At 41.0% G+C, this 510,960-nt stretch overlaps 2 protein-coding genes across 25 annotated transcripts; one reads left to right on the forward strand and one right to left on the reverse strand.

The window, feature by feature from the left end:
* The first annotated feature begins 4,746 nt into the window (after positions 1-4,746).
* Positions 4,747-361,106, forward strand: KIAA1217 (KIAA1217 ortholog). Of its 23 annotated transcripts, XM_054190045.1 has the most exons (23): positions 156,338-156,412; positions 156,775-156,888; positions 157,440-157,574; positions 182,965-183,251; positions 251,329-251,409; positions 260,590-260,785; positions 277,577-277,775; positions 283,231-283,324; positions 306,997-307,820; positions 316,638-316,742; positions 317,175-317,227; positions 324,145-324,305; positions 330,820-330,995; positions 338,122-338,252; positions 338,498-338,645; positions 340,306-340,807; positions 341,533-341,713; positions 347,027-347,181; positions 347,785-347,931; positions 352,339-352,458; positions 355,935-357,623; positions 358,089-358,211; positions 358,958-361,102. In XM_054190045.1, exons 4-23 carry the CDS (start codon positions 183,138-183,140, stop codon positions 359,450-359,452), a joined length of 5,694 nt encoding a protein of 1,897 aa, XP_054046020.1. In that variant the 5' UTR covers positions 156,338-156,412; positions 156,775-156,888; positions 157,440-157,574; positions 182,965-183,137; the 3' UTR covers positions 359,453-361,102. The 23 variants fall into 23 exon arrangements, with proteins under 23 accessions (XP_054046009.1, XP_054046016.1, XP_054046020.1 ...); XM_054190046.1 differs by lacking the exons at positions 156,775-156,888; positions 157,440-157,574 and adding an exon at positions 162,641-162,784 and having other exon boundaries at positions 156,360-156,412; XM_054190034.1 differs by lacking the exons at positions 156,338-156,412; positions 156,775-156,888; positions 157,440-157,574 and adding an exon at positions 4,747-4,850 and having other exon boundaries at positions 358,958-361,103.
* Positions 361,107-366,112: 5,006 nt separating this feature from the next.
* On the reverse strand, positions 366,113-460,374 carry ARHGAP21 (Rho GTPase activating protein 21). Of its 2 annotated transcripts, XM_054191055.1 has the most exons (25): positions 455,463-460,374; positions 438,389-438,571; positions 431,269-431,293; positions 416,732-416,824; positions 412,677-412,755; positions 408,122-408,176; positions 399,545-399,574; positions 396,062-398,012; positions 382,897-383,055; positions 382,645-382,747; positions 382,518-382,554; positions 381,841-381,966; positions 380,536-380,820; positions 379,417-379,481; positions 379,186-379,334; positions 377,509-377,651; positions 377,258-377,413; positions 377,072-377,150; positions 376,519-376,592; positions 376,344-376,433; positions 374,245-374,370; positions 374,004-374,045; positions 373,563-373,668; positions 371,741-371,772; positions 366,113-368,680 (listed from the first exon to the last, which is right to left on the reverse strand). In XM_054191055.1, the coding sequence occupies exons 1-25, from the start codon at positions 455,544-455,546 to the stop codon at positions 366,947-366,949; spliced, it is 6,006 nt and encodes a 2,001-aa protein (XP_054047030.1). In that variant the 5' UTR covers positions 455,547-460,374; the 3' UTR covers positions 366,113-366,946. The 2 variants fall into 2 exon arrangements, with proteins under 2 accessions (XP_054047030.1, XP_054047031.1); XM_054191056.1 differs by lacking the exon at positions 399,545-399,574 and having other exon boundaries at positions 455,463-460,373.
* Between the last annotated feature and the right edge of the window lie 50,586 nt (positions 460,375-510,960).

The raw sequence follows: 510,960 nt of genomic DNA on the forward strand, positions 1-510,960 counted from the left end.
TTCTCATGCCTCAGGAATGGGGAAACAAAAAGGGGAAAATCCACTTTTTAAATGACTTTGTTGGGTTTTTTTCCTTCTGTAGGTAAAGAGATAATTTATGACTTTTTAATAATTGGGATTTGTGATAATCAATGTTCCTCACATGAAAGGATGCGTGAGCAGCATCAACTAATAATGCAGGTCTTTGATTGTCACCTGTAGTTTAACTTTAAATGTTATGAGTGTTGTTATTTAGCCAGTCTGGGATTAAATTAAATCTATGAACTAATTTAAAAACAAAAACAACAACAAAAACCCCCAAAAAAACAAAAAAAACCCCAACAAAAACCTAGAAGAACTGCAGACTGAAGATAAGTTTGGCAGTGCAACATTTTCTTGTAATATGGTATTTGGGAAAGCTGAGCTTTCCCAAAGTTGAATCTTTACACGGTATTGTGTTATTCTGAAAATTTATTAGGAATATAAGTGAAGTGCTTTTTTTCAGAATTTTGCACAAGATGTTCAGCAGAAGAGTAATTCTCAAACCTGGCAGAGTTAGTCTGAACTACTCAGGGGGGTGGTAGTGAACATGTGGGTAGCTTTTTTTTTTCCCCTTCTTTTTTTTATTCAGGTTTCCTTATTTAAAATTACACTTTGTAATAAGTCCCCAAATCAGGCCAATAAGTGTTGGTGGCTGAGCTTGTAATCTTTCACTCCAATATTTCATTATGACTGTAATTTTTCTTAAGTTTCAGAAGCACTGTCTCTGCAAAGACAGGAGTCAATGATAGTTTATAAACACTATATGTGTGTGTATATATATATGTTTGTAAATGTGTGTGTGTATTAAATGAAATTGGGCTATATTGGTACATATTTCATTTTGTATTGTAATGCAAATATTACAAACACTTTATCTACAAATTTCTTTCAGATTAATAGTAGTATATACACAAAGGGTGTGGCTATCAAACATAATGAATAAATATTCTGAAGGTACAGAAGCTTTATTTTAAAATTATTTCTAGGAGCTAGTTTAAGCATAGCGAGGGTCTTGGAAAGAATTAAGCAATCTTCCCTCCTTGGTTTGGTCGACACAAATTCCCTCATATACCCTCCATTGAGAACCCGCTGCCTGCAACACCTTCCCAGCCCAAAGTTAACCTTTTCTTCCTTGTTGTAGGTAGTGAAGGATCTTGGTGAGGCCTTTTAGGGGGTAACTCAAGACCCCAAAGTCACTTTGAAGGCTGCTTGAGCTCCTGCTACTGGAGATTGAAAGGTACCGTGTAAATCCCGCTGCCTGAGAGTAAATAGGTGGTTCAGGTCATGTAGTGCATAACTTCGCTGCTTTAAAGTTGAAACTGAGTTCACGTTTATTCCTTTGAATGTTTCATATTTAAAAATGAAGAGTAATTATCCATAGTGGCACACTAAATAAACTGCTTTCTTTCCTCTTCAGAAACACTTTTCCCCTGGAGTATTCAGCAGCAGCGGTATGAGGCAGTTGCTGTGTTCAGAGAATATGATTTCTTTCCTGGCCTTGCTTTTTCACTGAACTTTTATCTTGCTAAAACGAATATTTTACGATTAAGAACACTTGGTCACATCTGGTACTTTCTCGAAAATGGTTGCTTTTCCAAGAATAGCATGCAAACATGAAATCAGAATTGCAAGCAGATGTTTGCTAATATGGCCATAGATAACCTTTCGGCTTCACGCTCAATTTTCATAAATAACCATCTGTAAGGAATGCAGATTAATAGAGAACAGAGATAATCTCTGTCAGTGTTAATATCTTAACTTTACTGTGTTGCTGATGTTGTACTTGTTACTATAAAATAGCATTATTTATTGTATAAAATTGTCAGCTGCTGTTTTCAGAAAAGTGACATTTTTGTCATTGCTTTTTTACAACCTGGAACTGCTATTAAAAAAAACAAACCCTAAAACAACACAAGATGATGACTACCTGGGTCAAAAAGATTGCTAATTATGGCTTAAATCTTCTACCCGTCTATATATTATTTGTCAGAGTGCTGTGGAATGGAGGAATTTCTGGCTGTTTTTCCTCATTGGCCTTTGCATTTTCACTGAGCTTGGCGGGCCTCTGGCAGCGGGGCTGGTAAAAATGGGGTATTGGCTCCCTTGACCGCTGGCCTTGAAGAAGCACATTTAAGATTATTTAAATAAGATAATTGAAAATCTGTTCATAAGACAGGCCAGTATCCTTTGGTTCTCTTCTTATATTAGTCCTCTTTTAAATTATATTTAGTTTTGGGTAGTTCAGCTTAGAGATGCAGCTGACAATAGTTTTCCTTCACTGAAAGATCTGCCTGTCGCTGCTGGAGCGGGAGACAGAGGCGGACGCCATGCTCTGCACTGCCTGTGCCCTTCTGGAGGGGTCCTTGTCACAGTGGGACCTTAGTTGGTGGCAAAACGTAGTCGGATGCCATCATGGGGAAGTCATGACGTGGCACATGCCTGCAGCAGTAAGAGCTGTGGTGTCTGGATGCTCTAAGCACGACGGTGACTGCTGTCTGCTTTCTGCTGAGGTACCCAGCACGTCCAGTCTCTAGTGCAGCTCTTGGTGGCGTTTTGGGAGTTCAGGGTGGGGGGTAAGCGGTTGTGAATCCGAAAAATACATGTTGTTAGAAGCATGTTTGGAGAGGGATGTGAATTACGAAATCTGTTTGCTCCAGGGAGGAACCTTGTAAAGGAGAGGCGTGGAGTGGATTGGCTCAGTGCTGCCTGGGCTGTGCCACCGGGTGGACCCCGCAAACGCTCCCCTGGGTTCCAGAGAGCTGTGCCTGATGGCGGAACTGCATGGCTTAGCAGGGCTGGGCAGGAACTGGGCAGGTGCAGAAGGAAGAGATGGGTTAAGTGCCAAAACAGGTTCACGCGAGAAAACGACAAACCCAGAGAAGGGATTTTTTTTAAAGCTTAAAAAGTTAGAGACATGTCCTTTGATGAGAATATTGACGTTCCTCACACAGAGACGCACATGAGCACGGAAACTACATCTCAGCATCCAAATTTGTAGATGATGTAAAAGAACTGTTTGGAAAAATAGCACAGAGCTGAGAATTCATTAGAGCATTGCTTGCATTATAGTTGAAATACCTTCAAAGAGAAGCTAACAATTAAAATAAGTTCAGAAGCAGAAAAGCCTTACAGGCATTAGGGAAGGGGTGGGTAGAAGCTTATGTGTTAACAAAATATCCCCAGCTAGAATATTATTTTACATCCCCTGTTCTCTAGTTAGCTCCCTTGGTAATTTACAAATGGAAAATAAAATTTACAATTATAGCTGATTAGATATTATGAGTTCTGAACAAAGCATGTTTGTGTTCTGTATGCAATTATTACAGAGTTGCTGGGCACAACTTGGTAGTTGAATTTGAGTTATCTTTTGTGTTCGAGCAATTTAGCCTCTTCTGTTTCATGTGAAGAATTAACTGTATTCTCCTTAAACTACAGCAATCTCTGGATAAAGGATATTTTATATGATTTCTTAACCAGTGAATCTCTTTACACTTTACAGTGAAAATTAACCTAATTTCAACAAGTATAGCCTATACAAAAGATTTTGATTACGCCAGTTGTGATCGTGCAGACTGCATTCAGGTTTAAATAAGCAATATTGCCATTCTCAATTTGGAAGACACAAACTCGGCAGCCCTCTCTGGCTCACTTACCTGTACGTGTTCAAGTACGTCAGCCCTTTTAATCCTAGATGTGAATCTGCTGTTCTCCTTAATAGATCGTCTGGGCTTGTTCTGAAAAATGCCACTCGTGCATTTAGATGTGGATATGGGAGGCAATACTGAAGCATCATTCCAGCGCCACACTCTTCTGCTGGAAACTGAGGCAGGAAGAGGTAGAGGCAGTGGGATTCTGCCTTTTGTTTTCTCTTTGGGCAGTCTGAGTCTCCCTTCCCTACTGTTAAGCAGTGTTCTTCAAAATAAACTTTGTTCTAAAGTTTTGAGAGAGCATGGGCTGTGATTATCAACCTGCAGGATTTTGTGAACACGGACTGTTGATCTTAAGTTTCGGAAATGTTACTTAAACCACTGTCAGATGCAAGTTAAAGGGTAAACTGCGTAATTGTATCTCAGCCTTCCGGTTGATTTAGAGTAACTGTTTGGTGCACTTCTGATAATACTGATTATTTCAGGGTATTATCACTTTGAACCTAAATTGCATCAATTGCATAGTTAATTTTTAAATTCATACTGTTATTCTTGAATGATTGGAAATAATGTTGTTGTTCTCTTTAGCTTTCTTGCTTCTAGATATAATGTTTTATTTGAAATGACTAAAAGTAACTTACAAATGGGGGAAGCTTGGAAATGGATACTGGTGAAATAAAGATGAAAGATAGTGTTACAAATGCTGCGAGCTCATAACTTCTTCGGGCGTCTGTCAGCTCTGCCTTGTGATAGAACACTGAAGGGCAGCTGATGCTTTAAAAGTCTGATCATCCGTTTGCTAACAACTCCTGCAGAGCGTCGCTACTGGGTTAAAAATGTTTGGTTTTGAGATCATTGCAATATTTTCTGGCGTGTGTAGCTGTTAAATTGCTCATACTTCTGGCTTTAATTACATTTTAACAAACAATGTTTTGGTCAGTCAACCTTGATGATGCGTTGTTTGCAGTGTTTTCAGCTGTGGCAATGCCGCAGCTGTCCATGGGAGGCTGGAAGTGCTGGTTTCAAAAGGGTCTTTGGCACGTTCACTCTCTACTTACTTTTTTTTTTCCTATTTTAGGTTTCCTGAAGCCACAGTTGCCGTGCTGCGATGCCCCGGCATGCCTCATGGCAGAGCTGCCCGGCCGTCCCGCTGGAGCGTGGTGCTCCCCTGTAGGGAGCTGGGTAAGTGTGAAACCTCATCCCTGGTAGTCGCCCACATCTCGCGTGTGTTCAGACACAGCGGTAGCTGTGACCAACCTGGTGACGTGGGCTGCTTTCTTCTTCTGCATCTTCTTGTGCTCTCCTGGATTTGTGTGCATTGGAAGATCCTCTGCTGGGTAGTGATGGTTGCATGTGCATTTTCTTTAAATTCTGATGTGCTTGGGAGGCAGTTCCCTCTGGAGGGGTGGCTCTGTATTGGATGGGGAAGGTATAGAGGCTGAATTGGTACGAGCTGGAGATGTTCAGTAAGATGGTGAGTTGTCCCTTTTTTATACAAAAGGTAAGCATTGGGATGGGGAAGGTAGCTTAAAGGAGGTGCCTCTGGAAGGTTCTCTTTTAAAAATAAGTTTCTGGAAAATCATTGTCTTCTCCACCTTGAACAATGTTGATTTCCCTCACACACAGAGAGTCCCATTACATCTTCCATGTATTGCTAAAATTCGTTAGGTGATGCGACCTGTTTTGGAATAATTATTCTCTATGCAGTACTCTGGTAGAATCATTTCCCTCTTGCAAAACTGAGGTGTGGTGGGTAGCTGGGACCTCCTGTTTGACCCTCTAAGAAAGGCATTTGGCTGTTTTCAGTGCCTGAATTGGAATTGAGCCATTCTTCATGGTTTTATCGGTCTATAGATCAGTATGTCTGCCAGGGAGTCTTGCTGAGCCACAGCAAACGCTGCTTATGATTGTCTTTGGGAGTAAATCAAGATATTTATGTGTCGGTGGTTGTGGGTTTATGGATGGTTATCAGCTGTTAGACAGAATTGTGGACTTCTGGACCTGGGTCCTTATCCTAGTAGCCCTGGCAAGAAGTCCCTTATGTCTAAGGTGAATCTCTAGGAATTAATTCATTGGGGCTGTATGTCTAAGGGGGAGGACAATTAAAGTACTGATTGGCATCTGATAGTTTGCTTTAACTCTATCTGTGTGTGGGTGGGATGGAGAGATGTGATGTATCTGAAGTGAAGAAATATTGCCTTTTGGTTTTGTACAACAAAGAACATTCCAGTTGAATCCTCTTGTACAGTCCGGAGTCTGAATGCACCATGCAGAGCTAGGAAGACATTATCCTGGTTTATTTAGATAACTCAGGCTGATGCTGGGGTGGCTCCTCAGACCTTTGGTTTAGTAAAATCGTAGATTGCTGATGGACCGATGCCCTTTGGATTTATTTTAGACTCTGACAAGAATGCATTTTGATTCTTCAAATTCCCTGAGGCCACTACTGTAGGTCTACTACTGTAGTTGCTCTAGCAAGTACCAAACTCATTGATGCAGAGATTGACATCCGTTGTCAGTGTCTGAATTAATGGGTGAAGATGCTGCTGATTTTGAAAAATAGCCTGATTCTCAGGAAATGATCTTTCAAAGTCATGCTGTTAACCAGTTGTTTCCTATCTTGTCCCATCATCTTGTTCAGGAGAAGACAATTGAGAGGGAGAGGCTTTTCTGTCTAGAGACCTGTGAATTTGGAGGACAGTCTGTTGAGTTTTCCCTTGGAATGGAGTGAGGGGTCTGTCTGCACCGTCAGGGCTAATGAGTTATTTTATTTTTTTTTTTTTAAACAGGACCACTTTGGCTCTTGATAGCACTGACTGTGTCCTGTTGATCTGTTGCTGAAGGGGTGGTGGTGGTTGGGGCAGCTCCTTTGCAAATACTCTGGTGCCTGAGGGGTGGGCGAGTGCTGTGGCTGTGAAGCAACGCGAATTGTTGTCAAGCTGTATTGATATGAAGCTGGTTGGCAAACTGTTATCAGCAGAGCACCAACAATACACTGGTAACAGTCACTTTAACTTCTGTTCATGTCCTGCTTGGGTAATAGACACGTTAAGGACCACGGTTGCTCTCTGTGTCCCTGGAGGGATTGCACTCTCGCTTGCCTTTTGGGTAGGTGCTGCTCTTCTCGCCTTGAGATTTGATTAGTCACCAGGTTTCATGAGACTGAACCATCACTGTTAGCTCAAATGCTTGAAGCTGTTCCTGTTCATCATGCTTTGCATTCATTACTGGCTGCCTATAGACAGTTTGAGTTTAAATTCACCTTTCTGCTGTGCTGAGGGCCAGGCTCTGAGTCTGTGCAAGCCACCCTCTTTGAATTTGAGGTACTACTTTTTTCTTTAAAGTAGGTTAAATACTTGCGAGCGACCTCCCGTTTGGGGTTTTGCTAGTAACTGAAGCTGGGAGGCAGCAAAGCTTTGAAGTGGGGTCTGGGAAGGTGGTGTCTCAGTCTTTCCCTGTAAATCTGGTTAGTGCCACTCCAACCTTTAGTATCTGCTTTAAGCACATCTATTTCAGAGAGTTTTCTTTTAAACTCTTCGCACAGTTGATTGTTCACTTCTTTTATTTATTTAGAATAGGGTGGGTTTAGTTTGGTAGGAATTTGCCTTATGTTTCTTTTTAATGGTGCTTTTATGTGTGAGCCTTTCCAGCAGTAGCTTATTTTTATTTTTTTTTTGGATCAGCTGATTCACATCCAGCCATGGCTGCCATGCACTGCAGGTTGATCATTGTTTATGCCAATAACTGTTTTTAACCAGTTTGATAGTATCAAAGGGAACTGGTCCATTTTGGGCAACTTAATTTCAAAATGGCAATGGTCCTGTAGTGGAGTGGAGCTGCAGCATGTGGCTGTTCCCCAGCTTTGGCTGAACTTTCCTGGATTCCCAGAGCTGAGCTGGAGTTTTCTTCCATCTCTGGTTCAGGGAGGTGATTTTCTTTTCTTAGGAGCTGAAAAGAAGCTGCTGCAGTGGCTGGGGAGCAGGGGGTGAAGGCTGTTGAGCAACTCAAGCTTCATGAACCTGGCACTACCATGCCTGTCCCTCCCCCGCACCATTACCAGGCTTGTACTTGGAGAATCCTGTAAAAATGAGGAGGTTAAAGGGAATATTGTGACTGTTTATTGCTATTTTATTGCTGTTACTCTCACTGCTATTGATAGTCACCACGTGTAATTGCTAGTTGCATTAAATGCTCATCACTTACCAAACTTGCATGTTCAGAAGTTTTTTTTTTTTTTATTTTCAAAGCTATTGTTTTTCCTGTGGGAAAAGAAACTGTGTGTATGTTCCTGGGTTGTGTGGTATTTTTCACTTCAGGTTTTCCTTCTTAGTCCTCATCTCTGTGTATGTATTCAGGTTGGGTGTTTGTATTGCAGGTGCCCAACTTGGAAATGGGCTTTACTTGACAGTACGCACAAGGCACTTGCACCTTGCCTTTCCTGTGCCTGTATGCGTAAGCAAAACAGATGTATCCGACATATGATTTTCACTTTCTCTCAGTCATTGGAATGAGTCAGAATTCTTTTACTTCACTGATTTATTTTTTTTTTTCTTTTGCCAGTTTTGCTCTCAGGCCTGTTTTCTCTCCTTGTTCTTTTGTTTGTGTCTGCGGGTCTGTGGTTTCTGCATGTCTCTTCTGCTTTCATCTTTCTTTGGATGTTAATTGAGAGGGAACACCCTAGTTGTACGGCACTTCTCTACCAGCCCTTCCCTTCTTTTTATTAATTTCCTTCCTTCCTGGGATGAAAGTAAATTTTGCCCATCCTTTGATGGGATACTTGTATTGCAGCTATTTTCATGACGTGATTGGATTGTATGGGAGGAAACTGCATCCTGACCAAATGTTCAATTTGCTGATTATTTTTTTTAAGCTCTACCCTGTTTTTTAAAAAAAAAATAGTAAAAAGGGGTGTGTGTGTATATACATGCAAACATATTTACTTGGTCAGTCTGGATTCCATCTCAGACCTGGCAAGTGAAGAGACTTGGCACTGAGAGCATTTCCCTATCTCTGCAGACATTTATATATGTATATTTTTAATAATATCTGCAAAATGATTCTTCTGAAGACTGCAAGGTCCTGAGAGGTGCAGATGGTCTGTAAGAATGAGTACTGCAAGACCCTTTTTACTTTCTTCTGTGCTCCAAGATGTAGTTCTTAGAAGCTCCTGGATCCTGACCTGCTGGACACAGCTGTGACAAAGAGGCCTCATGTTCCTCCTTATTTTTTCCATGCTGGAGCAGATTAATTTACCACTTCCTATAGCCTCAGGTCTATAGCCCTCAGCACTACCCTAGTACGTTTTTGGTGAGACCTCAAGGTTGTCTATTTTAATTGGAGACTTAAATTTATCTGCTCTCTGAGATGATAGTTCCACCCCCTCCTCCCCAAGCTGTGGAAATGCTATGTCTTCCACTGAAATCCCAATAAGAAGACCACCTAACATGTCGTTCTGAGAGGCTGGGGTCAGCACTTGCTGTCGGCATGACCAGGGCAACATTAACACAATAATCGCATGATGCCTCATGGTGAACCCCAGAGCATCATACTCTTTAGGCAAGGATCCTCTACCTGTTTTCAAGGCAGGTACATATTAAGACAAAAACTGCCCACAGCATGTAGCCTGAGAAGCAGGGGTCTCGCCCACCTGGGTGTTGATTCCTACCACCTTGACAAGAGCTGCAGAGCTGTTAACTTCTTTTTTTCCTCTTGTTTTATTCAGGAGGACTTCCAGGACCCTGTGTGGAACAGAGGAATGTTGTCCTTTAACATTGCCAGTCCTCCACTGGGGTAGTATCTTGAGGAACTACTTGATTTCTTCATCTTTGTTCCTTATTAGCTGCAAAGCTATCTTGGATCCTGACCACCTGATTGCTCCTTCCAAGAAGGATGTTAACTTTACTCTGGAACGGGAGAGGGTGAATTTTGCTTTTTCATGAGCTTGAGGAGAATGGCTAATTCTTCCAGTGAGAACTGCAGAAGGACACATATTTTTGGCGGTGGGGAGTGTAACTAGGAAAATATGTTGGACTTTTACATAATCTGAAGCTTAAATATATCCCCTTAATATAAGGACATGGGGGCTGAACCCTGTATCAGGATACAGAGATTTCTAACTGTTTCTGCGACGAAGTTTTCTTTGCTTAACATCCACCAGCTGATGATCAGTTGCTGTTTGCTGTCCCTGCAGGGTTGAAATTTGTAAGAGTCTCTTGTCATGTATGGGGCCCCCAATCCAAAACAGACTGACATCTGGTCTTTGGTAATGTCATGTATCAGTCACTTGAACCTTGGACCAGCTTCTGCATTTTTCTGCTGAGGTGTTTTTTTGTTGTTTTTTTTTTCCTTCCCCCTGTTATCTATCACCATTTTCAGGGGAATGGGAGATATCCCATCTGTGTGGCCAACCCTCCTATGCAGAGTGTTTATCCATAATAGTCTTTTCACTCTGCCTCAAAGTTCCCTGCCAGTTTTGTGTCAGCACACTGGCTTCCTTCTGGGTTTTCTGTTTGGTTGTTTTTCACTTCTAAGACTTTCACGTACCTCTGGGGCTGAATTTTTGGTTATCAGGAGGGCTGAGGGACCTACAGGGAAGCTGCTGATAGGTTTCCCGTTGCTGGCCACAGCTTGCAGGAGAGGACAGTAGCATCACTTAACCACCATGGATCATTGGGAGTGTTGGCTGCAGTTCCTTTACAGTTTCTGCCATGAAATGGGCCGTTGCTGAGGTATCTAGAGATTATGTTGCCTTTGAGCGTTGTAGGGGAGAAATTATTTATCAACTTTTTTCTTTAAAATGTTTGGTGAGGCGCAAGGACCAGTGCAGCCCTCGTGGTGCCACTCAGGTACAGGAGAGCAGGTGGTGGAGCAGAGTGATGCACAGGCAGACAGCACCTTGTGAAATGCAGCAGGTATCAGTCAGTAACCTCTGTGGGTGTTTTCTTTTAAAATTAACCTTTGGCATATCCCAGCGTTCAAAAGAGGGGGAAAAAAAGATTCAGTGCTGGAATTTTGATGATAAGACTTAAGGGGAAAACGTACCAGCAGTGAAGTTTCTGTTCAAATACTTTTCTCTCTACCACTTTTATTGCTATCTTAATTTTAAATAAATTGCTCCTGTGATATATAATCATGGCTACTTTGGATCTAATATAACTTTAGGAAAAATGGCTTCAATTCATAGATGCCTTCTGGCCTAATCTTTTTCTGTTCAATTAATCAGGGTTTAAAAAGAGTGTGTGAAATATGGTCATAGCTTCAGAGTACAAAGAAATGGATGTGAGTATTGAACAATCATCATTGCTGTACTAGAAAATATGTGCGTCAATAAAATGTGCTTTTTTGGTTTTAGAGTGTTTGGGTTTTTTTTAGTCTTACAAAAAAACCCCAAACTCCAATCCAGGTAGTTTTGTAAGGCTTGGCAGCATCTAGACTGTACTGATTTTGAGGAGCAGATGATTATATTCATTCTCAGAGAAGAACATGGTTAGTAGGGACTTTGTCTTGAAAATTATTTTTACCATGATGAAAAATGCCTTGGCTATCTGTCACTTTTTCCTGTCTGTATTATTTGTGATCTCTCATCTCTTTTATTAGTAAATGAAAGGGAAAAATGAGAATAACATCAGGAAATAGATGAAGGCACACTGAACAGTACTATGGGAACAGTAAATTAAAGCATCTGCTTTTGGTTTTTCTGGGAAATCAAGCACCAACTGGAGCAAAAAACATAATTTTATTTTTTTTCTTGGATTACACTTCTGTTTCTGCTGTTGGGCTTCCCCCCTGCTCCTTAGAATTTCTCCTTTCCTCCATCTCTTTTCTCCTCTTGAAACAGTCGCTTCATTGAAACCAAGGCTGAAGCCTACAAAGGCTCCATAGTGAATGAATAATAGAGGACAGAGATTCCAAATGTTGTTGGACTGGGCTCGATTCTTCTGTAGTGTTTGTGCCTGGTTTGAGATGGGGATGTGCCCCTTCTCAGCAGCGCGTGTTTGCGAGGCTGGCGTGCCGTGTATCGGGGCACGGGAGGCACACGGTGAGGCTGGTGCCTGCAGCTGTACGGGCAGCACTTTATTTATTGTTAAGAAATTAATATAAACATGGCATGTAGTTCACTGTGAAATATTTTTACAGATGGAACAAGTCTGCGGCATAACCTAGGGATGTAAACTAGAGGATTGTTTAGCGTTTTGCTCAATTATTTCTTCTTTGGCTCCCTTCCCCTCCGTTCCCTATTCACACACAACTTAAGTCTCCTGTTGCAGTAGAATAGCCAATGTGGGGCTTTTTAGCTGCCTGAAACTCTCCCCAACCTGAGCACGCCTTGCGTTTTGGGGCTGCATGCATGACTGGCCGGGGAGCCGTGGTGGGGCAGGGGCTAGTGGTTAGTCCCAGTCCCTGACCGTGGGGCAGTAAGTAGAGCAGCGCTGAGGCTGAAGGCAACGTAGCGGCATTGGTTTGGAGCCAGGGTGCAAACCTGATACAGCCGTGGCCAGTGATGGGGCCCCCACATCCCGCTATTCTCTTGACGCACTTCCCGATGCCTCCCTCCTCCTGAGGTATGTAGCGGGGCACTCGTGGCTAGTAGATGTATAATTTGTGGCTTGTGGGTCGAGGTTTGCCAGCTTGGCAGTGCGGTATTAATGGGGACTCTTTTGCTATATTTTTAGTGGTATCATGGAAGTTTATTTCTTATTCCAAGCTTGTCACTCCAAAAAGGGTATTAGATATGAAATGAAAATAGCGAGGTTTTTTGAAATATGAAAGAATTTAAGCAAAACCCATAAATCTGTCTACCAACTTTTTAAAGTTTTTATTTCTTAAATATTAAGGGCTGGAAGTCTATTGTGTTTTTCATGAGCTTTTTAAAAGTAAGCGTGGCTCTTCTGCAAACACCAGACTTCAAGAACTAAGACTTTGAAAGAGCCAGATGATATTGTGAGACTCTGGGGGGGGGGGAATATGGCGCTTATAACACTGTAGATAGCCCCTTAAAGTACTCTCTCTGCTTCCACATCCCTTTATTCTGGGACATGAAAGAGAAACCTGAGCCAATACAGGATTACAGAAGTAGGTTACAAACCTGGAGCTAGACTATTTGTAGTTAAAGCATCAGAAATGTATTTTATATGCTTATTTTGGTTTTAAAATCTTTATGCATTTGGAAAACTCTTTCTCCCCCCCCCATGAGAGTTCTTCTTTTCAAGTAATTAAAGCAAGACAGTAAGCAGCAGAGACAATGAATTGTAAAAATTCATTGCTGGTTACAACAAGAATTTGAACCTCATCCATCTGTCATCCAAAAAAAAAAAAAAAAAGCCTTTCAAAAAGCAGATGGTCTTGTAACTAAAACAAATCTGGATTCTGGCAGACAGGGTGAGAAATGTGCATTGTGAGAACAGGGGAAGCACTGCACTGGGAACCGTTTGTCTTGGTGGAGTGCTCTAGCTGTGAATACCTCTGCTAATGCTGTCGTGCACGATAGCCATCACCAGAGGTCAAAATCGGTAACTTCAATTCCATCTGCAGGCTCACAAGAAATTAGTATTATTCCTGGAGCACAGCTTTTATGTGCCTTTTCAGAAAAGTGCTGTCTCCTAATAGGTATTTATGAGCATTTTAGGTGCAGTTTGTGAGTGTTCCTAACAAGGGGTTCCGCGTAGGAAGGATTTAATCCTAAAGTGGAAATCGTGGATTAGCATTGCAAGAACCTAATTCAAAACAAAACTCGGTATTTACAGTGCTATGTTTATGCACAAACATTTGCTCTTATGGGTGCAGTCTAGCAAGATTCTTAAATTAACAACCCAATTAATAAATAATGGCAGCTCTCCATCTTTTAATAGTACTTCAGATGATGGCAAAAAACCCAACCAACCAACCAAACAAAAAAAACCACCAACAAGCAACCAAATCCAAAGTTGTTAGCAGCTTGTTTCTGCCTGTCACTCTTCTATGTGTTTTACCTAGGTGAATTGTAGCTGTATGACTTTATTCAGGATTCATTCTCTCTGGGAATCCCCGAGTCATTGAATCAGCTTCATAAGATTCATTAGCTGCAACAGATTAAGTAAAACTCAGCACTGCTTGCATGCGCGCCACAGAAATCAGCCGTAATCTATGGCTGAGAATTGAAATGCCGAGGGGCTGTGCATACCTCTTGCATGTGGCTTGGAGCCGAGTGGCCCAGCACACTATTAAAAACATTGTTATAGGTGACTAACTGTTCACTCAAAATCACATTGAACCCTTCCTCAGACAGAAGAAATGCTCTCTGGAGTTATTCTAGCCTCTTCATCTAGAGCTAGCAGCCTTTTCGATAGTATGTAGTAGGAAACTCTCAAATACAGCTGAAAAATATAGTAGCTAGCTCAGACGCATCCTCATTTATAGTAGGAAATTACTAAGTACTTCAGTCTTAGGTCCATCCTATGTTTAAAAAAGGATGAGAAATCTGAAGACAAATTATTTTGATAACCGCACAGTTGCTACCTCCTTATGTCCTAAAAAGCAGGAAAATTATCATGAACAGGAAGACCATTAGCATCACGTGGAGTCTCCCAGGTGGGAGCCTCCTTTCTGCAGCGCAGTGCTGGTTTGTGCTGCTGGCTGAGGCAGAAAGCAGAGGGATGCTCTGTGTGGTCCCTCGGGATGAGTTTTATGCCCAGCACTTGCCATGCAAATATGAGAAAAGCCAAACAAAAATCTTTTGCATGATCGGTGAATGTGCAGTTTGGTCTAAATGAGCTCTCCTCCCTCTCTACCGCTGTTATGTTAGTAATTTTTTTAGTGTTGTTCTGTCTCCTGGGTGGATGTAACAAAGTTTAAAAAAAAAAAAACAAACTTTGATAGTCATGGCAAACAGCTTTAAAACTGTCTGCAAGGAAAGGAATACAACTGTCCAACCTGATAACTCTCTCTTCTGTCTCGTTAGCCAAATGATCTAGACCAGTAGACGTGGAGGGGGGTGGGGGGGGCGGGGAGGGAAAAAAAACAACCCACACAACCCAACAAACAAACCTGAAATACAGTGGTGTGTGCATAGGGAGGCTTCTTCCAGAGCCCATCAATCTTTTTCATTGCATGCAGGAACCTGAGAACAGTAAGGACTCTCGCAGTCTTCATCCTCATGCACATCCAACATTATATCTTATGTGAATCTTAAAGTATGTGAGCTTTTAGTCTCACTAAAATATATGAATAAAAGATGTGAATATTGGTGTGGGTTTTTCTTCTGAAGCACCGGTGATACTGTTCCACGGCTATTGTATTGATGTGCTTTAAAAATAATTCCTTTTAATGCATGTCATTATGTTTCAGTGACCCGCAGACAGAAAATCAGAGAGTGTCCTTAGCTTGGTAAGTAAAATATTAGAGGGAAAAGATCCAATTTCAAATCTCTTCTCTGCCCTGCTCGCAACAGAACTTGAACCGCAGTTTCTCAGCTCGGGAAGGTTTGTGTAGAGCTGGTCTAGAGGGTCTCCCTTGATGCTTACTGAAGGTCCGTCCTTCAGCATCAGTAACTGCTCCGTTCCCGGGTTGTGGCCACTGGGGCACTGCCTGGGACAAGGGGCCTCCCTGTTCCGTCTCTTGTCGTAGGAGGGTCTGTACATCCTAATGCAGAGGCCAGGGGGAAAGGGGAGTCCCTGTCCCAGAGCACTGGGTAGTCCATAGCACGCTCCATGAGGACAGATGATACGTGCTCAGGATCCCTTAATGATGGGAAGGAATTGCATGCATGAGAATCCTTCACGCTCTGCATGGCTCTTGCCTTTGGCAGCCAAAAGAACAAGTCGATGCCTCCTTTTCCTCCCACCCCTGTTAGCTATGGGCTTGCACAAGAGCAATGTCGCTGCATGGGTGGTAGTCTGGAGCTGACCCCTCCCTGCACCTGTGTTGGGACCTGGGTGTATAGACCCGAATTTCAGTGCCTTCATCTTCCAGCTGAACCCCGAGCTGGTTCCCGCTGTGGCCTGTGCCAGAGTGACATACCTCATTTTGTGTCAAAGGGAATGCTTTAAGCTCTGGTTAAACAGTGCTTTCTTTTTATTTTGGTGAAATGCCATCTTGGAGGGTTGCTGAGTTTGTGTGAGTTGCTGTCGATGTGACATAGCTGCCAAACAAAATCAATAAAAATTGAAGACCTCTGGGTGCAGTGTTGAGGCACAGTGTGGCATGAGTTTATATATGTATATGTTAACTTATATCCAGTTTTACCTATGGTCTGTTTTCTTGTTTCAATATTACATTTGTTTAAATATCTAGTCTTATTTAAAATTAATCTTGCTCCTCTTTGGGGTGCTTTTACCTGTTGATCTGCTGTGCTGCTTGTCCTGGCAATTCTTTGGTTCTTCATAGTAAGCAGAAGAGTTACAGCTGTCCAGGTTAATCATCACAGCTGCAGCGCTGTCCTTGCTCCGTTGTGTCACAAATACATGTTGGGTTTTGTTGAGGACGAGATAATCAGAAAAGTTTGGCTTCTGCCAGGATAGAACAGCTTTCTCTATCTCTTTTGGCTTCACTGCTAACAAATCAAAGCAAACTGCCATTGGCTGTGGGAGGACTGTAGGGTACAAGGGCAGCTGAGCCCCGTAACGCTGCTGTGGGATGAAGGGATCAGTCCTGGACAGGAGCTGTGACGCTGGCACAGTCCGGCTTTCCAGACGTGGACGCTCACCCTATAGTCACATCCTTGGCACACAGTGACAGCGCTTATGCTGAGCAGTGAAGCTACCAAATTCAGAGCGTGTGGATGCTGTGATTTGAAAATTTACTTCTAGTTTTCTGTCAATCCAGTGTGCCGGTGTCAACATTGCTGTAAGAAGGTATTTTATTTCCATACAGCTCCGGGACTGCCTTCAGATTGCATTTCAATGTTGTCATATTTTTTTTTGTGGTCAGTGAGAATGTGCTGTTTGTCAAAACTAATTTATTCAGATCTGCTAATGGATTCAAGAAGAAAATTAATTTTGCAATTCTGTGCATCTCTTGGAGTCTTCTTGCTCAGACCAATTTATCAAAGAGTTTGAACCCAGCTCCCTGTCTGTAGTCGTTCACACCTCTCAAGGGTGCCTTTGTCAGGCTGTTGATGCAGTAATTTCTTGAAAATATTAGTGGAAAAATTGGGTTTGAAGGGAAGATCAGGCTTACAGTCTTGAGATAGCAGTAGTGAAGGAAGGAAAAAGCCAGAAATTCACAGGCATTTTTGCAGTCATAAATTTCTGTGAAGTTCTTGAAGGAAAATGAGTTCTAGGTCACGTTTAGAGGTGTGGGGTTGTTCTTCTCCTTTAAAAGGATAAAACTGAAACCTTTTGAAAAAAAAATCTTTTAAAAAGCATCAGTAAAAGCAGTATGTCTGAGAACCACGGCCCCTGAAGGACCACGTCTCTCACTGTAATTTCTTTGTGACACACATTACATTTAAGATCTTTCTGTGTAAAGGGGTCTTTGATGCCTCCAAGAGCAATCATTAGCTGCTAAGTAAATAATATGGTGAAGGTTTTCAGAAAGTGGTGCTTCACAGAAATTTTATCTCTCTAATAAGGATACCTTTGTAGTAAGTATTCAGTGTAAGTTAAATTATGGATTGGGGAATCAGATCCTGCATTAGCAAACCAAAATTCCACAAGCTCATTCTTGGCCAAGCCCCAGCCTTTCACGCAAAAGGCAACTGAAATGGGAGAAAACAAAAACTGTGGTTGTCTTACAGCATTGGATTAAAATTATCCCACGCTGGTCTGGGGAACAGTGTGGCCATGAGGGAAAGGGTGATAATATCAGCTGACTTTAATTTGCCAGAAGTCATCCTGCCCTCTCCTTTAATATTAGCTGTTGGAGAGCTGTGATTAAGTGTTCTCTCTCCTGATAACAGCTCGCTGAAAAGTGGCTGACAGGTAGAAACAGCAGCCAAACTGCTGCATGTTTTAGAAGGTGTTTGCTGATCCACCGGCATCCCTTGTCAGCGCCGCTGATAAGCTCCGACGCAAACCGCCACCCAGAATTTCTTTGGCAGCTCAGCGGATGGCCGGGTGAATTGTGCTATGTGCAATGTGCTAACTGCCACAAATTAGCTATACTTGGTTGGGAATGACAGAGTGGCTGTGTATGGTGGTTGGTTTTTTTTCTTTTTTATAATCTAGTTCGTATATGCTTATCTTGTACCATTTTTGTTCTGAGAACAGGCATTTAGACTTTTTTGGACGTTGGCAGGAAAGGGAATTTTTGTTAGCCTCAGAAATACTGTTGATAAACTACAACACACAATTCAAAGCAATTTTATTTAAAACTAGTTGAAAAGTGCAAGAGAAAAATCTGGATTACAATATGAAGACCTTTTATGTTGTTGAAGTGTTCTTAAAATATTATAGCAAATACTTAACTTTCCTTTCAAAGACCTTGTAAAGTCAGAAGTCTATCCAAAAAGGAGTTGGCCTCCAAAAGCTCACAACTGAGTGTCCCTTTGCATCCCCTCAGAGATGGGTAGGATTATCTTCTGTTCCTTCTTCTCAACAGGCAGTGTGTATTGGGGTTTGGTTTTGGTTTTTTTTTTTGTATTTTCTACCCTCCCCGATCTGCATTAATATATTTCTTTAACTGTTAGAGCAGTTCGAACCCACAAGATGAGGGTATAAGGTATTATATACAGAAATGGGGAGGAGAAGGGAGCGTGTCCCCTGGGTGAAGGTATTTTGGAGAATGATGCCCTTCTGTTTAAGGGGGCAGCTGGGGCACTGTTAAGCTGTCTTTGGTGGTGGGTGGAGATGTTGGGGTTTCCCTGATTGGAGGTTACCCCAGTGGCACCTGCTGCTATGTGTTGGTCCCTGCTGCGTGGTGGTGGCATTGGAATGGTACCACCCAGCAGCACGTGATGGCGGCACTGACCCATCAGACTTTGACGACATTCAGCTTTAGGCTGCAGGGCAGACATGGCAGGTGTTTCTGAACCTCTCATCTTTTCATGGTCAGAAGCCACGAGGCGCTTCCAACACTGTCCAGAGAGGCAGGAAGGGAGAAAAGAGACTTGCTCGCTGCTCCTGTTACAACATATGAGCATCCTGGCACAAAACAGGCTGCTTCTGCTTGCCCGAACCTAAGGGCACATAAGAAATGCAGGTTCGTGCTAGTATCTGCCTGTCCTTTCCCAGCCAATTTATGATGTTGATCCTAGGAGTGTGCTGGGTACGCTCATTTCTCTTTGAAATACAAAGCTGTTACCTTTCTGCCTTCTTCCAGCTGCAATTTGGAAAGAAGAATGAGGGAGGTACACAGGGAAGGGAGCTGTGAATATGGATGTGATGGCAAGAACGCTTCATGGTATTATTCTTTGCTATAATATAGCAAATAATAAAGTGCTCTGTAGTCATAACACCACCTGTTCACTGTGCTGGTGGAATTGGCAAAGACTGAGAGAAGGAACAGTATTAAGAGAAAACAGTATGTTGGCATGTTTGGTTTCTGTCCAAGAGCACCAGTAAATGAGAAGAGTGAATAAGTAGTGAGAAGAAGAGCCTATGTAGACTATTGGTCAAATTGGGCTAAATTGCCTTGTCAATTGAAGGAAAGCAAATGGAGAGGGCAGGATGTTCAGAGGGATTTGAACAGCACATAAGGCAGGAAACAAAGAGGAAAAGAAACAAAGAAAAAAAACAAACGGTAGAGACTGAAAGGTTTCTTGTTGGGTTTTTTATTATTATTATTTTTATCTTTTACACTGCCAGCGGTAATATCCTGTCTTGCTTTCATCCAGCAGAAGTGATGGTTGCCACTGTAATACTATGTGAAGCCTGAGATAAATGAGAACACAGTCTGAACGAAAGAGAATGTTTATTCTCATTAAGAAAATCAGTGGACTGATTGCCGTTTAGCTTCCTGAAGTAGAGCTGTATGCACTGCGTGTTTACTTTGCCTTTTTCTTTTTTTTAAAGCCCCTTTTTCAAAGGACTATATTAAATATCAGGGAAATAATTGTTATATAATCCTTGAAGAATCATACATTTTAGTTTAGAGTTGTTCAGCTTTTTAGATTTTATGTTTTAAATCACAATGAACGCTTAGGTGAGTCCATAGAAGTTCTTTCACAGGTATCCCTGACTTATTTATTTAGTTGTTATTTTTTTCTTAATACAGATTCTCCCTTGCAGTTTTCCACTGGGTTTCATAAAAATAAAAAATATAAATATAAAAATATCAGAGATGCACTCTTTTAAACCTGTTTATCAGCATTTGTTTCTGAATTTACCATCTGTGGTATTTTCTTGCAAGTGCTGCTAATCAGAGCTCCGCGAGCTCAGTACCATGACCTTACTTTCATGGCCAGCAAGTTGCTCTGTGGGCTGCGATCTGAGCCTCTGTATCCTCCTGTTCTCCGATGGGCCATGGAGAGAACAGAACTGCTTGTGTTTCCGCAAATGTGCTTAAATCCCCCTCAGCTCTGCGCTCAGGGCCTGTGAGCAGATCTTACACATGTGGATTCAGCTGCCCAAGTCAGGATTTAATGCAACTGAGATGCTGTTGGCCAAATATATTTGGGTTGGGTTTCTCTCTGGGTTTTTTTGCCCTTCTCAGAAGCCACAGAAGTTCTCAGCAGCAGAGGGGATGCTCTGGGGGGCAGTCACAGCTTGGAGGTTGTACAGAGTGCCCTATTTTTTGGGAAGATGCGACATTTCTTACTCACATAGTCATAAGATTTGGACTTTAAAGTGAATTTGCTTCTCTCCTGCAGACTGGTGGTGTCTCAGCTGGGTGCTGGGATTTTGGTCATAGCCTGTCAGTTCTCCATCATGTTACAGCATCAGTGCCGTCTTTGTAATACAGGTATTTCACCTGTAGAACAAACATTTTCTGACATGTCTTAAAGAGTCATTGGGCTTGAAATGGGATTGAAGGAGAAATGTAATGTTTTGTGAAATGCAGGTGATGGGACTAGATGATCGAATAGTCCTCCTGGCCTTAACCTCTATGAGATTTTAGAGCTGTTTTGCTGAGGTCTTGACTTTGAGGACGGATTTAGTGCTGCGTCCCACAGAAGGGTATGGCACTCTTTGGAGGCATTTTCCAGGCCAACCAGAAAGATGGAATAATTACCAGTTGCACAAATCATTAGAGGCCTTCTGTGGTATTCAGAGAATGCTAAAATAGATGGAATAAAGTGGGCCTTGTCCTTTTGCAGCTGCTGAAAGATTGCCAGGAGGCTTACTGAAATGAAATGTAACCCCCCATCCGTCTCTTCTGCAGTTTTAACTTGTAGATTTATGTTGTCAGAGCTGTACATTGTTTTTCATTTTTGATGAGGTTATTTGCTGCTGTTATAATATATTTATATATTTTAGAAGATTTTGGAGGGTTACAAATTGTTGTACTTTTATCAGATGCCAGAAGTTATTAACAATAACTTGCTGCTATTTTACTGTAAAACTAACAAATGTGGGAAGTAATAAATTTTGTCTGAAATGTCATGTTAGCTGGCTAAACTTCACGTTAGCAATGAAGTGTACATCCATTGCAGTGTTCATCAAAGTGCAGTACAGAGTAACTTGCTTCAAAGCAAAACCAGTATGAAGTGAGGCAGAGTGTCAGGGTGACCCCTCTCCCCTCCTTCTGATGTGTTGGGTGGTGTGTTCTGTGTCCTGGGTGCCTGGCGGGAGCTCTAAACTCCTGTCCTTATAGCGCTCATGTAAAAACAGCACTGCTTCCTCAGCTGTGGAGTGCAGGTACAAAAATTCAGGTTTAGGTTATGTTGCCTATGGTCATACAGTACTTAAGTTTGGTAATTGGTAATTAACAGTGACTTAAACCACTTTTTCTCTCAGTGCTGTTTCAGGCAGACACAATTTTGCAATGCCACTTTCAATTTTTGCTGGTTTTCTTTCAAAAGATTATATTTGTGTTTCATTAAAAAAAAATTTCGGAATGGAGCCCTCTGTGCAATAAGTTACACCTTAAACTATACAAAAATTCCTACTTCTGCATTGAAAAAAAAAAAAAAAAGAAAGAGGAAAGTGCGAATCACTAGAGAGAAACATGGAATTTTCTAGGCTTGCTTTGTCCATATACGTCTTCTGAAATTGAATAGCTGCATCAGCCAAAACCAGTTTTAGTGGAATTGATGACTTGGACACAGTCTGCAGGAGTTTTGGTGGTTTTTTGACCTTGTGTTGTTTGAATGAAGTCAACAGCAAGTATTGCAGGCTTCTATTTTTTTTTTTTTTTACTTTGTTCTTTTTTCTTCTCCCCCCACCCCTTCCTCCTGATTTCCTCTGCTGTTTCCACATGCACCAAAAAGGATGGGTGTCTTCCTGTTCTTCTGCTGGTTACTGTAAACTTGGAAGAAGAGCTGGCCCATTGCATGGGACCCATGGAGGGAGAGGTGGTGGTGAAGTCCACCTGCCACTGTGTGAAGCAGTAACAGTCTCTGTGGTCGCAAAGGACGGTATCACCCGCAGGTTGCTGCGGGGAATAGCTGTGAAGGGGATCTTGAAATGCTTTGATTGATTTTTGGTAGCTATTGAGATTTTTATCTGTCTGCCTTGTGTTGCCATCTACAGCTTCATCTCCAGATCCTGTGATTGTGGGAGATGCAGGCTTAGTTCTTCAAATGTGATAATCCCTTGCCTTTGTCATTATTACAGAAAAACATGAACGTGTGAACTGTGAAAGGTGAAATTTCTGAGATCAAGTAAAAAAAAAAAACAAACCTCTGACTTTCCTTCTCTAATAATGCTGAGTCATCTTTTCCTTGGGTCATGACTTTTTTCCCCAGTGCTTTGGGTTGGGTTCACTGTTCGAAATCAGTGAACAGCATAAACATGCTGTTGTGTCTGCGTATTTTGTGACTTGGGGACCTGACTCCCTTAATTTTCAGTGAGTAAAGAGCTTTCTATGATGAAACTGCATAATGGGAACTGTTTCTTCTCACTTGATGGGAAAGCATTTTTGTTCCTTCTCATTGTGGTTGTGACTCTAGCAGAGTCTCTGTCAGAAAACAGTTGAGATGTGCAGGAAAACGTCCGTTTTGCATTGGATTCGTAACTCTGCTTTTAAATGATCTAGTTCAGGTACTATAAAATAATGTAAACGGAAGATAGAATATGATGCATGTTCTATTTTCTATCAAAGGTATTATTATGCAAAGGATAAAATCATCTTCTGTGATACACATCAATTTTGTAGTCTTGCACTGTACGCATGCCAAATCTTAAAGTAAACATTTTGAGATCTGGTCATAATTTTGTTCACATTCTCAAAATCTATCTGTTGCTTGAACTTTAAGTATGTATTCTGAAATGATGTTTCCTGAAAAATGGTTTCACTTACAAGCTTCCTAATGTGATAAAGAAAGCCCTCGTGTGAGTTTGGAGAGAAACAAAGTGAATCAATTTGCTGAAAATTGCTCTGGAAATTGCTGTATATACGATGTAAATATTGTGCAATTCTTGGAACTTTCAATGATCCTGGTCAGAAGATTATCGTATGATTGAAAAGTATCTACTATACTGAAAATTTTTTTTTTTTTTAAAAACAGCAAGATGTGTATTTCATGTGAAAATGTATCAGTCTTCTAATTACTTCTTGTTGCCTCAGCTCTTCTTAACTTAGGTACTATGAAGCACAAGTATTAAGCAGCATAGCTGTATGTCACAATGTAAAGGACTCTGCTGGTGGTGTGTGTACCCAAGTGAAATGGGGGAGAGCATTTGCCAGTGTTGCCACCTCCCTCCCTTTTTTTTTTTTTATTTTTTTTCTAAATGCTTTGGTGGGGGGCACACATAACACATGTTCTGTCTTGCTGGGGCATGGACAACTTCTGGTTAGCCAAATTCCACGATGACGTGCATTGACAAGAGTTCACCATTAGATCTGTCGGTTTCTTACCCAGAACTGATCTTGACCTGATTTCGCTGTGCAATCAATTCATATAAAACCAGATGCCAACAATCTGTATTAACTGTGAATTAAATTCTTATCAAAATGGATTGCCCCAGTTTGCAGTGAAACAAACAGTCCATGTCTCTTGTTCCAAAAAATGTACCATCTGGCTGATAAAGCTGGTTATCCAGAAGTGTTACTAAAAATGTCTGCATGTCTACAGAGGAGCAAATAATTGGCCTTAGGAAGGAAAAAAAAAAAAAAACCTGCTGTTACTTCTGAAAGTTGTGCTGATTGATATGGTGATTTCTTGTCCCAGAATGCCTGAAGATGAGGAGTTATGGCGGGGGGGGGAAGTTTTTTATGGGGTGGTATTCTTTCTCCTGCGCATACGAGAAGGGCTGCGTTATGAACCTTGTGTGTGCACTGTACTTTTAGTCCTCTTGCATTCCAGCAATGCTAACTTTTATAACCATAAAACATAATTATGCCTAAGACATGCTTGATACTGTTGTGGGAGCAATTCTGAAGCAAAATGACTATAATAGAGCTGAATGAAGAACTCAGATGGTTTCTCTTAAAATTGCAGGGCAGGTCATGTTCAAAAAAGAATTAAATATTAAACGAGGGGGGAAATACATTGGAGCAGAGCCCAGATTCTAAAAGTAAATTGTTGAAGACTATAACCTGGTTTCCTCCATGAGTATTAATCCAAATTGTGTAGAGCAGATATGATGGTGAGTAATAGTAGTTAAGCTAAGGATCAAGAGTCCAATTTCCTTCACATCTTTCTAGGAAATATAAGACCTAGTGTTGCATAGCAACAGTTGAAGGTATAGCAATATTTGCACTTGAAAATGTTTAGTGCTTTGGGAAACATTAGATGGCTGATGAGATAGGTAGTGAAGAAATGGTATTACTCTCTCTTAGGGTACTGGTTTAAATTTAGTCTTGACTGTAGTGGCTGAAGACCATTAGCATCTGAATAACTAGCTAGAGGTCTGCAAAATGAGTTATTGGTCTCAGTCCAGTTTTCGCGGCACCCATATTCACGTTTCAAAAACTACTCCTGTAATTGGCAATGTTGTTGGTTGAAAGCAAAGCAGATACAAATAGCTGTGGAGGCGGCCACAGAGCTCTTCGCCTCAGAGCACTCTTGCCCCATTGCAGAGGGCTCCCTGCTCTTGTCCTACTGCCAAATTCTACTCTTCCTAGCTTATGACTTTTCTTTACAGCTGTGTGGTAAACTTGAAAGCACATTATTTAAATTTCACAGGATGCTGGTATTTTTTTTCCATTTTGTGTTAACTGTAACTCTTTTGAATAAAAGATGTTGCCTAGGACTTTTTTCATCTTCTGAGGTGTCCTCCTAAATTCTTTTACATTTAAATTTTTCAGAATCAAGTGTGAGTTCCTATTGAAGGCAAGAGTTTTCCAGAAATCTGCCACCTCTGTGATACCAGCTTTCAGAAGGTCTGTAGTGTTCTCACCTGGCACACCTGGAAATAGTTGCTCTGAAAACAAAAAGAGCATTGGAAGAAGCAGAGGAGTAAAGCTACTTGGAACCACATGACAAGAATTTGGTAATGGTGTTCCTGTATTGGCTGTTTATTGCTCAAAATTTAGCATCCTCTTGGCAGAACAGCTTGTCAGATGCTCAGTATTGCCTGAGTGCGTGCTGTAGCTGCACTAAGGGATGTCCCCAGTAGAGTAACTATGAGCAAAAGGCATAAAAACTGGCAGCTAACAACATGCGACAGTCATAAGACTAACTGCTAGATTTTTTTTTTTTGTAAATGTCTAGTTTTACCTTATTTTACTAGTATTTGATAGGGTTTAAAGGAAGCGTGTGTAGTAGAAGATTGCCAGGGTAAGCCCAATGCAATTGAGAAGTGTGGAAGGGCTCGAGGATGTGCTTCACCACATGCAACTTTCACTCTGTGCCAATGCTGACTCTTCTTTTTCTTAATTGCCTGAAGTAAGCTTGGTAATGAACTCAGTAAGGACATTTATAACAAGAGAGAAGACCAGATTTAAGATCTTCTGCTCTTTTAATAATCGCCTAAGAAAGTATTCTGTCATTGACTTGGGTTCATTACTTTATTATAGGAGACCTCAGGACACACCTAAATTAAATGAATGACAGATTTACAGGACATCTTAAATTATTTTTTTCTGTAAAAATAAATGCATCTTTGAATCTTAAAGTAATTTTAAAAAGTTGTAGCCATTTCTGGATAAAAAGGATTTATAACTATTCTACTTCTGTTGCTTTTCCTAAAGGTGAGAAATAATGCCTATGACATTTGACTGTTAAGGTAGTACCAGAGGTGAGGAAAGGTGTTTATTAGTCAGGTTACTCATATAAGCAAAGTAAATAAAGGAGAAGACAACCCACTGGACACCGGCTGTGAGGCTAATTCTTGTGTAATTTGGAGTTTTGAAGGTCTTTGGTAGAAAACTTCACCATTCTTGAGCTTTCTTTTATTATCTGGACACTATACCAGCATGTTTAGAAGTTCAGAGATTTCTGCCTGCTCATATGCGAAGGTGAAGAGTAACATTCCTTACTCAAATCTGGAAATGAAGCAGCAGATCCAAAATAGTTTAGAGACTGTACCACCTTGAACATAGTCTCATGAATTTTCCTTATTTTCTCTATGTACTGTACAAACAATGTGCTTGTAAATGTGCTTTATCTAAGTGTTAATTTTAAATCGGTGCATTTAAAATTACATCTAGCAGAAAAGTTTATTTTCCTATCAATAAACTGCTGTTACTTTAAAAGATAGCTCCTTTTTTCACCTCGTGAGAGTCCAATGACACTTTTTAAAATCCTCTCTCCCCTGAATATCTTATATCTCTCACATTTTAAAATCATACAGACACACATGAAGTGTATTTTTCTGGCAGTGCATGAGACTGAATGTGGGACTGGGGGGAGAGGGACTGTGAGTGGAAGCAGGTGGAGTCCTTAGTTTTTCTGTCTTCCTAAGGAATTCTGCAACAGCCTGCTTTAAAATACACGAATGATTGTGAACTTAGTAATATTTTATGGTACTTGGAACCTAAACAACTTACCATGTATTCTTAAGTACCTTATTTTTTTCCAGAGCTTCTAATGTGGCTTTTTTCTTTTGACTATAAAACTTTTTATGGTGCATGGTTTTAAATATATTTTTATTTGTCTATTAAATGTGAGACAAGGCAGTTTTCAGCTGTGATTTTTGTTTAAGAGGGAAGTGATGCCTAAAAAGGAATCTTATAAAATGTTGGAAATTATTTCCCATCCAAAGCACATGCACTTTTTCTTGTGGGGGAAACTTGAGTTTAATCCAAGAGACTGTGGAATTTCTATTACCTTAGTTACGCTTGTATCCACAACAAAATGGTTAACTGTGATCTGCCTTTAAATCTCAGATCTGGTTCAGTTTTCCTTTTTGTCTCAGGACCGTTCATATGAAAACTGGAAATGGAAAGGAATATACCTCATACACACAGTTAGGGCTGGCATCAGCACGTGAATGCTGAAAGGAATACCTTTTATCACGTCTGTGGTTTTGCTTAAAATGTATTAAGCTCTGCAACTTCTTTGGCTTTAGCGGGAATTCTGGATGCCCCATGTATCTGGAAAACTAGTCACATTCGCATAGATTCCTAAACACAGTTTTGATTTAAGTACTTATTCTAGGCACCTTTTGGGCCTGACTTCTAAGTAAACTAGATCCAAAAAGAACCTGAATATGCTGTATGCAAGTACAGTAGCTTGTATACAAAGCTAATAGAAGTTAGTGCACAAACTACTTTTTTTTGCTTTTAACCTTGGCTGAAGAAATTTGCTAGTGCTTCTTGACATATACAATAAAAATTGTTAGAAATATATGCAAAAACTTGGACAAATTCATAAACCACTTTGTTTCTTGGCTGCTGCTGTACTTCAGTTGTGTTTTCATAAAGTGCCCTAACTTTGAATTAATTTTTGGATGAAGCTGTTTTAAGGTAAGTTTTGTAGGTTTCATGTGTTTTCACCTTTTTCAATCAATTTTGTAGCAGCAGTTCTTGTTCAGTGTATACCAGCTCTGATCTCATGCCTTTATATGTATGTACACGCACATATATACAAACTTGACCTAACTTTTATTAAAACTCAGCTAAACTTTTATGTATAAAAAAAACCTTAACTCTAGTTCTGTTATTTGCAAGGAGAATTTGGCTGTGCATCAGTGTATCTGTAGTTGGCTTTCCCGTATTGCCCAGTTCTTAAATAGGTGACCATAGGTCTTCTGAATTTACAGAATAAAAGGAAGATGATATTTTCATTGGAATGAGCTACTTCTAAAAAACAAACACACACAACCCCCCACACTTCTTAGCTTATTAAGCCTGTTTGTGAGATTTAGCATAAAAATAATGGTTTTCTGTTTTATTTGATCTGTTTTAAAGAAATAGGTAAAAAAAGATGATAGCTATCCCTTTTTCATTTTGTTTGAGTTGTCATATGATTCTATCACAGAAAAGAAAAAAAAAATCTATTTCTTTTGCTTTGAAATATGTGCTCGTATTGTTTTTGAAAGATTTGACATTAAATCACGGAATCACGTAATTTCAGGGTTGGAAGGGACCTCTAGAGATCATCTAGTCCATCTCCCCTGCCAAAACAGGATTGCCTAGAGCACATTACTCAGGACTGCATCCAGGTAGGTCTTGAAAGTCTCCAGAGAAGGGGACTCCACAACCTCCCTGGGCAGCCTGTTCCAGTGCACGGTCACCCTCACCGTAACAAGTTCTTTCTCATATTTGTTCGGAACTTCCTATGTTCCAGCTTGTGCCCGTTGCCCCTTGTCCTGTTACTGGGAACCACTGAAAAGAGTCTGGCTCCATCCTCCTTAAACCCACCCTTTAGACACTTGTAAACATTAATAAGGTCTCCCCTCAGCCCTCTCTTCTCCAGGCTAAAGAGTCCCAGCTCTCTCAGCCTTTCCTCATAAGGGAGATGCTCCAGTCCCTCAATCATCTTTGTTGCCCTACACTGGACTCTCTCCAGTAGTTCCCTGTCTCTCTTGAACCAGGGAGCCCAGAACTGGACACAATATTCCAGTTGTGGCCTCACTGGTGCAGAATAGAGGGGGAGAATGGCCTCCCTTGGCCTGCTGGCCACACTCTTCCCTATGCAGCCCAGAATTCCATTGCCCTTCTTGGCGACAAGGGCACATTGCTTGCTCATGGATAATTTACTGTCTGCCAAGACCCCCAGATCCTTTTCTTCAGAGCTGCTTTCCAGCAGGTCCACCCCTAACCTATACTGGTGCCTGACATTCTTCCTCCCCAGGTGCAGGACCCTACACTTGTCCTTGTTGAACCTCATTAGGTTCTTCTCTGCCCAGCTCTCCAGCCTGTCTGGGTGACGCTCGATGGCAGTACGGCCCTCTGGGGTGTCAGCCACCCCACCCAGTTTGGTATCACAGCGAACTTGCTGAGGATACACTCTGTCCCCTCGTCCAGGTCGTTGATGAATACGTTAAACAATACTGGTCCAAGTATTGACCCCTGGGGGACACCACTGGTTACAGGCCTCCAACTTGACCCTGCTCCATTAATCACAACCCTCTGAGTCCTGTCACACAGCCAGCTCTCAGTCCACCTCACTGTCCCCTCGTCTAGTCCACGCTTCCTCAGTTTCCTAAGGAGGATGTTATGAGAGATGCACGTCTATCAGATGAAAAATACATTTAATCTGTTTGTTTATGTAGAAGATTCATATAAATGAAGCCATACTCTCAGAAAGCTCCTAAGATAAAATATGGTTTTCTTGGTGTACAACTTCTGTTAATAATTAGCTTAAGAAGCCCTCAGCCTCTCCTAAAAACCCCCAGGCAACAAAAACAAACAGGAATTTGTATCTAATTTTGTTGATCTTTAGCTCATTATACAGGTTATCTTTCATTAAGGTCTTGTTAATGAGAGACATAAAGACCTTGCTAAACTATGGCCAATATTTTAGGGCCCAGCACTGCAAAAGCAGAAGGATGCTTTGGTGTACTGTATTTCCATTGTAAATTAAAGCGTTTGTGGGACACAGGGAAGCATTTTTAATTTCATGCATATGAAGTAGTCTGTACAAAACACGCTGATGAAAGCATTGTAACATATTCTGAAATATTCTTGGTGATACATCTCTTGATGCTTCATATCATCTGATATTTTCTTGAACTATTGAAATGAATGAAGTGCAGAGTATGGAAAAGCTTTGCATGAGGGAGTTTTAGGACCAAAAATATGCACTCGTGAGCTCTCAGTTTTGTTTCTCAGCATTGGTCTACCTGCGTTCTTGAGGAAGTGTCTGCCACCAATTCGGAGACTGCAGCTGTGGGGGTTGTACGTAGATACATACGTACAGGTGAGGCTGTTACTGTGACAGTTTAGCTAGGATTGTGCTTCTAAGAACATCTTCCTCAAAATGAGCTGGACATTTTCAGCGCTGTGCTGCGTGTGGTTTTTCATAGAATCATAGAATCTTCACGGTTGGAAAGGACCTTTTGAGATCGAGTCCAACCAGACAACCTACAATCTCTGCCACTAGAGCATGCCCTGAAGTGCCACATCTAGACATTTCTTAAACACCTCTAGGGATGGTGACTCAACCACCTCCCTGGGCAGGCTGTTCCAGTGCCTGACCACTCTTTCAGTAAAGTAATTCTTCCTAATATCTAATCTAAACCTCCCCTGCCACAACTTCAGACGATTAAGACCATTTTGGTCTTGCCCTTCTCTGAAGAACCAAAGAAAGAGGGATGACTGAGAAAAGAAACCTCACTTTGAAGACTACAGGATCCTACAGTTTGTTCTGCCAGTTCCCTGGGGGTGCAAAAGCAGGTAAAATAGCGTGTAAGGCTACTACATAGTGATCTGGGTCTGTACTGCCCTCTGACATCTGGGTTGTGCTCGTTCTCCAATGCTGTGGAGATCAGAGGTGGCGTTTTGAGTCTGCATGAGAGCAAACCTTCCCTGGGAACCAAACCTGTTTCCAAAGTTGGGCCTGGATGTGTGTTCGTCGAAGCATGGTGCCACCTGCCATCTGGGCTCCTGTGTCCGGGTCTGCTTTCGGGATAGGTTTTGATGAATGTGAATAAGAGGGTATTATTGATATTTTGGAGTCCTTGAGCATTATAGGCAGCTTAACAGAAACAAGCAAAATCTTTGAGGACCTTCCAGGGCCCAGTCTTACTGTGAAACCTGAGGAAAGGACTTCCCCATGTGAACTGGTGGGACGTCACACTGTCCACGGCTTTATTACCAGGGCTTGATGTTCTGTGGGACTTGGCAGGCAATTGACAACACACACCAGAAAGCTGAAAAATCCCCAGCATAAACTCCTGAGGCGAGCGGTAGGCAGGGTGTCAGACTGACTGACTGATTGCTGAAAGGAAGCGAGTAGGTGCCTGTTTCCAAACAGCAGGGCCGTATAAATGGCAGCGTGCGGGGAAGTCAGTCAGCGGGAGGATAAAGGGCTGCAAGTAGAAAAATTGGCAGATGGAGAGAAATAGAGATGTATTAGAAACGTGTAGAGGAAGGAACTTCCTGCTTTTGGGGAGGTGTTGGGAAGGGTTGGCACCAACAGGAGGAGATGGTGGTGAGGAGGATGGATGGGCCCTCGTGGATCCAGGTGTGCTGAGATTCTTTGGTCTGAGTATGCTGACCTTTACAGGCTACACACCTGAACTTCTGATGTTTATATTTCCTCCTGTCCTTCAGCATGGTGTTCTTCATCCCACGGCGCTGGGTCATGCCTCTATGGCTTCTTGCCATAGTTTTCCTTCTGGTTGCAGTTGGCTGCAAAGCAGTTCTTCGGCTGGATGGCCCGGGCTGGCGTACCCTGCTTAACTTGCTCTAGCTTCCTCTCCTTGGCTGGGTGCTGCTTGGCATAGCGTCTGCACACTCCCCCAGTGTGACTGCACAGATGCTGATTTTTGGGCAGATCTTCTGCCTGACCCTCTTGGTTTCCACTCTTACTTAAATTAAGATATATAAAAAAAAAAAACGGGAAAAACACTAAATTTTTACTAAAATGATAAATGAGTTTTAAAGAGAAATTTGATCTCTGTGAAGTGAATTCCTATCTCTGTGGACGACATCAGAAGACGACTGCTGTGTGACTGTAGGCAGGACTCATCCCACCCACTGAAGAAGCGGGGCAGAAGCAGCTCATGTGGTGCAGAGGCTGGTGGTTTTGTCATTACTCTGACCTCTGCTGTCAGTGGCTGCCTTCAAATGAGTATTGTGTTACCAGATGTCGCAAATAATTAACTGTCTATAACAAACTTCTTGTGGGATTCATAGGAGCACCTGATTTATTTGAGTGCGGCAGGTGCAGGAGGGGGTATGGGAATGGCAGAGGGAGATGGCATGATCCAGGATGCTGCTAATGAGTTGAATGAAGCTGCTCCCTGCTTCCTTACGTTGATCAAAAACTTCCATCATCGCGTAGCTGTGGAGCACTCTGTGAGGATTTCTTCTTTTAAACTTTAATTTGCATTTTGGTGAACAACTAATCATGTCACAAAACCTGAGAAAATTAGAAACTTTTTGCACTTTCTTCAGATGCTTTGCAAAGAAGTCAGTAAATGCTCATGAAGATGGATCTTGTGGAAACATAGTTAGGCCAAGCATGAGGCATCATAGGGTGGAGAAACCTTTCCAGTCCAAACAATTGCTAACAATGGATTTAATTTTCCAGGGTTAAAAAGAACAAGCTTAAATTTAGAAAGAAGCTGATCAGTGCGTATGTTTATGCTTAGTTTTCTGATATCAATACTCTAGTTCAAAGCCAGTGGAATTATGTATATTGATACGTGTCTGCAATGTTCAGTTCTGTTTAAAGATGGGTTGCAAAGGCTTTCTGGAGGAAACAAGAAATTATGTATTTTCTAAAGACGAGGTGCTTGAACAGCTTGTGAGGGAAGTCCTATGGGTGGCTGGTTTATTTTATTTTCTTTTTTTCACAATTGGAGATCCATGGTGAAGGTGGAGCTCAGGGCTGTGTTTGGAGGAACATGGTATGTTCCAGGCACCGACACAGGAGGCAGAATGGCAGAGCAGCCGCTGCCGGCGGCTCCGGAGCAGCTGGTTGTGTCGGCTGTGCCAGGTGAACGGAGCTGGTTATATTCATGCCCAGCGAGGTCCTGAGAAGCTCTGGACCGTGCCTTAAATTTGATAGTATTTCCACGGAGAAGGGCAAAGGATGAACCATTTCAAATGAGATTTGGCACTAAGTAATATCTTTGAGACGTGGCAGCACAATACCACTTAATTTGCAGATGAAGGGCCAGCTACTCTCTCCAGGCTGAAACCGAGTTTCTGCTGACGCCGGCTGCTGTTGTGATCATGGAACAAATTGCTTAATTTACTAACTCAGAAACGTCTGCCTCGGCTGGAGTTTTTTTTTCTTTTCCTGTGTCTTTCAGTCTTTGAGTTGCTGAGTCGACCGCCCTGAACAAGAGCGGAGCACACCCTACAGCTGGAGGGCCGAGGCACCACAAATAATTATTTCCATCACTTTGCACGCAGAACAGTTTGCTTTCCTTCAGGATGTTGTTTGCCTGTGACTTGAAAAATCATTAAAACTCTCATTTAGAAACTTACGGGCTTTCAGTTCATCCTAATATATATGCTGTATTACATGCACTGAGTGCTTTTTGTTTATTTTATTTTGTTTTAAAATATTGAGTACTGTTTCCTGCTCCCTTCAGAGCTGTGTGTATGCACATGGCTTTAGCACTTGATCTTTTTCTGATGTTCAGTAATTTTTACTATGGTAGTAGTTTTACTGAGTACTAAGTACTTAGTCCTTGTGTTTCCTTATTTCAGTCTAGCTACAAGCGCTTCTGTCAGTGTTGCAAATAGGTGTATGTGCACACGCGCTCTCTCTCTTTTTTTTTTTTTAAGGTAAATGTGTTTTTTTTAAGGAACTTTACTTTCCTCAGTAGTAGCTTGATGAGATAAAATGTATTTTAACTCTCCAAGGTCATATTTTATCTTATTTGAAACTGCTGTTCTAGTAGCCGTAGAATCGTATGAGTCATTGCAAACTTTACTAAATATTTGTATTTACGCTGCTGAAAAGGTTTTTACCTAATGTTTAAGTTCAGTTTCTTCCTGTGAATGGGGGAACACGTTTGTGACACCGGTTTTCCGTGTCGTTGTTGAAAATAAATATGACTGGTTACTGTCCTGTCTTTCCATAGATCTGAACCATGATTTCATTTTAGTTGTTATTCTAGGAGGGAATATAATAAGTTTAAAATTACTTGGAACATTTCTGTGAGGTTTCTTGTTCCCTTTCTCTTTGTAAGATTTCCGGGGACCTTTAAAATGTTGGAGCTAACACCCTGTCACAGCATTTTCTCAGTAAAAAGGCTGGACTTTATTAAAGAAAATAGAACTGTGACAGTTTGATTAATGAGAGACAATAAATAACATCTTTTTTTTTTAGTCCTGGGAGAGTTGATGGTTTCATTCTTTTTTTGATTGGTACTTGTTATTATCTAGCCAGTACTATAGGCTCCTATTTATGAAGCTACATCACCAGGAAACAGCAGGACGCTTGTACCCGCTGATGGTAATTTCCCAAGGAGTGTAAATTGGAAACCACTCAACTGTTACCGGCACAAGACTGCCTGGCATGTCGCTCGTGGAGTTTCAGAGATACAAGCAGGCGCTAGGAGGGTACAGGTTGGTTTGGAGCTTAATTTGAAAATAAATATTCTGTGTCAACTGAAGTGTTTATGTTTTAGCCCAATGTAAAAGGGAGAATTTGATTATAGGGAATTAATTATTGATATTGGCACTTGAATGTGTTCACTATTTAAATTAAAAAAATTGGGGGTGGTATTGATTGTTCATTATCCTTGCACAGATCCCCTGAAAGAGCTAGGAAGTAAAAGCACCATTGACTAGGATTCATTTCTGCATGTAATTTCCTTCTGCATTTGCTGAAGGAAATCCAATGGAGATAGCAAGTCTGGTTTTTATGAGTAAATTTTATTCACATATTAATTTTTGTAAATTTATTCACATACTGACTTTTGTAAATTAAGGACACTTTAAAATGTCTGTGCAGGTAAATTGCTGTCCATTAAACGGTGATTTAAATTTTTTTTCTGTACAGTTTTCCCATGTATTATATGCTTTTCTGTGTACACTGGAAGTACCTTTGTTCCAGGTGGCATGTTCCACCCTAGATTACAGCAAAATAACTTCTTCCAAGCACAGGCTGCAACCCTGTGCCTGCTCCCCTCCACACTTGGATCTTCCCCAAGGAAAGTTATTTTGGAAGTGTGGCTCTGTGACTTTGCTGGTGGATGTTGATGGGGCAGAGAGAGAAAAGTAAGCTTCTAGTACTACAAAAAAGGCTTCTAGAACGTCCTTCAGGATGCGCAGGTAAGAGAATCATCTGTAATCCTCCTTTCTCTATTGGGAAAACAATAAGCAAACTGAGTAACATCCTGCCGTGAAGTAATTCAGTCTGACTCCTTACAAAAAGTTTCTGACGTCCTTATTAGCAGTTCAGGTTTGGGTCTAAGCATGTGTTGGTGAGTCAGTGTAAACCTGTTAACAACAGTTAATTACTTATGTTTTCTGCAACCTTACAAGATCTATGTAGTGCCATGTAATTTAGTTGTCATAATTGTGCTAAATTTCTTGACATTCTCTGTCATAAGACTTTTCATCAAACAGAGAGACAACCAGCATTTTGCTAATGAACTTTTGAACCTTTGCTAAGACAAGATGTGCGAAAAACACGAACAAGGTAGAGACAAATTTATGAGTTGGTAGGCGCCAGCAATCTAATATGGGAGCACAATAGGAAAACACCCCACAAGTAAGAGCAGTAAATTCAAAGTTTGAAATCTAGCCAAATGTTTGAAGGCACACTACTGAGAACAAAAAGGGTAAATATTACAAATTTTTTTTTTAAAAAAAGGTTAACATTACTTGGAACATGAATAGTTGATAAATACACAAGAGACCCATGGTATAGTTGGTGAGATGCCTGTGTAATGGATCGGTAAAACTGAGGTGGAAACTGCTGGGAACTTGAGAATATTGTTGGGGTAATATTTTTAGCTGTTGATCTGTGTTAAGAAGCATGAATTTGATTTTTTTCTGTAATAAAGATTGGACTAGTAAATCCTGGGCAGCCTTTCTCTATTTGGTGAGGAGGGAGAGGTGGGGTGGAGGGAGCCGCCTGCAACAAGTTCCAGTGAAAAAGAGGGAGACGTCTTGTAGAATTGCAAGTCTTTAAATAGTTGTATCGGTACAGAAAATTAATTTGTCCTCTCTTTCCCTAATGCTTTAAACTCCATTTGTATTTACTTTCATGGCATGTCGTGTTGGAATTTGGGCACTCGTGTATGCAGAGTTGCAGCTTCTGCCCTCAGCTGGTTCTACGTGGTCTGGATGCATCCAGGCATCCCAGTGCTTTCCGCACTTCTCAAGAGTAACTGTGAAGATGTGAAGAGATCTCTTTCACTTGTAGTCAGTAGCAAGACTTCCAGGATGACTTACTGGGGTGTTATAGGAAAAACTTGAAGGAAATAGTGGATTTTTCATTTTACTTGGGCTTGTCCATGCTGGGAGTTCCTTCCTGGCTCCTGGATCGGTGGTGGAGAGCTGGGTCTTTCCGCAACGTTCAGCCACTACTGTTCACAGCTGTGTTTCTTTGTTATGGTGAGTACAACTCAGAGTAAGAGAAAGTCTAGCTCGTATCATGCAGGAGAGATTTCTTAAACCATTTACACTTTTTAATATTTAACAAAGTCTCTCTCTTGGTCTACTAGAAATAAGGGTCTTATATCAGAGTAGTGTCATAGAACCTTATGAATGTCATTTTTCTCAGGTAACAGGAAAAGCTTGAAATGTCAAGCAGTTTAAAAACTTTGAGCTGAAACACTGTGTGTCTTATCTTGTAATAGATATATGCACCTTTATAGTAGCAGCAGTTCTGCACAGAAGCAGCGTTTCTTTTTTCCTGCTCTCTCAAGTACCCCCTGCCTTATGCATGGCTTTTTTATTGACTCTGGTTGTCGTTCTCTCCCATCCCACATTGTGTTTTGCTTATTATTTCAGTGATTTGTAACTAACATATCAGAAGTGATGGAAATGCAATGATAGGGCCAGCAAACAAAAGGCTGCTGGGAGGTGTGTGGCACAGATTAGGCTTTCTTTCAGGCAAGGCCCAGAATAAAATTTTTAGTCCAAACTTCTCATAATTTGGACGCCTTTTTAGTGCGATTAAGGGGAGATTACAATTTTCTAAAAGCAGAACTGGAGCAAATTGATACTGTCCAACAACTCAAACTTCCTTATTCTCATGTGTAATTTTCCTTCTGTCTCCTAAAATATTCATTTTGGGCCTTGAATAAATAATTAAGACAAAGAACAATCTTTCTGTCTTAGCTGAATGTCAGGGTGGGGTTCATTCTCTGCTGAAATACAGTAACAATCACTGCAAAACAACTGGCTGCATGAAAGCAGGCACCAAAGATGATATTTTACCTCAGAAGCATCCCACCCTGGGCTTTCTTGGAGAACTTCAGCCATTCCCACCTGTCTGTTTAAAAGCCTGATTTTTTTTTAGTCTTGTCTGAAAGTAAACTAGTCAACTTCAGGTATAAGGAAAATGAGCTTGAACTCTGAGGGAGCTCATTTTGGGGCTCTCTGTGGCCTTTATTGCCTCTCTTCTGTACCGTGCTGAGCTGGGTTGAATGTCTCCACTTAACTGCTGTGGTGGAAAACCACCAGTGTCCTAGATAATTGCAAAGTTCATCGGTTGGAGCTCTTGTTTCAGGAAGGTAACAGGCAGCAAGTGCTCTGGCTTTTGAGTATATCCCAGGGTTTTTTCTCGATTTACTGTGAATTCCAGGGTTTGAGCCTGGAGGTGACAGGGTACAAATCATAGTGGTCATGCCTGTGTGTCCAAGCAGTCACAATCTTCTTGTTAATGATGGGTGGAAAGCAGAAACTCGCTGCTGTTCTTTAATCATCCAGAATTGGAGAATCCAACCAGACCTTCATATCGCTAAAACAGATAATAAAATGATAGTTACCATTTGTCATGGGGCCTTGTAAGAGGTTCAGCCAAATCTTTTGGCAGCTTCCCCAAGCTTATTGAGGTTTGGGTAAGTAATGAGGCCATTAAAACAGCTGGCTCTAGTAAATAGCCTTGGATTGAGTTCTCACAAGTTAAAATGAATGGAAAGATAAGTACAAACATGCATGTAAGTAAGGTTTGGGGTTTGGAAAGGACAGACTACATTAATCTGATGCCTTGGTTTATCTAAGTCTGGTGGGCTGTGCTGCTCGAATATAGAAGTGGCTTGAATATAGAAGTCTCTTTTTTTATCTTTTTTTTCCCCCCCTCAAATTAGAAATAGCACATATCTGGAATGCATATCTGAAGCCAAGGGAGACATTTTGGAGCACAAAGCATTGTATTTGAATGACATTTTAAAATAGAAATGAAAAAGAACATCTCTTAAAAAAAATATTGGGGGTAGCTTTGTAATGAGAGCGTCAAGGGCAAAAAATATAAGTGCTTGTAATATGGAATTCAGCAAATAAATTAAAAAGAGATAAATATGGTGCTGGAGATAAACAGGGTACTGGGCTTGCTTAGTCAGTTGTTCTTTATCCAGTTGCCATAATTGTCTTGGTGCTTGGGCACTCCCGAGGCTTGCCCAGGCTTCAGCAAAGCAAATCACATAATGACATACACTTTTGTGTTAACTCAGACTGGAAATTGGTCCTGTAGGCTATGCCTGGATGAGTAAGCAGGACCAGGACATAGGTGTGAACACCAGCAGCACTGGTTAGGGCTCACTACGGCCTGGAACAACCAACACTAGCCCCTGTGGCTGACCAGCTGTTTCCAGTCAGCAAGAGGTCGACCTGTTTGGGAGATAAAGGGGCCAGATCTGTAGGTGCAAGGTTCCACCAGCTTCAGAGACAGCAGAAGGCACCTGCCCCAAGCTAGTGCAGAGAGAATGGACTTAGAGTGGAGCTACTGGTTGGGCCAGGTCTGCTGATGCGATGTGCTTAAGTGCCCTAGTCTAATGGTGAACACAGTCTGCTGATGTTTCCGTTCTGTGTCAGTCATATTCCTGTGGATGTGGTTTTCTCTTGATGTATACAAGAATTAATTGAGACCATGATTTTTATTAGCATTAATTGATTTTTATTTGTCTGTATCTTCTCATAACACATTGTGAGTAGTCTGATGGTAGAGGAAGAAGGAAATGCTGTAGCATAGTATTTTGAGGTAATGAAATCCTTTATAGAGTAACATATGTAATATTAAAAAAAACCCTTGTTTTTTAATACTTCTGTCTACAGCTCTATTTAGTCTGCTCCTTGCATTCTGTTCTTATGCTTCTCCTCCCCTCTCCTGGCTGTCTCTTCCCTCCCAGTCACTGAATCTCCTATGTATCACGTAATCACTGTAATAATCTCTTTTATTGTTCTCAGAGTGTCCTTGACCTCTTATCTGAAAATCTATTCACCCGGGAGTCCCATGTTGTCTAATGCTGCTCACGTGCCAGTTGAGTGTTCGTTCTGGGTTCCAGGTTGTCCTCTGCTTTTGTTCAAGCCATGGTGCCAGGGTTTGGCCCTAGAAGATGCTGTTCCCACTACATGGCATTAAAAGCAGTTGTGTTTAAAAGCAGACCGTAGGTTACCCTGTGAGGCCAGTCTACCTCTCGTGGGGTTTTTTTAATACAAGATTTTTTAAAAATAGAAATGCATCCACTTTGTTTTTTTCATAGGCAAACTACTGTCCATTTTTTACAGGGATAATCGTGATTAACTGAAAAGGACCAGTGGTCACACAGGCAGCGTTCACCCTGGAAACCTTCCTGTAGATGGAATAGCAAATTTGCTGTAACTGATGTCCCTGTGAAGGACAGTAAGAGTCAGGGACGCAGGGACATAGGAGAAGCCCTTTAGAGGGCTTTGGCTTTGATAGAAGCAAGGACAAGCTAAACTTGGTATATGGTGTAGAGCACCACAGTGGAGGGTAAAATTAGTGGTTGCTGTTCCTGAATATCCCTGTTAGTACGTTTTATAACAGGAGTGGCAGCTCCCTCTCTGCTGTAACCCACTCATGGGTGGCCTTTTAGGACGCTCCTCTTGGGGGTGGTTTTGGTACCATCACGGCTCTCTGGGATGACTATCTTACATCAGCCCCCTCCTGAGGTAACTATGGATGATGCCTGCAGTAATGCAAAACCAGTTTATTAAGAAATGGCTTTTTTGCCCCTCCCTCCTCCTTTCTTCCCCCTTCTTTGAAAATTACTTGTATAATGATTTATGAGAGTATGATGTAAACTCTTCCCACAGGGCTTCTGTTGAAGTGGGATAAGCAAGTAGCTTGTGTTTTCCTCTCGGCTACCTGTTTTACAATAGTTAATTCCAAAAATGTATAAAGTCACAAACTCCAGACAGTTGTTGGTAAGAACTCCTGATAAATTAATTCTGTGCATCTGCTGCCAGATAGTCTGGCTCCGTAAGTATAGCTGTCTTGTATATGGACTTTTAAAAATAAAGCTGAATGACCTCTTCATTTGAGCCTGTAACTGACTTGCTTGGCATTGAGTTATAAAGTAATAGTGAAATACCCTCAACTGTAGCTCCCGAGTAATTCCAAAATATAAAGCTGTTATCAGATTCCCAAGGAACTGCTCGCTACGGCTGGGCGCCTCACTGGGGAAGCTGCAAGGGAAGATGTGACCCTCTGAGGAAGGAAAAAGCAGAGCTTAGAAGACACTCAAGAGAGAGTTGGGAAATGAAGGGAAATAGGAGAGGAAGAGGAAGAGTTCCACCGGAAAAAAAACCAAAACGCAATGAATAGGAGCAGGAACAGGAGAGGGATACTGTGAGAATGACTTTCTTCCATAGAAAGAAGTGGTGAATTAGTTTAATTGCAAGGGAATATTTCCTAACAATCATCAAAAAAAAAGAAAAAGTTGGGAAGACATTCTACCAGCACCATAAGTATACGGTAATGATATTTTCTTGTGTTTTTATAATAGAAAATAGTTAAATGTATATGTAATTCACACACTCAATTCTGTATTGTCTCTGCACTTTCAAGTTTGGAAGGAATGACTATAGTTTGTCACTGTTCAGAGGTAATATAATGCATTGTCAGTCTTATGTAGTAGTCTATCAGTGACCCTAATTTTGTTTCATGTTTTCAGTGTGGTAAAATAGAAATATTCAGCCTTTGATTTTTGAAAGTTTTATTTTCTTTTGTCACCTTTAAGTTTTATTTAATTGAATGTTTTTTCTTCTTCTGACCTTTTTTACCGTACTCTCATTTTTGTTTGTGGACTGGGGAAGACAGTACTTCTTAAAAAAGTGTGCGTGTTCCAACATTCATTTTATATTGTATTGTTACTTGTATTACACAAGTCACTTGGATTTACCACTTTTTGTTAAAAGTTTGATGCAGTCTTTATGAGATAATTATTCTTTTTTTGGGTCTTAAATAGTAACTAATATCCTACTCGGCAAGGGTTGAACAGAAGTTTTAAAATATGTATTTCCTTCTCACAGCACACATATCTTTCCATTTGCTTTCAGCGTGTGTTTTTATTGGATACAGTTCTACCTCTTCCCTTTTCTTTTTTTTTTTCCTCTCTCTCCTGGTCCTTTTACTTGGTGATTGCTGGCTGTCTTCTGAGCAATCCTATCTTCTGGCTATCTTTTCATCCCCAGGTAGTTACTTCGTCCTTTTCAATTTCCTTGTGATTTTAACTTTACATCTGGAATACAGGAGAGATTAAATGATACACTTTCTGGGAGAATTGAGAAATTGGGATTTTTGAATGGTAAAATGTCTGTGAGGCTGTGGGCTAATCTCTCGTGAGAGAATGGAAGTTTGGTATCTCCACACACTTATCTTTTATTGGAAAAAATGTTGTTTGTTAGCCATCCATGGGCAGGAGGGGAACCTGGTGGCAGCAAGTCAGTCTAGTCGAATGGGAGCTTCCTGCAGCTGCAGCTTTCAGCGTGGGCTTTCCTCCTAACCGCCTGTAATTCAGAAGTTGGCTGTAATAGGTGAAGCTGAATTATAAACAAAACAAAACAAAAAAACCCAAACAACAATCCTCCCCATCTTATTTGAAGCTATTAGGCTTTTACTTCGTTTGCCTGATTGTGGGGGGAGCCTCAAAATGTCTTGTAAAGCAATATAGCTGCTATATTGCTATATCCATGTGTGGGGCTCTCCCCAGCGAAAGAGCCTGGCTCGGGTCTGTTGGGCTTTCCCCGCCACCCCGGAGAGGGAGAGCTTTCTCCTTGTCACCCCTGAAAGGTCTCCACGTCCTCTCTGCTTCACTGGTCCTGTCCGCTCCCTTCCCTCTTTCACCAGATTTTGTATTTCAGCCGTGGCCCACGTGGACTTTTCAGTTTCTCCCTGTGCTGGAGAACATGCTCGGTAGTGTTTTGTGGCGTAGTATTTTGTGCCACTTTTAATTTATTCAGTTGTTCCTGATTATTAGTCAGTGGGGAATGACTCTGTTTCTGCTTTAGATCATGTGTGCTTGCTTCAAATTTTTTCAACAGCGTATAGACTTAACATGCTATTCAGCGCTGAAAATTGCCTAAAAATGTCAGTAGGATTTAATGGTTGTTGTGCCTTAATGGTTTCTATTTTAATATGTGCCTAGGTTAAAAATAAGTGAGGATTATGATTTTTCTCTTTTATAATACTATTATTTATTCCACTTTTCACAAACTCATTCAATGATCCAAGAGTCAAGCGGAGTTAATTCCTTCTCACTCAATAATGCAAACTTTTCTGAAGAAATTATGTCTCAATTAGCAATTGTATTCTACCCGAGCCTTATCAAGTCCTCAGCGATAACTGTGTAGATCATCTGAGACTAATTCTTACAAAAGAATAAGTGTTGACATTTGCGTAGCAGTTCTGACAATTAATTTCCTCCCCCCTTCCCCAGCTCATGCTGTCATGGCTCTGGGGAGAGGGATGGAGCACTGTGCCATGCTGAAACGGCCAAGGGCCCGAGAAAGCTGAATGTGTCACGTTGGGTCCCCAGAAGAAGATTCCTGAGTCAGAAGCTGGCTTTTCATAGTCACAGCTTCAAAACAGAATAGCGCTTCAGGCGTGGGCTGAAAACGGGGCTGACCAAACCCTAGTGTTTTCTGCGGTCTTTTGGACTTCCTAGGCTTTTTATCTTCTTTTATCTTTATCATCTTTTTTTTTTTTTTAAGGCGGGGAAATAAGAAAAAAGAGACTTCTCACTTTTTCTTTTTTTCTTCTGTGATGACTTTGATTTCTTTCTAGTCGAGGTAATAAACTGGCACGCTTAATTTTTAAGGCAATTCACTGGATAATAGGATTTCAGGGTTACTGCTTTTATCCTCCCAGAGAACCAGCGTGCACACATCCTGGGTTGAATTAATGCTTTGTAAGGCGGGTGTTTTGGTTTTCCTATAAACTAATTCTCTCTGTTGGAAGGGAAGAGAATTGCAACTGAAACTCGGGGGAGTGCTATTTACTGAATGTATATTTACTAATAATTTAGGGAGTTACATGTCCTACATATCCCACACCATCTAGTGGAAAGTTTTTGCATTGGCAGTGTGAGGGCAAGGACTTGGAGGAATCGAGATTTGATAGTGGGAGAGACTGTGAAGGTTGTGAATCTGCTTTCCCTCAGCCACTACATAAAAAGTGCCACATGGATTAATGATGGATTTTTACTCCACCTCCTTGAAAACCACTTATGATGTCTCATAACTCCAGAAGAGGGAACCTACTGATGAATATTTACCGTTAACAGTAAACAGATCCCTGTTGAAGCCCTCGTGGACAGATGTCAACTGGAAAAGATAAGGGCTGGGAGAGGGGCCAGGCGAAAGGTTAGAGACTGTGGTCTTTAAAACCCTGTGAATTTTGGGTGGGGATTGGCTGTGCTGTATCTTCTGATATCCCATGTTAATTCTTACAAAACATTCAAACAGATTTTATTACGCAAGAGGAATGCTGACATGTATATACTGCAGTAGTCGTGTAGATTGGCTTGCTGCTGCGTGGCAATCTGTGGCTAACGCTGGAGTGTAACGACTCAGGACAGCTGGCAACACGCGCTGTGTTGTGTTCTCGCAGAAATACTTAGGTGAGTGTTATTTCATCAGGAATAATAAACCAGGTGATTTCTATGAAACTGTCACTGGGTTTCTGGCTGAAAGGAATAGGTAAGTACTTTGCAGTATGTAGGCTTCTTAATTAAATGTGGATTTTACCTTAGCCATCGTATAATTTACTCCATAGGCAGTGCAGAGAGCACAAGTTGAGGGTTGTTTCATTACATCAGATTTACTAGAGTATCGTGCCATAGGGATAGCTATAGTAATATGTATTAGAAAGGAATTCACGTTTTCTTCTATGATAATGGAAAAAAAATTTGTTAATAATAATAAAAAAGTAACATAATTCACATTCTGAATTTTGTGATGCGTTTCTGATACGCTTTCCACCTGTAAAGGTGAAGGCGTTTTTTTCAGGGTTTAGAAGACAGGCTGCTTACTGTAAAGCCTGCAAACACTTTATTCCCTCACATCTTCCTGAAATTTGGGGCAAAAGTGGAACTATAGTTTGACTTCAAATTATTTTTCTGAAAATTTCATTTTCCTGTAAGCAGTGTGTGGAGACAAAAATATAACGGACCCAGTTTGTGGTAAGAAGGGAAGTGACTGGATCCTGGACTGTCCTACTTTGTGCAATACAGGAGATGCAGGAGAGGCACTTGATGGTTGTAGATCAGTGACACCCTGATTGATGCTGTTGTTGTAGCACTATAGTTTCTCTTCATGTACCTTCAGCTTTTCCACTCATGTACAGTTTCTTCCTCCAAAACAATTAAAAGTATGTACGTAGAGTTGTTAGTGGTCTGGAAAGTAGCTTATGTAGTGGGTCCAGAGGAGGGCCATGAAGATGATCCGAGGGCTGGAGCACCTGTTCTATGAGGACAGGCTGTGAGAGACGTGGGGTTGTTCAGCCTGGAGAAGAGAAGGCTCAGGGGAGACCTTATAGCAGCCTGCTGGTACCTGAAGGAGGCCTACAAGAAAGCTGGGAAGGGGCTGTTTGCAAGGGCATGTAGTGATAGGACGAGGGGCAATGGTTTTAAACTAGAGCAGGGTAGGTTTAGATTGGACATTAGGAAGAAGTTCTTTACAATGAGGGTGGTGAGGCACTGGAACAGGTTGCCCAGAGAGGTGGTGGAGGCCCCATCCCTGGAGGCATTCAAGGCCAGGCTTGATGAGGCTCTGAGCAACCTGATCTAGTTAAAGACGTCCCTGCTTACTGCAGGGGGGTTGGACTAGATGACCGTTAAGGGTCCCTTCCAACCCAACACATTCTATGATTCTATCTGTTGCTGCTTTTACATACAGCTTTATTTCTTTTGATGACAGGACTGCTTGGCATGGACTCAGTATCTCAAGTGCTCTCTTCAGGTGTTAGGGTATGGTCTTATTGGACTCCATGCTACAGTGTGGCATTGTTGTTAAGTCTGAACTTTATTTGCTTTGTGTGTGCAATTCAGAGAAAGATGAACCTTCTTTTATGTAGCTCTGTTAGACTCTTTTCTTATATGGCTGGCATGAAGGTGAGCCATGTGGAGAAAACCAAGAAAAAAACTCCATTAATTCAACAATAAAGCAGTTAGCTACTCCCAAACTATGAAAGATAACTTATTTAGCAGGTTTTGTATGCTGTCTCTGGTTTAAGAGGTTCAGTTTTAACAAAGTCTAAGCGAAGTATGGGTCCGAGGGCAAGGAGTTTGCAGGTTGGTGTCTGCCAGCGCTTATTTGAAGATGCGACTTTCTGATATTGAGGGAGAAGACACCAGTGTGCAGGAAGGGCAGTCGCTGGAAAGTAGTTGCTGAAGTGGAGACCTGCCTGAAGTGTTGGAGGCTGAAATAAGTATAATCTACTGGACATACCTGGATGCTTCTTTCCGAGTGCTGTGTGCTCCCATTAAAAAAATAGCAGTGAGGACTCTCACATGTGTGGACATTGCAGTACTTGGTACTCATCCTCAGATTTGGATTTTGTTTTCAAGAGAGTCCTTTCTTCTCTGAACAGCTTGAGCTGAGGCTGGAAGGAGAAATATAAAGAATAAAGTGATAGCTGGAACTTGGTTGTGCTCCAAATAGCAACTGTCACCTCCTTCCTCAGCAGAAGAAGAATTCATTTGTATAGGACAAGCCCAGCTGTAACCCAGAGTCCGTCTGTGGAGAGTAGCTTGAAGAAAAAGAAGAGTTTTAGGTTAGGAAGGAACCTCATGCGGACTGGCCACAGAGGAAAATCTACAGGTTACTGCAACGAAAACACCAATATTAGGATTGAGGGATGTGGGGACAACAGTGACAGAAACTTGCACTTATACTATGACATCTTTTTGGTTTCTGAAATGGAAAAATAATTTTGCTCTTTTTTTTCTCTCTAAATTAAAGGGTTTTGAGTCCTGTAACCAGGAGAATGAAAAACACTGAATGTAGATTTCAAATACGTTAGCTTTAAAAAAATATATAAATATAAAAAAATTACCTGACAGCATGTCTGTGGACTACGTCTTCTTTCTTCAAGTAATCCAAGAGACTTTTCTGTTTTGCCATATATTTTCTGCACAGAAGTTTCTGAAAAAAAAAATAATGTTGGGAAAAAATGTGCTAACCACAGGCTTCAAAATGGAATGGCTTGGTGGAAATGAAACTTCCTGTAGTTTAATATATGTACCTAAGTTTCTACTCCAACATGGAATTGTCTGCTTCTGGAGAGGGAGGGATTTAGTGTGGTGAGAGAACAGAGGAAGGTGTGTGGTTTTTTTTTTTATTTCTTCCTTTTAGAAACATAGCTTAGTTCCTGAGAGTTATTAATCTCCTTCTTTACAAAATAATAATAGGTTTTATCTCATGGATTTTCTAAGCGTGGCTTATGTTTTCCTCTGATGATGTTGAGAACAGACCTGCAATTTAATATTTGTAACGGTGAGCTAAGCTGTGTTTCGCTCTGTGTTACCTTTTTCTTCTATCACGAAACAGAGATGAACATCTGTTTCTTTTTTGAAGAAGCTGATAGTATCATTATATGGAGCTTTTTTCTGACTCACGTCAAAATCTCAGCAAACTGTTTTTCAGGAGGTTTTATTTTGCTTGTTCCTGTCTCTCTCAAATCACTGTAATGCAAACCCAAGGGTAAACATTTTTACATTTACAAACATTTTGTAGAATTCATAAAAACATGGCTTTTTCCACCTTGCGCAACCACCTGCCATTCCCCATTGAAGGCTAAATTAATTTCTGCTTTTGTATAATGTGCTGTCCTGAAGTCTGTCATGAGCATCTGCGGGATGGAAAAAGTCTGTCAAAATGTAGAGCAGTTTGGTCTTGAAAGGCTCAGAGCTTTCTGCCTCCAGTGTGGCCATCAAGAATGGCCATGGTTGTGGATCCCAGACTGCACAGGGCTGTGGTCTGGGGCTTTTAATCTGGTGTCATAAGGTTCCTGTTTAAAACAGTCACATTTCTCAGCATCTATCAGTCCCTTCTGAACACATAATTATAAACTCGTGCTTAGTTTTTATTGGGCACCCCTTGCTATAGATTTAAAATGACTTAATTTCTAAAATTGCCACCTGAATTTGAAACTGCGAGTGGTGCTTTCATGTGGCAATGCTATCTTCTAGCATAAGGAACTTTGCCATTATTTTAATTTCCTGGGCTTTTTTACCAGACCTTCTAGCAGAGGTCTGGCTGCCGTAGCCTGTGACTCCAGCAGTATCTGCTCATTGAGTTCTGAAACACCCAAGTATTTCTGAAACACCCAAGTGTAAGCACCGATATAGGCTGGGCAGTGACTGGCTTGAGAGCAGCCCTGAGGAGAAGGACTTGCGGGTGCTGGTGGACAAGAGGCTTAACATGAGCCGTCAGTGTGCACTTGCAGCCCAGAAAGCCAATCATATCCTGGGCTGCATCAGCAGAAGCGTGGCCAGCAGGTTGAGGGAGGTGATTCTCCCCCTCTACTCCACTCTCGTGAGACCCCATCTGGAGTACTGCATCCAATTCTGGAGGCCCTACTACAAGAGAGATATGGACGTGCTGGAATGTGTCCGGAGAAGGGCTACAAGGATGATCAGAGGGCTGGAGCACCTCTCCTGTGAAGATAGACTGAGAGAGTTGGGGTTGTTCAGTCTGGAGAAAAGAAGGCTCTGAGGAGACCTTATAGTGGCCTTCCAGTATCTTAAGGGGGCCTACAAGAAAGCTGGTGAGGGACTTTTTAGGATGTCGGGTAATGGTAGGACTAGAGGGAATGGATTAAAACTAGCGATGGGACGATTCAGATTGGATGTTAGGAAGAAGTTCTTCACCATGAGGGTGGTGAGACACTGGAACAGGTTGCCCAGAGAGGTGGTGGAAGCCCCATCCCTGGAAGTTTTTAAGGCCAGGCTGGATGGGGCTCAGAGCAACCTGATCTAGTGGGAGGTGTCCCTGCCCATGGCAGGGGGGTTGGAACTAGATGATCTTTAAGGTCCCTTCCAACCCTGACAATTCTATGATTCTATGATTCTAAGTGGGGGTTTCCCAGTGCCTCAGTGCTGCTACTGGACCTGGGAATTTGGAACAGTTCAGGTTTTTTTGCCAGTCTCCAAACTGGCAAAGCCTTGAGAGACCTGTGTGTTTTAACAGTCCCAGCTAGTGAGATTTGCTGTTAATACGGACATTCATGGAAGAGTTGCTTCTCTCAGTAGCTGCTTTTGTTTCATAATAAATTGCAGTTAAGAAGTCAGTGTTTAATGATGAAAGAGGGGAGAGTTTGAGGAACAAATTCAGAAGCATGAAGTCCTTCTGAAGGTGAGTATCTGGACGTCCCTGCTAATAGACACATTTTAGACTGATTTCCAAATTCAATATATGTTACCTCGAAACTTATTATGCCTTTCTGTCACTTCAGGGAATACACAAATTGTGAATCTGTAGATACTGATTTATAGGGAATGAATGCCGTGCATTTGTTATACAACCTTGGCGTCTCACACATTCATCGACAGAGTGAAAAGCAATTGACTTCTCATTTCCTGTGTTTCACATTCTTTTATGAAGCAGAAAGAAGCTTATGATGAACTGTTACAACATCTTGTTTAATGCATATATAAAATTATTATGCTGAAAGTTTTAGCCCAGTAAATGTTTCAAGGATGGTTAGCTATAAGTTGTGTCGGCATCAGTCAGTAGTTCTGTGACACACAGAAATATTTTTAACCTCAACGACAGGCATAAGGAACTTTGCCATTATTTTAATTTCCTGGGCTTTTTTACCAGGTTTAATAGTTGTGTGGGAGCTGATCAGTCCGCGCAGGACCAATAATGAGAGAAAGTAAAAGTTAGATTGTTTTTCTGGAGAGAGCTATTTATACGTGCAGGTATGGCTGTTCCTCGGCTTTCTCGGATTAGATTACTTGCTGGATAACTTTGGCTTTGCAAAACAAATTTGTGGGAGGTCAAGATGGGTAAGAGTGATTTACTGTAAGTAGGGAGTGAAGGTGACTTATGCTGTCTGTTCTCACCACGTGGCAGCTTGGGTCGTGCCTGGTGACTCCACTGCCTGTAATAGCTGGGGGCTGTACTTGTATTTTTTTGCAGGATCATTTCTCCTAGTTTTATTTTCATATGCTTTCTCTGCAGGAGGGGCACGGGAGAAAAGGTTTCTAAGTGAGCTAATATATTGCATGGATAGCTGAAATTAAATCCTTTGTTGTAAAGCCTGTTTTGTTGTTGTGCTCTTTCCCTCACGTTCCCTTTGATGCATCTAACACATCTCCACCCTGTTTATTTCTGAACAAATATAGATTTAATTTATATTGTGGATCTAGTTATAGTCACGTATCCCTTTTTGGTGCCCGTAAGCTCAGGTGTGCCACCTCCTTGGTATGAACTGAACCACTCAGCTGCAGGACGTCCTGTAGTGAGCTCAGTGAGAAGTTGTCTGTTGAATATTTTAAATAATTAATGCACAAGAAGAGTGCTGAGAGGGGCTGTGTATGCTGGTGATTAGGGCAGGCATAGGAGAACCAGGGATGCTCGCTCCCTGGGTTCACCAAGGGGAATGAGTTTGGGTTTCCTGCAGAGCCCCAGAGTGCTGCAGCCTCTGAAGAGCCATCCCCATAGGATGGAGGCAGGGCAGGTGTCACAAGCGCTCCTGTAGTCTCCTGCTTGCTGCTGCTTTGGGGCTAGAAGTCCAAAGAATAAGCTTGACGATGCCTCCTGCATTGGACTTTCCAGGACTTTCACCAACGCCCAGGAGAGAGGGCTCCGAGCAGCTCTGCAGCCGTGAGGCTGTTTTGGTGGTTGAGTTAAAATGGCAAGGGGGCTTCACTTATTTCTCTGCTTGTCAGTAATTATCTGCCTGTGGCTTTCATCGCTGACCCGTGTTAATTATTTTTGTGCTGGCGCTCCATGTTAGTGGCTGTCGATGCTTTCTTTGTTGGGTACTTTCCAGCAACCTCTTTAACAGTTATAGTTTGTTTTCTTTCCTCTTTCCATTCATTTAGTAGTTCCAGCTCAAACAGAAATAAATAAATAAAACTAATCAACGGCTAGATTATTGTTAACATTTAAGAATATTTACATGGAAGATAGAAATATATATCCCTCTACCAACAGGAAAGAAATTCACTGCACTCCTGCTGTGAAACAAACAGATAACCGGGGAGAAAAATGTTAAAGATTACTAGTTGTAGTAATTAGGTCAAAGAATCCTCCTGTAGCGCATTAAGCTATCTGTTACCTTCTAAATATAATTTAATATGAAAAAGTTTAAGAATAGGAAAGGTTAGAATCTTCTGCCAAAATCCTATTTAAATGGGTGAGAAAACCAATTGGATGTAAAAAATTAGTTTGGACAAATTTAATTTAATCTGTAATCTTATGAAAAGAAGCAATACTGTTCTGGTAGTTATAATGCAAATAATTGTGGATTTCTGTCTCAAGGGAATATTTTATTCTCTTTAAAATATTTTGTGAGCATTAATGTTTCGTTTCTAGGTTTGTGATCTTTTAATTGCATTACACAACTACATAAATATTTAATCAAAGTCCACTTTGAACCATCTATGTGTTTTAATGGAGAAATGATTCTACTCCAGAAATGAAAATAAAACTAAATTTCATAATTTAATTCTGTTTGGTTCTGAAAATTATGTTAGCTATAGCTAGTTTTGGCATATACTCAAAAACAGTAATCGGCCTTAAGGAAAATAAGAAGTCAAAGCATTAAGTGTAGAAATACCTAATTTGTCTTATTACTCGGTATCTGTATTACTCAACCTATCTTCTACTAAATATGATACATTATCACTAAATTTATAAGAATAGTATTTCTTTTATTCCTACAGTTTACCTCTGTTTTATTAACTTAAATGTACTAGAAGTAATCTTATGTGGGAAAAAACTTGGCTGTTTAAGGCTAGGATCTGTATTTAATTTTCCATTTTATTTACTATGTTTTGTTATTTATGTTTCCTAAAACCAGAAAAGAGAATTTCAAATGTGATTCTGCTCTGTGCCTGCAGAACTAATGTTAATTCTCACTTAGTGATTTTATTGACCTCAATAGGTTTAAAAATGTGGCGAAGGATGTTTTTTAGCTTTGCAAATCAAACATGGCCATGGAATTCTATTCATTACTATAGTATAAATCTGGAATTTATATATCGGAATTCCACTGATGCTTTTTGGAGCTGGGTGCTATCTTGGATGATAATTTGGTTTGTGACTGACTGGAATCCAGATCAGTCTTCTGTTTTGACGTGTTACAAAGCTATAGAAACATCTTTTTCATCAAAGTTAGCGGATAAACACAGGAAACAGATTTCTGGAATGGGAGGTTGTCCTGTGCTTGTTGCAGGGTTTTGGGAAAGAACAGGTATTGTCGCTCACGCAGGATTTCTGTGTTTGTGGACTTCACAGCAGCACTGAACCCTGTAGACTGGGTCTTCTGCTCAGCTCCAACTCTGAGCAGTTTTTCCAGGACATCACCAGCCCCTGCTTGCTGTGAAGGGGACGTCCGTGCCACCTACCCGGAGGCGTGCCTGGGAGCGGGCTTCACACTAAGTCAGAACCTACTCAGAAAAATCAGTGCTAACCCTTGACTGAAGAAGCTGCTCTTCTGCGAGCTAGAGCAAGTCTTTAAAATCAGGCTCCACGCAACATGCAATATGCCCTTGAATATATTTCTTCTGTTACCTAGAGTGACCTCCATTGGCATGGTCATCTTATGACATATTCAGGCTCTGTAGATCAGTAGAGAAAGTTGAGGTATTTGATGGTCACGCACTGCTATAAAAGCATAAGGAGCCAAAAGTGTGGTCCTGGGTGAGAGTGGGTGCTGCATAATCCCACTGATATAACCAACAAATAGACAAGAGCACTTGTAACTGCAGATGTCTTTCAAAGCACTGTTTTCATTTCTGTCAGAATTCTAAACCCAAATTACCCCTTAATTGTAATTTTCAATGAATTTACAGATCTTAACGTTAATCTTAATCAGTGACTCTCCCAGGTACAGTGAGTCTGCCCAACAGGTGTGGTTTACCCTGTCATTTTGAAATAAATACGCAAATTCAGACAAAAGCAGAAGCAGGAGACAGTTTTCTTTTTTTCTTTTTTTTTTTTTTTTTTAGTATTCGTGTACTATATGTCAAAGAAGGAATCCCCATTTTTATCAGTTTGTAAAGAAGATAAAAATGAAGGCAAAATAACATTGCTGAGCTACTTGTACTATACAAAAACATCCAGTTCCCTTTGACGCCCAGATGTTCAGAGTAATTCTGCAATGCATTTTCAAGAAGGGGAAGAAAAACCCAAGCATATAGCTTTTCTGTGGTTGCAGATTCCATCCCCTTACTGAAACAGTGAGACGCATAATAGCTGTCATTTTTAATAAGATGATGCTGAATAAGAGTAAAATAAACTGAGAAAAATGACTCCTGTAAAACTTGAAATCGTTTTATAATTAATGTGACAAAATGTCATTTTTATTTTTTTTTTCATTTCAGAAATGTTTTACAATAATCTTGTAAAATTTCGTGGAGGTAGAGTGTTAGAAAGATTAAACATATAATAAGGGAGAAGAGCCTTCCTAATAGCAATTTAGGAAGCCCCTACGGAAAAAAGTGTTCAACCGGGAGAAGGTGTTAGGAAATTAATGATACAACATTTTCAGAAGGTACAAAACAGGCAATGAAAAAAAATACTGTTTTTCTGCAAATGAAAATGGGTGATGACTTTCCCAGTTGTGGGAAATATATGGTGGAAAGATAATACCAAACTAAAAAAAAATAAAAGCATTTTTCCCTCATCGATATTAAGCACCCAAATAACTAGGGAAACTCTTTAAGAACCCCAAAGGAGAGCTGTAGATAGTATTTTAAACCTTGCTTAGCCATATCCCTGAAGACTTGTCGGGATAATGACACAGTTTAGGAAAATGCCTCAGGACATGTTAGGAAATCATAGGCATTCAGTTGTAAACTAAGCTATTAAAAACGATTTTAACGCGTCAAGTGGGAGAACACTTGGGCACCCACAGCTTTGTTAAGAGTGGGTAGTGTAGGTTAGGGAAAAGAGGTGGTGGTTTAGCCAGGGGCAGCGAGGTGGAAGAGATGCTAATTGATTAGGATTTTAATTTAAAAAAAAAAAAAAAAATTTCTGTAGGTAGGAAATATGCCTGGCAGTTTCAGAATTATTGGGAAGTTTTCAACATAGCGGAACAGCCCTGTGATTTCTTTTAAGATATTCCTGCTGTCTTTTGCTTTTCTTATGAAATTATACCTGCCAAAATTGTCAGATAGCTGCACCGTTTACAGTACATATCTGGGCAGAGGAAAACTGTTCACTTTTCCTTCCCCAAAGCAGAAACCTGGAGTAGGTGTATACAAAAAGTCCATTTTTATGTCCTTGTCAACCATTGCGGCTTTCACTGCTCCGAAAAACAGAGATGTTGTGTTTGTGATTGACAGAAATCTCTTACAAATGGATGAATAAGAGTTTAATAAATATTTAATGTAGGTATATTTGCTAACAGGAATATAATTTTAAATTAAAATCCTAATCAAAAGATGCTGGCTGTATTTTTTGCTTTTGTAGTTTATGGCTAACTGCTAAATAAAGAGGGGGAAGCATCACCGGTAGCTCTTTTGGAGGGTAGAGAAATGATATTTAAAGGATGGCAGTGAACTTGAAAGGTAATTGTTTTTAGAAAAGCAGCTAAAAGGTGAAGATTAACGCTTTTTCTGCATCTGAGCCTTGTTACCTATTTTGAGTTTGTAATAGCATTTTATTGATGAGGTAGATACATAGACATGTGTGTGATATTTTTTCAGTGTCAAAATATCTCACCGTTAGTAGAGGGAAGTGTGCATAAAGTCCAGTTTACAGTCTAAGAGAGCCAAATCCATAAAAAAAAGGAAGGAAAGCTACATCAATTCCAGTGATCCCTGAAGTCTAACTTTTGAATATTCAAGTAGATTGGATATTATAAAAAGCTGTCAGTATTTCACAGCTATGGATGCCAAAGCAATTATGTTTGCAAACCTTGAGATGCATCAGCCTGGTTTTTTACCCTCTGACTTGGGAGCAGGGAAGCAATTTGGCTGAATATGTAGGCAATTAATGTTGAAATTAGCTCCAACTTTTGAATTTTAAGGAGTTTATAAAACTATAACCAGATATAAATGAACTTTCTGGCACTTTGAAAGAATCTCATTTTCTGAATCAGGCATTAGCTTCCAATCAGCAAAACTTGGAGTTTAAAATGTGGCTGGAGCTAAGAGCAGGACTCTGACAATCCTGTCCCTACCTGGACTAGGAGCTGTTGTCAGGCATGAAGTGCTGGAGCTCCAGCCTTAATGTCTTGCTGACAGGACCTGGGACCTCACAGCTTAGGGACAAAGTGAGTGTCGGGGTTCACGGAAGATGACTTGGGAGGTGGAAGTCTTCTGACTACATTCACTGTGCTTCTTACTCTGCCCTCCCTTTGGAAAGAAGCTGTTCTCTCTTAGGTGGCTTCTCCAATGTTGACATGGGTTGTTTGAGTTAAAGTTTTGTAGAAGCATCCCATCTGTTTCCTCCAGAAAGTGGGATCAGCTGCCAGGGTGGGTTTGGACTGGATCTCACTGGAGACGGGAGGTGTGGGAAAGGGTTTGTATTCAGTCATGTCAAAAAGCTTCTAGTATTTTATTTTGAGAAGGCAAGTGAAGGTTTGTAAAGGTTTACATCTCCCAGACCTAGAAGTAAATGTCACAATATGACAGAAGGCATACATGGACAGTGGGATTGAGTGCACCCTCAGCAAGTTTGCTGATGACACCAAGCTGTATGGTGCAGTTGACATGCTGGAGGGAAGGGATGCCATCCAGAGGGACCTTGACAGGCTTGAGAGGTGGGCCTGTGTGAACCTTGTGAAGTTCAAAAAGTCCTGCACCTGGGTTGGGGCAATCCCAAGCACACATGCAAGCTGGGCAGAGAATGGATTTGGAACAGCCCTGAGAAGAAAGACTTGGGCGTGTTGGTTGATGAGAAGCTCAATATGAGTCGGCAATGTGTGCTCGCAGCCCAGAAAGCCAACCACATCCTGAGCTGCATCAAAAGAAGCATTGCCAGCAGGTCAAGGGAGATGATTCTGCCCCTCCACTCTGGTGAGACCCCGCCTGGAGTACTGCGTCCCCCAGCATAAGAAGGACATGGACCTGTTGGAGCGAGTCCAGAGGAGGGTCACGAAGATGGTCAGAGGGCTGGAGCACCTCTCCTATGAAGACAGGCTGAGAGAGTTGGGATTGTTCAGCCTGGAGAAGGCTCCAAGGAGACCTTATAGCGGCCTTCCAGTACCTAAAGGTGGCCTACAGGAAAGATGGGGAGGGACTCTTGATCAGGGAGTGGAACAATAGGACGAGGGGTAACAGTTTTATACTGAAAGAGGGGAGATTTGGATTAGATATTAGGAAGAATTTCTTTACTGTGAGGGTGGTGAGACACTGGGACAGGTTGCCCAGAGAAGCTGTGGCTGCCCCATCCCTGGAAGTGTTCAAGGCCAGGCTGGATGGGGCTTTGAGCAGCCTGGTCTAGTGGGAGGTGTCCCTGCCCATGGCAGGGGGGTTGGAACTAGATGAGCTTTAAGGTATCTTCCAACCCAAATCATTCTATGATCTAAGGTCAGGGCTTTGCTTAATTTTGAAGCGCTAGTGCAGGCAGCAGAGAGGCAAGGTCTTTAGGGAAAAAGTAAAATATTTGTGTAGGGAGAATTTAGGCAAACAATATGTGAGTTGCTGCTCGTTCTGGCTTTACCCATAAGTGACGTGAACTGTGAGGTCACGTGAGGGTATCTTGGTCAATTCGTGTTATAAATTGCATTCTCGTTTTTTTCACTATGATGGTGAATTGATGTCCAGGAACAATGGAAAAATAAGTCCTATGACATTAAAAATTGGATTAATTTGATGGTTAACTTCCAGTCAGTTCCAGCAAGGAGCTATTGCATCCTTACAGAAGGTAAAGATCTTGTCTGAATGGTTATTACTCTCTAAATTTTAGGTTCTGTGTTATTAAATAGATGGTCCCCTCCCATGCAGGTTTTTAAGTTGGAAACATTTGAAGGTTCCATTCACACCTGCTCTCCTAACATTTGTCTTATGAATGATTGTATGGCAAGAGAAACCTTTACTAAGCCTGCTTAGGAGTTTGTTGTCCATATAGGTTGCCTTAGATGCTGCATAGCAGACAGGGTGTAAGTTATGTAGAAGCTGATGGAAAGCAGCTTAATTCAGGTGTCATCTCTGATTTCCACTGAAGCAGGAAGGCTGTAAGTGGGAGTAATTTGCACATACAGGAGTTGAGGAGAGGAGAAGGAAGAACGTTTACTGAGCTCAGAAGAATCCTTACACTCATTTTCCTCCTCTTCTAGTATCCCATGACATAACTAACATCAACTGAGGGGAAGTGCTTAAGATAGTCACACAGAGCAATTTCTATGTCCGCCTTGAGACATATAGCCAAGATGGTCAGCATGTCCCAGGAGGAACCATGGGGCAGGTCAGACTCCTACAGCAACACCTGAAGGTGATGGCAGGCAAAGCCCGTGACCTGACTTCGGGCACCCTCTGATGTACTTTGAACTGCCCAAGGTCTGAGAATGTGTTCAACCAAAACCAGAAAAGGGTGTTTGTCTTGAGTAGCATTCCTAAAGTATAATCTTGATACTTGGATTAAAGTTGCCTCACAATGTCCTGTGAACAGGAATTCACGTTTCCTTGTATCGGCTTTTGAGATTGTAAGTTAGATGTTAATGTATTGGTGCTAAAGGCTTGGTAGGTGGATAGGTAGATCTATGTCTAAGGAATTAAATGTCATTTGATTGCAAAGACTACTATTAAACACGTGCTTTATGGTTTAGCTATTTTGGAATGTACATGTTCTTAGAAATAATTTCAAGTCCTTTTATTTCTAATAGTAATTTATCTTTTTATCATTTAGACAAATCTGAGTGACTGTAATATTTTTGCAGCAAAGGCTAATCACATTGCTTTTATGTACGTGTAGTCTCTGGAACAAGTGTGGGATTCTTATTTTGTTTTCTTTTCATAGAACTAAACTAGTGCAGCACAAGTTTTGTTTTCCTCATGGCTCTTTCAGTTCAGGAACTCGTGAAATACGGCTGTGAATTGTTTGCATTTATATGGAGATCTTCTGAAATTGATCAGCAAGGAAGGAAATAATACCATCACATTTATTATCGTCACTGACAGCAAGAAAGATCTCACTTAGATCATTTGGGCTCAAACAAGCCTCGTAAGGACTACTGCCCATTGTGATCCTCTCTCATAGCTGTTTCCTAAGGTAACTCAGAAAGGTGATGGTCCTTGTATGAGAAACAGAGAAGATATTTCTGCTTTTCTACTCAGCCTTGAAAATCACTTAGCAGGAATCAGTGAAACATTCCAGCACGGAGAAGCCATTAATAATTTTTGAGGGATGACGGTTTACACAGTTCGGGCTTACATTATTTTAACATACTATACAACACTGGTGAAAGTGGAGACAAATGACCATTTATTTATTGTTCTGCTTTTTCCATTATCCCATGGCCAAAGTAAACCACAGGCTCTTGTGGCCAATATGTTATTTCCTCAGTATTAGGCATCTAAGTCCCAGGCAAAGTTTTTACATGGATATGAAATGATCTTCTAAGATGCCCAAGTGAGTTGTTCTATTCAGTTGATTATTTTTTTTTCTCCTTTTAATCTCATTAGAGGCTTTTTGTTTGAAAGTGGGGCACCCAGAGCTAAAATAAACCAGGTATTGGTACTAGACTTGGACTTCATAGAGTTAGAGGCTGGTATGTTTGAGTTTTGAAAGGATGGAGAAAATTTCAGACAAATTTTGATTACAGGTTTTGAGAGAAGTACTTTAAAAATGTAAAAAAATTTGGACCAGTTTTAGAGAGGGGTGTTACTATACGACAACTCTGAACAAAATTATTATATATGATTAAAATACAGAAGAAGCTGTCAATATTAGCAAAATAGACATATGACTGCAAGTGAATTAGGCATTATTTATGCAGTACACAATTTTCTGGTGGACTATGACAGCAGTTTGATTTAAATTTTTATTTCCAAATTCAAGAGAGTGAAAGTTTGACTTTTGCGGTTAAGTGGCCTCTGGTGATTTAAGGTTTGATTCCCATTTCTCCCAGGCGCTTCCTGCATGACCTTGGGAGAGTCATTTCGTCATTGTGTGATGTTAGTTCCTCATTGAATTCTTAAGGGCAGTAATGTAAAACCTGTAGCTGATAGCCTGTTCTGTTTAGGTGTAGGTTTTGTCTGTGGGCACCTTTATCTAAACATAATTTAATCACGCAATAGAAAATGAAAGTCCATTTGGCAAACAATACTTGCTGAATCACAACAGTAACTGACGTGTGTCACTTTTATACGATGATATATAATATTTTAAGTAAACTGGCTGCATTTGTGAGAAATACTGTGTAAGGGTTTTGAGCTTTTTTGTTTGATTATAAGAAGTTTGATTAATCCTTATCATTGGTGACAGAAATTGCATGTAGAATTTGCCAGTGCTGCATGCAAAATGTAGCCTTTAATAATTTTTTTTATATTTTAGTTTATTCCAAAATACCTGTGATCCATCAGACTATAAGCTTATAAAAACATAATGAATTTCAGTCAAGGAATGAGCTGAATTTCCTTTTGTAATATTTGTCTTTACACAGTGAGTGGGCAGATATTCCTCTGAAATCTAAGAGACTGTGATTGATGGGAAGCAACAGAGAGTAGCGTATTGAATAATGTTACATCGAGAGGTATTAATAATGCATGTAAATCACTTGCTATTTTCCAAAGGCTTAATTCCTTTTCTATCTGGAAGGAGGGAAGGAACAGAGATGTACAGCATCGACGGGAATAAGTGGTGGTTGATGCTTGCAGGACCCTGCTCTGAGTGGAATTGCATGGATTTCGCCAATTCTGGATTTTGGGCTTATTCTGTTGCATACTGGGAGCCAGCCAATCTTAAAGAAGGAAAGGGGGCTGATCTCTATGTAGAGGATGGAGCTGTATGGAGCCTCAGGAGCACAAAACACATACAAGACAGATTGGTGCACATGGCTCTATCACTCGGAACCTTTCCTGTTACCTTCCAAAAGTTCCCTTTGAACCACAGAAGTGAGATGATGTATTATATGATGAAGAGACACAGTAAGGAGTCACAGACCCGGGGAGAGAGGGCTGTTAGGGCTGTCTGGTGGTGCCAATATAATCCGCATAGGTTTTCAATATTATCTGCAAACTGCTAGTCTCCCTACACACAGCAGCACACTTGGAAATCGCTGCTGGTAGCCTGGTCAGCAAGGTGCAGTATCACAGCAACCTCTGCAGACATCCTTCCTGGGGGGGTGTGTGTTTTCAGTTTCTCTATATTTTCAGTCCATTTTATGTGGGGAAAAAAGAGCAAGGATGAGGATTTCGGTCAGTGCAGTTGTGGCGCAGGACATCAGGGTGGCATCCTGGCCTGATGAAGGTCAGGAGAAGACTTTCTATGTCTTGCTGTATGCAGTAAGGTAGGAGCTGAGTTTACCTCCTTAGTTTTTGGAACTGAATTAGTGATCCAATGGATAATATTGTTGAGCTAAAATTTTGTCTTCATAATAGTCTTATACTGATTTACACTAATTAAAAACTGGATATTAACCAAACCTAGTTATAAACAATTAATGAAGATCAAGAGATTACTTTTTTTTAAGGAGTTGTGTATGTGGATTCCTTGTAAAGAATTTTCTATCACTCCATCTAAACTGCCTTTTTATTTTTCCGCTCCTAATTTAAGCTTAAATTTTCCTTTTGCAAGTGGTTAGAATATGTATGGTTCTAATGATTTTTTTGAGAAAAATATTGTTGTAGAACAGCCATGCATTGGCAGTGTGTATTTATGGCCTACAGGAGGCTGAGTGCCTGGAGAGAAAGGTTTGTTAGTTCTGTATTCGTGGTATTTTATTTATGTCTGTGTAACAAAAAGCCCCATGCAGTGAATATTTTCTGATCGTATGTATTATTTAAAAATATACGTAAGCGTGCTGCCAAAACAGAAGCGTATGATGTGTCTTTAATTTCCTGACGTACTTTCAAGTCACAAACCAGTTTGGTGAAGGGGCTGGGCTGCAATCACTGGAAGTTGCTACATCCCGGTGAGGCAAGAAAGAGCGTCGCTGCTTCCTCCCCTAACGTGCCCATGCATGCTTCATCCTCTTGTTGTTCTCTCCCTCCTTTGAATTCCAGCTGATAAGAGCTGTGGAGTTTCTCCTAGGGTTTCCCCTAGGATATCTCTGAGGGTAACATTTGGAAAGCGCGGTAAGTGCGTGGCGTGTTTGAGCATATTCATGGTTAAGGTTAGTTTTATCTTCTGAAATGCCAGTGGTGGTTGGTAGCAATCTGGGACAATCGGGTACTCTTCTTGATAAACGTAGGCAAAGGTGATGGAGTGAAGATGTTTACTGCATGCTTAAAATTGTTGGTAGGTAACAAAACTACCCAGAACTCCTCTTATTTCCTCTAAGGCTCTGGGTAGTAGCAGTGTGCAGGGTGGGAGGCTTATATTGCCAGGGAAAAGTGCAGCTTTGTACCAGCCCCCACCAGTCTGAGAACAGGAGATTTCTCCCAGCTTACTTATAATACAGGAGGAGCTGCATGGAGAAATCCATTTGACTGTCTTTTTTAAATCAGAAGAGATACAGAGATTTATCTGCGCGAGATAAGCTGTTGCTGCGACAGTATGAATACCTGAATAATAATGGCTTCGTGGTGACAAGGAACTGCAGTATTGGGATTATTTCTTCTGTGGTAGCTGGTAATTTCTGAGTCTTCAAACTAGCTCAGGGTTTTGAGCTATCAGAGCTCAGGGTTTTGAGTGACAGAAGTTGGGTTACCACTGGGCATATTGCACTGGTTTTGGATGGCAATGCCCGGGGCTGGCTCGGGATGGACTCTGCACTGGTCCTGGTGGGTGGCGAACGTTTTTCAGTCTGTGGATGTTATTTTTGGCTGGTCTTCTGTGTGGAGTGGTTCCAAATTTGGCTTACGGTATTCTAAAAAAACATTTGGAATCCTTGAACACAGAAACAATAATGGTTCGTGTACTATTTTGAAGGAGATAGATGGAAAGAACCATGAGGCTTCTCTCTGCAAATGGATAACCATAATGTTTCCAGATGCCTTACGTAATTTTGCCCCAGTGAGTAGCAAGAAGCTGGGAATGAACTAAGGCAAAGGTAGGCAGTGTGCTTTCTGATTGCTCTAAGAGGGGCTTTGTTGAAGTAGGAAACAGGGAGCTGAAGGCTGTAATAGAGCTGTCGACAAACAGCATGGCAATGCCACAGGAATGGCTTCGGAGAAAGCGACGGTTAGGTTTTTTCATGCTGGTATTTTTCTCCTGGAAGATGTAGCTTGGTCAAGATTATGTTTCCTTTCTGGAAGAATCAGATTTCAGTGATGCTTTGGATTATTTTTTTTTTGTGGGTGGGGAGCAGCGAGCAGGGAGAGAGAAGCAGTGTCCTGTTATGCTCAAAACACCAGTTGCAAGGTGGTTTGTTTCTATATTTGTATGGACTTTTTTATTTTGAGTGTATGCACCATGAAGCTAAAATCACCTGAAATAAAAATTTCAGTTTTACCATATGCAATACTTTAACTTAGCTGAAGTCCCTTTTAATTGTTCTAGTTTTTGCCTCAGAAAACCCCCACTTTTGTTAATCCTGATTTGGAATGTTGTTGCTTTAAAAAAAAAAAAAAAAAAGGTGGAATTTTCCACTGAGATGAATCTCAGTTCTAGAAAATCTTTCATCTTATCTGTATTGTTCAAATGTTGAAATAATTAAGTGGATCGTTGTTTTGTGTCTTTAGTATTATCAGGCTGAGCGCAGACTACAATATCATAACGTTATATTCTAATAAGCTAGTAATTATCCTCTTGTATTTCTTCTGATCTCACCTGGGATGGGCACGTCAAAATGTTCCATATATAATGTCATATCTAAGCCACACCCTTCTTGAATTTTGTCTGGTGGATATGTCCCAGTTGATTAAACCCATTGGTTTAAAAGTTCTTGATCCCTAGTGAAGGCTTTGGAATTGTGCATCACTCCAGCACCAACTGCATGTTATCACCTATTGGAAGGATTGATACTCGGTAGGCTTATTTTATAGGTACTCTCCCTGTCACAGTACTTTATTTGGTGGATACCTTTAATGGGTCCAAATTAGTAATGCTGAGAGAGATGCACTATATTCGTGACAGCAAGTCCACACAGTAGTTACTTTGGATAACTCAACTCTTTTGGAGTTGATTGTCTTGTATGCACAATTCTTGGGGTTTGGGTTTTGGTTTTTTTTGGTCTTTGGGAGGTTTCTGTGTACTGCCTTAGACCCTGGCACAACAGTGGGCCTTATGTCCACATACTGCCATGTGAGGTGTGGGGGGGGTGATTATGGGTGGGAGTTTGCTGAAACAGAGTGGCAGTCTGGAGCTGAGAAAAATAGATCCTTGGACTCTTAGCCATCCCTTTCATGCTGCTGCCTGTCGTCTTCTGCTGAAGAACAGCATGAGGCCGATAGCCACGAGGCACAGATCAGATGTAGCACACAAAGGACTGGAAAAGAGCTGTGGAAACATAAATGGTTGGTATTACAAAAGAGGCCAGAAATACTTTTTTTTTTTTTTTTTTACTGGGGGCTGACAATTGTAAATTCTTCTTGGAACCGAGCTTGTTGCTGAAGTGTGGAATCTGTCCAGTGTGGGATTAAGCAATGCATTGTTGCCTTGAGAACAGCACTTTAAAAACTGAAGCACTTTGCCAGTGGATCAGATGGGAATTCTGAAACTTAGATGACTAAGGTCAAAGCCTGCGTGATGCTAAGCACCTATGACAAAAATAACCATCGCTTGAAACTGAGGCGTCTTCAATATCTTGTAGAAAGAGATCTGAAATTAGCCACCTCTCTTCAGAGTCAGCAGAACTCTCTCTATACTTTTCTTTTTCAAAACTAGAGTTCTTAAATTCATGCTAGTAACTCAGTATTCTTAAACAAAACCATTATGCTTTCAAGTCAATGTGCAAATATAAGAGTAATGACAGCCTTGCCAAATAAAACTGGGGCAAACCCCACCAGACCGCTACTGAAGTGGCAGTCTCACTGATGGGTGGGTAGGAGTTACATTCATAAATTGTGTTGCCGTCCATATCGGAATTTTTGCCAAAGAAAATTTTCTAAGTAAGTTTGTCTCTGAAATCTGGTCATAGGCTGTATTTGCATCTGGATGGATCTGGATAAAGAGGTTCTTTGCAGCATATCCTTGGTGTATTTAAAATGTTATCCCTTGAAAATTACGGGCCATATCTAGACATCAAGCTTGGTTCTTGTTGGCTTGTGCAACCAATGTTTTTTTTCTGCATCTCCAGGTTCTCCCACCTCTCTACCAATTTCCGTTCTCTATTGATTTTTCTCTTCTTTCTTGCAACCTCTTTCTTCTCCATCATTGCTGCATACACACTCTTTCTTTCTACTCTTTGCTCCCCTTTCCATTAGCTCCAAGTCACGTGGTGACCTAAACCAACATAAATCTAACGTTGATGCTGTGCTCATTTCAGTTCAGTGATAACCTTGTCTGTCTCCTGGTGGTTGCCCCTCTTCTTTCAAGCCTTAGTAGTAATTTAGACCAATCTTAAGTCTGGGATGGCTGAAACGCCATACCTGTGAACCACAGCTGCTGCGTGGGGCAGCGATGGGCTGTAGAGCAAGCGGTGCTTGTGCTGCTGAAGCATCCTCCTCCTGTGCAGGCTTCAGTCAACTGGTTTTGCTGTTTTTCCCCCAGGATTTGGCCTAACAGTTTCACGCTCTTAACTACTTGCTCTAATTATATTCAAATGCTCATAGATAACATATTAGGGAACATCAGTAGATTTTTTTCCTCCTCTGAATGTTTCCTGTTTTCATTTGAAGTTGATGATTCACAAATACCTGAGGACAGACACTAGTGTATCCTGAATTAGCACAATGCACAGCGCTGGTGTTCTTGACATCCACTCGACTGTCAATGAATCCCGTTTTCAGTCTGGCCTGTGTGTATTTTTATTTGTCATTGTGTTTATCTATCCGTTAGCCTGTTGTGACACTGTCGATTCTGAGCAATAATTTGCTGAGCTTAAATAGCCCAGGTTTTGAACTTTTTGACCAGTATTATTATTAAATGATGACAGAATTAGTCAAGGAGGAAAAAAAAAAAAACCCTGTTCTTGACAAACTGCCCTCATGCTATTGAATTAAAAAAGCCTTGTCATTCTTCCTCTTGCTTTTAGGCGTCTCAGGGTAATTATAATTGGCAAAGCCAGTCAAGCTATACCTCAAATAAAGTTGAAGTTTTAATGCCATTTTTTTGATGGTTTGCCTTTCCCTCTAAGTAAAACAAAGATAAAGATTAAGTTAACGGTTTCTTTTTCTTACAGAGTGCATACCTGATAAAAAATCAACCAGTGGTAAATTAAAGGCAAATATTCAAGCAGAATAAAATACTACTAATAATCAAAAAGTGGAGTAGACAGCAAATGCAGCTGATGCTAAGGAGGTTTGGGTCTAGTCCCAATTCTGATGTTTTGGTTAGTTAAAGGCTGTGATTATGTTCCACATGAACTGCAACTTCATATATGCATTTTGCATTTATTAACTATGTTATGGAGATGATACAGACGGAGACGAAACTGTTATGGAGGATTTGGGATGGAACAAGCATGCTAATGAGCCTATGCAAAAATGCATCTATTAGCCAGATGGTGACTTACACTGGCATTAGCTTCTGTTTACCATCTGTTTAATCCTCAGAAAGTGGCAGGAAAGGAGCTAGAAGTGGTGTAGAGGAACAGCAAACAGTAATAGTGCAGTAACCTTCACAATATGTCCTGAATGTTGCTTTTCTTAAGTAGTTAGAGTGAAAAACCTATTTCTTGTCTCTGGCGATGGATACCAAAATACTGTGAATTCTGTAAGTTTCTCAGATGCTCCGTTCTCCCCTGCATCCTCCCTCCCCAGCATTCCCTGTAAAAGGAAGACAAGTAGTCCCTCATCGTGAGCAAAACACTTACCCTGGTTCAACGCAAGTTACAATTTTTAAAAGAAATGCTTTAAGCTTCTAAACAATGCGTGTGACTGGGAGGAAAAAGGTCCTGAATTTACAGAGAGGAAGACCTTAAGGTCAACTAGTCCAATCACCTCCTCAATAAAAATGTTTTTTTTAAGTGCAGTTTGTAGTCTTAAACATCTCAAATTATGGAGCGACAAAATCAGGAAAAATAACTGACAAAAGTGGTATTGGCAGAGGTCTGTATTTTAGGCTGAAGCGGAAAAACTGAGTTGATTAACACTGTCCTTGTGCAAAGGCACTTGAATCTTGCAGTTTATTTTTGCTTGTTCACTAGAGGGTAGCAGAGAGAGCAAGCCAGAGCATTTCAGCACAGCTTGTGCTCAGTAGAAATGAGCTCACTTGCTAGCTTCTGTATTCTCAGACAGATCTGGTGCCCTTCAGGCTCCTTGGCAGAGCAGAAAGGGTACACTTGATGCTGTAAGTGTAAACCAACAGCAGAAAACATAAGAGCATTCTTAATGTGATTTGATATAATTCGAAATCATTCCTGGGTTTAGCATTGTTAATAACTGTATTTTTTTTTTTAAGCTTATAAATATAAGCATTTTGCAGACGCACATTTTTCAGGACACACATTTTCAGGAGGACTATATCGTGCAGAGGGGACACTGTCAAATTTAGGTAGAAGATAATTTTGAAATTAAAGTTTAAAAAATTTGAGTAGTAGATAATTTTAAAACAATACCTTGATGGTAGGACGTTACTGCTCGCCTAGGCTGTATTTGTATGCATTCCATGGAAACAAACACCTGCAGCCCAAAAATTTCCTGGTGCCACCACATTAAATATCTGACAAAAGAGAGAGTTATACTGTGTATGTCGCTCTCTGCCTGGTTTGCGCAGCCCAAACGCAGCTCCGGAAGACACACTGGCACTGAGCAGGAGTTACAAACCTGTTGGGTGAACACGCCTGTGGTCAGCGTTGTTCATAATCTCTTTTGACATGGAAGAAGGAACATGTTGGGCTTTCTGAACTGAACCTTGTATCGCAGCCCAACTAGAGATCTCTGTGCAATATGCCATGAAGAAAAATTACAAAATGTTACAGAATGCTTACACTTTTGTTTAAAACAAACGAACAAAAAATTCTCATTGTTTCTTGTCATAATCCAGGAGTATGTCCCAACGTTACGCTTTCTGTATAGTCTTTCTCTCCTTTGCCTTTCTCGTACTTAATATTTACTCTTCTTTTTCTTTCCTTCTTAATCATCTTGCATTTTATCTACTGAAGTTTTCCAGTAAGAGAGACCTTGTGGCATGCCTACTATTACTGCCTGAAAATTCAACCGATTTCAACAGTCACCTGTATCCTTCCCAGCGTAAAATCTCCTTCTCTGAAGGAATACAAGGAGAAGAGCTTCAGAAAGCTGTGTTGAAGTGTGGCCATCTATTCTTACAGTATTAATAGGCAAGCCAAAACTGTTGCCCTATAGCAATAAGCCCCTGCCATCAGTATTTATTGTGGTGTATGCTCTCTGGCATTTAAGAAAGAAGATTTTAAAGTTACGCAGTTTTATGAGGTGTTGTTAAAGGTAATACTTAACTGGCTGAGACTGGTGTTACTATGTTAGAAATAATGCTTTTTTTCCCCAAAATAATTTATGATGTCGTTTGTTTGCCTGTGATGTAGAAAATTGGATCAGGAAAAACCTTCTTAAATTTTTTTGCCCATCTTTGTTGTATGTAATCTGTCGGGCATATGGCAATAAAAAGGGACATTTCATTAAGTAATGGGACTGTTTGCCAACAAGAGGAGCCATCTGAAGCATTTCCCACTTCCCAAATAGCACTTAAGGTCTAAAGAAACGCCGTTTTGTAATCTGTTTACATTGTGTTTGCGAAGGAGGAGTACAGAGTGAAAATCTGCATCCTCCCTTGGCATCTTCCCTTCCCCCTTCCTGTCCCCATACACATGCAAAGATGAGATGTCCCCTAATGTGCCCGCTGCCCCTTGCAACCTTTGAAGCTTTTGTATGTGCCTTTGTGCCAGCCCTGCCTTGCAGAGGGGGACGGGGGCGTCTTCTTAGGTATTGCACAGCTTGATGTTCCGCCCATCGAGTGTGGAGGAAAAAAAAGTATTTGGGAATCCTTTGAATGCCTCATCCCTTTGCATTAAAACCTTTCTCAGTTCCTACCTCACTCCTGGTCTGAATTCCACAAAGAGACTGAAATCCACAGAGGGGATTCATAAATGTGCTCCTTATTAAATATTATGCAAAATCAAAAAGAAAACATGTTGATGAAGAGAACCATCCTCCTTGTTTTGCTGATTCAGATGTTTCATGATTAAACATTTAGAAACCAAAACTGAAATATAAACTTACTTTGTACGCTGTATAAGAAATTAAATATGGTCCTTTTCATCAAATTGAATTACTGCATCAGTCTTCAAAGACTTCGGAGGCTTTGGAAGCTTTGTGTTGCAGCAGAGCAGACAGATGTCCTGCCTAGGGTTGAAGCTTTATTGTGTTTCACTTGTGTGATGGATCATGTCTGTGCTCTGTGCTTTTATCTCTGTTATAGAAGACGTTTTGGACTTTGATTCATACTGGGGAGTGTAAATAATGCAATTGGTTCTGATGTGCTCCAGTGAGAGGGAGCCATCAGACAAGCAAAGGCCACATAATATCTCATCTACCTGAAATACAGATTGGAATTATCTGCGAAACCAGTTATTATATCGCCCATTTTCAATGAGTTTTTTCTGCATTTTTAATGAATTCTTTTAAGAGAACTTCTAAAAACAAGTTTCTACAAAATCACGACATTAATTTTTATAGATATACTACTAGATATTTATCTTTTCTGTAAAGCTGCTCAGGAAACTGAGATTTGAATAGCAGTTCTGAGGCTGCCATTCTCCACAGCAGTAATTAGTGCAGTTCTAAGCAACTTCTTCCTACTCTTTCCTTCATCATGAGAGGCTCACATCTGGTTTTTCCCCACTACTTTAAGTCTGTGGTTTTCAGCTCCTCCTCCTTCCCCCCTCCAGTCTGCAGATTCCTGTATAGCAAATGTACAGGAGCCTGCCAGCAATGTGCTCGCTTGTCTTCACCGGGGGTGAGAGGAGCCTAATACTTTCTGTTAGCATATTTGCTCAAAAAAGTATCTCAGGAAGCGTGGGGAATATAAGCAGCTGTGATGTATAGGTAACAAGCACTCACCTGGTGGGTGCTCGTCTTGAATCAAGTAGGTTTGAGACCTTCCCGGTCCCTGTCTCTGCAGTCATGTATGGTATTCCAGTTAAAAATAACTGGTTTGAACTTCATATTTGGCCAGAATCCTGTTAGTGGTTGTACAATGTGTATATGTCCAAACCCCCCTACTTCATGCCCCCAGAACAACACGAGCACCAGTATCTCCCAGTCCCAGGACTCTGATACCTCAGCCACTTTGGTCTTTGGGGCTGTGGTGGTTTGGGGATTCTGTGTTTGAAATGTTACCTCCTCCCTCCGTTTGTTTTTGTTTGGGTTTTTTATGGTCTTTTCTTCCATCCCTTCATCCTATACTTTTTGCCCAGAAATTGCTGAAAGATAAGCCCCAAGCTGGTGTGTTTTGAGTCCTGTCATCTGGGTTCTTAAACCCCTCAAGTTGGCTGAAGCAATCTCTCTCTCTTTGGCTTCTCAAGCAGTTTTTCTACACAGAAGTATGTATCGATAGTTTAAGGACAACTTTTCACCAGAAAAGGCTGAAGAATACTCTGCCAGTGTCATGTATGCCATGACAACCCATTAGCACGGGCACCTAGGTGACATTAGTACCACTGGACACTGGTGCTTTGAAAACGGCGCTGCTCCTGTGGTTTGGGATCCCACTTTCCCTGGTGTCGGTCCTCTCGTGAGTCTGAGAGTTTTTCCTCCAGAGGTTTCCAACAGATGTTTTCTCAGTGTGGGGCAAAGAGGCACCTAACCTTCATAATCGAAGGGCAACTCATGCGATAGATGGACCAGTCTCCTGTATGTATTTATTAAACAGAATTTATGCAATATCAAAGTACCTAACAGTGACGAAATAGAAATGTAATGATTTCTCATCATCCCTGCTTGCTTCTCATCTGATTTTTCCGTTGTCTCCTTTTTATTGGTCAATATGTGTGTGCTTTTTTTTTGAAGGTGACCTTGTCTATTTATGTTTAGAAAATGCCCATTATTTTAGTGATGCTATCAAATCATAAATAATAGTAATGTGATTCAATGTGCATAGCATATGCATACCAATATGTAAGGATTTATGAATTTTCTTACACTGTATTTAGGAGCCCCCAGAGTATTTTAGATGCATTCAGGCCACTTCAGTTCCTGTGCTTGATGTAATTAAACCGGACTGTTGAATTTTTTTTTTAACTAATCAACCTTGATGACCCCTCATTAATAAACAACTTGTTAAATGAAAAATTTCTGCAAGCGTGGACTTATTATTCAGGAATCTAGCAAAAAGAATAGTTTGGAAGGCACAAAGTCATCTACAAATTTACAGTTTATGTAAGGATAGCCTAGATTATGCAGAAGTTTCAGTAAAGACTGAAATGTTTCGAAAGTAGGACGATCGTGCAAAAGTGTGCAGGGATACAAATGGCAAGCGTGCATGTCTGCACATTATTTCCATGAGCCATTCAACTAATTTTTGCTCAGTGCCAAACCTTGCGTCACTGTTATTGCCACCTTCCAGTTCTTGACGCTGCAAATGTGCGTTGATGAGTTGTTGCTGCCTTGTTCGTTAGAAACCTCTCTGCCTTCCCCTCTCCCCGGAGCGCTGGTGACGTGTGAACGCCACACCTCTCCCTTCCTGTGCATCTGAGATGCACAAAGGCCGAGAAACTGGCACGATGGGTTTCAGCCTCCTCCATGATACAGGGATAGAACTGATGCCATTTGTTAAATATTTTGGTGCCTGTTCCCATGATTATCCTCTGTGCATAGCTTTGCGCTTCAGAAGGGGAGGTCGGTGGAGGGGTTCAGCCAGGATTAATGCTGTCACGGGGGTGCCCGGCTCCTGCTCCTGACTTCGTCAAGCACTGGCTGGCTAATGGTGTTCCTTCTCTTCCTCCATCTTTTTGTTCCCCTTTGAAATTGTCTTGTGTAAACTTTCTCCATGGCAAAGGTACAAGTTACGTTGGTTTGTGAGGAAGAGGAAAGGAGAACTTTAGTTAACAAACCTTTCTACCTTTCTCAGCTTTACCCACTGGAAACTACAGCAAGTTATTTTTAGAGGATTTTATATATTTATGTCATATGGGTAGGATCTTGTGTAAATTAGGTTTAATACACAGCCACGTGTACGTGGCCATGTGTGTACAGCCTCATGCCTGAAATGCGTGCCCCGGCTCCAGCTTGCTCTGAGTTCCCTTTATTTAGATTCCTTGTTACAGTGTGACTGAGTAATCTTATTAAAAATTGTCCAAAGCCCTCCACTTTAAAATAGTCCCATTGCATTGCTTTAGGTGAATACCGATATCCCCTGAACATAGGCATCCTAAGGAAACTAGGACAGTCTGCTTGGTGAGAGCGCGCTTCGATGTAGCATCTAGAAAGCGACTTAATTGAAGTCAATAGTGTAACAGGTTATTTCAATTCTTTACCTTTGAGCTTTTTAATAATAAAAGCTACATATATTGTGATCTATGAGTGCCTTTATCAGTTGCTATTAAGACCTTTTTCTGTCTTCCCCCCGCTTATGTTTTTGGTTAAGAAGAAATGTGGGTTTTAAATCTAGTAAGCGGCTGATTTCATATAGTCTGCATAAATGAGAGTTATGAAAGCACAGTGTGTTTAGCGAGGGAAGGCCCATGCTGACCTTGCCTCCCTGAGGAGAAGGAGCATTTTGGATGCCATTCCACAATCTTTCATTTTTATTGGATATTTGGAATATCTTCATTGAGAAGTTACTGGCCTTTGTTACAGATTTTAAGGGTATGACCTATGAGGTATGGAGGCAGCATGGATTGTCTGCAGGGCGCCTGGAGGTTTTAATAATTTAAAATGTTTAATATATCCTAGCTGTCAGGAATGTCCAGAGAAGGGAGCGCAGGGGAAGTCACCCTCACCAGCACTGCTTTCTGTGCAGCAGTGGAAGCCACTGTTCAATGCGGATGAGAGAATATTTTGACCATTTTGGTTTTCTTTAATCTCATACTTATGCATGGGGGAAGTGTATTTGACATATTGTAAGCACTATTTTCTCTGTAGGAAAAACAAGATGGCCTCAAATGAAGCTGCACAACGGGCTGCAATCCCTGGGGTTAGACCAGGAAAGTCCCCTTTATATCTAAAGGGAAAGAGGGTATTTAGGTGCAGCCTTGCCTGCTTTGTGTCGGTCGGGCATGCAAAACCGTGGGATTAGCAGATGCAGTTTAAGTGGCCTCACGCTGGAAGTGGCTCAATAGTTTGTTGGTGCATAACTTGTGTCTGTTGACCTGGTCGCTGGTGCCTGGGTGCTAATGCCCAGACAGAGGAGTCAGCAGTCACTTTCGCTGCGTCTGCTTTGTAAGAACGGTCCGGGGAATAAAGCAAATGCCCGGTGGAGATTAAATCTATACACACTGAGTCTTCATTCGCAAAGTCCGAATGGTGGTGGTAGAAAACAGAAGGGGGGAACGATAGGGTTTTTTTCAGAGTTATTCATCCTCTTTTGCTGAGGAAAAAGACAAAATGCAGCCTCAGGAACTTTGTATCTCGCTGAACGGTTTCTCGTTCTCATCCGAATCTGGTTGATTAATAAGTGATGTGTGCAGCGACAGCTTTCTGGTGCACCTTCTGCCTGCCGAAGCCTTGACATGTGAGTACACAATATGCAGAGCTTCCACATCAGCTCTGAATTTCAGCAGTAATTTGTTTTCGGTATCTCAAGGTAGAGCTAAATATGTTAATGATTTTAATTTTTCATAAGTATTTCTGAATCTGACCCTCATCTATCTTAATGATTTGTCTAAACCTCTAGTAAGTTTTTGAATAACTGTGTAAGTTAGAGAAGCCTCAAGAGAAGTAAGGCAGTTAACTTCATGGAAACTTTGTGGAGTTTTGGACACATGAGTTATTTATGCTCTTTTGAAAGTCTAATTGGTGGTACCACTTGTTATTTTTCTGTTTTCAAAAGAAGCACAAAGTAGTGCTGATAAGTTTTATGTATTTGTTTTTTTCTGTGCAAGATACTGTATTGCGTGCATCTCCTGGGGTCTGTTTGTGTTGCTACTCTGACTGCTACGCTGCAACAAAGAAACTGCTTAATAATTTTGATTCAGTGTTTTTTGATCGGAAATCTTTTTTGTGTGTGTGTGTGTGTTTCCAAACAAGAATGAGCTCCTTCCTGTGTTTCCTTGTAGTCCTCTTGTAGCATTACAGGCTCCTTTGTTCTTTTCTGTTCTCGCTGGGGAACTACCCCAGTTTCAGCAGCAAGGCAGACTGCTTGCCAAGCCACCTCCTCCCGCGCCGAGCTCCGGCACCACACACCAGTTCTGAGCGGGAGATGAGGGAGCTGCTGTACGGCAGCAGGCAAAGGCACAGCAAGCAGCAGGAGCAAAAAATGAACTTTTTAAGGCTGCGCTTATAAAAATCCGCTATTTGAATGTGCCAACAGATAGGATGCTTCCAGAGAAGAAACAAAAATTATTATTATTTTTTATTATTATTATTTACACTGTACTTGGCTGTAGCAGAAGGTCTTGCTCTGTAGACGTTTTCAGAGGTTACCTGGTGACACTATTGTTGACCTTTACAAACAGATACAGTGAGGCCAGGGGAAAAACAGTAGTGGTATCTAAAACACCCATTATTTTTTAGAGTTTTTTTATCATAGTGGGTCCTCTCCTTTCTCCTCGACTTTCCTGCTGCCTTCTCAGCGCTGCAGAGGCATCCCTAGACATTGCTGTCAGCAGCAGCAGAGAGGAGCAATGACTCCTGCCTCAAAGGGGATACAGCAGGGCCTTTGATCACAGTCTGGAGGGCATAAGGAAAACATTGAGGAGAAGTAACCAAACAAGGACTTGAAAGAGGTTGCTGGCAATAAAAAGGAGGTGGGGAGAGGAATTGGAGCAGAATTTCCACTGAAAAATAAAGACACTCAGCCAGCTCCAAGCCCCTCTGCCTAACCCGGCTGCACCGAGATTCCTATCTGCAGGCTCTCCTGGTTATGAGGAGGAGATTAGAAAGTAATCAGTGAGTGAGCGCCCATGTGTTTTTTTGGGAGAGAGAGAAATAGAGAGGAATCCAACTTGTCGTGTTCTTCCTTGCATGGGATTTTCTTTGCTCAGACATTTAGGGACACAATAAAATACAATGGCACTGAACAGTGTCTACAAGTGCTCTGTGCCTTCAATAAACCCTCAGGTCATTCAGCAAGTCTAATCCACTTTTTTTTTTTAGGCTTTAGACATTCTCACATTTTTGTTCTTAGGAGCTGACCATTCTTATTGAACAAATATCAATTATAATTATTTACATGCACTTTTATTTCTAATGCAAAGGATTAAAACTTGCTTGTAAATAAAGTAGTAACTTTTTATTTTCTTTTAAGTGCAACTCAGTATTTCCTATAATTTATGCTAGGCTTATAGGAAGTAAATATTTGTATCTGTTACCTGTGCAAGTATGAGAAGCAGTTCAAAAAGTTCAGATGATGGTGGACAGCAGCTATTTTACTTCTTGAAGAGGAAAGCCTCTGATTAGTTGATATTTCAGAATAAGTCTTTCAAGAAAGCACAAGATTTACAGTTAAAGCAAAGTGCTTTGTACTTCTTTGGAGGTGTTTGACCAGATTTGCTGATCTCATGTGATGACTGCTTGGAAGGTTGGGGCTATATGTCTATATCTGTATCTATATCTGGGGCTACATTATTTATGTATTTTTAAAAAATGTGATTAATATCACTATGACATCAGAATTCAGTAAAAATTCCTGATGCAACTGTTAAAGATATGATAACATAGTATATAGAGGCATATTCCGCAAAGATTAATGGTTTTTCTCTAGTCTGCTCTCGAAGTGCTCTTAAGTTTCAGAAGGTACTTCATGACTGGGTTGATACCTAGTTCATGTCATTAATGACTTAATTGGAATATAGATACTGGCTATTCATGTTTACATCTTGCTGACTTGGTGTTGTTTCAGAAAAATGACCCTTAAACAAATACAGGGGGGGATAAATAGCAGTATCAGTTCAATTGTGTCCATCAACTGTAGCAGCCTCTGGTAGTCTATGCCAACAGCCCCCTCCGCATAGGCTGCTGCTTATCTCATCTCCAGGAAAGGGAAAAATGACTTCAGATAATGGATGAAAAAAGATGGCATGAGGTTTCATGGTTCCCATAAATCTTCATGAAAAAGGCTCCCTCGCAATGGCACAGCTTTTTTAGATGCACTTCTGAATGGATCACCAATTGCCTATATTTTGGCACAGTTAACTGAAGGTTGTAGTTTGAGGTCTCACTTGTGTTTTCACTGATGACAGTAACAGTTCTGGTAGTAAAGATAGTAAATTTTATCAGGTAAGCCCGATTTAGCAAGTGTTTAAGAACATAAATTTTAGTCTCTTCTACCACTTTTCTTTAAAGCTAAGAAAACAATTTTAAACAACTCACTGAATGGGGATTTTGGGTAGGTTATCACATACCAAATGTTATCTATTTCTATGAATCACAATGACTAGAAATTATTCTGTTGCTTTCTGATAAAAAGAAAGTAGTGTGAAAATAAATAGTACAAAAAATAATTTAAAAAATATTTTACACTTGATTATGTCTTATCCGATGCTAGCCTGCCAGCAGGCTAAAATCGTGTAGCAGAAGCTGAGGTCATATGAGATGTTCACCTATATGAAGTAAAAGCATACTTAAATTAAAAACATTAAATAATTTTGTGCATCAGGGACCTAGTGGTTGAAACCTCTCCAAATTTGAGTTCTTAAGACCTTTCTGAATTGAATTAAGTTCTCATCATGAATCACTGGGGCTGGTGAGAGTTTTATCAGTGATTTTTAGGGACTTTTGGCATCCTCGATGTCCTGTGAAGCTGCTTGATGCTGAGCATCTCAGGAAAGCAGAGTTGCAACATGGCTGATTCCTTGGGAGAGGCACCAACGTTATCTGTGTTAATAAGCAGGATTCACTCTGCTGCCACAAGAAAGGAGATTTTTTTTTTTCCCGTTTAACTTTGGTTTGTAACAAAAAACCCACATGTTTTGATTGAGAACACTAGGAGGTGAATGCCATTTACTGGATAAAATTACACCTTGCATCTGCCTGTTCAAATATTATACACATTTTATTTTCCTGAGTCAAATTGCCTAGGCCAGACTCTGAGTCCGACAGGTGACATAAATGGAGCTGAGCCATTCAGCATCTTTTGAGGATTGGTCCTGTATATTTGTCTGTCTTTTAACATAGAAAACAGAGCTGTGGCTCACTGAAGTGCATAAATGGTATTTTCCATTCTTGCTGACAGTGTACTTTAATTACTGTAACTGATTGCATCTGCTTTTTCCAGTGACAGGGTTCTTATTTGTTGTGTTTAAGTATTTATTTAATATAAGAATACAAATATTTGTAATGTATTAAGCTTTAGATTTAAAAAAAAAATTGTAAATAAGTGTAAGTAGACATAAAAGATTGCAGTATAAAATAAATAAAAAAGAGTAAAATATATTAACATCCTGCAGTGAGCTTATGCCTCATCAATGCAGTTCCTCGGGCTCAGTGGACCTGCAGTGATTCCTCACTTACATTAGGGATATAGAAAGTCTACCAGCAGAGTAAAGGAGATTATTAAACAGGAGATGAAGCTAGAACTCATTTTATTTTGTAACAACTTTTTTTAGCAAAAGCCCGGTTTTTTTCTGTACTTTGGACAAAACTTCATCATCTCTCCTTCTCCATGATTTGCTCTCAATAAGCTGCAGATAAAGTTGTTGCAAGTAACTCAATGCATACCATTGTATTGGGGAGATGCTTCCTAGGTATTTTTTTTGTCCTACAGCCGTCATTCACATTCCTAATTTATGCAAATTTAACAGGACTATTCACTTATAAATTTGTGGGATGAGAGTTTTTTAAGGTGTTCTATAAAACAAGTAGTAGCAGAAATTGAAAGCAAGGCCTCTTTCTTCCTGGGTAGATGTTGGAAACCACTAGGTTTGCAGCATCACTCTTCTCTCTCCCTCTCTCAAGAATCATTTGATTATTTGATGATGAGTGTAATTAGTCCACCAAGAGACATTGTCTCAGCATTTCCCACAGTGTGTTGGTGAAACCTGGGTCTGGTTGGTTTGGGCTGTGGGTTCAGGCTGGCCCTGGCAAGAGGAGGACATTTGAACCTGCCTGTCCTGCCTCCTGCACTGCTCGTGGTCTGGGGCTTTGGGGTAGCAGAACAGCATCCTTGCAGGTGAAATAGCTGATGTGCGAGGAGAAAAGGCTAAGAAAAGGCTGGTGTAAGCTCCTCTCTCCTCTTGTTTCCCATCTGCTGGTTTAGGCTCATTCCCGCTGAACATGGTGGTGCCCGTGGGTTCTGCCCTTCACACGTTGAGTTTCCTCCCTTGCCGTGAAGTGACCTTAGGCGTCTTCACTAGGTGTGCAGGGGCCAGGTGCAATAATGCCCAGCACAAGGATCTAATCCTTCTTTGAAGCTAAACGTAGGCCTAATAGGCACTATGTAATTGTGGTTTTCCCAGTAAATGTAGGAGCAGATCTGGACTTCACCTGAAGAAGCACGCAGGAATCTCTCGTATTTATTGAGCTGAATGCTGAGATTTTAAAAAACGAGACCACCCACTGTTTACCGTTAATAGATTAGCTTTTATAATAGTTAATCCTTTTGTAAGTTGTTTTGATGCTTTAGAGTTTCATTTTAGCTGAGTTGTGTATGATGAAGGGTTTGTGGTTGGCTGCCATGCGAAAAGGGTTGTTAATAAGCCCTTTTCTCTACCGTGTGTAAATGGTATGTGATTAGGTAGTGATTAAAAATGAGTTACACATCTAGGCATGTGAATACAAGATGAAAAAATAAGAATTTTGGAAAGTGTTTTCTTGGTTTTTCTTCTTATTTATGTGGGCTTTTTTGTTTATTTGATTTTAAGATTAATGTCTATAAATTACATATTCAACACGAAAATTGAAATTGAGATATGAAGGCAAGAATGGTTACTTCGATATGACTGCATTGCCTCACTAGTCCTCTTACAGATTATGACCAGTGGTAAAACTAAGGATTTTGGTTTGGTTTGTTTTTTTCTTTTTTCAGGGGGCGGGGGGAATGAAAAACTAAACGATTTTACTTTCCTCTATTCACAGTATTTTGTAGTTATATATCTCATTTTCAGCAGAAGTTTTAAAAACTTTGTTCAGTTAACTAATTGTATGCTTTTGCTCTGAAAATGCAGTCCAAAGTCTGCAGTAAAAAAATCAATGTTTTATGTTTATGGGATTCTTAATATTCTTAATGACCTAGGAAAGAATGCAAGCAGTCAGTTTCTGTGGCTAAAATAGTTCAGAGGCCCTCAGCTTTATTCTATGTTTAATAATATATATTAAAAAAATTGATTTTTCCACAAAACAGTTACGATGCAGCACACATTAATTTTGCGTGAGCAGGGATAAATAACACTAACATCTGTTCCAGGTGTTAAAATAGCTAAAGCTTAAAATCTGAGTGAAGCACAGCTGTTGTGACTTGGCTCTCTTGGGGCTGCCTGGGCACCCCGCGGGAGGGCATCTAGTTCCTTATTTCGGTGTCTCGTCTAGGCACTGCCTCACCAGAGTTTTAGATGCCTTTTCCAGGAGGATGATCAACTCCCACATAACTACCTGCATTCCCTAGGCAGTTGTTGGAGACCTGCGTCTCTGGGGACATGCAACGGGCAATCCTGCCTGCTTGCCTTAGGTGTTTGCCATTTTCTGTCACCTCTATAAGGAGCACAAATACCTCAACGGAGTGATCCGCACAGTTTAGCTTACATGAATGCCTGCCTGCCACATCTGGTGCGAGCATCTCAGCCTAGGGAGAGTGGAGGTTGTAAGCTCTGTCTGTTCTTTAAGTTGAGTTCAGGCTGCTCCACGGCCAAGAACGCAACACTCATGGAGCAAACAAAGGTGGATCCAGGCTCCAGGGCAGGGATTAGGGTGCTTATCTGTTTGGTTCCTGTTTCCAAGGCAGTTCTTGCGTCTAAAATGCTTATCCAGTAGTCGAAAGTGTAAAATGCTTACATGTGCTTCCGTCGTTGCGGCCACTTACTGCAGTCTGGGCCACATCCCATTTTTCAGCGTTTTAAAATAACTTAGGCTGTTTGCTGGAGTCTGTGTGTCTTGGAGCACAGCTGATCAGCAGATGCCCAGCTACCATAAGCATATGTGTGAGTAATTAGGTTTATTGCACAGGGAACTTTTCCTGGAGGAGTCACCTATTGAGTTTTAGACGGTTAGGTAGTTCTGGGTAATGAGCAAATTATGTCTGTCCTATAACTTCAGTAGGTTTTAAGTTTCACCTTTGTATTTTATTTCCTTGGCATTTTGTCTTTCTGCCACCTCCAGGCTCCCAGGGGAGCTCTTAGCATGTGGTGACTTTGTGGCTTCCCTCTTTCATCAGCAAGTTACTGGTCATCACTCGCACCTCTTCTACTGTATCCTTCAACTGCTGCTATCTAGAGTTTTCTTAAACAGGATCTTGCCTCTTTTTTCCTTTTTTTTTCTTTTTTTTCTTTTTTCTTTTTTCTTTTTTTTCTTTTTTCCTTTTTTTTCCCTTCCCCCCCTTTTTTTCCCCCTTTTTTCCCCCCTTTTTTCCCCCTTTTTCCCTTTTTTTTTTCTTTTTTTTTTTCTTTTTTTTCATGCAGGGAATAGTCAAGTGAGGCACATCTTGGAGATATTTCTGAGCTGATACTCCTGGCTTCTCTACTGTCTATCAAGGAAAGGGTTGGTTATGTCTTTTATCTTGGCCTTGGGGGTGTTATCGTATGTATGTGTGGGAAGGAAGGGAAAGGGGAAAACGGCAGGATAGGAAAAAGTGCTTTTCTGTCAAATGACTACCAGCACTGACAAAGGGACATCACTTGAATTGCACACAGTCTGTTGTGTCTCTCGTCCTCTGTTCTCACCAGTGTATGCTGAGCGTGTCCAGGAAAATGAATCGCATTTTCCCGTTATTAACTCCTTTGTTGTCATATGAGGGCAGCCTTACTAGGCCTTCCTTGCCCTGGTCATGACAAGTAAAGGAGTGGCTGGGGCTAGCACATTTCTTTTAAATTGGAAGAAGTCAAGAAGAGAAGCAGCAGCAGATTGTGGGTGTTCCAGCTCTGCAGATGCTTCTCATTTTCCTGCACTGATGCCCAGAGACACCAAAACCAACATCAAAGAGAGAAATGAATGAAGTGTGTGTGGCTCCATGCTTGTTCAATAGCCAAGGGTGAGTGTTGTACAATCATTCAAAGTTATTTATTTTGTGATTCACTGAAATAAAAAATAATCTATTAGCTGGGCATAGCATTACTTGCTATAAAATTACTGTTTCAATTGTGAAACATTTATAATTGGTGATATACATATTGGTAAAAGTATACATATTGGTCAAAGTAATAGTCCAAGGCATCAGATTTTCAAATGATACTTAGATATTGTGCCAAAGAGTCACCTGATTTGATAACGTATTAGTTGAAATAGCTGACCCTGATGTGCAGATCACTCTTAGGATGTATATTTTTGTATTAGGGTCTGTGAACAATATGATGTTTTCACTTATTTTCTGAACTCTCAGCAATAAAATTTCATCACCATTAACCAAGAATTGTAAAAAATATTTCGACTGTAAGGTTTATATTTGACCAGTTTTATGTGCTTACTTTTTATAAATAGTATTAACTTTAAAAAAGTGTCATGTAAATATATTTTATTGGGAAATAGTCTATGAGCAAAGCTAGAATCTGGTTATCAAGTAGGTTTTTAGCTAGATAATATGCCAGAATATCACTCTGACAAAAAATGAGATTTAGTTTGTAGAGATGTGGTCTGCAAGATTTTGTTCATCTCCAAACAAAGAGAGGCCAGGTCAGACATCGTGTCTATTGTGATACAGTTTTGTTCAATTCATTTGCAATTGTTATCCTTTTGTTGTAGCCTGGGATTAAAAGGCTTAGGAGAGGAGAGTATTTTTAAGGAAAAATTTAATTTCAGCCAACGTGAGAAACTAGCACATAGGAATTCTGATAGACGGGGAGGAAGGAATGAGAGTGGCAAAGGAAGAAAGGGGGAGTGATTCAAAACAATAATACAAAAATAATTAAGGGAGGTCCACAAAAAATATGTCATTTGAAGCACAATACTAACTAAATGATTATAGAGGGAGACTGGGAAGAAGGAGTAAAATTGCCACTGTTTTTTTATACCTTAGTTAAGGAAAATAAAAGCTGTAAATATCCCCGGTAGCATTATTGCCTCTTTAAAACTCACTTGTTATGTGCAGTAGAATAACAATGCATCGATGGAGTTCCCCACATTGGTCCTCCAGGTGAAATTTATGGTATAAACACAATTGAATGTTAAAGAAAACTAGTTTTGTTTTATGCAGCCTTATGAGTGAGCGTATGGAGATTGCAATGATGCTAAAGTCATAATTTTTTTTCTCCTATCGCCCTTTGGATATTGTTGGACTAGCGAGCAGCAACTTGTGTCATAAGAACCTTTAGAGGATGATTAGGATTGGTAGTTAGGATTGATTGCTGTAGAAGAAGGTACAAATGAATTATGTTCAACAAATATTCTAGTATTTCAAAATATAAAAAATTAGTAAAACAGAGAATAAAAAACCCACTTCACAAACCCTATACCACAGTTCAGTAAACAAGGTTATTAAGTTAATATTCTGAATTTCTATCTTGATGCTTTCAAAAATAGCATCTACTGAGTCGCCCTTTGGACAAACTCTCTTGGTACTGAAGATTGCTCATTAAGAGTAAACCTCCTGCTTCTGCATTTCAAAAAGCCAAAGAATTAAGTAATTTTTTTCAGTACAGGGATATTTTTAACTTCACAGGCCATAGCTTCGTTGACAGGCTACATAAGCTGTCTGAGTGGCATCAGAGCACCGTGTCTGTGGGTGATGAGATGGGTCCCATCCAAGCAGCGCAGCAGTAGCACGGGCAGCTTCCCGGGGCCGCTGAAGCTCCACTCCCTTGGCTCTTTACGGACATCCTGCTTCATTGGTCCTGCTGCAGATTTTTTTTCTTTAGGTACCCTAAATTGTATCCACCATTACTTATTCTTCAGATCTATTAGATTGTTTGAATTCAAACTATGAAGGGAATTCCTCAGCAAATAATGGCCTCAACTACTTTGAAATAAATTAAAACTAATAAAATGCTTGTGTAAAAACAAACTCGGAAAAAATTGTCAGCTGTATTGGAATAGAGGATCAGTTGAATTTATTTCCCTGAACGCAGTACACTTTGTGGATATTTCCTCCAACCACAACCAACTTGAAAGGAAGATAAACTTTATTCATGGGAATGTAGGTCAGCCAGCAATATAAAACCCTTTCTTATCCACGAAGGCCCCATATTTGACAGTCTATATATAATAAATAAGTAATGATTGTGTGTGGACAAAACAAGCTAAACAAGTTATAAAACTTGTAGGAAAACCAGCTAGACGGTCTTGATCCAGTTGGTGCCTCTGATTCACTTTGAGGTTGTCTCCAGAGCCTCTGCCACAAAAAATGAGCTATCGTTCAGCACAGCACGCCTGCAGCATCTTCCCTCTCCTCCCAGCCCTGCAGCTCTCTCTCTCGCATGTCCCAGCTGCCTTTGGTGTCGGCACAGGGGAGCATTTCGCCACCAAGCCAGCCGCCGAGGTGAGAGCCCAGAGGCAGCCAGCTCACGGGGCCGGGAGATGGGGCAGGCGTGCTCATCTTTCATTTCCCGCTTGCATCTCCGTCTCTGAGAAGTAATAACTATATCTTAATGAGGATAACGAGGCAAGTCAGCATATTTGAAGATGGCAGTGGTGTGACCCAAAAGATGGGAGATGACCTGCATATTGGGGGAGTGAAGGGGGCTGGGAAGGTGAAGGCTGCGATACTGGGGCAAGGCATGAATGACGTGGGCATGGAAAAGGATTATTAGCTTGTGTGAGTATCATAATTCAGCTGGCTAAACTACTTTATGTTGCTTAAAAAGGTCTGTCTTTGCCCCATCATGCTTTTTTGTGTTCGCCGTGATAGATGACTCCATCCCATTAAATCTCATTTGAGTGGTCTCTTCCAAAGAGTCTCCCTCTGCTGCTTCTGAATAATGGGATTTACCCACGAAGGGCAATGTTTTCAGAAAGACTTTTTTTTTTTCCCTGTAAAAATACTCTTGCCTCGGCCTGTTTGTACGTCACTGCATTCAAATCCAGTGATTGATCCAACAATGAATAGATATTACTGCTCTGTAGAGCATGTTGTGAAAAAGGCACCATGTATATAAATGCACACACTGTGCTGTAAACTTGAACTCCGTCTGGAGTAACTTCTGCTCTTAATCTAACTGGACAGGAGCTATTGTTAATGGTTCTGCATAGCATGCTCTGCCTTTTGTGACAGAATATGTGCATGACGAACTGAGATACACCTCTAGGATTGCTGTACTTTTCCTTAGCAGGTCATGGCAATGTCCTGTGAGCTGATGGACTGCAAACAAATGAGAAAATGTATGAAACTCCTATTGATCTGTAAAGTGACAACTCTGTCCTTGCTACCCCGTCTCATACATAATTCCCTACTTCTGATGAATCATGCCAATTTAAAGGGCAATTTTATGGTACTAGAAGTGATGGCATTTTCCACTAAAAGCTTTGGTGACAAAATTCTAATATATCTTCACCCAGTACTCTCCCAGTCCCAGGTTTGTTATGGATGGGTTATTCCCTGCTCTTTCATTCTTTATTTTCTCCTCAAATTATGTACCAGCATTGAAAAAACATCTCAAAAACATCATGTGTTATGGCCCCAGTATGTGTTCGTGTGTATTTCAGTGGGTCTGTTCTATTCAAGATGAGAAATATAAGTTTCCGAGGGGTGTGATGAAGTGAGATGATGAAGGGAAAGAAGACCTTTATTTGTTTACCCTTTGGTTAAGCTTCATCTTCTGAAAAACCTCTAAGTACACTTGTAAATGCAAGTTTATGATACCCAGGTGTTACTGTTGGCAATGTCTAACATGTTAAGAAACATCTACTAGAAATTTAATTTTTTATCATGTGCAACTGTAACCATAGATTATAATCTATGATATATGTGTGATAGAACCCCTTAAAATTTATGACATTAATTATAGCAACTCTAGTCTTAGCCCATTTAAAATGTTTGAGGCAAGTTGTAGATACTGACTAAAGAAAGAAATGAGTGAGTTCTGTTTTCCTCCCTTGAACTTATGTGAAACAATTGCTACGTTCCCTTGCATGCCAGGCAAGGCTTTACAAGTTCTTGTAGACCATAAGTAAATGGATATGTGGCTGAGATGGTGCCTTGGGGCTAAATGCTTGTGTAATGATAAATCTGAACGGGGAACAAAGCAGCCTGTCAAAAACAGCGCTCGTTGTTAGATGTTGATGCTTGAAGGCTGGGAGGGATGGGTTGCCTGAGGAATGATAAAAATGATGATGTTTACAAGAAGACATGTTAAGTTGTGTAGAATGACTACATATTTCGATGCAGGAAATTGCACTAATGCAACTTTAAAGTTACACAGTTAAAAATCATAACAATTCAAGGAATCTTGATGTTAAGTGTCCCATGGCAAAATGGGTTCAGGTTCCCTGTGCGCCTGTTCTATGGCCCTGCATATGCACTCAGTAGTACAAATAGTAGCCTAAGCAACCATGCATCAGGTTATGTGCAAGAGGCAAAGCAGGAGTGTAAAATTATACAAGAGCACAGCGGAGATAATGCTGCTTTAGGAACCTTCTTTTATGTTCCTTGGCATAGCAATTAAACCATAAACATTCTGTTACTACATTAACATAGTTTTAGCTTGTCTAATGTCCAGCTTCTTGTAAAGCAAAAGAAAGCAATTGCTGCTTTCCAGGAGGAAGAGAAATATTTTTTGTAAATAGCAAGTGGACAGTGTTCAACCTTTACTGCTCCACAGTTACTGATGGTGCTGCAGCCCTGCTCACCTGCCCGCCCCATCTGAGAGGTTACACTCTAAATTAACCTAATGATAGATTCCCTCAACATGTGCACTGTAACTGAAGGGCCCTTGCTCATTTTAGGGCTCTAGACTTGTATCTTTTGCAATTGCCTCCCTTTTTGTGACCACAAAGGTGGAAGGAGAACCTGTGTCTACCTCTGGCTTTGCTTTCCAGGCGGGGAAGAGCAGTGTGGGCTGAGCTCTGGGCTTCCTTCTCAGCTCACCGGCCTTGCGACATGGCAAGGTTCAGCCACTATTGCTGAAGCTTTTATGGAGCAGGTACCAGGCTTTAACTGAGTCATGTATTCAAGAGCTTCCAAACTGGAGGGCCATCTGTTCTGATCTTTGAAATTTCTAGAAAAGTCATTCTCCTACTGACTCTGCATAGACTTCTCTGACATAGCTGGTACTTGGATCTTCCTTCATCTCCTGTGTACACCAGCCAACTGCTGCGCCTTCATTTATTTTGTGCCCCAAAGCCACCATTTTCCCCCCTTGAAATGTTCCTATCTATTCGTTGTTTATTTTGAAAGCATTTCACCATTTAAATCAGATATTTCACGTCCTACAAGGACCTCCGAAGAGTTTCATTTGTGTTTCTGCAGTTTGGATGGTGGAGTACAGAGCCTCTGTGAAGCCTGTGCTCCATGGATGAAGTGCAAATTGTAGGTGATATGCAAGTAATTTTCTCTGTACTTTCTAGGTCAACAAACACTTCTATCTATAAGAAGCTTCCCTCAAAATTCTCTGTATTACTAAGACATGTATCTCTCTTGAGTTGTATAAACAGTGTTTGAACTATGTATTAAAAAAAAAAAAAATTTTGGTTCTAATTCTTGGAGATGGTTTTGGTGGTTGTTTGCTGCGCTGAGAAGTAGGGGTTTTTTTGCTTCTATCTGAAGTTTATCAGAAGTAGTCAATAAATGTTTCTTTTTCTACTCAGGTGTTGCGTCTCCAACATAAATCATGTGTGTCTGTAAATGTAATTGTTTTTTGGGGGAATTGCTTTTGGCAAGACACAAAATGAGAGGCTCAAAGGTTATATGCCAGAAAGATGTCTGCTGAGATAAAATGTGGGTGGGTGGGTATGTTAGAATTCGTTATGCATCTTTGATAAAGAAATGGTTGTGCTGGTTTGGAGTATGCAGCTCTAAGCAAACAATCTTGGATGTTAAGGGCGGCAATCCTGCTCAGATCCCTTTTTTTTCTCCCTGCAAGGTTATTTTGAACGCAGACGCTAACCGCATCATTCCCCCTCCAGTCAGGCAGAGGAGGGAGGGCAGCATGGGGGCATGTGGCTGGCAGCTTGGGATGATGGGGTGGCTTTTCTCTTGGGACAAACACATTGTGTCTTTATTTCTTTTTGATGACTACTTTTACTGGAATGGTGCAAAATTGCAGACACGTGAATTCAGATGCCTGGGTAAAATTGCAGATTTAATTTTCATTTAGTGGAGAAATAGGGAGATAAAGTTTAACTTCTCTAGATACTCAATTTTTATAAAATTGCATACTATATTACTTAGTGAAAGGCAACTTTTTCTACAGTATGCTCATTTTCTGATAATGTGAAGAGGTTTATAGCATGGCTTGAAATAAAGTACTAATTTAATCATTCATTCTTTGTGGCCTATCGCTGAAATGTAGTTTAATTTCAATGGCAAACTTCAAAATTCTATTTTATCCAAGGCGTCTTCAATTAAAGGGGAGCATTCGGTGAATAGGAAGAAAAGAAATACGGGTGCTTGTCTTTATCTCTTTGGTTAATAGATTATTCTGGAAGATTGATAGATAGGAGCAGACTTTTCCCTGGGTTCTGTTTGGAAGAGACAAAGTGCTCAGGTTGATGATAGAAGCTCCTACAGATTGTCATATCTCTCTGTTACATGTCTTTATGCAAGTTTTTACGCCTGATTGCTTAGGAGATAAACCTTATGTCTCCCATGAATAGATGTATTTCACCACTTAAGTCAGTTCTGATCTTTAATGTCAATACTCTCACTCCTATACTAAGATTTATTTCATCCTGTTTCTTTTCTCTGGTCTTTGTGTTGTGAATCTGGGTTCTGCTTAATCATGTACATACCAGAGTGTCGCATAAAAATTAGCAGGGTAACGTTTGGAATTTGCTTTAAGTCTTTATCCTTTGACATAATGCACAGATTTTGGTTTTACTCACCAAAATGCAGCAAGCCCAAACATAATATTTTGCCAGAATCAGTGGGGATTGTTGACCTACTGCCTGGGATTGCTGTGGATAAACCCTTCTCTGGAGCTTTTCACCCTGTTCCCAAGTGATATGCAGTCGTGGTTCCAAGCCAAACATGTAGTTTTGTTCCTGAGGAGCTGTGAGTGATGGGAGCTCCCAGGTTTACTTGAAGACCTCAACTTCCCTCCCATTGGTGGTCCTGGTAACGGCACCAGTATGGCAGGAAAGCTGCTGCCTTTCACTGCGTCGCACATTACTCTTCATCTGATGAACCCACTGACTGCTCCCTGGTTCTGGATCCTCCTGGGAGAAGTGTTAAGTGTCTGTAATTATAGTAGTAGGAGGCGGTAACCCCTTTCTTGTTATGTTTACTTCATGAAGTCATGGAGCATCCTGATGTTCAGTGTCACAATGACCAGAGACCCTCTACGGGTCTGACAAGAAGTAGCTGGTAGTTATGGGGCTGTCTTTTCTAAGGAGATGCTGCTGCTCAGCCTTGGAGGATCTCCTGCATTCAGAGTTAGACCTCGCAAGTGGAAGAGCTGCAGGGGAAGCTCATTAATAAAGCTGGTGAGTTGGAAGGTGAATGCCAGGTTTCTGGAAGCCCTCCATCAGAATGATTGTTTTCCTGGCTGATGCTTGGAATAAACTTAACACGGAGGTGCCATGAGTATTGCCACATGAACATCCCCTCTCCAAAAGTCCAGAAAATTGAATCGTTGCAACAGGAGCCACGAAAAATTGGTATCCTGGTGTTCTGTGTGCAGAGGGGAGATGCAGCTGTTGAAATGAGTCTGGCTGATGGTAAGATGATTGTCTGGCATTTATCATAGAATCATAGAATAGTTTGTGTTGGAAGGGACCTTTCAAGGTCATCTAGTCCAACCCCCATGCAATGAGCAGGGACATCTTCAACTAGATCAGGTTACTCAGAGTCCCCTCAAACCTGACCTTGAATGCTTCTGGGGATGGGGCATCTACCACCTCTCTGGGCAACCTGTGCCACTGTTTCACACCCTTATTGTAAAAAATGTCTTCCTTATATCTAGTCTAAATCTTCCCTCTTTTAGTTTAAAGCCATTACCCCTTGTCCTATTGCTACAGGCCCTACTAAAAAAAGTTTGTCCTCATCTTTCCTGTAGGGCCCTCTTAAGTATTGAAAGGCCCCAGTAGGGTCTCCCTGGAGCCTTCTCTTCTCCAGGCTGAATAATCCCAACTCTCTCAGCCAGTCCTCAAAGGAGACGCGTTTCAGCCCTCTGATCATTTTTGTGGCCCTCCTGGATCTGTTCTAACAGGTCCACATTTTCCCTGTGCTGAGGGCTCCAGAGCTGGACGCAGTGCTCCAGGTGGTTTTGCTATCTAACAGGGGGAATGCAGAAGAGGGTGGTTCATCTTCAATGTCGCTTCATGAATGCAGTGATTCCAGTGCTTGCACTGGAAGTAAGATTTTGGTCATTTTTCTCTTTCTGATAGAATTTCAACCCACCTCCTCTAAATTAAGTGCTTTAGGAATTAAGCTATCAGGGTACTCAGAAATCAGCAAAGAGACTTTCTGTGCCGTTCTCTGCTGCCAGGACTGCTTCTGTATTTTACATTCAGTAATTTTCAGAGAATAAGTCCATTCCTTTATCTTACTTCAGGTTCATGAAACTTAGAATCCAGACAATCCACAACGTGAGAGGTTTTTAAAATAAGCTAGAATTGTTCACGAACGCTATCCATCTAGACATTAATGCTATTCATATTCCTATTGTATTGGCGGTTCTGACATATATGAGTGTTTCTCCCAGCTGTGCTTCTCCATTTCATTTTGTCTGAGCAATAACGAAGGTAAGCTTGAAAGTGATGCTGTCCTTAGTGGGCAGGTTTGGAGCCCTTAGTAATGATGAGTTGTCCTTGGGGCTGCTACGAGCACATTCGCTTGCATGGATAGGGTCTCCCCAGCCTGGGCAGTGGTTCTAGGGCTTACCCCTAAAAGGGGGGGGATGAACTCATCTAGGAGAAGCAGCAAGTTCTGAGGGACGTTGCAGATGATTGTAAAAGGATTTTGATATTTTGTATGCCTAGGTTAACAGATGGCAGAAGCAATGCAGTACACATTAATGTAGAATAAATAATGAATCTTAGAGAAAAGAATAAGAGGAAACATCTGCTGAACTGAAACATGATGTATCATATTGACCGAGAGAAGAAGAGCAAGTTACCATGGAGAAATTCTCAAAATGGGCAATATGAAGAGCAAAAAACGCTGTTACTGCAATTTTTTTGTTGTTGCCTTTTTTGTTGTCGTTGTTTTGTTAGAACACAATGTGTTCATCTAGAGGTGTATCATTGCTGTGAGGGAACATATATATTAGTTTACTGGTTTAAAGAACTTCCCCCACTTAGACACCGAGTGTAGAGGCGTACAGCCATACCCTGTTGCCTGCCAAGGGTGCTTTTCTGAGAAAAGTGCCAGTGATTCAACAGAGAGGGAGGCAACTCTTCCCATCTGAATTAACGTAGCAAAAGTGGGGTGGTGCAAGAGCTTTAAGAAATATGCAGCTTCGTGCTTAAGGGCAGGATCTAGTAGCTCACTCTGTTGAATCCTTTTGCATGAACCCATAAATGAGCCAATTTCTGGCAATGCCGCTTCACAGTAACCGGGGAGGGACTGATTTTATTATAAGCAAGCAATTTGTTTCCATCTTTAGTCTGGTGAAAATGTCTCTCCAACTCTGGAGACATTCAAAACCCACCTGGACGCGTTCCTGTGCAACCTGCTCTAGGTGACCCTGCTCTGGCAGGGGGGTTGGACTAGATGATCTCCAGAGGTCCCTTCCAACCCCTACCATTCTGTGATTGTGTGATTCCTAGCGAAACAATCTTCTGGTTCCTTCCAGCACTGATTATTGTTGTATACGTGTTGGTGAATTTTCATTATTTCTTGGTGTTTCTATTTTTAGATTGTGGAATGCAAGGTGGCATTGGTATTGTTGACAGGTTCATTTCCACTCTCCTTCCTAGTACCGTATTTAAATACTAGTGCTGTAGCGGGCTCTATGCAAGGTAAGTGAAAAAGGGTTAATTTCCATCCTGCAAATCCGATGAACTAACAACAGAAATACAGGTTAAAAGATTTTCTTTATTTTTGAACCTTATTTTGTTGTTTATTTTTTTTTTAAGCAATGTTAAATCAAAGAAATTTCATACAATTCCAGTTAACATTAAACTTTCATGTTACCCTGGAGAAGATACATATAAACTCATAAATGCTGTACACCTGTATATTGCTATACAAATTTCAGTGGTGATTTTAATATCTAAGGAATGTTATTGTGGTGTTTCAATTTTCATATTTGTCAGAAAAACACAGTCAGTACTTTTAACCTTTGTATCCAGAAACTGTGCTTATTCGTATTTGCAAAATAAATGATCCAGAATTCATTGAGACTGTGATATATTATGGTGTATATTTTATACACTGACAGGGATTCTAAGATTCTTATCTCAGGTTTTCCATTTAAAAAATACATTGGATAATGTTACATTTACATTAGAACACCACTAATTGTTGCAGTTCCAATACTTGGTGCTCCTGGACAAGTACCATAGGTGGAAGGGAGATTTTCCGGATTATTAGGTCCAACGTGTTGCAGGGCAGGACAGCAGCACAGTGGAAGGGTCCACGTTCACTTTGTGATACGCCTTCCCTTGATGACAGCATCAAGCACCTACAAAACTGAATGGTGTTAAGACAACCTCGGTGAGTCAAATGAAAACGTGAAGTTCTCTGGAGAGCTAAAGGTGCCAGATTCTTCTAGGGCAGAGCTGCTGTCAGCAACAGCGTTTAAAAGTGCTTGTTTTAGCAGTTCTTTCCTGCGTGTTGCTTAAAATAAAACCAGGAACTATTTTTTAAAGAAGTAAAAAATATCACACCACCACTATAATAGCAAGATAAATTTATATCTCACTGCTTAGGTCCTCTCTAGTCTGCCCCCATGGACAAGGTCAATGAGGAAACACAGTTGTTCAACAAATATATTCTTATCGCTACATTTGCACCCGATTTTTTTTTTTCCTACTATCAGGTTTGTTTCTGACTCATTCCCTTATGCTAAGGCAGAATCTGGATGTTGCAATACTGATCTCTCTTCTTCTTTCTTGAAAGCTTTATGTGAATTAATTTCTTCATTCTGTCTCCTAATGAAAGAAATACCACTAGCTGCAAAGCTATTCACTGTTATCTGTAATTTTATGGGCCACTTGCAATTGTGGTATCTAATTCAACACGTTTCAAGAAATAGGAACCTCATACAAAAAAAAGAATATGATTAAAAGTAAAAAGAAGAGTGAAAATGACTGGAAAACTTGCTGAATTGGTATGTCAGCACTTTACATACAAGTAAATAACTTGTATGTTAAGTGTCCACTTAAAAAAAAAAGACCGGCAAGCAGGCAAATGGATGTCTGGGATGTCATTCATAATAAACATACATGAGCACTGGATTTAACATTTAAGGAAAGTAGGCGCTTTATGGTCTTGGGACAAGAGAAAAAAACCAAACAACAGCCTAGAGAAACAGAATCATTGGAGAAAGCTGAACTAAATGCAGTGGAATACTGAAAGTTAAAAATAGTAGGTTTCTGTGTATTATGAATGTTATCATGGTTAATAAATATCCTGACAAATACTAGAAGGCAATATAGGCTCTGCTGAGGGTTGTGAAGTTTTCCTTGGAAAGCAGGATTTGAAACTCTTTGCAATAAGAAAGAATTTTCATGGGTCACTACAGACCCCATAAAACGAGTTTCCACTAAATGTTATTGTGTTTTGAACTGTTAATGTCTGTGAATTACTGGCAGCTGTGACCTAACAATTATGCCATCTTTCCTTATTTATATTTCCTGCCTGATGTAAAATCTCAGCAGTCATTGTATATCATTTGGCCTTTTTCAGTGCTTTATATTTTTCATCCAAGTCAACAAGAAAAATATTTAAATAGGCATTACAGAATATTCCTGTAACACATAAAAGTGTTTGCTGATTGAATGTAGAGAAGACTGACTAAGACAAGATGGTTGTTTTAAAAGATCCCTCCTACCGTGAAAGACATGCATTTACATTTTTTAAACATTTATGTTACTTGGGTAATTCAGTTTGACATGTGGCTGTAAATAAGTTAGCTAAAGACTGAGTTGCTTTTGACATGGTCTGCGTGTGTGTGTACAAGGTCTATTTTATAAATGTATATGCGCATGGCAGCAAACGTGATAAATAGCACAAGGTATGTACGCACTTGTATGGTTTTGGCAGCTTCAGTTGCAGTGTTTAGGCCACTAGGCTTATTTTTCACATTCCAGGTCTCAGAGTGGCTTCAAAGAGCTGCTAATTATAAACAGGCCAAACCCCTGCTTGCATTCATAGGTATTTGAGAAATGGCTATGCGTTCCTTTTCCAGAGGAGAAACCCTAGAATTTAAGGTGCCTGAGCTGCTGCGGTGGGTTGGCAGCAGACCCTGGTGTTGGGGTTTGGGATGCCCCAGTCTCTGATGCCCGAGGCCGGGCTCCCGCGCTGGGCACTGGCTGCTGGCACAGCCCTTGGTCCCTGGCACAGCCCACCGCCATGGCCTCCGCCAGCGTGAAATGCACTGCAGCAATGCAGGGTTATGTATTTTGGTAGCAGCCGTTTATGCCCAGTCACCATCTTTTTCCAGAGATTCTCCCTTGCCCCATCATCTGCAGTAAATTCAAAAACTTCACTCCTGCCATGGGAGGTGGGCCGGGGCTGCCAGAATAAGCTGCGTTGCCTGTGTAACTGAAAAGAGAAACAGGTTTGAATTCAATAAAACATATCACAATATTTCTGTAAAAACATTTTTATCTTCTTTGTTTAGAGGCTCAAAACCATTTGCGAAAACGTAGATGGTGTAATTATATCTGAATAAGGAGCTGGAGAGTTGCTATCAAATGAAGTACCTCAGTCATAAGTTAGCTACTTTATTTTATTGATACTTTGCTTAAGTCTACTCAATTAAGGTTTGCTTAAAATTAAGAAAGGTAAATATTTAGCTATAAGTGAAAAAGATGCAGATTTTTTTGTTGCACCAGTGCTTTCATTTCCATGATCAAATTAAACAAGGGTTACACTGCTGGGTTTTATCTTACACTGTGAAGCTCAGTGTCTCACAGTGTCTCACTTTTTATTACACAAATTTATACTTGTTTTGCTACCTGGATTTTGAAAGGGGTGAAAAATTGTAGGAACATTAGGTAGAGCCGGGGAAGCATATTTTTATAGCAGCTGAAAAACATTCCACAGAAATAATTTTATTACTTGTATGCCCAATGTGACATCTTACCTATTCAACCATTGAAAGGCATATTAAATGAAAACTCTCTGAATGTGTGCAAGAATATTTGGAGTTATAAGGTACTCGTAACATTCACATGTTTAAATCATTGGTGTTTTTAATGGATCAGGCTTTGGTCAGGGGTTAAAGATATAAGAGCTGCTTTTGGTACCGCTACTGACCTTCTGTAAGATCTTGACAGTCTCTTGCTCCTGTTCCTTTCCCCATAATTTACAGTCTAATACGAAGGATAACGACTCCGGGGCAAATGGTCGGTCTTCAGCATTCAAAGCATGTCCAATATAAAACCACCCCAGCCCTGACTGGAACTTCACTGCCATGTGAAAACACACATCGTTATTAACCCTAGAGTGGTTCCTGAAGCCGATTTCAGGTTTAAGAGAGGAAACGCGTGCATAAAACTTGCTCCTGGGAGTTACAGGATTGTTGTAGGTAAGCTTTAAAGCCTGCGGTGTCTGGCTGCACAATCACTCACGTTTCAAATAATTAATTAATGTTCCTCTTTACTGCATTCTGTGCCCATATACAGAAGCAGCCCATACCACAGCCCAGGGATTTTAATGACGTGGCAATAAAAGTGCCCTTGAATTGATGGGGCGGTTTTACTCGGGTGTCCCTCGGGAGCTCACTGGGGCTGGCAGGCTCCTGCTGCCCCCTTTGCAGGAGCTCTTCCCAATGCCCCTCCAGTGCCAGGCCATGAAAGCCCCTTGGGAAATGGGGGGCAGCTGGCATGGGAATTTCCCTTCTTCCTTCTTGTGTTTGTCCCCCACTTTCATTTTTCTAGCAGCGAGTGTAAGCCGAGCCCTACTGCACGGGCTGTGCCGGAGCCTGGTGCGTGATGGCATTAAGCTGGGAGCTGGGGCACTGCTTCTGCGGACACGCAGTCAGTGATAGTCCCGCCTTCTAGAGCTTGTTATCAAAGTATACTCGGTGCTTATTTGGGATTTTGCTATCTTCGGTCTGGTGCGAAAAAGTTCCCAGCATAAGGGAAAATTAAATGGGAGAGTATTAAACATTGCATTGCCATGCTGCTGGTGGTGCAGCAGCCTGTGTGCTATTGCATATGAGAACACCTGGACAGGCATTTACGTAGTCATGTGGATGAAACCTTCATCTCAGATTTTAATGGGGTTGCAGTAAAGGAAGTCCATAGTTTAAAAGCTGCTGCTTAAAATATGCCTCGAGAGGATAAATTGTGGTTTGCGCACATCTTTTTAATGCGATGCTTTGGCTGCCGGAACCTGTTTCTGTTCTGGCCTTAGTTGCTTCAGGCTTTGTCCTGAGGACAGTTGTCAGTGCTTTGGACAAGTGCGTGTTGGGGAGTGAGTCAAATGAGAAATGGTCCTCGAATTGGCCAGGCCACGTTTTTTTTTCCAGCATGGATAGCCAAAATGTTGGATTCTCATCCTAATAACAAGCTAGTAGCATAACATGTTTCTGCCTGTCACTTCTGCATTATACTGGTATTTTGGGGGATGATCTGTGTTTCGATCATGGGTTCTCTTCAGGAGAGCAGCCCACGCGTCTGCAGACACCCAGCTCAGTGGAGCCAGCTCCCATCCGCTTCTGCTGAAGCCATGGGGGCAAATCCCCCTGGTTGTGTTTTCCCAGAAAAAGAACGACAGTGTGTAACTTTTCTGCATTTTAATCCACTGCTTCATCATTATCTACTCAGGAAGATTGCAGGTGTATTTACTTTCTTGTTAGAGTTGTAGTAATTTTCATTGGCTTCAAAATATTATTTATTTTTTTGTGGGACCAAATACTTACTTTGATAACTCCTTCTTTCAGTATCTTAGTTTTGAAGGTGTGAGTCTTCATTTCTGACTACAGAAGATGGTGAGAGACAGTTATTTCCCTGTGTTACCTGTGTAATTTCAGAATCCCCAGTGGGTTTCTGTCCTGCAGGACGTCAGGCTATTTCTTCCTTCAGTTGTCCTCTAAATTTCCTCTTTGAGGTTGCTGGAAAGTCTTTGGGTTAATTTACATCAGGAGTTTAGGTAACACACATTGGGTGGTTGTTCTTTTCAGTGCTGCTGTTAGAAACCTTCACCTGGTAGAGGTTAGAAACTTATTTTTAGAGACGTGGGCCTGACCTACAGGCAAAATATAGAAAACGGTAGAGCTCAAAATTGGCTTTGCTGCTTTTGTGAGTTGTCTGCGTGTGCCACAATCCCTGCGTTACGCTCGTCTGCGGAGGGTCGGAGCACCGGGTCTGACGGACTCGTCACTACCCTGTGAGAGGTTGCTTGGGAGGACACAACGGTGTCACTGAGGCCAGAACGGTGTCACCAGGCAGAGACACAAAAGGACAGCATGAGGTGCCAGCCTGCTTGTGACCACGGAGCCCCTACCTTGAATTTGTGGGTTGGCTGCTTGCCTAGCTGGTAACGTAGGCCAGGATGGCCTCACCTTTGGAGGTATGTGGGCTTCCCTCAGGTTCTGGGGTACCCGCCTTGCCCTGCTGACACCTCCCCAGCACCAGCGGTGGCCCCCGTTTGCTGGGCGTCCCCAGGGAGAGGTGCTGGGACAGACAGACACGTGCCCTCAGCTGCCCGATGCGGATGCCAGCTGTTAGCAGCGCAGCACTCCGTGCCTTGAAGGCGATTACATTTTTGGCAGAAACAGGATATTTAAGATTAATTTGGAACCCGAATCATTATTCGTAGTGTTGCAGTGAGATAGCGTTTGCGGGGAAAGCGGTACTTTTCAAAGTTATCACAGCACTAAATGGAGGGGGAATCGCTGGCTTTACAGAGCAGCTCCTAGACTTAGGGCTTTTTTTTTTTGAAATTGGTTGTGAACATCCTAAGTAGGTCAGTGCATATTTCAAACATTTCACAGAATACTAGAGCTCTTAAAGCCCGATTAGGAGAGGTTACGAAATGCTCGCTTTCAATGTTTTTTACTCCTTCGTTCAATGCGTCGTTTTTCAGTTCGTGTTCTTTGTGTCTTAATACTGCTTTGTTGCTTGTGGAACAGACTGCAAATTATTTTTGTTAATGTTTTTTAAAAATCTAAATAGCTTGGGATTTTTCTGTTTGCTTTGGGTGTGTGTTTTTTTGATGCAATGGCTTTTAATACTTGGCATCATTTTATTATAGAGCAAAGCTTTCTATTGTTTCCTCATTTCTGTTTCATAATACTTTGTGTCTTTTAAAAATGTCCATTAAATATAATGACTTTGCTTTCCTTACTCCCTATATTGGGCTGCTGAGACTCGTATAATCGTTTCCTTTCCCGCTCATGAATTCTGTTTTCCTTTTTGGACATGGTTTCTCTTTAGAAGAATACTTTTCCTGTCTGACAACCTTCTTTGCTCTCTTCTTCATACTGTCTTTGGGAGATGAAGGAGTGGGGAGGCCTATTAGACTGCTTTTGTTGTTTAGGTTTGGTGCTTTTTACTCTCATGCTCTGCTATTACTGTGGCTTTCTTATGTGGTATTTTCCTAGAGTGTCCTGGCACATGCAATAATTTTAGTCTTTTAATTGCTCTCTTAGGTTTTCTTTTAGCTAACTTCCCTGTTTTTATGTAATTCCTCTCTTTAACAAGTAAAACAGAGACGGGCTCTGTATATGGGGACAGGCATTTTCTTCGGTGCCGTGTTGAACAGCAGCTGCTGCAGGTGGAGGGGAAGACCTGGGCTTCCAAAGGAAAGTGGGAACGTGTTGTGTGAAGGGGAGCGGGATCGAGCACATGGCAGGAAAGGGCAGTAGCAAATATCAGATTCAAGTTATTTAGAAGAATACAGGGGTATTTGAGTCCTTGTGAGAAAGGAGGGAGAGAAAGGACAGAAATCAAAAGGAGAACTGGAGAAGGGAAAAGTTGATGAAGACTCTGTGTCTATTACAGTGTAGATGGACGTTATATGGGAGCAATAAGAATATATTCAGTTGTCCCTCCTGATAAAAAATCACTGATAAGACTTCAACGCAAATAGCAGGGCTACTCCATAGTGGCTGTCCCTACTCTAACCTTTACGTAGAACGTCTGCACACAACCTTATTTATGTTTGTCATGAAGGAAGGAGCAAGAAAGTACTTGCATGGCCCAGGTTAGCAAAGGGATCCTTAAACTTGAATTCTTATCCCTGCATGAAATGCTGTTGGTCTGACTCTAGAGCTGTACAAAGTCAGAGTCCTCTGGTGGTCTGAGAGTCCACATGAGAAAAAATAAATGTGTATGAGTAACATATATACTTTAATAATATTTATACAGCTGTAAGAGTTTTACTTTACTTAAAAATTTCAGCAACTGCATGTAATCCAGAAATTATTCCATCGGCCTTTTGAACAACGAACTTAAGGTGTTGTAAGTGAAAGTCCAACGATCTTACCCGAAAGCCCATGCACATAACACATGTTGTATTGTGAGTTGGTAAATCTGAACACCCGTTCCTTATTACTACCTTTATTTTTTCTTGCTGAAGAGCATTTACTTTGCTGCCTTAAAATTGATATGATAAGCAGCTCAATAGCATCAATGTGTATTCTTGAAAGATAGGATAGACATACATTGTAGCTGCAGATGTTATGAAAGTTTGTCAAAAAATGTCTGATAACTTCTGTAGTGTTCAAGGTCACAGAACAAAAAATTCTCACATACTGTAGGAACTTGGTTTTAACCTGCGAGTCATAAAATAGAAGCTGTAAAACAAGTCTGTGAAATATAGTGGAAGAATATTAGTTGTTTTCAACTGACAATCCATTTTCTAGGTACTGAAGTAGACTCAGCTGTGTATCTGTTCATTCTTGGGCAGAGAGAAAGTGTACGGTCAGCACAGACTAATGGCTTTTTATGAGGAAAGGTTTTTATTCCATTAGTACAGTAGGTTGTTGAAATAATAAAATATGTACTCTTCACCTCTTATTTTCATTTCCTGATGTATGATAGCTTGAACTGCTGTTGAGTAAAATTTGCAGCAAATGTTCTTCCTTGTGCTCATTTGATATAGTTCACACTCCATTAACGTCCTGATAGAGAGAAGGACATTACTGCGTAACTTTTTTATTTTCCTGTACCTCTGAGATGACTTTGGGACACCATACTGTGACTGCAGATGACTGCAGAACATCACACGGGTTTTAGGTAGTGTCAGTGCAGCGGGATGGATTCTGCAGTGCTACTCACAGACTCTTAATAAACTTGGTCATCATATTCTGAATTAATTGTTTAATTTTTTAATTGTTAGTTTATAGCCGAATTTATCCCATTGTGCACGCACTTATTGGAGCACTCACACTGTGAGAGCCACTTTGTCAATTACTTTAGCTAAGCATATCTGCAGACCCCTCTTTAAAGCAAATTATTTCACATTGTTTAAAAAAAATCCCACCAACATTGCAGTAGAAAGGTATTTTCTGTAAAAACAAAATTTATTTTGTCTATTTCAGGTTGTTTCATGCAATTAAATATTCTTTATTTTTCAGCTTAAGCATTTTTTTTCGTGTTTGTCTTTACTCATTTCTTCAGCAGCAGATTATATAAAGGCAGTGTTCGTATGTGAAAAACTGTCTCTTACACAGGTAGGACAAAACTAGGCTCAGTAAGTCACCTGATGGAGAGGAGATACTGAATACAAAATTAGTTTGAATACAAACAATGGTTAAAGAGGTAAAGATCTAAAGACAGATACTAAAGGAGCTGTCTGGGTGGAAAAGATAAGGTGACATAGATGACTTTAATGAGTGTTTCAGCCGAAATTTAAAATTAAAGTGCCTAAACTTGGCACCAAGAAATGCTGAATGCTTTTCATTCTTTTTAAGTGAAATGAAAATAGAAACTTCTTTTTTCATCTGACAGGGTTGTGTTTATCAATCTAAATACATGGCCTGTCAGAAACAATAAGTATTTGCAGATTCCTTTGAGGTCACTGGGAGTTGAGTGTTAAGCAACCTTTTAAGTCTACCCTGAGTGTCTGTGACAGAGTGCATGAGCCCTGGCGCTGGTGGCGTAAGGAAAGGGTTAATTAAGCAGCTCTCTATGGAGGGGCCCCGCAGCTTATTCTTATCGGAGGATCTGCAGGGGTATTGGGTAGGATCTGTGGGTGTCTGTGACTCTCTCCAGTCTCTGTCAAGTGAACCAGTGGAAAAGGGAGTGAAATGAGGCTGGAAGGAGCCCGGCTGTTACTGGGGAGGCAGAGATCAAGCAAACTCAGGGACAGGGGTGATCACATTTGGACCACCTCATTGCTTAACTCCGTCTTTAAACGAGTGTCACTCTGTTAGAATAAGAAGAGGCTTAGTATCTGCAATAATGTGTTCCACTACACCACATTGGCCATGAGGCTATATTGTATTGAGTCCTTCGGGATTTGGGTGCTGTACGATCAGCTGCATGTGCTCAGAGGAGACTTGACCTGATGTTACTATGACCCTCAGCCCTGTTTTTTTTAACTGACTTTAAGTCACAGAGGCTGCAGACCAGTGTCAGAGTTATTGTCAGGGCTCCATATTATCCGTTTGATCCCAAAGCAGTACGTAGAAAGTGTGTTATCTACAAAACAAACCATAGAAACAGGCAAACCCCTTTGTGAGGTACCTGTGCTATTGTAACGTTTGAGTGTGGGTAATATAAACAGATTTCGTCCCCAAGGTGTGACTTCTGCTAATGACTTCTGGTAATAACTCAGCAGTAATGACATTATTGGTTAGAGCTGCTGGTTTCCAAGAAGAATAAGGAGCGGGGAAAATAAGGAGCCTGTAAGTTATTTTTTGCTTTGCTGATAAAATTGTTCATTTCAATTGTTCTTAAAATTATTTTCTAGGACTTGTATTTTGCATTCCTAATGTCACTTTACAAGAAGTTACTCTTAAGCAGATTTGAGTGTCCTGAAAATCAGATACCAGTCTTTTCGGTAGACAAAACATGAGGTATTTTTCGCTTGTGATTTAAGCTGGATTTTAAATTGATGTATTCAACTTGACTGACCTGAGTCAACCCTAGTGGGAGTAAATCAGAATAGGCTTTGGATCAGATTGTGTTCAAGACCTTCTAATTGTGTAAATTAGGAGCTGAAGGAGCCTCAGTTCATGCTAGCAGCCATCAGAAGAAGAGCTGAGCCTGTCTCAACACCTCAAGGAGCGCTGTAGCTTTTGACTAACTGTTTTCTTGGCACCTTCGTAAGTCTGCCCAGCGTGAAGCACTGTGCAGGGGGGAGAACATCGCCACCTGTTTTCTTGATTGTTTCAGTTCCTGTTCAGTTAGTTCAGAAAATGTCAAGATTTTGCAAACTCGTGGTGTCTTGACTTGTATCAGGCTTTCCTCCTTATTCCTTAAAAACCAGCCAAACTGAGGAGGTATCCCAGCCTCTTCCTCATGTGACGTGAAAGCAAAGACATGCCAATGTACAAGGCTTGCCTGAACCATCGTTGAGGAGAATGTGCTAAACAGTGCATCATGAACATACTCATGGAAGTCAGAATAACAACTCAGAACATACTTAGGGTAAGTCACTTTAAAGGCTGTGGAGGCTGGGAAGAAAGCCTTTATTTGGCTTCAGGGTTGTGATTGAGCAGTTAGACAAGAATTTGCTTTCATCTTTGGTTTCATCTCAAGGGTGAGCTGCAGTTTTTATTAATAAACAGAACATTGTGTGAAACTTCTGAAGAAGATAATGGACCATGCAGACACCTTTCACTGATTTATGGCTTCTTTGTCATTATCTTATATTTCTGTGCACTTCATAGAGATAGATAGGAAATACCAGATGATGTCCTGATTTTTTAAAAGAAACTTTCTGTGCGATCAGGAGATGTGGCAGACCACCAATTTGAGCTGATTGCATCAAGTGAAAACTCAGTACTTGTTATGCCCAATTTCATTCTGTATGTACAATGATACATTTGCTTTCCTGTATCTGGAAATTTTACTTTTTTGTTATTTACCTATGAGGAAAAGTAAATTAATTGGTGCTCTTTGACAGCCTCCTGGAGTTCTAGACATAGTGCTTAGAGATATGGTTTAGTGATGGTTTTTGTCAGAGTTAGGTTGATGGTTGGACTAGATGATCTGAAAGGTCCCTTCCAACCTAGGCTATTCTATGATTCTATGATCTAACTTACAGTTCATGTTTTCTTCATGATTTGAAATGTTTCACATTACTTCTGCTTCCTCACTCTCCTTTTTGTTCTGCCTGTCTGCTGCAGGAAAATTTCTTCCAGTTTTGTCTGATGTGATCTTTTAGGAAGCTTCAGTCTCTGGAGTCTTCCTTTAAATTGTTTAATAGACAAAAAGCATTGAGTTGTATTTGGATGAAAATTCCTTTTCCTCATATTTTTGTGTAATACGTGAATTGCATTTTCACTCCTGGAGTTCCTGAAATATAACAAATATGGTACTATCTAGTGATGACAGGTATCAAGCAAGTGGCCTGAAAGTAAACGGTGCGTTTGCTGGGGCTGCAGGTTTTGATTCCATGCTAATGAAACAAGTGCTGTCCTGGAAATGCAATCCTCTCTTTTCCATGGCAGTCTTTACTTCTCCTTTCTTTTGGAACACCTGAAAAAATGTAGCTCGCTCTTCTTGCTGCACCATCTCAAGAAATTTTCATTTGCTTGAAAATTCTTGCCTATTCTGGAAGTTGGCAGGCCCTTACTTTGGTGTATCTGGCTATGTGTTTTCAGTAGTGATGCTGTGTCGTGACTCATCCATCCTCCACCGCAGACCAGCCGCCCATGCGAGCAGTGCAGTGGGTGGGAATGAGGAGCTGATAGCGTGCATTCAGTCCCATTTTCATCAGAGCGCTGCAGTCAAAGTAGCACTAGTTTGGCTCAAACTGAACATCACCTGTTTCTCCAACCTTCCCATATGGCATTTATTGTGAAAAGGGGTTTAAATGACCATCTATATAAGATGCTGCTGAGCAGCCACGTGGAATATGTCAAACCACTAGGAAAATGACCATTTTTCATAAGATTAATAATGCCGAAAAAGAATGTGCAGTTTTTGTGATTGAAGACAGCTGTTTAGTGGGGAAACATGATCCTGGGGACAGCTCGTAGGAGCCGAGTTTTGCTCCGGTTTGTCAGCATGGCCTCTATGGCGGTTCATTATGGAACAGCGCTGATATTCTTGCCAAAAGTCGTGATGCTAAACTTGCAGAGTGTTTTTACTGTCAGTGTTATTTCTAATGACCTGGTAAAAAAGGAAAGGGTGCAAATGAAGTACCAAGAAGTGGTTGGACACACCAGATGTTGCTGGTCTGCTGCTGCCCTGATGGCGCAGAAAGCAGTCTGCAAACCTGTGGCAGGAGCTTCATGCCCTTCTGTCTGTACTGGACTTGTGAGGACCCCTTTTTGCAGGGGAAGTAAAAAAATCTGAAGAATTTAGAAGGTGCCTCATGCCAGAAGAAAACACATGCTTCAGCTCCATACCCCAAAGTACTTGATCTGGCTCATAGATTTACTCGCAAGTACAGCATTGTATATTTTATTGAGGTGACTGTAAGTATGCATTTCAGGCAAAGATCCAGCGGATCAATTCTGTCTGTCTGTTATTTGCTGACACCTGAAGAACAGAACAAAAATCCCATGGGCCACATAGGTTTTGAGCAAAGTTCTGTGTATAATGCAACAAACTGGATCCAAATGCTGTGGTATTGTATATTTGTGCAGATGTGCATGTAGCATAGGAATAAATGAGACAGTGAATTAATACAGTGTTCATAATAATATTTTTATGTTACCTTTATTGTATGTCTTCCTCATAATCTTGGATGATCTTCACTTTGCTGCAGAGTTTATCTGTCTGGACAAAGACTGGTGTCTGTAGAGAAAGCATGTATGGTTTGCGGCACTCAGTGAGAAAAGAAATTTAAAATCACGGTGTAAAGCAGTTAATGACTGTTTAAGGTTAACTTAGGGAACAGACTGATGTTATATCTAACTTGATGAAACTATGGGCTATGGAGAAAACAGAGGCCCATTGCCGAGTAGTCCTTCAGCTTTGCTTTCGTTACATCTAGTGTTCAAGTGAATTCAGGGTAAACCAGTTAAACCAGCCAGGCGGGTGGGAAGGTGGCCACTAAGAGAGGGATCTAACATTTTATGGATTGCTTTGAAGGTTAGATGCAACATCTGGGTCTGTCTAGGAGGAAGGAGAAAAGCAGATCTCGCGTTTCAGCAGTCAACATTTGCACTATGAGCTATGTATAATGTAAAACTTCACGCTTACAAAAGCAACAACATACTCGTTTAGAAACCAATTTGTTGTTCAGATGTTGCTCTGTGAGTCAGGGGTCTATAAACCTCCTTCCTGCCCCAGTGAACCTTACTTATGGCATGTGGCTGCTCAGACACGTTTGGTGGTTACGGCTGGTTCCAACGTAGGGAATTTGACAATTTACGTCATGCTTGCAGTTTAGTTTGAGAAATAAGTAAATAAGCTCCACTTGCTCTTGATTTTTTTTTTTCTTTTTTGGTAAAGTTTTAATGGTAATCACATCTGACCACATTTTTTAATAATGCCAGATATGTATGCTTTGAAACCTTCTTATACTACATAGTTCAACAAGGCATTTGTAAAACTTGCAGAGTCTAACCACTGAACATACAAAGGTTCAAAGCACTTGTGATTCCATGCTTCTGGCAAAATAAGAATACCTCTTGAATAAATTCTATAGAGAACTACTATTTTAAAAAAAGAGATTCTTGTGGTTCTGTGGAAGAAATATCATTCCACATAGTGCAGAAACTGTAGCCAGTTTAATATGTTTGAATTCCATTTTCAGCAAAATATCAACCTTTTGAAAAATCTACACATTTTATGAATTATGGGCGATAGCTGTTTTTTTCTCAATAGCAATTTTTTTTTCTCATACTCATGCATAAAACAAGGATGCCAGAACAGTCCAGATTACATCATCAGCTTAAAAACCTAGCCCATCCACCAATAACGACAAAGCCACAACCACACAAAACTGCTTATCATCTGGTATCTGATCCTGGTCTAGGATTGTTGTGTAATGTTGTGTACACAACTAGGAAGTTGTGTAACGGGAGTCTTTCCTCTAATAGTAAAAGTCTCATTTTAAAATCTTTTTGAAATTACTTTAATATGCAATGCATTTAAATAAGTCCATAAATAATGGAAAATCTGTTTTCAGAAAAATAAAAATACTGTCATGTTACATTAGTTTAAGTGCATCCTTATTTTATGTAAGGTCTATACAATTTTTGTGGTTTTTTAAACTGTGATTCACTCAATTGAAGTGAATAATACTCTCATTTAACATAGACAGAAGTTACATCAGGTGCTGGAGCAAAGAAGGAAAAAAATAATTTCAAATTACTATAGCTAAAATGGATACCAAATAGTTTGTTCTCTTCACAAGAGGACTTATTCTTTTTTTCTTAGTGCTTAAAATTCGCTTCCTCTTTGTGTGTTGACATGTTTAAGTTTGCACTCTAGCCTTAAAATGTCTCTGAAAATACATAATGGTGTGTAAAGAGCTGGTCCTGGGCAGTGCTCATTCATTCATCCTCTCCTTCTACAGCTTTCGTGCTTATTATTGTGATAGCTCCATTAAAGACTGATTTCTTGTGTCACCTTTAGTTTAAATGAAAAAGCTTCATAATCGTAACTGAGTCAAATGCCCAAACAAAAAAGTGGTTTGTCCGTATGCTTCTGCCTGCCTATCTCAGAAGTTTTTTTGTCCTACCAAAATCAATAGTAAAAATGTTCATAAGCTTTTGGGTAAAAAAATATCTTTGCCTGGCCTGATTTTTCATCGTTTCCTCCATTTTTCTTATCTATCTGTCGTTACCGTGGGAGACATGTATTTGCTCATTTTGTTGAGTTCTGTAGCCAGGTATTTATGCTCAACCAACCCAACTGTCTTCTGTGGCAGAATGAGTGGATTTGGGGATAAGGGTATAGCTGTCAACACTGTTTATCTTGATTTTAAAAGGTCATTCTACATTGTCTCCCACAGAATTTTTGTGCTTATGTTGGGTCATGGTCAGCGTGGGTGAAGCAACGGTGGGATGGTGGGGCTCAGGGGTGGTGGTTCATGCTGTGCTCTGCGTGTGGGCTGGTGGCAGGGTGGTCCCGCTGGGACTCGTGTGGGACCTGTTGTGTTTAACCTGTCCATCAGGACCTAGAGGAGGTGATGGAGGGCATCCTGTTGAGTTTGGAAAGGACACCCAGCTGGGGGAACCTCAGGGACAGAGCTGCCATCCCGAGGGACCAGGACAGGCTGGAGGGATGGGCCCAAGAGGGACATGATGAGATTCAGCAGTGTCAAACACCCAGTCCTGCCTCTCGGAAAGAAGAGCCCCTTGCAGAGCCCCAAGTCCTGGTGGCAGTGAGGGACAGCAATGCCCCAGGCCCCATAAACAGGGGCATGGCCAGGAGATTGAGGGGAGGAATCACCCCCCTCCACTCAGGGCTCACTAAACCTCATCTAGATACAGTTTGGCTGCGCGTTTGCAGTGCGGGCATTCCTCAATAATCTCTGCATGTCTTTCACACTTCACTCTCCCTTTTTTAAGAGTCCGAGTGGTGTTATGGGTTATCTTAAAAGTTACTGCAAAGCTTTAAAGTGTACAAAGATTCAATTTAAATGAAGAGGCATGAGGTATTTTCTTATCGTTGGTTGATGTGTTGCTGTGATACAGCAGTGGCATAACCGTCTAAACACAAATAACTTTCACAAAACCATCTAACGTGGGGCACTGCCAACAGTGGTACCATCAAAGACTTGCTGTTGCTTTTTACTAAGCTTGAAGTTAATGAAAAGTTAATGAGTTGTAATTAAGGACTGAAGGAATTGAAGATTCTTTATCAAAGTTCCTGAATTCTGCTTGGTGAATAACAGTAATTGATAAATGCAAACGTATTGATTTATCCCTTATCCTAATTGCTATTCTGTGAATGGAATGGGCATTTCCCCTCTAAATTAATAACAGATCGCTTTTGAATGTTTAATTAACTGTTCTTTGAATTCTTCATTTGTCTAAAATTAAACTTCTGTGACAATTATGCAACTTTAAAAAAAAATCCTTCTATGTAACATAAACTACAGAGGCATACATTGAATTGGCAGCCTACTATTAGCTTGCAAATGGAAAGATTTATGCTTGGAAAAAGCCAGCTGCACCTGTTGTTTTCACTGTACAAATCACCCTGAAGTACACCATCACTCTAGCCTGCCGCTCTGTTGTTTGTATTGCTAGGAAAGTTTTTTTTCTCATCAATAGTGTATATTTTTTTAGAAATGAGTAAAACCCCACAGTTTCCTGAAGTCTAACTGGTATATTTATGATTTTAATAGGATCTTATGGGCCATCGGTAAAATAACACACTGATTCGTTAATAGCATTAGCTATAAAGAAAAGTGTCTTAAATAAGGTTTCAGGGTGGAGTGGTTGGTTTTTTTACCTCTCAGAGAGCCAACGTGAGATTTGTGCTTTGCAGATTGCATGTGTCCATTAGCGCCATGTCGAAATTTGACCTTGTTTTTTCATAGTCACCAAAATAAAAAAGATTATCCAATTATAAACTTTCTGGAAGTAATGGATGGTAATCACAACTGCGGCCAAGCAGGCTTCAGGGGATCACATTTGTGTGTCACCTGAGCATAGTTTTAAGTGAATTTTGTGCTGACCTGGACTGCTCCTGAGGCTCGTTCGGCGCTGTGCTCTGCCGGGGATGGAGGGGTGAAGGGGGCCTCTCCCCTAACGCTCTGTCAGGCATTTGGAAAGGGGAGAGGGTCGAAGCTGCTCCATGAGGGAAATCCCCAGGGCAGCTCCTTGCATTCCTGTGAGCAAGCAGGTGGACACCTCTCTCGCATTTCCACAGAACCCATTTCTGTAGCAACTTGTCATCATATATTCTCGCCTACTTGAAAATATGCCTGATGTGGTACAGCCATGGTAATTGGCAGAATTTCCCCCCTCTTTCTTTTATCCTAATCTCTGCTTTCTGATTGCTGAATCTTGGCTTCTTTCCCCTGCTGTCTGTCCAGGCACCTGCCAGGGCTCCCCATCGCATCCCAGGTGTGCCTGATGGGTGATATCACCCTGCAAACTGCAGCGCTTCCTTTTTGACAGGCTTTGTAGCATAGTTAGCACAGTAAAACTTGATGCTCAGTCGAATAAATGGGAAGAACAACCGAAGGAACAACTCTATCTGCAGAGTCTGGTGGCTGAGATAGAGCTGGGACCAAGGCTGATGTATAGTATAGCAGATACTGTAAGATAATTTAAATATGCCATAGTGCACTTGGAAAGTACAGCATTAAATCCTGAATCTGGACCAGACTCTTGTTCTGTGGTTAGGTTCTGCCTAATTAAAATTACCTGTGCAATTATGTTTGAGTGTAGAACCCTAAATGGGTGGATTTAATCACTAGAATGAAATTGGTGTTACTAAGGGATAAGTGACTGCGGTCTTATTAGCTGCAGAATAGAAGAGCAGAGGTAGTTGCTGCTAGTGGAAGAAGACGGCTAATTTGTTTGTGCTGGAGAAAATTGCAGGGAAGCTTGGGAGGAAAAGTTTAGGCAGAAAATGTTCCAAACCACTCTTAATTAATTTTTTTTTTTCTGTTGCTGTATAATACCGCTCTTCAAAGGTATTAAGATGTGCGTCACACTACTTGGCAAGTGACTGAGAATATTTTATTCAGTTGAAGACATCGCCATATGTGAAAGATACATTAATTAAGGTCTCCTCTTTAGACCTGGGGGGGTTACTTGCTTGAAGCTAGCTGTGTGGTTGCTGCCTCCATTTTTACTGTTCAATGGCTGTTAGCATTGCAGAGTTGTTATATGTAAAGAAGGCGGCAGTAGTTTTCTTTAGGTTCATGCATTATCTGGGAGCTATTTGAATTCCCAGTTGCAAAACTTAATGTTGATGTGGGAGTAAATAATTTACAAACTGGTCTTTAAAGGCCAGCAGAAATTGAAAAGACCCACTTAATTCTAATGTTAAATATGGAAGTTACTCAGATCCTATTCTTCCCCCTCAAAGGAGTCTTTATTGAGGTGAGAAACCTGATTTTCTTGAACCAAGTTACTCCAGACTTCCCCCCATACAAGCCTTTTCACTGAAAGGCGTTTTAAGGACCATTAAAATGGGGGACATTATGAAGAGTTGCTCTCAGAATTTATAACATTAATTTTTAATAGCTTCTGAATTATTCTGTTTATTTTATGGTTCATATAATAACATGGTAGATTTGGTGGTTGTATTTCAGCGCAAGGAATTCAGGTCAGACTTGCTGAAGCCTCCCTGGTAACAGACTGGTGCCTGTTAGCGCAGGAGGGCTCACTGGAGGGGAGTTACTGTTCTCCTTCCCGTTCTTCTATTTGCCTATTCTCTTTCCGTCCCTCATGGTTTGTATGTATTTTGAAGTACATGTATCTATCTGTTCTTTATGTAGCAATCCTTACAGCATCATTTTTGTTTTAACCCTTAAAGATCAATCAAGAACGTATTGAAGTTAAATTTTTATTTTATTTGATTAACACATCAGTGCAATTGAAACAACTGTGAACTAAGACTGTATATTTTAATCTCTTTTAGTCATTACACCCAACCAATATAGCATCAAGAACAGACAGATCACAGAACATTGTTTGGTGTAGTAAATAGTGTCATAATAGTGCTCTTTGGTAAATAGAGTATGCATTCAAAACATCGTTTTACCAGTTTCGTTAGTGGTTTTTGGTGGAAATGATAGTGATGCAGTGTCCTCTTTATTTTAACTTGTGTTAACCTGCTTTCACAAATGGCTATTGAGCTTTTTTTCAAATAAGATTTTATGTTTATATATTGCACTTGGCATCGTCTCCAGTTCAGTTTTCCAGGCAGAAAATAGTTTGGGCTTGTTAATAACGTACTTCATAGACCCCTCTGTTTTAATGGTAGAGTTATCGGTTCTTTTCAAGGTTTTTCTTGGCTGGAAAGACTACTATTTCTGCCCTCTTTGCTTCGTTGCCATCTACTATTGTCTGTTGTTTGATCACTGTATTGGATTTTCCCTTTATGTTCCTGATGAGCAATACCTAATGATGGAGGCTGGAGGAGCCATCGGGGTAACCTGGACACCACCCCAAATATATGCCAGAAATAAAGAAAACAGCAATTGCTGCATTCCTAAAGCATGCTCTGTGCTGCAGCCTTTTCAGACTTAAGTGCTAGTAATTGGGACCATTTGTTGTCATTTATGTAAATAAGGTAATGAATCATCAAATATGCAAAGCAGGATATTAAGTCTTCTGCATAAAATCTCCAGATTTCAGAACATTTAGTCTCTACAAGTATGGGTAGATTGAAACCAAGAAATATCTTTCCAGGTGTCCGCTTACTTTTCCTATTTTTTGGCCCATATGGGTGATGTAGAACTTCAGGGTAAGAGAGGAATATTGAAACAATTAAATCATTTTATCTATGCATTGCCCATATGGGCAGGATTCTGTCAGTTAAGGTTTGCGTTTGTGTCCCGGCATATCCCGTCTGTTCCTGCTTCCTACCTGTTTCCTTTTTTCTTCATTCCAAGATTTCATTCAAACCATTGCATGGGCTGATTTTCTGGAAGGCATATTTTATCTTCTGTAAAACTTTAAGCTCGCCGTGTTGTATTTTTGATGTGTTAGAGCTCTTTAAAAGGTTATTCTTTTATTAAGAGGTGGTCATTTGAAAATGATGGTACAAAAAGCTAGAGAAGGCTGCAGATATGCTAAAACAGATTAGCAACTAACATTTGAAACTAACATTTTCTTCAGAGTAAAATGTCAGTGTAGTGTTTCGTGTTGCTTCTCTCCCTCTCCTTTTTATAGTGGCCTTAAAGACTAAGTCAGCCCTAGCTTCACTTACACAATTTCAGAAGAGATTTTGAAACTTCAATGCTTTTCTCTTTTATTGAAAAACTACTAATGCTATAAATTTGACAAAAGATATTTTTGTGCACATCTTTAAAATGCTTTAAGAATCTAATGTGAAATAACTGCAGATGTGGAAGTCAGTATTCATATGTTATTTAATAATAAAGTAATAACAGTAATGATCTGCTTTGATTTTTAGCTAAGGGGTATTCCTTTATAAACGTATTGAACGTAAGTTCTTATCTGATTTTATTAAAACATCAAAACAAGTGAAACAACTGCGAACCAAGATTGTGTAAATTTCAGCTCTTTTAGCCATTACAGCCAACCAGTATAGCACCAAGATCAGCCAAATCACAGAAGACTGTTTGGTAGAGTTTAGTAGTTATTTACATACAGAATAAATCATTTGATTTAGTATTCTTCTGTGAGTGGCTGATGTATAGAAAAAGGTAACATTCTGCAAAAAGAAAAGTATTTGTTATGAGTTGCATGGGCAGCTGCTCACAGCTGATTGCTCCTTCTGGAACTGCCTAGTGATTAACATCATCTCATCAGGATAATGTACCCAAGCCTGCCAACGCAGTTGGCACTAATTGGAAATCTTAGGAACAATCTTGGCAAATAGTTCAAACGTTACTGGCTGCGTTTGCACGCGAATGTCCCACTGCTTTGTTCGTCTGCACCGTCCTTCCAGGGGTGGATGCAGTTAGGTGTGTGCCAGCATGCTTAGGCTCGTGTAACCCTTCAGGTGGGGATGGGAACCAAGTGCGGTCATCAAGAGGCACCCCGAGGACAGAACAACACCAGATGAGGGCTGGTAGTGATGTAATTATACTGGTTTAGAAAAACGGTAAGCGTGATAGAGTTCAATATGTGTAAACGCTTTATTAGTAGGCCACAGACCTTTCTACTCAGGCAAATACAGAACTTTGAAGATCTTGAACCAAAGCCACAGGTAAGATGCAGCAGTGACAGAATAATAAAGAAAATTCATTCTGCCTGATGATGGTGATGTTGAAATGCTGATGGTATTTCTGGTTTTGGGCAGAATAAGGTGTTCAGATTCCACAGCTGTAAAGTCTTCTATCTTTAAGAAAGGTTTTGCTATGGTTCAATTTTCTAAAACTTGAAGAAAAGGAATTAAACTAGACCTGAAGGGGGTTTTTCTGATTTTGATTTTTTTTTTTTTTAAGTCTTGGAGCTGAGATTAAATTTTTATGGCTGAGTAGTAAATCTCTGGAACAGGTTTTCCTGATAGAAATGACAACTCTGCTTTAATTATAGCATCTTCTAGGCAGCTATTATATTACAGCAGGACCCTTAACAGACTTTTCTTTTTCAGACCATATTAAAGAGTAACAGGACTTGCCATAATTACAGCTTGCTTTCTGTTGGGGGATTCACCTGTCATTGAATGACTGACTGGGTTCCTTTTGCATGGCTTATTTTTCCTGGAAGAATGTTTTTAGATTTGTGTGAAATGTTTTAAAATGGGTCTCAATGTATTGAATATGAAGCACCTTCTGTATTATGCGACTGTTTCAGAAATCATATATGGAAAAATAAAGCACTGGCACATAGTTCTAAGAAAGCTTTAACATCTGCAAAATTAACTTGTCACTAATTTTGCATGCTTCAGTTACTAGAAAATGTACCGCTGTGAAGCGCTAAACTTTTTTTTTATCACATTACATACCTATCTGTGACTTGCATCTGAAATTCTTTTCATCACGGATCTTGTTCTTTTGGTGCCTATACATTTATTTCTCATTTCATGCTGAAAATGTTATGCCATCTGGTTACTTGCTCAATTTTGTAAAGAGAAGACTTCATTAATTTACGGTTTTAACTTCTGCACCTGCAACTTCCATTTACTCGTGTAGCAGTTGCTGCCTCTCGATAGTTTAGAAACAGTCTGGTGGATTTGAAATATTTGTATATGCATGCTTCTCTCTTCTTTAGCTAGTTGCAGGCTAAAGAATTTGGTGAGGCTGAGTAAATACCGCATCCTAAACCATGTGGCATCAGCTACCAATTTTTCCTGGTTCGCATGCGAGGGATCCTCTCCCCTCCCCAGCTCTTTATGTGCGAATGTAAACTAGAACCTCATGGATGCCCAAAAAAGGAATTTTCAAGCTTTGCAAATGCTTTGTTTGGATTAATAACATCTCTAGACGTGTTTCTTTTATCCCAGGGGGCACAAACGTTACTTAAGTTAATAGCAGTATAATAACCTATTTAATATGCTACGGTAAAAATGCCTTCTGTTAGCTAACTCTGAACAAATTCTTGTTGTCATATTTCAGCAGTAATTTATTTTCTAGGGAGGAAAGAGGAGACTTGTATTTTGAAACTAATAAATAGAACATTGTTTTAAACAGCATATGGAAAGTGTATGGTATTCTAAAAATATTACGTGTTTACATATATGTGATTATTCAACAGCATAGACTGCACTGTTCGTCCCTTAATATCAATTTCTTCTACGTGAGGCAGTGACAGAGTTTATTCATTCACCCAAAGCACTAGAAAACTTCCTGCAGTGCTTCACAAAAACCTGACAAACTGAACTAGTTTTTACTTAATGGTATGTTACATCAATATGATGTCTCTACCTAGTTGCAGTTGGTTATCTGAAGTCTAAGGGAAAAGGGGTTGGGTTTGTTTAGGGCTTTTCTTTTCTTTGTTTTGTTGGTTTTGGTTTTGGTGGTTTTTTTTAGTTTTTGTTGTTGTTGGTTTTTGTGGGGTTTTTTTAAGTCGTTCAAAAGAGTACCTTGGGCCTTCAGAAAGCCTGAGAGCTGATGAAAGCCTTGCTGCCTGGGGAGCTTCATGAGGAACCTGTGGAGGATGGGGTGGGACGTGCCCCATGGTCGGGGGAGCCCAGAGCTTCAGGGGAGCTGGGGTGGGGAGAGGACCCGTGCAGTAGCAATGTGGGTGATGAGGAGCTGGCAGCAACCCTGGGCCAGATGCTCTCCTGCTGTTTCATCCCATGAGTGAAGTAATTTACTGTGTCTAGATCCAACCCAAACCACAATCAGCTAAGCAACCTGGGATTGTATTTCGGGGTGTTTTGGGGTTTTTTTGGGGTTTTTTTTGTTTTGTTTTTCTTTGGGTTTTTTTGAGAGGCTCAATGCTCATGGCTGGAATCACCAGCTTCACATCTCAGAGCCTTTAAAACAAACGAACAAATAAGATGTTTTTTGAGAATGCTGTGCCACAGGCAGCAAGAGACTAAAAGGGAGTAATGACTGGGAAGGAGATGAATCCTCACAGAAGTGGCACTCGGGCATGGGATAGTTTAATTGCTGGGACTTCGAAGAAAGAAGGTTGGGCATCTACTGTTGGACAGATTTAAAGATATTGAGGCATCCATATTATAAATAGGCTTTGAATATATTTTGATAATCCGAATAGCAGAACAGTTGAGATGGGAAGGCACCTCTGGAGATCGCTACAGCAGGTTGCTCAGGGCCATGCCCAGTTGTATGTTGATTATCTCCAAAGATGGAGACTTCATGACCTCTATGGTCAACCTGTGCCAGTGTATGACCACCCTCACTGAAAAAAAAAAAAGGCTTTCTTTTATGTTTAGATGGAATTTCTTGTATTTCAGTCTGTGCCCATTGCCTCTTGTCCTGTTGCTGGGCACCACTGAGAAGAGCCTGGCTCCATCTCCTTTACTCCCCCATCGGATATTTATACACACACATAAGACCCCCCTGAACCTTCTCTCCTCCAGGCTGAACAGCCTCCCCTCACATGACATAATGCCGTTAGGCACCTGATTGCTCTTCAGGCACCAAGATATTACTGAAAATCACAGAATCACAGAACAGTAGGGGCTGGAGGGGACCTTCGGACCACATAGTTGGGCCATCTAGTCCAACCTCCCTGCCAGAGCAGGATCACCTAGAGCAGGCTGGACAGGAACACGACCAGGTGGGTTTTGAATAGAGAGGAGAGAAGGAGACTCCACAACCTCTCTGGGCAGCCTGTTCCAGAGCTCTGCCACCCTCAAAGTGAAGAAGTTTTTCCTTATGTTCAGATGGAATTTCCTGTGGTCCAGTCTGTGCCTGTTGCCCCTTTTCCCGTCACCGGGCACCACTGAAAAGAGTCTGGCCCCATCCTCTTGACACCCGCCCTTTAGATATTTATAAGCATTGATAAGATCCCCTCGCAGTCTTCTCTTCTTCAGGCTAAACAGACCCAGGTCTCTCAGCCTTTCCTCATAAGAGAGGTGCTCTAGTCCCTTGATCACCTTTGTAGCCCTCCGCTAGTCTCTCTCCAGTAGTTCCCTACCCTTATTGAACCGGGGAGCCCAGAACTGGACACAGTACTCCAGATGTGGCCTCACCAGGGCAGAGTAGAGGGGGAGGATGACCTCCCCCGACCTGCTGGCCATGCTCTTTTTAATGCACCCCAGGAGACCATTGACCTTCTTGGCCACAAGGGCACATTGCTGGCTCATGGTCAATTTGCTGTCCACCAGGACTCCCAGGTCTCCCTCTGCAGAGCTGCTTTCCAGCCGGTCAGCCCCCAACCGGTACTGGTGTATGGGGTTATTCCTTCTTAGGTGCAGGACCCTACGCTTGCCCTTGTTGAACTTCATTATGTTCCTCTCCACCCAACTCTCCAGCCTGTCCAGGTCCCACTGTATGGTGGCACAGCCTCCTGGTGTGTCAGCGACTCCGCACAGTTTTGTGTCATCAAATGGTTGTATTTGACTGACCAGAGTACTCCGGGCGTTTCACGTGTTTGAGGAATATGTTTTACTCACTCTGTTTCTGCATGGCTCTGTCTCTGCTGTGAGACACAGAGCTGCTTCTGTGTCAAAAATGAATGTCAGTCAGGATGTTGCTGCTGTCTCAATGCAGAAGCGTCACCCTGGTATCCAAATGGACCATACTTTGGGCCGCACTTTTCCTGTCAGAAACAGATGGATAACATCTCCCTTTTCCCATCTCTTGTTGCTATGTTGCTACAGAGAGACCCTTAGGAAAAACTTGAATTCATGATGTCCTTGCTTTGTGTAGAAATTAAATTTATTTAAGTTTACGCGTAATGTGACCGTCTGGTTAGACTCCTGCTTGACAGATGAGGATGCTTTTTCCAAGAGCACCCTGTGCTAAGGGTGCTCAGTTTGGGTGAATGTGTAATGTGCAGTAATCTCAGTAGGATTTCTCTGTAGCAGTATTGACTCGAAAACCAAAACACCATTGTGAAGTTGTCATTCAGAGATGGATTTTGTATCACAGTTGCCCTGTGTTTGGGAGAATTGAAATATGTCTGTGTCGTATCAGAGGCATTATTATCACTGCTTAAAAACTCTTCTTAAGAACAGAGTACTTGTGTTTGGTAAGGAAATCATAGTGGAAGATCTTCAAAACAAGTGTTTGCAAAACAGTCCAAGATATTTAGAGGGCATGACAGTACTTCTTAGGCTCAGTACGATTGAGCTCTCACATACACAGGCTTTCACTTTTTCTCTGCCTTCTTCACTTGTTCCTCACTCCAGTTACGTGATTAACTCTCCATTCATCTTCTTGTTTCGCTCCTGTTTCTGTTCTCCATCTTCTTCTGCATGACCTGCTGTGCCTGAGCACTGCTAATCAGCCCAGCTACTCTCCTGTCCGTCAAGTCCCTCCTTGAGAGTTGAAGTCGTCCCACACACTTAGAGCTCCTACTGTGTTGATAAAATAATATGCAGAATGTTATCAATATCATGGCAAGGCATGCTGTATTGCACTTAATCTCTCCCATTCTTGATGGGGCAACAAAGCAATAGACAATATGCTTTATAGATGAAGCATAAACAATTACCTCCTTAATGTGGGATTCTTGAAAAGAATATGGAAATAGCATGCAAAAATATTTTACTGCCATCTCAGAAAATGAGGAATGTCCGTAATAATTTAGTCATGTTTTCCTGTCTTTTTGTTTGTTAAGTGTTTCTCCTAAATAACTATTTAGCTAAATAACTTTAGGTCTGGTAGTATTGATTTGCTTATGTTTGTTCTAGCTTTGAAATAAAATGGTCCCTCATACTCTGTTATTGATACTGGTTGCCTGGGATATTGAGGATTGAGGAAAACATTTTAAATTTCAGTGTGCAGATTTTACTGTAACTGTAGCTGTGATGTTTTCTCTGGTTTACACTGTATTTTTTTTCCTTTGGAAGCTGTTTGCAGAATTATGGTGAATGGAATTTTCTTTCCATGTGACCAAATATTGTGAGCCTTGGCAGCATTCACGAGCACAGGGCTGGCAGAGAAAGTTAGTCAGGTTTTGCTTAGGCTTTTTCAAAGAAAAGCACCCAGGAACTGAGGTTGGAAGCAGTGTAGCCTGGGGTCAGGAATTTTTTCTTTGGAGAGTCAGTAGAGAACATGGTTATCTGTAGTGTGCAAGAGGCCAGGGTTTTTTTAGGTGTAAGAGTGAAAGAGGGAAGTGTAATGGGCAATATTCTGTGCAGTGTTATTTCCTAAGCAATGCTGGGTAACAATGAGGGATCTGGGCCGTTTTTCAAAAAGAGATGATATATTCACTGTCAAGCCTTCATTTATTTTGGTGAGTTAGAAAATACAAAGGTAGGAGAATATGCATCATTTAATCCGATTTAAGCTCCCACCGTGCTCAACTCAAAGGCAAACAGATTCTTAACATCAGACATTTACCGTATAGTGCTGAAGCGGTGCGGTTTTGGCGCACAATGAAGAAATCTGCTGGAACAAGAAAGCATTTGTCTGAGCGAGAGGGCTGGGAGAGGAACGCGGGAAGGTCCCCCGCACAGAGGTAACCCCGCGCCTGGGTGGTTTTTCACGTTGTACCTGCGTAGGTGGGGCATTCCCCTTTGCTCTTCCGTGGACGCCAGGAGCTGGAGACGGTCCCTGGAAGAGCATCCGCTCCCCACGGGGCGTTTGGGACCCAGCACCAGAGCACAGTCGTCTGTTTTAGCCCAGCACACATTTACATTCCACAGGTCCGGGAAACTGTCTGCGTGACCACCCAACAACGCCTGGTGTTTAAAACCGATCGGGCTGGCAGCACGGCACTTCACATCCAGCTGCGCTGCACGCACGAACTCCCCAGCCTCTCTGCTGGAAAGTGAGCCGGGAAGGATTTTTTTTTTTATTATTTTTTTAGAAATTGCTTTTGGAGCAGGTACATTCCTGCACAGGCAGAATGTCCAAACCCTCTCGCTTGGCTCGACCTTTGTCCGCTAATACGGCTCCTAAATCGCCTTTGTCGAGGAAAGAAGATTTTAATAGCCGATCACGAAAAATTAGGCTAGGTGAAAAGATTTTGAGAGCTGGCAGCGAAGGAAACCTGGTTAAACAGCATCAGCAAGAGCAGGTGGAAATCACAGAAGTGCTTGTGCCACGGAGGGCTCCTTTCCTGAAAGGTAACCAGTTATTTCATCCTGCAAAAGGAATAATCAAATGCATTTTCAATTACTGCCTTTTTAATAACCCCCAAACATCAATTACTGTAGAATAGGGGGTGTGTATGTGTGTGTGTATATGTCTCTGTGTGTGTGTATTGTTTCTAAATGACAGATTCTGGTACATAAAGCATTTATTTTCAAAATAAAAAGACTCAAAACATTTTTGTTGTTCATTTGTGGCTGGGTGCTGTGTACAAGCTAAAAATGTTGGTCTGTCAAAGTGGTTAATCACAATCTTTTACAGTCTAAATGTGACCGTGTATGGTGAAGCTTTATTTGAAATGATGACTTGAAATTATTAGCAAGCATGAGAAGAAGAAGAAAGATTAAATAACGTGAGAAAATAGACATCAGCGGCAGGCACAGAATCTCATTCAACCTTGCAAGTAAAACTCCTGTTTGTGGGTCCTAACAAGGGAGCTGTGAGTTGATTCCTTGCATAAAAGCTAAACAGATCAAGTGTATTTGGAAAGGCTTATATGCTTTCAGATTGCAAACAAATGTGGAGGATAATATAAGATTATGATCTACTTTCACTGATCTGTTAAGCAATGGACTGCAGGAACATTACCACTGCCTCTTTTTAACTTAGTTTTTGTGACAGTAGTCCTAAAAACTGCATTTAAAAGTAGCCATTTAATCTGCACGTTGAAAAATGAGGGTAAGTTGCCATTCTATTAGGAAATAAAAATAGTAGTATTCTAATTGGACTTTTAATACGTTTTATATTTAAAGATGAATGAGAAGCAGAATCCTTTCAACCCAGAATAGAAACTGCTGCCCCTCCATCCTAAATCCATAGGAAAAAGATGTGTGAATCACAGACCTTTGTAACTTGAAACTGTGTATTTTCATTGCACACACATAGCATCCAAGGTTACAGGTTTTATTCCTGGATGAATAAGGTTTAAAAGATTTTTTTTTTCCCTGCAGTATGACTTTTATTATTTCACAAAGAAGGGAGAAGTGATGACACCTAATCTTACTCAGGGAGATGGATGATCTGTTTGTTTCTACAAAGGAAGCTGGGTCTGAAGCACTTTATTAAAGGCAGAAGAGAGCAAGTAGAAAACCTGGAGGTGGGAGGGCTTAAACTTCTGGTCTCACTCACAGACCCTCTTACTTACTTAGCGATGTAATGTGGAAACTCATTTTTGGTCTTGCGATGTATGCAAGAAATTAAAACCTTTATTCCAAAAGAAGCAGATGTACAACACTTTCTCCCCTGGTAAACAAATATTTCTTGGTGCCATAGTAAATTATGTTTCCCAGTCAAGTTTTATAAAATTTGAAAACTTTCCTGGAAAACCCTGTAATAGTAGGGTCTTCACCACGTTAAAGGTTTTTAAACAGTAGTTTGTCCCCTTCGTCTTCTCTCGTTTATTTAGCGCCTTGAGGAAAGGAAGTTATTTGAGATTTCAAATGATTCTATCATTTACAGAATAGCAAGTGTGTCCTTTTAAGGGATGTGATTTTTATGGAGCTCTTGGGGCCTGCTTTTAGTCATTTTATTTAAATGTTTTGGGGCTATATAGTGCTTTGCAACTAAAAGCAAGGGTTGCACTCACTGCTCAGTGTTTCAGGTGAGATTTCTCTAAAAGAAAAACCTAGTGGCTCTCGGTAGTGCTGCAACCTGGCATGTGCTTTGAGTATTTATAGCGTTACGCTCACTGTTTTCTGGAGCATGAGTTAATCCCTGTTAGGTACTGGCTGTCTGCACTGGGATGGTTTGTGTACATTACGCAAGACGTTACTGTGCGTTGTTTTTGCAAGAGATGCTGAAGAACAAATATTGATTCTTCTGAAGGAGCGTATTACAAGGGAGACGGGACTGCAGACCGTGTGGCTTTTCTCTGAAAATGGGACTGGCTGCGTGGGCCCCAATGGAGTCCAAGTGTTGGACAAAAGGATTTGGAAGACGCTTTGTGTGAAGCAGGTGTAGAGCTGGATGGTGGAGGGGTGGCAGCTACAGCAGAAGCCAAAAGAAACAGCAAAGGGTAAGGAGCCATAAAGCAGTGCCCTGGGACGAGGCTGAGTAACACAAGAGCACGAGCAGCAGCCAAAGGGTGTTCAAGTGGTCTTGTCAATCTAAAAAGGGAACGTGGGAGAGGTGCCAGAGGGCAGGTACAGGATGAATGTGATGGCTGAAATAGGGAGGCATGGTGAGGGGAGGCTGAGAGCTCCCTGGGAAGAGGATGGGGCTTGGAGGAGATAAAAATGGCAAAGGACTATTGGATTTTAGAACAGGTGGGTCGGAGGGGCTGGGATGGGGAAATGGGACCGGGAGGCTCTGTCAGGTGGGGAGCGTGGTCCTGAACAACCTGACGTGGAAGAGGGGGGATCTCTTGGACCAACCTGCATCTGTTGTCATGTCATGTCAGTGAAACCCCGTGGCCCCATGTGTGTGTTACCCCTTCAAATCCTGCTCCATGTGCAGGAGAACAACCTGTGACCACATGACTGGTTCCTACTGGTGAGCTTTGCATGTCTTCATGAGCAACATGATGGTATCTTTTCTGGATTCTTTGAAATTCTTTTAAATTAAAACTAAAGAGATAACATGCATGAGTGGTGTCAACAGACAGCAATCCAGCAAAGCTCAGTGCTTAACAGACAGGAAATCCAAAATTGCAGTTACAGTTGTAATGGGGCTGTAAAGGATGATGACAGCTCATTCTAATTACCACTATATGTTGTTGGGGTTTTTTTGACATAGGATCCCTGCCTTGTGTTGTGCATGGGATGAGTTGTCCCTAAACCGATAAGTTGGATTGTATAAGCAGGGAGGCAGCTTGTGGCGGGGAGAAATTAAGTCCTTACAGGTAAAGGCTGGAGCGGATCTCTCTGCCTCTGCCACAGAGCTCTGTGTGGTATCGGGGACGCTGCCTCAGCTTTCACGGGGGAATGCTGGCTGTGCGGATTTGCTTTTCATTTTAGTTTTTGGATGTTCAAGTCCAAGACAACGGGTCTGATTTGCAGTGCTGAACACACATAACCGTAACTGAAGTCAGTGTCAGCTGTGATTTTTATTGCATGAAGTACTGACTAGTACAAAGGACTCGGGAAGGTCATCTTGTACTGACCTGTTGCTCTTCACCTGAATTTAATGAACACCTTTGATCAAAATTTCTCTGCATACCAGCTTCTCATCTTGCTAAAAAAGGGAGGAAGGGGTAGAATTAAATCCTTACTTTATAGGGACTGTTGTGAGAATGGCATTTCACAAATATTTACCTACTTTAATACAGTAATGAGGAATACTGAGGCCCAGGCTACAAAATTTGTTGCTTGGTCTTTAGACCAAAGTCTGACAAGCATGCAGTACAGGAACACCAAGTTCACGTTTGGAATAGAAGCATTCAACTCCATGCGTGTGAAATGAGCCCTGTTCATTTTCTGTAGGGAATGAGATGATCTCCCGTGCCAAGGATGGGGGGGGGGGGGGGGGGAAGGAAAGACTGTACCACAGCACATGTGCACATGGGGTGGGAAACAGGGTGGCAGAGACAGTCTGAGTTTTGGCGTTTCCCATCTGGCAAGTGACTGTCTTTGGAAACTCAACATCGTTTTAGGATTTGCTGGTTTGAAGAAAAAATGGAGATAGGAAAACTTATTTTTAATTTTCTCTTTCAAGGCTGAATCAATTAAAATATGATTTTTTTCACCTCTGGGATACGTTACTAATAGGAGAACTTTATGAATTTGTCACCCACACTTTCCTTCAAGAAAAGCAGAGAATATACTAATGACTATCTTTTCAATTTCCTTTCTCTGTCCCATTTTATTGAGTTCTGATATTTGCTTTATTATTTGGCTTCACATCGTTTCACCTTGCTTTATTTTTCACTCTGTTTTTTTTTTTTTCCACTAGATTTTCCTCCCTGGTTTCTCCTCTGCACTTTACTTTACAGACTATGGTAATTGGAATGCAAGGCCAATACTTTTAGACTAAAACTCTTGGTATCTCATATTCATTTGGATCCGCAACTAGAAAAAACTGGTTTGCCCCATCCCTAGTTATTAGATAGGGGCCAAAGGACTTTAGGGATATAGTGGGATTCATATCTATGGGCTCTTCATGCAAAACAAGCAATAACGGCACCATAAAAAGTGGAATTAATTATGTTTTCCCCATTTTATTTTTATGGCAAACTCCAACATAACAATGACTATATAATCCCTATGTGTATTACTAATTATATCCAAGCTTGTTATGGTTTTTAAATAAAGAGATATTGAATCATGGGCAAAGTTTGGCAATGATTCTGTTTGACATTCAAGTAATATCTATGGAATTTTGAAGGCCAAGGACTTTATCTGTCAGGAACTTCCATTTCACAGCATTTCCTGACAGAGATGTACTTACAAATACAGAACACATGTAAGATTAGGAGTTAGCCTTCCAAGGAAGTTCATTATTAAAAGAACAGCAAACCAAAGAATGTCTGTATTTAGCCTACAGTATTTGTGTTTCCTCTGCAACTGTTTAATATTCATCAAGACAGAGAATGCAGATCTTATAAGTACTTGTATGTACAAATGTTCATTATCTCACAGATTTAATGCTAGCTGTCTTTTTTACTGCCAGTACTTTTTTGTTTTGCTTTTAAAATGCAGAATTTTTACTGCCATCTTAAAATGAAAATAAAATCAGAAATCTTATTGTGTTGTACAGTAGTCTGAAAAACTGTAATGAAAGTAGGGTTGGTATCAGATACGTGCATCCTAATGCGGTTAAGTGTTCAAAATTTCAAGCTTGAGACACATAGCTTTGCAAATTGATAAGGAATGTATTATTTCATTTTAGTATATTGGTATTAGAAATGAACAAATATCATGGACTATTAGATATCAAAATACAAAGGAAATCTAGATAAAAAAACTTCTCATGCTGGAAAAGAACATTATTAAAATAACTCTTGGAATTTATAGTTGCATTGCAGAAATGGGGACCAGGTATGAGACAGTAGACATTCCTTCACCATCCGTGTACATTTATTTCTAAAGCCGCTGATGTATGACTTCACCTGGAGGATGAATAGGGCAACTGAACATGCTTACTTCCAATTAAGATTATGCAGTATGTAAACTGGAGTTATGGTTATTGAAAACTGAATGTCTGGATATTTATTTAGGTAAGGAATGATAGGCCAACCTCTGTTCTTATTTGCTATGAGATCATGACTCAGACTTAAGCATAAAGTATACGTTAGCTTTTTTTTAAGCATGATTTCCTGCAAAAATTGGTCATGTCAAAACGCCCTGGCAGGCTTTCCTTCATCGGTAACCTTCTGACCCGTTATCTAAATTTGTGCAATTATGATGGAGAGGTAAGTGTCTCGAAACCACTGCATTTCTATGATATACTGTATACACTGAATGCTGTATAGGATACATATTCTGTACCTGTCAAATAGTACGTGTCTATATTTTTCTATAATTTTGTGGAAAATTGCTGGCTGGGTGGGGAAGGAAGACCTGATTAATATCACGTTCAGGAAAAAGCTGCGGTGTGTGCTCAACCCTTCATACACGTCAGAGAGTTCATGTGTGGGTGAGACCTCGTGAAAGCCATACCCCAGGGACAAGCTGGGGTTGTACCTCACAGCTCAGGCAATTCATCAGAGAGGCAAATTCAGACTGTGGAGGAGATTGTGTGAATTCTGATGGAAACTTTTTTGGACCTGAATGCGTGCTGCAACCTGAGTATAATTCAGTTTATGAAGTCAGTAGTCAATCACAGCAAAAAAAAAAAGGTGCATTGGAAATCAGGTTACAGTAGTTACGCTGCTTAGAGAACTATTTTTCAATTGCAAAAGTATATCCACTTTGAAATCTCTTCCTTTGGGACCTGGCAGGATTGGAAGGTGAGCACTATACATCCCCTTGGGAAGCTCAGGATCTTCCGTTTCTTATACTATAAGGGCTAATAATATAGGGTAGGAAAAAACTCCACCAATTCCTCCCACAACTCAAGAAAAACTTAAACCATCTAGATGGGGGAATTTTGGACATGCTACAGTTTTGGGGGAAATGAGGTATAATTTTTTTGAAGATTGTTTTTTCTTTAAGTTGTGTCTCTCTCAAATCAGTCGCGTTTTGAAGTTTAGAATAATTTAAGGAAATGAAGAGGTGGAACAGATTGTAGATATTTAAATGATCCTTGTTCCATACTTACCAATATCACTTTCCCATATGTAGAATGTGAGTACATATTTCATACAGAGTATATAACTTTTTAATGTATGTACAATATTTATAGTGATTTAAGAGCGTGGTGCAATTCTTAAGTGCCGTGACTGAATTGGAACCATAGTATTTCTGTATTAGAGGTTTCAATAGATGCAGTCAGAAAGCACCATATAAATCTGGACTAATTTAAATCTGGACTAATTTTGTAAAATATGGGTGAGAAGGCTCAGAAATATTAGTCCAGTCCCACTGTCAAACCTCCTTTTCTGGTTGTTTCTGCAAAACAGTTTTTTTCTGCCCAGAACTGACCCTATAAATGTAACGTATAATTTTTGAATGTCTCCTGTTATGAAAACAAGAGTTAAGAGTTTTGAATTGAAATAATAACTTTCGGATTTATGCTTTTATTTAATGTTGTGGACATTCTAGTAGATTAAAATATTACTTGTGAGTTCAGTTTTAGTAAGTTTATTTGTATGATAGCAAGACAGGGTTCTACAGTTGAGAGGTTCTTGTCTGAAACTGGAAAGAACACCATGCAAATGTGATAAGAAGAATTAGCAATGCCCATGTATTTAAAATCCCTTGTACTTGATATGTTTATGTACCTTTTCTTTTTTGGTGGATGGACTGCGGTATTCTTCTAGACTAGAAAGTCAGCTCCTATCTTTTGTTGTTATTCTTGCCTGCTAATTAAGTGATGAGATTGATAGAACTTTCTTTAATCCAAATTCACAGCATTATTTGAAGCCCTGTTACATGGGTTTTAAAATCAATGTGAAAACTCAAATTATCTTCTAGAAGAGACTTTGGTTTAGGGTGCTTGTGTTATGGTGGGAATACCTGAGCAGCACCACAGCTGTTAGAAATTGGTATCAGGCAGAGTCAGAAATTTTCACATCAGTTTCTCTGGGAGATGTCAGTTCCCTTTCAGTCAAAGCATTCAACCTGAAACAATTTAGGTTTTCTTTGTATGATCTTTCCCAGAGTTTGGATTCTGTGGAATCTGAGGGGACTCAGAAGTGTTTTAGTAAAAACAGGCCTCAGTATCCATACACAAACGGTGATCTGATGGGAACGTCAGTGTCACCAGGCTCCTGAAGAGTTCCACTGCTACCCTCCAGACTCCCTCAGGTTGGCCCACGTCTCCTCTGAAGTGGGATTTTCAAAGCTGGACACGGTGCTCCGTCTCCGAGTGCAGTGGAAGGATTACGTTACATTTCTTGCAGACAAACATTTGGAAATCCTAGTGCATGTACAGCTTTTTACTCAATGGCATGGTAAGGTTTTAAGCTTCTGATTAACTCCGAGAGCCATTTTTGCAGTTAATCATCTTTAAAATCTTCTAGGCATTTGAAAGGTTTCCCCCTGCTCTGGAAAGATGATCATCCTAGCTGATCTTAATTCCTAAATCCTTTCTTGTGTTTTAATGTCAGGAACAACATTGGACCTTTTCAAATCTTCTGGTATTTCACCCATCCTGAGTGAATTCAGACAAATATTAACAACACAGACATTTTCATGATTTAGTTCTTGGAGTAGCCTGGGATGAGATTCATGAGACCCAGCACACTGTCTGGTTTCATCCTTTCTCTATTTAGATTTTGTTGCTGGTATTAATTATGAAAGACACATGGTAACAGCTGACTCTCTTGGTGAAGTCTGATATGAGGAAGGCATTCAAAATTCTGCTTTCCCCCTGCCATTTGTTAGAACCTGTCTTTTCCCACTGAGTAACGGATCCATCTTCTCTTTGCTCTTCCTCTGACTATTAAGGCATTTATGCAATAAGTAGTCACTGAGGCCTGCTGCTCATTTTAAGCAAAGACTTGGGGCTGAGTGATGATTTCACCCTTTTTACTTTCTCTGAAAAAAATGAGGCAGCTACTAATGCTGCTTAGGGGGAGGAAAAAAAAAGGGAAGAAGAAAAGGCAAAGCTGCAAATACATAAAACATCAAAACATCTGAAATGCACAGCTAGCTGGCTGGACATATGCAGAGTATTAATATTTAGATATTTAAGAACAGACGAAGTTGTACTATTACTGGGGAATGTGTGTTTTATGAGAGCCATCTCCTGCTGACATAGGCTGTGGCTGTACCCTGCTTTAGGTACTATTTATCTTGAGCCCAATACTTTGAGTTTGTGAACAGGCTGATGTCTTTGCTGCAGCTCGGACGCACGAGAAGCTTCCTGGGCAGTGAAAACTTTGGATTCAGTGAAAACTCAGATTCATCTGCAGCATCTAGATGTGAGATAGACAGACTTCATTCAATTGTTTGAAATCAAACTTTGTAAGCAGCTCTTCTTGGAAGACACAGGAAAGGAGGTTTAGCCAGAGAAGGCGAGACCCCAGCCGGGCTGTGTGAGGAGCAGGCACTGCCTGGCTGACGTGCAGGTTTCAGAAAGAGTTGTCCTGCCTGGCTGCATCTTGGCCATAACCTTGCAGAGCCCGAGCTGGCCGTTAGGACCTGGAACGTGCATTGCTTCCTTTTGAGGCTGCAGAGTTATCTTTTGGCGATGACGTTCTGCCTGGCTGGAGATGCTCCCTCTCTCCCGCTCCGTGTGGTTGCCAGTGCACGGCAATTAGGACCTGTTTCTCTTTCAAATCTCAGTTTCGTTAGGGCAGAGGGTAAATGCCAAGCATAGCACTAATGTGGGTGATCAAATAGCGCCTAAAGGGGTTAAAATTAATCCAGCAGTTTGAGACCAAAGTCCAGCCTCCCCTAAAAACGTTTCCAGTGCAACAAGCCCTGTGCTGCCGTATCAGTTATTATTTTGTAACACAGATTTACCAATGAAGCCCTGAGTGAATGATAAATGACCTTATCCACATGCTGGACCTTCCAGGCAGTGTTAAAATCAGGCGTTCGGTTCAGGCACTAGTCATGTAAACTCACATGTTACGCCTGGCCGTTTTCCAGCCTCCATATCTCACTGTGGTTTGCTTTTTCCACTGACCGTGTGCACTTAATTTGTAATTAACTGAGCACCTTCCTTGTGTTTCCCATTGTTATAGAGTACACAGTTATGTGATTCAGTTTAGCTCCGTGCTGATTTACCTCTTATATTACCATTTGATCGCAATTCAGATAATTATGCTTCCCATTGTTGAATAGCTGAGATATCACCTGGAATGACAGCCTTGACCTCCGTGGTACTCGCTGACATCGTCTTTCACAGGGCTCTGTAGCTCACAGCCCCACGTTCTGCAATGGTTTGCATTGTCCACGGTGGACAAGAGGCTCATTGTGGGGGAAAGCTGCAACTTTTGGGCAAATCAGACCCCTGACATGAAAAGATATCTCTACACAACCTTGGGAGTCCTCCAGGATTGAGGAAGTTGTTTAAATTGTACTGCCTTGAATGCTGGTTAAAACAGGTCCATCTGGCACCAAAACATCTTTATACACCTGTGTAATGCTTATGTGCGAGTACACGGTGTGTAGCGCTACACAAGTCATCCACCTGCAGCTGGGGCAGGCACGTGCGGCTCCTAGGGAAGTTTCTGGGGGACACGGTGGCAACAGGAATTGCCATGTAAATATCAGGTTGGAGTTAGCTGGTCAGGAGACGGTTTCAAGTAGAAAAACAGTATAACCGGAACTTACTTGCTGATGACTAAGCGTGCAAAATACATAACTGACAAAGCAAGTGGATGTTCTGTGCACTGCTTAAGAAAGTGCAGAAAGGAAGCCCTTCTCCCAGGCGCTTGAAATGTGTAAACAGAATTGATTTTGTATATCCACTGACTGCAGATTATCCCATGCTCAGAGACTTACTAGTTTATGTGCAAGCTGCATGACATAAGCCACAGCCTAACTTGGTTCCTGAGTTGAGCACAAGACCCACAAAGTCAAAGGATCAGAGGCTGCGGTGAGTTTTCACTCGCCCTTTTTGTTCTGCTGCAGAAAGCTTCTGCCATGTTCACCTCCCACATAACACAACGCAAGTAACAGGTAAATGGAGGACACTGAAATAGCTCTGGAACAGAATCCTTAGATATATTCTTTATAATCTTAAGCCTTCTGTCTAAAAGATAAATATAGAAGGGTTACTATTTTCTTCTTGGAAGTTTGCAGAATGGTTGCATTCCTAATCAAGAAATCAAATCAACAGGTTTTCATCATATACAGTTGAAGTTAAAACAGTGACTTGGTAATTTCACCTTGAAAAATAAAATAGTGTTTTCCCATTGCCTGAGGAAATGTATTTAAACAAACCTTGTTCTCTTTGTTTTATAGTGTGTTGTTCGTTTGGTGGTTTGTTTGTTGTTTTTTTTTTTTTAAATGTCATCAATTTGATGTATATAACTGTATGTAAATAGAAGTGCAAACAATACCTGTGCCAGGTAAGCTAGTTCTGTATTTTTAGTGGAGTTCAGAGGCTTATCAATCATACAGGTGTTTCTCCATGAACAGTATCTCTGTTCAAATGCTGTTCAAATGCCGCTGGACTAAAATAATCAAAAGCATAGCAAAGAGAAGTTTAACTTAAATGTTTTTGGTTTGTTTTCCACAATCTTACAAACCAGTCTTGGCTAGAAAATTGTGACACAGTTCTGGAGAGTGACTGTAAATAATCCACTGCCACGTTTGTCTTCATAACTGGTGAAATTAGGGAATAGTCATACTTAGCATGAGGGCAGCTGCCGCTAGTTAGCTTTATGGTTTATAGCAGACGAAACAATTCCTTCCTGCTTGACTGGCAAGTTATTTTAACGCAGTGTAAATGAAATGTTTCAGCAGTGTTCCTAGCTGCATGAAATCCCCTTGGGTGCCTTACAGACGTGACCTCCCCAAACATAATGCTCATCCTGTTACTTGTTCTGGGGCTACGAGGGGTTGCTCTCTTGTCCAGTAGGCCGTGGAGCCACTCCTCAAAATCATCAAGAGCTTCATTTAGCAATATCCTCCTCTTTTGCGGATTGGGGGCCAACAGCCTTGATCTCTACTTTTACTCGTGTACTAAATCTATACTGTGCATCCAGAGATTCAAAATGGTAGCCTGTAGTCATCTTCTTTATTTAGTACTTCCTGTTCAGCCTCGCATGAAAACCGTAATTTTTCAAGAAGTCAAAACGGACTGCTTTTTTCTTTTGTTAGCTAATCACTGAACATGCAGAAAATCATCTTTTTTTCAAAAAAGGTAAGTTTCCAACTGAAAGCTTTAGGGAGGAAAGTGTGGGAAGCTCCAGGCTGCTTCCCCGGCGTGTGGAGTAGAACATCACTCCATCACAGCTGGCCCACGAAGATCCACAGAGGTGAACTACCGTAGCAGTTTAGTAATGATTTCTGTGTTTTCCTCTCAGTAGCAACAAAGGAGTTAAATTTCAAATGGTAAGTTGCAACTAAAAGCATCAATTTGAGTTTCTTTAATTTCTTCCCTTTTCTGTCCGTAAGCACAAGTCTTATCGCAGATGACAGGGTAGAGATTTTTCCAAGCCCTCTGTGAAAGTATTGTTAGGACGTAGCAGGTGCAGCCTTAATTTTCACTGTTGATCACCAGTTGGTCTTTTCACTCTAACACCAGTTGGTCTTTTATCTTCCTCAAAAAGTTGTGTAATGCTTATCATTACATTGACTTAAGCCATATCCGTCACAGTTGGAGCTGTTCTGTGCCGCTCTGTGGCATGTAACAGCTCATATCTTTAGATCCTATATAATCTATATATTTATTACATGTAATAATTCCTGATAAAATGTCATCTCTCAAGCAGAAGCCTTGTCATGCTACATATTTGAAAGTCAAACCCAACACTTACTGATCATTTTACAATGGTGCTGACAGGATGTGTGGCCGATGAGCTTAAGCATTCAGTATTTTCTCAGACAGTGTTCTGGAGAGATACGAGAGGAAGTTTGCCCAAGTGTCCTTATCTCTTCAGGAGGCACATCTTATCTCATAGCAGTAAGGAAATGCAACCAGCTGATGGGACTAGATATTCTTGCATCATTAAAGAAGGTAATATATGAGAAGAAAGATCCCTTAGATTGTGACAGGACTATTTAAAGAGAGTTTCTTAACCCTCTAAAGAGAGTTTGAGTAAATTTGTTTCTGGTTTTCATCTATGTGCTTACTTAAAGGGCATTAAAAGCAGGTACAGACCCACTTACAGTCTGAATCATCTTCCACGCATATGTTTGCTGTAGTTGCCGTGAAGATACGGGACAAAGGTAGAAGGAGGTGACCTGCAGGCAGTGTCAATGTCAAGCTGCAATCTGCTCATTGCCAGGTCAGTGGTTCCCTGGTTAAAAGATGTGTTTCATAAATGTGTGCTTTGGTATGTGAAAATATAGACACAACCTGTGCAGACGGAACAGTGAGGACTCCCTCACCTTAGCCGTGCACCAGGGTGTCTTTTGGGGGAACAGGACTCCAGCAGTGGCAAGGGTTGGGTGGTAAGTGAAAGGCGCCATAAAGGAAGGGGATGAGGTGTGTTAGGAAGCTCTTTAGAAGCTGAATTCTGACTGAGTCAGAATTGGTGGCAAAATCTGTGTTATCTTTTCACCATTCTGATATAGGGTTAAAAATACTTGAAGCCTTTTTAAAGGATTTGGAAATTTTTAAATGAAAGCTGATATACATGCAGACAACTTTACTGATACTTTCAGTGGAAAAACTGAATAAATGTCTGATAACACTCGTGTTGAAGATGGTAAAATACCTTATGAGATCTCTCTTAAATTACCACAAAATTACTCCTACAGAAATTGATACAAATACCTTTTTTGTCTTCAGTGATTTTCTAAAGAACACATTCCATAACATTAAAACTGGTTCTAACTACCTCGGCTCTAATTTTCTGAATTATGAGAAAAATTAAATGTTCACTTTTTCCAAGGATTAAAAGAAGTATCTCTAAGCCCTGGGCTTTTCTCTTTTACTTTCTCAGCTCACTGCAACTGGAGTTAAAATAGACTTGAAGTAAACAAAGCAAGCACCCTCACCATTTATTGTATTAGGTGATCTTAGCGCAGTCAAGCCTTGTAAAATCAGCAGTGTGTTTCAGCCCCTTGGGAGCCTGGTAGCTAGGGAAAGGTAAGCAAGATATTTATACATTTTTTCAGAAGGGGAGTGCTATGAAACTGTCAGAGCTCTTCTTGGTTTCAAAAAGAGCAAAAAAAAAAATCAACCAACCAAAGAAAATATTGGTTTCGGATGATTCAGTGTGAATTGCATCCTACCTGCATTGATACTAAACATTCTCATAAACGCTGTTAATTATCAGATGATTTTACAAAACCAAAGCGATGTGTATTCAGCAGTCCTGTTAAGTGGTCATAGTCAATATTCACAGGTAAGTGGATTTCAGTTTTTGATATGTCTTGATGTGTGAGACAGCTAACTGTAAGGAAGGGAAGAAGACTGACTTGCACTAGCTGATTTAAATGGTTACTCAGCTATTTTCAGCAATTTCTGCAATTTCTGCAGCTGTTCACTAATCAGGACAATTTTGGACTGGGTATACAGGCAAGTCCAAGTCTGTAGGCTTTGTTTTATAGCAAACAAGAATTATGGTTTCTCTTAGCCTGAAAAAAAATTCTTCTACAGCAAGAGTGATGCAATTCCTTATTCCTTTTGTCTGATCTTGCTTTCAACTTCATCTGTCCATAAGAGTTGGGGTACCCTTCATTTGTCATTAGCAGACACCCTGAGGGCCCAGTTGCTGTGTACAATTAGGACCGTTTCAGCCCTCCTGCGGGTTTAGGAGCTGGGGAGCAGGTTTCCTCGCCCAGGTACCTTCTGACGGCTGCACCACCCCTTTCACCAGCCGAGGGGTGCGAGGGCTCGTTTCTGCGTTGTGCCCCACGGGCAGCAGTGAGTCATGTTTGCAGCCCCAGTCCAGCTTGCCACAGTCTCATCTGGGCAGCTGATGAGCTGCGAGGCTGAGCTACGGCGAGGACACTAATACTTTACTGGATGTGGCTGTCTAGCAGGTGTGTACGTAATGATAGTAAATAACATTGACCAGCAACGTATCAGCATGATCAAAGTGCCATAATAATATAACACACTCTGGCTTAGGGTGTATTTACTGTCTCTAACGTTAGTTTTTAAAATTGCAGCTCGGTTAATCTAATGGGGTGGCTATATATTATGAAAGGTTTTCTCTTAATATGGTAATGTGAATATTACCTTTAAAAGGTTCTGTTATTTCTTTCGTCCTCTTTCCAATATGTTTGACTCCAAAGAAAGCCCTTTTAACCGTTTCTGCAGTTTATAAAGAAATGTGTCCACTTATTAAAGCCAGACATGCCATTTGTTAAAGGAATTGCATCCTGTGAGGCATCCTGGAGAATGTTCCTTTCATCTTTTAAAAACTGCTTCAGCTAAATTACATGGGTATTCAGTCTCCCTGGGTTCACTTAACGAGTGTTGTAATGCTGACTTTAAAATAAATAGATACTTGGAAGGAGCATGTTCCTTCTGTATTTGCAGTATGGTGCAAAATGCCTTATAAATGTTGTATCTGGACAACTCAGCATCATGCATCTAAAGACAACTTTTCTGGTTTCTTGACGGTCTTCTCATTGTAAATCTCCACTCCCTGAGAAGTCACTATGGGGGGCACCTCCCTGCCCCCCTCTAGTCTGATAATAGCAAAGTAGCAAAGCAGACGTTGTAACTCATTAAGTGAAATTCAACTTTTGTTTAATGCCTGTGGAATGTCATTGTAGATACAGGACTTTACGATGAGTGACTTGAGAAGAGAATTTTGCCTTGGAAGGTGATGGGCAGCTTTAATTATGAGCAAAACCACAATTTCACTTCAATGAGAGAGTCATGCAGGCCACATAAATACACTGACTGCCTGCTGTATATCTTGTGGGCTCTCTGTGGCACTTTCATCTGAAACTAAATGGTGTTCCTGGGGCCAGCAAGGACAGCAATATGTTTTCTTTCAGAACGGTTCCTTGGATTGGAGCAGAGAGCTAGAGAACGTGTGCTCTGAAGACTGCTTCCTTGTCGGACAGGTTGGTTTTATCCTGTCCCCCTCAAAGTGCAAAAGAAACTGAGGAGTGGGAGCTACTGGGATTTGCTGAAAGAATATTTGTGGTTGGTCTTAGTATGTGCAGGGAGGAGGCTGCCACGAAGCTGGGATGTGAGGTGTCAAGGTGTCTGGAAGTGAAGCTGATGAGCTGCGCTGTTTTCATTAACGTGGCTGTTCTGGAGCTACAGGGGTACCTGTGGCACTGCTGTGGGCGCTCACAGCCCTGCACTGTCTTACAGACCCAGGCGCAGCGCTAAACCTCCCGAGAATCAAACCAATATTAAGCATTGTTTGTGGGCTTGTGTTTAGAATAATACGGAAAAAAGTGTTGTTTAAAGGAATAGGGAATCCTTTCTGAAAGGTCGCCAGTTGAATGATGGCCCTCACTGTGCATCCCTGGTGAGCAGTTTGCGATACATCCAAACTTAATTCCTCATCTCTGCGATGGGATCTGACTCTTGCAGGGCTCTGCCCAAAGCCTGGCGTTCGGTGGGGAATGAATCTTCTTAAGTAAGGTATAAGTGTCTGGGAATTGAATCAGGGCGGGGTTAAGTTCGGTTTAAAGTCACGTTAGCAAAATGTATGAGAGTGTGAACTGTAAGACATATTTCACAGGAAAATTCACGGGCTCTAGCAGTACACCAGTGAGAGCTGCCAACATAAAACATTCAAAAGCTGTTCATTAGAGACACCAAAATTATTAAACTGCTTAAGAATTATAATATTTTTAAAAAGCGTACGCGTTGCATTCTTCATAATTTGCTCTTTGATTTTGAGGTTTTGGTATTTGTACTGGGGAATACCATACATGTACTTCATACATGTTATCCAGAAACTTACTTCAAAAACAATGCAAAAAAGGTTAAATAGTAAAATTGAAATGAAGCTGATAGCTAGTATAATCACACAGCTTACAAGTTTAAGCTCGAAGAAAAATGCTGGCTACTATAGGGCTCAGGAAGAATCGAAGGAAGTTCTTAGTGCTGTATCAAAGCAAAACTGGAAAATGCATGGCTGCGTTTGTTACGATGTTGTACTTGCATCTTGACTGTGCATTTAGCAAGAGAAAATTTCCCATTAAAAAAAATCCAGTGTTTTGTAGTTTTGTACTGTTCTGTCTATGTGATTACATTAGTATAATGTAGATTTTGTCAACATCTGAATATAGCCAAGTTTGTGCTGAAGCCATTGCTGCTAGGACATACCAGCCCAGATACGTGCAAGAATTAGCATTTTTAGTTCAGTTGATCAAAATGGCTTGGAAATCTGAAAAGAGTTGTACTTTGGAGTGTAAATAGTAGAAAATGGGACCGTTTCAGAAAAGGTAAAATGATATCTAGGATGAGGCAGTATATAATTTCTTTCTTAGCCCCAGTCTGAGGACTCTGGAAGGGGAGGCACCAGCATACATTTGCAAGTGCAACACGAGCTGGATGGTTGTTTTGGGTGATGAAGGAATAGATAATTTTGCTGGTAAGTTATACGGGATTATGGAGGAGAATTGCTAAATAGATAAGAGGGGAAAATCCAGGACTCCTAAGAGAATAACTGTACACGAAAGAAGCCAAAGCATTCTTAAGGTTTTGGGGGAACAAGAGATGGGAGAAGGCTTTGGGATTGTACAGTTAACTACATCTGATAAAGGTCTAGACTATATTGAAGGGATAGTTTGAGATCTGAGTCACTTTATGACCAACCTGATAAATGACAGTAATTGGACTCATAGACATGACGAAAAAGAGAAGTAAAGAGGACAGGAATTTTTGGCTGGGCTGTGCATCTGTTATGATGGTATTGTTAATGCGTTAAAATGTTAATACTTACACTATATTAATAGACCCACTGTTTTAAAATCATTCAGTGTTGTTCTCTCCTGTTGCCAGCATTTTAGGTGCATTAAATTACATAAGGAAATAAAATAAAAATGTGAGCACGGGCATCCAGCTGGGTTCCTGCACGTCAGATGGATGTCTAATACAAATTAAAGCATGTTTGGTTTAGATTGCGATCATTATGGATTACCTGCAGAGTACAGATGGGAACACCAAAGGGGATCTAGAGAGCAAAAAGTTTGCTTCCTGCAAGGGTATGAGTTACCTGAATCTGAAAAGAAACCAGAGAGGAATGGGAAAAGTCCTTACAAAAGCTATTTTGAGTGATGAATGACTTTGTGAGACTCCCGTTGGAGCAGCTCACGAGTGACAGTAAAAAGACGGGGAGTGGCACAGGTGAGAGCTGAGATGATCTCCAGTGGATCTGTCAACTTCTAGAGAAGGAGCATGAAGACATTAAAAGGTTGTGAAATTAACTGTGCAATGAAGAAAGTTTTGGGCTGTTTCATTATTATGTCAACATAGAATCAACATAGAATCTTCATGGTTGGAAAGGACCTTTGAGATCATCGAGTCCAACCATACACACACAAAAAACCCCTACAATCTCTGCCACTAGAGCATGCCCTGAAGTGCCAAATCTACACGTTTCTTAAATACCTCTAGGGATGGTGACTCCACCACCTCCCTGGGCAGGCTGTTCCAGTGCCTGACCACTCTTTCAGTAAAGTAATTCTTCCTAATATCTAATCTAAACCTCCCCTGCCGCAGCTTCAGACCGTTTCCTCTGGTCCTGTCATTATTCACCTGGGAGAAGAGGCCAGCACCCACCTCTCTCCAACCTCCTTTCAGGTAGCTGTAGAGGGCAGTGAGGTCTCCCCTCAGCCTCCTCTTCTCCAAACTAAACATGCCCAGCTCCCTTGGCATCTCCTCATACGCCTTGGTCTCCAGACCCCTCACCAGCTTGGTAGCTCTCCTCTGGACACGCTCCAGCACTTCAATGTCCCTCTTGTACAGAGGGGCCCAGAACTGAACATAGCACTCGAGGTGAGGCCTCACCAGTGCCAAGCACAGGGGGATGATCACTTCCCTACTCCTGCTGGCCACGCTATTCCTGATACAAGCCAGAATGCTGTTGGCCTTCTTGGCCACCTGGGCACACTGCTGGCTCATGTTAAGCTGCCCGTCCACCAGCACCCCCAGGTCCTTTTCTGCTGGGCAGCTCTCCAGCCACTCTTCCCCAAGACTGTAGCGTTGCTTGGTGTTGTTGTGACCGAAATGCAGGACCCGGCACTTGGCCTTATTAAACCTCATACAGTTGGCCTTGGCCCATCGATCCAGCCTGTCCAGGTCCCTCTGTAGATCCTTCCTACCCTCAAGCAGATCAACACTCCCACCTAGTTTGGTGTCGTCTGCAAACTTACTGAGGGTGCACTCAATCCCCTCATCCAGATCATTGATAAAGATATTAGACAAAACTGGGCCCAAAACTGAGCCCTGAGGGACACCACTGGTGACCGGCCGCCAAGAGGATTTCACCCCATTAATCACAGCTCTCTGGGCACGGCCATCCAGCCAGTTTTTTACCCAGTGAAGAGTATATGTCAGTAACAAAAGAAGCTTATAGTCAGCGGGTGGACAATATGCAGCTTCCTCATTTTATGAGATTGATGAAAATAGTTTTAAAATGATGAAATGAGATACAGGAGAAAGTGTAAGAGAGACCCATGTGAAGCCTGTACAAGCCTTGAGGGCACAGGGAAATTAAAATTGGATAAATGAGACTGTAGAAGTGGATAAAGGAATAATACTATTAGGGGATAGATAGCAGGAAAAAACAAGTCCCTGTGTTGGTAAAAAATTGTGACGTGAAGATATAGTTAGTGAAAAGATCCCATCTCATCTGGCTGGGAGTTTGGATGAGGTCAGTGTGAATCGGGGAGGCGATGGTGCATTGATGTAAGGATCCAGGCAGGTACGTGGACGCCCGAGGGCTATCTGTGCCGAAGGAAAAAGAGGTGCTATCCAAAAAATGACAATGTGTCCAGGAAAGCTTGTATTGGCAAGTGGATTTGGTTGGGTGTCTGTGCACATTAAAGGCATAAAGCTTTGAGAAAGAGAAGATGGGATAAAATAGAACCTCCTGGAATAAAAAACATTCGGAAAAAAAAGTGCAGGGACTACTATGTAAAGCAGGCATGAACGTCATCTTTAGTCAAAGCTCGAAAAAAATAGCTGGAAGCTGGAATTAGTATAAAAACATGATTGATATACAATGTAAAAAAATTTCCCATGTTTCACTGGATAAATAATCATCCTAAAAATAGTATTAGCATAAGGAAAGAGTCTGCAAGGAATGGAAAGGGGATTGACCAATACAGAGAACCGTACCTTAAAAATCAGAAAACGGGAATGAATTGTAAGTTCCTAAGAACCCACCCAAGATTTAACTATTATTTTTAAAATAAAAATTATAAAAAGCAAAGAAGAATGGAAGTGCAGTCAGATAAAAAAAGACGAAAGTTTTGACATTAGCAGTGCTGTAGATGGATAGGGTTTAGACGTAGCAGGTAGCAATCCTCATATTTTAATGATGCTGTCGAACCTGGGACAAATGCAGGGCAGCTAATAGGAATGGTTATGCAGGAAATGGAAATTCTCACCTCCAGGGGGAAGCAAAACTTAAATTATGTAATTGTTTAAATCAGAAGAGACCATATAATCCACATCCAAGAACTTGCATAATATAATTGCAATTTCAACAGCCATAACTTTTAATAAATATATCACATCAGGAGTTGGTATTACCTGTGGGAATAAATTAAAAATAGTACTTAAATTGGAAAAAAATGACTCAGTTAAAGAACATTAGTATGATCTCAACAGCACGCAAAGTCTTTTAGAAAAACATTTTAAGGAAAGACTAAGCAAATGACACAAAACATGATAAATGAGTTAAAATGCAATGTAGGATCTCCACAAGAAGGTTATGCCTGACTAAGCTGTTATCTTTAATTGAAAAGATAGCTAAGCTAATTCTCTAAACAAAAGAAGTAATCATATATCAGATCCATGTGGACTTCAAAAAAATACTGTGTTTGTCATCTGCTGCGTAGAGATTTGTTAACATAGGAATTAAGAATGAGTTGGAGGAGAGGAAAAAGGGGGAAAAAAAACTAACTAGAGGCAAAACTGGAGCTGGGGGGCTGGCTGGAGGTCACCAAAGGAGCTCCCAAGGACTGATTATGGGATTGGTCTAACATAATGTTTCCATTAGCGATTGTACCACAAAACCAACAATATTGCAAAAAAACCACAATCTTGATGACACAAGTTATCAGAAGGATTATGCGGAAGACTGGAGTTCCATGTAGAAGAAATGGGATGAGCACGTGAAGTGGAAAAATAGCACAAGTGAGAGGAAAGGCTGCTGTCAGAAGTGGGGGGTCGTGCACTTGGGGGCTTGTACCAGCGTCATGGGGAGAGACTGGACAGACACTGGGGTGCTAATCACAGGATAACTGAGGCATCAGAGTGATACATTGGTGGAAAAAGGACAAATTTGATTGTAGCGTGGATCATCTGGCAGTGTTAAGAAGTACGTTTCCAATGCAAGGAAGCCTTGATGCTGTTTTGTATAAGGTATGTGTAAAGTAGAACGCAGAAAAACCTGTGCAAATGTGATCATATGTAAATTCAAACTGGAATAGGTACCAAGGCAGGTCCGTAAAATGCCTTGGGGAACGGGGAGACTGTTTTATGAGGGGAGATTAAAATCCTTGCTTTGTCTGACTCTGTAAAAAAGAAAATAGTGAGGAAATACAGTTGCTGTCTCATACCCAGAAGGATTTGTACATAAAATACAATATTAGCGCAGAAAGAAATAATTGCAAACTGCTCTTGAGAATCCGTGGGGTAGAAATTTAGGTGGCTTCCAAATATGAAGCATGGTGGGACAAGGCGCCTGACTAATTTTTAGATGAAGCTGTGTTGATTCACACAAAAATTGTATATGAGGTGGTGCCTACAGGGAAAGGATTTGGTAATAAAAGGGATTTATCCTCTCAGAAAAAGAAACTGGGAAGATGGGGAGGGTAGACTGTTTAAAATAATACTGGTGAAGGTAGTGTGATGATATTCTTGTAAATTAAGAAATGTATGTGTTTGGGATTCAGAAGGAAGGAAAAACTCCAAAAAATACACATCAAAATGCCTTTTAAACATAATTTTGCTTGTTTAGGGAGGCTTATCCTAATTTGGCCCCTTTTTTACTATGTGGATATTTTGTTAAGGGAAAACCTATTTGTATTTCTAAACATTTTTTATTTTGAACATTTTTTTTCTACTTTATTTTGGTAACAGTGATTTTTATACTGTACATCTGAAAAAAAAGCAAAACTATACGGCAGCTGGCATTGTGCTAAATTTTTCACAAAAAACCTTGATGTGTACCAAGTGTGACTGTATTTTGCTGTATGTTTATAACAGTAATTATTTTTGATGTTAGCTTTCTGTAGTAAAACTCAATCTCTTGCAACTTATGGGAAGCATAAACTTTATGGTTCTCATATTTAGCATAGAGAAGAAAATCTTACAGCAAAAGAGTAGTTAGTGTCTGGTATTAATATTTCTATGATTCATATGAGTGGCTGAGCTGATTATTTTTATAGCCTGATTAAAAAAAAAAATAGAATGGAATAAATGGGCTTAGTGCAGTGCTGTGTAATGTAATCCTCCTCACGGCAGCAAAGAAGAAGGAAAGGTTTCTGCTGGAAATGGCGTTTGGTCTAGCTCAGTATTGCAGTCTTCAATGCACAGAAAAATATTGGCAGCCTTAGGCTATGTTTCGTATAATGTTGCTTTAGTTATTCAGGTTTTGTTGGGCTTCCTTTTTCAGCTTGAAGGAATTAAGTCCCATTGAGATGGAAAAGATTCATATCTGAAATAGCGTAAATTGTTTGTTGATTTTGTGAAATGTGTAAGTCATAACTATGTGAGCAAAAACAAATCTTTAACTTTGATGGCGTGCTGTGTGCTTTCTCCCTCTGCCAAAATGTTCGTCCTTGGAGGTGATACATGGTGGCAGCCTTCTAAGGGTAAAGATAAGGACACAGTGATGTGTTCCTGGGACTCTGGAGTGTTGGGTTACGTGTTTTGCTTGTTTGTTGTGGGTTTTTTTTCCAATTCGTTTCAAGTAAATGATGATAATTTACACAGACTTAGAAGGTTTGGTGAATAAATGAATCCCAGGAAAATGTTAGGCTGCTGCCCATAGTATTGTTTAGAAGAGCAAGTGTTTTCAGAAAAGCAGGATGATTCCTGCTGGAAGGTGGTGTTTGTGACGGCTGCCACAGGATGGGAGCCAGCCATGAGCTGCTTTCCCTGCTCTGCCGCTTTTATCCTGGCGTTTTCTCTTCAGATGGGTAGTTCTGCTTCACACATAGTTGCCTTTTGGATTGTGGCTACGTCAATGCAATTGCATTGCTTTCAGCTCAGTTACGATGGTGTCGCTGAGATGGGAATCTCGTGTAGGGCCCCAACGGGGGGAAGATGCTCCCGTGCCTGCCAGCATCATCCCTGCTGAGCTGGGCACCGCCAGGCAGGGGAGCGGTGACCTGTCTGCAAGGCAAGTGCTCGACCCCTCCAGAGATGCAGAACTCGATCTAGCGTTGTCCTTGATTCACACTATTCTCAGTCTTTCTGCAAGGTCACCAGTGGAGGTGGGCGTGGGGAGGATTTTCTCTGGCAGGCAACGATGAGTCACCAGTGGAATCCGCTGCAGGTGGGAGACTGCCTATTTCAGGAGTTACACACTATAAACTAGTTAAGAAACCTACGTGGAATAGGAACGAGCCCAATATGAAGCTAGACTATTTGCAAGTTTGTGATTTCTCAGTGAATATTTTCCCTCAATATTTTCGTTTTGAATGTTCAGACGTCTCTGCGTTTCATAACTAAATATGTTGGTGTTTTTGTGTTATTTCCTGTTTAGACATAACTAGGGCATGCGGAGGATCTTGGAGGAGATCTAAGATAGCTATCATCTGAGATTTCTATCCTCAATTTGCAGACCATGCTGTGGAACAAAATCTGAATATTCATTTTGAACTTTTGGGGGTTGCTTATCCAAACTATTTGAAATTCGCCAATCATTATCAAAGCTTAAATCTTCTCGTTGCTTCAATTAATGAGATAGACTACAAATTCTTACTTGGGAGAGCAGTTAGTATGGGGAGATGGACTACATAGCTCCAACTTTGAAAGTGGGACAGTTAAAGTAACGTGTTCTATTTTTTGTTTAAAAAGCCCCCTAAAGCAATGGAGAAAGGACATCTAAAGATTCACATTTCCTTTTTGGAATTTATAAATAGAGGCGATCCTGCTTTAGCAAACTGTAATTGCCAGCTTTGCAATTTGCTTGTTTATTTGAGCAATGATGAAGTTACGTAACTTTTCTTTAGGTAATACACTCGTCGACATAAGCAAAGTCAGTTCCTGTCTTTTATAGCTGGATTTACAGCTTTCCCATTTTCCCTGCTTCCTACATTGGCTTCCTATGGGTGAATTACATAGTCTTAGGCCCCGAGCAACTGAGCCTGCAGAGTAGAATATGGCATCAGTGCAGTATCCAGTTCAGCATCACCCTGTGAAAATAGGTTTGTATAATAAAATTTGTCATTGCACATGCCACAGACTGTCAAAGTTTGTCTTGTGTTCAAGATTAAAAAGTCTTATTTCTATTCACTGTTGTCATGCTTTTCTTCCCCTTAGCTTTATTTCATTTTACTCTCTTATCTTGCCTCTGTCCTTCCTCAGCTTTCTCACCTCTTATTCCCCCCACTGTAAAAGGTTTTTATGTCCCCTTGCTGTAGCGTTGCATCTGGCCTCAGTTTTTGCTGTTTCTCCTGTTCTCTGTGCATGTTTTTCTTTCTATCGTTAATGTTTACCCTCTATTTCTTTGTGGTATGGACCACTCTCTGTGTTTCAATGCAGTGAGTGAACATCATCCTGGGGGTGAAAAGTTAAAGCTTCTTTGATGGCCGAGTCCGTAGCTATAAAAAAAATGGGCAACCAAGAGGCAGAGGAGCACGCGTGTGACGCAGGAGGCTGGTGGTAGGGAAGAAACCTTTGACAAAATTAGCGGGGAGAGGATTTATCTGATTCCTCAAGAGGAAAATTACTGATTCTTGCACACAGTAGGATGCTGGTACAAGACAGAGGAATGAGCCCTTCGGGGTGGACGCATGGAGGCCTCTTTGGAAGGGTTTCCATTGCACTGCACCGTGAATTGAAAAGCAGGCAAGGAAAGGCTTTTCGCCTGGTTTGAATAACTGCGTTTGAAGGACAGGCCTTTGCATGTGATTTCAACTCTGTGCAAAACAGAAGGGAAAACCATTTAAAAATGAGTCTAAATGAGTGGTAGAAATTTCCTTTATTTTCCAGTGGTCAGGCTGGTATTGCAAAGACTAGAGAATGGAATAAAACCCTCCCTAAAAGTATGACAATGCCTGCAGAAGGCGCTCCCCCCCCCCCTTTTTTTTTTTAAGAGGAATTGTTTTGTTTACCTTCTAAGATTCCAGCTGCATCAATATGACAGACCATGTTACTTTGGCAATCAGAATTAGTCCTGCGCTGGGCTGTGTGCAGCTCTCCTTTTGCATGGAAGAGAAATGCTCCCGCATGCCAGAGCAGGCAGTGCCCCTTCTGTTTGCAAAGTGAAACATGTCATCTCCAGAAGCAAAAACATATTTGTGATGGGAGGGGGGGGGGGGAATATTAATCCTTTCAAGAATTAATTTTCCAGACCATGCTTTTGCAAGGTACCGTGTGTGTAAACTGAAGCTGCTTATCTTAGATAAGGATAGAGGGGAAGGACAGATGTCTGTGGGCAGGAAAGAAGAGAATCAAACAGCTGAGCACAGGCTCTAGGTGCAACACAAATAAATGTATGTGTTTCTATAAACTGGAGCGTGATTAGAAAAATGGCAAAGTTCCGAATGTAAGAACGGTCAGAAGGTAGAAAATGCCCCTTTGTCGTTAGGGATGAGCGTTGCGTGGGACCGGGGGGTGGCGGCAGCCAGCGCATCCCTCCATTGCTGCGCTCGTGCTCTGGGTGCCTGCGAGCAGACATCCCAAAAAGTCAATTCCTCACCCCTTGGACCTGCGCCTCGGAGGGGAGGCCGCAGCAGGAAAACCTGGAGCACACGCAGCTTTAGAGCCTGTCCCATTTTCCTTCAGATGTCCTCACAGTGCCAGAACATAACATGAGCTGGGTGACGATAAATGTCACTGGGAGTATGAGGGACCAGTTCAAAAGCTCAGGGTGATTCTGCTGGATTTCTATCCATTAGAAAGATATGCATTTTTAATAAAAGCTTTTTTTAAAATTTTTTTTTTTTTTTTAAGCTAGAATGGGATATGATGAGAAATGTAATGTGAAGAAGTTCAAAAGATTTCACTACCCCCTAAGCAAAAGAAAAAACCACAAAATAACTCTCAGGTGCTTTATATTTGTTTACTAACTGGAAACTCTGGATTATTTTAACAAGAAAATTGCAAGTAAGTACTTTTTCTTTGGACTCCTGCTACTGTAAATAAAATGTGAAATACTTTCCCTGTACAGGAAAGAATTATTTTACCAATTTGTTAGTTTACTTGTGTTTTGTGTACTGAAACTTATTTTCATCTTTCTGATAATGAAAACATGTAAGTTACTTCAACCTGTCTATATACATGTATTCTTATTTTTTTATTAGTAATTTTTTTTCGTATGGGCTGTAAGCAGGTATCTGAACAAAAATATTTTATCCTGAATTTCTGTTCCACTCATTCGTGAGTAATTTTCCACTTTTTTATTAAGTAGGTGCTTAGAGGGATAGGCACATACTGGTAGGTTTTAAATTATTTTGGCTTACACTAAAATAAAATTCCATTTAAAATGGGAATATGTTTGGTGTGTAGAGTATGTTTCGACTGTAGCTGTCTCAAGATAATGCTTTAACTTTTACTTGCAGCTGTATCCATCAAACACAAAGTAGAAAGACGACATGAAAAATTAGAGTAATAAAAGAACAGATACTTTGCTTTAGTGAGAGGCTGTGTATAGGCAGCTGTGTAGGCTGCCCTAGTGAATATTAAGTGAAAATTGCCTTCCTGCAACTACTTAACATTAGTGTGGTGTGTTAGCAGCCATCAGACTGATCCAAAATAACAGACATTTGGGTAAGGAATTTTTTTTTTTACTACTTTCTTATTAATTTATTTTAGTATGGCTGTATTGTTTTAAGTAAGCCATCTTTGGTATTGCTAGAAAAAAAATCTCATGTCTTTTTCCAGCTTTTGATTTTCTTGGTGGTCCAGTTCCTGGAATCCTAAAACTGGATTTAAATTTCTGTTTTCAGGAAAAGAAAAAAGAATCTCAACTTTAGAGTTACACAATATAAATTGTGGAAATATTACTTTCCTATAATTTAAAGGCTCAAAATCCAACATGCAAATGAAGAGTCCAAAATTTATTTTGGATTTCACTGGTGATGGGGACAGGGATGTGCTAAACTCAAGAACTTCTTAGCTCTTTAGGTTCAAAATACCACAGAGTATTTTCAAGAGCCTGTACTCTGTCTCCTCCCCACACCTCCCAAGGAGGATGTGGATTTGTAATAAAAGCTCTGTGAAAACTGGCAGAAAAAAGGAGGAGGTCTGAGCAGCTTTAATCCTGTTCTTTGAGTTCATACAAAGCAGCTAGCTATTTGTCATTTCATTTTTCATGTTGTCTTTCTACCTTCACTAAATACACCATTGAACAGCTTCACGTCAGATCTAAATGTGAGGAAAACCACAGCTTTTCTTAGAGAAAGTGTCAGTTGTGGCTGGGAGGGTCTAGGGGAGGAGAAGCACCCGTCCTGTTAACTTATTTTACCTTGCTTAGCTTCCCTTTGAATTATAGAATCATAGAATCATAGAATTGTTAGAGTTGGAAGGGACCTTAAAGATCACCTAGTTCCAACCCCCCTGCCATGGGCAGGGACACCTCCCACTAGACCAGGTTGCTCAGAGCCCCGTCATCATTGGCTTCACACCGTTCCTCTGAGGCCTGGGGAGGAAGGAGATGCCACCTGCTTCACCAGTTGTCGTGAGGTGCTCCCTGGTGTAACACAGCAAAGGCGAGCAGAGCCTGTGGCGTGGTGGCACTGAGGTCTGCAGTGATGGACGTGGTTTCAGCCCAGCCTCGGGGAGTCCCCCGAGCCCAGCAGAGCCCACTCCTTCAGTGAGGCACTGCAGTGCCACCGCTCCTGACAGCAGCAAGTCGTTTGGTTTTTTTTTTGCCCAAGTGGACATTTCTTCCTACTATAAGAGCAAATTTTTTTAGTTTGAGTGCTCCTGAATTCAGCCACAATTACTTGTATGTTCAAAGAAAGGAGACTGACTTAAGATTTCTGTAAGAGAGAGCTTTTAAGAGAAAAGTTTGGCTACTTCCTATGCTTGGTGGGACCAACGCCCATAGCCAACAATTTTTGGTGATGCTCAGGTGAGGAAGCACAAGACCACTTCTCCCCTCCTTCCCCCTGGCTGCCTCCTGGCGCTGTGCTGGGGTGAGATGGGGCAGGGGCTGTCCCTGTCCCTCACTGCAGCTCCAGAGGTGCTGGGGATGTGGCCACCTCATCAGCTTATGGCCCCATTAGGTGGGTTGCCATCACTGAGGCTAAAGGATGTAGGGATATGCTGGCAAGAAAAAGGGCAGGAAAAGAGCGACATTCCCACTGGGCTGGAAGAGGAATATACTCCACTGAGTTTTTGGCCAGACCCCGTGTAGGGAAGAGTTGTGGTCCCCACCGGGGCACGGGAGCTCGCACAGAGCTGTCATCTGCGCAAATAGGATCCCAGTGCAGGCGTGTCACTGTTGGAGCTGGTTACATGGGGACTGTTACCATCCAGCCCAGCGACTGGCATTAGTAAGGTCCAATCGAAAGGTAGTCACCCCAAGGACTTATTTTTTGGTTTTTATTACCAGTTTGGTTTTTCACTGGATGGGTTCCTTGAGGCAGTTGTGTGAACAACCACAGAGGTGGGTGGGAGTGGGGAGGTGCCAGATGGGAGGGAGATGGCGGGCTCAGTGGTGGCACGGGCTTCACTGGGGCATGAGGGGATGCAGGGATGGTGGAGGCAAAGAAGGTCTGCTGTCCTCGACAAGGACTTCGCTCCAGTGTGTCCCAAATCCCTCCCCGCAAAGGTCCTTCCAAGTGACTATAAGACCTTCATATCCTTCAAAAATGTCTTCTCTTCTGTGATGCATCGCTCGTGCTGCAGTTTTCATAATGTGATCATCCCTGTCACAGATGGAATATTTTACAAAGTATTCTGTCTATAATATAAGAAATATGCTAAACATCACCATTACGCCGCATTTGAAATGTAGAAACGAAAATGTAAGTTGAAAGGTAGAGCTATTCCCTCTGCTGGGTTTATAGCATGCTGTCGATGGGAGCTCTTAACCCTAAAACCTCCTGGGAGCAGCTCGTTCACTGTGGGGGAAATGCTGGAATAGCATTAAGGGTTACTAAAATGTAACAAATTGAATTTTTTACAGCTATAGCTGGACGTTATTTTTCGAGTTCTGTAATAAACAATTTAACATAGAATGGTAACACAAACTGTTGCAAAAAAATAAATCTGCATGATAAGTCCCACTTTTGTTTTGATTGAGGCAGAGTCAGTTATTAACTGCATGATCAGAGCGCAGACGCTGAGTCCCATTCTTTCCTTAATTGAGAATTGCTGTTACAGATACTTGACAGTGGTTCATAGTGGCAATAATCCCTTTTGAAAATGGCTGTTATTCTAGTTCATAAGTAGCTTGCCATGGCACTAACCCCGGCTTCACCTCTGACGGTTAGGAAAAGAATCTGGTTGGAGCTGGTGGTGATGTTTAGCGATTTCCTACTAGACGACTGCCGAAGTAACAATGCAAGAAAACATAACTTTTAAAATATTTTTACATTACCTTTGGTTAGAAGGAAGGTGCAGGCTGTGAAAAATACTGTAACTCTCGTTGTTCAGAATGAAAATCTGTTGCTTACCGAGAGTGCTGACTTAAAAATTCTTGCACGTCTTTTGTTGATCTTGCATGCTGATGCACACGACCTGCTAATGCGATGCTTGGCTTTCCATACAGAGCCATTCATCCATGCTATACGTGAATGAAGCTTCCTGGTTTGTACATGTGCTGTGTCACATTCCTCTGGTTCTCTAACAAAGCTTTTAATTGGTATGCTGTGACTAATGAGCATGCAGTCCCAGAGGAAATGGAGCAGAATTTTCCATTATCCACCAAGATGAGCTTCAAGCACACAGATTATCAGGGCTTGAACTCCAGGATAAACCGGGGTCAAAGGCTCCAAGTATAATGGAACCTCGTAGCTGAATATTTTGCTTCCATAACATTAAATTAATAGTTTCTCAGCAAAACTGCATTGTCTGTCTGATGGCATTGCGCAAACTATAACTGGCATTTTGCTAGGACATCAGATTGAATCCCTGACCCTTCACCGTTACAGTTCCCATAACATTTGAGTGCTGATGTCCCGCCTTCGTTCCGGTTTGGGTAATGATGTGTTGCATACTTTTGTGGGATAAATCTCTCTTCGGTTTCAAGCGGAGAACTTGCTCTTCATTCTTCTTCTGAAAAACTATTGTACAGTGTTGCTGACACGGGATTGCTGCCATATGGTGCACCAGAAGTGGTTGCATTTTTGTGGGGCGTAAGAGCTCTGACTCAGACTTGAGTGTGTTCAGGACACTTTTTTTTGCTTTTGAGATGAGACGGCATTGGATGCAGTGAGACCAGCATACCTACAGGCTACATCTGCCAAGTACAGCAAAGTAATTTTCTTCTGTGCCTTACGTTCAGCACACCTAAGTGTCCCCAACAGGCACAATATCAAAGAAAATTTAAATTAACTTAAAAGCATAAAAAGATATTCACATTGCCACTGGAACTGGTGGGGAAAATTACGGTTAGCTTTCCCATAAAGTATATGGAATAATATTTTTACCAATTCACTATTTTAGTATTTAACCCAATTTACAATTAATTGTTTCCTCCTTTCTAATAGAGTCTCAGTGTGAGATATGTTTTGCAGTGAAACCACCAATGCAGAAAAAGAAAAAAAAAAAAAAAGAAATTAGTTTTTGGGTTGTTTTTATAAAGGTTAGTTTCAATAGGGTGAGTTCCCTGACCTGTCACAGTTGCGTGGCTGTGCAGAAGTTCGTGGGGACAGCGACTGGAAGTGAGTGGCTGAGGGAAGCAGGGATGTCTTCTTGCAGTGACATTACCACCTCATGCCAGGTTAAAGTCCATGAAACTATGGCTTACGTCTTCGGAGCCCAGAATTTAAAAAAAAAAGTAAAAAAATTCTAATTTCTCTTCCATGTTGAAGCTCCTCTATTGCTGTGGCGCTGGGTGGGGACAAGCTGTGCTGGGTAGGTTGGTCCTTCTCACGCAGGTGTCTCCTCGCCTCCCCAGCAGCTGTGGCTGCGCGAAAGCAGCCTTTGGTTTGTTCCTCTCTTACACGGCTGGTTTGCTTCCTTTCCTACCTCTGGAAAGGTGGTTGCATTTTGGGGAGTTTGTAGATCCTCTCCGTTCTCATCCTGTGAGGGAGTTCCCAGGGTGCTGTCAGCCTGCGCCGTTGCCTCTCGTGCTTGGTTTGCCTGTGCCCGGTTTCTCCGGGCAGGGCATGTGTGCGTTGCGAGGCGTGAAATGCAGTGAGGCAGTACGCAAGGAGTTCTGGGCAGCTTTTTGAGAAACAATAAGGGATTTGATGCTCCGGCAGTATCTTGGCCAGTTGTTTCACAATACAGAATTGTTTTCTTTGTATATTAAAGAAAGGAAATGATACATAAGCACTGTATTAATAGAATATTAATGTTGTATTATTAGATTCAAAAGTTAGCAAATGCAAATACGACAAGCAATAAGTACATTGTGTATTCAGATGGTGATACATTGCCTTTTCATCCTGTGAGGATGGGGTTTGTGCTTCCTCTGTAATCAGGAGTTCTGTGTGCACTATTAACTGTGGATAACTGTAAATAATTGCCTGTCCCTTTCTTACTGTCACATATACCGAGGGGACAACCTAGCTGTGCACCAAAGCATGGTACCTATTATTGCTTTAAAGCCTAATGAGAAGGGAAGAGGGAGGGAAGTTTGAAGATTTTGGATACATTTGCAATGCAGGTAAGGGAGCACAGCTGATGTACTCCGCAGCGGCGTGGAGTCCATCCATTTCCTCGCCCAGGTCACTGTACTTAAGGTACATAAAACCAAGGGAGTTGCTGTGAAGGTCAGCCCTGCCTTTCATTTTGATTTGACAGATTCTGCGAAACTCACAGCGTGGATGTCTGCTAAACGCTACTACGCTGCAGGTTGTATTCGGTGACCCTAGTGGTATTGCAAAACACGCCATAGCTTTCACCTGCAGAACACCTTCTGACTGGCAGCAGCGCAGAGCACTCCCCTGCCCTGGGGCATCGCGCAGCTGCAGCCTTCTGGGCTGGTGATGGTTGAGCCGGGAGGGATGGTGCCGGGGGCTGCTGGAGCTCCTCAGCCCACGGGCCTGGCTTAGGGCTGCTCTGAAGTTCTGACATCTTGCTTTTGCTCAGGAGTCCGCAGCTGGAGGGGAGAGCTCCTGTGTCCGGTTCAACCCCCTTGTTGTCCCAGACAGCAGCAGCGTGGAATCACACTCACAGATTTGGGGGTTTCCAACTCAAAATCCAGCTCAGTTTTCATACTTACTGTGCATATTGGAAAGCTGTTTGGTCCATGACTCCTTTCCTTAGCCAGAATTGTAGCATTCCTGCTGTGCAAAGAGCATTTACCTTTACCACTTGAAACACCTCCTGTACTGCAAGGGTGGAAATGGTTATGGCCGGCCTGTTTCTCTTGTGTAGGGAAACATTTGGGAATATCCTCCCCTCAACCCCCTCTGTTTTTCTGACCCTGTGTGTTGTCGTGACAATCGGGAGAAGTCACTTGTGTGTTTTTATTTTCATGAGGCTGAGAGGGAAGTGACTAAAAGGATGGTTTGGGACCCATCCCTTGATGTTCCACATGAAAAGCATTACCCAGCAAAAACTCCAACCTTGTGCCTTTAAAAAACAACCGTGTTTTCCCACCAACTTCAACATGTACCCAAACACACAAAAGCCTTAAAGAATTGTCAGGCAACAGCAAGGATCTCAAAAACTGCTTTCACAGATCCCGCAGCTCTATTTCCCATAAGATTAAAAACAAGTCTTACACTTTTTTGCAAATGGGATTTTGGCACCTGTATAGACATGACCTTTTTCCAGTCAGTAGTTCAGCTGTTCGTAAAGGTGTGTATGGAGTAATATCAGTTCTTAAAGAAAATAAATGCTAATATATGTTAGATGTCTAATATTTTCACGTTTGTGTTGTTGGTCTTGTTCTTTTCACTAAAAGCCTTAAAACTTTCTTCTGATTTTAAACTTACATTTCAAGGAACTATAAAGCCATGACCTTTAAGATTCTTACCTGCTTTGCAAAATGAGGGTAACGGTGTTTGCTTTTTTAGTGCCTCGAAAGATAGTCGTATCCTAGTAAAATACACCACGCTAGTTAATCTGGAGCTGCACTAAGCAAATGTGGAAGTCGAACTTTTTAAAAAGAGTGAGAAATACTTGAATTTTTAACATCTCTCTGAAATGAGTTGCCATCTAGTACTTTTTAGTGCTTGGTTTGTTGGAAAGAGCAGAAATACAACCTTTATTGACTTAGTCCTGTGCTGAGTGTAAATTCACACAAAGAAGAGCAATTTAACATGTGACTGACCTTTTACAGTGTGAAATGAAGAAATGCACTGTTAAGGTTACCGGAGTGTGGCAGGATGTTTAATCAGCTTCTTTGCTTTAAAGAACAGTAGGAAGGAGATGATGTATTAAAGATGATAGCTTCTTGTAGATTTTAACTCGTAATGGCAGGATCTGAGTACAATAGCAGATTAAATCTCTGTAGGGGAACTTCCTACTGGACTTTCTATTTTTAGATGTTTGTGGCTGCTTCTTCCTTCACTTCTCACTAGTTGGCTTTTGCTCCCTTGAAGGCTTGAGTCGCTTTCTTTGAGATCTGCTTCCAAACCCTGATAATGCGCTTCTGTTTAGAGCAATCTTTTTTCCCTCAGTTTTGTAGTAAAAGGCAAAAGAAGACAGCATAAATGGAGCCGTGCATTTTCAGATTGTATTTTAGCGCACCTGTGAGGTAAATTCATGGCTTTATGCACTAAATATTTGCAACGCTCTTAGCATGTGTGTAACAGCACTGCAAACTTCCATGTAATAATAACAAAAAAACAACCCAGATTTGCGTTTGCAGCTGGGTAGGTAGGATAGTCTTGTGTCCTGTGCATTCAGCTTGTCCCTCATGTTTGAAAACTCCCTGTACCTGTGAGTGCCGCCTCCGAGGCACGCACATATCCGTAAGTCAGATAGCTTCACCTGCCTGCCTTTTCTCTCTGACCAACACTGACTGGTTCCAGAATCGCTCTGTGTTTTAGGAACTGCATCCTTTTTCTCTGCTCTGCTCTGTGCCCTCTCTTGAGAGATTAATTTACAATAGGAGTCCTGATTCTAATCCATCTCAGACCTGGCACATCTGGGGTTATGATATTAATTTCAGTTACAATTAGACATTCTTCCTCTCTCCACTCTTCATCCTCAGGATGTTGCAGTTTTGTGTATCAACATCCCATCCCACTCCTTCTATTATGTTTTCAGGGGTCACATCTCTTGCATTTCACTGTCTTTCAAAGGTCCATTTTTGTGTCCATTCTGTCTTTGTATTCTAATTCAGGTGATGCGTGTGGATTTTCTGGAAGTTTCAGTAACCACTTCTTTACCTGTAATTTGTATTTTTGGATCATACATTTACTACTGAGCTTCATCCTTATGCCAGCCAATTCCTTATTTTTAATAGGGTATATTAACATGGTAAAACAATTATAACATTACAAAAATATCCTCCTAATAGTCTTGTACCTTTGGAAGGATGCTCTTCTTCTTCACTGTAATGAATTTTCATTTTATTATTTTTTAATGAATCAGTGTCATGGCTTCAGCTGGGATGGAGTTAACTTTCTTGCTAGCAGCTGGTGTGGAGTCCTACACCATGAGTCGCAGAAGCCACTGAAGGCCGAGGTGAATCGAGCCAGTTTGGAGAGGTGAAAGCCATCCAGCTGACTTTAGATATTGTTGAATGAGAAAAATGGCCTGTACTTTATCTAAAAAAAAAAAAAAAAAAAAAAAGGTGGAGGGGAGAGGAGGAGAGGACACGGACTGTCATGGTTTAACCCCAGCTGGCAACCAGGAGCACGCAGCGGCTTGCTCATTCTCCCCAGTTGGGATGGGGAAGAGAATCAGAAGAGTAAAAGTGAGGAAAACCGCATGGGGTGAGATAAAGACACTAGAGTGTAGGTAAAGTAAAAGCCACGCACATGAGCGAAGCAAAACAAGGAACTAATGGAATTCATTCACTGCTTCCCATCGGCAGGCAGGTGTTCAGCCATCTCCAGGAAAGCGGGGCTCCGTCACGCATAATGGTTACTTGGGAAGACAAGCACCATCATTCCAAATGTTCCCCCCGTCCTTCTTCTTCTCTCAGCTTTATATGCTGAGCATGACATCATATGGCATGGGATATTTCTTTGGTCAGCGGGGGTCAGCTGTCCCGGCTGTGTCTCTCCCCCGACTTCTTGTGCCCCCCCAGCCTGCTTGCTGGCAGGAAGGTGTGAGAAGCTGAAAAGTCCTTGACTGCCTAGCAACAACCAAAAACATTAGCGCGCTACCATCACTGTTTCTCATCCTGAATCCAAAACAACACTACACCAGCTGCTAGCAAGAAAGTTAACTCCATCCCAGCTGAAACTATGGCAATCAGCTTCCCAGTCTCCTGTTCTCTCCGATGTTTTGTTCTACTTCATCTGTCACCAGTCAAAAGCAGCATTTGCCTTTTGCTTGCTCTTGAACCCACTGGCGGAGTTCTCTTTATTCTATTCTAGTAGGCTCTTAAGTTAACAAGTCTTATACTTCCTTACGTAGTCAAAAGTACTCCAAATACTGTGCAGCTCCTGTGCCGTTTAATAGCGGCTGTGTTTTGTTCCTATCCGTTGTGGCGACACAGCCAGATCAGAGCAAGAATTTAAGCCAAATGACTCTAAAGAGCTTGTCATCTTAGAAACCTCCTTTTCAGGACACAGGAGTGAATGTTTTCACTGACATTCAGCAGCCTTTGCTATGCTGAGTCTCTAGCTTCAAGTAATGCCCATGTCTTCGGCATCAGATCTACTACCCGCCTCCTGCGATGCCAAACAGTCCAGCACAGGCAGTGAGATAGTGATAGCTGATAGCACCCACCCATGGTGCGTTTTAAATGCCTTAAATCCAAGAGAACAACCTGGGCACCTGCTTCTTGCCCTGTGGTCTTAGTCTGCTGTTGTGCTGGAGAAGCTCCAGGCACCGTGCTGTCACCACGGAACTAACATAAGCACACAGGTTTTTGTCACTGTGCTCTCCTTTGACTGTGTTGTTTCGCCTGTGGCTTCCCCTTGCTGGGGTGGTGCACTGGCTGCTGGATTGCTGGCTGATGGACAGGGGATAACTCCCACTCTTCCTGCTGACGTTGGGCCACCGCAGCTGGGAGCAGGGAGGACAGAGATCCAAGAAGCGAGGAAGTGTGAGGAAAAGTGGTGGGATCGCTGCATGTTGGATATGGGAAAGCCTCTTCCCTCCTCTGACTTCTAGGATCTAGCTCAGGTTGTCTGGAAGATGGAGTTAAATCTGTATAAAAATGATTTTGCTTTCTGGGACATAAGAATTGTGAAAACCAGAAACATAAGCATTAGTTTATTAGTTTTAATAATGGTATAACAGAGGTAAAAGCATTAGCTGCATCATTGAAACAAGTCTCCCAGTGATACTGGCACGTTCCGGCTATGAAGGGGTAATGTGTAGAGGATCCTTATGAAATGCGTTACAGTGGGTTATTTAAGGGACTGTCCTTGAGAAGTGCAAGGTTGAGTCTTCAAAGGATATTTCTGCAGCAGCTGTGGCAAAACATGCACGCGCAGCCGTAACAGGTTGTCAGAGGTTACTCCAGTACTTTCTGGAAGGGAATTAAGGCAAAACAGGGACACACCAAGCTTTTGGAAGAACTGGGATGAAACTTTGAGCTGTGGTGTATGAGCCTTTCAGCAGCTGTCTCTCCCCACCTACATCCTGGCTGTGTCCAGGGTGACTCTGACAGAGGAGGCTACAGTCAGGAACGGTTTTCATTAAAAAAACATAAAGTATTAGCAGCCACAAACAAACTTTCTGTAACTTCATAATCAGAGATACCATGACTAAAACGAGGATATGGTAAGAAGCATTACAGAAAGTTCACTCACTGCTAAATAGCGATTTCATGCATACTGTGGATGCAGCCTGTTACTGGGTCCAGTCACCACCCTCCTTCCATCTCTCTTCCAACCAGGGGCAAAGCCTGTGGGTGTAGGAAGGGCTACTGCACTCTCTTTACTCCCCAAGGATGTTTTCTGGGTGTGGTAAAATGAGATTTCAGTGAGATTTTACAGAGCCCTGAGTAACCTGCAACAGGCCCTATGGAGTTTGGGACCCTACTTTGGGAACCGCTGTCTTGGATTTTAAATGTGAAATCAAGATAGCATCTGTTAGCATTTAGTCCGGTATTTAGATGAACCTGGATTTTGGTATGGAAAGCTAATTAGTCTGAGACGGCACTCCTTTTTCTCATATGAAATAAACATCATCATCAACTGAATAGATCTGTGACAAATTTTATTGACGTTTTGGGAGGTGCAAGCATTGCCAGTGTTAATTAAAGTATTGTCACATGCTTTCCCAGGACGGGATTTCAGTATATTGTTGCATTTTTGTACCTTCTGCCTGTATGGTAGGAGCACTCACCGCTAATCAGATGGCAGGTAGCCATGAGCCATCAAATGCCTCTCTCTGCGTTTCTCCCAGAAGCATGATCCGTTTTATTTCCCTGCTTCCTAATGGAGGGTTTCTTTGCCAGATAACTTGTGGAAGTATTTTTCCTGTATTTCTTCATACTTTTCCCAATAGAGAGTATCTTTCAATTTCAGCTCTTTTCCTTTGTCACGTTGACCCCAACGCTGTTCTTTCTGGATTTCCTGCACACTTTGTTTTTCCAAGTTTCTGTTTTCAGTTTGTGATCATTCTTTGCACTGATGGAGCATCTGTCCATAATTTGCATTTCTCTATTGTGAAAAGCCATTTTGTTACATTGAGGCTTTGAGTCAGGGCTGAATTCCAGTGTAGTCTGTTATTCTCAAAGATGATTTTTAGTCATCTAACTTCAACGCCTGAATGAGCAGCCTGGGCTCCCCATACAGCAAATAAAACCTCCATAGAGAAGTCCAGAGCACTCTGGTCTTTCTGATCATGGATCAGATTGTCCTAAATTGATCAGGGACAGGGGGAGGTATGTACTAGGAAGGACTTTCTTTGTCTCTTTATGGAAGGTGATGATTCTGTTGTGCTGTTACAATTCTTCTGTCTCACATAAAAGTATGAAAAGGCTAGATCATGTTTTCTCTGTTTCTCAAGTCTATAGAAGTGTCAGAAAAAGAAAAGAATAAGGGAGTGGTAAATCTAGGAGTGGCATGATGTATTGAGGATCCTGTGATTCCCCATCCAATGCTAATGAGTATCTTGGGGAGAACTTTTTTTGTCAACACAGTCCTCACAGAAGAGTCCTGGGAAGGTTGTGTCAAGGCTGAAGTGCTCATACCACAGGAGAGTTTTCAGGCTTCTTTATCAGATCCCAGGGAGAAGGCATGGGCTACACAGGGATGATTCTGGCCTCCCGCCATTCTTAAGGTTATAAGTGATGCTGAGGCTGCTTTAGCTGGGGCTGCAGCACCAGCATCTCTCTGCCAAAATCCCTCAATGATACAGAGGGATCTCTAAGAGGGAGTCTCATGAGCTGTCGTGCAAAGCCCCCTTCCTCAGCCTTTAGGAGAGGAGGGGACCTGGTCCCGGCTGAGGAAATGAAGAAGGGAGAGAGAACATTGTGTCTTTAACAAAAAAACAAAACAAAACAAAACAAAAACCAAACAAACCCAAAAAATTAAGGACTCCTCTCAGTTTCTGAACTCAGCAGTCTGATAAGCGGGCTAATGCCCACCTTTCATCACTGCTGTAGACAATGCTGATCTCAGGGTCTAGCATATGGTTTAGCTATTGATTTGGCTTCCATTTAATTGAGGTATTTGAAACAAGATTGTTCCATGCTGTGCAGTGCAGATTTATACAGCTACTTGGTAAATATTTTGCTTTTTCCTTGCCTATAATGATAGCTGCTTGGAGTAAAGTTGTCAGGAGGCTGTTAGCACCTGAGCCTTTTTGTTGTCTCTTGTTTTTTCCGCTGTTGGCCCTGTCGTATGGGGTGAGTTCCCAGATCTTGCTAGGCCATGTGGGCTAATGTACAAATTTTCATTGAATGTTTACGGCAAAGGCAATCTGTCCACTATTGCCCTCCATAAAGTGTTACTGGTTTATTTACAAGATTGGCTTATAAAAATACACATACAGAGTGAGTGAAAACTTGTTTCCTTACTATAAGTGATCTTAACAAAGAGCTTTCCGGACTTGAAAGGCAAGGCAAGTAAGCATTATGCTATGATTTAGGTTTCTGCAGTAGGAAGTCTTTTAAAACAGCTCATAGAGATCTTCTTTCTCAAATGGCTGTGTTCACCTTTAATACAGTGGTAGCCAAAATTTTGGGAGGGGGGTTGTTTGGTTGTTGTTGGTTTGTTTTTTAGTTCGTGAGGTTGTTCCTGCCTGTGGATTGAGAGTTGCTTCCTTTTGCTGTTAAAGGCTGAGGTTGGAAAGGAAGACTTACTGCAATCTATTTCAAGAATAGACTGAGGAGGAGGAAATTCCCTTCTTGTTGCTAATAGCTGGTGCAGAACGCTCTGCTGCAGGAGAATAGTTCAGTAAGTTAAAAGATTTGTATGAAGTTTTGATTTCATGCATCTTGTTATTATCTAGAAATTTAATTGTCTGTACTGCAAATACAGTATGTTTTATCTTTTTAAGGGGTGGGGGGGACTGCGGGTATTGTGTTTGGCTTTGAACTCAGTAGATACGAATTTGGTGATATAGCAAGGGTGAAATGTTCACTTCGAAAAGGAAGCAATAGCAGATCAGCCACTGCTTTTATGACAAAGCATCAGCCTAAATTGATGAGGTACCTCTGAGAGACATTAGCAGTGCATTTCATTATCCAGGAGCCTGGATTAAGAGAGAGAGGTAATTTTGCCCATCCATGCATCTGTAATGTTTCTTATCTTTTCAGATGTTTCAGGTTGCTTTAGGGTACTTCCATCAACAATTTAGAATCAAGGGCCCTGCTTAAATATCAATAGCAGGGCAATCCAAACCTCCCTCAAGGCAGAGCTAGATATCCTAGGTGAGCATGTTAGAATGAGAGTGTTTGTATAAATGCATTTCTCTCTCACTTTAATCGAAAGTAGAGAGGTGTTCAAGGAATACCTAATCCCGTACTTTATCCTGAAGCGTGCGCTGTCGTGCTGAAGGCAGACGGCACTGCGGGCTGCGGGCAGCAGACCTGGGTCTGGGGGCGAGGGGGAAGCCCTTGTGCTCCTCCGTTACGCGTTGAAGGTGCTGCTGTTGCAGCGAGGGGTGGGTGTGCTGGAGCAGAGCGGGACGCCCTGAAGTCCCCTGTCCCCTGCTCGCCCCCCGCGGGGCTGGCTCTGGGGGGAGGCAGCTTGGGTGAAGCGGGGCAAAGCCCAGGATCTCAGCCAGGTCTGGCGCTGCCCGTGCCTCCCTGCCCGCTCCTCGGCTGTCGGGAGGAAATTTGTCTTTATCCCAGTGGCTGGGAATCCGCTCCTGCTTGTGGGACCCTGGTAAGAGCTGTTACACAAATGCCAAAGCAGCTGTGCACCCCAAAAGTCTTAAACTGTTGAAAATTCACATTTGTTCTCCTTTTGCCGCCCCTAGGAACTGAGACTTGCTAAGCAGATGAGGGGCTTTCTTACACTTTTGTGCAGCAGAACTCAAAAGAAAATAATAATTAAAAAAGCAAAAAAGAAGCTGGAGACGGAAGAAACATCTTCCATCAGATAATTTATCAAGGTATTCTCTGCAACCCCTTTCAAGCCAAAAATGTTGCTGCAGGTGGGAAGTTAGTTTGCTCATGAAGCTGCTTGTATACCCAGGTGTGCCACTGTCACACACTGTCCCTGTCACGTATGTGCTAGCCTTTGAGAAGAGACGCGTTCCAGCCTTGAGCATCTCATCCCATCCCATGTTCTGCTTTGGGACTTGGCCAGGTGGGACTTGTTTTCTCTTTTATCTTCCACAGACAGTCATCACCTGCTTTGGATTTCTTAAAGATCTCTGTCAGATGCGCGTGCCAAAATGTGAAACTATTTATGTTCGTTTCATTCATGCATCTGTTTAAGAAGATTATTACTACTTTTAAATGAAAATTAAATATTTAACTGAGAGAGTATTTCGGCAATCCATTTTAAAGTATCAAGTATTATATTATGAGTAGTAGCCTGGTACCCATACCAGAATACAGTGGACCATTATACCGCATGCTGTACAGGAAATTATTGCGCCTCTTGATACGGTTTATAATTTAATTGATGATGAGCAATATAGAGAGGGAGAGATATGCTGTGAAACATACAGGTGTAGCTTTATGTGTTTGTGCATGCAGGTGTATGTATGGATAGTTCAAAGTTTAATCATGAATAAACTGAGAATATCAGATTGCCTTCTAGCCTATCTATATGAATTTATAAAATTTTTCAAAAGTGTCAAATAACTAAAAGTTGCAGCACTTTCTTTATTTCACTTTTCTAACATCACTTTATTTTCCTGTAACATTGGGTGTTTGTATTTCTTGCAAGTGAAAACCCAGATTTCAACTTCAAAACTGTATCTGAGACAAATTTCAGGAATTCACGTGCCTTACTTCCATTTTTATCCTGCCATTGGAAATCCTGAATGAAAATTGGTAATTTGTCTGTAAAACATGTTGGGTGCTTTTAGTGTATTTCAGGTATTCAGAAATTTTACAATTATCTCTCCCTTTAAATAGAACTGCATCCATTGTCAGTTCAAGTGCTGAGAAGTGGCATTGTAAGGCAATTCTTTTTGTACTCGTAAACAAGATTCCATATGACAGTACTTTGAAAGTGTTTTTTAAATTGTGCTACATCTGTGTCTGATGTTAAAAGCATTAGAAAACAGCCAAAAAACGAGCTCTCCTAACAGCCTCAAAATGCAGAACATGTATACACCATATATATTCAAAACTGCCTATCTTTAATTTAAATAGCAAACATAAAACATAAATGTCCTCCTAAGCTTTCTCTACGAGTTTTACTGCTTTATAGACTTTTCTCTGCAAAACTTCTTTGTTCTTGCTTACTGTTTCCATGTCTGGGCAGAGACAGTCGTTCCCTTCCACACTTTGACCGGAGCTATTTGGATGTCACCTTGTCTGCAGGGTGACATGGCAAAATACCCGTGCTGCTTGCTGCAAAGCCCGGAGCACCCGGTGCCCCACACCTTTGCACCTTCTTTAATCGCCCCTTGCCACGGCACTGCAGAAAGAACCGCAGCAACCAAAACCCACCTGGTGCTGCAAAAGCATTGGGTTTAATTTAGTGTTGGAGAAGCAGTGCAGGTGGGGGTGGGCTTCTTCCCAAGTAACAAGTGACATGGCAAGAGGAAATGGCCTAAAGTTGTGCCAGTGGAGGTTTAGGTTGGATATTAGGAAAAATTTCTTCACCGAAAGGTTTATCAAGCATTGGAACAGGCTGCCCAGGGAAGTGGTTGAGTTGCCATCCCTGGAGGTATTTAAAAGACGTGTAGACGTGGTGCTGAGGGACATCGTTTAGTAGTGGTTTTGGCAGTGTTAGTTTTACGGAGGGACTTGATGATCTTAAAGGTCTTTTCCAAACTAAATGGTTCTATGATTCAAGCTGTTGCAGCAGTCCGTAAGCAGGGTCTACAAAACGCCTTTGGAGAGCAGGCTGCTCACATCGCTGTGTGCTGGCAAAGTAGCAGAAATCACGACCTGGCGCCTGGATTGAGGGGTTTGTGCAAGGCGTGTGGTAGTGTGAATGGACTTGCACTGAATTTGTCTAAGGGTGGCAGAAGCTGATAAGGCCCAGCAGCTGAGTATTGATAAATTAAGCCAGTGGCAGGCTGAGAGAGACTAGGACAGCAGAGCAATACTGGTTTAAAACTTAAATATAGGGTTCATTAAAAAGACAACCTTAATTACATTTTAATTTTTTTACCTAGTATGTGTTTAGAAGTATTATATTGTGTGAAAGTAAATTACGGTGTCTTTTTAGGAGACAGTAAGGCCTCATATGTGTATAAAATAGACGTTAAAACACATTAGTAAAGTTATGTATATGTGGGAACCACCTTGTGCAGATATTACCAAGCTACATTAAATTTTGCCTCGACAGTTTAGCTGTACCCAAAACCCTTAATGTATTGGGTTTTCAGGGGCTTTAAGTCAAAGTCAACAGAATTTATGTTGTAATTTTGCAGCAAATTGTGATTTTATACAGACTGGTGAGGTTCAGACTGGTGAGGTAAGAGGAAATTCATCCATTATTGGAAACCATGTGAAAATGAGTTTTACTTGTTGTTTGGATTTAAATTGATTCTCTTTTTATTTCTGTGCTTATCGATTAATTTAAAGTATAGGAATAAAAATTACTAGGTTATATTACAATGGCTAAATCTTGACAATAGTTCTGTAGGAAGCAGACCATGTAAATGCAAAATCAGAATGGTGTGTTTTCCTAAAGTGGTACCATATGTTAGTTGATTAACAAGTTGTAGGGATATTAGAAGATCTTGTCTGCTGGTAAGAAGGAGCATCTGTTTTCTAAGTCTTTTATCTAATATGTGTAAAGACTTTGCCAAGTCAAGTTTAAGCTTTTTTTTTTTTTTGGTATATCAGCTATAAATTCCTTGGGTATTTTTCTTTCCGTAGGCACCACTAATGCATTCTTGGGGTTTAAATCTAACCCCATCCCTGTGAAGAAAATGCAGTAATGTTAAGAAGTAATGCAGAATGTCCCATGTGTGGGTATTTTATATGAGCAGTTCAAAATTTTTCCAGCATCACAGCTTGTATTTGGTGTAAGACTTTATGTTTTGTTTTGTTTTTATCCTCAACCAGACATCAACCCCAGTAACTAAAGAGCAATTATAAAAGTTGATTTTTCCTCCAGAATTTAGCAGTTCACATTGATGGCATTGCAGTGAGTGTGCAAAGTGCCAAGTGTGCATGCCTACATGCATCATCAGTGTAACCACAAAAAACAAGCGTCATGAGTTTTTACAGAGTAAAATGTACCATCTTCCACCTATTTTGAGATCTTAAGTAGAGTTTAAGTGGGTAATCAGTCTTAGTGTACTGGCTTACAGCAGATTCTCTTGTGGTCTAGCCAGTTTTGGGGCTGTGGCTAACAGTCTGAGCCAAAAGCCTGAGGCTTCACCCTGAAAACAAATGAGGTCTTAGAGAAAGACTGGAGATTTTAAGTTGTTTCATGCCTGCCTTATGGAGAACTTCTACTCCGCTGTGTTCAAGAAGATCACAGTTTGAGGTTTCCCAAACACAGCATCTAAGAATAACTTTAACTTTTCTTATCCAGGCCTGATGAAATTTTTGGACTTTTCTCTCAGACGTGGATCTTGCCTGAGCAATCTGCTTTGATGTGACTTCAGGCTTGTGTTTGTGCACAGCACTTTGCTTGGAGTTACCTGGGAGGAGAAGGCCGACGCAGGAGCTGGCTGGCCATTAGATGCTGTAGACCAGCAAGGACAGATTGTATAAGCTCTCTAGAGCTGCGCAGCTCCTTGTCTGCTGAGTGCTATGGTGCCTCTGATTTATGCAGCCCTGCATATCGTCCTGCATGATTAGTTTTGTTTCAGTGGATGAAAGCAGTAGTTGGGTTTAGATGAAGCTTTGAAAGCCTTCGATTTAAATATCAAGAGACTTTTCTCCTGGTCTGAGGCAACCTGAGCACCTGACCCATCAGAGCGGGTGGGAGCCTTTGGTAGAAGGAGTAAGTACATCAAAGAAGTAATTTCTCTCAACATGTTTTCAGTGGGAGACTCAGGTTTATGGAGAATAACTTTGTTTTGGATCCAGATGTAAACTGGCTGGGAATGTTTCTGTTTTGTTTGTCTGTCTGTTTTTAATTTGATTATGTATCCTCTGCCATGGGAGAGATGTGTTACAAACGCAGCCAGAGAGACCTCCAGGTCTGTCTTCTGCATCTCTCTCTCTTTCCTTTGGCACTCCCACCCTTTCTGCTAGTGACAGCGCTAACAGCGTCGCTCCTTGCCTTGGCGTGGCTCTGGAATAACGTTGCCCTCGATGATAATGTCCGGAGCTGCGTAGTTACTGAGAGCAGCTGCCCGGGCTTCGTCCTTCTCTTCCCTTCCCTTTATAAAGTGCCGCGCTCCGTATCCCAGGAACATGCGGCAGGTCCTGCCTGGCTGGGACCCCTCTGGGCGCAAAGGCGGGCGGGTGGCCCAGGAGGGGGCAGCAGCGCTCCGGCTGCCGGCCCCCGCGCTGCCCGCCCTGCCCGCTGCCCGCTGCCCGCCCTGCCCGCCGCCCGCCCTGCCTGCTGCCCGCCCTGCCTGCTGCCCACGCTGCCCGCCCTGCCCGCTGCCCGCCCTGCCTGCTGCCTGCTGCCCACGCTGCCCGCCCTGCCCGCTGCCTGCTGCCCGCCCTGCCCGCCCCCCGGGGCACGCTCCCCCCCCCCCCCCCCCCATTTACCACCCGTAGGGAGCGCGTAGGACGTGCTTCTGCACGTTCTTCTTTTCGGGGGGCGCCCATTTTGTTTCATTGAGGATGAGAGGCAAATAAAATTTCAAAAAGATCTTTTTTCTAAAAAAAAAAAAAAAAAAAAAAAAATTTAAAAAAAAGTGATTTGCATGTTGTTAATATCCCTATGGGCAAAGTCTGATTTCCCCGTTCATCTGATTTCCCCTTGCTTTCATTAGAAGGCTGTAATTTGAAGTTGCGAAGGAAGTTTTGAAACAGACAAATGGGTGGAGATGAACCTATTTTCTCAGTGCTTTGGGACTTTCCATGGTAGGAAACTGTTTGTTTAGTTTTGCAAAAATTGCATGTATTTTGTTGGCAGGACATTGAGCATAACCATCCGATGACCACAAAGTGAAAAGCTAGGACAAGTCTTAAGACAAAGTAGCAAGGAGAAGAAGCGATTTCCCTCTCCTTCTGCTGGGCTGTGTGCTTTCAGGGACAGCAGCTTCAACGCCCGCAGGAGGTGGGTGCTCGCTTTCCCTGCAGGTAGTCATGCTGATGCTGAACAGCCTTCAGCTGCTGTAACCCCCCAGCCCAGCTCTCCGCCTCTCACCAGTCCATCCTGTCCAGCTGCCAACAGCTTTGAAATCTCAACCTTTTAACTATGCCTTCATCTCTACGTACTGCCATAGCTTTTCTTCATGTGTTTTCTGGGGGCGAGGGGCTATATGGGGTAAAGTAAGGTATGTTGTCAGCAAAATATGTTGAAGATGATGAGCCAAGAGATGAGAGAAGAAACAGCTAAGCAGGCAGTCACAGCGGGCGCGTGTGTGCTTGCGTGAGAGGAAGAAGTGTTACCTTCTCTGTGTGGTGCCATATGCTGTGCAGACCTGAGATTCCGGCGCTGCTCAGCAGAGCCCGGTGTGGATGCCGGGATGTGTCTACATGGATTGGGGTCAAAGTGTAGAAGGAAGTGCTGTTTGCAACTCTCCTGGCACAGCTGCAGCAACCACTCATGAAGTGTTATGGACAGAAGTTTAAGAGCAGGCTTCATGCTTTGGTTTTCAAAGCCTGGCCAGGAGGCATTCAACGACTCCATCTGCTGTGGGATTGCAAACAGAAACGTAGTGCAAGGGAAAGACAGACAGTCCTCAGCCTTGTAAAACAGCATTTTATGATGGTGAGAGTCTCCTTAGAATATGCTCTGAGTTGGATTGTTTTGCTTCAAGAGACAAGTGTTTAAGAAACTGATTGTCTAGTCTGCTGGCAACGAAACAGTATGACAAAAAGTGTCAGGCAAGAATAGAAATAGGAAAGTCTTCATACAGACAATCTGCAACGTGAGTCTAAAATTCAGGATTAAATATATGCTTGGCTCTTGAGGAAAACAGTCTACATGGGAATCACCCACTGCCTAAAACATTGTGGAAGTGTTAAGAAGAGTATTAGAAGATATTTCCATGAATAGACAGTACATGTTTTTCCAAATAAAAAATTAATTTTATTTTATTCTCAGAACTATTTAAGGAAGTGTGATACCATCCAAAAAGCCGTATGTGCAGATGTTTTCAGGAGACCACCACTACCTCCAGTGGAGAGCTGCCCACTGAACAGTCACTGCTCTGCTCTGCCTGTGTGTGAGTCACCTCCTGTGACACCAGCCCTATACACGTTGGGCATTTAGTCTAATGTGTGTGCTGCTCTACTGTCATGAAAATACGTCTCAGGAGACTAATGCACCCCATCCTAAAATAGGTGCCTAGAATGAGCGGGATGAGTAACCTTCAGCAGGTTTGTGTTTCACCCCTGTGGTTTACTGGGCGAATAGCTTACACTAGTTGCTTGTATTTTTGATGGCTGAGACTAGGTGAGGTGTGGCAGGTTGGATTCCCTTCAGAAGAACAAAGGTCTGGGATTCTTTGGTGGTATCTGAGAAGTCCCATCAGTTGGAAAACAGCACTCTGATTTTCTCTTATTTGCAGTGTCAATATTGCAGATGGGCGTAAAACAGCTCTAGAACAACCAGCGCTTCTGCCAGCCTGCAGCCACCTGTGCAGGTCCGTATGCAGGGCCCTGGTCTCCAACAGAGGACAGATTTGGCTGCTCTGTCCAAACAGCAGTATGCAAAGGTTGCTTATGCAAGGTGTTATGAACCCTGTGTGCTCCACACCCATGAAGCTATTGTGTTCTGGTTTTTTTAACCACCACAGATTTTCTGGGTCAAGAGTTACTGAGATCCATCACTGTATATCGTGTCATATGTGCATCCCTTTGAAAAACAGTATTTAATCATGCAAATAAAATGTTTACAAACAGTCTTCTCCAACATATCCCAGCAGCTCCCTGTTACTGCAGTAGCTCCAAGTGCATGACACTCCTTACTAGTCTGATACGTTTTTGCAGTTAACACAAAAGTACATAATCTCAGGTATGAAATTGCCATTGCTTTCCTGCAAGTTTGATAATTCAGTAAGAACTGCTTTCTGAAGTACTTGAAAATCTAATGAGATTCTGGATAGGCCTCTTTCAAGTCAGCCAGTCATAACATTCCTTGAGAAATTGCTAGTAAAAAGTTCCTTACCGTGCATAGCTGCTTAATAAAAGGTGTATTATTCTTTGCCCTTGAAAAATCTCCTGACTAACAAAAAAAAAAAAAAAAAAAAAAAAAAGCTCTCCTGTTTTCTTGGAACAGGAAAGCGGGGAGGTGGTTAGGCATCCCAATACGGTAAGGAAATAGTAAAAGGAAATTTCCAAAGAACTGCAGGGACAAAACATCCGATGCCTTCATGGAGAGGTTGTGCGCAGTAGTGTGGGCAGGCATTCAGGTTTCATGCTTCTAAATGAGCAAATTGCCAGTGATCCTACTGCTGCCAAGTCCCAGTACTACGCTGTGGAGAGCTCTGTGCTGATCTGCACGCCTTGCCTGCCCTCACCCTGGGTTCTGTACCCCAGAAAGACACAGAAGGCTGAGGGAGTCTTGGTGCCACCCTGTGCTTCAGCCTGAATCATGCGACCTGAAGTCCTCCAGAGTGGCCTCTCAGTACTGGGGAGTTAATGTGGGAGAAAAGATGATCTCAGCCCCCCGAAGCTGTCCAGATGCCTTGCTCAAAAGGTTTAATAGCGTTCTGACACTTGGTGGTAGCCAGAGCTTCACATGCTGATGCCATGTAAGAGTTACCCTGTGTTGTCTGCCACCTCTGTGGAATAGCTGAAGCACTGCAAATTCATTCTTTAGCTTCCACTACACTAACTTTCCTGTATAGACAAATGTTTAAGGCCATTTTTATAACGGATGACATGATATGACTTAATGTATTGTATGCCGTTCATTCTCTCCTATGTCCTCGCTCCACTAGTAGATTTCCGTATGATTCTCACTACACAGCAGAGTGTTTTGATTAGGTCTGGGGTTGTTATTTTTCTGTTGTAATGTAAGTAAGTGTTTCCATTTCTTTATGTTTAGCACGGATGACAAAGTGTTACCGTCAGCACTGGGGCTTCTTAGCAGTTGTAGCAGGTCAGACCAGAGGTCCAGCCCAACAGCCTGTCTCGAATGGTGATTGTTACCTAAGGAAGAATACAGGATCAAGGATAGTACATAGTGGTACTTCTGGAATACCCTCCCAGCTCCCAGCAGTATAGGGTTAAGAGATAACTTGAAAGAAACCAAGCATTACGTCCTTCTTTTAAACAGTGCTCAATAGAATTTTTTCCATTAACTTGCTTCTTTAATTTTTTTTAAACTCTTGTAAACTCAGCAACTGCCATGTTCTACAGCAAGAAGGTCCCCAGCTTACCAGCACTTCCATAGTGCTCTGGGAAATTAATATTCACATCTGTGTATTTTTCAGTCATTAGCCTACGTTTCATTTGATGACCCTACAGTCTGTATTGAGAGAGACAAAGAACAGTCTCTCCCTATTCAGCTTCTCTCTGTCACTCATATTTATAGACCTCAAACAGGTGTTTGAGTCATCTGTTTTCAGAATGGAGAGTCCTACATAATTTAGTTGTTCTCTGTACAGAAATTGTTCCATAACTTTGATCATCCACACCGCCTTTTTCTTAACGTTTCTATTTCTGCTATATCTTTTTTGACCTGGAGTGAAATAAAACTGCATGCAATATTCAAAATGTGGGTAGATTGTGGATTTGTACAGTAGCATAATGGTATTATCTGTCTTGTTCACTATTCTTTTCCTAGCATTTTCTAACATCTATTTGGTTTTTTAATCACTAATGAGCACTGAGCTGAAATTTTCACAGAATGGTTATCACCTCACACTCTCTGTTTGAGTGGTAATAGTCTGTTCAAAGTCAACGTGCATCACTTTACATTTATCTACATGGGACTTCATCTGTCACTCTACCACCCAGTCAGTGAATCTTGTGAAGTCTCTTCTTCATAATCAGCCCTTGTCTTTATTTCCTTTAATATAATATTCTCAGCAAGCTTTGCCCTCTTATACCTTCTTTTGCAGCTCACTAATGTTGAGAGCTGCCTGGACCAGTGCATACTCTGTGATGCCACTGGTAATCTTCATCCCCTGGGAAATTTGGCTTTTGTTCCTACGGGGTCTTTCCTATCTTTATTCAGCTTTTTATTGATGCGAGGATCTCCTCTCTTTGTTTCTTTACCAAGGGACGTTGCTACATGCCCTGTGGAAATCCAAGGGAACCGCATCTGCTGGCTATCGTGTGTCCGTTCTCTCACTGGGTTGGGAAATGGAAATGCAGTTCTTGCTTCTGCTTTCCTCGACCCACATGATCTTGTGTTTCAGGTTCTCTCTGCAACATTAAATTATTTATTTCACAGGACCGCATTTGGGTTTTGCTACTTGCCTAACACGTTGTCCCCATGCAACGTGTCAGGAGTCCTACTGGGGGGTGACATACGCTGCTTTCTGAAGTCGGGGGGAAGTGTTTATGGTTCTTATTTTAGCTTTATCAGCAAAAGAAAATTTTGAGCGATAGTGCCTCTGTGGCTGAATTTGTGGTTTATTGAAAACTGTGGCAGAGCCCACAAGATGAGGAGAGAAAATAATGTCTGATTTTAAATTTCAGCTGTTGGCTGCAGCTGCAGCTTTTAGAAAGCTTTTCAGTCTGGTTCCTGCCCCATTTTCTCCTAGTTTCCTTTTACTGCAAAAGGAAGCTGAAATGCAGCACTGAACACTCCATGACTTTGGTTTTTTACTATGCAAACAACTTAGACTTTAAATGGCATGACTTTGAGCATAGGTATTATCAGATGTACATTATTTAAGAAGGGGCTGAAGATACAAAAATTTTTAATTCATTTTTTAAAGTCTGAATACGTAGCAATGCGTTAGATGTTTTTAAAAAAATAGAATGTGAATGATTTAAGCTGTCTGCAAGCTGCTGAGTTTTTATGTTTATGTTTTATTGAGACGTCACTCCCTCAATGAACTAATAGCCTCAGAATTAACAGTTACTTTATCACGTATTGAGTAAAGCTGCTATATTCTTACAACTGGTGACAACCTCTGCAAGATGAAGGGGAATTTGTTTTTAACCAAATAAAGAATCCCTGCAGCACAGCAGTCCCATGCTGATGAAGACAGCTCAGGAACTGAAAACATGCTACCTTTCAACAAACGAGGCTTTATTCATGTCTTGGAAGCACTCCTGAGATTTGCATGGAGCTATGGAGAAAAGGTATTTAGTGATGATTTGCAAAGCACTGCCACAGTCTTAATGTCTGTGACTAAAATCAAGTACAGTGTAAAACAGTGTTGAAAAAGGACCTCATGCTCCCAGGAGGCCCGGTGTGGCCCTGTCCTCGAGAGGAATATTTCTCAGACTCTGAAAGCCAGAAGACCACCCAGTCTTTTCCTTGCAGGGTGGGGAAAACAAACAAATTACCTTCTTTGATGGCTGGGAAAAGAAAGTGATTGATAATTATTGCCTGTAGCATTTTACCCCCTCATTGTGGTATTCAGCCTGCATTTGCTGGCTGTGTTTAGGCACTTCTTTAGAAAACTACTCAGATTTGAATCATAGAATACCAAGTTGGAAGGGAGTTCAAGGGCCGTCTGGTCCAACCTTTCTCGGCAAAAGCCAAGATGGCCCAGCACCCTGCTTGACTGAATCTAATGTTGGGGAAATTTGGTTTAGGTGTTTCAAGTGATGTAAAGGCCTCTGTCCTAATTTCCGTTCTGCAGACCATCTTGTGCACTTAGGTTTACTCCCATAGTCCTGGACAGAAGATAGCTCTGGATAGAGCTTCTCTACCAGCATCCAGCTGTTCTTGATTTGAGCTTTTACAGCAAGACTCTTTGCAAAAAAAGCAGACTAAAAGCATTGAATGGTTACTACTTACGGGTTGCAAACTCATCCTTCGCTTACCCAACACCCTCTTCCAAGGGCATTCCTGCGTTACTCTGCTGTGAGAGAGGATTTATAGGAGCTTATAAAACTGAAACTGGGGCACGTAAGAAATATTGTCATCTTGTCTCAAAGAGATTTTGATACTTCTTTCCTTCCAGCACTTTGCCCAGAATTTCCTCCAACTGGTAAAAGGATTTAGATATTATTCCAGCTGCAGTCTTGAAGTACTATCTTTTAATGGCAGTTGTAGAGCAAAAGAGGGAAAAAAAGTGTGAATTTATCACTGGACCTTGTTATGTTAATTATGAAAGATTAAGGCAGTAGTGTGAAAATCATAAATAAAATGGAATAAATCACAAAGTTAAACTTTTGCAGGTGAGTCTTGGAAATCAGAGTATTGGAGTATGTGCATGTGGAGTAAAAGCTGTCTATGTTACCAATTAGTATTTAATAACTTTTTCCTTTGGAGTGAAGAAAATCTGTCGTTGTGACTATTTGCTGCCTCTTCCCTATCCTCAGCTATGCTGCATGTAAAGGCATGTGCTATATTATGAGAGATATTTGTATATCTCAGTGCAGACTTGCAGTTCGTAAAGGGAGATAACTAATACAATGTCATTTTGTGTTGTCAGTGAGAGCTCACCTGTGAGTCATCACATTGTTTGAAAAGTTTTTATAAGACATACAAAACAGTTGGAATTAAATTGTCTTATGTATTTATTCATGAGAGAGACAGAGGCTCTACCTCTGAATAAGCTTAAACCTTGTATGACACCTTTCTATGCTGACGTTGCTTATTCTTGCCTTCACCCCAGGCAATTCTGTGCGCTTCTTGGAGCCTGATGAGACCGATCATTGCTACTTTTTCTCCCTTTTTATCTTTTGCAAAAATGTTGCACAGAAGGAGCAGACTTCCCCTTGTAGGAGAAATAGGATATGACACCAGAGTTGTGTCACTGCGGCTCGCTCGGTGCTCGGACATTTTGCCCTTCCCAAACCCAAAGCATGCTCTCCCTTTTCGGGAGGTGGTAGCCGTGGCCACGGGCTCCCTGTCCCAGCCGGGGAGAGCGCTCCAGCCTCACACCCCTTTCCCTGGGGGCTCTGTGCTGTCGTGCAGCATCCAGATGCACCGGTGTTTTCAGAGGTAAACTTTGGTCACGTACCTCTTCATTACTGTTAGTATATTAAATTCAGAAGAACAGGCTCTGATAATCCTGCTAGCTGCACTGCAAGGAGAAGATGGGAATACTAGAAAGTGAAAAGAGGCAAAGACTTGTTTTCCGAGATGAAAACAGAGACTGAGGTATGATGCAAGTCTTCAGGAGCTCAGCTGCTGTGAGTGGTTGAGGAGGAGGCTGTGAGGTGGCTTTCTCAACCCACACGCGTGCTACAGCACTGGTGGGTCTGGCTGACAAAGGGGGAATAATTCTGATCACTGGAAACTGAAGATAAGTCAGCTTTACGCTGAAGAACTAGGAAGAACTCTTAGCACTGAGGGTAACTAAACATCAGTCAATTAATTCTAACATAGTCTGTGAAGTGAGAACGGGTATATTTGCAAAGCCATGTTAGCCCAGGTGCTGGGAAGAAAGTCCTTGTTTGCTGGGGTGGTCGTTGCAGGGTGGAGAGTCACGGTGGTCCTGCTGCTGCTGAACATGGTGTGCCTGAGCCATCAGCTCCATCAGCTCCATCAGCCGTGGAGCCCATCAACGTGGGCCTGCGTGCTGAAATGCCTGCAAATAACAGGCCTGTAGCACTGGCAGCTCTGCATTAAAGACAGTGATTATAATCAACTGCTGCGTTTCAGCCTTTCAGCTGGTAATGTGCAGTGTTCAGGAGGATTTGACCCCCTCCATGGACAACGGGCTAGGTATGTTTTGAGGTGTTTTTCCACTCAGGTATTTTTTCATGCATAAGAGACTGGCTGTGCTGGAGAGAGTGACTGGATGTGTGCACCACAGCTTTGACATTAGGATAGCTTTGTGGTTTTTTTTAAGGTGGACGTCTGATCTGTGAAATTAAAGGCAGAGGAAAGAACTTTCCTCAGGGTTAAGTCAGTTGGGAGCTTGATGTCCTTCACCTTCTTGTGCTGATTGTCTGGGTAGCTCTCATCGCACGTGTGGTGGGGTTTGAAACAAACACTAGTGCAGCTGCAGCATTGGTCTCCTGAGATCAGTAACATCTTGTTCATCTCATTTAAGTGTTTGGCCTTTGTGTGAGGACCCCACATCAAATTTAATGGCTTGTGATAGATGGGAAGTCAGACAAGATAATCAAATGGTCCCTGTTGCCCTAAAGCTAAGAAATCCTAAATGCTGAAGAGTGAATTCATAAGCGCGCACCGCGGCAGAGCAGACTGGGCAGGCCTGAGAAAGAACAGGAGTGCCACTGCTGTCAGCTCTGATTGCTTTCATACTAATCAGCGGTCTTAATGACAGCATCAGCATGGTCCAGGAAGGTCAGACAGGCACTTTTGAAGGAAGGGGATGAACATACTGTTAGAGAGGTCATTGATACATTTACACATAGGAGGTTCTCCATTAGCCCTCTGCTCTTACATCTGCCTTCAGGAGCTGGTGTTCTCCAAAGAGCAGAAATAAAAGCTTTGCAAACAGCAAGCTGTGACCATCCACACTGGCTAGACATCAAATCCACATGGAAAAAAAGCTGTAAGAGTTTATTATGCTTGTCTTTATCTCTTTCCAGGTATTCAGATTGTCATTTGCTGTGTATTACTGCCTTTGTGGCAGGAGACACGGAAAAACTGCAGTAAGAACAATTAAAAATGTCCAACTCATTATGTCACAGTGGCACTGACCTCTCCGGTGATTTTAGTCTGAGTCTCAGAAAAAAATCTAGTTCTTGCCGGTGACGTTGTAGAAAGAAGTTGAGTATATGATTGGGTATAGTCCAGGGACGAATAAAATTAATAGTGTTCCCAAAAAAGTGACTTTTCAAGAAAGACCATCATCATGAATTGTGTGAATGCTGTGGGTTGGCAATAGTGGTACCATTCTGTTGATTTCTGACATCATTTACTAATTATTTTATTAAAATCATTGTTTTTTGTAGAATATTTAAGTAGTTATGGTAATCACAACATAATTTGAACTATTGTATTATTTTTTGGACCCAAGCTCCATCAAAGTGTGCTTTGTCTTTCCTAGTAATTTAAGCAGTTGCTTGACAACCTTATAAACTCCATGTGTACTTGGTAGCAGATGAAATAAAGGATCTCTCATGATACTTTTTAAGTATAATTGTACTTCGCAGAGAGCAATTCTCAATATCTTTGATCACTAAAGCATGCCACCTCGTACATGTACAACCGGAGCCTGCAGACATTCATGAAACCAGCAATAGTCAGTATTTCAGGCATGAAGTCCATCGTTCTGGCACTGCTAAAAAGTTGGACCAGTTTGAATCCCAGCTCTTACCAAAGCTCTGTTTGAGTGAATCCATCCAAAAGGGAACTTATCAAAACTGAAATGCTTTACACTAGGGAGAAATAGAATTTGAATGTAGAGCAGATGGACTTAAAAGTGACCTTCTCCCCTCCCTTTCTTCCACCTCCCTCAGAAACAATTCCCTGCACTGCTCCTTCCCACCCACATACTGCTTTTTATTTGATTAAACTCTAGTGATTGAAATTTCCACCATGTAAGGCACATTTCCCTTTCACAGAGTTATTTGTTTGGTACCTTACAAAAACAGATGTTCATATTTTCTATTTCTGTGTTTGTGGGCTGATCTCATTCCTTACTGTAGGTGATCCTGTATGGAAAGTGTGATGCATGGAGAGCTGGCCAGGCTGGCAGGCATGAGGAGTAGCTGTAGCGTGCCCAGGGTCTTCAGTTCAAAGTTGGGTGTGCTGGTGGCAGTGTACTAATGTCAAGGTTCACTTGGTACGGTGGGATGAAAACAACAGGAGAGTAAAAAGTCTGAAATAAGGTGTTGCATTACATGAGCCAGAAACATGCGTCCTGTAATTACGCTCATTTAGCTCTGTTCCATCTTGCCTTGGGTGGTGGGAAGGGAAGTCATGTTAAACTGTATCTAGAGTTAGCTTTGTTGGGATCGTCCCAGATTAGAGAGGGAGATAAAGTTCTGGATGAAAGAGAAGAATCACCTTTTTTTTTCTCCCCACTTGAATGTGAGTGCTTCTTTGTGATGACCACAGTCCTTTTTCTCAGTTTGATTTAGGGCATGCACAAGTGTTCACTGCTTTCAGACCTTTTAATTTATTTTAAAAAAATGGAGGGGGAGGAAGGAAACAAGAATAAAACTTGGAAAACAGAAAACCTAACCTATTTAAACACGATGTAGGTGTCCAGGTGTGAGCAAAATGTCTTTTGGAGCGAATGAAGGATGCTCTGTTACTTGGAGATGCATAAGGCACCTAACAGCACAGTGCTTTTTGGCTGGAGGTGGGCTAGGACACTGCATCTTTCTTCGTACCTGAGAGCTTGGTGATGCCAAGTGGCAGGTGATTATAGCTGCTCCCCAGAACTCCATTTGAAATGGAATTGGAAAGATGAATGTATTTTCTGCATTAATATCTCGTGTTCAGCCTCCTAGTGACTCTTTTTAATAGTCATTTTAGTGATTAAGGCTGGTGGTGGCTCTTGGCACCACTGTCAGTCTCTGAACTTCTCTGAAGAGCTGAAACCTGTAGGTCTGACAAGACTTGATGAAAGTCAGTTGTGGAGATGTGTAGAGAAGCTCATGCTCAATTTTCTTTTTTGCTTCATCTGGAGTGTTACCATTTCGCTCCTTTGGCTAGTTTTTCCTCGCAAGTATGAGAGTTCTTAACTGAACTGGAATGAACGGAGTATAAATATTGGAACTCTCCACAAGTCTTTTAACAGCGAAGGAAATTTCATGATAAATAATCCTAGAGGTTGTATTAGATTGTTTGTCATCATAAATTTTAAAGTCAAGTTCAGATGTTTTCCTTTAATTTAAACACTGAATAGTTTAACCACTATCCTTGCACTAGAAATAGGACCCGGTTCATTGAAATCCCTTACTAAGCAGATGAGACTAAATGATCATTAAACCCTGCCTCCACATCTTAAAAATCTGTGATTCCTTGTTGTGCAGCACCAAATCAGCAAACAATTAATTTTAAAATAGTGTAAGCCTCTTTCTTCCAGATCTCTCTCCCAGATCTTGCATCGATTCGTATTGATAGACCTCAGAGATTTTTTTCATTTTGCTTGTACATCCTAGTGGTTAGTACTATATCATCTTTGATAATATATTATCTGTATATAGTGCTTTTTTTTTCAGAAGTGACTCTATTTTAGTTATTAAGCGTTGAGAGACCACACCGAGGACCACAGTGAACTCGCCGAGCACGAAACGAGAACAGAGATGCGCTCAAATGAATTGCAGCACTGAAGCTGCTCTCTGCTGGCCGAGGGGGAAATGGGAAAGCAGAGTTTCAACACCCTCCGTGCTGTTTTTCCATAGTTAGTTAAAGTTACTTTCTTCATTTCAAATCTGACCAATTGGTAGCGAATGATGACCCACAACGCCCTGGTGCGGAGGGATGGTTTCCTGACCTGCTGGAGCATCCTCTCAATGCTCCCCTCCTCCAGGGCAGGCCCAAGCGATCTCTGGCCACATAACAGCTTGGAGAGGTGCTGCAGTGTGACCCACCTGAGTGCTTGTAATTCCTCCCAGACTTCTGCGTCATCACTCCGGGTCTAATATTTATTTCGTTTATGGACTATAGTAGGCTAGGCAGTGTCAGGCTGGTTCCTGTGGAGAGCATTCATGGCGTTTTTCTCAGTGGCTACATGATTTCACATGGACATTGAAACAGGTCTTTAATTATGGGATGCTTCTTCTGATTTAACTATTAATAATTAACTTCCCAGTTTTTTTAGTTGTGAATAATTGCTAGAGCCATGGAGTCATTGTTGTATATTATAAGTTTGACTAATTGAGCACAGCCAGTATTTGTTAATTGTTCCTTTTATGTACATGCTAAACCCAGAAGTGTTTAAGTTGCTCTGGGACATTAATTTTAAACACAATTAAAACAGCATAACCTGCTAGCAATTATTCTCCGTGCATTGTTTTGATATTGATGGGTCCAGATCTGAGCACAGTAATTAAAAGGAACCACTGTTATTGTTGATCCCACAGATAAACAAATGCTGATTGCGTGCTGTGAACTGGTTAATCGAGTTTATTTAACTTGTCGTTAGTGATTCATCCCAGTGACGGTGCTGGGAAGCTCTTTATTTGAGCCTAACAGTATAATGATTCTAGCTGTCTCCAGTTTCTCAGCTGCTAAAGGAGTTTCGCTAATTCTTTTAAATAGACATAGATAACATCTGAAGGAATGGTATTGTTAGATATATTAATTAAATCCAGTTTGGGACCAAGGACTTTTCCCTTAAAGTGAGGACAGGCTTTGGGACCTTCCTGTCCCAACTGTTCCCTGTCCTGACCAGCAGCAGAGGTGATTATGTTTCCTCTGAGGCTGGGCGGGCTCTTCTGTTTTGTTTGATTTTGATGATACTGAAGCATGCCATGTTTAGTCTCACCTTTTGTCAATGCTCTTTAATCCCCTTCAAGAGACTACTTTTGCAGGCTCAGAAGTTCTCCTGAGGTGACACCCAGTTTTCAAGACACATGTCCACAATCAAATAAGCAATCTCGCTTAGATAATCTCTGCATTTTGGGGGGCCACATTGCTCAGGCCCCATAGCAGCATCAGCAATACCATTTACTGTCATTCTCAGCAGTGAGAGCATCTTGCTGTGGCCATGAAAGCAACAGTTTCAGAGCAGGTTGGCACCATCCTAACAGGCACCTGGCTGCTCACTGGGACACCTCAGTGGAGGAGTCAAGAGACCAACTCTCTGTCTGGTGCTCTTGGCTGTGGAAACTAATGGTGCTGGCTAAAAGTAGATATTTTAATTTTAATGAAATTTTTATATATATATATTTATATCCTTTAGACTTAAACAAATTTTTCTAGGTTTTTTTTCCCCACTGTGGATGGAGGTAAAGCGTCCTAAGGGGCTAGAGTGCTTTGATTTTGACCTTATTAAGGCTCTTGGTACCAGCTGCGCTAATCTCCAGAGCTAACCCCGCTTATGTACAAGGCTGCAAAACCATTTTCCTTTTAGGCATTTGTAGGCAAGTATGTTTTGTGCTTTCCATTGCATTATTTCAGGATAAGGTCTTTTTAAATGCCCTTAGTTTCTTAACTCTCCATTTCTGAGCCCTGTGTACAGGTAATGTCTTGTTACAGCTTTCATGTTGCTACTCCAGGCAACTGTACTGGCTTTCTTTTCTCAGCAGCAGTTTCGGAGTTATTTTATATTTCTTGAAGATGGTGGTGTTCAGTGATCACTATTCCTGTAAGAGCTGTCTTCTCCTTCCAGCTGGCTGTGAGTATAAGTTGCAAGAGGCTCATCACACTTGTCCAGATTCTGGAAAACCCCAGTGTTAAAGGCACATTCCTCCATATCACAAAAGGCAACATCAGATAAGTGGGATGGCTGGCCACCACTTCTCCTCCTAAAATAGTCTGCAATCAGAGTGAGCAGGAGTAACCCACAGCCAGTAAAAACACTACTCTAAACACAATGTGTATCACACTGTTTTCTTTATATTGCAGGACAACTATAGGAGTATTCTATTGGGAACACTGTACTGCAGACCTTAAATAGCAGTGCTAATGTCTAGATTGTATTTTCATCTTTTCTATGTTTTCCGTGCCAGATTTCTGGGACTTCTGCCAGGTTCCAAAACCATATAGAATTAATTGCTAAAAAGGAAAATAAATATTTCTTAAGTGCTAGAGAATATGTATGTCTGATCTAATGAGCAATAGTTTTGTTCATTTATCAATTGTTAATTGTAATTTTCTCAAATGTTTTTTCTGTCTGGAAGGGGGAGGTTTGGAGTACGGGGAGAGTGATTCTCCTTGAGCTTCTGTATTGAATTTATATATACACAAAACATTTCTGCATCCAATAATCTAAGCAGACAGGATGACATTTCTGCCAGATAGAGATGTAGAAGGAAACGTAGGGGAATTTTCCTAGCCTGTCTGGTCTGGGTGGTTGAGAGGTCATTGCAAGCAATTTAGCTGATGTTTTATTGAAGTCAGAGTTGCAGAAAGCTTGGAAGACCAGATTATGCTAGGTCTGTTTAAGAAGACATCCAAGGTACTAACTGTTATATGGTGTTGCTGTATGAGGTTGATTTAAATGAGAAATTGCATATTTTCATTAATATCTCAGTTATGCTTTGTTCTTCACCTAATTCAGAAGTTGTCCGTGGATAAACTTTCTGGTCTTGTTGCTGTAACTCAACACTCAGCTTATTCCACCATCTCAGGCTCTACACTATGATTTTGATAGACTAATTTGGTCTGATATTCTCCACTAAATCAACACATATGGCATCTGCTGGAATCTGTGGGATTTGATCTCATCCTTCTCAGCCGCATTATTTTTTGCCTCGCGGCCCGGTGGACCCATTGATTCTCATGCAGGCTTCCTGCCTCTGATCTGCCAAAAGAGAATTAGTTGTATGTTTCTATATGCTTTGCTACTGAGGCTTCAAAATCCCTCTTAACCAAAGTCCCTGCTTACATATTGCTACCATTCATTTTTATTGGCTTCACTAAAGTTGAATTCCTGTATCTTGATTTTTCCCTAATTCATTCTCCAAGCAGCTTGAAAGAATTCAACAGAAAACAAAACCTCAAAGCGCTTATATAATGAATTACTTTTAAACTAGACGCTAAAAAAGACAGAGGAGCATTTATCAGGAATGTTTGTGGGCTTGGTGGTTACGAGCTTAAAAAAATATTCCGTGGAAGGGCTTTTGTCCCATGACAGAGATTTAAAAGGCTACGGATTCGGATTCCAGCAGGGACTGGGGCCTGTAATCATGTTTGAAATGTTCCCTTTCATAATGCTCGCCGGCTGCCGCGGGAAGCCAGCCGGCCAGGGGCTCTCCTGCAGCAAAGCCCATCACCTGTTGGGGCCCCGGGCTCGGGGGGCTCGTCCGGGCGCCGCCGCCGCCCGCCAGCGCGGGGAGACCCGCTCCCGGCACCGCGGGCATGCGGGGCGCTTAGCGGGGGGGGTGGGCTGGGGAAGGAAAGGAAGGGAAGGGGGGGGCCTTTGCTGCCTTTCTCCTCCCCGAGACGGGCGCTGACAGTCCGGGCGCTGCGGCTTCCAAGTTGGAGAGGGGGAGCCCGTGCGGTGGGCAGGGACAATGGAGGAAAATGAAAGCCAGAAACTTGAGCTGTGCCTGGCTTGCTCAGCAGACAGCAGAGAGATGAAGGGTAAGTAAGAGAATCAGGCAAAGAGGGAGTTACATTTAAACATGCCCCTCGCTGCTGCTTTTTATAACTGGAGGCAGAATGCATGGCGGGGGGGGGGGGGGGGGATGGAAAGCGTGTCTTTCTTGTGCTAATGGCTCTGCAGATTTCCCTAATGCTCCGACTTTGTGAGTTTAACTTCCACTTGAGAGAGATTTCTGCCTACCCTGTAAAGCAGGGAGCACGCTGTGTGGCTGTCACAGTTCGCAGGACGCTGCCTGGTGCGGAGGGTGCAGCTCCTTCGGGGAGGAGGAGAAATAATGTCACCTTCCCTTTAAATGCTCTGCCTGCTTCACCTATGGCAGAGAAGTAGGTTTGAGCTCACCTTTTTTCTCTGGGTGGCTGTTAAAAGAGGGGGCTTCAGAGCAGATTGTCACAGGGTTAGTTTACTTTGTGTGAAACCCGTTGGGTTTGTTTTGGAGCGAAGCCAGGAAATTATAAGCGTGGTTTTCACGGCGGGTCAGCTGTGATGCATTTGTACAATTACCGTTGCACTACATATTTTGTCTAAAAGCGAACGAAAACTATTTCCTGGTGAATTCTACGTGGGATGTTCCACGTGGAGCATAACATTCAGGTAGCATGACAAATACCTAATCTAATCTACATCTATTATAGTTTTTGTGGAGCACCTGTGAACATTCCCAGTTCATGTGTCTTGTATTCCTCATAAGCACTTGAGGAAAAGTTGTGTTACTCTGCTTCTGTGAAAGAAATAGCGCATGGTTGAGTACATATGGTTTTAAAAAAAGTTTACAAGTGTGTAATACCAGAAAATAGTACAAAGAGAATTTAGGAGAAAAAAATACTCTTCTTTTCTTGGGGGTTCATTAATTGCTTGATGCTCTTTTGAATTTTTTTTTTTTTAGTTAAAATAGGGGGCAGTGCAAGTCACGTGCATCTCTGTCTGTATATGTTTATGTTTAGTGGGACGGAAATCTTCACTTAAAGGATGTGTCTGAACAGGAAAAAAAAATATCCTTCATTAACATATTTCTTCTGTATGAGTTGCATGAAGCCGACGGAGATGTATGTGGAGCCAGAAAAACAGAGGTCTGACCAGACTGATTCCCCAAAATTTTGAATGCTGGAAGTTCATTACCAAATTTAGTAGTTTTGGCCCATATCCAAAAGTTACATTTGAAAGTTCCTTAGAAACAGAGCTAATTGTAAAGACACTGGAATAAATTAGAAAGAGTCAAGATAATCTCAAATTTACTGCTAGCATAAATGTAATGGAGGTAGGTTTGACTCACGCTGTTAAAACTGTATTCTTTTTTAAACTTGAAGTGTTGAATGCGGTTTGCTTCAAGGCTCAGTTTCATAGTATCAGTATGGGTCAGGTCCATACTTGTTGCTTTCTGAAATTATTCTGAAAATGTTCTTCTCTCTTGTCACCTGGATTGCAAAACAGGAATATTAAAGTCTTCACAACATTTAAAGTAATGAAGCAAAGTGACTTTCCTGACCTTTGTAGACCTCGTGGAGGGTGTGACTTAGAAGAATTGCATACCAGGATGTGTTGAAGGGACTTTTTATTTAAATTGCCAACTCACAGCAATTGATCCTTCATCATAATCTTCCTGATAGTCCTAGGCATACTCCTTCTAGGCTGCAGACCTGGACCTTTCCTGTAGTTATATCCACCTTAGTAATGGGTGATGTTAAGAAATCTTGAAAATTTGTTTTCAGATCAGAGAAGCAACTAAAGTGTAAGGGTTACCCAAGCCTTTGGATAACCAAAGCCCTCCCCTGTCAATCAGCAAGTCTTGCTTCTTGTTGCCCTCTAGACTTGCTACTTTATTGAACAGAAAGACCTTCAGCTTTTAGCTTCTGAATATGAGGGAGGGAGAGAGGGAGACAAGCTTATCTCGCACCTCTGTGTTTTCCATTGGCTTCTCTTTACTCCTTTTCCAAGGAGGGTACTTGCATAATTTATCCTTTTGCTACTCTTAGCTCTCTTCTGGGAACCATCACATGATCCTTCACACATTTCACAGTTATCTGTGGGCATTGATTTTTCTAGGCCTATTATCTTCAGTTGGAAGATATGGAAAGTTTGCCCATGCTGTTACTGAGCAACTCCAGGATCCAGAAAACCTCCCTCGGGTTCTCCTCCCTGTGGCCCACACAGCAGCTGTGGAGCTTGTGTGCCCTGAGGTACACAGCGGGGGTTTCACCACCCCAGCTTTCAGCCTCGCCATCAGAATCACTTGCCCCTGTCTAGGAAGTGGCCAAGGAAGATTTTTTTCAGCAATTACTTGGGGAAAGACCCATATTCAAGCGTGACAGAGAGTTTGGTTTGCAAAGAAAGTCACGTGCTGCTGCGGGCTGTAACGCGGCGGGAGGGTGCTGAATGCCCAGGTCAGCTCGCTGGCAAGACTAGCAATTAGTTTGCATAGTTTACATTCCTTTCTTTTCACTGGTATTTATACAGTATTCTCCAAATATATGAAAGAAAAGTAAGAGAATTTGTTGATCTTTCTCATACAGTATGAGAAAAATATGTTATTTTTGATTCCTTCTCAAGGTTTCTCCCAATAACAAATAGTGGCAAAACGCTTTACTTGATAGATCTCTTTATGTTCCAGATAATTAGCTTTTTCTTAAACTATTGAAATGGCTGAAGTGCAGAATAGGGAAAGGCTTTGCATGAGAGAGATTTAGGACCCGAAATACACATTCATGAGCTCTCAGTTGTGTTTGTTGGTGTGGGTTTACCTGCCTTTTTGAGGAAGTGCCTGCCACCAATTCAGTGATTGAAACTGCTGCTGTGGACATACTTTAAGGGTTTTTACCAAATTGCTGCACTCAGTCACCCACGCTCACGCTGACTCCCTCGAGCTCCGAGGAAATCCTTTATTTATGTCTGCCGCCTTTGTTCCAACAGCCTCAGGGATATAACCGCCAGGCCCTTAGTGCAACAAATTAAGGATGGTAAATTCCAGCCAGCCCCATCCCACCTCTTTTCCTCCCGTGTAAAATCCATTGAATTGACTGTGCAGCTGTCAGAGACCATTTTGGCTGGAGTGGCCACGCTTACTTCTTGTAAGCAAAACTCTCCTTTTTTCCACTTTTGTCATAAAAGCTGAGTGTACCTGGTGGTCGGTGCTCTGAATTTCCAGTAATCAGTGAGGCTAGATGTTTTTGTAATTGAGTTGTGCTTGGAAAAGTTGAGTGTGAGTGTGTGTGTGTGTGTGTGTGTGGGTACACGTGAGGCTGCTGCTCTGAAGGTTTAACCAGGTCTGTGCTTCTAAGAAGGTCTTGGAGGATGCTGCAGAAATTGGAGAAGGCAATTTGAATCTGCATGAGAGCAAAACTTCCCCTTGAACCAAACCTGTTTCCAAAGTTGGGCCTGGATTTGTGCTCGTTACAGGGTGGTGCAATCTGAGCTCCTGTGTCCGGTTCTGCTTTCGGGATAGGTTTCCATGAGAGGATGTTATTGATATTTTGGAGTCCATGAGCATTATAGGGAGCTTACAGAAACATGCAAAGTCTTTGAGGACCTTCCAGGGCCCAGTCTTGTTGTGAAACCCCAGGGATTTGGTATTTGTAAATTTGTGGGACGTCACACCAGCAATGGCTCCACCGGTGGAGAACTGACCTTATTACTGGGGCTTGGTGTTCTGTGGGACTTGGCAGGCAATTGACAACACACACCAGAAAGCTGAAAAATCCCCGGCATAAACTCCTGAGGCAAGCGGTAGGCAGGGTGTCAGACTGACTGACTGAACCATAAAAAGAAGCGAATAGGTGCCTGTTTCCAAAGAGCAGGGCCGTATAAATGGCAGCGCACGGGGGAGACGGCCACCTGGGGCATAAAGGGCCCCGAGGAGAAAAGTGTCACACAGAGAGAAATAGAGCTGTATTAAAAACACGTGCAGAGGGAGCTTCCTGCTCCTGGTGAGGTGCTGTAAAGGGTTAACACTTACAGGGACAGTGGAGGCTGCCCCAAAAAGATGGAAAAGGCCACAGCAGCCTTGGAGAGGCCTTTTCAATGCTTCTGGGTTTGGGGTTTTTTTTTGTGGTTGGTGTTTTTTTTTTTTTTTTTCTTTGCTGACAAAGGAGTGAGGGATTTTTTCAAAGGTATTAGGTAACAAGGCTCCAGACTACGCTTTTTCATGCACCAGAAGGTTTGTGTTACACAGTTACCTGAAGATAAGCCAGCACTTACATACCCGCCCTGTCTGTGTCTGCCTATCTCTTTACAAACGTCATCATGCTCTTTGGTCTTAAAGTAGATTTTAAGTTGTAAAATTTATCTGAGATATTTATTTTTTTATATATATATCTCACAAAACTTGCTTTTATTCTGTTTCTTAAGAGATGGTTTATTGAAAAAGTGATGTAGTATTTTCCAGCCCGCTGTCCTGAGACGTATAAAATCCAAGGGAGATCTGTGAAATTTAAAACCAGACCACAGTCAGAAATCAGGAAGAAAAGCCTCCAAAACCCTCTTCTTATTTCATAGGTGTTTTAGAGCATGTGGAAAACACACTGAAAAAAGATTAAGGATTACAAATCTGCTTTGTCAAAGGAATTTTATCAGTTAGTATCCTTAGGATAGTGGTTACTGGGTCATTAAGTGTACTGGAGCCTATTGAAGAAACCTGTTTCTTCTCAAGGAAAGCATCCTGTAGATTTTAAAGGTCAGGGAATAAGGGCCCTGTCAGATCTTCTTTTCAAGTCACATAGTGGTAAAGATGATATAAAAGGAACATCTACTTTAATGATGTCCACTTTTCTGTGAGGCAATACTGCGGTTGTGTGTTAAAAGTATATAAGTGCTGTGTGTAGCTTATATAAGTGATTATTTCCGGGCCACTTCTTGCAATGTGTTTATTCCTAATGATGCAGAACATGCCATTGAACACTACCAGACTTTTAAAAGAACCTAGATTTTACGGCGATTATTTTCTTTTTCTTATGAATGTGAATGTTGGGATTAACTTCTTATAATATAATGTTTGGCTTTTTTTTTTTTTTTTTTTTTGCAGACCAGGCAAAAACCAGTTTGCATGTAACATCACTAGACGATGCAGAATGTCTCCGACCTAAAGAGCTGCTTTCGACCCCGAACAGTCACACTTCTTCTAATTCAAAGTCCACCCGCAACATCCCTCGAAGACATACAGTAGGTGGCCCTCGCAGTTCCAAAGAAATACTGGGAATGCAAACCTCGGAAATGGACAGGAAGAGAGAGGCTTTTCTTGAGCATCTGAAACAGAAATATCCCCACCATGCCACAGCAATAATGGGACACCAGGAGAGACTGAGAGATCAGGTAGGAAAGTCAAATTTGTATCTTGCTTTTCGTTGAACAGTCCTTATAACTTCTACAAAATTGAGTGTTACCACAATACAAAAGGTGAGAATGTAACAAAGCATTACACAGATTTTTTTGATGTAGCCTAAGATTCAGTTGCTCCCTTGAAATTCAAAGAAACAATAATAAAAATGACACTATTCAATATTACCTTGGAAATGTTTGTTGAAACTGACATTTTTTAAGAGCTTTTCTTTTTTTTTTTTTTTTTTTTTTTTTTTTTGACTATACACGGAAAAAGGGATGAAGGTGAGACTCTTGATCTTAGTGTATGGGTATCCATCTACTTTTCACAGCTGAAGGGAAAATATGGAACAGCTGTTAACTTCTGTTACACTTTCAGCATTGGCACCACTGCCCGGGAGAAAAGAAAATATCTGTGGAGTGTGTCTGTATGCTTTAGCTGTCTCTGTTACCCTTTCATTTGCTTTCTTTTCTATTTTTGAGTCATTTAATACAAACAAAATGGCCTTATCCACAGGTATCTGCCTCCTCCAAGCTGTTTTGACATCCACATTGGTCTGTCAGCAGCGTAGCTTACGGTGGTTTCCTTCTCGCCTGCCTGCAATTGCTTTTCAGCAGCGAAAAGTAGATGTAGGGTCAGAGGCGATGTGACACGCTGATGTATTTCTCAGAGCAGGTGGAGGCTGCTGTCACGGCGACCTTCTGAATTCAGGGAATGCTGTGCAAGGGTCTCTTTGCAGCCTAACTCTGGGCTCTGGTTTTGGGTGCAATGTTAGAGTTTAATCTGTTCAGCTTTACAGGCAATCTACCTTCTATTCCATAATTCATTTTTTTTCAGTCAACCAGCAGAATTTAGAGTTTGGGCTCAAAAATCTTGTGCTCGTTATTCTTAGTTTAACAAATGATTGACAGCGAACCTTTTATAAAAGTTTTTTTTTTTTCTTAGTGTTTTATAGGTATTTCATCACCAACAGCAAATTAATTGTAAATAAGGAATATAAAACAAGTTGGAAAAATATTGTACTCTGTTATGGGAGTTCTTACTGAATTCCCAGCCTCTTTTGAAGCCCTCTAAACCTTTGGAGATCAGATCGTTGTTACAGGTTTGGAAAGATTGTCATTTGGTAACCCCCCCTCCTACAACTGCTCTTTGACAGGGTCTCTAGAGATCCCAGGTGCTATCACTGGCTCGGAACACAACTGCTAGAATCCATATGTATCCAGCTAAAATTACTGCAAGACTTCAGCTCTAACGAGGATGATCTATTCCTTATTTTTAAACAGCTTCCCTCCTTTTCTTTGAACGTCTCAATTTTTTTTTTTTTTTTTTTTTTTTCTCCCCACTTATCTCTTCCATGAACTTTAGCGACTGTGTGGAATGTGCTGGGTGGTGGATAAAGATAGCATACAAATTAAATAAAGGGGGTGGGAGGGGGGTGAAATCCAGAGATTAGATCTTTTGGAGTCATGTAAATATTTAGTCCCAGTGTTACAGACACTGCAAACCCAGTTTGAACAGCCTACAGCATTACACCCTACACATTTTGTAATTTGAGTCTTTTCTGAAGGCAATAAATTACAGAAGGAATGCAGTAACTGTTCCTGTTATTTGTTTAAAATGTGTCATCCTTTCTAATTTATTGAGGGTAAAATTCATGTGAATGTCTCCTGCTTCAATTTTTTTGACGATTAGACATAGGTGTTGTATGTAATGAGTTTTTTAATAATTGTAAAACAAAATAACTTTAAAATTACTATTAGAGCATCAGACTATCTTTCTTGGGCATGGGAAAGACTACAGACTCCATCCATTCAGCAAAACTTTAAAAAAAAAAAAGATAAACTCAACAGAAGCCACATTAAAAACATGCAGAAATAAATTACGGCAGTTGATTGTAAGAAATTTGCTTAGTTGAAATGTAATGTATCAACAGTCTGACTCATCAGATGCATTAAGATTATTATGGTCGTGGCATTACAGTTCAGAGGGGGTTTTTCTTATCAATTGTGTCTATGCGTGCACACACACACGTATGTGTGTATTTTGTGTTTGTGTGCATATATATGTATCTCTCTGTGTATAGATACACGTAAGTATATATATATACACATAGCTATATGTGTGTGTATATATATGTGTACATAGTGCACACTTACTTAGCTGCTCCATGAGTAAAACCATAATATAATTTTGCTTCAGAGGGTGTATATATGTATTTAGCATACATAGTTCCTTTTTTCCTCCCCTTATATATGTATGTGTGTAGCAGTAATATAGAAGAGAAAGTACATAAACATGTAGTAGGTATGTGTATGTAACATATATATATATATATGACGTACAAAATCAGTAAGATGTATGGGGAGAGATGAATTAAAATGTCACGATTTATTTTCCAGGTTCCTTTCCTCCCTTCTTACTTCTCCAGCTGCTCCAATATCTGGAAAGTGGCAAAATTATCTATGGTGGGAATTTCCCCACTGTGGGAGATCTGTCAAGGATAGTAGCTAATGCAACACCATTTTCTAATCTCTATATCAAATGGTGCATCTGGAACATAAAACATCCCAGTATTTACAATCAGGAGATAGTCCCTTGTATATCATATAATTTGTCTTCCAGGTTGTTCTAAACCCCTTCAGGTCCATAACCGACAAAAAAGGGACAGAGAATCAAGATTGGAAATTGTATCTTCTTTTGTTGACTTTTTTCTCTTGTCTGTTTTAACCATCAGTATCTGAGTATGACAAACCAACCCCTGGTTTGCAGAAAATAAATGTCAGGAAAAAAATATTTGAAGTTGTCAGATCATACTGTATCACCTGCACGGGCAAGGTCAGCTCTGGATGTTGCCTGTATCTTCCACTACATATTAGTGGTTTCATCCAGGCTCCGTTTACTCAGATAAATCCCTCCGTGGATGTGCCTCCTGAGGACCCGTTTCGACTCTTGATAACCTGCCACAAATCAGAAGTACCGTCATGGCCAGGTAAAATGCCACTGGGGATTACTGATGGTTAACTAACGTGGTGACCTGAAACCTCCCAGCTGCGCACACAGATCATCCCTCCTCCACCCTGCAGGTTTCTTACCCTGTTTGTGATATCTTATTCTGGAAAGGAAAGCTCACAGAGACAGGGGCCGTCTTTATTTGCACAAGGGCCTTGGGATACTGCCGCAAGGCAAATAACCAGCAGCTGAGCTGGTCTGCGTGGTAAACTGCATGGTAAACGCAGCAGCCGGGGGGGTGCAGGTTTTCCTCCTTGCAAGAAAACCCCATAGCAGCTCCCTCCGCCTGGAAGCCTGGAAAGCCGAGGAATGAAATCTTTTTTTTATAGGTAATGCAAGTTTCTGCAGGAGCTTTGGATACGTTGCCTCTGCCAAGGCTGTCTCGTCTGGGTTAATGAAAGCAAGGTGCTAACGTAATCCCCAGGAAAGTTAGAAAGAAAAAAAAGAGAGAGGAAGGAGGAAAACAGTCTGAGTCTTCTGAAGTTTGAGATGGTGTGAATCATCTGCTGCTGAGCTTATGGCAGGACACGGTCACCCACTTTAGGTGGGGTTGAGTCCGGTCAGCAGCAAAGGAAAGAGCAGGAACAAGTACAAAAGCTGGTCCGGCGGCTGCGAGGATGAAAAACAGTTTGCAATTAAGAGGTTAAAATGCTAACCTGGCCATGGGAGGGGGGTAATCCCTGCTGTGAACCTGTTTTACAAGTCATGGCTAAAAAAAACCCGACACCTTTCTGAGGGACAGAGAGCAAAAATGAGCATGTAGAAGTTTTTCAGAGCTGGAGATTTTGAGCATGCCTTCAGAAAATGAGCTGGAAGATGTTTGCCACAGATTTCCTTTGTTGTTGTTTGACTAGGAAATGCACTGAGAGATGTGGAAGGGTCGGCAACAGCTCTGGCATTTCAGCCACTGCTCTGTGAAGAATAAATTTATTGGCAAACGAAATTGTATTTCCACCAATTTAAAAAAAACAAAACCAAAAAAACCCCACCACCCTTCCGGTGCCTGTGCAAGGCTGAGTGCCTAGAAAATGGTGGTTGAGGTTTTTTTTGTTGTGTTCAGTTAGGTCTGAACATGACAGGTAACTCTGGCATCTGGGCAGGTGTGGTTAAGGTTGCCGTGGAGATCCATGATGTCATGCTTGATAGAGCATGTCAAGACAGCTAATCTAACATGTAGATGTTCAAAAAGTCCCATAGGCTAGAACTAAGCTTTATGCAAATAACAAAGTTACGCTGCAAAAGGGCGAAAGAAAATACGGCTGAGATATGGCGTGCGCTTTACCTGGCAGCTTGAAAGGATTACTACAGGCTTCATCATAAATTTAAACTTTTGGAACTAAAAGAAGAGGATTTCAGACCGTCTCTGGCTTCACCTGTGGAATCTCACTTTTCGGTAAATAAGCCTCTTTCTCTCTTTGCCCTTTCCGTAAAAAAATGCTTTTGAAATTGTGGAGTTCGCTTCACCACGTTGTTCCTCCTGGCAGCGGGGCTGAGTCAATAAAGCAAGTTTTCTGGCATGGCATGTTCCCTTTTCTCTTTTGAAAATGCGTTCTTTATTGAATGAACTGAGAATTCGGAATTTTTCGAAAGGCATTGTAATGTATTATGTTGATTATATGAATCATGCTGCAAAAATGTCCTAGGTAGTGTTTTGGAGGAGAAACTAAGAATGGAGACACTGTATTTATTTGTAGATTATTGCCAGATGTCTCTCCTTTAACTGTTAAAATAGAACCCTAAAATTACAACAGCATTTATTCCAGCATTTGATATCTGCAAAAATACTGGGGCGTTTTTTTTTTTTTAATGTATCATAGTATCAGTTGGTTAAACAGACTTTGAGTATACGCTTCAACATCACAGGGTAACGCTGGGGTATTTCTTAATAGATTTTTTTCTTGGGTAAATATAAGCGTATTTGGAGGTAAAAGTCCAGCAACAGAAATGCTGTTGGGACTTTTGGGTTTTAGGTATAAACAAAAGGGGGTATTTTCTGTCCCATTGGAGAGAGAGGAAAATCCCTGGGTTCTTAACTGCAACCACTTTTGTGCTTAGATCAATCACAACAGATCAAGTAAACGTCGATACGGAAGGGATAGCCCCCCCGCTGGCACCGCTGTGATATGATAACGGGGAGCAGGTTTGGGGATACAAAGTTTAGTCGGTTCAAATCACTTAGTTTGGAAAGGGTTAGATCTAGGTGGCAAAGGGCAGGGGCTTGCAGCACTTAATGTCTGAGTTTAAAAATGTGAAAAGAGAAAAATCATAGGTTCTGCCTAAAGACACCCGAGAAATGTAAACTTCAGAGAAACTAGTTTCAGTTCAATGTAAATCCTCAGTAGGATTTAGGGATTGAGGAGTCTGCAGAATATGGTAAGCACATTATCTAATTCCAGGTGAAAAAACAGTGTATAAAGGATTTCTGACGTTCTGCATTGCTTGATCAGGCAAGGTTAAATAAACTTTTTTGGAACATGTATTGATTATTAAAGTGAATGGATTTGAAAGGGGTACAAAGTGAGAAATCACTAACTAATTTTTCTTGGTCACAGCTCTTTGCTTTTACACTCCTAGTTATATCTTGAAACTAAGCCAGTAATGGGAATATTACAGAATTAATTTCAATTTAACCTTTCTCCCAAAATCAGAGCATTAATTATTTAGTACTAGAATATGTACAAATGGCTATGTGTCAAACGGACTAGCATATTTTGCATTCATCACACTATTGCTGGTTGATGCCATGAAATTGTGTAGGGAGAAATTGATTTTGTGTTAGTATTGTGTGAATACTTTTCTGGTCTGTACCAGTTAAAAAACAGAGTTAAAAAAATTACATTTGATTTTAAAATGTACACAGCGTCTGTGAAGAATGTGATTTTAATCTGGATATATGTTGCTGCAGATTTTTCTTGTTGAGAAAATCCATTTTGTTGAATTACTACTTGATTCACATACTGCTGTGTATAACATGCCATCAAAAAATGCCTATTTTTATCTGAGAGGTCAGTGTCATACAGCTTGAACTTGCTCTTGCATCAGCATAGGCTGCAGGTATTTGTTCAGGGAAAAAAAAGTTTCCGAAATGGTTTTGGGAGATTTCTGTGAGTTCCTGCCTCCTCTCTGCTGACGGGTACTACCTCCTTGCCCAAATGAGATGGCGATTCCCCCTCCTCCCTGGATGGTCTTTGGAAGCCCAACAGAGCACGTTGCACGTTCGGGAAGGGGGGACCCTCTGCAGCATCCACACGTGTCCCCTGTCTCGTGTACCATCTGGTACAACAATTTATTGCTTTCCAGTGCTGCTGTATGTTAAGGGCAACTGCTCTTGTTTTGCATTGGTAAAAGCACCTAAGTAAAGCTATGAGACTGAACATATGAAATATGATTACAGGCTTAAATCTCTGCTGGAATCCGAGCCCTTACCTTTTGTTTATAGAAGGGCATGAGATGACATGTCCATTTGTTTTGAGTTGAAACATGCTCTTTAGCCCCCAGATAATGCTGTGATTCTGAGATATTTATAAATAGCTTGTTAGATAAATGAACAAAGAGCTAGTTCGTTAGCAAAGTAAAGTGGATTTACGTCGTATTGACTATAAGTGAAAATGTTGAGGAAGAAGAATATTCCTAGTAGAATGTCTCAGTGGAAAGTCTTTCAATTTTACCCTTTACTTTAAAAAAGTAAGGCAACATATTAAGGTACATTTTAAACTACTAGCCCTAAGGTATCTCTGGAAGTAAGTGGAGTTTAACTAGAGTGGTAATACCTGCTTTGATAAAACTAAGTTTCTACATTTATATCTATCAGTTAAAAGTAATAATAAAAAAACAGCTGTTCTTTTGAAAAAGCAAACAAAACAAAGCTGCAAAAAGGCTAATAAAGCAATTCCTTTTCTTTTTCCTTCCCTCCCCCCGTGCAAACCACACACCAGTGCAGTTACTTTGCCCCAACAGGATTAGTAACTTTTCTTCTGTGGCAACGCCTCTGCATTGTAAGTAGTATGTGTTGTTTGTAAGTCAGAAGTCCCAGGTAGTTGTTGTATCCTTACCTTTGTTCATGTGAGTTTTGTACGTGTATTTTTTTTACGACAAAGGAAAGTATTTTTAGAATACTTTGTATTCAGCTCACTGAAAAAATGCCTGCAGTAATCTTGTTTCAGTGCTTATGGAATTGAAGACTTTGGTATCCCTTAAAGCAGAGTTCAGGCAGCTGCATCCACGAGAGTTGTCCATGGAAACCTCTCCCAGTTACTGTAGACACCTGAGATTCCTTACATTTCATAAACCTGAAAATAACCCGAGGCATCTATAGATGTGTTTTTGCATACGCACAGTTTAGTACTGGCGCTTTTTGGGTTGCCTCTGTAGATGACTAACAAAAACTGCACCAAAGCCATCAGCAGGACCTTGTTTGGTGGATGGGTTCCGTGCAGAACTAACTCCTTCAGTGATGGTGGAGAGTCTGTGTCCTGCACAGTGGCCTGGCAGTGACCACTCCTGTGGCAGAGACACCTCCTGCCTCTTCTGAACCTGTGCCTGATGCCCTCCTTCCTCTGGGGGCGCTTGGGGTGTTTGGGATAGGCAAACCCTACATTTTCGCATTTGGAGTTGAGCCACTGGTCAGTGATGTGTTACAGAGTTCGGTCTCCATAGCCTTGTGGTTAGTGCCTTGCTGAATAATGAGCCTCATCACAGGACTGCAGAATTGAACTCCTCTCTTCATGCTCTCCCTCGCCATGAGGACCTTGTGCTCCTTTCTTCTCAGCAGCAAAGTTTCAGGAGTCAGTGATGGAAAGCCCTGGCCCCATGTTGCTGTAGCCTGGTTATCAAGGTTCTCTGCCCAGAGATGTGGCTGTTGAATGTCCTTCAGGCTTAGGCAGCCAGAAAGCTGAATCTTCTCCTCTTTCTTTACAAGTCCTGCAGAAGTAGATTGATCTATGAAGGGTGCTTTGCCACTGCTTCCTCTTCCAACTCTGCTTTTAAACCAAAGCACCTCATGTTGCTGTGCTTCATGCCCCGCTCAGGAGCGAACGGCATGGTAGATGTCCTCAGAGCGCTGTTCACGTAAGGCTTGTCAGCGACCCCAAAGTTCATTTCAAGCTGCTGATCACTCATGAGAGCACAAGAAGTTTGTGACTGAAGGGAAAATGAAGCCCTGGTCTGCAGACGTCTTTGACTGTGCTGTTTTTGAACAGGTGTTGCCTCTCATTTGTAGTTCTGGAGGTGTGTTACAGAAGGTGTGAGCATTGCTTGTTTGCAGATGAGGAGTGTCATGGACAGGCAAAGGTGTGGAGTGAGGGCAACAGACCATGCTGGTGGTAGAGCTGAGGTTACAGCATAGCTTTTCTGGTTGTTGGTCAGGGGGGGTTCCTTCTGTAGCCTGTGATTAGCCTCAATGTTTATGAATATTTGCCATATCTCAAGATCATTTACCTGCAAATGGTTGTGAATGTGCTTTGGTTGTTCTCTTTTTCAGCTGCATAGTCCTGCTAGCTTCCCACTGGGAACATTTCTGTGCTCTTTGCACGTTGTCACTTGGGAGGGGAGCACATATTTATGTCAGTCATTAGCAAAGTAAATGCACCTCTGGACATTGCTGCTGCATCACAGCATTTTTCAGTTGATTTTCTGACAAAGGCAGATTGCACCTAAGTCACCTGATTAACTGGCTTGGTTTAACCATAATCCCTGGGATTTAAATCTTCTTTCTGGGCTCAAATAAGAGAACAAGAGTAAATAAGACAAGCGCATCTCTTATGAACATATATTCCAATTTCCTTTCTCTTCAAATGAGTTAGTACACCAGGAGAAGCAGTGCTATCATTAAAATTGCAGCCACCACCTGTGACTCTGACAGCAGCCACTGAGATGTGGTTTTTTTAACTTTCACCCTATCATTGTGTGAATTCAGTAAATTCAGAATCTGGTGGTATTAACGTCAAGTGAACACAGGGACTTTTCGTTGGATGAGATTATGTTTTGAAGGGTCCTTTTTTGGTTTTGTGGGGTTTTTGGGTCATTAATTAGTACCTTTTGTGCTGCTGCATTTTTTCGTATGCTCTTGTGTTGTGGATTGTAGTGATTCCATTCATTCGCTAGGAGATTGCTGCCTTAGTAAACACCGAGTGTTTTCATTTGTTTAAGTTTAGGAAAGGTTTTCACTGCCATAGGTGCACTTCACTTAAAAACAAACCAACAAACCACGTAAAAATCAAAATTAGTTGTTAAAGGAAGGAATAGAGAAGGTATTCTTTCAGGTTATGTTTGAAATCCAGAAAGACCAATATTTTTCACCATGGCCTCTGCCATGGCTGCTTAAGGAGGTTCTAGCAACCGCTCAGGAGGTGGATGTTGGATAATTGGCCATGCGCATCGTGTGCGTTATGATCTGTGGTAGTTACAGGTTATTTTGTCACACATCTTGAGATATATTTTATCTTCCAATATTATGTTCTTGTTAGTTGTAAGACTGGATCTTCTTGATACTTGCATGAATGTCCAGTTCTGGTTTGGATTGCTAAATTCTTGACTGTGTTAATGTCTCAGGACTGTAAATTCCAGAGCTCAGCTAAGTTTTAAGAATATTTCAGCCTCTGAGGGGTTTACATTTCTTACATATACATTTAATAGATTGTCTCCATGCTCTCGCATTGATTTCATTCAAAATAGAAAAACTAATTGTAATTCAATTTCAATCGAAGTTAAGTATTTTCTCGGTCTGGAGGGACACATCTGTCTTCCAAGGAAAGAGGAAGGCAGCAAGAGGAAGAAGTAAACAGTGAAAAACCAAAGAGTTAGAACGTTTTTTGTATTTGAAGGAAGTTAAGTCTGATTTTAAATTTGACATGATATATTCACTTCCAGATACACTTACTGCCAGATGAATAAGCAGAGGCTTTTCCAATTTGCACCTATTTTGTGGTCTGTGGGTGTCTAAAGTCTGGAGACAGACCTGCTGTCAATGGCTATGTATGAGCTTTGGGCTTTCTTCCACTGTGCTTTGAAAACATAATTTTAGCTGCATTTATTCATTTGTAGCCCTATTTTTAGTAACACAAAATACCATACACCAGACTGTTGTAATTAGTAATAAATTATTCACAGAAGGAACAAATATTTGACTTTGATTAGAATAAGTAATAAGAAATGTCACTTATTTCCCATTGGATGAATAAATAAATAGTTGAAAGACATTGGTTGGTTGATTTAAATAACAGTAAATATCGTTTGGAAGGGAGAAGTATTATTTAGCATAATGTAAAAAAATTAACTTAAAAATATACATGTAATATAAGCACTTCCATTAAAAATGTGTACCTGAAAAGCTAGGACACTTATTGTATTTCCTATAGATTTTAAAAAACTTTCGTATTTCCTTTTTTTATTTTTTTTAATTAGAGGAATTACCATTTCAGTAAATTCTTGATCTAGGTTATATTTTCCCCTAAAAGTCTTTAAAAAAACCAAACAACCCTCCAAACCTGCTCATTTCACTCTTTCATTATGCATATCACGTATTTATTTTTTAAAAAAGCTATTTCATATTAAAATTGCTTAATAACTTTGTATTAAAAAGACAGTATTATGTCAACATCTACTACCCAGGAGTATGGGAGAACCTCACTATTCCTCCGCGCTTAGACTGGAATCACCGCAGTATTGCAGGTACTGTGATTTGGCAGTGACTGCTGGCAGCATTCTGGGTATTTTTACTAAAATCGGTGTTGTTTCAGTTGGTTTTCAGCTGCTAATCCAAGCTACCATCTTTTTTGGCTAATACTAAGCCCGGTGCTGGGGTACAGGCAGGGTGGTGCCTTCTGCCAGCCCCTGCCGTGCTCCTGTGTTTCTGCGCTACGCAGCCCGGGGACTCTCTCTGGTTTACCGCAGGCAATTAGTTGGTGTCTGTCGCTGGAGAATTTAAATGAAAACATGTGATAGAAACAGCATCAAAAGCTTTCTGGAAATCAGTGGAGAACTTCTCCCTTCTGAATATCGCAAAAGGGTGGGGTGGGACAGAGCAAGAAGGCGCAGAGCACAAAATGTTTTTTCTTGGCCCTCACGGCATCGGTATCGATGTCAACAAAAACGTTGCTGCTGACCGGAGTACAGTTGGCTCAGACCCCTAGCAGGTTGTCTGACCCACGCGCTCTTCCTCTGACATCAGGTGCAAGCATTTAATTTCTGGCTCATGTGTACTTCCCCTCTGTTTTATTTTTACCGAGTGTTTTCTGCACCGGAGGCAGCGGCAGGTGCCGTCCGTCCCGCGCGGGCAGGTCCTGCAGGCACCTGATGCTGCTCCCTCACAGCCGGCAGCTGACGGGCACTGCTACCCAGGCAGGGCTCTTGGACATCACTTTCTAATCCGGTCCCCAACAACTGGGTTAATCCCATACCGAGCCTGGGGCCCTCCCGCAAGGAGTCAGGTTTCTTCCCAAGGCTGGTGAATAGCTTTCAGTGATGCTGGACCATTGCGGAGGTCACAAATGATCCTTGGTTGTTGCTGTAGCTTGATTCCACAAGAGATATCACCATAGCATTAAGTATTTGTATTACTTTGATCGCACTTTTTGCATATGTCTTTTTGCTGTGCATCTTTTACCTTCTTTTTTCATTGCTAAATCGTGACCTCCTGGTCTCGGGTATTAATCCTGTCACAAAAGGGTAGTTCTAGCCCATGTGCAAATGTGTATTTGTTCAATCCCCACCCATATGCAAGCATGCAACCATGAGAAACCAGTATTTTTTTATATATGAGTCATTCATACACCCGGATGTGTAACAAAATTTCACATCAGATGAGGCTCTGCTGCATATGCGCACCTGTAGAAAATCTGCACGGGGAGGAGGAGAGGGACTTGTGCTGCTCCTGGTTCTGTCGTTCCATGCTGGTGGCAGTCTGCTACCGAGGCAATGGATTTTGAGGAGGAGGTAGCCACTCATGCTCCTGTGTCACAACCGAGAAGAAAAAGGAACCTCTCAGCTCTTTGCTGCTCCTCTGGTGCCTCTTCTGCCAGCGAGGTACAGCTCTGATGAAGAGCCAGGGCTTTCCTCTGTGGGGCTTGTGTAAGAGTTAATGGAAGCTTTTGGATAGATCAATTTTTTCAAAAGACTGCTCCTTGTAAGAAGGAATATCCTTAAGTGTTCGTTGTTGTTATCCTATTGCCTATACGTGTTTCTAGGTTGATTTTGAAAGGCACAAAAAACTAGGTTACTACAGTAGTAATCAGAGGTTCCTGCGAGGGAGACCGACAGCCTACAGAAGAAAGGCTTCCCTTGAACCATGTTAAAATACAATTTGATTTCATCTCATGGTTTCAAAATCTGTCATATGCTGTCCAAAACCAAGATGCTTTCTTCTCTAATTATGGAGAGTGTTTATACGTAAGGTTTAATCTATTTATTGGAAGTCTTCCAGGACTCTGGAGTAACTGCTACTTTGTGGGCCTCTTCTGAATTGAAGGGGTTAGAAAACAGTAGACCTCTACTCCAAAGATACTTGGACAGCAAAGATGAGTGAGCTACTTTTTTTTCCCATGTTGTCTTCTGCTTCTGCTGTATTATTTTGGGTTTGAGATATCTTTTTTTCCTCATGCTATGACAGCAGGTATTGCTTTGTTTTAAAGAAACTGTGAACTCACAAGTTCAGTCTTGTTCCTGCATGACTTAAACGTGTCTCAGAGACTTTATTTTGCCAATAGTTCCACTTACAATATGCTAGACGGATTTCTCCGTGACTGTGTTATATAGGCAAAGCCAGCTTGGCATTTAGGGAAACTTTTAGTAGTTTATAAAAGGACAACTGAGGAAATTAAACAAAAAAAAGCTCACAAGTACTCAAACAGGTACTTGTGAGATGCTTCTCATGTTGGGTTGGGGTTATTTTAATGTACTTTTGTGGATTTCTCACATTACCTATTAGCAAGGTGTTACTAGAGAGAGAAGGGGTTGGGCTTTTTGTGATATATCACAGCTATGTGATTTTAGTTTTAGAAACTGGGGCAAATAATTCTGAATTGATACCAAAAAGACTTTCTGTTTAAGGTGATCACTCTGTGAAGACTGTTTTTCCTAAGGAGACATATAACCTTTTAGATTAGATTTACTTGCTGTGTAGCATTTTAAACACACCAGACTAAAACTAATGCAGGATAAAACCTACAGATGTATTGAGTCGCCTTGTAAAACAAGAGCAGCTTAGATAACCATTCAGTAGCTTATTGTGGTAAGATAAACATGGAATTCTAGGTATTTTCTACAATAAAAGAACTTATGTGTTCGTTTGATCTGTGCTTTCTGTTGCCCTCTCTCAGATTTCCCTGGATACTGCCAAAATGTCTATGCTTTTGCCATTGTTTTTCCCTTTTCTTTTTTTTTTAATTTTAGGATCACACTATTAGATTTTGAGAGCAGAATAGCTTTTCTAACTTCTGACTTCCTCTGAAAAAAGCAGTCAGACAAAAGTTATCAAGCCTTTCAAGTGAGGTTTGTCTAGCCACTGCTGCTTTGTTTTTGGCTTATCTTCCCTGTGGTTTGAAAAGTTTCTTGAATGTCTGGGTTCTGTGATCTTTCAGAGGTCTTTTAAAATGCAGTCATCATTTCAAAATGTTCACACTGCCTTCAAATAGTTTCAGTGGAGATGAGGGTGATGAGCTAGTTTTACTTACCTCAATGTATGGCAAGGACCTGTGTTTGGAAACATAAGCTTACATATCATTTTACTGCTCGTTTAACTAAAACAGCCAGCCTGATTTCATACTGATAACTCTTCCAGCCCAGAAAATTACCTGCCATTTGTTCACCCAAATTCAGCAAAGTAGCTGAGTCTGGTGGCACCCTGTTGCAATAGGCAGGTTTAAGTTATTTTATCTGAAATACAAGAGAGAAGGAAAGTTGAGTAAGAGTTATGTGGGGAAGCAAAGCCTTGATTAGCCATGGAAAATGTTTTGCCTTTTAAATCAGAGGCTGATAGTTTAGGAGCCTTTTCTGATTGCAGGTATGGTACCAGCACGCCTTGAATCAGTTCTAGGTGTGTTGGGTGTTGCACTTAAGAGCAGAGCCATTAAAATCCTTGTGAAAACTAATGAAAACTAATGAGTGGCACAGAATGCCGGGTTACCAGTGTATTGTGACATTGTCCTCAACAAAAACACATAGTTTGTCTTTTACATGTCTAGACTGCCTTGGTTCACAAATAAAGGGAGAATTTCCAATTTTCTTGTTAGTAACTGAGACAGGTAAGCAGCCATAACCATAGCTTTGCTATATGATCATTTGAAATTTCAGGCACCAAGCAGCATTGCAAAGAACAAATCTGCCCAGCCCCACAGCCCATGCGATCTCTCTTATCTCTCCTGTCACTTTGTTCTCATCTAAGAGGAGGATCAGCCAGTTGTTTCTCATCTAAGCCTCTGCTTCAGACACACATTAGGCATGATGCTCAAATATCCCCCATGGAAGTGAAGTTGGTTGTCAACAGCGTAATAAAGGCACCCTTTTCCCCCACTGCCTTTCCTAAAAGCTCTGTGTAAATATGTGACAAGGCAGATGGCATGTAATAACCAAGCTCTTCCTACTGTAAGATCTCAATAACTAGGAATATGCAAACATCAAACTGACTTCACCATCCCAGGTGGATGTTTGGGTTAACTGTTGTTCATTGTAGAAGATTTTGAAAGCATCTGATTAAATTGTTAATGCACGTGCTGTTTTTCAGCAGTATTTTTTGACTGATAATATGATAGCAATTTGCTTCTGTGAGTCCAAAGTGCACCGATCAAAAGAAAATTGATGCTGGGATCTGGAGACGTTGTGGGAGTTGTGCTTCTTTTCCTCAGTCTAATCCAAAAAGACACAATCGAAACAAGTTAATAATTCATCGTATTGGAAAATTTCTTAAATACATACTGTACTATGAGCTCTGTTTGACTTGAAGGAGAGCAGCCTCTATACCTTTATTTAAAAGGGAGGGAGATATTCCTTCTTATCAGTAGAGCTATTTTTTTTCTGTCAGATTGTGCTGGTCAGAACGGATAAGGGATAAGACCACAGGCCAAGTAACAGGGCCTTTCCCCCTTTTTTAATAATTAGCAGCCTGAGAGTCAACAGGACAAAACCTGTATTTGTTTCTCTGACACATTGCTGTGCTACTTCACATGAAAGTGGTGCAGTCTTAATCTAAGCAGTTTTATACAACTTGAATTATTCCAGCCATTGAGAATAAGCTCATTGTTTAAAGATTTGCAGATACCGTTTCACAGGCCAAGAAACTTCTCAGAGTTTTGTTCAGCCACAGTATTAGATAAACAAAATAGAAGCAAATCATGATGCAGTTTTGCTTTTTCTTTCTTTTGCAGGGTATTTGTTTGTCTTCCCTCCTGTGTTACAGGCTGCCACAAATCATTTGTAGAGTGCAGTGACCTTTACAGCACGACTAGTAGTAGCAAGCGCTTAGGTATCACTGTCTCGATAGCTGGAGAGAGAAGATTATTGTAGCATCCAGGAAATGGTCTAAGGGATGAAATATCAAAAAGGTAGAGATTCTTCTCAACCTCAACCCCTTGTAGAGGAGCCAGAGGTGTATTAGCCTCCAGCATGGCTGGACCATAGGAACAGGTCATCTGGCATGGTTTCAGTCCTGGGAAATTGCTGGTCAGTGATACCAGCATAGCTTCTACTCCTCTTTCTGGAAAGCTGAAATCAAGTATGTGACTTACCTGCAGACACAGGCAGGGGAAGGCCATCATCTGGATAATTTCCAAAGGAGCTTTTAAGGAGAATGATCAGGGTGCCTCAAGACTTGCTGCCCCTTGGGACTAGCAGAGGGAGAAATAAGTGCCATTTAACATTTGAAGAAATCCATGGATTGCTCCGAAGGTCAATAATAAAATGCTCTCATTGTGGTTTGCCAGCTTGAGTTTAACAAAACTTGGAGTCTGGTTGCTCAGTCTTATTTTATATTTCTTTGTAAATTTGTGGTGAAATTAGTTAATTTGGGAGGAGGTAAATATAGCTGGAAGTTAAATTTTTTCATATAGAAAAATATTAAATGTGGTCACCTCTTGAAACAGTTGTTGGGAATGTGTTAACAGGCAGCTTTTATAGAAATGTAGCTTTTTACTGGGATCTGGACTTTGGTGAAGAAATTCACTCTGCTCAAGCTGCCAAACAATTGCGTTGCAATCTTTTGCTGTAGGTGTTTGACATATTGTCCTGTCAGGTACGCAGTATCTTATTACAAAATGGGACTGTATCCCAGCCTCAGAGACTGTATTTTAATATGAGATTATCTTTTATTTCCAGAATACTTCATCGTTAAAATACACCAAAGAAAAAGGTTGGCAAGCAATTCTTTAAAGATGTGGGGAGAGACAAGTGTTAGAATGGTAATTTTACAAAAAAAGTTACAAATAAAACAGGCAAGGAAATATTTCAGTCAGATGTGTAAACCTATCCTTTGGGCCGAAAGATAAAGCCAGAGATAATGACCGATCAGAGCCAAGTAGCCATCCTAGGAAGCATGCGCATGTGTTTGTGCGTGGAGAAGCGTGTGGTGCCCCGCATACAGTTCCTGTGCGGCCAACTCTGCCGGTGGTGGTGTACAAGCACGCAGCTGCCTGCGGGGTTGCTTTTTGGTGGTCAAGAGTAGAGCCAGTTAATGAGCATGAGCATGGTGTAAGTATGTGATGTATCTAATACAGGTGTTCAGTATACTGCAGCACTGCATGGATCAAACTCTTCACACGTAGGAGCTTAAAAGATACCGAGTTGGTACTGAGAGAACTAGCAGTGGCATTACAAACCTACAAGACCAAATGATTTTGTAAGCTTTGGCCTTAGCTTTTGAAAACTTTAATGGAGAATGAATTGAATGCATTTGAGCAAGCATGTGTTCACGTGTCATAGTAAAGTCTAAGTTGGAAAGGACCTCTGGGCACCACCAGAGCTGATGTAGAAAGCAAAGACTTAGGTTAGGTTATCCACGCCCCATCAAGCTGACTCTTGAATATTCCCAGTGAAGGAGATGCCACCACTTTTCTGTGCAATGTATTGCAGTTTTTTATTGTTCTTATGGTGAGGTTTGTTTTTTTTCTTATAGCCAGATGGAATTCCCAGGAGTGGGGTAAACTATACCCCGGAAAATGGTAAGTCTGAAATGGGTGTAAGGACCTTTTGAACTGCAAGTTCACAAGAGTTCCTAGCGTGATGCTATTGTAAAAGGAGAAGGAGTTATTTTCCAGAAAGAGAGTGATTAGCACTCAAGAATAACCTTAACCTCTGGATGCGCACTGTGACGGGAATGTGCGCTGTAGTTTCCAGCTCAGTATTGTTGAAGGGATGTTCAACCATGGGACCGTTGCAGAAGAAAGTCATCTAAAATGGTGTGAGATCTGATGAAACTATTTCTCTCTGAGAACTGTGATTTTTTTAATCCATTGTCCCTATCAAAATAGAGAGCCTCCTTGATTAAGAAATTTAAGTCTCTTGAAGCAGGAGAAAACATACTGGTTTTATATTGTCTCTTTAGAACAGCAGTGAAGATCATAACACAAACTAAAGGTTATAGCTGGAGAGCTGGGCAGATTCAAATCAGGTATAATGCACAACATTTTTCACAGTAGAAATGATTCATTATCCTGACAAATTATCAAGGGAGCAAGAGGTTCTTCGTCTGTCTAAATCTTCGAACTATGACAGGTTGCTTTTCTAGCCGATATGCTTTAGTCAAACAGAAGTTACTGATGAATAGGACTAACTGGCAGAGATTTATTGGCTCCTCCTTGGCCTTGGTTATGCAACTGAGGCTCTTGGCTATTCATGCAATTTTAATGTTTCAAGGACTGTTCATAAGGAACTGAGTTTGACCCAGCTGCTTTTGAATACAGCACTGCAACAAGAATGAGCTATTTCAGAAATAAAAAATGACTTTAGTACTTAGAAGTTTAGGTTACTTGAAAATTTAAGATGCAAATAAGAGTTGTAAGTGAAATATTACAAGAAAAAGAATCGGAGTGAATTGAATTAGGGTAGAGTTAGGGTAACTATAATTTACCATTTATAATTAGGCTAATAATATGTATTTTCTTGGTATCCCAGTCAGCTTACCAATATATAGCTGTCATAAACAAGCACAAGAAAAGCCTGAGTGATCAGTGCCTCAAACCTTTCGCTGACTTAACATGCCCTTAATTCAGAGGAATTTTCTGCTTTGACCAAAACTTTGAATTTCTCCTCAGCTATTCCTTGGGAAAAATCTTGCTTACTTCAATAAAAGTTTTGGCAACGTTAGAGATCTCAGGATTGGTCCACCCTGAAATTGTTACTTTGTAAGGTACCACCAAAGTCCCCCATTGCTTCATGTACTGTTGCTTGCAAGTAATGGATCTAGTTACAGCAAATTTTTCTGAACATGGATGAAACTACAATACTCCTTAAAGCAATCAAGAAATAACCCAGAACCAAATTATTTTGGGGCATGGTGGGATAAGAAAGAGACAAAATAACCCTTCACTGGAGCAATGTTCAACAATGCATAGATGTGTACCTGAAAATGGGACATTGTACCATGTTGACAGTTATTTTCCAGAGAATGAGAAATGGGGGTCTGTCTGCAGCAAGGTGACAGAAATCAGAATGAGTTTTCTGAGGGAGAATGAGAACAAAGTGACATAGCCTGAGAACGAGGAACTTCTGTTAGGACTCGGGCCAGAAACAAGAAAAGGGCAAATGCTACATTTGCTAAAGTAATACGGCAAATCTCTAAGCAAAAAATAATTCTTAATATGCTGTTATAATCATAGCAGTATGTAAAAAAAGGAAGGGAAGCGATGTATTGCATATGTAGTGTTATAGGCTCGAGGCATAGCACGGATCTTGCTGAAAGGCATACACAATTTTAGAAGGGGTTACGCGAACTCCTGCTGTGCACCAGGGCTGAGTGCGGCAGGAGAAGAGCATCGTGGACCCAGTGACTGAGGCGAGCACTGCACAAAGCTGCTGGTGCTGAGGAGCTTAACTCTGGTAGCTGGGAAGGATGCCCTGAATGCTGTGTGTCTGTGCCTGGGGAGATTAGGCTTTGATTTGGTTGTGTGTAGCCCAACCGGAGGTAGGTGTGGTGATCTTCACTGTACGGATAGTTTGGGATTTGGATTAATGGTTCCAGAGACCATCTGAACCGTACCTGCTTTAAAATACATTTACATGTGAAGATACACTTTTCTTGTAAAAATTTCTTTATTGAAACCATCATCAAAAATTAAAGTTTTTGCAATTTGTAATTTCCAACCAAATGAGGGATAAATCGGTAGTATTGTCAGTTGTAAAGTTGCTAGGCAGCTCTGCTTTCTTTCTGTAATGCCTGTCTTCTTCAAAAAAGGAATGCATTTACCAAGAATTTAGAAAGACATTTTCCTAGTGTTTTTTTCCCTGACATTTCAGGCTGAATTGAATCAATTAAATTAAGATTAAAAATCAATCTCAACTTTGTCCCAGCCTCAGAGTATACCTTTTTTTTAACTTTTTTTTCTTTTTTTTCTTTCTTTTTCAAGAAAAAAGAAAGGTCTTTCTTTTAATGGCAATTCCTGGTTTTGTAACCAGAATTTCTGAAATGCTGTGAAGGGATTTTCTTCTCAGCCAAAGGCAGGAATACTTCATCCCTTTGACTCTGTTGCTGTTACAGACCCAGCACAATCTCACTAACCATCCTCTCCACAAATACCCACCCTGTGCTTTGTTCCCCCACTTGGTGAAGCCTCAGTTTCATCATCTCTGAAGGCTTCTGACCACTTTTCCATGGTCTGAAGGGATCGGTGCACCCTTTCTTTCCAGGATCTCAGCTTGTCTTGCACAGCTCTATCCTGCCATGGAGCATCTAAGTGAGGCCAACACTTGAATGCCTGCTACTAAGTTTTTCTCTGGAATGCAAGCACATTGTGTATTTGAAATAGCACTCTCATTCTTACATAGAAATGGTACTTTTCAGCTATTTCCTTCGTAAAATTCCAAAGAATTGCTGCCTCCCCTCGCTGTGGTGGGGGTGGAGAGCATGGGGAGGGGAGGGGTGGCTGTAAGAGCACGGATGAAGCTGGCAGTGGTGGGGCCAGCCCATGGATCCATGCCATCAGCCGAGTGTGACTGGGCAGCAGTGACCTTCAGCGTCCCTCAGGTGGCCAGGGCCAGTGGTATCACTGCATGACCTTTCCCAAGGGAAAGCTTTCTCCCACGGCATTTTTGTGGAAGTCTCTTGTATTCAGGCACGGAGAGGAGGGGAATTTTGCCCTCTGTTTATGCTAAGGGAGTATATTTATGGTTGCTGCCAGTGAACCATTTGGATAATAAGATGCTGAGATGAGGACATCCGAGTTCATATCACTTTTAAAGTTCATGTAATTCTTTTAAATACTGAAAATGTTACTTGAAGGAATGTCTGTGTGTTGTTGTGTTGCAAAAGTAAAACAATAGCATATTTTATTTAAGACCTTGAAAACATTTTCCTCTTTCTAATAAGATTGAAATGACTTTCAAGCCACTTGCCTGGGAAGTTGGCAAGAGCCTGGAGAACAGTTATAGTTTTACTATTTAAGTTAACTTATGTGATCGTGTTTGTACCTGAATTTATCTACTCAACTGTGCAGAAGGAAATCTCAACTGTGGGAAACAATTCTTAGAATGTGTTTCCTTTTGATTGTTTTCTTCACTGAAAGTTGAGGCAACTCATAGTCCTGAATTAAAATGAACATCAGAATGTCACTCAATATCTTAAAAAAAAAAAAAAAAAAAAAAAGCCAAGCTGTACTCCACCACACCTACAACTGGTAGAGAATTTTACAGAGAACTGTATTCTCATATGTGGTGTTTGTTTATAGTGAAGGCAGCCACCGTTCTAGAAAAACAAAACCAGATATTAAAATCCATTTTCTGCCTTGGTTTGCAGTCCACGCATATCCAAAAGTTAGGGCTTAAAGTCATATGAATCACAGATAATTTGACACTGTCACACAAGGATTTTAATAGCATTTTTATGTTCCTTAAAAATGGACCAGCTTTATGTTCAGTTTTAACTATGTAGGAACAGTAATATCTATTACAGATGCTATTTTAAGCTTTGTGAAGTGAGCTACTACTCGTTCAGCTGATGATGGCATGGAGGCTTTCTCTGGAAAATAAAAGGAAAAGTAGAACAAAATCTCATCCAGATAGAACAAAGCCAAAGGTGGGTATTCAGGGCTGTGAGCACAATGTATATTATAATACAATAATATTTGCATAGGAAGAAGGCTGTCCACGAACCAGCTTCCAACACTTCTTGTCCCCAGGAAAGACAATTTTTGTCTTAGCTCTTCATCCAAGACCAATAGGTAATTCTTGAAAGTGTGCACAGCGATGTTTGTGCAGTGAGGGTTAAGGACACTGTCCAGGCAGCCTTCCCAACACACCCACATGAGCAGAGCATCGCAGGTGGGATTTTGACTCATTCCTCTGACAATGCGGATAAGCTCTGACTAGACAGCAGTAATTTCTCCAGTGAAAGGAAATTGCCAGGTGGTTTAAAGCCAACATGTCCAACTCTACCCAATTTCCTATGGTGGTACTGCAGGATGAGGCAGAGGGGTCATGGCCAGTGCTGTCACCGTCTGGTGGTCTGTGTCTATTGGCAGCTTCCTGGGGTCAGCAGGAGCTTAGAAAGCCCATGGGCTACTCACAGTTGTACCAGGGCTCCCAGGTCAAGGGTTTATTGCAGGGGGACAAAGGTAGTTACCTCCCTGTTCAGCTCCCTAAATTCAGCCAGATCTGTGGTTCGTGTAAGTTTGGTCATGATAATTTTAATAATACCTGAAAAGCTCAGATATTGGTTCACCGACGCAGAATAGTTACATTTGACAGGCACTCAAATAAAATGGGATGAGAACAGTATAAAAACCTTGGACCTAACAAGTCTGAAAATATCCTTCAGGATTTCTATTGAAAGCAGAAAAAAGGACAGGGTAATTTTGCTTTTTTATTAAAAAACAGCAAACAAAACAGATGGGAGACAGCTCAGATTTGTGTCTTCCCAATGTGAAGCACCAAAGGGCATTTTTTCTGTTTTTCATTTTGAACATGGGGGTGGGGATAGATTAATGGGTTTTGTTTTAGCCTCTAGTTCTTACATGTCTTGCACTTGAAAACAATGTTTTTCTCCTCCTTTGTACCAGATGTTACGCTCTGGAGAATAATTTCTTAGTATTTTTCCAAGTTCAGTGAACTGCCTTGTACTTTAATGATGTTGGTTAGGAAACGTACCAGTTCATAACCAATAATGTACCTAAGGCTGTTTATAGACTGCGGTATGGGATCCATCACAACTGAAGTGGCTTGGGAAGATGAAACTTGATCCTTTTGGACAGCTGTGTACTTGCACTGAGGAGGGACAATCAAAAGAGGAAGGGTGACACTGATTTTTTTTTACACGATGAGAAGCTGGGGAGTTTGCAGTTATTTAAACAATTCTTCAGGATTTACAGGATCTGAATGATCCGCAGGTAGCCGGGCAGCACACAGTAAGTTCAGATGGTTGGTGACTTGCTTAAGATGAGTATGTTTAGATAATATTTGTCAGCACGTTTTTTTCTTTTATGGGGATGGCTTAGTGAAATATAAATAATTTCCTGATGGATTTCTTCTGTCTTCTCTTTGTGGACAGGGTGTAGCACTAGGCATTTCTCTGAAATTCTCCGTTCTATTTCCAAGTATTATTTCCAGCAAACTAATAGTGAGAGATCATTTACTATTACTCACTCTGTTACACTTTTTCCTTTGTTTTGCAACATGCTTCTCTGCTTGCTGCTTTCGTTTTCTTTTATGCAACTGTTAAGCCCTGAACAATCTGCTTGAATAAGTTTGTCCCTTAAGATTTTCTGCCTTTAAATTCCTCTTGCGGACTGGCACATTCCTCTGTGAGTTCTGTGTGTACCATGGCGTCTTTGTGGACTAACCTGATGCAGCTGCATGACTAGTGAGCGCAAGCAATCTTGCTAATTAATAGAGGTTCCACTTAGGGAGTGGAATCTACCATTCAGTACTCATCCTGAAGGAGTTATCTAAAATGGATCCGATGACATGTGTCTTAAAAATGCCCACTGATTTTTAGTGGAACACAGAGTGACAAGCTTAGCTGTGGGAATCTACAATGTAGGTGTCCCGGGTTAGGGAAGATCAGTGTTAGAATAATTTTGTCTTCTAAAAAATTTTAATTAGTGGAGTTAGTGCATTGCCATGCTTACTTGTTTTTTCTTAAAAGTTTGAACTCTGTGGGAAAGGGGCCATCTAACTTCTTGTTTACCCAGTGCTTAATGCATAGTGGATACTGTCATGATGTTAGTTAATTAGGGTACTCACAATTTTTAGAACTTGGGGTCAAGTCTCACAAAACCAGAGGTCTTAATGGGCAACACAAGGGCTGGAAATCTCAGTTCAAAATTCAGAATTCTTACTGCAGGGTCGTGACCTCTTTCATGAAAAATATTGAGATACCTGAGGATCTTTTGGATAAACTATAGTTTTTGAACAGCTGCATCAATCAGGTTACAAATAGAAAGCATAAACCACTGTAGAATGGTACGTTTCCTTTATGTAGTGACACCATTGTGGCAGTAGTTCAAAAACCAGTAGAAGGAAGAAACGAAATATGGTTGGGTAGTTCAAATATGAGGATATATAAAATGTCACACAGGGCATAGAATCAAATAGTAGCTGGGAAGGATGCCAGAAAGACTTATGGTTTCAGTTCAGAAGTGCTTTCAGTTACATGTCTTTTTTTTTTTTTTTTTTTGGAATTAAAGTACTGTTTTTTCCTCCTATGGCCTTTCCTTCAAGGGCTTCTCATGTAGTTGTTTATTAGTAAACAGCTGGTTGCAATGAAAAATGATTACTTTATAGCCATAGTGGTTTCTGCTAGATGTGTTTGTTGACTGAGGACTGGTTGCACTTCTGTTTGTTCTAATATAATCCAGATAAGAATATGTAAGTATTCTTAAACTGGGCAGATAGCTCACAGAAAAGCTACATAAAGACCAAATAACAACCATAATTATACATAGAACTTCTGACCTTTAGAAATCCTTAAAGTAAAATAACTCATTAAAGTGTACTAAACATACATGCTCACGTGAAAGCTTTTACATATATGTAATATATAATTCCTATCTATATGTTATCTGCCTATATAGTAGACATGTATATATACATGTAAAAAGTAAAGATTATTACAAACATGATACTTGCTTGATATTTAGGTACAACAGTATCAGAATTGCTGGTATTGTCCGTTGGTGTCTTGTTTGTTTAAACTTTTTAAAAGATGGAATTTATTGGAGATTGAAATCCATAAGGTTCAAATGATTAACATAGTAACCACTCTCTTGTCAAAAATTTGAGTCTAGGTAATTGTAGTTGAGTACCTGATATAAGTTGATCTTTCAATTGGGATGGTTTTGTGCAGTGTAGAGTCACAAGGGGATTGAAATCTGAGAGTTTGACATTTTGTATAGACTTGAAACAAAGGAAAGATACTAAGCTACAACGTTACTCATGTTGGTCACCTGAATGCATTCTCACAGCTTTGAATAATCAGGAAAATATTATCTCTAGGATGTGGGAAATATAATTTAACACAAACAGGTCACTATTGCTTCACTTGATTTGCTTTAATGAGGTACAGGGGGTAGTGGATATAGTAACCCAAAAGACTGAGCTTCTATGAACATCATAATTAGCCTATTCTATCCCAGTCTAGATATTTTTTTTAGTGTTTTGGTATATTGAAGTGCAAAATCTGTGATTTTTTTCCATATGCTTGCATAAGGTGAGCTCCATAATGACTCTTCAGGGTTATGTCTCAAAGTGATTGATAGTTGGTAATTCCTAAAGACCAGTTGTGGAGAACTGCAAAAATTATCTTCAGACTTGATGTTAAAATGGCAGGTGAGGTTCGATTTAAATAACTGTAAAATATACCACATAAGGAAGACTAATGTTAACTTCATGTATAAAATGGTAAGCACTGAGCTGAGTATTACCACTCAGGAATAAGATGTGGAAGTTATTATGTATCCATGGAAATGTCAATGCAGTGTTCAATAACAATCAAAAACGCAGATCTGATGTTTGTAGCTTTTAGAAAAAGAGAACAGAGAACAAGACAAAGAGTATCACCTGCTGCTATAAACTTGTGGGACATCTGTGGTGTGTGCAGTTCAGGTTTCTCCAACACCAAAAAGGTGTAACAGAACAGGGGAACAAGGTTTGGAGGACACCAATGATCAAAGTTAGGGAGCGACTCCAGGGACAAGTCAGCACAGTAAGAAATGAGGTGACTGAGTGAGAGGGGAGGAAGAATGGACAAGTTACACAGCTGCAAATTTATAGGGACTGGGAGAGGGCTTTGGGGAAGCATCACTGCTTGCATCCCTGTTCTTAACTTCTTCCCTGGGTATCTAGTTCAAGCTGGTTGTGGAAACAGGCTACTGGAGTAGGTGGACCTTTGGTCTGGTCCTTTTTATTCCTGAACTGATCTCTAGGCCACAGTAACCCCTGGGTGGCTGGGATGAAGTACAACATAACACCAGGAGAAGCGCCAGGTTTGGGGAGAAAAGGAAGGACTTTGAATTTGAGTCCCCTGCCATAAACACTGAGCCCAGAACGTCTCCAGCTCTCCAATCTGACCAGGCTGCCTTTCCCAACTGCTCCCTGATATCCTGCTTCAAGTAGTTTTTCTTCTCCCCAGATGACTGTTGTTTCTTGTCAGTATTTTCTCCCCTGGTATGCTATTGTTTGAACTGCTTTGTGAGGGTGCTTTGACCATCTGTTTTCGTGACTTGGACAGGCAGTTTTTCCTTTTTTTCAGTAGCTGGTCTACAATAGAAATGAAAGCCTGTTTGCATGCAGCCAGCTTGCTCTGTTCAAAGTATGAAAGTCAGAAGAGTGGGAGGTAGGAGCATATTGTTGAAAATTTTCCAGCCCCATCCATACTTGTGTCTTACTAAGTTAAATTCTCATCTACTTAGTGACATGCAGCTTATATCATTTTACATATGAGCTTTGACTTTGTCCTGCTAAATTGAGCTTGAGCTTGTGAGACTTAAATGTCAGAAGGCTAGAGTAGGTCAGAGTGGCAGAAGAGAATAAGTTAAAGTTGGCCATATTATTGAATTTGTGCTTTACTATATGTAGCTGCTGTTGCCTTTAAAGAAACACTATTGACTAAGAATTTGCACTTTGTCTTGAAAAAACTGTGCAAGTGATAGATGAAATCATTACATAGAAGGCTTAGAGAAAAAAAATCCCTTTTATTTCAGCTTATTTATCCTCTTGCTGACATTTCTTGTACATTTGGTCAATATTTCATCTCTTGGTTGGTTTGGTGGGGTTTTTTTTCAGAAGAAAACATAACTGTAAATCCACAGCAGTAATAGGTAGCCCATTAGTCTTAAACTACTTTTCCTTTGTTGACATCTTTTGAAAGAGGAGGTGTATTGGTACTGATTTAGAGAAGGGTCGGTATTAGCATAAGTAATTACAAATTCAATTTAGAATAAGTTAACATTACTTAATGTACATTTTTAATGCTGATAGGACTCGATGGTCTGACTTCTGTTTCTCCCCTAAGAATGCAAACATATGCATCAGAAAACTTATTTTGTTATATATTTATCTAAATACCCTGACTGTTCAGTAGACTGTTCAGTAAGATTGTTACCCACTCGCAAGCTCTGTATACTTTTGTATACTTGTTTAGAGGGGGAAAGACCTTTCCTTCTCGGATGCGCTCTTGGTGCCCCTCTACTGATTTTCAGCACTTTGTTGCTGTATGTTGTTTTGGTCTCAGAGGGTCATCAAAACGCAAATGAACTGGGCAAAGAATTTGGTTGTGACCTATGATCTTCTTCTTTCTATGGATTTACGCTTGAACTAAATCTTCCTTTCATAGTGGTTGATAAGAGTGGCATGTGGACTTCAAATCCTTAGAAATTATACTAGCTTAAGAGCAGAAAGAATAAATTCATGTTTCATGGTCTGCTTACTTGTGAATAACTTTGCCTGAGATATCTGATTTGTAAACCTGGAGAACAAGGAAGAGGAGTGTGTCTGAGCTGCTTTTGAGGTTTTATGGCCAAGTGCCTTTCTGGTTCCCTTTCCTGGAGGTTTTGTGGCCAGCAGGGAGTAAGTAGGGGTTTTGGCTCTTAGTGATCAAGAACATTGTGTCAAACCTTTAAAAAGATGAAAATATGTAAAATTGACAGCAGTCTGGTATATAGTTTAGTTTAGTTAAATCTTAATTACGGCTCTTTTTTCGTGTGTAATTACATCCAGAAGTGGACAGTTTTCAGCTGTGTTTAAATTGTTCCTTGCTACTTGAAGATAATAAGCTACATGCAAAGTTGATTCTCAGTGTGATCCTCACATGGTTTCTTCAAATTCCGACTTGAAAACAGAGTTTGTTGTTGAGCACGCTCACTGTACCTTTCTTGCCTGCATCAGGCTCTTGGACTGATGCTTTCTAACTCCAAAGCTTCTTTTTCCCAAGACTGCATCAGAAGAAGTCTCAACCAAAGACAGCTTTGGTGAGATTCATAAAGGAGGTGCAGTAAGATGTGAGGGAGAGCGAAAATAATTAATTAGTTTTCAAAAATAAAAAGAATACGTGTTTATTCCAGGTCTTGGAAATCTTGTCCAAGCTCTTGTGAAAGTTGCTATTTAAGTGCACCGATCCTGCACGCATGCAGCATCTTATTTCCAGCACCGTTTAATCACCAACACTAAAGCTCCAATCTTGCCCCTGGGACAAGCAGCATCCTTCTGGCCAGCACTCACCTCTCCAGTGAAGCAGAGGTATTTCCCATTTCTAGAAGCACATTCCTCTCCTTGTCTTTTTGCAAGACCTTTTGAGGCTCTGTGGATCTGCTCCTTCCTCCTTCAGCAGCGGCTGCAGCCTTTAACTGCGTGGCCTGGCCAGCTGGCCATCGCTTACATCAACACAGCTCTCCCACTACATAAACCATAAAACTCATCATAGAAGCAAGAGCTAAGCTAGATAAAGTTTAGCAAATTTAGTGGTGTGGAGTGAGGAGTGTTTTGGACAGAAAGGGAGACTTAGAAGGAAGGAATGGAAAGTTACCCAGGTTTAAAACTGCGTTCTTCCTCCTGCCCTGAGAACAAAGGTGCCCTGCTGTTTGTGGCTCAGTCATCCTGAATAGTTCCTCTGCAACAAAGAGAGAGGCAGAGGGCAGGGACAGGCTGCTTCGCTTGGTCTCTGGCTCCTTGGTAAGAGATGAAGGCTCAGACCAGTCCCTTGGCCATGTAACATTGCCAGGCGAGCACTTCTCTGGGGGAAAAAAAAGCACAAGAAAGAAATGTAGTAATCAATGAATTACATTATATAGAGAGGGGCTTGTAAAAGTTTTTTACATATTTTTTTACAGACTTTATTACTGGGAAAGTCATTCTAAGCAGTTTGCACTGTGATGCTTCACTGCACAAAGGGAAATTCCTCCTGTGTGCAGTAGGAAATGCCATAAATGAATTCCCTGTGAGGTGTAACCATTGTACACAGCAAATACAAAACTGAACTTTTCAGGAAAAACATGAGCCTTCAAATAGACTCTGTGGTTAAAACAAGTTAAAGTTAATTCTTTTCAAGCAGCAGAAAACACGCAGCCTGGCTGCACCATGTGAGTCATTGGTTAGTTCCTCAGGCAGCTCCCGAGGGCATTTTGTCTTTGTTCTTGTGCCTCTGAGCATTTGTAAGGTGAAATCGCACCATATCCTGTGGCTTTGCTAGCTTTGCAGTTTGCAAGGTGTAAATATGAAGTCAGATGATTTGATCAAAAAAGAGGGGCTTGGACATACTTCTGCGTATTGCCGTGAGCCAGGGTGAAGTGAGTAAACCTCTTCATTATCTGCTAATGTGGGAAACAGAAAGGCAATAACTGCTAGGTGGAAATAAAAGGTGGGTGAGAAATGAAGTTACGCATCCGTGTTGTCTTGCTGGCTGCCTTTGGTGCAGTGCTGAGCAGTGGTTATGAAACTGTGCCCTGCATTTACTCATGTCACTTCTGATTTGCAAACCTGGTGGCTGAGTGGCAGGTCAGTGCCTCCCTGCCCCAGCGCAAACACCCCCGTTCCCCCTCCTCTGCAGCATCTGCCGGGGGCCTTTCCAGAGCCTGCCTTCATCTGAGGAAGGATGCAGATGATATGTGCCGCAGAAGCACAAGTGGAGATGATTTAATACAGCAGGCAGGCAGGCAGACTCTGTCACTCAGGCCCATGACGGGGAACTTAGCATTTCCCTTTCTTCAGAAACTTATGTCTGGTGGAAGTGGCTGTATGTGACACTGCTGCATTTGCTAGTCCTGTCCTCCTGTTTGTCTGCGTATCTCATGCTGGCATGGATATTCCTTAGTCTGGCAAAGTATTGGGCTTTTAAAGAGCAAATTTGGTGTCTCTCCTCGTCCTAAGTGTTGATAAAGAAGGACAGTATTGCTGAGTGAGAATCAAGCATCTTGATTTCCAGTTTTGTAGAGATGCTCCAATGCTGATGAGACCTGAGGGAAGGTGCACTCACTTGCCACAAAGGTGGCTGGAAGGATTTGGAAGTTGGTATCTCTCTCCCTCTCACAGCAGTTCAAGATGTGCTGTCCTGGCGTTCAGATCTCTTCTTTTGCAGCTATGTTTGATATAGCTGATCTGCGTAGCAGTTGGGTGCACTATGTCCCTGAGATAGTTACGTGAGGTTTGGGAGGCTGCCAGGCAGAGAACACAAGGTTGCGTCCTCCTCTGTTGGGGTTCTCATTCACTAAAAGATCACAGTATTGGCTTAAATGTGCTTTAGCCTGTCGTGGACCATGTGGAAAGGAAGAGGAATACCAGGACACTGACAGCGTTAGGTGGAGAGAAGAAGGTTCTTATTCACAGTGTTCTTCAGAAATTAAAGTGCAACTTAAATTTTAGGACCTTAGCTTAAGTCTAACAAATAAATCTGTGTTAATCTTGGAAGCAGGTAGAATGAAGGAGGGACTTCTGCCTTCAAACTAGGCAAGTGCTCAAACATACTAGCATCTGATAGCCATTGAGAACCTTGCCCACTGTGTCTTAAGACTGCTCCGCAGTAGCTAAAAATACATCTCATGTATTTCCCCCTTGCCATTTTGTTCAGGTCTCCTAAAAGTGTCCTCTTTAACCAAATTTAAGAAGCTAACTCACCTTGAGAGAATCTCAGTCAGAAGATGGGTGACTTGTAATCCACTCTTAAAAAATGCAGAGGCAAGGATCAGGCAGTTTGTGGACTTGCCCAAAGACTCCGAGGGAGCAGCAGTGAAGGCAGGAACTGGGGCTACTCCACGACCCAGGGGAGCACCGTGGCATGAGCAGAGCTGGCTCCATGAGACCATTGCCTCCAGGGGCATAGAGAGTCGTCTCCGTCTCCTGCTGCTGTGTCCATCCTACCGGAGGGTCCACACAGTCTGGGAGTGAGACCCAGAATAAACCCGGGGTTTGTGACAGGGCCAGTACCGTGGTAAGGAAGAGGCCAGCTGGTCAACCTTGTCATGGCCCTTTCAGATCTTACACAAAGGCTTGTAATTACATTTGGGTTGCATTTAAATAATACATGAAAAGCCAAGTCTATGATCATGCATTTAAATACAGCAACGACTCTGCTTTTCTGGTTTAGTGAGGATTGTGCGAATCAAAAATACCTTACTCATCTGCAAAAAGGCTTAGTCCCAGCAAATCATGGCTTTAATTACAGGAAATAATCATAAACTACTTTATATGCAATTAAAGACACTTTCTTTCGGAGATATTTTTGTAATTTGTATTTTTTCCTAAAACCAATTATCCAAAATATAATACTCTTTCATGCCTGCAGTGCAACTTTGACTTGCATATAAATTGATTTTTTTAAATGAAACTTTCTTTATGTATAATTGAAACTTGAGACTATATTACCTTTATCTAGGTAATCGATTAATAGGTCAGATTACAGCTGCTGGTTAGTAGTAGCAGCTAACAGTTTTCTTGTTTAGATAATTGTATTAATTTAGAATGTAAATTGACTCAATTACAGTGGCATTTTTTAAAATGTCAACATCTTTTATGTTAATGTCTAATCAACCTTTAATCAAATGCTGAAACTGTTTGAAACAGAAAATACCTTTCACACTGAGATTTACTATAGTGCTGGTCCAGAGCTCATTAGTTTCATGGGAAGACCAATGTTGGCTTTGGACCATACTCATAATTTTATCGATCTATTGAAACAGAAGAACAACATTCAAATTCAGGCTGAACAGTGGTGTGGCCCAGGGCTTCCCAAGCTGCCACGAACAAGTAATGGAGTATTTTGTGGCAGTGGTAGACTAGTGAAAGCTAGGCAAAATGTGTCCTGAAGGATATGTGCCACCATGATAGTTACAATCCCTAATGTGGGCAGAAAAGAAAGGAAGAAATTTTGTCTTCTTGTCCTCAAAGTGGCAGTTCGTGGTGATAGGTCACGTTTCCTAACTTAGCTGTCCACTTTAACAGGAGGGCTCATGCCAAAAAGAGAAGGGCAGGGAGGCCATCTTGGGAACTTGGGGGCTGAGGGGGAGAAAGCGGTACCTGTTGAAAAAATGGTATCCCTTCCCGGAGAGCTTTGATATTGGAGGTGTTGTATTGTTCTGTGTGAATTTATCAGACAGATGAAGAAGAAGGGCACAAAGGGCTTAGTTAAAGTAAAGGAGAGTGCTGGCGTAAGGCCAGCTAGTGTGCATTGGCTTGGGTGAATTTAGGCAAAGGGCCTTCACTGCTGGGGTAGCTGGAACGCCGCTCCGGAGCGGTGCGAGCAAAGAGGTTGCTTCCAAAAATCAATCACCTCCTATGCCTGATTGCCTGCAAGGAATGGACGTGATAATCTAGCAAAAGTCGTTATGCCTGTGTGCTCTCATGGCCGTTGCAGCTGAGCCGTCACGGTGCCATCCTCCGTAGTAAATACGTGACTGGATTATTGAGAGGTTATGGCTGGATGATGGAAAAGCCGTCACAGTTTTCTAGAGCTGCTTTGGGAAACCTTCTGCCTCAAAACCCAGTCTGCCCGTGAAGCGAATTTGACGGGGCCAAGTTGCACCAGCAGCTGGTGCCACTGCCGTAGTGCTGGCATCAGCGTGGGGGTCGGACGCCTGAGCAGCGCAGGAGTTCACACACCTCCGTGAGTACTGCTCACGCGTTCAATCAGTCCTCATCTGAAATGCGATCTGGGGAATTTACAGAATCTTTTAATTCAGCTGTCAAAGCTATGCAAACTTAATTATAGGCTGGATTTGGCATAAAAGCTTAGACAGTGTTTTCCCTCAGCATTTGTATTTGCTGTTGGAAACGCTTCAGCCCATAAATCTGTGCAGATAATGCCGATAGGGAAAATCGCTAACAAAACATAGGTTTACAGGTGGTTTTAGGTGAATTTTCCATCAACTTTATGTGCCTGTACCATATCATTATATTCTTTTCTCAGCCATTAACTTTTGCTGCTAAGCATGAGATATTGGATTCCTTTTGTCTTCATCATTCGCCTCTGTTGCCCTTGTTAACGCGCCATGGTCTGGGGGGTGCCCTGTGGCCCCTGGATGGGGTGCAGAGGTGGGGGTCCCTGTGGTGAGGAGCGGAGGTCCCTGTGGAGGACAGGGTGGAGGTAGGCATGGGGGGACAGGACAAGCTGGAGGTGGCAGCTGGAAGAGCCAGGAGACAGGATGTGGCTCCTGGTGTCTCTGTCTGTACTTGATACGAGGAATACTGTGAATGCCAGTGGTAATGGCATCTGCTTAAGGAAATGAGAACTCTCTGGATTTTACTTTCTTAAAGGCAAATGGCTATGAAAACATATCTGTTGAAGGAGAAAGGCACAGGCTTCACTGAAGTATGTAAGGACCAGCTGGGAGATGAGGGTATCCAGGGCCACTGGATTCCTCTTTCGTGACCTTGGGCAAGCCATTTATCCAATAAGTATAAATCAGCTGTTTCCGTTAATTCCATTTACTGCAGCAAAGCTAACTTAGGGTAAAATTGCACGTTATGGCTATACTGATCTAACAACCCTCTATCCTTCTTTTCCTCTTTTCCCACACACCAGTTAAAGGCTCACTGAAACAGGAGAAAATTAACCTTGGTGTTGGGGAATGAGAGGAGAAGGCGAATTGTTTCACCTTATCCATAGGGAGGGAGCTGGGGTTATGTGGTTGGGATGGGGGCAGAAGAACTGAGGAGGAGTCCCCCCAACTCTTCCAGCTGCACTGAGCTGTTAGGTTAACTAAGCCATAAATGTGTGTCTTCAGCCTTAAGATTAGTTCAGGATGTAACCCTTCATCTTTGCTCTTCCCAAGGAGTCACTGCTGAAACTCTTTTGCTAATAGTAAAAATATTTATTCAGATACAGGTATAACCATTTGTTTCACTTGTCCCTCCAGAGACACATGAGCAGATCCCATTTAAGTAAATGAGAGTGCTGTACACCTAATTAGAGACAGAGTTACGTCCGCAGTCCTGTGCCAAAATGCTACATCATGAACTAAAATTCATGGAGTCACAATTTATTTGCTATATTTAAATCAGACTTTAAAAATTAAATGAAAACCAATACACCCAAGAAAACTCTGTAATCCAGGCTGTGATAATAAATCACGTATTGGGATCCTAGTGCAGATGAGGGTGAAATTGTAAGTGCATTGACATTAATGTCATAGTGCCTCTTGATTCAGTAGATCCAGGATTTCTTTGGTAATGTGCTTAGAGTCTTAATTTACTAGGAAAGTAAGTCGTTTGGGATTTCCTGTTTCCCCCACAGCCACCGATGATGTGATCAGCTCCTGGGACAATACTAAAACATACTCAGCTGGATTTCTCTGTCAGCCTACTTTTTTTGTCAGTCTCCCAAAGCCACTTCTCTGTTTCTTGCTGACCTATCTGCAGTACACAGCCTCATCAGGTGCACTGCCTTCTTTGGCTTTGAGGCTCATTTCCTAAGAGGAGCAAGCGTATATGGTTAATTACATGTCTTTTTGTCTGCAAAACTGTCTCGGACAATTTTATTAAAGTTTGAAAGGAGTATAGTTATCACTGTAAGTTCACTAGGTAGAGGAGGCAACCTACCTAGAGGAGCACCCTACGCTGCTCCAAGCGCACCTTGGGAGGGAAGCGGAGGCAGATGGCAGCACGCAGCACATACATTACTCCAAACTAACCGTGGCAGGGGTCTTTTCTTCTTCAACAGGGAAGGTGGAGGGAGCGCGGGTGGGTTTCACACCGTCATGCTGGGTAGGTGAGGAGGGGTTAGGGGACAAACGACACAACCAAAAGCCAAAACAAGCTTCAGAGTTGTGTGCCTTGCAGAACTCCCCTTCCCCTCCCACCCGCCCCCCACAACAGTTTTGTTTTATGTGACTTCAACTCCTTCCATTGAACAGTGGCAACAAGGTGATCTTTGCTGAAGTGGCTGATTATATTTATTTAAGAGGTGTCTAGTGGTGGCAAATCAATAGCAGCCATTGATTTGCAACTTTTTCTGTGCTTTGCAAAAGGCACGCGAGTTTCATTTGCGCTAGCTGATGGAAGCAAGTGAAGAGAAAATAGTTCATAAGTAATAATTATTAGTACACAGCAATAAAACTTATTTCTTGAAGAAAATTCATAGAATCATCGAATCATAGAATTGTTTAACTTGGAAAAGACCTTTAAGATCATCAGGTCAAACTGTTAAGCTAGCACTGCCAAGTCCACCACTAAACCACGTCCCTAAGCACCATGTCCACACATCTTTTAAATACCTCCAGGGATGGTGACTCGACCACTTTGTTTATACCCTGTGTACCCATATTCTGAATGCCTTCAAAAGTATTTGTGATTGTGCAAGAGGCACAGGACGGGCTACTAATGTGCTGACTACTCCCTCTTATTTTTTGGAAGGGTTTAGCAGCTCCTTTATAGAGACTTTTTCATTCATTCTACATTTTTTCCTGGTCTTAACCTAAAAGGCTCCTGTACATGTGTTTATCTTTAAAGGCACCAGTATTATAGTACTACGGATGTTAGGCAGGTTTCCTGAAGTTAAGCATATGTGTGTTTCTGCAAAGTTTAAGGAGAGACAGGGAGGCATTGAGCTGACATCGGAATAACAAATACCTTCATTTTCAGTTGAGGTGAGAAGTGAAATGTTCTTTAGAAGGTTGCAGACAGGTTTCATGGACAGCAAACGCGCTGGGGGCTGATCTATGAGCACCTTTTGTCTGCTAGATCAGAGCATAAATATGTTTATTCTTATATATCACAGTAATGAGGGCAGTGCAGTGGCAAGCAGACACCTGTCTGACCAGCAGATTGAAGGAGTGAGGATAAAATTCATAGTTGTTCTTTGATCTGGTAAGCCAAGTTTATGGTTCTAGTATGCCTGAAATTAGCGTAAGAAAAAAGGATGTACTGAGTGGAATCAGAAATTAGATTACAGTGGTATGTTACTGATGAAAAGGAGAATTAAGTTATAATATTTACTCCCTTATTATTTAGTTCCTTTTCTATAAGGGAGTCTTTATTTTCTGTTTGGTGGGTGGGATTCATATGTAGCCCAGTTTGCTTACCCCACCCCTCCAATCCGTGTGTGTCAGGAGAAGGGTCCTACATACAATTGTTCATGAGCAAAGTCTTTGCTGCTTGCAAGTGCAGGGGAGAGAGCCATTTAGTGCTTTTATGGTGCCTCTGCTAGAGACGAGCTCCTGCCTCTAAGGTCTTCCTTCCTGTTCATTATTTAATACCCATCTTATTTTGGACACAAAAAAACCCCCAAAGAGAAATGGGCACTGTTCTCCACATCAACTGTTTCTGCCCTGCAGATATGAGTGGTATAGTTTCTTTTCCACAGGAAGAGTAGAGTACCCAGGGGCCCTTTAGCCAATTACTGCAGTGGTGTGTAGACCACAGCAAAAGAGGGATTACTTCTGCCTTCCGTAGTGAACATTAACCACTGCTGCGCTACACAAATGGATCTTTTATATTTTATCTACTTTGATATTCTAAGGAAATGAGAAGTCTTGAAATGACAAAGCCGTGGTAATAATGAGGTGAATTATCACCACATGGTTATTATCAAGAGCATTTTCTTTTTATACTAATGTTTGTTAGAGAAGAGTCATGTCCCTTGTTTGCCTTGGAAGGAAAACCATTCAAGCTTACTCTTGTTAGATTTCTGGGAAGAATAAAACATTGTTACTGTTCGTGAAAGAGAGGTGACCTAGTCAAACCTGGGCCACCAGTTGTCTTCCTGTAAGCCGTATGCAGTTGTGACTCTTGTCCTGTCTGAGGTTTGTTTAATTCCACCTTTGGCTCCTCATTGGGTTCAGCTGCTGATACTGGCAGTCAATTCTGCATTTTTTATCTCCGGTAAAGTTACTTTATTTGCAATTAAAAAAACTTGGACATGGGTGTCTTGTGACTGATGCAGACATTACCTCTAAGGCAGGAATTCTCTTGACAATAAACTGCAGCAGTTCTCCTGTAGAAGCTGGTAAAACTGGGAGTGAAAGACACTATTTAGCACCCACTATGTCCCTTAGGTAAGGTTGTTTTAAAGCATATCCCGGTTCATGGCCTGATGTCCTTCATGTTGTGTTTGGAGTAGATTGACTATAGACGAAAGCTGATGTAGATACAATTAATCGCAAATAGACCATATACTTTAATTTTATATCATAACAGCCACAGAGGGAATTTGTAAATCACTATTCAGTGTGACTTTTGCATTAATCTTGTTTCCCTGCAAAACCCTATAATCATGTGTTGTGCATCAGTCAGTGAGTTTTCACTGAAAACAGCCAGATGCATAAGGACCTTTGCGGTAGCGCTGTGTTCCAGAGTCACTAGCACAAGCACGGAGCCATCTGTTTGAAGACTCTTGCAACCTCTTTGTTGAGTTTCAAGCGTGAAACTGTATTTCTGGCCAGCGAAACTGTGGAGCAAAACCAACAAGAGAGCCTTTGCAGTGTTACGCTGTAGTGCACACCTACGGTGTAGTGTTCCACTAAAAAGTAGTGTTACACTACTCTTTTGTAGTGTCAGCATACTGCAAAACTAATCACAGTGGATGGATTATTGTATGAGCTTTCCAGAATTGCATGTGGTAAGTTTTAGTTTAAATTTATTTAACAACATGGATAAGGGGGCATAACCTATTTAAATATCTATGTAACTTTGTCTCTTTCTACTTTTAACATAGATGCTCTCAGATGCATGTGGATGCCATGTATAAAGCTTTTATGTACTGTAGGACTTGTATTAAGTGTCTCAATGTACCCAGCAACCTTTACAACAAGCAAGAAGAACCTAATTGAAAATAGGAAACTTCTTAATCTCTGATAAAGGATTGTTCGAAAATTCATAAGAAGTTTGTGCCACTTTTAAGCCTAGCAAAGTAACACAGTTGGATTCTAAAGCTAACTGGAAAGCAGATTTTAGTAATTGTTTTAGCGTCAAGAACAAAGGCACTTAAAAATCGACAAAAAAAGAGAGCGAATAACTTTGTAAAGCTTTACAAAAGCTTTATAAAAGTAGACCAGATACTGCATAGCTGGATATGCTACCATAAAGGATCTGAAAGAACTATAGAAGTAGAAGCTCTGGGCGTCTTCCAGACATGTGAAGTAATGTCTTGCATTGTTATGTGGGCAAGGCTGTTTTTCTTGGCCGTAATTTAGGAAGGATTTTGTATGTTATCATCAACGAATTAGAACTTGAATAACAAATCTTGGATATAATCATCATAATCTGTTCCTGTTGGGGAGGTACAGAAGGAAAAAAAATGTATTGTAAAATAGCTTAAATCTATTTGATGAAAAAATATGTATCACTTACTTGCTTAGAATAGCTCAACATTTAGGTGATTTTTTTTTTCTGTTGAGTGATTAATAATCATCTAGTCTGATTTGAGAGTTCCTAACTCAATCATACTGCAGTAGTGAGCTCTTTGTACTGTACAACTTGGTATTTCGTGTCTGCTTTGAGTGCTATATTGAAACGGAGTAATCGAACATGTCAGGTTGTCCCATAAAACAAAAATGAATCAAGTAAAATTGATTGCAATGTGTTCACCACATTGTGTACCTGCCTTAAGAAACTGGTCTTCATAGATCTTTGGCACACAGTGTAACTGCAGCTCATTATGCATTCATATATGTGCATATGCCCATTTCTGTATTATTTTTACATGTGTCGATATGTATCAGAACTTACCTTCCTCCTGCCCTGTGATTGTGAGTATTCTTTGAAGCTGCATATGTGAGCGCGTCAAGTGCTAACACCTTGTTGAACCTTCAGGCACTGACGCTAGCTGGCTTTAGTTACTTCTCAATTTAGGAATCTGAAAGGTGGAGCATCTTTCAAACAACGAAGTGGATAAGCTGGGGATGTCGCAGAAAAACAACTTCTGCCTTGCCTGGGTGAAAACTGAGAAGGTAAATTTCTAATATGAGGGGATGAAAGAAATGCAACTTTGTGAGCAAGACAGATGAGAGGTATACGTATTCTCATTTGCGATATACAGAATATCAAACTTAATAGGAATTATTTCTTTTTCTTTGCTTGCTTTTTTCTTCCTTTTTTTTTTGAAGGAAAAGCCATCATTTAAGTGAAAACTGTTACATGAACTAGAACCTTTTCATCTATTTTATCACCCACATATCCCACTGACCAAACACACTTGAATTCCTCAGTTTCCTAGCAGTTTCCAGTTTCTAACTGATGACTCCACTTGCATGCATTTTTTCCCAGTTGCACCTAAACACAAAATCTGCATTCTGATTTGGTGGCATTTTCGATGAGAAATGTTAATACATCGGTTTGGAGGAATGAAGTGGCTCATTGAAACTTCTTTTAAATGGCTGACTTAATGATACAGTCATTAGAAAGACATCCAGCAAATTTGTTGGTCTTTAGATGAGTTTCTTAGTGCATGAAGGTTTTGTGGGGCACAGTGCTGTGAGGTTGTTCCATAATTGCCTTCATTTACACGGTTTGGTCAACTGCCTTTCAGATGCAGAAGGATTTGCGTTGTTATGCTGTGAATCATAGTGCTTTGTGATGACATTTGCACTGACAGTTATGGGAGAGATGTGCTGAAAGTCCCTGGGCTACTTCAACATTTTCAAACTCCCACATGTTTCTTCCTTTTTTTATTAGGATCTCCCAAATTCGGTTACACACCTTCTTTCAAACTGTTCTGTATAACTCGGGTCTATCACGTTGCCTGTACAGCACTCATGAATGACTGGGCAGGTGGTATGCTAATGGCTACCTTACTGAACTGACCATAATGATATGTGGGGTTTTTGTTCTTGCAACCTTTTTGTGTACTCACATCTTCTTTTTGACCGTACATTTTGTTTATTGTTGCTTTCAAGTGGATTTTGTTGCGTTCTTCAAGCTTTGAAGGGTCTGTGTTCAGTACCTTGCACTGTGAGACCTAATCCCTAGCTGCAGACCGTTCCTAACAGTGCAGTGCAAATACATTATATTTCAAAACTTTTTGGTTTATTTTGTCTTCATTCGAAGGAGGTTTTGTTGCTATTTCTCAATTCTGATTTGACATACTAGCTTTACAGTGATTTTCGGGCTATTTTAAGCAGTTTATTTGGGAGAAACACAATTCAATGTTTTGCAAATAATCCACTATGTAGCATAAGAAACAAATCCCTGTATATATGGATTAGGAGGTTGATTTGTGGCGTGTTTCTATATACGTAGTACATGTTAATCTACTTGAAAGGTAAAATGTGTGAATTGCTGCACATCTTAATAGTGTTGCAAAACATGGAATTGAAGAGCCAGACTCATCTGCTTGTTTGCTTTCCCATGTTGAAGTGGTAACTGTATACCCTTACTGTGTGTTACTGCATTTTAAACAAAAGGGACGAGAACGTTTGTGCTACTTTGTATGCTTTGCAGAGCAGGAAAAGTAAGACATCATTTAAAGCAGCTATTGTGCTGGAGGTTTCTGGAATGTTTGGCATTGCACGTTCAACTTTGGCATTTTGTCATCAAAAACTGGAGCGGAGCACAGGCTCTCAAATATGCAGTCAGGCCTCTTGAGCTCCTGTAAAAATAAGCTGGCAAACAAACCCCTTTAATAAAATGCTGATGCTGGAAAAGATACAGAGTCATCACTTCGTTATGCTACTTTTCTCAGCATGTCTCATTTATTTCCGAAAGTAAAAGAGAGAGATGATTACCAGATAAGCAAGAGTCGTGATGGGGTGAAATCCTGGCCTCACTGAGACAGGGGACAGCTCAGCCACTGGGTCGACCTCAGACCCATGAAATGTCCCAGTGACCTGGCCAGGTCACTGGTTTCAGTGGCCATTAGCTTGCCTTTTAGTCAGGGCAGTTTTTCTTCACTCTTTGTGCTCTTATGATGTCTGTCGTTCAGCGGTGTATATGGGGCTTATGATTTTTAGTTTGAGCTTTTAATTGCTCTGTAGCCAGTCAAAACGCTGCACTGGGGAGATGGGAAGGGGCTTCCAGCGTTGGGAGCATGTGGGCATTGCCCTGCTGCTGTTAAGCTGGGCAGTGGTGCTGGTGTCGATGCTGCTGAAAGAGTCTGGGGATTTTCTGGTTAATGTTAATTTTTCCTGGTCATTTTTCTCAGGATGCTTCACTTATAATTTTTGACTCAATGTATTTCTTGAATGCAAATCTGTATAGCTACTAGCCATACTTGCAACATTTTCTTAATTATCCTGCACTCTTGCCTTCCGAAGGAACTATGTGTTTTCAGTATGTACTGTATGGGATGCCTGTGTAGGATAGTTGAAGGAGGAAACGGGAGTAATGACAGTCTGGAAAAGTAAAGTAACAGAATATTTAGTTATTTAATTCATGAATTACAGTTCTATTAAAAAAGATAATAATTGGATTCTCCTGTTAGGCTGTTTAGGGTCTGTGGATCACAGTTTGCTAATAGCAACAGTAGAACATTCTTGAATACAAAGGAAAGGTGAGGGTAGAGAAACTTCTTTTAAAACACACACTTTGGCAGTGTCCAGTGATGTTACAGAAATTGCAGTATTTTTCCTGTCATACCATACTGGCAAGTGGGAGACTGGAATAAGAAAAATACGGACTTGAGAATGAAAATAATTTGGTAGAGGGGGAGTCCATGGAGACATCATGTGTGGCAGACCAGGTGCACTAACAAAGCTATCTTCCAAATACTCGTGTGTGATAGTGATCAAGTATGTAAAAAATTTAAAAAAAAAAAAAAAAAAGGTTTGATGAAATTACTTATTTAGGAAGGTATTTACCCTGCTTTCTGTTTCCAAATGAAACACTCTTGTACTGCCCTCCTGCTTCTCTGGCCAGCTCTGCCAGGCACCCAACCTGTTGCTGCCTCGGAAGAAGCCCACATGCACCTGGCAGACTAAGCATGTTGAATGAAGGCAGGACCTAACTAATACTCTTCTTTCCTCGTTAAGAGAATAGTAGTTGTTAAACTGCACAGTTTTAAATAAGGAGGAAACTGTACTTCCAATCATCTGTAGTGACAACCAGTCTTACCTTTTTCTTTTTGCTGTCCAAGTGTTGGGGAAATATTTAACCATAAGCAGCTTACATGTGTTTCTGAAGCAACTCTCTTCAATTCTGAACAGCTGAAAAAAAGCTGTCTATCAGGAAAATATTATTATTGGGTCTCTAACCGGTAATGTGCTCTATGTATTCTAATAGTGTAGAGATCAGCTACACCAGTTGTTTGTGGCTTCTTTCTTGCTAAATTCTTGCTGTCTCCCAGGGCATTGAACAGCGTGGTTTGCATGTGGTCTCTGCTGCTCATGTAAGCAGCTCCAGGGATTTTTTTAGCTGGTATCTTTTTTAAGGTCTTCGAGCCTGGCTATCTTAAGCTCACAGGAGTACAGCACATCCTGTGTACTTCGCTCTCCTCATCACGTCTCAGAATTGCTCTGGGTCTGCACAGATAGCTCCTTTCTCACCTCTCGTGGCTTCCTCTGATTTTTGCAGCCAGCTTTCCTTCTCCTGTGTTCTGGAACGGCCTCTAGCATTGGAGTAGGGACCAAGACTCAAATCTACAAAGCTCTACTACATGAAATTTCCAGTAAGCATACAAAGATTGTGACACTGTATTTGTGGTCATGGCCAGATGTTACCCTTAATCCTCCATGGACGAGATTCCTGCTATCCCAGCTGTGTTTGCAGAGTAGGGTGAGCCATGGACCCCAGTCCTTTGGGTCCCAAACCTCCACGAGAGGGAAAGAAGGCTCTTGTGAAGCTTGTTTGCTGTACATGAACTGCCATTGGAACATTTTTAGGGGACTGTAAAAAGAAATTCCTCAAGTTAGACAGTTTCAAAACTCAAATAGAGTGGTTTTGGCTTGTTAGCAGTGGATGAGATGAAACGCAGAAATTTCTAACATTTTCACTCCCTTTATCCTCTCTGTAGGAGCCCAGCAGGCAGGATGTACAGTGATTTGGAAATTTCTGTGTTCAGTTCCTAGAACAGCTGAGTCAGCTCCAGGGTTTCTCATGGCTGTGTTTTTAGCTGTCACATAGACGGTGCTAGGACTGTGGACTGCCAGCGATGATAAAAACAAATATATATTTGTGGCAATTAGACATTGATGTATCTGGAGCTAAGCGGCACTGTTGCTGGCAGGATTTCAGGAGCTGGGTTGCTTGGAGATTTAATGTTCTCATTGCGGCTGTTGAAGAGCAAGACTGAAAGCTCATAAAACTGAGGGCAAGGCATATCAACAGACCAATTAAACACAGTGTGTATCATGGATACAAATGTTTGTGAGCTATACTGCTTACACAGTAATCATTATTTTTGACCTTTCAGCGTGAACTTTGTTGATTCCCCATCACTTTTTCACGCAGGATAGTCTGCTAGAGAAAACACTGTCAGACATGACTTCATACAGTCCCTGACTTCGGTTGGACTTCTGCAGTCCTGCTGATTTAAACCAACTCGGTTTTGCTGGAATGAGGTAGAGGACAGAACAAGCCGAATTTTCCTCTCTGTGGTTTTCACTATGTAGGTCATCTAAAAAGATGAAAATGTGGTTTTCCCAACAAGCATTCTTTTCCCTTCAGTTTCATTACTAAAGTGGAGTTTGGGTGGACGATTATTGTGTTTGGTTGAGCGGCATTTGCTTTAATTACAGATATGCAGGTTGCACTGTCTTTTTTGCCAGGAGATAGGAGAAGGTCGAAGGATTTTTTTTCTGTTAATGACTCAGCCAGTGGAACAGCAGCGAGATAACTCAGTTTGCAACCACAAGGCTGTTAAAACACAGATAACTTTAGACATCTACATACAAAACAAATTTCTCCTTGTCTCATCAGGTCCTGACCAATTTCTAATAAAATGAAGCTTTAGCTCTTCTTTTCCTCTGTTTGTGTAGAGGCTTGTTTGCATGATGCAGATGCAAAGGAAATACCTGTTTAGCTTCACTTTGACATTTCCATTAAGATTAGACTCAGTATAATCTTGCATCACAAAAGCTGATTCAAATGTAGGCAGGGCCTTATTTTGTAGTAGAAAGCTGCTGAGCCCAGCTGGTGAGGAATGATCTTAGTTGCTGTGAATTGAGGAGGAGAATGCACAGATTTGGGGCTTTTGTTGAATCCTTTTTTACCGTGTCACTAGTTCCCACTGAAACCAAACTCAGCCAGAAAGGCGGTGCCCTGATGCCAGTTGAGAAGGTCGATATGGTCCTGCCTGTTAGCTTTTTGTCACGTCGTAATTGTGACAAAAATGAAATACTGGCCAACTGGCTAACCTAGCATCCTTCTTTACGATGTATTTTCTATCTGACTATGTTCAGTGGAAGATGCAGCTTTTACATTACTAAAAGCTGTTAGTCAAGTACCCTTAAATGGCATTAAACAACGTTCTTGAAAAACACAAATTATTCGTTGGACTTCCCTCCACCTCTTGCTAAAGACCTTAGTTAAAATCTTGCAAGCCACTATTTCCTGTGTGTTTTCTATTATAATTTTCTTTTTTTTTTAATACCATGGCAACAAGACCTGGTAATAGATCACAAAGGAAAGTATGATGAACGAATTTCAGTTCTTAAAGCTCTCTTTAATAGTACGAATGAAAACTAATCCTGTCCCTCAGATTTTTGTCCTGCTGAGGTCCCAACCCTTTCTATCAACTAAAATCAGGGTTTCACCATGAGAAACATAATCTAATATTAAAAAATGTACATCTGTACATTTTAGGACCAAACTGATTGCTATAATAGCGTTTTTTCCTGTCTCACATATTTTTTTCTTCTGAATTAAAGTGTACTTTTCTATCAGAAATTTCTCATAGGTACCCATATTACATGATCAAGTAACTTTTTCATATTCTTTTGGATAAATCCTGCAGGGAGAACTTCTCTGGCATCTCCCATAATTCAGAATTTTATAGCTCTTTTCTGAATGTGCTGAAGTTTTTCAACATTACTTTTGAGATATACACACCAGAACTAACCTTGCATTATTTTATGGTCCTGTCAGAGCCATATAGAGGAGTAATGCTGCTTTCCTACTGTTACTTTGAATTCCCCTCATATATCTAGAGGTTGTATTCATTGGTCACAGTATCGCATTGGGAGTTCATGCTCTGTTGTTGTTTTGGGTTTTTTAAACCATTACCTTAAAGATTGTCATTTGTCAGTGGCAGGACTGGCAAAGGTCTCCCAAATTTCCTGAGCTTAATTATGGAAGGTGGGAAAAACTCATTTAGTCTATATTTAGCTTTTCAATTAGCTCTTTACATTACTGAAGCTGTTTACATTACTAAATATTGATGGCAAGGTATATCAATAATCATAAAATCAGTAATGTAATTTATTATTTCCTTAAGGTTGTTGACAGTTGTCAACTGCAGTCCTACAGCACACCTATAGAGTGGGGAGGTGCCACTTCATTTTGAAGTGGGGAAACTGAGGCACAAATTTGTCAATGGTTGGAGCGTTGATATACCTGTACTGAACCCAGTTTTACTGAATCCACCACCTATTAGTTCATCCTTCTTGGGCTGCTTAGGAGAATAAATGTTTTATATTTAACTTCATCGTGATGTTATTCTGAAAGTGCTTCCTTAGGTGTGTGGGGTCATACGTGTTTTTTAGGACAGTGCTGTGCAGGTTAATGGTCTTATCAGAGCATGAAAAGGACAGTGGCAGCATGAATTGCATCATGCAACAGATCTGCATTCTTTGGCACGTGGAGCGGGATAATACTGCTGGTGTCCAGGCCTACTGTTTTCATAGTCCTGTGTTTCCTCACTAATAGCTTATGAGGCAAATGTTTAAGTGCTTTTTGTTATGCATTCTCCTTTTATCTCATTATTTATAGAGCAACTGTTAGTTAGGGTTGTGAAACTATCATTTTTTTTCCTTTCTGAAAAATAAGATCAAGCCGCAAAAGATGAAGACTTCCAAGAGTGCACTTACGAGTTTGTTCCCGGCGACTGTTTCGTCTCCTGTGGTTCAGTTCTGGCCCTCCTTTGACTTAGCATCCCCTGATCAGTAGAGCTTGCTGTGCCCCAGCGCCGGAGCTCCTGCAACACCTCCATGTCCTCACTGGGAATTGTCAGACCCCGGTAGATAGATACTCTTTGATCCTTAGAAGTCCTGTCAAGTCACCTAAAGAATCTTTTGATTTTTTTATGGTGGAGAACACAGACACTAAGTGTTTCACAGGACTTGCTCAGTCCTCTCTTGTGGCTCTTTTTTCTCTTTGCTATAAAGATATGGGGCTCAGGTCAAGTTTCAGCATGGGATCTGGAAAACTTTTGTACTAGAAGGAAAAGCTTGCCTAGTATTACAATAAAAGAATAACTATTTTAGGAGCTTTGGGTACTTCTGTTGGGCCAGATGCTGTGCATCTCCTGGGGAGCAGGTTGTCCTCTTTGCAGTAAGTGTGTTTTGCTGCCGTTTGTACCTGCAGATGGTTTTTGCTTGAGTGTACCTGATGCTTTTACCTTTCCTGATCATCCAGTATTGCTGTAGCAAAGGACTCCTTGGGACGTTCCTAGTTCTGCTCAGGAGACCAGTTGATCCTCTGACCGCATCTGATTCTTTGCAGCCCACTTTGGACTGCAAGCCCTCGTCTCGCCTGGAGGGGGATTGCCCCTTTTTCCCCTTCCTAGTCCCTGTGGACAGACAGATTTACCTCACAGCCTGGATTGGTCTTCCATGCCTGCCCCACCTGGAAGCAAAGGCAGGAGATGACAGTGGAGCTGTTCAGGCAGCTGGAACTGGAAAGGTGCTGGTGCCGATCCTGGGTCTTTTTAATTATTATTTTGGGCTGGTTTTTTAATCCCCTTCCCCTTCCCCTTCCCCTTCCCCTTCCCCTTCCCCTTCCATCAATCTCTAGAGGTCTAGAAACCAGAATCCCATCCAAAATCTTAAATTATTGCCCTGACAGTCCCTGTCCTTGCCCAGTGGTCAGTCCCTTGACTCAGCAGGTCCAGCATTAGATGCAGCTACTGGGTCGGGTGCCAGGTTGGGATCCTGCCTTCTGCCTTGTGCAGAGCCCGTGATCCACCACTACAAGAGATTACTAAAGAAGACAGTAATATACGTTTTGGCTATGGAGTTTTGTTTATCCTGCTCTCTTGCCGTACATCCATGATCATAAGGTTCCTAATTATTTTTTTTTAGTTTTTAAGTGTAATTAACAGAGTTGTTCAAAGGCATCTTCTCTTCAAACATTGCCCGAGCACTTGCAGAGGGGAATGCCGCTCGCTGTGTGGCCCTTCCGTGCTTGTAGTCACTGCCACACTACGGTGTCTTTACCCTGTGTTTATTTTAAATGTCTGAAGTCCAGAGCTATACTGGTATGTTAACCCGCCACCTTTGTGTAGTCTGGAAATGTTAAAACTATAAATGATTACAAACAAAGTGCCTTTGGGGGAACTTATATACTGTGGTTATTTAAGTAGTCCTTTAGATTTTACTGTAGTGCTCATTGAATGTATACGTGATCAGAGGGATACTCCACAGTTCACTGAAGTACAAAGGTATATTTAACAGGAGATGTATTTCTACTGAATATATGCTTTTTTAATTAGGATTTTAACTTAAAAAAATAATTTCAGCTTGCCTCATCTGTTCTCCATATGTAGCTATTTCAGCTAAAACACATCGCTAAAGGTTTAATTGAATCAGTGCCATAGTATAAATACATAATTTATGTATATGTACGTTTCTCATTCTGATAGCTTCCAAAAGATAGCTAAGTGACCATTAGAATAATTTAACAAGAAAAGTATTTTTAAGTGGTTTATGAGTTGTAAGTTCTCCTACATAAAATACAGCATGCTGGAACTAATTTTCATTCAAACATAAACCAATGTTTATGGTTAATGGTCAAAATTCTCAGTCTGTGCAGAACCATTTCCATACCACTGACCCATCTGTTTTAAAGAGACCTTGTCTTGAATAATACATGATATTTGGTCATTAAGAAGGAACTCCCACGGTCCAATGTATACTCAGTGCATCCTTGAAATATTTAGTCCTTGGGTCTGAAAGGTTCAGTGTTGCAGACTCTGGGCATCTTTAGCCCTCAATGAATTTTTTGCCAGAATAGATAAAGTGCATGCCAAGTAAACTGCTATAGTTTCCAACCACAGCCATAAGGAACAAAGTGAATTAAGGCTGGAGCCTAAAATTTCTAGGCAGAAGTAATAAAGCTTCTCTTTGTTGAGGTTTTAGATGCTGCTTTGTTCTCATATGCCCTGGTGAAAAAAATGTGTGTCTTTTAAAAATGTATTTTACAGACACTTAATCTTGGTTGTGTCTAATGCCTTTCAATATTTTTAAAAGAAATTCCAAGTGGATGAGTTATTTATGTGTTTAGCTTTTATTTTCCATTATGTCTTTTAATAGATTCCAGATCTCATCCATATTGTAATTGCTTCTGTGTTACGGAGCAACACAATTTACTGGGTTAAATATCCATTTTTCTTGCCTCTCTGACATGAAAGTGTGATAGACCTATACTATAAATTGTTAACACATTTGTGAGCTTGAACGTCCATACGGTCACCCTCACTGTCTGCATGCAGGCTCCATCAGACATGAGGAGGCCCCGGCGCACCTCAGCACACCTGGAAGCATCATGTTATTCCTAGTATTCAGGTTAACGTGCTTGGAAGACATTATGATTAAAGGCTGCAAATGGAGAAGTGTTCAGGCTTGAATTCTTTGTAAACTTGCTTCCCTAAGCCAACATGTTGAAGCACATGTAGAGCATAATTTTGTAGATTTGTCTGCGATCTGGGGTATGGAGATGGAATACGTGAGGTGATGGAAAAAAGAAGAGATAACCCAAACTGCTGTGTTTCCCTCCCCCCTCCCCAGCCTCTCTTCACCAGACATTACTTACTTTCCTTTTTTTTTTTTCTTTTTCCCTTAGGTTTATTTGAGTTTCTGGGGAAAGCAGGCATTAGGGGACAGAACAGCACAGGGAGTGGGTCAGAGATTTTAGGGTCTTGGGATTGCCGCCACAAATCCTTGATATTTTTTTTTTCCTGTTCTCTGGGAGTATAAGCTCCAGGAATTGAAAAATAGCGTTCTGCACTCAAGAATTACTCCACAGAAAATGTGAGGGAGCCTATAATTAAACACTTGTGCACAGATAGCAGTATTGGAAGAATAAATTTGGTGCCTGTCTCTCCAAAAATGGTTGAAAACCGTAAATCATGTATAGAATAGATAATCACAGATATAACAAACTGTAGCTGCATCTGCTGATTATTTTCTCCTCAACCTCTTGTGTACAATTAAGAATTCAGATTTAACAGCTGGGAATGATTTTCAAATGTTGATCTGAAGCAGAAAGTTCTATTGAGAAACTTTCAGCAGTTCTTTTATCTTCCCCGTTCATTATTTTTTCTGGAATAGGTTAAAAAAGATACTACTTGACCTGCTCTACATTGGGATAGAAAAGAGATCATTATGCACTCAGATATGGATTTATGCTTAATGATCCATCTTCTTATGTGGTTGAGTTCAATGGCAGACAGACTGAGTATCTGTCAACAGGCTAAACTTTCTTTGGTCAAGAAACTTTGTCTGTTAATATTTTATTTTCCTAGTTCAGCAGGGAGACATTTTTCAAAGGTTTCTTGTTGATAGTTGTAGCAAAGAAACTAAGGTATAAAGCTCAAAGTGAGTGCCTGACAAACTAAAGTTAGAGACGATACGCAAGTGAAAACTATAAAAAATGGAGGGTAGATACAAATGCAATCACACATCATTATATACAATGATTAGTATAGAGTTCTAAGTATAAATATACCAATATGCTGAACAGATAGGTCTGTGTGGACCATGTGTACATATAAAATTCCCACAGAAAGCTCTCACCTCTGTCACCGTGCTCCACATGCATGTGAATTCAAGACATTTGTCATTTAGGGAGTCAAAAGCAGCTGTTCTAGCTTTAGGACTGAGAGTTTATATGTTTGTGTTTTGTAAGTGTTTTTGTATTCTGCCAGTAAAACATCTGTGTTTAATGGAGCAATAAGCAGGTACTGCATCTATTATCCGAGTATGTATGAACGTGCAGTTACACACTTTCTTCACGACAACAAATACTCAGAGATCTTTCCTTGGTCCAATAAAGTGAATTGTGCATCTTTGTTGATGTGGTAAAGGATTATTGTGAGGAACCTGGTTAATTAATTATTCCCTCTAGAAATGGGTAAAAAGATAATTGCGTTTTTGGTAGAAGTATGTCCTAACAGGGGGCACTTAGGGCACGGATACTGCAGGGGTGAGTATTGATAAATTTATTCTCATTAGACACCTCCAGTAGCTGTGTCCATTTTACCTCCAAATATTTTCTCCTCTGTTATCTGTTCTTTCAGTTTGGGCATTTCCACTTTTTTTGCAGTGAAACAACAGATTTTTATTTTATAACAGACTTTCAAGTCTCACCCCATTGTTTGCAGATCAGGTCCAGGAGACATGTCTGAAGTCTGATTGCCCTACAGCGTTTGAGATTGGGATTGGGATTATAAAATGTCTCATCTTTTGCATTTTGTATAGATAATATGCTTTATCAACCAAAGAATCATTATTCTTAGAGCCAATATTCTACAATTTATCTTTGTCCATATTTATTTTATTTGGTGAGTTAGTTTGTTATTGTTTTTTTGGTTTTTGTTTTTTGATTTTTTTTTTAAATTTTATTTTATTTTAGTACAGCAGTATGTCCAGACCTAAACTGATTTTTAGGTTTTTTTTTCTTTTCCTTTTTTTAAGGGACAGAATTATGCCCCCTTCTCTAAGTTGCTCTCACACTCATGGTATCTGGTCTGAGGAGTTTACTTGTACAGATTGCTGTCCAGGTTAGGGATTTTTCTTCCTACAGCCTTTGTGGGTTTTGGTTTGGTTTTGGTTTTGTTTTTTTTTTTTTTGTAAATGATAGAGACAATGATTTTTTACATAATTTTACCAGCTCAACACTGAGAATAAAAGGACTATCTCAATATTAATTAAAATGTCTAGTATTCCAGAAACTTGCACAGAATAGAGGACATGTGATCAACTCCACTTAGTTTTCTAGTCTGGTCACACTAATTTCAATTTGTCCAATAATTATGGGAAGTTTTGCTCATGATAGTCTGTGATATTTAGTGGTGTTTCAGCTGGACGAACACAGTAAAATCAGCTAGTGAGGAAAGTTTGCAGATGGTACAAGATGGGAAAGTAGTCAATGACGAGAAGCTTCTTAGTAAAAAATTATCTGGGTCAACTGATGAACTCAACCCAAAGCAATAATGTGATTTTCAGTGCAGCCGTATGTCAAGGCATACACCCAGCAGCAAAGAACACAGACAATGCAAGATGCTGAGGGCTCACACCTGTGAAACACTGACTTCAGAAGAAATTGAGAGCTGTCATTAGATGTTCAACCAGTGATGACCTCCCAGTATGACTTGGAGTGGGAGAGGCTACATGGCCTTGGGGTTTGTAGGAGCAGAGGACTCTTGGGTAATGGTGGGAAGACTATGCTACGTACCCGACTGGAATTGAAGGAATTACTCCTGAAAGATTTTTTTCTAGTTCTGCTTTCCCCAATTCAAAGAGAGTGTTGAAAAAAGGTGAAGACCCAGAAGAGCCTTCTAGTGAGTAGCCTGAGGAGATTATTCATCAGGACAAGCAGGAGTTCCCAAGTGTAGTCAAGATCCAAACAGCTGGAAGTCAAGACAAGATGCATGCTGGTTGGAGACTGTTTTTACGTGTGGAAAACTATCCAGTAGAATAGCCAGCGAAGGGGTGTGAAGAGTTCTCTGGCATTGATTTATTTCTTTTTATTTTGTGTTTAATCAAGGTGATTTTTTGTTGTTAGTAAGAGGTGCTTTATTCTAACAGAAATTAATTTGGATTAGTCCCATTGCCTGGGTTCAAACTAGTGGGTTCCTCTTAACTTAATCTTGGTTTGTGTGTTTTAATTTTCAGGAGGAATGTGAACACTTCTAATTTTCACCTATTTAAATAATTAGAGAAATTTATAATAACCGTTTGTGGGATACTAGCTTTTCTGCTTTTCTATCATACTTGGAGATGAAAACTTTCCAATAATAGGGTAGTAGACTGGAGAAATAGTCTTAGAAACAAAGAACTGTTGAACCCTTTGAATCAAAATAAAAGCAGCGTTACTCTCCACCTTAATCAATAGAAGGAAGGGGCTGTTTGAGCCGTAGGGTTTTTATATTTCTTTTTTTTGTTTACAGATTTACAAAGAGAATTTTCAAATGTTGTCTTCAGGTCTTCCTTCAGAGCACAGTTGCAATGTAATTGTCAGATACATATTGGAGAAGAGGGACCACGGAAAGATAGCAGTGATGATGGTTTTCAAATAATGTATTTTTATATGGCAGGAAGAAAGTGATTACTGAAAGGTTAGCCCAGATTATTATTCATGAGTTTTCTAAGCTTTTAAACAAATTGTTGTGCAAATGTTCATAACCTCATCATTTTCCCTCTCAGAAGGTGTTCAGATCCCCACATGTGCGATAGATCAAGCGTACTTCCAAAAATAGGCAAGCTCTTTGTGCTTGCAATTCCAGATGATCTTGTTATGGCAACTGAGTCTCTGTGCAGAGTTATCTGTGGGCTGTGTGGATCCTTTTTCACACAGTTCCTCTCACGGCTGGGAGCTGCTACTCTACTGCAGAACAACCCTCTTCTTTTTGGGTGCAGAGCTTTGGTTTCAAAGCCAAACGCAATTAAGTCATCCTGATTAGATCATTAGAGCCTTCAGTGAAATCTGCTTAGTAACATGCCTGAACTTTCGCTGTGGTTCCAAATGAATAATTTTTTGGTATTTGACTTTGCTTTGAAATGTGGAGCGCTCTTTGCCCGAAGGGGTATCTGGTTTTGTATAAACATGGAAGGTTTCAGACCATTTGAGGGATGCAGTGCAGAATAATTGAGCCGTGCTAAAGATCAGAAGTGTTTCAGCAATATTATTAACAGAGTGTTCTGTATCTGCATCTTTTGAAAATTTTACAAATCAGGGGGCCTCCTCACAAACACGTCTGGTAGAGCTTGCCAGGCAGAACTAGCTGAGATCACTCTTTCCTGTAGAACTGCTATGTGTGACCCCGTGTATTTTCAGCACCGAGCATAAAGTTTTTACGGGCATCTCCCTCCCCAGATGCCCATGCTCCTGTGGTACACCAGGTGCCATCAGAGTGGAAACCGAGCGATGCAAAGCATTGAACATTGAATATTCTCAGTGTGAAAGCTGTCATGGGGGCATCATTTACTAGCAAGGGTGAACCCTTAGAGAAAATAGCAATTCATCTTGAAAATTAGGGTCACTTTCACACGCCGGGTGCCAACGTGCTACTTTCTGTGGCAAGCCTCTCCCCTTATCTCAGTCGTCTATGGGAATGGGCAGCCACCAGATGCATGGGACATTTTTACTTTGCATGTCTTCACAGTATTGTACGGGTAAGACATGGCCCTAAGAATCAACAGTTGAAGCAAATACAGGGAGGAGTATGAAGGTAATAATGAATGATGAAAATATAGATATAAAACTATGAAGACAATATATACAGAAGAAATCCCCTAAACATCCGACACCACCAGCTGCACCTCCACCTACTTGAAAGTAGTTTGATCATTTCTTGTGAGCACTCTGACTTTGTTTTTGTTTGTTTGTTTTCAATGCTAGAAATTCAGAGAGGTTTACTGTGGGATTAATTGGTGCTCAACAGGAGTTAGGCTAGCAGAATTTGACTGCTTGACAATATTTGAGAACCAAAACATGTCTCTGTTTGAGTTCATGTACATTGTTGTTACTACCTAGTCTCCAGTTTAGTAAATAGTAAGCAGTTCTTTTCTTCTCTAAGATCTGAATATTTATTGGCAGGTTGGGCCTGTCTTGTTTGGTCCTGGATAACGCAGGCAGTTACAGCTGAAGTGTAAATAATATGATGGGGTCTACATGCTTTATTTAGCAAGTAAATTAAAGTATATTAGTGTGAGGCCTCTTTGTCAGAAACAAAACAGCCACTGAAAATTCAAAGTAAAGGCTGGTAGTAGTCCACATTATTTCTTTTATTCCCCATGGCATCAAACTAATAATTGATAGTTAACGCCATTTTGGTGACTCTTATTTTAGAAGCCAGACTGTTCAAGCTACTTATTTTCAGAGTTCCAAGCTTTTGTTCGCAGTTTATAGACATAGAGCATTACTGCTTTAGCTTTTGCATCAGCTCTGTGCCCACTGAATTCAACTATGTGAATAGCTGACTTCTTCCTTCCAGCAAAATGTGTACTTCACAGCAAGAATTTTTGTGTTCTTTTCTGAACCACTCCAGTTAAGAAAATCAAGAAAAAGAATGATAGCCTGAAACATAGTTGGCAAACATTTTATACTTTAATGCTGAAATGTGTTTCATTTGCAATTAAGTTTACTAAAATTCCTTTTTTTTTGAAACCACAGCGCCTTAAGAAAGCTGTAGTACTTACTAGGGAGGTCATATTTATTAACCAGAAAATAGGATTTGGAAAGGAGATGAAGCATGGTCTGTTGCTTTAGAAATTATTCTTTGAATTGGCCAATTTTCAACTGTAAGAAGGTCTAGAAGGATTTTATCCCATTTCTGCCTCCTAGCTTTTTTTTTCCCAGCAGCACACTGATAAAAGGTTTCTTGTGAGGCTTCTGTTTTTCCAATAGGCAGAGGAAATCTAAATTGCCTTTAGGCATTTTCTTAGTTCTAATGAGTTAAGCCTGGTCCTGAAAGAATACACTCAAAATGGAGAGATACAATTTGGAAATGTGTTTTGCTGCTAATACAGGATGTTGTGAAATAGCAGATTCAGGCATCAGGAATGCAGCACTTTGAGGTGGTAGGTTGTGACTGTACTTGCAGCAATTTGCATAGCATTTTCTGCAGGTCTTTATCAGTTTACTTTTATTGCTATTTCATACCCCATGATAAAGAAGTGGAAGACCCCCTTCTGGCAAAGAAAATAGTCTTTGCAAATTATGCTGCCCAAAGGAAGAGTTGCCCTCCCTGATGCCCCTATTCCATGGCCACCATAGAGATTTTTAAGTTTACACAGTTACTGGTTTTCCCTTCCTTGTGCTGCCATCAGTTTTGACTATGGAAGAGATGCACTTTATCTTACCCCAAAAGAGCAGATACTTAGAAGAATTTCTCAGGTGCTGTAATACATTGTGATTGCACTTTCTAAATACTGCTTTATAATTCCTTTTAGACAAAAAGACAAATATTAAAATCACTCAGGATAATTCATAAGGCTTATGTGAAGGCTAGGTATGGTCTGTCAGCTGTTCTTAGCTGTGGCCCATGTATGGTTTGTGGTAATCTAGAGAGAGACCTGGCTCTTCACAGAAAAGACAGACTTTTCTTCTTGCATGGGAATTAAATGAAGCTAAATCTGTTCTGTATATTGCCGTACAGCATTTTCTCATATGAGCAGTTGCAACATTTGATGCAAGTGACTCATGCAAGTACAATTGAGGAGATGCCATCACAGGGGCCATGACTGGAAGAGCTGCTGTGCTATGGGCCAGAGGTCCTTGTTTCTCTTGATGATCTGCCCTTCACCAACATGAATCAAGTAGTTTGAGAGCTAGCAAAAACTGCTGCTTGGAGATTTGCCTATAGATTTGGACACATGCAGCTCTCCAGGTGACACCTGGCATATGAAGGGTGTATGGCTGGAGCTGTGCTCCCACACTGCTCCTAGCCTCCTTCAAACTGCCCAGTGTGGGGCAATTTAGGAGAGCTCTGTCGCCACCTTAACTTATCAGAGCTGTAACATGGCTTTTATGACCTCAGTTTCAAGGAGTTGAGATGTTCAAAGTGGCTGAGAGCTACTTGCCTTTGTCAACCCTGCAACTGAAATCAGGCGTATCCCATCTATATTAATGTGTGGTCCGGAGCTTGAGAGCTCGTCTGAAAAGCAGTTCATTCACCTTGTGAAGGTTAACGTTTGGTAGGGTTTCTTTGTTTGTTTGTTTGTTTGCTTGCTTGGGGTATACATTTGACAAAGTAACAGAACTTTGCAAACTCTTTTACCTATTACTTGGATCACGTTCTTAACAGACCTTTCTCGGTCCTTGCACAATAAATACTGTAGCTGGTGTTGCAGACTTTAATAAGCTGGTATCTATCGTAGATCCTCAGAAGAACATTTTCAAAGGGTAAGTACTGTTTTGTGTCTGTCCCTCCCCCACCCCGCCCCCCCATTTTAAATGCTATCTAATAAGGATTCATTCTAGACCATACATTATTGTTATTTGTCTAGTATTTACTAAGGCATAGAGAGAGAGGTGCCCACTTTCAGAATAGTTTTTGTTCCAAGTTTCCATTAAGTATTTTGTGTAAACAGGACATGCAGGCTCTATTAACTAGATTGAAAGGGTTCATGATGGGAGAGTGTCTTTCCAAATTAACATTGTCTACAAAATGCTTTTAAAGACATCTGTGTTTTTTTGTACTCTTAGGCCACAAAAACTTTTTTTTTTTTGATTTCTCATTTGCTTTTCAGGCAAGAAGAAAGAAGACTATCTAGCTAATTTAGAAACATACTTTTCTGGATGTTCTTCACTTATGTTCTTTTTCTCCGTATTATTTATTTCTCCATCTGCCTTTCTCTCATTTTTCATGGTAGAACAATTTCAGTTTTCCTTCTACACAGAAGTTACCTTTGTAATCTTCAGCATAAGCAATACTGCTGGGGAGCTCTGTCTGCTCATATCAGTCAAACCTTTCCTAAACAAGGGCCTAAGTTTTTAATGAAAAAACAATTTTATAGAGTTTTAAACCATTCATTTATAGATCATATGATCTGATACTGAATTAGCTCTGTGTCCTACAAACAAATGGCCAAATGCATTTCAACTTCACACCTCTGAGTTCTGCGATTCAGCAAATACTGCCCTAACAGCTATTACCATTTACAACCTAAAATTCCTCCATGAGAATGTTCCTAAAAGCTTCCAGTTTTCCAGATGGGCAGCTTAAAAGTAAATTTATAAAAAGGTAATAGGAAGGAATCTAACCCGTTATTTATAAAATCAACAAACAGTCCCTCAGTTCACATCCCAAAGGTGTCTGTGGAATCATAAATTTCTTGAATTACAATCAGAGGATCAGAAGAGCCACCTAGGTATTGCTGCTACTGGGTCCTTCCGCTATGCCCTCATTTCTTCTCCTGTTAGAACTCTGGCAGAAAGATAAATGACATGAGCTTATTTATTAATAGCATCTGAAATAATCAAATGATTATTTCTTTTTATAATTCAGTGTTCCTTCAGAAAAATGAAACATAAATTTATTTCTTTCAGCATTGTTGTACAACTTATGCCCTTGCCTTATTGGATACTATCAAAATTACTAGCCATTTATTCAGTTCCTGAGATAAGCAGAACTGAAAGCTCAGTCAATGCATGCCAGAGCCGATATGATCATCCGCTAGATTTTTTTTTTTTTCCACTTGGCTTTCTTACACTACCTAACCTTCAGTGAACTCCCTTTAACGTCTGCTTTCACAGAATTCTCCTTAATGCACCTTCATTGTCAGATTGGGTTTTCTGTTTGATTTTTAGAAATAGAGAAATAATGATGCTTCTGGGAATTTCAATGACTAGAGAAAATGACTGATGATGGGAACTCGTTTAAGAGGGTTAAAGGGATATTAGGGTAATGCAGTCAATGTGAATAGAAGTCTGGAATATTTTCACATCTTCATGAGAACTTAGTATTCCCTCTTGAGTTACTCAGATCAGAATCTCTCTTCAGTTTTGAATTACTTTTGCCTAGAACCTTCAGGATTAGAAAAAAAAAAGGAAAGAAAAGAAGAGTTCCTCAGTCTGTCTTTTGCAGCAATCTGCTGAAAGATCCTATAGTATGGAATATTTGTCATACAGCTATTATCTGCAACATAAACTGTCTTTGTATCTCCTTTCTGTGCGGGTGGGAATAAGAGCTATGTTTCCTAGCCAGTCAATCTGGAGATTATTCCCAAAACCAACTATGGCTGCGTCATCACTTTATGTTGTGAACAGCATGTTGAGTAGTAGAGGACTGCTGAGTATATCTCAGGGTCATCTTCTCTCTCAGTCAGAACTGATGCAAGTTGCAAGCAAGAAGATTATCTTTTGAGGACACTGAAGGGAAAAAATGCACCTCTACAATACACACTTAGATGCTGTAACCTGCCATGCACAGAATTTTCCTTACTAACAGTTATATCCGAGAATAGGATGTCTTGATGTTTGGAAATAGAGAATATGTGTTTCACTGCTGTTTGGAGAATAAAGACTTATTCCTATCCAACAAAAATAGGCAAGTGAATGATGAGGAGCAAAGACCCAAAAAAAGAATGTAAGTATTGCTCCATGGTCAAAATCGTAATCGTTTTCTAGTTTCCAAGATAACACCAAGATAGAGCAGGCAAAAACTACCATAGAATCTCTGTAGGAGTCTATCAACACGTTTATTTTCATAAGGTTAGGCACCTTCACCCACGTTCAGACACATAAAAAAAGGACCACTGCTCGTATGTTTTGCTTTTTAAGTCATTTCTTACAGAATCACCTGTTGGAAAGTGAATTATTCTCAGAAACTTCTTGAAAGAACAGTAGGTTAGAACCCATTCTTTCTTCACTTTGAATCTTTCAAATCCATTTTAAGGCTTAGAGACACTAAAAGAGGGTAACACTGTAGGAATGAAATCCTGGCCCTCTTTTAGTGCCTGTAGCAAAACGCATTCCATGAGCTTCTGCGGAGGCAGGATTCCTTTTGTGTGCATACCTCTAAATCACGGGGGACACGTGCTCGCAGTTTCAGTGACCAGGCAAATGGATAATGCTCAAGTACAAACCCACATTATGTTCTGGCTACAGTATTTATTGGCTGGTGAAGACTGTGCCATGTAGTTAGACGAGACGGAGACACAGCTTTATCAAATTTTGTGTGTATCTTTTTTGTTTAAACAGATAACATTGTCTTTTGCTGAATTTAGGGGAGGGAAAGCACTGAGGAATATGAGGTCATTGAGTGTTCACGCAAAGGCAGAAGAAACTATGTACTGCTCATCTGGTTTTGTATACTAAAGGTTACTTCATTTTGAAGTTTTAACCTTTGATTCGGTAAATTTTCAGCAGTTCTAAGAATATCTGCTAAAAATAAATCAGCAAAGAGAAAATTCAAATGTGCATACTCTTTTTACTGCATCTCCCTCTGATATCTTAAAAATACATCTATTGGCTCATATTAGGCTTGCTTTCTCTTAATTTTTGATACTTTGTCATTTATGAGCGGTGCTAGAATTGTAACCGTAAAGAAAGCTTTTTGATGAACAAAGAAGTGAAGATCCCAACTTGGGAAATGTTTAAACATTTGAAGACAGGACATGTACAATGTAAGAGAACAAGATTTTAGAAAGACATCTCTCTTTGTAAGAAGATGGAATTGCACATTCCTTTCTGCATGAATGTGTTACATCCCCTCCCCCATTTTCTCTTCTAAAAAACCCTAAGCTGTGTTGCAAATTATTATCCGCTGGCGCGAGGCCTGGACCCCTTACAAGTTGGAAACCATTTTATATGCTGTAGATTCTTTTCAGCTTTAAAGCCCTGTGCTGGCTTGTGAACAATGATGACATCAACTCTTGAAATCCAACTCTAGCTCTATTCCCTGCTCTGTAAGGCTTGTAAAGCCAGTAGCATCCGTCTGTTGTTTCCAAATTGGATATATTTGAACTGACATTTCTGATGAATGAGCTGACATTATAGTTTGTTGAATATTGGTTTTTCATTGGATTCCTTAAATGTGAGTTGATAATTTTAAGAAGTAGGTTTTGTAATAGGTAATAAAACATATTGCAATAAGGTCATTTGAACAATATGTAACATTTGTATATAAATATATAAAAATCTGAAATTGAAATGAAAATTTGAATTTCCTTATCAATGAAAACTTACAGTGTTGTTTTGTAATAGTGATGTCAAGATAATTTTCCATAAGCTAATGTTGGCTGGTTTGAATTAGCCCCTAGTATCATAGCAGTGATATCTGATTGTATCAAAACCAGGATTCACTCAGGACCTTGCAGAATCTCACTGTTTGTGTATAGTGTTACATGTATTTAATATTTATCTCACTAATATGAGATAACTGATATTATGATATAATAAGACTGACTTATTCAGCTGGATTCCACTCTAATTACTCTATATACTATTCAAGTGTAAGCTGGTATATGCTGCACAAAGGCATTTCTGAGCTCATATCTCTCTTGTAATTGTGTAGATGACAGGTATGTGTTTAAGAAAGGGTTGGAAGGTAATAAATTCAGTTAATAATAAGACAGGAAGGCTTTTTATGTTTGATGTTGTAGTTCAAAGTTTTAGGTCTTCTAAGAGAAAATCTAGGAGACTGTGGTTAACAAAACCTCACAACTGTGCTGAGTCTCTGTGATCCTTACAAGAGGTTAAGAGCAAACTTAATGTGGTGTATAAATGTGATGCTTTTCTATAGCAGTTTTCCCTACAGTGTGCTAGAAACTGTTCATGAGTTAATTATTACAGAAGCCTCATAAGGTAGATAGGTATTGTGAATTCTGTTTTACATGGTGGGTCAAGGGCAAGAAAAGTGGTTTTATAAGGACTGAAATGGGAAACAAAGCTTGGTAACTCTCGGAGCATAGAAAGCTATGACTGGACATATTTGTGGACCTGCTATAAAAAGAAAGGATTTTGGATTTTTTTATTTTTTTTTTTAAAGATACTGGATTTTGGCGGGGGAAAGGATTAGAGCATTTTTGGAAGATTACTGCTGTATGCTTTTTAAAGTGAGCATAACCAAATTTATTCACCCATTTCCCTGCTGTTAAGAGAATTCTGATTAATGAAAATTTTCTACCAATGCTTTAATATATCAAGAAATAATTGGTAAGAGAACACCCACTAAGGAATAGCGTTGCTGCTACAGTTCTGCATTGATTCTTCTTACCCTTGAGGGGTATTCTGTAAATTGTTTCTGCTCTTAAAAGAAATTAGGCCCGTCGAAGCCCATAAATGAAGTAAAAATGGGGTGGGTTTTGGCAGAGACCTGCAGTTCCCATCATTTGGAGTTGTGGGGTTTAAGACGTTAAAAAACCTGTCCATTAATGTTGTTGTGTCTTATGGAGGAACTCAGCAGAAAGGTGGAACAGCACGTGTGCACAGCCACATTTTTGTTTATGCTTTCCTCTGAATAAGTACCATATAATTTTATTTTTCTTTTGGACTGGAGGGAGGAGCAACTCCTGTAACCTTATGATTTTTAATAGGAAATAATCCAAGTTTTGATCACTTTGAGTAGCTTTTGTAAGGTTTAATTGGATGAGCTGATCACAGCCTAGAAAATAAGGTACATTTAATCAACAGCGAAGGCCAAAACCAAGTATAAAAAGAAAGAACTTATAAAAGAAACATTACAATTAATTCTGAGCTATGGAAGATGACAAGGCCACGCGTTTTTCTGCATTTCAGAGGATGTTCTCAGTAGACCATCAGTTGTCATTGCATACACCATACTGTGCTTTTCAGTGATGGTTATTGTGTGAATAACCAGGTCAGCCAGTTGTTTAAATAAAGTTGAGAGAAAAATACCGCAGAAAAATGAGAGTGAGAAACAGCTATATTCTTTAAACATATTTTCTCTATTATTCTTACTTACTTTTCAAAATACTGGAGGCAGCTCATGAAAATCTTTTCCTTCTTAGGTCATCGTTTCTTTATTCTTTTATAAAGATTCATAGTATTTTTTGTTGTTTATCTTCAGCAATATATTGTGATTTCAAGAAGAGATGATAAAAATAGGAGGAAGGGAATGAATAATAGGAGAGATGGGCTATTGGAAACAAAGATACTGTGTTTGTTTAAATATCCCCATTCCTAACTGTGGGACAGACACAGCAAAATGGGAGACAATATTCTCGCCATTTAACTTAGTAAAGTTTAGTGTCTGAATCCGTATTTAAACTGCCAGATATCTCAGATATTGCACGTCAGTGGCTGAAAACCCCTAATTGAACCCCTAATTCAAAATTTCTCTGTTCCCGGCAAATCTTAACAGAATTAGTGTGAGATGCGTTAAGGTACCTCCTTGTAGACTCGTATGCCTCATCAGGCAACCAACTTTGAGGCTTTCAGATGATGTTTTTTCAGTTCTCCATGTCTGTAGGATGTAAGCTTTTTGCATACAGAATTTAGCATCGCGGAAGAGTGGTGCAGGTTCAGACTCATAGATTCTAACCAGGTTCAGATTACCTTAGAGAAACAAGACCTAATCATATTTTTTTCCGGCCTGCAACACCCACTCTGGGTTTGCATGTTGCATTGCACAGTGATAGTTAAATACTGTAGCAGGGGACAGACAAATCATAAATACAGGAATAACTTATTTTATTTATTTCCTTGGTTACTTTTATTTGAAATGTGGAAAGCAGAGTCTGATGAGCGCTTGCCACTGTAGGTGTTACGGCCCTAGAACAACCAAATGATCAGTTCATGCCTAACTTTGTTAATGAAAATAGTCTTACGGACTTCTTATATGATTATTCTTAATTATATGCTTAATTATATACTTTTAAGCATAAATCTATGACGGAGCCAAGACTGAAGTATACAGTACCCTGCAGGATATTGCTTAAAAACCCCTAAACTTATAAGTCATCTAGGGTGAACAAGAAGTTATGCGTTTCCTTGATACTGCTCGTGAACAGGAGTATAGATGCAATATTGTATATCTGTTGAGATAGTGCAAAAATACGGAGCTTCAACATAGCATCTCCACATGGGTGGAGAGACAGCAAAAGGAGGAAGGCTATGTGACCCCAGAGAACTGGACCTCTTGAATACCAGACTACTTTTTACTTTAATGGTGTAACTGGTTTATATCTCTAAAAAAGTATGGTTTGGAATATGATCTGGATTCCCTTGAGATGTTTTAAGATTTATCTGATTCTAGTTGTTTGATTTTAATTTTTATTAAATATTATATGAAATTATATAAAATATTAGCTATAACCCTCACTAAAATGAAATTCAACACAAGTTTTTAGGATTTTTTTGACAAAAACTGAGAAAAAGACAAAAACATCAATGAAGAGGAGACCCTTCACTTTTTTGTTGTTTGGAAATTAAAAGAAAAAAGACTTTGCCAAGTTAACGTATGTGTCATTTTCAACATTTCAGCATGAGTTGGAGCCAAAGAACATATACAGTTTGAGGGTTGCTGTAGATGTAGTGTGTGCTGGAAAACGTAAATCCTGAAACATAAGAAGTCCTAATGTTTTGTGCAGACCTCCTCCTTTGTTCTCATCTCTCTGACTGCATTCCTGGTTCACGTTTCACTGGTCTTTTTGTTTCCGTGCTTCCTTTTGAACCATTTGTCATTGGCTATCTCCGTTTTTTCAGTTGCTTAAATGCTGTCTTGCGGATTGCTTGCAGTTGATCCTGTACATTGACTCTGTATTTTCACGTGATGAAAGACTTCACCCTTTCCCTTCTTTGGCAGATACTCGAGCGCTTAAAATTTCTGTTGGAAGAACCTCTTTGGCCTGAACCCAGCTGAGTTACCATCCTGACTTTTTCCCATCCCAGCATTGTTGAGAAATATCACTTTCTTGCATCCTCCCCACAAAACCATTGTGCACAGGAAATAGGCAGTTGATCCTCATTTCCTTCCTTCAGTTTCAAGCTGTTTAAGAGGGCTTATGAGTCAGCATCTCGTTTAGTTGTATATCATCATCTACGTACTCATCTCTAGCCCTTTGTGTTTTCATTATCGTTTCCCTCCAGCATCGGCTGATTGCATGTCTCTGCAGGATCTCACCCAGAAACTGTAAACCTAGGGAGCACTAATTGGCATCAGAATGTCCTGGCTAACCCAGCCTTGCTTCATACCATACCCAGGCATTTCTCTGATTTTAGCCACTTCTTGTCTCAGCAGCTGTGTCATCTTCCTGGGTGACCCACAATAAATGTAACGTATTTAAAGTATTCTGCCTTTGTAAGGACTTCCCTTTTGAAATCCATCAGAAGCATAAATCAAGGGCATATTACACAGACTGAAAAAAGGGGCAAAGCTTAACGTGCTCCTTGATTTCTCCACTTTCGCAGCACTGCCAGTACCTCAATGAAAAGGCACTTTGGCTTGCATCGTCACTGCCGGCGAGAACAGCAGTGCTGCATTCCCACAGTGGGAGCACACTGCGCTCCTAACACCCTTCTGTGACATTATTTCAGACTGACTCAGGGGGGACAGATGTCTCCTGCTAAATCATCAACACAAATGTCTCAAGCATCTGCGTTTTCCTTTGGAGACTTAGAATTTCAGTCTTCAACAGGCCCGATCCTGCTTAAAATGGTGAATACTTTCCTTTGATCTGCTTGGTAAGCAGATCCCACAAGGCACACTTACAGTTCATTCACCCTTGTTTTGAAGGCCCTGGGATAATGACTAATACAGTCAGTCAGCCCCAAGATATTAATCCTTGTCCTCCCTAAGTTACTGCACGCTAATCCTTCGGGTACTACCTTACAAGTGGTGTTCACCAGACTTCCCTTGACTTTGTTTGATGACATTCAGCACATTCCTGGCAACTTTGCTTTCCTCCCGTGACTCTTGGCTTTCTACACCTTTTCCAGGGCCACCGCTCACTCCGTTTAGGTTTAAAGTTCAAAAACAACATGTCTGGCAGCTGTTTCCTTTGTCTGGTACCTTTCTCATTACAATAAAGACTGGCTTCTGAAAATAGTTTTTCTCCATGTAACATCCCATCCTGCTCATACTTGCCATTAGCGAGGCTCTGCAACCGTTCTGTTAGCTATGTCTCATGTTTCCAGTCTCCTCCTCAGCCTCTAACATTTTCCCCTCTTTTACAGAGGAAATTACTTATGCTCTTCTGTTGATTTTCTCCATAATACTTTTATACGTCTGCCTATCTGTATTAATCTGTTTCTTTGCATGTGTAATGGTCTTGATTATATTTCTCCCATATTGGCGTGTCTGGATCTTCTTTATAACACTGTGGAGGCCAGAGGTGGACTAATTTTATGTATTTTAACTGCAAGAGTTGGTACAAGAGTTGGTTCCTCCTGTATTCTGGCTATTTGCTTTCACAACTCATGAGCACTTAACACTAGTTTCAACAGGAGCCTCTCTGCTCTCATGGTATTTGGTAACAGACGGTGGAAATCCCAGTCATTCTTACAGCTCACTGGGACAGGCCCACCTTTTATAGGTTGTCCTCATGCTGTTCAAGCTGGTCAAGTAATGTTTATTTAAGCTAGCTAAGGATCTGCACTCTCATATATGGGAATGAAATCACAGGCCCTGTACAACTCCATTTAGGAGGAGGCATGGGATCCTATCTGCTGGCCAGCAGAGGTTGCTCAGAGCACATTAGTTGAGTGTTCTGCACTCTACAGCCCTTTATGTCTTATAAGTCAAGTCCAGGGTTTTTTAATCTTTTGTGGGATTTGCTCCAACATCCTGTTTCTCCCCTCATGCCAGGTATTTGCTCTGATGCCTCACCTCTCTGGAACAATGATGGTGTCGACGAGGGAAGCAGGAGATGGGGGATTGTCCCAGGAATCTGTCCCTGGGGTGGGCAAGATTGCAGTCCATGCTGCATTTGGAAATTGCAAAGCTCTCCTTGAATTCATTTCCCATCATTGTGGACTATATATATCGTTATGCATGCCCACAGATGGAAAAAAAATAATACGCCCCTACAATCTAGGAGGAAAGGAAGAAATAGATCATAATTGTTTTCCCTCTTTAAATACCCTTGAGGTCATCAGAGTGCTGATGAAGGCATCAGTGTGGTGTTGAGTTTGGAAAGGAATATAGAAAGTTAAGAAATATTTTGGAAAGTTCCAAAGGAAGCCATGCTTCAGGTTTGGATTCAGACCCAAATGTCTTCAAATTTCATTCATAATAAGGTCTTTACGTGGGCTGCAGTAATGGTCTTGATTATATTTCTCCCATGTTGGCATGTCTGGATCTTTTTTGTGTGATCTGAAGTTTGCTGTGTAACACTGTGAAGGCCTGAGGTGGACTAGTTTTATGTATTTTAACTGCAAATCCTCATCTATCCACTTGCTTTAAAATAAAAATAAATACCATGTTATGATAAGAGGAGGGGGAGAGGTAAGAACACAGCCTGCATTTCCCCTGGATTGAGGGTGGGAAATGTTGCTGGTTTTGTCAAGCGTCCTTACTTCCTTACCCACCCTTAGGTCAGAATTGATGTTTCACTTCCTTTGGGAGTAGGAAAGTACAGAGAAAAGTGACACAGGTGTAACTCCTCGTGAGGTGACAGGATTTGACGAAACCAAGTAGCTCAAGTTGATCCTGTGCAATGGCTTTAGGGAGGGCAGCTATTGCACTCTTTTAATGCTGCCGTTGTGCAGAGTACTGTCCCTTCCAAAGTGTGGTCTTGATGTGTAATGATACCTGAATATCAACCAAACATGCAGCATGAGTTTTTCTTTTGGAAGTCTCACATATTTGGCATTGAGATGGGATTTAGTCCTTAGAGAATCCATAACTTTTTTCTTTATAATCAGGAGAATAGTTTAATTAAAGGACAAATAGAACTTCTCAGGCTTGCGTGTGTGGGGTGGTGACATTATAAAAACATGAGAAACCCTAATACAGTTTCAGTATTACTGAGACATTAGCAACAGACTGTTTTGTCTTTGTGGTTTGGAATTGGAATTTATCCAGCTGTTGCCGGAAGGCTACATTTAATTTGTACTGTGTTTGCATAAATAGCTTATTTGTAAAAATCGCATTTTACTTGAACAATTCTAAATGATGCATTTATCATAGGAAGAAAAATGATCTATTGTTCTCTTTAAATAAAATGGTACTGCCCTTCCAAAGTATCCAATCAATAAAAACATGAAAAATCACAGCATACTTATGTGTTGCTTATCTCGTCCCCAGAATCAGCTCTCATATGCTCATATCCTCTGGGTTTGTAAAATTCAAAAGATTCTTTGAATTACTTTCTTAATTATGATGTTGGCATTATAATTACTTGCTAAATAAGATTCTTTAACAATGATGTCCTTGTTATCAAAGCAGTTGCATTTCTTTGCCTGGTATGAATAGCTGCATGCTCTGAACGGGGCAGCAGCAGTTGTGGGAGCGTGACTCTGGCTGAGGGAGGAATCGATCGCTCAGAGAAGATTGTTTAGAGCACTATACAAAATCTCTTTTATCCCCACGTCTACCCCACAGGCAAACGAAGATTAAGGAAAATATAGGACCTCTACCTATAAGGACTCAAACGGCAGAAGGCAATTTCCACTCCATTTTGAATCTTAAAAATGTTTGTGGGAGGAAAAAATGTTTGGGTTTTTTTGGCCCTTAAACCCCTTTTAGCACATTTTCACATTCTGTGTGCTTTAAGATCAAATGTAGAATAGTAGAGAGAGATGATTGGAGAATACTTTTTAATCATACCATCGTTTATCTTTTATTCTTTTAAAAGTTATGGTTAATCAAGAGTAATACAGTATTTCTGAGTTCTGCTTGAAGGATTCCATGTCTCTGTAGTAAGTGTGAAACCAACACAGAGGTGTAATGACTGCTGCTAACTCCAGCCAGGAGTTGTATAATTTCTTAGGAAGAATGCATATTTTGCCATTTCTCATCAGAAATGGTTGCTAGATATATATTTGAATCTGTGTGGCTCAACTCTCCGCCATTGTTCTTGTATTAGAACATTCTCCATTTCTTTGGCACACCACCACACATAGCGCATCCAAACTGAGTCCAGCAAGGGTCCTGAGAATATTGCATATTACATATGGATAGATCATATTGTTCCCTGCCACATATGCCTTTCCTTCATTATTTTTCAGTGCCTCCTCTCCCTCTCCTCTCCCTCTCCTCTCCTCTCCCTCTCCTCTCCTCTCCTCTCCTCTCCTCTCCTCTCCTCTCCTCTCCTCTCCTCTCCTCTCCCTCTCCCTCTCCCTCTCCCTCTCCCTCTCCCTCTCCTCTCCCTCTCCCTCTCCCTCTCCCTCTCCTCCTCTCCTCTCCTCTCCTCTCCTCTCCTCTCCTCTCCTCTCCTCTCCTCTCCTCTCCTCTCCTCTCCTCTCCTCTCCTCTCCTCTCCTCTCCTCTCCTCTCCTCTCCTCTCCTCTCCTCTCCTCTCCTCTCCTCTCCTCTCCTCTCCTCTCCTCTCCTCTCCCTCTCCCTCTCCTCTCCCTCTCCCTCTCCTCTCCTCTCCCTCTCCCTCTCCCTCTCCCTCTCCCTCTCCCTCTCCCTCTCCCTCTCCCTCTCCCTCTCCCTCTCCCTCTCCCTCTCCTCTCCTCAGTATACTTTCAGTATGCATAGGTTATTCTCTTTTAATTTCTGTTGTTCTCCATTTTCTTTTCCTGTTAACAATTATCTCTCCCCCTTCCCTTCTTTTCTCTCTTTGATCCACAGGTTTTGCAGTGCATGTTGGTCTCCCTTCATTCAGAACTTGACATTCAAAGGTACTTGATGAAAATTGAATCCTCTCAGAGAGTTAGTACTGTACTTTCTTTTTTCTGCACTCTGCTGTGGATTGAGTTTGTTACCCTATAACTATGTGTGTCTTGTTTCACAACTAGCATTCTCAAATAAATAGGGATCTGCATGCTTTTTCCCTCTGTATTTCACAGCAGCGAAGTGTCATTCATATAGATTAATTGCATATGGGAGTGTGATGCATGTGCATCCTTTGACAATTTTTAATTCTGACTTTTCCTTTAATGGCGTGATAGACATGAAGTCCACACTCTTGTCTTAGATGCTTTGAAATCCACCAAAATTCATTGGGAGATCCTAGACAAATAAGTGATCCCTATCAGCTGTCCCAATTCTAATTTTATTTATGTATTTACACCTACTTGGAACTGGTTTAAGGGGTAAAAGTTTTGCTGCGAAGTTAAGGACAGCTCTGTGGGCACAGGAGTAAATATTTTTGTATTTGACATGCAAAAAAGCTTAGTTCTGCAACTTGCAAAATGATCTTATATGTACACTGTGCACCTCTGAAGTCACCTGTATCTCACCATTCCTCTTGTTGAGCTCCTCTTCCATTTCTGTATGGCTTATAACACCGTATAGAAAGGATGTCCACTAGAATTACTTTTTTTTTTCTTCCCACCTGGGCAGTGCATGTGCCTTTTAGTTACCTACATAAAAGGTGCCTCTGCTTGGTTTCTACTGCAGTCAAAAGCGCAATCACAAAAGCACCAAGATAACGCCTGCTGCAAGCAAGGGCTGAGGCTTTGGAGCATGCAGAGCGCACAGCAGCTTATTTGCACCTGATTTCCCGACTCGTTTTGTTTCCACTTACAGGATTTAAGTAGGCCAATAAACATGCCGACCACAGGGAAGGGTGGGAGAGGCAGAGGTGTGGAGAGCAGGAAGGCTTCTCCCTCTGCCATGGAAATGGCCTCAAGGGAGGGAAAAAGAAGCGAAAGGGCAAGATGACAAGTTGGAAGAGAGGAGCAGGAGAAGCTCTTCTCTCCTACAGCATTTCTCTTGCAGCAGCCCCCTAACTCTCCCCAGGTGCCAGAGCAGCAAGCTCTGATAAGCGCTTCATCACACGTTTACTTCCATGAGTAGAGGCTAAAAATAAGTCTCCGGCGTGGGTGTGCTGCTGCCGGAGGCCGCTCTGTCTCCCGCTTGCTTTTCCCGGGTGTTTCCCCTTGCTGGGGGCTGGCAGTGCCCACCGGCCCGGCCCCACAGAGGCCAGCTCACACCCTGCCCCAGAGACCTCGCTCCCACTCGCTCACCAGCCTTCATGTTGATGGCTCTTTTTTCGGTTATTTTTAAAATAGCACGTTAATGAAGAACTCCTTCTTAGCTTGTAGAAACACAGAAAAACAGGTTTTTCCAGGACCGCCCCATCGCGTTCCTTTGCTTTGGGAAACAAACACCATGAAAACAGACCCTCCTCCTGTTTTCCTTAGGGACTTGTGTGGGAGAACAGGGATGGGTAGATAACAATTTTCTTGAATCAGAACACACTATCCCCTAGGTACATTTAGGTATCTGGTATATATTCCTTCCTCCCCCCCCGTTTTTGCATGTGGTTTTAAGCATGTAAAGATCTTTCCCCTTTAATCAGCATAATGACAGTTTTTGTTTAAATCATCCCTTTTAATCTGCAGAGTTCTCATGACGGTTTTGGGGATTGTGTAGGTAGGAGTTACCTCACCCGCTGCTGATGAAATGCAGCCATCTCCCGGATGGAACAAGGGGTCATGCTGGCTCATGAATACTTCACAGTAGGGTTTTTAGGAGGGAAAAGAGAAATAGCTTCCAACTGAAACTGCCATAAGATTTTAACTAAGACAAATGTTGGTGTCCAGGCTGGAATTTATGGATAACTTATTTAAACAAAGTAATAATAAACTGAAGCCATGATGCAAGAATATGACAGAGGCTGCGAAAGAACAAATTTTGCTGTGAGCAAAATTGATGGAGCCATAGAAGCCTTTGTGGGGAAGAATAGTGAGGTGATCAGTCACTTTTTAAATTTGGCTATCACATATAAATAAATGCTTCATGTCACAAAGCATTAGAATAAATCAGAGTGTTATACGATTTTTAAAATGAAGGACTTCTTTCACTCAGTGAGAGTTTTGCTTATTACCAATGGGCTACTATTAGTTTTGTCTGTAATTTTACTTCAGTTTCTACCCTAAAATCTCAGGCTGGCATTTGTAGAAAGAGAAAACCTTGGATTTGGACAGAAGTATTTTTACACTTTAACGTGGATGGCCTGGGTTTTTCTGATATTTCATGTATTCCAAAGAGATGCCACAGCATGTTGCATATTTCAGTCTGAACTTGTCTGGACCAATTAAGCTGCTCTTAGACGGGCTGCTGAGTTCCTTAGGGCAACATTTTCAAATGCAAGTTCCTCCAATTAAACATCTGAATAAGAGGTCTGGCAGCGTAAGTGCTGAGCACCTACAGCTTTTATTGCTTCTAATGAATATCTTTACTGTAAACACACAGCTTTCCTGAAGAACAGTCTTCAATTTATCTAGGCGCTTAGAGTTAGGAACCAAAATTTGAAAATGCTCCTTCTTGTCAGTCATTTATAACAAAGTTTCATGAAAACCTTTCTCTGATAACTCTGGGGATCACCCTGCTGAAGAGCGAGCCATAGTCCTGGGAAGGGCAAGCAGGCGTTGGCAGCCTGCGGATGTCCTGCTTGGTGATTCACAGCACTCAGGACTAAAAGAAATGGGTTTGGCGGCTTGCCATAGCAGGGAGCACGCAGCTGGCCACCAACAGGAGCTAGGGAAGGCTCCTGGGAAAATGTGCAGATTTTTAGGATGATTTGAATATCATTCCAACCTAAAAATATGGCAGATAAATTCTGACACATCATTAGATGTGGTTTTTTCCACTAGGTGAAAGAAACTGGGGTCAGCATCAGCGAACACAAAGAGTGGTGATAAAGATCCTGTCATAAGCAGAGAGGAGTTTAACCTTCAGATAAATTCATAGAAATGAGTGAAATAACCACTCGGCATGGCATCCTGAACCTGCCGTAGCAATGGGCTCTGGGAACGTGTAGCTGGGACTGATCATTACCAGGTTTTAATGCAGCACCTTCCTGTGGCAGCTGGTGCCTTTGGCTGAGTTACCTTCCCCTCTTTCTTGTTCATGCTCGGAGGGAAGGGGAACGCTTTCTTTTACTTTACTTGGGAAAATTTTTCTGTGTCTGTTTCCTCCCTTCCTCAGAGCGTGAAAAGATCTGCACCGGGGCTGTACCTTAGGTACACTGAATTCATTGCTTTGCTTAATTACCGTGACCCGGGGAGGGCTCTGTGATTTGTGCTGTGTTTGCTTTCCTCCTGCGGTGAGTACGGGTGAACTCAGGCTTTCCCCTGGACCGCCGGCTGGCAGCCGAGGGGGAGACCGGGCAGCATCCAACGCAGGACATGCCTCAAAGTCGGGGAGGCTGCAGGCAAGTGGGGTACCTTGGTTCAGTGCTAGGGACGGTGGGCAGCCACGGCTCAGGTGCTGTGTCTCTCCTTATCAAGGAGGAAAGACTTCTGGGTGTTCATACTATAGAAATTAATATTGCCACCAACCGGAGAGTTCTCATGAGCAAGGACCGGCTTTGTAGCTCGTTGCCATTGATTCAACTGAAAACAGTGAAACGTTTGTGTTCGAAATACAGAAATAAGAGCCAGAGACATCTGCTAACCCATGAGCAGACACTGAGGAGTAGTAGAAATAACTCCTACAGAGTCTGCATGTTGTCGAGTGGGCAGTTGCTCCCCTGCTCTCTTCAGCTCCCGAGAGCACGGATGCTGGCGTGCGCCTGCTCCTGGCATGGTACCGGCTTCAGCTGGTGGTGTCTGAAAGGAACATACCATAGATTTTTACATCTCACGATGGTGAAATAACACACAGAGAAAAGCGAGCTTGTCATGAAAGATGGTTTTATGTTGCATTCAGCTGCTGAATCACCTCCCCGCCCCCAGTTCCCCCAGTGAGAGAGAGTATCCTAATGCATCCATTGCACAGATGTAATATGAACTTTAGTTTATATAGACGTGTATAAGCATTTAACTTCTCTGAGAAAGTGCTATGGAAAACATTGTTACAATAAATGCTTAAAAATAAGAACATGTGGGTAGTATTCACTTTCTCTCCAACAGCAATATGTCACTAATAACATGTCCAGACAAGTAAAACCTTGCAGTTGTGATAATATGGGACCCCAAAGCCTCTGTATCTTTGTAAAAAGCAGATCCTTCATTCAGACAACCTTAATTTGGACAATTTGACACAAATGTGATGAAGAAATATTATTGTTGTGGTAATAAGAGCTCAAGTGCTGTAGCAATATTTCAGAGTTAATAAATTCATCATACATTAAACACAGCCTGTTTATATGCATATTTGCAGTCTGTCACACATCCGGTAGCCATCTTCCACACAAGTCACAGGAAAAATGGTTTACTTGAAGGTCAAGAAAAGTGGGTTTCCATTTTTCTTTTCTTTTTTCTTCTTTATTTGAAATGTCAAGAGGACACTCAAATGGGTTTTTTGCCTATGCTAAGTGTGTTCTTTAGAGCACTTGATTGGAAAGAGTTATTTTACTAGTGCTGTATTATTTTTTGATGTCTTTGTTTACCATTTGTACACTGCCAGGAATGCTAGCAACTTCGAAGATGTGTATGATAAGATTCTTCTCCTGAAGAGATAAGTTTCTGTCAAGATAAAGGCTAAGGAAGTTCCTGGAGACAGAAAATGAAAAGTGTGAATTGATCAAGAGATTAAATTAAATTCCTCTTCAGGTCATGGGATTTTTTTTCTTAGTTCTTCTTTTGTCTGTGAAAATGTGTGAAACATTTACAGGAGAGATTTTTAAAAAGGAAAAGAAGGAAAAAAAGGTTTCATTTATGTAAATTAATATGGAAAATAAATGGAAATGAGCATGGAAGGATGTTAGGAAGAGCAGAGCCATAAAACTGGGTAGAACAAAAGGGTGACGGCATTAGTGGGGACAAACATGAGCAGAGGAGCAGGAACAGCGGCTTGTGTGGCACTTGAAGAGAGAGAGGCATCTCTGGTGCCCCGTGACTGCTCGCTGCATTGGCATCTCAGCAGTATTTCACTTCTCCTTATTCAAGTACCTTCCAGTTTCACTGCTCATTATTTGAAATTTTGTTGCATTTCAGGGGCCCTGTACTTTTTTCCAAGTCAGTGAAAGAATTACAGCAGATATATTAAAAGTGCATACTTTGGACAAGCTGTAACAGACAGGCATCAGTCGTGAGGCATGACTACCCACAGTTTTAATTCTTGATCAAATCCCAAGAGCCATTAGAAGATGCTGGATCTTCTGTAACTGCTACCTCCGCGTATTATACTTAAATATAAACCCTGAAAAGGTTGCAGGGATGTATATCCTTGTATACTAAGAAAATTAAATAAAATAGTAATCTCAATGCACTATCTAATAATATGTAAGTTTTCAGCAGAGTTGTTCATCCTTATTTAGGCCTTTCCTTTCTGCTGAGCCTCTTACCCAGAACTAGTGTGGGCAAGATCTTTTATCAGAGAAGTCCTCAAGGAGGTTAAGCTCAATTCATCTGGCTGAAAAATCAAGCATATTGCACCACGAAACATGCGGGGGGATGTCTCCTAACATAAAACTGGTGAGGGGAAGACCATGGCTGACTGAGAAAATTGTAAGGGAACTAGTATTGGCATAGGGAGAGAGAGACCCGCTGCCTGGTTCTGAACCTTCTTCTGTTTTCTGGCATTTGTCCCAGAGGTGTGGCTAGGAAAGCGCTGGTATTTCCCTGGTTTTGTGTGCATGTGTGGAGTATCTGTTTACAAATGTCTTGATTTTGGATCGTGCTACTCCTCAGTGGGCATGTCTCAAGTTTTCTTCTCTGTTAGGCATTATGGTTTTTGCCCTTTGCTAGCAGACATATTAAAAAGGCAGCCACCCAGGCACAGTGGTGTCCTGTTCATTGCTTTCACTGGATTTATGCAGCATGCAGTTACAGCAGCATCCTGACTCTAGTACCAGCTGTCTCCACAGCAGCTCTAGTTGGGTTCTGATGGGTCTTGGAACATGAGCTGTATGGTGAATATTTATTTTGTAAATGCTTATACTGCGTGCTAGTTCCTGAAAAGTGAGTATTTAAAGGGACACTTCCTGAAATACTATTTTAAGTTTTTGAATAATTTTAAAATATGTTAGTGAACATTCTGTATGGTATGATTTATTAAGCATTTCTTCGACATCTATCTTACTTATTTCATTTAATCTTGAAATCAACGCGCTGAAAAATTATTACAGGCATTGGATAATGCTGAAGGTTTCTGCCTGGCTTTCTTCATCTATCTTTACAAGTCCTTGTAGTTTGTTGCTCCATAAATGTTACTTGTCATCTCCCCACTTCATGGTCTGGTTTTCCTAAGAAGTGCTGCCTAGGAGTCACTTGATTATTAAGTAGCATCAAGCCTAGTCCTCATTGACAATAATAAGAATGCTTTCCTATTAAATATGCACTCATATCTCTCAGTTACCTGAATAACCACCGTTGTTGCTGTGTTTGAGGATTCTTTCATGTTTAAAATTCTGAATTACTCCTGAATTACAGTGTTTACACACGTTGAGCATGACATAGCTTGAAACCTTTTATAAAGGGTATCTGTATACATGGTGGATCTCATTAATAGCTTCGTTGGGTTTGTGTTTGCAGTGCTCCACTTACTAGAGTGGAACTACTATGGATTTGCACTGGTGTATGCTAAGAGTAGGACTGGGCTTCGGGTCTGAGCAGAATCCATGATCTGCCTCTGCCTTGCTTCGGAAGGCTCCAGTACTCTTGGGGCTGCAGTATTTGGGTTGAGGAATGAGGGCTGCCAAAAGGGTTTTTTTTTAGTCAGAGTAACGCTGGCGTTATCATCCAGGGGGATCTGAGGTGCTGTATGTTAGGTCCTAAAGAATTGCCCCAGGGACAACCAAAGAAACACAGCATTGCTGAAGCTGGCTTCATCTGCACGTTGACGGGACACGCTGGGCAACTGCAGAGCTGAAACTGTGTCTGTCGCATCTGGTAATGGAGTATCCCCTTACTGCTTCAACATGCACCTGTTCACACGTGTCGATAAACTATGCACACGCAACTGCATGTCTCAAATGACATCTGGGGATTCAAATGAAAGAGAAACAAAAATAAGCAAAAGCAAAGCAAAATAAGCTTGATTGATATTATCAGATTTTTTCTTAAAGAAACAAAAGCAATCCCCTTTCCAGCGAACTCTAAAGTTAAAGACCTTTTGCAGGTTGATTTTGTTGCTTTTTTTTGCATCTTGTTTTCTTTTTAGTTATGGTTTTCTAGCAAGCGAGAATTAATGCCTTCTAGCTCCCTATTAAGGGATACATAGAGATAAGTTATTAATCAGTACAAGGAACTACAAAGCTGTAATGACTTGGCTTGGTAGTACTTCTGTAATATGCCCGTGTAAATAAAATACTTCAGCAGTTATGGTTCCCAAGCCATTTAGAAAAAGTTGAATGAAAAAGTACTGACTAATCAAATTCTTTCTCTGTGTTCGCAGGTCACTTGTCACCTCTGTAAATTCTCGGGCACAAGTCCCTGTATTTACAGCCTGGAGACTAGTGCTGACCATGTCAGAGGCACTTCAAAGCATACTTTAGTTTGCTGAGAGCAAATGTTGTTAGCTTTAAGTCCTGCAAAAATTCAGCGCTCTTGAACAATTTCACTGCAGGACATTGGATAATACCTAATACTTTAATATTAGCATTTCAAAAGTGAAAAGTTCTGGAGGATTTAGTTTTCTTGTGAGGTATTTCTAAGTTACAGAAGTTCGTGAGCAACTGCACAGTTTGGCAACAGTAGGCCTCTATAGCCAGCTAATGAAAATCTAATAAAAGTTTTTCATACTTTCAAGGCCACATAGGGAATACTATGTGATGCATGCTGTTTCTGAAACGAGCTCACCTAATTTCTCTTGAAAAACCACTGAAGGAACCACATGTCAGCAAGATAAGTCATCGTGGCTTTCCAGAAAGAGGCAAAATCTTTTCTGGATCTTGACAGCATCTTCAAACCTAGAGTTGAAGTTGATTTTAATACAGGGGATTTTCAATGTACTAGCATCTGACCTTTAATGATAGGGTAGAGGAAAGCAAATATGTTTTATGACATCTTGTGCCTGATACCAATTATAGGCCTTTATAAAGTTGATATTTACATACTGGTTTTGGGACGGAGTAAGCTTGCTGTGCTTTGAATTTCTGCTTGTACAGTGCCTGTTCTAGTTTGTTGTGATATGGAGTTTGCTTGAGAGACTGGAAAATTATCCTTCCAAAGTACTAGTAACATGTGGTTGAGAGAGTTTCACTGAACAGTATTGAGTATGCTTCTTAAAGCAACCCCTCTTTGTAGAAAGCACTTACAATGTCACTTAGAGTTAGCAAAAAAATGTTCAGGACGTTGTATCTCCTATTGACTGTGTTTTTATTAGGCAGACCTTACAATGAAGAGTGTCAGTAGAAGTGCATAAATGAAACCATCTCTCTCCCCTCCTGAGAGAGTGAGCTTTTCCCAAGCACTGTGTTTAGCAATTTACTGGTATGATTGCCCAATAAAAATCATGCTTAATTTGGTCAGTTAATGAAGACATTTCTTGTTTGTGCTGATGCAACAAAAAGCAAAATTGTGATTGTGATTTCAGCTAGAAATGTTGGATGGCTATTTTGGCCTTACTGCGTGACCTGTACCTTTCACAGACGGCACAGCAGAATATACTGAGATTGATAGTTTACAACTACATCATAGTAATTCTTTTCAGAGCCTGTTTCTTAGTACACTTGTCAACGTAAGTGCGTATGTGTGCGTGTAGGGACATGCCTATGCTATAGTGGTTGTTTGAGCAGCAAGGGATGGCATTGCTATACATCTCCTCAGCACGTGTCTTATCCTCGGGGCCTTGTTAGCAACAAAATTTGCAATATGGATATACAACCATAAAAACCATAGAATACCCAAAGACACTGTTTTCCTAAATAATCTACACAGAAGTGACCTTCAGCATACCACTGTTTGAAGAAATTTGGACTTCTTCCTTCTTTTCTTGTTTTTTTCCCCCCCATATTCCAGTTTCAGCAGACCAATAATGAAATGTTCTATTTTGCAGACAAGAAGCCCAAAGCCATCCCAGAGCCCGCAGCCCAATTTGGGTGACCAGACAGAACACCTCTCTGAAGCGTCTGCTGATTCCTTAGAGGCCATGTCCGAGGGTGATTCTCCAACCCCCTTTTCGAGGGGCAGCCGCACACGGGCGAGCCTTCCCGTGGTGAGGTCAGCCAACCAAACGAAGGAAAGATCACTGGGTAAGACCCCACTTCAGTCCTTCTCCTCTCTGCTCCTAGCCTGTGTTTTCCCTTTGTGCACTGAAAATAATCTTTATATAGTTTGGGGTTAAAAAATTCAAGACTTTGGTAGCACATTATTTTTAATGGCTGGTTGTTCTTTGGAAATGAGCTCAGTATGGGGTACTGGGTAACGTCGGGGAATGGTGAAATTATTTTCATAAGATTTGAAAGTGTGCGGGGAACATGGTGGACGAGGAGAAAGGCGCAGACCGTGATGTGAATTGCTGAATAACGGTTAAAACCCAATATTGCAAATACTTTTTGCCAAGCCTGCATACTGTGTGGCAGTGAACTTAGTACGAGGTTGCATCCTCATTTTCAGACAGGAGACAGAAGGGTTTTACTTTATCATCTCTTCAAAGCCAGACCTGGTTGGAAGAAGCCTAGAGATATTATTGCCTGACAGATCCAGCTCTTAGTGAAAAGACTTGGCATTTGCGTGGCGATAGCTTTCCAGGCAGAGGATTTGAATGGATATGCTGACAGAGATGCCCTTTACTTTAGGGCAGTGGCCTTCCACCTGTGCGGCGACATGGGTGATATATTAGTGCAGGTGGACATCTCTGCTTCCCGCGTTCTTCCCATATCTCAGGGTTGAATTAAGCCCAGCTGTGAACCAGGGCCCCTTTTATAAGAGTGGATTTTGTCCCTGGGACTCTGCTCTCATCTGATGGATGGTAGGAGTAAAGGCTGTTTTTTTGAGGGAGGACACCAGAGGGCAGTTAAACTGCTCTGAGAAGGTGGCATTAACTCAAATGCGGATTGCTGAGGAAGGCAGGTTTTTGCTTAGAGGTAGTAAACTGAAATGCTGCTTTCCTGAGACTCATCTCCCAACACACGGAGTGACATAAACCAAACGCTGGGCTGTAAATCATAGCATACTTGTAAGCTTGTCACGGTGGTTTACTCGTTCCTCAACAATCTAAGACAGATTCTGTCAAGAGTATTATGATATCTGACAAACACAACAAATGAGAAGAAAACAGGGCTGGAAGGGGTCCCTGACACCCCCAGAGCTGGCAAGTGCAGAGCAGTGGGACTGGGGACAAGGGGCTGATCCCTGCCCATGTCAGCTCATGGAGTGGCACTGCTGTGCTCCCAAAGCCCCTTGGGCCACCAATATGTCAGGCTCTTTGGGGAGAAATGTTGAAGACTCCAACCTGGACAAGACTTTTTGGTTTAGGGGTGCTTTTAAGAGCAAGCCAGTAGCACATGTATGTTTACTATACATGCAGAGGATTCATCTCTGCCTATATGTCACTGCTGGCTAGGGCGTCCTCAGAATGACTTGCTTCACCCATGAGATTTTCCAGAAAACATGTATTTGCTTCAATGCGATGTCAAGTGCATTGGGACCTTTGCAAGTCCCTGTGTGACTTGCAGTCCAGCCTCACCGCGTGGGTTTCAGCTGGCATTCAGCAATTACACACAGAATCACACAGAATCACAGAGTGATAGGGGTTGGAAGGGACCTCCAGAGATCATCTAGTCCAACCCTCCTGCCAAAGCAGGTTCACCTACAGCAGGTTGCACAGGAACGCGTCCCGCAGGCCATGAAGGGTATCTGAGCTCAGCTCTGAACTTCTCTTTCACATGTGAGCTGAGAATTGATAAACAACTTTTAGAAAGCTTTTTATTGGCACCAAAGGGAGTGGCCTGCTATGCACCAGTGCTTTGTGCAGTGTTTTCTCTCTCAAAAGCTGAGCTAGAAACAGCTTTCCCGTTGTCAGTGCGTACATCTGAAAAGAATACAACAGCCCTGCTTCTGGAAAAGGCTTATGTGCTCTAAGGCTATGAATGAACCTGGTAAGTTACAGGAAGGGCTATACTGGATTACACCAAGAGTCCGCCTGGCCCCATATTTTGTCCCCAAGAGGGACCATAGTCTAGGTCTTGCTAGTCTAGGCAAGAATAAGAGCAGGGGAAGCATGCGTGTGTGTGATCCTTCCCCCGAGTACTCTCCCAGCCTCAAGCTATCTTTAGCTCGGGGATTTCGTGGTTATGGTTTCTGCCTGTGTAATAACCTTTAAGAGCTGTCTCCTCCAGGTATTTTTTCAGTCTCCCTTTGAACCCATGTAAATTTTTCACATCCGCAACAGTGCAGCTGTGACTTTGGCAGCAAGCTTTGCTGGTTTACTGCCCAACCATGGCTTTTCCCTTGCTTTGTTTTGTATTTGCTTATCTGCTCTAAGTTAATGTCCTGCCCCCTTGTCCTTGTGTTGGAAGTGACAGCAAACATTAGATCGCTGTCTGCTCCCCCTGGGCCATCTCTGATTTTGTAGGCCTGTCATTTCCCTCGGATCATCTCTTCTCCAGGCTGAGAAGTGCTGCTGTAATCACATGTTCCTCACCCAGAAACCATCCCGGACATTTGATTATCGTTGTTGCCCTTCTTTCCACTTTTTCCAGTTTTACAGTATCTTTGCTGAGATGAGAGGACCGGAGCTGCAGAAGCTCACTGTTAAGTAGTCCACTCTTAAGCCCTTTTTTAAGCATCTGTTGCGTATTCTGAAACGTGTTGTCCAGGTCTTAATGGAGGACGGTCACATGAAGCTGTACCATTTCATTTAATAGCCAGGCTTTCAGACCTTGCAAGGCATCTTATCTCAGCCTGTCTTTCATACACTAGAAAAAAAAAAAGAGGAAGCAATGTAATATGAAGCATTTGAGTTGGGAGTTTTTAAATTTGAAACTGGAGCAAAATAAGTGTTTTCCCACTTGCATTGCAGGAGGGGTCACAGCTATGTGTGTAGCTTAAGGAATCATCATACTAGCCGAATGGGAAGTAATATATTGTCACCACCCCACAATCTATCATTTTCAAGTTGTTCCAGGAACTATTAATAGCAAATGGTTTGTTTTAAAAGATAGTCTAAAAATGATTCTAAAATAGTTCAATTTTAGATTATTATTCTTCAATGGATTTCTTTTACAATAAAGTCCTTTTCAGGCTTTTCTGCCAGCGTGTTCTAACATCACCATGAGCAATGTTCTGAAATTTTAATTTTGAGACTCTTTGCAGTGTGTAGCCCGTTAGGATTGTTTTCACTTCCAGCAGTACAAGGGGAGTGTTTATTTTTAAAAAACAGGAAACTGTTTATAACTTCAGTTTTAAAAGTGTCATGAAAATAGTTCTGTTCACATGATTTTAAACAAGCTGTGTGTAATCACCTCCCTTTCCACCTCTATTAATTTTTTAATTTAATCTAATTTAAATACAAATTATGTTTTGTTCCTCAGCCAACGTAATTTCAGTGAGGAAAATGACCAAATTTTGTGAATTTTTATTAATTTTACATTTAATATCTCAATGCAGTTGTTTTTAAAACCTGATGTTTTCTTTTTGAAATTCTAATTCTTCTGTAAGTTCCTGGTTTATTAACTACATATGAGTCAGTTTGTTTTTAGATTGTGGTCTGAATTAACATGGAGCCTAAGAAGGAATAGCTGTAATACATTTTGGCTACCCCAACATCATGGTTTTGTCAGTCAGGACTAATCTAATAGGACATGGTGTTCTGACATGCGAGGTTATGGCGTGCCATGTGGAGTCGACCCAGAAAACGGTGTTTCAGTTGTGGGCCCATTTAAAATTTCAGCCACAGCTTTCAAAAGGAAGGTCTTTTTTGGCTAAGAGGTCCGTCAGAAATCGGCATTTGTCTCATCAATCTGCAGCCCGGAGACAAAGCAAGATATTAAAATAAATTAATTCACTGTGCAAGAGAAAATTAAATGTAATTTAAAATATCTATTTGAAAGCTGGGAGTTCTTCCAGTGCGATAACTGTGGGAAAAAATCATCTAGCAAAACTGTCAGAGCGAGAATCAGCTGAAACCTGGAAAGTGCTCAAAAGCTTTCAACGAACTTCGCTTGCAATTTGCCTGGAGGAGGCAGAACCTGACAAGCGCCCAGCGAGGTTACGCCAGCAGCCAGCCTGTGCCCGCGCCGCAGCTGGGTACCTCTGCAATGAAATGAAGACTGACGGATATTTTCATTTGTAGTCACATATTTTCACTTGTAGTGGCACAGCCGGACAAACGATGGGCCTGATCCACCAACATCTTCTGCGGTGACCGAGCGGTCGGGGCGGTTGAGGCGATGGGTCGCAGCCCCGAAGGGCAGGGTGTGATTAACACCTCCGATTGCAGTAACAGCTGTAGTCCTCCCCCAGGATGGGGCTGTACAGGCAGGGTTGGACTAAGGAAGAATATGGTATTAGGAGGGATTTCCATAAACGCACAAGGATGTGGGTTTGAGAAATCACTGAGGAGGATGAAGCTTTATGGCTTGCGGGCTGCAGGCGCCTTCTCTGGGTGTCCTGGCCAGGGCGCCCTGCTGCTGTGGTCCAGATGAATAAGAAGCAGAGGATGATTTGGCTCCTCATTGGCAAACCTGTGCCTAAAATTAGATGGCATTGAAAGGCCTCTGCAGAAATATCTGAATTCTGCCATTTACATTTTATTTGCCTGCAGAGGGATTACTCACAGGAGTAAAATCACACAACCACTTAAGGACTGGCATGGGGATGGACTTAAACAAGCGTGGAATATTCTGAACATTATTTGTTAGCCCCTCCCCCCCCCCCCAGCCCCAAGTTTTAGCGGGCACAGATTTTAGTGTCTGATTAATTAGTTTGCTGCCACCTTCTACGGAAATACTGTTACCGATTATAATAGTAACACCTGGATCTATTGTAGCATTTCTTGCAAAGCCTGTTAAAAAGAGTCAGGGCCGTAGTTGCAGTTTTACACATGGGAAAACTTTTGCGGAGAGAGGGATAGTGAATTGGTTGCTGTCACACGACGGTAGAAATAACTCTCTATACATGTGTATGCAATGTACTGTAAGACTTACACATAAAAATATAAATGTTAAAGGTAGACTTATATATTATATTGGTGGTAATTAATTGTTACTTACTATTTATGAGCTAGAAATTAAAATAGGCATGTTAAATCAGGTACAAGATGTGTGAATGGCCATAGATTTTATAGGAGAAGTCTGTGATTTGTTAGGAGTGGCACTGCCTTCTCGGAGCCCTTAGGGCCAGATTCAAGCCTAATGAAGTCAGCAGAATCTTCAGTTTAATTCATGGGAGAGGAGCTCCCTGGGAACTGCATTTCAAGTTAAGGCTGAGTATAGCTTTAATGTATTCAGTCATTTTAAAGAAATTTTCCCTATCTTGTCTTTTTACAGTGTATGCAAAGCAGCCAACATGCAAAAAGGTCATGTAAATATTTGCTGTCATGGTCAGATACATTAACATGGGCTGCCAGGTCTATAGGAAAAACAGCCAGAAACAACTAGTTCCAATTACTGAATTTAAGCACAGATCCTGGGAAATTACAATATTCTAAGGTAACAGTAGTTTCCCTTTCCAACTTTTCTAGACTTTATCTTCTTTTCATATTTCTTCAAATTATAGCTGAAGTTTTTGGACTTTGAAAGAAAAAAACCCAAACCAACACTTCTTACCTGAAATACTTTGCATCAAAAGAGCAAAAGAAGGTAAACAATCATATCAACATATCATGGTGCTGTGAGTTTTATCTGTTTCATTTATTGCCCTTACATGATTTGTGAAAGACGGCTATATGGAAGAGTGAAATATGGGCCTTCCCAGGCTAGCACTTGTGCACTCAATTATTGTTTACTTAACACATTCTTCCCCCTATAAAAGAATGTCTTGTGTGTACCTGAAAAAAAAATGCTTCAAAGAAGCAAGATCTGATTTAGTACATTCTGTTTCAACAGAAGCACATTCTGTCTGCCACTCAAAAGCTGACGAGCAGTATATTTTAGACGCTGAATTTGACTCCATTGCAACAGGCTGGATCAGCATGGATCCAGTGGGTTTATTGCAGTGATACTGGAGTAGATGTGCAATGTGCTAAATAAAACCATCAGCTATGCAAGTGTGTATCTCTCACTGCTCTATCTGTTAAAAGTTTTTTGAATGCAATCTTTATTATTTATCTGCATTGCAGAAATACTAAAGGACCCTGACTAAAAATGGGGCCTCACTATGTTGAGTACTATACATAGTGAGAAAGTACTCCTATTGCAGGACCTTGCAACGTGAATAAACAAGAATGAAAAGTGGTGAAGATAAAGGGAGAGGTAGAGTAATTAGGGTCCAAACTGTTCAACTGAATAAAGCTATGTCGAGGTGGCAGTGACTTTCTTCTTTACGCCAAATCTTGCCTGCACAGAAGGTGCAATGTCTCCGTCCTGCTCTACCACCACTTCTTATTCTGATTTGGCAGCAGCAATTTGGGCCTTCAGCATTTGGTGTCTGCTGGAAGAGGGATTTGGCAGCTGGAACAGCTTGTACAGGCCAAACTACCCTTCAGAGGAAAGGTAAGAGGCCAGACGGAGCTGTCCCATGGGTCGTGTCTGGCACAGGAGCTATCGCTTCAACAAATTTGATCTAATTTTCACATTAGGTGAAATTTGTAAGTCTATCTCTAATACAGTAAGTCACACAAACACCAGACCCTTCCATTTGCACCTGGGGCATGCAAAGAAAAAAGCGTATTGCAATTCCATGCTTTGCAAGATGTGCAAGATTTTGGCCAAGCCGAGAAGCATAGTACTAGCCTGTTGCTCAGCACAGTGTATGTAGGATTTGCCGCCAGTGCTGACAGCAAGTCCCTGAATGAGGACAGGTCTTGGATTTAGTCATTGCTCCCAGTACTCTTTATATATTTAGGTAGTGATTCTGATGCATAGTTACTATGCTGGGCCTGAGTTCAGGTTTCTGTTCTCAAAGGGAAATACTGTCATCTCTGTGGTATCATGTAAGACTGTCTCTTGGTTTTGTTCTCATTCTCTCTCTCTCTCTTTTGCATTTTTGGCTATAGAGTAACCCGATAAGAGGATAATCACCGCATCAGAGGCTGGTGGATAGCCTGCTAATTAGGGTCCTCTCTTGGAATATTAGGGGCAATGGTCTGAGCAACTCTCAAGATGTGAGCCCTTCTGGATGAATTTTTAACTACTCAACTGTCTCATAAAAGACAAGCACTTGGTACCATTGTTTCTACCCAATTACCTTCTGTGATGAATAGACCAGCTGTGGGGATGAGGGCAGAGCAGTGGATATTGTTTATCTTGGCTTTAACAAGGCCTTTCATATGCCTCTCATAGCATCCTTGTAGCCAAGCAGGGGAGATACGGGTGGCCTTCAGGGTGAGCAGGGCTTAATGCTTTAACGTCTAACTGGCAGCTGGTTTTCAGTGGTCTTCCTCAGCAGCCTGGCTGTTGGGATGGAATGAACCATCATCCGAAATCAAGTCTGGCACTAAGTTTGGGAAAGCTTTTAATATTCTGGAGGGTCAGCCAGCCACTTGCTGGGACCCCAGTGAGCCAGAAGAGCGGGCTAGCAGGAACTTCATGAAGCTCCACAGAGGCAAATGAAATCTTTCAGCAGGGAAGAGTAGCCCTGTGCAACAACATAGGCAGGGACAGACTGGCTTGTGAGCAGCTTTGCAGAAAGGACTTAGGGTCTGACAACAAACAGGTTGAGAAAAGTGATAATTCCCCTCGTCACAGCATTTGTGAGGTTGCACATTGAGTATTATGACCAGGTTTTATTCCACTGGTACAAGAGAGATAATGACAGACTGGAGACAACTCAGCAAATGACGTCTTGATGTTCTCCTCCTTAACCACACTAAGCTCACAGGTCCAAGGTCCTGTTTAATGTAGACCTTAAGAACTTAACAAAAAGTCAAGCTGCTTGTTAGAGCTCATGGAGGTGAATTTCTGGTGTGCTGCTGTAGCCAGCTGTGCTCTTACATGCTGATGGCTCAACCCCTAAACTTGCTACTGACAGCAGTGCACTCTTTAGAAATGAAATAACTTCAGAATTATTGAAGAGAATTCCTACAGTAAATGCAGAAAATTTGGTATGTGCAGCAAAACTATGACGTCATGTATGGCTTACGTGACTCTAATGCTCCATGACTACGGAGAATTAAAATGGTGACATTCTACCCTTGAATGCATCAATTCTACATGAGTTAGTACTAAGAATCAGGGTTTACAAAAATAGTCACCACTCAAGTAATGTGTGTTTGATACAGCTGATTTATGTAGGAAGGAAATGCAATTGTGTAGGATCTCTCTCTTGTTGTGTATTCAAGCAGAAGAACACATATTCCAAGAAATTTAATTGATGTTTTCTTGTCTTTTTTGCTATTGCCCCTTCAAAGGTTGCTAACAAAAATGCGCCTATGTAAAACACTTGCTTACAGTGTCCATAAATGCTTAACAAGCCTACGTAGACTTTGGCAGACACATCCTCTGAAGTTGTACTAACCAGTTTACTACCTCTGGCTCAGAGCTGCCTGGCCATGGCTTGCTGGCTTCTGCAGAGGTCAGAGGCTCAGCTTCTGGTGGGCAAAAGCAGTGCAGCTGTGCAAGCCTGCGTAGGCATGTCCTGTGCCGGTTCGTGTGTAGTTCTCTGATTTTATTACGCTAAATTGGTGAATGTGAACTAGAGTAAATGCAGCATGGCAGAGACTATGGGGCCTCTGAGGAATAGCTCTGGTATACATGAAATTTCTAGTTCATCTCACCGAGTTGTTCAGTTGTCATTTTTTTATACTTTGTCATTAAGTATCATAGGATTTTTGTGTTCTTCCAAGTTTACTGGCATTGTTTTATTGGTTTGGGATATGAAAAAGTCATCTTGCTGGTCAGTTGGGCTATTGTGGCAAGAGCAAGGGTATAGATGCAATTATTGTCCAAAAGTCATCCTGCCGGAACATTGTTTTCTACCTGGGGAACTGAGGTAAACCAAAATGTTGCCTCAAACTTTCTACATGATAGAAGTAAATGTCTACACTTGATGGACTCGCTGACATGGGTATACGGACAAAATAGTCTTCTGGCAATAGGCTGTTTCACAAGTTTCATCTGCAATCAGATAGGACAAATACCAGTTTTTCTTTAGGTAAAAAAAGTTGTCCGTTTTCTTTTTGGTTTTTGTTTTTTATTCTTAGCCAGCTAAATGTATTCGTTTGTAGAAAAGTGCTAGCATTTGAGTGACAGTTAAAATCTTTATTTCTCATAACACTTTGGTAGAAATTTTATGACCACTGAATTTTCCATGTGTTTTTTTATTAGGTAACAAATCTTTTGCACAATTACAGCAAGTCACTGCAAATAGCAGAAAAGGATGAAATAGCAGTAAGAAGCAGTACTAGACAAAATTAGAAAGTTCCTGTTTTTATTGACATTGTTATTAAACAACTTAATACCTTGAGCTAAACACTTCAGGCTATTCTGGATGAAAATTATATAAAATAAGTAACTGTTTTTATTTCATTAAAAGATCTACTTTTTGATTCTCTTAGTACTTGAAGACAGCTGAGGTTATTTATAGATATTTTCTGAATGCGGAGGACAGATTGTCAGCAGGGAGAGGCTAATGGAAGCTAGTTATGAGAGCTTCAGGCTAGAAATACCACAGGGATCATGGCAATGACCTCAGACTAGTTGAAGATGTGTGTGGTAAAATAGGAGAGTCAAGTCTTGAGGGTCTGGAAAGTAAGAACTGCATATTGAGGAATGTCTTTCACACTGCAAGAGTTGTTACTGTAATAAACTTGTGTCTGCACAACTTTTGCAGAATTTGGTGATAAGGAAACCAACTGTGTTTTCTCTGTTTATCTGATAGCTGCAGGGAAGGGGAGGGGAGAAGGTGAAGAACACTATGGGCCTGTGCCACCCTTACAGTCTTATATATTACAATTTTGTCAAATAAAAATCAAAGAAAAATTGGAAGGACCTTGGCATTTTGGGGAAAAAAAAAATTTGTAAACTGGATTTTGAAGAAATGCTTGGCAGTTTTTATTGTGAACCCCTCTGAAGTCCTGAAGTGTCCCAACAAAAATAGCTATTAGCAAGATTTTAAAAGTTATCTGTAGTTTTTAAAACTGATGCAAGTCTCAACTAAGGATCCTATGATAAATATGCGGAAGAAACAAGGGTGCATTTTCTCACTTTTGCTTGTTGGCATTGCTGCTGACTTCAGTGTGAGGGAAAGTGTGGACAGGCACGGTGACTCAATGGACGTATGGTGGAAGATCAAGCTAAACCAGCATGAAAAGACAAAGATTGTCCATCATCTCAAAAAGATGTGGTTATCTGATGGTTAGGTAAAGAGTAAAACAAATCTAACGACAACTTTATCAACCTCTAACTCAATATTGTGTTATTTAATTTGCTTTAGAAAACATAGCTCAGCTTGATTTCTGGCAGTTCTCACTGCTTTTCCTCACCATGTACTCCATATTTCTTCCCTTAAGAGACAGCTTTCTTTGCTAGTTTATCTCATTTTCCATTCCTTATACATCCTGTACTGGATCCTAATATACTAATATACTTTTTTGATGTTATTATTAACCCAACAAGATCTGGAGGCCTCCTGTAAGTATTTTCTCCCTGTTTTAGTTATACCTACCTTTGCACCTTTGATTTAAAAACATTTCAGAGCTCCTAGTGCCTCCAGGTTTTGATTGCTGTAGATCAACCAGCTTTACTAATTATTTGAAATTTTCAAATTGGACACAGAATTTCCAGAGGATACATAGAGTGTCTGGGTCAGAAGACGGCAGCAGTGCCTCGTTTACGCCAGTGATTTCTGGTTCTGTGGGAAGGTTTCAAAGCTCTAGTACCCAAGCACCCAGCATCAGATACAGATATTATAATCAGTTAATACTTCTCTTCAGACAGGAGCCCGTGGATTAAGGTGTTGCTAAATGTCAGTAGATTTTTCAATGCAGAAATTTGCATTTCTTGCCTACACAGAGAGTGTCCTGTAGTTTCACAGGAAAGAAACTCCTGAACTCCAATTTAGGTTTTGACTGTATTTTATTTCATAACACTGAGGAGTTATTTAACTCCCCTGCCTCAGTTTTCTCTTCTTCATTATGAGAAGAGAATTCTGAGAGTATTATGTGAGTATCAGTATTTTTCCATTTAAAATTCATTGTGTGAGAGAATTAACTGATATTTGTAAAGGTCGCAGAAGATGACTCAATCATGATTGTTAACTTGTTCTTGATTTATCAAGTACTTAACTTTTCTTGGCTGTTGTGTACTTCATGTTTTGTTCTCTTAAATAACCAGTTTGTAAGGATAATTCCTCTTCTGTGTACAAAATCATTTTGGATTTGCAGCTCTTTGCTCTAAAGCTGGCCTAGACTCCCTGAGTTCAGGTATGGTTCACCGTTGCGCCGTGTGGGCACGTCCTCAGCTGGCAAGTGGGTTTTACAGCCCAGGGGCAGTATCTGAGCTGAGCATCTTGCCATGCATCTGGTGCGTCTACATGAGTTGCAGCCACAGCATGGGCAGTCCTCAGAGCTGTGCCAGCTGGACTAAAGCTGCAGGATGGCTGCTCTGGGCACCCTCTAGACCCAGCGCCAGTGGGTTCAGCTTGTGCAGGAGGCATTGCCTCCATAAATCAGGTTAGCAGCGCATCTTCTGTTGCACTGTTTTGTGTTTCATGTAGACCAGCCCTGAGAGAAATCACAAAATATTTTGCAAGTCCTTCTGTCACTGACCCTTGGTAAAGGGGGAGCAGAAAGTCTCTTATTTTTGAAAGAGCTCTGTATGCAGGGAAGGAAAGGGTGATCATGTGGTGCGTTCGCATGATCATCATCAGATCTGGGTTTTATGCTTGTAAACCTTTCCTTGAACACGTCCTTTCACCTCTCGGGTGTTTAATTTCCCCTACTATAAAACATACCTTTCTGTTGACAGGAACGTTGTGAAGCAATTTGTAAAGAGGTTTAAGTTTCTAAGGCCTGGCTTACACATAAATGTTTTCTGCTATGGCCTGTGTTTAATGCCGTGGCCTGTTGCCCATAGGGTGAAGAATGATCAGAAACTCCAGAGGTATTTCTGAAACTAAGTTATACCAGCATGACGAAGGGGAAAGCTTAACATCACAGTTTACCTTGTAGCTGTAGGAAAGCCCAGGGCTGGTGGTATTTAGGAGCATCCACAAGTGGTAGCCACAGTGTTATCTGACTTGAACTTTCAAAACAGTTGCATGGTGTAGTTTGCTCGTTCACACTGATCTTCATACCTGTCTTCCTAGAATAGCAGGGCATTTCGCAGTCTGGTTTGTTTTGTGTTTTATAAACCTCAGCACAGTCTTCATGTTTCAGGTAAATCCATTGTAACAGAAGCAAAAGTGCAAGATGCACTTCAGGGTACATGGAGACATTAACATCCATTGCGTTTAACTTTCTTTCCAGCAGCTTTGCTGGCATATGTGCTGTGCCCTAACAAAAACTGTGCCTGAGTTATATTCTATTTCTTCTTGCCTTAATTCTCCATGGGAGTAATTTTTTAGCTGAAGGTAAAACAAACCTCAGAGCTCCATCAGCTCCCATGAAGTTGGGCCTGTGGGTATTGCCAGTGTTCAGAGTTTCAGCCCAGCAATGTCTGGGAGAAAAATAACATCAATGACTCAAAATAATGGATTTTGAGTCTGCTGAAGCTGGATTTTTAGAAGTGAGCAGTTAGTTTTGTCAAATGGGAAATGCCCTAAAGCATTGCTCTATCATGATACAGATCAGACAACTCAAGAGGAAAGGCAGTAGTTTTATTTAAAGGCATGTGATTTAAGGGAGAATAAGGGAAAAAAAAATTATTATGCCTTTGAAAATGTCTTTTACCCCTACAGTAAGGCTGTGGCCAAAACATTTCTCTGAGTTGTATGTTGAAGATGTATATTTTAAGACATGATCTTTTTGAATTACATGCATATTTGCTTTGAAAAGCCAAGACCCAAAGATAACTGTAATTTTGTTTTGGATCAATATTTTGTGGGAGTATTGGAGGACAGGCAGAATCAAGACTCTTCTGAAATGATTTAGACTTGTGTATAAGGAAGATTTTTCAACTGTACCATTTCTTTTGAGTTAACAGTTTCAGTAGCTCAGCATTCAGCATATTTTTAGTGACATGAAATGCAAAACCAGCATTTTCTGCATTCTGCACTAACTTTTAAACTGGGCAGAAAAGAGTCACACACACCGGCAAAGCTGACATGCAAAGTCTGTATTTTTAGCCAAAAAATAATTTTTTGCCATTTACTCCAAGAAAAGTTAAAAATGCCAAAATATAGAAGGTTTCTTATGTTCTTCCTAAGAACTGAAAGCTATCATCAGAAATGAATATGTTTATGTGCATCTTGGAACAGTGAAATAAATACAATCATTAAAAACATGTGTACTTAATTTTTTTACAAATATAGTTAGTTTCTGAATTCTAAAGAATGTTTAGCTGCATAGAATATTTAAATGAGTACTAAAAAGCCAGTTTTACCTAGAAGAACATAAAGAAATAAATGATGTCTCAAATTAAAATAAAAAGAAAGGAAAAATTATTCAGTAACCCATTAAATATTGGCATTAAAAATAAAATTCTTAGGAAAATTCTCTTCAGTCTTTGAAAGAAAACTAGCGACTTTTCAGTCTGAAACAATTTTTCCACTTAAAGGAAAATGGAATTTTGTAGTAGGATTCATAAAGGGTCTGATTGCAGTCTTAATGAAAGAAAAAGTATCAGCTCTTGATAATGGAAAATGATGTTAACGGCTCCACTTTATAAAAGCAGCCTAATATTAAGTAATGGTTAGGTAATGTTGAGTAGTCTGTTTATTATTCAGAAAAATTAACATCTCCTTCCCTAGGTGCAAGCACAATTATCTACCCACTGATTGTAGGAACATCTGCCTATGTATATGTTCATTCCTCTATAGCAATTATGGACAATATAGGGACAAAAAATACTAAAGACTAAGGGGAAAGAGGGCTCATCATAGATTAAAATGCCTTCTCTTCCTTTCATTAAATGCCTTTGTATTCTAGGACCTTAGATTTTCCCATTGCTTTTGCTCAATGTTCATATCTCAGGACTATAAACTGCCCTGACTTTCAAGTGAGAATCATTGAGTTACTGTCTAAGTTTTGTGATTTGTTGAGATTTGATAATGACGGATGGTAGCCACATTGAGGACCTTGTGTTCCCAACCCTCCCGTTTAGATTGGCCATGGGAGAACAACATATGGTGTATCTACACTGCAGTTACTATCATGAATTCAGTTTGCGTAAAGTAGAATCCTTGGATGATTTGTTTTAGCCTACCTGTGTTGGTTATTGGTAGATGCAAAGGTATGGCAGCACAGAATCTGCTCAGGCCCCGAAGTCTGCCTGAAAATATAATAAAGACTTTAGCAGTTAGTTCAGCCTGGATGCTGTCCTACCATTATGTCACTAGCGGCATCCAAAGTGGGAGGTATAAAACTGCCCTGGTTGTATATCTACGTGGGCTGCAGTGAATTTGGTGTTGATGTTTCTGTAATCACTAATTCTTGAGCATATCTGATATTGTATTCCTTTTCCAAATGCTTTCCAATGGCTAGATAGCTTTTGAGCTATTTACATAGCATTTAGCTGTGGCAGTGCCTCTCAGACAGCTGGTGGAATTACAGACTTCAGTGGTATTTTTTTCTTTCTTTTCTGCATTTTTTTTTCTCTTCCATCTCATTCTGGGCTGCTAAATGTCTGTAAAATGGATGCACTGGCATATCTTGGGGGCCACCCAGCTGGAAAGCGACTTGGCAGAAAGGATCTGGGGATCCTGGTGGACACCAAGTTGACCGTGATGTGCTATGTGCTCCTGCAGCAAAGAGGGTCAATGGTATCCTGGGCTGCATTAGACAAAGTATTGCCAGCAGGTTGAGGGAGGTGATGCTTCCCCTCTACTCAGCACTGGTGAGGCTACACCTGAAGTGCTGTGTCCAGTTCTGGATTCATCAGTACAAGAGAGACATGGACATACTGAATAGAGTCCAATGAAGGGCCACAAGGATGATTAACTCCATTGGAGCATCTCTCCTATAAGCAAAGGCTGAGAGAGCTGGGACTGTTCAACCTGGAGAAGAGAAGGTTCAGGAGGGCATCTAATCAATGTATAAAAGTACCTGAAGGGAGAGTGCAAAGAAGATGGAGCCAGGCTCTTTTCAGTGGTGTCCAGTGACAGGACCAGAAACGATGGGCACCACTTGAAACATGTGAGATTCCCTCTGAACATCAGGAAACACATTTTCCCTGTGAGGGTGACCAAGCATTGGCAGAGGTTGCCCGGAGAGGTTGTGGAGTCTCCTTCCTTGAAGATATTCAAAAGTTGTCTGGACACCATTCTGGGCAACTGGCTGTAGAGGTCCCTGCTTAAGTGGGGGGACTGGACCAGGGGGCCTCCAGAAGTGCTTCCAACCTCAAATATTCTGTGATTCTGTGATCTGCCATTTTAGTGTCTTTTGATACCACTGCAGAAGCTATACCTGCTCCATCGGTTGCAGATGGCAAGAAAGTAAAGGTGTTTCTTCCTGGCGCGATGCAGTGACTGGATACATAGGCTCAAGCGGGCTTACCAGTTCCCGTTTCCTCTGTTTCCAAAGTAGTTTGGCTGAGCATTTGCGTCTGTATCTCCTCCCTTAGTGCTGTGGATCCCAGGAAGTTTCATAGTTAGGCTGCAATTCTGTGGCAGCCTGTTTTCTGCTGTGCACGTCCTAATGAGCCTTCCTATATTGGAGATGCTCATGAGAAGACATTTTGGTTGTCTTTAGGAGCCAGGCCCAGCATGGTCAGAGCTAACCAACCCCGTCAAGTCCAGTCTGATTTCTGCTGTTGATTGAGATGGCTTTTCTAAGTCCTTCAGTCCTTGGAGGGCTTTGTAGCTTGGGATGGTGTGGGACTGGGCTGTGGCAAAGCTAATGAGTCACACTCGTTGTGCAGTAACTGGCCAGTGGAGTTACAGGCACCTGCTGGTTATGCAGAAGTCAGCACAGCGCTGGCAGGGACAACACAGGCACCCTGGAAGAAGTACTTAGTATCCTGTCACTGAGTCCCTGGTCTATATTACCGGTGTTTTTTTTCCATTATCGAGCATCTCGCAGCCTCCCATTTCCTGAAAATAGTTAGCTATATCAAAATGGTGTTCTTTTTGTCTTGAGTGAATAAGAATGTCCGTATTTTGCAATTCATCATCTAAGATTATTCACGTTTCTCCCCGAGTGCTCAGGAAGTCTATTAACACTGCAGTGAAGCTGAAAGGTTCTGAAATTGTTCTTATTTTTGTGTGAGACCTCAGTTTTGCTCCTGTTGGAGTTTCACATAGGGCTTTATACTATAGAATGCCAGCAGATTGCATTGTGAGTATAAAATTACAAGTGCTCAAATGGAAATCTGGTTTTGGGGTGTTTTGTTGGGTAAGCACGAGGCTAAAATGCAAAATTTATGTTTAAAGGAAACTGGGTGATATTAAAGGATAAAATTCTTCCTCAACTGCTTTAAAAAAAAAGTACCTCGTGATTTACCAACACCTTCCACTGCAGAGCAGTCTAGTGTGTTTGGGATTTTTCATTATCCTTCTTAAGGTAAACTTCTGATTTATCTAACTGAGGAACAGTAAAAATAGGCTTCTTGGCAAAGAGCAGTACTGGAGCAAGCGTATTTATCAAGGCATAACCATATCACTGGTCTACGCTCTATTCCAATAGCATGTTAAAAAGGAAAATGTTGTATGCACTTTATGAGTAAGGAGTGTGAATTGGTTTTTCTCTACTCATTATGGGCTTGATCTGTGTTCCCCATGGACTTTGAAGCCCAGTTCATTTCTGTGCACTTAAGAATATGTAACGTGCTATTATATTTTGCTTGTAGGTGTTTTATACCTTCAGTATGGAGATGAAACAAAGCAGCTGAGGATGCCGAATGAAATCACAAGCACAGACACAATTCGTGCCCTTTTTGTAAGTGCCTTCCCCCAGCAGCTGACGATGAAAATGCTGGAATCGCCCAGTGTGGCCATTTACATCAAGGATGAGAGCAGAAACATATACTATGAATTGTGTGATGTGAGGTAAGTAAACATGGAATTACAGCTGTTGGGTTTGTTGGGGTTTTTTTGTAGTTCACTTACAGAATAAAAAGGAGTGGAGTTGATAAGTATCTGACAGATGGTGGCCTGACACATAAAGACACATTTGGTGGTATCTGAGTAATATGGGAGGTTTGGTCTGACACTGCCTTCAGCTGTAGGTGCAACATCTGTTGCACAAGCCATTGATAAATACCCTACCTTGTTCAAATATTTATATAATATATGTAGGTTCACATATTTAATATTTTATTGCATTTTAACTGAGACATAAACATTTAAAATACAGAACACAAACCAAACATTTACAGAAAAACTCTTTTTTTCTTTGCTGGCAGGGCAAAGCCCGATCCTTGTGAGCCTGAAGTTACAAATATGAATGTCACCAATGTCCTCGCAAGAGTGCCAATTACTCATCATCTAACACTGCTAAAGATCTGTGGCACTGGTGACGGCTGCTGCAGCAGCCCCACCACCTGCCTATTTTATGTCAGGATGCAGCAACTGATGCAGTCACTTCCCTTCACTAATTCAGAGCTTGGTCAATAAATGATCTGACTAACATCTGGGTGCATCGTTCTATCCTTTATTTTGTGGGAGTGCAGCTGCTTAATTAACTGTGTTCTTTCTGTCATGATGTCTGTGCCCTTCAAGCAGAAGGACCAGGTTTCCAGGGTCCCTAGAAAGTCACAAATCACGTAGCAACAAAGCTCTCGGGCACACCTCAGACATGTTACACTCTGTAAAACTATGCAAGGAAATATAGTGGGCCTTTGTGCCATCCTTTTCACAAGAAGTTATGTGATAAAAAGAATAGACAAAGGAGCATGAGAAGATGAAGGAGAAGGCAGAAGAGGTGTTTTCTCTCTCTGCCAGTCTACCATTATGCAGGAAAATGATGTGAAAGTAAGAGAAGTGTACTGTCCGCTGCTGCTTTGTTTCTTCTGGAGATTCTGTGGCTCAGGTGCTTCTCCATGTCATGTTGTAGTTAAAAGAGCAAGTTGGAGTTTTTCTGGCCTTGCCACTTCCACTTCTCCCATTCCTCTTCTTAGTCTTTGAACAGCACCGCATTCCCATTTTCTCTCCTGTCTTGTTCTCCTCAGGCTGTCTATCCAGTCTCTTGTCATTAGCCAGCCTCTTGTATTTCAGTTTCTGTTTTTTCATCTTCCTTGCTTTGCAGACTCCCATACCCCTGTTTGGCCACTGTAATGCCTATGTTAAGACCCATCTGATTTTTTGCATCATCATTCATCATGTGCTCAAGTTTCTTATTCATCAAACAGTCTATTTGCAAGATTGGATCAACTGATTAAATCAAGATACGGGTTACTATGTCTCTGTTGCGAAGTGCATTATTGCCAACCATCATCTGACCCATCAGCTCCTTCTCTCTCACTTTATCCCTCCATCTTCTCTTGAGTTTCAGACTAACAGTTTATGACTTCATCTCCTCCCTGCCCCGAGAACGTGGTTGTTGATTATCTTAATACCACTCCACCTTTTTTTTCCCTTGCTCCCATTGCAGGCGTCACTCTGCCAACCTCAGGCCTGGCTCAATCCCAACATCTGCTTCCTCTGTTCCTATGCCTGTATTGTAGAGCATTTCTAGAGGAAATCCCGCAAACCAGCTGACTTCCTCCATAACAAAACTCCCTCCTTCAGTACAGCCACCTTCTCACTAAGAAAACCTCAGCAATTCCAGCGTAATGGAGTCCAAAGCATGCACTACCAGCTGCATTTTCACTGTTTTTGAATGATCTCCACAACAATTTCTCCATTTCTGTTCCTTACTCTTCACAAGATCTTGCCAGTGTCTCTCCTTAGAGAAGAGATGAAGTATCATTTTTCTCTCCTTTACTTGCCTTGTCTTCCTTCAGTTCTCTTCTTTCTTCCTTGTCTTAAACACAGGTGTTTCAGTCAACTCTTTAAGCTCTCCACTTCCCTTAGAGGCTGTCTCATGTTCCTCTGTGCCTTGCATCCCTTGCTTTGTCTTTTATTAACTTATTACTCTATTAAAGTGACTGCTCCTACATTGCTAACATGTTTCTGTGCCTCCCAGCAAAACTGCCCCTGAACACAATATACATTTCCACTTCCCACCTCATCACCTTTCTTTTTTGCACTGAGCAGTCACTATAACTGTTGACTGGAGTTTTTCTCTTCTAATTCTGTCCTAGACCCATTTCCAACCTGTCTGGGGTTTTGTTCTTCTAATTCCAACTTGTCTTTTTTTCCCAGCTGTTCCATTGCAATTGTCGAAGTCAACAAATGGCCAGTTTTTGTGAACATCCTTTTTCTCTGAGATATCTCATGTACTTTTAACGTTTTCTTCTTGAAACTTTGATCTGCCGTTGTTTCAAAGACTGTTTTTCCTGATTTCTTCCTGTATCACTCCTCTACTTTCAGGTATCATTTGAGAGGTCCTCTTCTCAAACATTGATTTCCTGTTGTGTTTTTCAGGGCTTTGTCCTCTTTCATTTTCCTTGTCTGTATCTGTCTCTATCATCTTATCTTATCCCTATGGATTAGTTGAATTATCATACCTACATGGGTGACTCTCCTGTTTATTTTTCTGTCTGTCCTTTAGGATGGGATTCATCTGACCAAATGGGGATTTTTACATCCAAATTTCAAGCTCGCTGTGATTAATCCTGTAAAATTGTCTGAGAAATTATACATGCCAGAGAACCTAGCTGTTGGTGTCTTCCCTGTGAATGTCTGTAGTTGGATGACATGAATCCTACCTCCTCCGTCCAAACTAAAATCTTGATCTTCTGTTTTAATATAGCCTCATGGACCATTAGTTTCAGCATAGCTTATGTTCTCCTTCATTAGGCCATCACACTCCTTCCCCTTTTCTTTCTTTCTTTTTTTTTTAAAAAAAAATCACTGGGGACAAAGCACTATCTTTCTACTTAAGCCCATAACCTGGTCCTTTTCTTAAAGTGATTCAGGGCTCTGCAGCCAGTGTAGATTTCAGATTTTTTTCCGCTCAACATCCCTATGATGCAGCTTTTCCTTTCTCACCACGTAGTGAGAAAACACTCCGCTAATTCATCAGTTTTTTAATAGCTGCTGCTGTAATGGTCTTTTCTTGGCAGTTGACACAGGTAATCTTGTTCACTCTTACTCATTCAAATGAAGCAACAAAGATCATTCTCCTCGTTTGACAAGCAGACTGCTTCACATGCGTTTTTTTCATTTGTCCTCTGGCTGTATCTTTTCCATCTCATTAAATATAAACTACTTGTCTTCATTATGAGGGCTCCTCCAAGCCCACTTCAATAACACTTTTCATTTCTTGTTCAGTACCAAGTGCCATCTGCTTCCACTTGGTGAATTATGCTAACTTTCATACTACATGTCTTTAATTTTCAAACAAGTGCCTTCATGCTGTCTCTCAGGCAGCCCTCTAATGTGCTTGGAAGGTGTCCTCTGCAGACATGCACACAGCCACTACGTTGGTCTCCTTCCAGTGCCACCTTCCCGCTCTCTCTGTTGCGCTGCCTACTCTGAGCATGCTCGTGGTCCCAGGTTCTGTTTATTGCTTCTCTGGCTGGAGGGACTGTGGTCTTCTCGTTTCTTTTTGTTCCCTTATCTTTCTGCAGCTATCCTGTTGTCTCTTGTGTCTTCTGTTCACCTTGTAAGCTGGTGAAGAGGTTGTATTCCTGGGGTGTTTATACAGCACACACAGATCAGTGAGGCCTTTGAACATGCCAAGCGCATCTGGGAGCTACAGTAATGCAAATAATAATAATAATAAAAGTACAGTAATATATACCTGTTATCAGTAATGTTTATCTTAGAATAACAGCATGAGGTGAAATAGAATTCACTTCAGAGATCAAATGCCTAGTATTTTGGTGCTTTGCCTGCAGCAATGTTTTACTTTAAAAGTGTCATGTTTCTACAAGAAATATTTACGGAGAATGCTTTTAAAACAAACTCCAGTTAGCTGAGGTACCATCTCATAGCCATCAGATGGAAAAGACAGCAGATAAAATTTATTTAAATGAATAATATACCGTTTCTTGAACTGAAGATGAGAGAGCTTGCTTTGTATCGAAAAGAACGTATTTCCAAGTCTGAGGCAGAAAATGGTAACTGAGACTCCCAGTGCAAGTCTCAAAGCGAAAGGGTCACGTTTGCAAGATGGAAAACAGTTTACGTTACCATAAATAATTGAAGAACTTGAACTTGCCGCAAGGTAGCTATTTTCCTATGCAGTCTACAAGTAAACACTCATAAATACTAAACTTCTCATCAGCCCTGCAGTTCTTAAACAGAAGGCACTGATCTGTCTCTTAAGCTGTGGGGTTTCTTTAATAACTACTTGACATCTACAACAGCAGCACAAGTTCTGACTAGCTACCCATTCAAAGCAATCACTGATTGTAATATGACATTGTAAGAAAGAAATTGGACCTGCCCAAGAATCCTTTCCTTCATTTTTAAATGATAATCCTAGTGATTAAGATCAGTTCACTAGACTTGTAGCTGCACCTGGAGGAAAGGAATTCAGTCACATGCGTAAGTAAATTCTCTAGAGATCACTACTGGGAAATGAAAGGAATCGCACCTTTGAAAGGATGTAAGTGAGCGTAGATTGGAGGCTTTGCTACTGCTTAAATGTGGACAAGAAATCAGCAGAACTCAGTGCAAGTGTTTATTAATTATTGGAAGGTAGGTTTTGAAACAAACTAGAAAACTACTGTCATCTAACTCTTTCCTAAATGTAGTAGTTGAAAAATGAACTAATCAATGATGAACTGTTGGGTCCTAATTAAACAAAAATATTCTCTTGGGGCTTTCCATTTAAACCATTTCTGTGGTAGCTTTCATCAAAAGTTTTGCTTGTTTATTTGTTTTTTCTTAATTCCTATGTTTTCCCTTAAAAACCTGTCTTTATTATAGATAAAGTTTAGCAGAAGAATTTGTCTGCTACTGAATTTTTAGCTTTTGTGGATATTTTTTTCAGGTTTTTGAGCAAGCTGGTAATTAGAATTGCCTCAAGAATAATTGCAGTTAGAAAGACTGCTTTTCTTTTGATATTCTTGCTTCTTAGAATAGCAAAAATTCACGTGGGCTCAGTACACAATAAAACATGTAAATATTAACTAAATCCTTTTGAGTGCCGTGTAAATGTTGAAGCTCTGTTGTCTTCAAAGTGTTTTCACTCTATGGCAGGATCTTGAAAGAAACTAACACTATCTAATTTTTATGGGTGTGGAGTTGTAGCGAAAGAATGATACTTCCCATGGGAAAGAGAATCAAAGGAGGCTTTTGTTTGTTTGTGTGTGTCTAAGTTATGGCATTTAGGTTTTTCTTATAGGTCAGCTGCAGACCTACCGTGTTTGTCTGTTACCTGAAACTTTCGGGCAACAAAGTAAATAAAACTACTTTCATCTGTTATCATTGATGATTCTTTTGATTCCAGGAATATTCAAGACCGATCTTTCCTTAAAGTTTACAACAAAGATCCTGCACATGCATTTAATCACACTTCCAGAGCTGTAAATGGAGACATAAGGGTAAGTACTAGTGCTGCATTTATACTCCTCTTTCCTCCAGCTTTTACGTTAAATGTTTAAATTCTTAACTGTAATTAATTGTTGATAACACAACAATTCATAAAATCGAGGGTATATGTATGACACGTATACAGAAGAATGAATTGATAATGCTTACCGTAATGTTTCTTAACTTCTTTGCTTTTTCCAATTACTTGCCCTGAGCATTAACTGTTGGGTTTTTTGTTCTTGTTTACTAGCATTAAAGCATGTGAATCAAAACATAGCCTTTAATTACTTATTTTGGGACACAGGCAGCGCTCAAAGTTTATACGACGACTTTTTTTCGTGTTTCCAAACCCTTTACAGAGGAGTATGGCATGGTGTTAGTTCACTCCAGCAAGGCTTCAGCATGGACTGGTTTGCAGTGGCTGAGCAGATGTACCTAGCTTGAAGTCTACTGAAACACTTTGTAAATGACCCTTTCAAATAGGAAATTCTGATAAATACCTATTGTGGTGTAAATGGTTTTGTCTTTTGCTAAAATTTTCTATCTGTACTAAACAAGGATATACTAAACTAGTATATTTGCACTTTCAAGTGAACATTTTTTATTGGAAAACTACAGAGAAGGCATTTGAAACATATTTGATTTCTCTCTGTCACTGTCTCTATCTTTTACTGGACTGTTATCTCCGAGAGGGCTGGAGATGCAGTTGTGCTGTTACACAACCTCATCTCCTCCCCACCCACCCGAGGTCTGTCCCCAGGAAACGGTGCAACCAAATGAGCTCGATGGGGCCAGGAGGAAATGCCACTAGTGTCCTACCTGCTTTGTGGCTTTTGTGCGTGCTCCAAAGCAGATTCAACTGCACGGAAAATTTCCTGTGAAGTGATTTGCCTAATTGTACATTTGCTTCTTGGTTTCATTATCAATTCTGAGCATGTCTCACTGCTTTATTATTAATATTTCATGTAAGCACTTCTGCTGTTTCAACAGTTTAGGGCCTCATTATTTTAGAAAGATTGCAATAGTTTATTTACAGGCACTATTCTCAACCACCTCTCATTTATGTACTTCAATTATAAAATGGTCCTTTTGATAGGTCAGAAATCTAATTACTTGATTATTCACACTGCTGCACACGACATGAGAGAGCAAATAGCCATGCTTCAAAGGGCTGATATGATAGTCTTCAGTGTCTTCTTTAAGGTCCTGAAATTCTTCAATTCTAGTTATATTCCTGTAGCATTAACTGGATGTATCCAGTACATCTCGTTCACGTTCGAAGGCAGGGCATACTGTCATTGTGCATTATGACATTAACTCATGTAACAATTTCACTGTGAGTTTATAAAGTTATCCTATACTGGTTTTGTTCCATGTGCAGTAGATGCTGAATGTATCTACTATGGCTTTATTTGTGTGCTCTAGACCTGTTTCCAGAGATGGTTAACTACTGTGTTAGCTACATGTATTCAAAAGTAAAGATTACTTCTTTGGCCCTCTTCCAGGCATTTACTGCCTAACAGAGTTGTTTTGAAGACAGGTGCTGCTTCTGAGCAAAAACTGTAATAATTTGTATTGCTGATTATAAAATACTGTGTTGTACAATAGCTATGCCCACCTGACATGTCCTTATTATGGCTGAGTTATCTCTCTTTGGCCATCACTCAGTAATCATGGTGACACAGTGACGATCTTTGCAGAAGTGGTGGTTTCATGGTAGAATATTGTATTCTGCTCTGCTGAAATGCCAAAGATGCCATTTCAAAATTCTCTGCATCCAAAAAAACCCAGCTATTTTCTCATTTGGCTTTTCTTTTGCATTGGCAAATTTCTTCTCTTTCTGGTCTGAGAGGGGAAGACAGAGCCAGGATGTTCACAGGGGCTTTGTGGAGAAACATGCAAAAAGTCTTCCCTTTGATCTGTGTGAACTTCTGCACTTCAAAGTTATGAGCATGGAAACAAGCAATTTCTTGGGCTCCGGAAATAATGAAACCTGTTTGTCTAAGGATGTGTGTCTTCTGGTTGGGTTCTTCCCTGTGCAGCAACACTCAGATCCTAACTGAGGCTTTTCCCAAAGCAGTGGGCTGTAATAACGCTCTCTCCGATGCTTATCCTTCAGAGTCTAAAAAGTTGGAGCACACACTGCAGCTTTTCCTCTGTTCGACAGAAGTACTGTAGGATCATCTTGCAAATCTCTAATTTGGCAAAGTTTGTAGGGACGTAGTAGTCTAATGGTTTCTACCCTTTGGCTAAATCTGGTTGAAATTTGCCTGCAGAGTCACGGGTTATTAGGTACGGGGAGACAACCACCAATAAGCAGATCTATCCCTGTTTCTTTAGCAAACCAGATTAAAGGGGATGGAAATGTGGGGGGACTAAGTGAGAAACATGTACATTTTATGTACTGGTATTACATGGTGTCCAAAACATTGTGGAAATAACTTTGCTTCTCATCCCTCCTTTTATGTTTGTACATCTTCGCATTGGATAAATTGATGTTCTTCAATTTCATGTGATATATGAGTGCTAAATTCACTGTGGTCGGAAGTAGGGAGTAATTCTTGTAAACATTTGTGCTCTGCGTCATGGTAAACTGTTTCAAAAAACCTACAGAAAAGCAGCTTATTGTCAGACTGATTGAAAGAACAGTATTTAAAATATCATGAATTAGTCATTGTAAGTACTTTTTTCCATGGTGATACTGTGAATGTGGTTGTATCTCCTGCCATATGTGAGTTAAAGCTTTGTTTTTTTGAGGTTTGGGAAAGTTTTGCCTTTACAGATTTTTCTACTGTTTGCCTTCTTGTCCCTTTGGAACCTTTATCCCTGGGTTTGATGATGTTCAGGCTTCTATTCATGTGATTTATAATCATTTCCATGTAACAGACCGAAAATAATCTCAGAAAATAATGTTAGCTGCCAGCTTGGACACCTGTTTTAACTACCAAACAGATGTGAGACCTGTATAAGAATTGGCAGTAACACTTGAAGTATTAAGTATTATCCATATGGACAAGAAGACTCAGAATGTGCGAGAGGAATATGGGATCTGTGATTTTCAGATCTCCTATCAAAACCACTCAGCTTTCATGTCCATTAATTCTAATTTTCCTGGTCTTCTTTCTGTTTCATGCGTTTTTCTGAGTGGATTGTGTTTGAGAAAAGTGATTTTGCTCAGGGTCTAAGCAAGCTCTAAAGGGCAGTTTCTCTTGAAATCCTTCAGAGTGCCTTACTTTCTGATACTGTGCCGTGGCCGTTTATATCTTGAAGAGCATGGTTTGTTTGACATGTTGAATGCTGTTCAAGCAAGAGGTAACCACATAGTGCCATCTCAGTGAATATTTGTCTTTGTGCTCTTCCTTTTTTTATTATTCCTTTCCCCAAATGTACGCTGAAAATCTGTATCAGCGGTTTTCTTTGGAAAAATGTATCTTCACATTTCTGCATTTCATTCATTTATTCGTTCGCCTGAGCTTTTAACTTTTATCGGCACTTTCTAGCTCTCTGTGCGCACTTTCTTTTGATGAAATACTATCTCATGTCCAAATGTTTAGATGATCTTTTTATTCTCTCTGGCATTGTTTTGAATTCCAGTGCAAATGCATGTACACAGCCATGCTGGTCTGTGCCGCTAGAATTAACATTTGTGATTTGCATAGATTCAAAGAGGAAAAGACTTTCTCAGACTTAACTTGGTGTAGGGTCCAGGCTGCCTCTCTTCTCATGTTCAGCGTTGGCGTATAGATTCAACATCAATAGATGACACTAAAGAACTGACAGCAGATTTTTGTATGCTGCTGAATGAATTGAATTTCTTTGGAAGTGTCACAGCTGCGTTTATCCTGGGTTGTTGCTGTGAGCCCCTGGTGACTCCAAGTGGAAGTGATTCCCCCACCGAATGTGCACAGCGTATTTTCTGTCCTCATTCCCTACATCCTCCTTTTACGGAGTGTCTAAAAGGGGAAGAATCCTAAATTATAATCTCCCCCTTCTGTCATTGCAACTTGTCTGCGTTTCTGGTGGCACAGTTGGATACTAATAATGTTGGTTTATGCAGTGGTTTGTCTTGGGCTTCCTCTGCCTGCCAATTTTGAGAATCAAGAGGGAATTTTTACTTCATAACAAACTGGTGGCTATTTTGCTTGGCAATCTTTCTCATCCCAACCACCTGCCCTAAAGTCTGTGGGTTATATTTTGTTTGAGAATCTCCTAGACCCACCATGTTTTTGCTTAATTCCCTGACTTGCATAAGACCTTAGCAGGTCAGCGCTTTATCCCAGACCTCTGCTGGGTGGGTGAGGCCAGAATATCTCAGGAATGCTTGTTGTGGCTGCTGTTGTATTGACGTACACTTTAAGGTGTTTTGGATTTTTTTCAGAGGCGGTTTCTCCAAGAAAGAACAATTAGGGCAAGTTGGGTCAGAGCTGAGTTGGGGGAGCAGGGGGTACCTGAAAACTCCACGTTTTTCTGGGAGTTAGAATGGCAAAAAGATGATGATGTTCCTGGCAGCGATGGGGGTTTGGGCTGCCAAGGTGAGAGGGAATGAGTTAAAATGAGTTGTACAGTAAAATGAGACAGACATTTGATAAGTTGGGTAAACTGTTGTGCTAAGTAGCTTTTATTAATGAAATTGTGCAACGGCAACTTTTCATTTTTCCCATGAAATTGCCTGGCGAGCAGTTTGCTAACATTTTAACTCTCTAGAGTCAGAAGCAATATGTGAACTTAAAAAAACGCTACAAGTGCTAAATACCCTCAAACAACTCTCTGAGAATTTAAAGCATCCAAGGAGCCTGAAATTCAGTGCTGGTTTGCAGGAAAGAGGGAGATAATAAAACCAGGATCATCCTTCTGTGTTCTTACGGTACCTGTAAACATATATCCAGCTTCTTTGAGATGTTTAACTTCTTTTCATCGGATTGTTTGTGATCTTAACATCAATAAGCATAAAAGCTGCAAATGCTGACAAAATGATATTTGTTCATTGCACACCACGGCTGAAAGAAAATAACAGCTCCTTGAACCACGTAAAAGTATTTAGAACAAAAGTATTTATTGGAAAAGAATTCAAGCAGTAAATTGGATGAATGCATTTTAGTGCTAGGATGCCTATAGGACAGCATTTCTGTAAGTGGCCATGTGTTTGCCTTACTGATCCTATTACTATAAAACTTTGTTTTCTTTGGGGAAGAAAAAGAAAAAAAGAAAAAACAAATGCTAATACCTCTATTATCTGATAGAGACCTTCCAAATGATACAAATCTCATCTTTCCTGCTGTTTTGCTGCCTGCTTTTTCTAATGCTCTTTTTGCCATTGGGAGGTTATGACAACATGAGCCATATTGTATTTATAAACATCACGTGTTTCCTTGATATGACTTGCGGTGTCTGCCAAACAGAACACATGGAAGAAACATTTCTCATTAGCTCAGCATTGGTTTTGGTTATAGTGATTTCCGGGACAGGAAAAATGCCTTCCTTACTCAGATTTAACTTTCATACAGTAGAAAGAAAGCCTCTGAGTGTCCATGAAATCGCTTGAACAGAGACGCTGCAGCTCTTTTAGCCCACATACTTTGTCTGAGGAAAAGAGAAAAAGCGCTTTATTTTAAAGAGAAGATGTAATGGCATGTATTGCTGAAACTATTCCTGAATTAAAATACCTGCCAAAGTCGTCTAGAAGCAGAACTCACCAAGAGATGTAAGGTAAGATGATGCTTATAAATAATGAAAATATCTAATTCCTTTTTTTCTTTTTTTCAAACAAAGAGATATTTTCAGATTAACTGTAAATTTAAATCAGAACAGTGAAATCTGTTTCTTCTTCCTTGATCCATATGAGAAAATACATGTTTAATCGCTCTCTAAATCAATGAACTCTCAGATTTTATGTCTAGTTTCAAACCTACATATTAAACATAAACAGTTATTTTCCAACTTGCCATTACAAATCTTGCTGAGATTTGAACAAAATATATAAAGAAGTCTCTGATGTCCTGGATTATTTTTTTTACTCATATGGGTTTTACTACTTTTGCTTTAAATGGGTTGTCAGTAGTTGCCAATTCTTTATGCAACTAGAGAGCTGCAGACACTGGGAAGTAGCTGCATCAAATCAGACTGTGATGAAAGACTGTAGATGGACCTGTTCTATTTCATTCATATGTCCTTTGATACACAATACCTACTGCTGTATAAAGCCTAAGTTAGTGGGAAAGTAAATAGAATTTTAACGAAAAAATCATTTTTTAATTTTAGCTACACATACAACAATATATAAATCTCAAATGTTATCTGGCAAAAAGTGGGTCTGTTTAAAGATACAGATCCTGCAGTTGGATGGGTCCTGCTTTGGGGCTTTTTTAATGTGAGGGCTTTGTGCTTTGGTGTATTATATGTATTTCACAAGCACCATGAGTAAGGAATATAAGTGTGTAGATGCTATTACTATACCAACAATTTAAACGATATCTTTTTTAAAAATTTTCAAATAACGAGGATGGATTTAAAGTTTATATCAAGCTGGCCGTTGAAAGGAAGTGTCATGTTCTTGATATTAAACTGTTCAAGGAACATGAGCTTGCCGCACCCACGCAGTAAACTTCCAGTTAGTCTAAGAGGAGTGTCATATGGTAGATATCACAAACCAGTTACCTGGAAACTCCCAGGGAGTTTCGTCTGTGGAACCAGATCAACTTGCAACCACAACACAGTTGTTCTAGTGGAATTTTTAGGGGGAAGAGTTCTTTATTTCCCACTAACAGGCCTGTATTCAAGCTAGCTTGCCTTTCATGTTGAGGTTTGCTTAGAGCTTGCCCTAGAGCTATGAATTCACTTAATGACAACATATGATATGTCTTGTATGAAGGTCTCCTCAGCCCTGCATTACAATTACAATCTTATCTCTCACACAAGTCGGAGGTTCTCAGGCAAAGCTTTTGTGCCTTCAGTGGGAGCTTGCCCTGAATAAAAACAGAAGAATTGGATTTGAGTCCATTTTTATTGTCTACTAGTTTCTGGTTTTATTCTTACTCCACCTCTTTTTACATAATGTTTCCTTGTTTCAATTCTTGAGTCTTTTTTTTTTTCCACTGCCCTTGCTGATAGTAGAACAATTTGCACTAATTTGGCTGTTTACTTGAAATTCATAAGTATCTAACAGAGTCAGATGTTGCCAGAGCTCCCCAAACACATTGACAGGTGATAAAAATGCTCATGGCTGTGAACTCCATTATTAGAAGGGGATGTCCTCCTCTACCTCTTTTATCAACCAGGTAGCTTATCTGAATTGCTGGAGTCCCGTAAGCCAAAGTCCAACCAAGCTTTATGACTTCCAGTTAGCTTTCCGAATGAGCTGTTTCTCAAACAGGGGTTAAAAATCACTTTGTGGAGGTGGATGTTTTGGTACCATGGTTCCTAGAACCCAAGTAAAGTTAGAAGCAGTGTTTTTTCTTCTTCAAACCTGCCATTTGCTTGTCATTCAGGACCTTAGTTTTCCCAAGAAGTATCTCACAAATCCAAAATGTGATGCTTCATGATGATGACCCAAATTCTCTGCTTTCCACGGAGTCTTCACTTCAGTATATTATTAACCTGCCTCTAGATAAGCCTAATGAATATGAAAGAGAATTAACTCTGTCCCTATCTTCCTTTTAACAAAGAGGGGTTAACCAGTACCTGGTGTCTAGTAGAACACAACTACGTATCTGAGGACCTTGATTCTTCTCCATGTTGGATTGTACTTTTTCTAATAAGGGCTCTGGAAAGCTAGTCAGAACCTCTAAAAATATAAGCAGTAAAAATATCTTTTCTTGGATACATGTTAAGATCTGGGGTTAAAAAAAGCCTCAACTGGCAAAAGCAAGACAGTTGCAAATATCAGCAGGACTCCATGAGAAATGATGTGATGCTGAAATTATTTTTTGTGTGAATATATGCCTTTCTTACATCATTGCAAATTAGAACTTCATGTGACTAAGCGAAAAGACCGAAAGGGTGTGTTGGGTAAAGGATAGTCCCTCAGTCACTTAATATTTACTATAGATAGCTTGACCTGAGGATAAACTAGGTTACTTCAGCCATGCTGACCAATTTGTATACTTTTTTGGATAGAAGGAAGTAAAATGAAAAGAAAATATAGGGCTCAAACAGTATAGGAAGAAGTTTGTGATCTAAGACAACTCTTAATTGAGGCACTGATAGCACCGCTAACATTGCAAAAGATGTGCTTACAACTGCAGATACTGCTGGGCCTTATAGCTATGAAATGCAGTGCAGTCTGGGCACTTACACGCAAAATCCCGTTGTATATACGGCTTCCGTGACCATTTCTCCTGCCAATAGTGCTGACTCCAAAACTCAGTACAGCAACTTATTTCTTCTGATTTGCTGCGTCCTTATATTGGAAGAAACAGCTGGCTACAGGTGTAAACATGCTGCTTAGGTCTTTTAACTATCAGCTCTGTTTTAAAACACTTTTGTATTATTTACGTCCTAACCTATTCCATATATCTGTAATAGAAATTGTATTTTGACTGAGTTGTTTGGTAATGCCAGATGAGACCAAGGATTGTGCTTTCCTTTATGTTCATTTAACCATATCAACTTGTTCAGTTTTATTTGGCTTCAGTGCAGTGAGAAGAGATACGAATATGGAACAAAAATAACAGCTGAGTCGTTAGTACAGCAAGTTAGAAAGCCATGCATTTATTTTGATTTATGAGTGCAGTTACTAACAGTATTTCTTTTTTTAAAGAGCAGAAATATGATATACAGCATATTTAAACCAAATAAAAATGCTGATCTGTACCAGAACTGTACATGTTTGAAACTATTCCTTTTTTGGAAAGAAAAGGGATGACCCCATCAGTTCAGTGGTGCCCTAAGGAAGTGCTGAAATTGAGACTGGTCTGAAGGGTTTGGCTCCCTGCATTGGTGGTGGCTGTCTATGTTAGGTACATGATGTGCTTGATCTCTTCAAGGAGAATGGGGAGGAGGGGAGAAAAATGCTTGCTACGCCTTCATGAATTACATGACTCCTCTTTGTTCTCAGAAAACTCTACCTAAAAAGAAGCTGTGGGAAAGCAAAAGAAACAAACATCTCATTTGAAAGCAAAAGAAACAGTTAGTTTGAATGCAGCGCTAGTTATGAGGGGTGTCATAATGTTAACTTTAAAAAAAAATCAGTAACAGCTTTTATATGTTCAGTCCAAACAGTCTAATAGCTTGTGGGATGGGTGGGCCATGCTATACTGATGAGATAAATGTGGATATTGGCAAACCAATGATGTAATTATGTAAATCCGACCTTTTTAGGATTGAAATGTGTTATGTTTCAGTGTGTTTATATTTTTGTCATTTGTGATAACACCCTGAAAAATCTTGGCTGACATGCCAAGAGGTTTCTTAGTGTACTCACCACACTATTCTGTCTGGAAAGCACACTAAGGGAGCATAGGAAAATCCAGCATGAGAGATTTATTAACTTCTCTCAGCTTATTTGGATAATTTTAACTTTTTTTTTTTAACTCTGACGATCTATTTGTTTGTAGGAAATGAAATACGCTCGTAAGTATACAGAAATGAGTGCCTGTTCACTGATCTGGATGCTTGTCTTACTGATCAGGAATAAAGTAATGCAGACTGGTAGCAGGGAGATAGCTCAAACAATGAAATGTTGCTGGGGGAATAAGCGTCCACACAGAGGCAATGTGATTTCCATCAAGGCAATGCAAAATGTGCTGCATCTCATGCATCATTTTGCTCAGATTGCCTGGAGCGTGGCTAGACTGGAAGCCTTCATAGGACTGCTCTGGGTCAGGCTCTACATGGCTTTGTGCTCCCTCCCCTTCACAGAATCATAGAATCGTTTAGGTTGGAAAAGACCTTTAAGATCATCGAGTCCAACTGTTAACCTAGCACTGCCAAGTCCACCACTAAACATCCCTCAGCACCACATCTACACATTTTTTAAATAGCTCCAGGGATGGCAACTCAACCACTTCCCTGGGCAGCCTGTTCCAATGCTTGACAATCCTTTTCGTGAGGAAATTTTTCCTAATACCCAATCTAAAACACCCGTGGTGCAACTTGAGGACATTTCCTCTTGCCCTATCACTTGTTACATGGAAAAAGAACCATCCCCCACCTCGCTACACCCTCCTTTCAGGTAGTTGTAGAGAGCGATAAGGTCTCCCCTCAGCCTCCTTTTCTCCAGGCTAAACAACCCCAGTTCCCCCAGGTGCTCCACATAAGACTTGTGCTCTAGACCCTTCACCAACTTTGTTGCCCTTCTCTGGACACGCTCCAGCACCTCAATGTCTTTCTTGTAGTGAGGGGCCCAAAACTGAACACAGTATTCGAGGTGGGGCCTCACCAGTGCCGAGTACAGGGGGACGATCACTTCCCTAGTCCTGCTGGCCACACTACTTCGGATACAAGCCAGGATGCAAGGATGCCAGGATGCTCTTCCAAGCAGAGTTCACCCACTGTGTCACCAAAGTTGTCTCACTGACAGCTAACCTGTGACAATATCAACTAGGGAATGTCAACGGGTTCAGTACAAGTGTAACCAGGCTGGTCCAAATATAGAGCCTGCTCTTATAGCTAGATTTAAGCTGATGCACATTATAAGATCAACATTTTATGGCCAGAAGCATATTACTGCTTTTCGCTTAGTTTCTGTTGGATTCTTTTTTTTTACAACTGAAAAAGGGTGGGCTTAATCTAGGAATGGTAAGGGCTGTTGGAAATTATGATGGCCAAAGAGCTCTTGATGTGCAGGTGTGCTTGGGGTCATAAGTCTGTGTGGTCAAGGAGTTGGTGACATGATGGAATTGATACGGGAAAAAGTTTTCTGAGAAGTAAGGCTGCGTGCCCATGCACATGCACACACATATGACACGCCCCACCAGTTGTCAGAGCTTCGTGGTGATTTCATCAAACCAGAATTTCTGTTATTCCCCACTAATGACCAGATGTGTACAAAGCGCAACAGCCACCTCAGTGTTATCTCTCAGCACTCCGTCACACTGCACTCGACTCTCAGAGATGCTGCACTAAGGCCTGACTTGTAGAGAGCTGTTATTTTCTGCAGCGTCTGAAGGAGATTAAACTGTTTTGAACCTTAACTACATCTCCAGTGGGAATGGCTGAACTAAGTGCTAGGTTTCAAAAGCCATTTGTAGCTTTAGTGCACCTCAAATACCTTTGCTTTGAATAGGAGAGTGGATTGCAAAGGCAAGTGATGGTTGTAGCTTCTTTGCCATGAACGTCCTCAAGCATTCATCGGTCACTCCAGCTGGCATTTACCTGAAGTGCGCTGCTTACTTCTTTCCTAAAAACCATCCTTGTGTTCTGACTACCCCTGCCAAAAAACCCCACAAAACCTCAGAATATGAACCCAAACTACAAACAGGAACCACAGGACAGGTTGGATCCAACAAGGTGGATCACAGCAAAGTCCACTGCAAGACTAGCAAGCAGCAGCTGGAATGAAGCTGCCGTTATCCCTTCTAGTTGTAGTATCTCAGCTTGACTTATAAAGAAGAAAAAAAAAGGATGAAAAACAGAGCAGAGACTGAGCTAAATGAAAAGACATATGGGCAGGCTCACTACAGAGAATTAGGAAAAAAGTCTAATCCTTATAAGCTTAGGGTAGAAATTGCTGCCCACTGCAGTCAGTGGCGAAAGGCTGGGAACACCAAAGGGCAGCTTGTCCCACCCAGCTGTAGAGGGAATGAGCTGACTCTGGAGGGTGCCTGGCTGACTGTCTTTTAACGCAACATTAGCTGAGACAGATCCTCAATACAGAGCAACTAGTGGTGCAGTCTTAACTTTTGAGAGGTGCTTAATGCATTTATGTCTGCTATACGTACTGTGATACTTTCCTATAGCTAGGAAAATGTCTTTGTTTAAATCAGTGCAGAAATGAGGGGGAAGCATGAGGTTTAAATTACAGGGTAGAGAGACAGACTGCAGACCTGACGTAATAGTTCAGTTTTGCAGAACCTTCTTCATGCGACTCCGGTGAGAGTTGGCTATATTTGCTCTAGTAAACTTAAAATAAATTTTGACAGGCTTATAGAGTTTCCAGCACAGGATTTCCCACTTGTACTTGCTTGCCTTTAATTTTTTAAATCCCTAAAAATCTAAAATTCCTGATTATGTTGATCTGCCATCACCAAAGGATAGGCCAAAAATGTACTGCTGGTATGCAAAACATATATGTATGTATACGTAATGTTAATATACATGTTACAAAGAAACAGTGTTCTCTTGGAGCTCAGATGCTCACTTGTGTGCTGGTTCAAAGGCTTTGTGTACAGGTTGCTCCCCGGTGCAAGCTCCAGCTGGTCTACCGAGTGTGCCGCTTTGCCAGCAGTGAAGCTGTAGAGCTGTCTGTCCCTTTTATAGTGGTTCATTCTAGCTAGTAGTTATGCGCTCTGTGGTGTGGGAGGGCTTTTTGTTTGTTTGTTTGCATTTTTTTAAAGAACGAGGGAGTTTGGAATAAGCATAAGAGAACTTGATGGTACTTTTTTCTACCCCAAGGCATATCTGTTTCACTGCGTGCCTTCGGAATCAGTAAACAGAAGGAATGACAAACAATACGTATGTTTAGGAGAAGATAGTATAGTCTGTACATAATCTCAAACCCAGTACGTGTCAGGCAGCCAGAGCTGTTCTGTTCCCTCCCTGTTTATTTATCTCGGCCTCTCAAATGCAAAGAGCTTCTGTAGGATTTTCAGTCTTCAGGGAAGCACCACACACATCCTTGTAGGTGTAAATGTGGGCAGTGGGCTGGAGAGCTGACGTGGGAAAGCTGAGGCAATTTGAAAGTTATTGAGGGTCATGGAGAGAGGTGTGGAGTGCAGGGTGGCCCCAGCATAGCCTGGCTGGGTGCCGGGGTGTGTGTCACCTCGATGCCTTTGTGAAGGACAGCAGCTTGGGGGGCTGTGTTCTGCTCCTCCATTTGTGCCATGGGGAAGCAGCTGAGACTGAGATCAGGATTGTATATGACTACTTTTTTTCCTTCCTCTGCTGAAGAAAGGAGGAAGAAAGGTCCTTGGAGGCCTTTGGAGGCAAGGCGAGCAGTCGATCTCTCTCCTTTCATTGCAGAAAGCAGATAACCACACTGAGGGGTTTCTGTCATGGTGCTTGCCTAAGCAGAGGGAAGAAAGACGTTGATGGTGGTTCTCCAGCTGCCTTCCAGAGTCTTGTGTATCAGATGCTGCAGATTTAGGAGATCCTGCAGACAGCTCCGTACATAGGTTTTTGTCCTCCTACGCTGTTGGTTTCTTGGATCAGAATTAGAAACTGGATGGGCTAAAGGACTGGTGAGGTGGCATGAAACCTTCCTTGGCAAAAAAAAGCACCTCCAAACAACCCAAACCCAACCCAAAAAACCCAGGAGAAAATAATGCTTCTTTTGTAATACAGCTGGAAAAGGCATCATCAGCAAACTGTCTTCCCATTTGGATTCTGCCAATGGGTGATGGACCCCATTGACTCCATCACAGGCTTTGCTCCAGAGTGCTGAGAACAAAACCAAGTCCGGAGTTAGTGACAAGCTACCCAGCCTGTAAGTGCTTCCCTGTTTTCTGTCAAGGAAATGGTTGTTTACAGCAGTACAAGGCATTAACTGCTTAATTATTTCCATCCATGAAAGTATTATTAAGGGAATAGGAACCAAAAGAGCTGTTATCAGGAACAGAAAGAACTTTGATCAGCAGTCAAGCAATAAGTTATGTCTATGCCACATGTGTATACCCTACAGTCGGCTTCAGAATATTCTCTGACTTTATAATTGTGTGTTTTACTGATGTTGTGTCTCTAAACTTTTTTCCTCTTAAAAATGAGACAAGAAAACAGAAATAAGATGGGCAAACTGATAGAAAGGTCCAACGGACCAACATTGTTAATAACGGATAAGAAAGTAGGGTGACTGGCGATATAGCTCAGTGGTAACTGTGGCCTGTCATTAACATAGACATTAACATTGATTTTAAAGTAATAAACTAACCTAAACTTCCAGGCTTGATCTCAGTGAAGCATTGGGTGTTGCATCTCTTAGGGGCATGCCCTTTGTTTATACAGTGGGTTAAACTGAAAAGGAGCTCTTGTTCTGTACAGTACTTTATAAACAAATATATGGCAAGTAATTAAACACAGGATGATACATGGCAAGTTAGACAAGGTTTGAGGGCTCTGATAAAGTAATTGAAATGGAAAGTGATGCTTGAATGGTTTCTATGCATTGTTAGAACCTACAAATTAAATTACAGTCTTCGTAATGATATATCTGTGCAATATTTATGATGTTGTGCCTGGTGTATTTTAAAATTAAAAGAAGATTCATTCCTCTCATGAAAAACTTTTGTATGCTTCAGACGTACTTGACGACTCTTGCACATAGTGCCAGATGTATGGAGAACTAGTTATAGTATGTCTGACGTTCTGGGATATACTTTATCATGCTAGAGTCCAATTACTGAAAATGTGCATCCCACCAGCTTGCAATTCACTGCAGAGAAACTGCAGTGAAATATAGTGGTCTTTTTTATCCTGCATATTAGCATAATAATGTGATTTCTCACTGCAGGGTTGTTAGCCTGTGAGGAAGAACATGGATAGGAGAATATACTCTGCAACTGTTGGAAAGCATGTGTGGCATAAAAGTGTACTAGGATAATTTGCTCGTATTTTTTACTCTTGATGTTTTTTGAGTTTGGTTGGTCAGCAGACCTAAGCAGCTTTTTAACTAGGTCAAGTATATACATCCATTCATTAAAAAGAGATGCTTGACTGGTTAGTTAAACCTGCCAAATATAAACCAGATGCTTCAATGGTAAATACTGCTTTACTCTATACTGCAAGAAACAAGCCTTGACTGATTAAATTTGAAATAAAAATAAATAGGCTTAACATTGTTTCTGTGCCGTAATAATACTTTATTATAGTTCCAGTTCAAACATTTAATAAAAATAATATTTTAAAATATTTTACAGTGAAACTGAAAACTAAACGTTTAAGACAAAATGAATATTTTTTACATTTCTGAAAAGACTGTTTATCTTACACTACATATAAACTTTCTGAAGTTCTGGTCAAGACCAATAATGGCATACAAATTTACAATGTACATTGCAAATCCAATACACAGCAGCTGTCTACAAAGGTGGAGCACTTCTCTGCTGTTGGCCTGGGTGTAGTAAGGGGTGGAACACCTGGATTTTTAGTTTTGGCTACCAGATCTGCACTGATCTTTGTCCTGTTACTTAAATGCTTTGTGTCAGATTGCCCTTTTGTAGCAGAATGAATGATCCTTCCCTCACTAATGGCCGAGAGACTGAAAGCAGTACCGTGAAACAGAAATGTTACTCCAGTAAGGTCCTATCGCTGGTTCTTTGCAGTGATATTAACTCATGGTCATGTGCTTAAATTGTATTTTGATTCTTTGGAATGCCAGTCATGATGATATAGGCAATTTTTTACTTGAATAAAAACAAAAGCAAGCAAAAAAAACCCCAAACCAACAGAAAGAAAAAAAAAAACACCACCACCCCCAAACTAGAAGAAACTGCAGGACTGGGAAGTGCTCGTGTCATGAGATTTCGCCCTATGATATTTAAGTGCCATCTCTTTTAAACTGCAAATACTATATTTTTAAGAAGACATTTTCTATATTCTGTGATCTTTTGGGGTGAGGGGATGGAAGGGAGGGAAGCATCCTTTCTGTTCTAAATTTTGTTTTTACATTTGTCTTCTCTATTGTGCCCATTATTTAAAAAAACAAAACAAAACAACAAAAAACCAACAAACCATCATAACGGCTAGTGTGGTGTGCTGCAGAGATAACAATGAGATTGATTTATAGGGGCCCCAAAGTTCAGGTTAGCCGAGCAGCTCAGGTGCCCGGTTAATGAGTAGACAGTCTCCTCCACGGGAGGGGCTTGTGCTTCCTTCTACCAAATGTCACTACCGATCTGAGTACATGAAAAGCTTCTAAGGTTTACAACTGCTGTATTTTTTTCTATAATTGTATGTACTGGGTTTGCTAAATCATTGGAGGTCTTCACCTGTTGGGGAATTAATATGTATGTTTCATATTGTTGCCTTTGAAATGCACTCTCTTAGCTAAACGGAGGTTACTCACTATTTTATTTATGGCTTTCCCCTTTGTGAGTCTCCTTGTGCTTCATTCCGTAATGTTAGTCTCTTTCTATACATCTTATAGGCACACATTAAAAAATCGTTGAGCGATTGAATCACATAGTGTTGCACAGTTTGTGACTGGGTGACATGCCAAGGAGGTTATTTAGTGACTAATTTCGAAGGGGAGGAGAAATTGCAGCCTTGTCATGTGGAAAAGTACTTCAGTCTATTGAAGCAGCAGTACTTAGATGACCGGGTAAAGCAAGATGGCCTGGCCCTGTTGTGAGCAGAGGGAACAGGGAACGTTTTTACGGTTTCAGAACCTTTTCCCGGAAGGCATGGATGTACCAAATACTATACTGTAGACTGAGGATTTAGATTCAAGGCTGAAAACAAAAAGTGCTTTATTAGAAGAAGTGGAACCAAATGTTCATCTCGCTGCTGTAGCCATACAGGTGATTTCCTTAAGAAACAGTAAGTGGCTTTAATTATTTCACAGCAAAAGTCTCATCAATTATTTGTCCATGGGTAACAATGTTGTCTAAGAGAGTCATAAGAGTGCTACTGTTTTTAACTGTAGAAACAAATACTCAGAGTAGCATCAGGAAAGCTGGGGAAAGCAGGCTGTGTAGGATTTGGTCTGAAACCCTCCTCTCTGCTTGTTTGCATGATCCATCTTCAGCATGCACATTGACTTAAAGGCAAGGTGAAGCAATCAAACACTATTTTTGATATTACCATTAAATTTGTTTTGTGGTTAGCTTAGAATTTTATGGATCTGTTTTACATTCAGTAAAAAGTGAACTAGGTATTCTTTGTTTTCCCCATGGGATCTTTAGGATATGGTATGAATTAAGTTTATATGTAGTCAGGGATATAAAAGGACATACTGAGACATGGAAAATACCTTCAGGTAAAACATTTGGATCACTGTAGGGACACTGGGTTCATGCACAAGTCTGCATTAAAGATATAGGTATAAAATAAGGGACAATAATGTTAAGAGTGTGTTTGATGTTCTATGGCATGGAAAGGGAAGTGATGCTGTGGCTGAGCTTCAAGCCAGTATATGGGCAGTTACGATACGGTATCCTAAAAATTCTGCTCTTGCGGATGAAATAGTACTTAACCTTTGTGTACACCTGCACAACTGGCAGAAGGGTATGGAGGCTGGATGTTACAGTGATATTGAGTTGTGATGACACCTGATTAAGATTCAGTCAGGATGCTTCCTTTCTCGAGGGTCACGTTTATTCAGCTTTCTAGGGTGGTGAACATCATCCTCTGGTTCCCCTATTTTGTTCATGTCAGCTTCTAGACAACTGAGCCTGGCAAAAAAAAGTCTATGAACATAGAAACTGGAGGACTGGGTGGATTCACCATCACTTACCATCACAGGCTTATCCAAAGAAACATCTTATATTGGCTGATTGCAGCATTGTTGATCAAGGGAGAGAAAAAACATAGGATTAAGAGCATAAATGGAAGAAGAAAAACCCAGTGATTCTGTTGCCTTATCCATATATGTCCAATTAAGTATTCTGTTCTGGTGTAATCAGTCACTAGACTCAGAAAATTACACTTTCATAGATGTTATGAGTTTTTAGCTCCACTCTTCTTTCACTGTAATACAGAGGTTTTACAGCTGGGCATATACCAAAACTGTGAAAAAGGAGCTGAAGAACTGAAACCTAGATGCACGCTAAGAATGGGAAGTTATTTATAATAAATGCTGAGATTTCTCAGTGGTTCTGCAACTCCTTGTCTGGAAAATTATCCAGGAAAAAACAATGGAAATATGTGGGACAAGTTAAGAACAGCTAGCTGGGTCTTGGAGTTCTCCATTCATGGGAAGTTTGAACGTTTGAAATCAGTTTTATTTTACCAGCATGTGGTTCCCATAATGAAAAACAATTCTGAACCCCAGCAGCTCCTAGAGCCTTGTACTGTGTGGCCAGACTCAGCTGAGGCCAGGTCTCCAACTTAGCCTAGGTCAGCTGTTTCATGGGCTGATCTCTCCCTTTTGGGCATCGGGGGGCCCATTCTTAGCCAAAATTGATGAACTTCTAGTCTGGAAGCACTGCTGAGGAGTGATGGACATTGAAGCCCCTGGCATGTCTTACTAATTGGTCTAGAAGATTACCTCAAAACTACCCAGTACCCGCTCTGCTGAAGAGACCATGGAAGAGCCAGGCTCCCTACCTCAGGGTAGACTGTGGCTGAATTGCCCCAGATCTATGAATCTGGAAAACCAAAGCTCTAGAGCACTCCAGGGATGTCTGATAAGAAATAATGTCAGGGTTTGACCGGAATCTGCTGGGTGGGTTTTTTCCAACTTTTGTCTTTAATGATGTTTTTACCAAGTGTTTCAGCTCTTTTGGATCAGCATTGTCTGCTGAAAGTATTTTTCATTGGAGACTTTCTGACTAGAAAAAGCTAAAAATTACGCTAATGTTTTTGCAGTTTTCAAGTATGGCATTGGGCAGCTGGAGGAACCCGCAGCTGCAGCCAGCCTGTTTTTTTTCTGTAATGACCCAATAGAATGGGGAAATCTATAGAAATTAAAAGGCATACTACGAGAAGGCAAGAACAGACAAGTGTGACAACCTCTCAGTGATGTCTGATCGCATAAGGATTTGGCTTCAGACAGATAGTCATGGTACAGATGATTTAAAATTTTCATTTCCAGACTGTTTACCAACTCTATAATTTTCAAGTGCACTATTTCTTATTTTAAATTATATTATATTATTTTAGAAATATTAAAAGCATATATGACGGGCTTTTTGCAAAAGTGGATTTGTGCTTTCAGCTGTCCAAACACAATCTGACTGAAAGATCTGTCATGATAGAAGTGGTATCATATAGTGCAACTACTGATTAAACTGAGGTTTTTGGACAACTAGTACAGTAAAGCTGTCAATTTATTTTTATGAGGAAAGAACAAACTAATGGATTGTATTGTTGTTGGATTTGAGGTTCTTTAATTAAGTTTTTCCTGACAGAAAAGTGAAGGATTGCCTCCCTTTTTAAGGATTTTCTTCTGGTGCGCAATTTCCATAAAAGGTCTCTTTACAGATTAATTTATTGGTATTGTATCAGTACTTAGTGTTTCTATAGCTTTTTCATGGAAGACTCTCCAAGCTCTCAACAAAATTCTTTGCAGGTGTCCTCTGTTTACTGTTAGGTGAGCCAGCTTGAGGAGCATAGGTGGGATTTCCTCAGGGAAACGCAGGGTGTCAACGGGAGAGTAAGAAAAGTAATAGCTTCACATGCCTGAGAGGTGATTAATGGAGTCTGCTGGGAACTCCAGGGTGTCTCCGAGAGGGTGCATGGATAAGCTCCATCTACGGAACATGCTCCATGTAGGTATTTTGGCAGGCTGAAAACCTTGGGGCAAAGCCAGTTGCTGTGTTCTCTGTTGATGTAGACGAGGCCTGGGAGAGCAATGGGAAGGGCTGCCAGGTCAGAAACTCTGGCCTACTTTTCCCTTTGCCCGTGTTTTGCTACGAGATGTTAGCCGATAATGGCGTGAGTCATGCTGTACCTCTGGTATCCAGCTGCGTGGTGAGGTGAAGGGTTGGTGTGCTGCTGATCAATCAGTGGTAGGCTTAGCCCTTAGTGCTAGCTGGCATTGCCCTGCTGTGCGCGCAAGCACAGCTCCGCGTGTCCTGTCTGGTGTGTGCCACAGGTGCAAACGATGTGTTGAAGCAGCTGGTGAGACAGAAGTAAGGCTGGTTTCTTTATTGTGAGATGCCCATGTTGGGACAGACCACAAGAGTGACCTATGAGACAGGACAACCCTTACAAATTTAGAATAATGATCAGCATGGTGTTGTGTTGGTCCTGATGGACAACAAGACATATCGGATTGTACTGTAGGAATCACCAGCTGTTGAAGCACTGAATAGCAGCTTGCTCTTTGCTGTCTCTAAGGCCTGTGATAGCACGACTCTGTCCTTCTTTCAGGGGAGCCATGCTATTTGAGAGACCAGGAGCTGCCACAAGCTTCGTGTTCTGCTGTATGCAGACATGCTGGGTCTGCCCGTCCCCGTGAGCTACCAGGAGCAAGACTGGTCATCCATTTGGGTGGATGGGTAGCTGGTTTGCTACTTTTCTGCATATAGTCATATTCAAAATACAGCAAGTTATTGAGTATGCCTGCTAGTTTGGAAATAAAGAACATAACTGGTTTTTATATTGTGTTCGCTCTTCAGTACACAGAGACACTCTTGAGTCTCTCTATATTCTTCAGGAATTTTTAAAAATTCCAAATCTGTATCTTAACAGACTTAGGTGCTGTTAGACTGACTGAAAACCTCCACAGAAGATGTTTAAATGTGTTGTGATCTTTTTTACTACAGAAAGTGAAAGATTCTCAGTGGTGCCTTTTCCTCTCAAATGTTTTATGCAGAAATTGTTGCTAGCCGTTTGCCATATTTTAACCTAAAGACTGACAAAACAAGTTTCTATTTCAAGGATGTAAAGTCTACAGGCAGTAAGAACAAGGAAGAGCTATGTGCTAAAGAAAACCACACCCTCAGGCAAATGTATTACATGGCTGCAGTCGAAAAGCACATGATCCTATGCTTGAACTAAAAAACCTTCTTCTTTTTGCCCTCAAAGCAATTGGCTGTGATAGCACTTAGTATTTACAGGCTCAGATAAGCCCTATATCCTCCTTCTCTGTCCCTGAGTCATGCAGTTGAAGTCCAAGAACATGTGTCTCAAGACAGCCTGCATTTCAGTACATGTTTTCATTGAGCAACGTGGGGTTTTTTTGGTGGAGGACTGAAGAAGAAAAACAGCACAGAAAGGGGGTACCTACAAGAGAGAGTTGCGTGCCTTGAATATCACACAGAAGATGTATAGGTGAGAAGCAAGAACAGACCATCGTTTGCATTTTTAAAGTTGTCATTAGCAAAGAATCTGGAGATTTTGTAGAACAGAGAAAAGTGGAAAGAGAGAAAATCTTGACTAGGTGGCAGAAGACACTGTAGTCCAGCTGGTAGGGCTGCCTGGCTCCTGGTCACCAGCTTGTGTCCCTGCCCAGCCCGGTACACCTGCCCCGGACACCACGGGCTCTATGGCTCCAACTGCTCTTCCCTTCCGCACGTTCCACCCAGGGGCTGAGTCATGGCTTAAAATAGAAAGTGAACTTTTCCAGAAGGGGTTGGCTGCCCAGGCGTTTGTGCCCTGCCCAGCCCGGTGGGGTCCTGATTCAGACTGTGCACTCCAAGTTGCTATTTTAAAGCAAAGGTAAACAGCATTATATACGTCAATACTCAGACACAGGGTTTTGAGCAATGGCTCAGCCCCGTCTTTGGACTCCTCATTTCCATCATAAAGTAGGGCAATACATTAAGATGGAAATAGGAATTTTTCTTTGACAGATTTCTTTGACTTATGAGAAATGAATGAGCATGCACAGGAATATGAAGTCCAGAAGTTAGGGGAAATTAAACCTGTTGCTTTCAAAGCTTCCCATGGAAATTTTCTCCTCTCTACAAGGTAACATTGGAATTTTCCTTTCACTGCAACCCAGCGTATCCCAGTGTCTATGGTTTCTGTGTCAGATACTATTGCATGTGTTGTAGCTTTAGCGGAAGCAACTAAGCAGGGCATGTACACAGCTTGTACAGTAGAAACCAAGGAGGATTTTCTTTCTCCGTGCTCTTCTCTCAGTGCAAAACTTCTGTGGCTGCCTATCCCTGGAGGCATGATCCCAAAGCTGCTCAGTAGGAGTCTTTTTGTTCTGCTGGCCAAGGTCCAGAGTCTGAATGCACAATACAGCTCAGTATGTTGCAGTGTTTCTTCAAGCCAGTAGAAAACTATGTTGAATGCCCACTGATACTTTTATTAATACTGTTTAGTTATATTTTATTTTAAATTCCAGACTACAGTAATTCTCTGTGCAAATGAAAAAATTATCCCATGTTCCCCTTTGACTTGATGAGTTTTGTCTGGCTCATTTATGACCCATCCCAGTGCGCTCCTTTGTTCTGTTACACTTATTTATTATTGCTGCTGCCACAATCAGGTTATCTCCTTTCTTCTTTCTGATACCTGATACTCCAGACTTTTGATCTCTGGCCCTGGGGAACGTCATTTGTAATTCCCAAGTGCAGAGCCTGCCGTGATGAGAACAGCTATTGTTTATATACCGCCATCACAATTCCCTTAGCAGTGGAAAAACCTGTGGTGGGGCAGGAATAGAATATAATTTCTTGCTTCATCAGCCCTGGATCACTGTAACTGCAATGAATTGAGCCACATTGTCAAAGCAAGGAGTGAGAGGGGAGAAAAATGGTGAAGATTTCAGATTGGCAACTTCCACTGCACATTACTGTGTGCTCTGTCACTTTAGGAATGTGTAGTTGGGCTTGGTGATGCTCAGTTTTCTACAATCCCTTGGAATTGATGGAGCGGGAAGCTGAAATTGCCAACACAAATTTTAGAAGCTGTGATTTTTTTTTTTTCTTATGTAGTTGGTGGAACACAGCTGACTTTTTCATCTCTCTCCCTGCTTATCCACCTTACCCTAATGGCACCAGAGCAGGCACATGATGCTTGCTAGAGGGAGAATTTCTCCTGTGTCTGTCATTGACAGTGTTCAGCCATCTAGAGAGGTCAGTGCTGGGCAGAGTGAGGTGCCACAGCCTCGGAAGCACATGTATCCATTGCAGATTTTTGCCAAGGCCTCTGTTAAGAAAGCACTAATACATCGGTATGGAAGTTTTCCCTTTCTATTCCTTGCTTGCTCACTCCTTACTGCTGGCAGTTACTGCTGCTGCTTACAGAACTATGATAAAATGTTCTGTGACTTTCTGAGTGCATCCTCCACAAACTGTCTGAAACACTATTATCTTTGCAATGAAGGAAACCCATGGCACGTTTTATAGGGTCAAACTGTTTTCCTGCAACCTGCTGGTTGCAGTCAATAAATGTTTGTGTGTGTTGTTGTCCTATGCTTTGTGTATCCTTTGTGTAATAAAGACCACATCAAATTATTAGCAAAAGGTTAAATCCTGCACTGAAGCAAATGGCCAGTTAGATGTAATATTTATGTTTCTTGTTGAAGGACTTCAGGTCTGTTTGTGATGCCAGAGCATCAGCATTTTCTTCCTGGTTTGGAATCAGTGAACTCTAGCCTGTGTGTCTGATCAATGAACTGTTTAAGGCCGTCACTGCCTACATGTACTTACAACACCTGGCACTGAAAACCCTGATTCCAGCTTAAGTAGCTGTGAATATCAGATTAGGGTAAGATGGTACTTGCGTAAATAAAAGCATTTTTAAAACTCTCATATTCCTTTAACATGCAGCCCTTTTTATTGCTGTTTATACTTGTTATTTTCTTTAGGCACTGAGGTCCCAAAGTGTTTTATTTATGCAGGTGACAAATTATTTGGTCTTGAGGGTTTGGGATTTTCCCTTTTTTTCCTGTAGATGTCAAGGTTGTTGCAACCCACATCATGTTTTGCTCAGTCAGTAATTTTAAATCTTAATGTGTATTTTCTGTTCTTTCCAGATGCAGAGGGAAATTGCTTATATGGGCCGAGATGGCCCAAGTGCTTCCCGCCCTGGATCTGCCACGCACCCTCCACACGTGATGCCCAGCTCTCCGCCCTCCACCCCGGTGCCCCACTCCATGCCCCCCTCTCCGTCCAGGATTCCCTACGGCGGGGGCCGGCCCATGGGTGTGCCAGGCAACGCCACCATCCCCAGGGACCGGCTCTCTAGCATGCCAGCCTCGCGCTCGATATCACCCAGCCCAAGCGCCATTTTGGAGAGACGGGATGTGAAGCCAGATGAGGACATGAGTAACAAAAACCTTGCCCTGATGCGAAATGAAGGTCTGTACGGTGACCCCTACTTGTTTCACGAGGGGAGGATGAGCGTGGCTGCACCCCACTCTGGACACCCCCTCGATGCCCCTGATCACATTGTAGCCTACCATCGCAGTGCCATGAGGTCATCGAGCACTTACTGCAACCCCTCTATGCAGCCTGAAATGCTGGAGCAGTCCTTGTACAGACCAAAGTCACGAAAGTACCCGGAGAGCCATTTGCCCACTCTTGGCTCTAAAACACCTCCTGCCTCACCCCACAGGGTGGCTGACATGAGAATGATCGATATTCATCCTCACCATAGCGCTCACATTCTCCCCCACACCATCCAGCCTGACAGGTCTTCCCCCAGCCGCCAGTCTTTCAAAAAGGAGCCAGGACCGCCTGTGTTTGTGGATGCAAAAGCACGGAGTGCCCTCGGCATGGCCGAGGCGGTGCCCTCTCCAGTCGACAAGCAGGCTTTTGGCTATGGGTCACCTGCCATGCCCAAGGACAAGGAGACAAGGTAAGGCAGAGCCCAGGCTTAATTTATGCAAATGAGAAACATCCCTAATCTGCACATCTAGTGTCTTTTAACACCCAGGGGACAATGTAATGTGTAGGAGGCTGTTGCACTGGGCTGTAGTGTTTATTAGCCGTCTGTCAAGGTAGTTAGTAATTTAGAGGAGATGCGACACCACCCGTTATTAATCTGAAAGTATTGTCAACCGGTGATGAATCCCTAGTTATTTTCATTTGTGTAAATTTCAGTCATTGGAAAAAATATAATAAAATAAAATGATTAACTAGGATTTTTCTTTCCAGACAACCAGATCATGTTACAAGAACAAATGATGTTCTGTTCCTGCTAATAAGGGAATATATTTCACTCCCGTTAAGAATGACACTCTGATATTACAATTTTGGTTCTTTATGGAGTGGAGTTTTTCTCATCTAGTGTTAGGAAATGGGAAGAATTTATCATTACTGTCTTATCTCCTGTAAAACATGAATTTGCATAAAAATAGGACAGTTGTTTATAATAATGTTCCTTGAGGGGAAACTGCTGCGAAGAGCAAGTCTGTCCCACGGAAGAAATTGAAACACAAATGCTGTTCCCAGTGATTTTTCCAGCATCACAAACAGTTGGTGAGCTGACTGTTGTTAACTTTTGTGCGCTGACAATGATGACAATGATCTCTCCTGTCTTTTTAAGGACCAGATTTACGCAAAGGTCTGCGAAGGCTTCTTGTGCCATAGGCCCTACCCTAGGAGAGAAAAATCATTACACTGCCAGTCAGTTGCTGTGTATTTGTATGAGTTGCGCTAATCTCTAGCGTGTTGTTTGTGCCGTTAACTTTTATAGAGTTCTTTAGGGAAGTGAAGATGAATAGCTCGAAAATGCTGAGCTCACAGAGGCCAAAGGTAACTGCTGACTGCCTTGACCATTGGGGAGATATGGAGCTCCATATAGCCCCCAAACATCCCTTCCACCTGAGCAGCTTGCTCTACAATTAGTCACCTCTGACCGTGCTTGGCCAGAAAAAAAGAATGTATTGTGAGGTCCATTGGTGGGGACAAAATGGAGGGAAAAAATCATCCATCCACAAAAATTACAGTCTCATAGCTTGGTAGTTATGTTGACAAAAGGGGATGAGTTAGGGAATATGTCATGGTTTAACCACAGATGGCAACTAAGTACCACACAGCCACTTGCTCACTGCCCCCAGTGGGATGGGGGAGAAAATCAGAAGAGTAAAAGTGGGAAAGCTCGTGAGGTGAGAGAGACAGCTTAATAAGTATAACAAAACCCGCGCACAGAAGCAAAGCAAGACAAGGATTCATTCTCTGCTTTCCATCGGCAGGCAGGTGTTCAGCCATCTCCAGGAAAGCAGGGCTCCATCACGTGTAATAGTTACTTATGGAGACAAAATGCCATCGCTCCAAACATCACCCCCTTCCTTCTTCTTCGCCTGGCTTTCTATGCTGAGCATGACATCATATGGTATAGGATATCCTTTTGGCCAGTTTGGGTCAGCTGTCCCAGCTGCGTCCCCTCCCAGCTTCTTGGGTGCCCCTCACCTTCTCTTTGGCAGGCCAGTATGAGAAGCTGAAAAGTCCTTGACTGCTTAGCAACAACTTAAATATTAGTGTGTTATCAACATTACTCTCGTCCTAAATCCAAAACGTACCACTGTACCAGCTGCTAGTAAGAAAAGTAACTCTCTCCCAGCTGAAACCAGGATAGCGTATTACAATCTAGGGTCAGTGAAACCTGATTTCTGCCTATTTATTTCCAAGAAAAAGATGCGGGTACCTGAAATTTCATTTCAAGCTTCCATTATTACAACAAGGAAATAATTTGAACTATATTTCCTGATTTTAATGCGAGAGAGAGCTTTCAGATTGAAAATTTTACAAGGTTCATGTTGGGGGGTTGAAAATAAGGGAGGACACCAACAACTTTCCAGTCTGCGCGACCTTCTCTCTCCCCTCTGGGCATCTCATCTGCTCACTGAGCTACGCAGATGTGCACACGGCTGTGTATTTGTGAATATATAAAGAGCAACTGTACAGGTAGTTCTGCAGGTCCTTAAGGGGAGCTTTGCACCAGGAGTTTTAGTCCTGGTCCCAGAATATATTTACAGTGATGAAAATAACATTTGCATAATTACACTTCCAAATAAATACATGACTAAAATTCAGGATGGTGTGTATTAGCCACATGGCACTAAAAAAAGACATTTTGGAAGCTGCCTTTATGGGTCGTGGGTTTTTTTAACCTTGAGGAAGTGTGACTTTTAAAAAAATAATTGTAAATATCAAAAGCAATTCATGCAAATTAGTGTGTTTTCTTACCACTGCAATATTGAGAATTGGGTTTGAGTTTTACAGACAGAAAATGCTCTAGGCCTTATTTTAGCTTTGTAATAATTCCATAAACTTTGAAAGCAAACACTGTTGGGGTGGTACTAAACTAAATAAGTAACACTAAGGGTATCCAGGCTGAGGTGCTCCTTTCCTGCTTCAGTAGGGGCTGAATTGGTACAAAGTTGTTATGAACACCTGAAAGTGACATATAGGTTGGCAGAAAGATATCCTGTACCTTGTTGTGTAGGGCTTGCAGTTTACACCCATAAGCAGTACCGCTGGGCTAGCTTCTGTAAGACTATATGGGGATTGGAGAGGTGGGGCTGAATTCATCCTCTTCCAGGCACAGTAAAATGAGATGTACGCTGCTCTGTCGTGCACATTATCCACTTGCTGACGACTGTGCAAAGAGCCTAAAGACCAGGCCACAGAAAACGAATGTTGGTGTGTTCGGTCAGCCTGCATGCAGATGATGTCAGGTGTGGGGTAGCGGCAAAAGGGCAGATGGAGTTATCTGTTTGTCTTGGACATACTGAGGAGGGAGGTCTTTTGCATTTGTGCACTGTGACAAGGGAGACTCCCCATCCTGACTCATTCAGGAGTGGGTTGAGGACCCTCCAAGCGTCAAACCCATCACCTCAGCACTGTTGTTCCTTCAGTCCCTAGTGGAGTGTGCTTAGGACAAAGAAAAAAATCTCTTGTGCCATCTTTTTGTGGAAATTACGTTGAAGTAGCACTGTCACAACCTCAGGACAATGCATAGTTGAGAATGCAAGCCAGAGAAAAGATTAAAATGGATAGCGATAATGCCAGAAGTTAAACTGAATCTCTCTTCCCCTGTTAATTCTCCTTCAATTTTTCCAGTCTGGGGCTGAAGTGGGATATATATGTACTTTATGAATATGTTGGGTACTTATAACAGATCAGACCTCTCATAGACTGTATCATGGTTTTCTTGGAGAAAATGGGTCCATTATCTTTGGAATGTTAACTGCAGCAGATTTGGGTCTACAAAAGATGAAATTTTGTATTTCCGCTTTCTTCTTTTGGAGTTTCCCATTTTAGTTTTGCATTGCAGAAGCCAGTCTCATCAAGCCTGTTATTTAAGCCAGAGTTGAGGGGAATTTAATTGCTTTGTATAATTCTTTCTTGTGTACGTTTTACCTCGGGTATTTTCAAGGTAGCTACTTCTGTGGTATAAAGCATTGAATAAATCCTCATAGTAATTCATTTACCAGAAGAGTTCCATATAAAGCTCTTTTACAACAGTGAGAAGAAACAATTTCACGGAGATTTAAAAAGATAAAGTATGTTAGTATTCATATGCACAAAAATACTAGAAGTTGTAACAAGTTGTAGCAGCTCATCTTTGAGGGGTTCATCATCCTGTAAATCTGAGGTTTACAGGAAGAATGAGTAAGTTTTTGTGAGTGAGCATGCATTGTTTAAACAGTGATTTGCTATCACATTTTTGGATGGCCCATTTATGTAGCTTATGGTGGACAGTTCTGGAAGTTACTACAGGCAAAGCAGATGTTTAAATGTTGATAAATTGGAAAAGAAGCTGTTTACCCAAAAGTGCATTAAATTAAATGCCATTTAATACATTCTTTGCATTTAAAACACACATTGTGTTGCAAAATTCTAGGTTATTTGATAGTGCTGAATATGTATATAATAAATGCTGCTACTCACTAAAATACAATCCTTAGAATAGCAAAATAGCGCTACAGAACATTTTTCCTCCAAAAGCATTTCAGGAGCGTACTGTGGTTCTGTTCTGTCTGAACACAACTTTTGTCCTCTTCTTTTTATGCCACACTAGTGAGAAAAGATGATGGTAGAACTGAGCAACAAATGTGATCACATTCGCAGCTTGTGGCTTGCAGTTCAAGACTTAAGTGTAATGGCCATGTGTAGGTTATTGAATATTGTTCCCATCACAAAACCACTTTATTGTTTGATGTGTTGAAGTGTGTATGGATTCTCTATGCATTAGGATAAAACGGTTATGCTCTGTAAAGCCATGGGCAGTGGGAGACTCCATCAGCAATGCACTGAGAATTGTGTAAGAAACGTGAACTTTGCAGATACACCCTCTCAGACACATTCCAGGGCCGAAAATGTATCTTCCTTTTTGAAAGATGTTGAATAACCAGGCAGAAAAATGAATGCAAATGATCAATACAGGATGGAGTAAAGGTTAACTATATTTCAGCTTCCTTCTGTTGGAGAAACTGATTGTAGGAAGATGAGATGCAGGCTCTTGGATAAGAGTTGTCAAATAGTGTCACAGATGGCAGGGCTTCGGAGCTCCCCTTTTCCCTTTACCTTCAAGCTGGAGAATGTTTGAGTTTAACCTTAGTCTTAGAAGACTGAAATATTCACCTGTATGTATCTTTCCCTTGGGAGGAGAGGGGAGCAGAGTACAGAAGAGTTCTGCTGGTCTTTGCTTCACACCCTTCCAGGATATCCACTCTGCTGTTCTGGAGGCACTTGGGATAAAGTCTGACTGTGCCACTTTCACTTGGTTCTGGGGAACCCATTGGGAAAGACAACCTACTTCTGTTTCATTCCTTTTCGCAGTGAGATAGAAAATTTCAAATGAAATATCTCTCTCATAGGGTAATATAGAAAGAAATTTATTTTTCCCTGCCTCTGACCCTCTTTTTGATTACGATACAGACTTCACTCAGGGTTTAACTGTAAAATATGAAGTCACTGAAAATCTTTCTCCAGGATAGCGTGCAATTAGTTCATGGTGGCAGACTTGGTATTTGAGTACATCTGTTATGGATGATGCGCTGCACAGCCTAGGGCCGGACAGGAACGTGAATAAGCAGTTACACAGCCCAGTTCTAGTTTGTGTCTGTATGAAGTATTTTCTCAGTGAGGTGAATATTAAAGATGTCCCCAGGAAAGGGAAGGAACACGCAAGTCACGCTTAAATAGCATCGCTGTGAGAAGTGGGTACCAGTTCAGCAATATGCTGTACCCTGCTTGGGATCAGTTCCATTTAATTGCAGTAGAGGGAATGACATGAAACCTCAGTGGAGCTGTAAGGAAGAAATCTGGTGATGAAATGTGATGTCTCAGCACACAATCCCCGGAGAAGCAAGGGCTTGTTTTGCTTCTGTGGAATCTGGGGAGCAAGATGCTAAGGCAGGGCCCCAGTGCCTGGACATACCCGGGGCTGGGCCTGTGTATAAGGCTGCTGGGGAGAACAGGGCTGGCGAGCAGCCCCTGCCTGTGCTTTGCTGGCTAGGGTCTGTGACAAGCCAAAGCCAAGCCTGATGGGGAAGAAGCCTGTGCTGCCAGCACTGGGAGTCTCTTCTGACCTTGTCCCCTCCTTTCCTCCCCCACCACACTACCACCTCTGACTCTCCCAGTATTCACGGGAAAACAATGTGAAACAATGCCTTTCCGTGCTCAGGCTGATAAAATAGCCATTTCTTTCCCAAGTGCTGTAGAAGGGACCCTCCCTGCTCTTCCTGGGTGGTGGAGAGGTGCAGATTTATCTGGGAAATTAGTCTGGGAACAGAGACGGGGTTTGGCCTTCTCGTGCTACCACCGCCAGCAAAGAGGTACTTTGTTTTGTTTTGTTCTACCTGACCCTCTCTCCCAGTGATCCACATCCCGACCTGCCCTCTCCATGGGGCCCGGCCTGCCCCATGTCGCCAGAGTGCTGGCCTGTCCTGTGTCCCGGGAACCCTGGCCTGCCCCATGTCACTGGAGTGGCGGCCTGACCCATGCTGTGGGACATCAGCCTGCCCGGCGCAGGAAGGGATGGCGGGGCAGGCCGTTCCCCCCACCTTCCCTCTCCACAGCGGGGAGCACAGTGCAAGGTAGAGAATATAATGTTGAGAACCAAAAATGTACAACTGTCACAACAGTGCCGGCATCCCTGATAGACCCCAGCCTGGCAGAGGCTGAGGAAAGTGTTCATTTTCTCCCTCCGGAGCCAAGGTTGCTCCAGACCTTCACAGGGAAGCCAGAGGGGAAGGGGGTGGCTGTGGCACCCGTCCCTGCTCCTCCAGGGCCATGTGGTGGGCAGCAGGTCTGGGCCACCAGCCCCCCAGCCCCATCAGCCCGGGACATGGCCCTGCCACCAGGCAGGCTGCGTCCCTCCCTCGCTGGAGCACGCTGCCTCCCACTGTCTTCAATCAGACCGCCAGGTCTCCGAAAACCGGGTCATTTTAATGCCTAAAAGGCACCTCCTTTCAGACACCTGTTTTTGAAATGTTTGGTGCTGATGGCCATAACGAGTCTGGGTATTACAGTGAAACGATTACAGGAAAAATCCTGCCTTGTCTTTAATGGAGTAACTCCAGAGCACATGTAGATTCTTCACATTCTTAATGCTTTTACCATATGAAAAATAATGTGCTCTATGCAATTGATTCCAGTATTTCATTCGTTTTTCATCATCTCCTATCTCTGGAACATCCCTCTCCCTCTTAACAACATATTTTCCTAGATTTCGTGGCAAAGGACAAGATCAGCTTTGTGTTGCCATAATCTCTTTTGAAGCAGAAAATTGTTTCCAGATTATCGAATGTGGGATGGAAAAAACATCATATTTATGAATTGGTAAAACAGATAGACTTACAATTGAGTTTAGTTCCAGGAAGGTTTTGAGATGATTATCTGGGAAATAAAAATGTTTTCATTATTAAGTGTCAAAAATGCTGCATTAAAGTTTGTTAGAATATATTTATCCCAGGCTTTTAGTACTTGTTTTTGTTCCAAAGGTTACTGTAGCCTGAACCAGTTTCTTATTTTAAAACTTATAATAGTGGAAATTCTGTAACGTATTTCTTGGTTTGAAATGAATTAGGTCAGATTCACTAGTCTTCTCATCACCGTTCAAAATACCTTTCAACATGAAGACAGAAAAGTAAGACGCGCACGCTGTATTAAATCGCAGTAAGAACACGTCTGCCGGCTGGGGACTGACTGAGCATTTCTTGTGTCTTCCCTCCTTGTGTCTGTTAGCATCTCGTTTCTTGTTTTGCCGCCCTGTTTTCTCAACGTCTGGGTGTCTTGGAGCCTCTCCTGGCTATGGTATCTGCGTGCTATCCTTGCTAACCTCTATTTCATTCCCTGAATGTGAATGAAATAATTAGCCTGGATAATCTGGCTGGCTACAGACTGCGCTAGTTACTCGCTTTGTATCACGCCAGCTTGCTTTTGCCTCGTATTGGTACCTACATTTGAATTTATATGGCCCTTATTGATTGGCATTATTGCTTTGGCCACCAAATGGCAACTGGAGCTGAAGGTGTCTGGAGCTTGACTGCTTCCACATGCCCAGGACACGGCAGTGGGGATGGATGGCCCCTGCAGCAGGCTGAGTCTGGGGCTGCATGTGTCTGTCCCGTTTCTTTCATTGATCATCGCTGCTGGTCTTAGTCACTTGCTTTTTGAGAAGTTTTGTTCCCAGTCATCTTCCAAAATCATGGCCTGCTGTTAGCGTTTGCTTTTGTGTATCTCCCCAGTCACTTAACTGCTGGCATATAGGGACGCATTTTCAGAAGGTGTTGTCTAAGGTCCCATATTGATGTGTTTCTGTGTTGTGGGGTGTCATTCACATACTGGCGTGTGAAAGTAGGCACCTGTGTGAGCGAAAGGCTGTCTTGGAGCCCACCGAGAAAGTCACCTGGTACCTTACTAATATATGCATTTATGTAAACAGATAAACATACAAATATTAGCCTTCCTATCCAAAAAAGTAATTTTTTTTGTTTAGTGGCCTTTGGTACCTATGGAAAACACTGACCATACTTATTACGGTTCTTCTTCATCTCTTTTCTTCTGCTTTTTAGGAATTTCTCAGGATATGTGCATGAAAGCAAATCTGTTTTATGATGATGTTGCTGCACAGTCTGCATTTGGTGTCCTGTGCCTGTCTGTCACATTGCTGTCTTTTCCAAAGCAGACAGTTGTGATGTCAGGTGCAAAGGATTTGGGCAGGGAAGTAGTCAGCTTGGGCAGATTAAATGCTTCGCAGACAAAAATCCTGGGTTTGGGGAAAGTAAAAATAGTAACAAGAAGAAGTGTAAAGTTTTCAATCCTGAAACTTTATATACAGGCAAAACTGTTGGCCCAGTGTAGGTAAAAGAGAAAATATATGTAAAGATGAAAAAAATATTTTTCACTAGTTCCAAGAGGCATTAACTGATTGTTTTAGGTGCCTGTCTTGTGAGATCATTAGAAGCTTATTGTCTGGGTGGTTGTTTGTTTTGTTCTTTTTTAACCAAGCAGATGTCTTTTTTATTGTCTGTTACCATGCAAAAGCTGTCCAAACCAAGATGTGGTAAGCTGCTGCAACAAGGTATATGCAAACCGGTAGCCATGGGCCTTTGCACAACCTCTGTAGTGTCTCTCCAATCCTGTGGTAATCATTCACCTAGAAAAACAAGTCTGAAAGCAAATATATCTGGCTTTAACAAACGGTTCTCTTGTCTTACAGAGAGAGGATACAAGCCATGGAGAAACAGATTGCCAGTTTAACTGGTCTTGTTCAGTCTGCGCTTTTTAAAGGGCCAAATACAAGTAATAGCAAAGATGCTTCTAGGTAAAAAAAGAATTCATTAAATCTGTTTCTCTGTAATGATTTAGTAATCAATCAACAAAAATAATATTTGAATGTAATAGTAAAAAAAACCCTGAATGCTCAATCATTTTTAAATATCTTCATCATCCCCATGAGAATGCTAGGCAGAGAGGAAGAATATGCCAAATGATAAATGGAGATTAACTGCATTACTCTTCTTTGTGTTAAAAAGAAAGAATGTAGCTGTAGCTACGTCTCTGTGCTTTCTACTGCTTATACTCCATTCCTTGCTTGTATTAAAAGCTGATTTAAAAAAAAACAACTGACAAGCTACTGGTGATTTAAATTAAAAATACATATGCTAGACAAGGCCATTTAATTTGCTGATTATAAGCTTTACTACTGTTTTATTGTTAGTAAGTTAAAATTATTATTTTTCTTTTTATTACTTAGTGAGAAGATGATGTTGAAAATTGTGTCCAGCAAGAGCAGCAGTGACACTGCAGGTAAGATAATTAACTTTTCATTTACAAATTATTCAGGTATGTGAATAGCTCTAACATTACTACTATCCCAGCTTATGTAAATGTCAAATCTAAGTAATTTCCCATAACTGTACTGTCAGAACTGAAGTTTAAGTTCAGGGTATGGGAGTTGATCACATCGTTGTTAAGAGAGGAATTTCTGACAGGTTGAGGTGGTCTTTGGAATGAATTTCACACCTGTGCTGAATAGTTTAAATGAGATACAGAGTCTCTGCATATGGTGAATTTTCCAGTGACTCATCCCATCTGTAGTGTATATATATCTGTCATTAATCCCAGAAATATCCAGATTGCTGTAGAAAGCTAAAAATTTCATTCCTGTTCTGGTCACCTGAACTTTCCTCTAAGGCGCTTCTCTCAGTAGTATACTATGGATGTAGTGACACGAAGGAATTTAGCAGTCAGCAAGATACCACTTTCCTTAATTAAGCCGTATTGATCTGTTACTAATTATTAGCGTGCGCCTAAATTGTTCTGAGCAAGCATCAATTCTGAGGCCAGTAAGAGCTGGTCTTACTTCAGCTTCCCACTTGGAGACCTGTTAAGTAAGTGTTTAAAAGATGGAGTTAAGGCCGTTGTGAAAGATCTCCATGTGACTGGAGCTCTTTGTGTAAGGGCTGCTGTTGGAGATGTCTGCAGGGTGGGTGTGTGTTTATATGCCTCCTCCTCACCCTTTGTCATGCAATGAATGCAAATAAAGGCAGTTCTCTACTTCCTGGTAATGCTGTTCCCACAGGGAGGTCTGTGCTCTGGCAGGTAATAAACCACACACACTTATTAGCAAATCTATTATGCTCTTAACTAGCCTTTCTGTTGGAGCTGTTAGTTCACGTTCAGGATTCCTGTTTATCTGGAATTGCAGTATGTCCTCCTAACCGACAGAAATGAAACAAGGCCTGGAAACTATCAAGCGTATGCAAGAGAGAAAGAGCTAAAGTCCTGGTACTAGAGCTTTGCTCCCAAGCCACTCTCTGGTCCCGTTCCAACTCTTCCCTTCCTGCTGGCCCCTGGATGGGGAGAGCAATTCTTAATGCTGTGGAGAAATAAGCAGTAATTTATCAGTTTCAGACAACTTACTGAAAAGTCCGTCATTTTTCAAAACAGCTGCAAAATGCTCTTAGACTTTTCCCTATTTCAGTGTCATTATAAACTGAGAATTTATGGTATTTCCCATTTGCACAGGCCTCGTCTCATACAAAGCACCTATGAAACCATCAAAACCTGCACACATATTGCCTTGTGTTCCTCTTTGTCTTGTATTGCTGTTTGGCCTTTCCACTTTCCCTGTGTTTGTACCAATTTGCGGGGGGGGCGCTGAGTTGGAGATCCTGATCTAACTGGGCACTGCTTTGAGTGGGAGTTTGGACCAGATGACCTCCAGAGTCAACCTGAATTATTCAGTGATTCGTGTGTACGTGTGTGAATGTGCTTTCAATGAAATGAGAAATGGAATAATATTCACTGGGAAGAGGCCCTACACAAAGCAGAGGTGGGGCTTCCTTGGTGTGGAAGTCATGCCCAGCCCACCAGAATAGCATGGTTCATCTGACCAGCAACGATTTCCTGACACTGTTGTTCCCAAAGACTCCTCATTCACTACCTTACCATATGACTGAACATGTATCCTTGAAATGGCAAAATTACATCTAACAGCTGCATGTCCAAACGTGGGGAGATGGAGGGTGGGGGCATGTAATTTACTGTTAAAAGACCAGATCAGCATCTGTCGGGTACTGACAGAGACATTGACTTTGTCATGTGGCCATGCCCCTATCCAGCATGTGAGTAAGGATACCAGCATTCACGTTGTGCAATAGATGCCTTTCTGATGGCCTGGGAGACAGGGATAGGGCAGTGTGCCCAGCCATGCAGCCAGCTGTCTGCGAGGATCCCTATCAGTTCTATAAAGTATAGTTGTAACTCCAGCATCTGCATCCCTAAATCCTGTCCTTCCAGCGTGACTCAGCCACAAAATTAAATTGTTGCAGCTAAGGGAAACAAGGTGTGATGTTAACCCCAATATACTGTAGTATTGTAGCCCACATCAGCTGTTGTTGAAGACTGTTGAGTAGTCCTGTATAATAGAATACTTTGCTTTTGCACCTGCTTTTGAAATTGCGCATGACAAGGTAAATAAGTCAATACAGTCCCTGCTTACTTGAAAATTAGTCAGTCTGCCAGAATATGCTACAGAATGTTTCTCCTTTTTGTAAATATGCTTGGGTTTAAACATGCCAGCAGCATCTAGGAACGCTTCTGCTGACCACTGTTTTGTTCTTCAGTTCACCCCAATCCTTATTAAGTATAGCCATTTAGACAGTTGACCCTCCTAGTATACAGTTCCACTTGACAACTGTGCACTGAGATACCAGTTTTAGCAATTTCAAAGTCTATTTGAAGGAAGAAGTGGTATAAAATGTTGATTGAGCAGTCCTTTCTGGAGCACTGGTAAGCAGAAACGTGAATTGCTTCCCATCCTGAACAATAAAACATCTGTGCAGGATAAAATTGGCTCATCAATGTTGAACCAACATTGTATTTTATAGTATGTGTTCCAATGATATGAGACTTTCATGCAAAAAATAGAGAACTGGCTCACTTAGGAAGGGAAAGAAATCAAAATTTCTAAATCCTAGATAACTGTATATAGCTAGATTGTGAATACTCTGTCTCATATAAACCAAATTGTTGTATTTAACAGGTTTTTGTTTTTCCAGGCTGTAGTGGATTCTCTAGCCTCAAATATTAAAGAGTCTAAATAAAAATGCTTTTTCACTGGGGAAAATGAGCCTGTAACGATCATACTTGTCTGCATTTCTTATGTTTTATTGCTTTAGGCTTGGTTCTTTCATTGGGGATGTGTTCAAAGAGCAGCAACCTTCCACAGACTGGCTGTGTCACTTCTACTAGTATTAGGAGAAATCCCATGACTGAATCCTTGCAACCTTCTTCTGTTCATCAAAAGTGAATGGCATCAAGGGACTCTTCACTTAGGAACAGCATGTGACTCTAAAACCAAACCATACTAGGAAGAGTATCCTTGAGGTTACTAACAAATATGCTGACAAGTGCTCCCCTACTCTTTTTTCTGTCGTATCTTGTTCATCAAGTGGTGAGATTGATAGATTAAATCCTGTATTAATTGATTAAATTGAGATCAATTGCATAATGGATTACCAAAAAAGCATTAGTTCTTTGCTAGTTGCTGCCTTGTTGGAAGGGGATGAAGGACATTTCAGTATTTCCTGAAAGGAATCAAGGAGTGCATCTTTCTCCACTAACACCACCAGTACAAACCAAGACAGGGAGATGGCAGCAGGAAGAAGTATTACCCGTGTAGGGCTTGGATTTGATTCCTCGTTCTTTGTGAACTGTCTTGTCATCTGTGCGTATCTGTGTGCTTTTTTCACATGCATGACTCATGCTGTGATGATCTGTGAATTAAAAACATTGTCCATACCTGCTTGATTATCTCAGATTCAAAGATAGATCACTCCAATCTCTGAACTCTGTCAGCATTTGCAGGTAAAACACAATCCTGAATTCATTCTGGATCACTGAGGTGAAGTTCCACACTAATATATACAGAATATTCTATTCTTTTAAGGATGCTTTAGTGCCTGGCCATAACAGCTTGGTAATGATGGAACTGCAACCTTAACGTTGCATTTGTCTATTTGTTTAGTAGATTCTAATTAGATGCTAAGAGAACTATGTAGCTGTCACATGGCTCCCCAGATAATGCTTGAAAATGTTGTGGCTCTTTAATAAGGAGATGAGTAATTTGTGAAGAAACATTACTGGGTGTCTTCTGATGGCCTTTTTTTTTCTAGCTTGCTTCAAAACAGTATCTTAGCATTTTAGAAAGAAAAATAAAATCTGGAAAACAGAAAGAGAGAGGTGTCTGCAACCATAGCAAAGGTCAAGTGTCAGGGGGTGGAAGTTGTGTTCCTTACTTTCCTGAGCAAATAGCAAACCTTTCTCCTTTCTGCAAATCAGCTCTCTTTGTACTTTAAAAGTGGCAGCTTAGTTCATTAACCTTTGTAAAAATAGTTAACATTTATTTTTTGTCTGGAGTATTAGGTAATTGTGGAGGGGTTTTGCATTCAGGGCCCCTAACCTATCTCCAGCAAGGGTTTATTTAAAAAGCTGAGAGCCAACGCTGCTTTGTTCCCTTCAGTCCATTTGGCTATACATCCAATCGCAAAGCTACAGCCTGGGACTATTTCCAAAAGTAAGCTATACTCCCTAGATGAAGCAGCCCCTCATTCAGCTGCCCTTTTATTCCTTTTTGATGAAAATATGTAGCTCTGAGAAATCAGCTGCTGATCCTTCCTGTGCTTCCATGCTTACTCGGTGTCTGTGGTGTTTCACACCCTCGGGAGCCCCAGGTCCTGCTTCACAGGCTCTAAGCACACTCTACAGCAGGGACACAGTGACAGCTGAGAGTACCTGACAGTGAGAAGAGGTGGCTGAGGCTGCAGAGGAGGAGGAGAGCTGCTTTGTAGGGAGTCAGAGACATTTATTGTTTACAGAAGCAGATCACAGTCCATCTATGCTAAAATGAAAGCAGTCACCCCTTCCTGAGAAAATATGTGAATTGACTGGGGTCCAGCGTTGTGGGGAGAGAGATGGTCGGGGACTGATTCATGCCTTGGCTGCGTCATCACAGGGTCGGGGGCTGAGGTTTTGGAGCTTTTGCTTGAGGCAAAAAATAGCAGAAAGGTAGATGTGCTTTCAAAAATAGTCCAGGCTAGGGATCAGAACTCTTGGAGGCTTACCCACATTTTTCAGACTCTCTGGTGGTTTCTGTCTGTAGGGTTTATGAACTAAATACCCTTTTCTTTAAAAAAAGCAAAAAAAGGGGGGGGGGGGAAGTAGATGCTTGACTGTAGGAAAAACTGCAGTGTATATGTAGACAGATAAGTATTAGCATATTTTAGGCTGAAGCATGGAGCGGGTACAGAATGGCAGTGAACAAGGACTGTTTATTCCTTGAGTGTTGCTTTCTGTTAAGCAGCTCTTTGAAAGTCAAGAGAGCATTGAATCATACTGGAGTACAGCAAAAATGTGCAGCCGCTTGCTCAGCAGTGAAATGAAAAGTGCCGTTGTTGAAGGACCGAGCAGATCTAGCTAGAGCATGTTTAGGTAAGGTATAGCATTACAACGGCCAGCGCCGGGATAGAACAGCTTTTTGTTTGCGCACGTCTCCGGAAGCCTACGGCATGGCACACCGTATATAGCCTGGGTGCAGCCAGAGGGGACAGTGCTTTTAGTGACAGGAATTGCAAATGTAGGCAATGCAAGAAACATGATTCTTCAGAAACCTTTTAGCCTATTTTTAAATAAAAAGAGTCCGTCATAATTTCCACCCTTTAAAAATGCTTCCCGCCAGATGAATTTTGCAGTCTGTATTTGAAGTATCCACACCTGTTGGCAAAGGAATAACAATTTGTTGCTATGCTGAGCTGTACTCACTCGGGCACATTTGGAGACTTCACCAATTGAAAAGACTACTAGGGATGAGAGGGCGGGGATAAAACTTACCACTCTGGGGCTCATACCCATTCCATCCATAAAAGCATGTCATGCCCTTTGATGCACTGAAAATTTGCCTACAACAGGCAAAGAACAGCTTGCAACACTGGTTTCTGCTTGATTTCATTGAACTTGATAGAATGTGTGCTTGTGGGAACAAATGATGACCAAAGTCCCTGTGCAGACCATTGATGAGTTACTTTCCGTTTCCTCAGATTTTTTGTTTTATTCCTAGAGAAGGGAGAAAATGAAATGGGGAATGATATAATGCGGTAGTTCGGGGAGTGGCAGCCATCTGAGCCTGAGGGACAAGGTGGATCTGGCACTGTGATCAGAAGAGTATGCAGGGCTACATAGTGCTGGACATAGAAAATGAAGCGTGCCTTACTGATGGTCTGTCATTTCGCCTGTTGGCAGTGGGGAGGGGAAGGGACACATTAGAAAGAATATTTGAAGAATATGGGCGTGTAAGTGCAAATTGCTAGAAACTGTAACATGACTACTAGCTGATGAGCTGGAATTTGCTTGTACCTTGTAAATAAAGCTTCTTCCTAGGTACTCAAGACTGAAAAGAAGCAGCTTGACATTGATGCTGTGTAGCAGAGCAGCATTTTTTAACGAAGAAAGTCTTGTGAGGACACTGGCGGTTATTCTCAGTGTGGCTCAGCTCACTTCCTTGTGTTACGCTGTATTCCCTTGTAAACACAGTCCTGAATAAATGACAGGCTAAAGGGGAGTGGGTGGATGCAACATGGCTGGAGAGCAGTTCCCTGCCACACCATTGTTTCATTGTCTTCTCCTAGTTTTATACAGTAACTGTTGGAGACACCTGATAGAAATAATGCAATTGTACTTCAAGCAGAAAAACAAGTTTCTCTATAGAAACCTTTTCTCCCACACTTGGCAGTTTCACTGAATCTCTCTCCAGTGATAATTAATCAACAAATACGCAGTTCAGGAGTCCTGTGAATTTGCATCAACTTGATCTCAGATAGCTCCTGGGAGGACAATCCCGAAGCTACTTTTCAGCACCAATTTGATTTGCTGCTGCTTTGTATAATCTGCAGTTACAGCGTATTATCCCATCTCTACTACATGTGGTAGGAAGCAGTCTTGTGGTAATACAGTGCTCTGATATGGCTGAGGTTCCAGCAGAGATAAATTCTGATATTGTACAGTCTTTCCTCAAAATATATTGGATAAGGAGGTGCCAGTCCCCTGTTAATACTGAGCATTGGTGTCTGTAATTGTATTTTCTTGTCCATCTCTGTGAAATACGTGTGGATTCAGTGGGCACCTTCTCTGCTGGTGAGCTCAACTTGTGCTGCTGCTTATTGCAGGCGCTGTTAACATATCTGGGGGGAAGAATGCACTGGCAACTGCAGAGTCAGCTGTCGTCCATCACCCTGCTGGAGCCCCATCAATGCAAGTCAGCCTGCATGGTATGAAACGCAACGTGTCAGATCTGCGGCTGCAGCTGCATCAGATGAAGCAGCTACAGGTATGCTTATCTGGGAAATACCAGGAAGGTGGGTTGTCGGCAAACGCCCTTTCCCTTCCTTTCTATCTTTCTCTCTCTTTTACCTCAGTGGCAGAGTTCTAGCCAAGGGAGGTATTACAGACACAAAAGCATATTCTGCTCTAGCATAGTCCACTTGCGTAGTCCTAGAGGTATGAGAATTAGCTCAGTTTAACTATTTCTGCTCAGATATTGAGAAAAAACTTCATTTCTAGCTTTGTTTGATGACTCTAGACATTAAAGCAGTATTTATATTACAATAATATCAAGTCTGTGATTACAGTTTGGACCCTGCTATGCTATGTGCTGTATAAACATATTGGAAGAGCCATGTTCCTGCTCCGTTCTGTTTACAGTTGAGACAGTTTTTAAGTTCCTGAATAAACAACTTTGATGTCATGAAACCCAAATGTAGATGAGGATCAGTAGATACGCATTAAGCCAGAGTTTGAGCCCTGTATTTACAAAATCCAGAAGGATAGCCAGCTTGAGCAGCAAGGAAAAAAGATATTTCAAAAGTTGCTGCAAAAGTTTGTTGTACCCTACTTACATTCACATTTTACCAGTACCTTCCTAACACGCATCAACACCACAAAACGTGCAAGAAGCAATAAGAACAATGAAGTGTTAACCAAAATGTTCTGTTGACACATCCCGTCATGCTGCAAATGTAAATATATGCTGTTCGTCTCAGACACTGTGAAAATAAGCTTATGCAGCTGTACAGGTCTTCAGTCCTTCACTTAATTGAAAACTGAAGAGCACTGTGTATTGTCTCAGAAGATGTAAAAGGAGGTAAAGCAATTTCTTGTAAGAGAAAGTGGACAGCAGGGGAAACTTCAATATTCTGCTGGTTCTCCTTGCCTGGAAAGTGACATCACATGTTTGGTATTGTAGGGCTGCAGCTACTGCTATTACGACCAGGATGGTTTTGAATATGGGAATGGTACTATGTCAGTCTTCTTTGATTTGCTGATTAATTTTAGAGCAGAATAATGATAATATGGATCAGAATTTAGAGCACATTTTGCCGTCACTTCCTTAACTAAAGGAAATTGAATTTTTAAGCAGTCACAAGGCAAGGAAGCAGAAGGGTGAGGTAAACATCAGGGTAAAGAAAACGTGGCCAAAACTGAAGATGCTGTGACAAGGTCCTGTGCTCAGTTTGCTGGTAATGAAGAGATGGCAGAAGGTATTAGAAGCAAACAGTTGTGTCAGCCAGCTGAGCTCTGCCTGTGAGCTCTGCTCTGCACCCATGTATTTACATCTTCAGTTTAGGATGAGTATGTTTCTATAGCAAGTATATCTTTCAAAAGCTGTTCCCAGCAGTGTTCCCTACATGCCATCATGGTCCCCATCTCATTTCAAGACTCTGGCTTGGGATCTCTGCCCTGGCACATCATGTAGAAGTGCATATTCTTTCACATTTGTGCCACACACCACTGCAGCCCCTCTGTCCTTCTGTAACCCCTTGTGCCAAATGCAGCTCTTGTCAAACGTCTGTGGTCTGGCCACCAGCTGTGTTTGGCATGTGGCCTTGTGAAGCAGGATGGAGGTTGCAGTGCTGCGCTGGAGGCAGTGAGCGCATTGTTCTCACAGGGCCTGCTTGCTGAGGAGATGGCATTTCCCCAGCTGCACCTTGTCTCCATGGCCCTGCCTGGGGCAGTAACCTTGCTTTTGATCAGGTACAGCATTATGGCACACAGGAGTGAAGAAACTTCTACCATCTACACAAATCAATGCTGCCAAGGAAGTCCTGAGAAGGGAGAAAGGACGTATCCCGAGTGTGCTCATTAACTCTGGCTGGCTTCCCTTATTTCAGAAATGATAGCAAATTTGGTGCATTGTGCCAGTAGGAGGTCGGCAAATTTGTGATAGTCGGATGGAAGAACCTGCAGCTCAAGGGAAACATTGGTATATTACGTATAAATTACATTCATGAGAGTGAATTTTTGTCATGGCTTTCCTGAATGGGTGGAATTATTTTGAAAAAGAGCTCCCAGTTTGTAGGGCAGCAAGTGAAACAAGTAGTGCTTTAAACTGAACAGTGTCGAAATATTGTGCTTCTTACGAAAAAATTTCGTGCTGTGTTTTCTGGAAAATAATTCCATGTAAAAGGGAAAAGTATTTTTCTGTTTTTCCAGGTTGTTTGCACAATATGTTTGATGGTACTTCATGTTTTTCCCTTTCACTGTTTCTCCTGGGTTGGCAGTCAGTTTGTTCCTGTTGGTGTGATTTTTTCTTACAGTGACAGACTAAAAGAAACACTTCCAAAGAACTGAAAAAGATGATTGCACAGGCACAAAAGTTGGCAGGATAACTAAGAAACAGGAACATGACATAAAACTATATTTAATACTGTCTGCAGTTCAATTTTCAATTGGTGATATCACTGTAAGTTCTTACTAATTTGTTTAATAGATTCAGAGAAACACATGATGAAAAAGACCCATTCATTCATGGAGCCTTTGTCTGTGCTGGCAAAATCCTCTTTTAAAAACATATTCAGCAGCAATTGATTCAGGTGTATTGATTCACACACCAGTTAAATGTATATGTTACCAAATACAACCAAGAAGTTGCATAAAGACGTTTGCGTCATGTTGCTAAAGGTTGGATACACTTCTTGTTACTCCACTAGCATCTTCCTTAAACACTCTGATTTTCAGAGATACTAAAGAAAGACTAGTTTCATGGTGCCGTGGAGTTTTCCTCATTGCCAGAGATAGGCTCTAAGCCAGCCTGTGTCCTGGATGCATTTGTTGTTAGTAAGGAGCCCGTGATGGGTTCAGTGGGGTTGCTCATTCTGCACTCCCAGTTAATGAGAACTCTTAGAGGCAGGTTTGAACCAAACCTTGAAGTACATATTCATGCTGTATATCATTAGCTTATATGTACATTGGAATTTTTTTGGTCTATTTCTTCCTTTCTTTATTTGAACGCATTTTAAGGAAAAGCAGTTAGATGTGATTAAGGTTCAGCCTTTGGAATGTGTATGCATGCATGCTTTTACTTCAGTCAATGTATTACTTGCAGGGAAATGAGTGCTGCAGAAAGGATAGAAAATGTAATAATAATACTGTCATAAATGGTATATGACACTCAGTCTCACAAGTGTAGCGTTGAATTAGAAATTCAAATGTGTTTTGAGCTGCATTATAGAATTGGTGAGACAACATTTAATCTACATACGGTAACAAACTTCAGGAATTAGATAATTAGGTCCTACAGAGATCCTGCACGGCAGGCAGTCGGTCCCTGTTTGTGGCTGTGCACTGTAGCGTGTGGGGAGGTGGGTGGCCCAGAAGCCTCTCCCAGCAGGCCCTGGGAGGCTCCCACTGGACAGGTCACGCTTGTCTCCCGATGAGAAGCAGGGCTGTGAACTAATACTTGGTTTTCCAGTTACCTGTCTCATAGATAATAATTGGTTCAAAGTGAACTAAACTGGTTATCAGATTATTCTTGAAGTGGATGCCAAGGGCAGTGCCGGGGTACTTGTGAGAGAGCAGTGATAGGTCATGGCTGGAGCAGTAGTTGAAGAGGAGGGACAAGGTAGGTATCTGGAGAGACTGGTGAGGCTGGGAGTGAGAACCAAGGGTAATGAATGTAGGAGAGGATGCTAGAATTCCAAAAAAAGAGTGTTAAATTTATTTCTATTTGATTGCTGCTTGCAGTTACAAGTAAACTTAGCTCTAATTAGCAAGAAATTGCCATTTGGTGGTGACAGGAAAGTCTACATTGCTTTTCCTTACCTTTGGGCATTAGAACTTGAACACTGTTTTAACAAAGTTTCTTTTCACGCGTAAATGTCTCAGGTTGTTTATTTGGCTTGTTTTCAAGCAAACTTAAAGTACAAAAAGTTTTATTCTGTGGAACCAAAGTAACTCCGGCCAATCCATAAAACTTCTTCCACTTGAGGTGGTGGGGTAATTGGCGGAGGTGGTCCGGGGGACAAAAGGGGGTGAGTGCTTGGCCAGGGAGTCTCAGATCTGATACCTGCTGGCAGAAGAAAGGTAAGAATCAAGTTCAGTTCCAGAACATGGAGGTAAATGTGCTGTAGCAGCCAGGGACTGCCTCCTCTTCCTCAGCCACAGCTCTTCCCCTCTGCTCCTTCTCACCCTGCCTCATGTTGTCCTTTGGCTGGTGACTCTGCCCTGCTTAAACCCACAATTACTTCTCTCCACTGGTTCCTTCTCTTCTCTCTCTGCATCCTGTCCCTCTCCCTTCTCATCTTCTGTCCCTGTTCCCCAAGCATGAACAAAACCAGGTTTTCCAGAACAAGCCAAGTGTTGCATGAATTTTCATAGAAATGGCAAAAACATCTTTTTGATACCAAGATGAGTCATTTCCCAGACTTCAAGAGCTCACTCCAAACATTGAGGTTTGTGAGTCCTCAACATAACAAGCTCTTTGAAATATTGCTGAGGTATATTTTTATTTCCTAATCTTGTTATCAGAAAAGGATGAAGTTTTATGACTGAAACTTTGTAATACTGTTCAAGCACTGCATAAGTGGAAGTGACAAGCAGCTTAGCTGTAGGTGTCACTACAATAAATATAGATCCCCTATATACCCCCATAACAGGAAAAAAAGTTTACCTGCCGTTGCACAACCTCTCACACACATACTCAATTTTGGCATTACTGGGAGTCACTGTTACCAAACGAGCAACATAGAGGACTCAGATTCTGGACATCTGAGACTTAAGTCTGAGTCTGTTACTGACCTTCTGACTGACCTCAGATCAGTTGTTTCACATTTCCCAAGTCACTGCCCTGTGTCAAATTTCTCCACTTTTTAAAGAGCTGTGAATAAACTGTATGACTGAAGTGTTACATGCTCATTCACTCATTTAGTCGTTCAGTTGTGGTTTCCTTCTTGAAAATATGGCACAATATAAGAGATGTGTGTCTCAGATAGCTGTGCTGGCATTGCTGTAGGAGGTTTTAATTTATCAAACCCAAACGTTAATCCCATAGTGGGGAAAAACACACATATGCACTGTCTTCAAAAGAATACAGCCTGGTATAAAGCAACTGACAATGTTTATAAATCTGTGCTGTTTCAAATGTTTTCCAGCTTCATTTTTTTCCCTAACTGCTAACACTTATCTTCAGCTGAGTTTTGAGCTAACACCTCCAGCTTGTCACAGCTCAGATCCCCCAGCGCACTTTCAGTGAAGTGTTACCCTCCCTCTCATCACAGTTGTGTCGCCGGAGAAGGCAGAGTCAGGCACAAGGACTGAAGAGTCGGGAGGGGAGAGTTCAGCTTGTTCCTCTAATTCCCATACTGATTGGAAAGAATGACCTGGGCAAAGGCTTTTTTTCCCCTCTGATTCCTGTGAATTCTCTTAAAGCAACTTAAAAAGAAGTCTTCTTGTATTATACTGTCTTGTAGGTAATCCATTTTTCTAATTCTTCCTTTTAGGCAGTGGTTTTACTTTGTTTGTTAAATGTGGTTTGGCTGTTAAGTCAGGATGATTAGAAGACAGCTGACGGTTTGATTGCTAGTTTTAAAATTGGAACTTTGTCTCCCGGTTGACACAGGTGTTTTTTAAAATCTTCCAGTATGAGAATGCTGCTGGGCTAATAGAGTTGTGTTCCTGTTGCCATTATTCTAAAGCTATGACTAGATGGAGCCCTGCTTATCACTTTGAATCTTGCGATTTGTGTAAGAGACCAAAACAGGTTTGGTTTGTGTTAGTGTGGGCCGTAGCTGCTCTAGGGCTACCCACAGAAGATACAGCCTCGTTTGCTTTCTTAGCTCTGTTTTGCTCTGCAAACTTAATATCAGTAAGAAAGATAATGCTTTAGATACTTAACATAAGGCTAAGACAAGAAAGAAGGTGTGACCTTTACAGTTCTCAGAAAATTACCTTATTATAAAGGGGTTTTTTTTGGTGGGTAAGGGAGGTTTTATGTACTGCAGATGAGCTGTATGTCTGTACCAGATTACACCGGATGGCACAATCCAACCCCCTCTGCCACTTGAGGGACTGAAAAATTCCATTCTGAGAACAGCAGTGCGTTCCAGCCTTGTCATTAATGTGTGGGATTATCCACCAGGCATGTATGGACAGTGCGATGCATAAGCTTACGAGATAGGCGCAAAGTGGAAGTCAGGCTTCCGGCATTCTTGTGAGGCGTGATTAATTCTTGGTTCATGCTGGACTGAACAGAATAAAGGGGCCACAATCCTTGCAGAAGTTATGCACTGAAGGTGGTGTAGTGATCCCAACATCTATTGTTCGTCAGCTCGCAACTGGAAGTTAGATATACACATTAGAAGTTAGTCAGATTTAGGCTTTTTTCACCCCAGACACTCTCGTGGAATGATGTTTATAGGTGAAGTTAAAGAGAGAAAGAAAAGGTAAAAACTCTCTTTCGCTGTAGGGCTGTGTTTATTCCAACCTATTTCTTAGCTCTGCGATGTATTCTGTTGCCAGGGATGTCAGTCAAGCAGGAAAAATTGAAGTTGATTTCTTTTGTGCAACAGCTGCAGAACCAGGAGATGCTGAGGGCAATGGTGAAGAAAGCAGAGCTGGAAATCAATGGCAAAATGATTGAAACAGTGAAGAGGCTTGAAGATCCTGTGCAGCGACAGCGCAACCTGGTGGAACAAGAAAGGCAGAAATACCTCAACGAGGAAGAAAAGATTGTAAAGAAGTTATGGTGGGTTGAGAAACCTCTTAGAATTTGTTGCTTTTGCCTGGCTTTTTCTTCCATAAAGTAGTAGCTTTAGTGAAAAATGTAGTATACTAAAACTTAAAACTAGTAAAACTTTAGTGAAACTTCACACGTGTATGCTGTTTTAGCTGTGTTTTCTTGCACTCATATTGGCCATAAAACTGTGTCTGTGTTGTACAAATGACTGGTCCTGACTGGGAGACCTTCTAAGCACAGCCCACTGGGTAAGTCCCACCAGTACAAAGAGTTTTAACCTCTTCAGAAGTCCCCTCTAAAGGGACAGATGACTGTAAGGACCAGGATCACCCCCATCTTCTGAAAGCCTCCCCCTACTCTTCAGCTTTATCTATTACGCTTTAGGGAAGGAGGGAGGAATTTCTTCAAGAACAATTGCATGCAAAGGAAGGTAATGAGTTTGACTTTAAGTATGAAAATGAGATTTTAACAGTAAGTGCTTTGGCTCTTGCATGGGAGAGATAGGGGAAGCTCATAAATAGAGGATTGATGTTTAATTGCAGTCAGCAATGCCCGTCTCTATTTAAAATTTACTCACTGGGATTTCCATACCCTCACCTGCAGATAAAAATATTTTCTTTTTTTGTTATTGTTGTGTAAAGGATCTTTGTAAGGCTTTTTTCCCCAAAACTTCGGCCTACCAAAACTGGTGGGATCCAGTTGTTTTAGTACATGTTCAGAGTCAGCAGGAGGCAAGATGAAGCTGAAATCAATAAATAATTTAACTAGTTCTAAGACTCGGATTTTTAAGATGCTATATAACTAATTATTTCTCATTACTGCGTTTAGTTCACACCTGAAGAATTGCTGCATAATAGAGTGAAACTTTATAGTCAGCTTGTCATTGGAAGTGATGATTGAAGAGCCATAAGGAGAGTAAATCTTTCCTGTTGATCAGTGTGTTGTCAGATGAATAAGATTTGTTATAAAAATGATGCATCTGTAAAGACAAAGTTGAATGTTACTAAGGGAGCGTATGTTTTCTGTGAAGAAAAGTTTAATGTGTAGTAATAGTTTGTGCTGGTGTATGTAATCTTCTCAGCTGGTTTGTAGTCTTAAATAACATTGTGCTGTTGTCTTATGTAATTACCCTCCTGTTTATCACTTTATTCCTGTGTACCTCATTGCCTAGTTTCTAGATTGTTTGTTCCCTGTGGAAAGAGCAATTTGTGTGATGGCTGTTTATCACATTGCCTCATAAAACGGATGCTGAGTGAGGTCAAGTGCAGATGGAATTAGTTGTTACAGCTTTTCATTTAAGATACGACTTTGATTGCAATATGGTTCTGTTTTACCAGTGTTTGGAATTTTTTCTGCTCATAGAGTTTCGGCTGCTTCTGTGATACTTCATTTGTTAACATTACAGGAAAGTGTCTTTCTTGTTGTGTCCAATGAGATTTCTTTGTCATGTATGTGCATGTCTGCAGGATCACAGCCCAGAAGAAAAAACGCATCTGACAACAATGCTTTAAGTTCAACAGCTGATGGCTGTTAATAATGAAGAGCATACATCACAAAATTACACATCATATATCGCTGGCAGCATTCAGAAAAAGGTTAACGTTCTGTATAGGCACTTTCAATTAAGCTTATCCCAGTACAGATGGATAAACAAATGCAAGGCAACAGGGCAAAAAATTTACCATTTCTTAGTCTTTCAACTGTTGCTCTCTTGACCTTTCCTAAATCGTAGGACTAAATCAGTAGACTGGCTTCATGCAAGACAAGGGAGCTTAAGGATTTCTGCAACGTTTACGAAAGTGTATTTACTACTCTGAAGTGGTAAATCTCAGCTTAAAAAGCTCTCCTTTCTGCAATTCTGAAGATTATCGCTGGGAAATAAAACAATAAAAATATTGGTGGTTTCATGTTGTAAACAGCAGACATGTCGGTGTACATTTCACGGCAGGTTTTCTGTTGAGCAGCTTTGCATGATGGTGCCTACAGAAGTGTGCCCATGTGTGTCACAGCTGTAGCAGGATTACAGTTCAGAGATACCTAATGAAATCTAAGGAACACTGTTAAAGGTAGTGTTTATTCACACTTGTAACAGTGAAATACGTACTCCAAATTAACTGGATAGGGTTTTTTTCTGTCTAGTCTTTTGCTTCAACATTAGAGATGTCATATGTGACACTGTGGGAGTTGTAAATGCTAGCCTTAAAATTTACCAGACCAAGGACAAATTATGATGATATGACACATCGACTAATGAAATATTTATGTTGTGAAGAGCATGTTACAGGTATGACTACTACATGTTGCAGGTTATTGTAAGCATTTTAGTAGAGGTAAGCACAGTATTTAAATTGTAGCCACATCCAAGCTGTCTAATTGTATATGATCCATAGTAAGTTACAATTTATATTTTTGTTATGATAAGTATCAGGCTTTTTTATAAGAATAACTGTGTTCAGTAAAAACAAAACTCCACTTAGCAGTCTTGGAGAGCCACTGGTAGCAGACACTTGGGAAAAGATATAAGAACATGGCAAATGCTCAGAGTGCATTTCTGTGCTTTTAGTGACTTGTAGCTCTCTTCCATGTCAGAGACAGTACCTTCATATGCAAAAGCTATGCGTGGATTGTTTACTTTTCATGAACTTATGCATTTTTTAAAATTTATGTAAACTCGGTTGTGTAGAGCATCTGGGCACAATGAATTCTATAGAGTAATTCTTTTTTTGAGTAGAAAGATCTTTTTGTTTGTTTTTGAATCTTTCATCTGTCAATCAATCCCCTAACTGTTAAATTATGCATGTCAGAATATTAACCCTCTTCATGCTAGTCGTGATGCTACAGACACTCCCCCACTCTGTTTTCTGATCATGCCTTTTCCATCCTGAAAAGTCCCAGTCTGCTTAGTATAAGTTCTGGTCTCCTCTTGTAGAAGCCATTCTATACATTTTGTCATCCTGTTGCCTTTCTGTATGCCCTTTCTAACTCTAGTGTACATCTGTGAGATGGGAATGGGGAGAGAGAAAAGGCCTGCAATGGCTATATCTGATGTAGGCACACCATGACTTCATGCAGTGGTGTGATGGTCCCCTTGTCCTCATGTTCCACATGAGCTTTCCATTACAAATCCAACATCTCACTCACAAGGGATGATTATCAGTTCAAAGGTCACTATTGTGTATAAAAACTTAGGGGTTTGGGAGGTTGTTTGCTTTAGGTTGGGTTGGTTTTGGTTTTATTTTTGCTCTTCTCATGAGCATTACTTTACATTTATTAGGAGTTAATTTGATCTTTGGTTTTTTTCCTGGTCAGTTATCATAGATTCACAGATTCATAGAATACCAGGTTGGAAGGGACCTTAAGGATCATCTGGCCCAACCTTTCTAGGAAAAAGCAAGGTCTAGACAATATGGCCCATCACTGTGTCCTGCTGAATCTTAAAAGTGTCCAATGTTGGGGAATCCACAACTTCCATGGGGAGATTATTTCAATAGCTGATTGTGAAATTTCTTATGTCCAATCAGAATCTCCCCAGGAGTAACTTGTACCCATTACCCCTTGTCTTTTCCATGTGACTCCATGTAAAAATGGAGTCTCCATCTTCTTTGTAGGAACTCTTTAAGTAATGGAACATGGTGATAAGGTCTTCCCTAAGCCTTCTTTTCTCAAGGCTGAACAAACCCAGTTCTTTCAGCTCTTCCTCGTACAGCAGGCTTCCCAGTCCTTTGATTATCTTTGTGGCCCTTTTCTTAGTATCGGATGGTCGATCTGCAGCCCTCTGCAGTCACCTTTCATTTTCATTCTCCTGAATATTTTAATATCTTTATGATATTTTTTTTTACTATACTATTCATCCTCTTTCTAAATAATTTATAATATGTTGAAAAGCACCAGTCCTAGCACCGATCCCTGTGGAACCCACCAGCGAACTACATTCATTGAGTAAGATGTTCATTGATCCCTTCCCTTTACTTCCAGCACTTTATCCCTGAGAGAATTTCCTTTCTTGTCCCATGGCAACTTTGCTTTCTTGAAAGCTTTTGCTCAAATACCTTGCTGAAAGCCTTTTGGGCTATAGCTTTCCCCCATGCTTTTGTTGTTTCCTTGTGTATTTTTAAGACTTACCGTCTCTTTACATAAATCACATTAATTCGTCCCTAACACAGCATATTTATCCATTGGTCCACCAATTCTTTGTTCTTTATTGTTTATTTTGGTATCAATTAGACCAGTCTGGGTGTCAGTCTCACCAGAGTACAGTTCCCTGATAGCCCCATCCCCTTTTAAAAAATTTATTTATATCATATATGACATTTCCACTAGTCTGGTGGCAAAGCAATTTTAATCAAGAAGTTAGATGCTTAGCATTAATAGTTCGACTGTTTCACCCTCAAGTTGCAATTGAACTCCAGGGCAAATACCATCTAGACTGGGTGATTGTTACTATTGATTTTGTCAGTTCATTTTGTAACCTGTTCTACTGATGCTGCAAATTGAGACAGATCCTCTGATGCTTTTTTGCCTAAAGAAAGATACCAGCATAAGAGTTTGCCTGAGCTCCCCTGTGTAAAACATAGATGCAGAAAAATTATTTATCTTGTATTAGCCTCCTGAAACAGTATTAAGGTGAGTGTCTTGTTAATTGGGTTTGCCCAGTCCAATCTATAAAGCCAAGTTGTTTCCCCAGTTACAGAAAAGAAATGCTGGAGACTGCTGGATCTGTTTCAAACTTTGGTTCCTGAGGGCTGAAGTTTCTTTTCCCTTGCAGTTAGCAACATAGGGCAGTGTAATACGGTATCCCCTGCATAATTTCAGGATCATTTGTCATGCTTGATAGTATCACTGTATGGAATCAAAGAGGTTTATGATGACCCTTCCATTTCCGATGAAGAACAAAGGGGAAATAAAGCCATCATCTGCTACCTGGAAGACTTTCCTTCATCCCTATATTTTCAACAATCATAAACCTACCAAAATATCATAACATTGTTCTGTGTTTATTTCTTTCTCTTCTCTTCTCTCCACCCATCAGCAAATTTAACCTTCTGCTCTTGTCTTTTTTGTTGCCTGCTGGATGCCAGTATCCAGGAAGCTGCTTTTCTTGTGCTGATCTGCAAAAGGGGATGTGTGGGTACCCTGTGATTCCCAAAGCAGCACTGCCGAGCCTGAGTGCTCGTGTCAGGGCATTAAGAGTAGGAAGGATGTGTGACTTAAGAGCACCCTTCCGGAGGGCAGGAGCCTTTGCATTGTAGTGAGTGACAGAAAGTCAAATTCTTTTTCCAGCTCCTTCCTAGACTGTATCTGTACCCTTTATTGCAAAGGCAGACAGACACAGAGACAGCAGATATCTACATTAACGGAGCCTCTTCCACTGGAAAAATACCCAGAGAAACGTTCCCCTGCTGCCATCGTGTGGTTCCTTGGATTGTTTCCTGCAAACCTGTTTCCTGCAAACCAGGGAATTGGATTGTGCTTGTGCTTGTGCTTGTGCTTGTGCTGCTGGAAATCGTGATTCCCTAATCCTTCTCAAGACAGAATCTTTGGGAGAAGTGGTCTTAAAATGGGAACAGGATCATTTACCTTCAACTGTTTGTGCTCTGTTCAGAAGCAACTTCTGATTCTTAATTCAAAATTGTTTTATAGTTTCTAAAGTTCTTAGTTTTGGGATTGAAATGAACTCTTTGCTGTGTGCATTTGATGTTCAGATCCTGATAGTATATCTGTTTCTCTGTATATCAGAAGTACTATTGCATTGCCATTTATTGTTCTGCATGACTGTGCTTCCTAATGTGACCTAATGCAACCTAAATGCGAAATGGTGCTGTAAGGGATTTTCTTCTTTTTATCCTGTTACTGGCCACCTATTCCTCTCTTTTCCTCCTTGTGTTGCCTATCCATGGAGATGGAGCTAAGAAGTGACCTGGCTGAAAATAAGTAATTTTCTGCTGTGTTTGTGTCGCAGTGCTGGCACAAGGGAAATGCGGGGAAATGCAAGATGTGTGGTTGGTGCAGAAATCAGTCTTCCCCTACCCCTTTTCAGGCAATCAGCGTGTATCTTGGTTCTCTTACAGTAATTGCAAAACTGCTACCTGAGTGGATGCAAGAAATGAGGCCCAAAATTAGGTTAAAGTGAGTAGCCATTTCGTCAGTTCAGAGTTTACTTTGAATTGTTTTCTGTCATGCAATTAAACTGCTTCTCAGAACATTCCTGTTAGTAAATTTGGTATCTTAATAGAGGTGGATTTCTCTTAGAATAAATATTTAAGAGATGATCCTCTTAAGGTATTCACATGGGTGTTTGTATAGTTGTGCATAATGCATTTCAGGTGTTTTTGAGAAATTTTAAGCTTCTGTGTGGAAACTCCAGCTAAAGCAATGTGGTCTCAACCCCAAATGAAGTTTCTGTGTCTGAAGGATTGTGAAAATTTATGTGAAGTATGGAAGCACTGGAAAAAATAATTGGGAAAGGTGATGAGGAGGCACCGGATGGCACCGGAGGAAGTACAGGACAGCACTGGCTGGAAAAAACATCTGAAGTGACTCATTCTTGAATCCAAATGCTGAACGAAAGCTGCACACCTGCTGTTTTAGTCTGGCTACTTGTGGAAGCAGGACCCTGTATTCTATCTATCAGGACCCAGCAGATAAACAGGGTTGCATCAAGGGGCCATTAGTGCCAGTTTTTGGGTTGTTACTTCGCTGTTGAGCGTTCTTTTGCATGTCCTCAGCAATGAGAAAATGCAAGGTGCAAAACAGTACTGGAGGTAGTGGTACAGTGTGTCTGTACCCTTGTAGGATTTGCATCCCCAGAGGGCTGTCTGTTAGATGTGTTTCACCACCCCACCTGCCTTCGTAGCGCAGCTGCCCTGAGGTCGGTAAGCTCTGCACATCTGCAGCCTGTCGGAGAAGTCAATGACTTGGGCTAGTTCTAAGCCTGCTCCTATGCTGTGAGTGTGAGTGTCCGGCATCCTCACCTCCTCTCATGGTACCCTTCTGTTTTTTCAGCCTGTGGTGTCAGATTATAAGATACGACAGTTGAAGTTTCTGGTTTAGTTTAGTCTATTTATCTAGATATATTTGATTGTAATGTGAAAGCCATGCTTCCATTTTATGTCCACTTTTTTTCTTGTTTTGACAGTGAGCTGGAGGCGTTTGTTGAAGACCTGAAGAGGGACTCCACTGCTTCCAGCAAAACAGTTACACTGAAAGATGTAGAAGATGGAGCCTTTCTTTTGCGTCAAGTGGGAGAAGCTGTTGCCACCCTGAAAGGTATGTACTTTTCCTTTTTATTTTTCATTCTTCTCTTTTAAGCACAGTGGCTGAGAACAGTTTTCCCTTTAATCTGGGGGCATTAACTTTCACTTCCAAAAAGACTTAAAGTTGGGATTAAGGAGCTTGTTGCAGGGCCCCTGGAGAGAGGTGGACACTCAACTATTTAACATTCACCCCATCATCTGTTTATTCCCAAGGTTTTTATTATTTCCTGTTGAGCTCCAAAGTTGTTGTCTTTGCAGGAGATTTCCCAACATTGCAGAATAAAATGCGTGCGATCCTCCGGATTGAGGTAGAAGCCGTGAGGTTCCTGAAGGAAGAACCACACAAGCTAGACAGCTTGCTGAAACGTGTGCGCAGCATGACCGATATCCTTACCATGCTCAGGAGGTGATTTTTTTTTTCTTCAAAACTAATGAATTTCCTCAAGCAGGGCTGGAACAGCTTTCAGGTTTGGGTTCTCCCCTTCTCCCTGGGCAATTCTGTGAAATGCAACTCGCTTGCAGTATTTTATAGATTCTTCCTAGAGCCCTCTCAAGGTAAATCAAATTAGCCTTTCCTGTGCTCTATGTAGTGGTTCTGTTCTGACCAACACCCCCAGTAGCCAAGATCTTATGATTGAAACTAGTTCCCTCTGAACTCCACAATTCCAGATTTGGGAAGTACTTGGATGAGAAGGCTTACAGTGGCATCAGTCCCATATCTGACCTAATTAACTGTTGGCATTTACAGTAATCTAAGCTAATAGAAATATTCTCTGACACTGAAGCATGCATCCCTAAAAATGTAACAGTAAGAAATAAACCAGAAAAAGATTCTAAATGGATAAAGATATCCTAAAGCTTCTGAAAGAAAGAAATATTTTTCAATATGCTTGTGCATTCGTGCAAATTCTTTATTCTGTTCTTTGCAAGGAAGATGCGTTAAAGAAAGTTGAAATATTGGATGAAATTTCTGTCCACTAAGTGCCAGTGTTTAGCTATGTTTGTCAGAATATATGAGCAGCAAATGACTGCTGATTTATATGAGGCAATAGGCAATGAATTTAATTCCTACTCAAAACCAGTGAATCAGGCCAAACTGTCAGTGGTGGTGATCTCAGTTTTACTTCAATTGCAAGAAAATGTAAGTCATAAGCCTGTTGTTGCTACCATTATTCTAAGGCGTATAGGGTTGTCATTGTTTCCGTATATCCTGGAGGATACGTAAAATGGATTTGCCAGTACTGGCAGATGGATAAAATGGTTTATGTAACAGGTCTTCTAAGAGCCGTCACTTACTTTTCCATGCAGATAAACATCTATATTCTTTGATATTAGTTTCCTTTTCTTAAAAATGACTACAGTTATTTCCTGTCTCACCCTGCTTGGGAAAAAAAAAAACAATAAGCTATGCATGCCAAAGTTTTACTAAAAGTAGTTTTTTGCAGCGAAATTAAGCTTCATAAAGTCTGTTTCAGTAATGGAAAAACTGATGGCATTTGATGACTAGCTACACTCTGAAGCTCAGCCATTTCACAGCTAGCTGCTAGAAATAGTTGACTTCTTACATCCTCAGCTCATTCTACCCCAAACTCTTGACAGAGGAGACTTTTGTGAAGTATCATTTGAAGGCTTTGTTTTGGCAATCTGCCAAACTACTACCTCACATTCTATGTAACTACCACTTTCTGTGCTTATAGTCCAGGAACATCTTGTTTAGCAAGTTACAGTGTATAAAATGTAAGTCAACTGATTTCTGTTCTCCTAAAATCAACCCACTGTAACGCATGATTTCGTCAAAAAGTGCCAGTACATCCATGAAGGTTTGTAAATATTTTAAAAGGCAAAAAAAATCCTAATTAGAGTAGCCTCTTTAAAACTCTGAGTCCCTGACTCTGAAAGAAAGCTATAAAATCACACAACTGAGAGCGTCAGGAGAAAAAAACCATCATTTTGATGTTTTTGATATAGGTGCTTTTCCCTTGCAAATATTTATTGTCAAGTATTGCTCATGACTCGCCTGTGTGCTAACCATGTGCCACGCTGTTGTGTTTAATTTGGCTGGGCAGACATGTTACAGAAGGACTTCTGAGGGGTGTGGATCCATCCCAAGCCGTGCAGTACTCTGCTATGGAAAAGGCCACTGCAGCTGACTCTCAGAAAAACCAGGAGGAGCTCAAGCATGCCCAGGGACATGCACAGCAAAACCTCACAGCAATCACATCAGAGTCCCAGGTGTCATCAGTCAAGTCAGAAGTTGTCCCCTTCTCAACGATGACGGTCCATCATGTGCAGAGCTCGCCTGTTGTCATGCATCAGTCTCAGCACTCATCAGCCCTGGTCAACCATGCCCAGGGTTCACCCACTGCAGCCAGCCACAGTGAAAGTGTGCCGGCGGGTGGCCACCTCTCAGCCACCCCACCAGTCCCCCCGCAAGAGCCTGCAGCAGGACCCCAGCCCACACAAGCCACACCAGCACCACAGGTCTCTGTCAATGGCAACACCATGCAAAGTCTTTTCATTGAGGAAATTCACAGTGCAAGTACCAGAAACCGAGCTGTATCAATTGAGGTACGGTGTATTCTACTCAACCAATTGTCCTCCCTTTGGGTCTGAGCTCCCAGTCTCACTCTTGAGACTGCAGGTGGGATTTTCCAAATGCATTCAGGGGATTTATGTGCTTCACCCCTAACTACACCGTGCACTTCTGAAGATACCCTCTGATTTTAAATGCAACAGGATAATAACATGAGCCAAAATGAGTAACTGTGATTTTAAAATAACCTTTATTTAAAAAAATGTAAAAATTCTTTTTTAGAATACCTTATTTTTGAACAATAGCATATGATTCTCTGGCAACACTTGCATCAGTGGATTTCATTCACTCTTTAAATCTCCATATCCCTCATTATGGAGAGGTAAAAGTGAAAGAATGTGAAGTTCCAGTGGTTTCACACAGAGACATTGAGAAAACCCACAAGTGAACTCTCACATCTTAATGCACTTTAATCACCAGCGTGATATAGTAAGACAGTGACCCAGATTTAAATTTTGCCTTTGTTCCTTTAGTGAGCAGTGGCCGCTGTCAGTCTGTCATGTGTTTCTTCCGTGTTTCTTCCGTATCTAGCACAGTGGAAGTCAGAAGCAGTGTACAATTAGTGTTAATATATTTCCTCTAGTTGCTGACTATAATCAATCCATACTGACCTATAATGTTTACCTGTGGATTATTTTTAAAGTAAGTGATCATAACAGAAATCAGAGAAATAAATAGGTACTTTCCTGTTTTTGTCTAGAAAGCTGAAAAGAAATGGGAAGAGAAAAGACAAAACCTGGATCACTATAATGGGAAGGAATTTGAAAAGCTCTTGGAAGAGGCCCAGGCCAATATAATGAAGTCAATTCCTAACCTGGAGATGCCTCCCCAGCCAGCAGCCCTGCCTAAAGGGGATGCAGTGGAAAAGCTAGAAGTCTCAGGTAAGGTTTGCTAGAGCAAATGGTGCTATAGAATTGCATATCTGGAGAAGAGAGGTTATTTTTCCTACTTTCTAGAATGGTTTTAGTCTACAGATTTCTGTGTTCTCAATCATCCCTGTGAGTATGTCCCTGAGGAATAATGCATGTCCTGTGGACAGGATGCAGTGATTTTGCAGGTGCCAATGTATGTAACCATCTGAAAACAAATTTCTCTGTATTGCAACTGAGAGAGTGAGTTTGTCCTCTGGAAATAAAGACTCCTCCTGAGCAGGAAAGTAAGAGTACATCTTGCTTTTGACAGAGATGAGAGTATCCGTATGCTATACTAATATCTGGTACACTGTGTTCAGTTTTGTACTTAGAAGTTTAGCATTAGAGAGAGCTCTGGAAAGAACCACAAAGAGTTTGAGGACAAATGATCTTACCATCAGAAACCTAAAGAGCTCTTTTTGTAGACATATTTGTTATCAAAAGAAGATCAAGACATGCCTGAGGTTTCTGAGGGTTAGGAGGCCTTTTAACTTTGCAGAACATGTTCCAACAAGTTCCAGCAACTGGAAGCTGAAGCTACAAAAAGCCACATTAAAAATTAGTTGTCAAATTTTAACATTTAGAGTAACTATTCACTGAAGATTAATTATGAACGTATGGGATCCTCTGCCACTTCAAATCTTTAAGCAATGCTGTGTTTCTTTATGAAAGGCTACTCAGGCACAAGCTCTGTGCATGATGCAAGACCTGTTTAAAGAAATCCTTGAACCTATATTAAGTGGAAAGTCAGGCTATTTGATCTTAATGATCCTTGCTAACTCTATAATCTTAAACTATAAATTCAACCAGTATTTTGGATGAGTCCCCCAGAAGTCTAAAAATTACGTGTAACGCTACATAACTGAGTTGTCTCAGGGAAGTGGATAGATATGTAGGAATGAACGAGCGTGACTTTCACAGTAAGCATTCTGGCTGTCCACAGCTATGATACAGATTTTCCTGGTTTTGAACTTCAAGGAAGACTGAACAAATAGGAGGGAGTCAAGAGGACAGTGATGATAATGACCAGAGCTCTAAAAAACCATGATCTCTGGGGGAACAAAAAAGGAAATAATTGGTTTTGTTTAGCATGAGAAAGGGAGGGCTGAGGAAGGACAAAGCAATCTCTGAATACATAAAAATCTGCTTAAAAAATAAAAGGCCATCTTGCTTTGTGTGGGTAGAATAGCAGTAAAAGTTGGCTATTGCAACCAGGAGTATCCAGGTTAGGTATTAGGGAAAAAACTCATAATGATAAGGAAAGTGAAGCACTGAAGAAGGCTGTATGAGGCAATGAGGAGGATGCAAGATCTCCATCACTGGAGAGAATGGCTTAGACTAGCACTGATCAAGAATTATATAGGTAGAGCTATGTTGTGATAGCAGGATGTTGGGGTGTCGTTCCAGTCCTTTTTCTTTCACAATTTAACGTACAAATCCATGTCTGAATTTCTTCAAAGTTCAAGGAACAAAGAAGATGCCTCAGCCAAACCTTGGATTTACCTCAGTAGCCAAACATGAGTCAGCTGAAAATTCTTTCCCAGATACTGAGGCAATAGTCCATCCAGCTCAACAGCCTGTCTCCAACAGAGGCAATGGGTGATACTGTCTGTGGCAGTACTCTTACTCTCCTGCTCCTGAGGAGTCTTTATTTCCAGAGGACAAACTCACTCTCTCAGTTTCAATACGGGGAAGTTTGTGTTCAGCTGGTTACCCATACTGGCATCCGCAGACTGCCACAGAACCTGGCCTCCTCCTGCAGTCTGCTAGCCCCAAGCACCTCCCTCCCCAGGCTGGGTTCAGTTGCCCTTCTCTAACTCCACTGTGTCATTCTGGAGCTGTGGAGACCAGAGCTGCATGCTGCTCTCGAGGTGTTTGCATGTCAAGGTTGTAAATAGCTTCAAAACGATGCCCTGGGGCTTGTGTACACAAATTCATATAGAATTTGGGAAGAGTGCTTTCAGATCCAGCGTTTTTTTCTAGGCGCACCGTTAGCATTGACAAGTTGTGGCTCCTTGGATGTTTCACAACGTACATGTTTAAAATAAATTCTGCTGAACCTCATAAAATAATTTTAGAATTCTGGCACCATTCAGTGAGGTTACTGGCTATCAACACAATTATCCTGTATAATGTGAGGCATAAATAGAAAATGTCAGTGAAAATAAATACCATATGGGTGCACTGAGCTGTGACATCTTAAAAAGTGCAGAACACAATAACAGAGAAGTTTTGTAACTTGCATAGTTAACTAATCCACTTCTAGAATACAATTTTGCACAGTGTGTAGCCAGCAGATTTCAGGAGAAATTTGATGAGACTGAGACATTTGCCTTCTGTTGCGCATAATGAATCCTTTAATAGTAACATAAATAAGGGAACAGCAAAACTTTTCCTTTAATATCTGATTAAATATCTCACATGCCACCCAATTCTGATTCAAGATGAAAATTCCGATATCAGTCTGCTGTAGACTAGATAATTGAGCAACATAAGGAAAGAGAGACCACCTACCTACTAATATAGCGTGTAAGACATTTTGGCCATAAATTAGCTGAGTCCTCTGTTGGCTTTGCTGCAGGAGCCAGATAGATCACATTGCCAGAATACGTCGTCTCAGCCATTCTCCACACAGAACCTGATTAAGAAACTCTTTTTTTCTCCCTGCAAAGCACAAAGCAAAGTAAAATTACACACTTTACACAGTTTTGGAGATGAGACGGTAAATACTTTAATGTCTCAACTCTAACTCATCTTTGTTATCAAGATTGTTCAGTGAAAAATATGGGGAATGTCTGTAGTGTGTACATTAGAAATTGGACTCCTTCATGTCTCTTTTGACTTCCTAAGTGAGAATGCCCTGATTTTTGCAAGTACTGAGTGATCAGTAGCTTCCATTAAAGGCAGTTTGCTTATTTGACTACAAAGGCTGCTTCAAGGCAGGCATTTTTATTTTGACATTGTTTTAAGACATGTTGGATTTTTTTGGCACAAGTAGAAATTTTTATGGTGGGGGAAATTCATTCCAGTCTGGCTGTGCCTGTTAAAGAATGCCTCAGTTCAGTGCAATGGCTGGCGAAGAACAACTCCCATTTTGTTCACAGAAGTGCTGAGCCCTTTGGCACTAAAGAAGGTTCCATAAAGCAGCGGTTTTGATCATGGTTACCCTCTGACTGAGTGAATAGTACTTGTCCATTTACTCCTCCCTATGTAAATACGCTACGAGAACTCATCCGTAAGAAAAAAAAAAAAAGTATTAGAATAAGGTCTTTTCCTCATTTTCATTGCTCCAAAGGTTTTTTCCCTTCCCATTTAGACTGGGGAAATAAAATTGTTTAGCAAAGAAAACAGAAATCCAGCTTTGAAGTTTTACATCTTGCCCGGTGTTGTTGCACTGACTGTGAGCAAACCCTATCATGACCTCTCCCTAACAACTCCAGTTAAGGGGTGTGAAGTGATTAGCCTTTGATAGCCTGTGCACCTGCCACTCCCTGACAATTTCTGTTGCATGGGGTTCTCCTTTTTATTTCCCATTTTGAAGACGGAGATGGATGGATGTCTCACCGATGTGAAAGCGACGGTAGCAATCATTCTGTCTTTGTGCCGTCCATGTGCCTTCATGCAGCCTTGATCTTATTAAGTTTGAGAAAAACTTCGGTGTTTTTGCAGTCAGAGCCACTACCAGTTTGAGAGCAATGTGTTGAGCCCATTAAAAGGAGTAGGGATTCGGACAGGCCCCACATCATAGTCTGCTAAACACCATCTGAGGGAATTACTCGGTTTTTGCAGCAGCAGGAACTCTGATGTCACAAAAAACTTAGTGGTGCATATTGACCAAGGAAGTGGTCTAATGCAAAGTGCACCTGGAAATTCACTCTTGTTGCAGTCCTGTGAGTGAGTGCCAGATAAACAGGGAGGGAGATAATACAAGGTAGCATTTCTTTAAGCTTAGGCAGTTTCAAAGAACATTTGAGCTAAGAAGGAACAAAGATGAGGCCGGGTCAGACAAGGTTCTCCGTCCAGTCTCAGTGGCCAGCCGGCGCACCGGAGGAGCCAGACACAGCCCCGGGAGTGGGCAGTTGTGCAATAACTTGCCCAGAGGGAATACTTAGTCCTAAACATCTGGGTAATCCCAAAAGCAGAGGGGTTTATCTTTCTGGGTTATATTTATTCCAGCTGTTTATGTAACACTGAGTAGCTGCAGAAAGGTCGTTCTCTCGCTCTTGAAAACAGACCCTGTAAAGAGCAACGTGAACATGGTAGTTGTTGCCATGTATGATGCTCGGCCTGTGACGGGAAATACATAGGCACAGGTCATGAGCAATGTAATGCTGCTTCTGGGAAAAATGCTATCCAGTCATGGTGGGGAAGAGGAAGTGGCAGCTGGGTGGGGAAACATTGCCGTGGGGAAATACCAGTTTGGAAAACTGGTCTTCTCTTGGAAGACTCTCCTCAGAAGGCAAGGGCTGGATCTACTCAGTTATTGGATTTGGTATATGAATCTTGGTGGGTTAGCAAAATATACATATAGGTCTCTTATATGATAATTCAAAGGCAAACTTGTGCATTCCTGGAATAGTTAGGAGTAAGTAAAGTGAAACCAAATGCTGCCGTAGAAGAGAAGCAAGTGCAGTTGCCCTTGGTGCTCCCCTGCCTTGCTCAGGGGCAAGAGGACCTGCTGAATTGGAGAGGTGGCATCTCCAGAGCAGGTTTATATTTTCCTTCTCAGCCTTTGTCTGAACTTAGCTAGTTTTGTCCAACTATAAGATGGACAAAACTCTTCAGCTCATCTTCTAGCACCTTGCCAGCAGCACCTCCCAGGCAGAACAGAAATGTGTGCTGCTGAGAATGACAAGAAGCCTCCAGGTTTGGTGTCATGCTAATAGCCACGTCAGTAGCCATACTTTCAAAGAGGGACTATTTGTAACCAGGTACCCAGCTGAACCTCCGCCTTACATGCTTCTTTACAAGTGGTTGACTTGCAGAAGCGTGCTCTGCTGTCACACTTGTACACCAAGGGCTGAAACCCAGCCACAGTGACGTGGGGGACAAGTTCTGCTGAAAATTTCTGGATGAAGTGACATGGTTTCTCTGTGCAAGTGCAGCACTGTCTACATTTGTTCAAGGCATTTCTGCTTGAATCCCAAATGTGTTTCTATTCATCTATGTTCAGCAGCAGGGCCTTTTAAGACATTTTTTTCCTTTCCAGTTGAGTCGAGGATGCAAATACTTTTTTCCCCTCTTTCACCTGTGCTCACTTTGTGCTGCTCTGTTTACTTGCAGAAGAAGTTCCTGATGGAGAACAGGATAATGACAAACTGACCAAGTCTCCACCTCCTCCACCTCCACGGCGCAGTTACCTGCCAGGTTCAGGACTAACCACAACGAGATCAGGAGATATCACCTATGCAGCCAGAAAAGAGGCTGCTGCTGTCAAGGTTTGATGATTCAGACTCTAGGCAACTAGATGAGTGGCTGGCACAGAGAAACATTCCCAGGCTTGGGCTGTGTCTATAAACCACAAAAAAAGTTGAGACAGAACTACGTCCTGGAGAGCTACTGAAACTGCTTACCAGGAAACACTACTGCTAGGCCAAATGAACAAGTAAGGTTTGATCAGTTCTGTTTACAGGAGTCTTGCTGCTCTTATCTCCTAGCAATGTAGAAGGCAAGTCACATGCTGCTTTCATTTAGAGTGGTAAGAAGATTAAAAATAAAAAAACCCACGCCTTACACAGATGGGGAAGATCAGCTCAGATTTGAGAACGTTTTTACAAAAATGTTGCAAATTAGTTTCCTTGGGCTTCCTTTCCCCATCTGTTCTGTTCCCTGAAGTGGAGGGAAGTACAGTATTTAATCTGTGAACATGCTATCACATCAGCAATATTGGTTGCTTTTGAACTGATGAAGTAGCAGTCTCCTTAAAAAGAAAGGGGGACCTTGCAACAGGGGAATTGCAGTACCATTGACTTTTCTGTGTTTGTTTTGCATCAGAAGGGCTCAACTATATTGTCTGTCTGTGCTTTCTCATCCTCATGTAGGAATGCAGTGAAGATGCTGGGCAAATAGCACAATCCAAAGCCACTAAAGAGGATCAGGCATTGTCTCGGAGCACAGGGCATGCTGTAGCATCATCTGCAAAAGATGAAGAGGAAGAGGAAGGAGATAAAATAATGGCAGAATTACAGGTACGCCCTTTGGGTTGCACATGAAAACAGCTGTGCCCAATATCACTTCTAGGGCCTTGGCACAATTTATAGCTCAGAACATGGAGGAAAGCGGGTTTGCCAGTCTCACCCGGTCACACTTTATTGCACTGGGTGGTACACGTTTTGTAAGCACCGTCTGAATTTTGTTCAAGAGGTATGGAGCTGAAAGAGTGGTCAAGAATGCAGGGGTTACCACTGGAGAATGTTACACATGTAGATGGGACAAATAAAATATTGGTGTGCATTAGGTGTGGTTGTCCCTGGCCTAGCATTTCTCACTTAGTACCAGACCGGCAAGGTGCTAAGAGCCCATCATTTGTGTTAACATTGGTGGGAACAGAGAATATGGGGTGTGCTCCTGGCGGGATGTGCCCACTTGTTCTGTGCCATGGTCCAAGGTTTCCCAGAGGACTTGAGCATTCTGAAACATTTGCTGTTCCCTGTTGCATAACTGGTACATTACTCTGCCAGTGCCATAAGAGTAGTGCTCTATTGCCGGTCTTAGCACATATGTCTTGATAGCACATAGACCAGTTTAGTTCAGTGATGGCGATGCTGCAGTAAAATCCAACTATTGCAGCTACCATCAGCAAGCTCCAGCTTCCCAGGGGCAGTCCCTGTCCTCTTCCATGCCTGCATAAGGAAAGGCGATGTAGATCAGCTTAACTGGCTATAATTTCTGATGTTGGGGTGTTTCAGAGCACTGCCATGACATGAGATGATCCCTGCTGTCCACCTGCCAAAAGCAGGGGTTTGGTGCTGCCCAGGGAGCATTTGCAGCACAGGAGATGTGGATATTAAGCAGTAACTGTTACGTGTGATGTGTGCCCCCTACCCCTTTGCTCAGCTCTCAACCACCAGTGCTTCAGACAGTTGGTTTGCAGGGAGTGAGAGCAGCAGTTTACTCTTATCCCCGTTTGTGTGCTAATGGCCAGTACGACAGGAGAGCTGGGGACAGTGGAACTGTTGCATGGTCTCCTGTCTCTAGGAAAGCAACCTGGCTGCCTTGCAACTGGTGACAATGAAGTGAAGGTTAAGGGAGTGGAAAGGGAGGCTGAGGAAAGCTAAGGAGAAAAATAGGCATGGTAGTTCAACAGGGAATAAGGGTTTAAATGTTAGTTTAATGCTTATTTTAAACCAATACCAAAATACCAGGTTGACAGAGTACCATGTTTTAGAAAGGGCACACTGCTTGATCCAGGAGCTACAAATTTATTGGTCTGATATCAGTGACAGGCAGAATAATGGAAAATCAGGTAGGGGATTCAGTCAGTGAAAAACTGAAGGACAGACGTAAACAGTTATGCTAGTAAACACAATGTAATGGAACACAGATCTGTCAAAGCAAACAACACTCTTTGATCAGGTAACAGGTTTGACTGCTTAAACAGAATTGTATACCTGTAAACATTTTTGTAAGTCATTTGATCAAACATCATACAACAGTTGGATAAAAATCTGGCACCATGGAGGATACAAAGAAAACCCTATCGTAGGACAATTGAGAGCTGTCTGGCTCTGAAAGTGCTGCCCTTGATGCAGATGTTTACAGTCAGATCCCATAGGGATCAGCTACAGGCCCAGTGTCACTCTCTATTTTCATCAACAGCCTGGAAATATATTTAAAATCCTTACTGTTTAAATCAGCTTAATTCAAACTAGCGAAGTATGAGAGCAGGGAGATGATAGCAATCACTTAATGGTCATAATACATTTAGTGAAATATAAAGTCCGCATGAAGAATAACAAAATATAGGCCAGACCACAACTGTACATCTTGGAAAGAAACGGGCATTGCCGTAACAAGTTGATAGGAGGTCCCAGGACAGTGCTGCTACCACAAAGTTAATGTCTGCTTTGGGTGTAGATGTGAGACCAGGGAGTGTTTTTATCTCTCTGTACAGGATCAGTGAAATCAGCACTGGAATGCTGCATCCATGATTAAGTATCCAGACATGTGGTGGTAAATGGAGTTAAATCCAGTTGGTGTCCAGTCACAAGTGGTGTCCCCCAGGGCTCGGTGCTGGGGCCGGTTCTCTTTAATATCTTTATCAATGATCTGGATGAAGGGATCAAATGCACCCTCAGTAAGTTCGCAGATGACACTAAACTGGGCGGGCGTGTTGATCTGCTTGAGGGTAGGTTGGCTCTGCAGAGGGATCTGGACAGGCTGGACCGATGGGCTGAGACCAATGGTATGAGGTTCAACAAGGCCAAATGCCGGGTCCTGCACTTGGGTCACAACAACCCCATGCAGCGCTAGAGGATTGGGGCAGAGTGGCTCGAAAGCAGCCCGACAGAAAAGGACTTGGGAGTGTTGGTTGATAGCCGGCTGAATATGAGCCAGCAGTGTGCCCAGGTGGCCAAGAAGGCCAACAGCATCCTAGCCTGTGTCAGGAATAGTGTGGTGAGCAGGACTAGGGAAGTGATCATCCCCCTGTACTCGGCACTGGTGAGGCCCCACCTCGAGTACTGCGTTCAGTTTTGGGCCCCTCGCTACAAGAGGGACATTGAGGTGTTGGAGCGTGTCCAGAGAAGGGCTACAAAGCTGGTGAGGGGTCTGGAGGACAAACCTTATGAAGAACGACTGAGGGAGCTGGGGTTGTTTAGCCTGGAGAAGAGGAGGCTGAGGGGAGACCTTATCACCCTCTACAACTACCTGAAAGGAGGTTGTAGAGAGATGGGGGCTGACCTCTTCTCCCTGGTGACAAGTGATAGGACGAGGGGAAACGGGTTCAAGTTACGTCAGGGGAGGTTTAGATTAGATATTAGGAAACATTTTTTCACTGAAAGGGTTATTAAACATTGGAATAGGCTGCCCAGGGAGGTGGTGGATTCACCATCCCTGGAGGTGTTTAAAAAAAGGGTGGATGGGGCACTTAGGGACATGGTTTAGAAGTGGCTCTTGTCAGGGTAGGCTAAAGTTGGACTCGATGATCTTAAAGGTCCCTTCCAACCTCAACAATTCTATGATTCTATGACATCCCCCATTTGAAAAGGCTGTTAAGAAAATGAAGGTTCAGAAGAGACCTGAGTACAACGTGGAGGTACTTTCATGGGAAGTACCTTTTTAATCTAGCAGAAAAAGGCATAATAATAATAATCAGCTGCTGTAGCACAAATTGTATCTGGACACTGTTATGGATATTTCAGAGTGAAGGTGATAAATAAACAAATTACCAAGGGAAATAATGGTTTCTTCATCACTTAAAGTCTGAAGGACTTTGAGGATGACTTTGTAGATGGTATGCCTAACTCAAAAACACATCACTGGTCTCACAAATCGGTAAGCTGGGAAAGTCCATATCCTGTATTATGAGGAGCAAAACTACTTTTTCTAATAGTTCCATGTCATCTTAGGTACTCTGGTCTATAAGCACATACAAATAGGATGTAATGGAAAACCAGAAGAAACTCTACACCCTGATTTTTGCACTGGATTTTTTCATTATTGTTACTTTTCTGATTTTGCATAAACACGCAATACATACAAGGAGTACAGTATTTAAAAAACAGGCCTGATTCTAATCTGTAATCAGGGCTATTAATTTCATGAGAGTTGCCAGGAATTAAATAATTTCCCTAATACATGGTATAAGAATATAATCTTCTTGCATGTCACAACGTGTTTGACTCCTGTAAGTACTCATCCCTCATTCCTCTGGCTGTCATTGTCCTGCCTGTACATCTCACTGAAGGCAGACCATGCCAGTAGAGGCCTGCAGAAATCCCGGTGATGCACGCTTGCAGCCAGCACTGCGCAGTGGTGGCAGTGATGGTTCTGCTTCTCTGGATCTGGGAGCCAGTTGGCTAGAGAAACCGAAAGGAAATGGAAAGAGAACAGCAAGATAAAGGGCTGAAAAGTCTGGGCCATGCCTTGGGGTACACATGGTGGGAGGCCAGTGGTCCAAAAGCCCTTATGTTGGGACTGTCACCATCTGGGGCGTTAGTGAAGACTGTGGCAAAGACACATGTCTCCAAGTCCAAGCAGCATTATGTAGCTCTTGCATGATTCTCAGCCACTAGGAAGTAAGTACAGTTGCAAGCTCAAAATTTGTCATGGGCTTCCTACTTAAGTTTGGATAGTTTGCAGCACCTCTTTGGGCCTTCTCTCCCCACCTGTAAAAATAGAAATCAAGCTCACCTCCCTGCAGGGAACCTTGAGGTCAGCGTGATGAGTTAGAGCGCAGTCTTGGCAGACTGGAGAGGATGTCCTATTTCTCTTAGTCTGATAGTCTAAAAATCTCTATTATCTCATGAGCTTGTAGATAATATTACTGAGCTGTGAACGTTAAAAACAAATGCTGTCTTTGCAGTTGGTCATCTCCAGGCATTTCTGTGTGAAAGCTCTTGGTCTCCTGATAACCTGCAGTATTTATTTCCTAGGCTTTCCAGAAGTGCTCTTTTATGGATGTAAACTCAAACAGTCATGCTGAACAGTCCAGAAATGATACACATGTTAAAGACATAAGGCCTGGGACTTTAATGCATCACAAGGAAAAGAAGGTAACAAATGGCGTTTGTAAACATGCCAGCCGGTCTTGGCATAACCTTCTTTCCTTCAAAACTAATCTTCTATCTCGTGTCCTGTTCTCTCTAACCACCATCCACCACTGCCCAGTGGCTTCTTCCTTTTATCTCAGTAGGGCTCAGAAATGCTCATATGGAACGTTATATCAATCTATATTATGTGTCTCATCAGCAATTATACAAGGGTTGCATGAAGTTTTATGATTCTGTGAAATCAAAATTAAAAGAGGATCCATCAGTTTCGCCAAAGAGATCTTCATATTCCTCAGAACATCCTTCCAGTGCTGGTCTGGCAATGGATAGTGAAGCATCTCTCCTAAGCCTTGTTCTTGTCTTGAGGAGTAGTGGTTCCTCTCAGTCTCAAGAACCACTTTAGAGAATTTCTGCTTTATTTTGCTTCATTTGTTGGTCCCAGAAATAGTTGTTCGATATTCAGAATGCCTATCCAGTTTATTGGAAGACAGAGTCAAGGTGGGTGGGCTGAATTTGCCCATAGTCTGAAAGATAATGCCCAGGATTCACTCTTTGGTCATGCAGCTTAGAAGAGGTGCCCTGTGTCTGGGGCTGTAGCCAAATTGGGTTGAATTTCACAGCTGTATCTGGACCGAGGTTGCTAATTGAGCTGAGTGGTCTTAGTGGGCGGCCAACGTGTAGGATGAAGAAAAGGAGAAATATTTCTGCCTTTGCAGACCTCTCTTTTTAAGTTTAAGAATAATGAATTGAATCATTGATGGGTTTAGGGGGTCGTGCAGGCATGACAACTTGTCATCCAAATGCGAGTTTGTAATGGAGGGGGATATGAAGAAAACACAGCACAGCATTTCAACTTTGTCATGCATTTTGTGTGTATGTATGCAAATTGGAAATAGCAGTAATACCTTCACATCATGAGTAGCTCCCCAAGGATTTTTATGGGAGACATTGCACTTCAACTTCATTTAACAGAAACTGAGGCAGGGAGAGAGAAAATGACTTTGCCAGGTCCTCAAGGCAGAGAAGAACCCAACTGCCCTAATCATGGTGAGCTGCATCTGCATAGGCACTGCAGCTGTAAAGCACAAGGTGACATCTAGATGGTGGTGTCTGATATATTATTATCATCAAAAGCCATACGTTGCCCAGACGGTACTGCTGCCAGGTCAGGGCATTGCACACAAGGACTTGGCTTTGACCTGCCCAAACAGCAGTTCTGGTCTAAAGCTGCAAACACCTGGCTGGCTGAGGGTATGGTTATGAGTAAAAGGGAAAAAGTGCTTTGTTGTGGAGTGTATGACATTGTTCCGGGAAAAAAAAAGTGTGAACGTATCGCTACTCGTCCTCGTTACTGCTGGTGTCAGAATAAGAAGATCATACTGTTATACAAAACCCTGGGTCACCACTCAAGACACTGCACATCCTGTAGCACAAATGTTCCTTTGAAATGTGCTGCCAAGTAATTGCCATAAACTGCTACTTACTGGAATAACACAGAGTACAGGAAATTAAGGTTAATGAGATCTGGTTTTGTCATCTGACATGACAGAGTGTTTATTGGCTTTAAATATGGAGCCTTATGTCATGATAAACTCATAGAGGAAATGAATTTTATTGTAGTTTTATTCTTCTACTAGAAAGGCAGCAGTTCCTAAAATGAGATATAGTGTACAATGACACCATAAGATGTTGCACTGATGCTTCGAACAAGAAGCGGAACTTGCTAAAAAAGATCTAGAGAAATGGGAACGCAGTCACTGAGTCAGCATATCCCCAGGCAACAAGTGCCATTACATGGCCCGGCCTAAGTCTGGGAGCTCTGACATGTAATGGGACAGGAAGGCGCCTACCACTTATCAAATCTGGGCCTGAGGTACAGTAAGCCCTGGCGTGTTGTTCTGATACCAGCTCTCAGCACGAAGTGCTGACAGTGTCAGCCTGTCCCCTGATGCCTCGCTGGCTGGGGTTTGTTTGTGTGATAGCTCCTCCTTTTTTAGAAATATGAGGGACATCAAGGTAGCCGTGGAGCAGCTGCACAGCCTTGTTACTGCTAGTAAGCCTCTGTAGAGATGAACCGTGACTCTGGTCTATCGCTGGTGTTCTCGCTCCTGCGGTTTGGTTGTGCGTAAAGTTTTTCTGTGTAAAATCCTCAGACAGTATATAAGAAAATATCACACAAGATGTAGAAACTGTACCTTGTGAACCTCTGCGAGCATGGGGAGTGCATGCACTAGCCAACCTGTGCATGACTGTACCATCACTCATTCATCTCAGCTGGGAGAACGACTCTCTTGACTGATCTTCTGCACGTCTTGATGCTCACAGAAGCGTAATCTGTCCTTCTGGTGTGTTAGGAATCAGCGTCTACTCTCAAGCAATGTCAGCAGTAACGCTTTTGGCTCACTGCCTTCAGGCATTTGAGGCCAGATTCAATTCCTTCTTGGTGAGCCGTCTTTTGACTGTAGGAAATCTACAGTCGTTTCTCGCTCGTTCATAGGCATGGTGTCTCTTCAGGTCATTCCTTCACCCTGACAACTGGTGTTTATCCTAAGTTGTCGCTAACACTTAACAAACCAAGCCCCAGACAAAAGCCTGGTATTATGAAACAGCATCTCGAGGGGACCTCATTAAAAAATAAAGAAAAAAGTCCCTTTAAATTTGCATTGCTGGGAATATACTACTTTTGAGCTAGTAGCATGCTGTGTGCTGTTCAGAGTTGCTTCTATAAATGAATGTAGCTCAGTGGTTCATGCTGCACTTCCACGGGAGCTGCAGGGTGCCACTGGTAATTTTGAAGGAGTACTTTTAAGCTGCAGCAAGGATTTAGAAATGCTTGGACTGTGATCGTATTAACTGTGATGGAGCAGCGCTGCTCAGGTGTGAGCAACATTAGAAGCAGTGAAATGTTGTAATTTGAAAATCAGCTTTTACCAGTACAAAACTTCCTTTCAAGGCTAGCCAGGCTCTCACATTCGGCGCTCTGGTGAGCCAGCAAGCCATAGCGCCCTGCTGCGAGCCCTTCCACATCAGGCTCCCTTTGATGTGTCCCAGCAGAATTTAATCAGATATTGTGAATCTTTTCAACGTCAATCTTATACAAACTGGGGATTATTTTTTTTAGCTGGAAAGCGAACAGGTCAAGGTAGCACTGTGTTGGAAATAAGGTAATTAGTGTGCACTTGCATATTCTGGAGGCCTTGTTAAAACAGGAGCCCTAGCTAACAACCCATGCTGGCCACATGCATAGCACAAAGCAGTAACATCATGCACTGTTCTGCCAGAATTTGGAATTTTGCCCCGAAGACAGACAGGAATCAGATGATGACAACTTCAGACATGCCTCTGCAGCAGTAAAGAGAGTGGTGAGTTCACGAGGTCTGCGCTTCCCCTGAGAATATGATGATTAATTTTGGGGAAAAAAAAAAGTCCTGTAAAGGTAACAGCCCTGAATAACTAAGTAATCCAACTTTCCCCCTTAGGTGTATGGGGCTACAACAGGATCTCCCACAGATAGTGACCATCCTAAAGAGAAGAGGGAAGGGAAAACTGAAGAAGAATTGGGTTCTGATTCATCCAGCACAGCTGACAGTAAAATTGGCTTTTCAATGAATGACAGTCCTACATTTAGCAAGGGTTTGTTTGTAGACAGTAGAGACTATTCTAAGAAAAACCTTCAGAATATAAGCACAAACCTGTCTGGTGTCAGTTTGCCAGAGGATGACAAACGAAGAGGGGCTCAAGATATTTTAGGATCCCATTTTCCAGCTGTTGAAACTGGAAAACAAAAGCCAAACTACAGACTCTCACGAGATGCTGAGCAGGGCCCGCCACAGGGTGAAGCCTTGCAGAGCACGGGCAAGCACATTCCCATCAGCAGCGTTGCCCCTCTCACGAGGCACACGCAGGAGGCTACGGGGCCTCAGCCTTCCTTGCAGGAGCAAGACGCTTCTGCGGTCAACTACAGTCAGGTTGTGCTAAGACCCAAAGTGTCCAGAAGTAACAGCGTGAACAGCATCGAAGAGACAGATTCTTCAGTCAGCTCTCCAAGTGAAGACAGCCCTCCCACAGAAAACATCGCCTTCATGATTACTAAAACAGCTGTCCAGGTCCTCTCGAGTGGGGAAGTTCACGATATAGTCAGCCGGAAAGGCGGAGATGTGCAAACAGTGAATATCGACGCGAGGAAGGAAGTGGCGTCGGAGAAGGGTATCCCAGAAAACACAGACAGTGAAGAGCCTGTGGTGTGTCTGGACAAAAAACCCGTCATCATAATTTTTGACGAACCGATGGATATTAGGTCAGCATATAAGCGGCTTTCTACAATTTTTGAGGAATGTGATGAGGAGTTGGAGAGAATGATGACAGAGGAAAAGATAGAAGAGGAAGAGGAGGAGGAAGAAAATGAAGCACATGAAATCTCTGAAAGCCAGAAGGAAGAACCACCAGTAGTTAATGACAGAAAAGCAATCGCAGAGTATTCAGCAGCTCACGGTCTCAGTGAGCAGTACGTATTTAACCTTCAGTCATCCCCTGACTCTGCAGAACCCAGCCCTCCTGCAGAGGAGGAAAGCACGAAGACGACTTTTAACAAATACCGTCAGATCTATGGGCTAAACACAGAAGCAAACTTGGACTCCGCTGATCAGTTTGGAAACAGGCAGGATTCTAAGAAAAAATTTAAGTTTAAGTTTCCTAAAAAGCAACTGGCTGCTCTGACGCAGGCGATACGGACAGGAACCAAGACTGGGAAGAAGACCTTGCAGGTTGTGGTCTATGAAGAAGAGGAGGAAGATGGGACCCTGAAGCAGCACAAAGAAGCAAAGAGATTTGAAATCACCAGGTCTCAGCCCGAGGACAGTGACAAAAGTCCTTCTGGGAAGCAAGAGGGACCCCCTGGAGCTGCAGTCTCCCTGTCTAGGACTGACGAAATTCGGCAGAGTACATACCGAACGCTAGACAGCCTTGAGCAGACTATAAAGCAGCTGGAAAACACCATCAGTGAGATGAGTCCAAAATCTATCCCTGAAAGCACATACAGCTCTGAGGGAAGCACTGTCCCCTTCTCTGCCCAGATAGTACCAGAGACCCCACCCCGAGAGCTTGTAGTGCTGGATGAGAGCCTTGCTGGCGTAGAGCCCCCTCCGTCAATCCCAGCCACTGCACGTAAGGTACCTTAGTCCGAGAAATCAAACCTCCAGCTGCTTTCTAAAATCTGCAATAATCACCATTAAACAAGAGGGTCTTGTGATTTGTTTGCTTCCTTTCAGGTGGCTTGTTTGGGCTCCCCATGAGGTGTCTAACAGCTAATAGACTGTTGGTTGGTTTTATTTTTTTTTAATCTTTGCTGCTGATTGGTGATGGGCAAATGCAGGGGAGCTGGGTCGAATAATCCGCTGTGTGAAATGAGAAGCGTCACTGACACGAAATCCAGGCTGATCAGTAGCTGAGCAGTTCTTCTCCATTTGATTCTGGAAATTAACACCTGCGGTGTGAAGCTCCTGAACTTTCCCTGCATGTATACTGTGGCTTTTTTTTTTTTGGCGCATGGTGTGCAGGCTCCTCTTCAGGCACAGCGGTGCTGATGACGCCTTCTCCTTGTCTCCCCTCCCTGCCCCCTCCACTCGTTTCCGCAGGGCTCCAGCGCTGCCTCCCAGACAAGCCGGATGCCGGTCCCCATGGCTTCAAAAACTAGACAAGGAAGCACGGAGAAAGCAGGCAAACAGCACAAGCTGCAGGATCCGCGCCAGTACAGACAGGTAGTTTTACCCTAAACCCGGTGTTTGGATGGACATTTCGTGTTGTTTGTTTATTTAAAAACTCCAGTAACTGACTGAGACTATACCAAATAACGGATGCCTGGCTTTCGAGTGAGGTCTAACTGGACGTCCTGGATCCTGGGGGCATGACAGTATCTACTGATCTTTTCACCATGCTTGTGCATGCACGTCTGCAATAAAACACCTGCTGCTTGTGTTTGTTTGTTTGTTCTGGTTTGGGTTTGTTTGGTTTTGTTTGTTTTGTTTTTTTTAAACTGTGATATTCAGCTGTAATTTTAAGATGTCAACTACCTGTTTACTTTCCCGTTGGTAAATGTGGCGGTTCCTTAGGAGAGCGGGGAATGCTTCTGTTCAGAGAGTCTTTACTGGGGGCCTTGGACACTAACCTGTCGGTGTAGTAGAGGGCAGTAGGTGCACGTTAACTCTCTGGCCGGACATGTCTGCTCACACGTTAATAACCCAGACGCATGGCCAATGTAGTGACTGGTCTGTAACCCGTAGATCGCGCCTTCTCACGAAAGCTTTGTTGGCTCGTTCTCTCTCTCTCTATGCACTCTTCGTTGGGCACTTTGGGTTTTCTACCAGGTCCAGTCCACGGCTGCAAGACTTAGCTCAGGCCTCGAACTGTTGATTCTTATTCTCTGTAGGGCTATTTTCCCAGGTCCTGTTGGTTTATCATGTTACTGGCTTTCTGACAAACTGTCTCCTGCCGTCTTTATTTGCAGGCTAATGGAAGTGCTAAGAAAGCTGGTGGGGACTATAAGGCTACTTCCCCTACCCTACCTGCTTCTAAGATCCCAGCCTTTTCTCCCACTTCTGGGAAAAGCAGCTCAGCGCCTGCTTCTAGCGGTGACAGCTCTAACCCTCTTAATCCACCCACTAAATCCTCCATTCCTTCCTCTAACCTTCTCGGTCCCCAGACAGGTCGCATCACTTACTCTACCTCCCTCATCCCCTCTGTCTCTAACGGCTCCTCCAAGTTTCAGAGCCCCACTTACCCAGGGAAAGGTCACCATCTCTCCTTCTCGCTACAGACTCAAAACGGCCGGCCACCCCCTCCTTCCTCCTCTACCTCCCCCCCCTCCTCTACCTCTCCCACTTCACTGACCCAAGGTATGAAGAGCATCAGGACAATCCACACCCCTAGCTTCACCAGCTACAAGGCACAGAACGGAAATGCCGGCAAGTCCACCCCACCCACGGCCAAGGAGCCATCCTAAAGGCTACGCGCAGCACCCCTGCGAGGTCACCAAGGCTTTGTGTTCATTTTCAAAGAATCCGCAGCCAATATTTTAACCAGGGAACGTAACCATTTTGCTGTATCGCTGGAGGCTTAATACTAATCCTGTGCTAAATACTGAATTACTACACTAGATTAGAGTGAAGCTTTTTTGTAAAACTGTTGCTGTTGTAATGATAAAAGAGCGTTTTCTTCCTTTAGGCAGCACCTCTTACAAAAAAGTGTGAAGGTGTGTGAGTGAACTTGAGTGCGTGTGCACGGCGGTGTACTGAGCATGGGGAAATGTATGGTTAAAAATTTAGTAAGTTGTTTTGTATAAAGCTATTTTTCATTATGGGGACTAGAAGTGAACAGAGATATACTAAAGTGTGATTATACACAACTGTAAAACTGAAACTAAAATATTTTTCTTTTATTTTGGTGTTATTTAGCTTTGTTACAGATTTCTATTTTTGTCAACAAATGTCATGGTTCCTTTCAAGATCTTTTTGCCAAAACATTTTGATACTATTGTAATGTACATTTGAAAGTAGTATGCTGGACAGTAAACCTCTGCACAAGGAACAGAACAAGCCTGGTCTTAGTGTGCATGAGGCAACTCAACCTATTGCACTGCCATTCAGATGATATTTAAGAATTTGCCAAGCCAAGGAAAAAAAAAAAAAATTGTTTTACACATCTAGGTAGTTGCCGATTACTTTTTTTTCTTAGCTTAATCCACCTTTTTCCTTCAGTTTTATTTTACTGAGACCTGGTAACCCATTAACGTATTGCATTGTGGATTTTAAAATGTACACTTCTGTACTGTTCTGTATACTGGCAAACTTTTGTACATATCTATAAATATATATAAATAAATAAATACTGTATGTGGCTGGGCACATAGAGTAGTTTTACCACACCAAAGTTAATTTTTACGCATGCTTAAAAATATATATGGGGAAGGGTTGAAAGAGATGGATATCAGTCAAACAGGAAAAAAAAAAAAAAGCAAGAAGCTTGCAGAGCTCATGGTTTTGTAAATAAATCTATTTGTATAACACCATAATGTAATATACAGAACTATGATAAGCAAAGATCTTTACAAAAATAAAGGGCTGCATGCTTATATATTTGTATTTTTGTCACTAATAACTTTTATGATGGTCTCAATTAGCTGTTACGCTGTTTGCCTGAGGGCATTAAGCCATCAGGAGAAAAATTGACTTAATTTCCCCCAGATTAAAGCTATGCCGAAGTAGTAATTTCAAAATGAGGGTTTTCAAATTTACCTGGACAAAAGCTAATTGCTGGAACTCCAGGTCAGAAAACTAGCACCAAAAGAAAAGTGCCCAACCTTTGACCGATTGAACAAGGTATCATCTTTTCCACCTTTAAGTAATTTTTTTTTAATTCCTTCTCGTGAAAGTTTCTGAAAAGTGTCATTTCAAGGCCGAGCCCTCAGCTGCTGCACCCCTTGCAGTGGGAGTCATTAAAGAACCTAACCATTAACCCCTGCTGCAGGAGCAGGACACAGGGTCCAGTCCCAGCAGCGCTGAGGCCACATGCCGGCCGTCCCCTCCGCTGGCCACCGTGGCCCCAGGCACTTGCAGGCACACGAGGCTCCGCGGCGGGTGTCCCCAGCCCGGGACGCAATGCATGGCTCTGAAGCCAAAGCAAAGCGCAGGATGCAGTTCCGAGCGCTCACGCTGAACCACCGTCTGAAAGCCAGCTCCCTTCCAGCTAAGACGGAAAAGCGGTGGCTCCAAAGCCTGGCCTGGGAGCGGCTGATTCAGGTGGGCAGACCCTCTCAACACACTTGTGTCGCACGCACAGCCCGCATCCCGCAGCTTCCCAGGGGCGCCTTCCACCTTGTACAGTGTTGAGCACATCACTCCTGCCCTCTGAAGGGAACAAGCCTGATTTAATGCCTTATCTAGTAAGCAGGTGGGGCTAGCTCATGTCCCCACGCAACAGAGAGCAAATACGGAGAGCGCCAGGGGCAGGTACTTCTCCTTTATGGTACACTTCAAAAAATACAAGTTCAAGCTAAAGGATGGACATAATAGGTTTTATTCTTAAGCTGGTCTGACATCCCCCAGGGGAGCCAAGACTTATTGAAAAACAGTATTTTGCAAATATCTGATCCTCTCCATGAGAGCAGTCCCCACGAGCCAGCCTACAGGCAGGCAGGTCCCCAGCGGCAGCCCTTGCCCCTGCCCCTGCTCTGCCCCGCGGTGCCTGTGGGCAGCAGCTCTGGCACTGCTCCCCCCGTGGCTTCTTGTGACCTCTTTGGGGCTGCAGCAGCATGGCCTCAGCCTAGATGCTGACGGTAGCTGTATAAATAACCAGGGTCCCTGCACAGTCGGTGGGCAGCAGCGGGCAGTACGGCAGTGCTGTACGCAACGGGTAATTATTGCTTTATGTGGAAACCGCCATCAGGGAGTGAACGCAACACCCACTCGTGGCCTCGGCTGCACTGCAACGTGCACGTCTTCCAGCACCCACCGCGTTTTGTCTCCCCCAGTGCTGGGTGGCAGCACCCACCAGGAAACCATCCGCAGCCGGCTCATGACCCGCTGCTCAGCGGGAGCCGGGCAGCGCCCACTCCCTCCCCCTCCTGCCTCTACAGCAATAAAGCTGTTGGGCTTCCACGAAGGCAGGCAGGGCAGGGCTGCGTGCAGGCTGCAGCTCGGCACCAGGAGCCCTTGTGAACGCTGAGCGTTTAGAAAAATCAGCAAGTCTGTAAAATAAACCCCTTGAGCACGGAAGGAAACAGCACAGGCTAGTGATTAAAAAGCCAAGTTTCTCACTGCAAACCAGGGAGGAAGAGGCAGTTTTGGGGGAGGGGACTGCAGCCGGTTAGGGGTGAGAGCCACTGGGTGCCCACCACTGCAAGGGGGGGCTCCGTGCTGAGAGCAGCCCTCGGCCCCAGCAGGCGAGAGGCTGCCTTCAAAAAGGGAACGCGCAGCCAAGCAGCCCGGCCTCCCTGCCACCGCCAGGGCACTGGCACACACCATTCCACACCCGGCTCTCGCCAGCTCTCCGGCAGTTTAAAGGTAAGAGAGGCTCTTCAGAAAGAAATAACCCAGCGGGGCACCGCATCTCCAGGCTACCAGCAGTTGTGTTTGCAGCACAAGTCCATCAAGTTTCTTTAGCTTACAGCAATCCCACGGGTTGGGATGCAATAGGACCTCACCGCTCCCAGAAAATCATTAGCGAAGCTGCTCACCACTCCCTTTGGAGGTGGAAGGAGTCAGGAGGCGAGCAGGACCTTCCCAGCAGAGTCAGCGCCATCCCTGTGTGCCAGCCGAGGAGGCCTACGGGGACTGCAGCAGAAATGAAGCAACGCAGCACCCAGCCCCGGCAACAGACAGGGCATGGCGGGGGACGGCAGAGCAGAGGAGGATGCACAGGGCTGGGGAGAGGAGGGATGTGCAGGACGGTTCTGCCTAGAAATATACAGGGCCAAAATCCGTCTGATCCCCACCAAGAGGCAGCTCTTCCTGCACGCTTTAAACACTCAGGGGTTCGATAACAAACAATTAAAGCCGATTTTTACAGTCCCACGGCTGTGAGCCACAGGTACGCGCCCCACTTCAATGGTGGCTGGTCTGTTTTAAGTCATTCGCCCTCCCGGTCACATATCAAACTACACCCTTCTTTTGGCAGGCTGGTGCAATTAATTGCTTGATTACTATCTAAATGGGGATGGTGTAATGGATGACCTGGCTTTAGAAACAAGAACACAGCCTTTTATAGCAGATGAGGCCACACTTCACACTCCTTCCTCCTGCCTGGACAACATGGAGAGGGTTCTCCCCAGATGGCTGCAGGCCCTGACGTGCAGCTCAGCAAACAATTTTCCTTGAGCTCTTCCGCAGCGTGAAAGAAGTGAGGAAGCCATCTGTGGCCATGCCTTAATTCCACATTATCGGTGCTGTGATACGGGAACGTAACAAGCCCTTCAGAGAGGCTTAAAAAGCTGGAGGTGCTGTATGACCATGACCAGATCCCCGAAAAAACATTTCAAACTCAACCACTGATCCCCACTGAAACAGGAACCACTGTTTGGATCCATTTTAAACATCCAAACGCTATTACTACCACCACAGTTTGTCCTTTTTTTTTTACTTCCCCCATCAGATCTTAGCTTAGACCTGTTCCTAACGACTTGCAGCTCCAAGCAGCCCTCAGTCCTGAAGTACTTTCCAAGCCAGCTTGAATCCTTCCGATGAGTGTAAAAATGAAAAATAGGCACAAACTGAAATATAAGAAATTCTGATTAAACATTGGAAAAAAACCAAACAAACCCTTTTTACTGTGTGATCAGCCACAGGTTGCCCAGGGAGGTTTTGGAGGCTCCATCCTTGGAGATACTCAAAACCCGGCCAGCCCCAGCCCTGAGCTCTGGCTGCGCCGGCCCAGGCCAGGGCAGGGCGAGGGGGTCGCCAGGGGTCCCTGCCCACCTCCACGGCTCTGCCACCCCCTGGAGCCGCCCACCCCGCTCAACCCAGCTTCCAGGGGAAAGGCTGGCACTAACGGTATTCACCTCCGGGCAGGTTACTGCAGGCACTTCCCTTCCTGGGTCGATCAGACTGTCACCCTTCTCTTCCGCAGCAGGAGGGGAAAAAACAAACCAAAACACAACGATAAAAAAAGAACAGAACAGAACAAAGCACCACAGGTAAGGGTCTGAAGTAGCTGCTGTTAAGAACAGGGCATAGCAATGGCTCCTAAAAACGTCTGTCATCTCAACTGCCACACTGGCTGCAATAAGGTGGCCCCAAATCTTGGCAGTCTTCAAAGAACACAAAAAGCATCAGTGTTTCTCCAGCCTCAGATCTGCTGCCACCCGCTGCCTTCTTCAGGGCCAGCTCAGTCATCACCTGGCCCTGATGCATCCAACATCCCTCTGCGTCCCCCCTGCAAGCGCTTCCCCAGAGCTCCCCCCCTCCCACTCCGCCTCCAGGTTCTCCTCCAAGACCTGCCGGACACAAAGGGCAAGGCCGTGGTGGGCTGAACCGCTGTAATCCTTTTCTCACACCCCCAGGGATATCCCCAACTTGTGTCCAAGCTCCTTCTGCAACTGCTCTGCAGCTTCCATGCAGCCAGTGCAGCAGCAGAAGACACCATGGAAGCTGCCGAGGCCTTGAATTTGTCCTCTTTCGTGTGTTGTCAGGATTTTTTTGTTTGTTTTCTGATTTTTGTGGGTTTTTAAATTTCTAATTTTTCAAAAGATCTTTTCAAAAGATCTTGTGCTCTAGTCCAGTCAATGGAGTAGAAGTTCTGTGTTCTCAGGCCTAAGAGCTGGCAGCCATGTATCTAGACTCAGGAGTTAAAATCCATAGTTATCTATAAACACAACAAAATGAAAATTAATTTGGTCCATCAAAATGGCTGTCAAATCAGACTAAGACACAGACCCCCAGCAGCCCTTATGTGCCTCTGTGAGTACACTGCCTCATCGAGAAGACCCCTGTGACCTACTGTGGATGCTCTAACATCCACTCTAACAAGCTTCTGAGGCTACTGATGGGACAAAATACACCTCCAGTAAGAGGCGATGGGTATTTGCTGATGAACAGCATCGCAGAGGCATCGCAACACCGTGTCTGGAAATCTTGTGTTCAAATACACATTACTATTAGGATTGAAACAAAACCCACCATCAATTCCTCGGTGTTTCACAGAACATACCCGCTCTTCCTCACGCTGCACACGGAAACGCTGCTGAAGCCCCAGTTGTTTGCTCTGGGGGGGAAAAGACATTGCTGTTTGCAAGGAGACCGCAAGAACATGATTCATTTTTGTGTGAATTCGTACTAGATGCACACAATTAGATGCACACAAAGTTCCCCATGGCGAGAACTTTCACAGACCCTCATTTGTTGTATCCGATGCTTTTCTTGACGGCCAATTTTTATAATGATTTCTCACGAGTATCAAAACCACAGCAGATCAAAGCACAGGACTATTAGAGTCACTCTGTAAAGTAACGAAGTTTGTTGGCAACCGTGCCAGCCTACACATCCTGGCTGCTGTCATTCCTTCTCTTCTCAGTAGCAGGACACGTGTGTAGAAGTACATTTTTCAATGCCCACAACGTTCATTGCTTATTTGTCATCGATCCATGTTTAATGCTCTGCCAAGCCAGGGACAGTGCAAGACCTGGAACACCCGAAGCGATGAACGGCTGCCTTGTTCTCCAGCAGGTATGCAAGGAAACAGAAAAGAAAATGTAACTGGTGGAGAGTTCACACACGGACAGGTTTTTAGTGTAGAAACTCATCCTCAAAGTTAAAACTGTAAGAAGTCCAAGACTCACAGTAACGCTTTGAGTGGCAGACACTGGTATTTGCTCTCACTGACTTGGGGATGATTACGGACATGTTGCTTTCTGTCCTGCAAAAGCAGCATATTAAACATAAACCCATCTGCTACATACCTCAGAATCAGATTATATATCAAGATGAAAATATTTAACCAACTGACCCCCTCTCATATGTGGCCTCATCCCACAGAGACGGCTTTGAGGAGAAGCGCCCTTCGGCCAGGAGCGACTGCAAGTCTCGTGGTCCTGAGGGCAGCTGCCGGCTGCAACTTGTGAACGTGACATTTTAAAACTGTTCACTAGAATGAATTCACCTCACGCAAAGAGTCACCAAAACAATTTTATTTCCAGTGTTTAAGTGGGTATGCACACAGGCATGATACAGGTTTGGATTCATTAGGTCTTCATGCAGAATTATATTCTCAATAAAAGAAACCAGTTCCATCCAGTATCCACTATCTACACGCCTATGTTACAACATTTATATCAAATCTGGTATCTGAAGAAAAGATACACATGTAATATGTACATTTAAGTTACTTATTTTACAGAAAGATTAAAAATTCAAGTCACATAAAACTCAAAATCTGTATTAAAATTGGAAATATAAAACTCCAATATTTACTGGAATGCCTAAGGAATGGAAGCTCTGTAGCCACCTGTGTTAACATTTGTAAAATGTAATGAAACTCGTTAACAGTAAAATGCATTCATTTGTTTGTAATAAGTTTCTCTAATTTAACAATATGGCACCCTAACAAACCAAATGAATTTATGATGAGGCACTTGTTAGTGACTAAACCAAAAGAACAATTTTTTCTGCATACTAATGCCAGGCCAACTCTCAGTCAGAAAACCATGTATACACTACACAGCGTGTTGCATCAGATGCTTTGTTCAACATTTGTATGCAGCCATCAAATATACTTTTTCTTAAAATATATATATACTTTAACTTTAGTGTTCTTCTGGCTGTGGTAATGCACTGTGAAGACGTTCCACAGAGCATATTGATGAAACCAGCCCAAATGAAGGCTGCATAACAACAACAGTACAGGAAAATATATATATATATATATATGTACACACACACATACACACAGTTACTGGGAAGTGTAACAGTAAGTTAATGAATTGCTGTAGTGGACATATCTCCCCATTTCAAAGATACTGGTAGAAGCGAGATCTAACCACTTGGGTCCCAGACAGTTTATGAGGATGGGCATCAACTGCTGGGCTGAAGTTGTTTTTGTTCATATTCTGATAATTTTCACCATTTACCTGGTCTGGTGGCTGAAATGGTCCCGAAGGTGGTGTTCTATTAATTAAAGTCAAGCTGCTGGAAGAACTGCCTTCATCTGCCTGCACCTCTGCAGATAAAGGCAGATCTGCCTTGGATACATCTGCTAAGCTAGTGTTCTCAAGTCTGGGCTTTCCAGTTTCACCCGTATTAAGGTCAGTTGTGCTAGTGCGTAAACGTTCTCGTGCAAGCCAGTCTGAGATCGAGAGGTCCTGCGCCGGACACTTTGGCTTCAACCGATTCACAGCTGAAAGCTCAGATTCTCTCTCCCTACTTTGACTCGGCTCTTGAGCTTTCCAAGCATTCAGGACACTTATTTCAGCGAAATCCCTCTGGCCTCCAAGCGTATGCCTTCGCCTGATATTTTTCCTCTTTGCGGTCTCCACAGAGTTAGCTTTTTGATTCCCAACTCCAAACATGTCATCTGCAGACGATTTGAGTCGCAGCTTTAACCTATCTGTAATTTTAAGTCTCCAGGTAGGTTCTTGTTTGTCAGTCTCGCTTCTGGCTGATGCAGCTAAACTGCTCGTCGATCTTCCTTTTTTCATTATGTCAAACATTTTGGTCACAGCAGGCAAGTCCTTCTCGCTCTTCGCATCCCCTGAACCCTCACTGTCTGTTTTGTGCCGTGCAGACTTTCTCCTAGACAGCGTATCACATTCTATTAGTTTGTGTGAGCTAAAAAGCCTGCGACTCTCTAACTTTGGTGTTGAACTTCCCTCAGTACAACTTACTTCGCTTTCTTCAGAGTTCCTCCGACTGGTCTTTACCACGTCTGAAACCTTCCCCTTGGACAGCCTTTCAGCAGCTGCGTTGGTGGCAAAGACAGGGAAGTCACTCTCACTGTCTGTCTCCATAGGACGCCCTTCGCTGATCAATTCACTTCTTTCATCATCGGCATCTTCTCCCTTGCTTTCCGTCACTGACTGCACCTCAGGGCTCAGCATACTGGCATCTAAGCCAGTCAGGTACATCGTAGATGAAGTAGTTGAATAATCTGAGGTGATGGAACTGACATCAGCTGCTAAAAACTCACTGTGTTTCATTTCAGGGCTGGCTACTTTTTTGCATGAGTATTTGTGCTGGGAAGCCTGGGAGGAAGTGCTCAGCATAGTGCCAGAGTCAGACACTGTCTCCTCAACCTGGGAAGAAGATTGCGAAATAGGCATTTTTGGGTTATTCTTCTGTGTGGTTTGCAGACATCTGAGATTCGGTGATTTTGTACATTTTTCATGGTAAGGCAGTGAAGGTTCCTCCGACAGGACACTCTCTTTCTTTAATGACTTCTTTTCATCCTTTACAACATTCACATCTTTTTTACTGCTGTTCTCTCTTTCCTTCAGGACAAACATCCTCTGTTTTCTCCCTGCGTCTCTCTCTCTCTCATATTCCCCTTTAGCTATGTCCTCTTTTGTTGTGTCACCACGAGATTGTTCTGCAAGCTCCTTCTTGAAAAACACATTATCCAACTCATCCTCTGAGCTGCTTGGTTGTGGTTTCTCTTTTGTTTTTTTCCGCTTGCGACTAGCTGCTGCAAAAATGGAGGACACAAGCAGTTCCTTGCTATACTGATCCTTTCCAGAACCCCAAGAACCCTGTTTAAAAAGAAAAGGGAGAGCGCATGATCAGAAATCACAAAGAAACATTCGTTAGCCTGAGACTTTGTAAAAACACATCCTAAACTTCACAGCAGAAAGTCTGTCTTTATTCAGGAAACATTTCCAAGCTTTTTCTGTAGTCTACATGACATTGCCCAAGAAGTCAATTTTCATCCTGAGAATTCCGCTTTTTATCTGAATCCCTTCAACTTGACAAAGACTAGTTTGTATATACACCTACTCAGCTTTCAATTGACTTATAAAGCAGGCTCCGTTACACCAAGACCACCTTTTCAAGACTGGTTTGCAACAGAAACTGCTTCACGGACGAGGTACGAGTGTGGTTTAAATCTCCTTTCAAGGTCTCACCTATGTGAAAAGGCTAACTTCCTAAACTATTTTTCAGTTGATCTATTACCTTTCAGATTGAGTTTTTAAATTGAATCAATAAAATGAAAGCCTAGTTTATGCACAAGTATAGAAAATTAACAGAAATAACTTCTTCCTGATTTTTGAGGATTTTCAGTACACTGACAGCATTACCACCTGGCCACTTCAAAGCTACGTACCCTTCCTAGTTACTGCCCCACAGCTACCTTTAGAAGAAGTGGAAGGTTTAGGGCAGGTACCAGCCTGTCTCTGACTGCTGAGCAGCGCAGTTTGCACACTGCAGACACTTGGGAGAAGAATACAGCAACAGTATCTACTCAGAAGGGCAGCTGCTTGCATTGGAGGCCTTTAACATAGTGGGACTGAAATTTGACATCTGTCTAAGGCTCAACAAGAGCAGTTTAGGTGTCCGCTACCTGAACCTAAGCCCACGTTCAGATGTCTAGCCCCTCTTTCTGACCCAAGGGAAGGAAAACTCAGACGAGCGTGATGGGCTACACTCAAAAAGTCTTCGAAACCCCAATTGTTTGTTACTATGCAGAGAGGGAGAGGGAAAGTAGGGAGGGAAGAGCCACCTACCATCATGGTAGCATTTTAACAAAAAAAGCTGGGACATCATTACTGAAAGGACCATCTAGTGATTCCAGATACCTAGGTAAGAGAATAAGCTTAAAGAAAAAGGGAGAGCTAACGCACACTAGTCATCATCTAACTTCTCAGCTGTTGACCAACAAGATGCTTCTCTGCTCCATAAGCACAGAATCACAGCATGGTAAACTACCAGAGGATGCCGACCACTGTGGCATAAATGCACTGACCGTACAAAGCGAAGCACTGAACAGATACAGTGCATTTATTATTTCTGCTTGAACACTTTTTCTTGGTGCAAATTTCATTCCTATTCACTGTCTCCTCAGAAATTAAAGAGGTACTTGCAATGGTGAAAACTGGCGCTATATGACTTCACAAGCCAAGGTCAAACAGCCACACAATAATAGAGCAGCTATATTGACCATGACAGCCTCAATGAAGGTGCACTAACTTGTTTACATGAACATGGACAGGGAAGAGTTGGGAGAAACTTCTATTCAACCAACAGTAGCAAAAATATTTATGGTTATCCAGAGCCTTGTGCTGCATGACAAAGAATATCCCATGTTCTTGATGCAGAGCTCAGAGATAGGACAAGATGGGCAGCAGACGTGTTAAGTCTTGCTGAGAGCACCCATGGAAACAAGCATCTGAGAAGCTTGCATGATGACTACCTACAGCAACTGCCTGGACTCCTGCACAACGACTGCCTAAAGGCAGCATGGCCAAAGAACCTTCTGGTCAGCGGGTGACACCTCTGAATCACTGTGCCAGCAGACAAGTGGCAATCAAAAACCAACTGGCAATGCACCACTGTGTGTTGGGGCCTACCATTTTCCAAGTGACCACAGCAATTCTTCTCACCACTCAAATGGTATTCTTGCATTAGCTAGCGTCCCCACATAAAGGATGGGCGAGCTCTGTGCATTTTTTTCCATGGGTTGGCAACAGGCACATGTCCTTCTCGCCGAGAAGGATATCAAGCAATGCAGCCAGCTGGAGCTCCACTTGGAACATGTCTTGCTGCAAGCAGGGCGGGCTGAGCCGTAAGCAAGCTCCTGGCGCAGGCAATCTGCAGGCATCCCGCGCTGCTGCTCGCAGGCCTGTGAGGGTGGCCCGACTGATGCTGCTGGTCTGTGCTGCTCGCGGGTGGCGTTCAGTGAGAAGCAACCCGCAAACAGCGCGCTGTCCTGGCAAGGGCAACGTGACAGGGTGTCCTGGAAGTTGGGCTTTTTCGAGGCAGTGGCTGAGGCAGCAAGCATCACAAAGCAGCTGGGCTGGCATCCCAGCAATGAACCAGGAGGATGGATTAAGTCACATTCTCAGCTCAAAGGGGGCATCAGCGATACACCTCGAACGCACACCAGCATAAAGCCGCATCACGCTACCACAGCTGACTGAGCTCTGCTGCCTGCTGCCGCATCGCCCGGTGCTGCAGACATCCCGTGTTAGTGACAACAGCCTAAGAGACCAAAAGATCTGTCCAGGGGTCAGAGGAGAACCCCGGCATTAAACTGAGGACGGAACTATTGGCCACGTCCCAGTGTTAATTTCTCCATCTACTAGGCTGTCCTCCCAAGCACAACAATATTTCCTAGGGAGATTTTGCATAGCAACCTTTAACCACAACTTTTGGCTTCCTATAAGAGAAGGAGCTATTACCTTCTGAGGAAGACAAGCCTAAATTCTACAAATAGTTTTCTCAGCAAAATAGGGAAACACAAACACTGCCTGTCAGTAAGCAGTATACCAACAATGACAGGGAACAAACTATATACATTTACCTCTACTAAATGAGATGCAAAAGGAGGTAAGTGCTCACAATTGCAAGAGTTTGGAATAAAGCTGGTTGTGTGTGCAGCTGATGCTTTGGCAGTTAGAGCTAACTAACTTTAAAGGGATACTTCTCCAGTGTAACGCTTTAGAATTATTTGATAAGAGAACAGTATTACCACTTACTCAAAAATTCCTACGTAAGCTCTACAGTACACCTACATATAAGCATTATAATTAAGCAATCAAATATCTAACAGATTTCAGAAGCTTATAACTACGTAATTTCACAAAATGATTTACCTTAGATTTTGCTGAGTCACTAGTAGCTGAATCTGTGGAAAAATTAAAAAAACAAACACAATTCTGCTCAGTTCTGTGCAATTTTTTCATTGTTGCTACAGACAATGCTGGACTTATGGAAAAGGACAAGCACAGAACAAAATGTGAAGCAAATAAAAACCAGAACAGAGTGAATAGTCAGAGCTCACAAAGATGCAAGCTGCACCACAGAAAGCCACCGCCATGAAAGGATGCTGTGAATTGTAGGCAGAACCAGCTCAATGATAGGAATGGCAAAGGAGCCCTGTTCTTCTAAGTAAAAAACAGAAATACTAATGTTTATTCGATGTTTTAAGTATACAGCCCCTGCAAAACCGCAGCTGAGAGACCTTTTCAGGATCGTACTGCGTACTCTCCTGAGATTGAGGATACACAAAGCAAAATTGAATGTCTTAGTACTGTTGGCTGGCCTAGGTACAAATCATGGCTCATGCAGTCATATTCTTTTGGTGAGGTTTTAAAGGAATTGAGTCATATTTTGTGTGTAACACCCCAATTATACATCTCTCTCCACCTCTGACTATGTATAGGTAAAATTTTATTTTTAAATCAGCTAGATTTCAGCAGCTACCAGTTTTGAACTTCTCCATAACAAGCGCCATTATGAAATGAAAAATGGACACCATAGTTTTACTGTCTCGCAAAACCCAAGATTATACAATTACAAAGGGGGTAGGAAGGGGCTAGCACAATGACTAAAAAATATGAACTTGGCTGTGTTCCAGCTGTAGGGACTTCCTCGCTGGGACGAAAGAGCTGAGCCCCCTGCCACACCCCTTTTTGACACATGGCTAATGCTTTATGACTAGAAAGACTGGTAGACCATACCATGCTATTTCTCCTCAGGGTCTGCTTCAGAGATAACAAGAAACAGCAGAAAAACTTTTAAAAAGTAGCATTGATCTGTTTAAAATACTCTTAAAAGAAAATTTACAGCACAGATCAACTTCTTTTCTTTCTTTCTTTCCATTTACAAGAAACGGGGGTTTCTGCAGACAAGGCAGCTACAGTGTGGGCAACAGTCCTCCTTCTTCCTACAGTTCCAGCTGTCCATCAGTGACATCACAGAATCCACTAATGACATCACCGTGTGATAGACTCCTCCCACTTCACCTGTTACAACATCAGTATAAAGTGGCTGTTTCAGTAAGTGCTGAACAACTCTTTGGAAACTGAAATAAAAGCTAGAGACGAAGGGATAACATTTGTGGGATACAACATGCTGGGTTAGTGCAATAGTATAGTGAAGGGAGGGGAGAAAAAGTCACCAAAAAAGAGCCTGCAATGCTTGTCCTTAGCCACAAAAGAGGATGGCATTTATAAACAGAAGGAAATCAGCTTTAGTATAGACATACTGCAACATACTTATAAAAGTGCCCACCGCTTCACAAGAAAACATAACTCAATTTTTTGCATTCCTAATGTTGTGAAGGAGCAACATTATAACACCAGTGAAGATCAGTCTTTCTGCCATCACAACAAACCACTTTACAGCAGTGTATCTGCTTCACCTCACGATGATGATTGCATGGGTTACTGTGAATAAATAAAATAGTACGTGCAAGCCCCATCTTTTTAATGATTATATTCCTGTTAGACAACAAAGTTTTCCAAATTATCTCATGCATGATTATCAACAACTCAAGTCTCTGAGAAGTGTTAATGATCTTTTGGAAGAGAAAAACAGTTTATTAGTAAAAAAAAATAGGAAGAGAGAGTTACAGTGGATTAACAGAGTAGGTTATTCTAGCCTACGGACTAACACCGTCCAGGCAAGAGTTACCTGATACGTCTCCAGGAGATACTCCCGTTCTTCCAATGTTGGTGAGTAAATGATCTATGTTTGGCACTGGCTGAGATTCTACAGTGTTTTCCTCCTGAACTGTTGTCTATAGTTAATAAACAAAGATCTCTTCATCATCGTTTCAACAAATAATTCATTACGATTCAATAGCATTTAGAAAATCGCATTATTCACCTGAGGACACGCTTTCCTCACGTGTTCTTATTTTCCCATTTTGCTTTATGCTTTTAAAACAAATGCATGGCTTTTTTTTTTTTTTTTTAATTCATTACTGCAAGGACTGGAGAGATAAAAAGGTGCTTCTGAAGAGCAAACCACACATACAGTGATGTAGTAAGAAATATATAGACATTCTAAGGCAGCAGAAGCAGACTCTAAACTAAGATAATAGAACACAAATATTTATGACACAATACTTACAAGAGGTTCTTCAGCATCATCTTCTGTGAAAAACCAGTCATGCTACAATTTAAAATAAAAAAGGTGAAAACCCCACAGGAAACACAAAACCCAAATGTGGAACAATCAAACACGGGCATTACTAAAAATGATACCCTGGAGTTTGACGGACAAATACCAGACCCGAAATGGCCCAATAAGAGAAAAGCTGGTCGATCTGCGTACGATCTTATTTTTTAAGTAATGAAATGCATCCACTTACTTTTTGGATGAGTGTTTCTACAATTTTATATTGGTCTGGCATGTGCGTAACCATGTGTGTCATGTTATCATCAGATGTCCTCACAAGTGTTGGACCAAATACTATTGCCAGGTTTCTTGGTTCCATCTAAGAAATGAAATATTTCCACATCATACATTTATAATGAGAAAATACAATACTATGGGCTAAGCACATTAATATAACACTATTAATATCCAAGAACCATTTTAAATGAGAACAAAAAAAAAAGGTTTTTAAAAACACATTACTGACTCAGGTAGCATGTTACACTGCACTAAAACTCTCCTATACACAGCTGCAAAAAATGCATTCAACATTTCTGCAATTCAGAATTCAACCTTACCTAACCCATTGCAAGCAAATAGCTCCACAAGCACAGAAAACTCAAGAACTCAGATACATTCTTTACCCTTTCAGGGGAATTTTTTTTTCTTCCCATAAAGACATTTTTTTTTGTTTAGGAACACTGGTGTTCTAAGAACTTATTTTTTTTTTTAGGAAAGGGCATTGGAGGTTTCTTCCTGAAAATGTTTACATGACACATGAAAAAATTAAGCTGGTAATCAAATACTGTATTATGTCTACTGACAAAGAGCTCATTCAATTTGCAGCTACTTTGGAGGAGGCAGCAGCAGCCAACATCATAGACCTAACACATCTATTCATGAGAAAAGAGTTATCCGATCATGTCACAACATTAATCATCCGCTTAATTTACTTTTAATATTATATCTCTGACAAGTAATTCCAAGAGAGTAGCAGCAGAAGACTTACCTTGTGTTTTTGCTTACTTCTCTGACTTACAGTTTATTCTTGTGACATAGAATAGACCAGTGACACATAGGAGGCAAGGTCCTTGGGCTTGCCAGAAGGAAGTTGTGAGCATGACACAAGCTCCTAACACTTACTTTGACTTGAACTGTGGCCTTTTACAAGTCATACAATTATAGTACCCACCTCACTCATCTAGCCCTGTATGTTCTATAATATTAACATTATTTAAACAACATTTACACAGCACACCAAAACCATACAAAAATAAATAAAGTTTTACTTTAGGCATTGCATTTAAAAATGACATTTACTATCATTTCCTTATAATGCCAGCTGTAACTCCACTAAAGGTTATAATTTGTTAAATATTTTTTATATACACACACATATTTTTCTTTCATATTTAACTAGAAGTTATTATTTGCAGAACTGATTTTGGAGCCTATCATATTCATTTGAATGTAGTAATTTCCTGATCTTTTAAAAGATTTAAGATTGGCCATAGGATCCTCTATATAGCATCAATCATATCAATTTTTTTTCCTGTACTCTGCACACTGGTAGCCAATTAACAAGCCACTATGTTACCTGCCCTGAGGTAAACATCCATAAGCACACCCATTTTGTGCACAGCATTCAGCTACCCCTCCTCCCTGAGAGGTAAAAAAAAAAGGGGGGTACTATTATTTGCATTTACTGTAGGATCATAGCATGCACAGAAGCACTTAATGCAAACTAACTCCCACCCCACAGGAGTGACGAAAAGCTGTTCTTTGTGGTGGTCTAACACCCTGTAGTGAAGTACCACGTTCTACCTCATGAATTTTCTTTCTTAAAACCAGTCAAACCAGCATCTATGGGGTCATGAAATATTCCAGGAATTACAGCAAGTCCTAGTCTTAAAAATTACTCAAGCATCCAGGAAGCCAGGCTTCACACAAAGCCGGTGCGACAGCCTCTGTCAACAGGTTCATTCAGGCCACACGTTCACCTCTGCCCTGCCCAGACACACTCCTACTGGCATCTAGATGGGATTATATGAAATTCACAGACTCGGGATAAATTTAGGATATAAACAGTTATTCCCATAAGAATGAATACCAGTTTCAATAAACTCAATTCACACTAAACAGGTGCGTATTTTGCAGGAGACCTTAGTCTAATGCAAAAATCTTCTCAGTATAGCAAAGGTCTTAATTTTATCTACGATAATAAATTATCACCTTAGTAGAAATAATCCTGCACAAAAACTGTACTTAATGAATGAAACAAACCAAAATAAATTATATTTTTGTTTCCGATACCTTGTTCTTTTCTGAGTTCTCTGCTACTGTCTTCAAGTGTGCAGAAAGAAACTTGAGTGTCTCGTAATGATGTTCAGGTAAATCATGAATCTGAAAGAAACAATCACTATTCAGAACATTAAATATTTAATGCTGATTTTGTAATGCACCTACAACACACCTGATTTTAGCTTACCAGTCTTTTCAGTGTTTTCAGACGTTCAACAGGATCTTCTTTTCTATTGGCATCTATAAAGTCTGCATATTTGTCTGTTAAAAAACCACAGAAATTAATCATATATATTTTTTTATATAAATATGTGTGTATATCTATGTATGTATACTATGTATATACGCCCTCACCCCTCAAGAAAACAGGTAACATATATATATATTTATATGAATGACCTCCGGAAGTCACAAATTAGCCTATTACATTGTATATAACATAACAGTATGGCAGTAGGGAAAGAAACCAGCTTTTATAGAATATTGCAAGAGAAAAATTGCAAGTTTTACTCATTTTTTTTGCAAATTCATAATTCCTCCACCATCAGAGAAATTCTATTTACAGCTCTCATTTTTAAGCTCTACGATCATGACAACTCCCTGCTATTTGGGGAAGAAAGAGGGCATTTGTTACAGAGTTAGGATGGTTTCACTGGATTTTCTCTCAAATTACCTGAAAGATGTAAGACAACTGTTCAACAGTAACTTCTAAAGACAAAATCACAATGTAAACAACTTACCATTGGTAAAAAGAGGTTCTGGAAGCTTTCTAAAGAAGGATTTCAGCAAACTGCTTATCACATTCAAGTCTCGCCATTTCTAGACATTTAGAAGAAAAGGACAGACACGCTTTATATCTCTATAATCACAACACAACCAAAAGTTTTTGTGACTTCAGCCTGGAAATAGTGTGATCGAAGACTTACATCATCATGAACATCAATGTCAGTCATTCCTTTGTTGAGCTCTTCCTGCATACTTGAGATGGCAGCATTATTTCCAGGAACTCTATAAATACCTGTGTACTCAAGACCTCTTTCTTCAACCAGTTTGCAGCATATATCAACAATCAGTGGAATATACTGAAGAAGAAGAAAAGTTATAAGTACATTTCAAAGTAATTCATACAAAAAGTATTTTAAAATCACCAAAAAAAAGAAAAATTGTCCTTCCGTACTTTGTTGGTATGAGCTGGGGGGCAGTCATCTAGCCTAACACCAAACGTTCCCACAGCAGATGGCTTCTTTTCAAATGTCTTCCTCATAATGCTTGGAATGCCTTTTCTCCATGTTCCCTTGTCTTTTGGTGGGCTTGTCTCATCTTTTTGTTGTTAGTATAATGCAAACAAGGAAATAAAGAAGAAAAATAAGAACATTTAACTCACAAAAACTACTGTAAATACAGGTAACAGATTTGCAAAGATCAAATGATACCTACTGCATTTTTACTTCTTTTACTTTCCCAGCTTCCCACAACTCACTAAACATTAGTCTGTCTTAAACATACCTTCTACTTTTCTGTGATTCCAAATATACATTTGAACATACTCACACCCCAGATTTAGGAAAGCAAGTAGCTGGAGGATACTGTGGGATTTCATCATTCTAGACTAAAGGTACATAAATTACATTTTAGAAAATTAAAAACTAGATTTAGTAAGGCAAGATTAAGTCTCTGCCGAATCACAGTGCTGCACAAAATACCTGTGAAACTAGGCAGCCATGCTCACACTTGCGCAGACCTACTTACTCTTCCAAGAATTACCAGATTTTAGTCAGTCCTAAATCATTCCAAACAGGCCTCAAACACTTAAAGGTATTATCTATTAAAAAAATCAGATAGAGAGTTCAGTTGCTCTGTTTATCGCTCCTATACAATTCATGTAGCAAATTACAATTCCCATTTATCCTATACTGCAAGTTGCTAATGTAATAGTACTTCCTTCTTGTTCAAGTATTTCTGGAAACACTCTTTCAGCAGATTTAACATTTACTTAACATCTGTGATTTAGCTATATAATCTGTAGCACAGCAGGAGCAAAGGGACGTTTGTTGATAACATAAAACAGAATTCACACACAGCTTAAATGCAAGGCTGAATTGTTCAGAAGTGGTTGACCAAAACTGATTGCTCAGCCAGTTGCCTGAATTCATGTGCAACATCCTTACAGGCACGGTCTGATCAGAAATACCACACATTCACACATTCGGGGGGGGGGGGGGGGGGGGGGGGGAAGAGTAGCTTGTGACATTATTTGATGGAGTTCAGTTACTGATTTAAGTTTGCAGTGCCAGCTCTTTGGACTTTTTTAGAACTCAGCAGATGTTAATTTTGTTCTGGAAAAAATAATGGAGTTTCACTCCTGTACTGTATAATGATTAAGACCAAAAAAAAAAAAAAAAGTTCTCTACTTCTGAAACGCTTCAGTGGAAAACTCTGGTTTCTTAACAGCATATTTAAAATATGAGTTTACTGTGTTATTTCCAAGTCAGCTGCAGACAGAAGTATGAATTACACACAAAATTATTTCCAAAGCTTGGCAAAATTTTGGTGACAAGAAGCATAACACCTGTATTTTACTGCCGTTAACACTACATGGAGCTGTAGGAAAAAAAACCTGAAACCCCCTTGAGAGGGGACTAGAATAAAAAGGTTCAGGGATCTGAGAAGACCTGAAGTATGTCTAAGATAACAGCTAAATAAAGCAGCTACAAGAAATGAGTGATTATAGCTGCAGCTTAAAACAAATCACTTTGCATCTGTATATTCATGAGTTCGAAAAACCTGAATAGGCGTCTCGATGGCCTCACACTGGAGCTATAAGGAACTAAAGAAATACACAAAACATACAGACCTTTAGTGAGAAGCTTCCTTTCAGACTCATCCTTAGGAGAATGCGGACTCTGGGTCCTCTGTTCTGCCTTAGTTCCAAGCAGAGTCTGTCTGATACTTAGACTCTGGCGAGGCGTTTTGGGAGATGGCTCCGATTTGCTGCTTGAAGAACTGAAACAGGATATATTACTTCAGTAAAAAGACGCTAGATAAGAAGTCTACAAGAACTACTGGCAGCATATAATTCACCTACCTCATCATCGTACTGTATTCTTTAATCCTTCGACTAATTAGATCTCTACTAGTGACACCAGTATCCTATAAAACAAATTGAGATCTACTTTACAATCTTATAAGACTCTTCCCATCAGACCGCATATGAAAAATTATCATTTCAATGCAGTCAAAAAACCCCCACAATATCTAAAAGGCAGTCCTTTACAACAATAAGGACAGAGCATTTAAAATCCCTGAGTAAAACTGAAGTGAGTAAATACAAATTAAATGCTGTTGTTTACACTTTTTTTTCCAAAGCAATACAATCTGATGAAATCCTGTTAAATTGAAAGTAAGTTTAAATAGAAAACATGCAAGTCAACACACCCTACTCTGAAAAATCCAATCCTATGTGCACAGAGTACTTATATAACTAACTACTACTACAGATACAGCTGAAACAGACACGAATTCAAATGTGCTTTATCCATCTGTCTAATAACTTTTATTAATCCATTTTCCTTTGGATAATTATTTCAGATCTGAGCAGATATGCTTGACCACAGACATAAAAATATTCCTTTGTTGCTCATCACTGAAACGAAAATGTGCTGAGGACAATATTGGTACAGATATGGGTATGTTATGTATGACAGTATATGTTTGCCTTTCGTAATTAGCATTAATATTTAATTCATAGAAGCATCAACATTTAATCAGAGAAACAGGCATCCTTCAAAGTTTCACTTTTTAACTGCTGAGAAACCCATCACACTGTACCACTGCGCACACCACTTTGCAATGCAAGTCTGAAGACAGAACACAATGGTTTTAATACTGCAATTACCTTTTAAAAAAGACTAGGGATTTTTAAGAGATCAAGTTAATATAAAGTGTCTTTAGTCAAATCAGCAGCAACATTAATTCATTTATTTCAAAAGTCTGCTCATTATAACTCATTTTTTAAACTTAATTTAATTATTTACTCAGTTACCTTGACTTTCACCTCATTTTCTTGTATGTTCCTGCACACATTTTGATCTATTTTTTAATGGCAAATTATTTCTTTTGTTCAAGTATTAATTACAAGAGAATAGAATCCATTTTTGATTAGAGACAAGAACTATTGCTTCTGCATTATATATTATATGATTACCTCATCATTTAAGTTGCTGTTGTCTTGTATTGCTTTAATCCATGCTAACATATTATCTCTGTCCTCAGCCTGAAATAGATACTCGCAGTCTGATGTGGTGAGTCTAAATACATTTTTTCTCTTGGTTTCACAGTATGAGATGTCTATCAAACAAGCATTGATGCTTATAGGTTGTTCTTCTTCAGATGGGGTGACTTGTTCCTTTTTATCCTTGTACAAATAAAGTGAATGACCTCGAAGAACAACATACAATTGCTTCCATGGCCGAATGCTCCCACCAACTCGCTGGAAAACATCAACAGATGTGTTAGTTTGCTTATTTGTTACAGTGAATGTTTCCGGATTAAAAAACTAGCTCCAGAAGGTTTAAAAAGAAAGACTAACCACCTACCTACACCATTCTTAAGAATGGCCTGTGGAAAGATTACACAAAAGGACACTAATTGCTCTCGATGAGAGAAGTGGATTGTCAATAGCCTGCCCTCCCTTTAAGTGTGTGTTTGCATACGACAGTAGCAAGAAACAGAAAATGACCAGAATTTCACAGAGGCATTAAACAAATATAGTAAAAAATATTTAGTAGACTCTTGCCTGTGCCTTTTAAACTTCATTCAAGTCAGACTCATGTTTACACACCACCGCAATTCCAGACTCACTATTTCCCTTAAGCCTTTAGTCTGTACCTTTGCAGAAGGCTAATCTGAACTCAACTCCACAACATTCACGAAAACTACAACTTTTTTTTCCAAACTGCAGTTATCAAGGTATTCATTCTTCCTACTTAATTAGTCATTAGAAATAAGTTTACTTCACAGATGCTTTGAAATGTAAGAATTAGAATCATAGAATCATTCAGGTTGGAAAAGACCCTTAAGATCAGCGAGTCCAACCATAAACCTAACACTGCTGAGTCCACCACTAAACCCTCAGCACCACATCTAAACGTCTTTTAAATAATCCCCAGATATGGTTGGTCACACAACCACGTCCCTGGGTAGCCTGCTCCAATGCTTGACAACCCCTTCTGTGAAGAAGTTGTTGCTAATATCCAATCTAAACCTCCCCTGGCGCAACTTGGGACCATTTCCTCTCATCCCATCAGTTCAGAAAGCAGGCTGTAAAAGAAGCTGAGGAAGTCACTGAAGTCAAAGGTCTAACAAGTCTAAAATTTTCTCCATCTTACTGATGTTCATACCCCAAAAATTCTAATTAAAAAAGTAAAACAGGAAAGCTCTAAATTTCTTATCTTAGGTTTACACCAGCTTATTATTTGTGCTAGGTTAAATAACTGAACATGACGGGTACCTTTCCCTTGTCTGTAACAAGCTGACGAAAATGGAGCCATCCTTCCTTGGAGGCATCACCAAAGACCTCTGAAGAAGAATCTTTTCGGGAACCAGAGTCTTCTGAAGATTTCTGGCTGTCTGGGACCTAAAGAAAATGTCACAGAAAGAACCCCACAGTGTACTTCTAAATACATTTCTCTACAATCCCTAAATGCAAGATGTTTCTCTCTTTAAAAGCTGACACCTCATTCAGCAAAAAAGCCCCTAAGAATACAAAAAAATACAATTGCTAAAGTTTCCATACAACAACAGTGACCTTACATATTGCAAGAATACTTTGAGAAACTGCAGGAGTCTTAGACTCCCATTAGTAAGTTTTTACAAAAGCACGCCATAGATATGCTTTGTTTACAGAAGCTGAGGAAAATGAAAAATCATGGATCATGTGGTGAGCCTAGGAAAAAAGAGACCATGTTTACTTACGCGATGCATACAGCACCAATTAGGGAAAAAAAACCACATTAGAATCAATTTAAATATCAATCAAAATCAAGAACAATTTCAGGAGTAGCAATTCCAATAAACTTAATATCTGTGTTTAAGGTATCACTTTGTAAAATTGAGTTGTGTAATTTGTACAACTTGCCACAGTACCATTTGTGATTCTTAGGAGTTGCTATATACATATATACCTACCTTAATCCCCTTTAAACTAGACACATGCTTAATGGATCTGTTGGGAGAAAAACAAATGTTAAAATGAGATTTTGTACACTTAAAAAAAGAAATCTCCAAATTAACGGAATTTTTTTTATGAACTTACGATTTTCCCTCTTCTCTGTAGTCATCCAGTCCTTCATCATATGACTTTGATCTCTCAGTTTTTGGAGCAGGCTGGCTATCCAGGACACTAGGCCGGATGGATTCTGCAAGCAAGTAGAAATTTTTGAGTATGTAAGCACCTGAATCACATTTTTGTAATTTATTTCCAGCAATAAAGAGTTTACAATTTTCAGTCTTGTTCCCCAGAGTGTAAAAGACAAAGTTGCATGAGGAAAAAAGAATCAACACTCACCATGATCATGTGAAAGCTGTCGCCGAATTAAAGGGACTGGAGATGTGGGACTGGGAGGAACAGTTGTTATAGCTGGTGCTTGAGAAGCAGATGCAGAAATAACAGCAGAAGCAGGAATGTGTGCAATATCGTGGTCAATACTAGGACTAGTCGGTTCATCTACAAAGGTAATATATCACATATTAATATATTAGAGGCATTAATCAAATGCTCAAACTAACTAGCCATCTGAACTTCTCATTATTGGGGTATCAGATTAAGTATCTTAAACGTGAAATCTTTCAAACAAACATAAGGATCCTATTAATTCACAGCGTTAAATGCACACTTTTTTGTTTGGTTTTAAGAAAGAGAAGCCTGTTTTACTTTGTAAAAATGTTAACTGTATGTTAGAGATAAGGGCAAAGAACATCATACCCCATTATAGATTTTGCTGTGAGTGAATGAAACAGGAATTACTTGCTAAACTCTTGTAATGTTATTTTCAAGTAGACTATTTTTGTTTATGTGCGTAAGTGAAAGACAAACTTATTACATCAGGAAGTCTAAATTCAGACAGATAAGTACAATTTCCTACAATAAAATATGGGCATTCAGACTACCAAAACCACCATTTGGTTTAAACAAGTGTTTAAATAATAAAGCCAAGTTACAAGCAAACAAAAAAGCACTTTACATAGATTTCCAGTATCCAAACAACAGATTCCCCCCCCCGCCCCATCCTCCATACACTCAAAGAAAGAAGTATTCATATTTTTAAAAGATGGCACTACTACATACCAATTAGTTCTTCCACTAATTGTTCATACAAACGATTGCATGCCATACATGCCCAGCACCTCACAGTCTCAATAGCCACAAGGGTCATCATGAAAGAGTCCAAAAACCTTTAAGTATTTCTAATAGTTAACATGTTCTTTACAAGACGGAAGAAGCCAAAAGATGCACTTTCAATCATTCTGAGAAAAGAGTGGTAACATCTGCCAGAACACATTACTAGGACTAGAAAAATAATTCTACTTCATGCTCCGGTAGAAGAAAGGATGGGAAAAAAAGAAAAATCAAGTCACAAGCAGGGGCTGAACTGTACTGCCATAATGAATATGAATGTATTCTAGGTGCTAAGAATTGTAATATGCAGAGCTACTGAAAAGCCTATTGAAATCAATGAACACTCACAGACAGAGGTTTATTCTTTGCTTTGTGTGAACACAACTGCGTGTGCTGCATTGTGCTCTTCCAACAGGCAGTAACAGTTCTGTTAAGGCAGCACTTGTACCATCAAAATTTGTCAATGTAGATTTAAAACAAGGCAATAAAACAAAGTACAGGAAGGTTTAGCAGTAACAGCCCTCTAAGTTGTCTGGAGTGGAAAATACAATAATTTTTGAAGTTATACGTTAAAAAATCATACCCCAAAAAAACCAGACACAAACTAGAAACATTAATAAAAAGGGAAAGCAAGAGAACTCACAGCAAACCTGTGATGTTACAATTTAAATTTTTTTAAATTTTACTTGCATCCACAGCCATAAATTAGAAGCATTTACAGACCTCTTCTTTACAGCAACTGGGAGATAGGAGGAACCTCAGTTACACTTCCATTTCAAAACTACAACAGCTCACTGTCTTACTGCCTTTTTTCATTTGCTCAGCTTCCCTGCAGCAAACCCTGAGAGAACAACGCTAACGTTGGCTAAGGAATGTAACCATTCACTGAACAATTAATTAGTTTATAGCACGCAAACTGGAACTGCTCAGCTTTAAGTTATTTATGTTACAGACTTATCTTAAAACGTCACAGTCTCTACTCCCAAAAGTGACAAAAATGCTAGTGCTTGAAATAAATCTGCACAAGCTGTGAATGAGAAGTGTTAGACACCACTATGTGATCTCCCACAACACTTGAATCCAAGAATTCAGCTGAGGAAAAACAGTTTTTAAGTCCTTGAAAGCAACAATAATTATTCAAATTATTATTACTTCACAGTGGATCTAATCCCCAGATGAATCTAAATTAAAGTGGTTTTTGAAATAGGCAAGCTTTAAAGAAATTGCAAATGACATTGGTACAGCAAGGAAATAACTCTGTTCAATCCCTGAAGAGGTTGAAGGTCAGCTAATGGCAAGCTTTTACATAATGTAAAGTGATTATAGAGCAAACCATGATGTACGCCGTATGAGTTACTGCCTACTGATTTAATGCACTGGCAAACTCCAACGCTGCTGTCCAATAAAACACACAATCCAGACAACTATATCTATCCCTTATATTTTGACTTTAGTGCTTGTAAACATTTGTCTCCCTTTTCAGTCTCCTTGATTAATGGGTGTATTTGCACCCCAAAACTCCCCGCGCTGTGCGCGAAAGGATGTGTTCAGCCCACCAATCAATGAAAACCACTGTCTCTGAAACGCAGTGAAGCATACAGAACAAACAAGCCAGGGAAGAAGCCACACGAAATAATTCTCTTTCAGTTTGTTGTCTCACGGATTACCGGTGTCCCCTTAAATACTAGTAACAAAAAGGTCAAAGACTCCAGGACTACTTAAGGTTTTACTTTTCATTTGAGAAAAGGATACGAATCCAATTTGTTCGGCACTATTGTTTATGAAGCGACCCGAGAGACCGGCCATCGGAAAATAAGGCAGCACAGTGACAGAGCACCTCCGGCAAAGGGGAAGATGCCGCTTGTCACCTCTGTTTGAACATGAGCATGCAACTGGTCAGCACTGCAACTAGTGATTTTCAGGAAAAGCCTTTCAGTGCAAACACATTTATAGGGGGTAAGACACTAAAAACTTGTAATAAACAGGCAACATAGCTACTGGTACAGGCAACCTGCATTAACTGATTTGGTAGCTAAAGCGGAGAGGAATTCATTATCAAAGTACATTTCTATTGCAGTGCAGATGGAGATCAAGGACCTAACAAAGAGAAGGAGCATCTGTACACAATGTAAGTGGACTGGAAAAATATTAACTTTCTGACTCTGCAAAGACACAAATTTACACTGAATGGGCTCAGTGGCAGAACTAGAGATTTCAAAACTGAGGATTACACGGGTGAGAAAGCACGACAAAGAGGACGTGCTATCCCCACTCTGTGGATGAAGAACTAAGGAACAAGCATTAACCAATTTTCCAAAGATTCAGAGAAATTAACACCCCAAAAAAATCACTGAAAAAAAGGGTAGATCTGTATCATACCCTACTATGCTGCTACAATATGATTTTATCATTTTTAATATAATATTTAATGTCTTTGTTTATACCTGAAATCTCCTGGAGCAGTCCCTTCAGGATTACATGTGAAGTTTTGAAAGTAATAACCTGAACACTTCAACACAAAAGGGAGCACATTTTGAGAACCTTAAATATAATTTAAATGAACCACAGAATTATTCAGGTGGGAGGCAAACCTCAGAAGGTCCCTTAGCCCAACCTCCTCCTCTGAGCAGGGTTAGCGCTGAATTCAGACCATGTTGCTCAGGGATTTTGTCCAACAAGTGCCAAACAGAGGGGAATAATCTCTTCCCACAACATCCCGGCTGTGCTCTTATTGATGCAGACCAGTATGGTGTTAGCCGCCTTCTTCACCAGCAAGGTGCCAGTACCGCTGCAGGAGGTTAGTCTATTCCAGGCGCAGGACTTGGCACTTATCCTTGAATTTCAAGAGGTTCCTATCAAACCATCCCTCTAGGGATCTCTTCTGAATACACCTTCGTGCGTATTGGCAACTGGTGGTGCCTGCAACTTGATGAGCATATTCCATCTCCCCTCTATGTCACCAATAACGATATTAAACAAAACGGACCCCGGAGAACACCACGTGTAACCAGCCTCCAGGTAAAATATGAACCCTTAGCCACTACCCTTTACACCCAACGATCCAGTTTTCCTATGTATCCAGCAGTACACCCACCTAGACTATGGCACAAGGATGGTGTTGCAGAAAAGGTCAAAAGCCTTGCTAAAGTCAAGGTTGCTGACCCCCTTGTGTTCTCCTCTCATTCAGAGATCTAGTCATCTCATTATAAAAGGCAATCACGTTGGTCAAGCACTATTTACCCTTGGTAAATCCATGCTAGGTATTCCCAATCAAATCCTTCATATACCCAGACATAAGTTCCAAGAGGACCAAGTCCGTGATTTCCTTAAGGACTGACATAAGGCCAACTGACTGCCTTCCCTGGACTGTGCTTCTCATCCTTTTTCAAGATGGGTGCACAATTTGCTTTTTTCCAGTTAGCGGGGACCTCCCCCAGTCCTCATGCTCCTTCAAAGATGATAGACAGTATCTCTGCAATGACATCAGCCAACTCTCTCAGCAGCTTCAGATGCATCTCATCAGGTGAGATGGACATGTATGGGTTGAGCTACACTGGAGCTGTCTTAGGAGTTCCCTGTTTACCCAAGTCGATTATGATTGTGGGTCTTGTTTGTTTTTGTTGTTTTAATATTTTTTTTTATTTAAGGAAATGGTTTAGTTAACTGAATTGTAACATATAAACATGGAGACCAAATTCACAGACTAACTTAGTCCAGAGAGGCTAACCACTAGGGATGCTTGGGCTATATGACTGACAGAGAAAGGTGATTTCTCCCATCAACCCCTGGGGATTCAGCTTGCCAAATCTTTTTTCACTGGTAATAGAAAGTGACTTGAAAAAACTAGCTAAAGTCGTCTTTCATATTTATTCCCCTTTGGACATGGCAGTCTTGCAAGCGGTATTTCAACACCAGACTGTAAAAGGAATTGCATTATTTAGTAAGTGTATTGCAGACCACATTACCATTTAAAACACCATTTAGACATTTTAATTTAAACAGACAGTTTGAATATGTGGCTACAAACCTTAATTCAACAAGTAGGTATTTTATCAAAGGCTATGATCTGATTTAAAGATTCAAATAACAAAAATGTAATAGCTATGTAGTAACACACACTTAAAACACACTTCACCTTTCACATGAAGAACATTCAGACAGTGTGCACCCCCCAGACACAAAAAACACTCAACATACAATTTCCCAAACTGCATACACTGAAGAGGATAACTGCACTTTAGTGTTATTGGCTTTCTGAAAACCTTATCCAGCTCTTGGATTAGGTCTGTATTTAAAGATGCCCCTGTAGTACCTAATGCAATTTTGGTTACTCAGAGATCTCGTGGAGTTGTAACAGTGATTGCTCTTTGTAGAAAGCTCAGCCTTCTGCAGAAGGCTACAGGGAGGTAACTCATGCTGCTTTCTGTCTCCAAAGCAAAGGGCTAAAAGAATCATTAAAAACATTATCTTCATTCAACAGAGGAACAGCTGTGAAGGTTTCTATGTACTGACATGGCATCTACCTGACAGCCATTACAGTCAGCTTTTTAACCATTGCCTCTCTATTTCTTCAATAATTCTCTCAATCTCAAACAACAAGTTATGGCTTTTGGGGTGTAATTTAAGAATTATTCTTACATGGCAAGTCCATTTGCTTATGGCAGAAAAGACAACATGAAATTATCAAGCACTCATTAGAAGAATAAAAAAAAAAAATTTAAAATAGTTTCTTTACTGAACGACAGACAGGACATGCCAGTGACATGAACAGACCCTGCAGCAAGACTGGCTCTAGAGGCACTCCCTTACTTCCAGCCCTTCATAAACAACCATTTTGCATCCTCGGCCTATCCAAGCACTTCACAGTACATGGTACCACGACAGGCTCTGCAGCATCACAACGCACAACACTACCTTGCTCTAAAGCATTCCTCTTCGATACGGTACATGAAAGCTTTAAAATCTTGTCCTATGTCTAATACCTCCTCCGTGCCTGTCAGTTTAGGTTTGGTCCAGCTTGCTATAGGCAGCACTTCCCTTGTGGTACAGCCATATGGACCACCTCGGTGGTCCCTTCCTTCACCTTGGTGGCAGGCAGGACACGAGGGGTCAGGCAAAGGCTGCTGAGGCACCAGCACAAGCGGAGCAAGGGACAGAGGGCACGAGGAAGAGCATCAGTGAGAAGAATGCAGAAGAAAGGAGAGAAGGCTGACAGGATACTGGAGGTAGAAGCTGATTCTTCATCCACACACAGGCAAGACAGTTAAAAAAAAAAAAAAAAAAAGGTCTATCTCAGAGGCTCCTCGTCTCCAAGAAACCTCAAAAGAAGCTGAATTTAAGGTAAACACAGACACACTAATATGGACCATTTTTCTTAAAAGTCTGTCAGGAAGACAATCCAATAAAAAGACCATGCATACACTTTCATCTCCATAGTGAGAAGGCCAGAAATAACCAATACACAAAACCAAATTGTTCAATCAAAAATAAACTATATGGGAGTAACCCCGCTATCACACAAGATAGCACAAAGGACTAATAAACACCCCACAGTGGCGACTTTCTGTTACAGATCTTGAAGTACAAGCTGCTGCATTTTATACTTTAGTCTGCAAGGGTAAAAGCTACAATAGTTAAAGACTTCCAAGCCTAAAACACGTGATCTGGAAAGAAGATACGCTATTGCCTGGTTCATCATGACGCCCTACCTAATTTTTCAAAAAAGAACCTTTAAAAAGGTTTTTTTTGTTTGTTGGTTTTTAAGTACTTTCAGCACTGACAACACTGATTGCCTTTACAAAGAACTTGTTCATATATCTACTTTACGTAATTATCCTCTTGTAGCCAAAAGAATATAATGGAAACATGTCTGCATGCTGAGCACATTCATTTCTGTAAGCCATGGAAACACAGGACTGGAACAAGCCTCCTGAATCATCAAATCCAGTCCTCTGCTAACACGCTCATGTAAATAATATGTTCATTATACTGACCAAGTTCCACACAAACAGAAAAAGGCTTCCCAAGGTTATTCTTCATGTGAGACTATTCTGAAAACCTTATCTACAACAGTCTGTTGCTTATTTCAGTGTTAAACAAATGTATAACCATCTTTCTACACAAAGTAATACAAAGCAATTCTAAAGGTTCCTGTTTACAGTATTACCCCAACACATTAAAAAAGTACAATTCTCAATACACTTTTTTTGTTGGCCAAGAACCCTGACAGCATTCCTTTATTACCTGCAATAATTATTTTAAGTTATAATGATATAATAAGGATGATTTATGCTGTGAAAATATTACCCATTACCGAACAAATCTGATACTTCTATTCAATTAGAACTCCACTAGATGTTATGAATTGTTGACTTAAAATTTTAAGTTTCCATTTAAAAAAAAAAAAAAAGATTTTTGAGTTACTGAAGCATTTAAACAGTATTTAAAATGTCAATTTGTAATTTTGTGTTTTGGCTGCTATACTTCAGAATGCCACAATGATTTAAAAATTGTTCTTTGGATAAGAAACACTGAAATTTTCAGCCTGGAGAATAGTGATTTGGCAGGCCACACTGTAAAACCCTGAAAAAAAACAAAAGACTGATGCTTATCCTAGAAACACCGATGACATGTTAAAAACTGTGCCAATGCTATCGCTAGAATAATAGAAGCAACAGTCCCTTAGAAATGAACATCTGTCAGCTCTAGTTTCTATTCCAGTTACATTTATATTTTCATAGTTTGGAATAGCTAGACAGTAGCTTGTAGAAAAAAAGTTATCCCAATACCTGAAGCTTTTCATATTCATCTTGACTGCTAACAGATTTTGCTAAAACTGAAGTTTCCTTAAAACGTGCCATATCGACTATTTGTATCAGCCACCCTTAAGGTATCCACACATTCTGGGCTGACAAGCCACGATCCCTGCGCTGCAGAAGTTTGAGGGCTTGAATTTCTTCCTGCTTGATGTTTATCTCTTCTCACGAGGAGAAAACCGAATAAGTGCATTCTTTCAATTATTTCTTTATTGCACATGAGAGTATTTCTGGTTGTCTCCCCTAACCTTTCACTATTCCTGCCATCATAACTCTTTTCACAGTGCTTTGTGCAAGTAGATCAACTTATTTTCTAGTTTCAGGAATGAACTGCATTCAGTATGTGTGCATTCACATTGTTGTCTTCTGTACCAGAGCCTAAACAGCCTGCAGAGAGCGGCATAAAGGTGCAAGGGAAGGAGAAGAAAAGTATGGCACGTATTTCACTAAAAAAAGGCAGTAAACTCATTACACTTTCAAAAAAAGCACTTGGAGTTACGTACATGACATCATTTAAAGGTAGATACCGACAAGGTAAACCTTATACACCTCTACTTCTAGCATTAGAGAAGAGTGCCATCACATGTACAGTAAAGATGCCTGAAAAATTTAACTCATGCTGAATGTTTTAGAATGTTTCACCTCCTAATTCCTAACAAAAAAAGGAATTAAAGAAGGTTGAGCAGAATTCACTAGAAGCCAGCTAAATTTATCCTGTTAGTCAACAAGTGCCCAAACGCTTTTATTATGACAGAAATTTGTAGAAAAATAAATATTGGAATACAATGAAGAAGGTTTTTTGTTTTTGAAAAGCAGCATGAAGATCAGCTCTTAAAGCAAGGTAAAAAGCAGAGTGTGCTTGATTACTAGTACAGAAATCAGTATGGTTGTTTGCACTAAGGGTAGAAGCCAAGAGAGACAAAGCCATGAGTGGCATGGAAAGGGTGACTTAAGACCAGCACTCTGCAGGTCACTTTTACAACATTTGTATGAGAAATTCAGCCACCAGGAGACAGGTTTTAAAAAGCGACGCACATACATAAAAAAAAAAAAAAGGGGAACACCATGTAGTTAAAAAAGCTGTGAAACTCCTGGCAAATCTTTATTTAAATCAATACAGGGTATTGGATAGCAAAATTTTACTGGAGTACAAAAGAGAATGGAGAAATTTATGAAGCACTTAAAATCACATTTGGCTCAGGAACGTTGTAAAATGCAAATGGTTGGAGAATAGAGAGTAGCAACATTAAGAACCATATATCCTTGTCCTGTTCTTACACCTTTCCTTAGGTACCAATTTCAGCCAGAGAGAGGACACTCATGTAATTTTTACAACACTTTGGTGTTATTAAAGTCTGGTCAAATATTTTTATCTGGCTAATTTTCTCTCAGTTATTCACAAATTAATAGTGGAATGAAGTGACCTAAAATTTTTCTAGGGTAAGGATGTACTAGATATTTTCAAAAATGGGATCACACCTCTGAGGAAAAGTCTTTGTACTTACCCGATGCTACTGCACACCTAAAAGAAAAACTCTCTAACAGGATGACTATAAACTTGTTTGATTTGAAAAGAATTTTAAACTTCAAGATGATGTTTATTTAGGCTAAGTATTTTAAAACATATCCATTTAAACTTAATTTTCACATGACAACCCACCACAAAGTTGGAAAGAACGTTCAGACAACAGTAATGTCCAAAACACTAAACTGCACTGGCAGCTACCTGTACTGCAATCAGGTTCAATACTGAAGGAGTTTCTCCATTTCACTCATACGGGTAGTTCCTTCAACTCAATCTGGGATTTGGATTATCCTTTTTTTAAATTGCTTTCTACTCCACAATAAATGGTTTATGAAGGAAAAAAATAGTTTCAAGGTAGCTGCGAATCTCAGACATTCATACGTCTATGTCTAAGAAATGTATTGAAATAACTATATTCTAAATGAATTGCTTCTCAATAGTTACAAAGATGTTAAGTAGCATTCTAATTTCCGTCCCAGCGCAGGTTAACACATCCAAAATTACCCAGTAGGTCACAAATTTGTCATTTGCTGTTCTCTAACAGAGAAACTGTGTACAAATTACAAGTCTGAAAAAATGTACATTAAACACCACCACTGCTAATACAGGCACTGATAGAGATAATGGTATTTTTACAATTTTAGAGACGGTATTTTAGAGACTAGGTGAGACTGTTTCCTGGGTAAAAGGAATAACCTTTCATTAGACTAACTAGTATAGTTTGAAACAATAGAGAGCATTTCAAGAACCGAGCCTTTCTTTGGACTTGAAATAGCAACAGCAGCTTTCCAGGCTAACAACAATACTCTGCATTTAGTAGCACATGGAACACATGGAAAGTACTGAAGCGTGCAGGCCCGGGGTTGTTTTTCTGTACAACTGGCAGCTTCCTCATCCCCCAAGAGCACCTGCTTACCTGAAGAAGAGACTAAGGATGCAATATCTTGCCTATTTTTTTTCAAATAAATCAATTTCTCCTATAAAACATCTCCCTACTTGGTTTGCTCTGAACAGATCTCTCATTTCTATTAGCAAATGCAACCCAAAATTTCATCTCCTGCTTCAGAACAGCCTTTTGTGAAAGGACTAGTGTCAAAAGGCAGTTCTTCAGCAACCCACCGTAATCTCTGCAAGAATCTGCTGTAGACAAGCCTGATGGAAACTCTGCCTGAATTTCTGTTTGTGGTGCAGGGCACCATGCTACTTACAGAGAGATACTCTCAAATCCTGATGTTCCGCTATTCTCGAGAGCAGGTTAGTCACAAAACGCTGCTGCAGAAGCCAACTGTTCCTGGCTGAATTTCTACCAAAACACGGTCTGGCCACACCTACTACTTTTAATTAGCAAAGTGATAACAAAAATAAACACATCATGAAGTATTTAAAATGGCAATGATACATAACCTTGGAAGATATTTATTCCCCCAAAATTTACATTTTTACACTACTCCAAAGATCTACTGTACAAATAACTTCAGTAAGTGCATTTATGAAATGAACTGTATCTAAAAAAACCCTAATACTGCAAAAAACAATTACGCTGATGTAAACATAAACAGAGAGATTGCTAACACCCAAGTATGTCTTTTTTCAAAGTAACATCATCAGACAGAAGAGGAAAAAAGGAAAAAAAAAACCAAAACCCCACCCCAAACTAAAATACGAAACGGAAAAATCCAAGTAATTTTCCTTCAGAAGAGTTAAATACCCTTTAACTGAGCTGCAAAGTAGATCTAGGGGTTTATCCGCCTGATTAATAAGGCTTTTAACAAGTGAAGCTGTAATTAGGCATAATGATAGTGTAACAAGCAAACTTAAAATCAAGCATATTAATTCTAACTTCAGAAGATGCCCACTCTTAATGGCGTTTGATGCTTTTCCTATTCAGAGAGGGTTATTTCATCTTCAATGTGCTGGAGCTGTGGTGGAAGTTTTCCACAGCACCTGTACAAGAACTTCTTGTTAGGAAGACAGCCAGAAGTCCTGTGTTGCCTCAGACTGTGCCCATGCTCTAGCAGCACCACTTTTTGATATTTCTGGAGTATTCAAGGAGGTTTCAGTCCAAAAGGCTAAGGAGCTCATATGAATTTGCACAATCCCACGTGGTGTTATGCCAAAAGGCTGCAATGGAGAGTTACAACTTTGTTTCTTCTGAACTACTCAGCCGCTACCGGAATGCAGTACAATTGCCATGTTTAAGGCTTCTTTGAACTTTAATCATCACATTTCCCTAAAATCTGGAAGCAAGCCACATGAGTTAGAGTTCACGGCAAGTCTTTGTCAAATATAAGATAGAAGATTGTGTAGAAAAGGTTGGGCTTGATTTGGCAATCTTGATCGAACTTTTACATGACATTAAAGTTGTACGGGATTAGAAACCTCCCAGCAAGCACTCCTAAGTGAGTACAAATACCACACGTAACTTAAGTGCCCAATGTTGATTTTAGGCATAGTATTAAAAAACCCTGCACAAAGATCAGTTGACGTGCCTTACAAACCAGTACTAATCCTTAAAGAAAGATCGACAAGGTCTAAAGAAGAATCCAAAATTACACTGGATAATGATGCATCCAGTAATAAATAATAATAATAAAAAAAAAAAATCTACACAACTCCCATTCAAAAAGGCAAACCCAATATAAAAACCATATGCTAGTTAAGAAAGGATTTTTGTAATGTCTTAAAATTCTGTCAAAAGAACAGAATTATTATATCTTTTATGTGATTTCCATTCTTTGATGCACACAGAGCTGCTTTGCTATTTTTGGTTATTTACTTTAAACTCGTACAGACAATTGCTGCAGATCCACAACAGAAGACAATTGTGCTAAAACAATGTACCTCTAACTCCCTTAACCTGATCTGTAAAAAAAAAAAAAAAAACCAAAACAAAAACACCACAACCTGAAGAGCATAAAGAAGCTTTGTTTCTCACATACATGATGCGTTTGAGAATAAAATTCAATATTTTCTAAATACTTCTTATACCACATTCAAGAACAGACCGTCAATTATAAATCAACCCGTGTGGAAAATGGTCTGCAGACATCCAGACTCCAAAAGATTAAACCAGCCACAAGAAAAGAAAATCCAACTCAACAACAACAGCGCGGTGAAGACGACACAGGTATTGACTACTTGAGCAGAACAGAAATGCTCTGTCACTGAAACTGTCTCTTCAGCAGATTACTCCAATTCCTCATGTATCCAAAAATGGAGTTTCAGTTATTTTTTTCTACCACTTACAATCCTTCCATGAGTTCCTCTCTTCTTCCAAATTATCTCAAAAGTGCTCAGCTCCCTTGCTATAAACTCCCTGTAATCCCAACCCTGTTTGTATCACAGTCCACAGACGAATCTTTGTGCCTTCTCACATTCTGCTTCCACAAACCCTTTCATTCATATCCACATTAGCATTTTTACTTGCAAATTCATTTCATTTTATTGATATCCTTTCACCTGAAACAGCTTTCCTCCATCCTGTATCTGTCTTAGAAAGCTTTCACCTTACCTATTCTGATGACAAACTTTTTTTTCACAAATCACCCTTACATGGATTTGCATCCATATTCTCTCTTTACTGGATTCCAACTACATTTTATACTAGAGAAGTAAAAATATTTTGAAAGGTGCTGACAATGCCAGTTGTCCATATAAATAACACCAGAGCATTATGTGGAGTGATATCCAGATGCAGTTATATAATGTAGACTTCTCCAGGGGGTTAAGGAAAATTCTAGAGAAATAGTAAGTCACTGTAGACTTTTTTTACACTGATCTTCCAGGACTCCAAACAAAACAGAACATCTTTTTCCTCCACTGAAGAATATTTTTAGTTTTACCAGCCTAATTGCACTCTAGATGAGAAAAGAGCCCCAATGGCCCTCAACCCCAGGATTTACAAGCACAGCAGTCAGCTACCTGGCACAGTGCTCTCCATCATCATCCTTAGCAGAGAAAAGCATTTGATGTACACGGGAATATTTTAACTCACCAATAAACGGAATAGAAGCCAAGGAGTCACCAGGTGGGCTGGAACCTGATGCTTTCCTTTCTTCTATTCTTTTTATGTGGACTTCTCTCCGAGCATCGTTAGGTAACCAACAGGTAGTGTCCGAGGCTGCCTCTTGGTCATTTACAGCAAGAATGTACGACTGATGCCTCAAAGGCTGTGGAGTTTGGTGGCCAGAAGGTGATTTGTCCCGCATGACCACTGTGTCTTTGTCATTTTCCTGAACATCCGTTTGCAGAATTTCAGGCTCATGAACCTCTTCCCTTTCAAAATCATGAATCTTTTGTCTGATGGAACCATCTACATTGTCGGAGGTAGTTGAACTCTCACTCGTTGGCTGAACAAGTTTGGCGGAAGCTAGAGACAGAGAGGAGGGCTGGATGGTTTTGCCAGTTTCTGTTTTGTGATCTGGGGCACCTTCTGCTCGGACCCTTGACTGTTGGTTTAACAGACCACTCTGATGCAGGTGATTTACTGTTCTTTGGTCTTTGCTGGCAATAGTATCCAGGCCCTGGTTAAGGGGAAATGATGGTTTTGCTGCATAGGGAGCAGAGTTCTTCAAAGAGCTACTTTTAGAGCTTCTGGCTGGTGTGAGAGACAATCTCTCTTGTGAAAGAGTTGTAGGTTTTGAAACTCCCCCAGGAGTTTGCAAATCTCGAGAAGGCTGCAACATTTTTATATCTGGTGGAACTTTCTGAAAATGAGAACCAGGCAGAGAAGCTCTGCTACCTGTTCTCCTGTTGTCTGAAAAATAAGCACTTGGAGCCATAGAAAAATTTTGACCTCGAAGGGACATGTGAAATGCATGCTGTCTAGATCGCTCGTAAATACCTCGCCGGTCATCCTGTTCAGTAAACCCTGTCCACTTGTAAGTCTTTCTCCTATCTCCATTAGTATCTGCAATCATATTCTCAGAATGAAAATTTTCTAGCACTTCACCCTGTTTGCTGAGATAATCCCATGACCGAGCCCTGTGATTCCTAGCATTAACCGAAGGTGAAGTCAGAGTATCTTGTGAAGCACTTCGTGGCCACTCTTTCATCAACACGGGATCTTCAAGTCTTTCCTGGGATACACTTCTCTGCCTGATCTGAACAGACTGCGGAACCCTGTCGTGAGAGGTGCTCCTGCGCCGTACCTGTGAAGCAGTGCGATTTGGCACCACTTGGTTATAATCAGTTGTATTCTGAGAAGCTGCTCTTAAACTATCTAACCTTTCCTGTATTGTTCGGGAGCCATACATGTGCATGCGCCTATTATCAATGTACTCTTTGTAAGTTTTGTAGGTCTTCCAGTCTATATGCTGGTGGGATGCTGGAGAACTGTAATGATTAGTAGAGACTGAGGGCGAATCTGTGGCTTGAGCAGGAGGTCTAGTGCTTGGGATTCCTTCTGGACATACTACATAGTTGGAAGCTTTACTTAGTGTTCCAGTTGGATCAACTGGCCTTGTTATTGGAGTCTGGGGAAGTACAATGGTAGTGGACACTGAAGAAGATGGTGACGTGGTCCGTGCTTTTAGACTGGTTTGATCTTTTAAGCCATATCTTACTTCCTCTGTCCTGTGTGATGGACCAGCATGATTATTTCTACAAGATGGCAAATCTACAGCCTTCTCAGAAGGCACAATAACAGTTCTTACAGTTTCATTGCAAACACACACAGCTGTATTTGATTTTGCAATGTCTGTTGGTGATGGAGGCACTTGTATTTCCATTCTGTAGGCCCTCTCTGGCTGTGTCAATGCCCGTACTGGTCTACTGACTTGCTGTTTCCCCAGGGAGAAGTCAGAAGATAGCTTGTCACCAGCTTGTGCCATAACAGAAGCTGTGGATGTCAGGCGCGGATAACATATTGGCGGTGGTTCGGGTATGTTGTGGGCATTACCACTGTAGGCTTCATTGCCTTTCAGGTAGGCATCTTGGGAATACGCCTGTGGAGAGAAGAATAAGTGAGTATTCAGTAGTGAGGGAGATGGAAAAGTTCACCATCTAGCATTTGCTCGATCGAGCCTCAAGAGAGGGAACACAAGTACAAAATTCACGCTATCTATAATTTTAGATAACACGTTAGTTAAAAAGATAAAAATAGCATTCCATTCCCTTAGTGAACAGAAATAGAATGAGCATACGTAATGAATGAATGTATGTAATGTACGTTCCCTCCCTCTACAACTAAAAAACTGAACTGATTATCAATTGTAGGAAATACTGCAGATAGGGCACTGAGGCAGGTTTCCCAAAATCCATGAGCACAAACCACAGTATTTTTCTCCCCCTTAATTCTGTTTTCTATCATGATGCTTCACAGATTCTTCCCGTTTAAGCTTCACATTGCTGCAAACCAGAATTTCACAGCAATCGACAGGTTAAAATACTGCATAAAGAATTCAACCAGCACTAGAAAATTCTCTTTTCACTTACTGTATAAAAGAACTCTGTCCGCTTAATGTAGTGCATACGAAAAGTACACACAAATATACATACACACACTCCTCCAAGATGTCTTCTACATAAAAGCCACTGTTCTTAAACATAAAATGAATAAATTGAAGCAGCAACATCTTTGTTGTGAGCCAACAGCCTATAAGTCCTTACATTTTATAGGAGGCAGCCAGTATATGGCACACAAATCTTACTGCAAAAATACTAGTAATTGTAATATTTTTAACTTCAAGGTACGAACAGTATGAAAATTCATACATACCCACTGCTGTCCACACACTATAAAAACACAAACTAAAATCTGAAATGATTTTCCGTAGTGCATTTATTTGCACCATTATGTTTAAGAGCCTGACTCCTGAGAAAAAATGGTTATATTTTACTCAGTATGTTTCTGTAACCTTTTTGAAAAGCAGCATTTGTCATTGTGAAATTAACAGAACGCTCAAAATAATAAATCAGTGAGAAGCATACAGCATACTTAAACAATATCCTATAATTGAAAAACTTTAGCATGACTTCGTTCAGTTTAGGCATAATGAAATAAAGAGCCAATGCAGAGCCTGCCAATGCAACAGAAGACTCAAATGATTTCTCAGGGCTTTTACACGCTTAGGCGTGGTATCATATCACAGCATTTCCCGTCCAAATCATAACATGCTCAATTCCAGAATATCAATGTGCCCTGTCTTAACACTAGACAGGTAATAAAAGCCCAAGTGCAGCCATAAAATTAATACAGAGCAAAGTACAGAGGAGGGTGAGGCATTTACAATACTGCTGCAACGTTACACCGAGCATTAATGAAGTGCAAAATATTAAAGCACACTGAGAGAAAACCGACCAAATAACACAGGCACAAACAACGAATTAAGAGATTAGCATTATGAAGAAAATTCAGCTCAGACTATCTCGCTCATTTCCCACAAACTTGCTGTTTCATATGCTTGTTTCTCACAAATCATTAAGAAAAACATGCCTTACAAAACCATCAGAGAAATGGCTACTGTACATTTCTTACCAGTGCTGTGACATCCTTTGTAAACTGCAGCTGGCAGAAAACAGGAAAACATAGTAAAAGCTGCTTACAGATGTAGAGACAGAATTATGTTGTCATATTGATGTTGGACACAGCAAGCTAAAAATACAACTACACCGATTTCACTGGAAGGTACCAACAGAGGTAAAGGGCAGTACAGCACGAAGAATAACTTCACCCTCCTTGTGAGCATGTCCATCTCAGGCTTCTATCTGCTCCTCGCGTTTATCCTCTACCCTTACGGAGAGCAAAAGATATTTGTGCCATTTTGCCGTGGTGCATCCCTACAGCTGCCTGCAGACAGCTCTGGCTCCGCGCAACAAGACTTCCCTTCCACTACAGCAACATTACTGTCTCTCGTTTCCCCTGGGCTGCTACCATCTCTGCTTCCTGGTGACGAAACAACGGCTTTATTATGCATTTAAAACAGCACGCCCCTTCCCCACATATATCTGAACATGACCACAAGCTGTCAGCTGACTGCAGCTGCTTTCAAGCTGTACGTCTGAAATTAGAGGAATGATGCTGCAGAAACACTCTACTCACGTGATTCGTGGGGTTTTTTCCCTCCACTCATAGTAAAAATCAAGCCAGGTTTCCACTGGCACATTTAATGGACGGAAGGATTATACAAAGATAAATATTTCTAAATCTTTAAATAAATGGCTATTTGGGATCTTGATAGGCTGTAAGAATTTAAAAAAAAAAATGCTGAAAACCCAGGACACAGGGCAAGAGACTACTGGTATGTAAGACAAATTAAACCAATAATCCCCCCACCCCCCCAATCAGAAAATAATTATTACTTTATACAGCTGATAAAACAGTTCAAAACCTGGGATATGCACACATTACACCAATACAAAATACCTTGCTTTTATGTTTGTGTAAAACATGTCCATGACAAACAATGCGTCACTGACTTTGACAGCAGAGAGCCTAAATTCCAAAACCAACGTGATCTGATTGTAGCTGAAGACTACAAACAAGTATAAAAATCAGTTTGCAGCTCTTGACAAAATTTATCACAGATATTAAAACATCATCTTCAGAAGCCACCATTCTCACAGGGTCCGAAATGAGATCAGCCAGGCTTTCTCCCCTCTCCCCCAATAAAGGGTACGTTTCCATGATCGCAGGTACAGCCGGACAGACAGCCTGTTCTCAGCAAGACAGAGTTACTGGATACTGACACTAGAAAGTGCAGTTCTCCTTTCAACCTCATTCCACCCACTTCCCAAGAAATCACCGAAACAAAGCTGAACCTTCTTCCAAGAAAGAAGTTTGTAAATAGGGGCTGGGACATTTCCACAAAGGAATATCAAGTATCTTTGTTTCATAATTCTGATTAAGGGCCTGCAGAGAAATATTGCAACTCACAAAAAAATGCAGGGCTCCCTTCTGAATAGTGTCCCATTACTATGAAATGTTTTAACTGCTTTAACCAGAAGGTGATGGTTAAATTTTTAGAAGAGTTTTAGAAACTAAGAAATGCGAAGTATGCACCAATATACTTATTAGCATCTGTACACTATTTTGATACCTAACATATTTTGCAACTATATATACAACACAGTTTGACTATTATTCTCACCTCCCTTTAGTTCCTCAAATTATATAGCATGTGGAAATACTACCTTAATCTCTAGGTGACTGCAACAGAGGATATACTCATTAAAAAGCCATTAGGGTAGGACTTAAAAAGCCTCGAAAAGAAAACCCTTCTAACCTAAAAAAAAAAAATAAATAAAAAAATTTTTTTAATATCCAGATCAGCGATGTTCCTGATTTAGACAAGAGCCAAGCCGCTTGAATTCCTACAGGAGTTGGGTACTCAACAGTTATGAATAAGTTCCAACATTATCGAAAAATCATTTTTGAAGTTTTATGAGCTCTTTCGCACCTTCTCAAAACAACAGCAGTTATGGAAAGCTTACCATACAAATACAACAATTTAGAGTGACTTTAAAGGGCTTTGATGGATAACAGCTCTGCAACAATTGCTAGCAGAAAACTGCTGTGCTTACAGTAAGAACTCAGCATGTTTCCAGTTACTGGGTACAATTTCTTCCCCACCTTGCAATCTGGTTTTGTTTGCACCAAGTTTGCAAACTCCTATGGCAAAGAATTAATTTCTTACCGCGAATTTGTACAACCATTAGCACATTAAGGGTTTACCTGGTAAGGTAATACATTCATGCCATATGATACACAAACTAAATTTTAGGCAAATAAAGCATTTTACAAGATATTTTATTAACTCTCTAAAATTCAGCTGAAGGGTCACATTCTTTCCCACTTGATTTTATGCCATTTGATATCAGAATAATGACAGCTGACGTACAAGGATTCTTCTTAGCACGAATCATGGCAAAACACTGTATTTTCAAGAGCTTGAGTCAACCATGTCATACAACCCTTAGTCCAAATCCATAAAAGCACAGAGGCATATGCTTCACTGAAGATGAGTATGCTTCACTACGCTTCACTAAATGATGAATAACACTGATTTCAACCGAACTACTTGCAAAATTGGAGATAAGTGTTTTGATGAATCAGAAGCTAATCTGCCCAGCACCCTGCAAGACTGAGCCTGAGGCATTCTTCCTTCCTTCTCCAACCAGTCTGACTTCAGATTATGTTTCTTTACTACTAAATTCTTCTCTTCCCTGGTCCTAACTTATTCTCACATTTAGCCTGAATACGGGAACTGCACACCAGAAAAGGTTTTCAGCTGTCTTAAAAGGAAACATTTTCCAGTTACAGTTTGCTTTGGCAAGAATGTTAGTAATACAGCTCAAGTGGTTTCATTTTATTCTGAGACACTCAGCAAATGCTACAGTCAGATAACATTATTTGGAAAAAAAAAAAATCAAAAAAAAAATCAAACCCACACACCCTTTCTTCCAAATGGCAGGGAAATTTTAGTATATTACATTTAATGCCTTAAGGTCAAGAAATTTAGTTTCCAAATACAAGTCTTTCTTGTATATATTAGTCTAAATCAAGGTGAGTTGATGCAAATGGTATTTTCCAACATATGCAATGTTAGATACCAAAGTTGAAGTCTCTTCTAGGTCACTACATCTTCACACCACACCCCTCCCCTTCCATTGTATTTGCTGCCAGAGATTTAATATTAACCTCTGCGCATATTAGTAACTGCGTCAGTACAAAATCTGAAAGTAAACAAAACGCTCCAAGACTCTGGACTAAATACAGGTACTTATGAAAACATCTCTATTTAAAGTATTAAAGTAAAGCAAATGAAAATATTTCACAGTTTGCCAATGAAACAGCCATGTTGCTCCATTAGGTCTGATGCAACTGGATGGTCTCAGGAAAAAGAAAAGGCAATGCTGTTAAAGTTTACTGTGGGCAGACCTGTAGTCAGAGGCATGAGGTTACCGGGGCGTATAAAACTCTAGAATACATTTCCTTATGCAAGCTATTTTTTTCTTATTTTTTAAATACAGGTGCATCACTGGCATTTTCAGGGTACTACAAAGCCTTGAGAGTTGCCAAATTCCACAAAAACTTTAAGTATCAGAAATGACAAACCAGCAAGCTCTTCTCTTCTGCCCAGATCTCTCAATAGACTGAAAATTTCCGTATCACCTGAGTAGAAGGGGACTCACACACACACGGGTGCTTCAACTGACTTTCACTCACTTTTCCCAGTCATTCCCATCTATGTTTTTTTGTTCCCCTATTATCGATGGCAAAAGAAACATTTCTCTTCAAACATGGTCAGCTTTCAGTTATCAATAAGCAGTTTCAATAGTCTGTAATTTTAAGGAAAGATTAAGATACAAATTAAAAGATATGCAAGTGGGAACTAAACTTACCAAAAAAATCAGTAGTAAACAGCCGCCTTTAATTTCCACATTTACCATTATTCACAAAATGCGCAATAAAATCTTTCTGTAAATGAAACTACAGAGATCTTTCTGTAATACTAAGGCATGTTTCAACATATTTGCATACTACTAAAATTTAATGGTGACACCACCAGCTACCTTCTGGGGCAACTCCTATAAGGAAATGATTTTTTAAAACATATTCAAAATGAAACCATTGGAGGTAGGATAAAAGTTAGGAAAGATGAACTTTTGAGTGGGTAGCGAGTGAAGTGCCAGAAAATGAAAGATAAAACATGAGGATAACTTACCTGTAACGTGTGTGTGCTTATATACACATACACAAAGCAGATACACGTATTTACATATAATAAATCCTATATATAAACATCAATAAGCTACATTACAAGTAACCTTCCAAATGAACAGCTCCAATCCAGATCATATTAAAGATGCAATTTAAGAGTGATGTTTTCATGTGCCTGATACTTAAAAATTCAGTGACTTGTATGCCATATTCCTCTTTACATACACAAGGAATGAATAGAAAACAAGCAAATTCCAACACGAACATACCTCAAAGAAATGGTCCTGCAAACTAAGGACACCCTAACACATACACATTAGACACTACAAAGTCTATCGACAAGAGTCATAATAAGGCTGACCTGTAAGTGGGCTTAGCAATTCAGCTCTCCCCCTCTAGGGAGCACCTTTACATTATTTACTGCGTAGCACAAAGAGCTTTTGAACAACTGAAAAGGTGTCACAATTTGAACAGCTTTTTAGTACTGAATTTGTTATCCAAAGGCTACAAAACAGCAATTCCATTAAATACACTTGAGAAAAGGAACTGTTTGTAGTCGACCTAAATGTGTCTTCCCATTTGTATAACGTCAGTGGTCCTAAAACCTACAAGGTGCCAAAATTCTGTCAAAAAAGGTTGAGAATGCTACAGAAATTGTATACAGATACATCAAATTTGAACACTGAGTAGAGTATAATTTAATAATGCTCCTCCTCTTGGTCTCAGAATGGTTACATACCTACAAATGTTTCAAAATTATCAAAAGAGATTATTTTAAGTAAACTAATCTCAAATTTGAGGAGGAGCATGACAAAACCCCAATGCATTTGTAGTTGTGAAGAGTTCAAGTTTTTGTCATGGACAGAGGTTTTACATATCCTTTCCCCCATCCCCACAGTCTCATTTCCAAGATCATGCCAGTGAGGAACACGACTGACACTGACTTGACTAATGGCAGGATTTCACATATAATTCCCTTCTAAGTAAGGGGTGTGCAGATGCCACAGAAGGCGATGACCTGTGGGTTGTACCACTTCATTGTTACTATTGATGAATGGATTTAAAGTCCCATTTTCAGGAAATTCAATATACCAAGAGGTTCAGAGACATACATGGATATTTCTGAAGGTTTATAAATAGCAAACTAAGGATAGAAACAAGCAACTGTGCTCTTTATGTAGTTAACCTAGTCATCAGTCATCACCACATGGAGGAGACTGCCAAATACTATAAAAATTACCACAACCAGTATCCTTCCTGAATATAATGAAACTATTTCATCCTCATTGCACTAGACAAACCTTTCATTAGCTCCTATTACAATATCCAGTAGTGCTTTGTGTTATTCTGTTTTTACAGCACGGTGGTATTTAACATCAATGGTTTACAATGAGTGATATTACAGTAAAATTTATGACATATGTCAAAGAAAACTAAATTTTTTAACATACTATCATAACTTACATAACACAACTTCAGTGACAAAACTATAAGATTTTCCTCCATTAATATGGGCACTGTACCTTACCATTTATTTTTCAGATTGCACTTACATTAACACTACCACTACAGAAATTATTGTTATCACTTACTTATATGAGCTGTACTCCATTCAGGAATAAGAATTTGCCTTGAGGTTTATATTTTCTTGAGACATAAAATTTCCACAAAAGCTAACACAGCATTAATCACAAAGATAAAAATAGAAAAACAAAACAAGAAAGTATGCAGTTTCTCATCTGAAAACAAAAAGTTACTGTCTTTTCATAGGGAGTGAAAGGAATAACATTCTGTGCTGTTACTCTGAAAATATTTTAAACTTAAGTGTTCAGCTTTGAGTAAAGTTCTTCAAATCTTGTCATGAGAACCGTAGATCCTAACATCTAAAGGTTGAATATTAATAGTCACCATCTTCAGAGGAATTGCATAGATTTTTCATTTGACTGAAGGTAGTGTGGTGCACTGTGCCTCAAAGGCTGCTAATGGTTATTTTTAGAAGTGGTAAGATTTTTTCCTCCTCTGAGGTGGTCTAAAAGGGAGAAAACTACAGGCTCTAACTGAAGACTTCTGTTGGACAATGCAATTGATTTTTATCACCTGTATCTTCACGTGTTGCAACTCTGCCATCAAAGATCAACACCCAAAAACATATATACTAAAATACGGACCGTGACAGAACCACATGAACAAACTGCAGTTATCAGAAGTCTTTTGCAATAGGCCCAAGAACACACAATGCTCAGTCTCGCAGACTACAGAAAACATCTGTCTCTTCAAGGCTTCCCTCTGGCAGATGCGATGTGGAACTGATAGTTCTCAAGACAAAGTCCACTTTTACCCAAACAAATGCATCATAGCAAACCGGAGCATGAACTCCTCCACGATGTATCATCACCATGTACCAACCAACACAACAGCAAACAACTGTCGGAACTCATACAAACCAGAGAGGCAAAGTATTTTTTGCAAAATGACAACTCCACCTCTAAAACCTAATCCTCTTTCTAGCTTCAAAAAAAGGAGCCTGGAATACAGAATTCACAATTCTACCACATCTTAAAACTCTCAAAAGAAACTTTTTTTTAAAAAATGACACCTGGAAATTATTCCCACGCAACTAATTTTTTTCTAGAACTCCCACAGGCAAGATATTTTTTCTCTTTCCTTTACCCTTCCATCCCCTCCAGCAGAATGACCTTAATTTTCTTTTTACTAATATTCTTCTCAAGCCCAAAAGCAACAACCATCTGTCTGTTTTCCTCCACCCCCGTTATCTCACTTCTTAATATAACAAGTTAAATTCAAATCAATCGTTTTTCATCTATACATCAGCTGAAGCTTGCGCTTCATGTTTCATCAGCAGAGGGAAGACGTGCCTAAGGGCTTCTCGCCCAGCCAAATACAAAGGTTTAACTTTAAACCTACAAATCTTGCCTTCCCAGATCATTAGACTGTTATGGCTACAAAACTGCATTAGAGGCATATGGCTATACAGATCATTTAGAACTATTCCTTCATTTCTGCATATTCACAGTTCCAATTAAAAAAAAAAACAAGCACCCCCCCCAAAAAAAACCCCAAAACAACACCAACCACCCCCAGGCTTTTCCCCGGGCTCCCACTTATTCACACAATCAAAACTCACCCCCTGCCCCCAGCATTTTCTGTACTGGATTACTGAAATATTTCTTTATCAAATCTCTCTCATCAATCTTTTCTCAAAATATCACTTCTATTCTAATAATCTTGGCTTGTTGGCCTAACTGGCTGAGTTCCTATACTATCCTCCATCTTCACCTTTAGCTCAAAACAAGAATTGCTTGGGTTTTTTTCTTTACCCATTGATTTGTCCTTTAATACTGGAAAACAGCTACTGAAACCTTGCAAGTCTTACTATTTCTGTATGGATTAGAAAAGGCAATTTTCTAAGTACTAAGCAGAAATTCTACTCTGCTCGTCGTCTTCTCCTTTCCTCTACTTCCAACTAAAAATAAACTACAGCATATAAATACATTCGGTGTTGTTCACAATATGCACTTACACATCGTACTTCATTCACAGCTCTTTTGGACTCGGAGACACTAAATGGGAGATGAATTATCTCACTATATATGCAGGACCTCAGTTCAAACCAAGAACCACATGATCAGAGAATGGTTTGGGTTGGAAGGAACCTTAAAGATCATCTAGTTCCAACCCCCTGCCATGGGCAGGGACACCTCCCACTAGACCAGGTTGCCCAAAGCTCATCCAGCCTGGCCTTGAACACTTCCAGGGAAGAGGCATCGGTAGCTTCTCCAGGCAACCTTCAAGCAAAGAATTTCTTCCTAATATCTAATCTAAATCTCCCCTCTTTCAGTTTAAAACTGTTAACCCTCGCGTAGTAAAATATTTACAGTGGTTACAATTAAAAAATTCAGTAATAACCTTCAGAACATTCACCACCTCGCTTCTTTCCTGGAAATCCACTGACAATTAGCTAGTTAACAAAAACTAATTTTAAGTGCCATATGCTAGTCTTTTAATTCAAATTTAGTAATGATTCCCAACTTCTTTAGAATTAGACAACGTAGTAACAGAAAGCAATTCAATTCATAAATTCTAACATAAGGAAACTAATCCAATATACAATAAAAATACAAACACTATTCTATTTTTTTTTTTAACAAGATGCTAGAAATATCATGTGAAGAAGATATTGTCCCCTATATTTGGATTCCTCTGAAATTTCAGGGATGGCAAGCAAGTAGGAAAATATCTAAGGAATGACAGAGAGATAAATGTTAACTCTTTAATTATTTACTGGTAGCGCAGTTCAAAGACCTTGTAGCCAACAGTAAGACATTTTTCTTTAATCAACATACTGTCTAAATATAAGCTTCATAAACATACCAATTGAAGGATGTCCTCGTCTTTTGGCATAACACTAAGTTCCAATATGCTGTCACTGAAACAAATAGAAAAAAAACACCACACGTGAACTTCTGGAAGAGATTTTAAGTTCTTGTAACAAAGATGATCCATTAACTTCCATAGACCAAAACCATTCAAGAACTCCTACAGTCAGCTATTCTCTCAAATTGCTTCACTCAACAGAAATAAACACTGATTTCCATGGCAGTCTTAGCAAGTAAAAGTAAAACAGAAATCTGACTGAAGAATACATCTGTGTTCTCAGCAAAACCAGGGCATTAAGCCAACACGCTCTCTTTGTCAGTTTTGTTGGTGGATGGCTTTTTGTTTTGGTTTTGTTGTTTTTTCTTCTTCTGAGGTACATTAATTGTTTGGAGCCTCTCAAACAAAACAAGGTGCCAAATCTGTGAACACAAGTTAAAACCTGTCTGTTAGTGGACTTTAAAACTGCTGGGGAAATGTCATAACCACCAGATCATGTGAAAAGTAGGGCAATAGCAAGGCAAGCACTGACTTACACCCTTCTGCTCCTATCACCTCCTAGCAGAATCAACTCAAACATATTTAGTCAGTCAGATGACATCTGAAATAGGGATGAAAAATGCTTGCTATTTATAAGTGCTGAGTTTGTCAGTCTGAATCGCTGAAACCAAAAGCAGCAGCAGCATAAAGATCAGGAATCCAGACAGTTCAATCAATATAATCCAAATACAGCTAAAATCAGGACACTGAAGGTACAATATATTGGTTATCCAGAGTCAAATATTGTAAAACAGTGAAACCCACAGTTAGTATCTACCACATAGACACACACAAAAAAAAAAGTATTTTCACAAGCAAGAGAGAAGTATATGCTTGTAACACTGGATACAGAACAGCTGAATTCTTTATCTCATCTGAAAATTTGAGATAGAGGAATACTCTGTTCACATTCACTAAATGTGAACTGCAACAGGTACAGATAAGGGCTACAAAAAAAGAGATGGCTTATACAGACTATTTTAACTAGGCTCACAAAACAGAAAATGAAGATATTAAAACTGTTAACTATAAATCTCACGTTACATGTCACAAGAAGAAAGGCTATTTAAATAAACTGACCCATACCAGCCCAAGAAAAAAAGCATACAACCTAACGGGATGTATCAGTCTAGAAATCAGCTTACCTGTACTGATCAGTACAATGCACTTGCTAAGAAAAGACAAAAGCAGCACCAAAACAGGCCACCAATTTCAGGGCACACAGAACAGTCTATGAATGCACTGAGAACAACCTCAGTTTATTATTTCTGCAGAAAATCATCTTCTCAAACATGTAACGTGTGATTTATTATGCTTTCTTATATGAAAAATATTTTTATTTTGTGGTTCCTTTTCCATTTGTTAGCAACCACAGACATAAGGCTGCATTCCAAAATAGCAGAGTAAGGGTATCTGGTTTCACAATCTTCTTAAACCATTATTCATTTCTTTAAAAAAGTGTTCTCCAAGCAGCATAAATTACTTGTTTTAAAACCAAAGATGCGCAGCAATAGATTTAAGTTTTTCATTTTAAGTCCACGCACAGCTAGGAAAAAATAAGTCTTCGAAAGTCCTTTAAAGATTTTTCAGAAAATTGAATTTTAAGAAACACGAAAGCATTGACTGTATGTGCATTTACAATAGCATTTCCCATTTTGACTGAATGCATAAACACCAAAACTATTTAAATTATTCTTAAAAAGTAGTGTCACTGGGAGCTGACTTTTGCCTAAACTGCTTTGTATGGATATTAAACTATTTAGCAATTGTAAGCCAAAAAGAGAATATGAAAGAGATTCCATAGCTTGAAGCATTCCAATGAAGTGTTCAGATTTCATTTCCACATGTGGGTAGCACGTATGCATAAACTGTATTGGGCTACGTATGGTTTGATAATAATCAACGCTTATTTGCAGGATGAAGACTTTGGAAATAACAAATTTGATAAACAGCATATAAAGGAAAGTTTCCTACATATATGAGCAACTTTCTAGAAAAATACTGAGCAGCTGTGGAAATGGAGCTGCAGGAGAAATTGAATACAAAAATCTGTGAGTCCAAACTGACTTTGATTGCAAAACAGCTGAACAGTGAGTGTGGGGGGGAACTTTTTCTTTAGAGGTAAGAGAGGATAAAATGTGTTGTATCCTTAAAAACTGTTCCGAAGAGGATCAGAAAAATTACAAAAGAATAAGCGTTTACAGTCAGTAATATGTATGAAGGGGCAATTAAAAACAGTAATTAATAATACAGTAACTAAAATGTCCAGAAAACCATCATGCAACATACTGAGACTATAAATGAAACTGTCTGTAGTCATGAATAAGGAGACTTCAACTGACAACTTAGCCTTTCAAAAAGCTTTTCAGCAAGTTGCTTGCACAAAGCCTACTAAAGAAACAAAGGTGTGGTGGATGAAATATTAGCTAAGACACAAAACAGAGCAAAAACTGTGTCACTGGGTATTTTTAATATGAAGAGTTTAAGTACATTCAAAAGTAAACTTGTGCAAGACCAACCTATCAAGGAGTATTAAATCAAGTGATGCAGATAAAACCTTTGGTTCAGCAAGTTCCTAAACCAGGGATTTCTGGCAAGTGGGCTAGTACTATCTGACAAAGTATCACTCTATACTTTCAGTCTTTTCATAGTCTTCTCCCAAGAATCCATTACTGGCTATTATCAGAGAGGATACTGACATAAACAGACCATCAGTCTGACCCAGGATGGTTACGCTGATGCAAGAACGGCACGCTAAAGCAAGAAGCAAACACCGTAACACAATTTTACTTGCCATGAAACGGCAGTGCAAGAAATAAAACACTTAGTGTGCAGAACAAACTGCTCTGAGCTCAAAAATACTGTTTTCAAGCAAAGAATTACAGAGAGTTCATTCTTTAGTCATACAAGAAGCATTGCCTGATGTGGAGTCTGAGCTCTCTTTATGAACTAGTATTTATCTATTTATCTTAAGAGGTTCAGCTAAAGACTTCCTGATGGTTATATTTTCCCTATGAAACACTCAAGGATATCCATGACCTTTTGTTACAATCTTTTGTGATGTGCACATCTGGCTCAAGACAACAAATTGTTCTCCTCTCCTAACTAACAATAGCATCCCTTCATCTTCTGTGCACTCATGGAAATTAGAGGGACTGATGCAGCAGTGCACTATACTGTTCCTGGCTGCAGTAGATAATCACTGATAAGGCCTTGTTCAGATGTTCCTGGTTTATCCACAGCAGCAGGGGTTGCATTCTGCTGGGACAGTTTGCTACCTACACTCACGGGGCTGAAAATAAAGCTTTATTCACAGGCAGACCTAGAGTTAAGAATCTCTGGCCACATAGGCCACTGGAAGATGCGACTGATCTCTGTCTTTTTTTGGATTAAGATAAAGAGATTTCATTGACTGATGTACCTGTTGGGCATGTAAAAGGAATGTCCTGTGTCTTGGGTATACACTATTGTACAGTATGACTCTCTGTATAATACAAAATGAAAAAATTATACATGGCTAGTGTTATCTCCAGCAAAGGTTAAAAAAAAAGGTAAGATTCCATCTTTCTAGCTGTTGTATAGAAAGTACTAATGACACACAACGCATTTCAGTCTACCTTGCCTGTCATGTCTTTGAACACGGAGTTTTGTTGTTTCAAAAATAATGCACCTGGAATGCACGTATTTTGAATGAACACTTGAGTAAAGATTCCACTGAAATAGGAAGATCGGGATCTTATTTTTCCTACTTCGAACCGTAAGCATAACAAAGCCTTAATGCATGAAGATTCACTAAAAATAGAATGGGACGTGTGAGATGTATTTAGAAAACATTTTTCCATGCTGATCATAATACCTCTTTTTTCCACATATCTCATTATTATATTGGAAACTTATTGCTGTAGAACAGAAGTTGACACCAAGAAAACTGTAAAAAGGGAGGTAGATGGGAGACATGAAAACAAGTATCTGTATTCATGCATGGACATGATTTAACAAGCCCTTGTGAGTTGCAGTAGCAGTAAATATTACCATTTCCTCAACTCTGGGCAAGGTTCATAACTTGCTGCAAAACAGAGGAAAGCCAAGATGTACTGCAGATGTTTTGTAGGTGTGAACTAGCACAAAATTTTTCCTTTAGCAGATCTGCTGATTTCTAGTTAACATGTTTCATAAGCAAGGTAGATTTTTCTGATTTTCTTTTTAAATCGACATGTGTGGTGTACGTATACTTAATCTGTCTATTTTAAGTTCAGACAACCTTCCTCTATAGCACTCAGTGCGATCTGCTAACAAGGGACAAGTACTGACATAGAAGGACTGCGGCACAACTCATTACACCCATTCTCAGACCTGTCTCAGCATTCAGTAAATACATGAAAACAGAAACAGTAAAACTACCGAGTGCGTATTAAGGAAAATTTAAAAATACGATGACTTTTTCAGAAGTGGTCATTTCCTGCTTCATATAAAAACGTTAAGTGTGGCACATAGTTAAATACTAGTATCTTACCTGTTTTGTATTAAAGCAATGACTTGAGAATATGTCTTCCCAATAACACTTTCTCCATTGACTTTTATAATTCTGTCACCTGTAACGGGAAAAGTTATACCTTAAATTAATTTGTCCAGACATTTTTGATCATTTTTATTGTGTATTTCTGTACCTCACAATAATCAAGATCAATTTGTTAAATTCAAGGTTAGTCTTCCTTAAAAACAAAAAAGAAAATAAAAGATGCACAATACAAGTACATGTAACCATACACAGGATGCCAAGTTTCTAGGCTTTTCTCAGAACATTGTCAGATGTGGTATCTTATTACAAACTTCCAAATGAATCACCTAGAAACTCACAGAAACAAAACCACAAGCAGGTGTAAGCTATACCAGAGGCTCACTTAAATATCCCATCTTCAAAATAAAGCTTTTGATGTATGGTAGCACATACTGACAACTCTGCCCAATTCCTAAGCAAATTATAAGTAGACATTTTATTTCATCACTTAACCTCAAAACAAAACCAGACTTTAATTAAGAACACTGCCAGGTGTAGCTGTACATATCCCCTTCAATAGCAGCTAATACTACAATTTTGTACTTTGTCCTCCTGAGAAACAATGAATGACTATTTTGAAAGGCTCCAGTTTCCTCCTCTCTCAGAATGATCTGGGTTGTTTCCAAGACATTACTGTCTCTTCAATGCATCCTGGACTGTGTAATGGGTTATTTCTTTATCCATATAGATCAAACTCTTTAGACCTAACGGGACTTTTATCAGATTTCTCCAAATAGTTTGTTGCACCTTCCTCGTTAAGAGCTTCATATACTCTCATAAATTAAGTAGCAAATATATCATGTAGAGCTATTTTCAGCTTTTGATGAAAATCCCATCCAATTCCTTCACCAAAAATGGTATTTATGTCATCTCTGATCAGAAGAGCAGAAAGGTATCTTGAATTTACTAACGAGGCGAAAATGGTCTAAAGGTTTACAGGTAGGGAGCTTTGGAAAGCTGCTGGAAAAAGAAGAACTGAAAGAAAGGACCCATGCAAAGCGAGCCAAAGGGAATGGCTTTTTCAACACTGCTTTAGAGACTGAAAGCCTGTTTTGTGTTTCTGGCGTGATCAAGTCAAAGCAAGGAAAAGGCTGTTCACTCTGAGCACTCAGCCTGACTTGGCGGCACTAACGCTCTGAATGCTCATGCTCTGTGGAGGTTCCCTATGCAGACCCCAGGGATTTCCAGACTTACCAAACCACATGGATCCAATGACTGTTTTTAATTTGGTCTGCACACACAATGAAACATCATGGAAATAAATTGGTGCAATATTTTCAACTTTGTAAAAGTTTATATATGCCCTTTTATCAGCTGGTTATTGCCCTTTTCTTCACCTGAAAGAACGCTCAAGAGTTTTGTCTCTTGCTTCCTAGGCGATGAAAGAAAGGTTGGTGGCAACATTTAATGGCTGCTAGCAATCTACACGACTGATAAGCACCTGTGATGGATGGCAAACCCTATCGCCGTGTTGCATACACACAGACACCTTATGTAATTAGGCTGAGAAACTGGACTTCCATGAAAGTTGACTTTGAAATGCCCAGTATCACACCGAAATAAAACCTTTCAAAAAGTTGCAGGAAAAAAAAAATGCTATAGTTTGTGCCAAAATTTTTTCTTATTTACACATGCTGAACGCTGTTCTGCTACATTGTATGGCAAGACTTCCTCAGAATACAACAGATCCTTCTCTGGAACTTAAAACTGGCTTTTTTCCAGGCCGTTTCAGAACTTGCCCGCAGGTGGACATCTTTATTCAGTATTCCCACTGAAAACTGTAATTAGGACTATCTTTAAAGTAGGTCATATTATCTTATCTATTCTTGTGCAGATTTTATTTTTCAAAGAAAGATACTAGGTTACACACAGCAGTCTACTTGAAGTTTGCATCCAATGACCGTGACAAAAAAAAACTCAGGTGGGACACGCTGCAAAACTGGTTACGTGGAAGAAGTGGGCGCAAGAACTCTGCCGAATACAACTTTCCTCAGTTTCAGGCACATATAAAAGGGAAGGCCAGTGCCTGTAGTGCAAAAAAGGGTATAGAAGCATGAAGGCTTTTTCTAGTAGCTCTCTATCAATCCAGTGGCCCATTAAATACCTTTGATCAAACTAAGAATCAATCTGAACACACTTAAACCATCTCCCTTTCCACACACGTTTTAATTCTTTATTTTCTTGCATATACATAAACGACAACACGGAGATCAAGACGTGGGAAATGGGGATCTGGTTTGGTTGTCTGTATTTCAGTATTTCTAAAATACTTACGTTTGGAACTCACAGATATGTTCTTTTTTAATGAAATGCCTTGGAGGTTAAATATGGGAAGCATGACTTTTCTAACTCTAACAAAGATAATTTTACAGGAGCATTCAAAAATACTCAGACTGAATTGTCTTGCGTTTAAGATACTGTAACCTATTCCTCAAATTTGGAAGAGCTTTCTGGTGAGTAGCAGCCAGGTAGGCTCCTGAAACAGAGATCACTGTTCTGGGTAACGAAGCTTGGGTTGAGGCCGTCAGTGTTACAAAGGACCCTGCAGCACTGAAATATGAACTGACAAACAAACACAACTACTTAAACTCATACTAGATTTTCAAGTATTTTCTTTCCATTAGTGTAACCATGAAACAAAGCCAGGCTGAATTAAAAAAGATAAATAAATAATAAAAATACAGTTGATTCTACAAAGTAAGAAACGTATACAGTGTCTGTATCAGAAGTTAAGCAGTATACCTTGCTGATCGCTCCCTGAGTGTTTTATAATACAATTTCAAGATAGAGATATAATAATATATTTCACCCTAAAGTTTTAAACAAGAAATAGTGGCATGACCTAATTAGATATAACCGTTATCAGCAGTGTGTTTAAGAAGAATATTCTGGTAATTTAAAAACATATTTTCTCATTTATTTTCTGTTCTTTACTCTGGGCTCCTAAAAATCTCTTTATGCCTAAAAATAAAGTATTCTCTACAGATTTCATCTCTTTCAATTTGGCAAACACTGAACACAGCAGAAATTAACGTGGCTCCTCTGTACAACTTCAACATATGCTGCACTTTATCAAACCAAAACATTTCTTTATATAATATCATTAAAATAATGCCAAAGTAGTCCTCCCCTGAATAACTACTTAAGGAGTTAAAAAATAAAAATGCCTTATGCTGTACAAGTAGGATCTAGTGCAGCTTTTCAATCGCTATCATCCTAGAATCTTTGCACTTCTTTAGGAAGAAACACACAAAAGTTATTCTATTCCAGTCAAATGAATGTACATAACTGTTTTTAAAAGAAAATATCAACATCCCACTATCAACATAAACACAATCCTTTCATAGAACATATGTGTTGCCATATTTTAAGAACAGAAACCTGTGTTTGTAGTAGTGTCCATCTATGTAAGTAATTTATTGTTTTAATACTTGTAAGACTTCCCATTTTAACATAGCTTTTTTTCCTCTGACACATAAAGGAGCGGCAAAGTACCTAGCACTTCACAAAAAAACATGCTTTCTGCTCTCCAGTTTGATTAAATCAAACAACTGAACAAAATTTGATAAGAAGGGGTAAGACTTGGATTGTTCCCATGTAATTTAAAGGAGGCAGAATAACTTAATTTACAGGAGAATAACCTGAATGTTTTGAGGTTATCAATTTATCATAAAGCACAAGAAATAGGAGCTTAGAGGTGTCATTTTCCTCCTTTTTCTCTTTTTCTTAATATATTTTATCATATATTTATTCTTACCTTTTTAAAGACAGTAATACAAAAAGATTTAGACTTTAATACCTTAATAAATTTTATATAGCACCCCCTGAGAGAACGCAACAGTGCTTTTCAGAGTAAACTGGAGAACAATTTGAAAGAGAGATTCCAAACTTCTGAAGGAAAGAACAAGGTTTAAATGGAAAACAGAACTACATGCAGTTCTACCACTTAAATCATGTATATTTTGCATCATGCGCACAAACACGTTGTCGGTGTTATGGAAGAACAGTACCTGTGCACAATCCAGCTTCAAAAGCAGGTCCACCCTCTTTGACTTGTTTAACAAATATGGTATCCATTGGCTCCAGTCTATTTCTTTGTTTGCCTGAGGAAGAAAGAAAGAATATTTCTTAAAGCATTTAATTACACTGCATTACAATGTTTTTACTTTAAGAATTATTTTGAAATGTAATCCTGCCATGGTCATCATTACATTAAATACTCAAGTTCAATTTGGGGTGAGGGAAGGAAGAGAGACTAGGAGTCCTAGAGACAGCATTTCATTTGGCTGCACTAAAGATCTTTTAGATGTCTGGGGAAAAAAGAAGAGGGAGAGAGGTGGTGAGAGAGATGTATCGCAAACTTAAACTTGCAAATATGGCCCAGTAAGTGATTTTTTTCAGGTTCGTTTTATCAGCTCATTGCTACTTCATCCTCATGCTGATGCCTACACTATCCAGTAAGAATTACCCCTTCCTCTTCTAGATTGTTATCTGGCATAGGATGTAAAGGCAGACAAACTGAGTAAGAATTAGTAGCGCAAATCTTTTCTTAGAAGAAAAAACATAACCTTGATTCATAGTCCTCATGGAACTGTAACACTGATATTCTAATGGCATTTTTCAGGTGCTCCAAGATGAAGTCTGAAGTTTTCTTGAAGATTTATCAAAATTCAAAAAGCAATGTATAATTCAAAGTAAATTACGTCTGCACATGCTGTATGTATCCGTATATACACAACCTAAACACAGAAGTTAATCTACAGTAGTTAGAAACCATAACACTTTTTTTCTTCTCACTTTCTCAGTATACACTTTATCTCTACACTTCCAGAAACACAGGTACCTTATGCTTTTACATGCATGCCACCAAATCTAAGTAATTCTTAATTGACATAGCCACTGCTTCCAAATATCTAGGGGAGGGGCAGAGGCAGGGGGGTCGGCCAAAGGGGGCAGTGCAGTAAGAAACAAAATATAACAAAACCCAGAACAAACAAATAAACAAAAACCCTAATACAAACAAAACTGCAACAAAAAACCCTCCAGAGTTACACTGCAGGCTAAAATGCAGTGACGCTGATCTGAGCTACATGTACATAGCTGGAATAAGTTTACGGCTTCTACACAGCTTCACGAGTGTGATTTTTTTATGCCAGTGAACCAAAATAAAAAAAACACCCAAGACCAAAAAACACAAACAACCCACCCAAAAATAAAACTTGAAACTTTATTTCCAGTCTGCCAGAAGACTGCACAGAAATTAATTTGTTCTACAGTGTTCTTGGTCTCTCCAGAAACCCCTGTCCTACATGGTGCAAAACATGAGCACTCACAGAAACAGCGGCAGAACCTCAAAGGTTACAGCCAGACAGGCTGTATGTTAGGGTATGTATGTATGCTATGGTGCCAGTGCTAGCTTTAACAGCCTCGGTCCCTCCCAAATCCTATCGCAAATTACTACCCTTGGACCATGCTCTCAGCTGGGAAGCACCACCCTTTGGAGGACACACAACAAGCCCCAGGCTGAGGAATGGACGTGCGTTGAAAATAAGCTGGGTCTGGACTCCAGCTTACCAGGAAACCTTGGCATAGCGGAGGGGGCGGTATGAACTGCAGAAAAAGCAGGAACAGCAGGAGGGAATAAATGGATTGCTTAAAACTGGCAGTGCTGATAAGAGAAACACTCCTTGAAACTGGAGTATTAGGTTCTAATCGCTTCTTCAGTGACTCATCTTTGACTTAGGGACAAACGGCACTGCTTTTGGAAGTACTTTTGCAACAGCTTTAAATATCCCACCTGGCCATGTTTACTAAGCCACAGCATTATTTATTGAATATAATAAATAAGGTGTGCCCATTACCCCTTTTTTGGTTCAGTTTCCATATGGGAAAAAGCTCATTATTTGAAGAATTTTAATAAATTGCACAAAACTACACTTCCCTCTGACCGATTCGCATATTTCAAATGCAAGTTTTAGCCTAATGCCTTTATTCTGCAGACCCTCGGTGTCCTGCCATTTTACCACAAAACAGTTGCACAAAATGGCTTACTCATGTGGCTCTAAATGGCCTTCTCAAAATAACTCCAAATTGGTAGAAAATAATCAAAAAGTTGATTTGATAGAATCGGATAACTACTATATACAAAGCAACTGAATTATAAATCAAGAAACTCCAGCTGGCAGGCAGCTCAGTCCCCAAATACTTTAAAATTTGATTAGTGGGACACAGCTACAAGACATACAAAATGCTCTTTGTGAGCCAAAGCTATTATCTGTCATTTTTAATCTGCTGATTTAAATAGACACTGAACACATGATGGGTCTCGTCCTTTAAGGGGCAGTAACGTTTCAGCAAGTTTAGACAAGTTCCAAGAATAATTTACCCAGATGCCGTGAACAAAAGGTTGCTTCAGCCACTTACAAGGGTGAAGTTAAAGCATGACCTTTGATAGGACCCCCAAACATCCCTCCCAGTGTTGTCGCTTTATCTTTTACTGAAGAAATTTACAATCCCAAAAGTGACAAGAAAAGTTAAAATAATGGCGCTCCCATGGCACATTTCATTTATAACACCTAATATCTGATACTTATAACCCAACACCAAGGGCCTACCACAGCTTCCTTTATAAAATGCTCAAAAGAGGTCAAAGGAGGCAATTATCTTGCTATGTTCAGTGCTGGTATGGCCTCACCTTGAGTGCTGTGCACAGTTCTGGGCCCCACAATTTAAGAAGGATGTTAAGGTACTCAAATGCATCCAGAGGAGGGCAACAAAACCGATGAAAGGGCTGTCCTATGAGGAGCGGCTAAGGGCTGTGGGCTTGTCTAGTTTGAAGAAAAGGAGGCTGAGGGGCAACCTCATTACTCTCTACAGCTTCCTGAGAAGGGGAAGTGGAGAGGGAGATGCCGAGCCCTCCTCCCTGAGATCCAGTGATAGAACACGTGGGAATGGTTCAAAGCTGTGCTAGGGGAGGTTTAGACTGGACGACTACCTGAAAGGAGGTTGTAGCTGTCCTGGTCCCAGTGGGGATAGGGTTAATTGTCACAAGGAGCTGGGACTGGACACAGCCCAGCTGGCTGACCCAAACTAGCCAAAGGGGTATCCCATACCAGGTGAGCGACGTGTGAGCGACGCCCAGTCTATAAGCCAGGGAGCTGGCCAGGGGAGGGGCAGGAATTGCTGCTTGGAGCAGGCTGGGGGCTTCCCGAGTTCGGTCGGTCAGCACTGGTACATTAATCATGTTTTGAATATTCTATCCATATTGAATATTTGATCTGTACTGGGACCAGTGCTGTTCAACATCTTCATCAATGACACAGACAGTGGGATCAAGTGCACCCTCAGCAAGTTTGCCGAAAACACTAAGCTGAGTGGTACAGTCAATGTGCCAGAGGGACAGGATGCCATCCAGAGGGACCCGAACGAGCTAGAGAGGTGGGCCCAAACAAACCTTATGAAGTTCAACAAGGCCAAGTGCAAGGTCCTACACTTGGGTCGGGACAATCCTCATTATCAATACAGGCTGGGGGATAATGTGATAGAGAGCAACCCTGCAGAAAAGGACTTGGGGGTACTGGTGGATGAAAAGCTGGACACGAGCCGACAACGCGCGATGGCCAATCGCATCCTGGGATGCATCAAAAGAAGTGTGGCCAGTAGATCCAGAGAGGTGATTCTCCTCCTCTACTCGTGAGACCCCATCTGGAGTGCTGTGTACAGCTCTGGAGCCCTCAGCACAAGAAGGACATGGACCTGTTGGAGCAGGTCCAGAGGAGGGCCACGAAGATGATCCAAGGGCTGGAGCACCTCTCGTATGAAGACAGGCTGAGAGAGCTGGGGATGTTCAGCCTAGAGAAGAAAAGGCTCCGGGGAGACCTCATAGCAGCCTTCCAGGAGTACTTGAAGGGGGCCTACAGGAAAGCTGGGAAGGGGCTGTTTGCAAGGGCACATAGCGACAGGACGAGGGGCAACGGTTTTAAACTAGAGCAGGGTAGGTTTAGATTAGACATTAGGAAGTATTTCTTTACAATGAGGGTGGTGAGACACTGGAACTGGTTGCCCAGAGAGGTGGTGGAGGCCCCATCCCTGGAGACATTCAAGGCCAGGCTTGACGAGGCCCTGAGCAACCTGATCTAGTTGAAGAAGTTCCTGCTTACTGCAGGGGGGTTGGACTAGATGACCTTTAAAGGTCCCTTCCAACCCAACAGATTCTATGATTCTACTCCTTTATTAGTACTGTTGTTGTTGTTTGCCTCTCTTCTCTGCTGTGCTGTTAAATTGAGTTTATCTCAACCCACAAGTTTTGCCTTTTTCTTCTGATTCTGTCCCCATCCCAGCTGAGGAGGGGTGTGTGAGCAACAGCCGTGTGGTTCTGTGTTGCTGGCTGGGGCTAAACCAGGACAGTTGTGAGGTGGGTGTTGGTCTCTTCTCCCAAGTAACAAGCGATCGGACAAGAGGAAATGGCCTCAGGTTGTGCCAGGGGAGGTTCAGGTTGGGTATTAGGAAAAAATTTTCTTCACTGAAAGGGCTGTCAAGCATTGGAACAGGATGCCTGGAGAAGTGGTTGAGTCACCATCCCTGGAGATATTTAAAATACAATGTGGTGCTTTGGAACATGGTTTCGTGCTGGACTTGGCAGTGTTAGGATTCCGGTTGGACTCTATGATCTTAAAGGTCTTTTCTAAGCTGAATGATTCTATGATTAGGAAGCATTTCTTTACTGAGATGGTGGTCAAACATTGGAACAGGCTTCCTAGAGAAGTGGTTGATGCCCCAAGCCTGTCAGTGTTTAAGAGGTATTTGGACAATGCCCACAACAACATGCTTTAACTTTTGGTCAGCCCTGAAGTAGTCAGGCATTTGGACTAGATGATCGTTGTAGGTCCCTTCAACTGAAATATTCTATTCACCAGTGCTTTTCCAGTGCTCATTACTGCATGCTCCTTTGCCTCCTCCTTCCTTCTCCATACTTTTGTTAACAACTTTATAATTAAGCATTAAGTTGCAGACCACCAGCAAATAAGACAATTTCTCCCACATCTTCGTCTGCAAGTTAAAACCAAAACATCACACATACAAAGAACAGGTGAAAGTGTGAGCTGCCAGGAACACACCTGGAAGGAAGAAGTGCAGATGGACAGCACAACTTTACTTCATTTCTCCACAAACGTAGATATAAACAGAGATGCAGTCTTACGTAAGGGCAATAAAAGAAACAGAAGCATATAAAGTTGCTGAATACACAAGTTAGCTGACCAGAAACTGAAAAACAGTCCGTGAAGTTGTCCTTTCCTTTATCAGTCTTGTGAGCACACAAAAAAATCTCCAGCATGAGTAAATGGCCACCAGTCAGGATAAATTAAAACTCAAGTTATTGTCCAGTCCATTTATTAATGGAGTAACTAAAATATTCTTTGCAGTGCAACCACTCCCCTTAAGTGATGCTATTCAAATGAAAATGTAACTTTAGAGAAGGCAAACTGATGTCTGAACTTTTACTTCAGAGATTCCGTATCATCAGAAGTAAGGAAACAAAAATGAATCACCAAGTATATAGAAGGCTCAAGGCAAAAATTCATTGGCTTAAACAAGGATAGTAGGGAATCAGGAGAGCCTTTATAATGAAGTCCTTAGTCTAAACAACCAAAGTAGTTTGAAGAAGCAAAAACACCTGTAGCCAAATGTAAGAAATACAGAAAAGCAGCTTATTACAAGGTTTTTCCTAGCCAACATGTACGTTTTTCATAACTGTATGAAAATCTTCTAATTAGTCATCAATTTTCAACCAAAAAATATTAATTGCTATCTTCAATAACCAGTGAGATCAAAGTAGAATCTACAGAATGAAGACAGTAGTATCTTGTTTCAACCGTTGTTCAAATTAACGTCAAATGAAATTAAAGACTTTCTTCATAATACATATATTTATCATCATTTATTATCTAACCATTATACTACCTGGATCTACCAGCTGAGACTATAAGTCATTATCCACCTTCACAGCCTGACAAGGGAAAGTAAGTTCCCCATTGTAGAGTATACAAGGAAGCTTTCCTGACAAATGTTTGAGATGCCAGAAGTCCAGAGGGGAGTACGATGCACTAGCACAGCCATCTGACTTGCAAAATAATAAAATTACAATATGCTCTTTCTCCCTGATAAAGGGAATAATAAAAAAAAACAAACCAAACACTTTTAAAAAGAACTGTAGAATTAAGAGCTGTTAACATTTATAATTGACTTATACTTGGGGAGGGGGTCACATACAGCAAAACTTCTTCTAACTCCCCTGAAACTTGACATAGAAATTAATTTTATCCAGGTGCCAATTCTATCTTAATCCCATAAAATGATAGTTTGGAATACAGCTGCTACAAGGAACATAACTAGTTTACATCAAATGTGGTAACCTTGAGTTAGTTTTTAAGCTACACTTTGCAGACCAGACAGTATTACTATACTGCTCTGTGATTCATTTGGCAAACAAAATGACATGTCAGAAGTTACATTATCAAATCTACCAACACACTACAAGATAGCAAGAACCACATCACTTCTCTGTAGTCATTAACCTTCCGATATAAAACAGAGTCAGACAGAAACATCCGAGTCATAAAGACTACATAAAGGACACCTCTGACAAAGAACTTTTACATTTTGAAAAAAAAAAACCAAACAAAACAAAACCCCCCACACCAAAGCACTACTGCTGACTAGCTCTTCCCTTCTTTTTGACCTGCAGAACACAAACCTGCAAGTGTTTTGGGACACAGTATAATACATACTTTCTTACAAAGTCTCTCCTAAGAATCTGCTGCTTAAAAACATGCCATTTCTCCTCTTTCTAGAGGGGAAAAAAAAAAAAAAAATCTTTTGCTCAGGGCAGCTGAACTGTGCTTAAAAGTCCTTGTAACACAGGAACTGAACAAAGGCTACAGAGTTTTGTTAACATTCTGGAGAATATTTTTACTCCCAGCCTTATGCTCAGTAGACAGCAAGGGGTCTTTCATTTTTATACTAAAGAATCACCGGCCCCATGAAACACCTCAAATTATTAAGGCAGGGTCTTACGTACATCTTTCTCTGACCCAAGAGGGAAGAACATTCCTCTTGAACATGAAGATCTACAATTATGCTTTTGGATATCCAACGCGTTCACACTCCGCTGGTTCAACAATGCCAAGTGGCACCGATTCTTGGGATGCCTTTCAGGCAAAGGGAGGAGAAATATCTACTGCTACAGCAGGGACAAACATTTCTAAATGATTACTGAATCAAAAACCAGCTAATCATTTCCCAAGCTACTCTAAAAGAGACTGCTAAAAGTACAGCAGAACTTACACTTATTAACAGAGATTTCATTTAGTTAACTATAAATCACAAAACTGTCAGGATTGCATTTAACTGAGAGAGTCCAACTAAAGACAATTCTGGATTTTACAATCTGCAAACTGAATTTCATACATAGTAAACATTTCTCCACTAGCAATCCATTGCAGAAAAGGAGCCCAAAGGTCCCAGCCCAGCCTCGACAGAGCTTATTTCACCCACTGTAAAGCCCAAATTAATCCAACTAAAAAACACCAAGCAAAACACAATGCCAAGGATAAGCTTCTAAAAGAGGATGATACAAATAAAATAGCACTGTTGAGTCACTTATAAGAGAAACACCTGGCATTCCACTCTGTGATACAGGAAAAATACATTCTGTTATTACTCAAAGCACCTCTGGCATTTTGATTAGGCAACTCAAAGATGGTATTTCTTTTTGTGCTTACCCTTCTCTTAAACCGTTTGACTAATGCAACCTCAACTCTGTCTTCATGGGGGAGGGGAGAAGGAGAGAAAATGATCTGGCATTGTTATGGAAAACATGTAACACAGTTCCAACTTCAGTACAAACTCTCAAAAACCATGTTTTCCCATAACACTCTTTGCCAATATTGTGACTTTTTTTTCCAATTCTCTCAAATCTAAAATTAAGCCTTTTCAAGTTTAAAATTTAACCTATGATTAAACAGTCTAGAGGATTTACTTCAGTTTTTAGATGAGCACAGAGCTGTTCAATTTATACCTACTGCAGTGAACCTACAGACTCTCCTCTAAATCCATGGGAATTACATTTACACAGCTCTTAGTGTTTTTATAGAATCATAGAATAGAATCACAGAATGGTTTGGGTTGGAAGGGACCTTAAAGATCATGTAGTTCCAACCCCCCTGCCATGGGCAGGGACACCTCCCACCAGACCAGGCTGCTCAAAGCCCCATCCAGCCTGGCCTTGAACACTTCCAGGGATGGGGCATCCACAGCTTCTCTGGGCAACCTCTTCCAGTGCCTCACCACCCTCAGAGTAAAGAATTTCTTCCTGATATCCACTCTAAATTTCCCCTCTTTCAGTTTGAAACCGTTACCCCTTGTCCTATCATTACACTGCCTGATAAAGAATCCCTCCCCATCCTTCCTGTAGGCCCCCTTTAGGTACTGAAAGGCTGCTATAAGGTCACCCCGGAGCCTTCTCCAGGCTGAACAAGCCCAACTCTCTCAGCCTGTCTTCATAGGAGAGGTGCTCCAGCCCTCTGACCATCTTCGTGGCCCTCCTCTGGACCCGCTCCAACAGGTCCATGTCTTTCTTGTGCTGTGGACTCCAGAGCTGGTCGCAGTACTCCAGGTGGGGTCTCACCAGAGCAAAGTAGAGGGGCAGAATCACCTCCCTCAACCTGCTGGCCACGCTTCTTTTGATGCGGCCCAGGATGCAGTTGGCTTTCTGGGCTGCAAGTGCGCATTGCCTGCTCATATTGAGCTTCTTGTCCACCAGCACCCTCAAGTCCTTCTCCTCAGGGCTGCTCTTAATCCATTCTCTGCCCAACCTGTATCTGTGCCTGGGATTGCCATGACCCAGGTGCAGGACCTTGAACTTGGCCTGGTTGAACTTCATGAGGTTCACAGGGGCCCGCCTCTCAAGCCTGTCAAGGTCCCTCTGGATGGCATCCCTTCCCTCCAGTGAGTCAACCGTGCCACACAGCTTGGTGCCGTCAACTTTTAATAAAAAGTCAAAAATGATTTGAACTCAACAGTAATCACTGAGAAACACTATACATGTGTGAAGTTGGAAGGCCACTCTGCTGGATGTTCTGGGTGTACTTTATAGGAACAAGAAATCATCAGGCTCTGGTCTCTGGAAAACTAAATGACTCCTCTTTTGGCATTCTCAACATTTAGTGTTGGATTAAAAATCCATAAAAAGGACAATTTACTGTGGCACTATCCTAAAGCATTAGTGTTATATACCTCTTGTCTTTTACTCCTATTCTGCTATCATATAACTTAGACTGTATCATCCCAGCAATCTGTGACTTTCCAAGTATTTGCTTTAATGTTCATTCTCTTTTTCCTTATCTACCTTGTTCCCATCATCACAGGCACAATTAGTTTATTTCATAACAGACTAAGCCAATAGGTGATGATGTTAGAAAATTAAATCTTGGGAGAACACAAACGACATTACACAAATCAACAGAATAAAAGAAATAAAACATCAAAAACTTGAGGAATTAAGTAAGCAGCAGAAAGGAATAAAAAGGTTCTCCGGCTTTTTTTCCACCCTTCACCCAAAGGTTCTACATCAAACCAAACTTGCACAGAGCTGAAGGACCTCAAGTAATAAATTGGAATGATTTAGCCTGGACAACTGAAGGGTAGAAACTTTAATCCACAGTTAGGCACATAAAAAAATAAATAGCCTGGTGATCACAATTTAAAAATGTAGACATCTCAGTGAAAACAGATATCTGAAGTCTCATTAGAAACTGCACACTCAATCTTTACTGAAAAGGACACTGAGCAATATACCTATCTTGCCCTTCATTTTTATGGGAAGATAAGCTGCTACTTGCTATAGATACTTCTACATAGACACAGAAGATAAAGTAGAAAAGCAAGAACATCATGTTAAAAAATATGATACTGGGTTTCCAGGCGCTGTATGAAACTTAAATTACCTTAGTTCTCACCAAAAAAAAATGAAATTCCTTTCAGACTATTTCTATATGCTTATCACTGTTCATTTTAATCATGATCCCCAAGCCAGACATTTTTGAAGAAAAACATGTTTTAGGACAAGATACAAGAAACAACCAACCCATTTAATATGTACCGCACTTGTATTTTAACAACTACAGCTTTGAGGATTCTTTGAAGGACAACAACATATTCACCATATTAAGTGCACAATGAAATGGCATGGATACAGCATGGCGATGGAGAGGGTTTTCTCCAGCACCACTTACCATGTGTTGACAGGGCAAGTTTTTAATATAAAATATTACTATTTTTAATAGGCATAGGTATTTTTCGGCTTGTCTCCAAATATTCCTACAATGCCCTTCTGAGAGAGTTCTGCCTGTGTGATACCTCTTAAATAAAATTTTTAAATAGCATAACTCCAGAAAACAGGAATAATACTGACAGTGTGCCATCCTCAAAACAGATAAAAAAATACTCCAAGTTAATACAGGCTGGTCAGTATAACAGAAATTCTCAAGAAAACAGCAGACACTGATACAAGTTTCCAGTCAGTGATGGAGGAACCTACTGAGAAAGGTCTGCACCTTCTGATAAACTGCATCTGCTAGAAAAGCATTTTAATACCCTAGCTTAAGGTCACGACTTGGAGCAGAAAAAGTAGGAAAGAACAGAAATCTTTCAAATAATAACTACAAAATATTTAGGGTAAATCTGCTGTGATGCCCCTCCAGCAGATGGGGGACTTTAGCACCATTATAGGGGCCAGGACCTGCACATGTGAAGCTTCCACCAGCTGTCTGAAGAAAGCCTCATCTACTTCTTCCCTGATCAGGTGGTCTGTAGCAGACCCCCATGAAAACATGCGTCTGCCTGCAAATCCTGACCATAAACTCTAAGCCGGCCCATCCATCCCAAGCCAGAGCTCCAGACATCCTCACTGCTCTCTTACAACTTTACAACAAGGGCAACTCAAACTCTATGCTCTCCCAAGCCTGTCCTTCCCAAAGTGCCTGTACCCGTCCACTGCGGTACTCTAGCCCACTCCTGTGACCCTAATGAGATCACAGCCCTGCAACTGCATGCAGACTTCCAGTTCCTCCTGCTTATTCCCCATACTGCATGCATGAGTACACAGGGGCTTCAGAGAGGTCCTCAAGAAAGGCATGAGAGCTCTCCCCATCACACTGTCCTGTAGACATTCCCTTACTTATGTGCACACACTTGAGGTGGTCCCCTTCTGTCCCAACTGTTGACCATGAGGTGCTTCCTGTCCACAGCACCCTAACCCCTTTGCTTGACAATCTGATCCACCGCTTCCTCACTTGCTTCTTGGCCATCATCTCCTTCCTGTGTCATTCCTAGTTTAGAGCGCTCCCGGACAAATTTGCATTACCTTTTATTCTAAATGCTTTGAAATCTTACTGCTTACCAAAAGCAAAATTAATGCAAGCCAGGAGCATGATCAAAATACATACTTAAAAAGTTGCACTAAAATTCTATACTAGAACATAAAAACATATGAAAATACTTCTTTCACTGTTAGAATACCTCAAACACGGTACACGCCTTTATCTTCTGCCCTCTAGACTTAATTAGGCACTCAGCTCCTTTAAAAAAATATTCAAGTGCTTTCAATAAAAGGCAATAATAACAGAGACGCTTTACTCTACACTCATCTACTCAAATCTGTAAATGCTGAACCTGACAAAAATTTCAACTTTTAGAGGTAAATTTAACCTGTGAAAAGTGCAAAGCAGAAAGTGCGGGTAATTAGAAATCTTCAAAATCAATAAAAAAAAAAATGACAGTTTTGCACTGGCACACACTGCTTCACAAAAATGAAAAGCTTAGTATTTGAGAGAGGAAAGCTCAAGTGAATTAAGTGACTTATCTACAGACTTCAAAAGGAAAATGTTTATCATTAAGATATTTTGATTGTTAATTAAGACACAGATTCTGAGGCAAATTTTCCAATCAAGTTTGAAGGAAAATACATGCCATTTGCCACTAGATGGCTCCTCTGTACGACACGCACGCAGCCTGCCCAGCAACATGCTCTTCCTCAAGCTGGTGAAGCCACTGGTGCTTTCAGCAAGGGACCCCCCAGCCAGCAGCCAGGCACAGGCTCCAAAGCGGCTCGGCCTAATTTTCCAATGTTAATTACTTTAAGAATCCTTGTGATAATCCTTCACAGAATTTCTGACATACCTGCTTTAGCTAAATTAACGTTATGTTTATGAACATGAAAAATGAGATACGCTTTTCATGATTTTCTCCTCACAAGCTACCTATTCACCTCATAGGGGAACAGGAACAACTAGTAGCAATGTTAAGTAAGAAATCATTTCATCCCCCCACCTCCCAAGATCATACTAAATGCTGGAGAAAAATGTCTTACACACTTTGTCCCATTTTGTTATTTTAAAAGGTATAATACACAGAACTGGCGGGTTAAGTTCTACTGACACCCACATCCTCCACCTCACAGTCATCTCTTCCCTTTCCAGAAGGAGTACAAGTCCAACCTCCTCTCCTGCCAATGAGAATACTGTTATCTTTCCACAGCACTTTGTGCCCTTTGATCTGTATTTCAAGGCATACAATGTACTACGTTGCTATAAATAAGCAATAGTTGAGCTATGATTCATAGTTTAAGTAGCTACACAAAAATTTCCAGAAAGTAATCTTGCTCCCACCTGCACAGGTCGCACAGCGAACCAAATAAACGTTTGTTTACTGCTGTTCCTCTACTGAAAAACAGATCTCAGATAACATTTTACACAAACAGACCCCCATTTGCCTCTTCAGCTGATCCAGTTCTCCCTATGACAAGAAGAGTACTGCAGAACTTTTCTCTGGACCACAAGGGGTATCTTCCATGCTGGTTTGGCCCAGAGGGTTGACTCCTTTCCCTTCCCAAAGGAATTAGACATTTCTTTTTGATGCCAAAACAGATAAAGGAGGTCGCAAATCTGGGGGGTGATGAGGAATTTCACTGTTTAACAAGCAGGTAAGGACAGCTGAGTAAGACTAGGAAGATGAAATGGATTAATTCATCTGCTTCCAAGAGAAAAGCAAGTAAGTTCAATTAAGTTCATACTTCCTAGAACGCTTCTAATATATCACAACTACACAAAAAGCCAGAAACAAGAGTTCAGACATGTTCTCTGTCTTCCAACTAAATGAAATTTTAAAAAGTACATTGAAACTGGGTACCATTCTCTGCTACAGTGTCAAGCAAACTGTAAACCACCAGCAAAACAAGAACTGACCCCGCACTGTCTCTGAGCAAAGGTACCACCTTTGAACAAGCCTGTCCTCAACAAGTGGCACTGCTTTGCCAGATGAAGCACAAGCTGAAGCCCTGCACATCACATTTGCGATGCAGCTAATCCCACCTCCTCTGCTTACCTTACCATCATGACAGATTGGGAAAAAAAAAGAAAGTGGGACTGGGCTCTCAACCTGAAAACCCAGTTTCCTTACCCAAATCAACACGTTTTTCACCCTTCTAAGGAAACAACAAGATATCAGCAAAAAGGGAAACGTGGACAAGAAAATAGCTAAATACCAAAGAGAAATTAAAATTAACTGGGACTGATGATAGCACCAATTAATAAAAAATAAGTAACTGATGAATTAAGAAAGAGAGTAGACATAGGCAATGTGAGAGGGAGAAAGCTATGAAGATGGAGGGGAACTTAAAGGCATAACTTAGGAAAAAGTCATTTTTCCATCCCTCCTAAATCAAGTGTGAGAATTTTATTCACACATCTTATCTGACATTATTGAAGTATGCTTCATGTATCTCTTAAAACATACATGAGATTACCAAAACTGATGAAATAAGTTAGATCAGTTCTGTTAAATACTGAAGAAAGCATCCCAAAGCTAACAGGAATAACCTTCTTTATCTTCTGTTTTTAAAACCATTGTATACCACTTTTGTGGATAATTTTTACCATCACTACTAACATTAGGTTTATATACTTACAGTTGCTTTTACTAGAGTAAGTTTGCAAGAAAACTCAAATTTCATACTGGCTGCTCTTAGACACGCTGCATGGCACTTTTTTTTTTTAAATACATGTATATAAATATATCCAGGAGACTCAACCCTTTACAGTAGTACTTTGCACAAGTAACTGTGGGTCTTACATGCAGATCAAATTAAGAGTGTGAAACTTTGGCACTAAAAAGGTAACAAAGCCGGTTTCTTCTCTTCTTATCATACATATGGCAAGGTGACATACACGGCAAGGTGACAGAAGCAATACAGGACATATTTTAAATTAACTTAGTGGCCACGCAAACACCTACACTAAATAAGTGAAGCCAAAAGACAGATACTTTCTTTGTTTTGCTCCTCCAATGCCATGAAATTCAATGAGCCTGATGGTCATACTGAAGTTTTGAAATTTTACATTTCAAACTCTTAGGTAGCCATTGAAGTGTATTACTAAGTTGAAGAGAAATGGTCAACATATTGGATCTGGGAAAGAATAAAAATAAGACATACCTTGTCTATTCCCATTCTCTTCATCCTAAGGAAAAAGAAAGAGTACATATTAAAAATTCAGTAAGTGAAAAAAAAGGCATAGGCATCTATAAGCTATGAAGACTTGAAGTGAATTTATAAGATATAGTGCATTCTGATCTCTCATACTTTTTCACAAATATTCAACTTTACAGAATTAAGGCTTTCATTCTAAGAATGTAGTGTAATACCTGTTTTTAAAAAACAACAACAACTAAGCACAGTTCCATGAAACATCCCCACAGAAAAAACATGAACAGCATTATCTGAAAATAAATGTACCAAAACGCCCCGAAACACTGCCATGAAGCCTAATACTGTACTGTGTGTGTTTTTGCAAGCATCTTTTCACCCTGAAAGCCAGGCAGGAGAGGTTATACTTCAATCACCTAAGGATTCAAAGCTAGATAATATGCAAGAGATACAAAATATTTTCTAAGTAAGCTCTAAATATGCTTCTTGAAATTAGAAACATCATTTATTTTGCCTTCAGTACTACTACCTAGAGAGAAAAAAAAAAAAAACCACACCCTATCTCAAACACTATTTAGTAACAACCTCTAAGATTCTCCTGCTCATTGCACTATATATACACAGCTTGTAACTACCAGGTATCACTGACAGTCCTAAAAAAAAAAAAAAAAAAAAAAAGAAATCACACAACTGGAATGTTGTGTGGGAGAGAGAATGGCATGCTTTGCTTAAAATAGAAAATGATTACTTAAGTTACTTTCTTGTCATTTTTTTAAAATGAATGAAAGGCTTTTGAAAGATCATGGCTAAATCTCCTCTACAAAATTCTACCCTTTGAAAAGCACAATTCTTTGAATAGGGAAATAGGTGCTTTCTTTCTGAAATGTAACTTTATGGAGTAATAAACGTTCAACCTAAATACAATTTCTTAGACTAATATGTATTATTTGGGAAGTATTTCTAACAATTCACCTCAGCTAATTAAAACAGCTTTGTCCTCAAGGAAAGGAGGAGGGAGATTATCAAAGAAATAATTATCACCTGTGTATTCCCTCCTATTTTTAAATGGATTCATTCAAAATTTCTAGGTCTTTTGCATTTAAAGACAAATCACTCTCTTTTTCATATTAAATATTTTCAAAGCAATTGCACACTGATCCGAGAAAACTATTCAAGAGAGGAAGACTTGAAGAAAGAGAGGGAGCGAGACCTGGATATGAACACTATATAATGATAAGGATGCGACAAGTCTCTCTTAGGTGCAATATATTTCTTGTGAGATAAACAAGAGTTCTGCTGGAGCTTTGTAAGATACTATAGAAAGATAACTTTAAGGAAGAAAAGTAACCAACAAAAGAAACCCCAAAACCACAAAACACTGAGTTAACAGAATTCTGTTACTCATTCTACTTTTAAAAAGCCACGACAATTTCATTACCACCCAAAAGCGGAAAACATTATACTCTTAAGTTGGACAGTCTCATCTGCTCTATACTTTGGCAAAAATACCACACTAGTAAGACAAGTACTGTTAAAATTTATCATCAGCAAAGAATTAGACAAGGCTAACATCTGCACATCTCTGGTTTCCACCCAATCTGTTAAGTGAAAAAACATCTTTAGGACTTTGAATATTAGAGCTTATAGTCTGGAAAATACGAGTCACAGGTAGGGGTGTCTACCTGGTTTGATGCTATAAAACAAAAAAAATATGGAAGTGACAAGTTAGCTAATATAGAATTGCCATCATTTATGAGATACTGCAGCGAGTTTGTCAGTTTGTCACCGGGTATGCAAAGCTCTGTTATAAAAGACAGCTGCAAAACATTAGTTTGTCATGGTATCAAGCCAATGAGCTCAGGCCTTTAAAAATAGAATGCTTTATAACACAAATGTTTTGGAATTAACTTTCTCTCCCACATTTACCTCTTACGCATTGCAAGATGTTAGTACGTGCGGCTTCCATACCTAAAGAGGTGGTTTTCTTTTATCAATTACTTGCTTCTCAGACTGATTGAACTTGGAGAACAAACTTCACATGCAGAAAAATCATGCTGCTGACTAATAAATCTTAATAAATATCTGATGTTAAAAGTGTAATTTAACAGAGGTTTTTTGCAATGCTAGCTTAAGAAATCCTCTATACGCTCCTTATTCACTTTAAGGGAAAGGAGGCATGGAAAACAAGGAGGATACATAATGGGTCATTCCTAATGTGCAGCCATTCCCGGTTTGGTGTGTGGCCCCACACAACCACAGCCAAGTACTTCTGCCAAAATGAAATGTGTTAAACCACAATCTCAGGTTCCAAGATCATCTTTCATGTCATCCTTCACACAAGGCTGTTCCTCCCCCACAGACCTACCAATCAACACTTTCTTCCATAACTTCTCTCTATCATAATGTTATTAATTAACTAATTTATAAATAATTACAATGAGAAAGAGTCCGTTAATTTGTCGTTAAATAGCCGGTTTGTGCAGGAACCATGAAAAGATACTAGAATTTAGTACAATATCCTGAATTTGACCTAGACCTGCAGTATTACGTACACATTAAATGTTAAAATTAAACGAATTAAATATGCTATAAAAATACATATAATATAGTAAAACCATAAATAATATAATTTTAAAATAACATACTGGTACTCAGTATTAAAATATGCAGAGATACTTCCCTGAATTAATTATAACCAACGACATTCAATCATTTTAATGACAGCAAGCAAGGCCTTTTTTCCAGTCAGATGTAAACGTAAATGAAGAAAAAGCTTTGTGGATGCCCCTCATACAGAGTTATGCAGAGAGAGTCACTATCACCTTGTCACTGAGGTATCAAGTTTTATTCTTGCAACTCACCCTGCTTATTCAGGTGTTACACATCTAACTGAGGTGGCCCACAGCGCCAGTTAAAGCACTGGTCTAGCTGTCTCACCAGGAATTGTAGTTTCACGTTGACGAGAGTGGAAGTCTATGAAAAGCAGACATCAGCTTTGTACGTGTAAGGCTACAAATGGCCTGCAACTAGAGTTTACCCTCAGCTAAACCCTAAGTCTCTTGATCAACGCGACTCCACCTATTTTACTCAAGTTTTGAACAGTTCATTCTTTTCAGAACAGATCAGTAGCATCATTAAAAATAAAATGAAAGTTTAGCACTGTTGGGTTTTTCTCAACACTGAAACAAAAGAAACCCCTGTTGAAGTTCTGCAACATTTAGAGACATTCACAAGATGAACCAGATAGTTAGAATTTCATGTGCCTGACGGTAAACTGGACTTTGTTTCTGCACAAAAGTAACCCTCACTCTGTTAAACTCGTGCTCTGCACTTCTGAATAACGGGAGGAGAAGCCTCACAGCTCCCTCCTTATTGAATAGCAAGGGTAAGGTCTGCCTCCAGTCTGTGAAATATTAAAGTAAGGTGTCACTACATAAATAAATAAATAAATAAATAAATAAAAGTAAAAATCACCTGAAGCACTGAAGATAACTCAAGGTAGCTACTATTAGTTGTTAATACATTAAAAGACAAGTGTGTTTCGGGACTCCCAGTCAGCCAGAGCTTTGAGGCAGATCTGCCTAGACCTCTTCCTTGTAGCCAAGCTCCCCAGGACAACTAAAAAAAGGCTTTTCAACTGAACATAGGTTTTATTAGACTAACAACTAGAACACTACACTTCTTAAAATTTAAATAAAAACCCAACATCCCAAACGCACATAGGCGGAGAACAGATTATTAAAGATTTTTGTAAAATAACATCCGCTCTTCTCCACTCAATACATACTTTGAGGTAGAGTTCTTTGCTTCCAAGAAAATTCACCTCAGTGGCTTTCCAAGTTGCAGCCTTCTCTGGCCTTCAGGAAGCTTTTATTCCCACTCCCATGGAATATCCAGCTGTGGTGTGACCTTTACCACACCCTGCAGTCTAGGAGCGTTATGTTCTCTATCTTAGAGATACCCACCATTCCCCCATGCAAGGAGCCTTGTCGTCTTCTCCCCAGAGAATTCCACCTGACTTGTCAACAGCTTTTCAAACACACACACAAACTGCAAGCAACAGGAGCAGAACTTTTAACACAGAAATTCTCACTAGATATTTCTGAACTGGAACCAAGAGTGGCTATTAAAAAAAAATAAATCCACAAAGAATGTGGAAAGACTCATTTAAGGAAAGCTCTTTTTAGATGTTTTTCTCTCTTTACTGTCTCTACCAGTTTGTGTTGACTTGCAGTAAGATTTAGAGATCTTGAAATCTCTAGGTAAGCAAGCCTCTCTTGCAAGAGACTGCTTGCCTAACTTGAAAGCAATCAAAGGAGCTAGAATACAAAATCCTCCCTGGAGTAAAAGACGACCTCTGCACTGATCTAGAGGGAAAGTGACAGCATCAGGTTGACGCTTGTGATAACAAAAGGACTGTGGCTCTGAGAAACTAGTAGAGGACTGAGTAACTCTGGCTGTTATGTCAATGGCATCTTTAACTTCCAGCTGTAACCTCTATCTTACATCAGAGGTAATCGCATGTATTCTCAGGTGTGAAGAAGGGACAAGGCTACTACAAGACGTAAGACAGTCAGAAAACCAAATCATAGTTACCATTATTACACTACCTCTAAGGTGTGCAAAATGAAACATCTCCATCTTCCAAGGCCCTTACAATTTTGATCAATGAGTAGAGAGAGAGGAATGATACTTGAGCTTAGAATCAGTAACAGGGACTGTTATTAGCTGATAAACAATACGATCTTTGGTTGAGTAAAAACATCAGAGAAATCAGATTTGCCTCATATTCAGATTAGGCTGATAATAGGTGAATTTCACGTTTTAGTACCGTAACTTAGGTACACAGACTTCCGTGAAAGCCTGTGAACATCCCAACACAGACTTCCGTGAAAGCCTGTGAAGACCCAGGAGTAATAATTTTGAAGACCTGTTCTTTTTTTCTATCACTTCGTAGACATTAAAAGAAAGAAAAAAAGAATGTAACAGTTCAGGTTAATTTACAGAAGTACTGAGTAGGGCTCTGTCAAATGAACTTTATCACTTTTAGATGTAATACCTTTATTCAGGGATTCAGTTATAACTATCCAACATTCTCATCACTCCCTTTCTCAAAAATCAGACAGAAATGGGAATGAATTAACCATATTCTGACATTAACAGAGAAGAAACAGAGGAAAAAAAAAAAGGCGCTAAGAGATCTCTTGCAGAAAAAGAGGGAGATAAAAACTTCCAGACATGTCTTGAGATTTATAGGTATCAGGCTCACTACGTACTGCTTGGGTCTCTCTCAGAAACCATCGGATGTGAATGAGAGGGAAAGGGCTGACATTTCTTTTTACTTTTTTATATTACTTGCCCTTCCTTGTGCCTGTCTTGTTCTGCATGAGAAAAAGATATCATCCTCCTCAGAGAGATCTAGTGATACATTCCATGAAGAAACTTACCCAGTCAATTCTCAGTTAAGGAGATTCATCCTGCTCATGGTGTTTGTATTTTCACCCTCAGTGTGAACAGGGGTTGTTGTTGGGAGATGCTAGCAAGGGCACGTAATTTGTTCTGCTCACTAAGGCTTCTCCACCCTCCTTCCTTTGCTTCCCATTGGAATTCAACCAGATACTACTCTTGGCTGACTCTATAAGCTGTGTTGAAAGACAGAGATGTGGGGATCACCTGATACTGGTAATAGTCTCACTTCCAGTTAGCTTCAGTGACTCCTTGTCAAAGGGAAAAAATTTGGCCACTCAAGTGCAGGATGAATAGCTGAAGTTAACTGGAAAAACGTGCCACCTCTCTCCTGCAAAGCTTTTGCTACTTCAGAAGAAAACTTATTGCCACCTAGGACAGGTAAAAAAGACAACCTTAATGAAACTTTCCTGCAGAGACACATGAGTCGATTGGCTATCTGGAAAGAGCGTGAAGCTTCGATACCCGTTCCCCATCTTGATAAGAATCTATTCTTCTGCTTAACTGGAAAAGCAAAAGCGAAAATGAGAGGTGGCATGTTAGATTTTAGGAAGAAATTCTTTACTGAGAGGGTGGTGAGGCACTGGCACAGGTTGCCCAGGAAGCTGTGGATGCCCCATCCCTGGAAGTGCTCAAGGCCAGGCTGGATGGGGCTTTGAGCAGCCTGGTCTAGTGGGAGGCGTCCCTGCCCATGGCGGGGGGTTGGAACTAGATGAGCTTTAAGGTCCCTTCCAACCCAAACCATTCTATGATTATGAGAACTTGCATACTTGACGACTTTAAAAGAAGTAAACTTCATCTGAACTCACCAGGAAAAACCCTCTCAATAGTCAAATTTCTATCACTATTAAATGGATTTTTTCTTTAACACCAGGTACTACAGCAACTTTCAAATGGTTCAGTCACATAGGAGAATACATACACCCTTTGAGTAATGCAGACCAATTAGCTCCTTAACATTTAGAACTACTTCTTTTATCTTACAATACTTTACAGTTTATTCAAGAAAGTTGTCCTTTAATGTAGGCCTTTATGTATTTTGTATATATTTGTCTCTTGACTAAGAGGGAACAGCGGATTGTTGTTATTTTTCAGCACAAAGAACATATTATAGAAATACAACCCGTCTTTCTAACATACATTAATTTTAAGATACTCAGTTAGAAACTATAGTAAAGTAACTTTTTTCCAGGCTGTTCTTTTTGTATGATGGTATGACAAACTTTAATGGGGGGCGGAGGGGGTAAAAGGCAGGGCAGGGGGAAAGACAGGACAAAACCAATAACAAAAAAGAAAAAACCCAAGCCTCCCACCCTTGAAGTCTACACTTTAAAAGGTGTACAGACTAATCACACTGGCTTTGGGTATAAAAATTCTGTACAGAGAAATATTTCCATATTCTGAAATAGCCACCGGTCTTACCCATGGTAACAGGTATTTTTAACTCAGTTGAGGTCATACCCAGTCAATTCCATTTTCTTGGAACAGATCAGTGCATGGTTATAAAACGATGCAATAAGTGAGTCCACCCACCTTACACACAAGGGATCTTTCCTCTGTGTAAGACACCTATACATACATTTACTTTCATGCAAGCTGGATTTTTGACCCTAGAAAGTGTAATAAAGCTATATGTAAACGCTTCATCATTAATGTCACTTACTTTAAAAGAAAACTGAACTGCAGATTCTGGAGGGTAAACTATGAAGTGTCTTAAGGTGAAGCCAAAACCCTGAGATGTCCTCCTTAGCACGACAGTTTTGGGACCAGGCCAAGAAAAAGTTTCTTCTTCCTCCGATGGTGATACAGCTTCACTCTGCTCTTTTCCATCTTTATTTTTTGATGCCTGAAATAAAGAAGACATACACAGTAGTAGTAGTGTGGAGAATTTAAAAACAAACAAACATTACTGTGCACTTCAAAATAAAAATTCTCCCCCATAACCAAAATAACTTAATGATCACTAATATTTTCAAAAGAAATGTGGATTGTAAAGTAGCATCCCTTACAGCATTACAGCTCTGGTCATATCACATACAGAATTACTCTTAAATCTTAAATGAAGTTAGATATTAAGAAAGTCAGTGTGCAAGAGTGAACGACTGTACATCGCAAGAAAGGCGTACAGCTTGCATGCTTTATTTGCTTTCTACTTCACATACAAAGGTGGGTCTTCTGGGACCCCATTTACGGGTCCACGTAGCTCACACACATACGCACAAAACCAAGTCCTCTTTTCCTCACTTATAACACATGCGTGCTTTTCTCAACTAGTATCTCCTCACTTAACAAGTAAAACACAGTTGGACATATGCAGTGTTAGCAACATTAGCCTTCTTCAGCAAGAGACTTCTCTTCTAGTCATGTCTTTGCCTTCACTTTTGTTTTTTCCATCCTTAGCTACTTTCTCTGAACACTTCAGTATGCAAATTCTGAATACACAAGTAAAAAGGTCTAGTTTCCTTTTACAGTCCTACTGCAATCCCTCCTCTCATGCAGAAATAAGACATCTTGCGTTTTTTTCTTAAGGGTAATATTATATGCCTGTGACTCAAAAACATTGTAAAAAGATTTATCTTCTCAGCCTTATATGAAATCTTCCATTTCAATTTTCAAAGTGAGTGCCACAGCACACACAACATTTCAAATCAAAGGCAGAAGACATACAAAGAAAGCATGCAAAACCCTATGACCCTCCTTTAAATATTCTAGTTCAACGATGCGTGAAACAAATTTAGATACCAGAGCCTATAGCCTATTCAAAGGGTATTCAAACAGAAATAATAGTCGTCTTGTCTTTCTGTAGCTCTGCTGCTGTGGCTCAGCAACTGGCTGATACGTGTCAGAATTTACTGCTTGTTTTTCTTCCTGGGCTGCTCCGAAATAATCCCTTTTGATTCAGCCTTACAGCTGGGATCTCGAACTGCAGTGCTTATCAGCAAGGTGGGCCCAGACAACTCCAATCAACATCTTCAGAGAGACAAAGCATTTCCACTCGAACCACAATGACAGCAACACTTAAGGAAAATGTTGCAGCTGCTTGGTGAGACAGTTAACCCACTAGAACAGACCAACATTCTGCATTAAGGTACGTAAAACACGATGCATTTCTACACAGATGCTACGGTTTGTCCTCGGAACCCCACATCTTGGTACATCCAACTGGGAGGACAAGGAAATACTAGCCATTGCTTAAAGACCAGCCTCCCTACCTCCAACAACCCTGTTCTTCAGCAAGGGAAAACACACAAATACAGAAGGGTCTCAGTGCTACAGCCAAGCCAAGAAAATGGAGCCACTTCTGGAATCAGAAAGGGCAGAGAATCCAGAGCAGCCCAACAGGACTCCTCCTCTGAACAACCTGCAAGGATTATCAGCAGATTTTGGAAAGAACAATAATTAAATAACAAGGACTCGATCTCAGCCTCGTCTGTCCTCATCTATCATCTTCATTCACGTTTTAAAGTGTTAGTGTGAAACCGAAATGACTGTGCAATTAGATGACTAACGAATGAAAAATTAGTGAGAACTACGGAACTGCCAAGATGAGTGGCTTTAGTTTAAAGTTCAAGCAATGCAAAGATTAAGGTAAAAATCACATCATCCTTTAGCCTAAGGATGGGGTTTGTTACTGAGGTGTGTTGAGCTTCCAAACATGACAGCATTTTTTCAGTTCTGCACAAAGAAATGTCCCTTCTCAGTCTTTCAATCTCATGACATGAGCAGAAACCGGAGCCAGTAAGAACATTTTGATCCTAGTAAACTGGCAAAAGAAACAGCTCCTAATAAAAAAAATATCACTGGCTTCTCAAAAAATGACAGTGATTTCCTCCATTAAGTGACGGGCAGCAATCCATCTATTTAACATTCCCTTGCAATCTTTTGTTTCTCCTCCGGAATTTTTATAGGCAATGCTTGATGCAGAAGTTCTGAACAGTTGTAAACAACCACAGGTATCACACAAAGTCAAAACTTTAATAAGCAAATACCTACTGTTATAGATATGTAAACAGCAAGCTTACATGTAGCACTGAAAAACAGAAGTCAACAACGTGCTTCTTTTTTTTCCTGACAAAAATCTCCCTCATCAGCCCCAAAAGTAGTTTCAGTATGTATAACAACTGATCACTGAGGTTTACATATAGAAGTACTATAACCCGAGTTCAAAATACAGTCATACAGAGAACTTCACTAGGTCTGAGAAACGGGAGATGCGGCATTTGATTACAGAGAAGAGAACCTCTATTTTCCTTGTAATTTCATGTGAACTTTTAGCATTCATAGAAGTTGCCGTACTAACAGCTATTCATAAACAACGGTATCCCCTACTCAAACCATCACTTCTTGAAAGAGCACGCAAGAAGTGAAAGATTGTCTCCATGCCATCCTTGGACCTCCATGAGGTCTGCCAACAGGGCAACAGAAAAAGCCAATATTAATAATAAATGTGAGATGTTCAGTAACATCAACTTTCAGCCACTACTATGCACAAGAAAGAATCTGAATTGTAAAGAAAAGAGAGTCAACATCTGCTGAGTAACCCCGTGACATGTCCAACCACAACACATCCACCAGAATACCCCTTGCCAGAGAAGGCTTTAAAAAGGAACAAGAAAAGTTTTCAAAAACACAAACAAAACAAGGATGCAAGACAGCAAGCAAGAACCAGATGATGTTTAGCATAGGCAAGAATATGTTACTGAAGGCAGAGTTCCTACATGGTTTTCCTTGCGAGCCAAAAATGATAGTAATCAAGTTACGAATACATAAATATCTCATATCCTTGAGGTTATTTGTCTTTGCATTTTGAGAGAATGAAAAGTGAATGCTTTATTTTCTTTTCATTTCATACAAAATCCAACAAACCAGAGATTATTTAGCCATATTCCTTACCAAAGATCTGTATGCTTGTTTCTCTATAGATTAAATGCTCAAAATTGAAGTCAGAATGCATTCTATCGAGTTCAAGGACTGAAGAATCCCAGGCTACTAAAAATTATTCAAGCATCATTTCCCTCAGGATTTCTTCAGACAAGGTTTCTGCACAAAGTATCTCAAAGCATCATTTCCTGTTAAATGCAATTACAAGGACATACAACAGATGCTTACGTGCATTGTAAAATGCATGCTTTGTTTCTAATACTGTATTTAACCCTTTTTTCTGAGCAATGAAAGCATCCATGAAAAATCAGATGGCACCTTAAAGAACTACACGAATCACCAGGAGCTTAAGACACAGTAAGAATTATGTAAAATCAGTAAATCGCATTGATGTTTGTAAAGGATAGTACTTCTGACTAAAAGTAAATTTCAAACCTATAATTTCCCATTACATCAGTCCAAAGAAAATTTTTAAAAGGCAAACACACCCAAACCTGCACACTCTCCAAAGCCCGCTTGATTTTTAATCTTCTGAACAATTTAAAGACAGATCTATATGGAACAATCCTTAAGTGACAGTCATAGGTAATAGCAATACAAGATATCAAAAAAGAATTGTCTTCTTGACTGTCTGAACAGATAAATAGGTATACTCTGACTTCTGAATACTGTCTTTATCGATGAATAATAGTGAACAAGAAATAATTGATATATTGCACTACTGATCCTTGAAAAACCATTCAGGGCATTTTAAAGTCAGTGTGAGTAATCAGTTTTCATCTGTATTTCATCTTTGTGTTCAGTACACAAGTTCAAAATTATTTCTAAAGATGCTTAGGACTGGCATCCAGATTTGCTCTATGCTGTTTTTTAAACTTTGTTTCACCTTTTTTTAACCACGTAGAGCGCTTCACAAATGAAAAAAAGTCTCATTGTAAGCGTGTTACTCAAACTACATTTTCTGAAGCCTAAATCTGTGTTTTATAAATAAACAAACAAGCAAACAAAACACACCAGAACAACCAGGGGACTTACCTATCAATAACTCAATAAGAGTATGGAGACAGCCTGTGCTGAACAGGGCCTGCTTCAGCTGCATTAACAATGTTAAAATTTTAGCAAGTCTACCAAGACATGTGATACCCGAAATAGCTAGACAGATATATACTGATAAGAATATAGACTGATACTACTTCAACAGCCATCACATCATTTATTTTTTTTAGTCACTACTGACGTAAGACAGATGAAAAAGGATCGTGAAAACTGTTATTAATCCGTAAAATCATCCTGAGACACCAAAAGGATATTCCAAATACTATACTAATTGCTGGGCTCGCTTGAAAACAGTGATATTTCTGGCATCAGGTCGTTTATTTTCCCTAGGTTTTGTACCCAAGTAGTTATCACTTAGCTAACTGCCCTGTTAAATCTGCAATTTCAGAGAAAAAAGGCTTTTCTAGAACAGTTTCATCTTATTTTATGTGACACAGTATAAGTAACTTTAAAAAGGTAACAGAGAAAAGAAAAAGGTCTTCTGGCTAAGGCTACAGAATAGGAGAAAAAAACCCATGTCTATATGGGCAAGAAAACGTTACCCACAAAACAAGGGCAGGTTTCACTGCAAGTCAGTCTTTCTTTCTTTAATAACCAGGTTCTTCCACAAATGATTTTCAAATAAAGTTATAATAAGCCACTGACCCTTTCAGTCTCAACCATACAGAGCGCTTCAAATCACTTTGCTAGAAGCCGACAAAAAAATCAAATGAAGCAATAATAAGTATAACCCTCAAAAAAACCCCTTCTGCTTTTTTGGTACAGCTATCTGATCAGAAACGATGAAGCAAAGAAACATGTTATGCCTAGAGGACAGCATATCCCTTCAACCCTTATCATTTTCTCCTCTGGTCACAGACCTGGACTCCTGCACAACAGTGAACCCAGAGTAAAAGTTCAATCCATTGGAGAACACACAGACCCTGGTCCTCCAATATGATAGAAAACAAACATAAATCCTCCAACACACACAGCTCTTCCATGTTCTTAGAACACGTAACACCTCCTCTAAGAAGCAACTGAGAAAGAGAGTTGAGACAACCAAAGAAAAGGTTATACAACCTTTCTTTGAGATGTATTATCTCTACCTTCACCTGCGGTATAGGGAGGTACTTCCAGCACACAGAGAAAGCCAGCCAATGTTTTATGTCAGTAGCACCTCAGAAGCAGGATTACTCACACAAGGTGCAAAAGGAGTCTTTCCCTTTCGGTTCTCCTCAAGCTCATATATCAAAGATTTCAAGGGAGATAGGTCACATTTATAGAGATAAATACTACTATCACATACTGAAATGGTTTCCAGCCATGGTGAGATAAGACATTTCTAATGTCTTTAAATCAAACTGGAATGTGCAAACAGCATCTTAAGCAGAAGTCATTTCCAGATGAAGAAAAATAATCACTGCTACAAAAGTAACACCTTAAGCAAATCCACCCTCCAGATATCCAGGACATACCTTTGTCTTCAAAACAAACAAATGAGTTCCATCACTTTCAACCTCAGCAACTCCACGGGACTTCTCTCTGTCCACCCCACCGCCCCCAACAAGACATTAGACAGCCTTAAGTGTACACAAAGCCTCTGCCTTAAATATGGCTTTTTCTCTGACTCTCTTGTGTAGGCATAGTCCTCTCAAACTAAATTCTCATTATGTTCAAACCCTGCCATTAAGCATTCTTGTGACTTCTACTTTAATCAGAAAAAAAAATAATCTTTTTCTTGTCTACCTTTTAGAAATACCAACATTACTTGGGCATGGGTAACTGTAATCACCTCCTGCCTATATGTTAAACTGAACTTTATGAAGTAGAAATAAATAACTATAATGTTAAAAATAAAAGCTTCCCTCTATCCGATAATGAGTTTGACTCAGTATACAATTTACATGCAATACAGGTTCACAGTATACACCAAACACCAGTATATACAATACATTTATATAACTGCTGACATTTACTGTGTGCTGACAGGTACTTTTTATTAACAGCACTTCACTAGAACTAGACGGGACTGTAACATGGCAGACTGGAGTGAAAGTAGTTCAGGATAAATGAGCCTTTACCTACAGGAGTGACTCTGTAAGAGCACGTCTTGAACAGAAGGACTGGGCAGTTTGAGACACAGAAACATACTGAAGCACAGGCGAGGAAAGTTTTTGCTACCTCAAAATATCTATTCCTATGTTCTTTTGCAGAATTGGCCACAGGGAAACGGACACCACTGAACAGACCGTGCTGGACCTACTGACTGGTAGCAAGACTCTCAGAGTGGGAAACAGAAGATACCTGTCTCCATCCTGTCCACTTCGGTGCTACGTATTTAAGAAAGCTTCAGGAAGGACTCAGCTGCTCAGTGCGAGTAACTGCTAAGCCTGTTTTCAGTAGGTATCAAGTGCAGGCTGCCTTGCCATGAAGCACCTGAAACTGGAAATGAAGATGTAAACAAGCCCTCAAAGCTTAAAAAAAAAATCAAACAGATGCAGAACCACTCTCACCACAAGAGAAAGCTGAGATGTGGAGATAAACAGAGGAGTCCTTACATGTACAACCATCAGTAGATGGCATTCACAAAGGCAGACAAAACTGGTCCAGTCAAGGCCCTCTCTCTAGGGCCACTGCTAACAACAGAAGACAGTCTGCTTTTGGAATTGGGAGGCACAGCTCTTCTTCCATGCAGCAGCTCTTCATGAAGGCAGGAAAAAAGAAAAGAGGCGAAAAGAAAAGAAAAGAGGCGAAAAGAAAAGAAAAGAGGCGAAAAGAAAAGAAAAGAGGCGAAAAGAAAAGAAAAGAGGCGAAAAGAAAAGAAAAGAGGCGAAAAGAAAAGAAAAGAGGCGAAAAGAAAAGAAAAGAGGCGAAAAGAAAAGAAAAGAGGCGAAAAGAAAAGAAAAGAGGCGAAAAGAAAAGAAAAGAGGCGAAAAGAAAAGAAAAGAGGCGAAAAGAAAAGAAAAGAGGCGAAAAGAAAAGAAAAGAGGCGAAAAGAAAAGAAAAGAGGCGAAAAGAAAAGAAAAGAGGCGAAAAGAAAAGAAAAGAGGCGAAAAGAAAAGAAAAGAGGCGAAAAGAAAAGAAAAGAGGCGAAAAGAAAAGAAAAGAGGCGAAAAGAAAAGAAAAGAGGCGAAAAGAAAAGAAAAGAGGCGAAAAGAAAAGAAAAGAGGCGAAAAGAAAAGAAAAGAGGCGAAAAGAAAAGAAAAGAGGCGAAAAGAAAAGAAAAGAGGCGAAAAGAAAAGAGGCGAAAAGAAAAGAGGCGAAAAGAAAAGAGGCGAAAAGAAAAGAGGCGAAAAGAAAAGAGGCGAAAAGAAAAGAGGCGAAAAGAAAAGAGGCGAAAAGAAAAGAGGCGAAAAGAAAAGAGGCGAAAAGAAAAGAGAAAAGAAAAGAGAAAAGAAAAGAGAAAAGAAAAGAGAAAAGAAAAGAGAAAAGAAAAGAGAAAAGAAAAGAGAAAAGAAAAAAGAAAAGAAAAAAGAAAAGAAAAAAGAAAAGAAAAAAGAAAAGAAAAAAGAAAAGAAAAAAGAAAAGAAAAAAGAAAAGAAAAAAGAAAAGAAAAAAGAAAAGAAAAAAGAAAAGAAAAAAGAAAAGAAAAAAGAAAAGAAAAAAGAAAAGAAAAAAGAAAAGAAAAAAGAAAAGAAAAAAGAAAAGAAAAAAGAAAAGAAAAAAGAAAAGAAAAAAGAAAAGCCAGTCTCCAGAGGAAGACTTCATATCTGAAACTCAGGGAACATGTCGGCTCTTGAGAGTCATCAGGGGATCCCATTCATCTCCTATGGGGCGGGTGGTAGGCATACACGAAGCGCAGGATATTTGCTGACACTCCCCAACGCTAACATTTCTCCTGAGGTGCAGCTGAGGGGGATGCAGTAACTGGAAAGGATAATAAAGGCAAACTGAAGAACTCAACTAGCTCTCCAGAACAAGATCCAAATCCTTTACCACTCCAGATGGGAAGTTACTACATGCTTTCAGTGTCAAACAGGAAAACAGAAATAAATTATTAGTGATTGCCATAGACTAAGGGCAAGGATGGGCAATGCCATTTCTCACATTTGTTGCTCCCCTTGGCTGTGCAGGCGGTCCCTGAACAGCCACCAGCTGCAGTGAGGCAGCCTCTGTGAACAGCTGTGCATCATTCAGCCCTCTAACGGGACTTGCCCATAGCCCTGACGAGCCGATGGAGAAAGGGCAGGACAATGGAGCAACCGTGGGTGTCTTCCTCACAGAAGCCCACTTTTTATCAGTTTGCTGCACTGTTATGGCACTAAGCCTAGGCGGCCGCAGCAACAGGTCCTTTTGGGGGGGACTAACTGAAGTTAATTCAGGTGTTTCCTAGGAGGTGGTCCTAGCAGCAAACCTGCCACTTTCTTTTAGGAGTGCGAATCCCACCCTGATGGAATATAAACCTGGAATATTCTTTTAATTCAATAATGAAGGCAGTGTCTGCCTGCAGCAGAGATCAGTGAGCACACAAACACAGACTTTGAAACGCATTTCAGAACTGAATAATCCAGTTGAATAAAATACCTAAACGATGTCCTCAAACCAAGGCCAGGTGAGGAGAAAGGCTCAAGAAAGCGATACAGGACTACTCAAATATATGAAGTAAGTGGGAAATCTGCAACCTTTCAAAAACAAAGCGCCTGTGCCAGCACGGCAGATGGCTAGGAGGCACAGGAAAGGAGACATCCATTGCTGCCATGCACCACACAGGCTACAGAGCTGGCCTGGGGATGGGAGGAGGAGGACAGAGGGACATGTGTTTCTGTGTGGTTTTATAACTACTGTTGTGGTAAACACAATCATTCAAAGGAAAAACGGTATTTTCAAGATAAAGGATTTCAGTTCTTGAAAACGTCGAAGTGCACAGAAAATAAGTAATAAAAACTTCCACACATGCTGCTTATTACACAGCTTAAACTTTCCTTAATGTGCTCTACTGTTCACGAAAGGCCACTCTGCAACACACAGCAATTGGTGCTCACCTCAGCCTCATCACTACTCCACAAGACCTGAAAAGCAAAGCTGAAGGCTATCTACAGCAACTTTTACTTTCCTCCCTCACCTTAAAATGCTCTCACATTTATATTGCATTTTTCCCCCGAGCTCAAATACAGAAAAGCAAGAAGGGTTAGAGGAAGCCTATCCCTGAAAAACCTCCATCTTCTTGATTTGAAATCAAGTCTCTCCATCACAAATAACTAGCTTTACGCTGCCACACCACTCAAAGATTTAGCGACATGTGACAGTCTGAAATAGGATGATCTCAAAATGTTGCTTCCATGTGTCTGATCAACTGAAAATTAGTTTACCTAGCTCTGCATTAAACGCAGTGACGCAACTGGCTCTGTAAACTGAGCCCCGCTAGACGTACTTGCTCAAATGGAAGGAGCATGCAGCTTTCCAGGTCAGGGGAGATCCAGAAACAGTTTTTCTCCTTTGAAGCAGGGAGAATCTCAACGTACTAAGTCTGGCGAGACTTGAAATAGCCTTTTACACAGAGCAGGCTCTGGTCTTCTTATACTGTAGTTCTGGTAACCTGGACTTTTTGCATTATGCTCTTAACTTCACCAAGAGCAAGATCAGGTCTGGCACGACTAGTGCGCCACTACAGCTCAAACAGGGCTTCTCCAGTCAGCACCTAATCCCCGAATCATCCAGATGTAACTAACTTACCAGATCTCCCTTTCAACACTACATACTAGCAAGTTTAGCATTCTTCAACTCATTAAAATGATCCCAATCTACCATATATCTATTTTGGTTTTATACACATATATACACACAAAAAAAAGTATACTGTATTTTGTGTGCATGCACATATACATACATACATTTGTAGTAGCAAGTCCACATCCAAAAGCTGTACTACTTTATCAAGATTCTTTCCATAGCTACATTAGATCTGAAACACAGATCTGAACTGCACTTCAGTTTAGATCATGCCTTGGACTTCCGCAGAGTAACAGCCAGTTTCAAGCAACAGCACCAAGAAACAGAGTAAAAAGTACTGGGACTTCACAGGACAGAGATGCACACTATTTTCACCGTGTGTTTGTGTTTATGAACTGTGTGCTTTTTATTGTAAATACTAAATGCAAGTTATAGTATTAAATTTAGTCAGAAAAACATTTAAAAACAAAAAAGAAATTGAGAGCTTCCTTGTTTTCTTATAGGCTCATTAGCAAAAGCCTCCCCTCTTAACAGCTACATCCTTAAACTGGAAAGAAAGGAAACATCTGCAGGGCTGGTAGCATAACAGCAAAATGTCATGTGATCTTAATTTAGCTAAATTGAAGCGTTTCCTACTCTGCTTGTTCTGTCGTTGCTTGTTAAGAATAGGAAATGCTTTGTCCTCACCTTACAGTCTAATCTGGAAATATCAGAGACAGGAGACAAGAAAGCATGCTCCTACCCCTCAGCATTGAAGCAGTGTTTGAGGTTACTCCATGCATGATAAAAGAACCTTCCCAGCAGTCTGACAGAGTGTTACAGTGATTTGCATAGTCACCGTCTGTCGAGGGCTGCCTTACACTGCTGCTTTCAGCCTATGGGAACTTTTGATAGACCCAAGAATATGAGCCACCCCATGACCCACTCTGCTTCCTACAAATGCAGAGAGAACAATAAGGAACACCGCCAATGTCCTCAGCTAAGTACACTACTGGAAAAATAGACATGAGTTACAACAAAGTTGCTTTCTAGACTAACATGGACTTTATCAAACACACAACATACCAGATAGCTTCCACTACACTCTCACCAGACTATTATAACATACTTATTTACAGACAAAACAGTTTTGCAGAAGCCATTAAGGAAAGCAAAATCACCGCACAGTGTAAAACGTGACCTGCACAGACCCCCTTTCAATAACCAGGTGCAGCACAGCTTTAAACTACTGTCAGCTCTGAAACTGCCTACACATTTCCTTCAGTTCATACTGTTTCTCTCCACCACAGCCAGAGGCTATGACTTGGCTTAAAAAATTATCAGTTCTACAAGGGACGTAGTTTAAGTTGGCCAAACCACCCAAGAGAGCATCCGCTTTTCCACAGCAGGCCCCTGGGCTCAGACTAGACTATTCCATGCTGCAGCTACAACGCTGAGACTTTACTTTATGGGCTCAGCAATGGGACAGAAATACACCTTACACCTGCTCTCTATCGAATGGAGGTATGAAGCTTCTCTTACTGAAGCTACTGAACTTTTCAACATGAACAGAATATGCTCATTCCTGTTATAAAAACAAGAAAATAGAATAGTTTAGAGACTAGCCGCACCACTTCACCTGCGTAAATGCATCATCATACCTGCTGATAATTCAAGCTGTTAAGACTTAAGATCATTCAATTCTGCAACACTGCAGCTTTACTTAAGATTTTTTCATGTACAACAGAAATGTCTCTGATCTGCCCAAAGCCAAAAGGAAGCCTTTGGGAGATCGGGGCATTGACCTTCAATATCAAAATCCAAACAGTCATCCTGAAAACATGATTATGGCAAGTGAGTCATTATTTCAGAGTCTGACTATTTGCAAAAGATTTACCTAGACGCATGGGGAGAGTTTTAAGAACAACTGACTTGAGAGAAGAACTATTTGTATCAAGCCTAAACTTCTTCGGAAGTTTAACATAGACAATATGGCTCAAAACACCACAAAACATTTAAGACAAATGCTTCAGGATACTTTACATCCCCACGTTACACTGCTTCTCTCTCAAAAATAATGTCTAAATATACAACTTGCGCTACTCAGTGTGAAAGCTTTCCAATATAGAGACTATTAATAAATTCGTGCAGACAAACCCACCACTTAAATATAATCCTAGTCCTGTATTTCAAGATATTTAATTTGAAAGTACTATATAACGTGCAAACTGATGTACTGCAAGTTTTAAAAGCCTGAAAACTCCGAAGTGAAAAGGCTTGGGGTTTATACCACCCCCCCAAAAAAATTAAAAAATAGTTAGCATACACAGATGCAAAGTCACATATCCAGACATCCAAGTCAACAAAATTTAGGGGTTTGAAATAATTTATCAATTGTGCCTATACAACAGAGGAAGAAAAGCAGCTTTTTCAGTGAAGAACTTCATTTACAAAGATATCAATGCACAGGAAGATGCTTAAAAAAGGACTGTAAAGTCACTGACCTGAAAAAAAATCTTAAATCTTTATGCCTGGAGATGAGATATCACTAAGAGGATAAAGAGGAGAAAGCGGTCTACAGGATTTTCAGTTTAGCTGCAAATCCAGAAGCTTTTGAATGCTGACTTATGATGTGATCATATGTGACCTGTGTATTTCCTCACAGTTTGCACTGAAAATGTCAGCAAGAGTAGATGATACAGATGACTAAATCTACATTTGGTACCTCTGTCTGGAGATTGAGTTGAGGGGAGAGAAGAAATCTATTTTAACACAAGTCTATTTGCTTATTTAAGAACTACTTGTCTTTGCATGCCTATTACTATGACTTGAATTGCTCACTGTTGCTGAGTTACTTCCCTGTACTTCTGAACATTACAGAATGTTTCTCCAGCAATGTGAATTCCCACAATGAGTAAAGCCACCAGCTATTTCCTGCGATGATTTTACACCTTTTACTCAATAAAACTCAAAACATCACACCCTGCACTGCTATGAGACGAGATTTTTATCGTAGTCCCTCCCTCCTCAAGGCAGCAGATCAACAGAAATAAGAGCACAGTTAGATAACATAAATATCACATTTCAAAACCATTATCAGCTACAAATATCTCAGGAGGAATGCAGACACCTTTGTTGTTTCATCCTTCAAGTGACACATTTGGAAGACTGAGAAGCTTTTTTTCATGTTATCGGGGATCCTCCAAAGGAAGGGAAATAGCTGCAGTGCAGCAGCTGCTGCAGTACTGCTGCGTCCTGGGGCTTGAAGGCAATGTGGGAGCCGGGCCTGCACTGCAACATCTCATTCTCGTGTACTGCCTCACAGAAAACATAGCCCGCAATAACGAACTCAAGTTAAAAACAGTAGAAATAAGAGATCTTGGCTGCTGTAATGTCACAACATACTAACTTACTTCCACGTACATCAATATAGTCTTTTGATGAGAAGGTTCCTCCAAGCCGAACAACTTCAATGGTCAGGCCCATCCTATGCAATGATATCTGACCAAGTTTACAGAACTTTGCAGAATACCCATCTCTGGTTGAGAAAATCAAGATTTAAGCATTTACATGGCTGAAAGAACATTATTCTTACTTTTAGAGGTCAGGATGCAGCAATAAGAAAAAACAGAAGCCAGATGTTGTTCAGCAAAGAACCAATGGGAACAGCACATGAGAAGATCTGCTCTCCTCAAACTAATAAAAGCCTGGTTAGAGGACAGTGATGGTCTATGCTCTTTGCTAGTAAGAAGACAACCTACAATCAACTTGGAGTCTACTGTTTCTTATCCAACACTTCAAAGCAAGGTATTTGTGATGCAAGGATAAAAAAATCAAAACTGTTACATCATCTACTTTATGTTACCTATCAGTAATTATTCCAACCACCCATTTGTTGTTTTAGACACACTTGCTCTAATATATCCCACCTTGGCCACAAGGTGAATAGACATACCAAGCATCTCAAGAGTCTACCTGCATGCTGAAGCCCGTTAATGGATGTCCTCACAAGAACAGAGGGGGTAGCTCCTTCTGCATCTTACTGAAGATGGGCCTAATTGTTATGTTACTGAGTAAACATGTGACTTAGCACTTCCATACATTTATTGAAGAAGTCGTATCACAGCTAGTATGCTAAGTTATGACTCTGAGACTACAACTCCGTAAACACCAGACTATCACAGAAAAAAGAAATTGCTTAGCTTTATTTTTAAGACATTCCTTGTTTACCCAGACAAGACTATATTAATAAGAGGATTAATCATCTATGATACTGTTCGTGTAGTCTGAGTAAGTACAGACACAAATCTAGTTACAGTTGTCTCCCACAGTATACAAACTTTTTTACCTGCTACTCTCCTTCACTAATCCTACATTTGCAATCAAATTTAAGGTCTAAATTACCCATAAAACTCCCACACTTGAATCTACCCCATGTCCCACAAGACAACAGTCACAGACAAGAGAAAAAGAACAACCAAGACACTTTGGTATTCTGCGATAACTCATTTTAAGAAATATTAGAAGGTGAGTAATGAAGCTGTGCCATGACCAGAGCGTGAAAGATGAAAAGTCGCAGGCAATTTTGTTTATTTTTGTACTCTTGGATTACTGTGAGAGCAGAAGGCTACTGAGTGACTGATTATTCATGGATCACTATGGGACAGCCATCATCTCATCCAAGGTATAAGCTAAAAACTGCAATATACTGACCTCAACAGAACTACGCTGATCTGCATCATCTAATAATTTACTTTTAGAGGTTTCTGCTTTAGTACAAAACACTGCATATCCTTTGAAAACATTTTAACACATACAAAAGCTTGCTGTATCAGTGTGCAAAGGGCAACTGAATCCAGTCATAGTAACTTTCACACTGCACTGTGACAGTACCTGTTGTAAAACCTAAATTGTCATGGTGGACAGAAGAAAATATTCCTGCCTCTTTCATACTTGTTCGCTTCCTGTTTTAAAAGGCAAACTTTGGGAAATGTATGCCAGGTGAGGAGGTGGGCAGTAAAAACAAAATCAATCCTTAGAATAATTCCGTAACGTGACATTATTAGTACCACAGACAATTAAGTAGGTTTGTATTTTCTCCTTGAATATATATTTCTGATGACTCTTTACAAGAAAACTTGTTTTCCTATAAGGCAACCCTCCAACTCAGCCCTCAGATCACAAGCAGTAATTTATCCCCTGATGTTCCACCAGGGTCAGGATAGACAGAAATTGCCAAAAAAGCTGCGTAACTTCTGCTAATTCAAGGATACTGTGAGCCAAACCAGAATCGTGCTTTGAGGTTACGCTTGAGAAAGAGCTGTTAGTCTCAGACTTCACAGGTCACCCATGTGCTTTCTCACCAGCAGCCTGCTTGGACACTGCTAAGTGGAGAATGTGGAGAGCAACAGTGCTATACAAGGCAGCCCTCATCTCTCACCAGGCCTGACAGCATCCACTTCTGCCACAGCATTTCAATGCAGCAGGAAGAGAGCAGCTGCACTGTAATATCCCATAGATGAACTTTCAGCTTTATTTCAAAGAAAAATATCAGCAGCAACTCAATAAAATGTATAGTATACAGGGACTCCAGTTAAAAAACACAAAACGCAGCAATTGTATATTCTACTTAATAAAAACTATCAAGATCAAACAGTTCAGCAACATTTCTAACTCAAGCATGCAACTAATTTGAAGTATATTGATACAAGTCTTGGTTTTTCTTTCCAGTTTGGTAAGAAAGAGCTTTTAGGTTATGTGAACCCTGTCCTGGGGGGTGGGGTTTTTTTGGTTGGTTTAGGGGGGTCGGGGTTTTATTTTGTGGGGTTTTTTTTAAACCTTTCACTTCCATGCATTCAAAAGACATTCCCCCTTTCTCTTCCCCCTAGTTACAGCAAACCCATTTTAAAACTTCACAGGACTGCCCACATCACAAGCCCAAGCCTTTTCTTACTTCTTGACTTCTCAACTATGGGAAGCAATTGTCATATTGACTTTGCCTGTACAGGTGAATTCTTACATATGTGTAAGCAAACAGTAAAGCATCTGTGAAAATTAAGACTCTCAGAGAATGCCTCATGTCTCCTCTGATTTTTTGAATTCAAAGGAAGATACTTCTTTAACCTATAACATTAAGGAGATGACTCAAAAAACCCAAACATTGTGAATCAGCTTCTGCATCATTAAAAGAAAAAACAAACACAACAACAAAAAAAACACCAAACAAGCAAAAAAAACAAGACACAGCAATGCATCTTCTCAATTAAGATGTTTCAGTACAGACATGACATACAAGGGATGTTTGTGTTTTAAATGGCATATTATTTCAAAGGACTTCTATGGTGGGAATATTTTTGAATCACCTGCATCTAGTTACTGTACTGAAACTACAACTTTATAAGAAGTGATTACCTTTCCCTTACACCACAGCAGAATAAAATAAATTTTCTTCAGTGACTGGCTGAATATTATATGGGAAATACAGGTAACATCTAGAGTACTTTGAAAGCAGTATTACAACTGCATAGCACTATTTTAAATCCTTTATTAAGTGGATTCTATTTTAAAATATTTCCATTCAAAATCCAGGCAGGTTTGGGTTTGTTTTTTCTCCCCCTCCAGTTCTGCAGTCAGTCAGTAAATTAGACTTAAATCTGTCCATATTAAGAAATGAATAACATCCTGTGGAAATTTATTTTATCCTGTATGTTTAAAAAATATGTAACAACCTTCCCTCACACTATTTTTTTAAATCATATTCATGATCAAGTATTTTGAAAGAGACAAGATGTTTGAGTCCTTTTAAAGCAGGAAAACAAATCAGCTTTGTATTTATTAACAAGGCAGTTTATCCTGGCATATCTCACCCTTCCTGTTTGTGATATTTATCTTTTTGTACAATTCATGAAGTGAAACCCCTCAAAGCTTAGGACTCTAGAAGAACAATCTAAAGTACTCAAAGTGTTAAAAAAAACAATTATATAGTCAAAGCATGCTTTATATGCTTAATAACTCTAGAAAACTCCTTACTAAATGGCAACATTTCTAATATTACATCCTCAATAGGATTGGGGGTGGGGAGAAGAGACCAACTGGAGCCTTTGTTTTTTTTCCCTTATGCTAAATTATATAATCATATTAAAATACGTAAGGATAAGCAAACAACAAACCTGACCACTCCACGCACAATACAGGTTACATATGAAACTCCAGTTGTGATTGATCATGCAGTCCAAAATCCTGAGCTGGGCCATGTCTCGCTCTAGCGCAGACTGCTGCTGTGCTCTGACTCAGCTTTTGTCCGGGTGATCCTCGAGGATATGAGAGCTATGCAGTAATGACATTCAGGAACAAGGACCTTCCTTCCTGTTCAGTTTCCCTTCCCACCCCAACCATGTGTCAAGTCAACGGAATAAACTGACAGAACTGCATAACATTCTTCAAAATAATACTTCTGAAGCTGCCAAATTATGCATTCTTGGGGAAAAAAATAGGAAACAAGAACATCCTAAGAAATATCACTAAAGCAAACACAGAAAGGTGCTCTCAAACTGTCCTTGATCTCCCTCCCCCCACCTTCATTTCTGCTGCTGCTGCAACTGGTCTGAATATCAACAATTTAGTGTAATAATTCATATCGTATGAATCTTAAACTTGCTTAGGCACAGCTGTGATGATGGCTTCTGTATTTTCATGACATTCAAAAGCTTAGCTCTCCTATTTTAAACACAACACAATATCAGCAACTTTTTAAGTCTGAAGAACTTCACAGTTTTCATGAAAATTACATGGGTTCATCTACTTTGGGTTCTTAAATGGCAGACTCCCCTTCAAACCTATCAGAGTACTGTTAGCACTGCACAGAAACACTGTCTGCCTTCTGTAATGAAGGATGACAGCCCTATTGATAGGGAAACGAAGATGCAACACCAGAGGGATCCTGAGAAACTCCAGAAATGTTGGAAAATTTCTTTCTTCCTTTACGTATTTCTTTTTTGCTATCTGCAAACAACCGTCCCGCTTCAGCATGCGCCTCAGCTTCTGTATCTTGACTGCCTACCTTGTATTCCCCCTTCCCCTTCAAAGATGAAATTCAGAAATACAGGAAATGTGTTTCCACGGGAACATACACATTTTATCTGATGATTACACAAACTATTAGTCATGGAAACAACTTACAATAATCTGCAGTTTAAACCTCATAATTAACTAACAAATGCTTCAGAAACAGACAGACAAGGCTTTATCTACCGGCTGTAGCTCAAAATAATTTAAAACTAGAACGTGTTATTTGTCTGAAGTGTGTTTGAGACCCCAAGCACCTCTCAGAACCCAGACCTTCTGACCTGAAGCCAAGGAACAAGCAGAAACAGTCCTGCAGAAAACGGGCCTCAGGGTCCCCCCATTCCCAGGCTCAGCTGCTCCTCCAGTGAGAGCAGGATAAGGGTAACACAGGAGATGGGATATGTATGAGATGGGCTGCCTTCTGTTTGCATCAGCACTCCTGCTCTGCCTCAAGGAAGAACATCTGTGAGATGGAAGAGAGACTTCTATCTTGGGAAAGTATGGAGGAATGGCTACAGGAACAGGTGGCCAATTTGCCCTTTGGTTCAATAACAGCCAAACAACTGAGGAGTACTTCAAATGTGAAAGAAAATCTGTGCTGGAAAAGCAGCCTGGAAATAAAACAAACTTGTACATGAGGGTCAAACAAATGGCGTGGCCAAATAGCAGCTTGTAACTTTGAAACAGTTATACAAATAAGGCCTCGTTTGTTTTAAGTAAACCAAACAAAAAATCTTGTTCTAATTTCTCTTCCCAAGGGCCCTGGGAATTAATGCCAGAGTCCAAGCCAACCTCTTCCCTTCTCACCAACGTGAGCAGTCTGCAAACTTCCAAGCCAGTTGTGTACAATAAATCTATTCTGGTTCATTTTAAGATGTACATGGCAGAGTTTCTCCATTATCCATACAACGCCTAACTACAAAAAAGAACAGTAGCATCAGTGCAACATGACACAAAATGAATGTGGCCGCAGAAAAATTACTTACAGCATTAAAGAGCTTGAGATATTAAAACAATAAAATCTCCTCATACAAGTTAAATGGTCTGCACTGAAGCAGCCTTTGCTGACAAGGGGCTAGAAGAAATGTTCTGCTTAGCAACTATTACTAGGTGGAACAGATACACTTCTTCACAACAGACATCATAACTACCCAAGCTTAAGAAATCTTGGAGAGGGAGCATGTTTGGTAAGGTCTTACAGAGCTGGGGGTTACTGCAGAGCTGCTGGAGCAGAATGAGGCAGCGAAGTCTCCAGGACAGGAACGCTGGAACAAAGAAGGACCCGGCAGCAGCAATGCTGGCAGAATGTGTGGGGCAGCCTGCGCACGGTTGGAAAAGGGGCCTGCTGCACCTTAGTTGCACTGGGGAAAAATACTGTCATCAACTAAGTAAGGTGGAAGGAAGAAGGGAAAGGAGATTTGAAAAATTAAGAGACTGCTGTTTTGTACTAAAAACATCATCAAACAGGTTCTTCGTAAACTGTATTTTAGTACAATTGTGCAGTGATCGGTTTCATTATCAGTTATCTACTTTAATATCCATAAAGTATTACTCAGTATTTATTCCTTATGAAATACTCAAACTCCTACTAAAGTATTCAACATAGTATATTAAAAGTCTTCTGCTGCACAGTATGATATAAAAACCAAAATTGAGTCCGTTAAACCTCAGAATCAAATTTGTGCAACTCTTCCCATAAAATCAGCAGCCATTATTAACCTGTTAGTTTTTGGCATTCATTTTCAAAACTGTTTTAAGGACATTCTTTTGTACCACTGCAATTCATGCAGAAGCGTCTAAATACTGCACATAAAAACATAAATAACAATATAGAGCAGCGGGACAACATTTTCAGAAATAATCAGTATTGGCCTGACAGCTGCCACAAAAAATCACTATCAAAGTGTTTGTAAATTCCAATAGGTATAGAATGAGGTAAGGACCATTTTTGCAAGCTTGAGTCTTTACTGAAGTCTCGTAGATAAAAGGAGGAGCTCTGAAACTGATGCCAGAGCAGCACCTTCAACAGTAGGTTGCAGTTATTGCTTAAAACTGACCCTTTCTCAAAATTTTCCTCTATGTACTTGTAAATTTGATCTGCCATTACTGAAAACTGTTTCTGATAATCTTCAGCTAGCCTGATAATTGCTCTCTCATTTACAAAAGACAATTTCCTCCCTGCTAGAAGGTTAAATCAAATTCCACTAGCTTAGCACTCCTCCATTCTAACCTTACTTTCTTTACTGTTAACATGTTTTTTGGAAGACCTTATTTATTTCTCCTAAGCGAGGTTAACTATGCTTAGGAGATTCAGCTTCCAAGTTTCTTCTGCAAGCGCACAAGAATTGATGGAACCTCCTTAAACGAGGCATACAATAAACAGAGGGCTTCCCTTCTTACCTTCAACACTCAATTTACTAATGCCTCCCTTTAAAAAAAAAAAGGTTTAATGCAAAAACAAAACCAAAATAATCTGTGTTGTAAATATTTAAAACTTTTTAGAAGTTTATAAAGTTTTGCCCAAAATTTAAAAGGCTTTCACATTTAATTTCCAATTTGGAGTATAAAGAGGCCAACAGAGCATTTAAAGATGCACCCATTGCCTAACTAGAGAATGACAGAGGACACAAAACAGAGGACACACATCAATGTTAGCAGGCTCCAAAGGTCTCAGTGTCCAGTTGCCCAGACTTCCTTGTCATACACTGAGCTTCAACTGCAAAAAAGGTGATGATGGCATCCAGGTTTTGAAGTTCTACTGCTGGTCAGTTTTCCTCCCCCTAAAATAATGATGAGCACTTAAAATTCCAGGAATACAATAAAGTTGAAGCTCAGTTATGTGATTTATTAACTTATTAACTTAAGAAATAAGAGCCTGGGCAAAGCATCATGTCCGCTCAAAGACTCCCCATCACAAAGTCTAATGTTTTCCCCTGGTGTTAAAAACTGCAGGTTTACAATCTCAGTATTTTGAGGTAACTAAGGTAAAACCAGATAAGAAACATAACTTCCTCAACTCATTATTTCTCAGAATCATCAGCACACACTGAAGCATGTCCCAAAAAGATGCCATTCAGAACTTAGAGCACCAAGTTCTCTGAAAGTAAATCCTTTATTACAGAAAACCTTTTTTTTGCCCATTAAGCCAATTCCAGTCAAGGTATCACTAGAGAACATGCCGGTGTATGAAGGCACAGTGAATCTTTATGCTATTGCATAAAAATGACTCTCTAAGGTTATCTTTTAAGAGTTGGGCATGGAAAATGTACTTCAGTAAACGATGACTGAACTGAGAACACAAATGAACTGAGGAAGTCCCATTCTAAGCAAACCTAGTTATTACTTCATCTGTCTAGTTAAGAAATGAGCACGCTTAGGAGCCAGTAACAGGAATCCCAGCGGCATTACTGTCCAATATAATAACAAAGGCTTTGCTGCACTCTACACTGAGCAACTAATATTTTCTTCTTTGTACTGATAGTTTAGTGACTTAAAGTAAAGCAAAGCATGCACACACACATCTTCATTGGTTCATCCCTTCTTCCACATCAGATAAGATGTTTTTCTAATCTGGAAAGTAATTATTTTCCACTAGAAGTTAGAAGCTTCTAGGAAGGCCAAGATTTTGTTCATCTTGTTGTCTCAAATGTAGAAGAGGTAGAAGTCTTTTATAGCCTCTCAATCCCCTTCACTACCACTATCACAGTGTTACACAGGGATCACTTAAAAAGAATTTTAAAAGCAACTGAAATATAATTCAGAGGTTACCAACAAGACGTAGACTGATAATGACCATGGTGAAGCTCCAGAGGAAACCTGGCTTGTCTTAGTAAATGAAATTTAGAAGTGCACAGGAACAAAAAGGAAAAGCACGTCTGAAAAAACCAGAATATTTCCATTGCTCAGCTCACAAGATTGACAATGAGAAAAGTTCCTAAAACCAAGTCAAGAGCAGGAAGAGGCTGAAATATGATTTCCATTCCAAATTCTTTCCTATTATTGGAATTGTTACAAAAAGCTATGAACATTAAAAAAGGAAAAAACAGTAAATACAAAAAAACATCTCTCTCCATATTAAAAAAGTCTGGAGTGTTTCCTTCCCCCTATATCAACTACTTTTTAAGATGCAACACAGTTAATAGAACTAAAAACACAACAATATCCTTATGGGAAAAAAATGCAACTCTAGAAGAGCTGGCACAGTACCATTTCACGCTATTTAACACGTTCGTACCAGCCTGCTACAACTCTCCTAATAGTTCAAGTACCAAAAAACGAAGGAAGTACACAAGACTTACCACTCTTTCATCAGAAACTAAGGGCAAAAGAAAATAACTGAGACTAGCATAACTGCCATTTTTTTTCCTGCATGAATGCAACTTATATTTTTAATCAACGTATAAGCTCATTAGATAAATCAAACAATGTATTTTTGTGATTAATTTTGCGAACACACACACACACCCCCTGCAAACAAATTCATAGTATCTAAATCATATAAAGACAGTTCTAGTAACATTTTAAAGACTCACACAGCTACTCATCAGTTTGTCTCCCTAACTCTTCAAAAATTCTCTTGCATCCACCCTCAGACGATTTCATCATCATCCTGTTTGCTTATGAGAAGGGTATTGCATAGCAATATTGATCTGTCAAAAGTTAGTTTGAGTCATGACACCGAAAACTCCCTTTCTCTTGAGATACCAGTTAAGCTGAAGTATTGCCTGCTTCCTTGGATTTTAGCCTCAGCCATTTTCAGTGGACTAGTTTGGTGTTTCCTTACTTCAGCTTCTGTTTAGGATGTGATACAAGATTCGTTTTCTCCTTGCCTTTATCTGACGTATTCAGTTACAGATTTCTTCCTTTTTTTAAGGGAATGATCAGGTATCCAAATAAGAACTGACTTTTTACTAACTTCAGCTATAGGAAATTAACATTTTGTATGTTATTACACAAAAATTATACATAGTGGAGAAAAAACAGCATACGAGTCCCCACCCTGAAGTCTAGTAAAGCGTCTGGCAATCTTTAGAAACTGGAAGCAAGCTTCTACCACTTTTCCATTTAAGAAATGCACAGCCAAATTTAGTGGGGAATGAATAAGAAATACAAGTAATATGTACTCTCATGCAAAGTATAATTCTGCGATACCATTAAGCAATTCTGTAACATTTACAGTGTTAACGAGATCTTATGTTGATGAGACTTATAAGAACATGTAAGTTTTCTCAAGCTGTCATAACTGTCACCCACAGCTCAACGTCTCACAAGAGCAGATTCCATTCTTTCTACCTGCAAGTTCCTGGATGACTAAGGAAAGATGACGTGCTCCTGCGGAAACTCCTGTTTGCCTAATCCGGTGTCCACACAACTGTATCAGTTTTGTTCAGTGTTCACTTATTCTCACTATACTTAGTTTTATATGTCAACAGAGGAGGAAAAAGCAAAACCAAGTGTATTTGTTAACTACATTTTAAATCACATTAGTAGAACCATAGAATGGTTTGTGTTGGAAGGGACCTTAAAGCTCATCTAGTTCCAACGCCCCTGCCATGGGTAGGGACACCTCCCACTAGACCAGGCTGCTCAAAGCCCCATCCAGCCTGGCCTTGAACACCTCCAGGGATGGGGCAGCCACAGCTTCTCTGGGCAACCTGTTCTAGAGACTCACCACCCTCACAGTAAAGAACTTCTTCCTAATATCCAATCTAAATCTCCCTTCTTTCACTTTAAAACTGTTACCCCTTGTCCTATCACTACATTCCCCGATAAAGACTCCCTCCCCATCTTTCCTGTAGGCCTTCGTTACGTACTGGAAGGCAGCTATAAGGTCTCCCCCAGAGCCTTCTCCAGGCTGAACAAGCCCAACTCTCTCAGCCTGTCCTCATAGCATAGGTGCTCCAGCCCTCTGACCATTTTCACAGCCCTCCTCTGGACTTGCTGCAACAGGTCCATGTCCTTCTTATGTTGGGGGCTCCAAAGTTGGACACAGTACTCTAGGTGGGGTCTCACCGGAGCGGAGTAGAGGGGCAGAATCACCTCCCTCGACCTGCTTCTGTTGATGTAGCCCAGTACACAGTTGGCTTTCTGGACTGTGAGCAGACATGGTCTTTTTCTTTTGCGTGTATGGTTGGACTCGATGATCTCAAACGTCCTTTCCAACCATGAAGATTCTATGATTCTGTGGTCAGCTCACGTTAAGCTTCTCGTCAACCAATACCTCCAAGCCCTTCTCCTCAGGGCTGCTCTTGATCCATTCTGCACCTAGCCTGTATGTGTGTTTGGGACTGCCCCAACCCCAGGAATGATATTAAAAGCATCTAAATTAATTCACATCAAATTTAATGTCTTTGGTACCAACAGCACACATATTTTTCTTTCAAATAAAGTTTTCTATTTACAGTACTAGTTATCCTATCTGAACATACATGGATCCACAACTGGCTTAAGCCCCACCACACAAGCAATTCTAATAGGTACTTACTGTTGTTTTCATGTTCTTCACTACACTGCAGTGCCGTGTGATCAGCTCTGCTATTTTCTGATCCGAGCCCAAAGCCAGAACTATGCGAGTTACTCGCCTGCCCAAGACTGGTCTTCAGAATCCTAAAACTTCCATTTTGAAACACGAATATACATTAAAGTATATAGAAACACATAGGAAAATATAGTGCTAGCTCTGGTGATTATAAAGAAAATCCTTTCAATGTACCGGGACATTGATTTACACAGCAAATCTGTTATAATATAGTTAAGTCTTCTCAATAATCTAGCAATCTCTAAATACAAGATTTGGATAAAGCTAATCACCAAGCGTGACCACATTGAAGCACCTTAATTTACAGCCCAGTATCCTCTTATTGAGGCCAGGGGGTGCTCAGAAGGCTGAACTGTTTGTGTACCAAGAACTGCCTGAGCTTCTTGCAAGACAATGCCAGAAAGTGACACCTACGCCACACAGCACACGAAAACACACTGCCAGCCCGATCAGAACAAAGGTGTATTCCTGCTTTCTCTGAACTAAGATTGTAAGAAGAGAACCACAATTAAAAATTATTACTGTGGATAAAAATAAGAACTACTGAACGCTAAGACATTTTCAATGAAATATTCATATTTGAGTTTAGTATAGTGGGTTCTCAAGACTTCACTAGATGATCTGCTTCAAAACACAACTTTGACATTCCATAGGGAATAATAGCAGACTGTCCTTCAACACAAAGTACAGATTTTGAAGTTAAGAAAGCCTCACTTAATAGGCCATTAGAGTAGCCGAGCTCTTCCTGAAGCCAACTAAAATGGGGAAATATAATCTTAATTAAAATAAAATTAGTAGAGCATGAAGCAACTCGAGTTTTTCAGCTAGGAAAATATCCCCTCCTTTCCTTCCCCTGCCTTCCTCTTCCCGCAGCTGGAAGGCAGTCTACTGCTGGAGCAAGAAAGGGACCACATAGAGCTATCAGTCAGAAAGGTAAGCTCCAATTCCAAGAAAGATGAAGTCTAATCTTAACTACAGTTACGATCTTCCTAACATTTCTTTCACTTAACTAATATCACTGACTGAACTGGAAAAAAAAAAAAAAAACAAACAACACAAAAAAAATGAAAATCAGTTTTGGCATGCTGGAAAATGTACTACGTAGTATTATTTATCTTATTTTTCATAGAACATCTTTATTTTGCTATTCTAAACATACAGGGGTTTTTGCATGAGTGTACTGGAGTAACAAGAACATGTTTATGTGAAATGATAACCTGCCCTTGGAGATGGTCAATCTCTGTAATTTTAAGCTTTGTCATCTGCACTATCAAAGCACTGTTTTTAATTATGTTATCTTAGTTCACAATGTATTTTTGCAGTATTTGTCTGAAGTCTTACCTTTCCCTGTACCTTTACAGTACCCTATCATTTTAACTTCCTTTTTTCCTCCAAATGTAGCCACATAGAAAGAGAAAAATCATTAAAAAGGCAGAAGATTGGAATTTTAGCGCCTATATGATTAAGCACACACCATTTTTACATCAAGAAAGAAAAGATGCTACATGTCCATTCTGCTTCCATTCCAACGAAGAAGAACACCTGAATGAGAAAGACTCAAATACGAGTGCGTAACTTCACACTGAGCACTAGTTCTTCAAGATTCCAGAATAGCTCTCTTGAAAAATCAGGTAATTATCAGAGTCATGGTACACAGATATCCTAAAAACCCTAGGTAAAAAGCTGTAACATTACATGCAGTTGGTGGGTACATTCCTTAACACCTCGCTGGAGGTTTCCCACAGCAACAAGAGCTCCAAGCTCTTACAGCAAACTCTTTGAAGGCAGCTACACTCCAGCTGGCGAGGCCCAGGAATGCTGAACGCCCTCCTTGGCCTCTTCTCCTCCACACCAAAAGAGATCTCAAAGTACCCTTCACAGGAGTCTTTCCAAACACCTTTCTCCTGTTCCCATCTGTGGTCTCTCCAAACACCTTTCTCCTGTTCCCACCTGTGGTCTCATAAATTTAATGCTTGAGTGGAACTCACACATTTTTAGCATTATGCAAATGCTAGAAAAAGGTGCCACCTGGTAGCATTATTAGCACTGAATTACTTACTGCAGTTTGAAGCCTAACTCTTGTTAAATATTTAAGCAGCACCCCTATTTTCAAGCAAAATTTAAAAACATTACATTTAAAAACTATCACTCTCTATAGATAGAGTATATATAAAAAGAGGGTCTTTAAGAGAACACCATTGACTGGAAACCTACAGCTTGCCAAGGAGGAAATGAGTCATTCATTAGCACATTTTTACTTGTAGATGTATGGACAGGGGACGTAGATTTTAAGACATTCAATTACTAATGAGCAACATTCTTCACATCTGCACTCTTCTTTGGTAGGGGGATAAATTGTAAATATAGTAGCTAACATATGCTACCAAATAAAGCTACTATGGGTTAGATTTTCAAATCTGTCAGACACTTTGTTGTATTGATTACAGTTAACATAATGCAGTACAGAGAACTCCTATCACACTCTAGCTACAGAACCCAGCAGAGAAACAAGTATCACCACTTGTCACTCCTAAGTGAAGGAGAGTTAAATAAAAACAGCTTGTTAACTAATACAGCCTGGTGACTGCTATGTCTAGCTTCCTCTTCTGACTGCACCCAAATTTAAAAAGTTGCACAGTGCCAAAGGCTAGTCTAACAAATTTTGATAGAATTTATCATCATAAACCCCTTCAGATAAAGCTGAGGTACCTCAAACAAACAAAGAAAAAAAGAAAACCCAAACACCCCTGCAGTCAAGTTTACAAATAAAATTTAGTTTAGACCCTAAAACCTTGCTTCTACATGCTGTGTTTTCAGAGGTTCAGACCCTAGTCTTTACTTTCAAAAAAGAACTCAAAGATTATGCTTTATAAATCCTACCTATCTAGTAATCTCTCCAGGCAGTTTAGGCAATTGGAAGAAATTCAAAAATCCAAATTTTACTTCAGTTTCTGCATCATTTTTTCCATGTACACCAAGCCCAGTTTTGGACGAACAGTGTTATCAGATCAGTCATCTGGCATATTCAGAAACTAACTTTAATCACTTCCAGTATTTTTTGTTACATAAAATAGGTGCACTTATCAAAGCTCTTCCCCACCATTGTGCAAGTTTCCACCCTTTCACTAAAGCCTTCATTCATCCAAAGGTGGATTGACTTGGAAGAAAATAGATATTAGAAGAAGTTTATTAGAAGAAAAAATTAACATATTTTCCAGTGAGCTTTGGAATTCTAAGAAGGCTTAAGTTTTATTTTAGAAACAAATTAAACATATCAAGTTGCTACACAAGTAGTAGAACTGACTTTGGACTCATACATCTTGTACCTCCCCCTCATCTTCTTTCCTCCTGTCAGTTTCCCTACAAAGGAAAGAACGAGGTTTTTGGCTAGACAGCAGTCATGCATGTGCTGACTGGCCACCAGAGCTCCCCCATCTCACCTCCAGTGTGGAGCACTGACCTGGGCTTCTATCTACCTGTTGATTTCCTCCAAACTTCAAGGCACTTCATTATCTCCAAGACCTTTTTCCTGTCATGAAATTTGACCAAAACTGGCCAATGAGCTCAAGAGCAACTGTAGAGGAACTAACAGACGGACAGACTAAGAGCACACACAAAAGAAATCAGATTCAAGAATTTTTCCTTCTTCACTCCATCGCTTCCTCCCTACCATATTTTTTGCCTGAAGAACACAGGCCCTGCATTTTCAACCATACTGCCTTCTACTCCTCCAGCACGCAGTTATTATTGGACAAGCTACATTCCATAGCTTGTTTTTTGGACAACAAACCAATTCTCTACTCCATTCATAGTTTTTCCATAGTCTTATGGTATAATCATTCTCAAATCGTCCTACAGAAATGCAGAGATCGCGATCTTCTCATCAGAAGTAAAAGAAAGCTGCAGAACCGAAGGCTAGTGCTTTTAATACTTTTCAATACAACAATGCTCATGTGAATTCTTAAAAAAAAAAAACAAAAACAAACAACAGAAACACACATAGAAACTGAAAATTATTAAGTCAGAAAAGGCTTACAGGCTCATTGAAAATTTGTATGAGTACAAGTGGAACAATAAACTGTTTTTTTCTGATCAACATTCATTTTCCAATAGGTTAAATTCTACTTTCCCCATTTTCTATACGTCTGTTAAGGAAGAACAACAGAAGAGCTGCAGAAAGCACCCTTCTCTAGAGAGCAAAAGCTCAAATTCACAAAACATATACACAGCAAAGGTGGTGTTGCACTTCACTTTATGGGGCATAGCTCCTGGAGTGGAGTTTACAATGCAAGGAGCTCAGGTTCCTATCTCAGCGATGGACAGATCTAAGCATCTGGTAAGGAAATTCCAAACAGCAAAGTACAGACCAGGCTGATGCTAGAAGCAGCAATATATTATGCTGAAAAAGAAGTACATCCAAAATCCCACTTATTTCTAGAGTTCAGACAACTGAACATATTTTTAGACAGAATGTGAAAAGCACTATGTAAAATTAAGCATTGCTGTAATGTGTGTCTAAATGATCAAAAGCGCAGAAGCCAGGTGTCTGAATTTGTCCATATGTAACAAGCAATTACTTGAGGCATGAAAGAGACTTGACATGATACTTAATTCTTTCATATACTGGAATTTAAAACCTTTTTATTTCTTAACAACAGGATAAAAGAAGCTTTTTATGACAAAAACAAACATTATGCAAAATACTACTGTAGCACTGGTAAAGACCTGTTTTTCCTCAACTAAAAGCACTGTCCCATTACATTTACAGAGGAAGTCAATGGCTTCACCCTCTGGCCTCAAAATTTCAATTACATTGTGAACCCAGGGTAATTTTTAGTGGTTACCACTAAAGGGAAATACACTGATTGCAGAAAACCACAGACTCAACACATGTAACTCCACAGGGATGGTATCTAAGTAGATCTTAATATAACGTGTCACTTAGAATTATACTTTTAAACCTCACTATGCTGGTGGCACAATTCTTCCTTCCAAGACTCTTAAAAGAAAAAAAAAAGTCAACGTATCCTCTGGAAGGTAAGACATAGAGAATACTATACCTTCCCTCAACGTAGGACGCGTCTAAGTAGGCAGCATCTTAAGAAACAGAAGTTTGCTCGTGTTAGCATTCACCAGCTTAAAAACAAATAATCTAATAAATACATTTCACTTTCCAAATGATCTCTCAAGTCTACATGAAAAGCCTACATGACTTATTTCTAGAAGTGATGGGCTTGGCCAACCTAACTGCTTGCTGTTTGACCCTTCAGTGAACCACTTCAGCAAGAGACTTGTAAGAACAGCACCAGAAACGCAGCCAGGCCTCAGAGGAGATGCAAGAAAAACTTCCTAGGGACTAGAGGAATCTGGTTTCTGAGTGGTAGTGATCTTTGTTCAATTCATAACAATGAATGCATAAAAACCTTCATCTGAAATGAAGTCTAGAAGCAAGGACTTGCTCTGTTCTAGTCAGTAGGGACTGGAGATACCTTCCCTTAACTTCTAACTCTATCTAATAATTTTGTTTTCCTATCAACTTTCTATATAGGAGAAAACTGTGCAAAAATCTTACTTTTTTTAGCTTAAAATATTTTAGAGTGCTTACCAATATGAGAGGCTATAAGCAGAGACATATCAAAACTCTGGCCAAAAGCGTTCCACCCCATCAAGCTGAGAGTTATTCACAAGCCTATCTCTAACCCTGCATGCAAATACGTATGTTAGCTTTAACTTTTTTTTGAAACCAGTAACAGCATTCATTGAAGTAATCTCACTAATAAATGAAGGACAAGCATGGTATCTGCGGTACGATGGCCTAAATCATTCATGGTAATGGTGGAGTTATCACTCTCAGAAGCACGCTGATCTCAGATCTATCTTTCTAACTCCTTATTCCTGAGATCTTGACAAAGGAGAATGATTTACACTAAAAAATTAAAGTATGATGAGAAAACACACAAAGGGCTTCCAAGAACTTATTTTAAAATACAATTTCTGGAATTAAGCAACATAAGGATAAGCGAAGAAAGAAACTAGAAAGCAGACTTGTACCTTCGCTTTACTTGAGCACTGATCCTGCAAAAAGGTAGTTAATACAGGAGCCATAAAGACCAGATAGCTCCTAAGAAAGTCAACCTTATTCTTATTTTCTTTTAATTTTCCTTACTAAAACTTAATCCTGTAAAGATAGGCGATAAAGAGGAACCATAAATTTGACCTAATCATCACCCTAGTCAAAACTCATGCTGGATGATGAAAAGCCATCTCCTCTTCAGTCATCACACTGAAGTTCTCGAGACAGACTTAAGATCAAGATGAATCATCTGTTATTTTTTTCTTAGCCCTGAAACACCTTCACCTCTAAAATAGACACCACCCCCACTAGTCCAAAATAACACAGTTCTGCTGAGCTTTACTGAAAACTTATTCTTCATGAAGTACTATACAGGTGGGCCTCAGAAAAAAAAAAAATAAAAATCAAACTCAGAGTGACAGAGAAGTCAGTGTTTTGCAGTGAATATAATTCCATTTTCACAATTTTTTAAGAAAGAACTCTACAGACTCAGACAGGTGTCCTTTTCCTGGCATAAATATATTAAGAAATACCTCTTATTTTTATTAGAAAGCACATTCCAATAAGGTTTTTACAATGTAACAAAACATAAGGTTATTTAGAGAAAGAAAAATACGGTCACTGTCACTGGAGACTACTGATAAATAGGCTTTTGAGGTCTTTGCCCAGTTAAATCCTGAAAGTCTCCAAAGAGAAGGTCACAGGACCTCCCACAACCCACTCCAGTGCTTAACCACCTGGAGTTAAGCTCCCTTACTGAAATTGTTCCCTCTTGTCTCTTTACTTTCAAGGGGCTGAAGACCCCATCCAGCTGCCTCCTCAGCCTTTGCTGCTCCAGGCTGAGCAAAGCTGGAGTCCTCTCCAGCCCCTGAACATCATCCCTCTCTCCAGTGTGTCCTGTCCTTCAGGGAGGGCCAAAAACTGGCCATGGTCTTCTGGGAGGAACCTCAATAACACCAAACAGATGGGGAATGGCACCAGCATGTTTTGAAGATGAAAGAGCGCAAATGTTGTGAACAATAAGTATGACCAACTATATTACTATGCTACACAGGTATAGCAACAACAATTACACCACCAGCATTACTCACAGTAGTAAGTATTAATTTGTTTCTTCATTGAATTGTTGGAACTATCCCCTCCAGAGCTGCAAAATTGGCATGTAATTCCAGAGCCTTTCTCAAGTCTTTTACCCATTAAAAGAGAAAGTCTTTGCCATGCACTAAATTATGGAAAGAAACCCCAACAATGGGGAAAGTAATGGTTCAGTAGGAAGAGGTCAGGATGAAAGACAGAGCTCAGAGGGTCGTGATTAGGGGTACAAAGTCTAGTTGGAGGTCAGTGATGAGTGGTGCTCCCCAGGGGTCAGTACTGGGTCCAGCCCTCTTCATTATATTCATCAATGACCTGGATGAGGGGATAGAGTGCACCCTCAGCAAGTTTGCTGATGACACAAAGCTGGGGGGGGTGGCTGACACACTGGAAGGCTGTGCCACCATACAGAGAGACCTGGACAGGTTGGAGATTTGGGCAGAGAGGAACCTTATGAAATTCAACAAGGGCAAGTGTAGGGTGCTGCACCTGGGGAGGAATAACCCCATGCACCAGTACAGGTTGGGGGCTGACCTGCTGGAGAGCAGCTCAGCTGAAAGAGACCTGGGAGTCCTGGTGGACAACAGGATGACCATGAGCCAGCAATGTGCCCTTGTGGCCAACAAGGCCAATGGCATCCTGGGGTGCATCAAGAAGAGTGTGGCCAGCAGGTCGAGGGAGGTCATCCTCCCCCTCTACTCTGCCCTGGTGAGGCCGCGCCTGGAGTACTGTGTCCAGTTCTGGGCTCCCCGGTTCAAGAGGGACAGGGAACTGCTGGAGAGGGTGCAGCAAAGGGCTACCAAGATGATTAGGGGACTGGAACACCTCTCTTAGGAAGAAAGGCTGAGGGATTTGGGTCTCTTCAGTCTGGAAAAAAGACGGCTGAGGGGGGACCTTATCAACACTTATAAATACTTAAAGGGTGGGTGTCAGGAGGATGGGGCCAGGCTCTTTTCAGTGGTGCCCGGGGACAGGACAAGAGGTAATGGGCACAAACTTGAGCATAGGAAGTTCCACCTAAACATGAGGAGGAACTTCTTTACTTTGAGGGTGGCAGAGCACTGGCACAGGCTGCCCAGAGAGGTGGTGGAGTCTCCAGCTCTGGAGACATTCAAAACCCGCCTGGACGCGTTCCTGTGTAACCTGCTCTAGGCGACCCTGCTGTGGCAGGGGGGTTGGACTAGATGATCTCCAGAGGTCCCTTCCAACCCTATGGTTCTATGATTCTATGAGCAGAGTGAGAGAGGACATTAACCAGTCCTCATTTTTAAGTTGCACAACAGCAGAAGCGATTAACATCATACAGAGGCACCCAAGAACTTAACAGAACATGAATGATCGAATTTGTAATATTTATCATGATAAAAACTCTCCCTCTGGACTGAATACAAAACACAAAGTATGTTTTGAATAACAGGTTCCCGTTCTGCAAAAGCTGGATAGAGTTAAGGGTCAAAGATTTTTTACTATTTTAATCTTTTAACTGAAAAGTTCAGGGCTACAGTGCAAAACAAACAAAAAAGGCAAAAAATCCCACCCTTAAAGGCTCCTAGCAAATATGAAATAAATACTAGCACTTGAAATCTCAAAGAAACTCCTAATAATTAAAGACTGAATGAAACAACCTAAGCCAGAAATCCAGGTGCACAAACCCAGGAAACAGCACATAAATCCACCTGAACCAGTATACTTCAAACTAAAAAGCTGTTCACTTGCCAACAAATTTTCTGTATGTGAAGGAACACACCACACAAAATGCCATCAAAAAGTTCTAGACAGTCTGCGAGAGCTATATTCAAAGCCTGAAATTAATTTGTCAGTGAAACCTAATGAAATTACATTTTCAAGAAAAACATACCATTTTAACAAGCCAGTCCTGAATCAATCATGACGTATCAGGTATCAGACTTCTGTCAGTGCTCAGGGGAGTACTAATGTTACAGCCAAGAAATCCTACAAAACAAGTTATTGAAAACTCCAACATTCAAAAAGAAATTAAAGAAAAACAAGCAAAACTGAATGTGTGGAATACAGGAAAAAAACCCCACCAAACATACTAGCAGAAACCAAGAAGCAAGCAGGAGGTTTACTAGTGAAAGACTACAGCTTGACTACAGAACAAACAGCAAGTCACGTGAATTAAATTCAGAGTTGCTTGTATTTCAGCAGAAAGTCTGCCTTGTATCACCACAACCTTCTTTCAGTCAACAGCAGGTCCTGATCCTTCACAACAAATTTACTTAGTGTCATAGTAAGTTCACAGTGCATCTTAGGAATGTCTTTTACCAGTCTTGTCCCAAGTGTGAGTACGCACACGGTGACCTATCAGTCATGAAACGCTACTATGCACATGCCAAGCTCTCCCTTACATAAGTGACAGTAATAGGACTGTGCAAAAATATCTGGTACTAGAGAAGTGGCTCTCTTCCGGAGGTCTTTGTTTTCATTTTTTACTACGTCTGTAAAAGGACTATGTATTTTCTAACCTTGTCTTTCAAGTGAGAAACGTTTTTTTTGTTTTGTTTTTTTTTTTTTTTTTAAAATCACCACACTGCAACTTCAGATCAAATAGCAGAAATTCCAAGAACTAAAAACACAAGTTGCTTGCTCAGAATATTTTATGTCAAACAATGATACAAGACGTGCACACCACTAACTTGCAGCAAGACATGAAAATGGCAAAATTTACCAAATTATTTTCAACCAGATTCTGAATATGCAACAGACATAAAACAGTAACTAAAAGCTACTTAATAGTAGGAATGCAAACTGTTGTATCAGCTTTATTTAACAGTCCTTTACCAATCCTTTTCACTGGTTTTCTTATACCCTGGCATTTAAATTTTGTTCTATGATGAAACAGATGAATCCTCTAATGAAACTGCCTCTTCTTTGCATTTAATTCCTCTGTACAAGTTCCTGGCCAACAGTCTGTGAGGGCAGTGCCTATTTTACCTTGTACAAAACCAATTCAGAAAGTATTCACAAAAAGTGTATGTAATAAAAATATTATTTTTTAAAATCATTTTATTAACATCACAGCAGGACACAGGCAATCCAGTAAATTTCTGGAATGTGATGAAAGTTACTTCCTGACACGTGACTGAGGATCCAAAAAAGAAGAGACATCTGCTGGACCTCATACTTACAGACAAGGAAGAACTGTTGGGGGTGTGAAGTTCAGGGGTAACTTTCACTACAGTGGCCATGAACAGTGGAGTTCAGGATCCCGAGAGAAGGGAACAGGGCCAAATAGCAGCATCACATCCCTGGACTTCAGAAGAACATGACTGTTCTGTGGGATTCTTCCAAGCTGATCCCTGAAGACGGCCCTAGAGAGATGAGGGGTCCAGGACAGCTGGTTGATTTTCATGGATGTCCCCCTCCAATCATAGAATCATAGAACCTGTTGGGTTGGAAGGGACCTCTAAAGGTCATCTAGTCCAACCCCCCTGCAGTAAGCAGGGACATCTTTAACTAGATCAGGTTGCTCAGGGCCTTATCAAGCCTGGCCTTGAATGTCTCCAGGGATGGGGCCTCCACCACCTCTCTGGGCAACCTGGGACAGTGTCTCACCAAGCTCAACAATGGTCCATATGAGTGCACAGAAAAGTCAAGCAAAGGTGGCAGGTGGCCTGCATGGATGAACAAGAAGCTTCTGACTGAACTCAAATGTAAAAAGGAAGCACACAAGGATCGCAAGCAAGACCCACGACATCCAGGAGGAAGAGATACTGAGCATGCAGCAATGAGTATAGGAAAGCCAAAGTCCACCTGGATTGCAATCTGGGAAGGGACATGAAGGGCAACAAGAAAGGCTTCCAAACACACAAAGGACAAGAAGGTGGATTTACGATGAGGAGAACATCTTAATCAACCTGACAGCCGTTTGTAAGGAGTTGACTGGCGTGGTGGATGAGAGAAGAGCAGCAAACGTTGTTTATCTTGACATCAGGAGGGCTTTTGACACTGTCTTCCATAATGTCCTTATGGACAAGTTAAAGTATGGGCTAGATAAATGGACAGTGAGCTCCACTGGAAACTAGTTGAACTGCCAGGCTCAAAGGGTTATGACCTACAGCAAGAGGTCCAGCTGCAGGCCAGCCACTGGTGGTGTGCCCCAGAGGTCAATATTGGGGCCAAAACTAACCTCTTCATGATGACCTGGATAATCGGTCAGAGTACACCCTCAGCAAGTCTGCAGATGATACAAAACTGGGAGAAATGGTTGGTACACCACATGGGCATGCCACCATTCAGGCAGATGTTGAGAGGATGGAGAAATGGACAAACCGGAACCTCATGAAATTCAAAGGGAAATGTCAAGTCCTGCACCTGAGGAGGAATAATCCCAAGCACCAGAACAGGCTTTGGGACAATCACCTGGAAAGCAGCTTTGCATAAAGGGCCCTAGGGTTCCCATATGGACAACAGGTTGAACATGATTCAGTAATGTGGCCTTGCAGCAAGGAAAGCTGACAGCCTGGTGGACTCCATTAAGCAGAGTACAGCCAGCAGGCTGAGGGAGGGGACCTGGAGAGTCCTGGTGGGGCAGGGCAGAAACTTACCCAGGTGTACAAATACCTGATGGAGGAAGCAGGGAGACAGGTGAAGAATAAGGTGCCAGAGTCTCTCAGTGGGGACAAAAATGAAGTGACAAGAGGCAACAGACACAAACTGAAATAGGTTCAGACTAGATATTAGGAAATATTTTTACACTGAAAGGGTTATCAAGCATTGGAACAGGCTGCCCAGGGAAGTGGTGGAATCGTCATCCCTGGAGGTATTTAAAAGATGGGTAGACGTCGTGCTTAGTGATACGGTTTAGTGATGGGTTTTGCCAGTGTTCGGTTGATGGCTGGACTCAATGATCTGAAAGGTCCCTTCCAACCTAGACAATTCTATGATTAAATAAACACCCTTTTACTGTAAGCATGATCAAACACTGGAACAGGCTGCCCAGTGAAGCTGCTGAGACTCCATCCTTGGAGTCAAAACCAGCCTGGACACAGTCCTAGGCAGTCTGCTCCAGCCGATCAAACTAAGTGATCTCCAATGATGAGGTTGGAAGCACTTTTCACCCTCAATGATTCACTGACGCTGTGAAAGCTGTTTTTAACTCCACGCCTTATTTTCAGTGGTCAGAATGCATTATGCAGCAGCTACGCCAACAGTAGCAGCAGACAAATCAGGTTCAGACTGTTTTTTGGCACAACACCACATTCTAGCTCAATTCTCTAACATTCCCTAATTGCTCATGTCCAACATGTCCGGCAGTACTCTCGGCTAACATGTGCATAAGCCTTTAAAGGTAAGCATAAAGGTGAATCCATTCCGTCCCTGTCATTCTCATCTAATTTTACTGAAAGTGTTATTCATGCAACTATCATCCTTTTCTCAAACTTCTGGCTTCAGCAACCACTTACAGGATCTACAATTACAACATATAATCACACACATATAGGGAAGGTAAAAGGAAACAGAAGAACAAATTCACCTTGATATTGATTTCAGAAACAGAAACTCTGGAGTCATAGAAAGATCTAATATCAAAGACTAACTGCAGCAGGTATAGCAGTGGTTTCCAGGCTCTGTGTGAAATCATGTGAACACCAAAGAAATGCCTTTGCTTTGTACCACAGCTAGTTATCACATATCAGCTGATACCTGTATTTTGCCACTGTGGGCAGTCTTCTGACTACCTCTTACTTGAAGTTCAGGCTATACAAAAACCTACTTACCAAATTTATAACTATGTTCTTTAATAAGGTGTGTTTCCACATTAATCCAACCTCATTAGCCAAAGCCCAACAGGAGGCAGGAAAAAAGCCTTCAAAAATTCACAGCTGACTACAAAGAGCTGCAAAAGGATCACACAGCAGAAGGACAGCTAAAATTCAATTGCAATAAAAAACTCCTAAGAGCAGTGTTTCTTAATAGAGCATTATTACATTCTTACTACTTTTCCAGCTGAGTGCCTAAGCAGTACAATTAACCATCCATTCTGTTATTTCCAGGTGTGATACCTATGCCCCTTGCACATAAGGCTTCTATAAGCTTTACTTTGCCAAGATTAAAATCTTGGTTTTATAAAGTTGAAAAAAAAAAAACTAACCCCAAAACAAACAGGAAGAGAGAATTCTCTTAAAACAGGCAGACTTCGTTAATCCTGGAAGGATACACTGCATGAATTGTAGTTATACTTCATTCCATGACTCACTACGGAAAGACGCTCAAGAATATATACCTTTTTTTTTTAGATTAAATTTACAATTTATAAATTCATAATTTGTACTACGTTTACAGCAAGAAGTCTTATTTGCCTAGTTTTGGAGAAGCATCTATAATTCTTTCAAGTTGTAGACATTCAAAAAAGCAGTTCTTATTCTTCCCAGATTTCCTTTAAAGAGACAAGCTAAATTTGACTAACAGGAGTAACAGAAAAGTATCAACTTTTTGTTCCCGAAACAAACGTATCTACTTCCACTATGTGTTTAATAATTTCAAAATACTATTGTTTTTACAACATTCTTCATATTTTCATGTTGTGACTTCATATATAACAGCATGTCAGATTTTAGATATTATATCTGGTTTTGCATTATAAAAGGAAATAGAACTTGTATTTGTAGGCCTTCTACTCTAATACTTGAAGAAAATCTTAGTTGCTTAGAGTTATCTGTGCTTAAACCTGGCACCAATTCCTCTGAAAGAAGGTTTGCAGAAAATATACGATAAAGGTTAGTTATTTATATTCTAGCACATAATACAAAAAGCAGTCAGCTTTATTTAAAGAACAGTATTAGAATACACACAACTGCTTTTTTTAAAGGCTCATTTATTAGAACTGCTGATCCAAAGCCTGCTGAAGTCCATGAGAATCTTCAGCTGAAAGGACTTAACACGGGTTACTTTTTGAAGTAGGAACAATGTCATTTTCCTCTCCTATTTCAGTATTTTAAATGAAACTGTGAATACTTTTTTTTTTTCAATTACGAAAAAAACCCTGTTAATAACATATGCCATCACAAGATGTCTTCCTACACACCTATTTTTTATGATTTCTGAAATCATCTATCCTAAATCAGCACTTGCAAATAAAAAAGAAATAGTTTGGACTGTGATCATTTTCAGCAATAAATATGATGGAACTTCTTGGAACAGGATGGAGTTCAAAGTACAAAAAAAACCTAACGGAACAGTAAAGCCTCTACTACCATTTTGTAATAGCAATATGTAAAATAACATAACAGTGAAAAAACAGGCTTGTGAAAGAATGTGCAATTATCCCAGAAAGGCTTTAATTAATTGGAAGATCCTTCCGTAGTGAGTCATTCTAAAATGCAACTAGTCCCACTCCCTTCCCAAATAAGAAGAGTCTCCAGAAGGAAAAAAACAAGTTCCTCAAAAAACAACTGCGCCATGTGATAAAGAATACAGAGGAAGAACCACCATTGCTCCTCATGGGTTGAAAAGGCCAGTAATACTCAGCCGAGGACATATTCTTGTAATCCCTGCTTTCTCACTTACAAAAGTAGGGAAGACTACAAGAGTCTTCCAAAGAATGAAAGCTCATGGTCCTAAGCAACAAAGAGAAATCTGCCAGGCCAGATTATCTAAGTGGGGGAAGTGACCACAGTATTAACTGAACTTAAGGTCAAGTCACTCCCACAAATCCTGTTCTTAATCTCACACATAATACCTTCCCCTCAACTCATCCGGTGGCATTAATGGCTTGAATTAAAAAAAAAAAAAAAAAAAAAAAAAGGCAGAAAAACCACACCAACAAACACAAACAAACAAAAAAAGCCCACACAACACCAGACCACCAAAAAAAAAAACCAACAAAAAAAAACCAGCCCAAAAACCCCAAAACCACAAACAAAAAAACCCCACACTAAAACATTATGATTCACCCTTCTGGCTCTATCCAAAACAAGACAGAGACGATTGCAGTGTTTGTGCTTCACCTCCCTCACAGCAGACAAAGAACACAATACACAGATAAAATTCTGTTTCCAAACTTCAGGTTCCCATTGTGAGCTGCAAGGAAGCCTACAGACAACCATTACATCACTGACTGATGTTGCATCATCCACAATTTAAGCCACAGACAACCGGCCATGAAATGGATAAAGGGTAACATGTGGAGGGAGTTGCGAGGGGGAGAATCTTTTTCCCAAATAAACTCACGCCAGATAGTGTGAAAAACAGGCATCAATGAATTCCAAGAAGTAAGTCTTAAACTGAACGCAAGATTTTTTTCCATAAATTTATACAACTCCCCAGTTTAAATGAAATGAGGAAAAAATGATTCCCTACATACAAAGTTACCAGTGAGAATTGTTTACCCTGAACACGCCTGGCTGAGTAACTGCCTAATATTACCACTGTCTCTACTCACTCACCTTGAAGAATTTAGTTTCTCAGAGTCGTGAATCACTGATTACAAGAGCAGAAACCATCTTAGCCACAGATGCCTTTTAACATTTTAGATCTAGCTTTAAAAATAGTTTTGGGGTGTGGGGGTTGTTGGTTTGCCCACCCACAAAAGACAGAAACCCCAACTCAGCAAAACTATTTTGTGGCCACCTCATTTCACAGTTCTTTAGGCAAAAGTTTACTTTTTTTTTTTTGTACATTCTTGATAACTGATTTTGAGGATTGGTGAAAGGGAGAAGTTCCTTTTTGCCAGGTAGAGCTTCTCCCTCCAGTTCTCTCCCTACCTGTAACGCTACTCAGTTCCATGCAGCAGCCTTTGAAGCTGTGTATCTTGCTGCGTAGCCCTTCAAAGTGCCATTTCCTTTCCTTAAGCTGGTACCACAGAACTGAAGTGACTGGAAGAGGAGTAACTATTCTGCAGCAAACAAAAAACCCAGTAGCATTATTTACCACAGAAGTAGAAAGGAGTTTTCCACTGGCTCTTGAGGATTTACTGGTTTTGCTGATGCATATTTGCAAGAATTGGAATCAAGAATGAAGTCTTGCAATGTAATGCAGTCCCCTAAAAGAAGTAACGCAGAAAACAATTCAACAGACAAAAAAAAAGTACTTGCCTGATTGCAAACAAGTACAAAAGCAATGAGAACTACAACAGCATATTTATGTTGTGCGTACAAGCCACACAATCACCTCGCTTCTCCTTCAACTGGGAGGGGGGATGGAGAAAGAGACGGGGTGAATACAAAAGCAGGTAGCTGTGCATTTCAATTTAGCTTATCAAAACTGGAGAACATTACACCCATATGATGCAATAAGAGTTAACAGCAATTTTCACAAAAGCGAGTAAAAACAAAGTCTAAGTTTGATCTATAGCCTGTGCCTTCAAGAAGCAAAAATTGGTCCAAGTCCTGAATATTTGAAAAACTGCACTTCCTGATGCTGATGGCAAACAGTTGCCTTGTTTCAACAGGTTTAGTACAGATCCTCCTGAAAGCAGGAGGAATCCTGATGAGTTATCATGGAACCAGCATCGTAACATACAAGAACACCCGTAAGTCAGATTAAAGGTCCACCTAGCCCATCTCCAACAGTGACCAAATGCAGATAGTTGCAGATAATTAGGAAAGAACACAAGAGCAAGCATCACTACAATACCCTCCTTGCTTCAATTATTCGCAAATCCATAATTCATTCTACTACAAGGGTATTTAGTAACTCTGTAAGTACTGCCCTTCCAAAAAATGTATCTGGGTTATCCTTCAGCTTACTCACACACTTTTAGCTCACAAAATATCATGGTGCAGAGTAACAAGCTTAACTATCTTTTAAGCAAAGGGCCATCTCCTTTTGCTTGTTCTCGCTCCACCATGCTCATCTGACAGCCCAAGTTCTTGGAGTAGATAGTAAAACGCTGATCCACAAAAATTCATGAGAAATGGAGAAACCTACCATGTCTCCATCTCCACAGTTTCCTCTTTCACAAACTGCCAAGTCCTAGCTTCCTTACTTGTTTCTGGTACAGAATCAACTCCATATATTCCATTATTATAGCCGCCCTTTCTCTGAGACTCTTCTGGCTCTAGTGTATTGTTTCTGAGATGGGGAAAAATGAAGGGGGAAGGGACAGAACTAGACCTAGGCACACTAGCTCCAAGTGTACTATGGATTTATACAGTGAGGCATGACAGAGAACGTTAACTGTTCAAAATTATTAGGAAGTGGATGACAATTTGCTTTTTTGACCAACACAGAACATTAAGCTGCTGTTTAATCCTTAGAGTTATCTATCACAACTCTAAGACCTCACCCATGAGCTCCTAGTTAATCATTACCCCTCAGTATTTCATACGTGACATATTACTTGACATTTATGCACCCTGAGTTTTTATTTTTTATCAACTAGTGATGAACATCAAAAGGTCTTTCTACATTTCTTCACAGAAAACTCATCTTCACTAACACGAACAACAACATCATCAAGCAAAATTTCTGTAAAAAGGGAAGACAGAAAAATAAGCACTTTACCTCTCCATTGCCATTTAACTCATGAAAACAGCAGAAAGCTATCAGGCCTATTTAGATGTACAGCTGAATCATATTTTCAGTCACAGTGCAAACAGAGAAAATTACTCAAAACCACCTATAAAGTAGTCAGGAAAAACAACACCTAAAGGGCATGGGCTATGAAATGCTACCAGTATTGGCGCGCATCCATTATACAACGTCATGTTTCGTAACACTTGCATACAGAAAAACCCTTTGTTCCACAAACTCGGCTACAAGGACCATTTTGGTCAGGTATGCAGTTATTTTTAAAAAGCAGTAATATTACTTCTCATTTTTTAAAAAGTTAAAATGCTAACAAAAGAGATACAATTAACGAGCTTGTAAGACTACCTCCATGACATCAGGATCAGAACACCACCTTGCCAAACTATTTATGGCTACTGAATTACTCCAGCATCTGATTCAGATGCATAGATTGCGAGAAACATTGAAGACTATTCATGTAAACTCGTTTCACTCTTCAAACGTTCATATTAATGCTAATTTGGCAAGATGGGATACTTCAATACCCCACGAGCAGTACACAAGCCATTCATTATTCCTTCCTTAAGAGAAGGTGATCATGTTCAAATTCCACCCCATAGGCAGCTACGAAACAACTTCAACAAATTTTTAAAAAATAACTGAAGTGAACAGAAAATGTGAGACTGTATTCAGACAGACCCATATGAAAATAGCATAAGTACACAGAATGGAGCAGAAGGCCTGTAAAATTGCCATGAAAATTGATTACTCTGGGAAAAGTTTACTTACTCACCTTTTACCATGGTGATTGAGGATAATAAAATTTTAAAATGCATGCAAGAAGGAACAAGTAAGATTTTACAACTACTAATGAATAAGAAATGTTTGTGGCTACACATGGGAATACTTTTCACCAGAGTCACAGGCTCCCTATTAAAGTTGCATCAAAATTGGAGAGCTGAGAAGAAAAGCACAGCAACAATAACAAAGCATGAAGTGCAATGGGACAGCTTGTTACACGAAAACAGTGGCATTCCTTTCAGAGATAACCTTAACCAGATCTTTATCTCACAAAAACAGGTCAGAACCTACAGGTAGTAAGGGCCACCTGCTTGAGGTGCACATTCTAGATCTGCTGCTTCTTTCACTGGCCAAAACAACAACAACAAAACATTTCGGTTCCGATTCTTGCATTACAAGGAAATGTTGACAGTTCTGCGCACCCCTGCAAGCACCAACTGAACTCTAGTCCTTTTAAACATGGTAAAACTGAGAACATATGAGTTTAAACATTCCTAAACTATAATAGACTTTAAGTTTAATTAAAGAATTGTATTTAAATATTAGTCAAGTTTCTTAGGAAATCAACCACTTCCATGTTCCATTACAACAGGGCAGTCCTTGGACAAGTTAAAACATCATGTCTTCCTCAAGAATAACTGGAACTGTCTTATGGTTTTGAAATCCTCGTGACTTTAGCTCCATAAACTAGTTTCTGAATGACATCTCTCCATGCGAATACAAAAACGCAACCTAAGTTACGGATTGAGCTCAGTTCTCAAAATTGAGAAGTTTGCCTCAATACCATGAACATATCACTGGGTAGACAGTGTCTGTCTGTCACAAGCCAAATGATCTAGAAGGCATTTCTGAGAATTTAAAGATTCTCTTTTAGCTCATACCATGGTCAGAACAGGTAGTATCCAAGACACCTCTTCACCTCAAAGTGTTAAATCATGTCACAAAAAAATATTTTTATTTTAGCCTTTTCTGCCCTCACACTTAGAATAAAAAAAGTACACAAATATTTGAAGTACAGAACATCTATATATTCAACACTAACATTAAGGCAGTCTAAGAAGCTTTGGGGATTTTTTTAGCACTTTTTTTAGTACTTGAGTGTTCATTCTCTTATGTTCTCAACAACTTTGTAACATAAAATGTCTTGTATAGTTAGATGAAAAATTAAAATAGAAAAGGATAAAATACAGTCTTTCAAAGGGTGGGTGATTTGTAATTAAATTTCAATAAGAAATAGTACACTGTTAAAGTATACAAATAAGTATAAACAGATATAAGTAGGAGGGCACGCTACCATTTCTATTAGAAAAAAAAAAACAAAACAACAAAAGAAAGACCACATTACTTCAGAAACAAGCTCAGGTTTCTGTTTTCAACTGATTTGTACCAACTGCAACTGTGACTCAAAAGTGTTTAAAAATCTCTCGCAATAAAATGTAAAGCTTTCTATTTGGTTTCTCCTCCCTGGCCCTCCAAGCAAAAAAAAAGCACAAAACTCAGAATTTAAAATAAGGAAGATTATGTCACCCAGCCAGTTCAGTGATGCCAGTGCAAGCTTATTCCCTACAGTGTATTTGCTAATGCTTAATGCAGTCCATACTGTGTGTCCTAACACATTATGCAAATGACACACACATAAAAGAAAATGTCTATCTCAAAGTGCACCCCTCCACCAACAGCCAATCTGTAATTAGCCGTGGCCTCTAAGGAGGCACCTCATTTTCTCTCAGCAAAGCAGCAGCTGCTGGCAAATGGAAATAAAGGAATTTAGAACAAAAATAAGCCTACTACCTACACTCCCAAAGGTGTATGCTCATGGTTGCAAGCCAGGGTCAAAACCTAAACAGCTGTTTTTATTTTTCCCCAAATGCCCGCACAGAATCTCTCATGCCCATAGCCAAACATTTACTAATATGATTTGTATCTGGCTCTCTCAAACATCTTGCTGTTGAGAGCGCTGCAGCAACAGCTCCCAATGCTTCACTCATAAATACTTTCTGAACTACAAGTTTTCAATGCAAAAATCAAGAACAGAAAATATAAGGCAGCAACATTTCCTGCAGAACACAATTCACTGATGACATACAAAACGGTAACAGTTGAGAGAGATGGAGTAGTTCTAGCCCCTCAATACAAATAAAGAGATTCAGAGAACAAAGCATATAGCTGTGCCTAGTTTTTACTTTCCTATTACAAAGTGATCCAATCTCTAAACTCTAGTATCATCTCCCCAGAAGAGTACTCTTCAAATCTAACAGCAATGATAAAACAGTAAATTCAGAAAATTGTTTCACCATTACTAAAGAAAGATGATAAACAATTCAGGCAATAGCTAGAGTTCCTATGTAATTGGAGTAAAGGAAGAATGCATTTCACTCTGGTTTAAAAAAAATAGCAAAAAGAAGAACACAACAGAGGAAGCCTCTCCATTAAATAATCTTTAAGTATTTAAAAACCATGTATATACAGCAGCTTATTCCACCTTGCAACTGTACAACTGGGCACTTTCAGGTTTACAAAATGTGTGGAGCCTCTGATATGAACACAGTCAAAGCCCGTTTGATGTCGCTGTTCCCACCCATCAGCTGCACTTCTACTGTATGTACCTATTAATAGGTGATGGGGAAAAAATACCACAGAAGTGTCTTTGCAAAAATATTAAAAAAGACAAGACTTGAACTTTATTAAAAAAGACAAGATTTGGACAAGGAGAAATGCACAGTATTTACATTAATCTACATTCTGTATAACAAACAAGCACAGTGTGACTGGATTATCCCCATTCATCCATCAGTCTCACCTGACAGCATAAGCCTCATCCACTGTTTATCTACCATGCTTGGTACAACATATTATTTAGTGTGTGTATATATATATGTATCTCTCACCTATTATGGTAGGCAGACAAACGCTTCCTCTGTAGTAAGGCCCTGAATTCAAGGATCTGATGAGATCATAGGCCCTGACGCCTTCTACAACCTTGGAGTTATACCTAACAGCCCATCAGACTGACTTCTGGAGTGCTGTCAATTCAGACTCTCAACACCAATTCAGAAGCCTCACCATTTATACTAGGGCTAACTTGTCCTTTTTAAAAACAATGACCCCTGTTAACAACAGGAAATAAATCTGTTTTCATTTAACATCATTTCCTATATTTTTTTTAATATCTGCTTCCTATCCTATGCAATTTAATATACAAACAACTGCAAGGAAGAATAATGCAGAACCTCCAAATGCTAGAAAACCTTAATTTTACTCCCAGTTATTATCAGAGAAAAAAAAAAACAAACCACCAGCTACACCAGCAGTATATATTCCTAACAGGCTAGTCTAACGCTGCTACAGAGACTTCCTTAGGAAGAGATACAGAAAGTTTTTCCTTTAATAAGGCTCACAGGTTGCATGTTTATATTCTAATCATCATCTACACAGCAACATATGTCTGTATTCACAAAAAATTTTTAAAAGATGACCAGCTTTTACTCTTTTCAGAGCCCATACTGTTCTGCTGAGCTACAAGTCAGCAACATGTTTACAGCCCAGAAAGCCAACCACATCCTGGGCTATATCAAAAGCAGCATGGCCAGCAGATCAAGGGAAGTGATTCTCCCCCTCTACTCTGCTCTGGTGAGACCCCACCTGGAGTACTGTGTCCAGCTCTGGCATCCTCAGCACAGGAACGACACGGACCTGATGGAGAGGGTCCGGAGGAGGGGCATGAAGATGATCACAGGGCTGGATCATCTCTCCTCCAACGACATGCTGAGAGAGAGTTGGGGTTGTTCAGCCTGGAGAAGGCTCCAGAGAGACCTTACAGCGACCTTCCAGTATCCGAAGGCGGCCTACAGGAAAACTGGAGAGGGACTTTTTACAAGGGCATGTAGCGATAAGACAAGGGACAATGGTGTCAAACTAGAAAAGGGTAGATTTAGATTAGGTATCAGGAAGAAATTCTTCACTATGAGGGTAGTGAGGCACTAGAACAGATTGCCCTGAGAAGTTGTGGATGCCTCTTCCCTGGAAGTGTTCAAGGCCAGGCTGGATGGGGCTTTGAGCAGCCTGGTCTAGCAGGAAGTGTCCCTGCCCATGGCAGGGGGGTTGGAACTAGATGATCTTTAAGGTCCCTTCCAACCCAAACCATTCTATGATTTGGTCATCCACCCTACAGGAAGATGTTTTCATACATTCAAGTGGGACAAGAACACAAATGTATACAGTGCATAAGATGAAATACCTTCTCTTCCCCAGCTGTTCCCTCAATTGTTTTTTGTGTAAGCAAGTAAATACAACAGACAAAAAATAATACATATGAAGTACCAGATAAGTTATTTTCACATTTTAATAACAGAAATCATTAAAAATAGCTTATACAAGGAAAAGTCAACTCAGTGCTTTGATGTTCACTAAAGTTCACTCTTATAATGCATATACTGTATGCAATAAATGCACTTATTTTGTACTGACACAGTTCAAGATACTCCTCACTCCATCAGGTTTCTCTTGCAAAAATTGCATTTTTTCAGACTATTATCAAAGTGGTACAATCAACAAAGGTATATTTTTGGGAAGCAAAAAGTCACTTAAAAACCATCACATGCAGCTACATTTAAAGGCAGATAACTTCCTTTTCTTGAAGGAACTATTCACTGCTTTATATTGTCTTTTATCAGATACGTAATACTTCCTCATGGAAGCAGTCCACATTCTGTCAAATTATCTTAGGCTTACTCCGACATAAATGAGAGCAGAAGTCAGTGTTAAGCCTGCATGATTAAACAGGATTTGACTCAAACTTTTTGAATAGTTGCAACCACTACTCCTGATAACACTGGTATTTATATTGAATTTATTCTCCCTTGATGCAAGGTTTGTGCAGAATTCTCTATCACCATAAGTAATATATACTTCTAACAACTAGTTTTGGTACTGTGTATTATTTGACATAGGAAAAAAAAAAAAAACAACTTACAAATGCATTTCTCTAATTCTGATTTTTAACATTGTGGTTAACCCCTACGTCCTCTAAGCATCAGGCATAGAAAAAGCACTGATACCCAACAATAGAGTTCCAGAACAGTTTACATGTTTACAGGCATAATTACATAAAGATTGAAATGCAGGATCAAAATACAGCCATTCAGTGCTTGTGCTCCTATATTACAGAGACATAACACCTGCGAGTCACCACTCGAAGTTTACCAATGTCATCCCAACCGGGTTGTTAAAATAGTAAACAATCTATTAATTATTGTTAGGGAGAATGCCAATCATTTTCTATTTTTAGTATCACCATTGCCCTTCTCTGGTTCCTGACCCTTCCAGCACAGGCTTCTTTTCAGTTTACGCAATTGCACTCTCTCTTATAAGGTGCTGGAGTGAAAATATTGTGGGGTTTTCTCCCCCTTTCTGAAATTTAGTATTTTTGGTTACAAAGCAAGTACTAAATAACCTCTGACTTTTCTTTTGCAGAAGTCTTTGGGAATGTATTTCTTAATTATTGCCAAATACAGAAACTCTCAGGAATCTCTAAACAACTCAGCTGCTAAGAAAAAAAAAAAATCCCACAGAACCAAAACCCCACACTCTTAACACACATTTGCAGTAAAGTTCTAGAAATTTGCAATAAATGTATGCTCTAGTGAGTTCCAACAGAAAAATATCAAACACTCTTAATGAAATTATTTGATAAAGTATTTTTAGTATTCATAAACTGTTGTTTACAATAAATGTTTTATTGCTCACAATAGAAGTTTGACTTTTAAAGCCACACATGCTGTGGTTAATATTTTTTCATCCTACATATAACATTTTGAATGTTATTTTAATACAGTTTAACAGAAAGCTATACCACAAACAGGTTGAGCAATTCTTTTAAGGCAAACACAAAAGGAATAGAAAAGCAAAAAAAAAAAAAAAATCACTTCTTGTGCCTTTCTAGGCAGAGGAAGGGAGATTAAATTTACACCAGCGAATAAGTCAGTTCCAGCCTCAAATCTGGACTGGGATGTTGTGACTGAAGTAGTACTGCCTGCACTGTCAGCAGGGCTTAATCACTACAGCAAAACACTACTACAACCTGACGAAACAGAGATAGTATATGCTTATTAATCTAAAAGGCAGAAAGAACACGCTCTCGCTTATCTGTCCTTATGAACATAAGCTCAGCAGTTCTTGCACCCATTTGCAAACGTGTGTCAGATTTCAAACAGAATGGCAAACAGCCCTGAGAGTCCCTGGCCCTCTCTGCCAACTCCCCCAAGAGCACAGAATACGTGATCTGTCCCTTTGAACAGGCGCTGTATGTTCAGATGGGAGCCTTCGAGCCTGAATGAGCAAGCTTTGTTCTCAACAATTATTTCAGTGAAGAGGCTCTGAAGTGAGAAAGACCACCAGGTACAGTGTCAAAAAGAAAAAAGGCAAAAATAAAAATAGAAATCATGGCTGGGCATGACCAAATGGAACATAATGCCAGAGCAGACAGGCATCCAAAACAAAAAACAGTTATCAACTAACACATGCATTACCTAAAGGAGTCCAATCGTATGTCCTCAATTCTCCCACCTCTGTATGCAAAGATACACAGAAGCACTAGCTTCTCAGTCAGACATTCCCTTTCTTTGTCTGACTACTGATCCTGAATCCAGAGGAAAAGTTTTCCAGTCTTTCATCAAGCCCTGATGATTATAGCTGTACATTTACAAAATCTTTAACTGGCTGAAAATCCTAATTTCTGTTGCAACTTCCTTGCCTGTGATGAACATGGGCTATGCTTGGAGTCTTCCTTGTGACAACCTGCTGTGCATATATAGGTCTACAGCTAAACATTACATGTAGATGAGTTAATACTGCATTACAATGCAAACACCATATGGGATACAGTGTCCCAAAAACATAAATCATGTCACAAAATTGCTAATGACTTGCTTGTCAGTATTAGCACACTGTAGAACACTGCAACTGCAGCAACTTTTTTTTTCAAACTTAAAATTCCTTTTTTATAGTAATTGTGTTTCATTAAAGATGTTTTCTGATTTTTTCAACAGAAAAGTGGATCGTACTGTTCAATAAAGTAAGATGTCAGTTAAAGAAATTTGTTCACATGTAGCACATCAAGCACTGTACACACAGTAACCGCTCAATCAAATGAACTGAGACAACAGACCCCAAGTCACAAATCCTCACTCTCTCTTGGCATTTTACACCAATCTATGAAGTTATAAGAAAATAAATTGAACTTTAAGCCACACAGCAATACATGTACTAAAGTAAATGAGAAAGCACTGCAACCTTGATTAGGCATTCATGAGAGCCATCTATGTTCAAACAAAGATTATGTCAGGCCTGCTGTGATTAAGGCAATCATCAGTGTAAGTGCATGTTTTCTAGCAGTTACATTTTAACTGCAAGGTATGAGGCAAAACAACAGGCAGAGCAGTCTATTTTGCAATTCCATACCTATTAGTAGTCCCCAATTAGGCATCTTTAACATGATGAGCTCCAAAAGTGCCACAGGCCTTGTTAGGGCTTACCACAGTAGGGATAGGTGGATTATGACAAGTGTCAGTGCCAAAAGACCAGCAGTCTCAATATGATAGAGTTAAAAAGCAGATTTTCATTTTTACACCTAGAAATGTGGTTTTCCCCCCTCTTCCCACACTATTTGAACAGTATTAAAGGACACATTATGCAAAAATGGCCTTGTTTTCAGTTACGTTTTTAAGGACATCAGCAAGAATAATGCATGATTAGATCTACATGCAAATTAAGAATCACAATTAATCACGAAGTCTTAAATCTTAACGTCTTCTGTTTTCTTACTTAAGGCTCACATTTTGTTCTCACCTAACCCACCTGCTTTAAGAGACTGTGAATTTCTTAATTGAGGTGATGGCAGGAAGGAAAATATTACAATACCATATGTGCAACTTTGAAACCAAGGCAAAAGGGTGAATTGAGGACAGCAGTAAACTAAAACTTGGTGTCTTAAAAAAAAATAATCCTAAAAGATATAAAAAAACCCCACCACCCACACTTTCTGTAGGTTTGAAATCACTCTACTGTATTTCAATTTCAGCAAACAAAAGGGGAACATCTATATGAAAGCAACCCTTTCACAGCCCTAAACAGGTTTAAGACAGTCTTCGACACAATATGCCCTAACTTTGAGAAATACAAAAACAAGTTTGTCTTTGTAAATAAAGTTTAAGACAGATCTTACAACAACTCCATTGAAACTGTTATACATATTTTGTTGGATCTGAGGTTACAGTTGTGTCGTAGACATTTACTACTATTAATAGGGAGCACAGAAGGAAGCATCAGACACAGTTCTGCGTTAAGAACTCTGTGCTGCGAGTCTGAACATGCAATGGTGCCACCATAGGGCATGCTATGAAGTTTTTAAACTAAACACACAGACGACCCATTCCAGCAACAAATGGCATAGAGAGAAATGTTTAATATAAGCCACTGCGTACAGACGGGAGGGGGGCAAGTACTGGCTACAAGGAGGCAGAGGCCAGGCCCGTATTTCTATTAAAAAGCACCAGTTTGAGCGTGACGCGGGGGAGGACGAAGCCGTACCCCTGTGCCGCCCAGCGAAGCGCTCCCGTCTCTCGGTGACGAGGCAGAGAAGCTGAGCGTGGGGACACGCCGCCAGCGGACCGCGGGGCTGGGATGGCGGGGGGGTGGGGGGGGGCGGACCCCACGGAAACCCCCGCCTCGAGGGATGAGGACGGCGGCCGCTCCGCGGGGCGGGAAGCGGAGCCGACGCCCGGCCCGTGAGGCAGCGGAGGCGCCCCCCGGCTCCCGACCCGGGAGCGACGCCCCGCCTGCGAAGGGAGCCCTGGGCCGGGGCGGCAGCCTCCCCTCCGGCTGCCGGGGAGCCGCACGCCCGCACCGTTCCCAGCGTCCAACTCCGGGGCGGGCGGGCAGGAAGAGAGAGGGAGGGAGGAAAGGGAGGGAGAGAGGGGGCGGCCATGAAGCCCGCTCCAGCCAAGCCGTTCCCCGCGGCGGGAGGCAGCCGCCCGGCCCCGCTCGCCGCCCGCGTACGCGCAGCCCGAGTCCCGCCCGCTCCCGCCGCTCCTTACCTGGCCGCCGTCGCCACCGCCCGGGGGGGGCTCGTTGTCTCCATCTCCGCTGGGTGGCCCCGCTGCCCACCGGGTCGCCATTATTTCATTCCCGGTTACAAAGGACGGGCAAATCCTCTGGAGCCCGCATCGGGGAAGGGAAGGGAGAGGAGGGGGGAAGCAGTGCCGGAGCCACTCGCGCACACCCGAGGCGAGGAGGCCAGCCCCGCCGCCGGGGGAGGGGGGCTCGGCCCCTTCACGCAGCTGCCATAGGGGAGAGCGGCGGGACGGCCCTGGGCTTCAGCAGCGCTCCCCGGCTTCTGCCTTCATGGCTGGAAGGGGGGGAGAGAGAGAGCAGATGTGTCAGTCCTCGGCGCGGGGCCGCCGCCGCCGCCTCCTCCGCCACCCGTCCCTTGTTAGGCTAATTGCACCCGCTCGTCATCTTCCTCTTCCTCCGGCTCCTCCTATCCAGAGCCCCAGCCGCGGGGAGGAGAGGGCAGGCGGAGGGAGGCGCCCACTCCCTCCTACTTCGCTATACACACACGGGCGTTCGTGCCGCGGGAGGGAGCGGGGACGGAGGAGCGCTGCCCTGGGCCGCGGAGAGCAGGGCGGGGAGCGACAGGCCGGTGGCTCCTCACCTCGGCCCGGCTGAACTTTGACCAACTGGTGGAGGACGGGGCAGGCAGCCGGGGGGCCGCTCGTTCACCGGGCCCGGCGGAAGCCGCCGCCTGCCCGTGGTCCTCGCCCCGGCCGTAACGGGCGGGGGGGGGGGGGGCGGTGGGGAACGCACAAACTCCGGTTAGGAGATGGCAACAAAAGAGCGGTGAGGCCGAGCCTACCGCTCGCCTTTTGTCTCCCGGGCGAGCCTTCCCCGCTCGCAGGCGACCCCCTCCCCCCGCCCCGCGTCTACGTCGCCGGAGCCGTCCGCGATCAGACCACCGCGCCCCGCCCGCCGCCCCTCCCGCCTCCCTCCGCACAGACGCGCCGTTTCGCCCCGACAGCGGCAGCCGGCGGCCGCTGCAGGCCGGCCCTGCCCCCCCGCTGCCAGCTCCGCCGCCGCCAATTAGGGCGTCTCGGTGCTGGGGGCCATCGCGCCGCGCCAGCTGCGCCCGCCGCCCGCCCCCGGCCACCTGGGCACCGGCCTCGCCCCGCCGTCGCGGGCGGGGGCGCTCGCTGGGCTCCGGCCCCAGCCCAGCTTGAGGGGGAGCCGCGGGCGGGCCCAGGAGCTTCAGCCAGCGCCCTCCCGAAGGCGCGGGGCTTTGCGCGGAGTAACCGCCTCCTCCGCGCTGGAGATTGCGATCTCTCCCCGGGCCGGCGCGACACCTCATAGCCCGTGGCCTCCGCGCCCAAGCACGGCCCCCACTTCCCCCCCCCCCGGAAAGGCCCTGCGTCCGCCCCAGCGCTTCACGGCGGACCCCGCCCTGACAGGAGCAAGGGCGGTAACCGCCCCCAGGCCGCCGAGCCCAGGCCGGTAGCGCGACCCGGCGACGGGCCGACTCCCCCGCTGGCCCCCCTCTTACTCGGCGGCCCGCGGGGCTCCGGCCCCTCAGCCCCGCGGCGGCGACGAGGCGCTCACGGCGCTGGCGGCTCCCGCTGCCTCCGCTGTTGGGGCCGGCGAGGAGCCCGTCGCCGTCCCCTTCCCCCGCCTCCAGGCCGGCGGTTACTGTTCCCTCCAAAAAATCCACCCACCTCCTCAGACGACACCGCGAGGGCAGGAACTGGCTCCCGGCTGCCTTCCAGGACACCCGCCCTGCGGTCGGGGAGAGCAGAGCCCCGCCGGGCCCGCACCCCGCCACCGCCCTCCGCCCCCCGCCCGCCCTGAGGCGGCAGGCGGCGGCGACGTTCTCTTCCCCCCCCGCCCCCGCGCCGAGCGTTTTCAGGGGGGATTCACACAGGAATCGTATTAGGTTTTCCGCCCTAACTCGGGATCCAGGGCGTCTACCGCCAGCTCTGACCTGCACCCGGCTTCCTGAGGGTTCCCCCGGCGGGACGGCGGCGGTCGCGGCCGCCCCCCGGGGTGCTCTGGGACGGGGCCTGGCTGAAGTCCTGCCGCCGCCTGTCGGCCTCCAGGCTGGGGGGAGCTTGGTTTTGTTGTCTCTGCGGAGGTAGTAAATGTAAACATTTTCTTTAATTCATCTATCAGTATCGGGGTCTGCGACTTGATTTTTTTTCCTTTTCTGGATGGTAATTTTCCGTGTAGAGGCTGGAGAAGGTCTCTGTGAAAGGGAACGAAGGAAAACAAAGTGTTTGTAAGAAATAGTAAAGGTCTTGGGTGAAATGAAAGATCGTGTCATGTTTGTGCTCTCAAAACAATAACGTTTTGGGTTGTGGTGGTTTTTTTACTATACTCCTCTGAAGTGACCTCTGAAAAGGGGTGACTGAGCTGGTTGTCCATCGGCAACTGGCATGGGCAGCAGGCGTGAGCGTTGGCATCTGGAGAACCAAGGAAAAAGCTTACATCCAGTAGCTGGAGTAAAGGTCTCAAGGTCCAAATGCTGATTCTTGTCAACCAAGGCCGTGCTTAAAAGGGTGTCACAACTTTAGGCCCGTCGCCCTCATTTCAGGTGCTTGCCTACTATTCTGTGTGCTGACATGGATTTCATTGGATGTACGTACAGTTAAAAACCTGTAGCATTTTCTGAAGAATTTGAGTTCCTCATAAATTTCTGATGTTAGAGACTACTTTGTGGCTGAATCTGAACTGGAACAGAGATTATATATATGTATTTTAAATAAGCATACTGCTGTGCTGCTGGCAATCTGCAGGATGGTTCTGTCCAGCTCCCTCATTGTTTCTCACTGTCATACAACATTTAAAGATTTATTTGCCACCCAGCCCCTGAGCAAACTGTTATAGTCCAGAGTTATCAAAAAGTTGAAAAGACGTGAATTAAAATCACTTGAGATTTTTGAAGAGTGGAGAAGGGCAACAGTCAGGACACTTTTCTTGTTTAGAAGCTGTTACCAAGCAGAACGAAGAAGTGTAGCTGTGTGCTTGGCTGCATAATACTCTCCGCATTGTAGTCGTCATGTCAATCTGCAGAACATCATCAGAAATCCATGATTTATATAAAATCAGTTCTGTGTATTTGTAGTACTCACTTTTTCTTTAGGAGCCACAGTACCAACTCCAAATCTAAATTAGCATCATAACTAACATCCATGTAGAAAGCTGTCAGGTTTAGAGAATGTCTCAGAGAGATTAAACCACAAGTAGACTCAGAGTGATCATTTAGTATCTATCAAGTCTCTATTTATACCAGCACAGCTACATCGGTACAGTGACAAATCTTCCATTTTTACTTTTCTTACATGGCAAATCAATTTCTCTAGCTTTAGCTTTCAAACTATAATAGGGAGATGAAAATATCACAGAGGAAAATGTGATCCTAGAATCACAAATTACTTCATAGCTAGGCTGAGGAAACAGATCTTGTTATTAACTCTGAGAAGGTTATATTTGTGTAATTATCAAAAGAATATTTACTTCAGCAAATCTTTATTAATCTGTGTATTTCATTTTCTTCCTCTTAATCACAGTGTTCTATTTTTTGGTGGCAGATGTTTTTGTTTGAGACGCTGGGGTGTTTTTATGACTTTCATGTATAAGGCTATGCTGCTGTAATTTTTCATTCTAAATATGGTGTCATAGTTATAACAAAAAAACTTAAAGATTGGCAACTTAAAGAAAGGCAAGCTTTCAGGAACATGCTCGTTATCTCAGGTACATAACAAAACCTCAGAGTCCCTTAACCACCCTTGAAAGTGATTTAATAAAAGAGGTTACAAAAGCAGAATTAGGGTAACTGGAAGCTATAATTTCACTTTCTCACCTTCCAGTCTGAAGGTGTTGACACGTATTCACTTAGCAGACAGCTGCAGCAGCTTAAAGTGTTAGCACCATCCTACTGTTTATTATCACTCCTTACTAAAGAGTATCATCCCCACAGGAGAGCAAGTGCAGACATCTTTGAGCGCATCTCTGCCACTTCAGTGCAAAGTCTAGCAGCTGAATTTAAGTTGCTGAGGTAGCAGAGTTCAGCCTGCGCTGCAGTCCAGGGGCTGGGGTGTGCGCAGTCCTTCTGTTCTGCCTGTTCAGCTGGGTCCGTGGTGGCACAATTATGGGGCTCTGTCTTCTTTAACTATCATTTGCTGAATGAAGGTGTTGATATCTTAAGAATATAGAAATTCTAGAGGCTAAATTGTGGACATAAAAATTCACTTGGCCAGGTAGAGTGGAGGGCTGAAATTCATTATCTTAAATATGTTTTAGGTACCTGCCTCCTTCCCCACGTGGTCCTTAACCTCTGCCTCTAGCAGGGCCGAGGGGCATGCCTTTCTCTCACATGTACAACATGGGTTTAAATGTCTAACCTGCACCCAGCCCACTGTGAAGCAACTCACTTCCCAAGCAGTTATGTTGTTCTCGCCATCTTGAAGGCCTTCTCTTTTTTTGGGCCTTCAGCCCACCGTGATGTGTCAGACGTGATGTGCCATGAGCAGTGAGGAGGCTTGGGCATGGCCAGTCCCAAACGCCCTACCTTTGGGTTAGAGAACAACACAAGTGGAGAGAAACAGAAGTTGAAGTGAGAGCAGGTTTCTTACAGGGCTTTTTAGATTAGATTAGTGTGGAGCACGTGGGTAGGGTAGATTAGATAGGCAGTAGTGGGAGATAGCAGTGAATCTTGAGTATTTTGTGCTTTTCAGACTAGAAAGTCTGAAAAGTTAAGTAGGAAAAGGTCTGAGTGTAACAGGGCCTGAGTTTGGGGATGAAAGGAAGAGTGAGTGGGAGGAGATACGCCTCTAAGCAAGTAGATGTTTGTACTGATGGTTGCTCTCAGGAATTGTCACTCGTAAGAACTGTCGAGGTAATGATCGTTCTGATAACACTTTCTACCATAGATCCCATCTGCTTAGATCTTGTGGTCAGGGCCTGCTTTGAGAGGTTCAGGCTGAACACGGACACCTCTGCAATCTCCTCTGTTTTGGAGGTAATGAATGCTAGTATGTCCCTGAAAGCGTTTGCGAGCACCGCTGTGAGCACCTTGGCTACAGGCTTTTCAGTGCATGGCCAGAGCACCGATTGGCATCAGTCTAACAGCTTCCCCGCTGCTGAGGATCTTGACAGGTGCCTCATGTGAGAACGGGTCATTAGATTCTCCCCAGAATGGGAGATCAAGAAGTGGATGACACACACATTTTTCATTAATTGATATTTCCAAGATAACTGCAGCTAGTAGACAGTCCCTTCCTTCCTAGACATGTAAAAAACATGAAATCATGACTAGACCTACATAGTAATAGGACTGTTGTAAGCAACTGTATTTGCTTTACAGATTTCTGCATTGAGATTCCTGTGATTCAGTCATGATATAGGCATCTGTTTCCTGTCCAGCACTAGTACATTATTCATCCTAGGCATCCCTGGTGATGGCTGTTTTCTTGGTAACTGTACGACAATATTCCCCCCTCACTCTACGGACTCTGCTATCACCTACACTCTGGCAACAGAAATAAATGTCATTGCTGCTATGCCTATGTCTTGGCTCCCATGTACACACTGAACTCTGGCCAAAGTGTCTCCTTTCTTTTATTTCAATCTTCTATTCACAGGAGATCACACCTACCTCACTTGGGCCCCATGCTGGTGCTTCTCAAGTGCTCCAGAGCACTGCCAAAGAGAATTGCAGCCAGACCTGCCACTGGGTCCAGAGTAAGAGAGGATTTTGGCATCCTGAAGCTTCCGTCATCCTGTCTTCACCAGTCACAGGTGCTAGGCAATATCCCCTAGAAGTAACACCATTTTAAGCGCATACAGTATTCTGCGGGACTTATCCCTCAGGGAAAATCTCTGCTTATCTAAAGTCGTGGTGAAAAAGAGGCATTTGCCTACTAGAAAGCCAAGGAGGACGCTTAAGATGTGTGGTGGGGTGTGCATCTTGAGAGCGTTAAGGTGTCAGCTATGAGCTGGAACAGTGGCCAGCTTAGGACCAGGGACATCCTAAGGTCCTATGAACAGAGAGGCAGCAACAGAAAGTAGCAGACCTTGCAAGAGGTGACCATCAAGGCACAAGAAATGAGACAGGACATAAGAGGACTATAATTCAGACATCCAGAGAAGGATTAACCATTTGGAGCAAAGTCCAGGTGGATAAAATCAAAAGAAAATGGATATACTACAAAAAGAAGAATGTATTGAAGGCATGGAAAACATGTATGGCAGAGGCTCCAATCTGAGATAGGAGGCTGAGTGCCAGCAGTGCCCATGGATAACGAGATGTGCAGAGCAGGTACGGGGCAAGCCTGCGGGCAAGTGTTGGGTTTGAAGAAAGGGAAACAAAGCCTCCTGTGAGAGCTTGGGCATCAAAGCAGACCAGAGCCAGCATCACTTGCTGAATACAAGTGAGTGGGAGAGAAAGGGATTCTCTGTTAGACTGGAAGCGTGACACTAGTGACTTGTATGTCCTCAAAATATCCTCCAGCACTAAGCTAACCAGTCTGATGGGCAATGCAGCCTCTTGCCTTCCCCTGTGATCCTTCCTCTTGGCATAACTGTAAATGACTTGAAGCAATGAGACAGCTGAAGTGTGACGTTGCATAAATGCATGGCAGGTCCAGGACCCTGAGGTGAAGATCACTACTGGGTGTGCTCAGTGAAGCTGTGAAAGAATATTTCTGGCTATTCTCTCAGGACCCATGTCCTGAGATTGTGGCCATTGAGTAGAGATGTCCACGGGAAGACGACTGCCCCTTCCACACAGGAGCTACCAGGAACTGACTTCCCTGGGCTCATTTCCTATCCTGTGTCAGGACAACTCCCCCACCCACTGCTTTGAGGATACCTCAGCATCTTTCCGGTAGCAGCATGAGACCGCAGAACTTATCCAACAGGGTGAGTAATAGCCCTGGTGTCCTGACCTAAAATGTGTGTAGAAATGATCAGGCCGTCTCCTCCCATACCAGCTGTGGCATGATGGTGGTAGATGGAGGGAGAGGTTGTTTGCCAGGCATCGTGGTTTTGGGTCAGCTTTCTCTGAGGCAGGAAACTGGAAGTGCTACCTGAAAGAGATTTTATTCTTTTTTTTAGTCTAGGCTCTGTGTGGTTCTCCTTAGAGGCACAGACGGTGTGTGTGTCTGTGTCTGTGTGTGTGTATTTGTGCGCGCACATACATATGCCTGCAACACCTTTGCAAAGAGGAGATGTGACGTGACCACAATGACGCAGGAGTATGTCTGTGCACAGACTAAAACCCCAGGTTTGGAAGAGGAGGCAATGAACTGCATGCTCTCAAAATACTTTGTGGGTTTGAGGGTACCAACAGAGAGTGACGTTATAGCTTGGCTGGACGTTTGGGCATCTAGTTCTTATCCTGTTGGATTTTAGGGAGAAAGGAGCCATTTGGCTTCTGGCAGCTGTCTACTTTTGGGAACCAGCTAGCTACCCTATGAAAACCAATGTACCAGCTGATGCATCTTCCAGTCTTTGGTGTAGTCTCAGATAACAAAGCTGAGGTGTGAAGGGAGAACTGTCTCTGTCCGGCTGCTGCCTCTCATGCAGCCTGGGTGACAATGTCCAAGGCACAAAGAGAAGCCAGGAGTTGAGAGCGAGATGACTGTTCCTCCTGGCCAGCGTCCCTGATCCATCACCAAACAGAGAGGAAGCTGTGTTTGGGTAAGAGGCTCACGGTATTTCATATTCCCTCAAAGCAAGGATGACCAAGTAGTGAGGTGGGTTATTCTTCCATGAGAAATGTGTCCAAACCAGAGGTGTTGAAAAGTTTCTGATGTCTTGCGAATTTGCAGTCTAACTTGGTACTTATTCATGCTCCTGTGTGTGCCTGTGTGTAGTCTCCCTGAGCTGGACCTGGAGGAGTTTATGTGAGGCTACCGATGTGTGCCAAGGCGGGCCGATGCATGACTTCTGCAGCAATAAGCCTCAGTTGTTCACACCAGCCATCCTTGCTGTTCTGCATCTGGGGTCTGATACATTTTGGTGGGTTTGGGGCATCGGTATTTCAGCTCCAACAGCAAACTTGGTACTCTGTAAAGAAATACAAAATTGTTCAAGCCTGCAGGAATTTACCATCATCCAGCCAGGGACAAAAACAATTTCAAGTATAATTCAGTGAGCCCAGGGGAATTAGTTGCAGTGTAAAATTTGAGCAAGCAAGATTATGGCTAGGAGGAGCCCATCAGTACTCACTTTACCTTTAACTTGGGTTCATAGCAATGAAAATCTACTGAAACGCTCTGAAACCATAAGCAAAGCAAAACTCTTGTTTTTCATGTTCTGCTGTTGAAAACTGTCACTGTGGAATAACAACTTGTTTCTGAAAATGCCATGCCTGTTGTTTACAGCAAGATTTCCTAATTTTGTAAAGGTCTCGGGAAAAAAAAAATCACTCCCATCTCTTCTGCATTCACTATCTCCATTCTTTCATTTGTTTTAAATTAGAGTCAGAGTCTAACAGATAAAGTCATCAGCCTCAGTTCTGCTGAGGGTTTATTCGCTTTAGGTCAAACAACGTTAACTTGTTTTAGAAAGCCAGCAGGGACTATTAGATGTGCAGCATTTTTGCTCAGAAACCCTCCCCTCCCACACACGCACAGTTTAAAAGAGTTCAACACAATAAATCCCCAATCTATTTAAAATTGGCCGTGACAGAAAAGGTTTAAGTGCTCAAATGGCAGAGAAACGTGAAATGACAATTTGGGTTACCTTAACTCCTCTACCAAAATAACAGCTCCGTGTTTGGTTCTGTGCTGTTGACTGGGAGGTGACAAATCGGCCCTATTTTGTAAAATGTTTAGTTTAACTACTGAACTGACAATTTAGGTGGAAGTAGCTGGTGATGAATTGACAACAGTGTTATCACTCTCTCCTTGCTTTATCACATAATCAGCAGCTTGATCTGGTGATTAGTGAAACCGTGTTTTAGCAGCACAGAGATGTTAACAGCCATCTCCAAAATTCAGGCTACCCATCTTGTTTTTTGTCTGACTATCTACACCTTCCCTCTAGATGGACAAAGTGTGACAGCTTTCTTCTGAGCCCTGCCATTTAAATAGATCTTCCTCTACAAATGGGGCTTGATCAAGATAGCTTTCAGGCATTGAGAAACAGCTCAGGAGTAAAAATGATACATTTATATCATGCGAATAGATTGATTTAATCAGAACCTTCCTTCCTTCCAACAGTGATGTGCTCCACCCAAAGGCAATGAATCAGTTGCTGCTTTCTTATTTTGCCTACTCTGCCAAAGAGCTTTTACTTCACTTTAAGATCATCAGAACCTCACGACCAAATACCCTGTAGAAACCAGGTACTCAGCTCTTACCGGCTTCTAAACCTGACTCCATGTGCTGCCACTTATGCCAAGCGGCCACTGCTCAGCTCTCTTTTCACTGGAGAGAGAGACACAAGAGATGCTCTCCGGGACAGCAGGAGCCATCTAAAGGCTAGGAGGTCTCTAAAACCTGTAAGCTGATTACTATTTATGGGGACTAGGCTCTGAAAGTGATATTACACTCTTCTTTTTTTTCTCCTACCCCCACCCCCACCCCGCGGCTTTCCCACCATCTAGCTCCCTGCTCTGGCTTTTAAAAAGTGAGTTAAAAATGGGGAGACAGTATCCAGGAAAGGATGACACCCCCTCCCTGCAAAAAAAATCTGTGAGGCAAGCTGGATTGTATTTATGTCTGTATGGTATGAATCTTCCAGAAGAGGCTGGATTAGGAATATGTTTGGTATTTTAACAGAGCTGAACTGCCACCATAACTTCCTGGAAATATATTAGAAGTATTACAAATTCCCCAGCAAGCTATATCCTACTTCCAGAGAAAGGATTGTCCATGAAAGCTGCTTTCAAGGAGAAGAAAATATCGGTTTCATTCTCTTTCAGTGTTTTACAAGCCCTTTGAACAAATGTCAAATGCTACAGTAGATGCTGGCTGATCAGAGTTAGATATATTATCTAATGAGTGATTCTGCTCTAGTTTTACCATCAGAGACAACTGGGGGAATTAGGGACACCTGGGGTTGGGTTCAGGTTCCAAGTGCCTCATCTGCCTGTATAGGAAAAGAAACCATAGAAACCCATCCATGTAAATTATTGCAACTAATGAACAGAAACACTCATTAATTTTCTGTAAACAGGCTATGTTGACTGTCTATGCAAACTGCAATATATAAAGAAGAAACATGCTTTTGAACTGACTGAAGAAAGCATTGAATATAACCTGTTTCTAGTGTGACTAAATTAATTGTTAGCACCCTCCACCAGTTTGTCCCTGTTTGGCAATGGACTTAGAGTTGCAAATCTAGACAAAAATCCATCCAGAAATCTGATCAGCAATAACATAATGCTGGGAGAAGTCGAAACGAAAGTAATAAGCTAAGGAACAAAGCCACGTTTACAGAATATTTTCAGCCCAGTCTTCTGCTGAGACACCCTCAGATGTTCATTTCAGAACTGCTTTCCCAGAAGAAAGCAGCAGCCAAATATTTTAACTCATTAGATATACTTGAGCTCTTCGCTGCAGTATTGTGCTGTTTCACATGCACCAGACTCCAAATGGTTCCATGTGGATGCAAAGTATGTCCACACAAAGGTCATTTGCAGGATTAGACCAAAGCGTTACAAGGGAGACAAGGGGAAATAGTCCAAGTTAATTTAATTCTCAAGGCGGTCTTCAGGCCCTAAGCAAAACACAAAACAAACTCTGAGCACAGTAATGCAAAGCATTTTTCCCCAAAGTCTGAGGACAGGGCTTAATCTTTTTGATACAGTAAGAGTGGTCCTTCCTTTTGGTCAGGTAGGGATGGAATATTAGATTTCAGGACTACCTAACTGGCTGAGGTGAGGGCCACAAGTAATATACAACTTCTACAAAGGTAATTAGCCTTAATAGCTGGGTCTGATTAATATAAAAAAGAAATCTAAAGGGACCCCCCCCACACCCCACACCCCATATGCCTAATTCCTGTTTGCTCTTCTCCTTCCCAGACCTGCAGGACCAGCTGCAGGAGCAGCAGGTTCTGTTCCATTTGCAATGTGTCAGGCTCCTCTTTTGGAGACATCTTTAAGTTTTAGAGAAATCTTCACATGAAAGCCAGAGAAATAGCAAAGATTTGCACCCGTTGTCAGTTGTCAAACTTCTTTGTTTGCTAAGACATTTTTGCGCTGTTGATAGCTTCTATGTTTATTTAATCTGCTTTCCCTTATTTATTACTTTTCTTTTACAAAGAAACAGTTGTTAAAACACTGTCAGCACAATAATTTTGTCAAAATTTGAACTGTGTGATACTTCCAAAGCACAAAAGAGTTAAAGAAAAATAAACACATTACTGCAACTTTCTGCATTTCAAAACAGAGGTAAATAACAGCTGTGCAGACCTCAAATCCCCCACCAATAGTTAGCTGCTTTAGCGAGGGGGATGGACTGAGTGGAAACACTGCAGCAGTCATCTTTTGGCTTTTCCTCCTGCAAGATGTTTTCTGACTCTGGCTTGGAGGATTCTGCTCTTGATCATGACAATATTGTTCTTATAAGACCAAAGATGAGGGCAGAGAGTGAGGCACGCTGCTTGGATCACTGGGAAAGGGTGGTCTAAGTTAGTGTCTCTTGAAGACAGCTACCTCAAACAGCTGCCTACTTTAGCTACACCGAGACCCAAATGGTTATTTCACAGACCGGTGGACTAATGAAGTACCGCCCCACCTTTTCTGCTGCTCTGCGTTGAAAGAGGGTATAGAAAAACCCGACCCAGACGGAGGACGTACCAGCTGTAGGGAGACTGGCACTTGCGGACACGGGGATTGTGCTGGTCCGTGGCACTGCTCCTGGCAGCATCCTCTGCAGAAGAGTTGCTGCAACACCTTGTTCCTGTCAAATGTGGCGCTCGGCACAGAGCAGACTGTTGGGCTGGTCTAAACTGCGTCAGGGCTCACATGCCACTCTTCAACAGGCAGCGGGTCCACTTAGTAACTAAATATTTTGGTTCTTCTCTGATAAATGCCAGAGCCTTATTCTTGTAATCTATGTCTAGACTATTGTAGTCCTTGCTCATTTTACATTAGCTTCCTCCAAGCCTTTTCAGCCCCTGCTCATACAATTTCTATTGGCTATGCATAAGATACGTGCAGAATCTAAACGTGCCTATTGACTGGAAATGTTTTAATTAAATGGATCTCATACTCCCTCTCTCCTTCTGGCTTTTAATGAAAAGACTTGGTTGCAATTCAGAGTAGGAGCACTGCTGAAATATTGAAAACATTAATGGATTAGCATAGTGTATGCTGGGTACTCTCTTTTGAAAATATGACTGTATTATTCACATTTAGTTTAGCTCACTGTGAAGACAGGAATGAGGTGCTCTTTTTCTGGATAAAGGTGTTCCAGCATGGCCACTGTAGCTAACTCCAGGTGCGCCAAGTCCTTACAGATCTGGCTGCAAGGGGACACTGTGAGCAAACAGGGAGCCTGATAACACAACCCCCTAACATCCTGAGGAAAAGGAAATTTTCTGCCTGCCTTGTGCTCTCCAAGACACTGAGGATGGTATTCATGACACCTGATTTTAGCCATCTATAAATTATTAATTTGATCTGAGCTAATCAGCTGGGCACTCTCAATAGTCAATTAGGAGACACAGAACCTGATCAGGCATGTTCATACCATTATTTAAGGCGGCTTGCATCAACTGCTTCGGGTTTGCCTGTCTCTCTGTGGACTTCAGGGAGAGCCCAGACTACTCTAACTGTAATCACATATTAGCCCATGTCCTTTTTGTCCACCCTTATATTGAGATATTACAATAAAAGTTAACACTTTATTCCTGTGTGTAAAACAGCATCTCTTTGGTAACTAGCAGGGGACAGCTGTGCAATTCAGCTCTATGTAACTGTATATATACAAGTATTAATTATTTCTATATTAAGAAATAAGTATTACAGGAGTTAACAGTAAGGCTTTCATCCAAGTGTGTAGGGGGAATTTTGTCCCGGTAGCATTGCTGTTAACCAAGGATATTAACTGAGACATTTCAATTATGTTAATTAGTTTTTTCGTAATTCTTTGGCTTATCACTTTATAAATTGTCACGCCGTTTTGTGGGGTGAGAGCAACAGTGTGACTGAGACGCAGGAGCTGTATTACTGGAGGTTTGCTTTTAGTAAGGAAGGGTTTTTTACTCTGAGCAAGGCATCAGGACTTGTATTCTGAAAGCTTCTGTAAAAGAAAACATTGATTTTCAGTTTAGTTCCATTCATCATGTTACAAAATTTAGCAGTCTGTCTGTCGAGGACTATACCAGGAATGGTTGTGACCCGGGAAACAATATGCCTAGTACATGTCATTTTTATTGACAAAGAAATTGAGTCCATTTAATAGTAATAAAGAATTGAGCAGTGGTGTCCGGTACCATAAGAAATTATAAGGAGATCTGTTTCTCAAACGACTTGTGTGTAAGTCTAGAAAAAAGTAAAATATTAAGACATGATATAACTGACTTCTATTGAGGTGAAGAGTTAAGCATCATATACTATGTGCCAAAGTAATTAAAACTGAATCCAAATCTTGTCTTTTCACCGAACACACTCTCACAAGGGTTGGATTTTTCTTGTTAATTGCGGATCCATTCTGTATGTCAGCATCGTAGAAAGATTTTCAGTACCAATATTCTCTGAACTATTCTGTAGCAAGGAGTGAATAAATCCTTATCTTGTTCACTGCTGGGCAAGACAGTAGTTGGAGATGTGTCCCTTTCATGGAACTGGGACTGAGAACCAAAGCCTCCCTACAGCAGGTAATTTTTCAGTCCTTGTGGCTGTAAAGACAGCCTTCCGTGTGTGACTTAGAACTGAGACCACTGCAATTATTCTCCCGATGCTGTTAGCAAACAGCATGAAATGATAACTTTGATACCCAAGAATTGCCACGTTTATCACAGCCGGGATGTTAATTCAGAAAGCGAATACAACCCAGGGTTTTAATAGTATGTCTGCCTTATGGTTAAGTGTATGGGCAGGTACACCAGAGGTCAAAGGGGCTGTTGACTACAGTTGTAGACTAAAGGGGAAGAAAAGAAGTTTTGGAAAGGAGATGCCAGTGTGATGAAAAATAGGCTTAGTTTTGTGAGCATTAGCACTTCAGAAACTATGATTCAGGGACCCATCTAACACATGCGAAAAGCATTTGGCAGTAAGAAAGGCCTTCAGGAGAAACCATAGTATTTCAAAAGGTGCCAGAACGCGTTAAGTAGCTGGGTACAGCCTCTGTGGATCGCTTGGTAGCAGCTCCTGCAGAGTGCTCCAAAGCCTGTGCATCTCTCACTCCATGTTCTCCTCTATCTGCTTGCTTTTGGTGTCAAGAAACAGACTCCCACGAGCTCCTGAGTACCAAAATTACAGCTGCCCACTCTCTTATTATAAAAACCTCTCGTTCTCCTGCGACAGCTGTTGGAACGGAGCAGTGCTGGGGGAGAGTCCTGCAGCCCACCGACAGCCGAGAAGTACGCAGGCAGCGTGAGGGCTGAAAGGTAATCTGTACTGGATATCGATCGTTATTTCAACATATGCATAAGTGAAATAATGAATACAGTATTGAATATACTGTTTATTTTCCTGCTTAATTGTAAGAAACACCTTTTGGAGCTTTCTGTGAATTGACATCAAAATGCTCCTGTGTCACAGGATCTGCAAAACCCACATTTTCATTTTTTAAGACACTTCATCTTGATTAGCAGGATTTGCAGTAGTATATCTACATCAGTGAAGTCAAACAAACTAACAGGCCCTCTCCCACACTCTTGTGTTAGCCTGCGAGCAGATCAGGCCTCACCACTGCTTCCATGAAGCTGTAGCGGTATGATCACCTTTATAAAGACCTGAGGCCCTTTGAGATAGCAGCAGCAGCATGTTAGATATCCTGCCCTATGTTCATTACGAACTTTAGGGGTTTTCATTATTTTCCTTTTCCATGGAGAAATCCCTACAAACGTAGGAGCCAATTTCTAGTCACCTAGCTGGTCACACACGTAACCCGTAATTACAGGACTTGTATTCAGTGAGCAACGCTTTCAATGTTTATTTTACCCACGACGTAACTGGATGGAAGTACATGGCTCCATACTTATTTCAGGCTAAAAGCATGCAAGTGTTTAGCACTGAACCAGAAGAATATCTTTTCCTGTTTTACCTCCAAAGTAGTTCTGTTACGAAGATCTATTCCTAAACTAGCACATAGATGTCATTTAGAGACAGGTTGTAATGGGAAACATTTGCTTTTTGGCTAGATTAGTGCGTTTAAATGGATCAATGATGAGATGCAGCTGTAGGGTGGAGGCTCTTTAAAAGCTGCACTTCTCAGTGCCAAATATAATGAAATACGGATGACTTCCAGCTAACTTATTGTTGATCTTTATATGAGGGGAAATTTTGCAACATGAGTATTTGACACTGTGAAGCTGTGCTGTGGAAAATCAAAAAAGATATATGGGAATTATAAAGATAAGAGATAAAAGGAGGAAGCAAAAGCTGACAAAATAGGTAAAGTAAATGTGAAGAGAGCTGGAGACAACCAAAGATGAGTAAGAAATTAGAAATGGTAAAACTCTTAGCAAGAAAGAGATGAAAATAATGGAAAGTATAACAGATAGAAGGAATAATAAGGAAACAATCAGTAAAAGAACGGGTGCGAGCAGTCAGAATAACCGTGACACAAAGAAGAAAATTCTTCAGGGAATAAACTGTGAAGCTCTACAGATTCAGAGCTAAGAAGGTTAGCCCGATTCTGAATCGATGACTTGCCAACACAGGTAAAATATTTTATTTTTTTACTATGCTCTACTCACAACTCTTGAATTGAATTGTGTTACTTACCTGAACTTACATGCTCAGATATGTAAGAGAAGGAGACTCTTGAAATAATTCAGCTCAATCTTCTTTCTTCCCAAGTAATTTCCTTTTTCCCTCTGTGTATCTACCATAGCCATTATCAGTTTATTTACCTTGTCTCTGTCTGTAAGATGGGAAACTCTCAGGCATCTCATGCCAATCCAACAATAGTTCAAAAAAATTAAAGTCTTTTGCCAGCTGAGAAATACAACACACCACGTGGAGCTGCTCAGCTGAAAAAGAAAGAACACATAAAAAAAATCCCCTGACCTGTTGTCCTCTTCTGCAAAGTGTACAAAATGAAAACAGTTCTGGAGGTAACAGAAGTCAAATAATTTTTATTGAATCCTTACATTTACAGAAGGTTATGTGTGTACTTTCAATAGAAGACCCCAAAATGTGATCCGGTTTGGGTTCAACTTTCTCCAGCACTTTAACCCAAAAAGGTGCGTTACAGTAGAATTCAATTAGTGGGAAAAACACCTGTGCGTGGACAGAAAGAAAAACTGTGTGGACTAATGCTGCTAATGGGATAACCTGTAGTTTACAGAAGGATTGAAAAGTGTAAATGGACAAGAAGGTCACTTGTAGCTTCTCTGAACTTGCCTCATCACATTTGTTGCTTTTCCAAGCATTTGCACAACTGTATCCAAGATGATTTTTTTCAAAAAGTCAGGCCAGGGGGGTTTGCTAAAGACACAACCATAAATGAACCTTTTTCGTGGCCTGCTATGTTTGAGAACTGGAAACTTGAAAACAATATCCTTTTGGGGCCAGATCCTAACTGCATTAACTGTACGTGGAGTTGGACCGTCTCACGTGCAGCGGAGTGAGCCGTGACAACAGAAGCTGTTCCTAGCAAGTAGCTCTCGAGAAATTAGCGGCCTGTCTGTGGCAGTCCCTGCTAGAGCAAGGCTGCGCAGAGCATTTTGCATTTTAAATTGCTTCAGCTCTGCCATCTAGGGGAGCTCAGCCCAACAGGGTACGTGGTAGAGGAAATAACGAGGAATCGGTCCAAAACAAAGAAGCATTTTGGCAGAAAATCCTATGACAGTCCCCAGCCAGGTCTGCAAAAGGAGGAGGAGGAGGGCCCGTGGGGGGCTCCTCTGGTTACGCTAGCAGGCTCGAGCTGTAACAATACCACAACACAGAAAAATGATCAGTTAGAGCCACATTAGCATTTCAACCTGATCATAATGAGGAGAACACAGTGCAGCTGCAGGTTTGGCAGTCCTGCATGAACAGACCTTAAACAAGGCATCTTATTTAATTTCAGGATAAGAGAAACTGAGACTAAAACCGTCTTTTGAAACCGTCTAGTTCATCCCCTTGCAATTCCAACTGGGTTGTTCCCAGCCCTCGGTTTTTTAGTGATTTATCTGGTCTAATTTTAAACGACTCTAGAGATGGAGTTTCCACCACTTCCCGTGGGAAATTAGACCATGGTCTGATAGACACGGCCAGGATATTTTCCTCATGTTCAACCTTCAGTGGTTTTCCTTTGTTCAGTTTAATCTCATTACTCCCAGTTATTCCCCGTCGGTCAGTGCTAGGCGCTCAGCCCCTCTCTTTTGTGTTTACACCTTCACAGTCGGATACAGTTGTCTTTAGAAAAATCTAGTAGGCTTGATTATATATTATTAACCTTTTCAAATGCAGAGATAAAACAAACAAACAAACAAGAAACAAGCAAAGGATAGTGCAAGTTACTCTTAAAGGGTGTTTTCAAGACTTAAGCTACTTCCATTCACCAAACCTAGCTGGGGCCCGCTCATGTTTTTTAGGATACCGTGACTCGTGACCCCACACAAACCTACCACTTCTTTCCTACCTGCGTCAGAACTATGGGAACATGTTATACAAGGTGGGAGGAACGGATGTGGGAAACCAAAATCAGGTTTCTATAATAAGGGGACACAGAAGCTAAAGAGTTGCAGGAAAATGTGTTTAGTGGAGTGGCATTAAAAATGATTACTGAAAATATCTCAATGTGGGTGCTGCACTAGCTCAGCTTAGGAAACACCAGACAGCAGCGTGGCAATTAATGCCAGAGAGACGAGGCAAGATTTTCGCTTGGAAAGAATATGACACATGTGAAGTAGAAAGGCTGGTGAATCATAAGCATGGAGAAAGCTGCTGAAATGGTATTTATAGTGAGATCCTTCAGAGGCAAAGTACAGAGAGGGCAGAGAAGGTGAATGAAAACAGAATTTGCAGAAAAGGCTGAAAAGAGAATGAGGATCCCTTAACACCTTGTAAGAAAGATTAAAGACGCGGAAGCTGAAATGGAATTCTGGAAGCCAAATGAAAGCAGGAGGAGTAACCTGAGCAAATCTCTTGAAAGAAACGAGACAGATCAGGGGAGAGAGCAGTAGTATTAGCTGGAAATAAATCAATACAGGCCTTTGTGGGACCCTTAAGAGATAACTGGGCTTTCCGGAAGCTTGGGCTGAAACGCAGCATCAATAGAAGAGTCTGTTCCTTGTTAGCCTTCATCATAAGGAAGCTGCTGAGAGAGATGCACTATTCCTTCTCCTTCCCCCATGAGCTCTTGTCTTTAAAATACCCGAGTTTTACAAGTAACAGTTTAAAATATTTTTAAAGTGACAGTTTAAAATTAGAATGAAAGACTCATCTTGCCTCCAGTTCTGAACTTTACAGAAGTCATGAGCTAAGCACCCTGACTCAGTGGAGCGCAGGTGGCAGAAGCCAGATCAGGGAAGATCTAGGTCAGAACCGAAGAAGAACACTATGAGCAATGATTGTAGGTGTGCCGTTCAAGGAGCAGACCCGCAGCGAGGAGGAGAGAGCACCTGGACGGGCAACTGGAGTCAAGGACAGGTTTCTTAAGCTGGGAGAGACTCCAGTACCCTTGGGAAGCGTTGCTCCTTGCACCTGCAGATACGCTATTCCCTCTGTCACAGTGAATCCACTGAGGAGGCAGCCAGAGAACATGACTTTTATCAGGGATAACGACTGTAACTCTGTGGCACTGACATTATCGAGGGCCGCTCAAATAGCACGTGCCCAGCCTCTGGGCTCTTGTCCTTTGTACACAACTGAAAACATAAAGAACATTCAGATACTAAGTAGGACAAAAAAACCAGTTGTTTTGGGCTCAGGCACAGCTACTCCCAGGACACTGCGTTGCCTTCCAGCCCGTCTGGAGAGCAGCGAGGTGCAGAAGATTCTCTGGCATATCTTCATGAGCTAAGTGTAAAGTTATTGTTGTTATGTGATGGGCTAGTGATAGAAACTGGATGAACTCATCTGGAGACAGCAGAATCTCCTTTCAACTAGCTCAATCCAGATAACACCAAATAGAAATAGGCCCCAGCCAGAGACGCCTAAGCCCAGAGATACATTTTAAAATGTGTAAAGTATTCACATTTTGAATTTTAGATGTTTAAATCTGATATCCTCTCTTGCTGTAGACAACCTTCTGTAATGTATGTTTAAAAAATAATTTTCTCTATGATGTCTTGCTTTTTTTTTTTCCTTAACGTGTTTTTTTCTCATTGGACAGATTGTGGGGTTTAGGACGGTACATTTCCAGTTTGACTTCCTACAGCACGGAACAAGCTGAAGTGCCTGGCGGCTGGCCGGGGTTGCCAGCACTCCGGTTTTCGGGCAGGAGTGAAGAAAGGCTGCAAAATGGCAAACAGGATCTCAGGCTGAACTTTTTGGAAAAGAAAATAAATACAGGCTTATGCTGGTAGATAAGATGTAGGGAGATTTTAAACACTGACTTAGGAGTTGTCAGGCTATGTCATTTTTATTTCATCTGGAAAGCAATAGTACAAATATAAAAATATTGTATAGGCCAAAATCTAGTGATCTTTTTTAATTCTGCATTTTGCAGTGACTCCACCTAAGCTGTTTGTCTAGATATTTTTTGGCTGGGCTGTAGTGGCGTGGTATGCGATTTCACTTAGTTATCCATTTTAAGGATCAGCCTTCAACGCAAAAAGATAAGAGAAATGTCAGGACAGAAAGCAAAAATCTGTGATTCACAAGATGTCACATGCTTTGGTTTCTTGACTGAAATTTCTGAAATGAGAACCACCTGCTCCTGGTAGTAATGCAGCGTCTCGTATTGGAAAGTCAAAGAGCTATTTCAGTAGAGTCTGGGGGAAAAATAAGCTACAAGAAAGAAATTCTGCCAGAAGCTTCAGCAGCAGTCCTGCGAGACCAGAGAGGAAGTACAGCAGATCCTTCAGAGTCTGAGAGCCCAGCAGAAGGCGGCTAGTTCCAGTGAAATTAAGACAAAGCAGAATTAAAAATACGGCAAGAGATGAAGGAAGACAGTAAAAGAAATGCAGCGAGGGAAAAGGGGGTGGTATTAGGAAGAGGCCGAGGTGCAGCAAGCAGAGTGTGATCCAGCAGTTGATCTATCGGGCAAGGGGTTGAGCAGCTGAACCCCCGCACAACTGGCCAGTGCTGTGACCAGGGCGTCCCCTCAAGACGTCGCTGCTAAATAGGACACCTTGCCATGTGCAGTGCCACTGTTGGATATGAAAAACCATTGATACTACGGCTCCTACAGCACTTTGCTTTCATTTGTTGTGGCACGCTCCCTAATAGCTTGAAAGCAGAGCTGCTATGTATCTCTAAAATCAGGGCTGTAACTTCTCAGTTTTCAAAACAGAAAATCTAAGA

This window comes from Rissa tridactyla, chromosome 2 (assembly GCF_028500815.1).
Source record: "Rissa tridactyla isolate bRisTri1 chromosome 2, bRisTri1.patW.cur.20221130, whole genome shotgun sequence".
Classification (NCBI taxonomy): Eukaryota; Metazoa; Chordata; class Aves; order Charadriiformes; family Laridae; genus Rissa; species Rissa tridactyla.

What these genes read in the sequence shown, in the direction of transcription:
- KIAA1217 (XM_054190031.1), top strand. Translation starts at nt 157,636, where the DNA reads ATGAAGCTGCTTGTATACCCAGGTGTGCCACTGTCACACACTGTCCCT. An exon ending in CCCAAGGACAAGGAGACAAG is followed by an intron (nt 307,821 to 316,637) that starts GTAAGGCAGAGC and finishes CTTGTCTTACAG; the next exon opens with AGAGAGGATACAAGCCATGG. An exon ending in TCCCAGCCACTGCACGTAAG is followed by an intron (nt 357,624 to 358,088) that starts GTACCTTAGTCC and finishes TCGTTTCCGCAG; the next exon opens with GGCTCCAGCGCTGCCTCCCA.
- ARHGAP21 (XM_054191055.1), bottom strand. Translation starts at nt 455,546, where the DNA reads ATGGCCCAGCTCAGGATTTTGGACTGCATGATCAATCACAACTGGAGT. An exon ending in TGAAAACACTGAAAAGACTG is followed by an intron (nt 376,434 to 376,518) that starts GTAAGCTAAAAT and finishes TGTTTCTTTCAG; the next exon opens with ATTCATGATTTACCTGAACA. An exon ending in TAGAAACACTCATCCAAAAA is followed by an intron (nt 374,046 to 374,244) that starts GTAAGTGGATGC and finishes TTTAAATTGTAG; the next exon opens with CATGACTGGTTTTTCACAGA.